At 37.4% G+C, this 480,359-nt stretch overlaps 6 protein-coding genes across 9 annotated transcripts; 4 read left to right on the top strand and 2 right to left on the bottom strand.

Annotated features, from left to right (window-relative positions):
• Positions 1-10,299: 10,299 nt before the first annotated feature.
• LOC122400433 (U1 small nuclear ribonucleoprotein C) lies at positions 10,300-11,942 on the top strand. The gene has a single exon (XM_043401902.1). The coding sequence runs from the start codon at positions 10,427-10,429 to the stop codon at positions 10,937-10,939; it is 513 nt and encodes a 170-aa protein (XP_043257837.1). The 5' UTR covers positions 10,300-10,426; the 3' UTR covers positions 10,940-11,942.
• A 559-nt stretch (positions 11,943-12,501) lies between these two features.
• LOC122400442 lies at positions 12,502-17,227 on the bottom strand. 2 transcript variants are annotated; one of them, XM_043401917.1, is made up of 5 exons: positions 17,022-17,227; positions 15,120-16,931; positions 14,838-15,046; positions 14,642-14,770; positions 12,502-14,564 (listed from the first exon to the last, which is right to left on the bottom strand). In XM_043401917.1, exons 1-5 carry the CDS (start codon positions 17,041-17,043, stop codon positions 12,516-12,518), a joined length of 4,221 nt encoding a protein of 1,406 aa, XP_043257852.1. In that variant the 5' UTR covers positions 17,044-17,227; the 3' UTR covers positions 12,502-12,515. The 2 variants fall into 2 exon arrangements, with proteins under 2 accessions (XP_043257852.1, XP_043257853.1); XM_043401918.1 differs by having other exon boundaries at positions 14,838-15,019.
• A 16,027-nt stretch (positions 17,228-33,254) lies between these two features.
• On the top strand, positions 33,255-392,089 carry LOC122400445 (CCR4-NOT transcription complex subunit 6-like). Of its 3 annotated transcripts, none has more exons than XM_043401922.1 (10): positions 33,255-33,326; positions 34,269-34,584; positions 34,685-34,860; positions 374,000-374,068; positions 374,793-375,105; positions 375,500-375,651; positions 389,464-389,694; positions 390,267-390,444; positions 390,534-390,673; positions 390,795-392,089. In XM_043401922.1, the coding sequence occupies exons 2-10, from the start codon at positions 34,277-34,279 to the stop codon at positions 390,869-390,871; spliced, it is 1,644 nt and encodes a 547-aa protein (XP_043257857.1). In that variant the 5' UTR covers positions 33,255-33,326; positions 34,269-34,276; the 3' UTR covers positions 390,872-392,089. The 3 variants fall into 3 exon arrangements, with proteins under 3 accessions (XP_043257857.1, XP_043257855.1, XP_043257856.1); XM_043401920.1 differs by having other exon boundaries at positions 33,295-33,403; XM_043401921.1 differs by having other exon boundaries at positions 33,312-33,445.
• On the top strand, positions 94,849-97,920 carry LOC122400443. Its single transcript, XM_043401919.1, has one exon. It carries the CDS (start codon positions 95,176-95,178, stop codon positions 96,910-96,912), a length of 1,737 nt encoding a protein of 578 aa, XP_043257854.1. The 5' UTR covers positions 94,849-95,175; the 3' UTR covers positions 96,913-97,920.
• LOC122400447 lies at positions 368,789-370,701 on the bottom strand. Its single transcript, XM_043401925.1, has 5 exons — positions 370,684-370,701; positions 370,434-370,559; positions 370,158-370,260; positions 369,961-370,087; positions 368,789-369,002 (listed from the first exon to the last, which is right to left on the bottom strand). The coding sequence occupies exons 1-5, from the start codon at positions 370,699-370,701 to the stop codon at positions 368,789-368,791; spliced, it is 588 nt and encodes a 195-aa protein (XP_043257860.1).
• LOC122400446 (protein YIPF5 homolog) lies at positions 386,334-387,457 on the top strand. The gene is made up of 2 exons (XM_043401923.1): positions 386,334-386,656; positions 386,734-387,457. The coding sequence occupies exons 1-2, from the start codon at positions 386,473-386,475 to the stop codon at positions 387,291-387,293; spliced, it is 744 nt and encodes a 247-aa protein (XP_043257858.1). The 5' UTR covers positions 386,334-386,472; the 3' UTR covers positions 387,294-387,457.
• Positions 392,090-480,359: the final 88,270 nt, after the last annotated feature.

The raw sequence follows: 480,359 nt of genomic DNA, 5'->3' as shown, positions 1-480,359 counted from the left end.
TAATTCTCTGATACTAAAGTGTCCATGCATTATCACGATTGCAGTGCTATTTCCGGGGATATGTATTCAAGCATACTTCGATACATTCCACGGATAGATCGCTGGTAGGCTTGTCATAACAGAGTAATCTGGAATCATGACAATTCGAATAATTGGTTCGAACTGACCGAATCGTATGCAGGGCTTGAGATTCCAAATCACGTTAACATTCGGGTATACAGCAACCAAAAGTTTAAATCAACTCGAAAGTACATAAAAACAAACATCTTGAGTAATGTTTTATAATAAAGACCGCAGTAAATAATTTATTTGCACTGTAAATGTTTCATAACAAAAAAACTATACGTCGAAAATATGACTTTGTTTTCGAGAAAAAGGTTTTTAAAATTTCATTAATCACACGTGCAATAGAGCACGATTTATTATATAGAAATCAGTGTGAGTAGAAATTACGATTAATGGTCAGACGGGCCAAATAAATTGCATCCAACCACCCAATATATTTTTTAAATTTATATGAATTTAAGTAGACAGGATACGTTAATGGCCAGACGAGCCAAATAACTCGTATTCAATCAACCAATATGCCTTTAAAATCTATTAAATGTATATCAGTTTAAGTAGAAATACTAAGTTAATGATCAGACGGTCGAAATAACTCGTATTCAATCAACCAATATGCTTTTAAAATCTATTAAATGTATATCAGTTTAAGTAGAAATACTAAGTTAATGATCAGACGGTCGAAATAAATCGTATTCAATCAACCAATACATATTTCTACAACTCTGTCGACGCTTAGCTGTATTTAAAATAATTTGTTTTCCACGACAGTTGTCACAATAGGTTTATTTGTTGTTCAGCGGCATCTTTTCGCTTCCATTTCTCTGAATCTTAAATTCGCCAGGTTTTTAACACCTCTTTTTTGCGCGAAACGCTGGCAGTAGCGCTCTGAAAATATTATTCTCATATTTTATGAGATAAACTGTGCTTGAATCTTCTAAATGGTGGGGGGGAAAAAAGCTTGGCAAGAATTGCCGGGATACTTTTCATCGAATTCTTGGTTTCTCAGAAAAAATAGCGACGTGACTGAATTATTTCCCATCCACGAATTCGAGCTTTCATTTATCCAAAACTATTTATCGTTAATTGTTTCAAACAGTCGTCGTTGCACAATATGAGATTTGAAAATTTCCACTGGGCACAGGAAATATATAAAACTCATTGATTAATTAAAAATATTAAATAACTATAGTTCTGGAGTAAAATACGAACAATTCTATATACATATGCAGAATGGGCCAAATAATGTTTCAAACGCTATTTTCTCCAAAACTACAGTCATCAATATTCAATTTTCAGTTTTTAATTGAATGGAGTGGAATAATTATTTAATACAAAACGAATTTTTCGGAGACAGCTACCGGGAGGACAATTTTTTTTAACTAAAACCTCGTATTAATTATTTTTCTATTTAGAAAACTCTTAATGACATTTTTTTCTTTATTCGATATAATTAAATTCTGTCATAAAATACTAATATTTTATATACATGTACAGAGTATTATTTTGATATTGGTTAACTATAGTCTTTTTTCTCTTTATTTATTACATGACTCTGGAATTTTTTCAAAATATCAAACAGCTGTTTTAAATTGATACCAGATACATCAACCTTTGATATTAATATTTTTTTACTTACAGTCTATTTTTTAAACGACCCTTACATTCTAACGAAAGTTTCATACAATTTTAAATAAAATAAATTTTGACAGGACTCGTGAAATTCCAAGAGTTTATAAAAATAAATTCCACGGCAAGTTTCGCGTTATCCAGTTCGCAGGTGATCCAAAAAACAAACCCTCGTCCTCTTGGAACATTTGTTTGCCAGTCAAAGTGGTAATAAATGCCTCGACAAGCTCGACGCGATAAGGTTTAACACAAGTGCTCGCCTTTCTGCCATGAATCAAGGACCAACGATTAACCAAGTACAGTCTCGACATCGAGCGTATTCTCGCGAGCTACGCGCAAAAGATATGTCACGGTTGCGAACGACACCCTGTTAAGGAGATCATTACCCAAATAGCCATAATAGGGGTAACCAAGTGAGGTTTCGAACACTAAACATTAAATAGCAGCGGCGTAATCGACTGGAAATTAATGGAAACTTGATGACGACAAGCATCGTCAAATTTAATTATGTTCCAGCGGTAGAAAGTTTATCGGTAAAGTAGCTAACCGTATTTAGAACGAAATCACGCGTTTCTAAAACCTAACGTACATACGTTAGTATTGTGAGACACTCGGAATATTTTTTTATATTTTCTGAGTACCAACTCTCAGCGCCTCCATTTTTTCTGATTTGGGATACTCTGCTCGTGTGTTAAATTTCAAAATTGACTTTTGTTAGACATAGCGAGCTTAATATTCGGAAATAGAATTCGTAATTCGTCAGGAAGAAACTGAAGTTTGGAAAGAAATGGGATTTGGAGGCTTCGTGTATTGCGTTGTGTGATAAGTAGACTGCGGATCTTTATGCAAATTCACATTTTTATTAATAGAATTAATGAAACGGAAGCTTCGCAGAGGGCTGTCTCAACTCCTAAATATAATAATTCGTATCTTACTTTAAGTATTTCTTATATTTTTGCATATTAAATGCATTCTGTAGTTTTTTGAGGATTAAAATTTCCCATAAATGCATAAACATTCGCAGTCTAGTGATAAGTAATTTTTAAAGAAAAGAGTAAACTGAAGAGTCGCAGAAGCTGTACGAATATAAAAACAAGACCAAAATGGAAGATTGGTCAAATTACAGTCGATTATTACTTGCCTGATCATAGAAAATAAACTGAAGAGTAAACTGAAGAATTGCAGAAGCTGTTCGAATATAAAAACAAGACCAAAATGGAAGATTGATAAAATTAGAGTCGATTATTATTTTCCTGACCATAGAGAAGATTATGAAAAGAGTGACGACTACAGTCAGAATCGGGATGGCGAACGAAAGGTGGTTGATTTATCAGGAATAGAGGGAAACGCGAGTGCAAGCGTCGCTATTAAAGGACAACGAAGCGATGCATCGTTTCCGAGCTCCGCATTCCGAATCGCCGAACGACTGATTGATTCGCGTATCTCGCGGAAGGCCATTAGAGGAAAGTACGCTGGAACTCGACGAGATAACCGCCGGATGTAAATTCAAGCCTATATCTGACAGCGTTTAATCCGATTTTCAACGATCGTTATGCAGGTTGTCTGATCAGTCCAGGTGAACCACTCGTCGGTGTTGGGATTAGGATTATCTCGATGGATTTCCCCACTTCGATATGAAGCTGGCGACTCGTACGTTTTCGATTCGCAAATTGCGTTGCGTAATGGCATCCCGCGTAAACAGAGGACTTTATTATCTCGATCGAGTAACATTAAACGTCGTAAATGTTCCCGACCTTTGCCAGCTAGCTGCTAGTTGTTTATCGATTCCTCCAACTCCGTACGAATCGTGGCGGATCGGCGATAAAATTTTCAAGATTGGCGACGTTTATTGGATACTTGTCCACCTCCATCATCCGAACTTCCCTCGTCCGAATGCTCCATTATCCAATCGTTCGAACGTTTCGTAATGAAACATATATTTGCGAAATAACAAACCCTCCACTGTTAAGCAGTTCTACTTAAAACACCGAATATGAATATCATAGAATTATAATCGAAATTGATACGATAAAAAAAAACTTGAATTTTTTATTACTAATTTCTTGTGAAAAGATAATAATTTTTTAGGTCAACATTTTCTACTGTAAATTGCACTTACAATGTTTATAGTATCTGATATATTTTTATTTATTATCAAAGGGACAATATAATCCCTTTGTTTTGACATTATTTGATATCTTCTAAAAGATTCTCAAAGTACTGTATTTAGAAATATACCTCCAAAATCGGATTTCCAATGTTTCCTGAACAAAAATTAAATTTTACATTTCTAGTATTTAGTTGTGATATTTTTCTTTTTTAATCCAATTTTGTTAAAATAGACGTTAAAAAAGACCTTTCAAAGAAGTAATACAAAGAAAGTCGAACGTGCTCAAAAGTGTGATTAATTTCGAAGCGTAGCATCTATTCGTCAACAACATCCGCGAAACGAATACGTTCGGGATTGAGCCGCGGCGTAAAGTACAGTTGCAATTAAAAACTCCGAAAGCGTACCATGAATAACATTACGAGTCCCTGTCGTGAAAAAGAGTGGCAAACGACCATGCGAAATAACGGATACGAACGTCGTTAGGGGAGAGAGAGTCGGATTATTCGTACGCGTCTCCGTACCTGGCTGGGGATTTGAATTACCCGTACGAGACTAAATTTGCTCCTCTTCCAGGCATCGTAACTTGCCGATGGGTGGCCCGCGCGTCGTATTTCAAGCCGATGTCACCGCACGCACCGATACACAAGTGGAAACGTGAATTTACGATGGATCGCATACATGCGCTCGGCAACGACGAAGGATCGATCAACACTCCGGCTCTCACCAACGGATCCCTGCCAGTCTACACAGCCGCGAATGTCTAATTACTTTTACGCTACTAACTGGGTCAGCGATATTTTATTTCGGATAATCGCGGGTCCCCCGGAGAAGGTGACCCTCTTTCCGCGAATCGCGCGACGTCTTCGCGACACGCCAACGATTCCTTCCTTCACTCGTCTCTATTTCTACCGGTCTCGATTTGTGGCGGGCTTTGCGACATCCTAACTCCAAGGAGCTCGATCGAGCCCTGGAAATAAAATGCACGGCTCCCGGGGTAATTCGATCTTTCGAAATTCCCTGTTGTCGCTCGAGTAAACGAATTACGGCGGCCAGGGGGGGGGGCCAGAAATCACTGAAACCTCGAAACGTCGATGCCACGACGGTTGACAAGTTGACACTGACCTAACCTCGCGCGCTCCAGGCCACGCCGGTCTCGAAGCAACTTCCGAAACCGCTGCACACTCGTACGCACTGCACCCACGACTGAACAACGGGGGGTTCCTACTCTTCGTTCTGGAGTTGAAAGATTTTGCCCGGCCGGCGGCGCCACTGGGCACGCACACGTACCGAAAGAGTTTGGGGGAACGTGACGGGGGAACGGCCAACAACTGAAGAGAGAGAGGAGGACAGCGAAGACTCAGGCAGGAATCTGGACCAATCCTGCGCGCGCAACGACGATGCCTTGACGTATGCACGCGACACGAGACATTGGTACAGTAGTCTGCAAGGTGCGAACTCAACAAAAAAGGTGTCGACGCTCCGCCCACGAAAGGCTTCGCCCGATGAAAGGATTAAACCTTTTCTTCGAATTACACAAACCGTGGGCCCACATTCTCAATTATCCAAAATGTATCATTAAAAAATATCTTCCATCATTTCGATCGCAAATATAAGTAGACAATTCTTGAAAACAACGTTGAAAGATGCAAGTATCAATACTGATATCTTTCTCACAGTAACCTGTCGTTTTATAAATAACGACCTTCGATTCAAGACACATGTTATTGAAACAACAAAATTTTCCTTGATATCGTACAGCTTCTCCAATTTGTCTTGCTTGTTAGTGAAACTGTATATTTGAAAGATGCAGAGTATCCTCTTATTTAACATAAACTTAAAACAAGCAACAATTATGGCCATTTATATGTTCTACCTTATGCCTTGTTTCTCCATTTAAAGAATCTAGATAGGACTTAAATCCGGATCTAGTGTCGGCCATGTTGAAGCAATTATTTTCTTCTCGTCTAAAAGTTGCGTACCTTCCATAGTTATCAATGTTAATAATCGCGCGATTCCAAACTTCTTCAAGTGTTGACTCAATAAATTTTGCACTAAATTCTTCCCAAGTTTGGCGTCTTACATAAATTCCGCCGTCAGATTCTGGACGATCGAATCTACTTTCCACCCGTAAACACAACTTTCGATCGTTCTTCCATCCAGTTGATATGGTCTTTCGCAAACTGAAATCTCACGCGCCATTTCTTCTCAGATATCAATGGTTTGTGCCACTTTGCCTATCAGATTAAACTCGCATAAACGGCATTGTACGCACATTGATTTTATTACCGAGCCGTGACGATGTTTCGTTATGAATATCAACGGACTTGAAACGATCGGTCTCGAGTAGACGATGGAATCGAACGATTTTATTTGTTATATTTGTCAGCGGCTTTTTTAAAAGTCTTTCGACTCGGAATTCATTCACAGCCGATTACTTCGATCAAACGTTACCCTATTTCTGTTGTATTTTTGTTTCTCCAATCGCCGGTAGTCGATTCATCTAAGTTCGAATCAAGGGCAATCGTCCTTAATGATTCCATTCTTCGCACAGCTTCGGCTTTTCTTTTCCTTTCACGATCCATTTGCTTAGAGGAAATGCTATACACTTCAGGTCAACTGGAACTGAAATGTGTGTGATTCGTCGCTATAACAATTTCTGATAACACTATTTAACACACAACACTCGATTCGCATACAACTCTTTCCAATATGATCGTTATTATAGTAATAAGAAATGATATAGGAATACAAATAAAATGCACATTTTCAACATCTATGTTATCTTACAAATCTATGGGATAGAAACTAATTAAACAATACAATGATATTTTTTACAGAAAAATATAAATACAGTATCACGACTTACATTAAATATGATTTACATACAAGGTGTTCCCTTATTCGTAATACCGTTGTAGTAGAAAATATTCATTTTATTTGTACATAACTAAAACCATCGTTGCATCGAATAAAATTATAACAATTGTAGTAAATTTTAATGCTTCTTGGCAAGCTGGCTGCAAGATTCCTACATTGCTGTCTTTGAATACTTTCTCACACCATCGTTACGTCTGTCCATGATTGAAGACTGCTTCTTGAACCAGGTTCAAAATTAGCCATCGATCTTTTAAGTAAACCCCATAGGTGTTTATAGCGGAGGTCAATCAAAAACTCCAAACCTCCGATTCATCAATTACTGTTTCATGCACTTTGCCATGAGTTTGGGGTTATTATCGTGCATAAAAGTCCCGATACTGTTTTACCCTACTTTTCCAAGCTTCCTAATAAACCATTTTCTAGGATTCTTAACACATGACTTAGCAGTCATTGCATCTCCAGTTTTTTTATAATATAACCACCCCCAAAATTTACATCCCACCCCAAAGTAAGCAACCTCGGTCTCGTCAGACCGTATTACTTTGCTCCAGTCAACAAAATTGCCATATTTTCTGGGAAACTCTAAAATTCACTATTACAGAAACTACAGCAATAAAATTTACCAGAAACGTAAAAGGAGTTTAGAATTTAAACAAAACTGATAAGCAGATTACCACGATTGAAATAAATACTTAATAATTCCCTATAAAAATTCGATGACCTCTCATGAATCTGTGGCCTCCTTAAGGGTCACTGAGCACGCCATTGAAAAAAGGGGTTGTAATTCGATTTGAAGTATTAACCAGAGCATGTTTCGTTTTAGGTTCGAAATCATCGGGCAGTTTGCTGCTAAGCGGGTGGATTAAGGCGAACCGAAAAAAAGAAACGGCGAAGCAAGAGTAGTTCGCGAAGCGAGAGAAAACTGTGAAGAGAAAATAGTAAAGAAGGGTCGTTCCAATTCAGCGGCGCTCATTTATCATTGAACCTCGAATGCCAATCTCCTTCTAGCTGAATCGAGAAATAGAAAAAAAGAGGGTAAGCGTAAAATGAAGGGTAAAAAGGCTTGAAAAGTTCGACCGAATTATTTGTCAAGTATTAAAGTACTTTTAATTCATCCGGCGGCCATTGTACTTCGGAACTCTCGAATAGGCCTGGTCTGACCTAGAAATCGACATGTTCGATTCGTCAATTAATCCCTCCAACCTTTAATTAGCTCGAAATGACCAAACTTTATTTCGTTTTGACCGTTATTTGTGTAATTAGCAATAATAGAATTCATTTATTCTCAATCTATTTTTCCTATTAATTGTTATTGTATTTCTACGTCCCTATAAATTGTATGCAAACAATGAAATTATATTAAGGCAACAATATTTTAAATTTATTTATAGTGTGACCACACGATTGTAACCAGATGTATTGCCTATTTTTTATTCTACTATGTTGTCTTGGGATATAAAAGACAAACAAATATAAATCATTATATAAATAAGAATTACTTTTCCCTTTGTATGTTTTAAAATGATTAGTTTATTATATATTATTTTCTATCAGTACAGTACATTATTTATTCATGCTTAAATTGAAAACTTCATTTGTATTGCATAAGCGTATGCTTAAAATAACTAAAACTTTTCAAACATTAAAAATATAATTAATTAAAATTACAAAATTTTTGAAGAGATTTGTTATCATATTTTCTTAAATAATTAAAGAATATGTTAAATAACAAAATGCTTCGGTAACTTATAATTGTAGAGAGAAGCTATTAGAATATAATAAAACAAAATTTGTAATTATAATATACAAAATCGTTAAAAATAATGAAAATAATAATAAAAAAAAATTGTACTATTAATTTTTACTTCTATCCAATTTTGTTTTGCTCGAAGATATCAATTTATTTTTAGTTTGTCGCCAAAGAATGATGATAAAGGACAAATGTTGGAGTTAACCTATTTTATGATATATAGAAATGCACAGTATCTATACTTTATTATTTTTATATAATGAAATTAATATTATATAACATAATTGTAAAAAAAATATTAAAACGATACCAATGGCAGCCAAACCGTTGCACATGTTTCAAAACGTGTTCCGACGAAGCAGATAATTTTTCGGTAAAATGCGTTTCGATTTTTTAGGGAAATTCATTCTTCAAACCTTTTCCAAAAGATGCACGGCTCCAAAAGAAATCACTAGAATTATTTGAATGTTTTCTTTTATTATTATTGCTGTTGGTATTAATTATTATATTGAAATAGTATTTCATATATGTCAGATATTCCCACGAATAATGTAATTGTTAAAAAGCTGGAATTAGGTACACTATCATAACTTTGTTAAAAATTTACCATTAAATTCTAATCTATGCTGCAATATGTGTTCATTTCTTGTATACATGATATCGTAACATCATAATTTATTTAAAACTCTATCAATTCCTAACGGTGCTGTGAATAAAATTATAAATGATGCATACGAGAACGAATAGGACACTGAAGTGGTATTCAAATTTTTATCGCCAGATGGGGCTACGGATGGTTTGCTATATGATTGGACATTTTGGCGTGTCCAATTATAGTCGAGAACAAATTTTTGCAAATGTTACTAGTCACCTTCTAATTTGACCATCAAGTATGGAAAATTTACTAATTTAATTATATTTAAAAATAAAATATTCTTTGAGTTAAAGTTTCTAATATATTTTAATTTTAATACATTATTAAATCGTTGATTATGTTGCGGTCGCCGCCTGGCGCCGTGTAGCAGAAGCTCAAGGGGGCGCGAGGTTTAAATCAGATTACACGAATGTAATAGGAAAGGGAGACAAAGTGGAGTCCGCGCCAATTCTACGGTTTAAAAGTGGTTAGAGATTCTTTTAATGACTTCACTTCGGGTCATAGATTAGCCAATAATTTATTGGAGACGGATGTTTGGATAATCGTGAGCTCCCCTTTGATCCCTTCTCCTAGGTGTGTAATTCCAGGACTTGGGCCGTGCGCTATCGATTGCCGGAAACGGGCTGCGTGCAAAAGCCGATAACGGCCACGTGCCGCAGAGGACCGTTCTCGAGGGATGGGGGGGTGTGCCGAGGAACGCGCGTGCGAGAGTTTTGCGCCCGGCCCGAATAAAAGAAAAGACGATCGGAAGGGGCCTACGTGTGGGCTGGGCCTCGACCGGCCGGCAGAGCGACACACTTGCATCCGGAGATCGAAAGTGAACGGACGTAGCATTGTAACTTAAGCGAGATCGTACTTGTATCATTTGAGTTAGTTAATTGAGTTGATTAAAGAGAGAAGCATTTTGAATTAAGAGAGCGGAAGAGTACGAACGGGTTATAATAATTCCTGCGAAATCTTGGTTGTTTTGTTTTATATTCCTTTATTGAGTTAATTAAAGTTCTATTTACATGTGTTCAAATCGTTGTATCCATTTATTATTTTCCTTACTTAGCGATCTCCGTTTGAAACTCCCGCGTCCAAGGAGCAGAGTGCCTTAGCACTCCACGGGCAGCGTTCCCCGCCGAATTCCCTACGAAGTTTCGGAAATACATTTCTTTACATTTAACCATCGAATTCGTTCATCTTAGTCATAGTTAATGGTTGAAAGAAACATCCACGATGTCTTGTTGTTATCCTCAACTAACCAAGTTTAGAAAAATAAAATAATTTATGTAAAATCGTGCAATCGTTTGTAACGTAAAATATTTTTAAAGACTGTTTAATAATATAGAAGTAAGCAATGCCAAAATATTACTGTGATTATTGTGACACGTACTTGACACACGACTCGCCGAGTGTACGAAAAACCCACTGTCAGGGTCGAAAACATAAAGACAATGTCAAATATTTCTATCAGAAATGGATGGAGGAACAAGCCCAACATCTAATTGACGCCACAACGGCAGCATTCAAAGCAGGAAAAATTGCATCCAATCCGTTCGCAGCAAACAAGGGTGCAGCAATTCCACCACCGCCGAATCTTGGACCTCGACCCGGAGTACCACCCCAAGGTCCACCAGGTATGATGCCGCCTCCAGGAATGCATCCTGGTGGACCAATGGGTCCAGGAGGTCCGATGATGATGGGACCCCATGGACCAATGCCTCCGATGATGGGTATGAGGCCACCGATGATGGGTCCTATGGGGCCAATGGGACCGATGATGGGACCTATGGGACCAATGGGTCCAATGAGACCCCCAATGAATGGACCACCACCACCTATAGGAGGGCCACCACCAATGAAGAAATAATGAAAAGAATGTGTATTATATTTTTATTATTCTAATTATATTAATACATGTAATTCATTAAACATATGCACGTATAACTAACAGAGTAACAATATTTTTAGAACGCTGAAATACATACATTTTTACATTGCTTACAGGCTATATAAATTTAAGTAAAATCGTAACTTGAATCAGGATCTTTATACAGGTATTATACCATCAAAGCTATACCAAAAGCGATTATTATCGAAATAAATATCGATCAATATTACTTCGAATGTAGAAGTTCAGTCCAACGACCTTTCCCGCTTTTGTTGCCGAACTCGTAGACAGATCTTCATTCGTTTATATTTTAAATCTTCTTTATTACCAAATGTGCTATTCTATTCCAGTAAACGATAAACTAACCGTGAGAATCCTATTCTGAAATACAATGTCTATCGTAAAAAGATAATACTTCATGTTTTTGTGTTAGAACAATTTGGGTTTTAGGTCTCTACCTAAAATAAATTTTGGTAATTTTAAGAAATAGTAAAATTGATAAAATTACCGGTGTTTCTATATTTCAGTTTCTATAAGGATTATAATAATAAAATACGGGTATAAGTCCTCAATTTGAACACGATTTTGTACATGATAAAATACCTCATTATCAATAAATGATACTTATCATTAACTAAAACTAGTTAGAATATTGAAGTACAGGTTAACCCACGGTTTTTCCATCAAATTGTGAAATTTTAATTCAGAGGTTAAAAGGAGAAAAAAATGTTATTTTAGAGCTAGACACAAATATTTATCATCTATTATATTTCATATTGTACTATTTTAAAAATATTTCAAAATGATGTACATACTGCTTGGAAGCAAACTCAACATGAGAATAAAGCATTTATTTATAAACATGTGTACCATTTCTTTTTCTTTTCGACCTCTGGATTAAATTCTCACAGTTTGGTAGAAAAACTATGAAACACCCTCCACAAATATTATGTACATATATATTTTGAATATGTAATAAACAGAGAACAATAAATAAGTATTCAATTTTTTTAAAAAGCACTTTTTATTTATTTACAAAAAATAGACATAAAGACATTTTGTATACTATAAAATGTTATATTCTAATGAAAAAAAAATATTTTAAATTAATTTGTAGTTGACATAAATGTATGATATAAATGTCGCAACATAAATTCCGAACATCAATATTAATTGTATATTAATATAATTTTCATACATTAGACAACATTTTATGTCTCATTATGTAGATGAGCTTTAAGGCAAGCTTATGTTTACTCCGGACATACTACATAGACATTCTACAATTTAGAACCTATTCTAATAGTGCAAATACAAACAATAATGATACATTGTACCTGGAATATAGTCATAGTATATCAATATTGCGTATAATTGTTTATAATTTAGTACTTGCAATCACATTTTGCAATTTTTTTTTGTAAATTTATATACTGATTTTATATGAAGTACTAATTAAGAAAGAAAGATATATCCGAAACAATGGAAGTGCTAAGAAATTTTCGTTTTCTTTATAGCTAAAATATAATCAACATGGTGTTTTAAAAAAAAATGTTTATTGTAAGTAATTACAGAATGAACTCACGTATTCCTGGTGGCTTTTTTCTAGATTTATTAGTCTTTGCAGCATCTCGATATTCTCATGTTTAATGGTCTTGTCGTTTATTCGTTTCTCAACTTCTTCCACGGCTTTATTCATATATGGTAAATTGAATTGAAGAGCTTCGATAATAGTTTGTTTAGCTTTACTTTCTATAAATACATCAACACTTGTTTCTTTATTTTCTGCAAGTTGCAAATTAGATTCCAAACTCAATTTTGTTTTCTTTGCTTTTTTGTTTTTCTTCTTCTTTGTAATATTTGTTGCGGACTGAACCGCATCTACCGTTTGTTGCGTGTTTGGTTTGTTTATTGGTTCGCTAGAATTTTGTACTATTTGTACATGTTTTTCTACGTTATCCTTGGATGTTTTTTCCTTGGAACACGTAGATTTTTTAAGAGGTAGAGAAATTAAATTCGACTCGGTTCGAACCGAGATACTCGGTTTCTTAAAGATTGTTATAGGATTTTCCACTGGTTCGTTACTTGGTATCATATAATTACTTGGTAGAGGAATGAAATTCGGCTCGGTTCGAACCGGTTCGAACGAGATACTCGGTTCCTGAAAGATTTGTATAGGATTTCCCACTGGTTCATTACTTGGTATTATATAATTACTTGATACCATATAATTACGCGGTAACTGTACGACCTCTATAGGATAAATATGATTATATTCAGCGACACTACCGTCCGGGTTGTATCTTTCAGTACGAACGTTTTCTATATTAAAACTGGCAACGTTATGATCGGGTTGTATACTATTACTCGTCGAAAAACATGTAACAGCAGTAGATGTAGCAGTAGGTGTTTCTTTATCTTTCTGAGTAACATTTGGCTGATGTATAGTATTACTTGTTTGTTTATCTTCTATATTAGTTGTCCAGTTACTACAGCCTGGTAAAGTGTGTACAAAAGTTTCATGAGGACTCGACCTCTTTTCTGCTTTATTTTCTTTTCCTTTATTTTTCCCCGTTTTTTTTACTTTATAATAGTCACGCAAAAGCTTGTTTAGTTCTTCATCTGTTAATGAACGAGGTATAAATACTTTATTGTACATAACAATAATTTGCACATACAGTGGTATGGACACTTCTGGCAGTTTTTGAGGTGACGAATCGCTCGATTTCTTCGTTAACTTTTGAATAGTTTTTCGTAGTTTACTTACTTCGACCTTTGTTTTTGGTTTTGTATAATACACATACAATAATTGTTGTTGTAGCTCTAACAGTTTTTCCGATAATTTAGACAGTGTGGAAGAATCTTGCGTACCAAACATTGTTGCTTTCAACGTATCGATCTGACTACAAAGACTCTTAGGGTCTTGTAAATTTTGATCTAACTGTTGTAATTTTGTTGCTAACAACTTCACCAATTTTTTTGTACTACGTGGAAGGTTTGTATTTATTTTTATATCCTTTTCGTCGTCTTTCAGTTTTAGCCAATAATTAAAGAGTTTATTCACGTACAGGGAAACACCCATCAGCGATCGAGTTCGTGTCATTAGTACTTTTTGCGGATTATAAAATATTTTGAATTCAAATTTAACCGCTTTTATCAATTGCTCGAAAACCGGTACAGAAATACGATTTTTTATAAAATTTTCCACCTCTGTAACATTATTGAGAGCAACTTTCTTTATAATTTGTTCACCATTTTGTTTCTTTGATTGAAAAGCACCGAACGAATATAAAACACAACAACCATCGAAGTCATCATTTGTGACCACTGAGTTGAATACTACGTTTTTAAGGCGACCACATGATTTCTTTCGATTTAATGGTATGATATCTTCATTAGTATCTACAAACACGATATCTGAACATTGTGTTCTATTTCCATAATTCGATACAAATGCTGGCGTTGGAAAATGTTGCGACCATCGATATTCATAACACGTAGAAGAATCATGTCCACGTTTCGTGCAATTACAACAATAAAGTAAATCTGCGGGTTTCATAATTTCAGATAAATTCTCCGGTACGTTTATTTCAGAATTACGTGTCTGGAATAAGAAAAATGATCACGACATGCTTATCTATATTTATCATATTTATATTGTAAGGTTGGAATTAAATTTACCGTTTGATGAAACCTTCTCCAAAGATCGGGACACTCGGTAGATTTGTGACCTATAGCTTTGCACATATTACAATACAACGTACGACAAGATTCACAAGTCTTTCTAAATGTTCCTTGTTTTTTGCCACACTGTAAAAGATCAATACATTATTACACGATTATTATGCAATATATTTCTTATAGAATATATTCCAACCGTGAGGCACATCTTTTGCGGACATCGGGTTTCTGTATGGCCTTGTGTACCGCACATATGACATCGAAGAGGTTTATATGGCTGTGGACAATTATACGCTGCATGGCCTTCACATTGGCACTTTTTACACTTGATGTTCCAAAATCTTCGTTTTTTTGAAACGTTAGGCATCAGGTCTTCATCTAAAATAGCCCAAAGTCTTGGATCTTCTATAATTTATTTAAAGTATAGAACATTTAAATATTCAAAATTTATAACCAGAACAAAACTTTAAACCCTTACTTGACATTTTACTTTGAATTTCCCAAATATCAAGGTTTTCTTGTCCCTGTGGTTTGTTATAAAATGTTTTAAGATTGTCAGACATGGGACGAAAGAAATATTCTTCCCACGTTTCTTCTTTTTGTTTATTTTTATTCTGACTTTGATTAGAACTTCCTTCTGTGCTTTTCATTTGTTTTGCGTTCGTACACTGTTCACCATCGCTTTCGCAACGTCTTTTTCTACTTGAACTGAATTCGTTAGAATTACAAAAAGGCGCTACAACGTCATCCGCGAAAGTGACTGATTTTTGTTTGTCTCTCTCATACACAACATTGCTGTTGTTGCTAGTTTCTAATAACAATTGAGATTCAGATACGTTATCCTTTTTAGTAACAGACGATAATGATTTGTTGATCGCATTAGGATTTTGATAACGTACTTCGTTTACTATAACGAATTTCTCTTTTTCGTTTAAAATATTTCTATCTTTAGAAGAACATTGTTCCAATTCGTTTTGAACATTCTTACGCATTTCTATTATTTCTTTTATACTTGAAACACTTTTTTGGACCCCTGTACAATTTAACATAATGTCTTCTGTTACACCACTTTTTGACGTATCATTAATAGTAGTTGTCCTTGCTAAATTAGTATCTGAACTTTTGTCACTTCTATAAGTTATCTTTTCTTTTTTTTTTATCGAACCCACATTATCAATAATAAATAAACATTCCTCATCTGTATTACTATCTGACATATCTGTACCATCATCAGAATCTGGTAACTGTATAACAGGTGGTTGTGGTTTCGGTGGAATAGGTACTTCTAATATGGATTCTTCAGATTCACTATCTGTGTCCGAACATAGCACTGTCACCTCATCTGAATTAGTCCTTGTTTTTTGTAGTTTTTCATTTGTTGAAAGTATGTCATATCTAGTGTCTATCTCCGTTTGATCAGCAGAGCTTACATGCGTGTCTAATTGTTGTTGATTTTCTTCGGTTTCTTCAACATTTATTTCCTGTTGTTCTATTGGTTCTTCTTCTAATTGTTCTAATCGTTTTGTCAAATTTTCATACTTTTCTAGATACAGTTTATTAATAAACAACTTAGAGAATTCGTATTTCTTTAATATATTTTCAGGATTGTCATTTATGTCTTGTTTAGTGTGCACAGGTTCCTGATTTTTTTCAACATTATTGTCAACATTACTTTTTGTAGAATTTACACAAACAGATTGATTTGTAGATGTATTTAATTCAGAATTTAAGTTTTGCATGGATTTCAAGTGTTCTTTATTTTCTATTTCTGTCTCTGGTTTTATAATATCTTTGCTTGTATTATAGGCATTATGTGGATGCAGATTGCTATAGGTATTATCTGATTGGTTACATGCTGTCAATTCATTACTTTTTGAAGATTCTATGCTTGTTTGAGAATGTTGTAAATTTTCTACGCAAGGTATGTTTAAGTTTCTTTTGTCATCTGTTTGTATCAACGTAATCTCATTTGAAACACACAAAGATATAAGTTTGGATTTATCATCCTTGTCAATTAACATTGAGTTATCTGTTAAATCTTTTGTTTGATATATTTTGCTTTGATTTCTACCACTATTGTTCTTTGTAGAATTATCATTGGGGTTAGATGATTTACTAGTACTTTTAGTTTTATATAATTCTGCATTTTTGACAGGGGCTTCTATTTTAATATTCTTTTTCGTATGTATACTTTCCAAGTTATTTGATGCATAATAGACTTCGGCATATAATCGCGATTGTAAATCACAATTAACTTCTTCATCTTCGCTATTTTCGGCCTTACAGTAATCTATAATATACATATCGATTTATGGCAATCAAATTGTTTACAACTGTTATATAAACACAATAAACATTATTTTTGAAACAATATTCTTACCCCGAAATACACTGTGTTCCATAGTTATTGGTATATTCACCACATGGAACTATTTTGTACTTAATGCAAAAATATTTTATACAGGACATACGTAAAAGAAACAAAAAACAAAATATACGTAAAACAAAAGTATTCGTATTGTTTTAAAGAAGAGGGTCAGACAGTTTTAAGAAAATTACATGTGCTTGTATTATCTGCACGCAGTACATTTCCTTACACTTCGTGTAAAATATTTGACTAGTGACATATAATATTAAAATCACGTTATTCAAAGCGACCTAACCCTCTCTAGTTAATGTAGAGATATGGTAACTATAGTTTAAAGTTACTAGAAATTTAAGTACTGTAAATAGCCGCAATTCTAAAACGAGTATCAGAGATGCCAGAAAAGCACCGCCGGGTGCACACGCACACATGCCAGATACGCGTACGTGAGCTCGTGGAGTTTCGGAAAGTCGACAAAGGCAAACTGACGCATGGCCTCTTTCTCGATTCTCCGAAGCTGCCCGAAGTAATTTCAGATCGCCTCGTGGGAGTCGAGAGAGAAAGGCTCACATTTGCCTTCTCGCTCTAAACAACTGAAATCCGACCTCCCGTCAACGGCATACGATTTAGATTCTCGAGCCGAGATTCTCGACTGCCCAGGCATTTTTACTTTCCGACCTATGTAGGCGCACATAAGCAAAGTACCCATAATGAAAAAAAAATTTTGTAAAATTTATTTTACGGAAATACACGTTTTAAGACCTCCTGATCATATTTTAATTATTGAAAAAAAAGAAATTTTTTTTATTAGTCCCATGTATGAGCGTGCATATGTTGTTGGATCCCGGGTTGCGGGATTAAGAACAACACTTTACTAGAGAGACTGGTGGTTTTATTCGATCGTTACGGCAAGTTCCGCACGTTAGTACAAACTACAGAGATCTGACTTGAGTCCAAAAATGTGCGTCGTTTATATATTTGAGGGTGACAATGGTGGCGTACGGAATGAGTAACCGGGTACAGGATGAGTAAGCGGGTACAGGAGGCTAGAAAGGCTGGAGTTTGAAACCTATGACTGGGATGTTTGTGTAAGGATGATTCTAGTGCGGTATCTATGTTGGCTTATGAGTTAGTCATACAACAATGTACATATATTATTAATACGATTTTTCAAAATCAAAATACTTTAGATTGAAAATTAATAAATTAAAATGAGATTCTACTCTTTACCAGTATTGTGCACGCTGTGGTATTTTTCAATAAGAAGAGTTCTTACTTTTATAACATAAACAAAACAGTAGAATTAATAATTGCAGAAATTAATTAATAATGATTTTCCTCGATTGTTTTGAGATAACCGTATCAATTTGTTATGACAAACTAAATAGAACTAACTAGAAACAAAGGAAAAGTGATCCCGTTTGCCAGTTTAATACAAAGTATGGGTTGCATCTTAAATTTTAAAAGGACATAGTCGAATATTTTTAAAGGTACAAAACATAGCGTTTCATTGTAGAACAGTAACATGAGTTAGCAGGTAATGTCATAAAACTGTTTTTCTCAGCTATATCCCTTTTTACCTGAAGTATAAGGTAAAAAGTACGAGCTACAAGGTACGACTATCCGAAAATCGTTCACATTTTATCAATGTAAATGAAGCGGCCTTTCCATCAGAGTTAGATACAAAATTTTGTTATTTCTGTGAAAACAGAACTTTCATTAGATGTAGGTGGTGCTTGAAATTGTTATGTTTTCACTGTTTTTACGAAAAGTACCATCCAGATTCATGTACTTCGTACATTGAAAATAACATATGTTAAATTCAATTTAAAAAAAAAAATATTCGAAGGTCAGACAAAAATATAATGTCACATTTAGTGTACGATTAAAATATGATTGAAAAAATAAAAAAAAAGGATTTGTTTTGGCAGGGTTTGAACCTGCAGAGCAGAAGAAGCTCGGAACTTGCAGGCAAATACCTTGTCATTCACGCCACGCTGGTTGTTGAATGTATTTCTATTTCTGAAGATAAGTATCTGTAATAACTTTATTAATATCTCAAAGTAAAACCTAACCCAAAATCGGGTACCATTCCAACTTTTCCTTGTTAGAACCGAGTTTTCAATTTGTCTTAGCGAAAATCGTAATCACATTTTGCACATTATTCTAAAACATTTGTGGTATTCGTTTTCAATGCGATTTAAGTAAGCATGTAATGTATAAGATTTCATATAATTTTTTCTTTTCTAGAGAAGATAGAGAAAAAGTTTATATAATTTTTTTTATATGTAAGGCGTCGGGAAAAGGCGAGGCCCAAGCCGAGGCGCTGGCAAGGGACCGCGTCTGGCCTTCGTCCGTCAACACTCCCACCCCTACCGATGGGGGAGAAGGCTGACGACAAAGGCGTGGGTCTAGGCCCAGGACGGGCTCATTTGTTTTTCCGACGCTGAAAGAACGGGAATAAAGCATGTATACGAATACCCTACGTATTTCTTAATTCCTAATTCCATTCTACGCGTCTGTATAACATATATAAAATTTAATTCGTCCTAAGATTTATATGAAACATTTAAAAGATTTTTTATACATTATGCCTATACATATATCGGAACAACTATGAAACAAGAGGTATAATCATTATTATCCATGGACTGATTATAGTCAAAGTCTAACCGGACTTTGAAATGAGAACATAAAACTTAAATGTAAAGTTTCATTTAAATTCATTTAGCTATTTATACTCAATCGTAATAATAATATACATATGTGTGCTCATACATGGGAATAAAAAAATTTCTTTTTTTTCAATAATTAAAATATGATCAGGAGGTCTTAAAACGTGTATTTCCGTAAAATAAAATTTACAAAATTTTTTTTTCATTATGGGTACTTTGCTTATGTGCGCCTACATAGGTCGGAAAGTAAAAATGCCTGGGCAGTCGAGATTCTCGGCTCGAGAATCCAAATCGTATGCCGTTGACTGGAGGTCGGATTTCAGTTGTTTAGAGCGAGAAGGCAAATGTGAGCCTTTCTCTCTCGACTCCCACGAGGCGATCCGAAATTACTTCGGGCAGCTTCGGAGAATCGAGAAAGAGGGCATGCGTCAGTTTGCCTTTGTCGACTTTCCGAAACTCCACGAGCTCACGTACGCGTATCTGGCATGTGTGCGTGTGCACCCGGCGGTGCTTTTCTGGCATCTCTGATTCCACTAGAAAATAAACTTCGGTAACATCACTATATAACTAGTGAAAAGGCCTCATTGGTCGCTGGATCCATACACGAACTATGTAAGTGAGAAGTTAACATACTCGTCAGAGATGCCAGAAAAGCACCGCCGGGTGCACACGCACACATGCCAGATACGCGTACGTGAGCTCGTGGAGTTTCGGAAAGTCGACAAAGGCAAACTGACGCATGCCCTCTTTCTCGATTCTCCGAAGCTGCCCGAAGTAATTTCGGATCGCCTCGTGGGAGTCGAGAGAGAAAGGCTCACATTTGCCTTCTCGCTCTAAACAACTGAAATCCGACCTCCAGTCAACGGCATACGATTTGGATTCTCGAGCCGAGAATCTCGACTGCCCAGGCATTTTTACTTTCCGACCTATGTAGGCGCACATAAGCAAAGTACCCATAATGAAAAAAAAATTTTGTAAAATTTATTTTACGGAAATACACGTTTTAAGACCTCCTGATCATATTTTAATTATTGAAAAAAAAGAAATTTTTTTTTATTCCCATGTATGAGCACACATATGTATATTATTAATACGATTTTTGAAAATCAAAATACTTTAAGATTGAAAATTAATAAATTAAAATGAGATTCCACTCTTTACCAGTATTGTGCACGCTGTGGTATTTTTCAATAAGAAGAGTTCTTACTTTTATAACATAAACAAAACAGTAGAATTAATAATTGCAGAAATTAATTAATAATGATTTTCCTCGATTGTTTTGAAATAACCGTATCAATTGGTTATGACGAACTAAATAGAACTAACTAGAAACAAAGGAAAAGTGATCCCGTTTGCCAGTTTAATACAAAGTATGGGTTGTATCTTAAATTTTAAAAGGACATAGTCGAATATTTTTAAAGGTACAAAACATAGCGTTTCATTGTAGAACAGTAACATAAGTTAGCAGGTAATGTCATAAAACTGTTTTTCCCAGCTATATCCCTTTTTACCTGAAGTATAAGGTAAAAAGTACGAGCTACAAGGTACGACTATCCGAAAATCGTTCACATTTTATCAATGTAAATGAAGCGGCCTTTCCATCAGAGTTAAATACAAAATTTTGTAATTTCTGTGAAAACAAAACTTTCAGTAAATGTACGTGGTGCTTGAAATTTTTATGTTTTGACTGTTTTTGTGAAAAGTACCATCCAGATTCATGTACTTCGTACATTGAAAATAACATATGTTAAATGTAATCGGTTAAATTTAACTTTAAAAAAAAATATTCGAAGGTCAGACAAAAATATAATGTCATATTTAGTGTACGATTAAAGTATGATTGAAAAAATAAAAAAAAAAAGTTCAAGCAGGGTTCGAACCAGCAGAGCAGAAGAAGTTCGGAACTTGCAGGCAAAGACCTCATCACTCACGCCACGCTGATTAGTGGTGAACATAGTTCTATTTCTGAAAATAAGTACCTGTAATAACTTTAATAATATCTCAAAGTAAAACCTAACCCAAAACCTGGTACCATTCCAACTTTTCCTTGTTAGAAACGAGTTTTCAATTTGTCTTAGCGAAAATCGCAATCACATTTTGCACATTATTCTAAAACATTTGTGGTATTCGTTTTCAATGCGATTTAAGTAAGCATGTAATGTATAAGATTTCATTTAATGTTTTCTTTTCTAGAGAAGATAGAGAAAAAGTTTATATAATTTTTTTTATATAAAATTTAATTCGTCCTAAGATTTATATGAAACATTTAAAAGATTTTTTATACATTATGCCTATATATCGGAACAACTATGAAACAAGAGGTATAATCTGTAAGGAGTGTATGTGTGTGGCTAGGAGAACCGTTATCGTTTGCGTCGATAGGAGTGTTTAGTCTAAGCTAGAGTAGGTATCGAGTGAGGTGTTTAGGTTTAAGCTGAAATACGTTTTAGAGACTGCGTCTCGAACGTGCGTTTTGTTTAGATCATTATTATAAGATAGGAATAAGGAAGGGTCGACTTTGACTGCAGGAACGTCACTCTGTATCGAACGTTAGTCGAGAGCAATCACAGTTTTACGTTTATGATCTTTTACGTTTACGTTTTATGTCTTTCTTTTATGTTCTTTATGTTAAATAGTTAGTAAATATTAAATAATATAATTACATCGTTACGTTTAGTGTTCACGTATTTGAATCCGTCCACACGCCTTTGAAATGAGAACATAAAACTTAAATGTAAAGTTTCATTTAAATTCATTCAGCTATTTATATTCAATCGTATTAATAATATACATATGTGTGCTCATACATGGGAATAAAAAAAAATTTCTTTTTTTTCAATAATTAAAATATGATCAGGAGGTCTTAAAACGTGTATTTCCGTAAAATAAATTTTACAAAATTTTTTTTTCATTATGGGTACTTTGCTTATGTGCGCCTACATAGGTCGGAAAGTAAAAATGCCTGGGCAGTCGAGAATCTCGGCTCGAGAATCCAAATCGTATGCCGTTGACGGGAGGTCGGATTTCAGTTGTTTAGAGCGAGAAGGCAAATGTGAGCCTTTCTCTCTCGACTCCCACGAGGCGATCCGAAATTACTTCGGGCAGCTTCGGAGAATCGAGAAAGAGGGCATGCGTCAGTTTGCCTTTGTCGACTTTCCGAAACTCCACGAGCTCACGTACGCGTATCTGGCATGTGTGCGTGTGCACCCGGCGGTGCTTTTCTGGCATCTCTGGCGAGGCGCATAAAATAAAGAACTCGAAAATGTTCGGTGTAATTTCCACAATTTAGTTTATTCGGAGTCGACTTGGTAAATTGACTAACTTGAAAATTGACAATACTCTGCTCTTTCGAGAATTGATCTAATGTCTAAGTTCTCAATTGCCCCTACTAAGGTGACAATCCTCAACGTCGTTACCTTGGTAGAGCGATTCTTAACATTTTGCAACATTCCCGCTCGCTCTGCTGTCTAGCGTCCAGGTAGGCCATGCAAGGGTGAGCGAGAACGCTGAATTTTTAATAATAATTTGGAGAAAGCCGCTGTCGGCTTCCCAAGAGCCCGGGTTCTGCAGTTGTATGCCCACGCAGGTTTACGATACGGCAATCGCTATTGAGGCGAGGAAGAGCTCCAAGGATTCCAAGTCCCGAGTGGAATTTAGAGTTTCCCTCAATGACCGTAATGTAGTTTGTTAAATAAAAAGGTCTCGAAATTTTAATTCTCAAAAATAGTATCGTAAACCGACTGATCCTGAACGTGGTCGTCAAAAAAGTTTATATATTTATTTATATTTCCCGGCTTGATTTTTTGCCCTCGTTGAATTTCATACAATTGTAATACACTATTGTCTCTTGCAGAGATGCCAGAAAAGCACCGCCGGGTGCACACGCACACATGCCAGATACGCGTACGTGAGCTCGTGGAGTTTCGGAAAGTCGACAAAGGCAAACTGACGCATGCCCTCTTTCTCGATTCTCCGAAGCTGCCCGAAGTAATTTCGGATCGCCTCGTGGGAGTCGAGAGAGAAAGGTTCACATTTGCCTTCTCGCTCTAAACAACTGAAATCCAACCTCCCGTCAACGGCATACGATTTGGATTCTCGAGCCGAGATTCTCGACTGCCCAGGCATTTTTACTTTCCGACCTATGTAGGCGCACATAAGCAAAGTACCCATAATGAAAAAAAAATTTTGTAAAATTTATTTTACGGAAATACACGTTTTAAGACCTCCTGATCATATTTTAATTATTGAAAAAAAAACATTTTTTTTTATTCCCATGTATGAGCACACATATGTATATTATTAATACGATTGAATATAAATAGCTGAATGAAATTAAATGAAATTTTACATTTAAGTTTTATGTTCTCATTTCAAAGGCGTGTGGACGGATTCAAATACGTGAACACTAAACGTAACGATGTAATTATATTATTTAATATTTACTAACTATTTAACATAAAGAACATAAAAGAAAGACATAAAACGTAAACGTAAAAGATCATAAACGTAAAACTGTGATTGCTCTCGACTAACGTTCGATACAGAGTGACGTTCCTGCAGTCAAAGTCGACCCTTCCTTATTCCTATCTTATAATAATGATCTAAACAAAACGCACGTTCGAGACGCAGTCTCTAAAACGTATTTCAGCTTAAACCTAAACACCTCACTCGATACCTACTCTAGCTTAGACTAAACACTCCTATCGACGCAAACGATAACGGTTCTCCTAGCCACACACATACACTCCTTACAGATTATACCTCTTGTTTCATAGTTGTTCCGATATATAGGCATAATGTATAAAAAATCTTTTAAATGTTTCATATAAATCTTAGGACGAATTAAATTTTATATAAAAAAAATTATATAAACTTTTTCTCTATCTTCTCTAGAAAAGAAAACATTATATGAAATCTTATACATTACATGCTTACTTAAATCGCATTGAAAACGAATACCACAAATGTTTTAGAATAATGTGCAAAATGTGATTGCGATTTTCGCTAAGACAAATTGAAAACTCGTTTCTAACAAGGAAAAATTGGAATGGTACCAGGTTTTGGGTTAGGTTTTACTTTGAGATATTATTAAAGTTATTACAGGTACTTATTTTCAGAAATAGAACTATGTTCACCACTAATCAGCGTGGCGTGAGTGATGAGGTCTTTTCCTGCAAGTTCCGAACTTCTTCTGCTCTGCTGGTTCGAACCCTGCTTGAACTTTTTTTTTTTATTTTTTCAATCATACTTTAATCGTACACTAAATATGACATTATATTTTTGTCTGACCTTCGAATATTTTTTTTTAAAGTTAAATTTAACCGATTTCATTTAACATATGTTATTTTCAATGTACGAAGTACATGAATCTGGATGGTACTTTTCACAAAAACAGTCAAAACATAAAAATTTCAAGCACCACGTACATTTACTGAAAGTTTTGTTTTCACAGAAATTACAAAATTTTGTATTTAACTCTGATGGAAAGGCCGCTTCATTTACATTGATAAAATGTGAACGATTTTCGGATAGTCGTACCTTGTAGCTCGTACTTTTTACCTTATACTTCAGGTAAAAAGGGATATAGCTGGGAAAAACAGTTTTATGACATTACCTGCTAACTTATGTTACTGTTCTACAATGAAACGCTATGTTTTGTACCTTTAAAAATATTCGACTATGTCCTTTTAAAATTTAAGATACAACCCATACTTTGTATTAAACTGGCAAACGGGATCACTTTTCCTTTGTTTCTAGTTAGTTCTATTTAGTTCGTCATAACCAATTGATACGGTTATTTCAAAACAATCGAGGAAAATCATTATTAATTAATTTCTGCAATTATTAATTCTACTGTTTTGTTTATGTTATAAAAGTAAGTACTCTTCTTATTGAAAAATACCACAGCGTGCACAATACTGGTAAAGAGGGGAATCTCATTTTAATTTATTAATTTTCAATCTTAAAGTATTTTGATTTTCAAAAATCGTATTAATAATATACATATGTGTGCTCATACATGGGAATAAAAAAAAATTTCTTTTTTTTCAATAATTAAAATATGATCAGGAGGTCTTAAAACGTGTATTTCCGTAAAATAAATTTTACAAAATTTTTTTTTCATTATGGGTACTTTGCTTATGTGCGCCTACATAGGTCGGAAAGTAAAAATGCCTGGGCAGTCGAGAATCTCGGCTCGAGAATCCAAATCGTATGCCGTTGACGGGAGGTCGGATTTCAGTTGTTTAGAGCGAGAAGGCAAATGTGAGCCTTTCTCTCTCGACTCCCACGAGGCGATCCGAAATTACTTCGGGCAGCTTCGGAGAATAGAGAAAGAGGGCATGCGTCAGTTTGCCTTTGTCGACTTTCCGAAACTCCACGAGCTCACGTACGCGTATCTGGCATGTGTGCGTGTGCACCCGGCGGTGCTTTTCTGGCATCTCTGGTCTCTTGTATACATAGAAGCGACGCTCTCGGGGCTCAACGCTCGTCTACAGCGTGGACGAGAAACGATTCTTGATACTTTGTTGACGCCTACTGGAGGCGGCGAGTGTAGAAAAGAACAGCAAGCATATGACAAAGAGAGACTGAGCGCCCGAGCATCGCCGAATTTGCTATCGCTTCCTTCGCTTCGAGTCAGCGATGTTCATGCGAGTCTATACGAAATCGGTGTTCTAATTCCGACCTCTACCTCTTTTGGTAGAGGTCGCAGAATGAAATACTGATTCTGTATAGGCTCCCGTAAACATCGTCTGTGTTTCGATACAGCTGACGTGGAGTCAGTGTGGCCAGATCAGGCATAATTGAGTGCATTGAAATCGACAACAGTGACGACGAACTTCCTTAGCGTCTAACGGAATAGTGGGGATAGCAGGCATACACTACCGCACGAGCCACGTGTACGTGAGACGGCACTTCGCACAACTTCGGCAAATCGATAAAGAACACTAGTGTGAGCCTTTCCTTCTTGCTCTTGTAAAAGAGAAACAGCTGAAATACGACCTCGCGATAATCGGCATACGATTCCAAGTCTCGACTGCCCCAGCATTTTTACTTTCCGACCTATATGTAAGGTATAAGGAAATTTATAAAGTATCATAATGAAAAAAAATTTTGAAATTTCTTTTTAGCGGAAATACACGTTTTAGGACCCCCTGATCATATTGCGACAATTTAAAAAAAAGACATTTTTTTTGTTCCTGAACGACTAACATTAAGTGAATTGCAATAACGAAAAAAAAATTTCGAAATTTTTTTTTAGCGGAAATACACGTTTTGGGACCCCCTGATCATATTGTGACTATTGAAAAAAACGATATTTTTTTTGTTCCTATGCTATTAACATGAATGCATTAAACGACTAAGTGAATTTCAATAACGAAAAAAATATTTCGAAATTTTTTTTAGCGGAAATACACGTTTTAGGACCCCCTCATCATATTGTGACTACTACAAAAAAACATATTTTTTTTTGTTCCTATGCTATTGACATGATTGCGTCTAAACGGCTGAACGAATTTCAATGAAACTTAACATTTAAGTTTTATGTTCTCGTTTTAAGGTCTCATTATATTTTAAGCGTGATCAGCTCCCATATAATGATGATTATACGTCTGTAGTTTTATAATTATTTCGATACATATACATCATTTGTAACAAATTTTTAAAGCGATTTATATAAATCTTAAGAAGGATTAAGATCAAATATATTTTTCTCCTATCTTTTCTAGAAAGGAAAAATTAAACGAAATCTTATGCCTTGCATACCTACCTAAACCACATAAAAAACGTATTCCACAAATATTTTAGAATAATGTTGTTCAAAGCAGTCTTACTCGTAAAGGGTTAATTAAAATGAAAAACCACTCTTAGCCAGTACCGTGCACGCTACAGAAATAGATTACTACTGACTTTTCCCACTATGTTTTTTAATAACCGTATCAAATTGTTACACACAATCAAATGTTATATATTAAACTTAACTTTACATAACAAAATAATTGTAACGATAGGTAAAACAATAACGTGCACGCTACCGTTCAATGGAAACCACGGGAAGGTGGTGGTCACTTCCATCAGGAGGGAAATGTAAAAAATTGTTATTTCTTTGTAACATTATCACATGCCATATATTAGAACGTCTATATTCTTCTGTCCTTTTTTTTTGATTCCCCTCTAAATTCATTTCTGCAAAATGAAATATATTAAATTGACGTCTATATACTGCTATTCATTCAATAGAGCTTTATTTCTAATTATTGCCTTTTAAAAACCTATGGGAACTGGGCTATATATATCTACGTCCTTTCTTCGTCCGGGCATTTCAACGGCCCATCGATGCGCGAGCAGTATAAACAAAACACTATCGCCACGAGCTCGAGCCACTGCTGTTTCTCTTGAGTCAGTTGAATTCGGTCGACGAGGACGAACATCAGGAGAAATTTAAAGGTACGTGCCGTAGGTCATTCTGAGACATTTAAATTGAAAAAAAGCTTTCGCGTAGGTATTCTGTAATTTTCTGTTCTTTCGCTTTTCTGCTTTTATATCATGGAAACGGTTGTGAAATCGAAGAATAAGTGTAAGCGCGGTTTTTTATCTTCATGGATAAATGATCATAGATTTAAATCATGGATACGTGCAGTACCCCACGATAGAAGTCGTTTTTATTGTACTTTATGCAATAAGTCTTATTCTTGCGGTTCCTCAAACGTGTATAGACACGGAGAGTCTGGGTGTCATAAAAAAAATAGTACTTCTAAAAGGACTTTCATGCCTCAATGGCTTGAGAATGATTATTTCAAGCCATGGTTGCATAAAGTCGATGGCGACCCTTATTCATGGTTCTGTTCGGTTTGCAACAAACAATTTTCATGTCGATTATCGACGATTTATAATCATGCAGATTCTCAGTGTCACATTGAGAATTATAAAAAGAGTAACGATAACCCAGACAATTTGAATAATAATTTTACGACGCAATCCGAAAAATCGCCTCTGTCGTTGGATGAAAGGATAAAATCCGCGGAAATCAAATTTGCCAAATTAATAGCCGAAAAAAATATTCCGTATCGAACCCCAGAGACGATTCTTGAAGTTTTCAAAGACATTGGGCAAGATCCTGATGTCTTGAAACATATGTCGTTCGGTCGAACAAAGTGTTCAAATATTATATCAAACGTTTTGTATCCTTTAGAAACAAAACGTATTACTAGTGTTTTACAAAACACTAAATTTTCTATTTATATTGACGAAACATCCGACTCGACCTACGAGAAATGGATGACGTTTCTTGTTCGTTATGTTGCACCCGAGACTTTGGATGTTCGAACGGAATTGGTAGAATTATTACATCTTGATGCCAGAAATTGTGGCGCAGATAATTTATTTAAAACATTTGAAATTGCCATGATAGAAAGAGAAATTCCGTTCGAAAATATTGTCGCGTTGTCATGTGACAACGCTGCTGTCATGACAGGGCGACACTCGTCCTTTATGACAAAGCTTGCAACAAAATGCAGGGACAAATTTTTGACTGTCTGCTGTCCGTGTCATCTGTCTGCAATGGTAGTGCGCGAAGCGTGCAATACCATTCCAGACATATGCGAGGAGTTGTTACGAAAAGTAGCAACTTTCATATACAGTAGTCCCAAATGTTCGGCTATATTCCGCGAATTTCAGCAATGTTTTCAAACAACCGACAGAAAAATTTTAAAATTGTGTTCTACGCGATGGTTATCGCATTATACATCCGTAGTTACACTTTTAGAGAATTGGGACTCTGTATTGCTTTTTTTGCAAGAATTGACAATAAGCGAGAAATCAGAGTCCGGGGAACGTCTGTTAATCTCGATGCAAAATCCAGAGGCCAAAGCATATCTTTATTTTCTAAATTACGCTCTTGAGTTTTTTTATAAATTTAGCATTTTCTTTCAAACTCAAGAGACAAGAATTCATTTGCTTCAAAAGACTGCGGCAGAACTTTTATGCGATATATTACGCAATTTTCTGAAACCGCAGCTTTTGAAACACATGGATTTAGTAAGAATGATGAATTTTTCTGTAGTCGAAAATCAACTCCCATTTAATAGTATAAATTTAGGAACAGAGTGTCTTAATTTTCTGCATCAACTGAATGCAGAAGGCAAGTCCGACATCGTAGAAACCGTAAGGAAAAATTGTTTAATGTTTTATATTACAGCTGCAAACGAAATTCGTCGTCGATTGGCAATCGATGACGAATTTCTTAGGATGTTGTATGTTTTTGAACCAACTTTTATATTAAATGATACAAATAGAGACATTTCCTTCAGAAATGTTCTCTTAATCGCTAAGAAATTCGGCGGTTTCGACGAAGAAGGACTGCAAACAGAATGGTCAGTATTGCCTTTGGAATTTACAACGAAAGGTAGACAGACGCTTATCGAGATGAAATTCGATGGTTTCTGGAAAACAATTTTATTAACGCGAAATTTGGACTATAAAATTAAATTTCCTGAATTGATGAAATTAGTAAATACAATTAGATCACTTCCAAATTCCAATGCCGATGCAGAAAGATTGTTTTCCATGTTACCTGACATAAAATCAAAGAAACGGAATAAACTTTCTTCGGTCAGCGTCAACTCTATTTGCGTTGTGAAATCTTCGTTAAAGGCGCAGAGGGAAAACTCTCAACCCATGGAGGTAGATGACGATCATCTAGCTCTATTGTATTCCAAAAATTTATATCATAGATTTGCTAAGAAGCAAAAGTGTAATTTAAGATTAAACGCAACATATGACAATAACTTTGAGAATTTTCCCGCTACGTCATATGACGAAAATTAAGGTACCGATTTACTACAGAGCTTTTCTCTAGAGAGATTTTTCTCTCCAGAGAAAAGCTCTTTAGTAAATTCGTACTATTAGGCTGCAATGACAGTATAAACGTTTTCATGCGACGTCGCGGTAGACTGGTCTTGTTACGTCAACGGTACCGCGACGTAGGCGCAACAAGGTGTGATGCATGTATGTGCCATAACGTCACGCGAAAGCGCTTACACTGCAACCGCAGTCTTGTTAGTGATGTCCAAAATATTTTTTTTTGGACATCGCTAATATGTAAATAGTCGTTCAATTTGTCTCGCGTTGTTACTTTTTTTACGTATTTCGCTTGCTGTAAATACTATTCTGCTTGCTCTAACTATCATTTTTTTCTTCATTTATTTGCTTATATTTTGCCGTATATTTTTAGTTAGTGAAATTGCTTGCTGTAGATAGTGTGGCTATGACGTAGAATGTCGCGCCTTGTTACACTTACGTCACGGTACCGTAAGAGCAACAATGCACGACATAACGTGCCAGCTTAATCGCAAACGTCCTATCCCGACATCCCATCCTTTGGAAATGTAAACAATTATATCATTTTTCCATTTTTATGGCTCGTGTGTATATTAATAAAAATTAATGCATTCACGAGTTAGTTTTTCATTATATTGTAATTTCATTACATTAATAAAAACATTTTAATATATGGCATGTGATAATGTTACAAAGAAATAACAATTTTTTACATTTCCCTCCTGATGGAAGTGACCACCACCTTCCCGTGGTTTCCATTGAACGGTAGCGTGCACGTTATTGTTTTACCTATCGTTACAATTATTTTGTTATGTAAAGTTAAGTTTAATATATAACATTTGATTGTGTGTAACAATTTGATACGGTTATTAAAAAACATAGTGGGAAAAGTCAGTAGTAATCTATTTCTGTAGCGTGCACGGTACTGGCTAAGAGTGGTTTTTCATTTTAATTAACCCTTAATTAACCCTTTACGAGTAAGACTGCTTTGAACAACATTATTCTAAAATATTTGTGGAATACGTTTTTTATGTGGTTTAGGTAGGTATGCAAGGCATAAGATTTCGTTTAATTTTTCCTTTCTAGAAAAGATAGGAGAAAAATATATTTGATCTTAATCCTTCTTAAGATTTATATAAATCGCTTTAAAAATTTGTTACAAATGATGTGTATGTATCGAAATAATTATAAAACTAAAAACGTATAATCATCATTATATGGGAGCTGATCACGCTTAAAATATAATGAGACCTTAAAACGAGAACATAAAACTTAAATGTTGTTTCTTTGAAATTCGTTCAGGAACAAAAAAAAAATATGTTTTTTTGTAGTAGTCACAATATGATGAGGGGGTCCTAAAACGTGTATTTCCGCTAAAAAAAAATTTCGAAATTTTTTTTCCATTATGATACTTTATTTTCCTTATACCTTACATAGGTCGGAAAGTAAAAATGCTGGGACAGTCGAGGCTTGGAATCGTATGCCACTTATCGCGAGGTCGTATTTCAGTTGTTTTGTCTTTTACAAGAGCAAGAAGGAAAGGCTCACACTAGCGTTCTTTATGGATTTCCCGAAGTTGTGCGAAGTGCCGAGCTCACGTACACGTGGCTCGTGCGGTAGTGTATGCCTGCTATCCCCACCACTCCATTAGACGCTAAGGAAGTTCGTCGTCACTGTTGTCGATTTCGATGCACTCAATTATGCCAGACAGTGTGGCCACACTGATGCCAGATCTGGCCACACTGCGTGGAGTCACTTGAACGATGCATGCCTTTGATCGCTTATTGCATTAGTAGATAGGATATAAATTGTATATCGTATTTGGTGTCATTTTAATCAGAAAAGTGTCACGAATATGTTGATGAAGTTTGAAAAAAGGAAGAACAAAAATAAAGATGAATTTCGTTGTTGATTTAATATTCTATATGTACTAGTTAAATCGTGTCATAACTTCAGTACATATATGTATGTATCGCTCGGTTATTGCAGTAGTGATATGACTCAAAAAGATACAACTTGCGAATTTGAACTGTTTAACCAACTTATTTTACTCTGAGTTGTCTCACGATTTTAGCAAATAAATGATAGGTCAATTAAATTACAATTCCTTTTTTCAGATGAGGTAGACACTTTAAAGAAAGGACAAATGTATATTATAATTTATGAAAAACAATAATAAAAATTATGTTGTACTTGATCTTAGTTAAATCAGAAAACTGTCACAGACATGTTAATAGTTTCAAAACAAGAGAAGAAAAACTAAAAAATTTGTATCATTGCACTAGTGTTGCCTTAGTAATTTGAACCCGTATCGTATGGCAATGTTCGAGGACCGACCGTCAAGCGTGCCGCTATGTTGGGGAACCGCCCATAGGAAGGCACACTCGCCGGTACAGCAAATGCTGGGTTCTAACGGTACGCAGTGGGAATAAGTAGAGGGGATACGATATTTGCTTATATCGTGGACGAGTTCTGAGCTTATGTAGTGAAAATACTGTATACATTATAATACGCTGGTTCGTTTGAATCTCGCTCGCTTGAATCGCGCACTCGATAGTGATTAATCGAGTTCCATTCAATTTCCGTCGCGGCGCTGTGTGTACCAAACCCATTTCACGCGATAGCGTAACAGTATGAATATTTCTGAAAGTCCCTAGATATTCTTGTTTTGGTAAAAGTCTGATATTAGGCGATCATTCAGCCGCGTCGGCTGCTTCGGGAAGATTCGGTAGTGACACGACCAATCAGGATCACTTATAGTTTGCGTTCAATGCAGTTGATAAATGGAGGATTTGTGTTTGTCAAGGTAGTTTTGTTTACGCGTAAATTTTCATTCGGTATCAACTTCTCGTACGTTTCGTGTGTGCTAAGAGGTAGATGAAGGTGCGTAACAGTTTCCTTCAGGTTTCGTATTAAATTTAAAAGGTAGGAAATATATCGACTCGGAGAAATGTATTGTAACGCCAAGGCTTGTCGTGCACAACATATGAACTGTGTAGAGAAGAATGATCGTTCAAGTTAAAAAAATAGAGGCTACTGTACGAACCATCACTTAAAATTCACACCAACAGCTTCTAAATCTCTTTTAGTTAATTTATTTTTAAGAAACAACGAGGTTACCTTCGGGTTATGAGGCACTCGAATAATCTACACTTTTACTTCATAGGTTATGGAACTACTGACTTAGGTTTATTAAATGATACATATGAATCGAATAATCCATTTTCGAGCAATATTATGCTTTTACTTGAAATTGTGATATAGTAAACATTGTTTATAATACATATATATATTTTTATTATGTTAGCATAATGTAGATAAAATGTAAATAACATACACAGTTCTCTATTTTTCTGTTTAAATAATCAAACGTTTCTGACAGTAATATGTTTACAGAGGATATTAAGGGAGATTATTTAATGAACAAATGTTTCTGTAATTTTTATATCCTTTATGCACTTTTATATAATTTCTTCTACGACTTACCTTGGTAGTATTCTAATTTTGTGAATCTTCATGAATGCAATGAAAAAATCGAATATTCTAAAGGAATCTTTTGTTTTGTGAAATACTTGTATTTAGTATAGGCATTTTTTTTAAACGATCTTAGTTTATGTTGTAATTGGTATACTATAGTATTATAAAATTACATAGGTTAATTTTGTTTCTACCGTATTAATTTTAATATAGAATATAGTCTACGTATAATTGTAATATCAATTATTTAAGATTTATTTCTTTCTTCCAGGATTTAAGATGTCCCGCATTCACAAGGACAAGTATGAAAATTCAAACCCACGTCGTACTCACACTTTCATGTCCACAGAGGATGCAAACTCTGGGAAGAAATCTTATTGGCCGGAGTTGGAGATAACAGGCAGTATAAGAAATTTGAGCCCAAACTTATGGCAGTTAACTCATTTGACAGCTTTATATCTCAACGACAATAGTTTGCAAAGGATACCATCCGAGATTGGACGGTTAGTCAATTTGCGAACTTTAGATCTCAGTAGCAACAAATTACGCAGTTTACCAGCAGAACTGGGGGACCTCATCTACCTCAGGTATGGATTTTCATCTTTATTAATTAATGTGATTATTTTAACATTTCTCAAATTAGATCGAATATCAACGTTATTATGTTAAACTCCGTTTGTGTTTCAGAGAATTGTTATTGAATCAAAATTACCTTCGCGTGTTACCGTACGAACTAGGAAAGTTGTTCCAGTTACAAGTGCTTGGACTTCAGGGCAATCCACTCAGCAAGGAAGTACTGTCACTGTATGGAGAACCTTCTGGAACCCACAAGCTGCTATCGTATATGCTGGACAACTTACAAGGTACACAGATGAAGTTTCTTTTTATTTAATCAATTATTTATTAATGCTTTATGGACGATCGACACGTATATGCGTTCAGTGTAAACTATTAATGTGGCTTTACACTACTTTGTCTGTGAAGGATTGAAGGACGTTCAACGTCAAAAGATTACTTCTGACAATTTATTAATATGTACTTCCTCAGCAAGCAAAAATAACCGGCGACATTTCAATTTGTTAGTTCGAATATGCGATTCACTTTTTTCGTTCGTGTTATGCTCGCGTGGCGCGCGTATCGATACTAAGAACAGTCTTTTCTCTCGCTACAGGCCCAAATTCTTATGTCGTTTGGACGTAGAACAGTGAGAAAATGTTTGGTATTGTTTACATTTTCGGAACCAGATAGAATGCTCTTATAAATGACTTATAAGAACGTATGCTAAATGAAATTTTAATAAAGTTTATTAAAAAGCAAGTAGGGAGACTATTTTGGATCTTAGATGACTTTCATTATACAAAAATTTTGAACACGGGCAAGTGTATTGCTAAGCACCCGACCACCGATACCAAAACTACCAATGACGCTAACGATTACGTAGAATGGCGCATCTGGCGTGGCCATTTGTGTAAGTAGATGCCAATCTTTGGTCCGGATACCGAGGTATGGCAAATCGAGATGCATGGGGATATTGGTATCTAATAAACTAAATTGGTGTACCAATAAAGTAAAACTACGTTTAAAGTAAGCTCGATCAGAGTCATCTGGTGGCGTGTTGAGTAAATGCAACAAGAGCACATATTGATCGATTATGACTGTAACTATATTAAACATTTCCGGTCATCTCGCGTGGTACTCTGAAGTTAATCTCACAGTATTTTGAACAAAAAGAGGCCCTTAATTTTTTGATTAGAAATTAAATACTATTAATATTATTGTTATGTAACATTGTCGCTATTCTCTGATGGCTCGCCATAGTAGCTATTGTTGAGATCCTTAATCATTTTTAGATCAACAATTCTTTTTAGTTACATCCTGTATGGTGATTTTTAACCGCGTAGATTTAGTCACCATAGTATTAAAGCGTTTGTTTTAAGGATCCTGCAAATGCATATTTTTTTTAAAATGAAATTTTATATATTTATTTACTTGACTCGATTCCCCAGATCATTCTGTATAAAAAATCATTAGGGCAGTATGTTCAAAAAATCAATATTTCGTGAGATATTTCATATTTTTACTCCGTTTCCGGATTGTACGCACTTCATTGTTTTTTAATGTTTTTTATAACAGGATTAAACTGGTCACTATTTATATTAGAACAGTGCAGTTTAATACGTTCTTTTAGGTCTTCTGCAATAACAAATGATAGTGAATGTACTTTATCTCTGAGGTAACTCTGTGAAAAAGAGTCTAAAGGATTCAGATCTGGAGACCGTGCAGACCATGGCGTTGTATTATGCGTTGCAAACTATATCTCACGAAATATGGATTTTTTTAACAAGGTGCTCTAATGTTTTTTTACGCAGAATGACCTGGGGAATCGATTCGAATAAATAAAAATATGCAATTTCATTAAAAAGTTGCACTTATGTAAAAAATAAAGTAGATAAATAGGCACTATTGTACTATTCAACTTTTCCCTCTACAGTTTATTTCTATCTCTTGTGAATTGCATATGTATTGATACTGATTCCTGATACTCGAAATGTATTTTTGAAGATTCGAAAGATTCGAATAAATATCATTTGATCGTTACAAAGGACTGCACACAGTCCATCGTTGGGAACAAGTAGGCCCGACTTATAAAGACCGTTTAATGTCTTAGAGAGCATATTAGTGCCCACATAATTTAATTTCTTTTAACTTCGGGGTCAAGTGGGTGTGTCGGGGCGCAGGCGTGTTGGGTGTACGGGTGGTTACGTTAGGGAATGGTTAAAGGAACGTGGGGGGATTGCAAAAGGGGCTAGAAGGGAAGGCGTACTTCTAGCCATTGTGTTTCACGATTTTTGCCAGTTACCCAATTGCCTGAAAGGTCTCGGGTGTACCATTCCGTTTATCCATTGTTCTCCGACTTTTACTATTCGGCACCACGGTACCGTGCCAGTCATTTCCCCTCTTCCAGAGGATATTCCCTTGTCATCATCGTTCCCCCCGCCTTCTTTGTTTTGTCTTCCTTTATATCAGGGGTTGTTCCTCCCGTATCTCGAATCACGCTCAAACTACGCACGTTTGTTCCTCTACGAAAGGGCATCGACTTAGAAACTTGCTTCGATTGCCGTTCTCGATTTCAAGCGCTTTTCCTTTTGAACTTCTCTACACGAGAATCTCGATGCTATCAGTCATTCCTGAAGTCTATAGATCGTTTCTGCTCTTAATACTAGATTTACGGGAACACTTCGATTTCACTTTCAGAGTTCATAGCTAAAATTACACAGCTCTAATAAAAATATGTATTTCGAAGGAATGGTGTTTATCCCAACCGGATAAATCACTTTCGTGTAAAATATACAGGATGTTCGGCCACCCCTGGGAAAAATTTTAATGGGAGATTCTAGAGACTAAAATAAGACGAATTGAGTTTTTTTAGACGAATTGAAGACGCTAATTGAGGCTTCGATAAAAAGTTATTACAAAATTTCAAATCATTTTAAAAAAATTATTTTCAGTTTCAGGGGTCAATTACAATCATTTTTTTATTAATAGACATACCTTCGAAATCCTACGCACTTTCGAGAAAAAAATTCAAGTAGGTGGACACATTTTTCGACAAAATTAAAAAATTTCAAATCGTTCTGTAAAAAATATTTTTGGTTGCGAGGGTCAATTACAATCATTTTTGGTGAATACACATACCCCCGAAATCCTACGTACTTTCAAGAAAAAAATTCTTTGCTGAAAATATACCGTGTAGCCCGAAGTGTTTCTATAACTTTTTAACGAAGCCTCGATCAACAAATTAGTATCCTTGATTTTCGTCTTATTTTGGCCTCTAGAATCTCCCATTCAAATTTTTCCCCATGGGTGGCCGAACACTCTGTATATTGTGTTATGGGTGTCTAAAAGTTCGTCAGATTTTCTCGTCATTTTCTTTCATCGAAAGCAATTAAACATCACTTTTTAATGAAACGATTTATATTCCTAAACTGCGTATTAAACGGATCACGTTGTGTCGATTTGCATAGATCGAAAATCCGCTTCAGCTTTAACAATGTTTCTTTAGTTGCCTCAACAGCAAGAGGCCTTACGTTTTGCGTCAATTTACGACTATTTGCGGTTGTCTTTCTCATTATTGCCCTGTTCAATTTCTTTAATCATTAACTGTAGCAATTTTCTATTACCTTGTCTTGATAGTTTATGGTACTGTTTTCCTGGTCTCATCATGTATACCGGGAAATCTTTATATGTCGAATACCTAATACGCCAATATTATCAATCACCGTTACCGTTATTGTTATCGTCTGTTTCGCGAAGTTCATCCGGTTGTTCGACTTCTCTGTGCGAGCTGTTGAAATTCATCTCCATTTACCGCGAATTTGATTGCCCATCTTGTACGAAAGCTAGCTTAGGTACAATAGATTCCAAGATGGCTGATGAAACATAGACGACGAAAGCTAGGTTAGGTACAATAGATTCCAAGATGGCTGATGAGACATGAACGACGAAAGCTAGGTTAGGTACAATAGATTCCAAGATGGCTGATCAAAATTTTTTTCAATTTCTTGCATCGTACTTTGTACGATATTGTTTGAAAAATTAGGTTACCCCAAATTTTTTTTCATTAACTCCTTCAGGGACTGAAATTTTGCAATAAAAATTATTCATTAGTTTATAAACATTCATTCACCAATTTTAGTGGTTACAATATTAAAAATAATCTACAAACAGTATAGGTTTCGGAGGACGCAGGGTGTATAGATGTACGACATAGTGTTCGTTTAAATATAAATGAGAAAAATGTTAAACACGGATTAGGAATTGCTACACGATTCAGTAAAATTTTATCGCGTGCCGTTCCGTCCGCTATCGCCGCCCCAGCACATACTTAACGGATTATACGACATTTTTTCTGCCGTGATGACGAAGCTGTCTTCGAATACTTGTTTTTCATGCCTGGGATATAATTTATGTAATCATTATGCTCCTCGGTTATATACGGATGCACAAAGAGGAATAATTTGACTTTACGTTTCTTTGATTTTATTTCATTTTTCGGAGCGTACGAGGCAATTATAAATATTTAAATCTTAGTTTCGGATTCTCTTTAGGAAAATTCTGTTCAATCTAGAATAAAAAATTGGAGTAATAAATATAAATTACTAAAAATATTAAACGTAAATAGATTGCAGATTTATTCGGACTAGTATTACAAATATATGCAAAATGTAGAATATATTTTATACATTGATTTTATAACAAATTTCACTTCGAGTGCATATATTTTGAAAGTGTTGTTACATATCATTCATGTATGGGGCTAAAACGTTTGGTGACTTGGGTGTTGGCCCGAGCATCTAGCGTACAACCCTTTGAACGGGGTTGACTCATGCCGTATGCGAGCACCCGGCCCAATTTCCACTACCTTATATGGTAATGCCCCGCCTTCGTACAGAGCATTTTCAACTATATAAGGGCCGCGTTTCCTCACTCTTTGAGCTCAGTTTTTCTAAAACTCTCGACACGACGTTACTTTGACACTCAGGGCAAGATCGGGCTATGATCCCCATCAAGCAACGAACGTACCTACCTTAGCGGTTTTATCAGTGAGTGTCCATTAAACTAATCGAGAGGTAGCTCCCGCGAACGCGCCGCGTAAAAGCCGATACAGATCTTTCGCCGTCAAGGCAACTTAGCAATTGTACCAGTTTTGTAAATCCATCACTATACTTGAGCATCGTTAAGAATATATATTCAAGTAGTATTCCTCACGTGTGTTATTCACTCAATTCAACCCTGAACCATATTAACTGTAAGGCTAGAGGTATCTCACGAATCCGGTACACCTTTACCGCTCGAGTTGTACCATTACGACAGAGAGCAAGATCCTAAAAACATCCTAAAAACCTACGTGGCTCCCAGGATATAAAGCCCCTGGTTCGTCCACTCCTTCTAGCTGCTCCCAGGGTATAGAGCCCCAGGTTCGTCCGTGAAACTTTACATTTTCCCTATAAATCTAACCCCGTGGCTCCCAGGGTATAGAGCCCCTGGTTCGCCCACGTAACCTCCACCTACGGTTCCCAGGGTATAGAGCCCCTGGTTCGTCCGGAACTCCCGTCTCTTTCTTAAACCGTACCTAAAACCACCGGTCGAGTACTGCCCTCGACCGAATCCAGGATCTCGCGCTCGCGCTTTTAACAGTGTGTTTTTGTTTTGTACTCCCAAAGCCATAAATTCACAAAATTATTTACATGTAATATGTTCTCTTCAAGAGTAAAGTAACAAATTCAGAGGTCACCGACCAGTGTATTTAATCATTCTGCTTATGGTAGCGTATAATTCTGAAATTTTAAATACTGTTCCCCGTTAAGAATGTTTAAATTATAAACAATATTCTATTATTCTTTATAAAATTTCTCTTTGTTTCAAATTAATGCAAGATTCTCTGTAATCGAAATTTATCAAAAGATTTTGTCTTTCTTTTCCTGAGACAGTAAGGAATTATTCAAGTTTGATAATGCAAGATCGTGCATATGTACATATATAACAGAGTAAATCATTATTTTTGACAATAAAACTCGACCTCCTTCCCACTGATTTCTCTTAGTTTCTAATTAACGAAGACTTTTAATCTGATCGCCTTTGTAAAAAAAACAATTATTCAAAGGAAGATTTTGTCTCTTCCCGAGATGATAAGACTCTGAATTATTTAAATTTGATAATGTAGAAGCGGCTGGTAATAAATTTCTGTGATTTTAGTAGCATCCGTCTTCGGAGTTTTCCAATAACATCAATTGTGCCTGGTTGTCGGCAGATATGGTCTATCGACGAGATAAATTCGAGAGTTTCCTGTTTAATTGGTTTAAATCCCCATAATTCCCCTCCACGATCGTTTCTCAATAGGAAAATCATGTCCAGAGTTTAATGTACCCAAACGAAGATTCATTACTTTTATTAAAATGAACCGGGGATCCCTACAGTACTAAAACTTATTATTTTATTTTATCAGTTTAACAGCCAAAAATCATTATTCGAGTTTATCGCGCTGTCCAGGATTCTGTAAAGATTGTAAAACTATTTGATAGATTGCCGTACAAAGATTTTTTCTTAATTCGTTCTGTCCAATTAACACTATTCCTACCGACACTTCACGTATACCTATTCCTACCGCGACCAGTCAAATGACCGGTTTTCAGCACAACTTATATTTTTTAATATAGAATGAAGATAATAGCCAATTTTATAGTATAAAAATATAGTTTCTTTTATTAAATTATAGAATAAAAATATAAAATAATAAATGACTGCCGAATATACTTCAGGCAACTTTCACGTTTTGATGCTCTCTGTTCGAATTACAAGACTTTACTGATTTGAATTCGTGAGAAGTCGTCTAGGCATCCCCTTCGGTCATGATTTTATTCATTTTACAGTTATAATAGATAAGATGGTGTAAGAAAATCCGAGGTTTTGAACCACTTCAGATACCAGTCTAACAAATAAACACCGTAAGGCCGATAGGCGAGTGAGAATGATGAACACTTGGAAGTGCCTAAAACAGTCTCTGGAAGGCACTTTTCAGCTAAAATCATGCCACAACTGCATTATCTTTCGTTTGTAACGACTTTATAGTTTCGGAATTGAGTCTTCGAGATAATATTGTTACAAAAAGATATAAATCGTTCAATCGGTAAAATGACCGGTCGTGATAGGTGAGACAGACTACAAATTTTTCTCAGAAAATAAACAATAAAAAAAGAAGTGAATAATGAAAAAAGTATTATAGGTATATTTTAGGAAAAGTCGTGAAGTTTAAAGGCGATGCAATTACGTTGCATATAGGAAATTCTAAACGAAATTTTAAAAACGGTCATTTGACCGGTCGTAGTAGGAATAGTGTTAAAAAATTGCAAACGCATATATTCTCTGTATTTTATAATAAATGTCACCAATGCGAACCATCAAACAGTCAACGTTACCTAATTGGTATACAGGGTGTTCGGCCACCCCTGGGCAAAATTTTAATGGGAGATTCTAGAGGCCAAAATACGACGAAAATCAACAATATCAATTTCTTGATTGAGGCTTCGTTAAAAAGATATTAACAATTAAATTTAAATATTTCAAATCGTTCTGGAAAAATTATTTTCGGTTGCGGGGGTCAATTACAATCATTTTTGGTGAATACACATACCTCCGAAATCCTATCCACTTTTGAGAAAAAAAATCGGGTAGATGTGAAATTTTACGACGAAAAAAAAGTTTCAAATCTTTCTGGAAAAATTATTTTCGGTTGCGGGGGTCAATTATAATCATTTTTGGTGAATAGACATACCCTCGAAATCCTGCGCATTTTCGAGAACAAAATTCAATACTGGTGGAACTTTAAACGGTAATAATGTTTTAACGAAGCCTCCATCAACAAATTGGTATTCTTGATTTTCGTCGTATTTTGGCCTCTAGAATACCCCATTAAAATTTTTCCCAGGGGTGGTCGAACATCGTGTATAAATTTGGTTTAGGCGCGGACTTTGATAGCTCATAAATATCCAGTCAATGTGCGGACCGACGCACAATGGGCTGGATCCAAGATTTTAGTGACGCTTTACCAAAAAATGAACTTTCACATATCGATTTTTAATCAATTGGTATTACCTTTCAAATATCTACTGACCTTAAAAATGAAAAAATAGATAAAATTAATTATAAATTATAGTTAAATCGAATTGTTAAAGTTTAACATTTTCGAATGTACGTTTGACGCTCGAGAAAATGTACTTCCTTTTTCACGATATTTTGATAATCTCGTTTAATTTTTTTTCTTCGTTTCTTTTCTACAATAAACAGCATTATTTTCCATTAAAAAATATTAATAACAGCTGAAGTTATTGTATTTAATGTACTAAGAACGTAACGTTGAATGTACTACAGAAAATTGTCAATATTTTTACAATTGACATGGAATATCTTTTGAGTTCCAAGTTGTCCCACGTTCGAACATATCTCAATGTTTACAGGATACTTTTTTTAAAATAATATATAAAAATCATAAATAACCACCTTAGTCCACCTTTCTGAGTTATTAATGTTCAAAGTAATATTGGATTATATATATCTATATAATATCAAATAAGGAATACATTTCTGGTTTATTTTGGTACGTTTATGTGAGACAATTACATTTAAACCATTGCAGAGGCCAATTAAATAAACATAAATATAAAATTAATTAGATATAGTAAAAGTAATTACAAAATAGTTTGTACATTTTTAAAACGGAAAATTTTATAATATTTTTCTGTGCAAACCGCACTTTGATATCTTTAATGGTTCAAAAGTTATACTAAAATGTCACTAAAATTTTTGATCTGGCCCACTGTGCGGCGTCGATTTCTATCCAATCAGGGGTTCTAAAACGCAGCGTGTCCAAACCTTTCAAGAGCCCACGAAACCTAAAATTCAAAAATTTCTATTCGCACACAACTCGACAACAACCGACTTTCTGACTCTAGACTTTTATATTTTTGTAAAAAGGATATCGAAATCCTCCGGTATACAAAATTGGAGTCAAATCGAAATTTTGTAAGGGACGATCGTTCACTTATCAGAACCGAAAACCGGTCGCAGATATCCGAGTGTTGTTTGATCTCAACAGTTTTGAGAACCACTGGTCACACTCGTGTGCCCGATGATGCGACTTGGAGAGAGGGAAGTAGAAAGCAGAGAAACGCTTGTCGCGAATGAATAAGAAAATATTCGTTTCGGTGTCCCCGGGAGAAAGAAAACTGGGTCTCGTGCGAGCGAGACAAGTGAAAGGGGTCCCCGAAACAACAACAACGAAAAAAGAAGAAGAAATTAATGCGTGATTCGCTAGACTGGCCACTGCCATCTCACCCGTATAATTACGCGAGGCCTCGGTCCCGGCTTCGTGTAATTCAGGACGAGCCGAGAGGAGAAAGTGAACCGCGGTTTTGTGTGTTCACCGTCCCAGGAACACGCATGATTCATTCGTTATTCGGCGTGCACCGTGTTCACGAGGTTAGGCATTAAGCGTCCGCCGCGAATCGCAACTATGAATTTCAATCCACGCCTTCTCGTCGACCCATTTACACTGACAGGATTTTACTTACTATCTCTTTTGAACTATAGAAACACGAATAACCGTGATTATTGCTGCTTATAATCGCATACAAACTCAATCAAACGCGGTTTTTGTCACTTATATCGACGTAAAAACAGACAAATGCTATTGGCGGTACGTTCTATCACATATAAACATGGATAAATGCGACTATTGTCAGTTATATTGTTGTACAATCATATAAACGTTGTTACTATCTCTATTAAACTATTGAAACACGTGATTGTTACTGCTTATAATCGCATACAAACTTAATTAAATGCGATTCTCGTCACTTATATTGACTTACAAACAGACAAACTTCGTTACTATCTGTTGTAAACTATAGAAACATGAATAACCGTTATTATTGCGGCTTATAATCACATACAAACTTGATTAAATGCGATTATTGTCACTTACATTGACTTACAAACAGACAAACTTTGTTAGTGTCTCTTCCAATCACATACACACCTGGATAAATGCGACTATTCTCACTTATATTCGTGTACAGACACGCAAACGTTGTTACTGTCTCTTTCAAACATGTAGAAACACGAGTTTGGCTTTGATCATTGTTGCTTATAATCGCATACAAACTTGATTAAATGCGATTATTGTCTGTTACATTGACTTGCAATCAGATAAACGTTGTTAGTGTTACTTTCAATCACGTACAAACTTGATTAACACTAGATTGCCCAAGGAAGTCATTTTGACTGCTTTTTAATTTCAATTAGAAAAACAATTATGTATAATGACACAATTTCTTAGAATTTTGTGACTTTTCGTACAACATATAAATGCGTTTATTAATAATTGTAGTTACTTCCCTCCCTCCTTCATTTCCGGTGTATATGTGTTATACCTATATTGCCCAAAAGCAGTCATTTTAACTGCTTGGGAAATTTTAAATAGTCAAATGACTCTTATTATTCAATTGAGTAAATTTCTTATATGACCAGTTCGGCTCTGTATTGAAATAACAGTTTTCATTTTTTTTCGATTACCGACACATGATAACATACAAGTACATGATAAATTGTCGATTTGGGCGTATACTTGATAACTTATAGTTTCTCAATAAGCTAAAGTAGTACTTGTTATTCGAATCTTTATGCAGTGATACTTGTTCTAACAAGTTGTTTATTTTATTTCTTTTGCGCTCTAAATTCATGAAAGAAATGTCGAATAGAAGTGAGTTATTGGAAAATCTAACGAACATAAGCGAAGAGTGCTCCGATATAGAATCAGATGCAACAAATTCTGAACTATCATCTGAAGATGAAGCGGATTATATTCAAAGTAAAACATCTGACACTGAAGATAGCGATGAAGAGTCGATCACCAATGATGAAAATGAAAGTGTCTTTAATATGCCCAGAAAAAGGTGTAGGGTGCTAAGTAATTCAGACTCTGATGAATACAAATACAACGAAAAGAGTTCTTGTTTCAATTAGCAGAACAGCTTTCCACCGAATACAGAGCTGCAAGACAGAAAAATTCATCAGAACATGAAGACCCACAAAGATCAACTGCAACATCATCAAATGCAAACCATTCTAACAAACGCAAAGGGTATAGCCGGATAAGATGGTCAAAAGTGCCCTTGAGCCAAACTGATCAGTGAACATATCAGTTAATAGACCATTCAAAGAAAACCATTTGTGTCAAATATCAACCCCGTACCCTTACTGAGAGGGTAGTTACAGGGCGTAACGCAATTTTCAGTTTAAGCTGTATATCTTTTGTTGTATTGTATCAAAGATTTTGAAAAAAATTGGGGGTATTTTGCTCTACGGCGTACGTGTTTGTGAATTTTTTCAGAATTTTTCACCGCAAAATGAATTTTTAAAAAATTCGAAAAGTATACAAATATTTTTTTTTAATAGAAATTATTAAATGACCACGTTTATATTTTTACAGTGTTAGTGTCTTGTTATGATTATTAATCTATAATTTTTTCAGATTTTTAGAAATGGGTGAGCGATGTTGGAAAAATCAAAAACCGACATTTGCTTGTATTTTTACCTTAATTTTTGTTGTGACCATGTTCGTATTGTTACAATTTTAATAGCTTGTTACTGTTATAAATATATAATTTTTTGAGATTTTTTGTGGAGGTGTATCACATACAAAATAATTATAAATCGATATTTCCTAAGTTTTCGTTCGCAGAGGAGTAATATATTCGGGTAATTGATATTTTTACTTCATCGAATGATCATTATATGCATGCTCAGAATAGTTTTACATGTATCAAATAATATAAAACTTAAAACCTTAGGAATGTCGAAAAAGACATCAATGAATGACATTAATGAATACTTAATCTTTTATGAGTCATATTCTGAGAAATTCTAATAAAACAATAGCTGCAATTCTTGGACTGGAACGTGAGCAATTAGTTTTCGATTTTTGTGCATCAGTGATAAACTCCTTTGAGAAAGATATATTACCAACTTATTTTGGATTTACTGCCTTTTCTCGACAACATTTAATCGAGAAGGAAACATCACATATTGCTAAAAAATTACACAACATAACCAATCAGTTGGCATTAATTTTTGATGGTACCTACATCCAACATGGGAAAAGTTCAAATAATGAATATCAACGGAAATCATATTCAGGACAGAAGAAAGTACCATTATGCAAACCATTTACGATATGTACAACAGCTGGATATATTATTGAAATGCTCGGACCATTTTACGCTACACAAAATGACGCGGAAATAATGAAAATTGTGTTGGAGGATCCGAATGGTTTGCGAACATTACTTAAGAAAGGAGATATATGCATCGTTGACCGAGGATTCCGAGACGTTCAGAACTATTTAGAAAACGAAGGATACAAAATACTAATGCCAGCTGTGAAAGGCAAACGTCATCAGTTAACCACCGTAGAAGCTAATAATTCTAGAATGGTGACAAAAGTTCGTTGGGCCATCAAAGCTATCCATGGCATTATAGGACAAAAATACCGACTTCTACACCACCAATTAGACAATAAGCTACTTTCGACAGTACGGTCATACTTCCGAATAGCCTGTTTTTTACAAAATATGTTTGGAAAGCGATTGCATAGTGATTCGGAATTTTCGGAAGAAATAATTGCAAGAATTTCGGAACAAAAAGAAAAAGAAAATACCTTGGGAGTAGAGGCAGAGACACATCGCTGGGATAGACGGAAGACTACGTTTCAAAACATTACATCTGGACATTTGCTTGACTTCCCCGAAATGACAGAACGTGATTTGCGACTATTTTTTACCGGATCTTACCAACTTCAACAAGCAGTGTCTTATCTCGCAGAACTAATAAATAGTGACAATGAAATTAACTTCAATTAATTCAAGCTTGTTGCTGTAAAAAGGGGAGCCACGTATTCTTATCGTTGTAATTACTTTCGCGGCAACATTTTATTTTGATTAAATTCGCAAGGGAAACGAATCGAACCAATCGTATCAGGACTACGCCTCTATTTATAAAGTTCCTGAACGCTTGAATACATTTAAGTAGATCTGGCTGATAGAAAGGGGAAGATCGTATTTACCACGTTTTTATAGATGTTCCGCGCCTCTCTGTTTCGCATCGAATCGCGTTCGCTGTGGTTTTTGCAATTCGCTGAACGATTCGGACGTGGGAAAGCGCGGAGTGTTTTCAGGCAGAAAAGTCGTTGCACGTTCCTCGGTGGATACTTCTTTTTCAAAGTTGCATGCTTTTTGTTGCTTCCTTCCGGAGTTCGTTGAAAAGTAGTTCGTTCGTTAAGTTGAAAGGTTCATTTCAAACAAAATTGCATCGATCCGCGTTTACGGTTTACAATAATACTGGGGAATCACGGCATTATACGGGTCGTGTTCTGAATTCAGTCTACTTTCTATGTAAATCGCTTGAAATTTAATTAGAAAATCTATGATTATTAAGTATTTATTTTTATTCGGTACGCGACAGACGGAAAGTGGTAATTTTTAACCGTTGCCCTTCGCACTGGACTTTCTACGAAGCATACAATTAATATCAAGAAAGCGTTGCGTTCACTTTTCGCTAATAAATACTGCACGATCGATGGAAAGTCCAATCGGTAGCTGTTGGTCAAGTTCTATCTGCGTGGGAGGAAATCACACGCCTCGGATTTCCACTCGAGCGATTTGCATCGACTGATGGGTTTGGAAACCGCTTGCCAGCTAATAACTCTCATTAAGGTGCGTGATATTGGGAATTACGTGCAGAGTCGGCTACCAAAGCGATGTGACTACGAACCGTTCATTATGAAAGCGGTGTAAGTGTATTTTTGAAAGGAAGTTAAGCTTCTTCGAGCAATGATTGACCCGGAAGTGCACGTGCAGCAAGAATGTTCGCTCCGTAATTGTTCCAAGTTACTACAAATACATCTCCAAGCACTCGTAATGAGGTACAAACACTCAAACACTGAAACTATCTCTTTCAAACACGTAGAAAGATGGATAGACGCGACTATTATCCCGTATAATCGCATACAGACACGGTTAAACGCGAGTTTTGTTACTTGTAATGCCATAGAAACACATAAAGGTGTTAGTGTTACTTTCAGTCACATACAAACATGGATAAACGCTGTTGTCACTTATATTGATGTATAAACACTCAAACTCTGAAACTTTCTCTTTCAAACACGTCGAAACATGGATAGACGCGACTATTATTCCTTATAACCGCATACAAACACGGTTAATCGCGATTATTATCACTTATGTTGATATTCAAACATACAAAGGCTGTTAGTGTCACTTTCAATCATATACAAACATCGATAAACGCGATTATTGTCAGTTATATTGATATTCAAACAGTCAAACTTTGAAACTATCTTTTTCAAACACCTAAAAACATGGATATGTGCGATTATTATGCTTGATAATCGTATACAAACGCGATTGAACGCGATTTTTCTTACTTATAATGGCATACAAACGCTGTTGGTGTTACTTTCAGTCGCATATAAACATGGATAAGTGCGATTATTCTCTTATAGTGACAGACAGATTTTGTTACTATCTCTATCAAACACATGGAAACACAGGTAAACACTTATTATTATTGGCATTCATAATCACGGTACAAACGCGATGTTTGTTACTTTTAATGGCATACAAAACACTGAAACACTGTTACTGTTACTTTCAATCAACTTCCTCCAAAAATAATAATTCTCATAAACATCCGCAGTTACCGTAAGAGGGGGTTCTAACGAAAACGTGCAGGGCGTTAAAGAGAAAGAAACAAATTCGTTAGCCCACTTTCTCCAGCAGCTGTTATCCGCGAGCCATAAACTGCCACCTTAATAAATGTTCGTTTAATTAATGCGCTTAAACTTTTCTCTTACAACACGATCGACTCGACAGCCGATTACCCTGCTTCTGTCCACAACTTTCTCGACTGTCTGCTAGTAGAGATCGTTTGGTACGTCGCGTCGGCTCCGCGATCCACAACGCCGAATCCTTTCTGTTGAACAAATCCTGGTACGTGTATTCCCCGGGTCATGCGAGCATACGTGTGCACGTGTACGCGGCCATAACCACACGCGATTTCCTGCCTTTCTCTGCAGCCAACAGACTCGGCAAACGAAGCGAATCAAACGATAAGGCATTCACTCAGCGCACACTGGCGAACAGAAATGCGAATATGGGCAGTGGGCAGCAGCTATTATAAACGAGACTCCTTATCTCTGAGAACTAACCGACACTGCTCTTTCCCACGTTTTGTTGCTCCTGCAACCAAGCAGGGCGTTTCCTTCGACGCGAACAACACCGAAAGATCGTTCGAATTTCAGTCTATCTCAGAGTTTCTCTCGTTAACCTTACTCTCGAAACCTTTCTGATTTGGAGCCGGACTCCATAGACCACAGCATCTTTTCGAAGACACCATCTTCTTCTTGTCCGTTTCAATCGCTTGGACGCAATTTTTAGCCACCCTTGGGACCACTATCATTCTAGGGGTTGTTTCTCGTAGCCACCATATATGTCATTCAAGTTAGAATAGGCAGAATTTGGTTCTTTGTCCTGGAAATATCACTCCAGGCGCTCATAATGATGAACAAATACTCAAACTTTAAAACTATCTCTTTCAAACACGTAGAAACATGGATAGATGCGACTATTATCCCTTATAATTGCATATAAACACGGTTAAACGCGATTATTGTCACTTATGTTGATATTCAAACATACAAAGGCTGTTAGTGTTACTTTTAATCACATACTAACATGGATAAACGCGACTGTTGTCAGTTATATTGTTGTACAAACATATAAACTTTGTTACTGTTTCTTTTACACTATTGAAACACGAATAACCGTGATCATTGTTGCTTATAATCGCATACAAACTTGATTAAACGTGATTATGGTCACTTACATTGACTTACAAACAGACAAATGTTGCTAGTATTACCTTCAACGACATACAAATATGAATAAACGCTGTTATTGTCACTTATATTGTACAAACGCACCAATTTTATTACTGTGTCTCTCAAACTGATGGAAACATCGTGAACGCGGCTGTTATCACATAAAATGACCCATGAAAGCTGTTATTGACACTTACAATCGCATTCAAACATGGTTAAACCTAAGTTCTGTCAAGAATCCATGACATCGAGTCTAAAATGACATTTGATTGAGCAAAGAATGAGATGAAACAGACGTAGATAATGCCACAGCATCTTTTCGATGACACGGTCTTCTTCTTGTCCGTACCAATCACTTGGATGCAATTTTTAGTCACCCTTGGAGCCACTATCATTCTAGGGTTTGTTTCTCGTAGCCACCATATTTGTCATTCAACTCTCACTCGACAAAATTCGGTTGTTTGTCTTGGAAATATCTCTTCAGTCGCTCGTAAAGATGAACAAATACTCATACTTTAAAACTATCTCTTTCAAACACGTAGAAACATGACTGTTATCCCTCACAATTCTACACAAATGCCGTTAAACGCGATTTTTGTCATTCATAATGACATGCAAATAACACGAAGGCTGTTAGTGTTGATTTCGGTCACGTACAAACATGAGTAAACGCAATTCTTGCCACTTATATTGTACAAACAAAGCAATTTGTTACTATGGCTCTTAAACAGATGGGAACATTGTTGACCACGGTTGTTATCATATAAAATGACGCACAAAAGCTATTATTGACACTTACAATCGCATTCAAACATAGTTAAACCTAATTCGATTTTTGATTCCTGTCGCGAATCCATAACGTCGAGTCTAAAATGACATTTGATTAAACAAAGAATGGGATCAAACAGACGCAGTTTATGCCACAGCATCTTTTCGAAGACACGGCCTTCTTCTTGTCCGTTCCAATCACTTGAATGCAATTTTTAATCACCTTTGAAGGCATTTTCATATTCTAGGATTTGTTCCTCATAGCCGCCATATTTATTTTTCAACTCAGACTCGACAAAATTCGGTTGTTTGTCTTGGAAATATTGAAAAATTTTAGAGAAAAATGTTGAATATCTTAGTCCAATCAATCTTGCGTTCCTTTACTATTTTAATTGCATATTTCTTAATATTATTTTTCTGAGCATGAAAAAGTAAAGACAAAGTTTCGTTAGAAAGCACACGCTTCGTTCGAAGCGAAGTTTAAATATTCATTGTGCTCGTTCGTGAAATCTCTTTCGATGAATGAGATCGTTTAACGCGTGGAAAGTGGGACGTCGAAGATAATGAGCGCAAATAATCTCTCGAAGTAAATTTTCAAGGCGTGAGGGGAACAGACGGATTTCTAAACAGCTACTTGTCGTGGAAACACAAGCAATCGTACTAATCAACTTTCTTTTGAAACGCAGAAAAATCTATCGGGTGCCCGGGTACCGTGCTAGAGTCGTTAATTGTATTTCTTGAAAGTTTCCTCTACTGGAGTACGGTAATTTGTGAAGTATTCCAAGAAGAAACAACTGCCTTGAGAAGAGGTAACGTCTACTTTCTATTCCTCGACTGTTGCCCTCTGAATCTGAACGATGGAAAGACGGGAAATAGAACGCTAGAAATTTCTCTGCACCGCTGAGACCTTCCTAGTCGAGTCTCTTTCCTCTCAGAGACGCTGTTGGATCGTTTAAATAATTGTTCGCATAATTACTACCTAATATACACCATTTAACACTAGAAGAAAGCAATGAGTTTAAAAAAAAACCTACATGACTTCTGAATGATTTTACAAATTTGCAGTATAAATAAGTGTTGAATATTTCTCCCTATTTCATTCACTCACAGCGTTTCTCACTTTCGCTTGCGCAGCAGTCTAGCCGAACACGGAAAATATTCATTTTCTGTTACCTCCCTCGACAACGTTCGCGTCGCGGGTCCCCGATTACTGTAATACAATTTTCTGTATTGCGTGTTTTATAAGATTATTTTTATCTCTTCGCCAATTGTTTACATTAAAAAATAAAAATATTTCTTTGAATTCTTTATCAAATCGTATTACGTGTTTTATAAGATTATTTTTATCTCTTCGCCTATTGTTTGCATTAAAAAATGAAAATATTTCTTTGAATTCTTTGAATACTTTATCGGGCCCCCGATTACTGTAATACAATTTTCTACATTACGTGTTTTATAAGATTATTTTTATCTCTTCATCTATTGTTTGTATTAAAAAATGAAAATATTTCTTCGAATTCTTTATCAAATAATTAATCTCCATCGATAGTTGTTTCCAGCAACTTTTGTCCGCGACTGTATGCGAGCGGGAATCGTTGAAATATGCCCGTATTTGGTGTCGTTTTCGTCCCGAGAACTTCCCGGGCCCGGCGAACGCAATTTTCTAATAATAAAGCAAGGAATAGAAAAGTTTTGCGTTTCTGGTTGGATAACTCGGTAGTAACCTGAGTCATCGTCAACCGCGACTCGTAGATAACGCCCGAGGCGCGCTCCAAACCAGCAGTTCCCGGAAGTGATGGAGATAGCCACGCGACTTTTGCCGGGGGAAAAATTACTTCTCTAACAGAGGATTTATTGTACGGGGGAAAAGTGAGTTCTAACGCCTGCTGCGTGTGTTTAATCGTTTTTTCTTTGCTCGTAAATAGGAAAGGATTCTTGCAACGCCTTCGTTCGACGCTTAATTAATTTGCTTTCCGCGTTGGAGAAATTTTTTTTTAAATAAAGAATACGTTTCGAGTACAAAATTGTTCGTGTCTCGCAATTTCTAGCAATTTTCCCCATCAAAAAATGGGAACTTGCACCGCTCCGCTCCTGGGAATAATTATTTATTCGCGAAAGAAGGAATTTCTTGAAAAGAAAATTCGATGCTCCAATTTGTAAATTTGAAAAAATTTTTTTAAATTCGTATAACAATACATAGTTCAAAATGTACTGTACAGTTGAACAAAATTATATATTTAAGTACTCACATAAAACAGAGTTTATAAATTCTGTTTAAATAAATAACAAATTTAGACAGTTACGTTTGTACTCCAACGACTTGTAATTACAAATGGAGTATTATCGATTCTGTCGTACGGTTTATCTATACTATTATATAAACTAATTCGTTTAGACCGTGTATACGTATTTATGTTTGCAGAGTATAAACTCGAGAATCATTGGACCGATTTACATAGATAAAACATTCACTGCTGGATAGCTGGTTCTCCATTTCGAATGTAGGCTGCAATCTACGTTAGTGTGTCTTTTGATTTAAACGAGTGGGCAAAAGAAACCCGCGAAAACCACCAAATGGAATATTCTTTTGCGCTCGTAAACTATCGAATTATAATTAATTATAAGATATTCCTCTGAAAAGATTTTAATTTTACTTTTCGTTCTGCGCGAGCATGGTCAGTTTACTCGGTTAATATTGACATCGGGGAGGTTGGGTCAAGTAATTTCTTAATTCATTAAATGGAAATTTCTGCCTTGTACATTATTTCATTTACACGGAACGTCATAAATTATTTATAACTCGATTCGAGGGAAACTGTTCCATTCGTTTCGTTGGAATTACTAACCCGTGTCCATGCACTTGCAATATTATAAATCACGAAAATATACTCGTATCTAACTTTAAAAAAATTGTATTCCACGTACTCATCGTTTATTATTAGTATAATTTTAGAATTGATCGTACATTCGTTTGGATTTTTTTTTTTTAACTTTATCTTCCAGCCGTAACAATTAATACAAATTTATTATCAACTATAAGATGATGTAAATAAATCTCTACAGAAAAATTCTTTTAACCCCTAAAATAAAAACGTTCACTCTCAAAATAGAGAAAGTTATTCTGGTGTTCTGTTTTGGGCGAACCTTCCATCCAAGCACATATTAATAATAGACAACGATAGATTGCTTCTGGTATCGTAGCATCTTCGAATAACGATCTTTGACGATCGTTGCAATTATCGATTAAGCACGGTGAAGCCTATGTGCATGGCAGGTGGAAGACGACGAAAACAAACACAAGTTAGGCGACTGAGAAAGCGAGGTGAAGCCTCATTTATAATCCACGGGAACATTCTTCTCCCTTCTGACGCGATTGTATGCTGCTTTGACAGAGTTTCACCTGTCACGCTAGCGGTCTTGTCAGCCAACGCGATCGTTCTCTCAGTTTTATGTACACGCTGTTGAGCTTTCATGCTTCTGTCGAATTTTCGGCGCAGGGATTATTACTATGCCACAATTTAAAATTCCCAAGTGGTTTCTCACGAACAGATCCAATATACCGACTACGGGGATCAATTTAAAGTTGTTAGAAACCTATAGAAATCTAAAATACTTAAGAAAGTACAACGACGATAGATAGCGACTTACATAAATGCGATTATTGTCATTTATAATCGTATAGAAACACACAAACTTTGTTACTATCTGTTTCAAACAGGTGGAAACACGGATAGACATGATTATTACCATTCATAATCACGTACAAACACGGCTTTTGTTACTTATAATGACGTTCAAACACTCAAACGTTGTTAGTGTTGCTTTCAATCACCTGCAAACATGGATGAATGTGATTATTCTCACTTATATTGACGAACAAACAGTCAAACTCTGAAACTATCTCTTCCAAACACGTAGAAACGTCGATAGATGCGACTATTATCCATTATAATTGCATACAAACACGGTTAAACGCGATTATTATCACTTATGTTGTTATTCAAACATACAAAAGCTGTTAGTGTTACTTTTAATCACATACTAACATGGATAAACGCGATTGTTGTCAGTTATATTGTTGTACAAATGTATAAACTTTGTTACTGTTTCTTTTACACTATTGAAACACGAATAACCGTGATCATTGTTGCTTATAATCGCATACAAACTTGATTAAACGTGATTATGGTCACTTACATTGACTTGCAAACAAACAAACGTTGTTAGTATTACTTTCAACCACATACAAACATGGATAAACGCGATTATTGTCACTTACATTGATTTACAAACAGACAAGCGTTATTAGTGTTACTTTCAACCACATACAAACATGGATAAACGCGATGTCACTTATGTTGATATACAAACACATAAAACGTTCTTGTTGTCTGTTTCAAACACGATTGTAGTCATCTATAATCTCATTCAAGCATGGTAAAATCTAAATCCACAAACGCGTAAGATTTTTCCAAGTTCATAGAGATCAATTCTGTGTAGTTATTTTTACTGATTATAGTTGGTAGCGTTGGAGCGGAGATATGAGGGGGAATCCCGTGGTACAGTGCCCGGGGTGTGTGTAATGGCGTTGTGAGGAAACACGTGTAGAAATACCTAGGTACGTTCATTGTTAAAATAGTAATAAATGTGTTGAAATAATAATGAGTTGTTTAGAATAGTTTAGAATGAACCAAACACAATCCCAACAAATTCCACATATCTGAACGAGAACTCCGATTATTATGTGAATTTGCAATATACACAAGTATAGTAAAACCTTCCTAGATGTTAGTTTCAAAAGATAGCAAAATTTCAGGGGCGTCCAATAATTTTTTCATGCAGTGGTGCTGGGAAAATATACCTTTTCGGGTAGTAGATCTTCGTGTATCTATCGTCTTTTTGCGACCACGTTCGTTAAGACAAAAAATTGTTTCATAAATTCCAAGAACGTTCAATTTTTTCGCAGATATATATAACCTAACTTTATGTCCCACGAGGCTTTTATCTGTCAAATATTTGCGGAAACTATTGGTTTTGCAGCGTTATAAATCGTCCCGTGCGCCGACCTTTTTTCTTACCAGCCGACAAAATGGAGATAACGAATGGTAAGTGTTATCAATCACGATAAATTTCTGGATGCGTGCTATCCGAAAAATTTATTGGTAATTCTGCGTGTTGTTTTATGGGGGATAACGGGTATCTATCTCGCATCGTTTGCTTCGTTTTCCTCTGGCCTTTTGTTTCTATTTTCTGACCGCACCTTCGTGCTGTCTCCGCCTCTCTTTGCCTTTCCCTCCACTAATTCCACCGGCGTGACGTGAATCAATAATGACCGGTTGGCAACAAAGCTGACGCTCGTTATGAATCGGATAAATATTCAATTTCTTTCGGTTTCCTTCCTCGCAAATTCGACGAAACGTTCAAACATCGACCCCTGAATTATCCTTCGAACCAACGCCAACGACGCGCAATCAGCGTCAAACAAATTTGTTATCCCGAAATTAACAATTAAATAAAAATCTGTGGTAAATCTGTAACAGGCAACAGAATTTTATTCTCGAATTAAAATTTACATTCGTTCGAAAACAGGGTAATTACTACAAATTTGATGATGTTTGGACTCATTTGATTCCTCCGTTGAAGTTACCAGGTTCCCGCTGTTGGTTTGTCTCTTCCGAAAGAGAAAGTTTTCTTTCCATGACAAAAACGTTTCGAGATACAAGTCAAGAGGGTGCAGCTGTGTCCCTTCCTTGGCTTGTTTAGACAAAGTATAGGACCGATTGGGTTTGAGGATGCGGGACGAATTTTTCGTCACTGACCTTTTCATTCTGGATGTTTCTTTCAAACTGTGCAGATGTGCCTTCCCAGTGTTTCAAATAATATTGAAGCTTAGTTAAAAGAAATTTCGAACAAATTGTTTTTATTCCACCGCCTATTTCCAATACCCGCAAAACATTAAGCAACCATGGCGAAGTATTTCAGTCGCATAACGAAGCGGATAACCGTCGTGCACACGTTTTGTATCGATACCAGGTAGCGAGATACCAGACGGTTTTTGCCCGGCTGCTTTACATCGCGACATTAGCCTAAACGTACAGCCAAGATAAAACAAGCCCGGTGTTTTGCTCGAACTTCCTCTTAACAGGTCCCTGCCTCATGCAGAACCAACGGCAGTCGTTTTTACGTTAACGACGTTCGCTCTGCTCTTCGTTATTCCGCGAACGATGCGCGTTTTCGGGCGTGAGAGTCGCGTTTCAACATTTCGCAAGCGTTGCAGCTTCGTCGGTGTTCGAAAGACAAAAGTTCGATTCTTTACTCTCTTACGCTATACTGATTTCTATGCTTCTTCAAGATCCTTAAAATTTAGTCTTCTTCCTAATAGATATTTAATTTTATGTTTAACAATAAGTAACTATTAGGTAATTATTTACTTCAGGGGCGTCCGTAGCAACGTGTGCATCAACGTTGAGGTGCCACTTATCTGCTGTTTTTATAAACATCGCCAGCGGCCGGAGACCAGAATAATATAACGGGTGAACCTAAAAATTGAACTTAACCGATTTCAATGATTGCATGAGTCACTGGGTGGTATGTGTTAGTTAAGATCAAATTTATTCGATTTGAATGATTTTGAATATCAATGTGCGTGGCCAGTCACAAATTGATGGATTGAGTTAGGGTTAGGGTAGATTCAGGATGTTATTAGGCGAAGTTCAAAATCATTGAACGAACGCATATGTAAAGGTAGAATTCAATCTGTTTTTGGTTCACCCGTTAATTTATATTGGTCGTCGGCCATTACAACTGTATAATTCTTCTTATACGTACACGTTGCTACGAATGCGTACGTATAGGCAGAATTTAATGTGATAGCACGGGGGAAGGAATTTTACGAGTATCTTAGAAACTAAGACCGTGGCGCGGTTATATGCGTAGGAAAAAGTTGTTCAGAATCTTGTTTTCTATAACATACCTTATAATCACCAACATCGGAGTTCAGGTTCCCTGAAGTAACTAATTATCAATTATTAAACAGAGTGTTCGGCCTGGGAAAAATTTAAATGGGGAATTCTAGAGGCCAAAATAAGACGAAAATCAAGAATACCAATTTGTTGATTGAGGCTTCATTAAAAAGTTATTAAAGTTTAAAGTTCCGCCTGTAAAACAGCGATCAATCACAGACAAGATATACGAGCAGATCTTACATCCAATGTATTTTTTCATTGTTTGAATTTGGAATCGTTATAATCTTTCAATTTGTCCAGAAGTTATGATTTTTTAAACATACGCATGAAATTTCGGGGAAACATTTTTGGCCACACAGTATATTTTCGATAAAGTATTTTTTCCTCGAAAGTACGTAAGATTTCGGGGGTATGTGTATTCGCCAAAAATGATTGTAATTGACCTCCACAAACAAAAATAATTTTTCCAGAACAATTTGAAATTTTTTAATTTCGTCGAAAAAGGGTATAGCCGAATAAGGGGGTCAAATGTGCCCCCAAACCGAATGGAACGAGCCACGGGTCATTCGATAGCAAAAAAAAAAACCCCCCGGTGTGCAAATTTTTAACTTGAAATCTCGACCGTGGGGGTAGTAATGGGGTGAAAACGAAAATCATGTTTTTGTACAATTTCTCTTGACCTATTCAGTAAAAAAATGTAAAAAAATTCAGAGACATTTCGGGTACCGGGGTACATACTTTGGGAGATTTTCAGATTTTTTGATTAAAGAACCAGGTAGTGAAAAATAAAAAACAGCACAAAATGCCGAAAAATGCCGATTACGTATTGAAGGAGGCCCGGAACTACTTTTATACTTTTACAGTAAACAGGTATTACTATTACTATTATTCTCAATTTTTTTCAGATTTTTCATTTTGGTGCGCCGCAGTGAAAAAAAATAAAAACCGAGTTTTTCCTCATTTTCTGCGTATTAGAGTAACTTACACGTTGAATTTTTATGCATCCTTCAATATATAAGTGTTTTGTAGACTGTTTAATGTTTCTACACTAAGCAGAATTACATAACAATTGAAACAAATAAAATAAAGCCAACCGTTGAGCGCAATATATCCTAGAAAATCAACGATATTTTCAACGGCGTCGATGGCGCAGCGTTAGAGTTTCCGACTGCTGAACCGCTGGAAGTTTTTTTACCGTAGGTTCGAGTCTCTCTTCTGGACTTAGTATTTTTTTTTCTTCATTATTTTTTTTTCAAATTCTAACTATATAACAATGCTTTATATTTATTTATAAATTTTCTGAAAGCATTTTACAAATATTTTAACCTGAAATATGTATAAATATAGTTTTGGAGTGTTTTTTGCGTTTTTATTTTTTTTGTCAACCACGATTATTGTTTAACATCTCTTACACTGAAATTAATGTGAAATGTTAGTTTTCAAATCTCTTACCTTTGACTATTGTGAATGGATCGGAGCAGAAGCTTGTATATTGGCTTACTATTACTTCTTCTCGCCCTTCGATCAAGCAGATCTTTCCTTCTTTTTCTCTTTCTGTGATAAATATGAATGTTTGCTACGGCTTCAGTATCTAACGTAGACATGTAAGGGCCATTCCACGCCAAATCTATTAACCCACTCTCTGCCAATGATACTTTTTTCTAATAAACCCATTTTTAAGTACCAGTTTGATCGTTTCATGCTTATTTTTGAATGAAGTATCATTGCTCGATATTTTTGCTATCGAATGACCCGTGGCTCGTTCCATTCGGTTTGGGGGCACATTTGACCCCCTTATTCGGCTATACCCTTTGCTCACCCACTCGAATTTTGTTCTTGTAAGTGCGTAGGAATTCGGGGGTACGTCTATTGATAAAAAAATGATTGTAATTGATCCCTGAAACTGAAAATAATTTTTTTTAAACGATTTGAAATTTTTTTTTCGCCGAAAAAGGACCCCGCACAGATCTTATGGAAAATGGCCCCCGGTTAAATTAGTTGTACTTTTGTATGATGTAGTTCATTATGTCTTGATGAAAAGTTCCAATGAGCCCAAGCTCGTAAATTGAACAGTTTCCGAGATACAGGGGATCAAAAGTCAATAATAGTGCGCCTTATTCTAGACTACCACGTTTGAGCATATTTGAGTGTAAGAAGCACTGTTGTACACTGTCCATTTATTTGACCCCTTAAAACTCAATAGTAGTACTGTGGGCCCTTAAATATTACCCCTTGACCTCCTGACCCTCTGACTCCCCTTCAGGAGTCAAAATAAAAAAACGCCAAAAAGGTAAAAAATGGTTCTCTTTTTCAATGTGCAAACATGAAACACCGTCGACATTAGCATTACCCAGTGTGCACCACGAAGAGGTTGCTCAATCGGATTTTGCACATCATGTGGCCCTAAAAAGGGCCGTTTTTATAGTTCTCTCTATTCGGCCATAAGAATTTCAACATTCATATTGTCTTGATGCCCTCTATTAGGGGCATCTCTAGTCGTATTTAGAAGATTGCCATCCGAATATTTGGCATGCCTTTGATGACGAGCAAATCCTAAAAACCTTAAAACACTTGCAATATGTACGCATGTACCCAATGTTTTGGCACCAGATTAACAGGTTCAGTAGTAACCATTTATTATTTCTTCTTCTAGTTCCAGTTCATTTTCGGGAATGTGAGAAATAAGAACTTGATGTTTGGTACAATTCCGAAATTGTGAATAAACTTTTAGTCTTCTAAGGCTGTTATCTACCAACGAAGTGTCAATCTGTAATTCATCGTCATCATCTTTGTGCAGCAGAGAGTCAGGGGGTCTAGGGGTAATTTTTAGGGGCCACAGTACTACTACTGAGTTTTAAAGGGTCAAATAAATAGACAGTGTACAACAGTGCTTCTTACACTCAAATATGCTCAAACGTGGTAGTATAAAATAAGGCACACTATTATTGACTTCTGATCCCCCGTATCTCGGAAACTGTTCAATTTACGAGCCTGGGCTCATTGGAACTATTCATCAAGACATAATGAACTACATCATATCAAAAGTTCAGCTAATTTAACCGGGGGCCATTTTCCATAAGATCTGTGCGAGGTCCTTTAGGTACTTATACCCCCCCGTCGATTTTTCTTAAAAATTCGTTTTTGATTTTAGTAATTTTGTATGACGCCCTATAGAAAAGTTGTCTAATACTTTTTTATAGATACCCATGAGCTCTATTCCAGAGAAAAGTTTCATTGAAATATATTCACTATTGTACGAGTTATGGCCGTTTGAAAATTGGACTATTTTTATGGGGTTTTTCTCATTTTGCGGGGCCAATGAACAACTTCTCGAATATTTTTGGAATTTCTACATATTCTTCATTAAAATACGCGTTGTTTGCCGTTTGAAACATTAAAATCCTCCAATCCGTTGTGAAGTTATGATATTTTAAACATTTGTATGAAATTTCGAGGAAACATTTCTGGCCAGAAATTATATTTTCAGTAAAGAATTTTTTTCTCGAAAGTACGTAGGATTTCGGAGGTATGCCTATTCACAAACAATGATTGTAATTGACCTCCGCAACCGAAAATAATTTTTTTAGAACGATTTGAAATTTTTTAATTTTGTTGAAAAATTTCACACCTTTTCGAATTTTTTTCTCGAAAGTGCGTAAGATTTCGAGGGTAGGTCTATTCGCCAAAAATGATTATTATTGTCCACCGCAACCAAAGAAAAATTTTTCTAATTTAATTTTTTAATAACTTTTTAACGTAGCCTCAATCAAGAAATTGATATTCTTGATTTTCGTCTTATTTTGGCCTCTAGAATGGCCCATTAAAATTTTTCTCAGAAGTGGCCGAACACCCTGTATAGTACTCGATTTTTCTAAGTTAGGAATCTCGTTTGTGATATTGTAATTTGTATATTTTTCGTTGTAGTTATATTTGACAACAGTATACACTTATAGGTTTTATACCCGTTGATAAGTAAATAAATAAATAACAAATCCTAAGAAACTTGGAAAATTTGAGTTTCTTTGTCCACCCTTTCAAAATGGACGACAAAGAAATACTCGTGAAACGGTTCTTCCACTATAAATTTCGTCAAAGTCGTGTTTCTTGTGTACAAGTAAAATGGCGGCGATGTAGAAGCAGAAATATGGAAAGGAGAGAACTAGAAGAAAAGAATGACTTTTGTGACGACGTTCGAATGACGGGTGCATCCAAACTTTCCACGAAAGTAATGGCACCACGACCGGAAATGACCCGCTTCTGCACCGGTACGCGTTTCAACGAGCAGAAAGATTTCGAAAACAGTTCGCGGCCGCGACAAACAAGAATCCCGTGCGAGAAATGGGACAAAAGACAAAGAAAGAATGGAAGGGAGGAACGAATGATCGCATTATAAGGATTAGATTGCAATCCTCTTAACCGCTGTCGGAACACCTGTATGCGGTCCATAAACTTCTACGTACTTTTATTAGTTCCAGTTTCTGCATCAGTATAATGTACTTAACTAGTAATAATGTCTTCATGTTAGAATAATTTCCATCGCTACCCTTGTTATGAACTAATCTCGATAAAAACTACACGGATGAAAAGTTTACTTTTTTAAGATATTCGCATGAAAATGTGGATCGTTTATAATAACGTTATTTATATTCTTAATCTTTGACTGGTAGGCTTGGTATGACTTTCAGTTTATGTGACATGTTCAGATAACCTCACATCGCTTCTGCGGGACGTGAGACAGTTTATTTGAAATGTCTCGAGTCGATCTGGGCTTATAACCTGTTAAATGGATCGATTTTAAATAAACATTACGGTTTCACGAACATTTAAAAGTATTATATTTACAGACGATAATATAAATTAGTATAGTTATACCACAGACGAGATATACGAGTAGACCTTACACCTTATGGACTTTCGTGGACCAATCTGACTGCCATATCGGGATTGATGGGCATACAGTTGAGGTGTGTGCGTAAATATATGTGAGTTGACTATGGGAGGGATTGAAAAAGGCAATCCAGTGTTATCAAACGGCAGACCAGTGTCCGAAGGAAACTGCCCCTCTAGTTAGACACACTAATGTATAGTTACTTTGTATATGAGTTCTGGCGCTTCGAATAGCTTCGGGGATTCGATGAAGAAGTAGTTGATTCGAATGGTCTCCTACAATGGTGAATGTATTTCATTGAAATTTATTTATGAAATACAACTCATGAATATCAACAAAAAAGTATTAAACAATATTTCTGTAGGGCGTTGAACATTAAAAATCAAAAACGAATTTTTAAGAAAAATCGACAGGGGGTAGATAGGTGCTGAAATTTTTCGATGAAAAAAAAATTTCATATCGCTTTGAAAAAATTATTTTCGATTGCAGGGGTTAATTACAATTATTTTTGGTGAATAGACATACCCTCGAAATCCTAATCATTTTCGAGAAAACAATTCATTACCGAAAATATAATTTCAGGCCAGAAATGTCTCTCCGAAAAGGTATAACCGAATAAGGGGGTCAAATGTGCCCTTGAACCAAATTTGACAAACGATGGATCCATCGATAGAGCATCAGGAAAAAACACTCTGTGCCTTTCAATCCTCTATTTGTTCGAAAGGGTAGTTATAGGAAAAATACAGATTAGCGAATTAGTGCCTATTCCCCCTATTTAAACGAGTAGGCGAATTATGAAAAAAATCTAGTGCATTGTGATTATTGAGATAAAAACGCAGAAAAATACCGTTTTCGTATTCAAGCTTTCGAGACACTAGATTTATATAATTACTGTAAATGCATATTGTCATTGGTTATGTCCCTGAATTTTTTCAGATTTTTTGGCAGGGTGCGCCATAGTAGCAAAAATCAAATACCGTTATTTTCGGCGTTTTTCGCGTGAAAATGCGACTTATACTTTGAATTTTTGTATTCCCTTTAATGGATAACCATATTCTATGGTTTTAAACAATTTTATGTTGAATAGAACGGTGTATAGAATAGAAAAACAAAACTAAGTCACCAAATTAAAAGTGCTACGCGCGTTATACAGGATGTCCCGTAAATAGTGTAAGAACCGGAAATGGGGGGTAGGTGAGACGATTCTAAACAACAATTTCCTTTGCAAAAATGTCGGATGGGGCTTCGTTTTTGAATTATTAACGAAAAACACTGACCAATCACGGCGCTCGTCTTCCGCGCGCTCAGGGCCGTCCGACCTCGGAGAGCCACCGCGCCGGGTAGGTAGTAAGATGCGCGTTGAAGATACATCGAGGAACGAATACAAATAATTAAAAATACTGCCACTGCAGTTGTTACCTAATTCGTTAATAACTACGTAATTAGTACGTAAATTACTAAATCGAATTTATTAATTATTTGTATTCGCTGTTTCCAAGGAAGAAGGAATAAAATCTCTGAATTTTTAGAAAATTAACCCTTCGCACCCGAGTGACGCTTCTCGCCAGAGTGTTTTAAAATTAAAATAAGAATTATTATCAGAAAATTAAAATAAATGCGGTAAGAACCATTTGTAACCGTTTGTTATTAAAAACTGTACTGGAAAAGCAGACTGGATTTCTGCGTACCGAAACATTCCTCGAATGCAAAGGGTTAATAGAGAAATAATTGAAATTCGACTTACCCATTCATCTGCAAGTTGACCTACTGCGCTGACAATAGGGCCCGGCCAATGCACCGCTGTCGATCATGGCAAGGTCGGAGACCCCAACGAAAATCAGCTGATGGGCCAGCCCGGTCACTGTACCTGCTTCTCACCCCGAAAACACTTCACAGCACGGTCACTAACACTTTTCACTTTCAGAACACATTTAGAAGTATCAGCAGTATTTCCAAGAGGTGCGATGCTGCAGTGAGTAAGGTGCTTGACTGTGGATATGCTGTAAACTTTTTGACGCTGGTTCGCACCCCGTTTAAAGCACATCTTTTTTTTATTTTATTAATTGTATATTTTTTTTATTTTCAACTATAAAACAATGAAAATCTATTAAAAATATTTTCACCTGTACTCAATACAGTTATCCATTAAAAGGGATACAAAAATTCAAAGTATAAATTGCTTTTTTACGCGAAAGAGGCCGAAAATATCGATTTTTGATTTTTGCTATTACGTCGCACCCCGCCAAAAAATCTGAAAAAATTCAGGGACATAACCAATGACAATATGGATTTACAGTAATTATATAATTCTAGTGTCTCGAAAACTTCAATACAAAATCGGTATTTTTCTGCGTTTTTAATTTTACACGCCTATAATTTGGAATCGAAAAATCGGAAAAAATTCTCAAACACGTATCTCAATAACCACAATTCAACAGATTTTTTTCATAATTTTCGTACTCAATGAAATAAAGGAAATAGGCATAAATTCGCTAATCCGAATCTTCCCGATAACTACCCTTCCGAACAAGATAGAGGGTTGAAATTTGGCACAGAACGTTCTTTTCTGATGCTCTATCGATGGATCCATCGTTTGTCAAATTTGGTTCAAGGGGCACATTTGACCCCCTTATTGGGCTATACCCTTTCATGCGTATCTTTAAAACGTCTTAACTTCTGAACGGATTGAAGGATTTCAATGTTTCTAAATGCAAACGACGCGTATTTTAATCGAGAATATGTAGAAATTCCAAAAATATTCGAAAAGTTGTTCCTTGGCCCCGCAAAATGAGAAAACCCCCATAAAAATTGTCCAATTTTCAAACGGTCATAACTCCTACAGTAGTGAATGTATTTCATTAATATTTATTTATAAAGTACAGCCCATGAATACCAACAAAAAAGTATTAAACAACATTTCCGTACATCTTCAAACAAATTTATAAAAATGAAAAACGAATTTTGAGAATAATCGACAAGTCGTGAAATTTTTCGATCAAAAAAAATTTCAAATCGTTCTGAAAAAATTATTTTTAGCCGCGAGGATCATTTACAATCATTTTTGCTGAACACAGATATCCCCGAAATCCTGCGCACTTACGAGATAAAAATTATTTATCGAAAATATAACGTGTCCAAAAATGTTTCGCCGAAATTTCATGCATGTACCTATATAAAAAATCAGTACTTCTGGAGAGATTGGAGGATTTCTTGTTTTAAAGTGGTAACAACGCGTATATTGGTGAAGAATATTTTATTCTAATATTTTACAGTATTTTCTTTTTTAGATACTAACATATTTTTTCTTTCTTTTTATATGTACCGTTTATTTTGAAAGTGGTTGAGAAGAATGGACAAAACAAGAAATTTATATACATTTTAATATAAATTTGTTATTTACTGACAGTTTATAAGTTAAATCTCAAAATATTCGCTTGTTTAAAGCAACTGAGTTGCATAATTGAGAAATATTACAATCTGCGTGAAATAAATGTGAAAGTAGAAGCTTCAACCTTTAGAATAATTCCCCAGGAAGTGTTTTAATGTTAACAAGAAAAAAATGCTGTAATGTCTACCAAAATCGACACCTTTCTTCGCAATGTTTGATACTCCCCAGGACAGGTAACCTGTTTTTGCAATCGGATACGCGCGAGAATTCGAAATTTTCAGATAGGTCGCTTTCGTACCCCGGCATAAGTCTCCTGGTACGAGACGGAGCGCGCCTCCGGGCAATATGAATGCAAGGGATTCGCCTTTGTGTAATAGAAACGGGTGAATAGACTCTTTGATACTTTAGAAATCATGAGCGACAATTTATATATAAAAGGGAGAAAAATCGGTTTCCGCGTACCGTTGGAAACGCGAAATCATTTCTTTGCTTCGACAGTGATACGCTCTTTCAGCAATAATGACGACAGAATGTTTTGACGTCGACCAAAACTGTCCAAATAATAGTGCAAAGTAGAACTTGAACGTTAAAATTTGTTCACTATTAAAAATTATTAGTATTTGGGAAGTTCATAAACTGCAAGTAAAATGATTTCGTACACGTTTCAATTTTGTTTTCTTACTCGTAAATAAATATTTTCCTCGCAACTATAGCGAATATTTCAACAAAGTTTAATTTCACAGCAGAGAAACGAAAAATAAATCTCTGGAATTTACAGGGTGTTTCGTATTTTTCCGTACACGCTTCAGCAGTGTGTTCTACAAGTAAAACCAAGACTAAAATGTTATACAACAAAAAATCCATAAATGCTTTGTGAAGAAGTTAAAACAAAAATATGAACTGTGAAAAACTCGGTTGAGATTCAGGACATTAAAATAAGAAAATAAATTTATAATAAAATAAAATCAATCTTTTGCAAGCATTCGATGTCGTGAGTTTCTTTGCAATTTATTCAACATAAACTTGAACAATAGTTCAAAATTTTATGACAACAAAAAGCTATCATCGAAGAAAGAATAATTCAGCACTCAAGATAAATGATAGAAACTAAACTTTGATAAAGAAATGTTTAAGTTATCCCCATAATTCTACGTTAAAAATATTTTTTTGTGCCTCAACTAGCAGTTGCTTTTTTTAAACAAAATTTTAGTAAATTTGTTCGTTTAGTAAATAAAAAAACATCACATTTATTTCTTAACAAAGCATTTATGAATTTGTTGTTATATAAAACTTCAGTCTTATTTTTGCTTGTAGAACATACTGCTGAAGTGTTTACGGAAAAATGCGGAACACCCTGTATATCGTCCGCTGATAATTTAAGTAGTAACGCGTTTGTTTGCCTTTAGTGTTTTTCCAAGTTGACATAAGCACAGACGAATTGTTTCATCGGTCACGTTAAACTCGTAAGAAAGTTCCTGACACGTTACACTCAAATTGGTCTCAACAGCGACACGTAATTCATCGTTATCAGTGATGGATAGTCTCCCTGACCGTGCTGCGTCTTCTGGCGATTCATCTTCGCAAGCAAATTTTTTAAAACCGTTTCTGTGCAGTCCGCTTGCTACATCTTCAAGTGCTACACATATCTTACGAGCTGTTCCAACAGCCTTCGAACAGTGTTTCAATCCAGGAAGCAAACAAGCCCGCATTATACTTGAAAATCTATTTCGATTAATTTCAATCCACACCGTACCTTGTTTCTATTTATTAGTTTCATTTAATTTTATTCTACACTCAACATCGATACTTAAACATCGATGGATGCTCCAGGCTACCATAAACGATTGGAAATATTTTACAATCGATAAATAACATATTCTGTACTAAATATTTTTTTATAATTCTTTTGACAAAAAACCGTACAACCCTTTTCACAATATTAATGAAGTATGTACAAATTTGTTGACAATAAAATAATTGACAACACTATACATTTTAAATAAAAAATTCAAACTTACTAAAATGAAAGAAAAAAGTCAATAATGATAAATATATAGACGTTTCTAAGTTTAATCATGGATTTTTTAGCGTCTTTTATCGTTTTCCTGGACTGAAAGAATATGAAACCAAGAAGGAGTTTGCACGTATGTTTTTAAAAAATGGCAATTGAAGTGGAGAAAATTATGGAATTATCGCAGGTGCGTGGACACGCGAGCCTCAATTTTTTCGGGCGATCATCGTTTCTAAAAGAAAGTTTGTCCCGATGGAATTGGAGTTCGATTTCTCGTCGGGCGTAGAAAAAGCAGCGACGACTACAAAACGAGGGAGAGTGAAAGCTGACATATTCTTCCTTTTCTGTTTCGTGGTGCTGAATACGAATGGCGGGCACGTGGCGCGGTCCTAGACTGCGTTGAGACGCGGTAGCTCATCGTTTGGCGACGGAAGGATATTCCCCCCCCGTGAAAACAAACGTTCTACGTGCCTGGAAACTTCGATCGTTCCGTTCGACATGCTTTCGTGGATTTTTCTAATTAGAATGACACTGGGAATCCTCCTTTGTAGATTTAAGAGCATCAAAGGGAGCATATTCTATCGCAGGCGTTACGAAACGTCCATTTTGTTTCGTATTTTTCTCGAGAATTCAATTCTAAAACTATGTACATATGTAAAATCTTACGTTGTAAAATGATCAAGCTGATAATTAAACTTCAAAATCTTGTCGCATTTCCAATCCTTGACTTTCAAGATCGTTCTTGTGTTCCTTCAAAGCAAGACAAACTGGAAACTGTGTTTATATTGGTTCTTAACTGCTTTGTTTATTATACGTTTCAAATATATATAAAATTTTGTTAACTACATAATTCAGTTTACAAGTACATATACTTTACAGTGATACAAAATAGTCGTTGTACCTCAATTTTTTTCTAATTGTCCGCTCTCTCTGTGAAAAAAATTTCCCACCTGTGAGGCGTTGAGAAAGATTGATGTACAGTATAGAAGTAAAATGGATGTCATTTATGAGACATTGAGAAACATCGCTCTATAATATAGATGTAATTGTTTAAAATGCATGTCACTTATGAGACATTGAGAAACATTGCTCTATAATATAGAAGTAATTGTTTGGATGAAGAATTGTTTCAAATGGATGACACCTGTTAGACATTATGAAACATTGCTATACATATATAAGTAATTGTTTGAAATGATTATCGCTTATGAGACGTTGAGAGAGATTGTTCTATAATATACAAATAACTTTAAAATTGACGTCACCTGTGAGACGTTGAGAAACATTGTTCTATAATATAGAAGTAATTATTTGGTTGACGAATTGTTTCAAATGGATGACACCTATGAGACGTTGAGAAACAGAGCTATAAATATACAAGTAATTGTTTAAAATGGCTGTCACCTGTGAGACGTTGAGAAACATTGCTCTACAATGTAGAAGTAATTGCTTGGTTGAAAAATTGTTTAAAATGGACGTCCCCAAATGGAAATAGCCGCTTAAGAGTAAACGGAGCGTTTCGAGGTACCATGTATCGTAAAAGGAGGACATCGAAAGACGATCGCAGAGAAGGTTTCCGAGCACGAGATGGAGGAGTGGGTCAGTAAGAGGTACGACGGGAAAGGAGAAGGTAACTTTCTCCGGTGATCGTCCTACTAACCTCGATATTATCGAGTCAAAGATTTCTATGCGTATCTGCAATATCCTCCGCTCACAGATTTCCCTTCTATACATTTTTATTTTCTCCCAGATCCGACCTCCATTTCCTATCTACTATGTATCTGTCGGCGAGGGAACATCTCGAATCCCTGCCCGATCTGGATGGAACTTTTCCACACAGCAGTTTCTGCACAAAACTTTCCTTTAATGAAAACGAACTTTCAAAATTTTAAATTAAAAAAAAAATAATCTATTTGGTTTATATGAAATCATATTGTTCGAATAACATTAATTATCCTACGATTTTAGTTGTAAAGAATTATTCTAAAAGACATGCAATAAAACTAGAATTATTTTTTTAAAGAAAACTTTTTTAATTTGACTTTGACGGAATTGATAATGTTCGAAAGAAGTACTATTATCTTTGTTTAATAAAATATGAATAGTTTCTGTGGGTTATAATGGATCCAGAGTCTGTCGAGGTAGGGTAAATACCATTTCAATCAAACATACAAATTATTCGAACGAAACGATCGAACCATTTGACAATACCACAGAGATTTCTCTTAAATTGGCTCCTTTTTATTAAAATTAGAAATTTGATCCGCGCGATGGGATAAATTTCCCCGTTCGACGTTTGACGGTTGTTGCTTATTCGTCGTTTAATCGACACCGTTTAGGCGTTGGTGCGAAGTTAATTCTCTGGCTAGATCAAAGACGGAATAGTGCAGGTCGCGTATAATCGCTCGCAGCTTTCCGAGTATCTGTATGGTCTCGAAATTGCAGCTGCCTTGCGCTATTAAAGCGAAGTGCGAACACGACTGTGGAAAATAAGTGAGCGATTCACGCACGTTTCACGTTATAATCGTCAAAGCGACAGCCAGCCTGAAACGGCCGCGGGGTTATTTCCCGCGACATCGCGTCGTACTGCGCCAGAAGACGGAAATCCGATGCAGATGACGAAGACAGAAACTAAAAAGGGGGGCTTGGAGGGAGAGCGATTTCACGGTTTGGTAATTCCTTTTGGCTACGACATACAACGGGAGCGTACTGAAGCCAGTATTAGCAGCTATCTACTCGCCCGGCTGTTACTTTCGTTTCTCATGCAACCAGGACGCCTAGGCTTTTTCGCAGTTGGTCGCAAAAGAGGATTAAAAACGCCCATTTTCTTAAATTCATGCAGAATCCTTTAAAACATCTCCCAAAAAAACGAATATCAACGTCATCTAAACGTAAAAGATAACAGATTTATTGAAATGATTCGTAAAATAAGCACGTGATTCGTAAGTTGAACGTTTATGTTCCTCCCAAGTGGGAGGAGGATCCCCATTGCTAGTGTCAAATTTGACGTCCGTGCTATGAATGTTGAATAGGGCCTGGAACGATGTTCATTTTAAGAATCATTACTGTACTCGATGTACAAACTCGTTTAGTTTTAACAAACCAAATGAAAAATTAGTGCAACAAGTATCTACACATATCCATGTCCTAGCAATGTACAGTAATGATTCTTAAAACGAACCCAGACGTGATTCGTAAGTTGCCAGTTTCTATTTTTCTTGGAATTTCACCTGCGCTGTACGAAAGATGAACAGACCAACATATGATGTTTATTTTAAGAATCGTTACTGTACAGTGGAAAGTTTAAACGAGAAATAAAAAGTGTCGGTGTTGTTTGTGACAAATTAATATTTGAATCAACCGTTGATCGAGAAAAAATATTTTTGATTGTAAAATAATGAATTTTTTAATTTGTTATCGATAGTTTAAGATATTATTTGCATAATATAATATAACTGAGAAACAAACAGTGTATCGGGAAGCTAATATTCGCCAGTATAAAAAATACTTTATAAAATTAAAAACGTTTTACACTGCGTGACACACAGTCTAGGAGAACACAATTATGTTAGGCATGTTGGGAATGCATGCTACGGCTCCCATGATGAATCGAACGTGTTTTTTATTTTCGGGAAGGAACGAGGCAACGGGGAAAAATAAACATCGGAACCTCTCATATTGCTCCCCAGAGTGCTTTTGATTTCGGTGCATCAAGCCAGGCTATAAAATGTCGAAAGCGTGTTTGTGTGTATGTGTGTGTGTGTTTATAAAGAAGGTAAAAAGAAAACGGAAGGAAAACGTGAAAGAGTGAAACCAAAAAAGCGGAAGCACCACGTGCCTAACCAAATAGAATATTTGTTTCGCGTTTTATGCGATTTTGAAAAATTTTCAACGCTTGTAAATGGAGAATGAGCATCCTTGAAGCGAAGAAAATTGAATCGAGCAACTACGAACGACGAAACAACCCGACAAATTGAAAACATTCAGAAAGGAAAAACACGTTTCGAAAATTATTAACTGTAGGGGAAAATATTTTAAAAATGATAGTTTAAAATTTTGTTGTGATACTAAAAAATATTTTTACACGTTTTTGACTTATACGAAACATCGTGTCTTTAATGTAGTAGTAATTCGTATTTGTTTAATGAGCACGAATACTTGTACGTGCAAGTTATTGCCATCGATTAATTATGTACTCGAGGGTTCGGTTGTACCGTTATGTCCAATATGATTTCGGGCCCGCGAAACGTAGAACCAATAGAAACGAGAGGGATTAGAAATGGTCTATAAATGAACTGTACTTCTTTTAGACCTGTTTCGCACGACCCCTTTGCACTCGATACCGTACACTTCTCTCTTCAACGATGATTCACCGTCTTACGTTTTCTGACTAATGAAACCGCGTCTCTTAAAGGATTATTCTGTCTTAAAACTAGCCTGAACGTTGAATAATTGGAACAAGAAACGAATAGAAAAGCAGTCGTAGTTATTGATGGAATAATTTTATATTCTGAGAATCGTACGTCGAAACACACAAACGTAAAACAAAACCGAAGAATAGTTTCATTCATTTTCCTAGAGACGTGACATTTCACTTAGTCAAAACAAATGAAAAGGCTGGAAAAAGTAAAAGTAAAAGTGATATTGCATTTGTTATTTGTTTAATAAGATTCAGCATTTTAAATACTTCATTCTCTGCAAATCCAACGTCCGAAACCCTTGTCTCCAAGTTTTTGAGTATTTTATATGCAAGAAAAACAACTCGTTTGAAACATTTCTTAAGGGGTCTGTTTCCAAGATTGAAAGACTTTTTTTAAACAGAGAAAATGGGACTTTGAAAATTTCATTATATTTCATTTATTATTTCTTAATAAGATTCAACATTTTAAATACTTCGCGTCCAATTATAATTTTACTCGATATATTTAACGATGTTCCTTTTTAGAAGAAGTTGTTTAAAATATTAACGATTCTAAAACTTGTTAATTCTATATCTGACGATATTTTTCATATTTAAATTGTACTCTTTTATAGCGTTGTTAACGAGCAATTTTAGTTTTCGATTCATGGTGAAAAAATTGACGAAGCGGTGATTTAATCCAACGTGTTAATTATTTGCTAATTTACAATCGTTAATTGCACCGTTGCTAACTAAACGTGGCTATTCTCCGCGTCGAATCTCTAACGAATCCGTGCAGTTTGTCAGGCAGGTCGTTCACAAGTATCCAAGCCTAATCAACATGCAGAAGATGCGTTTGTACCAACGCGTCGTTAATTCATCTATCATCCTGTCGCCACTGGTCGAACATTACCGCCCGTTCACATCCGTATTAATAAATTGTTAATATCACGTGGGCACAATCTGTCTTTCTCAACCGAATATTAATGCTGCGAGTCTCGGATAAATTTTATTCATAACCGGCAAATACAAATTTCGCTCGTTAACCAGCCCTCGCGAGTCTGGAACTTTACATTCATTAATGGATTTCTAACCCATAAACTATATTCAAACGAGTATTTAAAAATTAATTTACAATTTATTCATAAACACTTTATTCACAAGGAAAATCCTTAATCGTATTTTATTTCACATTTGGAGGACTACGATATAATTTTTAAACGAAAGAATCTAAATATATATTTTCTTTATTCAATCTGTCCAATTGTGTCTGGAATGTAATATTTTCACACATTTCTTGTGTTGTTTATATATTGTATTATATTTAAATTTTGTATCATGATTGAATCGGTCATTAATTCGTAACAATAATAATGTGAAAAAGTTACTTGGTAACTTCAATCTTATTTCGAAATTTTATATTCGAGTTCTCGAAGTTTCCAAAATGGTCGTTCAAATGCTAAGCCCCCCGTAGGTGTCGTAAAGTTTATTAGTAATCTTTCAAATATCCCCGCGCGGCTGTCCAAGTATTTCAACACGAATAATGGCTGCTGAATGATCGAGCCCCTCGAAGCGGACCCAAAAATAAAAATTCGGTGAATTTCCACGTGGGCAACGGAGCAGACTAGGCAATAGGTCATGCACGATCTATCCATCCGTTAGAAAATTGTTAATTCAACAACTGTCTGACTACTCGGTTGAAATGGGACGATGTATCGTCATGCATAAATCACATCCAACGTACAATATCCAATGGTACTTTTCCCGATAATTCATGCAATTGATTACTCAAGAAACTGACATAAGATTAACCAGTTATTCTCCCATCAAGTCAAACAAGGGCCCATCAATCATTCAATACAAACACTTCTATGAAAAGAAATATATTACATTCGTTTATCAAACTTTCGCAAAACTGACGTCTTTTAACACCGTGGATTGAGTGGGAAATGTAAGAATTGCAAAATCCTAAAATACAAAATGTCGGTATTACAAACTAAATAACGTTCGAAATGGCGTCCAAATTCCAAATATGTTGCAGTTGCTCAAACTTCCCAAGGTTTCCCATATTATTAGAATCGGAGGAAGTTAGTTAGGGTTGTTGGGATAAACGGAGCACCCTGTATAGTGGTTTCATCCCGCGTATCTCGAAGATTGACCTGGGAGAGCCCCGGGGCTCGTTGTAGCACACTTTGAGAGACTCTGCCGCGAGCGATGAACAATCACATGGGGAAAAATCCTGCGTTTTATAGTAAGAAGGATAATTATTATTAAGAAAAGCTTTTCTTCGCGGGCACACAATCCAGTTTGAGCCAGCGTAATATTAATTACCAACGAATGTTCGTAGTCGTCAGTGGCACTAAGCGCATTGTTTCTATTTTGTTTCAGGTAAGCTTTGCGGAACCAGGTCGCCTAATGACTGAATTCGTGCTCGTGAAAGGGATCGATGTGGTGAGTAAGCAAGTCTCGCTGAATGTATTACGCGAAAAGAAACACGGAAGGAAACCCACCGAGCGGTTCGCCATTAGAAATATTCGAGCACTTGGAATTCGAACCAAGACTCTTCCCTTCGAACCCAGTCGAGTATTGGATTAGCCAAACGGCTCGAATGTTTGATCAAACTTGAGAAAACTCGACCTGTTCGAAACTTTCAACGGCTTGATCGTTTGTACGAAATGTGAGAATTACTATAATAAGTTACGAACTTCTACGTTAGTATATCCATTCTAAACTCTCGATTTTTAGTCCAAACATTAATCTGACTTGTACAAGTTTATATTTATATTTAAAATAACCATTATTCTTTACTTTATTCAAATTTTGTGCGAGCAAAGTTTGTTATAAAGTAAAATATTTTAATTAGATAAGAATGTTTGATGTGGTTTGGAGGATCAAAACTAAGGTTAGCTTATATTTTCAAAGTGACGTTTTAAAATACTGATCAAATTAATATTTTTTAAATAGTGTTCCCTTAAATGCCTCCAGAATTGCACTATCTAGCAGTATTTTTAAGTGTTTGCAAGTTTCATTTCTAGGAAAATTTGTCGGGAATTTTGAGTCTCAACTATATCTTGATAGCTTTACCAACATCTGAAAATTTGCAGACAGTTTAGACAGATTTACTATAGTCATCGGCGTGTTGAATCCCTGAAAAGGGCGTAATTAATATTTTCAAATATAGTTACAGTCAGGCATAGTTAAACAGAGTTAAACAGAGTCAAACAGAGTCAAACATATCCAAACAAAAATTAAATACCTTCAATAATAGACGTTTTAAACTGATAAAATATATTTTGATCATAATATGGACACCTAACTTCGATTATAATAATATTTACAAAATGGAGTCGCCAAATGAGAAAATGACGAGAAGAAAAGTAAATCTGGAAATTATTTGCGTCGCTTGAGAGGGTTTTTGAGAAAAATTAATGGGTGAAAATCGGGCAAAAAGTTATGGTAGCGTATACTATAATGCATGGTTAAGCTTGCACCGATTCTTAAAGACGCAGAAGAGGCATTTATTGTTGCGTCAGTGAATGATTGATCGAGTCAAGAGCGATTATTTGTGCCTTGGGTTAACTGCAGTCATGGAGTTACACCGATTTGCAACGCAATTAAGTGCACGGCGTCGTAGCAATAATTAACCATAGGAGCAGCTTAATGGTGCTCTAAGCAGATCGTACTATTGCAATGGTAGACCTTTATCCGAATACACGATACAATCAGCGTGCAATGTTTGCACTTGTGCATTCAAATGCCTGGTATACTGAGTCGACTGAAGATTTCTACGTTCTATGCCATCCTATCCAATTAGGGGAAATTTATAATACATTTAAATATTTTTACGGGCAAACACTCTTCCTAGGTGAAATTCATAGGGTATTTATAAACGCAGTCTCAACTTTTGATATATTTAGAAAGCTTCCAATCGGGTAGAATTTCCCGTTTCGAGAAAATTTTTAATGGAAATGTTTTTCTTGCAATTTAAGTATTCTACAAATACACTCCCGTCCAAGAGATTGAAAACCAATCATACTACTTAATGAAGCATTCCTTTGTTGATAGATTGAATATAACCGTTTGTAAACAAAATTTTATTTAAGGAGTTTGCAGATACAATTTCTGTTTTGTGTCTCATTTCTAAAGAATTCTACATATTTTCATTTCCGAAATTTTGACTATATTTTAAAAGTAGAAATAAAATGAATAAAAATAGAATAGTTTGAAACTTATTTGTACAAAATGGTCGCCGTATACCAGAAATTGTAGAGCTACGATAAAAGATGGCGGTGATTTTGCCAGTAATGGACTGAAACAGTGAAAAATGGCGCATCTACGAACGCCATATTGGTCCACGTGCGGTCAGAAGCCATCGCTGTGTTGTTTTGAGCGTTGTTTAAGACTCGGATCGCAATAAAATATCTGTGAGGCATTTTTAGAATATTGGACCGGTTCCAAAACTTTTGAAAGTCAGCGTATGTATCGCGGTGGAACAATTTGCGAAAGAATTTTTCGATAAGGACGTTGAAAGTTATTCTGCGTTACTCGAAAGACGCATCTGTCTTGTTTTGCGAGACAGGAGGATTCGAATGCGTCGTGTCACAGCCCTCCTGTACATGCAGGAATGAGGCTGCGACAGCGTGCAACAGCGGCAACGGCAACGCACAACAGCAACAACATTGAACGAGCGTGTCCTGTGTGCAAATGGCAAGGTATTTCGTGCATCCTTGGATAATATGCGGCGCAATGCCAAATGCCAGCACGTCCGCGTGGCAGCCAGCCTTCCAATATGCATGCGTTGCATTCTGAGACTCATACGCGTGCAGTTGCAACGTAAAAACAGCCTACACATACCGATACCCTCGGAGATACAGTCTCTCTAACAAGAACTTTTACGACAAACTTTTCACCTGCCCATAAAAATCAGACATTTTGAAAATGTAATTCTTCTTCAAAATTTAGCAGAAGATTTTTTTTAGAATTCTACCTTAAAAATAAGACTGAATAATTTTAGATTTTAATTGTTTTTCGTTTAATATTCTATGGATTTGTTTTTTATTGTATACTGTTATTTAAAGACTTTTCCTGATTATTTGTAAAAATACCCCTTTAGGTCCTGGAAAACAGTTTTGTCATCGTTTATTAGCATTGTAAAAGGCAACAAGTAGTTCAGCAACGTTTGTCGATAAAGTAGCATTCTACTATGTAAAAAAGCAATTTCACTAGGAAATTTTTTCCACCATTTTCTGTGTCGGAATTCGAGCGTAATTAGTAAACAGGGGTTTCCGACGATTTAAACATTCAATAAAATTCAATTATGGAAACGTTTACTGCTTGACAAAAAATAGTTAGTAATGTTCACCCATCGGCGATATATTACGCGCGAATACCAGATATATATCATATCGAAGCCTACATCTGGGGAATCGGTATGCTCGTAATACAGTGCTTTCGTTTCTTACCGAAGGCAATTAAACATTCTCGTATGCAGCTGTAATGGAAGGATTAAAATTATCTCTTAAGACTACATAAACACACAGATTAACTTGGCTACGTGAGCTCCGCAGCCGGTTCTTCGGTACCGGAATTACGCGGACGCGACTTCGTCTTGCCAGCTTTAATTGACTATAACTATATCGATAGTAATACCATACGTAATGGCCGTGAGAAACTATCGTTTTATTCTTTCCTGGCGTTTTCTTTCTTCCTTTATTCCCCACTCAACCTTAACCGCTTTTAAAAATACCTAACTCCCGGGCAAATGACTACTCGAAGCGACGAGGATCGTTCGCCTAAACTCGATGGAGTCGAGAACGGACGACCATTGGCCGATACGAACCGCTTAGTCAGCTCGAGGAAACGCCTGCACATAATTTTGGATGTCCCGGCGTGGACGTTCATAGATTGGCTCGAAAAATTCGGGAAACTCGATTTATTTTACTTCTTATTTATTCAAACTGGAATATTTAATTTCGCATTGTTCGTGGGTAACATTGTTTCGAACCAGAAAATTTCATTACTAGACTATGTATTTTTCCAAATTTCAGACTCATTTTTCATGTAATCGACTGTCTATCTGCAGCGATAACTCCAGTTAGGGATCTCTGTTATTAATTATTTCTTTAAATTCAGGAACCTTGTTTACTAACAAGGTATTTTATTGAAACTTTACATACTTATATTATTGATATACAGGATGTTCGGTCACCCCTAGGAAAAATTTTGGTGGCAGATTCTAGAGGCCAAAACAAGACGAAAATCAAAAATACCAATTTGTCGATTGAGGTTTCTTCGGAACTTTAAACGTTAAGAAGTTATTAACGTTTAAAGTTCCGCCCGTATTGAATTTTTTTCTTGAAAATGCGCAGGATTTCGGGGGTATGTCTATTCACCAAAAATGAATGTAATTGATCCCCGCAACCAAAAATTATTTTTTTAAAACGATTTTAAATTTTTTAATTTAATTTTTTAATAACTTTTTAACGAAGCCTCAGTCAAGAAATTGATGTTCTTGGTTTTCGTCTTATTTTGGCCTCTAGAATCTCCCATTAAAATTTCTTCCTGGGGTGGCCGAACACCCTGTATAATATTATAGGGACAATTACTCAAAAACTTTTGAAATATTAATTTTGTCGCGATGGCAACGTAAGAAAGTTGTACCAGGTTGATCCGGAGTTCTATTCTCCGGTAAACTAAAAACATATTTTCTTCTTCTCTCTCAATATAAATACATTATACATAGTAAAATTAACACATGGAAACGCTAATTAACTTTTAAATAAAATATCTTTATGTATAACATAAGAAGCAGCTTATATTATTAAGCTAAATAATAATTTACTAGTTCAAAGTAACTGGCACAAGAAAAGTATACTTTTAATAGATTTCTTATCTGTCATTTTACGAATTAATTATAAATGTTTTAAAGTTATTCAAGTGTGAAAATCTTGTAGCTGAAACATTAATTATAAAGTTACAATCGTAAAATAAATATTAAAATTCTAAAAATAAATTTATTTTGTACATAGTTCTAACGAAAAATCAGAAAATTTCATTTATTTGTAATTTGTGTGTTATCGGTTTGGATATTAATTTTGAAAGTGGCATTATTAGACTGTTAAAAACACACACACTCTTGTCCAAATAAATATGATATAAATGTCAAATTAGCGAAAAATTTAATTTTTAATACAGTTTGCATCACGATGGAAAGATATTTTTTAATATGGCCAATAAATCTAAATTAATTATCGTATTTAAAGATAGTATCTTTTTTTTTTGTTTTTGAATCTTTTCTTTCTTTTTTCTTTTCAGAGTATACTAGAAAGTTGGGAATTGTAATATGAGCCGATACGCAACAACGTCGAGGCGCACGAATAGTTATGGTTAGAGAAAAAAGTAATCGTTCAGTTATTCGTAAACGGCGAATATTTCGCTGGATAAATGATCCAGCTGATTCGAAGGGCTTGGAAGGTTCCGAAGCGTAGGAACGACGATGGATCTTAAGTGTGATCGAAGGACCTTTGAACGGGAGACGGAAGAAGTCGCTAGATTGTCCTTAGAAAATTCTGTCACGAGATTTGCACGCCTGTTGGCTCACGAGATCCAGGTAGAACAGAAATTGGCAAACTTTGCTCCCCAGAAACTGTTAGAAAGATCTTTTTGTTTCGTCAGGTGGTCGACAAAAGGGGCGACGAAGCAGATATTTATTTAAAACGATTCCGTGAAAATTGCAGATTTTGGGTGTCCAAAATTACCTTAGATTCGCGACAAGTTCGGAGTAAAATCCAACGAGCAACGGAACCTTATTTTTTTTTTAATTCTTGTTTATCTTGTTCTGAGATTCGATGATACGTTATGGTCGTCGATGTCAGCGGATTTGACAGTTTGTTATTTTTTCTTTTAGGAGCTTGAGGAAGTTTATATATATGCAAATAAGCCTGCCGGGGTACAGCATCGTAAATCAGAAACGTGGAACGATGTTTAATTGCGCGTTGTTTTAAAATACTCTCTTGGGCCTCCAAATGCACAAAAAAATGAGTGAATATTCGATAAAATCTTATAAGAAAATCAAATAAACGAATATTCAATTATATCGTATTTTAAAATATTCTCCCTTTAAATTACTTAAATCCAGAAGAATACCAAATTTCCATCATCATTCTGCACTTAATATTTCGGGGTTGTTTTTTGTAATAAAATGGCAAAAGACACTTTAGACAAGCATTAAACCCGATAGAAAAAAAATAAAATCCATGTGAAACATATTAATGGCCGAATTATATTTATTTATACCCTTCCGATCCTTCCACGTTTACAGTTTGAAATAATATTATTTATCTAGATCGTAAAATTTAAAAAAATCAGATGTCAAAAATGTTTACAAAAATGGCAAATGATAATTTATTAAACCGATGGAAGAGAATTATAAAATTTGGAGGATCATATTTGTTTTTATGACAAAAATAGTTTCCATGATTTTGAAAATTTTTTCTTTTGAGAAAAATTTACAAACGAATCTAATTTTTACATTTTTATTCGTTATTCTGAAATATTTGTTCCAACTCTGATGGATGTAGCGATTTTTCGAATGTTCGTTTCCATTTTCAGCTACAGCGTCGTGCCCGCAATTTTCAATAACGTTTGCGCGCGCAAATATCCGAAAACGGTAGTGGCCTTGACTGTTTCCTTCACGGGGCGAGCACAACATATTATAATGAGTCGAACGCTGGACATTTTACTCGCGGCTCTGCTTCTTCGTCTTCGCGCGTCCGCCATTGCCAAGGTTGCAGGGTAAACAAACGGACGATATACTTGAATCCAAGCACGTACGTCTTCTGTTTGCATGTACACGGCCTTTTCGACGCACTTCGGTGCTTGCGCCAGTTTTATAGCTCGCTGTAAAATGTAATAAAACAGATCGTAAAAGAACTCGAAAAAATTAACAAATCGAAACCCATCCTTATCATGGGGAAACATTTAAAGAATGGAACTAAATCAGTCTTAAGAATAAATGTCGAGGGTAGACTGAGTGTTAAACTTATTTGACGTCAACTAATATCCTTAATCCGAATTTTAATAAATACTATTAAAAATATTCAATATGTTTTGTATTTTCTGAATTAATGAAATGCTTAAATATCAAACATATTTCCATGAATGTATAATCAGGGACTGCTAATTAAATAAAATGTACAATAAAGTGCTCGATCAATTTCGAGAAACGCTGAGGGAACCAGACAGCGAATGCTAAGGGAATAGGAAATTTGGGATTCTGTTCGGATAGTTTCGCGGCCAGGGCAGAGCATACCTCGTCGAATGACTCCTTTGAAAATGTCGAACGTGGATATCGATGGCCGCCACCGGATACCAAGGCACGTGCCTCAAAATCATCTTCCAAATACCGTTCTTGTGGGAACGCGACGTCGCACAGTGCGGTATTTGCCCCGCCTGGTTGGTCAAAATTATTTCCATCGTTTCAATTACTTCGCAATACCTCCATCTACCCCAGTATCGAACAGATTTTGTTCACGAACGACGAACAAACATTTTATATTAGTAAAATAAATTCTAAGCATTCACGAACATTCGCAAACATACGATAAATTTTCTCACGACACTTGAAAAATTCGATATTATCGACTCCTCGATTTATTATCTCGTTGCATTTCTTCGAAGAGTATCTTTATCATCCATTATCTGTTAGTCATCGATATTTGCGATCGATGATCCGCCACTTTTCGATAACGTTGGCGCGAAATCGACGAAACAATAAGGCCGTCGATCAATTCCGATATCTTAACTCCGAGCGGAGAAAAATGTTAAAAGCGATAATCACGAAAAGAAAATAAATGGAGGATCGAGCCTCGGCGATAGGATCTACGGTTCCCGGACGACTCACTCTAATCGCGCAGTCGGCGTGCCATTATCTCGCGATCGATAAAGCCCGACATTTAATCAAACAATCTTGTTCCGTCTCGCGTGTCGCCGAACCATCGCGAAAGTGATCAATATGGATCGTTAAACGCGCTACACCCGTTAACTGCACCCGAGATTACGTAGATCCTAGACAGCGAGCGCCTTTGAACTTCGATGTTCGATTAATCAATCTGTGGAGAAGGACAGAGCATCCGAAGGGAGATCGAGGGACGATCTGGATCAGTGGTTCTTAACCTTTTCCCATCGAGCTCGTGGAACCCTTTACTTCAAACAACCGTGTCAAACTGGATCAAATTTACGATGATCGTTTCGCAATACCATGATAAATTCAACATACATTACACTAACAGACGTGTTAAAATTTCTTTGCAAAAGGAAAAAGATTGTTTGTATTTATCTGCATGCGTGTGGTTTGTCAAACTTACTTTCTAGCACGATAGGGGCACGTTTGTGGTTTAGAGCCACAGAAAGAGAGTTTTAACAAAGAAACGAAGTCTCGACAGAGTCAAACACGTCGAAATTCTCAGTCGACGTTTGACGACATTTGCATAAACACTAGTTTGAGTGTATATTACTCATAATAAAATTGTTAACCACATTGCAATTATTAACCTTCCATTGAATTATTCAACTGTGTATGCAACACTGAAAACAGTAATTGAAATGCGTTCTGTTTTTGCTTATTTCAGCCCCCAACGATATATCCGAGTAACTTGCGAAGATAAAGGAATTTTGTACGAATTAATAGAGCAACGGGGAGTATTGTTGTTCGAGTAGAGTGAAACTAAAGTCGTGCAGTGAATTATTATTCCATCCCGGGGACGGGGATCGATGCATCTGGCCGATGTATTTCCATAACGTTAAATAAATGTTAAGAGGTGATAGAGTACTGTACACTAAGCACGCGAGAGAAGAACTCGCAGTCCATAAAGTGCAAACCCGATATGGAAAGGCACTGCGATGCGTTAAACTGTCCGCAAGTTTTCGATTTACGACGTGACGGGATCGAAGTTTATACAAGTACTGGCTTTAAGAGACCATCGGTTTTCTACGGTCGGCTCTTTTTATTTGATCCCTCTATACACGCTAGATCCTATTTGCATAAGTGGATAGAATAATGCCGGTAAACGGTCAACGCAACGCCAGATGTATACTCGTGCATACTAGGGTCAATGCACCGCACTTTTCAATGTTTTTAAACCGTGAACATCAAAGCACGTGCGCCTGGAAAGGAAAGTGGGAAACGTTGCTGGGGGGAAAAGAATGTTATTTACTCGGTTGTCTACTGTATCGATCGTTTGTCAATACGGAGGAATTTTATAAATAATATCTGGACCGTGCTCTCTCCCCATCGGAATAGAGCAAATATTTATTTTGATGCATTCAAAATCGTTTGCACGTTGTTGTATCAATTAATTAATGCATTTAATTAATTCAGTGATGGGTAATTCTAATTATTATAAGTTTTCGTGTTCGTTCCACTTTTTTTTCCAATTCATTACTCTGTGAACTTAATAATGTTCGTTTATTTTTAAAGTTGCAACATTTTTGGAAAAATTTAACGTGAATGTTCTATTTATACATCAAATCTGAAGATAGCTAGTTTTAAATGATTTAAATGTAATTGGGGGATGAAATTGGAAAATCGTTTATTTTAAAAGTGGAGTAGGCCCATTTTTGGAACAGTTTCTATGTAATCTAATATGATAAATACAATTTATAATCTAAATCCGGAAATATTCGCTTCTTTTAATGGACTAAAATTTAGTTGGACAATGGAATTGCATAAATATTTATTTTTAAAGTGGAGTAGGTTTATTTTCTATACATTGCAATATCATTTATTTTCTATTATATTGTAGTACAAGAAATACAATTTATAATCTAAATCCGGAAATATTCGCCTTTTTTAATAGACTAAAATTTATTTGGATAATGGAATTGTATAATCATTTATTTTCAAAATGGAGTAGGCCCATTTTTAGAACAGTTTCTATTATATTGTAGTATAAGAAATACAATTTATAATCTAAATCCGGAAATATTCGCCTTTTTTAATAGACTAAAATTTATTTGGATAATGGAATTGTATAATCATTTATTTTCAAAATGGAGTAGGTTTATATTTAAAAAAATTTCTGTATGATCTAATACTTATTTATAGATCATTGTAGATCATTTATAATTCAAATCTGAAAATGCTCGGCTGTTTTAATTTAATTAAATTTATTTGGAGAATGGAATAATAAAATCATTTATTTTTAAACTGAAGTAGGTTCAATTTTTAAAAATTTTTATATAATCTAATACGAATTTAAATTATATTTACAAAAAATATTCCATGTTACCATTCAAGGGTTAGCTTTGAAAAAAAAAGATCCTAAATACAACAAATTCCCACTAGCAGAAAGTTTGAAAATAACGTGTACATTTACGACTTCTACGCCGGTTGGTAGTTTTGATATTCAATTATAGTGTTTCTTCTATTTAAAGTTAATTTGGTACGTACTCCGTAACCGGGAACCGGCAGCGTAAAGCAAAAGAATTCCACGAAAGCCCCCGTCACTTGCACCAACGCCTCTCCGTATTACACTGTAATACAGTAACTTCCGTCAAGTGGAGGCGCGAGCCGTGTATCCAGCGAGTTAAGCACGATGCCGTGCCGTCAGGTATTTTACTCTGCAGTCATTGCGCCGGGTATAGTTTTCTCGTCCTCATTATGTATTCTCCTGATGGCCGTTTAAACCCCTACATTTCATGCCTGCGAGGCAAAAGTTTGCGCGCCGAGCCACCGGAAAGTTCAATGAAATTAACTCTGCTTTGCATACACTTAATAACCCGTATCGCGTCGCTGCATCTACGAACCTACCGTAAGGTCCCAAGCGCACTCTCAACCCTTTCGATTCTTCTCCTTCCCTGCAATTTTCCGACTAGGTTCAACCGTTTCAATTTCCTACCATGGGACAGCCAGAAAGATTACCTAACTTATTAAATAGTCCACGTCTATTATGATTTGATTTCTATTTTCCCATTTTTATTTTTTTGTAAGTGTAACAGTGTACCAGAAAAATACAAATGCACATTTTTTTTTAGAAAATAACTATCAATCGAAATAGTACTAAATATTGTCAAATAAATAAACTTTAGTACGTGTGTACCTCTATGGTACATCTGACAAGGAATTGAAATAAATATTTTCATTTTTATGCAAGTAAACCGAGCCCATATCATTTTGTAACAAAATTACTAAATAATAGATAAGGTTTATTTTTAATTAATCATTTGTGGCTGGAAATATTTAATTTTAAATAATTTTCTATTGCAAATTAATTTGAATTGTTAGCCCGACAAGTTCGATAATGGATCTGTTCTAAATGTTTTCTGTTTTATTTAATCCCCACTCCCGGGCGATTGATGGCGTTTGACCTGATTTTCTCATTGGGCTTTTTGTTGCAGGTATGTCGCTGGTTCGTTTCTGGAAACAGTGGTGCGCACGTCGCTGAAAAGGACACAGTGGTATGTCAATTTAATATCTTTCCGATTCGAATCCGTAAAAATCGTTTCTCCTTTGTCTCGCGATACGTATGTATGTTTATGTATTGGAACAAATAATTGTGCGAAGTCTAAAATCAATAACGAAGAGTAGTAGCTTATTTGTCTGCAGGGAATCGTTCTTTTATATTTTTTGGAGTAAACACAATATTGTGGGCCTAACGAACACCAGAATTAGCATTATATACCCTTAGGAATCTGTCCTGGGGCAAAACAACCCCTTTTTTCCAAGTCTTCGAAGAGCTATGATCAATTTAAAGACATAAAGTCTTGTTCAGCTCCCTTCGAATTTAATCGATCCTGTACTTACAGTGTATGAGATTCTCCGCTTTTAACCCTCAGAGTACTGGATCTACGAAGCCTGTGCCGAAGTCATTTCTGACTCACACCGATATTTCACACAAAGATTTCCTGAATACAGTGGGTACACACAATTACCTCTATCGCAACGAGACTTAGTACCGTGTGCATGACGAGTCAAAAATGACTCCGGCACAGTACGAAGGAGGGTTAAGAAAGCCAGTTATCTATAAATTACATTTTATCAGAAGAAACATTCTTTATATCGATACAGTTATACAGAAAATTGTTTAACAATTACATATAACCGGATACTTTTAAAAGCGTCAGGAAAAATAAAAAAAGAAATGTGAAAAAAAATGATTAAATTTTTGTAAAGGTTTACCAGTAGTCCTATTATTGCAGTTTAAGAAAAGTGTTAACGAACTGTTAATAAGTCCGTTAGTATGGTTGAAAACGTTGATCATTTGATTCGAGGAACAGAATAAGAATTAATTAATCAAAATATACGCGGTCCGGGCGAGGCCACGGGTCACGAAAGATCAGTACGCGATTACCAATCAGAATCAACTACTACGCAGCTGGATGACGAGTTCCCTTATGGAAGAAACGACAGGTTCTCAGGATATGAGCCCATTAACACCAAGACATAACGACGCGGGGTCGTTAAACTTACCCGAGTGCTTACTGCGCGCTCGCGAGCTTACGATCGTAGAATTCTTCTTTAAGTATAGTCGGTGGAAGAGTATAGCGAGCTCGTAAATTAAATAAGGTGTGAAGACGGGAGCATGTTTGTCTGTGGGATCATTAGAACGCAAGGGAGCGAAAGATATACTTACAAGGAGAATGTCAGACCTGATTCTCAACGATTTTAATGATTCGCAAGCTTGTAAATTAATACGTACAGCGATCACGTGAAAAATGAGTCTCGAATTTGGAAAAATATATATTCTAACAATAAATATAATCTACCAAAATTTTCTGATTCGAAACAATGTTGTCAACGAATAAGGACATAAAATTAAATATCTTTTATTCCAGAGATTACAATTTGATTAAATAAAAGGTATAATAAATCGAGATAAAACGAATCGAAATATATTTTGTCAAGCTTTTTTTTGATATTTACTAATTAAAATAATTATTGAAATGAGAATACAGAAATGAAAATAAAAAATTTAGAAACGAGAACAATTATTTTAATTAATTTATGAAGAGGCAGGCAGGCATTAATTTGTTTTTAATTAGAGCAGTCGAGTTGGCCATGGGTCGAGTAAAAAAATTAAAAGCGATTTCGTTCGTTAGATTTAAACAAAAAATACTCGAGGTAATCTTGAAAGCTTCTTGATAGCAGATAAAATGAGCGATGAGAGCTTCTTTATCGAATAATCTTTTTAATTTTCTATATTAAACTTCAAGTATGCCGGGAATTTTCCTGCGAGTAAAATATTTTCTGTAGCAGGAAATCTCCGTTGAATTTAACTTGTGTATATTGTTATAAAGTAATATCATAAAACAGAGTAGAAGCACTGATAAATAGAGACTAGAAAACTTTGCATTTATGTACAAATAAAGAAAAGAATTAATATAACATAAGAATTCAAATTTAAATGTTCGTGTAAACTTCACGAATTAATTATTACGTGGTTTTGTTGGTTTCAAAATGTAAACAAAAGTACGAGGTAATATATTTCTTTGAATTATGATTTTTTTAAATTCTGAGTATCTGAAGAGCAACAAATTTGATTTGTTCTTAAAATATAATTAACATGGAAGTCATCAGAAAATCTTGTAATAATAAATATAAAAAATTGTTACGTGAGTGTCTTGCAGTGAATTATTGAAGGCTGGAAAAGAGAAAAGCAACAAAGGCCCAACAATGGCGACGAGCCATAATAGTACTCGTCCGTTTAGTACGGCGCGTGTCCAATAGGCATTCATTAAAGGTTCGCAGGAATTGGCTACGTACAGATATTGTTAAAACAGACATCTGGTTGTGAAATGTGCCATAGTCGGCGAACGAAGACAAAACCTGCTCGTCTATTGTACGCGTTTCCTGCGTAATGATAAAACGAGACGTACAGGAAGAATTTAACTTCTGATTATAATACGTTCTTCACGATGTGTTTTGCTCTTCGAGAACAATGGTTGTCTCTTCCTCGAAAAAGATGGCGACTGGAATTGACAGAGACGAAGAAACCATCGATCGAAGAGGATTAAAACGCGAACAATGAAATGAAAGCTAGAGAAAACGTTCTGAACAGGAAAAGGTGGGCGCTTGCAATTAAAATATCAACATTCTACGATAATTAATGTATAATTTTGTAATCTTTCTATTAAAAACTCCATTAAAAATTATTCTGAATTTTTCCAGGAATAAAATGTATTTTATTTGAATAAAATACGTGAGACTTAAACAATTCTTTAAAAATACAAATCCCGACTCGATAACCACAATTATTTTGTGGGAATGTATACGTTTCAATTAATTTTTTACCAGAGCAACGATTTTCACGAATAGTTTTGTCTTCGTTTACTCAGAACGGCTGAAAAAGGGTCATTTCAGTAGTAAGGTCTGAAATTAGTCTGACGCGCCTGACCCATTATTTACTGCTTCTACTTAACACACCCACTGAGTTTTCAAAGTCGATTTCCTCGGAAACAAGGCCTCCCATAGGAAAACTTTATCTCACGTTTTTGACTTATTTTTTCACGCACTATCCATTTACTTCATAGTCGTGCCATAATCGCTGCGACATCCTATATAAATCAAAATTTGCACGTGTTCCCATCTAAACTAATTTTTTGTTGGGTTCTTAGAAATTTTTATTAAAGAACGATACTTTGTCCTCCATTCATTTCGAATCCATACTTTCAGTTCTGTGTTTCAAGAGTATCCACAATTATTTTCATACGAAAATATCAAATATTGTAGAAATTGCAACGAATTCAATGAGGAGGCCTTAAAACAAGAAATATATACACAGTCGCCATGATATTTCGAATTTTAATTTGACCGATTGGCACCAAATTTCGAGGGAATCTCCAGCAAACGTGTCTCTATCACCTGAATTAAGCATTTTCAAAAATATCGACTCCTACTATTTTTTTTTAATACGCTAAATATATTTAACATATTAATTTCGTTTAAATGGGAAACATGGCGGGCATCTTCGTTAAAACCGATCTTTATTATTTTCTATTCTAATGTGTGCACATAGCCGTTGTTATTTCTCGAGACGTATTGCTTGTGCAACGTTGCTGATACACAGCCAGTCTGCTGGCTGCGTTTGCAAATCGTTTATTCTGCAATCTGCACTCTATCACGCGCGGAAGGATATTCTTGCAGTTTGACGTATACACCGACATCGGTTTCAGACAGGAAAGAGTCGTCGCTATCAATAAGAGACAGGTCTATCGGCTAGGTGGAAAGACGCTGGGTAGCATAAGCTCGAGCTCAGGCGTTTCTCCGTCTTGTTGGTTTGCTCGTTCGCACTTTCTCTTTCGTTTACATGCCATGCATATATGCATGACCCTAACGTTTCGGTTACCGCAGCCTGGTCTTCTAAGGAACATCGCTACGTTTAAATACGAACTACCCCCTCCCCTTGTAGATCCAACATTTGAAAAATTTTACAGGCAAACAAAGTAACTCGTTTGAAACATTTTTTAAGGGCTGTGTTTTCAAGGCTGAAAGACTTTTTTTAAACAGAGAAAATGAAACTTTGGAAGTTTCATTATATTTCATTTATTATTTGTTTAATAAGATTAAAGATTATTTAACGATGTTTCGGTTGGGTTGTTTGAGTTGTTATTTCACCACCAACCCTCTCAATTTTTAAGGGGTGTGTTTCCAAGGTTGAAAGAATTTTTTTAAACAGAGAAAATGAGGCTTTGGAAATTTGACACCCTATGTATTAGGTGATAAAATATTTTAACCAATTTGCATAGAAAAATAATTATATACTTTTTTTTTATCGAGGAACAACTATGGAACAAGTTCTCTATAAGTGTAACTTTTTCTTTAATTTTTTGAACGTTGCTATTCGGTGGTATTTTTAGTTCAAACTAATGTTAGCTTTTTTTCGTGGAAACTGTGATATCTATTCCTTGTTCACGTGTCTTTGATACGTGACCGCCCGGGAAATCAAATCTCCTCTTCGTTCGTGATAATTTGTCAATATTGATTAACCAGTATGATTGCACTGTCCCTCAGCGAAACGAGACTTGTATCGAGCCGTCGGTGGTTGTACGAGCCGATACACACAGGAATTTCCCATGGTGCATCGTTATCCTATTCACGAGCGACTGTGTTCCTCGTCATTCTCTCCTGTTCCGTCATATCTCGGTTCTAACATATCCATTGGGATATTGCATTCCCGGAGATTTTATGGCCGACCATTTTCGACTCAGTTTTATCGTTAAATCATTTATCGAGTAAAAAAACTTGATCATACAGCGAAGAATATCGTAATTTTGTGATTCTTTTATTCACAATGTCTGCCTCGACGATTCTCATGCACAAAATCATCAATGTTTTTTATACATAGAATCGAATCGTATATTAAATTTATGTTCAGTAATTTATAACTTTGATAAATATTAGTAGCTACTTGTTCTTTCGTGTTTGTCTATATGGAAATTGTATGTGTCCTCTCGAAGACTTTATGGCCGACCATTTTCGGATCGCTTTTATCGTTAAATCATAAATCGAGTAAAAGAACTCGATCATATAGCGAAGAATGTCGTAATTCTATGATTCTTAAATTCTTTTAATGTTTGAATATTAGTAGCAGCTCGTAATTAATGTTCTTTCGCGTTTCTATATGGAAATTATGCGCGTGTCCTCCGGAGATGGAACAAGCAATTTCATACATGTTATTATCGACGGAAAAATTTATTTCCCGGGGTATCTTTGTTTGCATAATAATAAGGAAAACGAAACAACTGTAAAAACTCGTTAGCTTCGGGGCTATTTATTTTCTGTCAAGTGTCAGCCGCGGTCCCTCGCATGTCGTTATTTATTTAAAACATGATATATATTTTTTAACCATTTACATTTAATAGAAATTGTCGAAACACAATATTTTCTCAGGTTTGAAATTATATTTAGAAAATAATGAATTTAATTGTACTTTACGTGTGTCAAAACTATTGGAAGATGAAGTTTGGGACACAATGTTATTAATTGATTAATTAATTGGTCGGTAAGGTCGGTTGAGAAATGGTAGTCCAGGCCATGGTGACTCACAAGGTGGATAATTTAGCATGAATCGAGAGAACGTGCTAAGAGGAGGACTGGCAGAAGCAGTTAGGTATCTATTGCTATTATAGGATTCCGAACGTTCTATAGTAATGCACGCACTGGATTTCTCATTGTCGATTGTTTTGATTTATGCCCTGTTATCGTAAGGGATGCTGTATGGTAATGCAGAATCCAATTCGGATTGTGCTAAGAGATTATCGCGTTTGCAAAGCATTTGTTATACCAGGTTAGTTCACGTTGGTCGTAATATGAGGAGATATCGGAACAATCACTATACCGCGAATGAATGGTACCCGTATACCTCAGAAATTTTAATAAAAATAAATTCCCTGGTTTTTGAGAGAGAACTGTTCAAGCACGAAAATTGAAGAAAAATTTGAGTTCGAAATATCCGGGGCCATGCAACAGGTTATGGTCGCCTTGGTAGGGAAACAGATTCATGAAAACTGCATCGAATAATATTCAGACGAAAAATTTTTTTGATATTTAAAGTATTGTTTTGAATTTCATTGCAAAGTTTTCATGTAAAAATTCTTTTTCTATTTTTAGTCTTTTCTTATCTCCTGTCAAGAATTTCTTAGGTTGGGAATCACTGTATTAGAAACTCTGTTCTCGGTCGTCTAAAAATACAAGGAGCGTTTTAAATTTGAAACCAGAAACGAAAGCGTTTTGTCACTGTCGCGGTGACTGCGACTGGGTCCGTTGCGACGTATCGCTTTCACCATAAAATCACTCGTCCAGGCGTAGTTATCGACCGAAATTTTCACAACGGTCATGGCGTACTTTCACGTAGCACCGAAGCGTCGAAACTAACTTCTCCCTGTCCTCCTTGATACGCGTCATTTCTCTTTCACAAAAACGCCACGTATCGCTGTTTCGGAGGCGTACGCTCTTGCGTCGAGCCAATAATATCGAGCACGATTAGTTTCTTGCGCGGAGTATCCGTTTGAGAAAGTGTGTCAAGATGGCCGCCTATTTCGAGACTTGTAGAATTCTGATAAATTTCGTTGCCGTCATCGAACCGAACGCGCGGGAACTTTTAACACGAATAATGTCTCAATATCAATTTCGAGGGTTGGTAATTTAACCTGAGAATTAAATGAGATTCTCAGTTTCACGATTTCCTCTACTGCGGGAGCTTTGCGAGACGATATTCCCAATTTGGAGGGTTGGAAATTCAATCTGAGAATTAAATGAGATTACGAGGACTTTTTTTTCTAAATTCAATTGTATCACGGAAGAACTTCCGCCAAACCTTCAACCCGGAAGTAATAAAAATTTAAAACGAAAATGTCAGGCAGAATTCTTTGATAGAATTTTATAAACATCAAATCTGAGGTTTTAAGTTCGCCGCGGTCGCGGTAGGTCTGTTGCGTTTTGTTACTTTTCCCACCGCGCGCATTTATCCCGCTGGAATTCTGCGCGCACTTTGACAGTCGTAAAGTGTTCCAGCCTCCGGATAAGTCGGCTGCGACGCGATAAATTCAAATGTCGCGGCAAAATGCTCGCCATTGTGTACCGCGTAGCTAAAAAGTATCCCATAACAATCAGTAACGGTACGACGGTCGATCGCACCGGCGATAATCTACGGCACGACCTGCCGCGATAACACGAGTAAACATTCGCTCTATATTCCGGACGCGAGATAACGAGAATATTATCGAGGTTGATACGCCATTACCTGTTTCAGAAATAACATTAAGATATTCAATGGTTTCTTAGAATGTTTCCAAAGGGCATTCTTTCCATTCAATTCGAGCCCCATGCTTTTATCAGCACGGGAAAGAGCAAGAGAACAGAAAACGAGCGTAGTCGGTAGAAAAGGAAGGAGAGGAAGGAAGCCTGATATCTTAGATCAGGCTACGGCACCCTCGCATCTAGGCCACGAGCCTTTAAAACTGGGTCACAAGTCATCAATCGCCCGCGGCCGCCCTCGGTTGAACCCTCGCATACGACCCACCTACTCTTCTCTAGAACAACTCATCTGGAGCGAAGTAACGCGACGTTCGATCCCTCCTTTCGCCCCCACTGCCGTTATCGCGGCTGTCGTGCATCTACTGCTTGTTCGACCAGCGCCCGGAAGCATGATCGCGAGATTTTGCGCCGGCGAGCTACCGACGAAGAAATTAACACCTTTCCGTGTAACGATCCAACGACACACTTTCTGCCGTCTTTCAGAGACTCGAAATGGAAGTTTTTGGTCCTACTACTCTCCCCCCGGGTAAGCCGCGGAGTTATGCTGCCGACAAAGTAGCGCAGAATTATGGCTACTCCGGCAGCCCAATTTACTTGTAAGTGATCGGTCGCGGCATGGTGGACCGTTTGAAACATCTGCCAAACGATAACCCGTCATTTAAAATCAGCGAGAACCACGTTTGTCTTATACTGCTAACTATACTAACATATAATAGTCTGAAAGTTATTTTTGAAACGTACTTTTGATATTTTGAACCCGTTTCCCGAGAATTTTCTAAAAGGTTCGCGGTAGGATTGCCCCTTAATCGAGTTCCGAAATCGGTATCTCGTAAAACTCGAGTGTAACTCGAGCACGCAACTTGCCAACTTTCTTCGACGTCCCGGTGAATTGTGACAGGTCGCCGTCCACCGGAAGGACCCCTGTTATGTGTATACTATAAGCGGAATACGCGCATGGTAAAGTTTCGTCGAGTGGTGTGGCGCGGTACATTGTAAAGAAAGGAGGTGGCGAGACGAGTGGTGGGGATGTGTCTGTCAGCGGTAAGTGTGGCGACGATGGTGGGGAGGGCTGGGGCGGAGTGGGGGAACCGCCGCGTCGCAGAGTGAAAGACAGTGTGGGCGCGCTCGGTGGATCCAGCTTCAGTATCGTTCCGACCGTGGCTACGAACGGTTGTGGTGTGTCAGGTGTGTTCCACCTATCCCTCCCGGACTATTTTCGTTGCCCTAAACGCGTCTCCTATGACGCAACGGTATCCGAACGACACTTTTCTTTTCTACGGTTCGTAGTATCCGGTGAGGGACGCGGTCTCACGACGATGGGCTAAACCAGCGGAGTTTCTGGCTAAACCTGATATGGGTCAGTGGATTACCGTGTTAATGTGACGCGCAAACGGGAAGCTCGGACTGGTACTTAGCGAAGCGTGAGGTTCGCTGGTACGGAGGGACTATAACGGTGCTGGTAATACGAGTGGTGTCGTTCGCGGGCATTGTAAGATGAGCCCGGCCTCTCAGGGTGCCGTGGAGGTGGAGCGTTACATCGGCAGTTGCTTAATATCGTCTAGCCTGAGATCGGGATCGCAAAAACCGATCGTCGGTAAGAAGCAGGAGTCAGCGGCGCGCGGGAAATCGCGGTCCAGCTACGGCGGGCAAAGTTTGTCGAACGGTACCGAGCAATGTCATGTGCAATACGGGCCAGGTGGTTGGACAGGTGCTCCATTAATATCGATGACGTCCAGCCCGCGTAGATGTAATCAAAGACTATCGCCGTCGGTGGGTCTACAGCCGCAGCAGCAGCAGCAGCAACAGGCCTGCGAGCAGCAAGTGTCGACACACCTGCACAAGAATCCGCTGTCTAGGCTAGCTATCCACACGCAGGGAGCACCACTGATCTTGGCTGGACGATTTCATAATCGCGGCAAGATACACAACACCGGGAACGTTAATGGCATTGCCAACTCTCTCTGCAGTACTGGTTACGTTCACAATAATGGGAACGCCGCGAGGTGCCCGCAATCCAGGCCCCAGAGGTCCGCGGAACTGTCGAAGAAGTCGCAACCGAATCCCAAGGCGGATTGCGTGAACAAAGAAGCCGCCGGGACGAGCATCGCGAACATCGACTCGCTGAGCATCGCCAGCGACGAGAGCTCCGGCTCGAACAATTCTGAGAATAGCTTGCCGCGGATCATCAAGCCCAGGAAGCGCAGAAAGAAGGATAGGAAGCCGGCGAACAACGCGCCAGCCTCCGCGGACGTTGGTAAACACGAAGAACAACAACAATCCGGGGACCAGTCGAACGTGCTCGCCCTGAAACCGTACGCGGCCGGTTGTTACGAGCGTTACGAGACACCGGTTCAGCTCCGGAACCACAGAAGGCCCCCTATAGCGCGAGAAAGCTTGTTCAGGGGGCAGGAGATTGGCGACGCGAGGCAGAGGTACGGTCACAGGCACGTGGAAGTGAAAGTCCTCGACGACAACAGAAACGTCGTGGTGCCGGTGCAGATACGCGCGATCCCGCCCAAGGATTACAGGCACCACACGCGCAACAACAACAACAGCAGCAACGGACCACGTTACCTGCAGGACTACGGGAACTTGACGGGTTGCGAGGGTGGGATGAAGGACGGATTAGGGTCGTGTCAGTGCCGGTACTGCGACCCCTCGGGTCTCATCTGGGACATGGATCAGAACTGTTATTCGCCGTTCCTCACCGGCGAGTTTTGCCCCGGCCACTTTCTCCACGCGCCGCTATTCCTCTCACGGCCGACGCTCAGCGTTGAGAGGCTCTTCGGCGCCAACGGCACCCCGACCAGGGAGAAGGACGCCGGAGGAATCGTCCTTAGACGCAGCTGGAGCGACCCGACGAGCTACTTTAGCGAGGAGATCGCCGCCCCCAGCAAAGACGTCGGCGTGATCGGCGACAGGGGGCAGATCGAGGGGGGCAAACGACGTACCCTCTGGCACGGGGACACCATGGGGTTCCCCGCGAGCAACGCTGGACCACCCTGCGCGGTAAACAACGGCGCTTCGTCGCCAAAGGGCCTGGAGGTCTCCACGGAAATCATCACGTCGCCCAACGGGCACAGAGACCTGGAGATTAAGTTCTACTCGCCGTCGCCGAGCGCCCCGGCGCCCGAGGAGGCGGACGAGGACGAAGATTTCAGTGATATTTGGAGTTACCACGAGTCGAAGTTGCAGCAGGATTTCCGTACGCTGTTGCAAGCAGAAGAATGATCGCGGAACGAGACCTAGCCTCGTTATGATCGAAAGAGAGAGTAGTCGCGCGTGTGCGGACGTTTGTGGGGGACTGTGTGCGTATCGGAGGAGAAAAGCAACCCGGACGAGTGTGCGTGAGTGAAAGAGGTGGCCCTGGAAATTGAATTAGTTCGTCGATAGGGAGGCAAACCGAATGGGACTTGCGTGAAAACTGTGTGAAACGGACAAACTCGTGGCGTTTGGCGTAATTATTCCTGGTGTTTCGAACGTCCCGTTTCTTTTTTTTTCCTATCGTTTGCACGTTTCGGAGCGACAGGTTAATTGTATTTCGTTAGCGGAGTCTTCGATCGACGAGTGTGTCAACTGTCAGGAATGCTTCTTCGCGCGGGCATTCGAGAGCCTGCCTGGCACGCAGTCTGCCTAGTCGGTTCCACCTAACAGGGTATTTATAGCGGTATTCAATCGAGCACACGCGATCAAACTTGTCCAAACACGAGGGAACGTCGTTTTCGGACGGAATCGGTTGTCGAGGAAATCGGTCACTTCGGGTTTCAACCAACAAAGTAAAAATTTGTGTTGCCGTTTGAGCGATCAAACTTGTTCAAACGCGGGCAAACGTTACTTTAGGTCGGAATCGGTTGTTGGAGAAATTTGTCGCATTTTCCGGGTGTCTTGAACCAAAGTTGTTTGTCATTAAAGGGACTATTGCAAACCTTTAAAAGAATTGGTTTTAGAATCGAAGAATATGATTTGAAGAATGTATGTGCAAACTCCAACGTTAAAACGTTTTTTTTTTTATATCTACAAACATTGTACATATTTTTATTGAAGCTCGTCACGTTGAAATTAAAATGTGGTTTTTCTTTTATTTGAAACCTGGCTTGGAAATTGGTTTTGAGAAATTGTCGACATACATTATTTTAAAATTATAAATAATATTCATGAGTTCCGTGACTTTAATTATGGACTTTGACAGGTTCTGTAAATCTAGTGTTAAACACGTTTAACTGGATTTCCATATTTTAAAATCTACTTGAAATATTATAGCTAATGTTTTGTTTATTTTTTTTCATATTTTTTTAGTTTGCAAAAGTTAACAATTTTTTTTCTTTTTTGCCCAAAGTGTTTTCAGTTTAGTATTAAAGATACAAGTGACTGAAATTTTCTTTTCATCAACGAGAGAAATTTATTTCGGTCATTTGTAACAATTTTTTTTTTTAATTTCAGTAATATAGAGATCTAATTTTTCGAATATGTGTGAAATATTTCGACAGAAAAAGATGTACAGTTCATTCGAAATGCATAGAATGGTTGAAACCATAAGACAAGGTTTGTTTTTTCCAATCATTGATATTTCCCTTTATACAAATTTGTACATATTCAATAATTTTCGCTACTCTTCCTGAAGAAGGAGAGGGATATTGTATTGCCTGGGGCGTTCTTTCTCGTGTGTCGACACTCAGATTCTCGTGTGCTGGAACTCCTCCCTGCCTGTGCGAAGGAGCTCTAACTGGCGGTAACGAGCAAAGCTACGTGTCGAACGATTCTTCCTCCTAACGGTGTACGTTGTATACACGTAGTATACGTGACGCACGTGCACGCGTGTAGCACGCACAAGAGTCGGCGAGCATATTACCTAACCGATAAGACCGGAGTCAAGCACATTTTATTATCGAATAACGAGTAAAAGTTTTAGATTCACTCGTAGACCAACTTCCCTTTACGTTTCGTTTATAAATTTATTTGTCAATTAAAATCCACTATCCATGTTAACGAATGAGCGAAGCCACGGGGCAACATTTAGTTCACGAACGAGTCTGAAAATGTCATTCTACATTTTCAACTTACTTTACCACGAGGAATCCCCCCTCCTCCTCATCCTCCTTCGCTGGTTGTATTACAAATAACGTAACCCCCTGTATATTCCACTTAAATGAAAAAGAGTCAACCGAAGAATTTTGATAAAAATATGAGCAATAAGTATTCGAAAATTTAATGTTAAACATTGGGGAGTTGTTCGCATAAATGAAGTTCTATTTACTTAATTGCAATTTTTGAGGAAAATTTTATTCGTCCAAAAAGTATTTATTTTCTTCGAGATTAATATAAAGATAAACATTGTTACAATTATCTGACGTAGGCAAACGATCCCTAAAATGATTCGAATTAGTAAGACTTCCTGGGGATGTTGCGGGACCGGAAGTGGAAGATGAGGCACGAATGATCGACGATTGCTCGTTCGGGGCGAGTCGTAACTGTTTTCACTTTAGTCAAAGGGCATCGTAACGGATAAACATCGATTCATTCTTCCGAACGTCGATTCCGAAACGTCTTTTCGTAGGAAAAACGGCGCATACACATATTTAAGAGGCACACGTGTAAAATGCATCATGTACCCACGATCCTGTTTCGTTTAGACCGTAAGCCTAGATCTTAAGACGATCCCACTTAGATTATCACCGTTGTCTATATGTGTATACATAGAAGTCGTGCGTTAAACGGTCCACCTTTTATTTACCATTAATCCTCTCGTTGCCACAAATGACACGTCTCAACTTCCGCTATTTGGGGCTGTAGGCGTGATCTCGTGTCCCAATTTTCGTTTTGAGTTGCTACGAGGACAAAACGTTTCGTTTACTGTGGAATTCGATCATCAGGTTTAAGAAGAGGATTCTCGTTGCAACTAAGCTAAAAGTATCTTTATGAATTTTTATTTAAAAAGCTATTGTTAATTCAGAATGAATTTCTTTTGAGGTTGTAAGGAGACATCTTAAATTACAGAAAATATTTTTGTCATGGCAATTTTTTTTAGTAATCACGAATAACGTCATTTATTTCACGTCGAACATTCATGTATTATGAACATGATATAATGATCTCGAAATCTCCGAAAATCCAGGTATAAAAAAAATTATTACAGTCACATTATGGCCTCAATTTTGATAAAAAAATGTTTTTCATATTTATAAAAATAACGAAGAATACGGGTAAACGTTTTACATTTACAAAGAATAATTATAATATTTTATTTCTCGTGCGAATAATTACTTAACTGAACGGAAAATAATTTTTTCTCGATCGAAATCCTCATCGATGAGATATAGTTGTTGGCAACGAAGGGGTTAAATCGTATCTCGAGTTTAACCGACGAGACGTAAACAAGTCGAAGAATCATATTAGCAATATTTCTCTCTTGCTGGTTCGCGCCGTACGTAGCAAGTTTTATTGCTAGATGGCAACGGATAAATATTGATATTGATCCTTGTTAAAGCAGCACTATCGCGCACGAAACACTGACGGAAGACAATTGTTGCTGCTTTAATAACATCGTCGTTGGTATTTTTCTTCGAGTATAAAAGGAAAGTCGTTCGAACCAAGCCACGTTTCGCTGTTCTTGTATCCGAACGCGCCACCACCCCCGTCGCGTAGCATTTTTTCGGATCGATGTTTTCAGTTTTGAGTGTATCGCGTTTTCCTTTTCGCAGCAAGTAGTACACCGTTTGTTGGCAACAACGAGATTGCATTTTGCGCGCTAGAGGTGGATTTTTAGTCGAGAAACAGTAGATCAAGATCGACGAGAAAATTGTTTATTTTATTCATCGAAACGCCGAATTTCGTCGCTACTGTGCAAAACAGGAAAGACGACGAGCTAAGGGAACTCGACTCCCATTAGCCGTAGTGAGTGAGTCACCTTTTCTATCGTCCTTCGTTATTGGCCAGGGGGCGGTCCTGTAGTGGCTGGAGAACCGCTCATCGCTGGGAGCCCCGCCCACTCGTCTTCTTTCCAACAGTGCACTAGTAGAATCGGTGAAAACGATTTCAACAAGTGATTACGACGTATGTTAACAGTGCTTTTCGACGAAATTAATATGTTGTATCTACAGCACGCCAACGGATAAGTCGATTCGATTAATTTATGCCGATCGTAACGATCTCCGACCAAACGCTTCTATCGTGTCTACCGATTGCGATCATTTGCCAATCGTGCTTTCCGCTATTTGATCTCCGAAAAAGGAAGGAAGAGGGGGGAGAGAGGGAACAGAAAGATCGAATATATTTGTCAGTCGCGAGTTGTTTCGAATGGTTTCGAAATTTTTTTATCCGCGTTTCGTCGAAACAATTTGTTTCTTTTCGCTCTTCCCCCTCTCTCCTTCCGAATGTATTTATTTTACACATCGTTTATCGACGGTACGGCGTATTGTGATAACGCAACGATGATATACTTGACTCTGCTTCGTCGTCCAGACTGATCAACACCCGATCTACCAACGTCGCTTTAGTGCTGTACTGCACTGTTTCAAAATACACTGTTTGAAAAAATTCAATAAAAATGTCTTTAATTTAATTTCTCACATCTTATCGTCTTTATTGAACCTCTTCGTCGTTAAGGAACTCTCAACTTTACCGGACTGGGACGTCGGACCGACGACAATAATAGAGGATTTGTCTTTTAACGTTATTTTGAAACTGATAAGAAAAGATCGTGACCTAATTGAAACTTTGTCTACCGGTAGATTTCGATATACGTTTTAGGATAATGTACCATTAGAGATCAAAGAAAGTCAATACTTTTTTAATTACCCGCGTATTAAAGTTTTTAATTCTTTTAAAAGTGAAACTTTTTCACTCGATTATCCGTTATGAGGTCGGAGACTCGATATTTTTCGAGTTATTCGTGTTTAAAGTTTTTAATGCCTTTGGAAACTTTGTTAATTAAAAGAGTAACTAAGTCTCTCAGGACGAACATAATTATTTTTTCATTATTTTTTATTTGCAGTAGATTCTCTATTTGTTTGTACAAATCGTAAAAAACATTTTTCATCGAAACAATTATGGAAGAAAATAAATATTGAACTGAAAAATCCAAATTTATATTTCTTTAAAAAATGAACAATTTATACCATTTTCGTATAAGTTATTTAATTAAAAAACAAAATGGAAGGTTTCCAAGAAACGATCGAGAAATGTTCAAGTTTTCAATTTACATCTGATTTATTTTCGTTAAAAAATTTCAACTGTTCGGTCGAAGCTGTCGAGTGCAAAGGTATTCCAAAGACTATAACGTATTGAGGTTTCAGCAAAAATGTCCGATTTTCCGAGGCACGGTCCCGTTTACGAGGAAGCAAAGAATTAAAGTGAAAAGAAAGGAGGAAGAAATGACCTAAAACTTGAAGACGTATTGCAACGTGGGCGAATTATAACAGTTTACCGACCCACGCGGAGAACGTAGGCGCCATTATTCAATCGAAAGATAAGGAAGAGGTCGTCGGCACTCAGTGGTCTACCGCGAAGTGCATAAAACAAATCAAATTGTACGAGGATTCGATTCGACATTTCTTTTATTATTTATAATTTACTATCATGAGACTTTAGTATCACCCCTAGAAATCTTCTTCAAAGATTTTTTTCTTCTAATATATAGAAACATACAAAATATTTCAATAATTTCTTCGATGTTGTTACGAGCGCGAGCGCGAGATCCTGGATTCAGTCGAGGGCAGTACTCGACCGGTGGTTTTAGGTATGGTTAGGAAAGTGTAAGGAGTTCCGGACGAACCAGGGGCTCCATACCCTGGGAGCCGTAGGTGGAGGTTATGTGGACGAACCAGGGGCTGTATACCCTGGGAGCCACGGGGGTTAGATTTATAAGGAAAATGTAAGGTTTCACGGACGAACCAGGGGCTCTATACCCTGGGAGCCGCTAGAAGGAGTGGACGAACCAGGGGCTTTATACTCTGGGAGCCACGTAGGTTTTTAGGATGTTTTTAGGATCTTGCTCTCTGTCGTAATGGTACACCTCGAGCGGTAAAGGTGTACCGGGTTCGTGAGATACCCCTAGCCTTACAGTGAATATGGTTCAGGGTTGAATTAAGTGAATAATACAAGTGAGAAATACTACTTGAATATATTTTTAACGATGCTCAAGTACAGTGATGGATTTACAAAACTGGTACTATTGTTAAGTTGCCTTGACGGCGAAAGATCTGTATCGGCTTTTATGCGGCGCGTTCGCATGAGCTACTTCTCGATTGGTTTAATGGACACTCGCTGATAAAACCGCCAAGGTAGGTACGTTGCTTGATGGGGATTATAGTCCGATCTTGCCCTGAGTTTCAAAGTAACGTCGTGTCGAGAGTTTTAGAAAATCTGAGCTTCCAGAGTGAGGAAACGCGGCCCTTATATAGTTGAAAATGCTCTGTACGAAGGCGGGGCATTACCATATAAGGTAGTGGAAATTGGGCCGGGTGCTCGCATACGGCATGAGTCAACCCCGTTCAAAGGGTTGTACGCTAGATGCTCGGGCCAACGCTCAAGTGACCAAACGTTTTAGCCCCATACATGAATGTTATGTAACAATGTATTTATGAGTATTCCTTTGCAAAAATTTATTTTTTAAATTGTAATTTATCGTTGCAAAATTGTTTTCACGTCATAAAATTGCAAAGATTTTTCCTGGTTAAAATCTAGTTTCACAGGTACACTCCCAGCCATAAAGATAGCACATGTGTGCTATCTTTAATTTCTCACTGACATACGTACAATTTTGGGTTTGTAACGCATAATATAGTAAGCTTATGAGCTCAGAACATGCGGATCATTGCAAAGAGGTCGTGGCAGCACGGCGTTTTGTTTACAAAACAGAAACAGTGTTGTATTCTAGGAACGAAATGATAGCACACTCCGTCTACATGTTTATAAACTGCTCAGTATTTCGCGATCTGTTAGGTATTCAAGACGCGAAAGTATTGCCCAGTAATTTACAAGAATGGGACGGGGGGAAAAATTAACGACATCAGAAATAAAGCATATTCTTGAACTGAAAAGGCAAAATTTACCAGTATCTAAAATTTCGAAAATAACTAGCAGAAGTCGAAAGGTAATTTATAATTTACTTAAAAATGTGGAAAATTATGGTAAAAAGAAGAGTAGTGGAAGACCATCATCGTTGTCACAACGGGATAAACGAACTGTTTTGCGTATAGCTTCCAATACCCAGTATACAACAAAACAAATCATGCAAAAGGCTGGCGTCAATGCAAGTGTTTCAAGTGTTCGTCGTGTATTACAATCATGCAAGCACATTAGAGGACTAAAAATAAAAAAGAAACCTGCATTAACTCCACGGCACAAACAAGAACGTTTACAATTTGCCAAAGATCGAATACATTGGAAGAAGAAGTGGCGAAAAGTGATATTTTTCGACGAAAAAAAATTTAATTTAGATGGACCTGATGGTTTAAACTATTATTTCCACGATCTAAGAAAAGAAAAATTGTCAAAAATTCGGCGAGCAATGGGCGGTGGTGGAGTAATGGTGTGGGCGGCCATCGGTTACTTCGGTAAGACGGAAATAAAATTTATTCTTGGAAAAATGAACAGTAAATATTATTTGGATTTGATAAAGCAACAAATAACAAAGCATGCCCTACGTATATCTGGGTCTGGATTCATATATCAGCAGGATAATGCAGCGGTACATACTGCAAAACTTGTAAAAACCTATTTTGAAAAAGAAAAGAGACGTGTTTTATCATGGCCTGCGCGCTCACCGGATATTAATATTATCGAAAATTATTGGAGTCAACTCAGTCAAGCAGTTTACAAACATGGGAAACAATACGAGAATGTCCACGAACTAAAAGAAGCTATTGTCGCGGAATGGAGCAATTTAAATCAAGAAAATATTCAAAAATTATATAAGTCGTTACCAAATAGAATGATTGAAATCATAGAAAATAAAGGAGGGTGTACTCATTATTAAACAATTAATGAATAATTATATAGATTGATAATAAATTAAATAAATGTTTATTGCTTTATAAGTGTGCTATCATTTCGTCCTTCGTATACAACACTGTTTCTGTTTTGTAAACAAAACGCTGTGATGCCGCGACATCTTTGCAGCGATCCGCATGTTCTGAGCTCGTAAGCTTACTATATTATGTGTTACAAACCCAAAATTGTACGTGTGTCAGTGAGAAATTAAATATAGCACACATGTGCTATCTTTTTGGCTGGGTGTGTATATAGGAACATATAAAATATTTAAATAATTTCTTCGATGTATTTATGAGTTTTTCTTTGTAAAAATTTATTTTTTAAATTGTAATTTATCGTTGCAAAATTGTTTTCACGTCAAAAATTACAGAGACTTTTCCTGATTAAAAACTAGTTTCACAGGTATATATTTTTTTTATTAACTCTTTTAAATTGTTTTATTTTAACGTCGTTTAATCCGGTCTCGCGTTGTTAAATCAGTTTATTTCGCGCGAACTTTCCATTTGGAAAGAAGCATCTCCTTGGGATATAGGTCAAAGCTAATCACATTGGACAAATTCGTTCGGGGGACACATGCTCGGAACTCCCTTTGAATCCAAATTAACGTTTCTAACGAGTGACAGTTCATTACCTGATCAGTACATTGTTTAATGACCGACAGTGTTACCTTTCAATTAGCGGATCATTCTGTTTGAGCACGGTACGACGGAGTAGATGATACGATTCAAACTTTGCAGGACAAAGGAAGGAAATTAATTTCCGGCGAAAAGCAGAATTCAATAAAATTCGTTTGACTTTAATGATCTGCTTAAACTTTTCAATTGTTTTTTTTAGACAAGAGTCACCACACGATTGCACAATTTTATTTTATTCAACAGTGAAATTCGTAACGGCGAGGTGACTCATTGTTCGACGAGAACGGTACGAAAGACAACCGGCAAGAACGAAAGTGAAAAGTTTAGAGGGAGATTGCATAAAGGGGGAAAAACAGGCTTTAAATTATGACTAATGTTCGTGACGACGATGGGTTCTATGGTTGATGCGATCGTTCCGTGCGCGTAATGTACTGGATCGTAGATTTTGTAACGGTAGGTGTCTGTGATAGCAAATAGTCGTGACTGTATAAACCACAGTGATCGAGAACACCTACAGTGATTCTCATTAATTTTCGAACGTTGTCACGTCGTACAGTGTACAAAAATGGCCGAAACACGGACAAAATATGAAATCGATCTTTAATTTGTACGAAAATGAGAACATTAGGATTTTTGGGGTCGCTGATGATGAATCTAATGTCAAATTAATATTTGAATTAACCGTTTATCAATAAAAAATATTTTCAATATAAAATAATGAATATTTTAATTTGTTATTAGTAGTTTATATTATTGCACAACGTAATACAATCGAGAAACAAACAGTATACTGAAAAACTAAAGCTATAATATTCATAGTTTATTTGCTTAAATTATAACTATGTAGAACAGGTATTGCTTAATGTATAAAGTATATGTAAAAGACACATTTACATGTATAGATATTTTTTAATATATACTAATAGTATAACAATGTTATTAATATTTAATTAATATTAGTGGTATTAATGGTATTAATATATAATTAATATTAATGGTAACAGTAAATAATAACAAAAAAATGATTAACAAAAAATAATATTTATTCATTGTCAGAGTCAGTACATTTACCATCTGATTTGTTTTCTGACAGGATTGCCCAAGCATCAGATGGTATCTTATTATTATTTTTTTTCCAATTTTGTATCGGAAAAAGAAATATAAGGATCTGAATAAATCAGCTAGTAACATTGCAATGTTATTTATTGGGAATAATAACTCTATACGTATATGTACATTTAGTTGTTGATAAGATTGAAAATATTCTTGATGAATAGCATAAATTCAGATGAAATATTTGAGGTATAATTACTGAGACTGAATTCATTACAACTATGTCAAATACGAACGCGAGCGTAATAAATTCGGGTCTCTTACAGTTAAATCATGATTTTCTTTTTCTTCTGCAAACTTCTGCAAGATTTTCTTTTTGAATATTAATGTAGACTTGTTCAGAAATCATTTCCATGCGAAACTAGTTTGTGTAGCCGTATTTCTGATTTTCATAATGAGAATGAAAGTTAGTCAAACTGATTTTTCTTCGCAAAATCGTAATTTAAAGTTCTGCATGTTCTTAAACAGGATTAAATAATTGATACTAATTCTATTATCTCATTATACAATACACAGTAGTACCATTTTCAATACAAAAAATGTTGCAAAGTGTACACAAATTCTCATCACCATTCAAATCATTTGAATTAATAAAAGTTGACATAAAATTATGATTTAACAAATTTGTGCTTAGGTTTTCTCGTTAATTTTTATGATTCCTCGTACCTTGAATTATTAACTAATGATATAGCAACTTATGTAAACAATATTCGTTACTTTGAAAAATGCCATTTTCGTTCATTTTGTCCGCGTTTCATTTTAACACATTAATTGTACGTAAATTATTTGAGTAAAAATCCCTTAAAATAAATCAGTGCTCCATATATTATATCTCCAACTTATCTCAGAGGTATGGAAACACAATTTTAACGCTAATTTTCATATAAAAGCAATGAAAAATTTTCATACAGAGAATGATTTATACGGTTGAAGAAATTCTAAACTGTATGTTATTACTTTAACTCTGAGGTCTGTATCTGTGAATTTCTGTAAGAAAAATTTGTGTTTTTAATGAAAGGGTATAGCCGAATAAGGGGGTCAAATGTGCCCTTGAACCAAATTTGACATACGATGGAGCATATCGATAGAGCATCAGAAAAAAACATTCTGTACCAAATTTGAACCCTCTATCATGTTCGGAAGGGTAGTTATTGAGAAAATCCGGATTAGCGAATTTGTGCCTATTTCCCCTATTTAATCGAGTATGAAAATTATGAAAAAAATCTGGTGCATTGCTACTATTGAGATACGTGTTTGAGAATTTTTTCCGTTTTTTCGATTTCAAATCCTAGGTGTGAAAAATTAAAAACGCAGAAAAATACCGATTTCTTATTGAAGCTTTCGAGACACTAGATTTATATAATTACTGTAAATGCATATTGTCATTGGTTATGTCCCTGAATTTTTTCAGATTTTTTGGCAGGGTGCGCCGTAGTAGCAAAAATGAAAAACCGATTTTTTCGGCGTTTCTCGCGTGAAAAAGCAACTTATACTTTGAATTTTTGTATTCCCTTTAATAGATAACTATATTCTTTGGTTTTAAACATTTCCATGTTGAGTAAAACAGTGTATACAAGAAGAAAAGCAAAAATAAGTCAAGAAAAAAAACGTGCTATGCGCGTTGTATGCAGAAGTATCAGCATTATTTCCAAGAGCTGCGATGGTGCAGTGAGTAAGATGCTCCACACAACACGCAGACTTCCTTCCTAGAGGAAGTGAAAAAAATCATACAAAGGGTATAGCCGAATAAGGGGGTTAAATGTGCCCTTGAACGAAATGTGACATACGATAGATCCATCGATAGAGCATCAAGAAAAAACGTTCTGTGCCAAATTTTAACCCTCTATCTTGTTTGGAAGGGTAGTTATTGAGAAAATTCGGATTAACGAATTTCTGCCTATTTCCCCTATTTAATCGAGTAGAAAAATTATGAAAAAAATCTGGTGCATTGCGACTATTGAGATACGTGTTTGAGAATTTTTTCCGATTTTTCGATTTCAAATCCTAGGTGTGAAAAATTAAAAACGCAAAAAAACGCAGAAAAATACCGATTTCGTATTGAAGCTTTCGAGACACTAGATTTATATTATTACTGTAAATGCATATTGTCATTGGTTATGTCCCTGAATTTTTTCAGATTTTTTGGCAGGGTGCGCCGTAGTAGCAAAAATGAAAAACCGATTTTTTCGGCGTTTTTCGCGTGAAAAAGCAACTTATACTTTGAATTTTTGTATTCCCTTTAATAGATAACTATATTCTGTGGTTTTAAACATTTCCATGTTGAGTAAAACAGTGTATACAAGAAGAAAAGCAAAAATAAGTCAAGAAAAAAAACGTGCTATGCGCGTTGTATTCAGAAGTATCAGCATTATTTCCAAGAGCTGCGATGGTGCAGTGAGTAAGATGCTTGGCTGCGAGACTGCTGCAAAATTTTTGACGCGCGTTCGCGCCCTGCTACGGTACATTTTTTTTTATTATATTAATTTTTTATTTTCAATTTCTAACTAAACGACAATGAAAAACTATTAGTTTATTAATATTTAACAAATATTTTTACCTAAAATATACGCAAAAACAATTATGGAGCAGTTTCTATTCCATCATTTCTCTAGTCGTATATTTGCTTAAATACCCTACTGTTTCATTTTTTCTACGTTAAATGAATATACGTACTTAGTTTTAAAATCGCATACCTTTAATAACTTTGAATAGTGGAAGAAGATTTCTTCAATAAAAAGAACATTAGCAGTCTTTGCATATAGTTACGGATATCATGATGACAAGATTTATGATGTGCAAGGTTTATGAATGTTTACGTCTATTGGCAGTCTAAATTACTTATTTCTCTTACTCGAATACCTTGCAGTTAGTAGTGATTCTAGTATTAAAGATAAAATAGGTGATTTTATATTATCAGAAGAACGTCTTAAAATATTCACGGGATTAACTTGGGAAAATCTAATTCAACTTAGAGAAATGATGAAGTCCATGAGAAATACGGAAAAACGAGCTGTGACTCAGGCTATTGTTGTCTTTTTATTTAAATTGCGTACTGGAAATTCGAATAGTATGATAGCTTCAATTTTTGGGTTAGAGCGCGAACAACAGGTATCCGATTTTTGTAAAGCAGTTAGGAACTCGTTTGAAAAAGATATTTTACCATATCATTTCGTAGTCGCGGCTTTTTCTCGTCAACATTTAATAGATAATGAAACGTCCCTTATTGCTAAACAGTTGTATAATATAACAGACCAGCTAGCACTTATTTTTGACGGTACATATATTCGCCTTTGTTGAAATGTGGACATGTGTAACGGAAATGGATAATAAGAGAACAATTTCTCGTCTAAAATAAGTAATTTAGACTGCCAATAGACGTAAACATTCATAAACCTTGCACATCATAAATCTTGTCATCATGATATCCGTAACTATATGCAAAGACTGCTAATGTTCTTTTTATTGAAGAAATCTTCTTCCACTATTCAAAGTTATTAAAGGTATGCGATTTTAAAACTAAGTACGTATATTCATTTAACGTAGAAAAAATGAAACAGTAGGGTATTTAAGCAAATATACGACTAGAGAAATGATGGAATAGAAACTGCTCCATAATTGTTTTTGCGTATATTTTAGGTAAAAATATTTTTTAAATATTAATAAACTAATAGTTTTTCATTGTCGTTTAGTTAGAAATTGAAAAAAAAAAAATTAATATAATAAAAAAAAATGTACCGTAGCAGGGCGCGAACGCGCGTCAAAAAGTTTGCAGCAGTCTCGCAGCCAAGCATCTTACTCACTGCACCATCGCAGCTCTTGGAAATAATGCTGATACTTCTGAATACAACGCGCATAGCACGTTTTTTTTCTTGACTTATTTTTGCTTTTCTTCTTGTATACACTGTTTTACTCAACATGGAAATATTTAAAACCACAGAATATAGTTATCTATTAAAGGGAATACAAAAATTCAAAGTATAAGTTGCTTTTTCACGCGAAAAACGCCGAAAAAATCAGTTTTTCATTTTTGCTACTACGGCGCACCCTGCCAAAAAATCTGAAAAAATTCAGGGACATAACCAATGACAATATGCATTTACAGTAATTATATAAATATAGTGTCTCGAAAGCTTCAGTACGAAATCGGTATTTTTCTGCGTTTTTTTGCGTTTTTAATTTTTCACACCTAGGATTTGAAATCGAAAAATCGGAAAAAATTCTCAAACACGTATCTCAATAGTCGCAATGCACCAGATTTTTTTCATAATTTTTCTACTCGATTAAATAGGGGAAATAGGCAGAAATTCGTTAATCCGAATTTTCTCAATAACTACCCTTCCAAACAAGATAGAGGGTTAAAATTTGGCACAGAACGTTTTTTCTTGATGCTCTATCGATGGATCTATCGTATGTCACATTTCGTTCAAGGGCACATTTGACCCCCTTATTCGGCTATACCCTTTCACTAGACGCTCAATTCACACGTATATCAGAGAACATAGAATCCAACTCTAATAAAATTAACATCATTGCAGCAGCTCTGGACATAGATTTCTAAAACCGCAAATGGCTAACACACTTAACAACACAAGTAGAAAAATAATCTTAGATTCACTCAAAATAATACAGATAAATGTAAACTCAATAGTAACAAACGAAAGAAGAGTCACTCTCCTGGACACCCTAAACAAACACAACCCAGACATAGTTTTACTCTCCGAAACAAAATTAAACCATACCCACCGCATCAATTTCCAAGATTATCATATCCTTAGAACCGATAGACCGGGAGCAAAACAAGCCGGAGGAACCGGCATATTAATCCGCAAAACCATATCCTTCGAGTCCATACAACCAAACAGTATCAAGAACAACATCTGCTTAGAAACAACAATCATAAAAATCAAAACACAGAATAATTGTAAAATCTACATTGTAGCTGCATACGCAGCTAAAAAGAGAGGATTCATATCAGAACTGAAAAACTTATTCACAACACTAGAACTCGACAAATCAAATAACTATTATCTCTTAGCTGGCGACCTTAACGCGAAACACACCTCTTGGGGTAATGTCTCGAATAACGAACGGGGCATCTACCTAAACAAATGGTACTCAGAGAACCAAATAACCTTCAGAATCTCACTACTCAGAACAGCAGTCCCATCCTTTCCGTCCAGCGGAGCGTTTATAGACCTCTGCCTCGCGGATAACAGAATCAAATTCCATGACCTATGTGCTCCCAAAGCTCTCGACTCCTTCAAATACGACAGCGACCATAGAGCAGCCATTTTGAAAATATCGATCCCGACATTCGATCATTTAGAAATAGACGAACCGCATACTACCGTAAAATACAACTTTAATAAAGCAGACTGGACAAAATATAAAACTTCTTTGACTGAAAATGACGACACCGATATTCCAAACAACAGAAACCTTACGAAAACCGAAATTGACGATCATATTGACAAGTTGAATCAAAATATAACAAAAGCAATAGACTTCGCAGTACCACGCGTAAACAACAATTTCAATTCCACGGACAGATACATTAACCCAAAAATAAAGAAACTTCGCAAACAAAAAAGTCATTTTCTAACTCATCTAAACAACCTACTTCGTTTACAAAATTACACCCCGGCAAACGACACGTTAATAAAAACTCTCAAACAAGCCCTTAAAACAACCAGACAAGAAATTCGAAAAGCTTTCCAAGAATCGGTCAACACCTTTTGGAAAAACAAAATTACCAACATTTCACAAAACAAACCCAAAGAACTCTTCCCATCCATCAATAGCATATTCCGCCCTAAAGAATACAACACCATCAAAACCCTGAAAATTCCGACAACTGACAGAGACATTTTCCACAAAGCAAACATAAACCCCAACATCTTACAAACAGACACACAGAACAATGCCCTCATCTACGAGACACAAGACAAATTAAACATACTAGGAGCCCATTTTGAAACGGTCCATACACAAAACAGTCACATGGGAAAAGAACAACATTCAAACATAATCAAACGTAAAATCGAGACACTAAAACAAGAAATAGAACACGACAGACTCGACGGTAGAACAACGTGCAACTTTACAGACACGAACACCGCAGACAATCCAAACCCAGAATCTATCCCATCTAACTATTTCACTTCATACAACAAACTAAAAATCACTTTCAAAAGTCTAAATAATAAGAAATCGTCCAGCTTCGACGGCATTCCAAATATCGCGCTAAAAAACTTACCATGCCAATACATTCATTATTATTCAATTCTGTTCAATAACTGTTTAAATTCTGCATATTTCCCTATGATATGGAAAACCGCGAAACTAATAACGATTAAGAAAAAAGGAAAGGACGGCAGCGATCCCTCTAGCTACCGTCCTATCAGCCTTCTCCCTAACATAAGTAAAGTCTTCGAAACAACAATCAATAACGCGATAAACGCATTCTGCATCTCCAGAGACATTATTCCAGAGACCCAGTTCGGTTTTAAACACAAGCATTCGACCGTCCACGCAATATCGAAATTCACTTCCGATATCTGCTGGGCGAGAAACGCAGGTGAATGTGTAGGTGCGATTTTCATCGACCTAGAGAAAGCATTCGATACAGTTTGGTTGGATGGACTATTTTTCAAACTCCTAAAAAACAAATTCCCAAAACAACTCGTCAAGATGGTATGGGGCATGCTACGCGAGAAAAAATTTGTTGTCGTAGATGGCGAAATTACCTCCACAAGAAGCTACAACATTCACAACGGACTCCAGCAGGGAACAGTCAACTCACCAATCTTATTTAATATCTTTCTAAGCGATCTCCTACAAATGTATGACCTAAATAGCGACAACGTGAAATCAGCAATAGCATTTGCAGACGACTTATTAATATACAGCAGACACAACAAACCATCTAAAATCCAGACAGAACTCCAAACGACATTTAGCAAAATTCAGGATTACTTTCACACTTGGAAATTGAAAATCAATGTAAATAAATGCGAGACAATTCTGTTCAGACCGTATATTTCTAAAATCTCAGATGCAAACCAAGACGTACGGAAGCACGGGACGAAATTTCATCTGCACGACAATAACGACCAGAATCGAAAAATCCCACACAAAGACGTTGTTCGCTATTTAGGCATACATCTAGATTTTAAGCTAAACTACAACCACCATGTACAGATACAGTTAGACAAAGCTCGAAAAGCATTTTTCGCCCACAAACGTCTCTTCTATTCAAAGGATCTAAACTCGTCTGTTAAAATCCTTTGCTATAAATCCCTAGTTAGACCTATTTTAACATATGCATGCCCAATTTGGTTTAATATCAGTGCCGGAACGATGGAAAAACTACGACTTTTTGAGCGAAAATGCCTAAGAGCATGCTTAAATAAATATAGAACTCCCGAATCGAACTTCATAAAACTATACAGTAACTACAAACTCTACGAAGACGCTAAAATCAAACGAATTGACATGTTTATATTAAAATTAATTAGAAACCACTGGGCAAACACCCGCAAAATCCATTTAAATAGTTTAATCTTTGGCTCTACATACCCAAACCCAATATACCTCGACAAAACAAGATTGACAGGCTACACTCCCCCAGAATCATTCATCCACCTAGACAGCGAAGGCTATATACAGAATAAAGACAACATCCCACTAATATACCACGCCAGACGAAACAAAAACGACAAGACAATACTCTACGACAGAAACTTATCACAAGATAACGCAAACATACGTCACCACTACAGACTCTCAAGCATCGACGAAAAAGATAAACATAGACTCAACATTGGCAAGTACTGGTGGTTGCAGGGAACTTAAATGATCCCAGTATCTTAAGTATATTATCTTTTATTTAATCGTAAACATTCTCTCCCTCTGGATGTAACTGGATTTAATTTCGCTTTGTATAGTTTTTTTGGTGCCATTTTTCTATACAAAATATTAAATCTTGCCCCTAGTATAAGGAACTATTCTTAAAAATATCCTGAAAGCAGCATTAAGTGCGACGGACATTATTTATTGTTAAGATTACGCGAGCTCTATGTTGAGCCATTAGTCTAAATAGTAGTCCTAGTTATAAGTTAGCCGTTTGTACGTTTAGGTTTATTGTACCCCTTTGTATATATATTTATAACTGTTTTCTTGGCACAATAAACGTTCAAAAATTCAGGGACATAACCAATGACAATATGCATTTACAGTAATTATATAAATCTAGTGTCTCGAAAGCTTCAATACGAAATCGGTATTTTTCTGCGTTTTTTTGCGTTTTTAATTTTTCACACCTAGGATTTGAAATCGAAAAAACGGAAAAAATTCTCAAACACGTATCTCAATAGTAGCAATGCACCAGATTTTTTTCATAATTTTCATACTCGATTAAATAGGGGAAATAGGCACAAATTCGCTAATCCGAATTTTCCCAGTAACTACCCTTCCGAACATGATAGAGGGTTCAAATTTGGTACAGAATGTTTTTTTCTGATGCTCTATCGATGGATCCATCGTATGTCAAATTTGGTTCAAGGGCACATTTGACCCCCTTATTTGGCTATACCCTTTTATTCAAATTAATTTTTAATTTTAGTACAAATTTTGTTTAGAGCAGTTGGAAACTGTATAATTCTGATTCATTTTCGTCTGACGTTAAGTAGGAGTTAAATTCTGGCCAAGTGTTTGAGAAGTCCCATCGCGTGGCGCATGTCTCGCCGTGTGTGGGCGTGTGGCGCATGTCCCACCGTGTGGCTCGATGCTGTTTCTCGAAAATACCGCGTTCCGAGTAAACATAATATAAACCCAGAAACGCCTAATAAATAATAATGGAAAGAATTTCTTATATCAGTTTCAGGATGAAAATTTTTGCTACAGTCAATACATTGTTCAACGTGTTGTTAGACTAGTGTAATTACTTTTACTTTTGCCATTTTATAGACGTCCACTAGCAAATAAATGGGGGTTGTTTGACTTTTGTAAGGATTGTCGAGGATGGTCAGAGGCGTATAGTCGGATTCAAACACGCGGACAATAAACGTAACTATATAAACTATACTATTCAATATTTACTAACTATTTAACATAAAGAACATAAAACAAAGACATAAAACGTAAACGTAAAAGATCATAAACGTAAAACTGTGACTAACGTTCGATACAGAGTGCCGTTCCTGCAGTCAAAGTCGAACCTTCCTTATTCCTATCTTTATAATGATCTAAACAAAACGCACGTTCGAGTCGCAGTCCCCCGAACGTATTTCAGCTTAAACCTAAACACCTCACTCGATACCTACTCTAGCTTAGACTAAACATTATCGACGCCAACGGTCCCATGGTTCAAACACGTACACTCGTCGATTCAAATTTATTGACCCTATCGACTTAAAATGCAATTAAATCATAAGCGTTGTCAAGCTCACGGTTTTTCCCTCGATTTTACTGGAAATTAGTGGGATCAACGTTTCAATTATGTATAATATTAATAATTTATTGCATCTAAATCAAAATCTACTAATTTTTAAATTTTCATAAAAACAATATTCATTAATATTTTATCGTTTAAAGGAAAAAGGTAAAACTGTACTGTTTATTCTCTTTACTGGTTTCTACTCCATTTTGGAGAACAAATTTCCGCGCGTGTAACGTAAGTAACAGCCGAACGAAGATTTATTTAATGTATGCAAAGTGATAAGCGGCGGCAACACAGGTGGCGCACGAATGATTTACGATTATTATATATTTTCTAATGATTGCTAATTTAATTTCGATGTTGTATAGAAGCTACTGTTTATTTTCCCGTCGTTTCCACGGCGTATTGCAACTCGTGAGTTTCGTTTTAATGTGCATGCGTAACGCGTTGGTGATTTTTTCCGACGAAACTCGTCCTTCCCGCTATTCCTGGTCGTCAGCGACCTTTCGAAACATCCGCGTTGGAATGTAACGGACAAACATCAGGAAATCATTGATAATTTTTGCGCTTGGAACGATGCGTCTGAATTATGAAGGTACAAGCAATCACATTGATCCTCGTCCCGTGGGAGTCCCAGGCTAAATAAAGTTCCAACGAACTTGTCGCGACGCGGGGTAGTTCCTTACGTTTCATTTAACATTCACTCATTTGCTTAATAAAAATTAAGGAAATATCTAGTCGTCCATTTCCGTGGTCGCGTGGAACATGGAATAAATATTTTATTCGTCGTGGATGGAACAGAAATTTGTAAAATAAATTATTTTTACTATATATTGAGTCCACAAATTAATTTCGTGACTTTTTCTTTGTGTTCAAATTTTATATAGAAGGTTTATATCTCATACAAATCAAGAATAAATATTTTATTTGTCGACGATGAACCAAAAATTGATCGAATAAATTATTTCTACTATATTTGATCTGCAAATTAATTCCACGATTTTTTCTTTCGACTTAAACGCTTTGTTACGAAAAGCTTATTTCCATATTGTTACTGGAAATAATCTCCATAGTTTTCTACACCTTCGAACACGTGTCCGTACTGTCCATGGATTTGGCGTTAAAATAATTTTCTTTTTCCGAGGTCATGGTTACCGGTCGTTCAAGGTACTCTTCGCGACGACTCTTTATCCTACTACCGTTTCGTTTCCTAATTTGCATGCGTACAATTCCTTTTCAGTAGCGCGAGTAGGCCAAACGTGTACCGAAAGCGACAATACGAATTCTGGACGTTTATTATCGCTCGTAAGTATTCGAATGGCCTCCAAACTTTGGAAAAGTACTGATTTTGTTGATATTTATTCTTCACATTTCTTTCGTATTGCTATTACATCTTAAAAATTACATTTGTTATAATGATAGTATTTTAGACAATTATTCGGATTTAATGTCTGTATAAATGCCATTCTTCGGCATGTCCTTACAAATCCAAGTCAATTTCAATAATCATCTTTCGTTTCTCTGGTTTCAAATGCAACTCAAAACTAAAAATGTTTCAACTATTATTATTGTTGTGTGTTGTTATTGTTAATATCCTTGCTAATCGAAGTCAATATCTTTTCAATAATCATCTTTCGTTCCTCTGGTTTCGAATGCTACTCAAAAGCAATAGAGTTCCAATGATTATTATTATTATTTTGTCATTGTGTTGTCTTGTTGTTGTAGTTGTTGTTAATGTCCTTTGAAATCCAAGTCAATTTCATTTCAATAATCATCTTTCATTCCTCTGATCTCGAATACTACTCAAATACAATTCAAAAGCAAGTGTTTCAATGATTATTATTGTTGTTGTTAATGCCCTTGCAAATCCAAATCAATTTCTTTTCAATAATCATCTTTCGTTCCTCTGGTTTCGAATACTATTGAAAAGCAATAATGTTACAATGATTATTATTATTATAAAAACCCTTTAGTACAAAAAAGAAGCAATATTAAGAAAATCAAAATAAAAATTATACAAGAAAAAATACCATCGTTTATGTAAGGTAATAATTATTGTACAACACGTTGCAAGGATAGTTTTTCTGAAGGACTGTTCAATTATATCTGTTTTTGCGTGCACGTAGTTATCATGAATGTTCTACTTATAATTTATACAATTTTGAGATCCACACGTTGTGCAGTGGGTAATAGAATAAAATAGAGATTCCTTAGATATTTTGACGGTACATACAACGATCGTATAATTACTGGACACGAAATATTATACTTAGAAAACCCCCCAGCTCGTCGGAGCACGTTTTACAGGAAGGTCTCGATAAATTTCCGCTCATAGAGATTTCGTTGTAAACCACTAGTAGCGGTCTGCCAGGATTGTTAATTTCGCTAACACGCGTGGAACGAATCGAAAACAGCGTAGCGTTACGCAACGGCACAAGGACAGTCTGCTCTTTCGACGATAGAAATATATTTTCGACGAAACTGAAGAGAGCCTCGGAGTCCTATCAACGCCCTCTAATCCTGGCTCGGGAGTCCAGCACGTACGAAAGAATCGGTGAATGGTAAGAGACGAATTTTCCACGAAGGAAGTCAGCTCGTGTTGGAAAAGGAGAAACGCGACAGAAGTTCCAGATAAGTTGACGATGTAGACGGGCGAAAAAAAAAAAAATGGTGACGATAAGGCGTAGTTGAAAGAAGAGGAAATCGTAAGATGTGTTTAGTCGCGTTTCTACTCCGACGTGTTCTACCGCCCGCAGACTCGTTGCACTTGTCCGTGGACCTGCTTAGCTTCTTCCTTTACCTTCCTTGATAACGCACGACCACGTATCGCGGCATTATTGCGTCACGGCCATGGAAGGAGCTTTCCTCGATGTGAACGGGATATCGATTGCAGGACGATGACCGGTGCCATCTTTTATCAGTGTCTCCCGTTTACATGAATGTTTAACCTAGATACGTCCTAGATCTTTCATCTTGATCCTCTTTACAGACGTAACGTCACTCAACCTCGTTAGTTTCGTTCTTAGCATTTTTTAATATAGAATTTTTATCATCATACAAAATATTAAAACGAAGTTTTATTCTATGTGTTATAGTCACTAAAACTGCGTCCATTACACACTATTCTAAATTGAAACTCAAAGATTAGTCATAATTACACACCAACAACCTTATTTTTTATTGACCTCCCTTAATGAATGTTTATTTAAGTTGTAGCTGACAAATCTCGCCGCCATTTGTAACAGGCCAATATTCTATACGAGTGAATAAATAAATAAAAGTGAATAATTTTTATTTGTGAGTAAATTTACAAATGGAACATAAATTGTAGTTAATTTAGAAATTATCAAATAAATAAGTAAATAAAAAATAAATAATTTCAATTTATGAGTAAACTTACAAATGAGACATAAATTGGAGTTATTGGAAAAATTATCAAATAACAGAATAAATAAGTAAATAGATAAATGATTAAAAATAAATAATTCCAATTTATGAATAAATTTACAAATGAGAGCATAAATTGGAGTTAATGTAGAAATTGACAAGTAAATAAATAAAATTAAATAATTTCAATTTATGAGTAAATTTACAGATGGGACATAAATTTAAATTAATGTAAAGGTTGACGAGTAAATAAATAAATAAATAAATAAAAATAAAAGATCCGAATTTATCAGTAAATTTAGAAATTGGAGGAGAACAGAAGTCAATTTAGAAATTGATCCGATATTTTAATTTTTCGTTCGCGAATAAAAGCCGATTCGATCGAAAAGATCGAGGGATATGTAATCGCGGAGGAAAGTTCGAGACGTATTAATACCCCTCGAGTGTAAAGAAACGATCGATAAGTATAAGTCACCGCGGTGCCAGACGCGAATTTCTAAACGCAGAAGCAGATGCTAAGTTATTCCGTCTGAATAGGTTCGCTATGTTATTCGATGCGTGTCCCCGCGTCGACAATGGACTTAATTCCTGTCTTGGATGGGAGCACGCGCGCGATCGACGCAGACCAAGGGATCCACGAAATCTTTTTCGCGGCGTCGAAATCAGTATGAATCGCGCGGAAACCATCTTATCTCGCCTCAAGTATCAGTCTGGATTAGAGAGAAATTCGAGAAATGCCGCCGTTTGCGCGAATCCCGGCATAACATACATACATTCTCGAACGTTTATGCTAATTCGTCCCCTTTGCATCTATTTTGATACGGCGTTCGATCTATCTATCGATTTCGAGTTGTCTTTTTGCTGGATTTCTTCGCTGTTTAAAAAGTTGGATTAAAAGGTTCAACTCTAAAATAAAAATAAATGGACAAATAGTGGTAAAAATGTTTAATGAAGGTTAATAAAAATATTAGGACGACTAATGGTGAAAATAATGTTTAACGACAGGGAGAAATATTATTGCTAAAATACCTCAATTATTGTATTCACCAGACCTTAATTTCTATTTATTTCGTGTAATGAAAACTTCTTCCAGTAAAATATTCTTCGAAAACATCGAAGAAATAAATATACACGTATCTAAATTTTTGATTAAATAAAACGACGAATTTTATTATAAAGATATATTAATTAAATTATCCAAAAGATGGCGGAAACCAGTAGAATAAAATGGCAGGTATAACATTGATGAAATAAGTAGCTATAAAAAATTGATAGTATTTGATATTCTTACAAAGAAACCTGGACGATATAATTACTATTATGTACTATTCTTTTATAAGTAAACTTTATTTATTGCTGATTCACTGTAATGAACAAAAACTTGTTTCTTATGAATTGTTGTTTTCAGCACTGGTGTAAATTTGTTTTACCATATATTGAGATATTCAAGCGTTTATATTTAAGTAAATGAAAAGTAAAACTTTTAAGCGGTTATGCCACGTTGGAAACATCAGTTCTTCGTCCGATCACTGAAGTAAAGCATCATATTGGGCGCGTTCGAATCCCAGTACTTTGGGATGGGTAACCGCTTCGGTGAAACAATCGCGTATTATTAGCATTATTATTGTATTACATTGTTTATATTACACTTCTCTATCGATTATTGTATAATTGGGTATTATTTTCTGTACTTAATAGTGGGGAAAAAATTAAAAAAAACTACTTCGTAAATAGAAATATAACACAGTACAATAAAAACAACATGTGGTAAAAATAAATGTAAAAAAGTTATTATTGTATACTGCTGACGGTAACAAAAAATTAAAAAAAAACACTTCGTAAATAGGGAAGCAACACCAGTTGCATAATATACAAATTTCGTAAGAATAAATGGAAGAAAGAATTCATAAGGAAAACCAATACAAAGAAAACTATAGTGAATCGCCACTTATAGCGTACAAAGTGGAAATAACTATGTCTGTATGGTACCGTAGGGGCGAAAAGCGAAGAAAAATTCGAAAGGTATTCGCGAAGAAACGGAACGCGTGTAAAAATGTCCGGTTTGATTTTTGCAAAGCGTGTGCGTCTGGCTTGTCGTATAAAGTCACGTAATAATGCATCGGCGCAGTCGACGGCATTATGCGCGTACAGTTATATAGTGTCGTATTATCAGGTGTCTGCATGACTCGTGCCGTCCATTCTCCTACGAACCGGCCATAGTCTGTCCTGCTCGTATCACACGGAATCACCTCCGTTTCATTACCATTCCATTCAATTGCAATTTCATGTTTCATCATCCTCCTTCCCCCTCACTTCTTCCTCTTCCTTCCATTAACCGCCACGTTCCCTATCGGCCCGGTAACCGTCGACGAATCCAATCCACCTACGCTTAATAGGACTTGTCGCACACATGTACATTCTTCGGCTGCCTCGAACCTATCCAATAGGTGTACACGGGGATGTCTGAACGTTGTAACGTCTGTTTTCCCAGCTAACAACGATAAAGGACGCAGCGTGAAATATGCGATTATTGTGTGGGAGATTAGTCAATATTACCCTGGCCAATTAAACGGAAATGTATGAGGTGGACAGTTTGTAAATTAAATCTTCAAATATTCCAAGTTTTTACGATCGTTTATTGTGTATCCATAAAACGAAATAATGGGCTCCAGAAAATGAACAACCGAAAAATATAGTATTCAGGGTTTATAATAGAAAATTCAGTCAAAATTAAACAATTATTAATTTCATTAAATTATTTTGATTTTTTCTGAGAGACTAAATGATAGAGAACGAAGTTTCAGTTTCTTGTGACCAGGAGGACAATCTATATCAATTTTGCATATTTACATTGTTTTTTTTTGAAAAATATAACCTTCAATTTTTTAAATGGAATATATTTTTTATTTAATTTGAAAGCGTTTGGGTTAATTTGTGTACTGTATAATGACCTTTGAGGTCATGGAAGATCGGGAATAAAAGATTTTGAATAAGAATATCTAAAGTTCACCTTCATTTTTTTTTAATCGGAATAGTTTTTGAAAAAATTGCTGACTAGTGGTAACATGAACATCCTGTACAATGGCGTATACACTGGACAAACAAATAGAAACAAATTTTGAAAGTCCTATTTCGCTGGATTTCTTGCAACTCTTATAATTGTTAATATTTTTGTGAAAAGATTGCGGATACTCTCGAAGTATAGAGTTAAAAGTGTTCATTGAACCCGTATGGAATAAATATTTAAGAAACCATTAAAACATTGCGGTCTTTAATTTAGTAAATGGAAGTTTTAACGTCGCAAACATCTTCGTCGAACGATGGCCGAAGCCAATGGTAATATTCGAGTGAAAAACCGAGACGTTCGCGAACGGTACCGCGGAAGTGGTTACTGGATCGCGAAAAAAGTTTTAACTTGTTCGCCAAGTGCAGTTCGTAGACTTTGGAAGATGAGAAATGAAAATGTTTGCGAAATGTTGGTTTTCTCTGGCTATCGGAGGGGCGAGACGTCTCGCGATTTCCTGGTCTTCGCTTTCTCTTGGTTTTGTAGAAACCGATCGTAATCGCGCTTCCTCCGCGCTTCTGCTCATTTTTCTATTTCCCTTTCTCTCTTATTTATTCGATTTAATCGCCTTCTCGCTTTACCGTTCGTAATTCTGATTTTTATTTCTCCATTTGAAATTCTATTGGATCATACGTAAAGTCGTTCCTTATCTTCAAATAAATCACTGAAACTAAATCAGACTGTAACAACTTTGATAAAAAAAAAAACGACTATCATTAATCAATTGTAAAGAATGTTTCATCGCGATAACGCTAGGCTACACGCAATAAAAAACAACAGAAAAAAACATTTTTAATTTTAATTGGAAACCTTTAGCATACCCGCTATACTCTCGAAACTTTGCACCAAACGACTACCTCCAAATTTCAATCGCTGCAACATTTTTTAATCGGTACAAAATTTCAACAGTTGCGACCATATAAAATTAGCATTAAATTTTTCAATTCAAAATCTCCAAAATTGGAAACGAACCAGTTATTAAACATATTACTTAATCGAAAAATTGTTAATCCGCTCGAAATACGCTATAGGTATTGCAACCTTCCGTCGAACGGATATAAAAGTCGGTCGCTTTATCGAATAAACTCGTTATTCTCGTATTTAGTTTAACCAAAGCTGAAGAATTTTCATTTATTACCGTCGAATCTTTTTTATAGTTGACAAAATACGTTCGTCGTTTCCCGTCGTGATGTCATATCCGCGAGTGCGTGAAACGAATTGAAGCTCGCTGGAAAATGAACGTTACGAAATGTACCTTTTTTTTTCTACTTTTTTATTCCCTTTTCCCGGGCGTGTTTTGTAACACGATCATATACAAGCGTCGACTCTGCAACGATCTGGCGTATTTGTAGTAATTTAAATTCAGTTGATTAACGTTGATCCGTACGCTAAAACAAGTATCGCGAATCAGATGAAATCTATTTAAACCAATAGAATAAAAATTGCCCAACTTTGATCGGCGCATAAAATGGCCGAAACGCGATCGAAATATGAAATTGTTCTTCGATTTGTTCGAGAATTAATACATTAGAGTTTTTGTCAAATTAATTTTTTAATTAACTATCCAATTTATTTTATATTGTAAAATAATGAATGTTTTAAATTGTTATTATAGTTTAAAATATTTAAAAAAAGTAAAGATATAATATTCAAAGTTTATTTGGTCCTTCGCTTTTTTAGTGTTTGTAATATTGAATGAATAAAATGAAAACTATATTCTCTTTAGACACAGAAGTTTATCTGAAGACAAATTAAATACTGTAAAATTTTTCTAATAAAACGATATACTAAAATTTCTCTTAGGTGAATTGTCATCCACATAGTATAATTATAATATTATTGTTTGTGTTGTATTTTCTTTAGAAGACAAATCTATTTGGAGAAAAATTAAATTTAACTAATAAAGTTTTATATGTTGATAAAAGTAATTGATTTTGCCGAAATGTATTGATTTTAATATACAGGGTGTTCAGCCACCTCTGGGAAAAATTTGAATGGGAGATTGTAGAAGCCAAAATAAGATGAAAATCAAGAATATTGAGTGATTGAGACTTCGTTAAAATGTTATTAATGTTTAAACTTCCATACCGACCGAAAAATTTTTCGGCGAAAAAAAAAGTATAAAATCGTTATGGAAAATTTATTTTCGGATTTAAAACGTCATAACTTTTGAACGGATTGAAGGATTTTAATGTTTCAAAATGCAAACGACTCGTATTTTAATGATGAATGTGTAGAAATTCTAAGAATATTGGCAAAGTTGATCCTTAACCCCGAAAAATGGGAAAAACACCATAAAAATGGTCCAATTTTCAAACGGCCGTAACTCCTACAATAGTGAATATATTCCAATGAAATTTTTTTTGGGCGAGGGGTGTAGAGCTCATGGGTGCCTACAAGAAAGTACTAAACAACATTTCCTTAACGCGTCAAACAAATTTATTAAAAATCAAAAACGAATTTTTAAGAAAATTTGACAAGTGGTGATGCCTAAATTTTTCGGCGAAATTGAAAAATTTCAAATCATTCTGGAAAAATTATTTTTAGTTGCGATGGTCAATTACAATCATTTTCGGTGAATAGATATACCTCCGAAATCTTACGCATTTTCGAGAAAAAAAATTCGTGTAGGTAGCCAAATTTTATGAATCATTTTTAACAATAATTTTGTTAATAAGTTTTTAACGAAGTCTCAATCAACAAATTGGTATTCTTGATTTTCGTTTTATTTTTACCTCTAGAATCTCTAATAAACATTTTTCCCAGGTGTGGCCGAACACCCTGTATAAGACTTGATGACCATGAGTGAATAGCCTGATGATTGTGTAAACTTGACATGAGGAACTTGTAACGAGTCAGACTCGTCATTGTGTGGCAAGGGGTTAACTAACAATAAAATTTGTTTTACATCGTTCAGTATTAAATAATTATCAAGTAAGGGGCATTGTTATAGTTTTCACTCTTGTTTGACTGTATATTCGAATCAATTATTTTCAAATAATTCCTGTATCGTTTAATCATTCAGAAAACCTACATTTTTAATTGTTCAACACTTAGAATTCCAGACCAAGCCCCTCTAATTGTACACGAAATCGAATCATTATTTTCAGACAATTATGAAAATAACACACAAGAGACCTATTTAGATTTATTTTCTTTAACATTCAATCTTGAGGATTAATTATTTTAGCTCCTTAATGCCCTCCACATATAAATGACTGTTAGCGTGGAAAGAGTTCCAAAAATGCATCGTTAACGAGATCTAATGAACTTCTTATAGCTTCGTTCTATATATTTTAAGAGTTACGACGTCTGGGAGTTGTTTTTGACCAGTAAACGATGGAAACATCACGAAATGATGATGGTAAGCGTGTTTAAAACGCACGCCACGGCTCGCCAGATGAAAACAGAGGTAGGAAAATATGGTGAAAAGAGAGGAACAAGAGACGGAGAGAAAAAGAGAGGAGTCATAACTGGAGAGCGGCACAGTTATCGTATATGGGCACAGATCTCGCTTATAATAACTGCATGTACAGCTACGTACGTTCTACATAGCCTATCACGTACGGACGAGATCCTACTTATTGCATCTAACGCTTAAAGATACGTCGCCATGGTTCTGCAGCCTGTGTCACTGACGATCATGATGGACGACTGCGACTGTAATTTCCGTGGTAACGCCCTATTGACTTGCAATTAATCGTGCGAAATGAAGCGGTCAGTCGACGCGTGTACGTGAGTGTTCGAGGGGGTTTCACGGTGATGCTCTGGGAAATTAAAGATGGGAAGTCGCGTCACGGGGATGTTCAAAAAACGAAAGGTTCGCGCGTCAACAGTTTATTTTCAACACTGATTATTTCGTTCCAAGAACTTTGCTATTTTTTTTTTTTTTTTTTAAATAACCTGCTAATGCATGGATCACAAAACATCTCTTGGAAGTGGTATTATAGGACTGAATATCGAATTAGAATTTTGAAACTGCTGAAAAGTTCTCGAAATTCTAAGGTGAAAAAATTCTGAAATAAATACCAGTTTTTAAAAATTTTTATTTACAATTGACACACGGCATTTTGAACTTATAGGTCAATACATTTTTGCACTGAACTTTTATTTTTACTGTAAACCCAAAAATGTTTTTTTTTGTTGAAATTCAAATGTGGAAGGAAACATTTTGAAATTATATAAGTTTACTTTATTTTAAATTATTGCGACACGGCATTTTGAACTTGTAGGTCAATAAATATTTGTATTTGCCTTCTATTTTTACTGTGAGCCCCGAAACTGTTGAATATTTAGAATGTAAATGTTTCCCTTCAAAATTCAAAGGTGAAAAGGACCGAAAATTATATAAAGGGTATAGCCGAATAAGGGGGTTAAATGTGCCCTTGAACCAAATGTGACATACGATGGATCCATCGATAGAGCACCAAGAAAAAACGTTCTGTGCCAAATTTTAACCCTCTATCTCGTTTGGAAGGGTAGTTATTGAGAAAATTCGGATTAACGAATCTCTGCCTATTTCCCCTATTTAATCGACTAGAAAAATTATGAAAAAAATCTGGTGCATTGCGACTATTGAGATACGTGTTTGAGAATTTTTTCCGATTTTTCGATTTCAAATCCTAGGTGTGAAAAATTAAAAACGCAAAAAAACGCAGAAAAATACCGATTTCGTATTGAAGCTTTCCAGACACTAGATTTATATAATTACTGTAAATGCATATTGTCATTGGTTATGTCCCTGAATTTTTTCAGATTTTTTGGCAGGGTGCGCCGTAGTAGCAAAAATGAAAAACCGATTTTTTCGGCGTTTTTCGCGTGAAAAAGCAACTTATACTTTGAATTTTTGTATTCCCTTTAATAGATAACTATATTCTTTGGTTTTAAACATTTCCATGTTGAGTAAAACAGTGTATACAAGAAGAAAAGCAAAAATAAGTCAAGAAAAAAAACGTACTATGCGCGTTGTATGCAGAAGTATCAGCATTATTTCCAAGAGCTGCGATGGTGCAGTGAGTAAGATGCTTGGCTGCGAGACTGCTGCAAACTTTTTGACGCGCGTTCGCGCCCTGCTACGGTACATTTTTTTTTATTATATTAATTTTTTTTTTTCAATTTCTAACTAAACGACAATGAAAAACTATTAGTTTATTAATATTTAAAAAATATTTTTACCTAAAATATACGCAAAAACAATTATGGAGCAGTTTCTATTCCATCATTTCTCTAGTCGTATATTTGCTTAAATATCCTACTGTTTCATTTTTTCTACGTTAAATGAATATACGTACTTAGTTTTAAAATCGCATACCTTTAATAACTTTGAATAGTGGAAGAAGATTTCTTCAATAAAAAGAATATAAGCAGCCTTTGTCGAATGGGAAGGAAATTCCTATGTATATTGAGGTAGTAAGACACTAAGCTCGTATCTGGTCGACAAAGCGAAAATATATATTGCAGGAAAGCAATTTTTAACGCTTTAATCCCTCGTACAAGTAGGTGATCAGAGCAAAAATAGAGCATACCTGGCGACCGTATCATAAACCCAGTTTTTAAAATCCAGTGATTGTGTGCTACGTTGGATAAGTGTGCTTAAGACTAAGCAGTCTTCGCGGCAGAGGTCGGCTAATGACCATTTATTTTATTACTTATGTTTAGCGTCGATGCAGTCCCTAGGTAATTATTTGTTAGAAATTGAAAAAAAAAAAATTAATATAATAAAAAAAAATGTACCGTAGCAGGGCGCGAACGCGCGTCAAAAAGTTTGCAGCAGTCTCGCAGCCAAGCATCTTACTCACTGCACCATCGCAGCTCTTGGAAATAATGCTGATACTTCTGCATACAACGCGCATAGTACGTTTTTTTTCTTGACTTATTTTTGCTTTTCTTCTTGTATACACTGTTTTACTCAACATGGAAATGTTTAAAACCAAAGAATATAGTTATCTATTAAAGGGAATACAAAAATTCAAAGTATAAGTTGCTTTTTCACGCGAAAAACGCCGAAAAAATCGGTTTTTCATTTTTGCTACTACGGCGCACCCTGCCAAAAAATCTGAAAAAATTCAGGGACATAACCAATGACAATATGCATTTACAGTAATTATATAAATCTAGTGTCTGGAAAGCTTCAATACGAAATCGGTATTTTTCTGCGTTTTTTTGCGTTTTTAATTTTTCACACCTAGGATTTGAAATCGAAAAATCGGAAAAAATTCTCAAACACGTATCTCAATAGTCGCAATGCACCAGATTTTTTTCATAATTTTTCTACTCGATTAAATAGGAGAAATAGGCAGAGATTCGTTAATCCGAATTTTCTCAATAACTACCCTTCCAAACAAGATAGAGGGTTAAAATTTGGCACAGAACGTTTTTTCTTGGTGCTCTATCGATGGATCCATCGTATGTCACATTTGGTTCAAGGGCACATTTGACCCCCTTATTCGGCTATACCCTTTCGTTCATTTTAAATCATCGCGAACAGAGGCGAGTGTCGCAACAAGCTTCACGGACGTTATTTTTCGCGTGTAGGTGAAGTATTTTCAGAAAAGAGCGCTCCATTGTTCTTATCTTTATTGTGCGGTAAAACGTTAATTGCATTGCGTGTATGCAGAAATTGGTCGGTTTCTGCGGCACGTTGTGAAATATATCAGTCCAGTCGGCGACGTCCGCGTCGAGGAGAATCTTTTTTTGAATTCCAGTCCACCGACACAGGCGCGTCGAATATTAACCGTGTGCTCGACATTTCTGCAGATTTACAGCAGAAGAATAGCTAATGGACAATAATATCGGCGCGCTTCCGTGGGCGGAAGCTCGAACGTGCCAGCACATCGTCACGTTCTGACAATTTTCATATGCATACATGCGACCGACCATAAACGTGATGTCCATAAATAATCGCGCAAAATGATTCTTCTTAAAATCGCCGTCCGGTTAAAGTTTCAGCCGTTCGTGTTCCGCAGGCTCGAATTATACGTTTTTCAAATTCGTCGATGCATTTTGATTAGGCTTTTCAACGCAATTTTTGCCCCTTTCAAATAAATTTTCAGGTACTTGTGCCCCAAACTTAATAATTCAAGAGTTGTACCACTTTAAAGTTTATTAAATATTTTCAAATTCATTGACACATTTTGGGACTTTTCAACGCAATTTTTTACCCCCTTACAAATAAATTTTGAGATACTTAAACTTAATAGTTCAAGAATTGCACCGTTTTAAAGTATATCAATTATTTTGGTATACGTTATGGAACACTCTACAACAAATGTTTAAACAATCTTTCGTTACAGTCTATTTTTCATTCCTTTAATGCTTCTGCAATGTTTGTAAACCAGTATAACGTTGATTGTTTTTACTATACATTAATGATTCTTAAATTGAACATCGCTCCAGGGTTGACATGTTCATCTTTCATTCAGATTGTATCATTTTTTAAACGTCTTTCATTCTTACCTGACTCCAAGGGAGATCCTCCCAGTTGAGGATAGAAATGTTCAACTTGCGAATCACGTGTTCATTTTAAGAATTATTACTGTAACATGAGAAATTAAATATAGCAATGTTTGATAGCATTGGCAGCCTTGGATAGAAGCGATCAACTTAAGAATCATGTATGGGGGATCATTTTAAGAATCATTGCTCTATTCGTCATAATTATGCTCCAATTTCTAGAACTACCATCACAATGATTCAATAAACAGAATAGACCATAGTAGCACAAAATATTGTATACACATTCATATAATATTAAAAAGAGATTCAATCTTTTTTTAATATTCAAATATACATACAATATTTATTTTATATTAAGTAACAAATATTTTTTTTAAATATGCAGATTATATTTATTTCATATCATGGAAAATATATTTTTTCTCATTATAAAATGAATCTTTATGTAACATTAGAAGTAGAATATTTTCTTTTAAATATGCAGGATGAATATTTGTTCCAGAATATGATGCGAAGTAAATTGTTTACTTTTATTTTACTTTGAATTCCTGTATGTCACTTAATCGACATGTATTTATATTTAAGAACATTAATGCGACAAAGTTGTGTATGAAAATAATCGTGTAGCTCTTATGTCCTACGTAATATGATTGAACTGTAAGATTCAAAATTTTTTTTTTATATGTTAATGAAATATATAAATTAACAAATAATCAAAATATTATTTTGTTAATTGGATAAAATTTATTGTATTATTCTAAAATAAATTTAAATTATTAGAAGATGGTGAACTTGGATCTTGAAAAGAAAATATATTCGCAGTAGTAGTTTTTGACAGAAAAACGTAAAGTCCTCAAATATAAATATTAACACTAAACCTACCGACATTTCATGTATATCTAATCCTACCATGAGCGGTCAAATGACCGCTTCAAAAAATTTCCTTGAAAATATTATAAATCGGTGCTCTTCCGCGATTAGACCCTTCTTTTATTTTTTGCCAAACAGTTTCGTCCATAGCAGTTTCAATTCCTTCCTCATTTTCACTTTCGGAACTAACTATAAATCTCTTTTTTTTTTGTTCTCTTCGTATATTCAAAATATTCTCTTCGTCCGTATCGCTGTCAAATAAGTCACAATTATTTTCTGCTGTATCATCATCAAAATCGGAAACTTCTTGGTCATCTTCAGAACAATCCTCGTTGATATTATTTATTTTGGATAATAAATTGATATTCCTCGAATGTCTTGACATTTTTGGGGTTGAATATACAAATCATAAAGTAAAAAGTAAAAACTAAATTCTAAAAATATAAATCAAACGGGGCAAAAACATTGAGACCAGAAATAAAAAAAAATTGTAAATCATACCACAAAATATTGTTAGCTCTGTTGACTTTGTCGAAACTATCACTTATACCACGTAATAATTTCTATAATACACTTTGAAATTTTGATGCTCTCTGTTCGGATCGCAAGACCGTATTGTCGTATGAAGAACGCTATGCATTTGTTCCAGTCGCGCGTTTGTCTACATTGTAGATCCACAATTACCTTGTAGACTCGTAAAACAATTTCAGGAGTGCGCTTTCCGAAGAATGTATTCGTAAATAACATGAATTTTTCAAATGGTCAAATGACCGTTCGTGGTAGACTAGACATACTATAAATTTTTTGCGGAAAGTAAACAATAAAGAAAGTTGTGAATATTGAAAAATGGGTTGTATGTATATTATAGGAAAAGTCAATAAGCTACATGGTGATACATTAATGTTGTATACGAGAAATTCTAAACGAAATTTCAAAAACGGTCATTTGACCGCGCATGGTAGGTTTAGTGTTAATAAAGTTTGTAAAAATTGTGTGCGATTGAAGAATTGACAATTGTCTGTGTGTATAGTTTACGTAAACTAATATATTTGTTTGGGCTTCGGTGAGTCGATCAAGTTTATGACACAGGACCGCGTTTTATGAAGTTTCCTCAATGCCAGCATGGGCAAAAAATATCGTGGTTTCGTCAAGCAAAGGACAAACTGTCATAAACTTGGTTGGCGAAGGTAGTCTTGAGTGGTAGCAGCCCCAACGGATTGTTGGATGGCCAACACGTACGCGGCTCTGTGCACATACTTTTTCACAATAAAATGTTTTGTTTATTTAACAAATATATTGTATGTGTTTCGATCCTTACCTACGATGAAAGTACTTAAGAAAATATATATATATATATATATATATATATATATCTGTTTGTCGTTAATATACTATTAATAATATGCTTCATTAAAAAAAAGTAGTTTAATTTTTAACTAAACAATTTTTTTAACAAAACTTGATTTCTTCTAATAATTATATGATTTGATACGAGATATATACATTTAAATATACATTTTTTATTTGATACATTTGAGCCTTTATAAGTCTAAAAAGTAATGAATGTAACAACGTAGGTTCGCATGGCTCAGCGACGAAGTACATCACGCAGTAAACAGTAGTCCCGAGTTCGAATCCTGCCCCAGCTTGTACAAAAATTTCTGAATTTGTAACAAGGTTTTTTCGAAGACGAAGTAGAATATTTCCTGAATCAGTGCATAGAAAGTAGTTGATATATGATAGAGGTTAATTTTTTGTATGACTTTTTCTTAAATTTGAAAATTTTATTGAATGTTATTTAAATATTGAATTTATATTTTTCAAACATTGGATTCACATTTTTTAAATATTTACTTTATACTTTTTTAAATATCTAGTTTATATCGCCTGAATATTTAGCTTATACTTTTTAAACATTCAATTTGTACTTTCTGTATATGTATACAATATTCAGATCCAATATTTTTCTCATTCGAAAAAATGTGGCTTAAAAAATATTTTTCCAATATTTGAAAAAAATATTTATCCAATATTTTTGTGCTACTAGGGTAAGTTTCAGAGGTACAATGAAATTAGTAAACTTCGAAAGTGTCGTAACTCTTTATTAGATTTGATGGTAAAATAAACAAATTTATTGCAAAACCCGCAATATTTTAATATCAAGTTTCGACGAGTCGCGATCGAGTTAATCCCCACACTATGATTATTTAGTTCGAGTACCGAAAGGGTGAATAAATCTTTGCGATCGTTTTAATGGAAGCGAGCGTCGCGCAGCTGTTTAAACACGACTAAAAAGAGCACATCGCCCAGATAGACAAGCTGTTTATACGCAAAAGTATAGAACGCGGTGATTAATGATGCATCGACAGCATAATTCATTAGATTAGTTCGCAGCAAATGATACAAGCGTGCCGTGTCAAAGCAAGTGCGAAATCAATCGTCGTGCAGGTCGATGCACCTGCGTGGCAATCAGTATCAGTTCTGCGCTCTCAATAACGCGCAACCACAATCGTGGCGAGCCGATTGGCTCGAGCAGCTACTATTATTTTCGATCGTGAAACGATAGCACATTGTTCCTCTCGAAGGGGAAGAAAGCAAAAAAAGAAAAAAAATCACGCTCGGATCATTTATTACAATAAATTGCATTACACAACACCACAAAGCGCCGCGCCGGAGAGAGATCGATCGAGACGAATCGAGATTACAATTAAACGATTCGATTCGACTTTGCGCGCCGTCGATAATCGAACCGTTCATTTTTACCGCGGCTCGAGTTTGCTTCCCTTTGTTTTGAGTTCTGAAAACGTTTCCGTCAGTCGATGAATCCCGACAATGTCCACGTAGTTTGTTTCGAGATAAATTATCAATCGATATTTTCTCTCAAAACCATAAGCGGACTTTCTTTTATCGATATCTCGCTTTGAAAAAATTTGTACATGTTTTTTAACGAGTGAGATGTTTCGAAATGTAAGGCAAATTTCCAGTTCTAATAAGGTGATAGAAAACCGAATCCAAAGAGCAACGTTTCTTCTCGTTTCAAATGAAGTTTCACGGAGACTCGTTTATACTTATTTCTAAGCGAAATCTTCTTTTCCGTACGTTCTCTCCAGGCCTTGAAATTTATCGTCGACGTTCAAAATACTGTTTGTTGCTGTTGCAAAATGCTCGGTTTTCCCCCGACCCGAGATAACAAGCTGTACATTTATTCGTAAAGATAGCGGCGTTCTTTGCGACAAAAGGGACACGCGCGGTGGATATCGACAAACGAGACTTGCACCAATCCGAACCCGTCGCGAACGTCTCCCCGCTTTGTGCACAAAGGCGGAACGTTTTAATGGCCTACTACGCGAACACCCGAATAACTCCGACTGCCGTTCAAAATTTCAGCTCGTCCGTCTGTTCCCAGACTCCGCGAGTTATAAATTAACTTATTACTCCGATCTGAAATATAGTACTTTCGCGGGTAAACTCCACCACCACCGCGTTGAATAATTTACGAATTTACGGCGCTTTAACGTGCTCGCTTTATTCAATCTCGAGCCAATCAGTCATCTTGTAATTTTATCAAGAACAAACTCGTGTAATTATTTGGTTAGAACGTTTTCATTTATTACTTAATAATTTGGGTCTCATATTATAACGAAGTTAAGCTTTCGACTTTGAAAACACACCCCTCAGAAAATCTTTTAAACAAGTTACTTTTCTCGTCTCAAAAATTTAGAGAATATTATTTGTTGTATTATAAATATATCTTAAAATAATTAAAATAAATTGAAATTAAATTTAAAAATACTAACTTTTATAAATGATGAATATTTTGTGTAATTTTTGTTTTGTTTTGCCCAGTGAATAAATAAATAATAGAAATAAAATTCCAATTTAATTTTTTATCTCGAGTAAATACTAATAAACATCGATGAAAATTGAGTCGTTGAGGAATAATTTGTGGGATTTGAACAGGTTTCTCGAGCGTTTAAGTTTGAGGGGTCGCGGGGCCTCGTGCTGTTCGATGAACAGGCAGAAATTGAAACATCAAATTGCTTAAGCAAAAGTTCCCGGCGAGCCAAACGAAAGGAGGAAAATGTACTTGGTGCGTTTATCGCGCTCCATTAATTTTATTACGGGTCACCGAGCGTGCGAATCTCCGTCTCAATCGATGTACCGAAAGAAGATTCAGGTTTTCCCCTTTCTCTTCGACTATGGCGGTTCGACTAGTTGGCATAACAGCCCGATGACGTTCGGTAGTGTAACAATGAACTTGGAAGAAGCAGAACGGAAACAGGTAGCTCAATTAAGGGGATACATCGCAGTTAACGCGCCGAAGCCACGAGTACACTGCTCCTTAAAAGTTTCTCGACGATCGCCATTTTTAATGCAATTCTAATATCTCGTAAAAGGTCCCAATAATTTTTTTTTTTAGTGATATAAATTCATTTTTGGACAAAAATAAGTTAATGGTAAGTGTGATATATATATTCTTTTTTTATATTTATAATCACACATTCAATGTTCTATCCTCATAAATTAATACAAAAAGAGTTCTACACTGTAAAATGGTATCTCAAGATTGTTTTTTCTTTTTCTTGAAAGTGGTATAGATATACTTTTGAAAAAGAATGAGTTAATGATAATGAAACATAGATATCCTTTTTTATATTTATAATCACACACTCAATGGTATATCCTCATAAATTAATTAAAAGGAGTTCACCTATAAAATTTTTTTTTTATTATTAATTACTGATAATCAGTAATCATTAATTACTGATTATTACGACTGCAGTGTGCACTGCCCTTAAAGTCTTTACAGCGGATAATAGTTAATGGCTAAAAAACACGTCATAAACAAGATAACGGTATTATTGCTCAGACGAAGCGATGAAAAGTCATTTTACTCGTTTAGTTTCCTTTCGCAAGCTTCGAGCGATTGGTTTGCGTTTCTTAAAATAATAAATTACTACGTATTATTTGATACCATGGTCATCAAAGCAGACGATTAAATTGGGTTTAGGTAGATCATACACTTATTGCAATGAGTTCTGACACCCATAAAAGAAACTTATACCACTTTTAAAAATGTTGACACTCTAGAATTTAAATATAACGATGGTGATCATCCAGTTTCTCTCGATTTTAAGTACAACGATTACGTATTATTTCTAAAATAATTAAAAATTATTAAAAAGTTTCTCTAAGAAGCAATATAAAAGTAATATTTTAAAAGTAATAAAAGTATTATTTTGTTTTGGTAATTATTAAAGCTATTGGAACAAAATCGTATTGTATAGGGGTTGACTGTATCTTGTATTTGCAGTATGTAATAATTATTGATGTCTGTTGTATAATCTATTGATTATAATTGAAAATGAATTGAAACTTAAGAACTCCCAGGACTTTCGTCCAGGTCAAGTCGCTAAAATGTTAATGGTTCCATTTCCCTTCCCAGACGTTCTTGCAATAGTTTTGCGATTATGCTATAAGTCGAACAAGAGGTTTATCGTTGCTAAGTGCTCAGACTGCCGCGAATGGCTCGACTCCAATCGATTCGGAATGCGAACTTCCATCAAAATGGCTACACCTGGGTTTCTTCGAATTTCTGAACGAAACTTTTTGTATTGTCACTACAATACTTCGTCGAAAAAGTTGTCACCCCTTCTAAATTATACTGTTTTTTGTTACGAAGTTAATCGTATTTTTGTTGACTATTATTCTATATTTATTAAATCAACATTTGGAGGATTAGAAAATTCCACCTTTCACGAAATTATGAATAGAGATAAAATTTAGATTACACCCCTTGGAAGAGTATTTTAAATAATTCAAATTGGAAAAGTGTATTTTCCTCAAAGCAGTGTTGAAAAATTTATAGCTTCGTGGATTATTATTCTAAATTTATTAAATCGAGATTTGGGGAATTCGAAAATTCCACCTTTCATGAAATTATAAATAGGGATGATCTAAATTCAGATTGTACCCTCTGAAAAACTTCGTTAATTAATTCAAATTGGAAAATTGTATTTTTCCAAAGCACAGTGTTTTTAAAATTCATAGATTCGTCGATCTATTATTCTGTATTTATTAAATCGAGATTTGGGGGATTGAAAAATTCCACCTATCACGATATTATGAATAGAGATGAAAATATTAGAGTTCAAGATTACTAGGGATTAGGCCAAGATTATTAGGGTTAGTTATACCAAGTTGAAATAACCCTCTGCTAGCGGTGTGTTGGGGTAGTTGGTGATCTTCGGGATCGAGGAGACTATATTCGTAGCTCGTGCAATCCCCTTTCATGTTTAATCCATGGCCAAAAACGAGGAAATAAAAATTCGTTGCTTCCGTACATTTCCGTACATTTTCGAAAGGATATTAATATTTTTTTGTCTCGAGAGAATATGTCTTTATAATTCTGACAAAGTTCACTGTATCCCTCGAAACTATTGTCTCTAACTCGATTTTTCTTTTTTGTCTCAGGTGAGTCTCGAAAACCTAGCATAGCCGAATTTGCAGCGAAGGAATTTTCCCATTATAGGTATGTGTCATAATTGCTTGTGGTAAATAGGCTGATAAACTAGTAAATTATCCCTAATGTGTGCAACTTATTTACGTATTAAATTTTGTTAATGATTAATGAGATATCTCTATTATAAATTTTACCTGCTCGTACGTTTTTACGTAATTTTTGGATTATTAATTATATTAAGATCAATCTTCGATCATTTTTCTTATGCAAAAATTATATTCGAAAATACTTTGAACAGTTATAAAATTGATATAATTTTTAGAAGAAGATAATTCTGTTAATTGGTTAAAGGAATTTTGCCGAACGATCGGTTTGACACAGTTTGAACCGTGGCTGTCGAGACGCGTTTGAGCCGGTATTACATATACTGCAATTACGCGATGATTGCTGTTTTGTAGGTTCGGTAACAGCTGTTACGGGGAGAGATTTAGTACCCGGTGATTATTGTTTCCGAAATATTAAAAGTGCCCGGAAACGGGGTTACGGACACGCATTAAAAGCGAAATAGTTTTGGCGCGGAATGTTGTGCCGGGGCATAACGCGAGGATGAGTTTAAACGTGGAGGAACATTTTGTTTGACACGATCGCCTTGCGAATATGCAAAGCAGCGAGCCCTGTCCGTTAGGTTGATACGGCGTTACTTGGGTGCAGTATACACGTACATCATGTTACGTACTGCTATGTAATTACTGTATCTTTGCGATTGCGAATGCTTCGCCGTGTATACATTATTTACAACCTTTAAACCGCTGTTATCTGCAGAAATGCTGAAAATCCGCCGGTGCTTTCTGTTCGCGCTGAGCCATAATTACTGTGACGCAACGTGAATTACAAAATATCACAAATTGTTTTGCGTAACTCGACATCGAATTGGGCAACGGGAGGGGAGGGGGGAGAAAAAATTAATTACACGAAATAAATTTATATTTATAGAGATTATCGACGCCGTTGCGAGACAGATTGCATAGCTAAGTAGAGATGTAGAATATAGACTGTCTAGGAGTGCAATGCGATCCCGTTCATTGGTTTCCACGTGACATATCACGAAAGGTTTCGCCATAATGCCAGAATGTGTCGCGACACGGCCTCAGCGCTTATTATAGCCGGCCGCTCGAGTTAAAGGGCAATCCTCCTCACACAAATCGAAACAGTTTTGCGAAACCGATTTAGTTCGATGTCGAACGAGTCTCTATAAATCTGTAGCGACTCTGCCTCCTCTCCTTTTTGCTTTTTCGTTCGTACCAGTGTTTCCTAACCTCTAGGAATATAATATAAATAAACACGTCATACGAAGAAAAATAAAATTTTTAATTGTATTCGAAATATTTGAAATTACCCCACCTTGTGCGATCCTACGTTGAGAATCTTAGATCTATTCTTTGCATATTTTAATTTTCTATTGTAATATGAGCCGCCTTCTCTTTATTGCTGGTTAAAACGAACCAATACAACCCAATACAAACCAATGTAAACCTGTTCAAATCAATATAAACCAATACAAACCAATATAAACCAATGTAAACCAGTTCGAATCAATATAAATCAATACAAACCAATGCAGGTCTATCTATTTTTTGTACACTTTTATTTTGTATTATAACATAAGCCCTCGCCTCCTCATTTATTGTTAATTCGTTCACCAATACAAACCAATGCAAACGTGTCAAATAAAAAAAAAAATTTTAATTGGCTTCAAAATATTTGAAATTGTCCCCCCCTCCATCTTGTGGGGCCGCCATGTTGAGAAACACTGTATATCTATTTTTTGTTCGCATTTTTATTACACATTGCATGAAAACACAGAGAACCGGTTTATTTGATGAAAAATGTAGAAGTATGATTGAGTTTCTAATTATCCGCAGTACGTCAGTGTTAGTCGAGTGGGGCGGTAATTTTGTTCGTCGGTGTATTCATTCTCCACTTTCGCCCACGCTATGCGCAGTATGCCGAGGAATTCAGACCTACAAGTCCTTTGCGTCGGGTTAGGGGAAAATAGGAGTGAAGAGCTCGGAAGCCATCCTTTACCTTAATCAATGTTATCGCTAGATTAAACACAGGCAGGCTTTGCGTCTAACTTGACATCCGCCAAAGAGCCTTTCAGTCTCGAGTCCTTTTATCCAACAATTCCCATCCAATCCCGATGTCACTCACTTGATTGAATATATGCCCTGCTATGCTCGATTGTAAAACGTCTTTCGATGCTTATTCGCTGTCCGTTTTCCTACACGCCACAACAAGTACCACCGAATCGATGCTCGCGTTGCAGATTGCGTCGCTGAATTATTGAAATCGTATTCCGACGCACGCAACCGAGTCTTTATTCGTAACTTTAACAAAAAGCGTCGCATAACGATCAATTTTATTTTCGTACCCTCCGCAGATTGATGTTTCCAAACTTTCATTCGACTCTACTACTTTGAAGAGTAAAAAATATCGTCTCTTTTATGGTACATTAATGCTTTGATGAAACGTAGAAAAAGCAACGTATCGCAGAAATCATTGGTCTCGACAAATTTCACTATCTTTCCTGTGTAAGAGTCGCTGGCAAGTAATAATCCTACTTTTGCAAATAATATTCAAGGGACGTGATATAATATGTACTCTAATTTACCAAAAATGCTGTGTAACAAATTGTTAACCCACGTGGCTAATCCATAAGCTTCTTGTTTTATGAAAAGATAGTGAAATAACAACTAAAATATTCAAGCAAAGTAGCAAAAGCAATGTATAGTAGTTGGAGTGCAGAAATGATTGCTCTTGGCAAGTTTCACAATCTTCCCTGCCTAAGGGTCGCTGGCAAGTAATCTCCAATATTGGAAGTAATTTCCCAAATTCCGATGAATATGAATGAATAATTAAAATCAGAAGTGTCTTTATATTTTTATCGAACAATATTATAAAAAACTATTATTTTGACTCTTACAGTGTCGCTTTAAAGTTTGGTTTTTTCAGACCATAATTGGATTCCTCGAATTTTTCCTTTATTTATTGTTAAATCAGTTTGTAGTTATCATTCTATACCTTTCATAATTTTTGTTTCATGCACGTAGCCAAAAGATAAACAAAAAATGACGAGACAGTTGTGAAAAAAATTTCTAAAGATCAAAAATGAAAAATGCCGATAAGGGTACATCTTAATACAAAAGTAAACAAAATAATTGCAAGGGATTTTATTTAATTATTTTGAACCGTTTGAAAATTATAGCGCGCGCACTGCGTGCCGGATAGATAGTATTAGATGTTTTAGACCGGTTCGTAACCAAATTCGCATCGCAGATAGTTTACGGCCGAGAAACCATGCTATCTGTCTTGGCTTCCACCTATCTGGTTGCCGCAAGACACCAATGGAATTCGAATTGCACTCTCCTACGGCTCGAGACGAACTTTCTAACGGTTGGAGAGCGTGGACGATTTCTGTTCGCTATTAGAAAATCCCCTCGCGAAGCTAATGGAACAGCCATTACAGTGTTCCTCTGTCATGTTCTAGTCTTTGTCGCGCTATCGCGAAACTCAATCCGAGTGTAATAAGTATCGAGTTATCGAATGCTGAACACGAAACGGTCGCGTATCCAGGGAATCGAGTTACAGCCGAGAATTGTCGTTGAACAAAGAAATACACCAACAATAATTTTTTCGCGTAAAAATAAAGAACTGCCTATATTCTTTTCTTCCCCCTCGTTGGGTTTTAAAGTCAAGTTTAAAAGTAACGAAATGAAAGTGTGTTTCGTTAGGTGGAGTTTAAATTAAAAAAGAAATTACAGCGGAGCAGCAATTTGAATCGAAACGCTCACTCCGGGGGATTTTAATAATTCATTGTAACGGATGGTGCGATGATTCTTAGTGAATAATTGAAAATGGCTACCGCTGCGAAGCTGGAACCAATTCGCTCGTTGCTGAAAAGTTGTAGAGAATATATCACGTCCCTTGAATATTATTTGCAAAAGTTGGATTATTACTAGCTAGCGACCCTTAGACAGGGAATCTAGTGAAATTTGTCGAGACCAATTTTATTACAGATTTGATTGAATATCTTAGTTGCTGTTTCACTATCTTCTCATAAAAAAAGAAGCTTATGGATTAGCCACGTGGTTTTACAATTTGTTACGCAACAGTTTTGATAAATTAAGGTACAGCAACACTATAAAATCTGTGTGAATTTAAGACAATGTCATTAAATTATGTTAGTTGTTTAATTCCCTTTTTCCCAAGAGGCCAAGATGTTTATAGTAGTTCCCAGGTGTTCTTGTTTAAATAGTTGCTAAATAATTAAGTCACAGATTATACTGTGCTCCATGCGCTATACGGCATTAGATAATCCAGCTTTCTTCCCACCGTGAGTCACCTGATAACTTCAATCTGATAGCTGTTTTCCTAAACCATTGCTCAACACTACGTACTTTCTCTTGTAATCTATGTTCGAGTCTTAGATAAATTATTACTTGCACCTAGAAACGTTAGATATATATTTGGACACAGTGTGCACAAAAATGTCTACATTGTTTTTTCAGAGATTTAATATTACGATTTGACTAAATTAAAAATAATTGATGCGATCTTGAACCTTTTATATTTTCATTAATATTATAGGTCAACAAAGTTCTCGTGAATTTTGTATTAAAAAATAATGAATAAACTAGCTTTTCCCCGAGTTTCAGTTTTATAAAACACTAATACATTTTAATTTAGAAAGAAACGTAAAAGAAAATTAATTTAAATATTATTTTTTAATTTGAAAAATTGTAATGTGAAAAATCATGGGTACTTATTTGTGCTAGAAAGGGGAAAAAATGAGCTTGTAACGATCCACGAAGAGAAATCGGATTAATTTCGAAGCATGGTGTCTTTTTATTTTGCGGTGCGAGTAGTGTAGAACGTGTTCATGACAAAGTAGTTTCGTTGGTCGAGTTAAGCGATTTCGTTGTAATACGCCGTGGGCGGATGGATCTTGAGTACGGTATAATACACAAGCATCGATGGGGCGGAGATTGAAACGTGTTTTACAGGGTTCTGTGGTACGCGAAGAAGGTCGCTTAATGGGGCGGGAATTCGTTGATGCAGAAAAAACATTATGTGACAGGCTGGCCGCTTTTATAACACGCACGATGTATGTGTGATCGTGGAAAAACGAGCTTGAAAAAGGATACGCTCGCCACATACGTTCCGTGGTGACGCAGGGGGAAAAGCCGATACCGTAATTTATCTCGTTCAGCCACGTAATAACTTTCAGAAAATTCTGGCAGTCTGTTCGGAATTTTCAGAAAATATACCGCTGTTATGGCGGTTCCTTCCAACTAAAACGATAAAAATCCATGTTTTTCCCCACCCCTTTTCAAGGGACTTAACCTGATGAATTGGTCTCCATGTTTATTTCAAAACTTAACAGAAATGTGTATCTACATGTTTCAACACGTTCCTGGGCCCGCGTGCAAAACACCGACGAAACAAGCGAGGCCCCAGAAGGGCTATCCGACAGTTCGTTGGGCTTGCAACCACTCGAGATTGCCTTCGCCGACCAAGTTTATGACACCTTGTATGTCATTTCAGATAATTCTAGACTACATAACTTCAAAATCGATGGTTCCTTTCTTCAATCTTTTTTTACATTTCACGGCTAACCTCAACTGAAATACTAATCAAGATTTTGTCAACTTGTTGATAGCTTGTTTACAACCTTAAAATTTTTTAGGAGACCAAAACTTTGATTTTGAGAATTGTAAACTACATAATTTCCAATTTTATGTTCTCTTTCTTCAATTTTATTTACGTTTCACGACTATTCGGAATTGAAACAGTATTCAAGCTTTCATCAACATGTTGACTGCTGGACTACAACCTTACAATTCTTTTAAGAGTCCAAAACTTTGATTTGGAGGAATTGTAAACTATATAATTTCCAATTTTATGTTTTCTTTCTTCAATTTTATTTACGTTTCACGATTATTCTCAATTGAAACAATATTCAAACTTTTATTAACTCGTCGAGTGCTAGATTACTACCTTACAATTTTTTACCCTACCAAAACTTTAATTTTGAACAGTTGTAATCTACATAACTCAAAATTTGTGTCAGTACTTATTTTCGTAAACTTTCTAAAACTCATAGATCTTATTATTTATTTCCCTTAAATATTTTAGTTTGAGAATTAATTGTTTTATTTCACAGTGAAAAATTCTGTCACCCATACACTGATGACATGGTCAAAATAATTTTCCAACTTTTTGGAGCAATTGTCTTTCAAAATTTGAAAAAACATATCAGATTTTAGATAGTTCGAGTAGCCACTTACAAGGAACCATCGCGAACGGTCCGGCTTCGATTATGATGAAACTTTGTACACTTATAAAGCAGCCAAAAATAATCGACACGTATTTTTTTTTAGCTGCGGTAACTCGAGTTTAAGGGGTGAAACCACCCCTTGAAGTTTTGCCTCGAAACGGCTATCTCGAAAACGGAAAGACATACAAAAAAATTGTTAATGGGCGAGGTTGATGGTTTCTTATGTAGAATAACATGGTGTTAAAAAATTAAAAAAAATACAATTTGTTTATAACAAAAAAAAATTTATTAACTTAATTTTTCATTTTATTGAAATTTTCATAATGACAAAAAATGACGAGCATTTTATTCCAAATCCATTGGTATGCGATTTTTTAAAATTGCCTCTTACAGTTTTGCAGATTTTGATGATTTACATCTTGCGCGCACATCCATTATGGTAGTAGCCGTTCAAACTTTGATTTTAATGAAGCACTGTAGGCTTGCACTACTTCTAGAGGACAAAATCGGGAAAAATACAAGAATATCAATTTGTTGATTGAGCCTTCGTTAAAAAGTTATTAAAAAATTAAATTAAAAAATTTCAAATCCTCCAGGAAAAAATTATTTTCGGTTGCGGGGGCCAATTATAATCATTTTTGGTCAATATATATACCCCCGAAATCCTACGCACTTTTGAGAAAAAAATTCCTAATCGAAAATGTAATTTATGGCCAGAAATGTTGTCCGAAAATTTCATGCGGATCTTTAAAATGTCATAACTTCTGAACGGATTGAAGGATTTTAATTTTCAAAAATGCAAACGACGCGTATTTTAATCAAGAATACGTAGAAATCGCAAAAATATGCAAAAAGTTGATCCTTGACCCCGCAAAATGAGAAAAACCCCATAAAAATGGTCCAATCTTCAAACAGCCACAATTCCTACAATAGTGAATATATTTCAATGAAACTTTTTTCTGAAGTAGAGCTCATAGGTACCTACAAAAAAGTATTGGCCAACTTTTTTGTAGGGCATCGAACAAAATTATTAATAATGAAAAACGAATTTTTAAGAAAAATCGACAGGGCGTAGTGCCTAAATTTTTCAGCGAAAAAAAAAAATTTCAAATCGTTCTAAAAAAATTATTTTCAGTTGCGGGAGTCAATTTCAATCATTTTTGGTCAATATATATACCCCCGAAATCCAACGCACTTTTGAGAAAAAAATTCGAGAATGTGTGAAATTTTTCAACAAAATTAAAAAATTCCAAACCATTCTGAAAAAAATTATTTTCGGTTGCAGGGGTCGATTACAATCATTTTTGGTCATTATACATTCCCCCGAAATCTTGGGCATTTCGGAGAAAAAAATTCAGTACGGGCGGAACTTTAAACGTTAATAATTTCTTAACGAAGCCTCCATCAACAAATTGGTATTCTTGTATTTTTCCCGATTTTGTCCTCTAGAAGTAGTGCAAGCCTACAGTGTTTCATTAAAATCAAAGTTAGAACGGCTACTACCATAATGAATGTGCGCGCAAGATGTAAATCATCAAAATCTGCAAAACTGTAGGAGGCAATTTTAAAAAATCGCATACCAATGGATTTGGAATAAAATGCTCGTCATTTTTTGTCATTATGAAAATTTCAATAAAATGAAAAATTAAGTTAATAAATTTTTTTTTGTTATAAACAAATTGTATTTTTTTTAATTTTTTAACACCATGTTATTGTACATAAGAAACCATCAACCTCGCCCATTAACAATTTTTTTGTATGTCTTTCCGTTTTCGAGATAGCCGTTTCGAGCCAAAACTTCAAGGGATGGTTTCACCCCTTAAACTCGAGTTACCGCAGCTAAAAAAAAATACGTGTCGATTATTTTTGGCTGCTTTATAAGTGTACAAAGTTTCATCAAAATCGAAGCCGGACCGTTCGCGATGGTTCCTTGTTAGTGGCTACGCTGGAAGAATGATGGAATCGAAGAACTTTGTCCTCTAATATGAATCATGGAAGCCAGACCGTAGGTTAGGCGAAATCGTTCCATTGTGCGGGCGGCGTAGACTCGGTTTACGGCTGTACATACTTACGTTCACGTATCATTATGTGAAAACACTGTGGTATCCGTGAACAATACTCCTTATCCATGTGTATCGAGTCGCGTAAGAGGAAGAATGCAACAACAGAATTACTGGGTTACGCGATACTGTTAATAACCTCGCCGTTCGTTCGCCTGCCAATGTTTTCCATATCTCGTTGTCGAGCATCTTTTCATAGCGTTTATCTACCCCTTAGCGTAGGAGGATCTTCGGTGAAAACCAAAAAAACAAATAAAAGTATCGACCAGGGAACAATTTATTGAAACGAAATAATCGAATATTATTTAAAAACGAATTATTCTTCAAATGGCTTTGGAAATTAATATTAAAATGTGTTTCTAAATTTTCTGAAAATACCAAGGTCTAGTTTATGGACACGACCGGTTGCTATGGAGGACAAGACCGTAAGACGGTAGAAACGGGGAAACTTACTGACAATGGGGCAACTTCTAAGGCCTTAATCCTTTGATAAATTAGTTAACAGATGCACGAATAATCCCAGCAGATGTTTCTCAAAAGTAACGCGTTCCAGGCGACCATATTATAAAGTAATCTTCGAAATGTACGAGCCATTGGCCCGTTATCGGAACAACCTTCCCGTTATTTTCGTTTATCTTTGTCTCGACGGCGCTAATTTTGAACCCTGGCATCCATGCCTGTGTATTTATATATTCTATCGAAGTTATTCTCTCGGCTAAAATATTTTTAGTTATAAGCAACCATCATGAGTGACCAAAATTTTCTTAATTTCCTCGCTCAAATCCCTAATCTACATATAATTAACCCTTTGCACTCCACTGGTGCCGCTATGGCGACAAACATAATACTTATCATAGCTCGATCAAAGTTTCATTTACGATGACACAAATTGAATTTAGAAAATATATAAATAAAATTTAAATTATAGGTATTCGTATACATATTTGTGGAAAGAATATTTTTTTATTTTTAGAAATTACATCACATAATTTAATTTGGTATTGCTAATCGTTCATATTACTAAACACTCTCGAAGTGCAAAGGGTTAAGCTCTGTATTTTATCAGAAGAAATATATTTTATATTCATTATACACTAATGTTACCCATATAATAATTCTAATAAATTATTCATACAGTAGAGTCTCTGTAAAAATTCGTGTAAACGGTCTGTGATAGGTCTAGGTTATTAGAAATAATTACAAGAAAATAATCACTTGCAAAATAAACGTTGCAATATATTGATTGCACGGTACGCAGGATAAAAAAGATTGAGAACCGTTGCCCTAGAGTACCGTTCGACGAATTCTTCTCGTCATTGGTGTCAAGGGATTCAAGAAAAGCCCGCGTTGCAACGTGTGTGACATGCAACATGCAACTTCGCCCACACCACGAACAAAGCCATCATCCAGCCACGTACCAGTTACAGCTGACGTGAAAATCCTCGGTGGCCCGCTGAGTGGGATTTCACGCCGAAACGGGAAATTTGCAATGTCCCAGTACTTCCAAATGCGACGTGCTAATATGTCGCTAATACCGCCATGTTTGCGTGACTACCCGGTAGATTCATATTTTATCCTTGCCCGTTGACGTCTTCAAACGGTCACTTTAACTTTTTAAATCTAAAATGGCATCGATTTTCCCCAATTACTGCACGATACTCCGGGATGTCTTTTAAGTTTGACGGCGTTTGCGCAAACAATTGCGTAAACATTCATCGAAATACGTTCCGAGTATATGAAATTCGAATATTAGAAAAATATAGTTGAGGAGGTCTTTTTGTTTGCGATTATCTCGCAGCACAAACCAAGATCACTATCTTACAGCTGTAACAAACACTGACCAACACGAATTTGAATTATATCAACGTACTTTGAGTTACTGTGTCTAATATTGCGTTAATTTTGGAACGATACACTGACAATCTTCCAAGTTTGACGCCATTTGCACAAAAATTCAAATGTTGCAAAAATATCTTACAGCAGAAACCAAAATCAATAACTTACAACTGTAGCAAACACTGTCCAACACGAAATTTGTTTCAATGAATTTTGAACTGTGAACTTTGAACTGTTGTAGTTAATATTGTGTTAATCCTGGAACGACACACTGATGATCTTCCAAGTTTGACGCCGTTTGATCACACTTTGAATACATAGAAAATATTGTAAAAATAAAATTCGAATTTTTCATCTCTCTCGAAACTGTATTTTCCACAGTGGGTATTTCTAGAGTAACTGGCGTTCGTGGATCAAAATTAACGAAGAAAATCACATAGTCGTTGATTATTCAAAACGAAGCGTGTTTGGAAGGGAATGCAAGTAAAATTACGGGGTGAATAATTGAGGGTGCTGGACTTAGCTTAATTTGTACTTCATTTTTAATGACGAGTCGCGTTGCAGTGTATTTCCTTTGAAAGTACGACTCCGTGGGGGTTTCACGGAACCGTGGAAGACGCGCGGGGCTGAAATTCTGAATCGCATGGCAAATAGGACGAACGTTCCGCTGGGGGAAATTTACAATGCACCGCGAGACGGTACATTAAGGCGCGACGTGCTAATATGTCGTTTTCGATGACAGACGCACACGGGGAACGCAGATAAAGTGCTGGACAGGGTGAGTCCACCGACGTTTAACACTCGAATATATCTCGAAGCGTGGACGTGACCGGACTCGGGCCTCCAAGGCGAGGAAAATTGTATTCCGCGTCAATTCCCTTTCCAAACGCGCACGGTGCCCGTGAATGTTCGACTCCGACGCTGAAATTTAAACAATACTCGAATTACAACGCGTCAAACGGTCTTCAAACACGCCCAAACTTGGCCAAACGCGATGAAGATTAAAAAAGTTAAATTTATAACTTGATAATAAGTTACATATTTAAAAGAAACGTTTGTCAGGAACCAAGGAGTGCAAGAACTAAGTCGTGCTCGGTTTGAAGTTAACAGAAGTGGCATTCTTTGAGCGTGACCCCTTAAAAGTCAACGGTTTTTCTTTTTTGGATTTGTCGAGCTCCAAAAACGTTCCACGGGGAATAGTATTCCGCAAATGTCATAAAAAAGTGTTCCCTGGTCGCATCGATCGCCAAACTTCCTGAAACTGGGTCAAACGCGGTCCGTGGACGCGGTATCGCGATAGATCAGGGATCAAGATTTATTGTGCTTACCTCTTGAGTGGCATCCGGCGAATGGCGACAAATCTCATCCGTTCTCATTTACCTAGCCTCGAAATATCAGGTTTGACGGCATAGAAGTCGCGAGGAAATCTTCTACTTTTCGTTTAGCAGTCAAAATTTTATTTGAAATCGATCGTTTCACGGATACAGTAGTAGGAAGAAGTTCAAGACTCTCCATCACCCTGTTAATTGCAACTATAGTTCCAGATTGTTTATACTAGTTAAAAGCTGAAACGACATACTGAGGATCTTCCAAGTTTGACGATGTTTGAACACACTTTAAATGCATACAAAATTTCTGCAAAATTAACCGAAGTACATTCGAGTATCTATAATAGTATGTGTATATACATATAATTCGAATTTTGCATCCCCATCAAAACCACATTGTGCACATAGGTATTTTAAAGGTAATTTTGAAATATGTATCAATTGGATGTTTCATAGATACAGTTTAGAAGGGAGTCAATAGACGATTTCTCCCTCTAGCACTTCTGCTTCCTGTTTATTTCAACCATAGTTCCAGATTGTAAATATTAGTTTAATCTCATTCCAAACGTCCATTTCCATGCACACTTTGCTCATAACCGATACTTCAAACATTCTCTCGATGCCCTGGCATCCCAAACACTCATCATTCGCGCTTACAATCGCTCCATCCGTTCGCTGGAAAAGTTCATTCACCCCCAGCCGCACGATCCACAACGCACAAATATCTCTCGTGCCCACAGTATCGCAGAAAATCGACACACACTACATGTTATGCTCAAAAGTTATCGTAATGTATAATAAATCGAAGTTGAGAATTGTTCGAATCGTTTAGTACAATTGTCTTGGGACAATTTTTCGAATAAATTCTATCTAATCGAATATTTCGACCATCGGAATAATTATACGCTTCCTAGAAAAATGTCTGTTGTCCGTTCGAATAATTAGTAGGTACGTGTAAATCGACTAATAATTAATTCGTTCACGAGCAACCACCATTTTACTTTTTACAATTTTCAAAGCTTTCGAAAGCCGCTATGTCGTAATCTTCCTGTTAATCAGAGGGTACCTCGACATTTTGAACATCTTCTTCCGTGATTTCATCCACCTAACACAATAGTTTAGAGAAAAAATCTGACGAAGGTACAGTGCCAGCCAAGTGGAAAGCCCGTTCTAAACGTTAGGTCGCATCGACGCCCGCGGCGAAGGTTCCGATCGGAACCGTTAACGAAGCGAGATGTAAGTTCATCATAAATTGAGGTTGCGTTCCAAGATGAAAGAAGCCTGACAACGTACGATTTATCGCCGGTAATCGATGTTGTCTAGCCGTCAAATCGCAGCCGAGCAACTTCTCGACAAGGTGTGCAAGCACATTTACCGATCGCTCACCGGTCCGAAATAGAACATCTTCGGCTATGAGTTTCTGTCAGTCGATGACCTTAAAAGGTGACAACCATACCTCGCGATGGAGCATCGAGGTACACGCCTTCCTATACTCTGGGCTACGCGTCCTCGTATTATCGCGGTACCGTCCGTTAGATTAACAGGAAATGCTGTAGACCAATATGGAAAATGTGTATTTAAAAATTGTTTATAATCAATACACAATTTATTATGAAAAAAGAGATGCACTACTTAAGCTATTCCTCCAAACCGTGCCAATTTTGCATACAACATTTTTGTATGCAATGCCTATTCACCAAAAATGATTGTAATTGACCCCCGCAACCGAAAATAATTTTTCCAGAACGATTTGAAATTTTTTTTTTTCGTCGAAAAATTTAAGCACCTAATTAGATTTTCGGTAAGAAAGGACGATGTTAAGTCATAGAGGGGTTTACTGACCCAAGAGCGTACAGCATATGCTATACACTGTTGGAAAGGTCTCGCCAAGGCGAATCGACTGATACCATTTTTAACTTCGATATCAGATGGGATAATGTCGAAAAATGGTCTCAAAGTTCGAGATTTTGCGGTTTTGAACAAAAGAAACCGGTAGTAAAAGCCCATCCGGCCCGAGGGACCTCGGGTAGGCACCTGAGGAAAAACCGAGGGGTGTAAGCGATACTCTAGCTTCATTTCAGTGCCGTGTTGGGCCTACGTTTGTCGCATGGGCCCCGTTCCAAATGCCCACGACGAAATCGCCAATGGATCAGTTGTTTTTCATGAACATAATATATTCATGATAGACGATTCGCAGGTATGAGTTGGGAATGTGCAGGTTAGTATTCAGACTAATGCGTCACTTACAATAGTGAATGGAGTGACATTTTATTGATTGAACGAAACATAATGATGTGAATACTGAATACTAACCTGCACATTCCCAACTCATACCTGCGAATCCTCTATCATGAATATATTATGTTCATGAAAAACAACTGATCCATTGGCGATTTCGCCCTGGGCATTTGGAACGGGGCCCATGCGACAAACGCAGGCCCAACACGGCACTGAAATGAAGGTGGTGGGGCACATTTGCCGTCCCAATCTGCTAGAGTATCGCTTACACCCCTCGGTTTTTCCTCAGGTGTCTACCCGAGGTCCCTCGGGCCGGATGGGCTTTTACTACTCCAACGGTGTATAGCATATGCTGTACGCTCTTGGGTCAGTAAACCCCTCTATGACTTAACATTGTCCTTTGTTCTCGAAACTGCGTAGGATTTCGGGGGTATGTGTAATGACCAAAAATGATTGTAATTGACCTCCGCAACCGAAAATAATTTTTCCAGAACGATTTGAAATTTTTGAATTTAATTGTTAATAACTTTTTAACGAAGCCCCCATCAACAAATTGGTATTCTTGATTTTCGTCTTATTTTGGCCTCTGCAATCCATCATTAAAATTTTCCCCAGGGGTGGCCAAACATATACCCTGTATATACATATGTGTATATACATACATATACATACACACACACACACACACACACAGTGGTTCGAACAAGGAATTAGAATATAATTGCATTACAATTATATTGTAATTTATAGTTCAGATACAATTCAATTTAATTATATTGTAATTCCTAGTTCAAATACAATTGAATTCATATTTTGGGAGTTATCAAAGTGTACATGTTGCGTGGACCAACCTGTACATATACAGGGTGTTTGGCCACACCTGAAAAAAATTTTAATGGGAGATTCCAGAGGCTAAAATTGTTGATTGAGGCTTCGTTAAAAAGTTATTAAAAAATGTCAAATCGTTCTGGAAAAATTATTTTTGAATACACATACTTTCGGAATCTGCGCATTTTCAAGAAAAAAATTTCAAGAAAAAAATTTCAATGTTTCAAAATGCAAACGATGCGTATTTTGGTGAAGTATATGTAGAAATTCCAAGAATATTTAAAAATATGTTCCTTGGCCCCCTAAACTAAGGAAAACCCCTTAAAAATAGTCCAATTTTCAAACAACTATAACTCTTACAATAGTGAACGTGTCTCATTGAAATTTAATAGGGAAGTAGAGCTCATGGATACCTACAAGAAAGTGTTAAACAACATTTCTGTACAGCGCCAACCAAATTTATTAAAAATGAAAAACGGTTTTTAAAAATAATCGACAGGGGTAAGGTGCCTAAATTTTTCGGCAAAATTGAAAAATTTCAAATCCTTCTGGAAAAATTATTTTTGGCTGCATGGATTAATTACAATCATTTTTGGTCAATAGACATACCCCCGAATTCCTACCCACTTTTCAGAAAAAAAATCCATAACGAAAATATAATCTGAGGCCTGAAATGGTTTCCCGAATTTTCATGCGAATATTTGAAACACCATAACTCCTCAACGGATAGGACGATTTTAATGTTTCAAAATGCAAACAATGAGTATTTTTCTGAAGAATATGTGGAAGTTCAAAAAATATTCGTAAAGTTATTCCTTGACTCCACAAAATGAGAAAAATCCAATTAACATGGTTCAATTTTCAAACAGCCATAACTTCTCCAATAGTGAATATATTTCAATGAAATTTTTTTGAGAAGTAGAGTTCATGGGTATCTACAAAAAAAAGTACTAAACAACTTTTCCGTAGCTCATCAAACAAATTTATTAAAAATGAAAAACGAATTTTTAAGAAAAATCAACAAGGGTGTAGGTGCCTACATTTTTCGGCGAAGAAAAAATTTCAGATCGTTCTGGAAAAAATATTTTCGGTTGCGAGTATCAATTACAATCATTTGTGGTGAATAGACATGCCCCCGAAATCCTGCGTATTTTGGAAAAAAAAAAATTCAATACGGGCAGAACGTTAAACGTTAATAACTTTTTAATGAAACCTCCATCAACAAATTGGTATTCTTGATTTTCGTCTTATTTTGGCTTCTAGAATCTTCCATTAAAATTTTCCCCAGGGGTAGCCAAACACCCTGTATAGTAACTCGCACTCGTATTCGTGCACTATAATGGTGATTTCACTAAATGGAAAAAAACATTGAAATAGTTGAGGATTTTATATAAATTAAAAATTACAAAATTACAAAATTACAAAATTAGTTAATGGTGAATGTTGGTACGTTGAAAGCGTCGATTCTGGTTCAATCATCGAGGTACAGTTGCATTTGATGCGGTCGAATCCAGTACTTCCAGTCAGGGAAACAGCGCATTTTGTTAGGATTATTATTCTATTATATTTGTATATATTATACTTTTCTATCGGTTTTCTATAATTAGGTATTACTTTCAATATTTATTGAATAAACTACTTCGTTAAATAAGAATAATAAACAGGAATAAAAATAAATGCAAAAGATTCACGAGAAAACAAGTTTCTTTTAACTGTATAAATATGACATCTAATTGTGTATAATAGGTTTAAAACTGTGTATCGGGTACAAAGAACAAAGCTAGGAAGCGTTATAGTAGTTACAGTGGCTCGAAGCAAATATTCCTGTCGCTGTTGTCGACAAACCTGCAAAAGTTTCACAAAAATCTGAACTACTGAGTAAAATCCGTTATACTCAAATTCGTGGTAACAACAATGGGAGAAAACTCGATTGTCGTAGGAAGATCGACTGCTAACGAGAACGGCTCCGCGGATTCTTCCGAATGGAGCGTGTTCCCCGGGGGAAAAGGATCGTTCCTGACCGGTCCACCTTCGATTCCATTACCTCTCGACCCCCCGGTCCGGTCCCCCGGCCGCATAAGCATAAATCAGTGAAACCCGATGGAGTAATCGAGGACGATCGGGGTCCGTGGTCTCTCTTAAACCGTATCAGGCGCGTAGAAGGATGGACGGAAAGCCGGGAGCCGAGTCGAATCGCGGCGCCTGGGGCAGAGCACCTCCGTGCTCGAGGCCATTCCATAATTGAGTGGTTTGCATCTCGGTCGACAGCAGCGAGTAGCGGGGCTTCGAATTGCCCGTAAGCATTCGGAAGCAGAGCACACACGCCCGGAGAGGATCGCGGAGAAAATGGAGGAAGGCGGTCGTGGCTTCGTACGCCGTCTGGCGGGATTTTGTTCGTGTTCGTTAAGTGCTCGTTAAATGGACACACCGACCACCACTCTGTTTCTTCTTATTATTCCGTAATAATAATAATAATGATGCGTCTTCGTCGCGCCGAGATGTATAAAACAAAGCATCGAACGGAAGAACGCCGGGGCGAAAGAGAAAAAGATAATTAATCCGTCCAAGTAGGTCGGTTCCGAGCGGGGTTCGACAGAATTATAATTGAAATTGCTCCAGGAATTGCGGAATTATTGAGTTTGGATCTGTAATTCGATTACGAGCGAATTGCTCCAGGAATTACAATTACAGAGTCACCGAGTTGGACCCGTAATTCAATTCAAAACGAATCCCTCCATTGATTGCGATTTTTACCAGCGAATTGCTCAGGGAATTATAAATACAGAATGATTGAGTTTGATCGTAATTGAATTGCCAGTGAATTGCTGCCAGGAATTACAGTTGCAAAATGATTGAGTCGTTATTCTATTATAGTGTAATTCGTAGTTCAGATACAATTGAATTGCAATTATATTGTAATTCTTAGTTCAGATACAATTGAATTGCAATTGTGTTGTAATTCGTAATTCAGATACGAATTAGTAGATAAGAACTTGAAACGAGAAGCAATCACTAAAAGTGATGGATAGTGTACCACTCATAAATCTGTAATATCATAACAGAAATTAAGTATTGTATTTTCCTTAAGTTCAAAGATGAATATTACAAAAATTAAAAATAAACTGCACGCAATACTTTCCTACTTTATCCAGTATACAAAATACATACAATCGAAATGATCGATCGTTAATCGAGACAGTAACAGACCATTAATTTCCATAAAGGGGAAAGTAAATTGCAGTCGAGTTATCAAAACCCTCCGTAAATCGAACATATTGATTACGCTTGCACTCGTATGCACGTGGTGTGGCACGTGACAAGTATCATCACGTGTTAGGCTGCGCTCGACATTGAATTCACCTGTACGCGTCAAACAGAGGGTTCTAATTGATATCGTGGACCGCCGTTTCGAGAGCCCGCTCTATCTTCACGCTATGTAGACGAAATATGTTCAGATTATGGAGCTGGAAACAGTGTATCTCGTTGTAAATCGTTTTCTTTTGAAGACAAGTCTGCCATAGACAAAAGCAAACGACAAGTAAACTCACGTACGTGTGACAATGGCCTTCCAAGTGTTACTACGAGGCTAAAAATCTGCCATCCGATTGATAAACAAACCATTTAATAATAAATTGTATATATGTATATTAACAAAAACTCTGTTCAGAATCATTTACAATAGAAAATTTACTCGAAATTAAATATTTTCAATCACAAAGAAAAACAACTTGACTCACCTTGAAATCTCGAAAACACGTTTGCTTGGAGAAAATTCATGAGCATTCCTCCCATCAAGAAGCGAGTCATACTTAAGGTTGATTGGTTAATAAAAGTCGATAAAAACTACCGGTAAGGAAACGATGATACATTTATTGGATTAGTCGATCTTCTAGAAATAGCAACAGTTGTATCGGTATGAATCGTTCGAAAGGTAACACCATCCAACAAAGTAATTTCCAACAACTTTGTTGATCCGCGATAATTACACGGCTCGTTAAACTAAATCAGCCGACGAAAAGTTACATTCAAATAAACGCATACAGGCACACGGTCCCATAATCACGCGGTGATGGTTGTAGACGCGAAGATAGCAGCGTGTGGCGTACACACCTGCTCATTGGCACCTTCGTGATACCATCGGAACCAGAGCTAAATACGCTGCTAGGAGCCTTCTAGTTTATCGCGATTTCACCGACGATAGAGCGGAACGGAGGATACTTAGACAGCGTCGGTGCTGGTTAACTTATTCGAACTTACCTTTAATTGCGATACGTCAAACATTTTATACCACGGTATTCTCGCTACCTATAATTTAGTAGCATTATCTTGGTATGCCGGGGCAAGTGCTCCTAGTTCGATCAATGTCTACGCCAGTCCGCTTATTCCTGGGCCTTTTCTTTCATCTCATCCTCATCTTCCTTCTCTTCCACGCGAGTCCACGTTTACGGAATCCCTTGGAAATCGCATAAATTATGCTACAAGTCGCAAGCATCGAGACGCTTCGTTGAAACGTCGATATTTGATCTGTTCTAAAGCGTTGACCTTAACTATTTCTAACATGACTTTGGAAGAACATATGTTTCATAATATGGAATGCAGATATTGACCACTTTGATAGTGAAAAAGTATAGTTTCTCTTGTTTAAAGACAAATAATGTATAGTTTGTTCCATGTATTTTTATTCATTCCTGCTAATTTCAGAGTAGCAAACTCTCTAAGTGGAACTGAAGATTCTCTCCTTCATATAGAGTTCTGCTAATTGAATTATAATTCTAGCTCAGTTATGGAATTTGATTACATTGTATTTCAATTACATCGTGATTCAGTTAAACTGTACTTGAATTGAGATAGGAATCGATAAATCGATAATGATTTGCACGATTCAAACTTCTCAGCTAACTTAATCTCTGATTATTCTAATGATTAATATAATTGAAATACCGTGTAACTAACGTTCTTTCTTCAATTTTTTCCTGTTGAGTTATATACATATATTTCATTTTACTTACATATTGATTTTGTTGAACGAGTAGCATTATTATTTTGTTTATTATATTGTCCATTTAATGTGTTATATTGTATGCTGCATGAAGTAGAGGCATATTGTGTATGTTGTTCATTTCTTATTTATGTAATATTTATCTCCATATTTAAGGTAAATACAATACAGACTTCATTTGTATTATGATATTATAAATTTACGAATGATTGTCTTTTGTTTAAAGTACGTATCTATTAATTCGTAATCGTAATTTAATTCCAATCGTTTTGTAATTATATTTCAACAGCAATCACAAATTACATTCTAATTTGATTGAATGATAGATCTGTATTATAAACTATAATGTAATTGAATTACGATTTAATTTAATCATTTTGTATTTATAATTCCTGGATTGTAATTTTGTAATTTCAATTGTAATTTTGCACAACTCCGGCTGTATGGTTTTTGAAATGATTTTTTGGATGGCAAACATATTTTTCTCCGAAATCAAACAATAAAAAGCGAATATAAAACAACTCATTGTAACGCACAAGTAAGAAAAGTCGTCGAGTTAAATTGCGGTGAACCAACATTGTATGTCGTGCTAGGTTTAGCGTTAAGGCGCCCCCCTGCCCCCATCTCGAAGGGTCAATCGATCGAGGAAAAGTTCGTAAACGTTTGAACCTGTACCGAACGGAACTGTAAGATCTGTCGAGCGTCTGTACAAATGACCGGCGCATACACGGAACACGATCACGAATCGGTCGTGACCGATAAGTAGGAGTGGCTGCATCTTCCCTCGCATCGTTTCATCCTTGCCTTTTACTAGTTTATCGATTCCTATCTCATCGCGTATCGTCGCGGTTTGACACATCTAGACCAGCCGTAGAATTATGTCTCTCATTAACACTGACGAGTCTAATGGACCGTTACACGAACGTAATTACCACACTCTGCACCAATGAAATAAAAAGTAAATTGGTCAAGCGCAGCCGCGTGTTCCTTCGATTCCCCGTTACTCCACGGATTCGTCAATTCTTGGAGTAATTCAAGTGTTTTGTAATAGTAATTCCCAGAGTAATTAAATTATTTTTGTAATTCTTGGAGTATTTCAATTATCATGCAAATTGCAATTATTGGAGTAATTCGATTGTTTCACAATAGTAATCCATAGAGTAATTCAATTACTTTTGGAATTCTTGGTGTAATTCAATTGTCTTGCAATCGTAATTCCCAAAGTAATTCAATTATTTGTATAATTTCTGGGGTAACTTTACTATCTTACAAATTGCAATTCTTGGAGTAATTCAATTACTTTTGTAATTCTTTGAGCATTTCCTGGTATAATTTATGTTGGAATGCAACGATTTCCACTTAAAGGCCTTGGGGAAAGGGGGTCTGTTTTTTTCCTAAAGCAGAAAAAGGGGCGGGGGTCCTAGCAGGGACAAAAGCGACGACCGTGCAGTCCGAAAGTATCTGGTCGTCAGTGTGCATCGCAAAGTTCCAAACACCCTTCATACTATTTCATACTGGTACGCGTATACACTGCGTGCATAGACGTGAATGAAACATTATAATAAACTGTGTATTTATAAGGAAAGTGTTTTATTCCTTCTTTTCAAACCTATTTAAAGAAAGTAATCGCCAACAATTTAATTATTCTTTAATGGTAATTTCTACAATAAGTCAATTATTGTAATTTTTGGAGTAATTCGATAATCTTACATTTTGTAATTCTTGGAGAAATGTAGTTATTTTATAATGGTAATTCCTAGAGTGATTCAATTACTTATGTGACTCTTGGAGTAATTCAATTATCTTGCAAATAGTAATTCATGGAACGATTCAATTATAATTCTGCATAACTTTGATTCGGAGGGTTTCCTCGTCACTGTCGCGTACAGATGAGTTATTCGGTGGGGCGGCTATAATTTATTTGCGACGAGGGAACCCCGTCGAGGGTGATTCCAAACGTTATCGGTACGCAAACGAGTCCCACGCCCGAATACGAGTCGTACGGACTATTTTCAGATTGAACAGCGATGATCTCCGAGCTATTTCCGTGCAATATCGTACAGGCTAACTGGATCGTAGCGGCATCATCGTGCGCGTAAGTATCGCGGAATACGTTTGCCGATATATTTCCGCGAGAGGAAGCCGTTCGGAGAATTCGTCTTACGAGTAAAAAACGATATTCCGCGTTCGCGGCCTGGGCTTGTTATAGCCACAACCGATAACGGAAAAATGACGTTGATCTTTCGCGGAAATTCCCTTACAGAAAATTCGATATCGGACCGGGGAAATAGGATCAAATGGAAAGTCAACGTCAACTTTTCTTTTCGACGGTTAATAATCGGACGAGGGGCAACTTTAAATAATCATTAGCTGTTTAAGTTAATTGTTTAAGAAAATGCCTGATTTTCTGTTTCAAAATTTGCAGTGAAAAATTACAAAACCGTCCATTTTCCACAAATTTTGAAGACCTTTCACTCTAGTTCCTATCACATCTATAATAATAAATATTTATATTTGAAATTTTTATAAAAGATAGTTTAAGAAACGTACTTTTCAAAAATATTAAAGACTCATTTGTAGAAACGTAAAAATTCCCAAAAAATACATTCTTTAATGTTGCTTTTATTTTCAACAGTGGGTTTCCCCTTTAAGACGATTGTTTGAATATTGCAACGAAATGTTAGCAGTAGTAGAAGTTGAAACATTGGAACGCGTAAAAGTTGCGCAAAGAGCCCCGGTATTCATTCATTCGAAAGTTCATCGGCCTTTCACTGTACTCCTCGATAAATTGTGTGGCGGAATAACTCAGGATCCTTTCCAGGTATTATAGTTGCCTTTCGACTATTTTACATCGACGATTCCATTTATATTCGCGTAAAGACTCGCTCGCATAATGAGCCGGTTTTTCGCGGATTTCGTTTATGCTCATTGACAGGAATGATAGATGTTTTGATTTTACCGGTGACTAGTATGATTACGGTTAAGAGTTCGGGCACGTAACAGCGAAATTCAATAAATCTTTCTTTCGATCCATCGTCGGTCGGTATCAAACGATCATTTATTGTCCTCTCGTGTGATCCTGAGACTGGATCAGATCTAACGAAGCTATGATCTTTTTGCCACGATTCGATAAATCATGCTCCGTTTATTTTTCCCCCGGTGCTACAATCTATCTATTCGATCATTCTAATACGTGATCGTCGGGCAAAAGTCGGCTCTACTTCGATGTAATTTCATTTTGCGCAAGTATGTTTCTAAATTGGTGCATCAAGTATTTACCGTAGAAAGAAATGCATAGTGTCGTAACTAAAATAAAATCACTATTATATTTTCCCTGAATTTGTAATTAAATTAACTCTAGTAATTAAAAGTTTATTAATAATGAACTATAAAGTAGGTAAGTTTATAATTTATTATAAGTTATAATAAATTATAAAGCTCTAGGAATTAATTAATCTAGTAATTAAGAACTCTGAAGTGTCGAAAGTTTTAAAAATTTTCTAAGTTCAATCATTTTAAAATAAAAATTTCCATAGTTATTTTCAACAAAATTATTGTCAATAAAAATAAGAAAATCACGAAAACTAAAATGTAGAATTCACTCTGTCAGGATACAAATAAGAAAAAGGATCGGATAAGCATGTGTCCTGTGCGACCCGGTTTCCCAGTTACAGCCATTTTTCTACTCTGAACATTTTTAATCGCGAACTGACCCAGTAAGTATAATAGAGTTTGCTCGACTGTTTGTATACAATGCTCGATGCCTCGTATCTCTCGCACGTGTTTACCATTCGGATCTATAAATCATTCCGGTTCGTTTTCTCGATACGAGCACTTGATATTCTGTTACTTGTTGTGCGTTGTAAGTGATAATGAATAAGTATTCAAACCAGGAAATGGCAGTCATGCGTTTGATGTATGAACTTGCCGAATGTAATTCAGCCGAAGTGAGACGTCTGTATACGGATCGTTAACCAAACGGACGTATGCCAAATGAGAAAACATTCCGAAGATTATACGCGAACGCCTATCGGGTCTCGAGTTCATTTGCAAAATGAACTTTAGACAGCGATAGATCAATCAGTATCAGAATTATTATTATTTTTCACGTATGGATCCCATGCAACCTCGAACGAAATGATTCGCAAATAGCAATGTGCTAGCGATGGACAATGCTCAAAACAAACGAGTACAAACGCAACCATTCTACAAACTAGTACAAACACAACTATTCTACAAACTAATACAAACACAAATATTTTGCAACAACTTCAAACAAGTACAAACGTAACCATTGTACAAACAAGTACAAACACAACCATTGTGCAAACAAGTACAAACACAACCATTCTACAAACTAGTGCAAACACAACCATTCTACAAACTAGTATAAACACAACCGTCCTACAAACTAGTACAAACACAACCATTTTGTAAACAACTTCAAACAAATACAAGCGTAACCATTGTACAAACAAGTACAAACACAACCATTGTGGAAATAAGTTCAAACAACCATTCTACAAACTAGTACAAACACAACCATTTTGTAAACAATTTCAAACAAATACAAACGTAACCACTGTGCAAACAAGTACTTACAAAGAAATTTGTAATTTCTAATATATCCATTGTAAAAATTGTACAAACAAGTACTTACAAAGAAACGCATACAAGTACAAACAAGTGCATAATGAGCTCGAGCCTTATACTTGACTGTTGCGATTAGAAGAATTGCCAATATATAGTCCAGTAAGAAAGACCCAGGAGCTCACAAATTGAAAAAGGAAACGTATTATACCTACATTGTGCATGTCTCGCTAATTTTATTTACGCAATGGTTAAATTTGCAATGCTCAGGCACTGAAAACTGGCCATTAGGTTCGCGTGTATCGCCATGCGAGTATATTTAATACTTAATAACCGGTAACAACGATTCATCGGGACTGTCGAATGCGTAACGTAGCAGCTCGTCAATCGCTTTACTCCGTTGAGTCTGTCGGCGAAAGTGATTGTCGAGTGTGCGTGCAACAACGCGTTCACCACTAACATTATCATTTTTTTAAAATACCAATAACTTGCCAAGCCTGGTATCATTAAGATTTACTTCCTGGAATTAGTCAGTGATCTTATTCCCCTCGACTTTTCCTTCGTTTTGAGCCGACGCGTGTTTTATCGAGCGGAACAGTTGCCTTTCTTTTCGAATAACTTTGCTCCGATTAAAGAAGTATCATCCTAACCGTTTCAAAAATTATCTTCAAGGTAGCACATAGAATATTTAATTTTATATTTATTTCTTGTATTCCAGAGAATATTGAATAGATAAATAAATTTTTGTAGGAGTAAATAAACAGTAATTTAAATACTGAAATTAAAAGCAGAAGAAAAAATAGCTGAAAATATCTTCCATGTAATAAAATATATTATTAAAAGCGTGGAATAAAAATTGAGTTTTACTTTTACCAAGGAAAGGTTAGGGTTGCGTATAAAATATTATTACGGTTTTAATTCACGGAAGTCTCGGTAAAATTGGAAATTTACGTTTAATTTCGCACAGCCACGGAAATTTCTTCGTGCCTGTAATTTCGTCGAAAGTATTCCGCGAAGCTCAAATATGTAACGTTCTCTATCATCCCCGGTTCCTCGTTCGAATTTCCATCATTCCATTAAGTCCCGTTATTTATTTTGCGTGGTCGACAAAGTTCCCAAGATCAAGTGCGACGATATTAAAACGAAACAGAATAAATTCGTCGATCCTTCGGTTTCCCCGCAGTTTGCCTACGTACTTGCCGGAAACTTTCGCGAGCTGCCGTTTATAAATACTCGGTCGCGATGTCGCGAAGCACAGAACTTACCAGGGGGAAAGTTTAAGCATGCTTGAGACGCTTTACGTCAGCCGACGGCGAAGAGATGAAGGAACTTTCCCGGGGAGAATATTCGGAGATTGAATTCGGAGAAATCGTCTTCGAGTTTCCATGGAGAGTCGCGAACGTCGACCTGAACATCGAAACCGTGTAATTTCGGCTGACAGCTGGAGTGCTCTGCGAAGCACGCGAAATTAAAATTTTTCCCGCTGCGGATCTTAAATATTCGCGTTCGAAGTCGGTGTAGTTTGGTTGTGACGCGTCGACGATGAGTGGAGTGGACGCTTGCCATGCCCACTTGAGGTCTTTAGGCACGAAGGACGGGTGGGCGGGATCTCGAGTCGGGTTGAGTCGTGACTCGGGCAAAGTTGCGCACGACTCCGGGTTGAGTCGTAGCTCGGTTGGAGTCAAGTCGAGTCAAGTCGTGTCGAATCCGAAGTAACGAGTATGTGCCCACCCATAGAGACAAACAGAGACGATATTCTTTCCGCAGCAGCTATTGTAATTAATCCTGTACACAATTTATGGGATTATCTGGATCAAGAAATGGGGACTAGAGAAATAAGGTTAAAAGAAAATCTCAACAGAGCTATTTTAGAAGAATCGAAATCAAATTCCTGGTAAGTATACATCCTCGTTGGGCAAATCTATGAAAAATAGATTACGCGTTGAGTATCAGATCACTATACATGTTAACTTTATATTGCAAAAGAAAGGCCTTAATTCGTTAATTGTTGAAAAATTGAGGTTTCAGTATTATACACTCGTCTTCTGCTTTATTTTCATACTTTTTAAATTATTTTAAAGAGAAGTTGACAGTGTCTGTCTTTTTTAAGTGTATATTTCCTGAAATTCGTTTCGTTTGTTTCGTTTCGAGATTCCCTAAAACTACGATCGATCTTCTGGACAGAATATATTTGTGCACTTTGTAACTCGTCCGCCGACTCTCGCCGCTTACGAGCACACACTCAACCGTATCCCGTCGTAAACATTTTAGAGTTCACTTTCTAAAGTGCATTTACAATACAGAGAAGGGGACAATGCGCAAACGGTGAGAGCGTATCTTGTCAAACGCGGTGCATTTGCAAACCCGAGAGATGTACTTTCCAACGACAAATAAAGATAAACACTTTCGTTCGCCAAAAATGCATAAACGACCGTTGAGTAGAAAGCGTACATTGAAATACCGTAAACATAATTTTTCACCATTATTGCGGGCCTGCAAAACGTCCTTGAAATCTTCTCTTTTACTCGCAAATAATTTGACGTCATCGTGATATTTAAAGTAAATAATTAAAACAAAAATAATCAACTTTTATTATATTTTTGTTTAATCTTTTATTTAATATAAAATTGAAAGGTATACAAATTTTAGTATGTGTGAACTTGTAGATGTTTTAGATGACTTTTGCAATTGGAAGAGGCTAGTTAAGCGAGCAGAAAGCGCGACAATTAAGCGAGCACTGTGGTAGTTGCCCCGCCCAAGCATCAAATTTTCTCAGAAGTTTCAGAGTTGGTTCGAGAAGCTGAGATTGCACCGAAACTAGCGGTTTTATAATACTCGAAAGAATCCATTCGCCGATGTAAATAGTTGCAAAGAACCCGGAGGAAGCATACGTGCGTTTTGGAGTAACGGTAGATGGGAACACGCGTTATAACGCCGGCGGTCATAAACCTAACGCACGCTCGTGGCAAAGTGCATTTTACGTTACGTCAAAATGCGGTTTCCTGTTGCACGGTTAACCTCGTTTCACAGATGGTCTCTCGTTAGCTGCGAAGGAGGTCGCGAAAAATGGATTAGGTAGAATGTGACTAGCACGAGCGAGTGTTCGCCGTGGCCGCTTAACAAACGGTGAGAAAACTGCAAGTGAAGGGGAGATCCCACCACCACGAGCATCCATTTCCTATTTATAACCTAACAGCGGAGTTCCACCTTACGAAAACTTGGCTAGACCACGCGAGAACCTTTCGATACGTACCTCCACTCTTCCAAACGTTCGTTTCTTCACGGTGCGTCGTAGTCTCGCGGAACCTCCCACGATCGCCGCTAGAGGGCCACCCAACCTTTCGCCTCTCTCGCAAGTCCTCGTGTTGCGTCTTCGATTCCTATATTTTGATAAAATAATGAGACGAAAGTTAAGAAATGGGAATAGAATATGCTTTTAAGAGGTGAAAATGATTGTTTCACATTCTAGTCTAGAAACAATTCCAGTAAAGTAAACTGATCGCTTTTGGTAGGTTAAAAATTGTGAGATAAGGGGTTGAGGATGAAAATATACTATTTTGTTTTTATTAAATTTGCCTATCCACGATTATTGCAAGCAGTCATCTTTTTCATTAATCGAGATCGAACAAAATTGCAATAATCGAGATATTACTGCCCAAACAAAAGTTATTTTCAGTTCCAGATTTTTGTATACAACGCGGGGCGGGGCTAATCGCGTTCCACGATAAATTTCGCGTTTGGGAAAAACCGAAAAGTAACTAGCCCACGGAATCGATTTACCGACTCCCACGAATTGGCCGGATTCCATGAATGCCAATCAGCTACCCAATTCGCAGTTAAAATTTGACCGACGGGTACATGGGCCAAATAAATGATTTCATTCGTAATACTGGCCGCTGGCACAGGGAATATCCAGTTGACTATGTGTGTGTGTCTAACTGGAAATAACCAACGCGTACATTTGCACAGAAACTTGCAGCCTGTAACGAAAATTGTACGTAAACAAAGGGGAAACAATTGTTAAATTCTGGCAAACTTCGAAATTTTAAGATTGCTTTTGCAGCATTCTTGTTCCAAATGGCGAATAATAGTGACTAGACGAACGTAAATATAATATGAATATTTATACTCATCCATCGGTTGACACGAGATCCTGAACCTTAATTCCGTGGAAAATTCTGAGAGAAAAATATCGGTGGCCAGATGCTTTTACGCGTCATTGTATTATAAGATGGCGGAAAGAAAGGATCCCTTTCAGGACGGTTACCGTTAAAATCTGTCGGGGATAGAATGCAACGGCGCAGACATCGGATGATAAAACAAACAATGGGACCGAAAGAAGAAATATGTATTTAAATCGCGGGAATTGAATGGCAGAAGCCGTTCCAAAGGTTCCTCGTTTATTTCATGCTTAGTTTCTCGCGGAAAATTACCGTAACCGAGCTGAATCTCGTTTAACGTGTATTTTGAGCGAGTCAAAACGTACCGCAAACGATAGTCACATATAATCATAATAATCTCTTGATTCTCTGTGTTTGCATTCAATATTCCCGATTACGTACACATACAATCAATCAAACAGTTATATTTCAAAAATTAAACGTTACATATTTCGATAATTATTTCGTTGCATTCCTCGTGTAACGTTATCAATTAATAACCTGTAACGGAATTTGATAGAACGGGTCAATCGTAATACTTAATCGAGTTGCAAAGGATTTAACAGGATGGAAAGATAATTAGAGCCTGATCGTTGCTACGCTAATTACCGTAGACAACCGGAATCGAGTTTGATTTGAATATATGGTAAAAGAGTTGAGTTAATGGGAGCGAGCGCAATTATTTAGATTCGATACATCGACTTTACACGCAGTTTTCAATTACTCGGCGAATTATGTAATGCATTAGCTGATGACCGGAGCATGATCGATCACGCGCCGGTTGTTTATCTTCCAGCGCACATATTTGTATTTTAAGAAAACAATACTCCACGTTTGCGCGTTCTCGAACACTTTTTCCAGCCCCAACGCACGTTTCATCGTCGTTCCCGTTGCGTTTATAATTTAATAATTAATATCGTGATCGTTGCAGTCAAGTTTATGGCTGAACAGACGTGTTTTAACAACCTCCTAAACAATAGGGCTTCTGGACGGGGAACATCTGTCGAAGATTTGTTCAATTTCCGACATTGGTAGACGTCGGAGACTATTGCCTCGCTGCCTAATCGACGTTAATTATCATTTATCATCTCCGATCGAGGGACACCGAACTAGATTCATATTTCTTCGCCCGCGTAAAAACGCGTACGTTGACTAAAAAGAAAGAAACAGTAAACATCGTTCTAACAGTTTTTCTGACGACGAACTGGTCTCGCGACTCATTAAAATTCATGAGTTTCGCGAGGATAGAGAAATCTTTCCACGTAGTATGTCTCCACGCGTGATGGCCAACTCTATCAAACGATCAGGATTATACTGCGCCCATTGAGTCTTCGAGCGTACGGAGGGATATAGAAAACCAGATGAAATGGAATAGGAGGATACACGACTGGGGGACAAGGAACGGGAGTGAGCATCGAGGTCTTAATCAGAACTGTATCATTTATCTTCGTTACTGCATCTCTTAAATCGGGTGACACGAGACGGAATGGAGGTTGATACTTAGCTACCTACGTAACGATCGCGATATGAGTCCAGAAAGTCCTGTGGGAGATAGCCCAGCTAGACGAACCAGATGCGACTCCCAACCGCGGCAATCCATCTTCGTTCCTCGACGACGATACTTGTTTCGCTTGTTTGTCTCCGAAGACGGATAATAGAGACGGCCCGTGTGTCGTTTGCGTTAACGTTCGTGTCCACTCTTTGCTCCCCTATCATCTTTTTTTATCCTGGAACGCTTCCCGACGTATCCAGCCACCGAGTTATTACAATTCGAATCGTGAAACTACTTCCCCGTCTCGAGGGACTATTATAGAGTTTCACTTTTTATGATCTTTTTAGAGATTTTTTTACAATGAAAATGTAACTTTCTTAATTTCAACATTTTGCATACGTATTTATTTATGCATTGTTTGCAATTTTTTCACGAGCGAAAATAATCTAAACTGACTGCTGAACTATACAGGGTGTTTGGCCAAACCTGGGAAAAATTTTAATAGGAGATTCTGAAGGCCAAAATCAGACGAAAATCAAGAATACCAATTTGTTGATTGAGGCTTCGTTCAAAAGTTTAAAGTTCCGCTCCTACTGAATTTTTTTCTGCAAAATGCGTAGGATTTCGGGGGTATGTCTATTCACCAAAAATGATTGTAATTGACCCCCGCAACTAAAAATAATTTTTCCAGAACAATTTGAAATTTTTTTGTCGTCGAAAAATTTCTGCACCTACCTCCTGTCGATTTCATTTTTAATAAATTTGGTTGGCTCTGTACAGAAACGTTGTTTAATACTTTTTTGTAGGTATTCATGAACTGTACTTCCCTCCAAAATTTAAATGAAATATATTCACTATTGTAGAAGTTATGGCTGTTTGAAAATTGGACCATCTTTATTGGGTTTTTCTCATTTTGTGGTGTCAAGGAATATGTTTTCGAATATTTTTTTCGATCCCTGCAATCAAAAATAATTTTTTTAGAACGATTTGAAATTTTTTAATTTTGTCGGAATATTTCACACCTAATTGAATTTTTTTCTAGAAAGTGAGTAGGATTTCGGGGATGTATCTATTGACCAACAATTATTGTAATTGACTCCCTCAACCGAAAATAATTTTTCCAGAATTATTTGAAACTTTTCAATTTCACTTATTTCAGATAATCTAAATGATCAGAATTGTGTCAAGCATTTGTTTTTTTTAAGGAACCCTGTTCAATAACAAACAGAGTGTACGGTCACCCTGGGAAAAATTTCAATGAAAAATTTTAGAAACCAAAACAAAACAAAAATCAGGAATATTAATTTGTTGATTGAGGCTTTGTTAAAAAGTTATTAACGTTTAAAGTTCCGCCTGTAGAACGACAACCAATCATAGACGAGATATACGAGTAGCTTTTTTTTGTTATTATAATTGTCTAACCTACCACGTGTTAGTCTTAAATATTAGTAATGCCTAAATCAATATTAATTTAATTCTTTGTCGATGGATTCCTACAAAATAAGAATTATAATGGGAGATTCTGGAGGCCAAAATAAGACGAAAATCAAGAATACCAATTTGTTGATTGAGGCTTTGAAAAAAATTGTGAACATTCATAAAACATAAACAAATATCTATGCAAAACGTCGAAATTAAGAAACTTATATTTTCTTTAGAAAAAAAACCCCTAAGAAAACCAAAAATATAAAACTCAAAATCCTTAAAGGGGGACAATAAAGGCAATATTGAAGAATTTTTTCCCGGAAGTTGTTAACCTTCTTCAAACGAATCCTTGACGTCTTCGAAAAGTACATCCTTTAACCTATTTCTCGTAAAAGTTTCAAATGAAAATATTAATTACTACGAACAAAAATAAATTCCAAGTGGCCAGTGAAAGAAACGACTTGAACTCCCAGAAGCGCTCAGACACAATGTCGATCGCTACGAAAAAGTAAAGAAACCGCTCAGCCGGAGCCACGATATTATCAGAAACTTAATTACCGTTTAAATTGTAATTAAGACCGCAAACGTATTCGTACCACGATACGTTTGTTTTGCCACTTACATCCAGTGTCAACCTCCTCGTTCGTTGTAAACTGTTATAACGAGTACGATCTACTTAAAGCTATCCGCGAAGGAAAAATTGCACATTAACAATCGACTGGTTCGCGTCGTACCTTGCAGCGAATTACAAGATGAACCGTTCTCTGGGCTCGAGAAAGCAGCGTCGAAGTTGACCAACCGGACACGTAACTTCTTTCACGGGACGCACGATTACGAAAAACGTCTGTGGTCCGCTGATTCGCTTACCGTTAATTAATACGAGACTGCGTTTGCGTGTACAGGGCGTCTCAGTATCGATGGTTCGAAAACAAGTTGAAAACGAAGAATAACGTTTTCTCGATCGGTGATTCGTTTTCGAGAAAATCGACTTTGAATATTTGTGGGGCACGCGTGCGATTCAGAATCAGTGGAAACGGTGATTTCACTCGTTACTGTGTGAATATTTAACTAACAATTTATTGAATAGTAGAGTTTTTTTTTAGAAAGGTCGTCAGATATGGAGTTTTCTTTTATTTTTATGCAAGAATAAAAACTAATGTATTATACCGTCAAGTATAACAAACATGGGATGTTTGCATTTAGACGTTTTTTTAAACAAATTAGATCTCTACTTAAATTTTCTACGGTTATTTAATTTATTATAGCTTAAACAAAGCAGAATTGTACGTGTGTTACTTAAATTTCAATTTTTATACTAGATTAAAGTACACGTAATAGTTGTCGTTTGACAGGAAAAAACTCTCTATTGATTCAAAGTATTGTAATTTCCTCTATAGCTGATACATTCCCAAATTGAGTAATTAGTATTTTTCGTAAGAATGTAAAGAACAACAAAATAAAATTTTATGGCGATTGGACAAAATTGGTAAGAAATATAGGAAAATTATAAACACATAGATTTTCGATCTTACATCAAAAAGTTTTCTACAATTTGTCGTTTAACGAATAATAGTGTTTATCACCTGTTATTGCTAGTATCGAGGTATACGAGTAGACCTTACACCTTATGGACTAACGTGACCCAATGTGACTGCCATACTGATCTGAAAATTCGGATGAATTCACTGAATTAGTATTGATGGGCAGACAACTGTAATGTGTGCATAAATTCGTGTGAGTTGACTGTGGGAAGGATTGAAAAAGGCAATCTAATGTTATCAGACTGCAAACCGATGTCCAAAGAAAACTGCCCCTCCATTTACACACACTTATGCATAGCCACGTATAATGATTATTTTATGTATCAGTACAAAGAAAGACAAAAAATCGCATAATAATGTGGCATTAAACAACTATAAAAAAACGATTATAAAAATTATCTATCCCCTGGTTAAAAGATCGTACAAACGGAATGAAATAAAAGAGTTATTCTAATTAATATCACCAAAATTCATGAGATAGTATAGAAACAAATATTTTATACGAATCAACACAATATATCATTATCATTTTCAATGAAACCACCATACCGATTCGAAAAATAATAGAAATATAGAAATAGAGCAATGAAACATTCATAATAATCAAATAAAATCAGAGAGACAAAGTTGAATCAACATCAAACAATAAATTAAACAAGTACATTTGTATTAATGGTATAAATGAGTGGAGTGGACTTAATACTTGTTGACACATAGGTTCAAGTGGTATTCCAGTAGTGGTCAGCTCTGGTCAGCACCCCCAAAATCACGATGAAAGGGTGGAGAGACACAAATTCAAAGTCAAAATCAAAGTTAACAGTTAAGATTGTTTAGTGTGCAGCAGAACTATTTCGGTTCGTCCTATTTCTTAGCCATTCCTAGATCTTTACTGGACCACTGACCTTGATGTTCACCTTATTGTTGACCATCGATGACCATAAGCTAACCATTGTTGACCATCGATGACCATTGTTGACTATCAATGACCATAATCTAACCATTGTTGACCATCGAATAACCTATGACTCATTAAAATCATCTGGAAGTCGAAGATTAAAACCTTGTTACAAGGATCCTCTTACAATTCGATGTACGATCGTCTTAACACTTTCTTCTACTTTGAAGGATTATATCTCAAGACTATAAAAGAATAAATGTTAATCGGATATATTGAATCCATGCTTATTCTAATATTATTAAGCATCTTTTTATAATCGTAAAGAGCATCAAGAAATTCATCAAAGCAGTACTACTCCAAAAATGACAATAATTTTATATTTGGAATGCAATTAATCGTCTGATGTCCAATTCAGGACCGTACAGCTTTCATTTCGTTAAAAAACAATAAAATCTCATTTTCTGTCACACTTCCTCTTGTGTTCATTTCTGTAACCTGTTGGTAATGTTGCGTGTGACATGAAAATGGTAATGGAGCCCTAGAGCACCCGTAAAATGAGCCAAAAAATACATTGGATGTAAGGTCTACTCATACCTCATCTGTGACATTAGTAGTTAGTTACCGACCGAGTAGATAGTTCTGTTTTATCGATCGTGTTAGGTCTGGATTACCGAACCCGGGTTACTGGAAACATAGTTTTTCAAATTGAATTATCTCGAAAATGATGCGATCTAGGAAGAACTTTTGTTTCCTCAAATTCATTTCAAATTTGGACAGTCGAGATAGTCGTTAAAGAAGAAGTTACAATTCCCGCAATTTTTAATATCTTTCGACGAAATAATTTAACCGTAAATCAGCCATTAAAAGTCAGAGATCAATGAAGAAAATAAAAATATTACGATCTCTGGATAGCCGAGGTCGTGTTTCTTGGAATCGTGATTGCGCAAGTGCGAAATAAATTTCGCAGCGCGTTCTGAAATGTGGCTGAATAAATTTCAGCCGCGGGGAATTTAGCGGGTGTGCGGTAACTAACGGTTGAAAATGTTTCATTAGGAACGAGCTTGCGTTATTTATCGCCTGTAAACTAGTGAAATGTAACATTGATAATTTAAATGCGCGATCAACGAGCCGATGTAATCGGCGACCATACGCGGTCCGGCGTGTTTCCGTTTCCACTTTCTCATAACGCCATTCGTATTAATTAAAACGGCGCGCGAGTTATCCGTCCTATTTATTTTCTTTGTTTCCCGGCATTCGTGGAACGTCTTTATTGTAATTAGCTATTAGCGTATTTTTTATTTGTTTCGCTTATTATCAACACCTCGCTTATAGTCGTTGTTTGAAACCATAAACAATTATTAATATTTATTATGCGATTTCAGGAAATACGAGTTGATTCTTTCCACCGCTTCTTCGACTCTAAACATTTTCTTCTTTAACTGTGAAAATTTCTTTAATCGAAGGTTATATAGTTTTTTGAACGTTTAATAATTTCAATGCAACTTTATAAAATGGGATTTTCCTTTCTGATTCGTTTTCACGCGTATCCAGTTTGCGTAATCGAGCTGACATCGGGTACTCAGAGAGAGAGGGAGTATGAAAATGCAAATGTCAATTGTAATTCCAATAATCGGAACTGTCACGTTGATATTGTTCACGTACGATCTATTGTTACCACACGTGGTAGAAATATCGAATAAACAATGTTATTTGTACCGGCGCTACGGACATGTCACAACAGTTATTACGCGCATAGAACGTTCTCGCTTCATTATGACAGCTCCGTCGGCTTTATTTACCACGGTAGAGTTTAATTATCACGCGTTGAATAACAAGCTACGATTTTAGAACAAAACTATTACGTGCTCTTGTTGTCGTTCGAAACTAGCAACCAACAAGAAAGACTTTACGATTCTTTCACGTTTCATTCTGTCTAATAAATGAATTCTCTAATACTCGAATACATAATAATCTCGAGAAAAATTGTCGAGAATCGAAATATCGTTTCTCATATATTGGAATTTTTCTTAAGAGAATTTAATTATTTGTCGATCAATTGGTAATACAGGAAACCAATTTCCCTGGATCGATGACATATTTCCAGCTAATAACTTCCGAAACTAAATGAAAAATTTAATCGCCAGTAATTTATTTTCCCCCTCATCGCCCGTTAGAGATATTTAATTTTCCATGTACGATTGAAAATCTGAGACTCGGTTTAAATTTGATAACTTTTCCTCCTGTGCTAATAGCAATTATAGGGATTAAAAAAATCCTATTATTCCGGTTAAATTACGCAATAATATCACGCAATGCTTCGCCGAGGAGTAAATATCGGCTTAATGCTTGGCCCAAATATTTATTCAACCAGATACTTTTGCAAGAAGCGTTCGATCCAAGTTTTGAAACTCGGCTGCAGCCGGGATTCGTGTTTTCATAGAACATCGGCTCGCTGGAAAAAGACGTGCACGCTGAAGTAATAGCGAAAAAAGGTAGAAAAAAAAGCATCGGATGCTCGAGGTTTTGAATTTACCAACATCTGTCGGGTCGACGCAGCGCGTATGTTCTCGTTTGTATTTTTCTGTTTGAACTACAACGCCGCGGAGCAACGTATCGCGCTGTAAATCTCAATGAGAAACGCGACGATGTTGAACAATACGCTCTAACGAAGAATAATGTAATACAAGGTATGCCCAAAATTGTGCAACCGGAAAAAGAACGGTTTTTATGCAAAAAAAACATGCAAGAATAAAATTTCATTTTGTACCGAATTTCCTTTCCGGGAAAATTAATTTTTGTTTCGAATACCCCGACAACTATTCATTTTTGACACCGTATGTACTTCGATAATTTTTTATTTCGTAAAAAATTGAATACTATTTGAAAGGGTTGAACGAAACGAGCGGTTTACGATCGTTTTCGAGAACCGCTTGTTCACGGAAACATAACAGGTTATGTTGTGGAATTTATTGCACGCCGACCGTAAAAAAAAACATCACAGTGATAAAATCACTATCCATGACAGTGACAAATAAAGGAGCTATCGGTAAATGACTTTCCGATACATTTCGAGCGCCATTTAGAGAACCACCCGTAGATAGATATAACTTCGCCCCTATAATGCGCGAGTAATATACGAGTGAATGGAATTTTCGAGAAACACTCTTGAGCTACGTTTTTCAAGGCGGTAACAAAATAACAAGCACGATAATGAATAAAAGTACTGCTAAAAGATAAATGAACTTTAATTCAAGACACAAAATTAACATTAAACATATCAAAAATATACAGTAAACCGAGAAGTATATTGGTGAATATTAGAGGCGTGCAAAAATCAAAACATCCTGAAATCTCGGCAACCGACAATGTTCGGTATATCCGAGAAAAATGTTGTCAATCTTCGATCTGATATAACTGTGTAAAAACACATCATGGGATAATATTCTTATGCTCATTTTGAAGTTTAAAGTCTCTACTGTCGTGCCTATGAACAGTCATTTCTGAAAAATTCTTCGAAACACCCGAGAATGATCGGTACATCCGAAAGAAATATTGTCAATCTTCGAACTGATGTCATTTTGTGAAATCTCATCGTGCAACAATCTTCTTTGCTCGTTTTGAAGCTTGAAGTCTCTACTTTCGCACGCGTGAACAGTTATTTTGTCGGGTGTTAAGATGCGCTAATAAATCGTAGATGCGAGGTATCGAAATGCGTCACCAGTGTATTGGTCGCGCATTCTGATGTAAATTTCGTCGGATCGTAGTGTGGTCGTTTCTCACGGGGAGATTTCCATTTTACACGGAGCTCATTGTCCGACATTTGACTTGCAATACGCGCGCAGCCAAAAAGCAAAAGTCGCGAGTACGGGCGTCTGGCCCGTAGGTCGCGCAGCCTGTGGCCATTTGCGAGCCGCGTGCAACACGGACATCGTCTACAAGCATCGTGCACGCGACCACAGACGCGCGGCCGATGCGAAATATCTCGATAATTAATCGGCCACCAGGTGCGCTCATGCACACGCCCGTCCACGGTACACTCGCGTACCGCTACCCCAGCACACGTGTACCAAACTGATGCATTTGGTACGGAACATTACACTTTTGACCCGTGAAATAGCATATTCGATGTCCATTCGGCAACCTCGCAAACCTGCTGCCAATTACCAACGCGTTCAATGAAGTTGCTATTAATCGCTCGAGAGATTACGCCTTTAATTAATAATTTTCTTACTTCCATTACCAAGGAACGGTAGGCACGTTGAGCTTTCGATTTTTCTTCGATAGCTAATTTTTCCCCGAATCTTTCCTTTTTTTCTCGGTAACCGAGATTCTCACCGGATACCTGAAAATTTTTAGTCTATTTTATTTCACCCCATGTATATAAGGTGTTCGGCGACCCCTGGGAAACATTTTAATGGGAGATTCGAGAGGCAAAAATAAGACGAAAATCAAGAATATCAACTTCTTGATTGAGGCTTCGTTAAAAAGTTAGTAAAAAATTAAATTACAAAATTTCAAATCATTCTAAAAAAATTGTTTTTGATTGCAGGGATCAATTACAATAATTTTGCGTCAATACACATACCCCCAAAATACTATCCACTTTCAAGAAAAAAATTCCTTACCGAAAATATAATCTGAGGCCTGACATGATTCCCCGATATTTCATGCGAATCTTTGAAACATCATAACTCCTAAACGAATTGGAAGATTTTAATTTTTCAAAATGCAAACAACGCGTATTTTGGTGGAGAATATATGGCAATTCAAAAAATATTCGAAAACTTAATCCTTGACCCCACAAAATGAGAAAAACCCAATAAAGATGGTCCAATTTTCAAACAGCCATAACTTCTACAATAGTGAATATATTTCATTGAAATTTTGGGGGGAAGTACAGATTATGAATACCTACAAAAAAGTATTAAACAACGTTTCTGTACAGCGCCAACCAAATTTATTAAAAATGAAAAACGAATTTTTAAGAAAAATCGACAGGAGGTAGGTGCAGAAATTTTTCGGCGAAAAAAAAATTTCCAATCGTTCTGGAAAAATCATTTCTAGTTGCAGGGGGTCAATTGCAATCATTTTTGGTTAATACACATACCCTCCAAATCCTGCGCATTTTGTAAAACAAAATTCAGTACGCGCGGAACATTAAACTTTAACAACTTTTTAACCAAGCCTTAATTAACAAATTGGTATTCTTGATTTTCGTCTTATTTTCGCCTCTAGAATCTTTCATTAAAATTTTTCCCAGGGGTGGCCGAACACCTTGTATATTCCCCGCATAACTGAAACAATTTTCACCCGGATAACTGAAAATTTTTGGTGTATTTTATTTCACCCTTTGTACACATTCTCTAGATAACTGAACCAATTTTTCTTCCGGATAACTGAAAATTTTTGATCTATTTTATTTCGTCCTTCCGAGACTGCCCAAATTCATACTGCAGCCTAATCAACTTTATGCTGAATCGATATGCTAGGCAAATATTATTATCAGTATTAAATTGCAATACTATCGATGGATCGAGTTTCTTTTTCCAACTATTTTCACAGATTCTGCTCGTTCCCAGACGAATTTTCTTAGGAAACGTCCGCGATTGAATCCCATTTTCGCATAAACAGGAAAGTGGAATGAAAGTTTTACGGAGTTGTGGATTCGATTCCGTCAAACTATCGAAATAGTTTCGTTCGATCGACGCAGATTTCTCCCGTCGTTTATGCACGACTAAACGTGGAATCAGAACGGAGAAGAGAACGAAAACGAAGAGCTTCTGGAATAAAGGTCAATGGGTCGTTGCAGGAAGCTTCTTCCTCGAGATTTAAATGTTACCGGATATTAAACTGGTCGGTTGGGATAACTTTGTTCGTGGAAAATGTCAAATAGCCTGATTTGAATATCGACAGCGTCGGTTCGAAGCGAATTTTTCTTACGTAATTTGGACAGTCATGAAATTCTATCAAACTAGTCATAATTTTTCTACTTCATTTTCGTTCGTTCGAAATCGAGATTTTCCCGACAGACTAATTTCATTCTTATTAAATATGGTTAACAAGAATTATTTTAGGTTCATTCGCCTTTGTTGAAATTCATTTTAAACTATTATACCGAAATGGAGACTCGGTCGAGCCAGACGTGGAGCATTTTAAACAAATTTTCTTATAGTGGAGCTTTTTTGGCTGTTCAGAATTTCATCGAAGTTGGGTCAAAATTGATGCAATTATCCGATAAAAGTGAAATAGACATTCTGTATGAACAGTGGATTCTGCTGGTTACAATGGCACTGAACAAATGTAAAAATTCTCGGAAATGAAAAGAACTACGATGAATGGTATCGACTATTATGTCCAGCCATTGGCTGGCTTTTCATTTTGGTTTCTCGTTCATTGATGTTGCTTCTAGTTTTCTTTTTTCAGGACAAGTCAATAGTAGGCTATACATAACTTGTATAGTTTCGTCCCCTCCGAATATATATAAAGGCAAATAGCCAGGCTATTCGCGAATATTCGGAGGATATATACAATGTACCGTCCGAGGCTCTCTGAAACTTTTGAAAGGCAGGCTATATGAGCGTGGCCATCGAATTGGGTGTTCCGTACAACGCGTCGAATATAAACGTGTTCTGAAAAATGTTACGAATCAGCTGGTGAATAACACAACCATTGTCCTATGCAACACGTCTCTAGGCCGAGAAAAATGATTTTGAGAGGCGTCGGTTTGTTGATATTAAGGGAAAACTTTACTGCGAACCTTCGAAAAATATCAATTTTTTTTCTATTTTTTTTTTATATTAGGCGCCGTGCTCTTATTGGTCACGCGCTCTGGTGGTAAGAACCAATCAGACGTTTCTTCCTGTGTCATTTCTACTCGTCCATTCGTTAACATTATACCTGCTAGCACTTCATGTATACCCATTCATACCATGACCGGTAAAATGACCAGTCTTTCTTTTTTTCTTTTACGAGGCACCGTACTTCTAATTTTTGCATTATATCTATAGAAAGTTGTGTTTTTATGTATATTCGTAAGATATCCTTCTCTTTGATGTTAACAAATTTCTTAATTTTCATCGGATAGAAGATAAAACGCCCTTGAAAATGAATTTCCTTTTAAGTGTAGTTAATTCCGGAGAAAACAATTATTTATGAAAAAATGGCATAGTAATTATGCAAACACACTGTATACCAATTTAAATTCATTTTCAATTAAATAAACAATTTATAGTCCAGTTTTATCCTACTCCAGTCGTATGATGAATAGGAAGTGCTGAAACTACTTTGGGTATGTAGCGTCAAAGTAAATGTGAAAATAAACATAGAAGACAGCATAAATAATACTAGTTGATATGCTCATCGGATAGGGGATGAAATGCCCTTTAAAATGAGCGTTCGAACAAGTCGATAGCTTTATTAGTCCCGGAGATATAGCGATTTTAGTTTCGCGTCGATGCTGTGAGTAAAATGGACAAAAATGTATTTATTTAAACAACGACGACACTATACAAAAGATACGAACAATTAAAACCCGCTGATAAAAACGAGTACGATTTTTCCTCTTTCTTCTCTCAGTGAGACACGTCTTCCAGCTCACATTTGTTTTAATACTCTCTCTCTCGATCCTTGATTCGTACTACCTGTTAGACACAACGTTCGGTCGCTCACGCTCTCGACCATGAAACACATATTCTCTAGATACATCGCCATGCTCACTTACAAAAGTAAACACTAGGCCACGGCATACAAATAAAGTTCACTTTCTTATGTATGATAACCATATTACCACAATCTCCCCCTTTGGTTTCATAGATTCATAACGCACATAAAATTCTTTATATTTCTCAACAACGTAGGGCCACTTAAAGGCTTGGTCATACAATCCGCCATCATACTCTCCTTCGGAACGTGTATCACTTTTATCGAATACTCTTTTACATTTTCTTTAACAAAATGACATTTCCTGTTCAACAACTTTGTTCTCGTTTTAAAACTACCGCCATTAGCTAATTTTACTGCATTTAAATTATCACATTTCAATTCTTTTCTCATATTATCACACATACCTATTTCAGTCAACGTCTCACTCACCCAAATCAATTCCTTTACCCCGTCTAACATCGAATCTAATTCACTTTCGGTTGTTGATAAAGCGACCGTTCCTTGTTTCTTACATTTCCAGTGAATAAGATCACCGTTTCTATATAAAAGTAGACCACTAAATGATTTCGCGTCTTTTGTGCTGTCCCATGATGCATCCGTCTCGCATATTATTTCTTTCGCCGAACTCATTTTCCCATATTCTATCTTATAACTAATTGTTCCTTTTAAATATCTCAAAATGAATTGCGACAGACAACTCAGAGAATACAATATATCGGGTCTTGTAGCAACGCTGAGATACATCAGGCGTCCTAACAATTCCTGATATGCCCTTTCATCACACTTTGGACTTCCATCGTCTTCGCTTAGTTTTTGGTTAATGTCCATTGGAGAATTGACTCCATTGCTCTATATATTTCCTCTGACTGACGAATATCTTCCCTTTTTCTTGAATTATCTGCATTCCGAGTACCTGTTTCGCTGCTCCCAAAATTTTTAATTTTACATATTTATTCAATTCATCCATATACTTTGCTTCGAACGAATCCGTACTGCTCACCACTGTCATATCGTCCACATGTATGCCACAATACAAAAAATCATTCTTATGTTTGATGTAAAATAAGCAAGGATCGTGGATGCATTGTTCCAATCCAATTTTCTGGAGAATATTTGTCAGGTATTCGTTCCAGCATCTACTTGCCTGTTTCAAACCGTAAATACTCTTTTTTAATTTACACACTTGTCCATTGTTGTTTTCAAAGCCTTCAGGTTGTTCCATATAGATTTCCTCAGTTAACTGCCTATGTAAAAAAGCTGTCTTGACATCATAAATGTTTAACTTTCTCTCATACTCGGCACATATACTGAATAGCAATCTTATGGCTTCCATCCGAATAGTCGGTGAAAAAGTCTCCTAGTAGTCAAAGCCTGGCCTTTGCGTGCACCCCATAGCCACTAATCGTGCCTTAAATCTTATTCCTGACACAACAGCAAAGTCTTCTTTAGTAGAAAAAATCCACTTACATTTTATCACCCTTTTTCCTATCGGGCGTGCAACTAGATCCCACACTTTATGCCGTTTCAGCGATGTTATTTCATCGTTCATTGCTTGTTTCCATCGGGCCCATTCCGGCGACAGCTTCGCTTCCTCGACAGATTTTGGAATTTTTATATCGGTACATTTCATCACTCTCTTTTCTCTTATTCTTGTTGACCTTCTCAGATCTCTTTCTTTATCCAGTGTTTCTTGCTCTCGTTTTCGTAGATATACTCTCACTTGAATCGCTTCTTTTGTCGTCCCCTTTTTTCTTCCTGCTCTTTCTCTTGTTGTTGGCTCTTCCAGCGATATATCATTCATTCGATTATCATCATAGATTTCGTCTATATTGTTTTCATCGCTTACAATGTCCACCCTTGCATCATCATAATCACTACTATCTTCGCCACTCATTCTTTCTTCTTCTCTCAACTCTACTTCATTCTCTTCTCTTTCTTCTGTTCTGGAGTCTTCATTTGTATCTTCTTCGTCCTCTAACTCTAACCCAACAACAATCAAGTTAGTATTTTCATCATCTTCATTATTTTCTTTTTCTTTACAATGCAATAGGTCCGAACCATTCTTCTCTTCGTAAAATTTCACATCGCAGTCGCTTTTGATATTTCCGGTTTCAATAATGTACACACGATAAGTATCACCATTATTGTACCCCATGAAAATTCCTCTTATTGTTTTCGATTCAAATTTTCTTTTAATCCCTCCTTTCCTTAGCGCGTACGCTGCACAACCGAATCTTCTCATATGTTGTATGTTCGGAGGTTTATTGTGCCAAATTTCATACGGAGTTTTTCCATGGACCCGTGACTTCACCCTGTTTCTTATACAGGGTGTCCCGTAAATAGTGTAAGAAACGGAAATGGGGGGTAGGTGAGACAATTCTAAGCAACAATTTCCTTTGCAAAAATGTCGGATGGCGCTTCGTTTTTGAATTATTAACGAAAAACACTGACCAATCACGGCGCTCGCCTTCCGCGCGCTCAGGGCCGTCCGACCTCGGAGAGCCACCGCGCCGGGTAGGTAGCAAGATGCGTTTTGAAAATACATCGAGGAACGAGTACAAATAATTAAAAATACTACCACTGCAACTGTTACCTAATTCGTGAATTACTACGTAATTAGTACGTAAATTACTAAATGAAATTTACTTTTTATTAATTATTTGTATTTGCTGTTTCCGAGAAAAAAGGAATAAAATCTCGGAATTTTTAGAAAATTAACCCTTCGCAACCGAGTGATGCTTCTCGCCAGAGTGTTTTAAAATTAAAATAAGAATTATTATCAGAAAATTAAAATAAATACGGTAAGAACCATTTGAAACCGTTTGTTATTAAAAACTGTACTGAAAAAGCAGACTGGATTTCTGCGTACCGAAACATTCCTCGAATGCAAAGGGTTAATAGAGAAATAATTGAAATTCGACTTACCCATTCATTTGCAAGTTGACCTACTGCGCTGACAATAGGGCCCGGCCAATGCACCGCTGTCGATCACGGCAAGGTCGAAGACCCGAACGAAAATCAGCTGATGGGCCAGCCCGGTCACTGTACCTGCTTCTCACCCCGAAAACACTTCACAGCACGGTCACTAACAATTTTCACTTTCACTTTTCACTTTCGCATACCGATGCGTTCCGTTGCACCCTTCTTCGATTGTTGCTTCTTCCTGGGTTGATAACGGTGCCTGGATGTTGCTCCCTCCTGAATTGTTACTCCTTCCTGAATTGTTGTTGCTCCCTGAATTGTTGTTCCTTCCTGGATTGTTGCTTCTTCGAACCTTGCTCCCTTCAGGATTGTTGTTCCTTTTCGCTGGGATAATGGGCACGATACGTGCGGGCGGCTTTCTACGCGTTCCCCTTGGACTCCGCGAAAACGAAGAACGTACGATAATACTCTGCGTTTGTGCGTTCCATCGTGTGTGTCCGCTTCTGTTCAGAAATGCAGAGGTTCTGTGAAAAATGTTGACTGGCAAATTGCATTTCCCTCCCCGAAAAAGTTCCAGGTACGGCAACCCATTGTCGCGCGACTCGGAATTACCTGCGATCGGCGAACGTGCCGTGTATCGCATAAAGCCAAAAGTCCCTACGGCCAAAATTTTATTTCACATTTTCGATTCAATTTTTCACGTAGAATCACCCCCTACTCGCTTGTACCACCAGTTACGGGACACCCTGTATTTTTCCTATTTACATCGGAAGCTAACCTAATTTTGTTCAGTTTTTTACAAAAAAATATAAATCATACAACCGGTCGTGGTAGGCAAGACAGACTACATATTTCTCTCAGAAAACAAATAATAAGAATAGAAGTGAATATTGTAAAATTCATTGTACGTGTACTACAAAAAAAGTCATGAAGTTAAATGGCGCTAAAATAATATTGTGTGTTAAAAATTCTAAACGAAATTTAAAAAAACGGTCATTTAATTGGTCGCGGTAGGTTTAGTGTTACAGAGCGTAGTGTCAGAGTTTAAAACTCGCAACCTTGGCGCCGTGCTCTTATTGGTCACGTGCTCTAGCGGCAAGAACCAGTCACGCGTTTTTTCCTGCGTCGATTGTATGCATCCTTTCGTTAATGCGGCGTAGTATAACTACAAACTAATTTATATTACCGTCTGTAAATACTCTTAAATGTGCGTGAAACCGTAGAGAGTGTTTATTTGAAGACCATCCGTCGCCCTAATAGATTATGGGCTCAGAACAACTCAAGACATTTCAAAGAAATTGTCTCGCGTCTCGTTGAAACAAAATGAGGTTATGTGCACGTGTTGTGTCAGTGTTTTGATCTTCTCATTTGTTTGGTCGCGATCTGCCTGTGTCCGTTTTCTTATAGTATTGTGAAACAATGGCTGCAATGACTGTTGTAAAGATCAACACATTAAAGAGAGAGAATTACGATACATCGAAGATGTAGATGGAAGTCGTGCTTATTAAGCGGACGTCTGAACCTTCGTGAAATTATGGTGAGTGTTTATTTGAAGTCGATCCATCGTCTTCGACACATAGGATCTCTAAAACTAATATAGTGTTATGGTGACACGAAATTTTAAACATTTTACTGAATTTTATTCGTGTACTAAAAATATACAAATTATTTAGAAAAGTATGTATATTATCAATTAAATAGTTGATACTTCCTTATCATTTTATTATTGTTGCATCTTCGATTTCGAAACCATTTAATTTAATTTTATCTCAAACCTCTCGATACAATAAATTTATTCCCGTTCCTAATTGCATCGCTAGCGACGATACGAAGTAAACTCGTACGTAGAACGTATCCATAATATGATACGAGAGCATAATTGGGTACATTATTGTATTCTCTTTGTTCCCTCTAACGAAATAATTGCCATTATTGTTGCAACCCGACTCGAACAAAATTGGCAAAATTCCCATATTAGTCCAGAGACATTAATTCACAAATTCACGTTCGTACAATAATTTCGATGCATCGTTATCTACCTCCTTATTTACGGAACAATATAGTTATACATACATCGTCATCCTTGCGAATCATATCTGATACCAATACGACCAATCGATACTTAAAATCGACCACTAATTAACATAAATTTTCCATGATCATTTCGAACAAATATATTTTAGATTTAACATATAATTTCATTAATAAGAAATAAGTAACTGAAATATTTTTTTTTAAATTCTTTGTTTTAACTAATACACGATGTATCGATATTTCAGAGCTCGCTCGTTGTGAATTGCAAGGTGTATTTGAAAACCATTCAATCATATCTGGTTCATGTTGCCACTGGACAAATTTCGATCGATCCAATTAAAAATCTATACAGCATTCGACGAGGGAATTTTTTGATGAATTGGAGAACCGGATGCCGAAATTGGAGAATCCATGGTTTCGTTTCAAGGAAAATGGAAGTCGAAGCCTCACGTTTCCATTTATTTTGCTGACGACAATTCGATAGAAGATTATTAAAAATAAAAAAAATGGAAGAATGAAGAGAAATTGGAGAATCCATGGTTTCGTTTCAAGGAAAATGGAAGTCGAAGCCTCACGTTTCCATTTATTTTACTGACGACAATTCGATAGAAAATTATTAAAAATAAAAAAAATGGAAGAATGAAGAGAAATTGGAAGATCCATGGTTTCATTTCAAGGCAAATGGAAGTCGAAGCCTCACGTTTCCATTTATTTTGACGTAAAAAATACAATATAAAATTATTAAAGAAGAAAAAATGAAAGAATAAAGAAAAATTGGAGGACCCATGATTTCGTTTGAAAACAGATTGAAGTTTGAAGCCTGAAGTTTCCAAATATTTTTTGTCGTGGAAAGTTCGATAGAAAGTTACGAAAAAAAAAGTATAGGGAAATCCCTCCACAATGGATCGGCGGATCGTAGGTGCGCCATAAAGGATTTTTATCCCATAATTTTTCGCGTAATCGCCTCCTTCCGGCCAAACACGCCGCTGGCGGAGTAATGAAACGAAACAACAGACTCCTCCGATGTTGCTTAAGAAACATAACGGACGCTTCGCGGAGTCAAACGTTCCCAGCAGTACTTAAACCTCGTAAAACGGTCGGCATGTCGCTCTTTATTTTTCGCTAAATGCCCGTCATCTCGGTTCGGTCCGAGGGAAAGGGAGAACGGAAACTAGAGAGGCCCAACTGAAAACGAGCAAGATTTCTCGAGTGTTAGCCGGACTCGGCTGCGCTTTATGAATTTTACACTCCCATTATTATGTGATTACTATAAAAAGAGGCACCGGCGAACGCCTCTGTACTCTCCCCACGTGCGCACACTCGAGTCTAAACTAAACTGCCCTCGTAGCCGTGCCTTCTTTCGGACCCGTGCCATCCTCGGCTTTGCGACTGCTACCAGGAAGTCAATTACGTAAAGTACCAAGCAATGAGAAAAAGTTTGTGCGGTTAGTGTACCGTCGTGCTACTTCCTGGTCCAACGTACAACACGCTAGCCATCCACTCTCACTTCTTATGCTCTAACCTATCTACCAAAGATTTAGGCTTTTTAGCTATTCCTATCGCAGTCCGGCAATCACCCAATCCGACCGATTTCTTTCGCGATATCGGTTGCTAATGCTGCCTGTCTATCAACGTCACAACCCGGAGCTAGAATTTTTCATCTTGACCTAGGCAACTCTCCGATAACACGATTTGTTCGTTCGCTGTACGTAGAAGTCAGGATCAACCGCCAGACCAGACAGAGATTCGTAGCTCTCCTCACTTTTTAATACTCGTTGTACTGTAGTATTCCTGCTAATTGTTGACAGAAAAAGTGGAGCACTTATTCTATATTCTAATTCTAGAGTACAACAATTTTTACAACTTACAGTATGATACAGATTATAATAATTTGTATAAATCAAAAATTTTGAATGAAAATCCAGATTGATAATGAAGAAACACATTTCGATATTCATCATGCTGTATTATTTATTTATTATAGGGGTAAAAATCTATTTTTGTACAAAAGAAAATATGATACTTTTACAGTTGAGGTAGAGAACAGTGCTTATAGATAAACAGTATACATATAGTATACAATACAGAAGTATAATATATTATTTCTGTTAATGAAAACCCAAATTGAAAAACCAAGAAACATCTAATAAAACTAATGTTTTGTTTTGGTAAATATATTAGACAAATTTATTAGAGAAATCTTGTCGCAGAAGTATTATATGGGGATGGACTGTACGTGTTGTATATAAAAATAAAAGTACACGTGTATTTATCTATTAACTATTACATTTAAACTTAGTATAACACTTTCGCTCCACGACGCGCACCTGTACACTAAACGCAGTCCATAGATTACGGGTAATATATCGAACCGTTTCTTCTTCTATATTTTACTCGCAAATTGCGCAAAACCAGTCATTCGTTTCTTGCATTATTCGCTTTCTCCTCATAAATATCTCCTTCTCTACTTTAAACGCACAAAGAGCGTATGTAAGACAAAAACATTCTTTGAACACATTGAAGGTTGAGAATTAGTCGTGAACGTAAATAGCGAATTAAACTGATTCGATTCGAGTAATCCACGGTTGGTTTAAATTTGCGAAACCTAAACATCGTTAAAAAATTTTCACGTACACCAGTTACATTTTTAGCAACAATTTGCTTCTTCAATATGGTATTAAATTAACACTAAAATATATTGTAAATCGTGCAATTTTGATATCTCAAACTTTTCGAGATTAAATTTTACCTGAAAGAACACTGTTATACCGAACGTATTATTTAAATAAACGTAAATAATACAATATTGGAAATGACGTATTAATTCAGAGGTGCTAATAAAATTTATAACTTCTAAAATAATCTATTTTCGATTTGGAGTCGTATGTTACGAACAAAGCGTGAAATGCTTTCGCAATTTAAAACAATGAAGTGGCCAGATATCATGGAGTAGACAATTACTATGCCCAAGCTTTCGAGCGTAATTGCAGAGCTGTAACTAGCTCGCTGGAGATCTCTGATCTGGCGGTCCAATACTGAGAGGCATAATGTAACATCGTTGATCGCGTATTGATCTGTTGTTGAAAGCGAAGCAGTTTCTCGCTCACTGTCTTCATTAGCATAGTACACGAACGCCAATTCGGACGGGAAATATTACACCCCTGTTTAGACATTTTCGTCGACATCTTAAAATCAAAATCACCGAGGCGATCTCCAGTTAAATCATTAATATTTTACGGATCAATTCGTTAAATATCATTATTGGAAGAAAACTTGCAAGATCCTTGATTAGTAAGTAATATCTGTTCTTCACTATGGTAATGATTTTTAACTGTCAAGCACACACTCTCAAATACTTACATACAGGTACAACCGGGTCCCCCTAAAATTGGTCCAGTTTTCAAACGACCATAACTCCTACAATAGTAAAGGTATCCCATTGAAATTTTGTTCTGAAGCAGAGCCTATGGGCACCTACAAAAAAGTATTAGACAACTTTTCTGTAGAACGTCAAACAAATTTAATGAAAATGAAAAACAAATTTTTAAGAAAAATCGACAGTGGGTAGTCCCCTTTTTCGGCGAAAAAAAAACATTTCAAATCGTTCTGGAAGAATTATTTTCGGTTGGAGGGGTCAAGTACAATCATTTTTGGTGAATACTCTCGAAATCCTACCCACTTTTGAGAAAACATTAAAGAGTGTGTAAAATTTTTCGATAAAATTACAAAATTTCAAATCGTTCTGGAAAAACTATTTTCGTTTGCGGGGGTCAATTACAATAATTCTTGGTGAATAGACCTACCCCCGAAATCCTACGCACTTTCTAGAAAAAAATTCAGTACGGGCGGAACTTTAAACGTTAATAACTTTTTAAAGAAGCCTCCATAAACAAATTAGTATTCTTGATTTTCATCTTATTTTGGTCTCTAGAATCTCCCATTAAAATTTTTCGCAGGGATGGCCGAACACCCTGTATATCGGACAGTACTGCATGGATTCGTGTCTTTTTTTGTAATCGATGCACCAAAAATTTAAGAATAACACTGTGCAGGTGAAATTGCCGGATATGTTTGTACAGTAAAACTATTTTTAAAAAAGTAAAAGATAAAATGAAATATTTTTGCACAAATTTTATTTTTTTAGTTGTATTTCATGAAAAAGGATATGCTGAAACGACTCGTTGCAAAAACTATAATTACTTTGTAGAATGAAGGTAGATGAATTTTTACGTTCACGTCATGACGGTTTTGACATATAAAAATGACATTTTTAATAAGAAAAAGTGCAAGTAATCGCTTGTGGCGTTTAATACAACATCTTTTAAGTATGAACAAAATTTGTAAAAAAATAATGAAAACTGACAAATAAAACTGGCGGCCACGGAAACCTGAAAAAGTTGTAAATACCTTAAAATGTTAGAGGCTTTTACATGAAAATTAGATTTAAAAGAATAGAAAAGCGCAATATATGAGGTTCTAAAAAATTCTTTATTAATATTTACTAAATAATTCATAGGATATAAAATTTATATATTATTGTCAACACAATTGCAGCAGACTTTAACAGTATGTTCTTGGCACATTGGTTTTTGGTATCTTTCTATTCTGCTCGATACAAACCAAACGTACATACATAATATAAACGTAGATTTATAAAAGCAAGTAATTTGTGGAAACTTTTCTATTTATATTAATTTTATTCTTACTTACCTTGCAAATCACTGTTCTCAAAAGAACGCTCCTACAAACAGCCGACTTGTCGTTCACAGCTGTGTATTATCAACAAAACTAGAAAAACAAAACACTTTTTTCATTTTTTACGTCACACACAAACTTTCATATCACAGATAATTAATTTAAATTATACTTACTTCAACTTTGTATTTTTCGCGACACTGAGTTTCTGACGTTGAAACACAACTGGGTCTCTCAGATCCATTTGTAAGGTTGCGGTTAGTATTTCAGTAGCTTGATAAGGACTAAGGCTGCTATGTTGTGGAATACCTGGTAGAACCCTCGAACTTTTTTCCGAGATATTCGACGTAGCTTATAAGTGATTCGTAAATTGAACGTTCCTATTCCTCGACATTCGACACCAGCCAATATGTCGAGGAATAGAAACGTTCAACTTATGAATCACTTATAGGGTTCATTTTAAGAATCATTACTGTATCTATATTAGTATGTACACTGTACATTGCAGTAATCATTTATTTGGTTTACTAGAACTAAATGAGTTTGTTCATTGAGTACACTAATCATTTTTAAGATTCTACCGAGGTTGGACTGTTCATCTTTCGTATAACAAATATGTCTTCTATCACGTTTCACTGGCTTCAAGGGGGATCTTTCCAATTGGAAGGGATAGAAATGTTCAATTTACGAATCTAGGGTTTATTTTAAGAATCGTTATTCTACTCATTTTCTAATAAAGTTGCCTCGCTGTCTTAGCCATTACACAACGAATGAAAACACACATTCGACCCTCTTGCGCGTAAATAAATATCGAATAAAATTACAGCACTTTACAGTACAAATCTCCTACGAAAAAGTCACAATTTAAAAAGTAGCGATGCTTTGAAGTTTCATTACCAATTATCTCTGTTTATCTTTCTATTTTAAAAGCGTAACGAAACGTTTATTGCAATTATGTTGTCGCGACCGTAATTCATAAGTCAAAGCATGCGTCGTCTATTAATCTAGTCATTCCCTGGACTTTGAAGTTTCTTCGTTGGATGGATACGAGAGGTTTAATTAGTATTCCTAAAATACTCATTGCTGGCCACGCGGAACTCCGTTCGTAGTATTACACGGTAATTTCTGTGGGTGGATGTTTAGAACGTATTTATTGTAATTGTATAACGTTGATAAAAAACTATTTAACAAGAAATCGATACAATAACTATGATTTGTCTCGCACGTCTTCCCACTCTCAATGCTCGCTTACAAGTGACCAGTTTCACACACGTCGCTCTTTCATTTACTCTTCAATCATAAAATATACAAACTATTTAGACCATTCACTCGTGTCACACTCATCTCTCATACAATATATCACTCGCTCCTTATCTATGACAACCAGTACCACAATTTCGGTCCTTTTTGCCCGATCGTGCTTCCGGGCGTTCTCCATCTGTATCGCGATCTCGCTACGCTCGATCCCGTTTTTCCACCTGCCCGGTTGCATTCAGAATGCAGATTTCTGGAACGCCGTACGGTCTTCGGGTTCGAATCGAATCGGGACAGGTAGCAAGCCGAGCACGCGAACTATGACAGAACCAATTACGAGCTTCCTCTTGCGAATTTGATCGGACCTGATTCGCCTTGATAATAACAGAAAATCTGTAGCCCGACCAACACTTTGCGAATGTTTCTCGGTGGATAGCCTGACTCTTTCTTATTTAAACTTTGCAGATATATTTATTCGTTTTACGAGTATGCACGGTATTTTTTTCATCTGAAAACATTCAACATTGTGAGAGTAACTTCTTGTTTAAGGGGCCATTCTACCTTGTAGGCAAGAAGAAAAGATGTTTCTTGTGATTTTTTTTTTTGCGGGTTATTAAAGAACGATTAATTCCGGGTTTTGTAGATATATTTATTAGACAGGGTGTTCGGCCACCCCTGGGAAAAATTTTTATGAGAGGTTGGTAGTGGTCAAAATAGAACAAAAATCAAGAATACCAATTTGTTAATGGTGGCTTCGTTAAAAAGTTATTAACGTTTACAGTTCTGCCCGTACTGAATTTTTTTCTCGAAAATGCGCAAGATTTCGGAGGTATGTCTATTCACAAAAATGGTTGTAATTGACCCCTGCAACTGAAAATAATTTTTTCAGAACAATTAAATTTTTTTTCGTCGAAAAAAGGCATCTGTCGATTTTTCTTAAAAATTCGTTTTTGATTTTTAGTAATTTTGTTTGACGCCCTAAAAGTTGTCTAGTACTTTTTTGTAGGTGCTCATGAGCATGAGGACCATTTTTATAGGGGTTTTCTCATTTAGCGGGGTAAAGGATCAACTTTTCGAATATTTTTGCGATTCCTAGATAGTCTTCGCCTAAATACACGTTGTTCGCCGTTTGAAACATTAAAATCGTCTAATCCGTTCAGAAGTTATGACGTTTTAAAGATACGCATGAAATTTCAGAGAAGCATTTCTGGCCTCGCATTACATTTTCGGTAGGGAATTTTTTTCTCGAAAATGCGTAGGATAGGATATGTGTAATGGCCAAAAATGATTGTAATCGACCCCTGCAACCGAAAATAATTTTTCCAGAACGATTTGAAATTTTTTAATTTAATTTTTAATAACCTTTTAACGAAGCCTGAATCAAGAAGTTGATATTCTTGATTTTCGTCTTATTATGGCCTATAGAATCTCCCATTAAAATTTTTCTCAGGGGTGACCGGACACCCTGTATATTTAACTATATTTATAAATTTTGCAACGCATAATATTTATAGATCATGCAGTTTATGTTGATCAACAAACAACAGTTTTTGTGTACAGTGTCCGACTGCGTAGGTAATATTTTGCAAACAAATTATCCGAAATCCAAAAACCGAAGATATTCTTAATATAGATAAGTTTGGTTATCGCATGAACTAAGATATTTTCAAAAAAATGAAAAATGGCACAATGGTAGTTATTTTACGAAAAGGTACTGAATATTTTCATATATCGGGTGCTTTTTGTTAATAAAAGAAAAAGTATCGCATATATCGCAATTATCTTAGTTCTCGTTATAGAGGGGCCAGTTCTAAAGATACTGTATGAATTTGATGTTGATGTCATGAATAGTTTTCACGTTATTGTCTACGCAGTGTCGAAAAATGTAGTTTCATGAAAAACAGCTTTAAAGTTTTACGTCTAGTTTTTATTCCCTCGCGTGGTACATTTCAGCAGGCTATAACTTCGTTAGTTTTCCGAAATTCAATTTAATATTTGGTAGATATATTTTCGAGATTACATGCTAAAAGAAAACGCAAAAAAAGAAAATCGATTTTTTTAATCTCAAAAAGTAGAAAAGCCCCTTAATGAATGTTCAGAAAAACTGACTCCCAAACGTAATTTCTTCCAAAAGAATGTTGTCAAAGTGTTACTGTTCAAACACAAGCATACCAGCCTTTTCAACCAGTAAATATTTGTTCAAAGAGTCTTCTGATGATTTCCACCGTATTTAAATTTATCGAGCTTCATGTCAGAGAGTAAAGATCGTTTTGAAATCTATGAAACTTCTTCAAACAATGCGTTTCGGAGCGTTGAAATTATGTTTGCTCGACTAGGCTGTGGACAGTCGAGGTGTCCGTTGTCCTAAGTGTCTTAATCCATAATAGCTCCGCTCGAAATGAACGAAAATACAGGTACACACGGTCGTTGAACGGGACGCAGGTTGCACGTGCATTGCACATCGCCAGCACTTCCCTCGGCCCTCGACAAGCCGCGAATGGAAACAGCAATGTTAGCGCGTTGCTCGAGAGTCCAGACTGTTATGTAAGAGATGTGTCGGCTCGTAACGCGCAGGAAAGAGAAAGGAGCTACGCAAGAGCGCGAGAAACGAGCTATACAGAATTACAAAGATCAAGTCCATGGCAAAAAAAAAAACAATTCTAAAGGAATTCTAGATCCCACGGAAACCAAAAACATTTTTATTCTACCAAACTCCTCGAATTGACCATAAAGCAAGAACGTTTTTGTTCTTCTAGTAAACTCCTCGATTTGTCCAAAACTTAGTTTTCGGACGATTACACCTTTAAATTTATTCAGAGTGTTGGGTTTTTAGAAGAATAAATTGATTCAGATCGATATATGTGTTTTGCTCTTAACGGTTTACGGCTTTCTGTGTTACAGGATTTGGGACATGTGGTATTACGTATGGTACGTGGTATACGTGGTATACGTTCCTAGCGAATATTCTGGAAATATGTACCTAGTACTACTTAGCAGTCACAGATGTCACGTAACAAATACATAGACTTAATTCTTCATTATCGACACCTTTAGATAGGTATCTTATATTTGAGCTGTTTATTTTGAAAGTGGCGTAAGTCCATTTATGTTCGAATCAAGATATGGGTAACAGATGACATAGTAGAATAATGTTTTTGGGTTTCTAAGGGTGTCAAAGGACAATGTTAAGTCATAGAGGGGTTTACTGACCCAAGAGCGTACAGCATATGCTATACACCGTTGGAAAGGTCTTGCCAAGGCGAATCGACTGATACCATTTTTAACTTCGATATCAGATGGGATAATGTCGAAAAATGGCCTCAAAGTTCGAGATTTTGCGGTTTTGAACAAAAGAAACCGGTAGTAAAAGCCCATCCGGCCCTAGGGACCTCGGGTAGGCACCTGAGGAAAAACCGAGGGGTGTAAGCGATACTCTAGCAGATTGGGACGGCAAATGTGCCCCACCACCTTCATTTCAGTGCCGTGTTGGGCCTGCGTTTGTCGCATGGGCCCCGTTCCAAATGCCCAGGACGAAATCGCCAATGGATCAGTTGTTTTTCATGAACATAATATATTCATGATAGACGATTCGCAGGTATGAGTTGGGAATGTGCAGGTTAGTATTCAGACTAATGCGTCACTTACAATAGTGAATGGAGTGACATTTTATTGATTGAACGAAACATAATGATGTGAATACTGAATACTAACCTGCACATTCCCAACTCATACCTGCGAATCCTCTATCATGAATATATTATGTTCATGAAAAACAACTGATCCATTGGCGATTTCGCCCTGGGCATTTGGAACGGGGCCCATGCGACAAACGCAGGCCCAACACGGCACTGAAATGAAGGTGGTGGGGCACATTTGCCGTCCCAATCTGCTAGAGTATCGCTTACACCCCTCGGTTTTTCCTCAGGTGCTTACCCGAGGTCCCTCGGGCCGGATGGGCTTTTACTACCGGTTTCTTTTGTTCAAAACCGCAAAATCTCGAACTTTGAGGCCATTTTTCGACATTATCCCATCTGATATCGAAGTTAAAAATGGTATCAGTCGATTCGCCTTGGCGAGACCTTTCTAACGGTGTATAGCATATGCTGTACGCTCTTGGGTCAGTAAACCCCTCTATGACTTAACATTGTCCTTTATCATCGCTCATTATCATCAACATTAGCATAATTAGTATTATTTAAGAAATAATATGTTTTTGATGGCCATGATTGAATTTACGCCACTTTTAAAATAAGCTTTTTTATCACTTCAATAACCAGCAAATTTTCGTGTTACAAAATCTTAATGATTTTAAATATATTAGCAACAAGTTGCTTCAGAATGAAAAGATCATGTAAAAATGTAACTATTATCACTTTAATGGCCGCACGTATCACGCGAAGACCGTTGTCCGTCACCACTGATATTGTAGACCAAAGTGATATACACGAAGATGCTAGGAATATTATTATAAGGAATTATAAATGTAACCTCACAAACATAAGTTGAATGTATGATGAAATGATGACTGATACAGTAGATCACGCACACGTCACAGTGGCCAACGTCTTCTAGCTCGCAAAGTCACGTATACGTGACAGCAGCCGTCAAAGTGTTAAGGTAGCTAACTCGATTTTTTTTGGAAAATGGACTTACGCCACTTTCAAAACAAACGGCTTATTTATATATACATACAACACGGAGTTGCACAATTTTGAGACAAGTAGAGAAATACAAAATTATTCGGTCATCCTGAGGAGTTGACACAAATCGAAAGTAACAATTCCAACAGAGAGGGGGAAGTGAAAATGGTCGCAAAGCACGGGAGATGAAGAGGAGGAGGAGAAAGATAGAGATTCGAGAGAAGTGATTTACGGCAAATTGCTCGTTCCCCATGCAACATTAAGCATTGGGTAATCATGCGCATGTGGCAACGTCATGTGCAACGAAAGAGCACGTGCGTCCCAAGCAAGAATCGCGGAGCACTCCCGCAAATCGGCCGCAAAGACGCGCCGTAACGCTTCCTACTTATGCTCGGAATATTCTCAGACGAGTATCGTGTTCCGAGCACACTTTACCAACACCACGATCGCAGCTGATCGATACGATCGATTCACGCGGCACGATGGATGTGCGAACGATTTTCTCGCGTAATCGTGCAATCAGCACAGCACATCTTATTTATGTAACCGCAAGGCACTCCTCTCGTAACCGTGGCGCGATGTTCGCTCAACATTAACGCGGAATGAAAAATCCGCAGGAGGTTGGAAGTCGCGTGGACCAAGGTGAACCGCGGGAAGGGGCGTTACTCGCGCACCAGTTGCCCAGGGAAAATATTTAATTGCCACGTCGGGCCGCCGTTTGCTTCCTTTTATCTGCGCCGCGATGGCGATCTTCCGAGCATTATACGTGGAACGATTTTCGAACGCGCGCGGCTCGTCGCTTTCAGATGTAAACCAGATCTGTTCGGGCTCTCCTTTATCTACGGGAAATACCACACGGTGATCCCTCGTTAACGTTTGCTGAGCTCGCGACGCGAGCATTATCGAGAGAGATGTACTATTCTCAGAGAATTATCGAAATAGTCAACATTTTTTCACTCCACGGATTCTAAAATCGTTTGAAACTCAAAGTACGTAAGTAGTTTTTTTTTATAAATTGCACGATTCTGGTATCGTAGCTCTAAAATAGTTAAAAATTTTAAGGGGGTACAGTGAACCCTCGTTAATGTTCGCTAGTTCGTCCTGGTCGTGAACGTTATCAAAGGAGGTAACCGAGAATTGTCGACTCTTACCTCTGTTAAACAAATAACAATTTGTGATACTAAAACTTGTCATTCATAGTTCATTCACATTCAAATTTTATACGTAACGTATCTTTTAATACGTGGTAGCGTAAAAAGAATCAGTTGAGGAGTGTATAAATAGGAATAGGCGATCGAGTACTTGTGAGAAAGTTTCGAGCGTAGCCCTCTGGTGGCGAGTGCGAAAGGTGTCGCCATAGTAACACCGTTCTCCTCGTTTAAAGCACAGTGATCTTGAGAACTATGGCCAGTTAAACTACTGAAGTCTTTTTCCCCTTATATAGTATTATTAAGCATTAACTATTATATAAATTATAAATTATTAGAAGCAATAGGAACAAAAATATGGAATCTTCGACAGAGTGCTCCAGGCAAAGTAATATTTGCAACATTTACATGACACGTATTATTAAGAAATGTTGTAACTATTGTCTAATATTTCAACCAAAACACTGTTTCGTATGAATATACGAATTGAATCATTTAAAAAATCAACCGTCTGCTTCATCAGACGCAAGAACTGGATATTTTGCAGTACATTTGAGTGGGGGGAGGGGGCAGGACGACGACGAACACGGCCATTATTACCAATTACGCGTAACAGCTAATTACCCGTAATTATGCTATACGATATATCAAGCTTTCAGAATAATGGCGCGCGGTCCAGGACTGACAACCGCGGAAAATAACGCGGCGGTCCTACCCAACTCGTTTCACTGTTAGTTTTCATTCCCCCCACACGTATGCTCATCGTTGCCTCTTCTCGTTCAAAGGTGGGACAAGTTTTTGATCCCTCTGAATGCAACTTGAACTCTTCTAATTACGACGGAATGCTGTCCGTGGCACGACAATAGCAAGAGAGGGCGATCGTTTTCAACGAGAAGAAACGAAATTCCTCGCGTGCAAAACGAACACGCATCGCCACGGATAAAACGAGCGGTTCGGAAGAAAGAATTTCACGCGCAGGATATGAATAATTACCGGGCGGGGGAAGGTGTGATTAACGACGAGTAGCCGCAGAAACATTTTGTAAGTTTATTCTTGTTAAGTTTCGTGGATAATTACTGTCGTCCATGAGGCAATTCCGCGCAGCTGTTTCCAATGTTGGTAATACTTTTCTGTGTACCGAACGAGACCAGCAAAAACCCAGTTTTCCGAGCGGGCGTTTCATAATTACTGAATCAACTGTGTTTCGTTAAAACAAAAATCTGATGATAGTAGAATTTCCTTTTGATTCTAGGTATCATTTTAATTATTTTTCGATTAGTATTCTGTGGACTTTTCTTTATTTTTTGAACGAAAGTGATATGATGGGTGATCAGAGGGAAAACAAATATTTATTTAATTGAAATGTAAATGTAAATTTTTCCTTTAAAATTGCATTCTGCACTGTGAAAAGGTCACTTTTGTTTTTTAACAAATTTACTTTATTATTTTTTAGTTTTGATTACTGATTTTTGATCTATTATTCTATTGTTGCCATATTTGTCGACGAAAGAATTGCTAGATTGTCTTTCAGGGTCGGGATTTTGTTCGTCCGATTATTTATAATCGATGTTCGAAATCTACATCGTTCACTGCTCTGACGTTCAATTCTTTTATCCGTTCTACTTTGTAATTACAAATCCGTGATGCGGGAATCCCCGGGGAGTACATAAAATAGACATACTGCAAACTCGACGAAAATGGCGAATTTCCAGCTTACTGCCGGGGAAATAAAACGCACCTGCAGTCTGTTTCGACGTTTATCGTTATAACTGTTCCAGTTTTGCATACCATTATTAACGGCTATACTTGCCTGGTAATATCAATAACGCGCACCCTGCAACTTCTCTATAAAAAAAAACTCTCGTAAACGTCGAACGTTATTTATTTCACTCCTGGAATGTGAGAGGGGCCACTGACGAACTGTTTTCATTTTCTTTCAAAATTAAAATCGGTAAAGTTAGAATTTCGTCCACTCTTTATTTTTAATACGCGATGTTGCAAAATTACACAGCATGCACGACGAAATTCGCAAGAAAAAATTAGGATTCGCGTCATCGAGTTTGAAGGTGTTTTATAAATTCGTTTCTTAAAAAGCGACTATTTATTTAACAGATAAAATCCTTTCACGTCAGACAAATAATTTTAACACTAGATTTACTGACTGAACCAATTTGACTCATTAAAAATTTGATTACTATATACAGGGTGTTCGGCCACCCCTGGGAAAAATTTTAATAGGAGATTCTAGAGGCCAAAATAAGACGAAAATCAAGGATATCAATTTCTTGATTGAGGCTTCGTTAAAAAGGTATTAAAAAATTAAAATTTCAAATCATTCTGGAAAAAATAGTTTGAGTTGCGGGGGTCGATTACAATTATTTTTGGTGAAGAGACATTGTTGGAAATCCTATAAATACAATACAAAACTGAAACGACTAATGTAAAATAGGCGTTATTGTACCTGTGGATGTATAAAAGAATTCACCCGATACCTTCAGGAATTTTACAGAATCTAGATACGTATATGTTTAAAACAATAGACAGCGTCCTAATAACCGCTACAGCGAGGCGTGATTGCTAATAAATGTTTGTCGTTATACGAATGTTGCTCTGAATATATCCCATAATATCCAACAGATATACCCCCGAAAACCTACGCATTTTCGAGAAAAAAATTCCTTACCAAAAATCTAATGTCTGATCATGAATGAATGTTACCCTTGAAATTTCGTGTGTTTCAAATCGTTCTGAAAAAATTATTTTCGGTTGTACGAATCAATTACAATCATTTTTGGTCATTACACTTAACCCCGAAATTCTACACATCTTCGAGAAAAAAATTCGAGTAAGTGCTAGAATTTTTCGGCGAAATTACAAAATTTCAAATTGTTCTAAAAAAATTATTTTTGGTTGCAGGGATTAATTATGATCATTTTTGGTGAACAGATATATCCCCAAAATCCTACGCACTTTCGAGAAAAAAAATTCAGTATGGTGGAAGTTTAAACTTTAATAACTTTTTAACGAAGACTTCATCAACAAATTGGTATTCTTGATTTTCGTCTTATTTCCGCCTCCAGAATCTTTCATTACAATTTTTCCCAAGTGTGGTTTTTTAAACATATGTTGGTTTTTAGTTAGATAATTAAATATATGTAAATGTTGATTCCTCTCTCCTACAGAAAAATGATTTATCAGTTAATTGTTTTTAAATGCATAAAATTTATGATTTACTTATTAGTTTGCTGAGGCCAAAAAAGCTCTTTCATAATTCCGACTTATACATCACGCGTAAACAGAGCATTTTTAGTGAAATAATGTCATTATATAAAATCAATTTTTTGTCAAGTAATTTGGTCCACCAAAGTAATTTCATTATTTACTTGTAAAAGGTATTTCAATTGAAATCAATTTTATATCTAATTACGTAGGGTTGCCATCAGAAAAAATCAGAAAAAATCTCTTTTGCTAAATGTATTTTAAAAACAGAGTGTATATGTAAAAAATGTTTTCAATGAAATTTTTAACAATAAATCTTTCATTTAAATTGATTTGGAACTATTTTTTTTGCAAACAACTTGAATTTTGTTGTATGAGTCAGATTGACTCACTTCAGTAAAAATAGGTATGCAGGGTGTTCGGCCATCCCTGGGGAAAATTTTAAGGGAGATTCTAGAGTCCAAAATAAAACGAAAATCAAGAATACTAATTTGTTCATGGAGGCTTCATTAAAAAGTTATTAACGTTTAAAGTTTCGCCCGTACTTAATTTTTTTCTAGAAAGTAGGTAGGATTTCGGAGGTAGGCCTATTCACCAAAAAGTATTGTAATTGACCCCCGCAACCGAAAATAATTTTTCCAGAACGATTTGATATTTTTTCTTTTTGTTGTAAAATATAACGCACTGTATGAGATAATAGTGTATTTAAAAGTAAAGAACTACATGTGCTTACTGCGTGTGAGCTCGTTAACGACTGACTAATATTCACGGCAGATCGGCATCGCGATGCTCGCGTATGCAGCGACGCCAATCGTTCGTCAATCGGTAATGTCGGTTACCGACCATCAATCTCCCCCTACGAGTGACGAACGTTAAACTAAACTATTCCCATTACCCTTATATAAATCTAACGCATCGACATTCCTTACAATTCTATTACATATAACTCGTCTTAAATCTGGTAGATTAACGCTTATAGTTCTATTACATTCCTGTATCTCTCAGATTAATCTCGCTTAATGTCCAGAAAAGTTTTTCTCGCGTTACAGCTTTGGTTAAAAAATCGGCAATCATGCTTAGTATCTATATATCTAACATCAAGCTCTCCCTTTTCTATTTCATCCCGTATAAAATGGAATTTTAAGTTGACGTGCCGAGTTTTACTTGACGAGCGATTACTTCCTATCCATTCGATTGCCGCTTTATTATCGCAAAATAGAACTACCGGTTTACAGTAAAATACCTTGAGACTCAACTCGGTTAAAACATTCTTAACCCAATTAACATCTTTTACTACTTCGGAGCATGCGAACAATTCAGTAACACATGTCGAAAGCCCAACGGTTTTTTGTTTATTTGATCGCCACATAATTATAGAATCGTCAATTAATATTGCTCCCCCTGAAAACGATTTTCCTCCTTCTCCGTTTCCCCAGCTCGCATCCGCATACGCCGTTAAAACGCCTTGATTCGTACTATAAAAGAGTGTTTTATTTTTCGTACCACACAGATATCGTAACACCTTCTTGACTAATGTAAGGTGTCTCCTCTCAGGTCGACTATTATATTGTGACAAATATGACACTGCAAAAGCAATGTCTGGCCTAGTTCGACCCGCTATATACATATAATAACTCCCCGATTATCTCCTGGTACAGCTCTTGGTCGACACCATCGTTTTATCCTCCCCTGGTACCATAGGCGCAGTAGCTACATTACAATCATTCATATTGTGCTTAACTAACAATTTTTCGATGTACTTTGTTTGAGATAATCCTATCCCTGTTTTAAAACGTTCAATTTTTATGTTTAGGAAAGTATTCGTAATCGTCGTCTCTGTGATTTCGTAGGATTTCCTAAGTTGTGACAGTATAGTATCGCATAATTTCCCGTTGTTATAAAAGACTGTAAAGTCATCAACGTATATTGTCACAATAATATAATCATTACTTTGTTTTAACAAAAATATGCAGTTCTCTGACATTAGTTGTTTGAATCCTACCTCTTTGAGAGTATTTCTAAAGTTGGTATACCAGTTCCTTCCTGATTGTGGGAGACCATAGATACTCCTTTTAAGCCTTAAGACTTTCCCTTCGCCATACTTTCTTTCGTATCCTGGAGGCAAGCTAAGATATACCGTTTCTTCGATGTCCCCATGTAAATATGCGGTCTTTACATCGAATAGTCGAAAACTCCAATTAAGCTTTGCAGTCAGACACATCAACAAACGCCACGCCTCCATTGATATCACTGGTGAATACGACTCATTATAATCCCGATATTTAACTTGATTACATCCGGATGCTACTAATCGTGCTTTAAATCTGGCATTGTAATCGTTGTTATTTTTTAAAGTAAATACCCACTTACTTTTAACAATTTTTACGTTATTAGGCTTATTAACTACTTCCCATACCGATCGTTTCTCTATCGAATCTAATTCGTTTAACATCGCCTTTTCCCATTCGCGCCAATCTACGCTTTGTGTCGCTTCGGAATAACTGGTTGGTATTTTGTCGTTTTCAATCAAGTTTACCTGATTTCGGTTTTTGACTCTTTCGGATCTACGTAAGTTATCCTGTTCGTCCCTTTCTAGTTCTTCTATTCTACGTAAATCGTTTTTAAATTCGGTTGCATTTTGAGTCGAGCCTTTAGGTCTGCCTCTTGTTCGCGATATGTTCGGTTTTTCGCTACCTAATCTAGAATCTATGCTACCTGTGTTAAACTCTCCTATATTTTGACCAATATTGTCTTCCGTATTTTCATTAACACCCGCGTACTCATTTATTATTTCTTCTCTAACGGTATCCATTTCTGTTTCATCGTTCAATACTATCCTATCATATTCATGATTATTTACTTCTCCGCGATTACCCTTTTCCATAAATCTTTTCCCTAAATCTATTTCATTAAACTTGACGGACCTTTCTTCTATGACTTGCTTACTTTCCGGATCATAAATTCTATATCCGCGTCTTTCTTTAGAGTAACCTATCATTATTCCGACTTTACCAGGCATTTCTAATTTGTTACGTTTCTCTTTCGGAATATGAAAATATGCGACACACCCAAAAACTCTTAAATAATTAATATTAGGTTTCCTCCCGAAAAATAATTCGAACGGAGTTTTGGATTTGTTTTTCCGAGGCGTGATATTGCTGATGTGACTACTACATGCCGCTGCCTCCGCCCAAAATTCAAGTGTTAGCCCACTATCGTGTAGTAAAATTTTTGCACGCTCAAGAATTGTTCGATTCGACCTTTCCGCCTTCCCGTTGCTTTCTGGGTTGTAGGGAATTGTTTTCTCATGTACTATTCCATTTATTTCTAAAAAATGGTCTACTTCCCTGTTCAGGAACTCGCGCCCATTATCGGTTCTCATACGTTTAATTTTTGTACTTTATTTCTCATATGTTTAATTTAAATAGCTTGAGTTTGTCGAATACTTCGCTTTTGTATTTTATGAAGTACGTAAAGTACATACCAGAATAGTCATCCACGAAGACTATCATGTATCGCGATCCACTCAGCGAAGGAACTGGCATTGGTCCGCAAACATCTGCATGCAACAGCTCTAAGGGCAATCTACTTTGATTTTGTGTTATTATTTTATGCGGTTTCCTATTTATTTTTCCAACATTGCAGCTATCGCAAACAAAATTTTGATCGAAAGAAGACATATCAATACCCTCGACTAATTTTTCTTTACACATTTTTGATAAGTAATGATTATTAATGTGTCCTAGGCGTTTATGCCAAACATTAAAGGTATTCTTTGTCGCTTTCTCTACATTACATGATAATTGTTCCGAATTCAAATCAATACAAGGGTTTCCTGAAAATTTTACGCGTTTGTTGTTAAGTTCGCCACATATGACTTTGTTACCTAGTTGGTCGTATACAGTGATAGTATCCTGTTTTTGTATAACCGTGTAGCCTTTCGACATGAGCGTTGTCGTCGATAGTAGATTCTCTCTCAGTTTAGGAACGTATAGAACATCACTCATAATTATCGTAACTTCCTTGTTCGCATCCTGCCGTACTTTCATTTTGACGGTGCCTACGCCTTTATACTCTAACTTAGAATTTTCTCCAGCTTGACTGAGTTCTCCAGACTGGAAATCTATACCATTGTACCATTTTAAATTATTAACCATATGATTAGACGCCCCGCTGTCGAACAGCCATGTATTATTTACGCATTGTACATTACCTTCGTTTGCAGAACCGTTTACGTTAAACGCATATACCTTATCATCGTCGTTACCTTGTCTCGTAATATTGTTAGCCGACTTTTTCTTAAAGTGTTCCTTCCATTTGGTATTGGGAACGTACCTTGATTTGCCTTTGTTTTGGTTGTGTTCTGTCTGCTTTGCATCCTTCTCGCTCCTTCGATACCAGCATGTTCTGGCTAGATGTCCGATCCGTCCGCATTCAAAACATCGTTTCGAATTCAACTGTTCCTTGCGTACTGTATAGGCGACCTCTCCTGTGTCCTTGTTGTAACCGTCTCTTCGAGAAACTTCTTTCTCTTTCTCCTTCAATATTTCCTGAATTTCTTCTATGGATTTGTCTCGTTGCGTTTTCAGAATTTCACGTATATCTTTATATTGATTATTAATGCCTCTAACCGTGTAGTAAGCGAGCTCCCGTGGTGTTACTTGCAGTTCGAGAGAGGCACATTTTGTTGCGATGCCACGTGCTCGAGCGATATAGTCACCCACGGTTTCTTTATCTCCCATGCGTAGATACTTTAAATCGTTTCCGGCATCAATTTTTTGATCCTCTGCCGCTCCTGCGTAATCCCTTTTTATTTTTTCCCATAACTTACGTGCGTCTATCTCCGTTGCATATTGTAGGGCTTGCTCGTCAGACAGATGTAACCGAATGTACGCGACTGCTTGCTGATTTCTTGATTCCCATTCGGCTTTCACTTTATCTGCGGCTGAGTCCTCTGGTTTTACCTCTTGTAGCACGCTTTGCAATTTCTTTAAGCTAAGAATAGCCTCCATTTTCATAGCCCACACCAGGTAATTTGAACCGGTTAATAAGGGAGCACGTGGTAACGAATTTTCCATCTTCTTTAATAAAACTTTTGAATCGCACAACCACGGTCTGCTGCCACAATTGTTGTAAAATATAACGCACTGTATGAGATAATAGTGTATTTAAAAGTAAAGAACTACATGTGCTTACTGCGTGTGAGCTCGTTAACGACTGACTAATATTCACGGCAGATCGGCATCGCGATGCTCGCGTATGCAGCGACGCCAATCGTTCGTCAATCGGTAATGTCGGTTACCGACCATCACTTTTTCGTCGAAAAAAGCTCTCCCGTCGATTTTTCTTAAAAATTTCTTTTTCATTTTTAATAAATTTGTTTGGCGCTCTACGGAAAAGTTGTCTAATATTTTTTTGTGGGTGCCCATGGGTTCTGCTTCAGAAAAAAATTTAAATGAGATACCTTTACTATCGTGGGAGTTTTGGCCGTTTGAAAATTGGATCAGTTTTAGGGAATTTTTCTCAGTTTACGGTGTCAAGGAATAACTTTTTCACTATTGTTAGAATTTCTACATATTCTCCATTAAAATACGCGTTGTTTGCATTTTGAAAAATTAAAATCCTCCAATCTGTTCAGGAGTTATGACATTTTAAAGATTCGCATGAAATTTCAGGGAAGTATTCTGGCCTCACATTAGATTTTCGGTAAAGAATTTTTTTCTCGAAAATGCGTAGGATAGGATATGTGTAATGGCCAAAAATGATTGTAATCGACCCCTGTAACTAAATATAATTTGTTTAGTATGATTTGAAATTTTTTAATTTCGTTTAAAAATTTCAGTGCCTACTCGAATTTTTTTCTCGAAAGTGGGTAGGATTTCAGGGATATGTGTACAAACCAAAAATTATTGTAATTGAGCTCCGCGACCAAAAGTAATTTTTTCAGAATGATTTGATATTTTTTAATTTAATTTTTTAATGAAGCCTCATTTAAGAAATTGATATTTTTGATTTTCGTCTTATTTTGGCCTTTAGAATCTCCCATTAAAATTTTTCCTAGGGGTAGCCGAAGTCCCTGCATAATCAACATCCGTAAATTTAGTGTTAATAAACTATACAAAATACTATGCCCCCTGGCATAAAGTTATGGGATCGAGAAAGTAAAATGCCGTTTAGATTTAGGAAATATTTTATTCTTACTATGCGCTGCGATGGTTCGCTCTAGACTGGCCCGATGCGGCCACACATTCACTCACATACATACATTCGCGCATTCAATTGTTTTTCACACTCATCCTTGTCGCTCGGCTCGGCGGCGAGCGGAAGTCTCTTTCTTACTTGTCGCCAGCCGCTACATCACCCTCTCGCCAGTGTTAACGCTAACTCGCTTTAAATTGTAACGAAGGGTACAATGTATATCTTACTGTTTTAAATGTTAAATTTTACACATTGTGTTACGACTACTATTATTAACTGAATCCGGCTTGAAAACGGTCTGGAAATCTAACTTGTCTTCGTAAATTCTATCGCTGGTCTCGGTGTTGTATATTTAATTGTTCGGAATTTACAATACGATTGCTACTTTAATGATAATGTACAATGAACTGAGACTGAGTGTATTGATTTTCCGGCAAATCTTCGTTCAGAATATGAGCTGGCTTTAAACGGTCGATTGATACTACTGTCGGTTATGATTTATTTCTAATTTAAATGTTTTAGCGTTTCGCTCCAAAACTTTATATGGGCCATCGTATACCAGCTGGAAAGGTCTTTTTGTAGCGTCGTGTCGAAGAAAAACGTATGGGGTCGTACCTAATTCTTCATATACAAAAACGTTTCGTGTACCATGTCTGCTTGCTGGAACGGGTTGTATCTGTTTCATTTGATTCTTTAGATGGATTATAAATGTTGCCGTATCTATTGTAGATTCTGTTTTAAAAAATTCGCCTGGTAATCTAATATTCGTTCCATAAATTAATTCTGATGGTGTTGCGCCTAAATCTTCCTTCCACGATGTCCTAATTCCCAAAAGTACCACCGGCAAAATTTCTGCCCACGCTTCCGTTTCGTGGCATTTGATCGCGGCATTTGATCGCGGCATTTGATCGCGGCATTTGATCGCGGCCTTCAGCTGCCTATGAAATCTTTCCACCATACCATTTGCCGCAGGATGGTAAGCTGTAGTTGTAATATGAGTCGCACCTATTAGGCGGTTGAGTTCCTTAAAGAGGTAAGAATTGTCGTCCCTTATCAGAGGTGATTGTTCGAGGGACTCCATATCTTGCAATCCATCCTTCGAGCAGGGATCTTGCCACTCTTTCGGCGGTTATCTCTTCTATGGGTATTGCTTCCGGCCAACGTGTGTATCGATCCACACACGTTAAGCAATATCTATAGCCCAGGGAAATCGGTAATGGTCCGACTATGTCCACATGAACATGCTCGAATCGCTCACTTGCGTTCACAAAATCTCCGGGTGTTGTAGATACATGTTTTGTTATTTTTTATTTCTGACAAGGAATACAAGTTTTTACCCAGTTTGCACAATCCTTTCTTATTCCCGGCCAGACGTATTTTTGTATAATATTCTTCTGAGTAGCTCGTACTCCGAGATGTGATAATCCGTGGAGGCTGTCAAACACTCTGCGCCTTAATTTGTTTGGAACGTATGGTCGTGCAGTGTTTGTTGAGATATCGCAATATATTTCGTCTCTTCTTTCAGACAATGTTATCTTCCGTAGCTGAAGTGCGTGTGTGTTGGATGCCAAGAGCTCCTTTAATTCTTCGTCATCCTTTTGTGCTGCGACTAATTCGTCGTACGTGACCGCTGATTTTATGGCTTCTATACGCGACAACGCATCGGCAACAATGTTATCTTTTCCGCTAATATGAGAAATTTTACTAGTAAACTGTGCAATAAAATCTAAATATCGGAATTGTCGCAGTGAACATTTTTCGGGGTTTTGTTGAAACGCAAATACTAAAGGTTTATGGTCAGTAAATATAGTGAAATCGCGCCCTTCTACGGAATGTCTGAATTGCTTTACCGCAGCGTAAGCAGCATACAATTCTCTATCATACGCGCTGTACTTACGCTGAGAGGCTGTTAAAGATTTCGTGAAAAATCCGAGGGGTTGCCACTCGTTTTCAACATATTGTTGCAAAGACGCGCCTATCGCAACATCCGAAGCGTCGACCGTTACAGAAATCGGCGCATTGTCTTTCGGATGTACTAACAATACGGCATTCGCGAGACCGGATTTTAAACTATTAAACGCGGTTTCTGTCTCGCTAGTCCATTCTACCGGAGCGTCTCCTTTCTTTGAACCTTCTAATAAACGGTTTAACGGCTGCTGTAGTGCGGCGGCTCGCGGAATAAATCTTCGATAGAAATTTGCCATTCCTAGAAAACGCCTTAATTGTTTAATAGTATTAGGTCGCGGAAATTCCGTTATTGCCTCGACTCTATCTTTAACTGGCCGAATACCGCACTCATTAACCTGGTATCCGAGAAAACGCACTTCGCCTTGTCCAAACATGCACTTCGCTGAATTTATCACGATGCCATACTCACTCAGACGCGTAAATAATGTCTTAAGATGCTGTACATGTTCGTCTTCATTTGCTGACGCGATTAACAAATCATCGATGTAGGCGTATGTGAAGTCGAGATCCCTTATCACCTCATCGATGAAACGCTGAAAGGTTTGCGCAGCGTTCCGCAGCCCAAAAGGCATCCGAGCAAATTCGTACAAACCAAAGGGTGTTGTCACGGGTGTTTTTTCTATATCCTCTTCTGCGACAGGGATCTGATGATATGCTCTGACCAGGTCTATTGTGGAGAAGATCGTCTTACCTGCTAAAGTTTGCGTAAAGTCTTCAATGTGTGGTACTGGATATCTGTCTGGCACGGTTCGTGCGTTGAGGGCTCGGTAATCTCCGCACGGGCGAAGGCCTTTGTCCTTCTTTGGGACTACATGTAAAGCGGATGCCCATGGGCTCTTCGACGGTCTTACCGTACCTTGTTGAAGCATTTCCTGGAATTCCATTTTGACTGCTTTAACACGATCCGATGCTAGGCGTCGTGGTCGACAAAAAACAGGCGGTCCTGGCGTTGTGGTGACATGATGTTGCACATTGTGTTTAATTGTGCGCTCCACTCCCGCCGGACGGCATAAATCGGGAAATTCGGCGAGTAAACGATGATATTGCGAATCTCCACTGAGTGTTCGAATCGTGTTCACGGTTTCTTTGGCTTGTCTTCCAGGCGCCATCAACGACGTTATATTGTCCACAAGGCACCGATTTCGCACATCCACTAATAGTCCGTAATAAACCAAAAAGTCCACACCAATTATAGGATAGTCCACGTCTGCTATCACAAAGTTCCACATAAAATTTCGGCGTAATCGCAAGTCTAACGACAATGTTATTGTACCGTACGTCGATATGACTGTCCCATTTGCTGCGTACAGTTGGTATGTGCACTTCGCTCGTCTGCCAGACACTCGCGACCGCGGAAACACACACAAGTCTTCCCCGATGTCAACCAGAAACGCGATCCTTGTTTTTGTGTCGGTCATAAAAAAGCGGCGTCCTTCTGGTCCGTCATCTATTGCCACGATTAGTGACGGGGATTGTCGTTTCCCTGCTGCCAATTACAGGGTGTAACGCACTTGGTCGATCTCTGCTTGAATCGCCAATGATACCAGCACAGTCCGCAATTTGGATCGTATCTTGCACTGCGTGAGCGGCTTCTGGTATGACGTGTACGTGATCGTTCTCTCGGCCGTGATTGATCCAGCCGCTGTCGGATTTCGTGCAACTCCTTTTTGAGAGCGACAAAATCGAAATTTGTTTCGACGCTTGCTACGCGTTGCGTCTGTGTTGCCTCGTACACTCGATCGGCTAAAACTGCTACCTTGTCGAGAGGAGTATCCGTCTGAGTAGCAAGAATTGTCTGCATGTTTGCTGGAAGACGTCCTGACCAGAGAGTTCGCAGCAATGTGTCCGGGACCTCTGTACCGGCAAGACTACGTAAATGACGTAGAAATTGTGATGGTGTTCGGTCACCTATTTCCTCCAATTCTAGAAGTTGTTTCGTCTTGCGCTCCTGCGAGGTGGACAAACGCGCGATCAGTTCTGTCTTCAACGTATCATACTTTCCTTCGGCTGGAGGGTTCGTAATTATGTCGACAACTTCTTCTGCGTACCTGCTTTCGAGGCTGGACACCTTGTACCAGTACTTGGTACTGTCTATCGTGATGCCGTTTAAATTAAATTGCGCTTCGAGTTGTGCGAACCACAATTTCGGATTCGTTGAAAAAAAGGGTGGTACGCGTACCGCAACTTTTACGATTCCGACTGTTCCATCCGTCGATTCCATAGTCTTTTTGTTCTGCGACGCGCTTGCACTTCACTTTTGCACGCTATCACGTCGGGGTCACCACTTATGGGATCGAGAAAGTAAAATGCCGTTTAGATTTAGGAAATATATTATTCTTACTATGCGCTGCGATGGTTCGCTCTAGACTGGCCCGATGCGGCCACACATTCACCCACATACATACATTCGCGCATTCAATTGTTTTTCACACTCATCCTTGTCGCTCGGCCCGGCGGCGAGCGGAAGTCTTTTTCTTACTTGTCACCGGCCGCTACAAAGTCATTAAGAGTTCGATTCTGGCGGAGGATTCGATGGCTCGCGAGGCGTTCGATGGTATCGCGGACAGCGAGATTTACGAGCCCGCGAAATTCAAAAAGAAGGTCGGTTGTGGAGCGATACGCCTACTTCAATTTTGCGCTCGTTTAAATTTCTCGCCGCAAGGGCGGTAAGCATGCGTATCGATAATGTTTCGATGGTATCGCGGTCGGTCTGGGGCAGAGGAAAAAATGCAAAAACTCACGCAACAACGCGAAGAGACGGGGAAGTGACTCGTTACGAAGGCGCGGCAGAGAACGCGTTAAACACTCATTAACTTTCCATCGGACGTGAATCCAGCCATTCCCTTTTCTTCAGGCTTCTAGTTTGCAGCGAGCACTCGATAGTAATAAGCTCTGGAAGAGGAGACTCGGTTCGAGTCGCTCTTAAAAACATCGCCATGCCATCGGAACTTATGTTGCGATCGCCGATAGGGCGGGGTTCCCCTAACGACGGACGGTTGCTCGTATCGAATTATTATTGTAATTAGTTATCTGAAATTTGAAATCACCCAATTGCGCGCACTCGAAACGAGGGGTGGAAATAAATAACCAAATCCCTGTTGGAGATAATTTCTATCCTGTAAAATAAAAGATAAGGTGCTTAAATCACAAAAACATTATTGGATCTAAAAATTAATTCTCAATCCTTAAATTAAATTGTCCGTAACGTTTATTCGTGTTGGTGTGATAAGCTAGCCGAGGAATAGAAATTTTAACACCGTAATAGTCAACTCTACAACCGATGGAACTTCAAAATCACTAGTGAGTTCTTAAAATAGCACGTCTTTGTATACTTTTTGCATTTCGATCGAAAAAAACGATGTCACTGAGGCAGAGGAATTGATTAGTTCGATTTTGAAAGAAGACATATTTTATATCACATATTAAAAACGTCTACTAAGGATTTAAGTCAAAGAATATTTTGGACCATCGAACAAAATTGAAGACTAGTGAAAATCGAATGAAACCTTCCAAAGACCATTTTATAATTTATCATATTATCCCAAAATCTCCATCTTGTTGGTGGGTGATTGCAAGACGTTAGCGTTTGCGTTGCCATAATTTCTTCGTGTTCCTAGCAGCCTTCGTTGTCTAAAGGGATAATTAAAAGTAGCATCGCCGACGATGGGTCGTCGTCGGTTTTAAGCAGAGGCCGTTGGCCCTTCCTTCATTCAAGAGAATGTAAATGAAGCAGGCATTATTAAAGTTGCCACGCTGAAATCCGGCCTATTATACCACTTTCGTTAATATCATTAAACTTTGCGCATTAAGAGCGCGAGTACTCCTCCCCCTTCATTCTGTTCTTCGTTCCGAAGTTTGTATTTAAATTGCAACGGAGAAAAACGCTACGAGAGCTTCGAAAATTTATTCGATCGATATTAATTACGCGTTCACCGTAAAAGTATTCGTTTCGTTAATATTCATTTCGTCTAAAGAGCTCCTTAAAATATATATAATACGATTTAATTACAGTGAAACCAACGGCGTCAAAGAAAATCGCGAATGCAAAGATTTCGAATGAAATTTAATTATTTTCGTTGATCATATTGCTTCCTATTTTTCTCAATGAAAGCTGATTTACAATATAATATTAACAGAAGACTATTTGTCGAATCAAAAGATTAGAAGCACCCGTAACTCGAGCGAGAAGTTAGCCAAACAAAGGGTATAGCCGAATAAGGGGGTCAAATGTGCCCCCAAACCGAATGGAACGAGCCACGGGTCATTCGATAGCAAAAAAAAAATAACCCCTGTGTGCAAATTTTTAACTTGAAATCTCGACCGTGGGGGTAGTAATGGGGTGAAAACGAAAATCATGTTTTTGAATTATTTCTCTTGACCTATTGAGTAAAAAAATGTAAAAAAATTCAGAGACATTTCGGGTACCGGGGCACATACTTTGGGAGATTTTCAGATTTTTTGATTGAAGAACCAGGTAGTGAAAAATAAAAAACAGCAAAAAATGCCGAAAAATGCCGATTACGTATTGAAGGAGGCCCGGAACTACTTTTATACTTTTACAGTAAACAGGTATTACTATTACTATTACTCTCAATTTTTTTCAGATTTTTCATTTTGGTGCGCCGCAGTGAAAAAAAATAAAAACCGAGTTTTTCCTCATTTTCTGCGTATTAGAGTAACTTACACGTTGAATTTTTATGCATCCTTCAATATATAAGTGTTTTGTAGACTGTTTAATGTTTCTACACTAAGCAGAATTACATAACAATTGAAACAAATAAAATAAAGCCAACCGTTGAGCGCAATATATCCTAGAAAATCAACGATATTTTCAACGGCGTCGATGGCGCAGCGTTAGAGTTTCCGACTGCTGAACCGCTGGAAGTTTTTTTACCGTAGGTTCGAGTCTCTCTTCTGGACTTAGTATTTTTTTTTCTTCATTATTTTTTTTTTCAAATTCTAACTATATAACAATGCTTTATATTTATTTATAAATGTTCTGATAGCATTTTACAAATATTTTAACCTGAAATATGTATAAATATAGTCTTGGAGTGTTTTTTGCGTTTTTATTTTTTTTGTCAACCACGATTATTGTTTAACATCTCTTACACTGAAATTAATGTGAAATGTTAGTTTTCAAATCTCTTACCTTTGACTATTGTGAATGGATCGGAGCAGAAGATTGTATATTGGCTTACTATTACTTCTTCTCGCCCTTCGATCAAGCAGATCTTTCCTGCTCGTTCTCTTTCTTTGATAAATATGAATGTTTGCTGCGGCTTTAGTATCTAACGTAGACATGTAAGGGCCATTCCACGCCAAATCTATTAACCCACTCTCTGCCAATGATACTTTTTTCTAATAAACCCATTTTTAAGTTCCAGTTTGATCGTTGCATGCTTATTTTTGAATGAAGTATCATTGCTCGATGGAAACCACGGGGAAAAATGATTAATTGTCCTACCTGCGTTACGAAGGAAATAAAGGTTCGTTGGGTGAGGGCCCAGACCGTTCAGGTGATTGTCGCGTTCGGGTTTCACAATGTATTTTTTAATTACTCAGTTCAAGCTACTGTATGCGATGGGATTTATACATAATTACTTGGCATGGTCCGTAGAGGTTGGTCCTACAAGTGTTTCCATTATCTTTAAAACCAGCAGTAAGGAAAGGATAATAACCCTTACATGTCTACGTTAGATACTAAAGCCGCAGCAAACATTCATATTTATCAAAGAAAGAGAACGAGAAGGAAAGATCTGCTTGATCGAAGGGCGAGAAGAAGTAATAGTAAGCCAATATACAATCTTCTGCTCCGATCCATTCACAATAGTCAAAGGTAAGAGATTTGAAAACTAACATTTCACATTAATTTCAGTGTAAGAGATGTTAAACAATAATCGTGGTTGACAAAAAAAATAAAAACGCAAAAAACACTCCAAGACTATATTTATACATATTTCAGGTTAAAATATTTGTAAAATGCTATCAGAACATTTATAAATAAATATAAAGCATTGTTATATAGTTAGAATTTGAAAAAAAAAATAATGAAGAAAAAAAAATATTAAGTCCAGAAGAGAGACTCGAACCTACGGTAAAAAAACTTCCAGCGGTTCAGCAGTCGGAAACTCTAACGCTGCGCCATCGACGCCGTTGAAAATATCGTTGATTTTCTAGGATATATTGCGCTCAACGGTTGGCTTTATTTTATTTGTTTCAATTGTTATGTAATTCTGCTTAGTGTAGAAACATTAAACAGTCTACAAAACACTTATATATTGAAGGATGCATAAAAATTCAACGTGTAAGTTACTCTAATACGCAGAAAATGAGGAAAAACTCGGTTTTTATTTTTTTTCACTGCAGCGCACCAAAATGAAAAATCTGAAAAAAATTGAGAATAATAGTAATAGTAATACCTGTTTACTGTAAAAGTATAAAAGTAGTTCCGGGCCTCCTTCAATACGTAATCGGCATTTTTCGGCATTTTTTGCTGTTTTTTATTTTTCACTACCTGGTTCTTCAATCAAAAAATCTGAAAATCTCCCAAAGTATGTGCGCCGGTACCCGAAATGTCTCTGAATTTTTTTACATTTTTTTACTCAATAGGTCAAGAGAAATAATTCAAAAACATGATTTTCGTTTTCACCCCATTACTACCCCCACGGTCGAGATTTCAAGTTAAAAATTTGCACACAGGGGTTATTTTTTTTTTGCTATCGAATGACCTGTGGCTCGTTCCATTCGGTTTGGGGGCACATTTGACCCCCTTATTCGGCTATACCCTTTTCTCAAAGGACACGGTTGTCCGACGATATAATTTTTCAACGATCAAGGCCCGGATTACGAGCCAAGGAAGGATCCATTACTTGGTTAAAAGATACTACGACAGCCCATAAATCTATTCGCAGCTACTTCCTGCGAAAGTTAACTACCATTTGAAAAGTTTTAGTGGCTTCGAGCGGTACGATCAAAAAGCACGGTCAGCAACGGTATTAATTTTAATATACGATTCATAACTTTCCATGCGTGAAATACGCGCATACGCAATCATCAACGAAAGGATCGCGTCGCCAAATCATGCTGGACAACGTCCATTAGCCAGGCTGCTTGTTCGACTAACAACGAAAATTTAATACACTAATATATCAAGACTATAGCAAAAATGGCCGATCGTTAAATGTGCCGACGCTATTTCTTATTCGACGTCCGACATAAACGTTGGAATCCTAAATCAAAGATATGTTTAACGCGCAAAGACTAACAGAGATAACAGTCAGCAATCGCGCACCTCGATAAAGCAGATACTTTTAACGAGGGACCACTGTACATTGAATGTTTCGTACTTTTATTACGCGTTTCTCCTACATTGAAGTATATGGATGTAGAAAAACACTCGTCTGCAATGAAAACTAAGAGAGATAACAGTCAGCAATTAAGTACCTCAATAAAGGAGGTACTTTTAACGAGGGACCACTGTACATCGAATATTTCAGATTGCAATACACATTTCATACATCGACTGTTATAAATGCGAGCGTTCGAATACTTTTGTATATGAGTATAATTACGAATCTTCATTCTTTCAGTCGTTTCTTTATTACTGAGTCTCATACTTTCATGCTTTGTTCGTGCATTTCTTCCACGCTGGAGCCTGTGGATGTAAAGAAACACTCATCTGCAATGCAGACTAAGAGAGATAACTGCCAACAATCGAGTACCTCGATAAAGGATGTACTCTTAACGAGGTATATATGTACGTCGGATGCTTCGTATATTTTTTTCACGTTTCTCCTACGCTGGAATCTGTGAATGTAAAGAAACACTCGCCTGCAATGAAGACTAACAGAGATAACAGCAATTGAGTACCTTGACAAAGAAGGTACTTTTAACGAGGGACCACAGTACATCGAATGCTTCAGATTTTAATACACGTTTAAAAAACATTATAAATATAAACGTTCGAATACTATTGTGCGCAAGTACAATAACGAATCTTTCTTGCATTTATTCGTTTATTACCGAGTATCTCAGCGGTCTATCAAAGTATTCGAACTTTTTTCGCGCGTTTCTCCCACGCTGGAGGCTGTGGGTGTAGGCGACGAACAGGGCGAGCGCTGTAGGAAGCTGGAAGCATTCCACGGTGTAGCAGACTACTCAGAGACTGTGACCGCAGAATCGCGATGAAAACTCATCAGCCGTGCGAAAATCCGCCAACCGAGAAATGCCACGGCGACCAGCCGAGTAACGGTCGGAGAAAAATGATAATGACGCAGGGAGAGAGCGCTCCGAGAGCAAAGCAAATCCTGTTTTGCTTCGTTTTATGTCACTACGCCGTCCACGGGCGCGTCTTTATCACGGCTAACCGTGTACGCGCCTCTTGTCCAATCTGATCACACTTGCGTCCTTCTCTGTAACTTACAAGCGACGCGTCGCGAGCAAACAACGGCGATACTTGGGGCGCGTTCGTTATCCCTGGGTTTTTTCTTTATTTTGGTTGACAGCAACTAGGGCCCCTCGTCAAATCGTCAGGTAAAGGATCCTAAATATTTCAGGGAATTTCAGATGATCGAAATGTTCCTTCTTCTTTTTCTTCTTCTGGTTCTCTTTTACGTCGCAACGACGTCTGAGTCATTAGCGATGATTAGCAGTGCTACTTCTCACATTTGTATCGTTAAATTTTGTGTTATAGATTTGAGTCGCTCATGAATTTCAAGAATTTTCCTTATATGATCCTTGAATATTAAGGCCGAATTCTCTGCATTCATACAGAATGTAGTTTGTTGTCAATGGTGTGTTTCCACAGTAGCTGCAGTTTGGTGGGTCTCTTTGATGTGTGGTGTTGTTTTTTACAGTTTGTTTCCTGTAGGCGTATTATGTCTAGTGGGTATTGTTTAAGGATAACTTGTAGTTGTTCATAATGTTTATAGAAACATTAAGTATAATTGTAGTCTTTACTTTTCTTTCGTTTTTTACATAATATCGGAATCCGATGACAAGTCTGTAGTATCCGTAGAGTCGTATGGTGGATTGGGAGTTGGTTTTTTCTGTAATCAATGGATACTATTTTTAATACTACGTTCTCTTAGGGAAAGATAGATTTTTGACAGCATTTTTATTAGGGCGGGTGTGTCCTCTGTAAATTCTTTAGTTGTTTTAATTGGGTCAAATGCTTCCATTGAGTTTTCTATAAAACTCTTCGATTGATTATAATTTAAAATGTAATTTGCTTCTGCGCGTTCAATTTCTTGTTTAGCTGGATGTTCGCGCCCGAATTGTTGTAGGTCGGATTGGAGTGATGCGATGTCGTTGTGTTGGAGAGTTTTCAAATGGTTTATTTTTAATAATAACAAAGTGGACTGTATGAATGTTTTCAAGCGCGTTGAACTGTGGGAGGAACTGTTTCCCCCGCGCTTACTTTATCAAAATGCGTTCAACTCAAGTAAAACTGCTGTACTGTTACAGACTTGTTAGTTAGACTTGTTAGACTTAGTCGGTTAACGACTGAACCGAGAATTGAAACTGGTTTGTCGGTTGACGACTGAAACTAGAATTGAAACTGGTTTGTCGGTTGACGACTGAAACTAGAATTGAAACTGGTTTGTCGGTTGACGACTGAAACTAGAAATGAAACTGGTTTGTCGGTTGACGACTGAAACTAGAATGCCCAATGTGTCCGGAGTCCGTTTCCTCCTCAGCTTAGATCCCCTCCAAGAGGTACACTTGGGGGTGTTTTGCAAATTCCTCTGTGGAATCGTGAGTCGATTGATTGGCCATCGACTTGGGAGAGGAGGACCCACTTTCCGGCCCCAGTTTGGCAGCAAGCTCCTCCTTCACCTCGGTGGTGGAGGAAAGTCCCAGGCCACGCTGGCGAGGGTGGCCGAGGTTTCCTCCCCAAGTCGACGGCCGCGTTAATTTATCGAGGAAGAAACGGAACTCCGGATTATCCACGCAACAAGGGGTTGCGTCTGGTCTACGTCTGTTTTTATGGCTATATTGTTCCGCGTGTCGGCGATGGCCGTTGTCGTCGGTGCCTACATTTGGCCTCGACGACCGTACCACCCGCGGAACAATATAGCCCTTCGCTGGTCAACTCGAGTGTCGCGTTTCTTTCGTTTTCCAAAAATGCTATTCTTTTACATTGACATTTGCCAGATGCGAGAGACTCGAAGACGTTTGCAACGTAGTACCGATCCCGCATCTGGCAACATAAAGGACCGGAAACAACTCGAGTTGGCCAGCGGAATGAGCGAGCTTTCGTTTACCGAACACTGGATTTAACATTTCTTCTATTTTTCAATTCGAATTCCATGTCGTTAAGGTTGACATATTTTGGTGGATTTTCCAGCGATGTTTGCGATGTTTACGATAGAGGCCTTTTCATGCCAGCTTTGATGGTAGGTAATTCAGTTAATATTGGTGTCTCGAAATGTTTATTTCATTCTACGTGGCTCAGTCTGCAAGTATCCGTCAGCAAATACGGATCGAGTATTGGTATAATCTCTCTGTATGATTAAAATGAAGAATAGTGTTACGAGTGTTTGAGTATTGTGATAGTGCAATAGTAATAAAAATATGTAACTTTATCGGTGAAGGTATTTCTACTGACCTTAATTTTGAGATTCAATACCCCCAGTTTTGGAAACATCCGAAAGTGTATAAAAATGTTGTGTTTCAAATGTAATAATTAAATCAATGAAGTTTAACGTAATAATATTTCTGAGTCGTGTAAATTTAATTATGAAATCTGAAGATGTAAAATTGGGGTTTCGTAAATCCGATGAGAAGAATTGTGAAGAATAGCAAAAAATAGAAACATCAAATTTAGTTGCGGATCAAGTTTCGTAAGTACGAAAGGAACGTGCAAGGATGCACACAGACAAAATGGTTAATTAGAATGTTTACTGGCGTCGTCTGTTAGAAACTGTGGAACGCGGACGCGACGAATAACACAGTGCGGTGTCAAACAAACGCGAGGAACAGAAATCGCCAGCAAACGCCACGCCCTGTGGAAATGGCCCGTGGGCAAGCTTGATTTCTCCTGGGGCGCGCAGAGAAAACTGAAGATACGATAGGAATATAGGGAAAAGTCTGACTCGAGTAAAGTGGAACGTGAAGTGAGTCACGTGTGTGTGTGGATGGAAAAGTAACAATTGGTAGGAAAGAAAAAGGGAGAAGAAATGGAGATCGAAACGAGAAAAATGTGGCGTCTAAGCAAGATATTCCGTCTATAGAACGGATCACAGTTGTATTTCCAACAGGTTCTGGCGCCGGAAGCGGACGGTGCTTGGTTATCACCTCCGCGGGAGAATATCACGGCGGCGTGGACCTACGAGAGCCATTTCGAACGAGACATCCGCCAATTTATCCAAGCCAACAACGAGCACCTCTCGTAACGATGCACGCCCTGGTGCATGTCCGCCATCATGCGCGACCGCCGCAGTTCCCGTCGATATCTCAACACGGTAGCCATTGTTTTCGATATTCCGCCAACCGCGATTCGGGGGTGGATATCGCGTTACATCAAAACTGGCGCTGAAACAACAGGGCTTCGTTAAAATTAATAATCGGAACATCGCCTAACGAACATTCTCGAAGTTGGATTCGCCAAGAAGGATCAAAAGTTCCGATGGTGGTAAAGTAATCCGATCGTATTAGAGAAATATAAATAACGTCGGTAGAATGAGAAATGAATTTTACTCTCTGTTTCCACTAAATACTGAAGAATATATATTTAATCCTGAAAATAGGTATTGAAAATCTGCGCTCTCTCACGTTCACTCCGTTTCTTCTCCCATTCCTCACACAGCTCTCTCCATTGCGCAGTCCCTTGCGCATCTTCCCCTTCCCGCTGTCTTTTGTCCTTAAACATACACACACATATAATAAAAACAATCTCACACACACACACACACACACAATGGTTACTTGTAACTAAAAACACTTTGGTGGAACGTAATGTAAAAGACGAAAAAGAATATTTGTGTGAAAAAAACTCTTTAACTGACAATTACAAAAACATAATAATAATTGTCATGCTATAATTTTTGTTTATAAAATAAAAGATAAAAGAAGTCCCAATCTATTGAAATTTGTAAAAGAAATTCTTTAACTGACAATTAAAAAAAGAAAATAATAATTGTTATCTCATAATTGTTGTTTATAGAAGAGAATATATAAAGGATTTTGGTGGAATATAGAGAGGATTTGATGATTTTTTAGTTAGGCGACAAAGTAGTAAAAATTGTTAATTTGAAACGCAACGGAAAATCGATGCCGTTTGCGCGATAAATCTAATTTTCGGAAGTGTCTTTAACGGAAGCACCGTAAGCACGATTAGATAACATGTTACCCTGCCCCTCAAGGAGTTATGGCTCTTAGTAGACCAACCCAACCTCCTGCAAGCATGCGTACATGGTACACGACTTGTTGAAGCGTACGTTACACCACATACATATAGATACGTAGAGTTAGGCTAGTAGTGACGTAGACATACCTACATAGATTAAATTCACACAGCGTGTCTATTTAGTAACAGAGGTCTGGGCTATTAGCACGCGCCAGGTTGTAGGCGTTTCACGCTAAATTGATAACCTACTCGATGGTAAATTGAGGTGCCATTTTACAAATTATTCAAAATTTACAACCCGATTTTAAAGATTTTAGTACTTCTCCATACAGTTTTCACCTCCCAATTCATCAGTCTACTTAATTCTGTTTGTTTACTTTATTAGTTTGTTTATATGTAGTATTTCTAAGTTATTATTTTCAAATCATTAGTCATTCGATGAATTCATATAAAAACAAAAATTTAACATGTAGATTTTGATTATTTCAGTATTTAAAAATAATAATTCAAAATATAGATTTTGGTTATTTAAATAAAATGGCCAATTTTTTCAGTTGATTTATAATTCATATAAAATTGTTATCGGTATTTCAATTTTTGAATCTTTATTTTCATTACATTTGGAATTTCAGTGTATTTTTCTTATGCATGAATAATATTTAATCTTCTGGATCGAAATTCATTATAAATTGATTAATTCTACGAACGTTTGGATTTATGTTGTTTACCATAGTTTCACCGTTTATTGAGCTACTAGTTTCGAGAATAGGGAATAAAATTGTAGCGGAACGAGTCTGTAAGCAACGGATACGCCGCTAGAACAGCGAAGGAGATTGGTTGTAGGTTACAAGCAAGGGAGTTACGTCACAGACACATTTTACACAGTGTGTCTTTATCGGAATTACAAATCCCTCCGTGCCGTCTCTCAGGCCTTGGGAATACACGAGGAGACTCTAAAGTATGTCCGCACGAGCCACATTATAAATCCTAATCGGCTACCGGCGCGGTCGACCTCCTTCCAGATCTAGAAGTACGCGCTACTCACTATTTTCTATTCGCTACCCGACTCTTACTACCGATTTCGTCCAGATATCTCTTATACCATTCAACAACGACCCATACATTTTTCGCGCTACCAAAAGATAGCACGCTTCGAATTTAATCTAATTTTTATTAATCAAATATTCCAAACTGAATCCTTTTCTATTATACATTTATAATCAACTTTGTCACCCTAACTTATTTGCTGTCGAAAGCATTGTACGATGCAATAATTTTTCATTCATCCACACCTCTATCAAGATATAATATAAAATACAAACTTGAGTCATGATAGAAAATTATTAATATATCAAATGTTGCATGTTCCAGTTAAAAAGATTCAAGTTTATATTATATTATATGATATGATAGAACGTGCAACATTCGACATATTAATAATTTTCTATTTTATATACATATAATATAATATAAACTCAAGTTAATTTGTCAAATATTGTATGTTCCAGTTAAAAAACTCAACTTTATATTATATAATATAATATAATAAAACATGCAACACTCGATATACTAATAATTTTCTATTCTCTATGCAAATAATATAATATAAACTCTAGTGAATATGTCCAATGTTGCATGTTCGAGTTAAAAAGACTCAAGTTTATATTATATTATATAATATAATAGAAAATGCAACATTTGACATATCAATAATTATCTTCCATTATGTGCTCATCGAATTCAATTAAAATCCACAATAATAATAAAAACTTGTGCCCAAAGCAGTTACTCTTCAGTTTTCATAACTTATTTGAATGTCATGAAATATTAACGGGAATTATAATCAGCCTCGAACAATGGCCTTTGTAAATCCATGACATTTGGAGGCGTAACCCGATACTCCAGGTTCGGGTTGGGTTTTCAATCCAACTCGAAACCGTACAACCCACTCACCCACAATGACACTGCATGAGTCATCCGTTTGCATTCGTTACCACGATTCATACTACGTCGTAGATTTGTCCTTTTTGTCCCCAGTTCTTCAGGCCTATGATTACAGGCTACCACGAATAACTTAATTACAAAAAAAAAGTAACACGCGTTTAAAAAATATCTAGGATGTTCGTTTAATCGAAACATGCTATAGCAAAGACATCAGCGACTTTTTGCATATTGATGCAACTAAAAAATCTATTACGCTCCACCTTGTTATTATCGTCGCTCTGTTCCGTCATCTTGGTGCGCGCATTAGTTGAATTGCATATTATTCTCGCGAAAGGGCTCGATTAACATATTCAATTTTTCTCGGTTAACTATTACGCGCAAATTGTATTAAATTATAGATCGTTTCTGATATATCAATTCATAACGTAGGTTTTGTAATGGAACGAGATCTGCATGTTCGAAACACTCTCTGATCCCCGATAGCAAATAATTATTAACTACTCTGTTGGCACTGACAAATGAAGATGAAGCTGGCCAATTAGCACGGTAATTTTAAACGTAATTTTCATACGATAATTTATCAGAATCACCGTAATTGCAAATAGGCATCAGATTTTGAGAATTGTTAAAAAATATCTGAAAATTGAATTTAGAAACTTTTGGTTGATAAAAATGAAGGATGGTGTTTTTTATCAAACGAAAAACACTGGGTATCGTAATCCCCAGAAACTTATTGTTTACTATTGCGCGAAAATCGATCAAAAGTTTATGTGTCGTATCATTCTATTTCAGTCCTTGCGGTTAGTAAAAATGAGAATGGCAAACAAAATGGGTTCAAACTGAAAAGGACGTGTTTAGAGTAGCTCTGGAAACACGGATAGACACAAGATGGGGGAGGGGGAGGTGTCGAAGAAAAGAAATGTACAGTAATGCTCGTCGTGTCTCCGAGAATCTTCGACTTCGCGAACGGATGAATTTAAAGTGGATCCGTGGGGTATATGGAGATACTGGTCTGAGACATAAAGGGAAGAAAAGCTAGCTGGGCAGAAAAAAGTACTGGAGGGTAGAGTGTCGATTACGCAGGATACTACTTTGCGGATATCTCTCTTGGCATAGTATTATTTTAATGTTACTGCGAATCCCTCCTCCTCCTATATCCCGTCTTCCCTTTCGCTTAAGTAGAACGTTTCGCGAGTAAAAAGTTCTGCTTTGTCCGGAACACCCTTTGACAGCCGCTTCGTTAATTCAAAAGCGAGACGATTATCGTGTTTCACTGGGAAAAAAGTGGTCGTAAATGGTCGGTCTAATGTTGAAAATTTATTCAGAGACCGTTTTAATGCGATTCTGGGCTTCGATGATATTTTTTACTGCTTCCAAAGATTTTCGAAAAATGCAAAATTTAAATGCGATGCTTCGTGAAACTATTGGAAATGGTGTTACATATCATTCATGCATGGGGCTGAAACGTTTGGTGACTTTGGCGTTGGCTCGAGCATCTAGCGAGCAACCCTTTGAACGGGGTTGACTCATGCCGTATGCGCACACCCGGCCCAATTTTCATTGCCTTTTATGGTAATGCCCCGCCTTAGTACTGGGCATTTTCAACTATATAAGGGCCGCGGTTTCTTACTCGGGGAGCTCAGTTTTACCTAAACTCTTGGCACGACGTTACTGTGACACTCAGGGCAAGATCGGGCTATAATCCCCTTCAAGCAACTATCTACGACTATCTACCTTAGCGGTTTATCAGTGAGTGTCCATTAATCGAGTAGAGCTCCCGCGAACGCGCCGCGTTAAAAGCCGATAACGAATCTTTCGCCTTCGAGGCAATTTAGCAATTGTACAACTTCTTGTAAACCCATAGCTGTACTTGAGCATCGTCAAAAATATATATTCAAGTTATTGTTCCTTACGTGTGTTATTCACTCAAGGCAACCCTGAACCATATTAACCGTAAGGCTAGGGGTATCTCACGAACCCGGTACACACTTTACCGCTCGAGGTGTACCATCACGACAGAGAGCAAGATCCTAAAACATCCTAAAACCCTACGTGGCTCCCAGGGTATAAAGCCCCTGGTTCGTCCACTCCTACTAGCGGCTCCCAGGGTATAGAGCCCCTGGTTCGTCCGTGAAACCATTCATTTTCCCTATAAATCTAACCCCGTGGCTCCCAGGGTATAGAGCCCCTGGTTCGTCCACGTAACCTCCACCTACGGCTCCCAGGGTATAGAGCCCCTGGTTCGTCCGGACCTCCTTTCTTTTCCTAACCATACCCAAAACCACCGGTCGAGTACTCCCCCTCGACCGAATCCAGGATCTCGCGCTCCCGCTCGTAACAAACTGGTGACAGCGGTGGGATACACCTTACGATCTTTCTGTTAATATATCAATTCAGGGTTTTGGTTATATACTAGCGGAAGCTGAAATATCAGCCTAGTTAACCATACTTTTTAGAGAGAGCTCCCGCGTTAGCTACAGACTAATATTAAAATCGACATAGGTATCGACTTTAGTTTTGCTACGCGTTATTAGGACTCGATCAATTTAAGCGACGTCAGTCACAAGCAACACGCTTACGTCTGACGATATCGCATAGACATTTTTGTGAGAGCTTTCGCGCTAGTAAGAAACTAACTTAAAAATCGACATAAGTATCGACATTAGTTTTTCTACGCGTTATTTACCGGTTGTATACTAGTTACTTAGTCAACCGCTAAAATGGCTCAAGCAAACGCTGCAACATCAGACATAAGCAGAACGCTTACAACTGATGAAATCGCGAATTTAACATATTCTATGGCTGTATTAACGCAACGAAATTGCTTACAGTCAGCCGTGATTTCGATTCCCACATTCGACGGCGAAAGCGCTTCTTTATCGGCCTTTGCGCAAAAAGTCGGGGACGGTCTCGCGTTTATTCCGCCGAATACGGAAAAAGAGTATCTCGCGTTAGTGCTCACGAAGTTAATCGGTCCGGCTAGAACCTGCACTCAAGGATACGCATTCCAAAATATTAGGGAATTGCTTAAATTCCTGAAAAAGAGATTTGCACCGGGTCGGAACTTAAAATATTTCCAAGGAGAAATAAGCCGTCTGAAGATACGCTCAGACGAATCTCTAAGAAATTACGTGAATCGCGTCTGTGACTTAGTTCACAATACGCGCATAGCGATTCGTGATCGCTACGAAGAAAATAACGAGCATCACATCCGCGACATGGAAAGGGACGTTCTGGAAGGATTCATCGAGGGATTACCGGAACGAATCTTCCTGCGTGTCCATGCTCTAAATAAAAAAATTGATACACTGGACGATGCCTATGACGCCGTCTTGGAAGTAGACAGACGGTTGAAAAATAAACATAGCTTCGTACCAGATGAAAGTCATCACTGGGAAAATACACCCAGATCCCGGGCCACCTACCCTCGGTCACCGTCACCCTCTTATCACCGACGCAGGGAACGGAGCGCATCTGGATCCGAGGACGACCACGAGGGCCGGCCAAGGAGGACATCTGCGTTTACACTACGCAGGAGCCCCTCTTACAACTCTGACGCATCTCAAGAGGACACCTGCACCACAGGAAGGGTGGCTAGACGCAAGGAAAACCGAAACCACCACCTGTTTTGTTGGAATTGCGGAAAAAAGGGGCACGACGGCGAAGCCTGCAAGAGGGAAGAAAGGACAACCCGCCGACTTATGGACAACCGTTCCCGCAATTCGTCAACGGATTCTTTAAACTCCAATCGCGTTCGTCACGACGGCGATGTGACGAACGGGACAGATCAAAATCGCCAAAGAGTAGTCCGATTCAGCGACGAGACTCCGAGCAACTCTACAAGGAAGCTCCTGCAGCACGAATCAGGGCAAAGGTACCGGAACTGAAGAACGGATCAGGGGAATTCTTGATTGACGGAGGCTCCTCTGTCAATCTTATCCACGTAGACGCATTGAAATACCCAAAATCATTTACGTCCAGGGAACGCGTGGAAATCACTGGTCTATCGCCGGCCGCCATATACACGATAGGCACAGTAATCCTACACATTAATTCTGCCCCAGCACATTTTCATGTGTTAAACAATTTTCATTATCTTCCGCAATTGGGCTTATAGGAAGTCCATTTTTGGCCCAAGAAGGAGCCGAAATTTCGTACTATCACAAAACCTTGGTAACACGAAATCAACCAGTCAAACCGATACCTTTTTCTAACGAAGACGAGTTCAGCACTAAATACCGTCTACCTGCTAGAACGAGGCAACAAATCACAATAAAGGTAGCCAATGGAGGCATCAAGGAAGGCTATTTACCTCGAGTAAAGACACCGAAAGAAGTTTTCGTTGGAGAAGCCGCAGTTTACACCCATGACGACATATGTTACGCGATGGCAACCAACACCAGCGAGGAAGACATCGAACTTGAACTGGAACCACAATACCTTCAACCGTACGAAATTTGGAGTTCATCTGATGAAGATCCTGTAATGTCGTACGAAACTCCACCAAGAAAGATTTTAAACCGGGAAAAGAAAATTTGGGAAAATCTAAAAACAAACCATCTCAATAGGGAGGAACAGGAACATGTGCATAACCTCATACAGGAATTTTCGGATAGATTCTACCTGCCAGGAGACAGACTGGATAAGGTACCCAATTTTCACCATTCCATTCACACCATAGACGAAATACCCATCAACACCAGACAATACCGTTACCCGCCAATTCATCAAGAGGAAATTCAACGTCAAGTAACAGCCCTTCTATCACAAGGAATTATCCAACCGTCTACTTCACCTTACAACTCACCATTATGGATTGTACCAAAGAAATCTGATGCTGACGGTAAGAAACGTTGGCGCATGGTCATCGACTTCAGGGCGCTGAACGAGAAGACTGTTAGTGACAAATACCCGCTACCACAAATAACTGAAATTCTGGATAAACTTGGAGGAGCAAAATATTTCTCAATTTTCGATCTTGCGAATGGATTCCACCAGATCGAGATGAACAAATTGGACAGACAAAAAACAGCTTTCACCACTCCACGGGGGCATTACGAATTCGGTCGAATGCCTTTTGGATTAAAAAACGCCCCACCAACATTCCAAAGGCTCATGGATCAAGTTTTGACCGGACTGCATGGAACAGAATTATTCGTCTATCTGGATGATATCGTGGTATATTCATCCTCGTTACGTGAACATGAAATCAAGATAAAAAAATTATTCAATCGACTCAGAGAACACGGTCTCACCCTGCAGACGAGTAAGTGCCAATTTTTAAGAAGAGAGGTAACTTACTTAGGACACATCGTTACAGCCAAGGGTGTAAAACCCGACCCGAGGAATCTGCAAGCAGTAAAGGAATTTCCAATACCCAAGACACAGAAGAATATACAACAGTTTTTGGGATTGACGGGATATTACCGTCGGTTCATTCAAAATTATTCGGGAAAAGCTCAACCCTTAGTACAATTACTTGGAAAAGGAGTGCGTCTCAACTGGACATCGGAACAACAAAAGAGTTTTGAACAACTACGGGACGAACTCTGTGAACAACCGATCTTGCAATATCCGGATTTTAATCAACCATTCATCATCACCACGGACGCATCGGACTTCGCAGTTGGCGCGGTTCTCAGCCAAGGGGAGATAGGACAAGACCTTCCGATCGCTTACGCATCTCGGAGCTTGGGCAAGGCCGAAAGGAATTACTCAGCGACCGAAAAGGAATGTTTGGCTATGGTTTATGCAGCGCAATATTTCCGACCATACGTTTTTGGACGAAAGTTTACTCTGGTGACAGATCACAGACCGCTTGTTTGGTTACATTCTGTGAAGGACCCTACATCTCGTTTGGTCAAATGGAAACTAAAACTTCTGGAGTATGAGTACGATGTTGTACACAAATCTGGGAAAACAAATAAGAACGCAGATGCGCTATCACGCAACCCAGCACACATCTGTTTGCCACTCGCTTCAACAGAAGATAAAACATACAGGCCAACAGGACTCTTGAAAATACCAGGTGGAACAGGTATAGGACAGCGCGTGAAGTCCTTACGCAGAAAACAAGCACATCCGCTATACGTTGATTCGAACACTAGCTCTGACGAAGCCCCGTATCAAGAATCCATAATAAAGAAGAGAGGACCACCAAAAAGCATCAGGAAAAATATAACTGGGAATTCGCCGATCTCGTTACTACCTACCCTCACCCGCGAAAAGGACCCGGCAGATGAACCATTAGAAGTTTTCGACACTCCAATTGCACAATCTACTCCATTCAATTCACCGGAACAGAATAAGTCCATTTTATCATATTCCATTAATAATGAAGCAAGTCCAATAGCAGGAAATTTGATCTCTTTCGAAGACGACACCGACACAACGATCATTCAAACGAGTCACCAACCAGAAGATAAAAATCAAAACACAGTAATAGAAACAGCTGCAACTCATTTACCCGCCTCGCCATCACCACATGTAGCAAATCAAGGATTGTTTAGTTCGGAAAGAACAGACTCAAGTCTGAACCTGTGGGACATCGTACCGTCTACTTCCGAGCCTATCGGTGCCGCACAACCGTCAACAAACACTTCAACGGACCCCTTGCTCATCACTCCACCCGTAGAAGACCGCATACCCCTAATTTCGGAAGCTCACGACAGCCTTATCGGAGGACACAAGGGAATTGCCAAAACATACAGACGATTATTTCCAAAGTACACCTGGCCAGGATTAAGGAATGATATACAGGAATATATTAGGAAATGCAAAAGCTGTCAGGAGCAGAAGCTGGTTCGAATGAAAACTCGACAGCCGATGCTTATCACCGATACACCAACAGAACCCTTTGATAAAATTGCTTTGGACACTGTAGGACCATTACCTGAAACACCCAGCGGAAACCGATACATCTTAACAATGCAGGACAATTTAACGAAATATTGTTTGGCCGTCGCAATACCAAATATTCGAGCAACAACCATAGCAGATGCCTTTGCCCGGCATTTCATCGCCATTTACGGAACTCCGCGTGCCATACTGACTGACCGAGGAACCAGCTTCTTAGGGAAAATTATGACACACATGGCAGAAATTTTCAAAATTAAACAACTCACTACATCAGGCTATCGACCACAAACTAATGGATCTTTGGAAAGGAGTCATCACGTTCTCACCGAATACCTGAAACATTATATGAATTCATACGAAGATTGGGACTTGTTAATTCCATTCGCCATGTTTTCATATAATACTTCGGTACATGAAGCTACTGATTTTACACCATTCGAGTTAATATTTGGAAAACCTGCACGGATACCAACATCATTCCCTACCGGAGAGAAGCTACAGACCTATGGATCATACATTTCAGAATTAACCACCAAATTGACCGAAATTCGTAACATAGCTGCAAATAATTTGAATAGGGCAAAGGAGCGCTCAAAACGCTATTACGACAAACGCTCAAAACCAGTGGAATTCAAAATTGGACAATATGTTTATGTCTTGAACGAACCACGTACCAGCAAATTCGACCCGCACTACATCGGACCGTTCAAAATAATAGATAAAACGAAAACGCACAATGCCGTTTTGGAAATCAACGACCGCAAAACAATAGTGAAGCATGAGGATAAACTTAAGCATGCCCACCTGTCAGAAGATAGTAGTGAATCAGACTAAAGGACCACCAGCCCACCACACACCACCCAACAGCAGCCGGAGGACTACCTGTCCTTTCCACCTTCAACATCAACAGAAACCGGAACAGTTCAGTGCTAGTGTCGCGGTGCATGGGCCATATGAGTCAGTGAACAGTGTGGACGGATGTACTCGTGTGCACGTATGTAGTATGATGTACCAAACGTTTTAGTCCCAATTATGAAAGCGCCATTATTAAATGACGTTTCATTTAAGGGGGGGGAGTGTTGTTACATATCATTCATGCATGGGGCTGAAACGTTTGGTGACTTGGGCGTTGGCTCGAGCATCTAGCGAGCAACCCTTTGAACGGGGTTGACTCATGCCGTATGCGCACACCCGGCCCAATTTTCATTGCCTTTTATGGTAATGCCCCGCCTTAGTACTGGGCATTTTCAACTATATAAGGGCCGCGGTTTCTTACTCGGGGAGCTCAGTTTTACCTAAACTCTTGGCACGACGTTACTGTGACACTCAGGGCAAGATCGGGCTATAATCCCCTTCAAGCAACTATCTACGACTATCTACCTTAGCGGTTTATCAGTGAGTGTCCATTAATCGAGTAGAGCTCCCGCGAACGCGCCGCGTTAAAAGCCGATAACGAATCTTTCGCCTTCGAGGCAATTTAGCAATTGTACAACTTCTTGTAAACCCATAGCTGTACTTGAGCATCGTCAAAAATATATATTCAAGTTATTGTTCCTTACGTGTGTTATTCACTCAAGGCAACCCTGAACCATATTAACCGTAAGGCTAGGGGTATCTCACGAACCCGGTACACCTTTACCGCTCGAGGTGTACCATCACGACAGAGAGCAAGATCCTAAAACATCCTAAAACCCTACGTGGCTCCCAGGGTATAAAGCCCCTGGTTCGTCCACTCCTACTAGCGGCTCCCAGGGTATAGAGCCCCTGGTTCGTCCGTGAAACCATTCATTTTCCCTATAAATCTAACCCCGTGGCTCCCAGGGTATAGAGCCCCTGGTTCGTCCACGTAACCTCCACCTACGGCTCCCAGGGTATAGAGCCCCTGGTTCGTCCGGACCTCCTTTCTTTTCCTAACCATACCCAAAACCACCGGTCGAGTACTGCCCCTCGACCGAATCCAGGATCTCGCGCTCCCGCTCGTAACAATGGAATAATTATGTTATTGGGAAAATTGCTTTTGGCCAAGAAAGTCGATTATTGAAACAATTTTGCTGAAAGTCAATTTGTTTACAAAAAAAAAGTTACGACTTTTATGATTATCAAAAAGTACAACAGGAGTGATATTCACACAAAGAAAATCAAACATATTTATAATCTCCAAAATCAATGTTTTAATTAAACTATTTTTTGAAAAAGATAACTAATAAAATAAAATAAATAAAATAAATAAAATAAATAATAAAATTACTATTAGATGTCTATGAATTTCGTATCTGGAAAAAGTCTGCAAGGATTTCAAATTTAACAGTGATGTCAATATATTTATCAAAAATATTTCCTTGTGGATTCTATCATATTTAAATTTCATAAAAATTAGTGATTGACACTTCGATATATTCGCTTGTAAATATGTATATAAATTTGAAAATGGGGAAAAGGCAAATTAATAATTTAAATTGTTTAATGATTGTAATGGAAGTCACGAAAATTTTGTTTAAATTAAAATCATTTCGTTTTGGTAGTAGCAGTGTTAAGTTCGTTTGAGAATCGGTGAGTTTGTGACATTCACAGGTGTATGCGTGCCGGTAAAAGAAGAAAAAACGGTTGGAAACGACTCCGTGGCCGCGAACCGTATGAAAAATGACCTGTCGAATGAGACTTGCTAATCTGAAAGCGATTCATCACGTTCTTCCTTCCTCTCCTCTGTACTCGGTCAATAAGGGAACGCGATTCGTTCATGAAAACAGGTATCAAACTGGTTTCATCGTAACGAGACACATTAATATTAAGTACACGCGCCCGATAACAGGTTGGCAGTGAGTCAGTTGACGGATTCGTAAGCCAAAGCACTCGCGGGGATATCTCCTATGCACCGAGGATTGACATGGACTAGATTAGGTATCAAAACTCCGGTGCTTAATTATTATACTAACGCTTTCTCGATCGTTGGGATGCGTCTCTGTTTTTTCCTGCCTCGATGAAGAGCGCTCGTAGCCGGTGAGCTTTCATTAATACAAATCTACACCAATTTATAACGTTCGTTAACTTCGAGAACGTCCGAGGATTTGTTTCTAATTAATCGTGAGACTTAAGGAAGTCCAGTCTAGGCTGCAATTTTTTAATAGTTTCTTAGAAATTTTTTTTAGGGGAGGGCATTTTCTTTGTGAATCAGTTTGGATTCGAACTTTTAACTTTATGTTTCAAGTGCATCCACAATTTTTTCTGTACAAAAACATTGAAAATAGTGGGAGTTACGACGAACCTAGTGGGACCTTGTAAAAAGAAGAAATTTTGATTCCTTCAAAATTTTGCCTGAAGAAGGAAATTTTCTTTTTAATTCATTTTAAATTCCTGCTTTTGCATACGAAAATATTAAAAATTGAATGGAGTTATGACGAATCTAGTGAGGACCTTCAAAATTTTTCTTACAGAATATTCTTTTTGATCCGGTTTGAATTCGTACTTTTAGCTCTATGTTTCCAGAGCATCCACAATTTTTTCTGTACAAATATATTGAAAATTGTATGAGTTACGAAGAATCTAGTAAGAACTTTAAAAAAGGAAGTGTTGATTTCTTCAAAATTTTTCTTGGAAAAGGAATTTTCTTTTTGATTCACTTTCAATTCCTACTTTTAGCTCTATTTTTCTAGAGTATCCACAACTTTTTCTGCAGAAAAGTATTAAACATTGCAGAAGTTATGGCGAATCCAGTGAGGCCCTTTATAGAAGGATTTTTTTCCAAATTTTTCTTAGAGAAAAGAATTTTCTTTTTGATCCAGTTTGAACTCGAATTTTTAGCTCTATATTTCCAGAGCATCCACAATTTTTTCTGTACAAATATATTGAAAATTGTAGGAGTTACGAGGAATGTAGTAAGGACTTTAAGAAAGGAAGTGTTGATTTCTTCAAAATTTTTCTTGGAGAAGGAAATTTTCTTTTTGATTCATTTTACATTCCTAGTTTCAGCTCTATATTTCCAGAGTATTCACAATTTTTTCTATACAAAAATATTAAAAATTGTAGCAGTTATAATAAATCTGATGAAGTCTCGTCGCATCGAGTCGGCCTAAAACTCGCTGTTAAAACCGGACGACCAACAATGCATCTGCTGTTCGTTTAGAGTCGTTTCATGAGTCTCATAAGCATCACCGAAGATATAATCCGTTCGTTCTATCGCGTCTACGCTCTCAGATTTAATCTTGAGTATGAAAGAAATCAAAGTTTGCCAGCATGACCGTAAATGATCAGCCATTTTTTATCAGACTCGTAAATTCAAATGTCACGGTCTGCGGAACAGCTTGATTATACATCGATCATGCTCCGAGAATTACAATTATCATCTTCTTACGTTCGTTTCTGAGGGATGCGGAGTATAGTGATTCAATTATTTTCGGCCTCGCGATCTCCATTATTTCACTTTCGATCGATCTTTCGAACACTTTCGTTCCTCAAAATAATGAATAATTTATTCTGTTATCTAAATGTTAATAAATAATAATTCAGAGATTTAAAATAATTATATCATGTTTTGCTATATTTTGTTAAAGAACGTCATTAATAACATTCCTTAACTTAAGATAAGAAATATTTTGGCAATTTTCTTTTTCTGTGTGAAATAGAGAAAGAGAAGGAGAATGATTAATTATTAACATCTATCGGCTACGTGGAATGTTATTTGTCATATCAGTCATGACTAATGCGAATATTTATACATATACATAGAATGTTACATGATAATCGATACAGATGGAATTGGGTCAAATAATATGGGCGTTTAAGCATCAATCTACAAAACAAATGCAAGTGACAGATAATGGTTCTCAAAACAAGTTTATGCAAATAACCGTTATAAACGTATTGTATTAATTGATCGCCTAGCCGTGACATTGACTGATTATTAATTTAGTAATTTACGATACAGATTGGCACAACAAAGTTTCTAGACTAATAATACATTTTTTTAAAAGTACAACGAATTTTATCGATCTGTTTATTGTTTACATTTTTGTAGAATCATTTTTATCGGTCGTTTAATCAAATTTAAAATTCGGTTGGAAACATAGAGAACAAACAAAGAAATAGTTGAACAAATCGTGTAATTCATGGTTATTCCGAAAAGTCAGAATAGAAAACCTTTGTTCGATTATGCAAATTTCGGACACCTCGTTTCACCGATTCAATTGAAATTGCGTTCGTCTCGTTAAATAGAGACTAACGGACTATTAACGCAAACGAAATTTCACGAAATAATTATTGCCAGGAAGGTCGGAAACATTTTATAGAATTTTTACCAATAAAATCATCCGCAATAATTTATTTACCCGTTACAATATTTTAATAAACAGTCCCAATAACGTGTAGGAAAATTTAGTCTTTATCCATAATCGTACCACCGTTGGAGGCGAAAAAACTTCCCCTTTGAAATGATTTTTGTTTTATATCGATCTGACTTTCCATTTTAGAGATATCGTCGTGCGAAGAACAGCACAATTTTTTAAATTCCACTATTTCTCTCTCTCCGTGTTACAACAGCCCCCAATAATGCATATTAATCAGTTAACTGTTTCGACCACTTTGGAAAATGCGTATCTAAATTGCGTCGCACAGCGATGACGAATATACTCGTTGTTCCGTCCGAAGGAACACAATACGCGAATATTTCGTTGTCAGTTTATGATAGGTCCGCGACGTAAAGCTATTTTTGAGAAAAGACATTTTATTCCATTGCCGGCAATAATCATTTAACTTTTCGTATAATCAACTTAGAATTTCACGTTCATTTCGTTCTCAATAGCTCAGCCGGTCATAAACTCGGTCTTCCGAAGGGTGCGTCGAAAACGGGACTTCGACCTTCGAGCGGAAAAACCCAGAGGAAAGCCGCGACATTGTCGGATTTCGAAACATTTGCGTACAACCAGGTATCGCCCCACTCTCTCCTAGAAGAAGGCGCGCCAAGGGCGCATAGAGGGTGGTGGCAATGCCTAAGGGGGCACGTTGATTGGGTTTTTTGATTTCCAAAAATCACCAATCATAGTGTTTCCCCATACTTCCAACGCCGCGAGGAAGTTCGAACAACGCCGACTTTTCACTTTCCATCAGCGATTCGAGGCATTAACATCTCCACTGCCATTCGAGACACACGGTTCACTTCGAGTACCTTTTTCATTCGTTTAACGTTTCGACTTTTCCCCTTCGAGTCAAGCATTCGGACCGAAGGCTTAACGTACGGCTAGTCAGCATTAACGTACATGCTGTGTAACAACTTAGAAACATTGTTTCCAGGTTAATTCCTTGAAACAACGCGTCGCGACTAACCGTTTACCAAGATCGAAGGTATCTTCGAGACTTACCATCTCGAAGACGGGCACCACCGTGCGGGATATCACGACGCGATCGCGAGATACGAAACCAACCTCGTATCGGAACATGGTCCTTCGAGCCGGATTCCAGTGACGTGTGGACAAGAGACTCTTCTGACGAAACACTAAGTGACACAGACATTCCAAGTGTAACAGTGATTGTGCTGAAGAAGGGAGAGCAACGGAGCACAACACTCGCGGAATCCAGTCAACGGCAATTCTACGGACAAAAGCAGCAGCCATCACCAACTGGATTCATCCATCAAGGACAACAGACGGTCCAGGTTCAACCAGCCATTGCGAGATCCAGTCAAGGGTAAGCTCGTACTTTAGATTTGCCAATCATCCACCTATAAAATATTTCCTTGAACCTCGTTAAATTCGTATCGCATCGAAATGGAATCTCGAAGTGAGAACGCGTCCAGCAGTGCGTCCGCACATATTCGTGATCTGAAAATCAAGCGACGGACCTTTAAGAGCCAGATCACACAGTTCGGAAACTGGATAGAGACCTACGCGGATTCCCCCAAGGAGCGCGTGAAATTGCGGGATCGTGTCGGAAGGTTACGCAGTCAGTTTGAAACCTTCAACCGCATCCAAGACGAACTAAGCTCGGTAGGAGATTTTGAAGAAGAGGAAGAAGAGCGGCAGACAACCACAGACCACTTCGACGACGTCATAGCCACCGCGGTCGTTTTGCTCGAAAGGTTAGAGGCACGCGCTACACAGGCTTCACCCGCGAGCAGCAATTCGCCAACCCCCTCTTCTTCCGCGTACGCGCTATCGGTAAATCTACCAAAAATCGATCTACCGAAATTCGACGGTCGTATCGAAACGTGGATAACGTTCAAGGACGCGTTCCATACCTTGATCCATACACAACCGGGATTAAGTAAAATTCAAAAGCTACATTATTTACGACTCTCATTATCCGGAAGGGCTGAAACCGCGATCGGAGCTTTCAGCATCACCGAAGACAACTACGAAGCCGCGTGGAAACATCTGATAGAAATTTACGATAATAAACGCGCGCTCGTGTTACGTCACGCCACGCTCTTACGCGACACCCCCGCGATGCCAGACGATTCATCAGAGTCGATACGCGATCTCGCGAATCACATGCAACTGCACATTCGCTCGTTGCAAGCCCTCGGTCGATCGCCAAACGATATCGCAAACGACCTAATGGCGAGTATTCTGATCGCGAAGATGGGGACCGAGACGAGAAGATCGTGGGAGCGCACTTTATCGGACACGGAGGTACCGAAAATCGACGACCTGTTTAAATTCCTGCACAACGCGTCGCACCAGAGCAAGGAGTACGGACTCGACATCAATCGCTCGCCCACATACCGCGACTCCGTGAACAGACCGCGAGCGACCCCGACGCGCAATCCCACCGGCTATCCGCGAACGCAGCCACCGATACAAAAACGTCAAGTTTATTTGACCAACACCACGCGAAACAGTCCGACGCCGCCGTTATCTTCGAATTCGCAACGACGGACGACGCCGCCGACATCTCCGCGTTCGCAACGACGGTCAACCCCTCCATCGTCTCCACGCGCCCAACGCCGATCGACGCCGCCGCCGGGACCGAAACGAACGGGATACGCCAACGCGAAATGCCCCGTATGCGAGGGATCGCACGCGATATATCAGTGCCCGCGGTTTTTGGATACAACGGTACCGCGTCGCGTTGAAGCCGCTCGCAAGGCACATTTGTGCCTTAATTGTTTGCAACCGGACCACCACACGGAAGATTGCAAGGCCGGAAGATGCCGTGTGTGTAACCACCGACACAACACGAAGCTGCACCAGGATCAGCATCCGGAGAACGAAACATGACTACGATCGACCGTCAGAAAGCCCGACCATCCGAGGGCCGCAAACTTCGCGATCGACGGATCGACCTCCGAGTTGCTAGCTACCGCAATCGTACATGTACTCGATCGCGACCGAAAACCGTTCGAATGTCGGACCCTAATCGATACGTGTTCGAGCGCAAATTTTATTACCAACGACCTGGCGACGAAATTACGGCTTCCAACGAAAGACAATACCACGACGATTGAAGCGTTGAACCAGTTGAACACGATCGCGAATAAACTGGTCTCAACCACAATCAAATCGCGACACTCCAATTATCAGCGGGAATTAACGTTCTTCACGATCCCACGGATCGCCGGACCAATACCGGACGAGCACATCGATCGTTCTCGAATAGCGATACCGGCCAACATCAAGCTCGCAGACCCGCAATTCCACCAACCGGCACAGGTGGACATGTTAATCGGCACGGGTCCTACGTTGTCCTCGCTCAGCATCGGTCAACATCGACTCTCTCCTCGCACTGGACCTGATCTGGTCCTCCAAAAAACGCAATTTGGATGGATCATCGGGGGGGAGCGTATTAACGGCTGCCGCGCGGAAAAAACAGCGCACATTTTTTACCACCCCAACCTTTGACCTTCAAAGGTTCTGGGAGTTGGAAGAGGTATCCGAAACGCGACACCTTTCCTTCGAGGAACAACAATGCGAGCAGCATTTCCGAGATCACGTCACGCGAGACAACACCGGCCGTTTCATCGTCGCGCTGCCGTTTAACGAAAAAAAGACGCAACTCGGCGAATCTCGATCGCGCGCCTTGAATCGTCTTTTGTCCCTCGAACGCAGATTCCGGCGAGATCCAGACTTAAAACGCGAATATTCGGACGTCTTTAAAGAGTATCGGGACCTGGGGCACATGAGCGAGGTAGAACCTCGCGGCACGGAGGGTTTCTACCTGCCCCACCACGCGGTCATAAAACCGACCAGCACGACGACTAAGATTCGTGTCGTCTTCGACGGATCCGCAAGGTCCAGCAGCGGACTATCGTTAAACGACACCCTGTTAACTGGACCGACAATTCAAGACGACATTTTCGCGCTCCTAGTCAGGTTTCGTTCGCACACGTATGTCTTGACCGGAGACATCGAGAAAATGTACCGCCAATTTCTCATCAGACCCGAAGATCGCCGGTACCAACGCATATTGTGGCGAGACAACGACGACAAGATCAAAACCTACGAACTCAACACCGTCACGTTCGGGTTATCTCCCGCACCATTCCTCGCCATCAGGAGCATTCAACAGCTAGCGGACGACGAAAGAGTTGAGGCTCCAGTCGCGGCAACCGTTCTTCAGCGCGACTTGTACGTGGACGATTTGTTGACCGGAGCGGACACCTACGCAGAAGCAATAAGGCTACGCGAGCAAACAATCAGGCTTCTCAAATTGGGTGGATTGCACATTCGGCAGTGGGCTTCGAACGAACCACGACTTCTCACAGGACTTCCGGAAGCCCAAATCCACACCAAATATTTCGGAGACGCAACGGTCAAGACTCTCGGCGTCTCGTGGCACGCGCGCGACGACCACATCACCTATTCGGTGGATCCGAATATCGAGACAAGAGTAACGAAGCGAACAATCTTGTCCACCATCGCGAAGATATTCGATCCTTTAGGTCTGCTGGCACCGGTTATCACGACCGCGAAGCTACTGATGCAGCAACTTTGGTTACTGAAATTGGACTGGGACGAATCTTTACCAGCCAGCATCCATACCGAATGGACCACTTACGTCAAGGAGTTGCCATCACTGAATCGGACATCATTCGAGCGTCACGTCGGTCAACGCGCTATCCGCGCCGTAGAGTTGCACGGATTTTGCGACGCAAGCGAGCGGGCATACGGAGCGTGCCTATACGTCCGGTCAATCGACGAACGCGGTCATATCAAAACGAAATTGTTATGCGCAAAGTCTCGCGTCGCCCCCTTGAAGGTCGTCAGCCTTGCAAGATTAGAGCTGTGCGGAGCCGTACTCCTCGCGTCGTTGGTTTCGACCGTTCGTGAAATCAACGCATTCGGTTTCGACTTCGTGAGGTTATGGACCGATTCGACGGTGGTCCTGAGCTGGCTGAGGAAAGAGCCATGCACGCTAAAAACGTTCGTAGCAAATCGAGTGTCCGAAATTCAAGAGAAAACGAACATCGCAGTGTGGCATCATGTCCAATCAGGAGACAATCCAGCGGATCTGATCTCGCGAGGCCAGTCACCTGCAGAATTTTTAAGGGATTCTCTCTGGCGTCACGGACCAGAATGGCTCGCCAACAACGTCGCGGATTGGCCCAAGTCAAAATTCATCGTCACCTCAGAGGTTCCGGAAACCCGTCCGCGCGCATGTTTCGTGACCACAATCGTTCGCAGCGAAGAAATCTTGAATCGGTATTCAAACATCGCCAAATTGCGAAGAATCGTCGCATATTGTCTCCGATTCAAGAAAGGTTCTCGTCGAGAAGGAACCCTATCTGCCGAAGAAATCCACTACGCCAACGAACAGATTTTGAGGCTCGTTCAAGCCTCCTCCTTCGATCAAGAAATCCGCGATCTCAAAACCGGCCGATCATTACATACGAAGAGCCGTCTTCTGCCATTGCACCCGTTTCTGGACGACAAGGGACTACTTCGCGTCGGCGGTCGGCTACAAAACGCAACCATGCCATTCGACCAGAAGCATCCGATCCTGCTTCCAAAAAACAATTATGTTACCGATTTGATATTGCGTCAAGCCCACGTGGAGGGACACCACTCAGGTATCAACACTACGCTGGCGAACGCACGACAACAATACTGGCCCATTGACGGCAAAAACAGGGTCAAACGAATAATTCGTCAATGTGTCAGGTGCCTCCGCGTAAACCCTCCGGCCGTGCATTATCTGATGGGCGCCTTACCTGCGGCACGCGTCTCCGAATGTCGACCATTCTACAATTGCGGCGTCGATTATTGCGGACCGTTCCACATCAAGGAAAAACGATTTCGAAACCGCAATCGCCTTAAAATTTATGTGGCCGTTTTTATATGCTTCGCGACAAAGGCCGTTCATCTCGAAGTCGTTGGTGATATGACCACCGAAGCCTTCATCGCGGCTTTAAAACGTTTCGTCGCGCGAAGAGGAATCTGCCGGAACATATATTCGGACAATGGCACCAATTTCGTAGGCGCCAGCAACGAGATGGCCGAAGTACATCAAACGCTCGAGAAAGACGAAAGGGTGCAACGCTTCCTCGCGGACAAGGAAGTTTCGTGGCATTTCATACCGGCTCTTTCCCCTAATTTCGGCGGACTGTGGGAAGCCGCAGTCAAATCGTTTAAGCATCACGTAAAACGGGTGGTCGGGGATGAATTATTCACATTCGAACAATTTAACACGTTCGCGATCGAAGTCGAGGCGATTTTAAATTCCCGTCCACTAACTCCTCTGTCATCTGATCCCAACGATCCCGTCGCGTTGACTCCTGCCCATTTCCTGATTGGCACTTCTTTAACGAGCATACCCGAGACCGATTTCAGCAATCTTCCCAGCAATCGGTTGTCAAATTGGCAACACATTCAGAAGGTCAAGCAGGACTTCTGGACCAGATGGCACAAGGAGTATATCCACCAGCTGAACGTGCGAACAAGGTGGATCAAGGGTTCGCACGAGATCAAGGAAGGATCCCTGATCATCTTAAAGGATGATCATCTTCCACCGTTACAATGGCATCTCGGACGAGTCGAGAAGGTGCATCCAGGAGCGGACAACATCATCCGAGCAGTCACCGTCCGGACCAACCAGGGCACCTACCGACGCAACGTGAAGCAGCTGGCGCTGCTCCCAATTACAAACGAGGAACCTCCCCAACGATAACCAGGCCTCTCACCAACAGACCCAATCGAATCTTGAGCGATACGTTCGCTCAACGGGGGGAGCATGTTCCGTCCGAAGGAACACAATACGCGAATATTTCGTTGTCAGTTTATGATAGGTCCGCGACGTAAAGCTATTTTTGAGAAAAGACATTTTATTCCATTGCCGGCAATAATCATTTAACTTTTCGTATAATCAACTTAGAATTTCACGTTCATTTCGTTCTCAATAGCTCAGCCGGTCATAAACTCGGTCTTCCGAAGGGTGCGTCGAAAACGGGACTTCGACCTTCGAGCGGAAAAACCCAGAGGAAAGCCGCGACATTGTCGGATTTCGAAACATTTGCGTACAACCAGGTATCGCCCCACTCTCTCCTAGAAGAAGGCGCGCCAAGGGCGCATAGAGGGTGGTGGCAATGCCTAAGGGGGCACGTTGATTGGGTTTTTTGATTTCCAAAAATCACCAATCATAGTGTTTCCCCATACTTCCAACGCCGCGAGGAAGTTCGAACAACGCCGACTTTTCACTTTCCATCAGCGATTCGAGGCATTAACATCTCCACTGCCATTCGAGACACACGGTTCACTTCGAGTACCTTTTTCATTCGTTTAACGTTTCGACTTTTCCCCTTCGAGTCAAGCATTCGGACCGAAGGCTTAACGTACGGCTAGTCAGCATTAACGTACATGCTGTGTAACAACTTAGAAACATTGTTTCCAGGTTAATTCCTTGAAACAACGCGTCGCGACTAACCGTTTACCAAGATCGAAGGTATCTTCGAGACTTACCATCTCGAAGACGGGCACCACCGTGCGGGATATCACGACGCGATCGCGAGATACGAAACCAACCTCGTATCGGAACACTCGTCAAACACAGAGTATGTGTAATATGAAGTTAGGTTGTAATAAAATAACTTTGATTTTTTTATTTCATTACTTACATTTATTTATATACTTAAATTAACATAAATATTTTGCATATGAACGAAAAAAAACATGAAAAATCAATTTCTTACTTTAATTTGCTGTTAGAGAATGGTATTGAGCAAAGCATGGTACAATGCATAATGGAACTTCGCAAGTTGAATATCAATATATGAATCCGCAATTGCTTCTGTGACGACTAATAAAAGACAATGATACATTTACAAAAAATAATTCATACTATATGCAGTTTTTTCATATTTATTATTTATAAACTTTTATTTGCTCCTTTTATTTCGACGGGCCTCAAAATATTTCAAACACCCTGAAGTTTGCGAATATATTTTAGTTTTTGCTAAAATTGCTATTTAAACTGCAAATTGTCACTACTTATTACTCATGACGAATATACTCGTCATAACACAAAACTTTACACTTTTTTCGTGACGAATATACTCGTCATAACAAAATTTTACACTTCTTCCATGACGAGTATACTCGTCAGAGACAGTTAACTGGTTAAAAGTACCAAAATTTTGCACACGCTTAGTTTCAAAGCTACTCATGCTTTATCCATAATTGTACCACTATTGGAATTAGAAGAAGTTCCCATTTAAAATGGTTTTCGTTTTATATCGATCTTACTTTTCATTTTGGAGATATCGTCGTCTAAAGGCAGGTGTAATTTTTTCGAATTCCAGTGTCCCCGTCTTCGTCTGGCGCGTCGAATCTCTCTCTCACTCGCCTGTCCTTGCTGATCTAACCCAACCACGTGATCTGTACGGTGTCAATGACGCGTAGTATTTCCACGAAATTACTATTACTACGAGTGCGTACGCATTTCGTAAAATTAATTCCGAGCTTATTAATGAAACGCTCCGCAGCCTTGTATTTCCTGAACCAACTACGGCATCGACTCGAAACAAAATTCGTTGTATCTCCAGAATAAACCAGGCTATCGACTCGAAACAAAATTCGATTTTAAGAGTTCTCCCTTCTCCGTGTGTAGCAACTATTATAATTAATGGATCGTTTACACGAGTGCGTATATTTTTATACAGTCACAGCAATGTTTTTCTTTTTGAAAGATTTTAAAAATCTTTTATTTTCTATTTTTTGCCCAGTGCGTACGCTTTGCATATTTATGTTTATAAAATATATCGCGTATGCTGTTTATACAGTTATTGATCGTTGTATCGAAGATGTTCTGAGAACAAAGTTTTATTATTCGAAGAGATGTGATGTACACTGATAGGGGATAAATTTTTTCATCGATTATCTTTATTATTGCACGTTGCAGTTGAAACGGATCAAAATTTAAAGTATTAATCATATTGATGTAGAAAAGTAGAATTTAGAAATGAAACTACTACGATGCATCGCATAGGCGTAACTGTCCCCTTTCCTTTGTTCGCTGAGACCTGACTTCTCGTCTCCAGGTCACGGCGAACTCAAGAAAATCTCAGAAATGCAACCTTTCGAACGTTTACTCTCTCTGTATTTCTCTCTCGTTGACCCGTTTCATCTTGATCTAGCCGCACACAGTTTCTCACGCCTACCCACGCACGCTGAGAGTGATGAAGCAGTCACACTTGTTGCTCGGTGTTCCTTTACGCTAGCAGCTCGCACAATCGTGCTTTTCCAACTGTTTCGTCTTCACTGGGCGAATTAATCAGCACAAAACTCGACGTGTGACGGTCAGAAAATTTATTTGTTATACCTCCAGTGGTAAACATAAAATAGACGAGACGGTGCTTTTCTAAAAAGTAAATTCTAAAATGATTTTTAATAATCTGTATATTGCATTAAATTGTATCGATCGTGCAAGTTCAATATCCGCGTAAAATTGTGATGCATTTGTATTGAAATGCAACGCGAATCTCAGAAGCGATAGAAGTCGGTCCGACACGCTTTTTGCATCGGTAGTAATTAATCAGTATAATGGTTGGAACGGGACGATCGTGAGAAACGATTAATGATACATCTTCGTTACTAAAGGAGCATCGGTATCGATCCATCTGGACTACCGTCCATTCTCGTTATCGATCTATCGGCTAACACACGCGGGAATAAACTGTAATTGACGCCGATTGCCGATAATAAACTTAGTGAATCAGTTTCTTCGACGTGATGTTGGAATTTGAACTTCAAGCTAACCATGATTAGTGGTCGAAAAACTAAGTCATCTTTGGGGAATTTCTTTCAAAAAACTGTAAGATATTTCGGAAGGTGCCTTCCGTGGTTTTATATCTTTGGGCCATGTGCGTGAATTTCTTCATTACAAACAAATAAAAATTGTACAAGTTAATTCTATTTAAGTGAGTCTTCTACTTTCAGGGTTGGAAAATTAAGTCATCTTTTGGATTTTTTTCCAAAAAAAAAATAAGATATTTTGAGACAACACTTGCACCACTTTTTTTGTTTGTCTTTTAGCCATGTGCGTGAATCTTTTTATATCATTCTGATGTCAGTTATATAGTAAAAAAAAATGGAACTAAAAGATGAATCTTTTAAAAATTCTAGACCGCAATGCTCCTTAACTTTTGACAATTCGTGTTCACGACGTTGAACTCTGACAAGTAAGTATGGCGTCGGGCATAATTTTATTCGTCGACAACAGATCGGAATAAAGCCGGCTGATAACGTTGGTTCATTTCCGCGCGCCATAATCGATATCGTGCAAACGATTACATAGTATACGTGTATCACGTGGACGTCGGCATTTGGACATGGTCGGCGTGACTAATGACTTCGAGTATTGAAATTATTCTCGTGTTAATTGGTTCATTCTGCAATGACGTAATTAAATCGATTCGATTTCCGTGCTCGTAACAGATCGGCTCGCGGTGTCTTTAATGACGATCAAATTAATCCCGAATATAAATTCTGACCAAATTGTACGGTTCCTTAAAAGTCTACTTTCAAATATAATAATTGGTAACAATAAAAATAAACTACGAACACCTATACATTATCGTAGGGAATGAGATTTATAGAATCTTTAATATAACGACTACTTTTCTCAAATGCAAGTGAAAAATTGTTTAGAATTGGGTAAATTTTATTCACGAGCAACGAATTAACATTTTGGATTCGCTAAGTTAAATCTAAATCTAAATTAAAATCTATCGACTTCTTGCGAAATAATGTATCGGCGTGTTGTCAGGCGAGAGAACTCCGGTGAAGCAACTGTAAGTATGTCTGCATACACACTCTTGTAAACATGGTCGTCCATGCAAACGGGAAACTTTCACTGAACACTATTAGATACGCGCCGGAATGCAACTACTGGTAAACCTACTACAGTGCCGTAAGTTGCGCGACCAGAGCCATCGAACCGTTCCTTGTACAGTAGCACCTCGATAAAAGCCTGGATTTTTACCTCGATAAAAGCTCCACTATCCCCGCCGCTTACATTAGAAGTACGCGATAGTTTCCATCGTCTTTATAGGAAATTTCTGTATCTATACGTTGTTTCCTATCGCCTTTTAATTTTAAAAATCCGTCCACGAGTCCGTCAAACTCTGATTCAATTTGTAGCCAACGGATCGTGACGGCGTGTCTCACGACAGACAGAAGTATATTTAAGTATACTCTTCCGTCGAGTCCTGTTCCTAACGGCGACTTCTCGCGCTGTTAGACGCTATGACGGCGGATAATCGTGCCACCAGCGCCAGAAAAAGTAGGCAAAGACACTCAACCAGTCGCCAGAACACCGTACAAACTTCCAAGATTACAGCCGACTCGGTACAATTGCGAAACCATGCGCAATAAATAATAATTATGCTGAGCAGAGGTCGGACCACGAAGCAAGGTTCCCGCCCATCTGGAAACCCCGCTTCCCGCCGACTTTAAACGTCGAATTATTCGACTATCCTGATCAAATTCTTTCGATCCCGTTTCACATGCAATTTCGAGACATTTCGTAGCCATTTTTCTCTTTATTTAATTCGAACTTAATCCTCTGTAATAAAAAACACGTGATTCCATTTAATCAAAATTGTCGATGTCTCTGAAATCTTTTAAAAACAATAATGTCAAATATATTTCTTTTCTACCGTTGCATACATCTCTTCAAATAGGAAAACATTGCTCTCAGAACTTTTTTGATGCAACAATAAATAACGGAAATATTCAAGAGTTTCGTTTCTCAAGATTCGCCCTATACATTTCATGTATAGACGTTCCTTTGTTGTTTTCTGAGTTGCTAGATGATAGTGCTATCGTTTATGAGTTGTTCTGTACACCCTCGAATGTTATTATTGTTATTATAATTTATATTTTGTGATTCAAGCCAACGTGAATTTAGTTCAGAAATCAGGTCAGCAATTAAGCACACAACGAGGGAATATGATGTCGCGTCGTTGGTTACATAGAAATTGTTGACTGGAAAACTAATCTCGCTCGACCGTTTCAGAAATCATCGTTAATGAGTGCTGCAGATGGTGGCGCGGATTTGCTTGCTATCGTGCAATTGAAAGGAACGACTATGATTCGTCGAGATATTGGACCGGCGTCGTGTTCCAGGGACCGCCCACCGAGAGTCGGTTCTTAAGTCAATTTACATGGAAATTGAAGCGGAAATAGACAAAAGCACCGGCAAATCGGATTGAATCACTTTCGAGGGTTTCGGATCGCTGAGAAACTGTTGCTTTTCCAAAACGTCGAGCATTATCCCAGTGAATCAACTAACTCTTGTGTCACCATGTTCAATTTCTCCGATTTACCTTTATCTCGTTTCGATCCAACGACAATACAATTGTACTCGTTCGCCTAATCGATGGTTTCGTGGGGGTTCGAGGCAATGATTTACAGATATTCCCATCTACAGAGGAATCTTTTAATGGTTTCTTAGAAATTTTTTTAAGGGGAGGGTATTTTCTTTTTAAGTCAGTTTTCATTCGTACTTTTAGCTTTATGTTTCAAGAATATCCACAATTTTTTTGGTACAAAAATATTAAAAATTATAGGAGTTACACTAAATCTAGTTGAGGCTCTAAACAAAAAGAAGTGTTTTGTAATAGTTTTTTATAAATTGTTATTAAAGGGTGGTGTTTTCTTTTTTATTAGGTTTGAGTGCATACATTTAGTTCTATGTTTTACGAATATCCACAATTTTTTCCGAACAAAAATATTAATAATTGTAAGAGTTACACTAAATCTAGTGGAGGCCCCAAACAAAAAGAAGTATTTTGTAATAGTTTCTTCATAAATTTTTAATTGAGGAGGGTATTTTCTTTTTCATTAACTTTGAATCCATACTTTTAGTTTTATGTTTCCAGAGTATCCACAATTTCTTTTGAACAAAAATATTAAAAATTATACGAGTTTCAGTGAATCTAATGAAGGCCTTAAAAAATGAAACGTATAGACTGGAACAGCCCCTTAAGTTTACGAGACGCACTAAAATACGTAATGATAGCTGAGGGAATGGATCGATCTGGCAGATCCCCAGGTCGCGGAACAAAAGGGTTTAGAGTCATATTCGTTTCATATTCATGAACCACGATCTTGTAGAGCGGTTCAACATGCTCCCAGACATTCGTGTCCACCTCAATTTATGCCATCGCTAATTGCCTTCGCACTCGAAAACCAGTCTCTGCTTTACATTCAATGAATGCAAAATAAGGGATTACGTTTAAGGTGACGTCGTTCAACGGGGGAGGTGAGGGGGTAGGGATGAAAAATAAGAATTTCCAACGAGAATCCTCTTTCACTTTCCTGCAACTGTGCAACAACTCTCGTTCCGCGTAGCCGCTAGAGATTCAAAACATCCATTAGTGCATGTTAAAAGCGTTTCGGAGTTATTATAATATTCTTTGAACGACAACAGAAGACTTTTATACACAGCTGGGGGTCTCTTAATAAATGCAATGTAGGTCCCACGTTAAGCGGATAATAAACGACAAAGGTCGAACGTTAATATTTGAGTGTCGTTTAAAGTAATTTCGAATTTCCCGCCAAACTTTCTAGACCTAACCTATGTTTGCTTCACCGTTACGAAACGTTAAAAAATTTTTGTAGTACGAAATCGAGGGGAAATGATTAAACTTAAATAATTACGAGTTAGAATCTGAGTAGAAAATAAATAGAATATTAAGAACCCTTTTTTCGATGGGGGTCAGAATTTAGTTACAAGATGGTTGACGCTGTTCGAGTGGACATCGCGCAAAAGACAATAAGGGAGCGCAATAAAATGTAGTACAGTGGTATAATGAAACACATTCCTAGTAAATTCAGTTTGTCCGTCGGACAGAGTTCATATTCTCATAGAATGATGCATAAAATATTTGAAAGTGCACGGTACGGTGGATATTATCCCCATTTATAATACGTAGCTGGCATTCAAGAACAACTTCCTCTTTTCTGAGCAAAATATTTTTGACTGGTCCCGATAAAAAGCTCCGCTACCGAGTATATTGCATACCCCGAATTCCAATATAGTAATAATGATCGAGCGGAATAGTTTCCGGCGCGATGGTAATACTGTGCATTTCATAACGATCCGTTCGGTTTCCTTCTACCTCTCCATCTTGCCGTCAATTTATCGTTCGGCTTTTGTCTTTCGTTCGGGGGCCCCGTCTATCGTTTTCTTTCTTCATATTTATGCTTCGATGAACTGTGTCGCTCGTAAACAAGACTTCCTAGTCCCGACCTCCATTAATTCGCCACTCATCGCTACGAGTACCGTAGCACGCTTTCCGTTAGTCCTCCAATAATTCGCGAATAGTCTACGCTGTACGCGATTAGCTTTAATATTCTCCTTCTTAGACGCGGGGACTTTTAATCGCTTAACAGCCTCGCTAATCAGGAATCGATCTTGGCTCCTGTAAATCGTTGGAAAGTTTGGAATTTAATCAAAAATATCGGACGCATCTTTCATCGATTTTGCAAATACACATCGAGACAAAAAGATAGTGTTGAACGTCGTAGCTGATCGTTCGGTCAGTGTATCACGGATACACTGTTCGGTTACACGCTGTAACCGAATCACGTTGAAACTATAAGTTACAGCGAGTCGGTGATTTGTGTGGAGCGTCTTTTTGTCGGTTTCGGTGTTCTATGGTTGGAACGAACTGAACTGGATGATTCTTTTTCCTTACCATTACAGGTCGCAGGAGTTCTGATTGGTGTTGGAGATTTTGAGTGATGGTAAGACGTGGGAGGATACAGTTTTGTAATTGGATGTTGGAGAAGTCGTGGGATGGTTATTTTGGAGAAGAAAGTAGGAGGAAAGTGGAAGACGATCAGGACGAGGGGGTGGTCTTGGAAAGGGAAAGTCGAGGTCGTTGCAACGGATGACGGTGCCTAGGTTATAACTATTTCCGAACCTTGAAACGGTTTCTGGCGACCAAATGTCGCTATTGTGTCTTAGTGGCCTTGTATCGGCACGTACCGGCTACAGGGTTTTCCCTTGTCCTGGGTGAATGGTTATGCCTTCACGCTGTAAGACGTTGCGACGCAACATACCGCCCCCTCTTGAACAATTACGTTCAAATTAATGCTAAATGGGATTGACGCTATGGCTAATTCGATTACAATGTCTTAGACTACTTTAACTATGGTGGTACAGCTACTTATCTAACTATAATGCTATAGGCCTTATAACTATTGCGTAATATATACACTACATCTATGTCCTGGTATACTAGATTACTACTAGTTACATTTGGGATAAGCTAGGTATAAGATATCCTATTCAGTGATAGGAAGTGGCGAAAGTTTTTTGACACATCGTTTGTACGTGCCACGGGATGTCTTCACAGTCACTGTTCTTACAATGCCGTCGTCTCCAGGGTGCAAGGCGACAATTCGCCCTAATGGCCAAATTGACGGAGGCAGATTGTCTTCTCGCAATATAACTAATTCACCTTCTTTAATGTTTGTTGGTTTGTTAGTGTGCCACTTTTTTCGTACTGTTTGTTCTTGTAGGTATTCCTTGACCCATCGTGTCCAGAAGTGTTGTTGAAGTTGCTGCACGTGCTGCCACATCGATAATCGTCCAGTCGGGATTGTACTTAACGTATGATCTGGCATGCTTGTTAATACATCGCCAATGAGGAAGTGTGAAGGTGTTAGGGCTCGCAAGTCATTTGGATCAGAGGACAGAGGTGTGATTGGTCTAGAATTAAGGATTGCTTCGATTTGATTGATATATGTTAACAAGGCTTCGTAAGACAATAGGGTATCGCCGATTATGCGAACTATGTGATATTTGGTGGATTTCACTGCTGCTTCCCACAATCCACCAAAATGTGGTGAACGTGGAGGTATCAAATGCCAATTTATGCCGTCATTACCTAATGCTTCAGATATCAGGTCATTGTAGGATTGTGTTTTTATCATAGCATATAATTCTTTAACTTCTCGTTTCGCGCCTATGAACGTTGTTGCGTTGTCCGAATAGAGATCGGAGCATTTGCCTCTTCTCGAGAAAAATCGACGTAAGGTCGCTAAAAAGGCTTCGGTGGTTAAATCATTGACGATTTCAATATGGATGGCCTTGGTTGAGAGACAGACGAATATGGCTAAATATACCTTTATTTTATTTCTATTTCTGTTTACCTTTTCTTTAATGAAGAGGGGACCACAGTAATCGATTCCTGTATGTAAAAACGGTCTTGCCTGAATAAGACGACCCTTCGGTAAATTGCCCATTATATAGGTTGGTATCGCGGGTTTGGCTTTGTGACAGGTAATGCATTTGTGTATGATCTGTTTTACTAAGGGTTTTCCGCTCGGTATCCAGTATTTTTGTCGCAGGGAGTTCAAGGTAGCCAACGTACCTGCGTGGAAATTTCTCAAATGCTCATCACGTACGATCGCTCTAGTTACCGAATGATTCTTCGGTACGAGGATCGGGTGTTTGGAATTATATGGTAGCGTTGCATGGGATAACCTACCACCTACTCGTAATAGCCCGTCTTTGTCGATAAACGGGTTTAATGGTGTCAACGAATTCATGATTGGGGTTTTTGATAACAATGAATTAATTTCCCTTGCGAATTCTTCCCGTTGAACGGTTTTTATGATTCGCATTTCGGCTATTTGAAGTTCGCGTGCAGACAACGGACCCTTTAGGGTTTCTCTACGAGAGGTATTGGTTACAAATCTAAGGCAATACGCGAAAACTCGTTTCAAGCGTTGAAAGGACGAGAATTTTGCGAGTACGTCCTAATGAGTGATTCGAACTATACAGGTAATAAGAGGGCGCGTTTCAGGTAGCTCGATTGGTTCTAAGGTCAAGTTTGGCCACGAGACTTCGGACTTTGTTAACCAGATAGGACCGTAATGCCACAGATTATTTTGTTGTATGTCCCTTGGGTTAACGCCTCGAGAAATTAGGTCTGCAGGATTGCTTTCGGATGGAACGTGACGCCAGTGGTCATTGGTGGTAATAGCTTGTATCTCAGCTACTCGATGCGCAACAAAGGTTTTTAATTTATGCGGTGGTGTTCTAAGCCAATGTAATGTAATTGTAGAGTCGGACCAGAACGTGGCATTTTCAAACGTTAATTTGGGTAGCACTATCAAGATTGACTTGTACAGTTTTGCAAGCAAGTGAGCTGCGCACAATTCAAGGCGTGGTAAACTAATGGTTTTTAGCGGCGCGACACGGGATTTCGAACAGAGTAATCTAGTAATTATGGTGCCGTCTTCTCCACTCGATCGGATATACATATATGCATGCACCATATGCCCTTTGACTGGCATCGCAAAAACCATGTATCTGCGCGGAACTATAGTGCTTTATGGTTGCTTGTCGTTCAAACTGGACGTTGCGTAGTACTTGAAATTCCTTGCAGTATTCTATCCAACGAGTATGTATATCTACTGGTAGTGATTCGTCCCAATCTACCCGTAGTTGCCAAAGACTCTGCATAAGTAATTTAGCTTGTATGACTACAGGCCCTAACAACCCTAGCGGATCGAATAATGATGCGATTTTTGATAAGATGGTGCGTTTCGTTATCCTTTGCGTCGGTGTCATGTCTGTAACCGTATATGTTATAATGTCTTGTCTCGCGTTCCATTGGATGCCTAGCGTTTTTACCGTTTCGTCTAAGTCTAGTCGTATATGTGTGTTTTCTGTTTTGTCTAATCGGTACAACAGCCTCTCGTCATTCGAGGCCCATTGTCTAAGTTGCAGTCCTCCTCTGCGGCAAATTGTAATAATTTGATCGCGAATTCTTTCCGCTTCGTCGAACGTTCGGGTACCTGTCAGCAGGTCATCGACATAAAAATCTTCCCGCAATACGGCTGCGGCTTTAGGTAGTTGGGTAGTCTCGTCCTTCGCTAACTGTTGCAACGACCGAATGGCTAAAAATGGGGCCGCGGACGTATCGTACGTAACCGTGTTTAACTCGTACGTGTCTATTGGTGCTTGCGGATTGTCGCGCCATAATATCCTTTGATATTTGCGGTCCTGTGGGTGCATAATTATCTGTCGGTACATTTTTTCGATGTCCGCGGTGAGGACATATGAGTGACATCGAAATCTAAGTAGAATGGAATACAAGTCATCTTGTATCGTTGGCCCTGTCATTAACGTTTGATTAAGCGATATTCCATTCGAAGTTTTGGCCGATGCATCGAATACAACGCGAAGCTTTGTGGTAACACTTGATTGTTTTACGACCGCGTGATGAGGTAAATAATAGCCTTCTCTGGCGTTTACCGCGTTTAATTTGGGCATGTGACCTAGGAGGTGATATTCTTTCATAAATTCGGTGTATTTTACTCTATTTTCATGATTTTTCGCGAGGCTACGTTCTAAGGAATAAAACCGTCTAAGAGCTATGGAATGGGAGTCGCCTAGTGACGTTGGGTTTTCTTTGAATGGTAATCGGACTGTATATTGTCCTGAACTTGGATCGCGCGTAGTATGTTGTTGATAGTGTTGTTCACACGCTGATTCTTCGCCTGACAACAACTTTTTATGCGGACCTTCTTCTACTTCCCAAAACCGGTCTAATTGCGATTGCAATGGGTGTAAGGAAATGTTACAAATAGATGCCTTGCTATTACGTTGGGACTTTAATTTTCCTGCAACTATCCAGCCAAGTTTGGTCTTTTGTAGTGTTAATTGGTTGTTTGCTATGGCTATTTGTCCTACGCACAATAATTTGTAAAATATTTCGACACCTAGTAAACCATCTATTTCGGAGGGGCTGCAGAAGGCGGGGTCGGCTAACGGAAGGTTAGCAGGTAGCTGCAATTGTTGTTTTGGGATTGCGTGGGACGGTAGAATTTCTGTAATTTGCGGCAAGATTAAAAATGCTAATTCGGTGCTAAATGTATTAATGCGTAATTTGATACGCGACTTCACCATGTGGTGTATTTGTGAGATTGTTTGGTTAATACCAACTACTGGAATTTCTATATGGTCTCGTTTTAGACCTAGTTTCGTTGCAAAGCTTTCGGTTAAAAAGTTAGACTGCGACCCAGAATCTAGCAAGACTCGACACGGTCGAGGTTTATTGTTTTTATCTAAGACTTCTACAATCGCGGTGGATAGAATCACTTCGAATGGTGTGGTCGTTGTAAGCGACACTACATTGGCTTGATCTGTTTGCTGATTTGTATTCGTTTCTCTGTGTAGCAGTGTATGGTGTTTTGCCTTACACTGCTTACAGGTACCAGTGATGCATTGTTTGGCTGTGTGATTAGGCCGTAAACAATTGCCGCACAATCCTGACTGTTTTACGACTTCGTATCTTTTTTCTACTGCTACCTTAGTTAGTTTGGGGCATTGATACGTATAATGTGGTTCCTTACATATATGACACGCTAGTTTAGATGTTGGGCAAGCGAATGTGGATCGATTGGTCTCTATCGCGCGTTTATTTGGTTGTGGTCTATCCGATCTGTCGAAAGTCCGATCAAACTGTGAATTCTCTAGTACCTTGTGACGTACTCGCAAAAATTCTAATAATTCATCCATAGTGGGAAAACGGTTCCCTTGAATTCTTTCCTTCCAACGTAAGCGCGTTTGAACATCTAATTTCGATACGACTGCGTAAATTGGAAATGCTTCTAAAAATTGATGGTTCGTCGCCTGAAGAGCGCGATAGTGTTTGCTAGCACAATCCAATATCTCTCCTACAGACGTTGCACTGACCCTTGTGCAGGTCGGTAATTCAAAAAGTGCCTTTACCCGATTGTAAATGATTGCGGTTGGATCGTTATATGACCTTTCGAGCAGGTCCCATGCAACTAGATAATTGGCTGCGGTAGTCGATAATGACTCTATTTTTTCGGCTGCCTTGCCTGTGAGGCAGGATCGTAAGTATATGAGCTTTTGGGAATCTCGAAAATTGGGGTTATCGTGAATTGCGGATTTGAACGCGTCACAAAAGCCAGGCCATGTCTCGTAGGAACCGCTGAATTTCGGTAAGTCCATTGTCGGCAATTTTACGTGTACCTCTGAGGGGACAGCCCATGACGGACTCGAATCTATTTCGACCGGGTTTGCTACTATATTAGGGCGTGAGGTTACCGATGGGTTGTCTTGTTCTCTCTGCGGTTGGTTCACTTGATCTGACATCGCGATAATGTTTTGAACCTTTCTAGCGACTTTATGATGTTTCTCGTCGAACTCCGCACGTTCCGCGAGTCGAGTTTCGAACATATCGTCCGACGCGATTGTTTCCAGTTCATCTTGAACGAGATTAAAGGCTTCATAATCACCTTCTAATTTTTCGAGACGATTTTTTAGATGCTTTACATCTCCTAGCGTGATATCACTAAATGATTCTAATGACCGTGCAAACGTGGTCACTTTGGTTTTAAACGCAGCGCGTTTTCTAATCAATTCGCGTTCGCGTTTGCTATTGTCTTCGGAAGCCATTGTTTTTCGATTTGAATTTACAAGGAGAAGATAATTGAGATGGATAGATAACGGAAATTGACGATTAGTACCAAGCGTGCAGACTTACGTTGCGTTGATACCCTTAGCTGCGGATGGATGCTGTACAGCGAAGACGCGTGCTGATATTGAGACTACGCCTTCCCTGATGTTCCAAGGATGATTGGGATGGCTTCCTCGTGGTTGAGTCCGTTCTAGGACGATGTGCGCTCCTGGCAGGTTGTCCTCGTCTTGGCTGCTGGCTACTCAAAGTGGCGTACGACAATAGCACTGGTTGCTGCTGTCGTTCTAAGTTGCGTAAAGGTACGCAGGATCGTGGACGTCGTCTTGACTGTTGGCTAATCACCGAATGCTGGTTGGATGATATTAATGGATCAAGCACTCGAAGCACCGGATCCGGCTCGAAGGACCAAAATGTTGATCGTCGTAGCTGATCGTTCGGTCAGTGTATCACGGATACACTGTTCGGTTACACGCTGTAACCGAATCACGTTGAAACTATAAGTTACAGCGAGTCGGTGATTTGTGTGGAGCGTCTTTTTGTCGGTTTCGGTGTTCTATGGTTGGAACGAACTGAACTGGATGATTCTTTTTCCTTACCATTACAGGTCGCAGGAGTTCTGATTGGTGTTGGAGATTTTGAGTGATGGTAAGACGTGGGAGGATACAGTTTTGTAATTGGATGTTGGAGAAGTCGTGGGATGGTTATTTTGGAGAAGAAAGTAGGAGGAAAGTGGAAGACGATCAGGACGAGGGGGTGGTCTTGGAAAGGGAAAGTCGAGGTCGTTGCAACGGATGACGGTGCCTAGGTTATAACTATTTCCGAACCTTGAAACGGTTTCTGGCGACCAAATGTCGCTATTGTGTCTTAGTGGCCTTGTATCGGCACGTACCGGCTACAGGGTTTTCCCTTGTCCTGGGTGAATGGTTATGCCTTCACGCTGTAAGACGTTGCGACGCAACAGATAGCACACTTCCAAATTATTGTAATTTCCGTTTATTAAACATTACTGTGTACTATAATAATATAGAATGTAATTTATTCAAGTCAATAAATCATACAGCGAAATTGATAAAACTGTTTCGATATTAATATACACGCACGAGATTCCCCGTAACCGCGTGGCGAGCTTCACTTGGGGTTCCTCTACGGTCGACCAGTACTCTCACGTAAAGCGCCATCGTGCGGCCATATGCGCGCAACTATTACAAATTCAGCTTATTGTATGCTCATATTTTCAGAGAGCCCTTGTTGATACATATGAATGAAATTAAATGAACCTTTCTTAATATATCTATTTTTATTTAAAGAAATACAATTATTGACAAGATATAGAGGGACAAAAACACACTTAACGAAAAACTTTAAACATGAAACAATTAATGAATAAAAATTAATGCTGAATATTTTTTAGAACCTCCTTTACATCTAATAATTTCAATCAATCTATTTGGTAAAGATTTATGCAATTGTTTAATACTTGTTTGACTAATAGTCTCCCACTCGTCCAAAATGCACTGTTTTAAATCGTTAATATTTTGAAATTGTCTGCCATTTTGGTATACGGTTCTGGCAAGATGTCCCCAACAATTTTCAATAATGTTGAGATCGGGGGATGTTGCTGGCCAATCCAAAGTACGAACGTTTTGCGATGAAAAGTATTTCTTTACCGCGTTCGCCGTATGAATTGCGGCGTTATCCTGTTGTAAAATGTATTTATCTCCAGCAATTCTTACAGTATTTGTGTTTAGTTGTTCATTTATCATTTCAATATATCGTACATTATTCATTCGCTATTTTATATATTTTATTTCGGTTTTTACCGTAGTATCCAATACCGAGCCAAATCATTACGCTGCCGCCTCCCATTTGGCGACGACTTAAAAATTGCTGTTCTTTTCTCAAATCATGATAGCAATAACCTAAGCTAGCTGACCCATCCAAATTACACTCAGTGCCAAAAGAGCGTGTCGTTCCTAATTTTGTCACTAGACGACGCATCTGTTTGACAATCGGTTAATTCATTGGCTTCAATGCTTTGAGGTTAAATCAGTAGTGTGGGCTGTTATCTGCGTTGAAGGTGACAAAAATAACAATGAATGCAGCGTACGCTAGTTGCTTCGAAGCGGTATTTCTCTGTAATCATCCAAAAGGACCCAAAATGTCGTTCGCAGCGGCCAGTCGCTACATCGGCAAGTCAGTGTCCTTTATTAAGAAGTGGGTGAAAAGGTATAAGGAAGTTAAAAATGTTGACGACCTGCCCGAACGTGGCAAGCGTCTCTCAACTTCAGAAAAGGACAAAGCAATTTTAAGAATCTTTAAAAAGAATCCTGGGTGTTCCCTACGAAAAGCCAAGTTAGTTTTAGCGAAAAAGGGTGTAGAAGTGAGTCTGAATACAATTCCACGTCGATTACATGATACTAACTATGGGTGGCGGTGCACAAAGTTGAAACCATTTTTGACCGAAAAGCATGTTGAAAAGCGTCTGTTGTGGGCGAGGGCTAATATCGATCGTGATTTCTCCAACATTATTTTTACGGATGAATCCTCTTTTTGGGCCTGGGGTACAAGAAGGCATGCGTGGTCACCTCGTGCAGTTCCCGTTATCCAGCGCACAGTGAAGCACCCGGTAAAGGTGTATATCTGGGGTTGCTTCTGTAGACAAGGATTTGGAGTTTTGTACCTGTTTACGGACAATCTTAATGCCCAAAAGATGATCAAAATATATCAACATTGTTTATTAAAGTCTGCTGGTAGATGGTTTGGTTCAGATAACAGCTTGTGGGTGCTTCAGGAGGATAATGACCCTAAGCACCGAAGTCGTGCATGCACAGAGTGGAAACGCGAAAATGGCATCAAGACACTGGATTGGCCTTCTCAGTCACCTGACGCTAATCCTATCGAAAACGTGTGGGGAGCAATGAAGGTCAAGCTCAGAGAAAAGCGAGTATTCAATGTGAAACAATTGACACATCACATTCACCAAATACGGAGGTCTCTACCCGAAACAATGGCGGAAAATCTCGCCGAAAGTATGCCTAAACGGTGTCGGGCTATAATCGACAATGATGGCGACAGGACAACATATTAAGTAAATGCATTGTAGAATGCTTATATTTTGAGGTTATACGTTCAATTATAAACAATTCCTTTTTTCGCAGAAAATATGACCGACACGCTCTTGTGGAACAGAGTGTAAATTTTTTTTCTCTTTTGTAAGCAAAATGCTTTATGCTCTTTCTTTAACCAAGGTTTCTTCTGCAATTTCCTTTGCACTAAATGCATACATTTTTGTAAAACACGAATATTGTTCTCCCTTTAACATCAATATCATATACAGGGTGTTCGACCACCACTGAGAAAAATTTTAATAGGAGATTGTAAAGGCCAAAATAACACGAAAATCAAGAATATCACTTTGTTGATTGAGGCTTGGTTAAAAAGTTATTAAAAAATTCAATTAAAAAATTTAAAATCATTCATGGAAAAATTATTTTCGGTTGCAGGGGTCAATCACAATTATTTTTGCAATACACATACTCACGAAATCCCACGCACTTTGAAGAAAAAATTCTTTACCAAAAATATAATTTCTGGCCAGAAATGCTTTCTCGAAATTTCGTGCGTATCTTTAAAACGTCATAATTTCTGAACGGAAGTAGAGCTCATGAATACCTACAAAAAAGTACTAAACAAATTTTCCGTAGGACGTCAACCAAATTTATTAAAAATGAGAAACGAATTTTTAAGAAAAATCAACAGGGGGTGCCGAAATTTTTCGATGAAAAAGAAATTTGAAATCGTTCTGGGAAAATTATTTTTGGTTGCAGGGATTAATTACAATCATTTTTGGGCAATACACATACCCTCGAAATCCCACGCACTTTCGAAAAAAAAATTCTTTACCGAAAATATACCGTGTAGCCGGAAATGTTTCTATAACTTTTTTACGAAGCCTCAATCAACAAAATAGTATCTTTGAAAATTTTTCCCAGGGGTGGCCGAACACCCTGTATATTTCACATTCATTTAGTTTTTTTTCACGATCCATTTTTAACACTTTACTGCGTTTTTTTTAATCAAATAAGCACGAAGAATGGTAGGACAAATATTGTCAACCACGTTTTGCAAGGAATGTTCGCTATTCAGTAACTTATATACAACTGAGAAGCACAAATCTGCCACTTGTGCTATCATTTTGTCCCGCTTGTGGAGCAAAATATTTATGTTTTCATTTCTGAAATTCTGTTGAAGTAAATACTGCGGATGATATTCAGTACATTATACATATTGTGGGATCGAAAAGGTAATAACTCTGTTGATTCCGTTCCGCACAATTTTATTACTAGTTGTCGTACAAAAGGCATTTGGAAAAACAAAAGAAAATCAGAGGCGACGACAACAGGCCTTTCGGCTCGCGCGGCTCTGGTCGTCACGTGTGAGCCCATACAATGTAGTGGGCTTCAGAAAACTAAGGCGTATGTGGTGCTTTGGTCGCCACAATATAAACATGCCCATAGACGTGGACATATTAAAATATTCAATATTTTTAGTTTATAATACCAAACGGAAGAAATTATGGTAATTATTTAGAAAAGGTCGGGTCTCACCGATTTCGATGATTTTTGAATATGTTGTAGAAATCAACATTTTGAACAACTTTTTCCTATACATATAACCGCCGCTCGGCCTTAGTTTCCGAGATTTTTCTTCAAAAAGATCGCTACTGCTATAATGAATTCTGTCTACAGGGTGTCCCGCAAATTATTAGTATAAGAACCGGAAATGGGGGGTAGCTGAGACGATTCTGAACAACAATTTCCTTTGCAAAAATGTCGGATGGGGCTTTGTTTTTGAATTATTAACGAAAAACACTGACCAATCACGGCGCTCGCCTTCCGCGCGCTCAGGGCCGTCCGACCTCGGAGAGCCACCGCGCCGGGTAGGTAGCAAGATGCGCGTTGAAGATACATCGAGGAACGAATACAAATAATTAAAAAAACTGCCACTGCAATTGTTACCTAATTTGTTAATTACTGCGTAATTAGTACGTAAATTACTAAATCGAATTTATTAATTATTTGTATTCGCTGTTTCCAAGGAAGAAGGAATAAAATCTCGGAATTTTTAGAAAATTAACCCTTTGCACCCGAGTGACGCTTCTCGCCAGTAAAGTGTTTTAAAATTAAAATAAGAATTATCATCAGAAAATTAAAATAAATACGGTAAGAACCATTTGTAACCGTTTGTTATTAAAAACTGTACTGGAAAAGCAGACTGGATTTCTGCGTGCCGAAACATTCCTCGAATGCAAGGAGTTAATAGAGTATATGTACATGTCTGTGGCTCTGTATTGCGTCAGTCCACGATCGTCGAATTTTTCTCTTGTTTGCATTAGTCGGCATGACAACCAACGACAAATAATGCACAGTGTGTCAAGCTAAATCTAGTTCTGCATTGATATCGCCTTAAACTCATTGCTGTCAAAGGTTTTAGAATGAAGTTGTATGAATATTTAAGTATATGCAATAATTATGATACACTAATTGATTTTTTAATTGAACAAAGAGTGATTCATGGTGAGATGTATTGTAGTAAGTGTAAAAGTACAGAAGCAATGAAATTTAATCGCAAAGATTTAATATTCAATTGGTACGCAAGTTATATTTCAAAAAATCGAAATAAAAAACGGGTGAGAATATATTGCAAATCAAGAATTAGTGCTCTCCATAATACGTGGTTTAATTATATACATAGCTCTGTGCAAGATATTTGTCGCTTTATCGGTTACTATTTAATGATGAAACCACCAAGGCAAACATTTTTGCAAAATGAGCTGGAAACATCGTCGACAACGGCAGTTGATTGGGCCAGTTTTTGCCGCGAATTATGTCTTTTATGGATAGAAAAACATTCTGTTCCAATCGGGGGTGAGAATGAAATTGTTGAAGTGGATGAAGCGAAGATTGGTAAACGGAAATTTAATAAGGGAAGACTTTTAACTGGTCAGTGGATATTCGGAGGAATTGAACGTTCGAGCAAACGTATGTATATTTATTATTCCAGTTTCAGATCGATCATCTGAGACACTACTTGAGGCGATTCGAAATTGGATCAAACCTGGCACTACAATTATAAGTGATTGCTAGAAAGCGTAGGATTGCCTTAATAAAGAAGGTTTTAGGCACTTAAGAGTCAACCACAAAATCAACTTTGTAGATCCGGAGACAAATACACATACGCAGAACATCGAACGTGTATGATGAGAAGTACGAGCGAATATTCCGAAGTATGGAACTCGCCAAATACATTATGTAGGCTATTTAGCCGAATTCTTCTTCCGTCGACAATATCATGTTAATGATCGAATAATTAAATTTTTCGAAATAATGGCTGAAATCTTTCCCACTTCTGATAATATCAATAAAGAAAATTGAAATAGAAAATGAATGCGTGGCCGACCGCCTTACGGCGGCCGGTATAAGAAAATCTAACCCAGACCTAATTCATTATATTAGTTACTAGGTAGAATAGTTAGGTTTGTGTTAGGTTTGGGCTAGTTTTTTTATACCGACCGCCGTTAGGCGGCCGGCTACACAAATCGAGTTTTTAAGCACACCCGTTATACGCATCCATTGCCGGCCGCCTCAATGCATCTATAGAAACAATAAACAATCGGCGAGTCAATGCTTACACACACGCTGCCACAGGCACGTACGTAAAGATAGAATTCATTGTAGTAACAGCGATCTTTTTGATGAAAAATCTCGGAAACTAAGGCCGAGCAGCGGTTATATGTATAGGAAAAAGTTGTTCAAAATGTTGATTTCTACAACATATTCAAAAATCATCGAAATCGGTGAGACCCGACCTTTTCTAAATAATTACCGAAATTATAAGATGTGCTATCTGTTTGTCCAGGAATGTATGTTAGGGGCGTGCGAAGATTCGAAAAAATTGCAGTTTATGAGTTATTACGGTGTATAATATTATCTCGGATTATCGTCGTTACAAATGGCAGTTTTGTTGTTGGTCAGCTCCTGTTTAATATTATACTCCCGATAGAAACTGTCGAACTTCGCGTATAATTTGCGGCCTCGTTATCTGAAATTAAGCGCATCGATAATTCTAACCGATCTGTAGCTGAGATAACGCGTCAGAAACGAATCTCGATGCCGCGGGGCTCAACGTATAGATTCCTGACAGTCGAGGTAGAAACGGAGTTTCCCACGGTTGTCCGATATTTTTAAGATCCGTCGATCGACGTTCCCCGTGTCGGGAAAGGTTCCGAACAAAGAAGTTCCAATTTCGAAGTGGAAACTCGTCCAAAGAGTTTTTCCACGTCCAACACGGGCCAGGAGAAACGATCAAAATGGAATGAACGATTTGAAAGCCCCGGCAATTGTCTTCCGAAGTCGTTTAACAAACTCATCCTTACTTGTCGCGAACTTGCCGGTACTCGAGTTCTTTCTTCGACGGACTTGTCGACGAGACGAGAAAAACTCGGACCTCCGTGAATTAGCTGAGTTGGTCTATAAAGGTGGAGAAGCTCCGAGTCAGCAGTCGGCTGCCAGCACTACGGTGACTCTGGACATCTTCGACTCGACGGTTCATGTCATTTCCCCTTCTCTACTCGAGGAAAAGAACCACCGGAGATCTTCGTTCCGGTGTCTGATGACGCTTCGAGGAACTTAATTAATCTTTAATACGTTGCAGCCTTTCAACGTTTCGATTAGCTGAATGAAATTTACACAAAGACCGAGACGAGGGAAGCTAAATGATTACTTTGAAACGAGAGGTTAACAGAACTTCGTAATTTATTTTCTCGGTTATTTCGAATAGTCTCGGTTGTTTTGTATAGTCTTGGATGTGTCGAGCACTTCGTTTATACCAGACATTTTCGGTTCTTCCGAATATTCTCGATTGTTTCGAACATTCTCGGTTATTCCGAATATTCTCAGTTGTTTCGAATAGTCTTGATTGTATCTAGTAGGCAGAGTTCCCCTAGTACCGGACATTTAAGATTTTTTTAAATCAATAAAAAAATATAATATTTTATGTCTTCTATACTGTTTTATTTATAATAAGCAACAAAATAAATAATATTAGTATAATTGTTAGAATCTAAGGGTTCTAACCGGGGTCCGGATGAGGGAAAGTTCAGGGAAAGTTAAGTTGACACAATTTATTTGTATTTTCGCTTGTCGCGCAGCGACAAGCCTTTTATTTTATAAAAGTTAAAATAAAAATAGAAAAAAATACAAAAATAAAAAAAATTGAAAATTATGAAAAGAAATATTGTCGGGCCGGGTTGCCCTATTGGCGTTGCCCTGGCTGCGGTGCTGGCCCTTGATTCCTGTAACAAAGGATCGACCAGAATTAAATACGTGATTGCACGTATCGTAAACACGCTCGTCAGCTGTTCGCCTCGCTCTCCTCGCGACTATCGTCGCGCTTGGAGGGGGGAGATCAGCTGTCGTTAAGCGTAAGCAAGTGGACTGTATTTTATTGTTGCTCGCGAATCGTTATTAATTAAAACGATCGACGAGACTTTTGCCCTGAACAGATGAGACTGGACTCGATTCCGTCGGGGGCTCTGTGATGCCACGGACGGGTCACCAAATGGAGGTTGTAAGGCTCCAAGTGAGTGGGTCCCGTGAGCACGTTCACCGTGTGGGTGACGTATAAACGTCGCGCGAGGCGTGTTTTTCCTGCTACACTTTATATCTACTGTGCAGCGACCGTTAATATCGGGGACTGCACAGTAAGCGAATTTACACAGAAAAACCTCGGGCTGGTCCAACCGCACTATAAAGCCTACCCGGCGACCGTATTCACGGGGACCGTATGTGGTAGGCGGCGTGACGGAAGGGAGGCGCTTTGAACCCGAACTCCGCCGTTGAGTGTACGGTCGACTCGTACACTGACGGGTTTTCGGAGAGGGTTCGCAGTGGCCTTTACACGGTAAACACTCCACGAGGCGGTACCGAACTATCGGTAGGACCTTTGGGAGGCTCCGAAGCCGTATAGCTTTAAAGGGATTCTGGGTGCTTGCACCCTGAGGCCCTTACGTCGCGGTCGCGGCAACGACTGCAACGTACAATCACTTCCTCGCGCTCGCGGTCGCGTCACGCGCGGCGTGCACTACGACCACTTATGCGTTCGGTTGATTGTTTGTTCGAAATCTCTAATCGCAGCAACGATGAGAATTCTTTTACAGAAAGTCCAAATTTATTATTTCTTGCCGAGAAGCTTTTTGCTTGCTCGGCGGAGCGCGTACTTGAGGAGCGAGATCGTCTGGGATCCGCTCCCGTTGGCAGTCGGCTCGTGAATAATTTCGAAAAATCGTCGAGCATCGACAGACGAAGACTCGGTCGCGCCTCGTCGTCGCGACGTGGCGCTGTCGAATCTGATTGTCGATCTCTTTTCAATAAACGATACGGTTCTCTCTCTCGATGCTGACGTCACTATGCCGTTTAAATGGCGTTTGAAGCGAATCTTCGCGTGAGGTCAGCGTACAAAACACGTAAACGGCCGCGGTTTTAAACTGTCTGTACGCCGAACGAACTCGGCGACAGCCTAACCTTCCGGAATGTCACGTACACAAACGGATACGGGACTCGCGGCCGAGAAATAATATTTCACGGACGAACGCGAATTTAAATAGTTTTGAACATATTTAAACAATAATAGTTAACTGAAACTTTGGTTAAACTTTGATATAGAATGTGAACGGATCATTAGGTGTCCCCTACTACCGGATATAGCATAAGTTCAGTACGTAACTCAAAACAGTTTCAATGTAATTTACAGCGATCGTAAACATAATTATCTGCACAAGCTTCGTGTGCCCATTTTTCACAGCTACAACACTGAATCCAGTCTTCCTTGTTGCTTTCTAAACAAACCACGCAAATGATTTCCAAGTTTGATTATCGTAGTTTGAATGTTCTGGTTATCTCACGCTTATTTTCCGAATTCTTTGTTTATTCTTCCATTCTTTTTTATAAAATATTTTCAGAAATATTTTGTAAATATTATCAGCTAAACTAGTAGATGGCTGCACATCTAATGTCTTCTCATCTTTTTCTGTAGGATCTTCAGATCCCATCGTAGAAATCAAATTTTGCTGATTCCTTATTTCTTCGTGTGGAATATTTGTCATTTCACAACCTGCATAATCAATGTCTGAGAACATATTCCTATTCAGAGGATAAATTCCAGTACATTTGAAGCCATGAATACGCAAAATTTAGATTTGTAGTGCCCGATAATAGAGGATGTGTGGTTGGATGTTCAGAACGTATTTATTGTACTTGTTTAACGTTGATAAAAAACTATTTAACAACAAATCGATACAATAACTATGATTTGTCTCTCACGTCTTCTCACTCTCAATGCTCGCTTACAAGTGACCAGTTTCACACACGTCGCTCTTTCGTTTACTCTTCAATCATAAAGTAGACAAACTATTTAGACCATTCACTCGTGTCACACTCATCTCTCATACAATATATCACTCACTCCATATCTATGACAACCATAACCACAATCTTCCCCCTTGGTTTCATAGATTTTAAACAAACATAATGTTTTTTACATTTTTCAATAAAGAGGGCCCACTCAACGCTTTTGTCATGCAGTCCGCAATCATTCTTTCTTTACACACATGTATCACCCTCACCGAATACTTGCATACAATTTCTCTAACAAAATGGCATTTTCTCTTTAGAAGTTTTATTTTCGTATTAAAGTTTCCACCATTTGCTAACTTTACCGCATTTAAATTATCGCATTTTAATTCTTTGCACTCACTTGACATTCCGATTTCTTTCAACAAGTCACTCATCCAAGATACTTCTTTTAATCCGTCCATCATTGCCTCCAATTCACTTTCAGTGGATGATAGAGCAACTGTTGCCTGTTTTTTACTCCTCCAGAGCGCAAGGTCTCCATTTCGATAAACAAGAATACCGCTAAAAAATTTTGCATCCGCAGTGCTGTCCCACGAGGTATCAGTATAACAGCTCAATCCTTTCTTCGGGTTTGTATCCCCATACTCAATTTGATAATTTATTGTCCCTATCAGATATCGTAATACCCGTTTCAACGCATTCATGTGCATTACTCTTGGATTTCTGTTAAATTGCGACAAACAGCTGAGTGCAAAGGAAATGTCAGGCCTTGTAGATACACATAAGTACATTAAGCGTCCCAATAATTCCTGGTAACTTTTTTGGTCACTCTCCGGGCTTCCATCGTCTTCGTTCAATTTTTGATTCGCATCAATTGGAGAACTTACCGCATTGCAATCATTCATCCCATACACACTCAGCAATCTTTTTATACATATAATTCTTTTGACTAATGATTAATTTTTCTTTATCATAATTCAATTCTATACCCAGTAGTTGCGTACCTATACCCAGATTGTTTAATTCCACGTATTTCCCTAATTTACTCATATTTACCTTCAAAGGAGTCTGTACTGCTGACTACTGTCATGTCATCTACATGCACCCCGCAGTATAAATAATTGTTTCCTTCTATTATATAGAACAGACAGGGATCATGTACACACTGCTTTAGCCCTACCTGCAAAAGAGTGTTAGTTATATACTTATTCCACCACCTACTTGCTTGCTTGAGCCCATAAATGCTCTTTTTTAGTTTGCAAACTTGTCCATTTTTCCTTTCGTCGCCATCAGGCATCGCCATCTATACGTCTTCATCCAAAGCACCGTGTAAAAATGCAGTTTTAACATCGTAAACCTTTATTTTTCTCTTCTTCTCTCCACATATACTGAACATTAGTCGTATTGTCTCCATCCTAACTGTTGGCGAAAACGTCTCCTCATAATCGAACCCCGATCTTTGAGCACAACTCACTGCAACTAGTCGTGCCTTGTGTTTCCGCTCCAGCGTTTCATAATTTTCTTTCACGTTAAAAATCCATTTGCATTTTATAACTTTTTTATTTTCTGGTCTATTCACCAAGTCCCACACCTGATGTCTATGTAACGATTCCAACTCACTTTCCATAACTTTTTTCCATTTCTCCCATTCCAGTGACTGTTTCGCTTCTGTCACTGTACTTGGAATTTTTTCATCAACACTTCTCATTGCTTTTTGGTTTTTTATCCTCGCAGAACTTCTCAGCCCTCTCTCTCTTCATCCAACTTCTTTTCCTCTTGTTTTCTTAGATATTTATTCAATGTTATAGCTTCTTTCGTTAGACCCTTCAGTCTTCCCACTCTTCTGCTTGTCGTCGATTCTTCTTGTTCTGTAGTCTCTTCCCGATTCTCATCGTTTTCTTCCTCCTTAGCATCTTCATTGTTAAGAAATTCAATCCTAGCATCTTCGTAGTCACTGCTCCCTTCTTCACTCATTCTTTCTCCTTCCTCCATCTCAGTTCTTATTTGTCTCTCTTCTTCAACGTTTTCTTCAGTAAACTCGTTATCATCTTCATCTTTCTCAATATCTAATGTTATGGCAATTGGGTTCTTATCATCATCATTCTTACCTTTTTTGTAGCGTAACAAGTCCGATCCATTTTTTCCTTCATCAAACCTAACATCGCAGTCACACTTTATGTCCTTCGTTTCTGGTATGTATACTCGATAAGTATTATTATTGCTGTAACCCATAAAAATCCCTTTTATCGTTTTTACGTCGAATTTCTTTCTATGTACCCCTTTATTCAGCAAATAGGCTGTGCATCCAAATCTTCTCATGTGCCTTACGTTAGGTTGTTTTCCATGCCAAACCTCGTATGGTGTTTTACCATGTACTTGCGACTTCACCCGATTTCGTATGTACATATACCGCTGCATTCGCTGCTTCTCCCCAAAACATAAGATTTAATTTAGAGTCAGCCAACATCGTTCTGCTTGTTTCAATAATTGTCCTGTTGGCTCTTTCAGCAATCCCGTTGCATTTTGGTGTCATCGGGGGACTTAGCTCATGTTTAACTTCTTTTGAATTAAACCATTTTTTCAAATTTCTTCCGAAATATTCACCACCGTTATCTGACCTGATTCTCTTTAATTTTTGTTCCGTTTGATTTTCTTTTAATATTATTATTCTCTTCAACTCTTCTGCAGCTTCACTCTTATCCCCTAGCAGCTGTATAAACATCATTCTCGAATAATCATCAACTATACTTAGTATGTAATTTTTCTTACCATACGATGCGGGTTTGATTGGACCTAATAAGTCTGTATGCCACAGTTCCATAATTCGTTTCGTCCTCCCCATTTCGCGTCGTGGATGTGGCTTTTTACAAGCCTTACCTTCCACGCACGATTCACATACCTATTTCCACGTATCATCCATTCCCAATTCCAGATTTTTTCTTCTCATTTCTTCTATGATGTCTTTATTTGCATGTCCTAGTCGTTTATGCCATATTTCATTATTCGTTGACACTGTTGCAGTGTTCTCATCGTCTATACATGCCCTTACATAGTATGCATCTTGTATTCTCACCGCTGTCAGTTGAATTCCATCCGACTTGTTATAAACTATTGCTCCATATTTATTAAAATTTACATCATAGCCATGATCAGTTATCTTCTCAACTGAAAGTAAATTCGAATTTAGCTCTGGCACGCACAATACATTTTGTAACTTTACAATATTATTGCTAGAAACTTGTCTCACAACGACATTGCCAATGCCCTTTGAGGTTAATACCTTTCCATCTTTGTCTGCCATACTAATCCGTCTTTCTTCTTGTACAAAATTATTACATATTAATTTATCATGAGTCATGTGACTCGTAGATCCCGAATCTAACAGCCATACACGACAATTATTGTTCTCACACGTACCATTCTTATCTATCTCACTCACCTCATACAATTTTTCCTCTTTTTTAGTTTCGCTTAATTGCATAGCATTCTCATACATCTCACTCACCTCATACAATTTGTTTTTCTTTTTTGAAATTTCGCTTATTCTCATCACCGCTTCTTCATATGTTTTCAACGTGGTTTCGCCTCTGCCGCGAAGTTGTCTTTCATTTCGTCCACGATATCCGCTCTGAGGATTTTGTCCTGGTCTTCATCTCATTGATGAAGCATTTCTCTTCCGTTCACGGCAATCCGTCGCAATGTGGTTAAATCCTTGGCAGTTAAAGCATTTTTTGCTTCGTTTACAATCGGCTGCCATGTGTCCTTTGATACCACAATTGTAACAATTACCATCAGTTTTGGTTCCTTCTTTTACCTTCCTCACTACTTCGTAGTCTTTATTCGCCCTCTGTTCCTTTCTTTTCACTCTTCTGAGTTCCTCCTGATTTAACGCGAATCTGATATCATTTACTGATATATTCCTCTGCGATTCGACTATTCTCACATTAGAATCATATTCAGGCCGAAGTCCTCGTAACATATACATTTTTAGTTCATATTCCTCAATGTCTCTTCCCAGCTGAATGCATTGATTTGTCAAACCTTCTGCCCTGTTTATAAAGGCATCACCTGTTTCATCCCTCGCCATCTTGATGTTTGACAGGTCGCTAAGCGATCTCGCTTTTATCTCTTGTGTTTCGGCGGCCATATCTAATATCTTTGACCACAATTTATCGGCACTCTTCTCGCTACTATATTTCAACAATTGTGCCTTACTCATCGTATTAATGATCATGGTTCTCGCAGCATAGTTATTGTCATCCCACTCGTCCCAATATTTCAGTTTTTCCTCGTAGTTAGCCACTCCTACACTTGGTTTTTCTACCGGTTTAACACCAATAACTTTTTTCCAAAGCCTTTTTGACCGTAAAACTCCTTCTATTTTTTCCTTCCATGTAAAATAGTTTGAATCGTCAAGCGGTTCAACGTTCACACTATTCCACGTATCGCCCATCTTCGCACAAATTCTTCAATTCACTTTCACGAATACTCTGTTGGGACGATCTCAGTAACCACACTCTGCTACCAATTGTGGGTAGATGTTTAGAACGTATTTATTGTAATTGTATAACGTTGATAAAAAACTATTTAACAAGAAATCGATACAATAACTATGATTTGTCTCGCACGTCTCCTCACTCTTAATACTCGCTTACAAGTGACCACTTTCACACACGTCGCTCTTTCATTTACTCTTCAATCATAAAGTATACAAACTATTTAGACCATTCACTCGTGTCACACTCATCTCTCATACAATATATCACTCACTCCATATCTATAATAACCAGTACCACAGGATGATGATCTGTCCGGAACCATGGGATAGCAAAGCCACAAAAAAAAGTTTGTTTTATAAAAACCAGTGTACTATTGTATATACAGAGTGTTCGGCACCCTTGGGAAAAATTTTAATGAGATATTCTAGAGGCCAAAATAAGTCGAACATTAAGAATATCAATTTTTTCATTAAGGTTTCGTTAAAAAGTTATTAAAAAATTAAATTAAAAAATTTTAAATTATTCTGGAAAAATTATTTCAGTTAAGGGAGTCAATTACAATCATTTTTGGTCAATACATATACCCCAAAAATCCTACACACTTTCGAGAAAAAATTCTTTACCGAAAATCTAATGTGAGGCCAGAGATGGTTCCCCGAAAGGGTATAGCCGAATAAGGGGGTCAAATGTGCCCCCAAACCGAAGGGAACGAGCCACGGGTCATTCGATAGCAAAAAAAAAATAACCCCTGTGTGCAAATTTTTAACTTGAAATCTCGACCGTGGGGGTAGTAATGGGGTGAAAACGAAAATCATGTTTTTCAATTATTTCTCTTGACCTATTGAGTAAAACAATGTAAAAAAATTCAGAGACATTTCGGGTACCGGGGCACATACTTTGGGAGATTTTCAGATTTTTTGATTGAAGAACCAGGTAGTGAAAAATAAAAAACAGCAAAAAATGCCGAAAAATGCCGATTACGTATTGAAGGAGGCCCGGAACTACTTTTATACTTTTACAGTAAACAGGTATTACTATTACTATTACTCTCAATTTTTTTCAGATTTTTCATTTTGGTGCGCCGCAGTGAAAAAAAATAAAAACCGAGTTTTTCCTCGTTTTCTGCGTATTAGAGTAACTTACACGTTGAATTTTTATGCATCCTTCAATATATAAGTGTTTTGTAGACTGTTTAATGTTTCTACACTAAGCAGAATTACATAACAATTGAAACAAATAAAATAAAGCCAACCATTGGGTGTATATATCCTAAAACATCAACGATATTTTCAACGGCGTCGATGGCGCAGCGTTAGAGTGTCCGACTGCTGAACCGCTAGAAGTTTTTTTACCGTAGGTTCGAGTCTCTCTTCTGGACTTAGTATTTTTTTTTCTTCATTATTTTTTTTTTCAAATTCTAACTATATAACAATGCTTTATATTTATTTATAAATGTTCTGATAGCATTTTACAAATATTTTAACCTGAAATATGTATAAATATAGTCTTGGAGTGTTTTTTGCGGTTTTATTTTTTTTGTCAACCACGATTATTGTTTAACATCTCTTACACTGAAATTAATGTGAAATGTTAGTTTTCAAATCTTTTACCTTTGACTATTGTGAATGGATCGGAGCAGAAGATTGTATATTGGCTTACTATTACTTCTTCTCGCCCTTCGATCAAGCAGATCTTTCCTTCTCGTTCTCTTTCTTTGATAAATATGAATGTTTGCTGCGGCTTTAGTATCTAACGTAGACATGTAAGGGCCATTCCACGCCAAATCTATTACCCCACTCTCTGCCAATGATACTTTTTTCTAATAAACCCATTTTTAAGTACCAGTTTGATCGTTTCATGCTTATTTTTGAATGAAGTATCATTGTTCGATGGAAACCACGGGGAAAAATGATTAATTGTCCTACCTGCGTTACGAAGGAAATAAAGGTTCGTTGGGTGAGGGCCCAGACCGTTCAGGTCAATGGGTGATTGTCGCGTTCGGGTTTCACAATGTATTTTTTAATTACTCAGTTCAAGCTACTGTATGCGATGGGATTTATACATAATTACTTGGCATGGTCCGTAGAGGTTGGTCCTACAAGTGTTTCCATTATCTTTAAAACCAGCAGTAAGGAAAGGATAATAACCCTTACATGTCTACGTTAGATACTAAAGCCGCAGCAAACATTCATATTTATCAAAGAAGACTATATTTATACATATTTCAGGTTAAAATATTTGTAAAATGCTATCAGAACATTTATAAATAAATATAAAGCATTGTTATATAGTTAGAATTTGAAAAAAAAAATAATGAAGAAAAAAAAATACTAAGTCCAGAAGAGAGACTCGAACCTACGGTAAAAAAACTTCTAGCGGTTCAGCAGTCGGACACTCTAACGCTGCGCCATCGACGCCGTTGAAAATATCGTTGATGTTTTAGGATATATACACCCAATGGTTGGCTTTATTTTATTTGTTTCAATTGTTATGTAATTCTGCTTAGTGTAGAAACATTAAACAGTCTACAAAACACTTATATATTGAAGGATGCATAAAAATTCAACGTGTAAGTTACTCTAATACGCAGAAAACGAGGAAAAACTCGGTTTTTATTTTTTTTCACTGCGGCGCACCAAAATGAAAAATCTGAAAAAAATTGAGAGTAATAGTAATAGTAATACCTGTTTACTGTAAAAGTATAAAAGTAGTTCCGGGCCTCCTTCAATACGTAATCGGCATTTTTCGGCATTTTTTGCTGTTTTTTATTTTTCACTACCTGGTTCTTCAATCAAAAAATCTGAAAATCTCCCAAAGTATGTGCCCCGGTACCCGAAATGTCTCTGAATTTTTTTACATTGTTTTACTCAATAGGTCAAGAGAAATAATTGAAAAACATGATTTTCGTTTTCACCCCATTACTACCCCCACGGTCGAGATTTCAAGTTAAAAATTTGCACACAGGGGTTATTTTTTTTTTGCTATCGAATGACCCGTGGCTCGTTCCATTCGGTTTGGGGACACATTTGACCCCCTTATTCGGCTATACCCTTTCGGGGAACCATCTCTGGCCTCACATTAGATTTTCGGTAAAGAATTTTTTCTCGAAAGTGCGTAGGATTTTTGGGGTATATGTATTGACCAAAAATGATTGTAATTGACTCCCTTAACTGAAATAATTTTTCCAGAATAATTTAAAATTTTTTAATTTAATTTTTTAATAACTTTTTAACGAAACCTTAATGAAAAAATTGATATTCTTAATGTTCGACTTATTTTGGCCTCTAGAATATCTCATTAAAATTTTTCCCAAGGGTGCCGAACACTCTGTATATACAATAGTACACTGGTTTTTATAAAACAAACTTTTTTTTGTGGCTTTGCTATCCCATGGTTCCGGACAGATCATCATCCTGTGGTACTGGTTATTATAGATATGGAGTGAGTGATATATTGTATGAGAGATGAGTGTGACACGAGTGAATGGTCTAAATAGTTTGTATACTTTATGATTGAAGAGTAAATGAAAGAGCGACGTGTGTGAAAGTGGTCACTTGTAAGCGAGTATTAAGAGTGAGGAGACGTGCGAGACAAATCATAGTTATTGTATCGATTTCTTGTTAAATAGTTTTTTATCAACGTTATACAATTACAATAAATACGTTCTAAACATCTACCCACAATTGGTAGCAGAGTGTGGTTACTGAGATCGTCCCAACAGAGTATTCGTGAAAGTGAATTGAAGAATTTGTGCGAAGATGGGCGATACGTGGAATAGTGTGAACGTTGAACCGCTTGACGATTCAAACTATTTTACATGGAAGGAAAAAATAGAAGGAGTTTTACGGTCAAAAAGGCTTTGGAAAAAAGTTATTGGTGTTAAACCGGTAGAAAAACCAAGTGTAGGAGTGGCTAACTACGAGGAAAAACTGAAATATTGGGACGAGTGGGATGACAATAACTATGCTGCGAGAACCATGATCATTAATACGATGAGTAAGGCACAATTGTTGAAATATAGTAGCGAGAAGAGTGCCGATAAATTGTGGTCAAAGATATTAGATATGGCCGCCGAAACACAAGAGATAAAAGCGAGATCGCTTAGCGACCTGTCAAACATCAAGATGGCGAGGGATGAAACAGGTGATGCCTTTATAAACAGGGCAGAAGGTTTGACAAATCAATGCATTCAGCTGGGAAGAGACATTGAGGAATATGAACTAAAAATGTATATGTTACGAGGACTTCGGCCTGAATATGATTCTAATGTGAGAATAGTCGAATCGCAGAGGAATATATCAGTAAATGATATCAGATTCGCGTTAAATCAGGAGGAACTCAGAAGAGTTGAGAACTCAGTAGGTGAATAAATTTTATTAATAAGTTTTGATAATAATTTTATTAATAACTTTTTAAGGAAGCTTCAATCAACAAATTGGTATTCTTGATTTTCGTCTTATTTTGTCTTCTAGAATCTCTGATTAAAATTTTTCCCAGTGGTGGCCGAACACCCTGTATAAAAAATACAAAAGTAATTAAAAAAGTACTTACCAAAAGATATAATAATATCATTCATGCGTTCTTTCATTACAAAAATTGAGAGGTATAGTAGTTTATAATTTGTACGATACACTAGCATTCTAATTGAATGCAACAATCAAATGATTCTTTTAGCTGTGTACGCGTGACTAGAACATGGCGAAACTTGATCATTGTTTATTCTATTCCTACTATTGTTTATGCGAAATAACGATCGCATGGCATTTCACACTTTAAAGATATCGCTATTGTTCGGTACTAGGTGTCGTCCGGTTTTAGGAGAACTCCCTCTATCTCGTTTATACCAGACATTCTCGGTTGTTTCGAATACTCTTGGTTGTGTCGAACACCTCGTTAAACCGAACATTCTCGGTTGTTTCGAACATTTCCAATTATTTTCTCGTGTATATATTGTTACAAAAATTTGATATTTATGTACAATTTGATACCCGAATCTAGAATCTCGGATACCGTATCAATCAGTCATTCGGTCGAGCCGTAATTGATACTGTCAGCCTCTTCGAAACGTTCCAACTTGTATCGTTAAAGGGCCAGAGTTGTTTGTAGTCTGTCTACCGGTTAAAAGAGGAAAGAAGCAGACGGTCGCGGCCGTTGTTTCAGCAAAGAGAAAAATAGCACCTCGCGCAATTACTAATTAGTCGTTTAGAGAGTGGCAAGCGTCGTTTCGTTGACTTGGGCGGACAGAGTAAACGGCGAGCCCGAAGAGGGAAACGGAGACAGGAAACACTGTAACGACCTTTTGTCTCGATGTTTCTACAACGTTGGAAGTTCCTTTCAACCATCCCCTGGCCCCCTCTTGTTCTTTTCTTTCTTTCTCATTGGCTTTCTTCAACTCTTGGAGACGGTTTCCCTCCGTTTGCCGTCTTCCGCCCCACCTAGGCCACGCGGACGATCTTGGACTATCTCCGAAGAAACACCTCGCGCTTGGGAGATTTATGGCAGCCACATAAGAAGCCCTATAGCGTTTACTCGTTCCCTGGAATCTTATCGAGATTTCCGTAGATTCCTGCGTATCCAGGTAATAAACGTGTTTCCAGCCGATGAAAGTAGGTACTAATTGTCGTCGCTTTACTTGCCGACGGAATCTCGAAACGGTTTGCTCGACGAAACATGTATGTACAGGGTGTCCCGTGGAAAACAACAATTAATGTTCGATAGAAGTACACGACTCTGCAGATAGTTTCGAGAAGGAAAGAATTCAATTCTTTTTTTTTAACGGCACTTTCAGATCGAATACTCGAGTTTGCAACGTGAAAATACCAAGCAAATTTTTGTTAGAGCTTCTGTTTTGGTCCTGAAAAATATATTGCCTAGCTCTTTCGACTCTTCCCCTACGAAACAAGTGGTAGCATGGTTATTTCACAATTAACATCTCAATGAGCTGTTAAAGGTCGCTGTGCGTCCCGTTTCAGGTGATTGACCCATGCGCCCAGTTGCTACGGTCATCGGATCGTGACGCTCTCACGTTACAGAGATATTCATTAACATATTTCTCAAATCTAACAATTACCATATTAATTTCCCCTCGTCGAATTCGATATACTACCGTAGCTCTGAGAACATTTTCGCGGCGATGATTTGTCCGACGTCGCGTATGGATTTTCCCATCGATTCAGGGGGAAAAATGGTGGCCGAAACAGTGTTCAGACTAAAATACTTTGGGAACCGTTCGTAGAATTCACCGGGAAAGGCAATGCAAAACTATACTTGAGGAGAAAGAAAACGCCGTTTACGATAAAAAGAAAAAGGTTATTGCAAATATTTATTTTGCATGGGAGTAATCGCTATAGTGAACGCCGGAGCTCGGCTTAAGCTGATCCACGGAACATCGAGTGTATCTGCTCTGTATACAGAATTCCCTGCTGATCTTCCATGCGACATATCCGCTTTACGCCATGAAACTTACGTTCGAACGAACACGTCTCGGAAACTTTATTCGGAATACCTCGGGCCATCTTCCTGCGGCCGTATCGTGTCACGCTTCTTCTCTGTTTAAAGGTGAAAACGAAAAAAGGACCCGTTGTATAATACATTTTTCATCCTCTTTTTACTTATGCAGTCGCGTATTTCCCCGTGTGCCACGCGAGACATAAATAATATCGCGATGGTTCGCGTCTCGGACTTGTCACTTCCGCCCGAAACATTTTTCAGGAACTCTTCTAACCCTGAAACAGGCATTTTCTCCAACTCTACTTACAGAATTTTTATCCGCAGAAACTGTTATTTTTTATTTGATTCACAGGGTTTATTTGTGCGCGTTCAAATAAGACAAAAATTGTTATCAAAAGTTAAAATACGTACAATTAAGGACAAACGGACATTTTTCAGGAACTCTTCTAACCCTGAAAGAGGCATTTTCTCCATTCTGTTTACAGAATTTCTGTCCGCAGAAACTGTAATTTTTTATTTAATTCCCAGGATTTATTTATGTGCGTTCAAATAAGATTAAACATTGTTATCAAAAGTTGAAATACTTGCAGTTAAGGACAAAAGTAAGTGATGAAAATGAATATCAATGAAATTTAATTACTGTAGCAACATAATTACAGATTTAAGCTTTATTTAACATGTATCGTTATATTGTAATATATAGATTATTTAAATAACATTTGAAATAGATATTAACAATCGGTGTAAACTGAAATTAAGTTGAAACAAAAAATGAACCAATTTCAGAGAGACAGAAATATGTAGACACTCAGTCGTGTTTATACACAGCAGCATCGAACAAATTTTCCAGTACATATTCAGACTTCATACAAGTAACATTAAGCGTTGAATAATATAAAAATGCCAAATACAGCAGAAATTTCATATCAAATCCGTAAATTAATTCTTTCGAACTGTCATAATAAGTTTAAAGAAGTATATATAAGTATCAAAGAATGCAGTGAAAAAAATATGGAAAAAATATTTAGTACATAATACTGTAGAGAATTTAAGACGCTCTAGACGAAAACGTTGTACTATCACATACGAAGACCGTCGAATTGTTCGAAAATCTCGACGAGAGATAACGATCTCCTCGCGGCAGATTTTAAATGCAGTAGGATCAGATGTGTCAACAGAAACAATAAAACAAAGGTTGCACAAAGTGGAACTAAAATCTTGTACGGCATGGCGTAAACCTTATATTAATAAAAAGAACATGAGAAAACGTTCAACTTTTACTAAAAAGTATGTTAATATGGAGATATCGTTCTGGAAAAAGATAGTGTGGTCTGATGAATTAAAATTTAAAATACAGCAATTCAAGAAGAAGCAAAATGTCTGGAGAAAAAAAAAATGAAACATACAAAAAATCATTTATCACACCAATGATTAAATTTGGAGGTGGTTTGTACGAGCAAATTTAAACGAAATTAAATAGTATACGTTTGAAAAATTATTTGGAATTAAATCGTAAGTCAAGGGGTTAAATAAAACTTTACATGTAATTGCAATGCTATGGTGGTTTTTCATTGATATTCTTTTTCATCATCTGTCCACTTACTTTTGTCCCTGACTGTATATTTTATATGAGAGGACTTTAAATAAACAACTATTAAACAAAAGAATTGAAATTTCAAGTACTAGAAACGCCTTCAAACATCTTCAAACACCTTCAAACACATTCAAATGCCTTTAAACATCTTCAAACTCTTTACAATTATTTAGATCTCGACGGCACGGATCTACCTTAATATTTTCCCGCGAATTTCGGTCGTGCGTGGTGGAATGGCGGCATCGGGACGCTTTTATTCCGCGGCCAGTAAATCCTCGGCGAATTTTCTCACGCCGCAAGCACTCGGCTCGCCGCTAACGTCATTATGTCTTTGGTCCCTCGTTCCTTTTTTCCTCGGTTTCCCCAGTCTCTCAAGCATCGCCCGAACTTCGAAACTACTCAGCGACGTTCCTCCGCGGATACTTTTTAACGGCTCCGTGGAATTCTAAAGGAACGATGTAATTACGAAATAAAAGGCGAATCTGCAAACTTCATCGAACGGTCGGCGTCTTTGCGCAAACTGGAAAATCGATGGAAGATTAATTGCGGTTTGCTAAAAAAAAAAAAGAAAATATTAAACGGTACATCTCGTCGTGTTTCGGATTTCACCTTTTCTGGGATCCGATCGATCGTTTCGACGGCGTCAAGCAATGCATTATTCACGGATTTGCCCAAACATTTTCTACTCGAACGATTCGCCGTACTTGTTATCCGAAATACTGTCGATCAACGTTTACAGACGATACATAAATAAAGATATTTACGATCCGTCGTCTCATGGTTGTTAATTTAGAATTTTTTATTTCATCGAAACTTCGTATCGCGGAACGAGCTTTTGCCCTCCGCAATAACGTTTCAACTCGGCCACGCATTAAGAAGGTTCGCTACTTTCATGCACGGGTTCGTTTGGAACCGTACCCCGAGAAAGTAAATTGATAAACGTAGGGAAACGCGAATGGGCCGCTTTGAAAGGGAAACTTTTTGCCAACCGGTTTTAATTAATCCGTTTCTTTTTTCAATTTCAGGTAAGCGAGCCACGAGTTGATACTTTCGAACCGGTAAGTCGCTTTTACCTCAATTACCGCGAGCACGAAGAATGGTCGCTTTAAACGCGACCCGCGGAGTGGTATTATTATTAGAAAATCCATGCTCGAAATTGAAAAAACTCAGAGTACAAGATTTTCGCTAACAGCGAAACATCTATTTTATAATATTTTTTAACCATCGCATTGTCAAACGTCGTCTCACAAATCGTCCCAATTATATTTTATAACTGTCGCTAGAATAAAAATAAAATTGAATGTTCGTTCTAAAATTTCAATCGGAATGATAATGGTGCTTAAGTTGCTCCACTTTGGACGAAAACAATGCGACCGATATACCGCGTATTTATCTTAATTGGCGATCGAACGAGTCACTTAAGCAACGCGAGCGAAGCATTACCTAAAATTGCGCAATTCCGTAATTATTCTCCGATTCGAAAGATTTATTGTACGAGGTTGTTCGATCGTATTGAAATCTAACAATTGTCAGAAAACGTGCAGATTTAACCACAATTATAGAATTATTTTCTACGGAAGACGTAAATACTCGATGATGAAAAGAGGACAATTTTACGAAACTTGAAAAAAAAGCGCAACATCTTCAAACCATGCTGTTCGTTTGAAGATGTTTGAACGACATGTTATTTCGTTTAAAAAAAAGTACTGATTTTAATTACAGCATTTTTCGAGCAATACTTCAGTGTAAACTTTGAAATCGATTTTCTTCATATGTGTTATTTTTGCATCAAACTCGTTTGTTTGCAACGAGTTTGAAAATGTGTTACAAGTATTTGCGAAGAAAATAATTTTTATAAGATTACAGATTTGTTATTTCCTGAAAAACAGAACCAAACCAACTCAAACCATTACATAAAGGTTACAGTTCGTAAAGGTTTGGGTATGTTTGGCTCCGTTTGTAGAACGTACAAACAATTATAATTTCCTTTTCTCGCTGAAAATCTAGATTTTTAAAGGGCCGTAAACTGAGTACAGTTTTTAAAGGATAGATGGAAGAGTTTTCTTTCGTTTGTAGCTGTTGAGGAATTGTTTGAATAGAAATTATTTCGTCTTAATGAAGCTTAAAAATTTGTTTGCTGCATGTAGCGTAGTTTTCTCGATGAAACATTGATAAAAATCATCTAAAACGTTGGAATCGCAATATCGTTGGACGCGGTGGTCGTTTATCGGCGAAGGTTTCCTTAGGTAGCAGTTCCAGCCAGTCAGGCGAATCCGAGACGAGTCTGGCTCGGCCACAAGTTCCCATGCCATTACTTTACCTTACTTTTGCATTCGACGAGGCAGAAAGGAGGGCACGTATTCACGAGGGTCCTTTTGCGGAGAAAGTTTATTTTATCGTTTGACACGTACACACAAACCTATACACGCGTGCACCTTGCGAAGCAAAGATACGAGCTGGAAACAGCGGAAACCCATTTCGTCGTTTTCTACTTTGCGCCGTGCACGACTACCATGCATCCTCCTTATTTTAACAATACCTCGTAATACAGATTTTTCCTCGGCTCTGTCTTCTCTTTTTTAGCGTAAATTTTTAATCTTAGAATCGCATGCTTCTACCGTCGATGCCTCGTAAAAATCCCTCGCGTTCTATCGGCACAGAGGCCAAACCGGAGAGGGGAGGGGGGAGGGTGGACGTACTATCTATTGTTACTCGATAACGAACGTATAAGAGATTCGTGAGATTGTAACAATATGTTAGCCATGAGATCGCCGGAGAATGGATTTGTGGCCACTTCTATTTATTATCGGTCGACCGTGAAACTGAAAACTTGAAAGGTACGGTTCGCGTACCAGCCTGATCTTGTTTCGGTTCGTTCATCGCTCGATATCGTGGCTTTCCGCGTTGTCGTGCATTTGCAGTCATTTTCTTCCAGCAAATACTCGATGGAACGAACAGCCCGCCATGTTTCTTTTCTGGAATTTATTTCATCCATCTTAACCTACAGAGATGTTTTTTTTATCGTGTATTTATTTTTTTTTTTTAAGGAGGATATTTTCCATTCAATTTGACATCATACTTTTAACTCTGTATCTAAAATCTGCAATTTTAACAATATTAAAATTTATAAGAATTATAATAAATTCAGTGAGAATATATCTTCGATTTGAATTGATTAATTAACACCAAATTTGGAGGGAATCAATTCCTACGGGATTTTCAACATCTGATAATTTTTATTATTTGTTTATATATATATTATTTATAACTTCCTAAAAGTAAAAAAAAATATTAATAGGAAATAGAAGTATTTGGAAATGAGCTATTTATTTGTAGATCCACGTTGTTGTTTGTTTTGAAATGGTTGGGTCAGGTTTGACATACACGGTGACAAACATATTTCATAATAGAGTTCATAAGGACCATGGTAAACGGGAACGTTTGCGTTCGCATTTTACAAACTGTGAGCATTCCAAGGGAGCCTTTGAAGATTGCTAGGCAATCCCAAACAGACTCAAAGTCTCAAACGGTTTCAAACGGTGGATCTTAATGGTTTATCGTAAAACGATGCGAAAACGAACCATCCAGAGCTTCTGTTAGAGAGTCTAGCAATCTTTAAAGGACTGGGAAACGCTCAGCGACAAAACGCCAAAGTAAATGGTTGCCTAGAACAGCCCTAGGTACGTCTTCGACAGCCTCAAACAGGGTCAAGACTATTCCAATACAATCACACACCTTGTATAATACGGTAGTTACATTTTTTAAATTATTAAAAGTTTCTAAAAAGAAAATTAGATTCCAATTAACAATAATACTATTATTTCGTTCTAATTATAGTTTTTGTCAGTCGTCAACAGGGCCAAATCTATTCCAATACAATCAAACTCCCTATATAACATAGGAGTTACATTTTTTAAATTATTAAAAATTTTTGAAAAGAAAGTTGGATTTCAACATACAAGAAAACTATTATTTTGTTTTGGTAACTGTAGTGAACATATTCAGTAGACATCAGTTTCGACAGTCTCAAACAGGACCAACGATATACCAATACAATCAAACCCCTTGTACATACAGGGTGTTCGGCCACCCCTGGGAGAAATTGTAATAAGACATTCTAGAGGCCAAAATAGGACGAAAATCAAAAATACCAATTTGTTGATGGAGGTTTCGTTAAGAAGTTATTAACGTTTAAAGTCCAGCCCGTACTGAATTTTTGTCTCGAAAATGCGCAGAATTTCGGAGGTATGTCTATTGACCAAAAATGATTGTAATTGACCCCTGCAACTGAAAATAATTTTTCCAGAACGATTTGAAATTTTCTTTTTCGTCGAAAAATTTAGGCATCTATCCTCCGTCGATTTTTTTTAAACATTCGTTTTTGATTTTTGATAATTTTGTTTGACGCCATACAGAAAAGTTGACTAATACTTTTTTGTAGGTACCTATGAGCTCTACTTCAGAAAACAGTTTCATTGAAATATATTCACTATTGCCGGAGTTATGGCTGTTTGAAAATTGGACCATTTTTATGGGGTTTTTCTATCTTTATAGGGTCAAGGAACAACTTTTCGAATATTATTAGAATTCCTACACATTCTTCACCAAAATATGCGTTGTTTGTTATTTGAAACATGAAAATCCTCCAATCCGTTCAGATGTTATGAAGTTTGAAACATATGCATGAAATTTCGAGGAACCATTTCTGGCCTCACATTAGATTTTTGGTAAGGAATTTTTTTATCAAAAGGACGTAGGATTTCGAGGTTATGTGTATTGACCAAAAATGATTATAATTGACCTCAGCAACCAAAAATAATTTTTTTAGAACGAATCAAAATCGTTTAACTTAATTTTTTAATAACTTTGTAACGAAACCTCTGTCAAGAAATTGATATTCTTGATTGTCGTCTTATTTTGACCTCTAGAATCTCTACATTAAAATTTTTCCTAGTTGTGGACTAACACCCTGTATAACACAATAGTTACGCTTTTAAGATTATTCAAAATTTCTAAAAAGAAAATTAGATTCCAAAGAACAATAGAATTATTATTTGGTTTTAATTCTAATGGACATATGTGTATTATACCTGTTAGAATGAAATCGTATTACAGCAGTACCGTGCTATACGGAGGTTGATTGTAGTTAACTAATGATACGTGACATATATTCGAACGAATACAATTTATTATACACACTATTTAGAAGTTAGCTGAGATTTTGTTCATTCTAAGGAAAATACAAGTTAATTATAATTGAATATAGTAGATGTAAATACAATCTGAAACGCCCTATTATTTTCCTTTCTACATTTATTGTATTTAAATTACTACACACTTTGTCTAATCTTATCAGTTTTCCAGTCGAAAATTCGAGAAAGAACAGTGCGTAAACGTTTCTAATTAACTGTTTTTTTATCGCGTCCTAACGATTCGCCCATCGTTTCCCAACAACCCCATCGAGACCCTCTTCGCGTACTCGGAAAACCACTGTAGTCTTCAAAGCCATCGTCGAAAAGTTCGGTCGCGGAAACGCGAACGAAATGCTTTCCTGGCGTGGCCTTAAAAGCGACACTTTTCTAGAGCTTCGAGCCCGTTTCTGTGCGTTCTACACACACGTTTGCAACCGTTGAACGTTTGCGGAACACTTGAAAAGGGTCGTTTTTCAAAGGCGGCGCTCACCGAAGTGGCGTCTCGAGCGTGTTCCACGCACATCGCACGCGTAGAAATACGTCCTTTGACGCGAGGCGACATTCGAACCGTGAATTTAATCGGACAAATGGACTGAATCCGCGTTATCATCTTCCTGGTAAGTAAATCCCGATTTCCCATAAGCGTGTTTTCGATTAAGAATCGCGTGAAATATGCTGCCGTCGCGAGATATTTCAATTTTTTTATACGTTCTTCGTCGTCCCATTATTTATTCTCTGAATTTGTAAGCGAACGTAAAACGATAATTTTATACCAAGTTCTACTCGAGTATGTCGGAGATACGAACTGGCATAAAATACTTGGAATTTTACTTTATTTTTGTTGAAAAATATTAGGTCCTCTTGCATATACATATACAGGGTGTTCGGCCATCCTTGGGAAAAATTTTAATGGGAGATTCTAAAGGCCAAAATAACACAAAAATCAAGAATACCAATTTGTTGATGGAGGCTTTGTTAAAAAGTTATTAACGTTTAAAGTTCTGCCCGTACTAAATTTTTTTCTCGAAAATGCGCAGGATTTCGGGGATAAGTCTATTCACCAAAAGTAATTTTAATTCTCCCCCGCAACCGAAAATAATTTTTCCAGAACGATTCAAAATTGTTTTTTTTCGTTGAAAAAGGACAATGTTAAGTCATAGAGGGGTTTACTGACCCAAGAGCGTACAGCATATGCTATACACCGTTGGAAAGGTCTCGCCAAGTCGAATCGACTGATACCATTTTTAACTTCGATATCAGATGGGATAATGTCGAAAAATGGCCTCAAAATTCGAGATTTTGCGGTTTTGAACAAAAGAAACCGGTAGTAAAAGCCCATCCGGCCCGAGGGACCTCGGGTAGGCACCTGAGGAAAAACCGAGGGGTGTAAGCGATACTCTAGCAGATTGGGACGGCAAATGTGCCCCACCACCTTCATTTCAGTGCTGTGTTGGGCCTGCGTTTGTCGCATGGGCCCCGTTCCAAATGCCCAGGACGAAATCGCCAATGGATCAGTTGTTTTTCATGAACATAATATATTCATGATAGACGATTCGCAGGTATGAGTTGGGAATGTGCAGGTTAGTATTCAGACTAATGCGTCACTTACAATAGTGAATGTAGTGACATTTTATTGATTGAACGAAACATAATGATGTGAATACTGAATACTAACCTGCGCATTCCCAACTCATACCTGCGAATCGTCTATCATGAATATATTATGTTCATGAAAAACAACTGATCCATTTTCGATTTCGCCCTGGGCATTTGGAACGGGGCCCATGCGACAAACGCAGGCCCAACACGGCACTGAAATGAAGGTGGTGGGGCACATTTGCCGTCCCAATCTGCTAGAGTATCGCTTACACCCCTCGGTTTTTCCTCAGGTGCCTACCCGAGGTCCCTCGGGCCGGATGGGCCTTTACTACCGGTTTCTTTTGTTCAAAACCGCAAAATCTCGAACTTTGAGGTCATTTTTCGACATTATCCCATCTGATATCGAAGTTACAAATGGTATCAGTCGATTCGCCTTGGCGAGACCTTTCCAACGGTGTATAGCATATGCTGTACGCTCTTGGGTCAGTAAACCCCCTTTATGACTTAACATTGTCCTTAGGCACCTAATTAAATTTTCGGTAAGGAATTTTTTCTCGAAAGTGCGTAGAATTTCGGAGCTAATTGTAACGACCGAAAATGATTATAATTGACCGCCGCAACCAAAAATAATTTTTTCAGAACTATTTGAAAAATTTTTTTTTCGTCGAAAAATTTCAGCATCTACCCGATTTTTTTTCTCCAAACTGGATAGAATTTCGGAGGTATGTGTATTCACCAAAAATGATTGTAATCGATACCCGCAAACGAAAATAATTTTTCCAGAACGATTTGAAATTTTTCAATTGAATTGTTAATAACTTTTTAATGAAGCCTCCATCAACAAATTAGTATTCTTGATTTTCGTCTTATTTTGGCCTCTGGAATCTCCCGTTAAAATTTTTCCTACGGGTGACCAAACACCCTGTATAGACAATATTTAAACGTTAAACACAACCACTTTAATTATTCTTTACATATTACATAGTTAAATAAATTACAGTATGCAATGCCGACCATGCGGCTCGAACAAACGACTCGACTTGTGCAAAAGCTACAGGAATCCCCGCACGATCTTCAACCTTATTATAGGTGTCGCCATTTGACCGCGTGCTTATTGCCGCGAGATTATGAACGGCTCAACAATTTTTATATACACCTCAATTATCCTTCAATCTTTGTAACACTTTACCTACATACATACGTGATTCGTAATTTCCAATAAAACTTCCAAACAAGTTAACCAACTGATTTTTTTGAAAATTTACGCTTATTTCCATTGTATTATACATTTCCTCGCGTATCAGTCGGTTCAATACCTTTGGTACAAATAAATACACTCTAATTGTCGTTAGTTCTAGCGTTGAAGCCTCTACGAAATACTAAAAGTTGAATTTGAATAAATATTACAGAGTCAGAATAATTTCGTGAGTCACGGTACATTTAATATGCACCGTTCCAACCTACTTAACGCGTTGACTAGGGTGGTCGTTATTAACCTAAAATTCTTCCAAAAATTTACTGTAAACCTTAAGAATTATAAATATTAAAATAACGTTCGTTTCTGATAAAAATGAAACACAGCTGTGATCGTTTACCAAAACGTTTCGTTTCTTCTTCGCCTCGAATTCGTAGCGAAAAATAACCGGCTTAAAAGCTAAAATGGTGGAAAGGAACCAGGACATCTTCCTCGGTCTGTTCGTCGTGCTGTACCTTTTTTTCCGGCACAGATACCCCGCCTGTTCCCCTAGCACGAATGCATTCAGCTCGACGCGACTCTATTACCTTTGTACGCGGTCGGGGAGTAGTACGTAACAGGGCAACGTTTGTTTCTCCTGCTAATTGCTGACGAGCGTTTGGCGTAACGGGAGCACGTTCTCGTGTCCCAGAAAGCATCAGCGCGAGAGCGTGCACGTACGCAACTCAAGCCGAAGATACGGTCACAATTCTCGTCTGCGCGGCTTCTTCTTGGGTTTCCTTTCCCTCCCCCTTCCGTCCTGGCTCGTCGTACCTCCCTCCTCCTACGTCGTCCTCGACTTGCTCGTTTTTCTCTCATTATTCCTGTTGGGGGACCTTCTTCTGCGCCAACCCACACACGCGACAGAGAAAGCGGAGAGGAAAGGAGACGCGAGAGATCTGAACCGTTGCTAACGTTAATGCCGGTATAACAGTATTTATTACCGTGTCTCTATCGCTTCCACCATAAATACATACGTACAATGCGTCGTTAAACGATCGCTCAGCCCCGGAAATAGACCGTGACCGAGTGGTGAACGCGAGACAATCCCCGGAAGAGCGCTCAGACGGCCACCGGAAGGTTAACCACCGGTGTTCGGGAATACGCGCCGCTCGGTATGTATACGCCCCTCCTCCCTCCCTTCTCCCTCGCACTGTTTTACTCTCCTCTCCACTCCTCTCTTCTGGGCTTTCCGTTCCTGGTACGTGTAACGGATGCTTGAATAAGTCGCGATGCATAGTCGACGATCGTTATTTCATTATCGGTACGCCGTTCCGTGAAAAAATCGCCTAACGCGTCGTTAGCGACGTCCATCATTTTTTACAAGGGAACTCGTCTGTATTCTTTAGCTACAAACATGACCAGTACGCCCACCGGATGGAATCTTTTGGTAATATTTAAATATTTCATCGAGGATACCAAAGGGTGTCAAAAAGGGTGTCAAGGATCAAACAATAGAAGATTTTTGTAATTTTTTTGAGAGAATAATATGCAACGTATGGTGAAAAGATTTTTCCCGTTTATCGAGATAGTGTTTGTGAATGTAAAAACAATTTTATTTTCAATATTCCTCCGCTGGTACATTTTATAAGTAGCTCTCAGTGAACTACGAACGAAAGAGACCCATCGATCTTCCCATCAAAACACTTATAAAGTAGATGATCTTTACAATTTTATTCCGGAAAAAGTATGCAACGTATAGTAAAACGGTTCTTCCCATGTATCGAGATGGTATTTGTGAATGTGAAAATAATTTTATTTTCAATATTCCTTCTGTAGTATATTTTATAGTAGGTCCGCAGTGAACTACAAACGAAAGAAACTTATCGATCCTTCCATCAAAACATTTATAAAGTAGTTGATCTTTACAATTTTTTTTCGGAAAAAAATATTCAATGTATAGTAAAACAGTTTCTCCCGTGTATCGAAATAGTACAATATTTCTGATTATGAAAATAATTTTTATTCAAATAATCCACCATTGTTGCATTTTATAGCTGGTGCTCTAAAATCAGATAAACGAACAAATGCTCAAAGATTAGGTGGTCTTTGTGATTTTTTACCTAGAAAAATATTCAACGTATAGAAAAACGGTTTTCTCCGTTTATCGAGAGAGTATTTCTGACTGTGAAAATAATTTTTATTCAAATATTCCACCATTGTTGCATTTGATAACTGGTGCTCTAAAATCAGATAAACGAACAAATGCTCAAAGGTTAGGTGATCTTTATGATTTTTTACCTAGAAAAGTATTCAACATATAGAAAAACGGTTTTCCCGTTTATCGAGATAGTATTTCTGTCTGTGAAAATAATTTTTATTCAAATATTCCACCATTGATGTATTTTATAGATGGCGCTCTTAAATCAAACAAATGAAAGAATGCTTAATAAGTAGATTATCTTTATGATTTTTACCTAGAAAAATATGCAACTTATAGGAAAACGGTCTTTCCCGTTTATCGAGACAGTATTTCTGATTGTGAAAATAATTTTTATTCAAATATTTTTATTCCATTACTGATGTATTTTATAGATGGCGCTCATAGAGCAAAGTAAAATGGTTAACGGAAACAAATAGAGTGCCATAGCGACTCGTTGCCACTTCGTTTCGTAGTAATCCTCCTCAGGGGGTAAAACGGTTGCATCTGGGAGCGGTGACGGGGGAGGAGGACGCGAGGACGGGCGGATGAAATATGTCTTCTGTTTTGAGCGTGGTCCACGGTTGTAAAGGAGTTTCCGATTACTCTGGCGCGTATAAAGGCCGACAGAACGAAATGTCACATACTGTGTCTCTCGCCTATTGCGATCGTATAAATTACCGAGGACGTCCAATTAGCGAGACTCACGGTTGAATCGCTTGCTAGGAAGAACACGCGGCAAAAAGTACGCTGCGACGGCGCGGCCGTATCGCGTGTGGGCGTGACACGGTGTAATAACGTTTCACCGTGTCGTAGAATGTTTCGAGGACGTTGTTAAAAATGCCGTTTGTCGAAAATCAACGAAACTTTTTACTCTTATTGCTCGGAATCGTTCGTAATCGGTGTTAAAACCGGAGCGAGAATTTGTGGAAAAAGAATATTAAATGATTATACGGTTAGGAATAATTAGCGTGAATACATAAAAATGATCGGAAAGTACTGGATCGTTGTGCCAAGACGTCAGAGGAAAATGGATATTCCTGCTATTAAAACGAAATTGCTAAAAGTCTCGGCGTTTTTTGTAGCATTCTTTTAACCGCAGGAAATAATTGGGCCATTAAGCGGATAGCACGATGAAGAAAGTAGAAAGATATAAGCGAAGGAAACAGACTATACCAGGACCGCTATTTCCCTGTTCCCGGGAACAGGGGAATGTTTTGTAAATTGTGAAAGTTGGCGATTTGCGGGCATCGTAGCGTGGAATTTTGTCTCCCGGATCAAAAGAAAACGTTTCGGAGATTCGAGGAAAGGTATATTCCACGGTCAACGAATTTTTCTGGAAAAACCGATTTCACGATAAAACGGGTCGAATTTGCATGACAAACCACGGCCTGGGTCGTTTGACGATCGCCCGCTTTAATCTCAAGAGCCGCGCGGTTTCGTTACAGTTTATTGCGCTATCTAAAATCAAATGGTTCCGATATGGATGGATGAAAGTCAAAGCGGTCGTAAACGTAAAGTTTTGCCTCCGCGACATACTTTAGGTCTTAAATAAAATATTTTCGCTCGAAGCTCGCGCGTTTCTCGTTTCTACGGGAAAATATCAGTCGAAAATTTTGTCGTACGAGGCTTCGTTTCCGGGATAATTGAATTCGAAAATTTGTGGGGCGAGCGTGCTATCGAATACGACTCGCCAGGCGCGTCTGGCTGTTAATCACGCTTTCTACTGTTTCTACTTACGGCCGAATCGTGCTCCATCGCGCCCGTGCCCCGCGAATATTCAAACTCGATTATCTCGGGAATTAAGTCTCGCGCGAAAAAAATTTACTCCACGCTTCCGACTTTGTTTTTTGCGTAGAATTCAGATTTAGCGGGAATTACGTAAATCGCGAATATATTATTTGTTTTCGTACCGAATCGAGTAAACGATATCGAGCATAATTATTACTACGATGATTATTTGACATTGTTTGACTCCGATTTTAACGGTAGAATCGATACAGTTACGATGGAAAACGAACTGTTGCGTAAACGCACGGAGTCTAGGTTGCAATTAATCGTACTGTCCCGCCAATATAAATTATCCCATTGCCAGTGGAAGTTAATAGTTACGATCGATTTTCTCATGCCTTCTGTGTTTTCTGACTGTAGTTAATAATACCGATTCCGTTTAATTGAAGTCACGGCACCGACTGCTTCGCTTTCCTATTGTTTTTCGCTCCGCTGCCTTTCCAGTTCACTCGATGTTAGGCGCAAGATGTGCTTGGAGTCTCAAACCGATTTCAAACTCTAAACGCCGATAAATTTTCGTCGTTCCATTTACGAAAATCTATTTACAGGCATTAAAAGCGTAAAGTGTTCTAACAGTATTTAAAAATATCTTTGAGCCCAGAAAGATTCGTGAAACGATTAAAAATATTTTCTATGGAATAGCAACAAATTCAGCGACTTGTTTAACTGTTAATATCGTCTTTATGGTAATGAATGATAGTGCCGTGGAAAGAAGTTTGAATGCCATAGAAAGCCGGAACAATGAGTGAATTAACGTCGTTGAAGTTATGCAAGGCACGTTTCAATGTAGTCGTCCGCCTAACTAATACGTCTGTGTAGTACGTATCTTGTATGCGAGTAGATTGTATCCAAGTTTCGTAGTTCGTTACGAACTTCCATGCTCGTCTTTCCAAAGTCGGTTGGCTTTGTTTTCAGTTAACTCGCGGAGTAACCATCGAAACTTTATGCCATGTTACACTTAAGTGGCTGCTGACGCGTTGTAAACTTCCGACGGTTCCGCAACCATTTCCGCCATTTCAATTAAAATTATTGGGAGCCAAGTCGACGACGGTATTATTAAATACTTATCGTCGACAAGTTTTGATCGACGTACGTCGGAAATCCGGTTATATAATATTGCCAGGCGAAATCGCCGCATTGCTGTTCGAAAAAGCAATTATTCGACGAAACAGGAAAAGTTAAATTTTCCGCGACACGAATTGGAGTTTTAGAATTTGTCATCGCGTTAAGATTTATGCTTCCAATTTGTTTGGACGGCATATATTTTTAGTTGAGGGTATATTATTATTTTTCTGAGAAACTATAGCTCGATAGATAGAAAATCTAAACATGTAAACCGGAAGTCCTTCTGAGTCAGTCAGACAAGCATTAAATACAGTAATAAATTGACTGTGTAATTTTTTAAAAAAGTGTCGAGTAATAGTAGCCCACTAAATAGAAAGTATAAACATGTAAACCGGAAGTCATTCTGAGCCAGTAGGACAGGGATTAAATAAAATAATAAATTTTCTAGAAATTTTTTAAGAAGAAGCAATTATAGCTCACTAAATAGAAAAAGTAAACATGTAAACTGGAAGTCATCCTGAGCCTGTCAGACAAGGATTAACCCTTAAGTAGGTTCTTGGAACCGCTGCAGCCCTCCGCAAATTTAAACTAATAATTGTTTAATATATGCCAATGTAATTAATTGAAAATTTATATGCTCCTCCATTGGTTCATTATTTTTTAAATACTTTAAAAGAAAGTTGATTTCCTTTTACCGATTTAGTAAAAATTAATATTAAGTAAAATAATGTAGTTGAGATTGAGACCTCTTAGGGGTTAAATACAATAATTTTACTGAAGATTTTGTAAAAAAGGATAATTATAGCTCGCTAAATGGAAAATGTAAACATGTAAACCGGAAGTCATCCTGAGCCAATCAGACAAGGGTTAAATAAAATAATAAATTTCCTGGGAATTTTGTAAGAAAAAGCAATTATAGCTCACTAAATAGAAAAAGTAAACAAGTAAACTGGAAGTTATATAATAAAATAATATGTTTCTATTTGCTAGGCCTTGAAATGACACGTCGAAACTGAAATACCTTCTTAAGACAATCGAGGAAAGCAGTGATAACGAGTGGTCGTTTACGCGTCGTACGTAAATTCCATAAATTTTCCAGACGTTACCGACAGTAGTCGGTACCGAGGTCAGCGTTGAACTATCTCTGCAACGACTCGGGATAGCGCAAATGAATTTGTTCATAAACACGCGTGACCTCCGACCGTAGGTAGCTGAAGATTTCCGGGTGGACTCTGAAGAAATCTTAAGTCCAACGTCGTCGACAAGACACGACGATATCCCCATCGGCGAATATTTCATTAACCTTTATCCCTTTACCTTCGGCCCTGCGTCGTATTTCCTTTACGATAACGTTACTTTGCATTCTATTCCTGTCACTATGTTGCGGGCACGCTGAAATCCTCCAGAGGAACTTCTATTCGAGGCTGTAAAGCGTGGTGGATAACCGACAGCTGTTTTATAACAATGATTATCGATTTAAAAATGATTAAACAAAGAATTCCTGAAGATTTTTCATTTTTATTCTAATTAAATTATTTTATTGACATCGTTGAAAAGGATTTATTACTCACATATTGCCTAAACGAATATCTTATATAGGTGAGAAATATTGAATGGACGTTTCTTTTTATTTTAATAAATAATTTTGTATAACATTTATATCCTAAATCTCGTATCATGTTGTCATCGACCATTTGTAAGAATTATTAAAACATATCAAAATAATCTTTTTTAACTTTGCCTATCTAAAAATTAAGCTTTTTGCATTGGCATAATTTAAATCATTTACTAATAAAAATATATACAGTTAGATAGGCAATTTAGCAAGCCACAAATTACTCTTAAAATATTCGTTTAATGTTGATTTCTGATCTTTTAAAAATATTTGAATTTTGAGTAGAAATGCGTAACATCATCTGTTTATAGGACTCGAGCATATTTTTGGAAGACATCCAAACCCCATCCAGAAAGTAGATAAATAGAAGGTTGACTTCTATTAATTATCATTATCTAGAATATTTAATCCTAAAACTGTTAATATATTATTCCATTCATTCAAAATAGCAAAATTAATATCCTTATGTTTAAAAAAAATAAAATGATACCAAGATATCTCAATAGTAACAGTTGAAAGAATAATGTAGCCTTAAAGTCTTGTTTTATTTTGATTGTAACAGGGTTTCTATGTTTTGTAAAAATTTCAGGCCAACTTTTCTCGATTTCAGTCTACCGTGGGAGGATACGAACTCTTCGTATAACGTCGAATTTTAATTTAAATACGAATATCAGCAGATTCGTGTAGAAGATACCGCAAAATCACGACTCGTACTCCGGACCGGGGCTCGTTACTTTCCGCGTAGTCGGCAATTTTTTCGCACGAACAACTCCGGAAATTTTGTCAAGCGTAATCGCGTCCATTACTTCGTGACGACCGTGAAATTGGGCTTGCCTTCGCGACGCCAGGAATTCACCGATCCATCTATACTTAGGAGCAGAAAGAATATGCGAGGAATGCAAGTTCCGCCGCGCGGTATCGGCGAAGAGAATGCAGTATTGGAGTTTATCCAGCAGGAAGTACATATTAAAGCCGAGCAACGTGCGGACTGGGCAGATTCGGAAAGAAATAATAACCTTTCCACGCCAAACGATCGACAGAATCGTGAAATTTTAACGCAATTCGAAATTGACATTTTTAAGCTTTACGTTATTTTTTAAAGAGAAATGCGTACCTTGCATTCTATTAGGATTCCGCACATATATTTGTCGATATTCTGACCATGCACAGCATTTTTTTCAAGCAGAAATAGTAAAAATTGTACGAGTTATAAATTATTGAAGAAAGTCCATTTAAAATAGTATTTCGGTTTCGACGTGTCATTTTTAGGCATTTCGTTATTTTTTAAATTGAAAATTGTGCGTTTCTTTATATTGGGATTTTGTAAATATATTTGCCGATATTTCAAACATGCGCAGTATTATTTCCGAGTAAAAATAATGAAAATTGCACGACCTATAAATTATTGAAGAAAGTGCTTTTAAGAAAGCACTTGTATTTTGTCGTGTTATTTATAGAACTTTCTGTGTTATTTTTTAAAAAGAAAACCATACTTTGCTTTCTACTGGGATTTTGCACATATATTTGTCGACGTTTCAACGATGCGCAATATTTTTTCAAATAAAAATAATGAAAATTGTACGACCTATAAATTATTAAAAAACGTCCATTTACGAAAGCACTTCTATTTTGTTATTTTGTGTTTTGTTGTTTTCTAAAAAAGAATACCCTACATTGCTTCGTATTGGGATTTTGCACATACATTTACCTATGTTTCGAGCATGCACAGTATTGTTTTCGAGTAAAAATAATGAAAATTGTACGAGCTGAAAATTATTAAGGAAAAACAATTTAAGGGAGTATTCCAGTATAACGTGAATGGATATCAATTTCATTTCATATTCTTCAATACTAGATTGTAATTTGCAGCCTGGTATCGATACTATCGAATCGATTCGCCGTATTCGAGCGATCATTCGTTCGCGTATAACACGAAACCCTCGCCAGTTACATTTCATCTTCCTACGGTCATCCTTGCATATCTTAAATTTGTCTCAACTTCCGTGTCATGCATAGTTTTACAATAAACCACGCCGCGAGCGGTACAAGTTTTTCGCCCGCGAGCGTAATTCAATTTCAACGTGACTCAGTACATTAATTTGTACACGGAGATAGCGTATTCGTACTTACAGTCTGTCAAGGAAGAGCGTGACCGGCATAACTTTTGTTTGGATCCCGTTAGCCCAGTACATGCGCGTTAGGTTGAAGGGAGTTTAATCTACCAAGTGTTATAAAACAATTGCCGGTTTCGTACGCATAAAACTACTAAAATTTAATTTTTATTAATCTGTCGACTGCCAAAAGACATACAAAAGTCTCTCTATGCTTTAATATCGTTTCGATTCGCGCCATTGCGTTCGATAGCCTTTCGTAAAACGCGATACAAGCTTATACAGGGTGGTGAATTTAAAATGAGAACTCTTAAATATATTTATTAGTCATACTTTTTAAATTATCATCAGACGATTTGTAGATTGTTTATATTATGAACGTTGACTTTAATGTCGCAAAAACCAGACAATTTTCGTGAAATTTGGTATATCCGCAATAAATGTAACGAAAATTTTAACCGTAGAAGGTGAATCGATTCTGAGAAAAACAAGTATGTTTTTTTAGTTTCGCTTTCCAGATAAAAATAGAAATTTTCCATCGAGCTTAATTAATTTTTCAACTCTACTACAGAGAAAATGGATCATCATTTATTTATTTAAGGGATGAATTCTTTGATACAGAGAATAACGAGAGATAAAAGAAAATTAGAAGAGAAAAGGTATTTAAACAAATGAAAAAAAAGGAAATACCTTTTGAAATAAAAGTTTTGGTAGTTGTACACTTCTAATGATCATCGGACGAATCGTCGACGATATATTTTACCAGCCCGCGAGTCAGCTGGCGTGTAACAACCCCCGCTACACTTGACGTCTGGCGAATTTTTAGGCGGCCATCATTTATCAACCGTAAACAAGGCGCGTGCCTGATATTCAATTTCAAACACGACGTAAATAGATTAGCTCGTTAGTTCCGGTCGAATTGTCTGTTACGAATTATGGCTCCATTTCACGGGACGAGCATTGATATTTTTTAAAACGGAGCTTCGTTTTTCGATGGTCACGGTACGTTTATTTCCACCCTGATAATTGATTTTAAAATTTTCAAAGCTATCTACAGCTTTGAATGGTAAGAAAAATTGACGAAAATTCTAAAGGTGTTTCGAGAAATGTCAGCCACGTTGTTATCTATAAATTAGGGTGGTTTTGGAGCAGAACAATAGAGTAAGCTCCCTTCTAACTAATTAAAAAATTTTCAAAGTTGTCTTCTGCTTTGAATGGTAAGAAAAATCTAGGAAAATTGTAAAGTTGTTTCAATAAATGTCAGCTACCCTGTTATCTATAAATTCGTAGGTGTTAGGGTAGTTCAGGAGCAGAAAAATAAAGTAGGCTCCCTGTTAATTGATTTAAACATTTTCAAAGCTGTCCTCCACTTTGAATAGTAAAAAAAAATCTATGAAAACTGTAAAGATGTTTCGAAAAATGTCAGCCATCCTGTTGTCTATAAATTTATAGTTGTTAGGGTGATTTGGAAGTTGGAAAATAATAAATTAGCCGGCGGGTATCTGGCGAGGAGAGATTTCAGAGACGACACAGGTACGAAAGGAATCGTGAATCAACGAGAAGGGACCAGGGTCTAATTATAATATCAATACCATATTAGATTAATTAGCGTCACATAGCCAGGCGGCAGCCATGCTCGACGCCAGCGCCATTAAGATTAATTGCCTTGTCCTCTCGGTTGGCCTGTCCATAGCTCTGATACTTCTACTTGGACGCCGCGGAACGCTCACGTCCCTCGGCAATTGCATGATGTCTGGGAATCCCGGTGAGGCGTCCATCTCGAATCAGATAACATGAAACTCCTCGGCCACAGGGTACGTTAACCGCGCGCAAACCTAACGGAGGAAATCGACTTTTCACCTGTGATCTCTTTGCGATTGCATTTTACGTCAGGAACACCTCCATTAAACTATTTTAATATTTCTTCCATTTTTAACGCGTTCTTAGAATATAGAATATTCTGCAAAGTTAACATTTTAGACCACTCTAAACTACATAACCTAAAATTTCAGTTTTTTTTTTTATAATCTTACTAAAATTCACGAACCCTGTTCAAATTTATTTCCCTCGACATCTCAACTAGGGAATTCATTTTTCTAGTTCATAACCTAAAATTTTAGTACATACTTATTTTTGTAACTTTGCTAAAATTCACAAATCCCATCCAAATTTATTTCCCTCGATATCTCAACTTCAGTATTAATTTTTCTTGATTCATAATAAATCCTGTCAAAGTAACTGCCATAACTTGGCTAAAATTCGTCCAAATTATAAAGCTTGAACCTTCTGCTCTTCTTCTACTCTACATCAAACCTTTTATTCCCAAACAGATATTCCGGAGGTAAAATCCACCTTCAAAACGGTCTTCAAAACTTAAAAGAAAAAAATTATTAAAACAAGTCAGATCTGGTTTTTTAAAATGGAAGAATCCAAAGGCGGGAAATTTGAATCGTGAAGAATTTCCATCGCGACGCGCGTATATGTTGTTTATGGTACGCTGTCATCGTGCAACATTGATAAACCACAGTACTCGAAAAAAAGTAATAAACAATTCTACGAGTAGATACGATAGTTTGATTATAGAGTAGTCGAGATCGTCGATCGTGGCGCTATTAACGGGCGCAACGCGGTGATTTATTATCATATTCCTCGAACCGAAATTCGATGTATTACATTTTCGACCAGTTATCGTGGTTGTTATTCTATGGATGTACTCGCGTACTCGTATCTAAGTGGTTGATTTACGTGCTCTCCACTCGGCGCACTTCAGACCATGAATCAAAAAGAACCAGTGATTTAGTCCCGACGATTTATCGGTTTATTTGTGTACTTTTATCTACATTCTACGGAAGACGGGCATCGGCTTATTATCTTCGGAACACCCCTTATTATCAACAAGCAACAATAATTTTCACGTGTCGAGTGTTTGCTCCAGTTACCCATCAATATTTTTTTTTTGTAACCATCAGTCGGTATTTTTTTGCTTAGAAAAAGAGTGGAGGAAGAAAGACTAAATATTTTAAAATATGATTTCGAGATGTTCTCGAGTAGAATACCCCATTAAATAATGAAACAGTCGACGTCGTTTCGTCGCACGAAATAAATCGAAACAACGATTGCGCAAACTAAAGTGTAATTATGTAGCTTCGACGCGCACGTCAGAAAATTAATACGCAATGAATATCTTAGGTATGGCGACAACCTGTTCAGTCGCTGCTGTATAATTTACTAACTTATATATTCACCCAGGGGGGCAGATGTCAGATGCGCTTTGATAACGACTGAAAAGACAGACTACGAAAGCAAAGGTAGCACTTTCTGATGTGTAACTGCTGGGAAGTAAACTCGGTGCAGTCGGAAATTTAATTAACATCCGAACTATAATTAAATTCATTTATGAATGCAGCCGTGAACAGTCACAAAATTCAGTCGTCGCTACTTTTTTGATCGAACACATTTATCATTAAACATTAATTATTCTACCTTAACTATTTTTTTATATTTTTGCGCGATATAAATTGTGCATACATGTTAAATATAAGCAAAAAACGTGCAAAGAAACCTGATACGAAAGTATTATAAGTTTCCTTTTTTTTAAATTCCATAGTTAGCAGGTACAAATTTTTGCAAAGGGTAGGTTACGAAATATCTAGATTCACATCGTTATTGTTACGCGTAGTGAAAAATGCGTCGGACAAAGGCACATTTTGCTGATATTAGTTTTCTTTTAGGTAGACTTGTAGAGAACATATGAAGGTCATTCATTTTTTTTTAAATAGAAACATACAGGGTGTTACGTTTAAGTACGAATGATGGAATATCTCATTTTAACCAATAACTCAAAATTCGCGTTGATCTGACTGCTTTGCGTCCCAATAATTATGGCTCTATAGCAAGGAATTATGTCATGTAGTAGGTCGTTGAATTTGTTTCAACAAATGCTATCATATTATGAACAAAAAAATATATGGTTCCATTTAAAAAAATTAGCTTGATCTTGAAATCTCCTTCATGACTCCACCTATACAAAAATTATTTATACCACATAATCTACCTCTTTAAATGAAACTTTTGTAAGAGCACTTTTTTGATACCTTCAATATCTCATAAGATAGTCCACTATTCGCACTTAAACGTAACACCCTGTATATTTTGTATTGCATCGATCAATGCACCTTGATATTCTTAAAAAAAAAAATGTATTGACCTATCTACGTTAAGAAATTCTTATTTTAGAAGATATTTTAATTTTAATGTTAGGCAATACATATGTGGTGACCTATACAGTCAGTCCCATAAGTATTCGTACCCTCGTTGCTTGTAAGAGAAATTTGTTGAAATCAAAGGATGCATTTAAAATTTTGCAATAAATTTTTTATTATAAATGAACACATGCATAATGTTTATTTATACCAAATTATAACGAAATTAATTAACTAATAACAGAAATATATTGATTTTACTGTGCATAGTACATAATAGCAGTCCACAAATATATTCGTACCATTCTTTGCAAAGTCGATTTTCTTTTGTTTCGAATGTCATTTCACATCGAAATTAATTTCCACAGTTCACAGCCGGTTGAGTGAACGCCAACAAAGTAGTCTAGTTCGAAATTGTGTAAAAATAACATCAATAATTAGAAATGAGTCAAAAGAAGTCCGAGACTACTCTAGAAGAGCGTCAAATAATTTTTAAATTACACCAAGAGGGCAAAAGTTGAGATAGGAAAAGTAATGGGTAGAAGTAAACCGACTATCCAATTCATTATTAAACGGATAAAAGCAAGTGATAGTTTGTTATAGTATAACGAACGTACTGGAAGACCAAAGATTTTAACCGTTCGAGAAAGAAAAACTACAATACGTGAAGTGCAACGAAATCCTCAGATTAGTGCACCTAAGTTAGCTACAATGTGTAACGATATATTCAATAAGATGGTTTCTGGCTGAAACTTGTCGAAGAATATTAAGAGGTGAAAATTTTCATGGTCGAACGCCGAGAAAGAAGCTGTTGAGGGATTGAGCAAAATAATTTAATTTGGTGAAAGAAGCTTTCAAATATGCTCAGCTTCACACGTCAACGTTAATGACGAGTGAACAGTTGTGGGATACGGAAGGTAAAAAACTTTAATCATAATCAGTGGAATCTTGTAACAAGCAATAACAATTTATTCTAAGTCGGATAGCCGAAATGTACAAAGTCTTGAAATACTAGTGATGATTGATGTTTAAGAGTTAATTCTGATCTGGTCTGGGTTAGTTAGAAATTTACTCGATTCAATAATAAGAGTCATTTGATTATTTAAAATTTTCCAAGCAGTCAAAATCACTGCTTTTGGGCAATATAGGTATAACACATATATATATATACCGGAAATGAAGGAGGGGGGAGGTAACTACAATTATTAATAAACGCATTTATATGTTGTTCAAAAAGTCACAAAATTCTAAGAAATTGTGTCATTATATACATAATTGTTTTTCTAATTGAAATTAAAAAGCAGTCAAAATGACTTCCTTGGGCAATCTAGTGTTAATAATTAAATAGCCGTCTTAATGGCACTTGATTATAGGCAAAGCTTGATTGTATGAAAGGTCTGACTCTACATCCGCTGACTTTATGAATTTACTGTTACGCTACAACACAGAATAAATCCTAATTGTTATTTCTCGTCGTAACAGAAGCCCTTCATTAGTAAAATTAACATAATAAAGAGATCAGCATTTGCGAAGTAGTACAGAAGTCAAAGTAATACCTTTTGGAAAAAAGTTATTTTCTCAGATGAGCCAAAATTTAATATTTTTGGATGTGAGGGAAGAGGAAAAGTTTGGAGAAAGCCTAATAAAGAACTAGAATTAAAAAATCAACAACCGACTTTAAAGCATGATGGAGGCTCCGTGATGGTTTGGGGCTGCATGGCAGCATCCGGAGTGGGCAATCTTGTCCTTATCGATGAAATTATGGATAGGATAAAGTATTGTTGGAAATCGGTCAATAACGGGCGAACTCCGGGTCCAAATTAAATAGGTCCGCGATTACCGATAACGGCGCCACCTGTTTTCTCCTGGCTCGCTCGCGGGTCCATGATTAAGTGTGCATGTGTGAGATGTAACCGTTACGCGGAAGTAACTATTATACATGTATTTTCTTTATATAATAAAGTACTATTTTTCTTTGGATATAAAATACGTTTCGTGAGTGACTTCATTTGAAGGAAAAAGCAACAAATATAAAAATATACTCGAAGAAAATCTACACTCAAGTGCGATTAAGCTGGGTCTGCAAGATGGCTACTGTTTCCAACACGACAACGACTCGAAGAATACTGCAAAGATTGTTCATGAATGGATACATTACCACGATCCCCATTTCTTACGTATACGTCCCAAGAGTCCAGATACAAATCCCATAGAAAATTTATGGGCGGAAATAGATAAAAGACTACGCAAGCATGAAATTTCCAATAAACAAATGCTAAAAGAAAAAATTGTTTGGAATAGTATTGAACCGAATGTCACATGTAAAAAATACGCCAAATCGATTGAACGATGAAATAAGGCATAAAGGTGGGCCCATGAAATATTAGAAAATTAATACAAAGTAAAAAAGCTACCATAATATGCGATTTTTTGACAAAATCTTCACTGGTACGAATATTTTCGTGGACTGCTATTATGTGCTACGCAGAGTAAAATCAATATATTTTTGTTATTACTTAATCAATTTCGTTATAATTTGGTATAAATAAACTTTATACATGTGTTCATTTATAATAAAAAATTTATTGCAAGACTTTAAATGCATCCTTTGATTTCAACAAATTTCTCTTACAAGCAACGATGGTACGAATGCTTATGCGACTGACTGTAAGTGGCTGTGGCTCGTCGAAATTCGCGAAGCTGCTCGGTAAACAGGATCGTATCGCTGAAACGATACTTCTTCTCCCGCAGATGGGCACATAGAGCTCGAATTCTTCAATTTCTACGCGGGATCGGAGGCACCAGTAATTTGCTAGAGTAAACAGGTCGAGGTCCAAGTTGTACGAGTGGAAACGGGCACGTAAAATGGCGGGGCTCTCCGTAAATCCCGCATAACGGGCACGTTTGGCGGCAAAAGCGCACCCTCGCACCCTTTTCCAGACGCCATTGCGGTCGTGCGCACGGTTATGTCGGCGAAGGCGCCTAACCACGTGCTGGCGGGCATTCGGAAAGCAAGTCCAGTCCCGCAACGTGCGCGCCAACCACAGGCCACGTTATTAGCGAATAAAGACGCGGGGAAATTCTATTTGCGGACAAACATCACGGCGGCGATGTGTGCAGAACCCTCAACCGTCGAGTTCCAGCGCGATCTTCCTAATGCACTCGGGGAAACGTCGCAACCCGCCGCGAACTTTCCCGGCTCCTTCACACACGGCAAAGTGAAATCCGCAGCCATGTGGCGGTTTCCATCGCGCCACACGGGACATCCACACACGCACCCGAACCTTCCATTTTTCTTTCGGAATCCTGGCCCCGGTCATTGTTGGCCGAAAGTTATTCCCAACAACAAATCTGTTCTGTTCGTTCGCGGGTTAAGACTAAAGAATAAATTAAATGTGGGACGCCTACTGTTCGACTAATAAAAATTACCATACCATTCAACTTCCCTCTCTCAGTTCTGTTCCATTCCAGACCGAATTTGAGATACGACCCGGCCTTACGCAAGAGAGAAAGGTTTTCAGCGAGAAAATGAATTTTTCGTTATGCCGCGAGTCGCTGAATCTTGATTCCGCTTCCTATTTTTCATTGTCGTCGGGGTCCAGAAGTTGAGCAAAAATCCCGAGCCCGGGATTCCCCGGGTGTAACGAGAAGAATGAAGAGCTCGTTAATACGTGTCTTCGGCATTTAGTTATCTTAAACGGTGTCAAACGCTTTGAGCCCGGGAGTTAACGATAAATTCTCCCGTGGTTTTAATTTGCCAGTGAATTCTCCGTTGGAGAATGGGACGCGAAAGGAAAGGGTCGCGGAAGAGAATAAAAGGAAGACGACGGGAAGGAGAAGCTGAAACACTGACGTATTAAAATGGCCAGATATAGATGCAATAAATTATATCTTTCTCCGAGGTAGCGGCTCGTGTCACATAAAAAAAAAGGACGGAGGGAAAAAGTTTCGGGTAGAAATGTATAGCCGCTTGAGATTACTTTTCTTTCCTTCCAGAAGTTCCGCCGACTGAAAGGAGGATCGTTAAATTTCCAGGCCGAAAATCTCTTTACGAATTTCTTTGTTTAAGCTAATAGGGACCATACATATACATAGTTTATATATTTCTTTTGCAATGAAAATTATACGATTGGTTACGTTTCTAAACGAAGGGGCTGGATGTTTCGAGTTAAAGTTTTCGCGGGCGGTGGATTTGAATTTCCCGCGCATCGTACGATTGGAATACAAATGGCGACTTCCGTGAATCGCACGAGGAAACTTTGACTGGTTGTATCGCGAAAACGAAGCCTCGGGTCGTAAAATGGTAAAGGACTTTTCGGTTTCTTTTCTCACGAAGAATTCATGCCCATAGATATTTAATTCTTCCGTTTTTTATCGAATAATCTCAATTTTTAAAATGAATTTGAAGTTTAGCATATTATTCCAAGGATAAAAATTAAAAGGATCATATTATGTATTTCCATTTTTCTTTTATCCTACGACGCGTTGGCGCTAATTTAAACAAAGTATCGTCTCTTTATCTCGTTTCTATCGAGAGTTGTACGACTCCGACGCTAACTTGTTCAATTTGTCCGACTCTGCGTATCTCTGAGAGGTTTGTCATTCATTCTGCACTAATTCCAGTACAAGGCCTGCGGTTCCGTGTATTATCATACATCTTTTTGTTGCCTCCGATTGTGCAACAACCCAGCGCGCAATTAGTGTCGATCCTTTAGTCGTTTATTATCGCTGAAACAGTACGCGAACACGTGCGATCGGTGGTCTCGCGACGCCCGTAGCCCGTCTGTGTGCACATACATCAACGAACGGCATAAATAGTCGATGAATCTCGGGCTCCGAGATTAAATTAGTCTCCTAACTTTTCACGGAACTTCCGTGTCGTCGAATCGGATTTACAGCTTTCATAATGGGCACTAAACGCCTGCGTTGTTTCGCAATGTGCTCGAGCGTGCTACTGGCACATTCTTCTCTAGTAATGCCGTAATGAGGATCGACTTCGAGGCGGGCTCGTTCCTTTCCTACGAAAGGACTGCCGGGGTTCGTTCGTCAGGCATTAACCGCAAGAAACCGCTCGGAACAATCGGAATGCAATTGGTGAATGCACGTTCGCGCTGTTTTGTTCGATCGTTGCTCGATTGCGTTACTCTCTCTGTTGTCCGATACGCGTATAAACATTTTTTACTCGACGCTTCTCCCCAGAAAATATACTTTGACGATAGTTTTCTCGACTCGTAGGAAATTTTAACCCTCTATATTCGTTGCTCTAATGTCTCATTTTTCGGAATTTTTCAGAGGAAAGGATGAAATACTTTTGTACGAATTGCGAAGACACATATTCGAAGAGTATCTACAATTATTTGCATAGAAAAATATTGAATATTTTAGAAGTTACGTGTTTAAGCTGTTGACAGTGATTTGATTTGTTTGAATTGAGATCTCTTATTTGTTGATAATGAGTAAATAAATAATGTTGGGTGGACGAAGAGTGGCGGAGGTAGAATTTCACGAGCGTTGGCACGGAATTAAATCCCATGGTGCAATAATCTTTCAAAGGTTGGGCGGTAAAATGTAAGGTTGGAACGGGGCCGGCAAATGTCAAAGGCAACCGTCTTGGCATGATTCCCCGTCTCAACGATAATCGTACCGCAGCCAAGTTCAGGGGTGGGCTGCATCGATAAAGAGAAGAGCGGTCGTTCGTCCGGACAAGCTGCCACGGACGTTCATAGCAAAAGAAATTCCCTCCAGTAAAGTGCAAGGTAAAGCGAGGGACCACCGGTAATAAACGAGAACATTGAGAATCCGGCACGGCAGTGGACCGAAGAGCACCACGAGAGAGAGAGGAGGGTGCATTATTATACGTTTACGGTTCATCTCGTCGTTTTATCCACCGTCTGCTCGTCAGTCCGTCTGTTCTTCTACCCGTTCGATATGGGAATTTTCATTAAAACCGGCGCGCCTACCCCTTCAGGGCTCACAGGCGTATTCCCTTGTCCCCTCTAAAGTGCAATTTTTTAATGATTTCTTAGAAACTTTTGTCGAAAGACTCAGACCTGTGGTTCAAGATCCTTCACGATTCCTTTCCTACGAAAAATATTAAAAATTATAAGGGTTGCAATGAATCCAATGAAATCTTTAGAGGGATTGAATTTTGAGAATTGTTTTTCAAATACAAGTCCATTTCATCTGATTATATTTCTTCGTTATTTTTTAAAAAGAAAACCGTACCTTGCTTTCTATGGGATTTTGTAAATATATTTGTCGATGTTTCAAGCATGCATAATGGTTTTTTCAAGTAAAAACAATGAAAATTGTACGAGGTATGAGTTATTCAGGAAAGTTCATTTAAAAAAGTATTTCGGTTTGAACATGTCATTTTTAGGCATTTCATTACTTTTTAAACAGAAAATCGTGCATTGTTTTATATTAGGATTTTGTAAATATATTTGCCGATATTTCAAGCATGCAGAGTATTTTTTTCAAGAAAAAATAATGAAAATTGTACAACCTATAAATTATTGAAGAAAGCAATTATACAATATTTTGGCGTGTTATTTATAGACCTTTCTTTATTATTTTTTTGAAAGAAAACCATACTTTGCTTTGTATTGAGATTTTGCACATATATTTGGCCGAGGTTTCAAAACATGCGCAATATTTTTTTCAAGAAAAAATAATGAAAACTGTACGATCTACAAATTAATTAAGAAAGTTCATTTAAGAATGCACTTATATTATATTTTGACGTGTTATTTATAGATCTTTTTTTGTTATTTTTTAAAAAGAATACCGTATATTGCTTTATATTGGGACTTTGCATTTATATTTAACTGTTATTAAATTCGAGGATCATTTAAATTGACATTCTTCGTTCAAAACTGTTTTAATTGTTTTAAATGCGTTTTGCCCATCTCTGCTTAGAGTAAAAGAAACTTGAAGGAAGTTCAATTCGTAGCTAAAGTAGGAGATTTGAGTCTTTTTTTGCAAAGTTATCGAAAGAATATCTTTTGAAATTTTTTTTTGGATTGACTAAAGATTGATTAAATAAAATAGACAGTTTTCATAATTATTCGCGTAGACAGGATACTTATAAAGATATTCGCGCGATTATGACGTAATAAAGTACATGATTCCAAGCGAAAGATCGCGGAACATGTTAATGTTTGCCATAGAGACCGTAAAATTATCAAAGGAATTACGTGCCGACGTATATAACTATGTATTATTATTTACTGGAAAGCATTTAGCGCGTCGTGTATTCGAATTATCGATCTATCACAATTTTAATATGAAAGGATACGTACCGTAGGATAAATGAAATACGCCGCACGGTTGCACATCGCGTAATCCTTGTAATGCTGTTCAGTCCATTTATATGGTAATGAACATTAATGCGTTCTGCTCTTAATACCGGGCTGACTATATCGTATGTGTGTGTGCGTAGATCGTTCGATATTTCAATATTTCTCGACCTACACATATATGTATATATAATATATATGTATATACATATATAATCCCCGGTGATACTAGACGCGTCTTTGACAGATGGAAACGCAGAGTTTCGAGTCGATACGAATTCCGAGAATTCGACGTTAGATGTGAGTTCGAGTTTCGGTGTTTGAATATTAATGCGTGTTATGTAAATGTTGCACGCGTCTACGGCGCGTTTCGCGTGTGCTTTTATGAAATATTAATGAACCGCGTCCGCGCGTACACCGGGTTGTTGTTCGGTTGTGTTGCGCGTTCCCACACTCGCGTGTAAAAAATCGTGCGTACACGGTTACGAGGAACGCGATTATCATCGTAATAGACTCTATGAAATAGTTAACGAAGGATATTTGTGCTTCGAAACAGTAATTCGAGAAAGTCTTTCTAATTGGAAACTCGAGCAGATGGAAGACGAAGTAGACTGAGCCTTTCAAGTTTTTATTAACTACGATGTTTGTTTCGATATTATTTTTCTTTAGGGCAATAAATTGTATGTGAAAAGTTTGGATATTGTTTATGAAACGGTAAATGTTGAGGATAAATTATTCTGTAACATTTTTTGCATACGCTTCTTCAAATGTTACGTCAAACGAATAATGCATTGAGTCTGCGATTTCCTCCAAAACACTGATAATAATTGCTTTCAAAGACTATTCATAGTTATCGACGACCATAAATTCTATTTTGAATGGATCTATGAAGCAAGAATTACTCGAATTTCGTAGCATCCTTCGCATACATCTCAATTTCTATTGGAGCACAGCATCGATCGTAACCAACGTAGACAATTCCACGAACTCCTGCTCACTTCGATTGTCGATTGCTATTATTCGAATACTTCGTGCTCGCAAACCCTTCCTGCGTCACGGGATTTCCCTTGCCAGAGAAATTCGATATCGTTTTGTATTGTTCTCTTCAGACTTAAATGTCTCGATCCTCATACTTGAGTTCCTTTAACCCCTTAGCTTACAATGACGTCTCAGAGACGTGATAATTCTACCGGGCCAAACCTTGGTGTCGCTTTTGGCACGCACAGTTGGAAATTAAATCGTAAGGCAAGGGGTTAACGAACAGTTTTCCATTACAAAACTCTTCTGTTCTCCCATGCTTCTCAAATCTTCTTTCAAAGTGATATATACAAAATATTAATCTAATTTTTGAAACTCGTTCTGGCGATTTTCAGTGATCACATTCATTCTCAGGCCGCTTAAGTCCCATTGCGTGAGTCGCGAAGAAATCGACCGTTGTTTGTTTATTATTCTTTCGTAACAAAGATAAACGGACCAATAATGGAGCTAGCGCAGCAAGGATGACAAGATATATCGAAGAGAATCTTTAAAAGACCTTCTACGGGCGTCGACCGAGTGAACAAGCCGCTCTACCATTAGGCTTCATCGAAACTTAATCACTGTTCCTCTGCCCGATCAATGAATGCAAATCGGTGCTTCTTCCTTTCTTTTCTTTCTCCTACCATAGTCTCTGCTTGAAATAGCGTGTAGCCTTATTGCGTTCTTCTTTTATTCGGATGATAAGGTAACAATCTGCAGAAAGAACGGAATCTTTATCGACGAGCAAATACTCCAAGAGCGTCTAATAGTCTCTATTTAATAGTTCATGAATCATTTATCATTAACGGCACATTAGTCGTGGCTGGAATTTATGCAACTTGTTTCAGAACAAAAATAGAGAATGTTGCAATATCGATAATGCTTGAAAATAAATCTAAATCATCGCGTCGATCAATCAGTGAATCGATGAGTTCGATCGGTAATACAGACCTGGGTAAGTTTCAGAAAAAATAATTCATCTTTGGGAATTTTTTTCGAGAAAACCACAAGATATTTTGAAACGAGCCTTTCGACGTTTTTTTTATTTACCTTTTGATTATGCACGTGAATTTTTCATTGCAAATAAAAAAGAAATTGTAGAAGTTACGGAGAAGACAAAGACACCAGAACTTTCATTTGGAATAACGGCAAAGGGCATAAAGTTATTGCCTTTTGTTTTATTTAAACAATCGTCGATTAGTTGACAAACGAAGGCAAATGTGTACTTTCTCCCGTGGTCCTCGAATTTTTAGGACGCGTGCGCGGCTGGCATACGAGATTCTGAATAATTGCTCCAGGTGGGCGAACTCGACGGTGACACGGAGCACACACGCGTCCTATTCGTCGTTTATCACTCGGCAAGTACCGTCTGCGATCCGGCAGGGACACTGTCCGTAATGACATTATACTCGGCTTACAATAACGATCGTTGATGCGTGGGCTCGGGCAACAAGCAGGCGTAACGGTAAAGAGACCCGTGTCGAATACGTTTCACTTAGCTCCTATTCGTTTCCTGAATCGTCCTCCTGGTTGTTCGGCGCTCTTAATGGTAACGCAGACTTACGTTCTTCCGTTACTGTCTCTCATTACTGTGTGGCTTCGCAAACCTAGATGCGATTGCACCGAGCTACAGAACAATGCGAGGGAAAGATTTGCAGCGAACGCTCGAATTAGATCGCGAGAACACGGATGGCCGCTTTTCGATACCAAAACCTCCAACCTCTTTCGTTCATCCCTTAGAAACCTCGAGTTTGGCTACTACGGTCGGCCAAAAATATAATATTCTTTCAATATCATTTTTTTATTGAGTATTTGCAACTTCCAATAAGGTAAAATATGAATGAGGAATCGAACTGTTAGAGTCGAAGGGGTTCGTGTGTATTAGAAAAATTTTTTTCAATATGCCTTTAAACTAGACTAAAGATGATTTTGTCTACGTCTATGCATAAAAATATTGATTCCACGAGTACGCCTATGATTTTTTCTACGCCTATGCGATGAAATATTTATCGTACAAGTACGCCTATGGTTCTCGTTGCGCCTATGCGTGGACACTGCGTCTGGTAACGAGGCTTCCCGCCAGTAATAAGGCGGCGCACCGGTACTGAAGCCACGCATGCGCGTGCCGCCGAAAAACCGTATAAAAGGAGGCCACGGAAGCCGCGGGAGGCGGACAAGACAAGGGACCGTTCAAAGGCGCGGTACGTGTATTAGGGTTTAACCAGCTTCCCGATAGCGACGGAACACATCTCCCGGACGATCAAGAAGCCGCGCTACGAGTATCAGGCTTTAACCAGCTCCTCGATAGCGATAGAATCTCTGGCATACTCTTCATCCTTATAATAGTATCGAAGTTCCCCTGTACACTACGTGTGTCGGGCTTTAACCAGCTCCTTGACGGCGACAGAATTTCTTAGATCGTTCATGGATAACGCAACGGGGTATTCGGCTTTAACCAACTACTCTCCAGCGACGAAACGTCTAGAAAAGCTTTTAGTTCGTGGAGAAATTCAATAGATAGCGTTGCAACGACCGTCGGGCGTACCTAACCTGTTCCACGATAGCGTCAGGATTAATTCCAACAGATGCCCTGAGCATTACTTGCTCGAGTAACAGAACATCGATACTCGAAGGAGCTTTCTAACTTCGGGGACGAAAGAAACCACTTTTTTAATTCATTTTTACCGAAGAAACTGTAGAACTTTTTAATGAAACGTTTTTGTCACGTGTTAATGTATGATCGATTCGTTGTGTCTCTTGTAATTTTGAATAGTTTTGGACGAAAAACTAGAAATTGGTGACCATCTTGCCAAAAGCAAACGAACTATTTAGTTGTGGGAAACGTAACGTTGGGTCGATCAACTTTATTACCGTTCGCGTTGTTCGTGACTATATTTCGACTTCGCTTAATTGTCCGAACTAGTCGCACACGTGCACCGTTACGGGTTGATATACTAGCCAGGAGTAACGCTAGATAACGCGCATCTATTGATTTGTCAGTATGGGTAATGGATTTCGATGCATAACACGGAATTCCATGGAACGCGACTGTACGATCGGCGGTGGGATTAATACGGCTATTACGAAACGATAAATATTCCGTGTGTGTTTGGCATTTCGTAAATGTTAATACAATTTGATCATGCATACGATGCGAATATAGGTTTGCCAAGTGTACTGCAACCTCCCGAAACGTCGACGTTACATGTCGGTTTATCAAATAATCGACTGCTTTATAGCGTAATATACAATAGTGCTATGTGGACCAAGAATTGATTCTCCTTTCGCGTCGATACGACGCGTTCGATTAACTTCCGTTACAAACTGAAAAGGGATAAACCTTGGTAATGCATCGTTAAAGATTTCCAGTGTATTGCAATTAATAGTTACATTAACGCAGCGTGTTCGGAATGTTGGGTTAGCCAATTTGTTTCATTCTGGAAATAGGAGATTATTGAGATACTAGAAATCTCAGTTGCCCGGAGCTCAGAGTTCTGAATCTGAGTTTTGATCCTAAAAGTTCGGTATATCCGAGATTCGCGGTAAAATTCTCGATTCAGATCCTTGATCGAAATTCCATTCAGTACTTCGTTATTTCTTGTAAATCCTATAATTATTATTGTAATCCTATTAATTATTTAGTGGTTCTACGTATCAGAACACAGCCTATCCATTGGATTCCGTTTCGTAACTCTTTTGATACGCGAAGTACCCGTTCAAAAGTTAAAATTAGTGGGTGATGTAGACATTATAGTGACGTTCGATGTTGTTGGTTGTGCGTGGTATATCAAACGCGGTACAGGCGGTCGCATGAATATCGTACACGCGTGTGACGCCGATAATCGCTGGCAGCAAAGTCATGCATACACGACGTCCGCCGATAACAGCTAGCAGGTAAAGTCATGTATACGTGACACCAGCCGTGAAAGCGTTAACGTTTGAATATCCAATTGGCAAAACACTTTTACTGCTCGCGGTATGTTAGATAATTAGACAGTAAATAGAATTTCGAAACGGGTACCTCACTGCAACCTGTTCTTATCTAGGATAACTGTAAAACGCAATAACTTTGAACCGTTTCTAATTGACGCTGCTGCAAACATCCTCCACCCTTATTATTAATATAGATACATCTCCCGTGGTCGTGAAAAGCCCGTCAGCCATAATGAGAGGCAATTATGAGGACAGAATAATCGAAACATCTTATTTATAGCGAGAATTCTCGTAAATGCTCGAAGTGGTACGTTTAAAACGACCGGTCTTGCTGGATACAAAACATTCATCATGTTCACAAGGGACTATTTTGCTATATCCTTTCCACGGCCATTAAACAATTTACGAGAATACCGATAGCCAGGCCGTTGCCTTAGGCGTTGCGAACGTTTAATAACACCATGGTGGTCCTTAACAAAGTTCTCGTGAGAATGAATGGCGAAGCGAAGACGATAGAAAACCGACTTATCTTCGATAGAGTACATTTATTATTATATTTTATCTTATAAATACACATAGAAAAATACTTGAGTGTTAAATTGTTATTTATGTTTTCTGTAAACTTAAGTACACCATGGTAGAAATATATAAATTATGTAAGATTTTTTATTTGTTCTACGTCTGTTTCAAACTACACTGCAAACAATTCCATCGAATCATAGACACCGTGGATCCGTAGTAACAAACGCCCTGAGCTTTGATCTAATCGACAAACAAACCAGAGAATCGTACGTGGCAGTGCGTCTGCATGAGGATCACGCGCGAATAAGATTATGCGAACAGCGTTGGTCGCAAATGTTTATTTAGGAAGTGGCAAGCTGCAATGTACGGCATTATGATAATCCAACAAGCTGAATCCCGGGTTCGCGTAGCGTGGCTGTCAAGAAAATGAATGCATCAACTTTCTGCTATATGATAGATACTGTTTGAATATTCGATAAACTCCGATTACTCTGCCGTGCCAATAGGAAACTTCTGTCAAATATAACAAGCCGAAACAACGATAAATGTCAACGAAAAGTATTAGTTCTTCTTAGGTACCTCCCACACTCCACCCAGTTTTCAACATTAACACGCCCCTAATTACTGTTTACTTTTTAATTCCACGTTTTGACACAGAAGTGAATCTAGGTTTAGTACTATCCACAATTGTAAAGATGATTAACGGGACAGTAGAGAGGAAAGAAGAATACTCCACCAGGCTCCACCCAGTTCCCATCATCGGCACACCCCTAGTCACTGTTTACTCTTTAATTCCATGCTTTGACATAGAAATGAATCTAGGTTTAGTACTATTCAGAGTTGAAAAGATGATTAACGAGGGACAAGAAGTGTACTTCCCTAGCTCCACCCAATTCCCACCACCGACACGCCCCTAACCACCCCTATTTGGCCTTTAGTAGCACGCTCTGATATACATAGAAGTACACTTCTGGTCATATTAGGACGAAACACTATTAATATCTAGACTACTTTACCTTTGCGAAGGGAAGTCTTGTAATAATTATCCTGGGGTCATTTTAATAGTTGGGTCTCCTATTTCTTCTTAAATTTTATCGGTGATTCTTTCACGCTAGAAAACGAGTGAAAACACAAAAATAGTTTCAATCTAAAAACTGTTTTGAAAGTCGAGCTTTTCGAATGAAACATGATATTTTTGGTAGTATATTCTAATTCTAAGTTAATATAAGGAAATTGTAAATGAATGTACTTTCTTCAGAACTGGAACTGAGATGCAGAGCTATTATCTGGGTGGGCGGGTGGTGGGAGACGCTGTATATGATCGTACGCACAATGCTGGGTGTCTGGCAACCGTTAAATTCAAATCAGTTGAGATATAGTAGTATGCTCTAACTAGGATGAATGCTCGACAAGAATTGCGCCGCATCGAGGTGGGGGGAAGATCCAGGAAGACGAGGCAAAATGAAAAGGGCGATCGGTTAGATCAGTTCGTCGAAGGAACGGGAGAACGATCGGGGGATGGGAGATCTACTGCAAAGGGATTTATAAACGCGTGGGCGAGAATAGTCACGACACACGTGTCACACTCGTCCATGGGATACCCGGCATGCAGCGTACACGGCATAGTTACCGCACCGAACATGCTCGAATTGATTCCTCCGATACCGCGTCACTGAATTTCCGCGATGTGTCATATCGACGATACACGTCATATCGGTTCCAGCCTGTCTGTGTGTTCTACGAGGTAGACCGAGACCAAGATTATTACGTAATACTTGAAACGAACATTCGGAATGGAAACCCTCTGATACTATTAATTTGCTCGGTGTTGGTAGAGAGGTTTTTTGGAAACAATTTGAAGAATTAATATTTCTAATTCCTAATTATATGGCTGATTCCAAACTGATGGCATATATGGCTGACATGACACTAAAAGTGTTAAGAAGTTTAAAACTATACTTCTATAATATTTTATATAAACGATGCGAGCAAAGTGTCGCAAAATTGACCTTGAATGGTTTTTCAAGATCAATGACGATCAATCACGACGATCTGGAACTTCTAGACACAGTGGTCTTCCAGTATACCTTGCTGAATTTCGATATTCCCTTATATTGTATGTACATGAACGCGAGATATTCCAAATAAAATCAGTTTAAAATTCAGTGAAACTTCATCATCATTTTCCAAGCGAACGGTTGAGTTTTAACCTATGGTTCATTTCGCACCTTTGTTTCTCTCGATGAGTAAAACACAATACAGGCAAAAAAAGTATTTTGACCTTGAAAACCCCGTTCAAGGTCAATTTTGCAGCGTCTTATGTGATATCTCGTAGCAGCAACATCTGAGTCAGACATAGGCCTCAAACCAAGCCAACCCCACTCTAGAGCCATACCCGAAACTACTTGTATACATATAAACCCTTCGCTCAAATAAAGTGCAGTTCTGTATTTCAAACTCAAGGTCCGCGTAACGTTACTCTATCCGTTTCTTATTTTAGCTACGGCATAAGCTACGACTGAAACAACAGTTGTATGCAACTTTGTATTAAGTAATATTATTTACTTTTGTTTCGCGAATTTCTATTTTTTACAAGTAACGCATGAAGTCCCGTCACACTTACGACGTTTTCCATAAAAACGAGAATGTTCAGGGTCGGTACAGCGAGCGGGTTTATGATATGGACGTGACTTCTCCGCTATTTTTGAGGATTAGGCCTTCAAGACATTTTTACTTGACAAATTAGGATACGGTCATTAAGGAATCTCCAAACTCCACACGGGACTTGGAATCCTTGGAGCTCTTTCTTGCCTCAATAGCGATTAACGTATCGTAAACCCGCGTTGGCGCACAACTGCGGACCACCGGGATCTCGCGGTCGTTGGGCATTTCTCAAATAGTTAATAACAACGCAACCTTCTCGCTCATTCCTGCATGATCTACCTGGACACAGAACAGCAGGGTGGGCGGGAATGTTGCAAATTGTTGGGGACCGCCCTGCCAAGGTGACGACGAAGAGGATTGGCTTGACCAATCCTCCCTCCGGTAGGCAATGTTCGTCGTTGTTACCTTGGCAGGGGAAACCGAGGTTTCCCTATGGGAAAAATCAGTACGGAGAGTTGGATTAATTTCGACAGAGTAACATCTTCAATATTTAATCTCCGCAAGAAAATCATTCCTGCGTAACAGAAGCATCATCTTCTGTAGGTAAAGTCAAGGGTACACGGTTAAGGAGCACAGAGTGGCTGTGCAATAAGCATCGCATAACAACATTTGTAAAAACATTCGAATATTTGTTAATGGCCGATACAGAGAATGTAAAATCGATCTAGCATAGTCGCGACATTTATTTTTATAAATAATTGCACAATTTTTACTTTGTTCCTCCTTACATATTACTTGCTTTTGAATTGAAGTATTTTTCCTGCGAATAGACCGAATAATAAGAATAATAAAATGAAAAATGTCGCAAGTGTTGTTAAATCGCAGTTACCGACCGTGGGGGCATCTGTTCGAGTAATGGGGTACGCATTTACGTAAGAACCCACTTTGTATTCTCCGGGTCGGCCGGTTGTTTAAAATAATTGTTACGCCGTGCAGTGACGGCCGTCTTTGGAACGACCGCTCGCGGGAACGTCTCATCTTGCTCGCGGAACGACGAGCCGGAGTCATTGGCTTGTAACATAAGCGACCGCCGGATAAGCCAGCAACCGAAAGAGGCGCTGAGATCCAAGGGGAATAACTCTGGACTCGCGGAGATATTCAAGGATTCCCGAGGACACATTAGCCGAGCCGATAATCGTTACAAAGCGGAACGGCGCGGCGCGTTTAGCAGAAACGCTCGTAAGCGTTTGCTCCCGCTACGAGGCTCACGAAAGGGCAGCCTCCAGTTCTAACAACCGCGACTCTCTGATGACGCGAATGTCGAATACTCGATGCCCGGCATGATAGTGATAACACTTTAATGCCTTTGGACGTTAACCTAAGCAGCAAGGCCGAGATCGTGAAACGCGATTAATGACTGGAGATATTACGACCGAGCGCACGAGAGAAACTATCTTGTTTTCAACGTAAACGATCGCCGGTACCGAGCTTGCAACCCACAAGGGAATTATACGCGAAAACTATGCTCGCGAAAAATGATACGGACGCGCGAACAAACGTAACGGAAACGCGTATCTTTCGATCTGACTTGAGGAAGAAACGACTGAGAATAAGAGCAATATTGAAGAATTTTTTTGGAAAATTTCTAAGCTTCCTCGAATAAATCTTTGATGCTTCTGAAATGTACGTTTCTTAAACTACTTAAATAAAAATGTTTATTATTGTGGACGTAGTAGGAACCAAAGTGAGAGGCCGTAAAGTTTGTTGAAAACGGCCGTTTGTGTAATTTTTCACTGCTAGTTTTGAAACTAGCAATTTTCTTAAATTATTAGATGGCAGCTTCAATTACGGATTTTAAAAAATAATGATTTATTGTACAAATATAATGGAATATTGAAAAATCTTAAAAACGTGTTTTTTGAGATAGTTTCGATATAGTATTAAATAATTTACACAATTTTTATTATTTTGAATTAAAAAAATTTGTGTGTGTTTCCAAAAGACGAGTAAAAGAGGGTGTGGAACACCAACTAAAAAAGTTTTATGGTTTCCTCTGTAAAAAGAAAAGAAATAGTACAAGATTTCCTAACCGTGTATAAAAAATTGTGAATACTCTTGAAACATGAGACTAAAAGTACAGATTAAAACTGAATGAAAATAAAAATGAACCTCACATATGGGTGGCAGGATTTACTACTACATACGTACTAGTAACTAGAAAAATTAATTCTTAAGTTCAGATGTTGAGGGAAATAAGTTTGGATTATATAGTTTACAATGGCGTAAAATCAGAATTTTAGTGTTGCAGTATATTATACAGTCTTTTAGGGCAGTGAATCACAAAATGAAATACCATTTAAAGCATGATTATAGATTAAGTTATTTATACAGTGTTGTTGCGGCTCGCGGTATCCGTTGAGTAAACGATCGGCACTCAACGTCGGGCTCGCGTCTTTCCGAAATAGTTTACTTATTCCGGCTGGAGGAATTAGAGATTGATTGATTTGAGAGTTAACTATGTACAAGCTTTATTTGAGTGGTTCAGGTTATTTTTGGTTCGCAATGATGATGATCGAAGATGTGTGCGTAGCTGATGAGTTTTTCTGTTCCAAGTCCTGAACCAAGTACTGATGGTCGTAGATGTGTTCGTAGATGTTGCAGAACCAAGTCCTGATTTTTCTCCGCGCTGGGCCTTTTCAAGACTCTCATCAGTCTCCTCCCTTCCAACTCGCCCTTACGCGATGCCCTTGGAAGGGGGTGCGTGTCGCGTGGGAGTGTTGCCTTCGATGGTAGCGTTCCTGCTTTCCTGGTCGTCGTTGTCGTCGTCGTTGGAGAAAGTGTGGCCAAGTTTATGCAGAGGTCTGGGCTGGCCTGCAGATGCCGGATTTTTGGCCAGCACGCTGCCGACGGACCCAGCCCCTGTCATAAACACCACGTGGCCGTGCCTTTGTTTAGGCCTGCACGTTATGTTACAATGCCTTGAGGAGTTAGGAGCTAGTTGCGAGTTTTGGAGATTTATGCCAGGGCTGAGTACTGGCACGCACGTGTGTTTCTTGAGTGCCTAACATCGATGTTCTTCCCTGGCATAAATCTCGCTTTGTTCGAGGTTTTTTTTTTGCTGAGCGCGGTACTGGAAGCGGCGTGTCCGCTTCCGCGCTCAACAAGTGTGTTCGGCCACCTCTGGGAAAAAGGGTATAGCCGGATAAGATGGTCAAAAGTGCCCTTGAGCCAAACTGATCAGTGAACATATCAGTTAATAGACCATTCAAAGAAAACCATTTGTGTCAAATATCAACCCCGTACCCTTACTGAGAGGGTAGTTACAGGGCGTAACGAAATTTTCAGTTTAAGCTGTATATCTTTTGTTGTATTGTATCAAAGATTTTGAAAAAAATTGGGGGTATTTTGCTCTACGGCGTACGTGTTTGTGAATTTTTTCAGAATTTTTCACCGCAAAATGGATTTTTAAAAAATTCGAAAAGTATAAAAATATTTTTTTTTAATAGAAATTATTAGATGACCACGTTTATATTTTTACAGTGTTAGTGTCTTGTTATGATTATTAATCTATAATTTTTTCAGATTTTTAGAAATGGGGGAGGGATGTTGGAAAAATCAAAAACCGACATTTGCTTGTATTTTTACCTTAATTTTTGTTGTGACCATGTTCATATTGTTACAATTTTAATAGCTTGTTACTGTTATAAATATATAATTTTTTGAGATTTTTTGTGGAGGTGTATCACATACAAAATAATTATAAATCGATATTTCCTAAGTTTTCGTTCGCAGAGGAGTAATATATTCGGGTAATTGATATTTTTACTTCATCGAATGATCATTATATGCATGCTCAAAATAGTTTTACGTGTATCAAATAATATAAAACTTAAAACCTTAGGAATGTCGAAAAAGACATCAATGAATGACATTAATGAATACTTAATCTTTTATGAGTCATTGTTGTGAATTTAAATATGACATAATTCAATGTGTATTATATGTATGTTATTTTCTTTATTTGGGTTTATAGCCAGGAGAATTTTTGATTCTCAAAGATTAGCAGGAAATTCGAAGTTCTTTTTGCTTGTAAATAGCAATTGACGTATTATCGTTTTCCTCATTGCAGGTTTTTACTCTTCGGAGAGGTCGAGTTTACTAGCATGATATTAGCTATTATTGGGGATAGAGCGAAAATTAAAATTCTAAATTTTTTGTACGAAAACAGGTAAATTAATATTCTATCCAGTCTAGCAATAGGCTTCGAGGGGGTAAATTCTTAAATCTCAAAAACGGTACATTGTAGAAATCTGAAATTATTTTCGAAACCCCGAACAATACTTTATTAGGACCTTCCATCGTCAAAAATACGAAAAGAATCGTAATATTATTATCAGGGATACTTGGCCTGTAAAAGTTGCCGTAGCCTAAGCAATAAAAATATATTTAGTCACTTAGAAATCCCCAATTTATTAGGCGTCGAAATCAAGACCCTTGGTAAAAATGCTCAGGTAAATGCATCGGCCTCGTGTATCGTAAATGGGGGTGGTTGTCTATAATTTTAAGAGAGGATGGCCTGCTTGCAGATTCGCTGGACAGAATTGTTGTCACTGTTGTTAAAATCATTACCTACAACTGATTGGCTTTTAGCCCAACAAGGTCCACCCACCGAGATCTCGTTAGTGAAAAACGACGACAAAACAGTCAGTGTTATTTGTCATATTACAAGTGTAACGGCCATTGTATATCCACTACGCCCTTGCCAGGATATGAATGGGAATGGAATGGTTAGGATAGTTTTAAGCTTTCTATTTTTCCATTTTCCCAGGGTCTCGTGCGAGCCTGGTCGTCCTGTTAAACACTTGGCGATCAGAGCCGTGTTTAATAATTGTGGGGTAGATTCTCGGGTTTGTTATTTGACCCCTCAGCCGCCTCACAAGTAAGAGCACTTCTTTCTGTGAATTTGTGCGCATAGTGATTGTTGATTGACAAGTGATAAACGAGTGTAGTGCTCACAATTTCAACATTTAAAATATAATATAAAATACTGTTTATTTTATTGAAAATAAAGGCAAGTGAACATTATTCAGATGGATACGGGACATAATAAGTGTATAAACTGTGATGTTTTGTTGTGGAAATCGAATAGCCGACAGAAGAAAATTAATTCATTACTTGAAGCTAATAAATGGTCAGAAATATTGGAAAAAGTAGTTAATGTAAATGATGTGTTGTGTAACAAGTGTCGCATGATTATATATAGAAGCAAAAGGAATATGACTGCAGAAGAAAATGAAGAAATAGCAATGCCTGGCACCTCTCGCGATCAACTACCGTTAGAACTCCCATTACTTCAAGAATCCATGCAAACTTCATCTTCATCTGAAGAAGTGTCTCTGCCACAAGGATCTTCCTCTGAAGACCTATTAAATTCATCTAGAGAAGACCCATCATTTCATGTAAGCATAAGCGATAGTACAACAGTGGAAACTGAGTTTGTTGAAATGCCATTTTCAAGAGTCGTTTCAACGCATGGCTACTGTTTCGTCTGTGGTTCCAGGAGAAATATTATTAACGTGCCAAATGAAACAAGGAAACAGGTATTTGTTTTAAGACGATTATATATACCAAAGGGAAACAGGTGCTGTCCATCACATTTAATAAAGAAAATGTTATATCAAGAAGACGTAGCGAAATTATGCGTTCATTCAATTTGCACAGTAATAGAAGTTCACGAATTAAGGAATTATTTTGAATATCTTTCAATTAACTGTGACTCTACAATAAAAGACAAAATAGGCGACTATACGCTCTCAGAGGAACGTCTTCAAGTTATCACCGGATTAACTTGGGAAAATATTATAAAATTGCGAGAAATGATGTTGTCCATGAGAGACAGTAAATGCCGGAATGTGACTCAAGCCATCGTTACATTCTTATTTAAACTTAGAACTGGAAATTCTAATAAAACAATAGCTGCAATTCTTGGACTGGAACGTGAGCAATTAGTTTCCGATTTTTGTGCGTCAGTGATAAACTCGTTTGAGAAAGATATATTACCAACTTATTTTGGATTTACTGCCTTTTCTCGACAACATTTAATCGAGAAGGAAACATCACATATTGCTAAAAAATTACACAACATAACCAATCAGTTGGCATTAATTTTTGATGGTACCTACATCCGACATGGGAAAAGTTCAAATAATGAATATCAACGGAAATCATATTCAGGACAGAAGAAAGTACCATTATGCAAACCATTTACGATATGTACAACAGCTGGATATATTGTTGAAATGCTCGGACCATTTTACGCTACACAAAATGACGCGGAAATAATGAAAATTGTGATGGAGGATCCGAATGGTCTGCGAACATTACTTAAGAAAGGAGATATATGCATCGTTGACCGAGGATTCCGAGACGTTCAGAACTATTTAGAAAACGAAGGATACAAAATACTAATGCCAGCTCTGAAAGGTAAACGTCAGCAGTTAACCACCGTAGAAGCTAATAATTCTAAATTGGTGACAAAAGTTCGTTGGGTCATCGAAGCTATCCATGGCATTATAGGACAAAAATACCGACTTCTCCACCACCAATTAGACAATAAACTACTTTCGACAGTACGGTCATACTTCAGAATAGCCTGTTTTTTACAAAATATGTTTGGAAAGCGATTGCATAGTGATTCGGAATTTTCGGAAGAAATAATTGCAAGAATTTCGGAACAAAAAGAAAAAGAAAATACCTTGGGAGTAGAGGCAGAGACACATCACGATAGACGGAAGACTCCGTTTCAAAACATTACATCTGGACATTTGCTTGACTTCCCCGAAATGACAGACCGAGATTTGCGACTATTTTTTACCGGATCTTACCAACTTCAACAAGCAGTGTCTTATCTCGCAGAACTAATAAATAGTGACAATGAAATTAACTTCAGTTATTTAAAAACAAACAGTAATATCACTCAATTTAAAGTGCAATCGCGACATATCAAGAAGAAAATGTATAAGTGTTATATAGACTATACACCAAACACAATAGGTTGTTCCGGAATTAATCGTCACTTCTGCAAATGTGCAAATGGCAATGGAACCATCGGATGCTGTTCCCATGTTGCAGCGATAATTTATTATTTGTCGCATGCCCGCTATATTGCAAAAATTGTGAAGCCTGCAGAAATACTCAGCAAGATCTTTAATACAGAACACGTAAATCCCGTAATAAACGATGACAGCGACGAAGATTGAAAATATATCATTAGAGGTAAGTTATTCTCTTAATTCATATATGTAAAACTATTTTGAGCATGCATATAATGATCATTCGATGAAGTAAAAATATCAATTACCCGAATATATTACTCCTCTGCGAACGAAAACTTAGGAAATATCGATTTATAATTATTTTGTATGTGATACACCTCCACAAAAAATCTCAAAAAATTATATATTTATAACAGTAACAAGCTATTAAAATTGTAACAATACGAACATGGTCACAACAAAAATTAAGGTAAAAATACAAGCAAATGTCGGTTTTTGATTTTTCCAACATCCCTCCCCCATTTCTAAAAATCTGAAAAAATTATAGATTAATAATCATAACAAGACACTAACACTGTAAAAATATAAACGTGGTCATTTAATAATTTCTATTAAAAAAAAATATTTTTATACTTTTCGAATTTTTTAAAAATCCATTTTGCGGTGAAAAATTCTGAAAAAATTCACAAACACGTACGCCGTAGAGCAAAATACCCCCAATTTTTTTTCAAAATCTTTGATACAATACAACAAAAGATATACAGCTTAAACTGAAAATTTCGTTACGCCCTGTAACTACCCTCTCAGTAAGGGTACGGGGTTGATATTTGACACAAATGGTTTTCTTTGAATGGTCTATTAACTGATATGTTCACTGATCAGTTTGGCTCAAGCGCACTTTTCACCATCTTATCCGGCTATACCCTTTGAATGGGAGATTCTAGAGGCTAAAATAAGACGAAAATCAAGAATAGCAATTTGTTGATTAAGGCTTCGTTAAAAAGTTATTAACGTTTAAACTTCCATATCGAATAGAAAGTTTTTCATCGAAATTAAAAAATTTCAAATCGTTCTGGAAAAATTATTTTTGGTTGCAAGGGTCAATTACAAACATTCTTGGTCAATACTCATATCCTCGAATTTCTACGCACTTTTTAAAAAAAAATTCATCACCGAAAATATAATGTATAGCCAGAAATGTTGCCTTAAAATTTCATGCGTATGCTTAAAATATCATAACTTTTAAATGGACTGGAGGATTTTAATGTTACAAAATGCAAACTATGCATATTTTGGTGACGAATACGTATAAATTCTAAGAATGTTGGAAAAGTGGCTCCTTAACACTCTAAAATGAGAAAACCCGCATAACAATGGTTCAATTTTCAAACGGCCATAACTCCTACATTAGTGAATAGATTTCATTGAAATTTATTTCTGAAGTAGAGCTCATGGATGCTTACAAAAAAGTATTAGACAACTTTTTCGTACAGCGTCAAACAAATTTATTAAAAATGAATTTTTAAGAAAAATTGATAGGGGATAGCTGCTGAAATTTTTCGGCGAAAAAAAAATTTCAAATCGTTCAAAAAAATTATTTTTAGTTACGAGGGTCAATTAAAATCATTTTTAGTCAATACACATATCCTCGAAATCTTACGCATTTTCGAAAAAAAAATTCGAGTAGGTGGACAAATTTCATTAATAATTTTTAACAATAATTGTATTAATAATTTTTCAACGAAGCCTCAATCAACATATTGGTATTCTTGATTTTCGTCTTATTTTGGCCTCTAAAATCTCTCATTAAAATTTTTCCCAGGGGTGGCCGAACACCCTGTATATCAAGACCATCGTGAATTAGTTAAGTGCTGATTATAGACACATTGATAAATAATAATACAAATTTAGTGTGAATTATTTTGATTTGAAGTACTCCTGCCTTTTCTTCCATTGTAATGGAGTTTACAACAAAAGTTAATTTTTAAGCAGAATAAAATGAAAACTGTATAAGGATGGCATTCATTATACTGTTTTAAAGATATAATATCGCTCAAATGGCCACCACGAACGATGGTCTATCATCCTCATTGGGAAACCTTGCACTGTTAAAAAATAAAACGCAACCAACATGCTTGCACGTTTCCCTTCATTTTGTAACATCCCCATACGAATCACGGATTTCTTTTTTTTTAAATAACGAAGAATCTTAAAAATACATCCCTTAAAAGTAACACCTAACCCAATACGAAGTGACCGTTACACGTCGGTCCGTCGAAAAAAAAAAATATTTTAATTATCAGCAAAACATACATCATAAACCAGTTCAGGCTTTCAAACATTGTAAATAGATTCCAATATCCTAAAGAAACCCTGAACTGACCCGTAGCAACAATAAGTTTATGAAGCCATCGATCATCGATTGCCTTCTACGACGTTTTACAATCAGTAATATGATTCTTTATTTTAGGCCTAAACATTTTTGAGTTTTATTTCGTCTTGCATGTCTTAGTAAGGTCAAAGCGCTTCATAAAATTATTACCTGCTACGGTCCAGGCACGCGGAATTTCCCGGACGTCATTCGATGATGCCCTCGGTACCTGAGGGTGACCGATAGCTTCGAGGCGGTCACTCCTCTGTGGCGTCGTCTCCCATGCTCGCCACCGCGTGCCTCATCCCCGCCAGAACCCTAGACCGATTTGTATTTAAGGGTAGAATTTCTGACGGGAAAACAAGTATAAAACAAACAAGAATAAAACAAAAGTTCGGCTCAAAGTTAGAATCAAACAAAGGTTACAATCTCAAACACCATCAAATCAAAATTAATCAACAGTCAAGTGTAAACTGTACTGTGTTAACATTAAGATAGGTTACTAAATTTAATATAGTTTAACTGCGTTACATTATTGCACCACCCCCAAATATTCAAGCGCTATTAAATTACCGCTTGAAGCGCATATCTAATATAATTTAAATCAACTACGAATTATAATCAAATGTGCGCGCTGAACACGCACATTTTTTTTTTTAAATAACGAAGAATCCTGAAAATACACCCCTTAAAAGTATCATTTTCAATGATCTATAATTCATACAATCTTTACTTGAAAAGATACTACAAATATTTTCAATCTATTCCTGTTAACCATTCGAGAACTGTGTCGACAGGTGGAAGATTCTCGGACGCGTTGCTGTCACCAGACAATGTCGCTGGGCGACAATGGATGTTTCGAGATCTTGTTCACAATTAGACGTAACTACACGACTGAAGAAATCAGATAATGACCGACTCCGGTCTCTCTGGCCGGTAATTGAAATCCAGATGCTTCCGGTGGATACGATTTTATAGGATTTCCGAGTAACAGCGGCCCCGTAAAAACGTCCACGTGACAAAACAAAGTAAATGAAAGAAATCCCCGTTAGCGTTTATGCAAATAAAATCGGACAAGCGCAAAGCAGTAAATTCCGCTGGACGCTTTAAATCGTCTAATACTGTATTTCTACCCAGAGGGCAGAATAGGTTTTTCACAAGTACCGTTAGAGGAATAATTTCGCAAGATCGCTCGACCACGGCGGTTACGGTTTCTCGCATTATCGATTTTCTGGGGATTATCTTTCGGTACCCATGCCCTGAAATTTCCTTCAAAACCGCGAGCTTTCGATCAGGTTCGATCGAATGAAAGGAAAGGCTCAGAACGAATCGCCGTTTCCTTTAATAAATTCGAATTTATAAATAGATTTATTAACGTACCTTACGTAAAAGTTGATTTACCGATCGATTTAAAATTTAATTTTTCTTGTTCGGGGTCAATATCCAATTCGATTTTTTATTTCGTTTCGAGCGAGACAATTCATCCCTGACGGCGGTTAACCGCTTTCCAGCGTTTGAAATTATTAATTCTCGCTCATTATAAGACCGCGAGCGTACGGTGGCCGATTTGCAACGTCGTTTACTCGAAGGCTAAATAATGGTGAGAACGAAGACGGCACTCTGTATAAAGCAACTAGGAAGTAGACGCGGCTCTCTCAAGATCTCTTTGAGACAAGATTACAAGAAAACCAGAAGCCACGGGGAGACCTATTGTCTCATAGAACGAATACGGTCAACGTCGTAGTTAAATTGCCAGTGGGATATAACGAGATGCTAACCAATTACACGCCTATGTCTTTCGCGCCATTAAGATCCAAAGTGCATTCGACGATAATGGAGCCGGCGTCCATTTCAACCACCAAATTCTCCGTCCATTGTCCGTTTTTTTTAAGAAAAATCGATAAGAATTTTAGCAGTCGTACACTTTATTAAGTTCCAAATGTATTACAATGTCCCGTTTTCTATACTTTCAACACTTTATTGATCATTTATCAGAAATAAAAATCACGGTTATTGGTAATATCGTTTTATTAGTAAATAAATTATTGCACGGATAAATTTCATTTACGAATAAAAATGAAACGATTAGACGGCCGTCGATAACTAGGTATCAGAAATAAAATTCTTGGTTACTGGTATCATCGTTTTATCAGTACTGAAATAAACTATTGCATGGTTAAGATTCATTTACAAATAAAAATGAAACGATCAGATGGCCGTTGGTAACCAAGTATCAGAAATAGAAGTCTTGGATATTAATAACATTGTTTTGCCGAAATAAATTATTGCACGGTTAAGTGTCTTTTACGAATAAAAATACGTGAAACGATCGAATGACCATTGAACGCTGCTCGAAAGTGTTTGGGTCGGTATCACGAACCAGGTATTTAAAGTTTTCCCATGCACGACAAAAGTCTTATCAGAGATTTATGGCGTCAATTTTTCATTAGACGAGGACAGACGATGTGGGAGGGAAGTCGATGGGAAGGGGATAGAAAAAGCAGAAAGATCGATGGAGAGGAAGTTACTGCTAACGACACAGTTTTCATCATGCACAGGAGAATGCTTAACCCGAGAATTTTTCTAGTTAGCCGTACATACGTGCTCAAGGGAGTACCGTGGCGGTCGTAAGTGGAGCACTTCAGGGTTGCCACACCAACGAATACCCCGGAATATCTTAAGGGAGAGACTCAAGCAAAATGTTAAAACGAGAAGTAATGTTTGATAATTTTTTTATAACATAAGATCTCGATGAAACTTTTCACCACCTTCCACACATATTCTTAAACATTTCAAGATCCAACAATTTTTTTTTTGTTACATTTTATCGACTCCGAGACTACGTTGTCGAATTTTATTTATTTCTCAAGAACGACCAAAAATTTTTACACAAAATTCGTGAGATGTTAAAACATTGGAAAGAAATCGATGTTTTTAATCCGTTAATTGAGTCTCCCCCCTTAAGGTTCGAGTACAGTAAAGCCCACTTTCGCCTGTTTCCCCTACATCATCCCCCTCCCCCAGCTGTTTTCCCCTTTCCCTGTCTTTCCAAATTATCTCTCCCTCTTTTGTTTTCCCATACGTTTCCTCCCCTCAAGAATGTATTTAGTTTGGACACTAACGTTGACATTCTGTGACAATTTGGTTTTCTTCTAACTTGACGTTGGATAATTCGTTTGGCTCTGTTTATAAAACTTTGTTTATAGACTAAAGACTTTTCATCCAACTCGATATTGTTTCACGCTCCTCCGTGTCTTTTTCTCGTGCACTGTCCTCGTTTTCCAGCGTTCTGTTTTCTCACGGCCTGTTCTCTTTCCACCACATTCGGATCGCACGTTCCGCCATTCTGTTTGTGGGTCTCGCGTTACTTCGACGGGTGAGAAACTCGAGACGGTCGAACGCGCGAATTCGGATCAGCGGAGAAAGAAAAATTGACGGAACGAAAGGCGCGGTAAAAATCGTTTCGTGGATCGCTCAAGTGGAAAGGACCACCCCGCACAGATCTTATGGAAAATGGCCCCCGGTTAAATTAGCTGAACTTTTGATATGATGTAGTTCATTATGTCGTGATGAAAAGTTCCAATCGACCAAAGCTCGTAAATTGAACAGTTTCCGAGATATAGGGGATCAAAAGTCAATAATAGTGCGTCTTATTCTAGAGTACCACGTTTGAGCATATTTGAGTGTCAGAAGCACTGTTGTACACTGTCCATTTATTTGACCCCTTAAAACTCAATAGTAGTATTGTGGACCCTTAAATATCACCCTTTGACCCCCTGACCCTCTGGCTCCCCTTCAGGAGTCAAAATAAAAGAACGCCAAAAAGGTAAAAAATGGTTCTCTTTTTCAATGTACAAATATGAAGCACCGTCGACATTAGCATTACCCAGTGTGCATCACGAAGAGGTTGCTCGATCGGATGTTGCACACCATGTGGCCCTGAAAAGGGCCGTTTTTATAGTTCTCTATATTCGTCTTGATGCCCTCTATTAGGGGCATCTCTGGTCGTATTTAGAAGATTACTAACCGAATATTTGGCATACCTTTCATGACGAGAAAATCCTAAAAACCTTAAAACACTTGCAATATGTGCGCATGTACCCAATGTTTTGGCACCAGATTGACAGGTGCAGTAGTAACCATTTATTACTTCCTCTTCAAGTTCCAGTTCATTTTCGCGAATGTGAGAAATAAGAACTTGATGTTTGGTACAATTCCGAAATTGTGAATAAACTTTTAGTCTTCTAAGGCTGATATCTATCAACGAAGTGTCAATCTGCAATTCATCGTCATCATTTTTTTGCAGCAGAGGGTCAGGGGGTCAAGGGGTAATATTTAAGGGCCCACAATACTACTATTGAGTTTTAAGGGGTCAAATAAATGGACAGTGTACAACAGTGCTTCTTACACTCAAATATGCTCAAACGTGGTACTCTAGAATAAGGCGCACTATTATTGACTTTTGATCCCCTATATCTCGGAAACTGTTCAATTTACGAGCTTTGGTCGATTGGAACTTTTCATCAAGACATAATGAACTACATCATATCAAAAGTTCAGCTAATTTAACCGGGGGCCATTTTCCATAAGATCTGTGTGGGGGCCTTTGTTAATGGAAGAATATTATCGCTTGAAAGTGGATCGCGCGCGAACTTGCGAACGACCAACTAGGCTAATTTATTAGTACGCGAACGAGATTCTAGACCGTCGGTAGACAGCGTGGCTACTCGAGAGGAGATCAAGGTCAGCTGATAGAATAGAATGAATACTAGTCATATCAGCGATCTCCAACATGTTGCGACCATATAGATGCAAGATTATAAAGTAATGTTAACATAACTTTCAGCAAAATATCTGAAATGTGATACAACGCCACGGTTTACGACCGTTTCCTGTCTCGCTACTTACTTAACCTAGGTTTATGTAAACGACGTTGACTCGTTATTCAAATCCGGATACTTTCCATTATTGTAATTTGCAAATTTCCTCCGCGCTTATTCTACTCGTACTTTATTATAATTTTTAAAAGATTGGACATTTTTTATTCTAATAAAATTAGACGAGTTATTGTTCATCTTCTGTTTCTTCAAACTAGCAAAAATGGATGTCTTCAAAAATATTCTTCGTACAAACAAATAGAACATTGTTTAATTTGAATTTACAAAGATATTCCATTTTCAAGAGAAAATAATAGTAAAATTTTTTAAATTGTAAAAATCCCCTTACCAGTTTAAATGTCTCTAAAGTCTACAATATACCTAAACACTGGAAAAAGTGTCTCATTTCAAGTGGAGCAAATTATTTCGTATCTTCTTTCCTAAGTAATTCCTGCTGTCACGCTACTATACAACCACATAATTTCTAGACTAACAATAAATTCTGACGATAAAAATCATTCATTACGTAAAAATATTTCGACAGAACCATGGAGCTCTTAACGCGGAGCAGTTGAGAAATGAAAGCTTGTGGAGAATCGATTTCAGCGTGTGATTATGTTTTGAGAAAAATTTTATTCGACTATCAAAGGCAATTTCGATATTAACACTAAATTCTAACGATCAAAATCACCAGTTATGGAAGAATATTTCGATAGAATGATGGAACTTTCAACGTAGAACAGTTGAGAAACGAGAGCCCGCAGAAAAACGATTTCAGCGTGTGATTATTGTTAGATTATAAGAGTAAATCTATGCGATGAATATAGATGTGGGTATGTGCGACGGCAGCGCCGGTAAGGCGGGCGAGAACGTGAGAGAGGTTAGGTTGTTGCGTGCGGTGTGTAAGAGCGTGCGTATTGGAGAAGTAAGGTTTTTGTTTATTGAAATATATTGCTAGATGATACATATCGTTATTGGAGATGTGAGTAAGTTGAGTTATTGAACCCCTTCGAAAACTAACAATTATGTTTTGAGAAAAATTTGATTTGACTATCAAAGATAATTTCTAGACTAACGCTAAATTCTGACGATTAAAGTCAACCGTTACAGAAGAATATGTCGATAAAATAATGGAGCTCTTAACGTAGAGCAGTCGAGAAACGGAAGCTCGTAGAAAAACGATTTCAGTGATTTCGTTTGATTATGTTTCGAGGAAAATTTTATGCAGCGCAACTACCGAAGATAAATCGATGATACGTCAAAGGAGGAATAAAACGATCGTGTTAGTATGGAGTTTTAACATCGTAACGTAGATTTACTACAGCTGTCGCATTCATATCCGTCCTATAAATCTCAAAGCGTTTCTGGAGGACCGAAATACTCTCGGGTCTCCCTTTGCAAGTCAGATTATTGTCGAGTTCTGTGTGCATGCGTAAACTGTAGAACGTTCTAAGGTTTATAGATGTCGCCATTAGAAGGCTTTTTCGCGTATCTAAACGTACTTTCTGTACCGGCTTATCGTGAGTAACGTGCGAGAACAACTGTGAGCCTTAATGTTTCCTAAGCCGGAGCGTCTTCTCCTCTAAATTAACACTCTGCAGTTTCATTGTCAGCGTGTTTAACGCGTCACGAGGCAAGATGGGAAACTTCAAAGGGGCCGGCGTTATCATTTTACTAAACCAGATTCGCAAATAGCACCTCATCCTTAGTTTTTACTAAGATACATTGGTTTTCTTTTTTTGCGCAACTAGAAACTGTTGATTCGTTTTGTAAAAATAAAAAGCTGATAACGAGAACGAGGAAGAAAGTCGAAGGACCAAGAAAAAGCGTAGAAGATTGTAAATATTGTGTGAAATGGTTCGATTTTGGGTCCATATTTGATCAGTCAAATGCTAGAAGCGTACGTGTATGTAGGGTAGTAGTAATTTCAGAGTGTTTACTATTTATTGTCTGGGTTTTTATAATTGTTTCCTAGGCCAGCCAACTTAATTATACGGATCCGTTATGTTCCCGTTCTCCCCGAGGCGTACGTTAACGTCTCGAAACGAATGTTAAGACGAAATGTGGCGCAGCGTTGCTGCAACGCCATTACATAGCAACCATTAGTTTTAACAAGCATCGAGTCAAATAATTAGCGCCATGCACTCGGCTGTGCAGTTGGCTGCTTAATAGTTGTGGGACAGAAAGGTTTGCCGGTGTGCGCGCGTTGAACGGTCGCTTTCGGTGCTCGCGCATAACCTGGCTCCGTTCGGTGAAAAAGGCTACCGAGTTATTCATCGCAGCATCGGTAGCATTATACACCGTTGGCTGACATGTTGATCTAACGAGGATAACGGTTACATTCTGTAAATAAATCGACCGTATTATGGCCGATTCCTTTCGCTAATGCCGGGACAAGAGAGAAGCACGTGCCGCTGGCGTCGGAGTTAGTGGACCGTATAAAATGTCCGCCAGGCGAGCGGGAAAATTTGAATCGCAGATAAGGCGCTTAATGTCGCATTAAACATCACCCACCAGTCACTTTGCATTCTGTCGAGCGTTTCACGCGCCGTTGATTAAGGCGCAGACGAAATTCGCTAATAGCACGTTAAAAATTAAAGGCAACCTTGGAAAAATCTTTTTTATAGTACTTTCCCACTCGAAACGATATATGAAAATTTTGTCGAGTCACGAAGAGCATAAGTTCGGGGTCGTTGCGATAACTGGAACGCCCTGTACATACACGCAAATACGTGTATGCTCGCAGCATGCATGATTCTGCATATTAATATAATTACATAGCTCATGTTTAAAATTTATCACCTTGTTTTCCAGGCGTGGATGATCTGGTACACGTGGCACGCTTCGCATAACTTGGGTCACGATATTTATATTATATTGCGCGACGCGTGTTCAAACACTTCGAATAGAAAACATTCTTTTCACGTGTCAGGCTTAACCCTCGAGCACACACGCTCAAATACTTATACATATAGAAACACGACTGAGTTTGTGAGACCCACCGCATCTTCATTCGCTTATATCTCACTTATATCTAATCTAGTTTTAAGAATAACAGTGTGCAGGTTAAATTGTCGGATATGTTTATAGAGTAAAGATATTTAACAAAAATTAAAAAATAAAATAAAACATTTTTGCAGAAATTTCATTTTCTTCAAAAAATCATATCTTTTTATTGATAAGAGATGAAAGGGTTTTACTACACGAAAGTGAAAAGATCGTAAGTTGTATTTCACGAAAAAAAAATATGCTGAAACAACTCGCTGTAAAAACTATAATTACTTTGTAGAATGAAAGTAGATGAATTTTTACGTTTATGTCATGACCCTTTTGACATGTAAAAATGATATTTTTTATAAGAAGTGCAAGTAGTCGCTTGTAGCATTTAATACAATATCTTTTAAGTATGAACAAAATTTTTAAAAAAGGTATATCACATATTTTCCGGAGGTCTCGGGTCTCCCAGACCCAGTTGTGTGCTTGAGGCTTAATATAATTATTATTCTTTATGAATCGTGTGCTTTCTTTTCACGGTCTGTGTTCTTGTTCTGTTTCAGGTAAGTCCCCCGTTTATAAATCCCACTCTGGTTTGGTAACCTAAGATATATGGCTGCCAGGTAAGCCAAATGTTGCACTGCAAAATTCTGGAGAAATCTCAATGAAATTCTAATCGCCTGTTGATATTCGTTCGGTGAACAATTATTTAACTACGCGTGCTCTAAAATACAATAGGTACTTTTTTCTACTATTGTTTCTTCTAGTACTTTCTACCATACCGACCGCGCTTGTTTCTTTATCCGACAGATGGCTCTCGTCACTATCCTTTCGTTCCCGCTCTTTTTTTCTCTGCCTAACCTCACTTTTTCTTTCCACTTGCTATTCCCTTATTATTTATCCAGTAAAGATAAATTCTCTCACTAACACTCACTATAAATTCCACATCTATTCTACAAAACATTTATACAATTCGTAAATTTTACAATACATTCATTTTGTAACAAATGTATAATAAATAAATGTTGCATTTTTTTTGAAAAACTGACTCTTTAAGGAACGGATAGCGATAGTGTTTTTCAACGTGGGCCCCACAGAGGAGCAATTTTAAATATTTTAAGGACAATTGGAAAACTTTTTATTCTATATGCCTATTTGTATCGCAATTTTACGGAACGTGATATTTCATTAAGGAAGGCATCAAGGTATTTGAAAATAGATTAGATAGATATATGACACGAATACTATATAGATATATGGCCCGATGTTAGAGAATTTGTCTCCCCAGCGTGATTGCCTTTCTAATTATCTCTGTGCAACCACTTTACACAATTCCAGACTAATGACGAATTAAATGAACACATGAACGTGTAGCATATAACCCGTGGTTGTCATCAGCGAGTATCTATTGATTATGCCGTTCACTGCAATGTTACTTAGTCGTAATTACATTAATCCCATCATCGATCAGTCATTTAATTACTGCCCGTTTTAATTGGCGTATTGGCTCATTAGACTCCCTGCTCTCCCCCTCAAAGTCGTGTCTATGTAGTCGTATCCACGAGAATTCTTTCGAAGTCCATCTACAAAGTAAATTAATAAACTGCATCGATTATGCAAATCGTTTGAATTATTTTTCCTTGAGTCGATAAATTTTTAATAAATGACCTGTAACTTTACGTAAACGATACTTCGAGATCAACGATATACTTTTAAACAGTTACTCAGGGGGATATTAACCGTTCAAATTCACTAATTACGAGGCTCTGTAATATCGACTTGGTAAAATTTCAGCAGGAAATTGTTCTTTTCAGCGCTCTTAGGGCGATCAGACCGCTTTCGAGAGTGTTCTCGAGCGATAAATCTCCGAAAACACTTCGAAACGGCGCAATTTGAACCCGATGTCGAAAGCAATTAATTAACCGCCTATAACAATCAACCTCGAGGGCCTATAATCAAGGGTTCCCTCCGCGATCGCCGCGAACCGTATCCGGAGACGAAGCGATACGGTTTTAATTAATTAGTCAATTAATTACAGAATTTCATTCAACTCGATCGACTGTTCGGACAATTAATTAATGTCGCGTTTGCACCGTTTCGAAACATTTTCTTCGGGGGGATTCAAGGAGGGGGAGGACTAGCTGGTACCGTCTATTTGTCTCGATCCGTTAGACTCGCCGAGAAAGAAAGACGATCGCGTTGAAGAAAAAGCGGGTCAGCATCACGAAGGCCAGAGGCCTGATAGTATGTAGGTAATTAGTCTAGGTTCTCGGAACCTAGACTGGGTCGTCATGGCAAATTGCCCAACTATCTTGTCGCTGGGGACACGTGTCCGTTGTTTCTGACATTCCCCTAATCCGTATCGCTCCATCCTGCAAAAATCTCGCTGCATGCACTGATTAAAACACTCCTCAACAATTCTGAACAGCGAATTTTAAAAGAATTCGTTCAGCTTTTAAAAGAAATTATCGTTTGGGGAGGGGGGAGGGGGGCAGCTTACAACTTTCTTTGATTTAGTTTTTTAAATCATCCAGAACTATGCAGAGAATTCTTTCAACTTTTGGAAGAAACTATCATTTTGAGGGGAGAACAACTTGCAATTTTACCCAATTTAGTTTTCTAGATTATCCAGGACTATGTAGAGAATTCTTTCAGCCTTCAGAAGAAAACTGCAAGCAACTTTTATACCTCGTTTATACCAGTTTTTAAAAGAAAATGTCATTTGGAGGCAGAGGGTCAGCTTGCAACCTTGCTCGATTTAGTTTTCTAGATCATTCAGGTCTATTCATAGAATTCTTTCAGCTTTCAGAAGAAAGCTGCTTGCAACTTTTATACCTCGATATATTTTTAGAAATCGTCTAGGACTATCCAGAGAATTCTTTGAGCTTTTGGAAGAAAAGGGAACAACGACTTAATGTGTATTGGAAAGTAGATCATCGTTCTTCCCTTCGCGTGGCTGTATCTCATCTTCCTATTTTGTCAAGCTTTCTCCCTTAGCTGGAGATTTTTTCTTCCTCACGTCAACGTTTTCCTTCCTCGACAAACCGCGGAAATTGAAGTTGCAACGACACTAGGAAGAGGATAATGGGCCCGACCACTTCGGGAGTGTATTTACCTATTGGAGTGAGCACGTGGATCGACAGGATGAAGAGTAGGTTGATTGTTTGGCTGGAAGGATTCCGACGTGTAAGGACACATGGGTGCCATGTTATCTACAGTCGGGATTGGCAACCAGTTCCTCGAGCGAAAAGAATCATGATTACGTGCTTGCGTCGTTGTTGTATATAACCATAGGCATCGGAAAACACTTTACTAACTCGAAGAATTACTCCCGCCTGTACGGAAGGAATCTATTGGAGCGGAGCATCTTAATTATTGCTTACAGCGCCTGGAATAATTTTATCCGTCTCTAATGGGTTCACTCTCGTTAGAAATGTGCCAACTGAAAATCAGATATAGACGATTTGCAATATATTATAGCTTCTCAGTGTTTCCTTAAATTAAAGTTTTCTTTTTAATTTTTTTCGTCGAGAATTAAAAGTTCTATTACACTAGACTTCTAGGAACACAAATGGACATCCTTGAACTATACGCATGTATTTTTTACTCCATTTTTTCTTATCTTTTATTAAACTGTAGTTAAGTCTTTCAAATGTAACCATAGTTGGTGTACAGCGTAGAGAACGCAACAAACGCAAAAATTTTCTTAAGGCTGGTGGTTGATGTTCACTAGTACTGAATCTATCTTAAACAAAAAATATGGAACATTTAAAAAACTAGCATTTTGAAGAAAAAATTCTTTTTTTGTTAAAAATTTGGTTGAACAGCCATTTTGATAATTTTTTGGCAAGGAACTGTACGATTCTGAAATAAGATATTAATAAAAACGTCTTAAGGTTTTCCAAAGGATTCAGTACTCGTTTGAAACGAAAATAGATTTATAATTAGGATGAGGTACTAAAATAAAAGAAATTATAAATATCTAAATAACTGTTTTACCCTATGATGCTAGATTTTCGTGACCAGGATGGCTGTAAGTGATTTCACCTAAATCGGTGAGCAAGAATCGGCTCATTACAAATGGCGTCGAAACGTTGTTTAGCCTCTGGTACGTACTACTTAAAGAATATGTGTGGACGCCGAGGTTGCAGACGATAGATGTACCCGACTGCAGAGAACTCGGACGAGATCATGCGCGTCTGCCTTACATGATCTCGGTGCGCCGTGCTCTATACAGAGAATACTGTTAAGCGAGATAAAAACAATGAACGAGCAGGAGATAGGAACCGAGCGACTAGTTCACGTCCGCAGGAACGACTCCTTTCGGCGTTCCCAGTTAGTCGCCAGAACTATGGCAAAAACCATTGGGACAAACGTAAGCGCGTCCAACACGACGCCACGCAGCCATCTTTCCAACGACTTGCTCGTTTTCTATCTTCTAATGGCCACGAGTACTCCGAGCAATTAGAAAATAATTGTTTAGACGTTTCGATGACCCATTCTAAGCGTCCATTTTGAAATTTCATTTATATTTGATTTTTGGAATAGTCTAATCTAGAATCTTGGAGTATTTAACGTTAATGTTTATTATACACCTAGAGGCGGATAAATAAGTAAAGAAATAAATAGCGACAGGAATTTAGGTCGAAACCGTTTGAAAACTGCTTGTTCGGATCGCGATCTTTCTTCGTCAGAAAGGTGCTTTTGTTCCGCATTGTTCTCTCTTGTATAAGATAACGCAGAAACGTTTCACACTCGAGATTGTACGCAGATTATATCGTTACAACTAGGTTAATGCCAGGAAATAGTATTGTTAATTCGTTGCTGAAACACCAGTAGTAAAATAGACAATAGTCAGGCGAAATGCATCTCGACGAACTAAAAACCAAACAGATTTTATTGCCCCGGGGTAAAACAAACTCCCCAACTGGTCACCCATTGGACGTAAAACTTGTTTGGTTGTATATAAAAACTACCCCGACAAAACAATCATTTTTATTCTCAAAACTGTTTTTACGATTAAAATTATTTTTATCGAAACTCGTCTATATGAAAATAAATCTTGTAGACTGTAAAAAGTGTTACAGGTCCCTTGGAAAAAATCCCTAAAGAAAATTGAAAAATGCGTTTTTCTCCCTTTAAGAAACAATACCAAATTCGTTTAAAATTTCAACTATACCCAAAATTATTTTTATTGAGACTTATCGTATTGACTGGTACGTCAAAATACAATTTTAACATTTTAAAATAATATTCAAATATATATGAATAAATCTTTTAAGGTTTCTGCAAAAGGTGTTACAGTTTCTTTGAAAACAATCTCCAAAGAAAATTGAAAAATGCATTTTTTCTCCCTTAAGAAATAATACCGAATTCGTTTAAAATTTCAACTATACACAACATTATTTTTATTGAGACTTACCATATTGACTGGTACGTTGAAATGCAATTCTTTCATTTTAAAATATTATTCAAATATATACAGGGTGTTCGGCCATCCCTGGGAAAAATTGTAATGGTAGATTCTAGAGGCCAAAATAGGATGAAAATCAAGAATACCAATTTGGAGGCTTCGTTAAAAAACTATTAACGTTTAAATTTCTGTTCGTAGTGAATTTTTTCCTTGAAAATGCGCAGGATTTCGGGGGTATGTCTATTGACCAAAAATGATTATAATTAACCCCAGCAAACGAAAATAATTTTTCCAGAACGATTTGAATTTTTTTCTTCGCCGCAAAATTTAAGCACCTATACCCCACCTCGTTCAATTTTTCTTAAAAATTCGTTTTTGATTTTTGGTAATTTTATTTGACGCCTTACAGAAAAGTTGTCTAATACTTTGTTGTAGGTACCCATGAGCTCTACTTCAGAAAAAAGTTTCATTGAAATATATTCACTATTGTCGGAGTTATGGCTGTTTGAAAATTGGACCATTTTTATGGGGTTTTTCTATCTTTATAGGATCATGGAACAACTTATCGAATATTATTAGAATTTCTACATATTCTTCACCAAAATACGCGTTGTTTGCCGTTTGAAACATTAAAATCTTCCAATCCGTTCAGAAGTTATGACTTTTTAAAAATACGCACGAAATTTCAGGGTAGCATTTTTGGCCTCACATTAGATTTTCGGTGAGGAATTTTTTTCTCGAAAATGCATAGGATTACAGTGGTATGTCTAATGGCCAAAAATGATTGTAATCGACTCCAGCAACCAAAAATAATTTTTTTAGAACGATTTGAAATTTTTTAATTTTGTCGAAAAATTTCACATCTTCCCAAATTTTTTTCTAGAAAGTGAGTAGGATTTCGGATGTATGTGTATTCACCAAAAATGATTGTAATTGACCTCTGCATCCAAAAATAATTTTTTCAGAATGATTTGAAATTTTTTAATTTAATTTTTTAATAACTTTTTAACGAAGCCTCAGTCAAGAAGTTGATATTCTTGATTTTCATCTTATTTTGTTCTCTAGAATCTCCCATTAAAATTTTTCCCAGGGGTGGCCGAACACCCTGTATAAATAAATCTTGTAAATTTGACTGCAAAAGGTGTTACAGTTTCTTTGGAAAAAATTCCCAAAGAAAATTGGAAAATGAATATTTCCCCCTTTAAAAAACGATACAAAGTTCATTTAAAATTTGAATCTGAAAAAAGTATCCCAATATTTCACATTCCGAGATCCGAGATGGTTTCCCCATTCCAACATACGTTATATTTCAGTTGGCCAGAATGAAACTTGAAATTTGAAACACGGATGTATGGGCACCGAAGTGACGATATTGATTTATGTCGTACCAAAACCCAATGAATCGCTCGTTCCGCATTGTTCCCTTTCGTGGAAGATCGAACGAAACCGTTTCGCAAACACATGATTTCACGGATCGTTACTTCGGCTTGCAGCGCGCTCAAATGATTTTTATTCATCTGGCGAGTTTACTTTGTCACGGCGCAACTCAGTCGCGTGGAACAACCGCAACATTTTCAAACCTCGTAAAATCGTATGTTGTAAAATTACGAAAACACGAGAATATTTATAAGAAGCTTTTGCTATAACAACTCCATACATTCGTAAAATGAACGAACAATATTTTCAATTTGAATTTATAAATGAAATTTACGTGGAAGTTGATTTCTGGAAGTCTAAAATTTCTATTCGTTATTCGTGTTTGTTCTCGTTTGACAGAGTATGGCCGCGTTTGTTCTCGTTTGGCGTAGTATGGACGCGTTTGTTCTCGTTTGACCGAGTATGGACGCGTTTAACTCCGTCGTATGGTGTATGAAAGAGTCGGTTTTGTTCCGTATACGCATCGGTTCGGCATAATGAGCAATCGTGTCGCGAGTGGAAGCCCCCTGTATCGGTTGGAGCGATACAACATCGCCAATGATGCCGACACCAACAATGAGCCGGTCGTTGACAACGATAGCGGCGCGAAGAGTCTGCGTGTCGGTTCTCGTTGATGTGTATTGCACGCCAAACCGGTACACTGACCCACAGTACAGCAGACCGCGACTACTTACATGGCCATACAGTCCATTATACGGGTTTCGCACGCGATAATTGCAGACAGAGACAGAGAAAGAGAGAGCAGTCCGACGATATAGCAATTTCGATGACGGGATACCGGTGTACCGGCCACTGGAAGCGTTCGTGTACCCTTAAGGGACGCGAATTCTGAATTATGACGGACCGGAGAACGCGGGGACGACGAAACAGGTGCGATAATTTACGAACATCGTGTACATTTCTTTTATTCTCTTTTTACTTTACGACCACTTCGCTTATTGCGGAACACGGGTCCACGGATCTTTTTTTATCTTGACCACCTTGTATGCCTCTTTTTTTAATCCTTTATGGCGGGATTAGTACGCTCTCATAATTGAAATTCCCAACCTTTTGAGAATGCAAACTGATATTGGAATATGAAAATTGATGGGATTTAATTTTTGAAAAGTTTACATTTCTCTAATTAAAAAAATAATCGAGGAGTGCTTGTAGAAGGAACCAGTGCGTGTACAAAGTTGGTAAATTTGTTCTTGTTAAAATATATGTTTCGTTAATAATTCTTTTCTTCTTTCTGAAAAAATTGCATTTTTGGTAGTTGCATTATTTGCTTACAATGACCCTTCGATTCTAGTGTAAGGAATTAAATAAACACAAGAAAAATGAGCAAAAATTAATAAACACTGGATATAACTTTAGACACGATTATAATTGTAATATATTTGGTGTTTCGACGAATCGTACACTCCGGTTGTTAAGACCAATTTGTGCGGTCGCTTTCGATAAATCAAGGGCTTCTCGAAAGCAAACGCCCCAGCCCGTAACGTTCCATTACACGCGAACAGTTCTTGTTCGCCGATAAGCATTGCCTCCTTCACTATGCGCTGCAACAGATTACTCGTGCACACGCGACCAACCAAAGTCGACATATTGATAAGATGACGGCCTAACGTAATATCATTTCTCAGAACCGATTCCTCAAGGCTGCGATCCTCCAAATAGTTTCTAGTGGTTTCTTAATATTATAATTCCATTCGATGTTAATTAAAACAAATTACATATATATTGTTTTAAACCTATGCAACTCTAATGCCAGACTGTTATTTCGATGAATCGTGCATCAGGAAAGCAAACTTTACAAAAGAGAAATTTCTGTAGGAGTCAAAGATCAGAATTTAAGTAGTGAAACTCAGTCCAAAATCAGACTTTAAGTAGTTTGACTCAGGATAATATCAGACTTTGAGTAGTGTAACTCAGTTCGAGATTAGACTTTAAGTAGTGTGGCCCAATCTGAGATCAGACTTTAAGTAGTGCAACTCAGTATTAAGTCAGGCTTTAAGTAGTTTGACTCAGTGTGAGATCAGGCTTTAAATAATGCAACTCAGTATTAAATCTGACTTCAAGTAGTTCGACTCAGGTTAAGATCAGCCTTTAAGCAGTACAACTCAGTCTGAGATCAAACTTTAAGTAATGCAACTCAGTATTAAATCTGACTTCAAGTAATTCGCCTCAGGCTATGATCAGACTGTAAGCAGTGCAACTCAGTCTGAGATCAGATTTTAAATAATGCAACTCAGCATTAAATCCGACTCTAAGTAGTTTGCCACAAGGTGAGATCAGCCTTTAAGTAGTACAACTCAACCCAGACTCGAACTATAAGTAGTGCAATTCAGTCCGAGACGAGACTTTAAATAGTTCGACTCACAAGGGAAGATCACAACCTGTCAACCTGAGATTTGAACCAAATTTGGTAGAGTTGTAGTGGCTGGTGTCCAAATGTAATCTGTAAAATACTAGACGTTTATGTAAGAAATCAGGATAAATGAGTGTGGGCGTTTTCAAAATAAAACTTGGTTCTTTATTTGCTCTGTGCAATGCGATGGTCGCTACAAGAATGAATGACTTTCTTCTAGCCTGAGGCGGGTGCCTTCGTCAGTGTGACCGTTTGTTTTTTTTACGACACCCCTGCTCTCAAGGAACTTTTCCTTGAGAGGGGTCGTGCGTTGACGAAACGCATGTGGCCCGTCTTAGCCACTCGCTTCCTCCGATTTCCTAACATTCGGCCAGACTGACTCAGGTCTGTCCTCAGACTTTACATTAACTTTCGTCGTTGAAGAAACTTTAAATTGTCGGCGTAACGCAATACCGTTGTACCGCTTACGACCGACTATGGACACCGTCGTATCCCTTATCGGTTCGGAGCGCACTTTGCACTCTTTACCCAACACCACCCTACCTGAGGCACACGTCGTGCCCGTCTGGTTCGATGTTAACGTTACGAAAGGTACCGTTGTACCTTGGATTCTTAAGACACCGCGTGTCGTGACGCACGTTGCGTCCTTTGCCGTAAGTCGAAGAAACCCCTCTGGTTTCCCGTCCCTGACAAATGATGGTCATTGTCCCCGCGTCAGAACCGTTGCTCCGATCCGGTGGTGGTCGGACTTTACCTAGTCGTCGGGTAATTGTTCCTTCTCCACCTCGTTCCCTCGCGTTTGAGGCCGTGCAAGCCTTATGGCTTGGTCTTTTCTTTTCCTTTCTGTAACATAATTCAATAAATGTGAGATATCGTTCAATTTCGTAGTTGGGATTCCATTCTACTCAACGATACTTCAACAAAAAGGATACAACAAGCTTTTGCGGGTCATCACACGTTGTGATCGTCCCCCTGGATCGTAATCCATGGCTTGATTTTGTCGGCTGCAACGACTGTTCGTAGTCGCTTCACCCCTTCTCGTAGGTCTTCGACCTCATACCTATCGTTAGGTAATACGGTACGAATTCGGAATGGTCCTCTATACTTCGGCAGTAGCTTCCTACTGCTTCCGGTTGATGGGTCACTGGTAACCTGTACCAACACCAGCTCGTCCACGGTATACCTGCGAGCCTCCTTTCTCGTCCGGTCATACCGCTCCTTTTGTGCCTTTTGCTCTTCGGATATGTGTTCACTAATATCCCTTCTTAAGGCGGTCAAATCTAGCCGGTCCATCTCTTCTTGTACGGCGCTCAATATTACGCCTTCCGCTACCGTTCTTGTATCACAACCGATCAATGCCTTCATCGGTGTGGTATCAATACTTTTGTTGTGCATAGTGTTTATGGCACTCTGCACCTTCTTGACCAGTGTGTCCCAGTCCTGGGGGTCTTGGCCTGCCGCACTTGTTGCGAGAGCGTCAACAATCGTCTTGTTATATCGCTCGCATTGTCCGTTTGCTCTTGGCGTTGCCACTGCATTTAATATGTGCTTGATGCCGTATGCCTTGCACAAGGTGGCGAATCTGCGCGATGTGAAACTCGTTCCGCGATCGCTAATTATTCTCGTCGGCACACCGAATAAATACATGAGGTTCAGTAAAACCTTTTCGGTGTGACGCGTCTTCGTATCTTTTACTGGCTCCACGATGGTGAATTTCGTAAAGGCATCTACCATTACCAGTAAGTATTTGTTGCCCCTTCGGCTCGTCTCGAATGGTCCCACATGATCAATATGCAACGTGTGAAACGGAATCGGTGTTTTTTCTATCGGGTTCAACTTACATTGTTTCTTACCCGCAGTGTGCTTATAATACGCACAGCTCAAACACGCCTTCACGTATTTGTCAACGAAGCGCCGCATACCTGCGAACCAGTAATTCCGTTGAATCCGTTCTAGGGTCTTTCCCGCACTCAGGTGTCCAGCGTCATCATGGCACAGTCTGCATACCTGTAGCCTCGCGTTCTTCGGGACAACCCAAGCTATTTTATCGTCTGGCAGGCGACGGTATAGCTTATCCTTTTTCAACACGTATTCCGTGAAATAGTGTTTCGTTTCCGCCGATTTGTCCTTGTCGGCGAGGACCGTCCTAATGCGTGCCAATTGTTCATCTTGAATTTGTGCAGCCGTAATCCAATCGGCCTCCGTGATGTCGACGTACGCAATCTCGAGGGTGGTCGGCTGAGGATTTCGACTGAGTGCGTCCACGTGTGCCATTCTTGACCCCGGCCGATACAGAATTTCGAAAGTAAATTCCTGAACCTCTAGCCACCATCGACCTATGCGTGGCAATAAATCTCTCTTCGAGAAAGTCGTCCGTAGCGCGTTGCAGTCCGTTACGACCTTGGATTCTATCCCAAGAAGATAAACCCTGAAATGGCGTAACGCGAAAACAACTGCCATCGTTTCTAACTCGTACGAATGGTAGCAACGCTGATCCGCTGTCGTTTGTTTACTGAAATATGCAATTACTGCCATATTTCCGTCTTCCTGGCGTTGCAGAATCATCGCTCCAACACCTAATGAACTAGCGTCCGTGTGTAGTTCAGTTGGTCTCGTCGGATCAAAGATGCGTAGTACCGGTCGCGTAATTAATCTTTCCTTTACTTGTTGGAAAGCTTCTTCTTGAGCCTCTTTCCATTGCCACGGTACGTCTTTCCGTGTTAAACGCGTCAATGGCTCCACAAGCGTTGCGAAATTCTTGATGAATTTTCGGAAATAGCTGGCCAGTCCTAGAAACTGACGTACCTGCTTTATATTTCCGGGCTGTGGCATTTCTTTTACGGCGCCTATTTTCCGTTGACCTGGCCTCACTCCTTCTTTACTTATTTCCCGTCCCAAGTAGTCAATGGTTTCCTTGAAAAAAGAACATTTCTCTAACTTGAGCGTTAGGCCATGTGTTCGAAACGCTGCCAAAACTTCCCGAAGCTTGTCGATACCCTCTTCAATGGTCTTCGACGGAATTATCACGTCGTCCAGGTAAGGAAATGCCGTCGTTCCTTTCAAAGAGCCAAGGACTTTGTTGATCAATCGTTGGAAAACTGCTGGCGCGTTCGTTAACCCAAAGGGCATTCTTAAAAACTCGTAGTGGCCCTCCGGCGTAATAAACGCTGTTTTTGCTATTGAATTTTCAGTGACTGGAACTTGATAATAGCCCGATGCTAAATCCAGACCCGTGAAATAACAATTCCCTCCTAACTTATCGATCTGGTCGTCGATAAGTGGTAAAGGGTACCTGTCCTTTATAGTTATTGCGTTTAATCTACGGTAGTCCACGCACATTCTCGTCTCCTCCGTTTTCTTTTTCACTAACGTAATCGGGCTTGCGTACGGTGATTCCGATTCCCTGATTATCCCGTTATCTAGCAGTTCTGTAATTATTTCGCGAACGATTTTCTTTTCCGGTTCTGCGAGACGGTACGGATGATACGCAATCGGCTCGTCCGTGAGACATTTGATCTCTATCGACGTCGTATTCGTCTTCCCGAGATCCTTCATTGACGACGATACGCAATCGCGGAATTCTTCGATTAACGCGACGCATAATTTTCGTCCTTTCCGTCCGATGTTACCCAAATTTAAATTAGGACTCGTCTCAATTACAAAAACATCCATCGCTGAAATTATGTGGGGTTTCTTGCAATTTCTTAAATCGTTGAATGTCAAATGCTTTCCTCGTTTCAACATTATGGCATGATCTTGTTGAAGAAAGTCTCTTCCAAGTATTACCTCATGCGCGGTATACTCGTCGGGAATAACAAATGAATCTACATTCGCAACTACATTTTGGACCTTCACCGTAATTGGAGCAATTTGGTCAATTACTACCGATTGTCCGGCAAATCCTCTAAATACTGTCTCTTGCGTAGACTTTGATTTTATCAAGAACTTCTTGATTACGGACGAATGAACTACAGTACATGCACTTCCCGTATCCACCAAACTTTCTACTTTATGCCCATTGATACGAACATAAATTTGATAAATATTAGGGGTACGTTCGATATTTTGACCAATAGTTACCTCCTTCTGTGGACACTCCTCCTTTTTATGGCCCAACCGTTTGCAAAGGCTGCACTCCACCCTTGGCTTCCTGCAGTCCTTTGCCACGTGGTCCATTTTCCCGCAATTAAAGCAGGTAAATGCTTTCACTTTCACCGGAACGTTTTCCGATGTCTTCTGCAACGTTTGCTTGTTAAGTGTCCGCTCCTGCTTTGCTTTTCTATCTTCGTTGCCCGGCATATTGCCCATTGCGCGCATAGCCGCATACAGCTCGTCGGGATCAGCGTGCTTTGCTGATCGTATGGTGCGGGCTATCGTCTCGTCCGGTATCCCGTAAATCACCATATCAACGATTTTTTCGTCGTTTAGCGCAATGTCCAGGCGTCGAATTAGATTTGTCTTCTGGAAGCAGTAGTCTCCCAGCGACTGCCCCGGTTTTGCCTCATATAGATCGGCTTCACGTAGTAGTTTGGAGAAGGGCATGACTCTCCGAAACTGTGCCACCAAATGCACTTTAATTGCAGCCCAGGTGGTAACCACTTGCATACGCGTATCGTACCAAACGCGAGCGTGTCCTCGCAGCCTGCTTGCGATCAGTCGCATCACGCTCCGGTCGTCCCATTCGAAACGATGCGCCAAGTCGTCGACGTATCTCACCCAATTTTCGATTGACAAGTCTTCCTTTGAAGGATCGTAAATCGGTATCAGATTCTCGTCACCGGGACGCGCGTGTGTCGGCGACTTCCTGCTCGACGCAGTACTCCTGGTTACCAGGCTTTCCTCTGATCGGTCCTGGCGAGTTGCGTCGGGTACTCTTCGCGGATCCGTTGTTCGCGGGCTGCGCGACCTCGTTTCGTGCCTTCGCGAACTTCGCGATCGTCGACGGCTGCCTCGCGACGTTTTCCGTCCCGTGCTTCGCGACCGTGCACGTGATTCCCGCCGTCGGGACGCGTATGACGGCGCGCGCGATTTTGACCGGCACAAAAACTCCGTCATCAGGCTCTCTAGCCTTTCGAGACGCGTCTCCAGCGAATCCTTCACGGTGCCGTCGGCTCCGTCGCGCTCACGGCTGTGTGATGCACCATCCATTGTTATCGAAGTACTTACACTACACTTATACGTTAAACTTATTCACTAATTGCACAATTTAGTGTCTGCTCCACTTGTATTGTCTGTACACTGCACTACCCAATGTACACGAGTGTCGCAAATTATGCAATAAACACTGAAAATCTACGATAATCACGGTAGATCGCGATAAATCTACAGATCACGGCGAATCACGGTAAATCCCGCTACTGATTTGTAAGAAATCAGGATAAATGAGTGTGGGCGTTTTCAAAATAAAACTTGGTTCTTTATTTGCTCCGTGCAATGCGATGGTCGCTACAAGAATGAATGACTTTCTTCTAGCCTGAGGCGGGTGCCTTCGTCAGTGTGACCGTTTGTTTCTTTTACGACACCCCTGCTCTCAAGGAACTTTTCCTTGAGAGGGGTCGTGCGTTGACGAAACGCATGTGGCCCGTCTTAGCCACTCGCTTCCTCCGATTTCCTAACATTTATGGCCAGCCATTTTTGAAAAAAAATGACTTTAAAGTTTAAAATTTCGATATTGTTGGATCGAATTCATTTTTTTTTAAATTACAGGCCTCGATGAGAGGATCACAAAAGTCCAATACATTTTTGCCGTACCATCAATAGTTTAGCCAAAAATGTGAGTTTTTTATAACGGGATAGATACATACAGTCTGTTTTATAAGAGCGTTGGAGCGATTTTTCGAATGACGGAGCTAGAAGAGCGGTAACATTTATCAGATCTACTTCAGATGTTTATAAAGAGTATCGCGTTACTCGACTCGCGTCCCATACTCAAGCAGTATTCGTTTGTCAGCCCGAGCGATCGAATGCTTAAAAATGAGTGCGGCGTACGCTAGGTGATACGAAGCTGTATTTCTTTGTACGCATCCGAAAGGTCCAAAATTAAGCTTTTCTGCGACGGCTCGTTATATGAGGAAATCGACAGAGTTTGTTAGAAAGTGGGTGAATCGTTATAAATTAGTGAAAAACGTTGATGACTTTGAAGGAAGAGGGAAGAAACGTGGAACAACAGAGCGACAGGATAAGATTATACTACAAAATAAAGGAGATTTCACACAATATTAGGTATTTGCGACGTAGTATTATAAATAAACTTTGATGCCCTCTTTGAATTTTTACAAAATATTTACTTGTTGTTTAGATATAGCTCCAACGCTCTTATGAAACAGACTGTATATACCGTGTAGTTTGAAGGTGTTTTTAACAGCCGTGGTAGCCGTAGAGTTAATATCGAAAAATTCGGCTCAGTCTAAGATGAGACTTTAAGGAGGTCCTTCTCATTTTCTTTAATTGCAACCATAACTGTATCCTTAATGAATAGAATGCCTTTTCCTATAGATACAGAAATGTTCTCGTGAAATGTCGTCAGCTTGGTCGCAATTTATTTAAAACGATAGAATGAAATATCTCGCCATTAAAAACTAAATTTCATTTAATAATTCCCTTCAGTTTATACTAAACAAAATGTGTTCCACCGATAGAACGATTATTTCGAGTGTTCGGACGATAAGTTAGATTGGAAAGTGTTGTGCGATTAGTAGAATTAATAATACGGACTTCCCACGATCAAAAAGTGTTTTACGGGGCTCAGGTTCGATTTCGGTGTAATTACGAAGTAAATTAGTTACCGATCTTTTGATAATAATAGCGTAGGATAGCTGATCGCGTCCGACGCGAATGGAAAGATGCAAATCTCTTTAATTCCCCCGTAGCTTCGATCGGCTTATCTTCTGTTCGATAGAACCTCCTACTTGCAGGGAGCAAGAAACGCATTTTCTACTTTCTAGTTAACCGCAGACAGTCGGTAGAGTTTAATGGGAGCAAGGTCAAGGGTTACCCTAACCGATAATACGTACACATTGCGTTCAGACATTAATATACGATTACACCGGCACGCTTGATAGTACAGAGGACTGTAATTCAAGCTACTTTATCGTGAATTATGAGCCACGTGTCCGACTTAGGTCAACGATACGGAGAGCACTCCAGGTTACCTCTGAAAATGCCGCATCCCCCATTGCGTTCGCTAACAGTTCATGTTTCTTCATTTACCGCTGCCATACCCGTATTTCACTAACTCGTATTTATACTGGCCTAAGACGATTTTGTTTAAACTTTGAAATGATTTAAAAAGATTTCTAGCAAATGCAATTTATGGTGCACCGTCGGATATACTATTATTTTTCAACTCTCATCGAGAACTATTTATATTATACCAAGAGGCTAACTTCAAAACGTTCAAAAATGCATTTTATGTTTGATTTCTAAAATTATCGTTCGTAATTGCATCTAAATTTAAATTATAAATATTTAATTTTTTAATTTAAAAAATCATCGAAGTCAATTTTCAAATTACCCGCCATGTTATCACTTTATTTTATTTCAAATATGGCCGTTCTATAAAAGATTCTTTTTCTTCGTAAATCCTACAATGTCCGATAAAAAGGAAAATGCAAAGTTGAAGGTTTTACCGAGGAGGAATTCCTGCCGGAAGTTGGCGATATCCAAGTTCGTTGAGTGCTCGCGTAAATGTTCGGACGCGTTTAATCGGTACTTGGATTCAACACCGATTTCTGCAACGCGGGTGCATTGGTACGACTATTACGGAATGTAAAAAGTCGCGATTAACAAATAGTTGTGGGCATTCGCTGCGCCGGGGAGTTAGAATTCGCTCGGTGGAATCGCTTATCAGGAACCAAGGCGCGTGAACCGCCTCGAGCAACGCGAAAAGCAACTCGAGAACTGGCAAATTAAAACCCCGGGATAAAGGGGGGTCCGTAGAATAGTTTATCGGACGTTCCCCGCTGCTACCTTTCGTTTTCTTCGACGATAACTCGTCGCGTAAGGAAGGAGAGAAAATTTATTAACGATAAGCGATATATACCGATGGGCGTAGCGGTAGCCGCGACTCGCAAAAAGAGAAAATGGCGCGGCAGCTTCTTGAGTGCTCGTCTGCTAAGATATCTGGACACGGGGTGTAATTATTATAAATATAAGATGGTTGAGTTATTGCTGTTGGCCGCCTTTGTCGCGTCTAATAATGCCGCTCTGCCCCGGCAAATCGTATAATTTATTGGCTGTGGAAACAGTCACTTCCGGCAGCCATCTTGGATTGTTGTTGAACGCCGTTGGGGCCGCTGGAAATGAAATTTAATCGAAGAGATTTATCGTACGCTCGTTGATAAATGGATGTTTACTCGGTGTCGAGTCCGTGTCTAATTATTTTTAACACGTTTATTGTTAACCCGAAAGTTTATCTGGGTACAAAAAAATATACAGAATGCATTTTAATTTGTCTGTTTTAGAGTTGCTAGAGAGCAATTGTACCGACCTACCAGGAATATTTCTTAAACCACTCTGTACGCCTGTTTCAATAACGCTTGTTATTAATTTTTAAGGAAAAAAAAACGGTTTCATCTGAAAAAATTACTGAAAATCACTTCTTTCGTTGAGGCCTGCACTGAATTCGTTCTAACTCCTATAACTTTGAAAATATTTAGACGAAAATGAAAAATTACTTTCATCCCCCAAAAATAGAAGAAATTGATATAAGAAAATTGCATTTAGTTTAACGTTGTTATTTCTCTTCTAAGGAATTTTAAATCATGTTCGTCGTAGGGAAATATGTTACCAAACAGCCAATTACATTTTATCGCGTGTATCGGCGCATAGAGTGACGGCGCGCCGTTCGAGTTCGAAAAGGACGAACAAACATCCACAAATATTTGATATTGATTCTGCTGGAGGCAACCAGAAGCGTTCAAATAACTTCGGATATTCTATCGCGGGACCGTCTACTTTGTACGCGTGAACTGCAAAATCTACCAATGTTGCAAGCCGCGGTATACAGGGTGTTAAAAACTCTGAACCCAAAGTCGAATCGAAGTTTCAAACATTTAATTACCCTTACTTCTTCAAGGTCATTTCTTATTTTTTAAATGAAATGCTATAGGTTTTTGCAAAGTTACATAAATATTGAAGCTTGATAAGAGAACATTTTGTAACTAGGAAACTTGTATTGAATTTTTAGAGTTCATTATTATTAGGAATTTTTAGAATTTACCATTGTGGAAATAGAAAAATTGTCAAGTTGAGATGTCGAGAGAAATAAATTTGAATGAGATTTGTGAATTTTAGCAAGGTTACAAAAATAAGAACTGAAATAACTTTAGGTTATAAACTAGAAAAATTAATTCTCAAGTTGAGATGTCGAGGGAAGTAAATTTGAATAGGATTTGTGAATTTTAGCAAGGTCACAAAAATAAGAAACAAATTTTAGGTTATGTAGTTTACAATGGTATAAATTCAAAATGTTAGTCTTGCAAAATATTGCACGCGTTATAAGTAGTATACTACGGATGTTTATGCAAATGCATATCTTTGTTGGAAATAGATAAAAGAGTGAAACCTAAATAGAAGTTTGTTTCATCACTAAAGGTCCCCAAAAATACATTTTTTATTTTGCGTATTTTACATATAACATATGTTTTGCATATACAAATGTATGTCAAATCATACTGCATATGTCATATATATCTATTGCATTTCTTTTCATAAAATTAATGGTTATACTAATTTAAAGTTTGTATAGAATAATCATGGCAGAATTGACAACATAACTATTTATGCATCTCGTGTTTACCTATAGTGAATCATTAATGGTAACAGTTCATAGATGCTACGAATAGTATTAATCATTAATAGTGACGTATTCCTGGCAGATAGGTTTTACGGGAACGAATTTTATGGAATCAAACTGTTGAAGAATCTAAAACAATTAAAGCATGCTATTTTAGCAAATTCAAATATGCCACAGTTATATCTTGTAATGTTGAACGTTCGTTGTCAGCTTATAATTTGACTTTAAGCGATAAACGTCATCAACTAACTCTTGATAATATTGAAAAAATACTCGTAACATATTGTAATTTAAATTACAATTGATTTTTATTATGTTTAAGTAATAGAACTATTTGAACATATGTTGAATATGTTTTGCATACTCCTATATATTTTGGTATATTATTGATACATATTTGACATATGTCACTTACATATTTTGACATATTTTATTGACATAAACATCCGCAGTCTAGTTAGAAGAGCTTCATAAGTTGGTTATGATGCGATAAACACAAAATCGTGTACAGTTTTCATTAATTTGGTTTCGTTCTTGATATGTAAAATGTTTTCAAAGTTTGTAGAAGCGCATGCTTGTCTCAACTATCGTTGAGTCGACAGGGTGGTAAGAGCGTGAGCTCTGAAGCAGCAGTTATGGTAACGATGGGCTCTAATTGTACTTGTTTTCTGCCACGAGGTACCATTAATATAAGTGGACGGAGACGTTTACTCTTGGAATGTTTGCCCGATTGCAGATGCAATCAATATTTCCACCGCGGAGACCAGTAATTTAATAATCATATTAACAATAATAATATTATTATTTATGGAAGCATGACTCGGTAGTTACAGTAGGCTCCCTCCTTAATTTTGTCCCGAATAGTTTCCTGAAGGTGCTTAGGAGCTTCCGTTTGAATGGTCCCAATCGGTGTACAGAAGGATCGACACGAAACCCTGGGATACTAATTTGATAGCAGATAGAAGGCTCTTTATTGACGCAGGATCAATGGCGCAAACAGCGTCGGCGCAGTTAGGATTCCCTGGGTGTCCCTTACCCTCTTGTGCCTAGATCGTGTCCAAGCACTGGGAATTGTAGAGTTTGCTTCCTCACAATACTGTCTGTGGAGTTACATTATGCAAAGCATTCCATTCTACGAATGGCATAGAAACCAGCGTAACTTGACACCTAACTATTCGTATACCTTGCCGCGCGACTGTGATGACGACTATGACAACGGCAGCCACGTTGTCGGACGAATTCCCCAGCAAAGCGACGTCCTCATCGTTTAAGCTCCCTTTCATTGTCAAACATCGCTTTTTTAACTCGAGGAATTTTTTTTGCAATATTTACTTATACGCTTTCGAATAATATTTTAACATTTTAAAAAATTGGTGCCACTGGATCTTCTCAAATGCGTTTAAAAAAACATTGGCCCATGATGGCGGCCATTTTGTTTATTCGAAATGAGAAAATATCTAAGATTCTTAAGTTACGACACCGAAATAAATTTGAACAAGATTTATCAATTCTAGCAAGCTTACAAAAACAGGTACTGAAACAAATTTTAGGTTAGGTAATTTACAATGATCTAAAATCAAAATTTTAGTTTTAAAGTGTGTTAACACGAGTTCGTAGCATGTTAGAATAAAAGAAACTGTCCGTTACTGGGAGATTTTTGTCGAGGTTCGATTCTGGAGTATCGACCATCGATGTTTACTAGGGTCGATTCTCGAGTATCGACCATCGATATTCGTCAGGGTCGATCATCGCGGATTCGAGGTATCGACGCGCAAGAACAGCGGTACCAGTAATGTCTCCGGCGCGAGATCTTCCTCTTAATTACCAGTCCCGTAAGGAACTCCGATAATGTCGAAGAGCTTAATTACACCGTGTCTGTTTTGCATACGGATAAAAATGTCTATTTGGTGGAGGTCCGTGGCACCGGCTGCTGTCAAGATTTATTCGTCGCGTAAGTGAATGCACCGTCGAGGCAGCCATGCGGAATTCGACGATAAAGTTCTCTGTTAATCGGCCGGCGATTCAGGTTTTTCTAATTATTCACCGTTATAGCTGTTGGGAGAAGACGCCGGCGCAGTTACTATTAACATCAAACGGTATCTTCCGTTTAATCAACCTTGATTCTTTACGAGCGACGCGCACTTAGTCCATTCCAATAACTCGGTCGAGTTTATCGACAATAATTAGTGCTACGCGCCATCACAGCTCTAATAGAAGGTTACGAACACCACGATTTCTCCAAAAATTATTCTCACAAGAGTCTCGAATTTTCTAAAAATCTTTGACTTGAAGAAAACTTGGTATAGCATAGATTTAAAATGTTTCATTAATTAGAATTTGATTTTATTAAATTCATTTTTTAAAAATGTAACAAACTAAATACGTATACGTACTGTATACAATATTTCAGAGTTGATACGAGAGTTGGCGTAAAATATCAGTTCCAGAGTGTTGTTTTGATTTCAAGATGGCTACCAGGAGCGCATCGGAGGATTTGCATTCTACTTTGCGGACTGTAGTTCGTTTCGTTCCCTAGAATTTCTCAGCTTCCTGCCGCGTGCGTCGAGCCATTTCATAAACATGAAAGTTCCGTGACGCAGGTGGAATAGCAAAACGAGTCAAAGTGAAATCTCTTCGCCGGCGAAGACAAATAACAGCAATGATATCGCTCCATGACGCACGGGGAACGTGATGGCGCATCGTTTCCTTTTTTCCTCTCTTTTCCTTTCGTTTCCATTCTCTTTCCATGCGTAAATCTTCCCTTCTTATCAACGCACGATGCTAGTCTATGTTGAAAAGTGGCATCGTGATTGTGTGAACGTATATATGTGTACCACCGTGGAATTTTTTTTGAAAGGTGGGTACTTTTTTTTCTTACGATTTCAATTCACACGTTTAGTCCTAGGTTTCAAGAGTATCTACCATTTTTTTTCGTGCGAAAATATTCAAAACTGTACGAGTTACAAGAAATTTAGAAAAGGTCGTGTATACTTTTTCAAGGTCTACATTAGATTCATTGTAACTTTTGTAATTTCGAATAGTTTTGGATGAAAAAAAATGTGAACACTCTTGAAACATGAGACTAAAAGTTTGGATTCAAACTGAATGAGAAAGAAATACCTCCCCTCCACAAAAAAATTCTAAGAAATTAAGAAACACATCTTTCGTTGAGGCCTACACTCAATTCGTTGTAGCTAATATAGTTTTGAATATTTTTAGTTGTGTAGCGGCCGGCGACAAGTAAGAAAGAGACCTCCGCTCGCCGCCGGGCTGAGCGACAAGGATGATTGAAAACGTGAGTGAGTGTGAAAAACAATTGAATGCACGAATGTATGTATGTGAGTGAATGCGTGGCAGCATCGCGCCAGTAGTGGTGGAGATTTATCGATAGTTGACACCATCGATAGTTTTCGATTGTTGGGTTACCAGCCATCGATAGTTATCGATAGATACCGATAGTTTTATATAAATAGGTATACGACCATAGATACAACATAGGTATAATTAACATATGTATATACGTTTGTTTGTTCAAAATAAAATTGTAGAAGGAAATTTACATCTTATATATGATCATTATTTTTTATGCTAAATTTATTTACTAATTTACTAGTAGACTGACAATCAGTTGTCTCTAAAACTTGTATTGATTGAAGTAACCTAACCTGTTAAGATTTCGTATATTATATATATTAAATATTAATAGATAAAATTGTCTTATCGATTGTTTTAATTCTGTGTTAGAAATAAAAAAGGTTTCTATTTATTTAAAATAATAAACTTGTATTTAATTACTATGAATTTGACAGCCATTCATTTCTATTAAGAAAAATTAATTTATCCACATTGTTGGGTTTTAATCTTGATCTGCGGTCACTTATGATTTGACCAGCAGCACTAAAAATTCTTTCACTTGCTGTGGAAGAGCCAGGGATGCATAAATATTTAAATGCTAGCTGGTGTAAGACATTCATACCTTCATCAATTCCCTAAAAAGGATACAAATAATCAACAGGAAATTACAAATTATAATCAAATATTTAAGTTACCTTCCAAAAAGCTAAAGGATCAGATTTCTCTGAGGCATTTTCTTTTTCTAAAAATTGTCTTTTCAAAATTATAACATCTGCTGTTACATTTTTATTCTTTTCTCCAATTCTGTGTTCCAAAAATGAAAATAAAGATTTTTGTGGTGGTGATGTTAATGGTGATGTTATTTCTGTACTTTGTAGTTGTGTTGCTGTTGTTTCTCTTAAAATATTATTCATTTCTTGTTCCAATAAAAGCGAGGCTTCCTTGGAGTTTGTTGGATTCCTGAAACCTTCTTTTTTAAACCTTGGGTCAAGAATTGTTGCAATTCTTGTTACAGATCTTAACTCGTAATGGAAGAGTCTTTGTATTACAGATTCTGTTACTTTTGCACAAACTATTTCTCCTTCATTGGTTTTCAAATCTTGAGTTATATTGTTTAGATAGTTATATATTCCATAAGTCAGGGGTATAATCATAGAAATCGTTACAAAGTTGGAACCAGATATTTTCCTTGTTGCTTCTTCAAAAGGAGACCAAATTTTTTCTAAGTCTTCTAAAACAATTGTTTCATCCACTGTTAGTGGTGGAGGAGCATTACGTAATTTAATTAGTGCTTGATTCAGAGCATCAACTATTTCTAAAATCCTTTTGACCATGTAATATGAACTATTCCATCTTGTTGATACTTCTTGAATTAGTTTATATTCCGGAGTTTTTGTTGCTCGTTGTTCTTTCTTAAGCATCTCTGTTCCAACAGTGCTGCTTTTAAAAAAGCGAACAATTTCCTTGCATTTTGTAAGTATTTTTTTTATACACTCTAGGTCAAGCATATCCTGCATTATTAAATTCAAAGTATGTGCGTAACAAGGTAAATGTCTCTTTTTGAAAATATCACATGCCTTAATCATGTTAGCTGCATTATCTGTGACGATGCAAGAAATTTTATTTTCAATATTCTTGCATTACTTCTGCAATATTTTCTGCAGTATGATTTTTATATAAAACTTTTGTTGCTAAAACAACATTTTTTAATTCAAAATTTTCATTTATAAAATGACATGTGATTGTCAAATACGAATCATTATTCTTCGCTGTCCAAATATCTGTAGTTAACGCAACATATTTAGTCTTATTTAATATGTCTTTCAATTTTTGTTGAATCTCTGCATAAATATCTTTCATTATATGTTCCCTAATCGTGAATTTACTTGGTATTTTATATTTAGGTTCCAAAAGTTTTACAAATTTTCTAAAACCATTATCATTTACGATGTTGAGAGGCTGGAAATCAGTTGCGATCATCAAAGCTAACATTTTATCTAATTCATTTTTTCTTTCTGAATTGTTTTCATATTCTAAAGATTTTTTAAAAAAAGAGTTAATGGACATTATACTGGATTTTGATATTGCTTCATTATTTGTTCATGATTCTGATTCAGAATCTTTTTCTATATTTGGATGAAATCTTCTAATGTGATCTGCTAAATTACTTGTATTACCGCTAGTCTTATATTCCTTGCAACAAACGATAGATTTTGCTATTTGGCGATCATTTGATCTTGTAAAATACTTCCAGACGTAAGAGATTTTGCTTTTTTTTTTAATTACAGCTACAGTATCAATATTCGATTCATTGAAGTCAGTGTCTTCACTTTCATGTACATGTACATCTTGTTTTCGCTTTTTTACTGTAATATTTCCTGATCTATCTTTCTCTACAAAATATTAATAATATGTATAAAAATAAAATATAACAATTGTTAATATTGCACTTACCAGTTTCTTTTGCTTTTATATTTAGAAATTTTTCCATTGTAAAAGCAGAAAGTAGAATACAATAATATTTTATATTTAAGAGAGGTAATAAATTATACAGAAAGTATTCAACATACAAGTAAGAAATCACGCAATTAATTAACAATCCGTAAAATGCACGTGCAGGCAAAGAAGGCTATATAGTGTTTTTGCAATGACAAAAGACTAACAGTAGGTAGTATGAAACAAATGAATCTCATCGCTTGCAATAATTCAAATTTTAAAATTCGCGGTATCACCTCTACAATCGATAGGGAAACTAAGCTATCGATAGTTTTCGATAGTGAGGACCATCGATAACTATCGATAGTACCATCGATAAATCTCCACCACTACGCGCCAGACTAGAGCGAACCATCGCAGCGCATAGTAAGAATAAAATATTTCCTAAACCTAAACGGCATTTTACTTTCCCGATCCCGTAGTTGAAAAAAAATTGTAAATACTTTTGAAACGCGGGACTAAAGGTATGGATTTAAACTGAATCAAAATAAAATACCCTCCTTTAACAAAAAAAATCTATGGAATTGAAAAACACTTCTTTCATTGAAGCTTACACTGAATTCATTGTAGCTCCTATAATTTCGAATATATTTAGACGAACAATATGGTGAATACTTTTGAAACATTAGGCTCAAAATATGAATTCAAACTGAATAAAAACACAAAATACTCTTCTCTAATAAAAAATTCTAAAGAATCATTAAAAAATTGCATTTCAGACGGGACCTCCTCCTTAACGAATTCAAGTATATCTTGACGCAAGCGTGTTTCGCGTGGAACAATGGAAGATCGGGTGTGGCCAATTGAAAGCGGAATAAATCTGCGTCGCGAGTACCTGTCCCCCTCGCGTGTATCTATTCCACACCGAGTACCGGATAGCGTGATTCATCGCTGTGTATTTACGATAACGAAAGTTATGCCTCTCGTTGGCCGTGTATGTCAATGAACGAATCCTTAGAGTCGGTGCATAGGCAGAGCAGAAGTTATTACACAGTCGAAACGGTGAATTCTACCGAGCCAGAGTGAGGGTTCGTTAAAACGAAACCTGTTTTCTCTTTGGTTTCACGGCCGCCGATGATCTCCGTAACATCTTGCGCTCCTCCTTTGATATATCGTACTTTTAATTGGACAGAGAATGCGTCGTAAAACAAATGTATTACACGGAAAAGATATTTTATTTTGTTCGTTTCTTCCATTTTATTGCGATCGTTTGTTGCGTTTATCGATTCTCTAAATTTTTCTAAGCTTTGTTAATATTCTGTTTCCTTTTCTACTATTCCAGAAATTTTTTCCAAAAAAACCACCTTTTATAGTCAAATTTACAGGGTTTATTTGTACCTGTTTTAATAATAGTCTGCAATTTTTTGAATCGAAATAAATTAAACTTGATGGCACTGAGATAGTTTGCAAATATAGTGGAGATGAGATTCAGAGGCACTCGCGTTGGGAGATTGCCTGGCGAGATGCGTTTTGTGCCGCGATTAAAGTCACGAATGCAGAACTCGGTGTGAGATTAGTGTGTTGGCTGACTAACAATAACGACAAAGAGGAACGAATGGATTAAAGCGAGGCGCGAAAGGAGGGAGGGCGAAAAAGGTGGAAAGGGTGAATGAATGAAACCATTCAGGTAACATGTTTATGCGCTCATCGCCGGAATGGAACAGCCCAGTATACCGATCGGCATGAACAACAATCCGGGAAGCAGATGGCATAGAGAGAGGAACGGATTATACCGGTTGTTCAGACGATAATAATAAAGTGCATAATCTTGTACAATAAATGGGGGATCGACTGTTATTGGTGTACAACGAACATCCATAATGACACTTGCCAGTTACTGAAAACGTGTCCACTGTTTTAACACTGATTCCACCACAGGCGTCAGAACTTTTTCTCAATTTTAGAGGACTATGCTAGAGGTCTCACAAAGGCAGGCCAAATTTGGTGAATTTTAACTCTGTTTTTTAGGTGATCTTCTGGTTTTGGGGATTATTTTTCCTTTTAAGAAACCACTACACTAAAAATGACTTGGAAAACCAGAAGAGCCTAACATAACGAAATCTCAGGAAATCTCAGGAAATAGCAATCAAATGACTGGTGTTAAATTGTTAAACATCAGACAAGTTCCACGTTACGGTAAATTGTTTCTAAAACTGTAATCGTTAGATTCACAGCGGCAGATGACGCCTTCTAGTCGTAGTTACCACAATTTTACTTATTTTCCGAAAGTGTTTTGATACTCGTATCCACACAACTTATCGCTTGACACCGCTCACTCGTCCGTCGTCTTCCACGATCCCGACAACGCCACGTGTCTGTATATTCAGCTTACCGTGGATCGAAGTTGCAAACTGCACAAGGAACCTCGCGTGAGCAAACTCTCCTGCAAGACGCTACTTGAAATTTTCAGGCAAGAATGATTTATGAGGAGGCCTCGACCTCGCCAGTAGTCGACTCTCGACGCATACATTTTAATCTTAGCCTTTGGCACATGGATGATCACGGACGAGGACGTTACGGAGCTGTGCGAGCTCATCGATCCGAACGATGTCTTCCGCGTCGTGCCCGCGTCTTCTCTGGACTCTAACGGGGAGATAAAAGCCAAGTCGGTCCTCTGACGTTTATAAAACGCCGCGAACAATATTTCCCCTTTCGTCGTAAAACATTTTATTAGTCGCCCAACCCATTGGATTTCAAACATTTGTTAATCTCGATCCATCTTGATTCCTGGATTAGTTTATACTAGGAGATGCAAGTATCCAGAAATTAGAGTTCGATTCAATTTGGGTCGAGCCGGGTTTTTGGGATTCAATTCAAATCGCGTCCTTTTCTTTGTACTCCGTTCATAACAAACAAATGCATGCATTCAGCTAAAAGATTAAATTTAAAAATCTATGAAACACCAGTCTCTAAAAGCTTGATGACTCTCTCGAAAATGATTCCCAAAGATGACTTGCTGCTCCTACTCCGAGAGTAGAAAACTCCCTTAAAGACTGTTAATATTTTTGAAGTGTCCCTTTAACAGCTCAAGTAGCACCATTGCTTACTGACTGTGTAATTCGAGTCATCATTAGCACAGCTTATTCCGATCGGAGGAGCTCGATACGTAATTAGCTTCGCCGGCAAGATCGATCGTCCGACGAGTGTGGAGACACGAAGCGAACGGGGCTATATGAAAGAGGAAACGAAGAATGAGAAGAAAAATTTCTCTAATCTAAAGTACCCGTCGTTGAAGTAGATATGTAACTTTATTTCCTGGGTGTACGACGTCGATCGGCAGCACGGTGTAATAAACTGCTGAAGGATGGAACGCGACCGGTTCGCAATGCATCTGTCGTTGACACTATCGTTCCGTTTTCTCCACGTTCTCTTTCGGTCGATGTTCGGCCAATCGGTCTCCCGTGTGCTCTTAACTTGCCCTAACCAGGGAGCCAAGAGATTCGTACCTTCTCCCACTCCTCGATATTCTTCATGATGTACCGACAAGGGTATTCTTCGTTTAGGTCACTCGGAACTACTAAAACCATATGGAGAAGCCTGTCGGTCCACGAGAAATATTGAGGAACGGAGAAAGGTGCGAGTTTCTGCTAGGAATTATTTTACCGACGTTCTCGTCTACCGATAATTCCACCACAGACGAGGTGTACGAGTAGATCTTATATCCCATGTATTTTTTTGACCCATTTCTCTGGGGCTCCAGAGCCCCATTACCATTTCTATGTCACTCGCAACATTACAAACAGGTTACACAAATGAACACAAGAGGAAATCAGACAGAAAATGAAATTACAGAAACATTTCTGGCCATACAATATATTTTCAGTAATGAATTTTTGTTTCGACAGTGCGTAGGATTTCGAAGGTATATGTATTTACCAAAAATGGTTGTAATTGACCCCTGTAGCCAAAAATAATTTTCTTAGAACGATTTGAATTTTTTCAATTTCGCCGAAAAAGGGTATAGCCGAATAAGGGGGTCAAATGTGCCCCCAAACCGAATGGAACGAGCCACGGGTCATTCGATAGCAAAAAAAAAATAACCCCTGTGTGCAAATTTTTAACTTGAAATCTCGACCGTGGGGGTAGTAATGGGGTGAAAACGAAAATCATGTTTTTGAATTATTTCTCTTGACCTATTGAGTAAAAAAATGTAAAAAAATTCAGAGACATTTCGGGTACCGGGGCACATACTTTGGGAGATTTTCAGATTTTTTGATTGAAGAACCAGGTAGTGAAAAATAAAAAACAGCAAAAAATGCCGAAAAATGCCGATTACGTATTGAAGGAGGCCCGGAACTACTTTTATACTTTTACAGTAAACAGGTATTACTATTACTATTACTCTCAATTTTTTTCAGATTTTTCATTTTGGTGCGCCGCAGTGAAAAAAAATAAAAACCGAGTTTTTCCTCATTTTCTGCGTATTAGAGTAACTTACACGTTGAATTTTTATGCATCCTTCAATATATAAGTGTTTTGTAGACTGTTTAATGTTTCTACACTAAGCAGAATTACATAACAATTGAAACAAATAAAATAAAGCCAACCGTTGAGCGCAATATATCCTAGAAAATCAACGATATTTTCAACGGCGTCGATGGCGTAGCGTTAGAGTGCCCGACTGCTGAACCGCTGCAAGTTTTTTTACCATAGGTTCGAGTCTCTCTTCTGGACTTAGGATTTTTTTTTCAAATTCTAACTATATAACAATGCTTTATATTTATTTATAAATGTTCTGAAAGCATTTTACAAATATTTTAACCTGAAATATGTATAAATATAGTTTTGGAGTGTTTTTTGCGTTTTTATTTTTTTTGTCAACCATGATTATTGTTTAACATCTCTTACACTGAAATTAATGTGAAATGTTAGTTTTCAAATCTCTTACCTTTGACTATTGTAAATGGATCGGAGCAGAAGATTGTATATTAGCTTACTATTACTTCTTCTCGCCCTTCGATCAAGCAGATCTTTCCTTCTTTTTCTCTTTCTCTGCCAATGATACTTTTTTCTAATAAACCCATTTTTAAGTACCAGTTTGATCGTTTCATGTTTATTTTTGAATGAAGTATCATTGCTCGATGGAAACCACGGGAAGGTGTTGAGCTTTTTCCATCAGGAGAGGCGAAGGATGGGTTAGAAGTGATTACATGGATCGGATGAGAGTAAATGGCGGACATAAGTGTTGGAAATAAAAAAAAGCATGGCTCAATCTTGGTCGCTGTCGACGTTAATTACGGGATTTACATGTTCGATATTAAATAAGTTACTCAGAATTTCTGCAGGACGTACAATTGGTGAAAGGTACCGAGCATGCGATAAATAATAAATTATTGCTGCGACATGTGAACAGCAACCGACAGTACGGTTACCATTCGCACATTCGCAACAATAGCGTTTAATCCCGGAGTAACCAATTGAATTTGGTACGTAGTTAATGTAACATCTATATGTTTTACTATTGATGTGACGCGATCTCACTTCACATTTAATAATATTTTTTGTCTGCTTAAGGCAACGAACAATTATATTATTATCTTCATCCATAACTTCTGCTAAGTAAGATATGGCTTGTGATAATTGGTATGTTCCCGTAAATAGAATTTTTTCCCCGTGGTTTCCATCGAGCAATGATACTTCATTCAAAAATAAACATGAAACGATCAAACTGGTACTTAAAAATGGGTTTATTAGAAAAAAGTATCATTGGCAGAGAGTGGGTTAATAGATTTGGCGTGGAATGGCCCTTACATGTCTACGTTAGATACTGAAGCCGTAGCAAACATTCATATTTATCACAAAAAGAGAAAAAGAAGGAAAGATCTGCTTGATCGAAGGGCGAGAAGAAGTAATAGTAAGCTAATATACAATCTTCTGCTCCGATCCATTCACAATAGTCAAAGGTAAGAGATTTGAAAACTAACATTTCACATTAATTTCAGTGTAAGAGATGTTAAACAATAATCGTGGTTGACAAAAAAAATAAAAACGCAAAAAACACTCCAAAACTATATTTATACATATTTCAGGTTAAAATATTTGTAAAATGCTTTCAGAACATTTATAAATAAATATAAAGCATTGTTATATAGTTAGAATTTGAAAAAAAAATCCTAAGTCCAGAAGAGAGACTCGAACCTATGGTAAAAAAACTTGCAGCGGTTCAGCAGTCGGACACTCTAACGCTACGCCATCGACGCCGTTGAAAATATCGTTGATTTTCTAGGATATATTGCGCTCAACGGTTGGCTTTATTTTATTTGTTTCAATTGTTATGTAATTCTGCTTAGTGTAGAAACATTAAACAGTCTACAAAACACTTATATATTGAAGGATGCATAAAAATTCAACGTGTAAGTTACTCTAATACGCAGAAAATGAGGAAAAACTCGGTTTTTATTTTTTTTCACTGCGGCGCACCAAAATGAAAAATCTGAAAAAAATTGAGAGTAATAGTAATAGTAATACCTGTTTACTGTAAAAGTATAAAAGTAGTTCCGGGCCTCCTTCAATACGTAATCGGCATTTTTCGGCATTTTTTGCTGTTTTTTATTTTTCACTACCTGGTTCTTCAATCAAAAAATCTGAAAATCTCCCAAAGTATGTGCCCCGGTACCCGAAATGTCTCTGAATTTTTTTACATTTTTTTACTCAATAGGTCAAGAGAAATAATTCAAAAACATGATTTTCGTTTTCACCCCATTACTACCCCCACGGTCGAGATTTCAAGTTAAAAATTTGCACACAGGGGTTATTTTTTTTTTGCTATCGAATGACCCGTGGCTCGTTCCATTCGGTTTGGGGGCACATTTGACCCCCTTATTCGGCTATACCCTTTGTCCGCCTCCCTGAATGTTTTTCTCAAAAATGCGTAAGATTTTGGAGGTATGTGTATTCACCAAATATGATTGTAATTGACCCACCCAACCGAAAATAATTTTTTCAGAACGATTTGAAATTTTTTTTTCATCGAAAAATTTGAGCGCCTACCTCCTGTCAATTTTTCTTAACAATTCGTTTTTGTTTTTTAATAAATTTGTGTGACACTTTACGGAAATATTGTCTAATAGTTTTGTGTAGGTATCTATGATTTCTACTTCAGAAATAAAATTCAATGAAGTACATTCACTACTGTAGACGTTATAGTCGTTTGAAAATTGCGTTTTTTATTCCCTTGCTCATTTAATCTCGTGGCCCAATCTGACTGCCATACCGACCTAAAAATTTGGAGGTGATTTTAGCGTCTTCTTCTTATGGATGGCGGTCAGTTGAGAAACTATTCACTGAATTAATATTGGTGGGTAGACAGGTGTAGTGCGTGCGTAAATACATGTGCGTTGAATATGGAAGCGATTAAAAAACGCAATTTTCAAACGACCATGACTTCTACAATAGTGAATGTATTTCATTGAACTTTATTTGTGAAGTAGAGCTCATAGATACCTAAAAAAAAGTATTAAACAACATTTCCGTAGTGCAACAAACAAAGGGTCTAGCCGAATAAGCATGGTAAAAGTGCCTCCAAACCAAACTGAACGGGGTTAATACCACTCGGTAGGTGGTTCGAAGAAAACCCTTTTCACAAAGTTTCAACCCGGTATCTCTACTACAGGGGTAATTACGGGGTGAAAATCATTTTTTGGTTTATCCTTAATATCTCCCGTTCTGCTAAATTAAGCATTATGAAAAAAATCAGGGTTATTCTACCGACTGATGTACATATTCGAGAATTTTTTCAGAATTTTTGGATGCAAATTCGATTTTTAAAAAATTCGAAAATATTTTAACCGTCGATTTTTTGTAGAAGTTATCAAGTGACCACATTTGTTTTTATACAGTATAAAGCTCACAAAAGAATTAGTAATCTCTAATTTTTTCAGATTTTTCGAAGGGGTGGAACGTAGTCAAAAAAATAAAAAACGATTAAAAAATGACGAAAAGGCTTTATATTGTCTTAATTACTTACGTGACCATGTTCATATTTTTACAGCTATAGCGTAATATTATGACTATTAATGCGTAATTTTTTCAGATTTTTTGGAAAAGTGCGTTATTGTTAAAAAATTATGAATTCATACTTCCTAATTTTTCATACGGAAAAAGGCTGCACATGCTTTTAAAACAGATATAATTAAAATATATTTGTTTACATACTTTGTTAACTGGTCGCTATATGTAGTTTCAAATATGTACGCGTGGTACTGGACTCCTGTTGATTAGAACCGCTATGGCGGGGCGGTGCCGCGCGCGGCGCGATTTTGGTACAGCATCCGCATGTGTATAACATATCAAATTAATATTATAATATATATAATATATATTATGTACATGAAGTTTTTTAAATATTCCATAAATATTTTTGCTTTAATTAAAATAAATAATCTAAACAAGGTTTACCTGCTATTATTTTTATTGGCAGCATTAATAACTTGGTTTGTTCTTCAATCTTCATCGCTGTCATCATTTATTACAGGATTTACTTTTTCACTTTCAAATAATTTACTCAGTATTTCTGCAGGTTTTATTATTTTTGAAGCATATCTGGCATGCGATAGATAATAAATTATCGCAGCTATATGGGAGCAGCATCCAATTGTCCTGTTACCACTTGCACATTCACAGAAATATCGTCTAATTCCCGAGTAGCCCGTTGAATTTGATGTGTAGTCTATGTAGCACTTGTACAGTTTTTTATTAATATGTCGTGATTGCACTTTGAACTGAACTATATTTTCGTTTTGTTTTAGATAACAAAGATTTATTTCGTTTTGCTCATTCATTATTTCGGCAAGATAGGATATTGCTTGGGAAAATTGATACGATCCTGTCAAAAATATTTTCAAATCTTGTTCGGTCATTTCTGGGAAGTCGAGTAAATCGTTTATTGTTATTTTCTTGAATGCAGCTTTTCGTCTGTTTAAGTTTTGCGATTGTACTTCCATACCTAGTGAATTTTCTTCGTCCTTTCTTTCTGAAAATCTTCTTACTATTTCTTCAGTGCACCCTACATCGGAATGTAATCTTTTGCCAAACATATTTTGCAGGAAACAGGCAATGCGGCAGTATGATTTGACTGCTGGAAGTAATTTATTATCCAGTTGGTGATGCAGCAGGCGATATTTCTGCCCTATTATGCCATGGATAGCTTCAACGACCCAACGCACTTTTGTGACTAATCTTGAATAATTAGCTTCTGCAGTGGTTAGTTGATGCCGCTTCCCTTTCAGAGCTGGCATTAGTACTCTGAAGCCTTCCTCTTCTAGCCGTGTCTTCACGACCCGGAAACCTCGATCGACAATGCATATATCTCCTTTCTTCATTAATGATTGTAGACCATTCCTATCTTCCATGGCAATCTTCATGATCTCGGCGTCATTTTGCGTGGCGTAGAATGGTCCTAATATCTCAACAATATATCCACTTGTTGTGCAAATTGTGAACAGTTTGCACAGCGGCATCTTTTTCTGTCCCGATCATGTCTTTTAATTGTATGAGATTTTCCCAAGTTAATCCGGTTAAAACCTGAAGGCGTTCATCCGACAACGTAAAATCACCTATTTTATTCTGAAGGGTTGAATCACAATTTGCCGAAAGATAATCGAAATAATTTTTTATTTCATCAACGTCAATTAGTGCGGAATTCGAATGGATTCGTAAATTCATCGTATCTTCTCGATACAAACGCTTTTTTATTAAATGGGTAGAACAACACCGATTACCTTTTGGTATATATATTCGCCTTGAGATAAACACCTGTTTCCTCGTTTCATGTGGTACATTGATGACGTTTGTCGCAGCGCCACATATGAAGCAATATCTATGTGTTGCAATAACCCTCGGGAATGGCATTTCAATGCATTCAGTTTCTCCTGTTGTATTGCCTGCATGAGTAACATATGTCGGATCTTCTCTTGATGAAACTGATAGATCAGATGGGGATGAAGTATTATTCGAGGTATTCGTTTCTTCATGTAAAGATGGATGTTGAGGAGATTCTTGAAATGACGGAACTTCAGAAGACGGTTGATAGTGAGAAGTACTAGGAACTGCTGTATCTTGTTCTTCGGGGGACACATTTCTTGTTCTTCGATATATGATCATTCGACATTTATTGCACAGTACGTCACCAACAACAACTACTTTTCCTAATATTTGTGACCACTGATTAGCTTCGGTTGTTGTATTACTTTTCTTCTTTCGGCTGCATAATTTAAACAATGCAGCATTGCATTTAATACATCGTATATGCTTCGTATTCATGTTGCTGTTTTTGTATATATTTAAACGTTAATATAATACACTATAAAGTTAATTTAATACACTGCCACTAACACACTTTCACATATAATAATATATATAATATATTATAATTATATAAATCTATGAGGAACGGCACAGGACTTACCCCAAAACCGTCAAAGGCAAAACTTCTAACATATACATATATAAATATGCGTTGTAACCACGCTGTGTGCGTCTATGTGCTTTTTAATATAATAAAGTGTTATATTTATAATATTATTTGAATTAGTCTCATCCTCATCTTCCTATTTATCAGTACATAACATTATTCAGATTCAGACAAAATGGTGGCAATGTCGCGCATGCTTTACCAAAATGATCAGCGCGTCGCGCTGCTCGGCGGCGCGCCATAGCGGTTCTAATCAACAGGAGTCCAGTACCACACGTACATATTTGAAACTACATATAGCGACCAGTTAACAAAGTATATAAACAAATATATTTTAATTACATCTATTTTAAAAGCATGTGTGGCCTTTTTCCGTATGAAAAATTAGGAAATATGAATTCATAATTTTTTAACAATAACCCACTTTTCCAAAAAATCTGAAAAAATTACGCATCAATAGTCACAATATTACGTTATAGCTGCAAAAATATGAACATGGTCACGTAAGTAATTAAGACAATATAAAGCTTTTTCGCCATTTTTTAATCATTTTTTAATTTTTTTACTAAGTTCCACCCCTTCGAAAAATCTGAAAAAATTAGAGATTACTAATTCTTTTGAGAGCTTTATACAGTATGAAAACAAATGTGGTCACTTGATAACTTCTACAAAAAATCGACGGTTAAAATATTTTCGAATTTTTTAAAAATCGAATTTGCATCCAAAAATTCTGAAAAAATTCTCGAATATGTACATCAGTCGGTAGAATAACCTTGATTTTTTTCATAATGCTTAATTTAGCAGAACGGGAGATATTAAGGATAAACCAAAAAATGATTTTCACCCCGTAATTACCCCTGTAGTAGAGATACCGGGTTGAAACTTTGTGAAAAGGGTTTTCTTCGAACCACCTACCGAGTGGTATTAACCCCGTTCAGTTTGGTTTGGGGGCACTTTTACCATGCTTATTCGGCTAGACCCTTTAGTAAAAATCAAAAACTTTTAAAGAAAAGTCGACAAAAAAATCCCCCGAAATCCTACGTACTTTCGAGGAAAAAATTCTTTACCCAAAATATAATGTGATGCGAGAAATGTTTCCAATGAAATTAATGGATGTCCAGTTCCGTTTACTTTCATTACGTTAAAAAACAATAAAAATTCTATAATTTCATTTTCTGTCTCACTTCCTCTTGTGTTCATTTCTAAACCTGTTGGTAACATTGCAAGTAACACGAAAATGGAAATGGGGTCCTGAGTGCCCAGAAAATACATTGGATGTAAGATCTACTCGTATATCTCGTTTGTGATTCCAACGCACTCTATTATCGGTAAAAAAGAAGCGAATTACCGGTAAATCTTTGAGGCTATTTTTTTAGATTTACCGACAAATCAGTAAACGATGTACCGGTATTACAGTCACTCGTCGTGTTTCTTTCTTTTGTTATCTTATGAACTGCAGACAGTTTCCTGTTGTTTGTCGACGCGGGAACTTTTAAATTTTGTAACTTGCGGTTTAAGCTCGGTTGATCGTTACGGAATAATGTCTGTCCTCGACAACTGTGTCTAGTTACTCGACTGGAGCTCGATAGCCCGTAACTGCGAAACCTATTAGACCGAATAACATGACTTCTAGCGGGTATGGGTTTGTACGGTTGTTTCAAAGTTTACGCGAGGAGGCAGCATAGTTATCAATGGTAACCGAGTGGCTGCCGCATTATAAACTTATCGCGTAGACAGTTACGAACAACTTCACCATTAAAGTTCTGCCGCGTCACCGGTACGCTTCCTCCCGCCGTTTTATCATTTCTCCTGTTACCAACCATTCACTACATTCTTCCCGGTGCAACAATGACGGACTACTTTAAAGAAGCGCCAGTTTAGCTTGGAGCTTCCAAAAACCTTCAAATTAATTATGCACTCTCGCAGAAGTTCTTGTCCAAAAGAAACTTGGCAAGTATTGTCAAATTTCGTGACATTAAAACCATCGCAAGATGATTTATAACGCTTTAAGTGACTGTTGTTTCAGTGTATCTAACGGTTGGAGATTATTTTTTATTCCCAAAAGTTCGAAGCATTTGTTGACTGAGCAACTCGACGTATCTTTGGCGTTGTTTCCCAAACTCGCCGCCAGAGGGGCACTCAACTACTTGTATCTCTCGCAAGCACTCAATGAGTGCCATGGCGTCTGAGACTGGACCTATTAGATTAGATTTCTTTGTTGATGAATGTACTAATAGGCCTCCAGGACCCTTTCCATTCTATTTAGCTTTGAACCTGACATACCTAAAGTCGCCATATTATAAATGTGGACTATTTTAAATAAAATAAATTGTACAAAAATATATTCGTCGTATGTTTTTATTTTAAGCCATAAGAGTAAGTGTAAGTGTAAGAGGATTAATCGCTAAAGTACAACCGCGTGTACTCGTATAATTATTTCATTGCGTGTCATTGCTTATTCTTGAGATACTAGTGTATTTTTAACGACTTGTTTTCTGTTTCATTTTCAGGTAGGTGAACTTCTTGCCTAACGAGCTGTACATTATTCTGCAAGAAGGTAATATTCATTTGCAATGACCGATACATATACTTTTAGATCGGGAAATAATGTTTGTTTCATAAAAGTTAATTAAACAAAAGGTTTACTGTGACCAGTGTTTGGAAACTACTGCTACATTTGATTTGCAAAATACTAAAATATATTTTTGTGTTGTGCCTCTAAGGCCGGATGCAGATCAGGAATACCAAGGGTAAAATCCAAGTTATAGTGTTGTTTAGTTATGTGGAAAGCAATAGAGAACAGAGTTCGGAGCCAATATCGAAGAATAGTGATTTTATCGCCGTGTCAGCTGCAAACAACAGCTACTAATAAGACATGATATGATCCCAATATTCCATGAAGTTAGGGTTCCCGTTCTTTGGGGTCTAGATAAATCCGAACTCGTTTCCCCGTCCGAGCGTGAGTCACAAGTATTACCTACAGCCGGGGGAAAACCAGGCCGCACTAATGAAAATGCACAGTCGCCGCTAGCGGAAATGCGGCCCCCTCCCTGAGCACACGCAGGGTTGCCAACTTATAATATAAAACCTGGAGTCTCATAAATTACAACCCCTGAGATTGCAATAAAAACTGGAACACGGGAAAACCTGAAGGAAAAATACTCTGAAATTGCATTTTTCCAAAAGCAAATGGAATCTAGGAATTTAAGGTTTTTAAACGCGATATAAATTTTCAATCATCGTGTACAAAAAAAGAAATAGTAACGTAGGAATGGTTTCGTTAAAAGTGGTATTATTTTTTCGTATAATGACGAGTACACATTTTCAAAGCAATTAATTTTCAATGTTCTTCTTTCTTGCTCATTGCTTGTAAACGAAAGCTTCGCGGCGGAGATGAAAGTCGCGTCTGCGAGTCTTCGGAATCCGTTTTGCACTGCGCCAGACCGGCATTTTTATACTGAAATCTGCCGTACGCGTATCCACACAAAGGGCAAATCATGCGAACTTTCTTCGCGCGCTTCATCATCAACGGTACAAAGCAGAGTGGCCAACACCTGTTGCAAATCACTATACTTTCAACGAAATAGTATCTACGATAATAAACTACCCACTCTGTCACTGAATCGTGCCATAAATTTAATATTTTTATTCGTTAAAAATAAAAAACCATCTTCGTTAAAAAAAATCGTACGGAGGTAAACCTCCACTCATTTTAAAAACCAAAGCCTCTATTTTCACGATCCCCTCTGCATTTTTTTTACAAAATTCTTTTTTGTTTAATTACAGGGTTGGGAATAGAAGGCACTCTTTCTTTGCCAAAATTCTTTAACACGACTATACGAAGTGCGATAAATTTTTTTCGGATTTCGTTTTGCAACGAGATTCAAGGCGGAAGTCGCCCCTTTACAAGTACCCTCTAAAAATTGATATACAATTTTTAGTACCTGAGTTATCGCCATTTCAATGAAAAGTGTGACGCTGGGCTGGCGTTAGAATTATCCAAGTGTATACAAGTATGCACACATTTTATTCAAAGTGCGATAATTCGGGAGAAAAAAATCGTACGTTAACTTTTAGGGGGTCGTTGTAAAGGGGAGACTTCTGCTTTCAATTTCACTGTAAAACAAAACTCAAAAAAATCAATTTATCACGCACCGTAGGCTCTTTTGAAGTTGGAGAATTTTGGTAAAAATAAAGAGTACCTTCGCTTCTTTGCCGCGTAACAAATAAAATTTTGAAAAAAAATTGTATCGAGAATGGAGAAAGGGGAGACTTTAACCTTTAAAACGAGCGCAGGATCATCATCGTACGATTTTTTTTAACGAAATTACGGCTGTTGATCCAAGTGTGTACAGTATTGTCTCGTTATAAGACGTCATTCGGGTCTCGCTATAAGTAGTCTCTTTATCCTCTCCACTGCTACTATCAAGATCTTATCGTGCATGAAAGATTAATAAACGATGAATTTCGTAGCACAACAGACACCTAAATACTTGCAAGATCCCGACCTACCCTAACAAGCATAGTGCTCCAATGTGCGAAGTTGTCACCGTGTCCCCTCTGGCGTGAAGCGTTGGTATTGCTTCTTTGTGACATTGAGGACAGAGCTTTTTCTCATTGTGCGACTTCCACGTATCCACTGTGAGGAATAAGGAACGGGTGAATAATTTTCCGCTCAATACAGAAACTTAATAACACAGAGAATATACCACGAGTCGCGTAGACTTTTCTCTGTTCATTTTTCTTGGCGTTGCAGTCCGTTTCGGCAGAACTTTTCGAAGTTGCTCGTTTAGTTACCCTCGACTCTTGTTTCTCTTCTTCCTAATATTTTACAAACTTAAATCATACGTACATCCTTAATAAAAAAAAGGAGTAATAAAGTTTGCAAATTAAAATCGATAAATTTCTAACTTTTAAATACTTTTTTTTTGTTGCGATTAAAATTGAAGAACTCAGTTGTACGAAATACAAGAAAAATGTCGTACCTGAGGCAAATAGTGAGAGGAACGCTTGGGGTGAGATTTGCGAATATGAGCAAGGAGTTCATAGGTATCTCCACCTTTGTCGCTTACTCGTTTGTCACATACGGGACACCAGGTAGCCACATCCGACTATGATGAAAATAAAATATAAAGTAATAACCGATGTCATTAAATTCTAACCTGTATAAATTGACAAGGATTTTTTCTATTTGTTTAGCAATGCAAAAGAAATTTTGTAAAAAGGTGAGATAACCTGTGTGGTGCATATCATATTTCCGTACACGTGATTCTTCGTCCCGTCATGAGTTTGGTGCACATATTTGGAAAAAGTATTGAATCAAACTTTGTTCAATCACGTTCCGTCGACAGAGTGAAGTTGTACACGCGTACAGAAAGAAATTCAGCTATCAATACCGACGCATAGGGTGTGATTCTAATTGTAGAATCAATTTATCGAGGATCGAAAAATAAATCATCTTTGGAAAATCTTTTTAAGAAAACCATTTTACCATATACACTTGTTATCGACGGTCAGATTACCGATGGTTGAGTTGCCGACAGTTGAATTACCGACGGTTGACTTACCGATGGTTTTTCAACTAAATCAGGGTTTTCGACCTGTTTAAGGGCATTACTAAAAAACAGTATAAAAAATAGTCACATTGAGCTATGGGTTTTATCTCTGGAAGGATCTCATGAGGCAAAACGAAACTGTCCTTTATGTTTGTCGTCCACCGACCACGGCTAGTCACTTTCCAAAGAGAGATTGCAGTCGATAGGTTTTGGTCGTTTCATGGAATATAGCCAGCCGACTGAATACCAATGATCCTGCGTCCTGATCCTCCATATCGGCCGATGTTCGCGGTATTCGGTTACAACATACGCAGAAGCAATATCCCAGATGATTATCATGTAACCTTCGTGGCGCAATCTTCCGATCGGATCGCGTATACGGAGTGTGCCATTATGCGAGTCAGAATGCACACAGCCATTCGCTGACAAGGGGAAACACGGTTGTGGAAATCGTTTTTGGAATGGCGCTGCGTGAAAATTATCGTACGTTTCCTCAAAATAGGCCTTTGGTTTCTCAGGTATTTGTATTTAAACTTCGATAAGGCCAAAATACAGTTGAATCCAGAAAGTCTATGAAATTCTTTCTTCTTTTTTTTTAATCCTTACCACGATACTTATCATTTTAGGTAAGATACATATGTATATTATATGCAGGGTGTCCCACACAACTGGGAAAAATCTTGAAAATTGTAGAAGATGCAGTTGCATCTTTTATTAAATTGACAATTTCATTAGAGAATCGTTTATTAAAAATTTGTCTCCTTAGAATTTATTGACTCGAAAGCTACTGTATTTACGCTTTACAAACTGCAACCAATTATTCAGCTAAAATTTAACTTCTAATCTGATCAAAATAAAAATCGAATAATCAATTCCAACGATAGTTTGCCTAGCTAAACTTTATCTACCATCGTTTCCATTCGTGTTTCAACCAATGTAAGCTACAATTCCCTTTACGATCTCTTTTGTAGAAAGCGTTATTGAGCTGTCATTAAATCGTTTGAAAGTAAACTGTCCACATTCCGCTGTAATCGCTCGCAGTACTTCGAACCAAACACACATCTCAGTAATTTTGAGCGAAATCTGCATGTAACAGAGCTCGACACGGAAAATTTTGATTACACTCATCGTAATATTCAATCGTGGCAAGATTCCGTGGCAAGAACCTACATTTACACATCATAATCCAGCATAATGTTTGGGAGAAGCTACCAAACAACGATGTAGCAACGTGTAATCACGTGTAGTGTAGCATGAAGTCAAATAGCGGCGATCAGCTTGGGGGAAAAGGGGATGTAAAAACTATAGCAATTTCGTCCACTTTTCCGCTTGGCACTAGATTTTCCAATCCCTGACATGTTGGAAACCAAAGAAGCACACTTCTGCTTGTTAAAACTAATGTTGTTGCCAGTTCGATCTTATCTAAATTGTAGAGCAAGCTTGTTGCCCCAATAGTACCATAGAATTGCCTAATCTTTTCGTTGCAGAGTCTTTTTTTGAAAAACACGCGTGAAATCTGTAATATTTTACCAAGTATTGCGAGTTCATATTTCAATAACAAAGCTTCAGATTGCAAAATAGTACAGTTTTCGAAACTGGTAAAGACGAGCTGAAAAATTTTGTTTCTATTGCTTCTGTAACCGTCGATAATAAAGTCTTAGATGGCGTTCGCTGTATCTTTGAAATCATGGCATGTTGCATGGCACCAGTAGTTCGCTTTGGCCACCGATAGAGGTCTCCTACTATTTCTCGTAAGCGCAGAATCGCAGAGTCCCGGGGGTATACAGAGTGGTCGACCACCACTGGGAAAAATTTTAATAGAAGATTCTAGAGGTCAAAATAAAACGGAAATCAAGAATACCAATTTGTTGATTGAGGCTTCGTTAAAAAATTATTAACGTTTAAAACTCCGCCCGTAGAACGGCAATTTCGGAGAAACATTTCTGGACATACAGTATATCTTCGGTTAAGAACTTTTTTCTCGAAAGTGCGTAGGATTTCGAGGGTATGTGTATTGACCAAAAGTGATTGTAATTGATGCCTGCAACCAAAAATAATTTTTTCATAATGATTTGAAATTTTGTACATAAATTTTTTAATAACTTTTTAACGGAGCCTCAATCAAGAAATCGATATTCCTGATTTTCGTTTTATTTTGGCCTCTAGAGTCTCTCATTAAAATTTTTCTCAGGGGTCGCCGAACACCCTGTATAAAAAGTAAGTCAAGCGACCATATAATCTCCATTTTCTCGTAAACTATTCATCGTATGAAAAAACGTGCCGAACGAAAGTTGTTTAATATCGGGTGGAGCCTACAATGCAATATTTATTTGTTTATTTGTTCATTTTCCTATAAAAATATGATGGTTGCCTTTAGTTTTTTAACATAATTAACTTGATAAATAGGAAAAACACCTGTCTACATGTAAATGATGCTTCCATCCCGAAAGTTAGAATTGTAGTCGATAATAAAAATATCTCGAAACTTTTCTTAAGATCCCTAACAAATCTAAACAGTTTAAAAACAATTCAAATTGTCAAGGTAACTGATATCCACTTCAATACTTTCATTTTAGATAACGTATTAGTCCGTCCCTTTGCCCAACGAACCTTCCTTGAAGTAACTTAGAACTCTCGTAGCTTTCCTGTACTTCCATTATTTAGAATCCGCTACTAAAACCTTTTACAACTAGTAGCGCTTAGAATAATACATATTTTGCACTGTGTAACTGTAAATTATTAAGAACAAATAGAAATATATATTCTTCTAAACCTTCTGGCAGATTGTTAAACGATGTCTGTGCATCTAGAAGAGTAGAAACAAGTGCAAATTCACAAAACATGATCTTTCCTTAAAATTAAACACCTGACTCTATTTGTTTTTGTTTATTAACTAGAAAATGCAGTTGCACTAGATGGTTTCTCATTCATAAACTATAACTAACGATGCAAGTAACAGTATTGATTGAACAATTGCTATCCATTTCTGCTTCCAGTGACTGCAAACCATCCGCCTCAGAGACCCTGGATACCATTGACGAGGCCAAACAGGACGAGACCAACATGTAAGCAATTCACTCATTGATATAAAATTATTTCAACAAATGAAGGCAAGTAGCCAATTTTTGTACACCCATGTCTCGTTGTGTAAAGTATTAAGTAAACTAAGATACACTACTATCGGATACTGGTACTCCGCCCACTGAAATCTCTGGCCGTTACAATACCACCGGTCGCCTATTTTTACTTTGTACACGAGCTTTGGAACGCATGGAATTATTTGAAGTCCGTTGATCGTGATAGGTCAGTACGTGCAGCAACGCGGAATGGGACTAACGACTGTGGTAGCAGGATCGTACAAATTATTTCTTGCACCTTTCGCGACGACCCTGACAATCATAATCATTATGGACCGTACGTGGACAAATGTGCCAGATAACTTCTTTGAGAAGACAGTAATTATGTGTCATTATCATTCCGACGTTTGGAATGACACAATTGGACTCTTATTAGGCGTCGTAACAGTCATGACTACGGCTACCGAGAATTTGCGATAACAATCTCCAGTTTCATTAAAAACAGAGCTTTTATATGGTCATGAATTCTGTTTGACAAACTTTTAATTAAAGTGGGAGGAACCCAGATTATTCATTTGTTTAAGTTCTGAGTTCTATGTGTGTTTCGTGGATCATTGGTAGTCTTGGAAGTTTGTTTTGCTAATCTTTCGTTAGAAACGAACCGAGTTGAGCTGTTGCCCCGTGTTCACGAAGCATTTCTCTTCTATTGCAGGTATATTCACAGTAATGTGTTACAACGTGTTGTGCGACAAGTACGCAACACGACAAATGTACGGATACTGTCCGAGCTGGGCGCTCGATTGGGAATATCGGAAAAAAGGAATTCTCGACGAGATACGACATTACGCCGCGGACATTATCAGTTTGCAGGAAGTCGAGACAGACCAATTCTACAATTTTTTCCTACCAGAGCTCAAACACGACGGTTACGATGGGATCTTTTCACCAAAATCTCGGGCAAAGATCATGGCGGAGAGCGATCGTAAATACGTGGACGGATGCGCCATTTTTTACAGGACGGCGAAGTAAGTACGCGATATTTGAATACAATTTGTTGATTTCCTATTTTCTTAATCAAAATTCACTGATTGGAAAAGCCTTGACTAACGTAATCAAACGTAATGTTAGCAAAACATGTCTTTGTTTATTTAAGTAAACCGCAAGTGGTAGAGTTTCGAACTTCGGCGATCAAATTTGTAGATAAAGAAGTATCTCAGTCGGTATGGTAGAGTACTCTGTTGGTTAGGTTGTAATGTAATCCCTGATTGAGTTACTAGAATAAGATTCTAATCAAATAAAAAAGACCCTAGAAAAAGCGTCTTTAAGATCGAAGCTTTAAAAATCGTAAAAATATTTATGCTATATCGACATTGAAATTAGTTTGTCGTTCTAATTCACCGTTCCTGCTTTTATTTACAGATTTACCTTGATAAAAGAGCATTTAGTCGAATTCAATCAGTTGGCAATGGCGAACGCAGAAGGCTCTGACAACATGTTGAATAGAGTGATGCCAAAAGATAATATCGGACTCGCCGCCCTGCTTAGGACAAAGGAAGCTGCTTGGGACAATGGTAAGTAATAGTTTTGATCTCCTAATAACAAAAGTAGAGAATGAAAAGAGCCGACTTTACATTATTTTTACTTCATTTCAATACATAACATTAACAGCAGCCAAAATTACTTAATTTAATGCCATGTTGGAAACACAGTGCTTGAAAGTAATTAAAAGAAGGCTGCAGATTGTTCCATTAACGATAGGGATATTTTTAAACGAGTAGAATGCACGATATTACACAATTTTCCATCAAATATGGATAAATTGAAAAATAACCAAAGTAACTAGATCGATATGAAATTGAACTATATGAAAATGAATATGTAATCTTTCATGTTCGACATAATCGCTCATGCACACCGTAGACTGGAGCGTTTCTATGAGTTGTAGAATGCAAGCGTACAAACCTAATTCGAACACACTCCAGGCAGAGATGCCAGAAAAGCACCGCCGGGTGCACACGCACACATGCCAGATACGCGTACGTGAGCTCGTGGAGTTTCGGAAAGTCGACAAAGGCAAACTGACGCATGCCCTCTTTCTCGATTCTCCGAAGCTGCCCGAAGTAATTTCGGATCGCCTCGTGGGAGTCGGGAGAGAAAGGCTCACATTTGCCTTCTCGCTCTAAACAACTGAAATCCGACCTCCCGTCAACGGCATACGATTTGGATTCTCGAGCCGAGATTCTCGACTGCCCAGGCATTTTTACTTTCCGACCTATGTAGGCGCACATAAGCAAAGTACCCATAATGAAAAAAAAATTTTGTAAAATTTATTTTACGGAAATACACGTTTTAAGACCTCCTGATCATATTTTAATTATTGAAAAAAAAGAAATTTTTTTTTATTCCCATGTATGAGCACACATGTATATTATTAATACGATTGAATATAAATAGCTGAATGAATTTAAATGAAACTTTACATTTAAGTTTTATGTTCTCATTTCAAAGGCGTGTCGACGGATTCAAATACGTGAACACTAAACGTAACGATGTAATTATATTATTTAATATTTACTAACTATTTAACATAAAGAACATAAAAGAAAGACATAAAACGTAAACGTAAAAGATCGTAAACGTAAAACTGTGATTGCTCTCGACTAACGTTCGATACAGAGTGACGTTCCTTATTCCTATCTTATATTAATGATCTAAACAAAACGCACGTTCGAGACGCAGTCTCTAAAACGTATTTCAGCTTAAACCTAAACACCTCACTCGATACCTACTCTAGCTTAGACTAAACACTCCTATCGACGCAAACGATAACGGTTCTCCTAGCCACACACATACACTCCTTACAGATTATACCTCTTGTTTCATAGTTGTTCCGATATATAGGCATAATGTATAAAAAATCTTTTAAATGTTTCATATAAATCTTAGGACGAATTAAATTTTATATAAAAAAAATTATATAAACTTTTTCTCTATTTTCTCTAGAAAAGAAAACATTAAATGAAATCTTATACATTACATGCTTACTTAAATCGCATTGAAAACGAATACCACAAATGTTTTAGAATAATGTGCAAAATGTGATTGCGATTTTCGCTAAGACAAATTGAAAACTCGTTTCTAACAAGGAAAAGTTGGAATGGTACTAGGTTTTGGGTTAGGTTTTACTTTGAGATATTATTAAAGTTATTACAGGTACTTATTTTTAGAAATAGAACTATGTTCACCACTAATCAGCGTGGCGTGAGTGATGAGGTCTTTGCCTGCAAGTTCCGAACTTCTTCTGCTCTGCTGGTTCGAACCCTGCTTGAACTTTTTTTTTTTATTTTTTCAATCATACTTTAATCGTACACTAAATATGACATTATATTTTTGTCTGATCTTCGAATATTTTTTTTTAAAGTTAAAGGGTATAGCCGAATAAGGGGGTCAAATGTGCCCCCAAACCGAATGGAACGAGCCACGGGTCATTCGATAGCAAAAAAAAAATAACCCCTGTGTGCAAATTTTTAACTTGAAATCTCGACCGTGGGGGTAGTAATGGAGTGAAAACGAAAATCATGTTTTTGAATTATTTCTCTTGACCTATTGAGTAAAAAAATGTAAAAAAATTCAAAAACATTTCGGGTACCGGGGCACATACTTTGGGAGATTTTCAGATTTTTTGATTGAAGAACCAGGTAGTGAAAAATAAAAAACAGCAAAAAATGCCGAAAAATGCCGATTACGTATTGAAGGAGGCCCGGAACTACTTTTATACTTTTACAGTAAACAGGTATTACTATTACTATTACTCTCAATTTTTTTCAGATTTTTCATTTTGGTGCGCCGCAGTGAAAAAAAATAAATACCGAGTTTTTCCTCGTTTTCTGCGTATTAGAGTAACTTACACGTTGAATTTTTATGCATCCTTCAATATATAAGTGTTTTGTAGACTGTTTAATGTTTCTACACTAAGCAGAATTACATAACAATTAAAACAAATAAAATAAAGCCAACCGTTGAGCGCAATATATCCTAGAAAATCAACGATATTTTCAACGGCGTCGATGGCGCAGCGTTAGAGTGTCCGACTGCTGAACCGCTGGAAGTTTTTTTACCGTAAGTTCGAGTCTCTCCTCTGGACTTAGTATTTTTTTTTCTTCATTATTTTTTTTTTCAAATTCTAACTATATAACAATGCTTTATATTTATTTATAAATGTTCTGATAGCATTTTACAAATATTTTAACCTGAAATATGTATAAATATAGTTTTGGAGTGTTTTTTGCGTTTTTATTTTTTTTGTCAACCACGATTATTGTTTAACATCTCTTACACTGAAATTAATGTGAAATGTTAGTTTTCAAATCTCTTACCTTTGACTATTGTGAATGGATCGGAGCAGAAGATTGTATATTGGCTTACTATTACTTCTTCTCGCCCTTCGATCAAGCAGATCTTTCCTTCTCGTTCTCTTTCTTTGATAAATATGAATGTTTGCTGCGGCTTTAGTATCTAACGTAGACATGTAAGGGCCATTCCACGCCAAATCTATTAACCCACTCTCTGCCAATGATACTATTTTCTAATAAACCCATTTTTAAGTACCAGTTTGATCGTTTCATGCTTATTTTTGAATGAAGTATCATTGCTCGATGGAAACCACGGGGAAAAATGATTAATTGTCCTACCTGCGTTACGAAGGAAATAAAGGTTCGTTGGGTGAGGGCCCAGACCGTTCAGGTCAATGGGTGATTGTCGCGTTCGGGTTTCACAATGTATTTTTTAATTACTCAGTTCAAGCTACTGTATGCGATGGGATTTATACATAATTACTTGGCATGGTCCGTAGAGGTTGGTCCTACAAGTGTTTCTTACGGTGGTTGGTCCTACAAGTGTTTCGGACACTCTAACGCTGCGCCATCGACGCCGTTGAAAATATCGTTGATTTTCTAGGATATATTGCGCTCAACGGTTGGCTTTATTTTATTTGTTTTAATTGTTATGTAATTCTGCTTAGTGTAGAAACATTAAACAGTCTACAAAACACTTATATATTGAAGGATGCATAAAAATTCAACGTGTAAGTTACTCTAATACGCAGAAAACGAGGAAAAACTCGGTTTTTATTTTTTTTCACTGCAGCGCACCAAAATGAAAAATCTGAAAAAAATTGAGAATAATAGTAATAGTAATACCTGTTTACTGTAAAAGTATAAAAGTAGTTCCGGGCCTCCTTCAATACGTAATCGGCATTTTTCGGCATTTTTTGCTGTTTTTTATTTTTCACTACCTGGTTCTTCAATCAAAAAATCTGAAAATCTCCCAAAGTATGTGCGCCGGTACCCGAAATGTCTCTGAATTTTTTTACATTTTTTTACTCAATAGGTCAAGAGAAATAATTCAAAAACATGATTTTCGTTTTCACCCCATTACTACCCCCACGGTCGAGATTTCAAGTTAAAAATTTGCACACAGGGGTTATTTTTTTTTTGCTATCGAATGACCTGTGGCTCGTTCCATTCGGTTTGGGGGCACATTTGACCCCCTTATTCGGCTATACCCTTTAACCGATTACATTTAACATATGTTATTTTCAATGTACGAAGTACATGAATCTGGATGGTACTTTTCACAAAAACAGTCAAAACATAAAAATTTCAAGCACCACGTACATTTACTGAAAGTTTTTTTTTTTTTTTTTTTTTTTTATTTATTTGTTTAAAGTCGCATCAACCGCTAAGGGTTATTAGCGACTCGGAGAATACATTTTTAGAGTTTGTTGTACAATTTGGTAATTTTGAGGTACTGTAATAGATTTTGGGTCGATGTGTTGTCCTTCAGATTGTCCTTTAGGGTTGGTTTTATGTTGAGCCGTTGCCTGATTGGAATATATTTTCTGCAGTGGATGATGATGTGTTCTATTGTTAGGAGGTCTTTGCATGTTTCGCATATTGGTGGGCCTGTTTTTTGGAGGAGGTGTTGATGGGTCAGTTTGGTGTGGCCTATAATGATTCGTGATACTCTCACTTGGTCTGGTCTGGGTAATTTCCAGGTAATGGATTTTTCATAGAAGTCATTTTTGATTAATTTTGTACGGGATTTGGTTGATGTGCTCCACTCTTTGTTCCAACAGCTTTTACTTTTTTCTTTGAGAATGGAGAGTAACGTTTCCAGGTGAGTGCCGTTGTCGTGGTGGTTGGGGGTGGATGAGTTGGCTGCTTCTTTAGCTGCACGGTCCGCTTTTTCGTTGCCGGTTATGTCAATGTGGGAAGGAATCCATATTACTGTTATTGAGTTGTTCTTTTGGCTTGATCTGGTGTAGACTTCTTGACATTCTTGGATGACAGGGTTGCTTGTCCATAGTTTTTGTGTTGCTGAGATGGCGCTTGTGGAGTCACAGAAAATTGCAAAATTTGTATTTTGGGTCGGTTAAAGTTGATTTGATGGCGCGTTTAATTGCTTGAAGTTCGCATAGGAAGATAGGTGTTTTGTGATGGAGTTTAACTTTTTCGGTTGACTGGTTCCTGACAATTGCGTATCCGGATCCGAATGGTGTCTTAGACCCGTCTGTGTATATATGCACGTGGTTTGCGAGTCCCGCTTCCAATTCTTGGAACATAGCCTTTAGCATGATTGGATCAGATTTCTTTTGACTGTAGTTCAGTAGAGAGGTGTTAGTGCTGATTCTTGGAAAGGTCCACGGAGGGATGCTGGGGATGGATCTGCTCGATGTGAGCTGGATTTCCATGCCAAGCTCCTTCAGATAATTACTGATTCTGTAGCAGAGTGGATGGGGTGTTCTTTTCCTTTGTTGCAAGTAGTTTAGGTTGTTTTTTCTGAATACATTATGGAAGACTGGGTTCTGTGGGTGGGAGGCAATTCTGAATGCAAATTTGATACTTAGGTATTTTCTTCTAATTCGTAATGGAGGTTCTGAAGCTTCACTAAGGATGCCGTTGATCGGGCTAGTGCGGAAGGCGCCCACAGTTATTCTGAGAGCATTGTTGTATACAGGGTCTAATTTCTTTACTATGTTGGTGTTGGCTGAGTTGTATATGATTGATCCATAGTCCAGTTTTGATCTCACTATTGCCTTATACGTTAGGAGTAGGGTTTTGAGGTCGGCTCCCCAGTTATTTGCAGCTATTGTTCTAAGTATGTTTAGTCGTTGGTAGCTATCAGTTTTGAGTTTATTAATATGAGGTGTCCATGTTAACTGAGAGTCAAATGTTAATCCTAATAGTTTGATAGAGGATGTTTCCTTGATTATCAAATTATCGAGAGTTAGTTTTATGTTCGCATATTGTTTCTTTCTGCTGAAGGTAATTATTTTAGACTTGGTGGAAGAAAATTTGAACCCTGACGTGAGTGACCATTTCTGCAATTTATTTAGTGCTTCTTGTAGTTGGGTCTGGGTAGTATGAAGGTTCCTTCCTTTGCATACTAGGGTTAAGTCGTCAGCAAATAAAAGTCCTTTGACCGGGACTGGTATGTTGTCCAGTATGTCATTTATAGCGATTAGGAATAGCGAAACACTTAAGACGGAGCCTTGAGGTACTCCGTTTTCTAGAATTTTTGTAGTGGATAGGACGTTGTTGGCTCTAACTTGGATAGTTCTTATAGATAGAAAGTTACTGATAAAATTAAGGATGTTTCCGCAAAGGCCAAAATTCTGGAGAATTCTTCGGATTCGGTTTCTCCAGACCATGTCATACGCTTTTTCTATATCTAAGCAAACAGCTGTTGCATACTGGTTATTAGCAAACGCGTCGCATACATTCATTTCCAGGTTTATTAGGTGGTCATATGTGGAGTGAAATTGTCGAAAGCCACTTTGTTGTTTAGCGATGAGGTGCCTTGATTCTAAGTACCATCGGAGTCTATAGTTTATAATTTTTTCCATTAATTTACACATTATGTTTGTTAGAGCAATCGGTCGATAACTGTTGGGGTCCGTTGGAGTTTTGCCTGGTTTCAAGACTGGGATGACAACCGCTTCTCTCCATTTGGTTGGGAAGATGTTGTGGGACCAAATGCAGTTGAATATTGCAAGTATGTAGTTAAGCGCCTCTTGTGGAAGATGGGTAAGGAAGATGTTGGGTATTCCATCGGGTCCGGGACTAGTATTCGAGCATTTGTTTAGGAAGTATAGCAGTTCATCAAATTGGATAGGAGAATTTAGGTTGGAGGAGTAAGGTGTTTCTTGGACTATGATTGGAGGCTTCGACGCGTTAGAATCAGTTTTCTGTTTGCAGATCTGAAACTGTTTTGAATAGTTGCAGTCACTGGAGTTTTTCTGGAAAGTCGTTACCAGGATTTCGGATATTTCGTTTGGGTCGGTGGAGATAGAGTTGTTTTCCTTATTTAAGGCTGGTATTGAGGAGTGTTGGTTTGAACCTTTGATAGCTCTTATCTTTTTCCAAATTGCTGAGGGAGGGGTATGTGGATTAAGAGTTGAGGTATAGTTTATCCATGATCGTCTTTTACTGTCCTTTGTGATCTTACGGGATACGGCTCGGTATTTCTTGAAGTTGATAAGGTTTTCTGCGGTTTTGTGTTTTTTGTACCGGTTGAAAGCATGTTTGCAGTCTTTCACAGCTTGTGAGCATTCTTCATTCCACCATGGATTATATTTGATGTTGGCGTTGGTGTTGTTTTTTGTCTTCGGGATGGCTGCACTGGCTGCTGCGATGATGGCTTCTGAGAAGTGTTCGAGTGCTAAGTTCAAGTTTGTTGGATTTATTTCTATGAGCAGGGAAGATGAGTCCAATATGACTTTCCGAAACATATCCCAATCAGCTTTCTGAAATTTCCATCTTGGGGCTTTATTAGTTTCAGTGATTCGGTTTAGTTTGCATGTCACCATTATAGGGAAGTAATACTAATACTGTCGTATAGGTCTTGTACTGTGTTCCATGTAATGTCTTGAGTGATTGTTGGACTGCATAGGGATAGGTCAATTGAACTGAACCGACCGGATGCCGAACAGAAGTGAGTGGGTTCGTTAGTGTTTAGTAAGCTGAGGTTTGCTGAGTTTATTATTTTTTCCATGGAATTTCCTCGCGAATCGGTCTTATGAGATCCCCAGAGGATATTGTGGCTATTAAAGTCGCCAAGTATAATGAAAGGTTTTGGAATTTGGTTTATTAGATGAGTGAGTTCGGATTCATCTAAGTGATGGCTGTTCGGTAGGTATATATTGCATATGTACAGATCTTTAGGGCATGTTACTTTAGTGATGATAACTTCTAGATTGGATGTGACTGTTATTTCTTGGCTGTGGATGTTATTTCTGACAAAGGTGGCGACTCCTCCACTTGCGTGGGCAGTGTTGCGATTTTTGAAATATGTTTTGTAGTTTTTGATTTTACCTGAATATGGTTTTTGAAGTTAGTTTTCTGTAGGCAGATTATTGTGTGGCTGAAATTCTTCGACTAGTAGTTGGAGGTGCTCGAGTCGGCTGTAGAAACCATTCAAGTTCCATTGGATAATTTGTAGTGACATAATGGATGTTTGGTTGGTGTCTTGGGTTTATAGGGGTTTTGGATCTGGGGAGGATGAGTTCCCCTCTTTCGAGAGGATGGTTTGTAGTGAGATTGCTGTTGCGAATTCTGTTTCTAGTTTTTTGATTAATCGGTGTAGTCTGTTTTTCATTCTTTGGTCTTGCATTAGGGGGTAGACTAGGTAAAGCATATGTATTAATGCTTTCTTGTCAGAAGTGTAGTCGTTCGCGATAATGTTTGGGTTTTCTGTGCCGATAGCATTTTCCAGGAAACTTTTCAGTTGAGAATAGTTAAGGATAAGATGGTTTGAGGGTCATCCAGAGCTGTTTTTGCTGGTTTTAGAATGTCGTCTATTTGTTCGATGATTCTTGTTAGTGATTGGCTGCGTTTGGGTTTCTTTTTCATAGTGGTGGGTGCAGGTTTATCGTTTGAATTAGAGTCGTTAACACATGGTCTTACGGGTGTTGAGATGGGCTTGTTTGTTGTCTGTTGGTCTTCTTCTGAGGTGTCTGATAGTGGTCTCTTTTTTAATTGAGCTTGAGGGTTTGCAATGGCAAGTAATGGGTTATTGTCTGCGCTGGAGTGAGCCGTAGTGGGGTTGGCTGGAATGTTGGCATTGGGGTCTTTTCCTGTCTCGCTGATTTCGGTTGTGGTTGGATTTTCGTTTGTGTAGTCTATGTTATATTGTGAGTTATTGACGCTTGACGTTGGTTCCGTATCGTTTAGTGTTAGGTTATTTCTCGTTTCCTTGTTGGCTGATGTGTTTGATATTGGTGTCTCGGTTTGAGTATTGCATTGGTTAGCAATATGCCCTTCTTGTTTGCACAAAAAACAGGTAACTTTGTCAGTAGATACAAAAATTCTGTACTGTGTGTCGTCGTAAGTGATTAGAAACGATTCGGGGAGTTTATGGACATCGTCTGGGTTTATATAAATTTGTCTTTTGAAGCTCATTATGTGGGAAAGACCGGGGTCTTGTAGTCCCGCTCTGAGGAAGGATAGTTTCGAGGTCAGTTTGATGTTATGGATTGTTAGTACTTTTTCGATGTAGTCATGTGGTATGGTAGGAGAAACGTTGGACAAAATAATTCGTTGTGATGGATTTATTAGGGGTCTGATTGGGGTGGATGTATTGTTTATGGGCAGTGATTTGAAATTGGAAACGAGGGCTTTTGTTGTTGTTTTACTATTGAGGTAAACACAGATTCTGTTGTTTGATATGCGGGAGATAAATCGTATGGCGTTGGGTCCAGTGATTTTTGCTACAGCTTGTGCATATTCCTTGATAGTAGTTCCGTCTATGACGTCGATTATTACTGCCTGATCCTTGGTTGGAAAAACACTGCTTACCGTGGCTGATGCATACGATTTTGTAGGCTGAACTGTTGTATTGGTTTGGGTATGGCTCGTTATATTTTCAAATTCCATGACTTCCATGACGGGTCTTCTGTATTTAGAAGGCTCACCGATAGCACTAACGTTGTTGTGTGGTGATCCGCGCACCGACACGGCACAGTAGGCTGAATTATAAACAAAGGAACTCGCGAGCGATTGTCAACACGTCTGATCGGTTTGACTGCCCGAGAACGAATCCTGAAAGTTTTGTTTTCACAGAAATTACAAAATTTTGTATTTAACTCTGATGGAAAGGCCGCTTCATTTACATTGATAAAATGTGAACGATTTTCGGATAGTCGTACCTTGTAGCTCGTACTTTTTACCTTATACTTCAGGCAAAAAGGGATATAGCTGGGAAAAACAGTTTTATGACATTACTTGCTAACTTATGTTACTGTTCTACAATGAAACGCTATGTTTTGTACCTTTAAAAATATTCGACTATGTGCTTTTAAAATTTAAGATACAACCCATACTTTGTATTAAACTGGCAAACGGGATCACTTTTCCTTTGTTTCTAGTTAGTTCTATTTAGTTCGTCATAACCAATTGATACGGTTATTTCAAACAATCGAGGAAAATCATTATTAATTAATTTCTTTCTGCAATTATTAATTCTACTGTTTTGTTTATGTTATAAAAGTAAGAACTCTTCTTATTGAAAAATACACACAGCGTGCACAATACTGGTAAGAGTGGAATCTCATTTTAATTTATTAATTTTCAATCTTAAAGTATTTTGATTTCAAAAATCGTATTAATAATATACATATGTGTGCTTATATACATGGGAATAAAAAAAATTTCTTTTTTTTCAATAATTAAAATATGATCAGGAGGTCTTAAAACGTGTATTTCCGTAAAATAAATTTTACAAAATTTTTTTTTCATTATGGGTACTTTGCTTATGTGCGCCTACATAGGTCGGAAAGTAAAAATGCCTGGGCAGTGGAGAATCTCGGCTCGAGAATCCAAATCGTATGCCGTTGACGGGAGGTCGGATTTCAGTTGTTTAGAGCGAGAAGGCAAATGTGAGCCTTTCTCTCTCGACTCCCACGAGGCGATCCGAAATTACTTCGGGCAGCTTCGGAGAATCGAGAAAGAGGGCATGCGTCAGTTTGCCTTTGTCGACTTTCCGAAACTCCACGATCTCACGTACGCGTATCTGGCATGTGTGCGTGTGCACCCGGCGGTGCTTTTCTGGCATCACTGACTCCAGGTAATGCTAGGGTTTTTGATTCGGAAAACTAAAACAATATGGCAACGTGCTGGAATAATTCCCCAGCTCGAATACGTCATCTATGTTACTAGCGGTAACCTCCGATCAGTACGTCATCACGAAATGTACATGAAAATCCTAATAGTTTAATACTATAAGCATACAGGCTTACTATCGTACGTGTTTAATGTCAACGATTTGGCATTTAAATTTTCGAAAAATCACGTTCTAAAAAACACAAGTAAATTCATATAACAGTCAGTACGGAGATGTCTGGGTACATGGATCAGGATAAATACTGGGGGCATCAATCGCAAGGCCAATATAATTTTGATGCTTCTGCATTTGAGCAACCCAACCAACAATTCGAATTCCAGACATATGATCAACAATCGGAAAACATTCAAAATGCCGACAGCGGCGATATGTTCAATCAAGATGCTTTTATAAAAGGTGAATATTTAAAACCAGTGTCGCATATGGAATTTATTCAGATACGAATTCTAATCGCTTTAAATATGAAAGTATAGGTTCGAATAGATTTGTAGACGAAGAGGAAGAACCGCCACTTTTGGAAGAACTAGGCATAGATATTGATCGAATATTGCAAAAGACATTAGCCGTTTTAAATCCGTTTCACAGAAGGGGACAAATCGATGATGCAAATTATTTACTACAGGATTCTGATTTAGCTGGGCCAATCACATTTTGCTTAATACTTGCTGCATTTCTTTCGATAGCTGCCTCGAAGGCATACTTTGGTCACATTTATGGTTTAGCCGTGATATCATGCATATTAATGTATATTCTTTTGGTATTAATGAGTAATACTAACAATATTACATTTTTTTCTGTGGCATCTATTTTAGGATACAGTTTGTTACCAGTGGTAGCATTGGCTGGTTTTAGTGTATTTATCAAATTACAAGACCCTATCGGTTTCCTTCTTATTATAATTGCGGTTACTTGGGCAACACTTTCAGCATCTAGATTTCTTTCAACTATATCTGGGGAAATGAATCAACGTCTTCTCATTGCCTATCCTTGTGCACTACTTTATGGGACATTCTCATTGATTGTATATTTCTAATAACTTATAATAAACTTAATGGTTTAAGATTTTGTCGCAAAGAATCATCGTCAAACTTTTGCTGCATACAAAAAACTTAACTCCCAAAATGTTTTTAATTTATGTAAAAAATGTTCTACAGATACCTATAAAATAAGTTTTGAAATAAAAAGCAGCATCATCATTTTAGTTTGATATTTTGTTAACATTGTGTTATTTATAAAGGAACATTGTATGTAAATTGTCATCGTAAGAACTATGTATTTGATTTTTTCTAACTTTCAAATAAAGTGTATAATAATTAGCTATATATTTTTTCTTTATATCATTGTATCAATTATCAAAGAAAGAATAGAAAATATGACGAAATTTAAATGTTTAATAATATGGTAGACCTCTTTTAGTTCTATTATTTGATTTAGGTAAATTCTTTCCTATCTCTTTTCAAACTTTAACTTTTAAATAAATAATTTCGGAAAGTTATCTACAATAATTTTGATATTGAAAGACTAAAAGAATTAAAAATTGTTCTTTTTTTTATAACATGCAACAATAATTCGAACAGCTCTGTCCATTCTATCCCTAATCATTTATTGTAAACTTCTAGATAATTCTTCCATTATTTATAGAACTTAATTAGATATACACATTAATGAGATTCATATGCATATACATTTCTACAGAAACATTTGCTAATTATTAATGAAGTTTTGAAATTTGAATAATTCGAAAAACTCCGATCACGATCGAGCGCGTATGAGAATATTTGTTATTACCTGAAATGTAAATTGTGGAACATGAATCTCCGTATTCGCCGTTGATCTAGTTTACAATGTAAATGCCGTCAATAGTATGGCAAAATGCGAATTCCTGAGGGTACTAAGCAACGTCCAGTGTTCTAATGAAGCACACACAATTCAAACACGTTCTGGCGTCACGATGCAACGCCATATTTGTGACGTCAAACCTATTTGAGCAGAAGTTCAAACTCCTGCGTTTTTAATTATTGTTTATATAAATGTTATACTATCTTCAATATTTTTAATTAGAGTAATCATTTTAAAATAATTCATGGAAAAAAGTGTCACAGAAATGAAAAAAAACTGTATGAAAAGCCTAGGCACAACAAAATATAAGAAAACATCGATATATCGATGCAAGTTATCATCGATATTAATCGATACTTTATAAAAATCTGCTTAAAATCAAGCACGTTTCGACGAATGCGTCTAAACTTTTATTGTAGAGATTACTTTATTTAAATTGAACCAAGTATTCATCAGATTAACTATTTAAAAAGACCAGTTTATGTGATTTAAAATAGTCTTTCTGCTAGCATCGACTTCGCTTGCATAAAACAAAAAAGTAGGAGAGGGAACCAAAACTGGCGCGCGATAGATATGTTCAAAAACACAGACATACGAAGAAACAGCAAAATTCTTTTATAATTATACAGGGTGTTCGGCCACCCCTGGGAAAAATTTTAATGGGGGATTCTAGAGGCTAAAATAAGACGAAAATCAAGAATATCAATTTGTTGATGGAGGCTTTGTTAAAAAGTTATTAACGTTTAAAGTTCCGCCCGTACTGAATTTTTTTCTCGAAAATTCGCAGGATTTTGGGGGGTATGTCTACTCACCAAAAATGATAGTAATTGACCCCCGCAACCGAAAATAATTTTTCCAGAACGATCTGAAATTTTTTTTTTCGACGAATAATTTCATCACCTACCCGATTTTTTTCTCGAAAGTGGATAGGATTTTGGAGGTATGTCTATACACCAAAAATGATTGTAATTGACTCTCGCAACCGAAAATAATTTTTCCAGAACAATTTGAAATTTTTGAATTTAATTGTTAATAACTTTTTAACGAAGCCTCCATCAACAAATTTGTATTCTTGATTTTCGTCTTATTTTGCCCTCTAGAATCCCTCATTAAAATTTTTCCCAGGGGTGGCCGAACACCCTGTATAACAATAATTTAAAAGGTTTTTCTATCAAGGAATAAAGTAGATCAAATTACATTAAAAATTCTTTATATCTATAAAAAGATATAGATATAGACGTGGCATTAAATGTACCTAATATAAAGAACTGTTTCCAGTACAAATTAAACAATTATTAATTATTGTTCGAGCGAAAACTATACAAGTTCCAGTTTCATAAAACGTAATTCTTATTTTTTTTCAGGCCTTCCATCAGACTCAGCACAAATTCAACAACCGATTTTAGTTTGCACAGCACACATCCACTGGGATCCAGAGTTTTGTGATGTTAAATTAATACAGACAATGATGCTCAGCAATGAATTACGTTCCATTTTGGACCAAGCTGGTCAGTCTTTTAGGCTAGGCTGCAAGTCCGACTCTTCCAGCGTTCAATTGTTACTTTGTGGTGACTTCAATTCCTTACCTGATTCTGGTACAGAATTAATTTTCTTCCATCATTTTTACGCATGCAATATTCAATGCTTAAGGTACTTTGTATACTCTTATCACTCCAAATGCCCCGCAGGTAGAAATAATAATGCTGCTACTGATTTTTATATTAATAGACAGTTTTTATTTTGAATTTTTTCCTTGAATGTACGTATTTGTGGTTGCTTTCATTTGTAACAAGCATACGTGCGTTTTAAGTGTCAGTATTATTACTACAAGAAAATATTAGTAAATTGTGTTAAATGCGTGTGCAATGTATCACTGCAACACAAACAATCGTTTAAACTTTTGTTTGTTTTTATACTTCACAGCTATGATACACTTTATGCATGACTTGTTATAAAGTATGAACTTATTATTAATTATATTAGTAAGGATTCTTTATTAATGTATATTATAAATTTTAATCGAACATGATAAAACATCGGTTATCCAAACTCGAACAATCTTTCAAAAATACATTTCTTTTAAACGCTAGTTTTGTATTTCGATAATCGGTTCGGATAATCGGTGTTCGGACAATTGATAAGTCTGCTAAAGTTCATTTAAATACAGGTGTAATCGAATTTCTTACATCGGGACGAGTAGCGGCCGATCACCGTGATTTTAAAGACTTAACATACAAATCATGCTTACAAAAGATCTCTGGGTGCGATAAACCTAATGAATTTACCCACTCGTTTAAACTCGCATCTGCCTATAGTGAAGATATTATGCCCTATACTAATTTCACGTAAGTGTTACTCGCAACATTTGTTATTATTTTTAATAAAAACGAAGTAAAAAAATACAATTATATGCTCGGCTCTGTGTACTTTTCAGATTCGATTTCAAAGGAATAATAGATTACATTTTCTACTCGAAACAAAGTATGGTACCTTTGGGACTTTTGGGCCCTTTAAACGCAGATTGGTTTAGAGAACACAAAGTGGTCGGTTGTCCACATCCTCACGTTCCATCTGGTGAGTAAATTTTTGCGGATTATAAAATGGGAGTTTATAGAAATTTTATATTATTTAGTTTACATTTTTTTTTTCTTTCTTTAAAAAGGTTTACAAAAGAAACAAAATATTTTCGTTTCAGATCATTTTCCATTATTAGTGGAATTCGAAATGACGCCAATAGTAGGAACAAGCAATGGTCTGATCTCAAGAAGGTAGCAGCAGCTGCGACCTAGGTCCAAGTAAAAATAAGGAAATAAATAAATGATAATAAAGAAAAACTCTCCATCACATTCTCTCTTACTTCTGGCTTTAGCAATATCACTCGCAGTCAACGACTATTCTAATGGAGAATATTTCAAATACTTCATATTGCCGCACATTCAACAAGATATCAGATATCAATAAATAATTCTAATGACCAGGTGAAGGGAGTCGTGTTGTAATGCGTTTAGCCCATGTATAGTGTATTGCATTTTTAAGACTTGACTTTCCCACATTAAGAATATTGTAACCTCTATTACCATCGTAATATTGTAGATACCTATTTTCCTACAAAAAGATATTCTGATCAAGCCGCTGTGATATTGACATTAACAATTGGAACAATTTCACATATTTATTAAGAAATTAGTATCTACCAGAAAACCCCTAATCTCTTCCTAAATGTCATTACAACATTCTCCAAGCCAATTTTTTGATAAGAATGCTGCCATCCAACAAGAAATTGTATTTTTAAACAAAACAAAAACTAAAAATATGAAAATATACACACTATACTGGGCTGTGCGAAACGATTGGAGTTGACTTAACAATTTCAATGCAAGTACAAATCTGTTCTTATTGGCCACATATATTGATAATAATAATGTTATATAAAGAAATAGATGATATTGTAGTGAGTTTATTTGTAAGTATGGTAATGTAATGATGTTCATCGATCATAGCATTATGAAAATCAGCTGACATTCACTCATTAGATTCAGTACAGGATATTAATGTGTACCATACCGATGTACTACTTGTTAATTCAGTTGCACTGGATCTATATATGCTGCATAATTTGATTTTTCTGATTGTATACTTGTATTTTACTGACTGGCGACAAATCGAATGCATTTTAGATCCTATGGATAATTCATTTTAAAGCTAATACATTAATGTCTGATTCGTTTCTTTTATTATTTCGAATTAAGAAACTTTATTATACATATCAAAACAAATGTATAATTCAATTTATTGACCGCAAAATGTTCATTATAATTTTAAGTTTAACGTTACGATTCCAACAGTATACGCTTTGCCAGAAAATTAAAGGATCGTATTGTAATCGTTTAAAAAATCGCGAAATTCAAAATTCTGTAATTTCGTGAAAAATAATCGTGCAGCAATGTGGGAAAAGAATTTTTAAATCTTGCATTTTAGCTCTTTTTATTACACCATGCGGGAAATGCGTGTCGGATATGCATGGACGATATTGAGATGTGAATGAAGCGTGTGTGGGATACTGTAGAAAAAGTCTGGAACGAATACAGAATGTGTTAAGGCCTGTGGGATTTGTGTGAAAATCCAAAAAAAGTACATTTTTGGTGCACTTATTAATATGTAGTAATATTAGGTGTTTTAAAAAACTCACTGCACTGTTTTTGGAATTTCTCACACATTCCACATATTTTACGCGCATTACCACGCACATTTTATAGAAAAAGAGTCAAATTGCAATTTTTCAAACATCGCGATATCTCTGTGTAAGAAAATTATAATCTATCAAAAAATGGCAGAATCAAAGGCGAGACTGCGCCATTAAAATTGACAATTTTGTGTATTCCGCGTGTAATTTCAAGTGTGAGGAATTTTTAAAAATTTGACACGATTAATGTGAAAGCCATTTTGTTACAGAACTACAAGAACTTTGAGTCTTGCTTTTTTCAGGTAATTATAAAACGATCGTTTAACTAATTATCTGACGGGGGCGTCTTGTAATTCAATTCCTAGAATAGTTACTAGTTAAGACAGAAAAGCTTGACATAATAAGTATAACTTAAAAATGTATGAACAAAGAAATGCAAATCTATATTAATTTGTTCTCTATAGAAATTTTACTTCTGTAAATAATATACACGAAATATCAATCGTAATCGATTATTTTATAAGTTTCATTGTTCAAATTTATTTATACTCAAAATAATATAATATTTTTCTAAATGTTTTATAAACACTTTATTAGTTTTTTGTCAGACTGCTTACACAATAGTAAGTTGTAATAGATACTTTTCCATGTTAGCATTGTATTTATAATATATAATCCAGGCATGTCAAACGCACGGCCCGCAGGCTGCCATGCGACCCGATCCATTCCCTTGGTTTTTATATTTCTTTTATTGCTCCGGCAACCAACAAATTCACTTTTATTCATTTGGTAGATGAACTACTTAAATTAAACCTTTTTAGTAATTTATTAAGAGTTTATACCAAAGTTTGAGATATTGGTGAATACAAAACGGTGCCATCTTCAAAAAGCGAAATAATATTTTTTAGGGCAAAAAATTGTGGTATTAAAGTACCCCGTTCTTATAAATAAATACATCCTGTTGTTTTCTTACTTTAGGAATAATTGTTTTCTTTTTAATCCTCCGAGCGCGTTTGCTTGCAACAAAAGGGTGTTTGGCATGACTGAAAAATAGTCTTTAAAATATTGTAGCAAGTGCAAAATAGCCTTTGGACAAAAATGAGTTTGACATGCCTGTTGCAATCATTATAACATAATAATAGCAATTTATTATATATTTAAAAATGTAATGCCAGTTTTCTTTATAGTATTATGAGTTTTATGGCATCGAAAACACTGATATTATTGTATAATATTAATTTAAATTTTTTATTTCTTACATACTGATGTAAAAATTATTTTACGCAACATCAATAATGATAAAGGATCCATAGACGTACTTAAATATCCTTTATCATGTGCAATTGTTAATATTTCTAAAAAGATCTTTAAAATGAAACGGCACTACCATTACTCTTCAAAATTTTGATTATATGTAATAAATGTGATAAATGTAAAATGAGCTTGTATTCTATTCATATTTGTCAAGAGTAACAACTGAATTATACAAGTAGTATAAAAATAGTTTATAAAGACATGTTTGTAGTAAATGTTGTATAAAATAGATAATTACATTATAGTTTTAATTAATGAAAATAGAAATGGCAATCTCTATTTGTATATACATTCGTATATTATCCACGAACCATATTCTCACATTATAAAACAGTAATGCATACGTAAAATGTTGTAAGACGATTAATCATAATTTCGGGCCTACATTAAAATTTCACATTATACTTCGTGTTGTTCAAAAAATTAAAAAACTTGATTTTTTGTTCCAGCATGTGTACTTATTTCACCAGCGATAGATTCGTAATATTAGGAAAACGAAGTATAAAATCGATCGAATGTCTGACGCAGTTTTCTGTCTGTGATTTATGGGGTTCTACAACTTCGTTACACTATACGGAACGCGATGGAAATTAGAATTTAACACGAAAGCGACTGTGTCGTTTGAAATACGCGATTTATATGTATATATTCACGTGAAAACGATAATTTGAGGATCGTCTTATAAACGTATTACGCTCAACCAAACAAAAAAAATGGATTTCAGCAAAACGAGAACACGTTCGTCCTTTAACATTACCGTTCCATTCGAACCTACTTGACGCGAAACGAACTTCAATCAATGGTAAATACGTAACTGATCAAAAGAACACGGTAATGTTTCTCAAGAGTACTTGTTGCTGAACTTCGCCCATTAATCATGTATGTATGTACATATATTAATGGTGATTTGTATGATATATTAGAGACACATAATATAATAATAATAATAATAGTAATAGTGATAATAATGATGTCTTCTACTGTACTCTACTTAGTAATTTCTATTGCTAAAAGAATTTTTCAGAGCTCACTTTTTGTTACTTTTTAAAAATTAATACTAGGGTCAGTCAATGCCAAATCGGACACTTTTTGAAGTAACATTTCGGATTTTGCTGAAATTTAGATACATACTGTAGTCCGTAGCAATGTTTAAGTGTACTATAAATGATCTGTCAATATTTTCAAAATTGTTGAATTTACCAAAAGTTTGAATGACAATGCTAACTTCTTTTCGATAAATTGTAACTGTTGAACTAGCAATCGAACGAGATGAAAATTATGTTTACTTACAGTGAAGACTAACGGAGCACGGAATAAAAATTACATCGGATTTATGGAAAATTTCTTTAATCCAACAAAATTGCAAAAATCGCTGCGCGTGACCTCTTCGCAGATTAGTTTTCAAAGTTGACTCGATTAATGGTGAAAAACGAATATGTATTTCTGCAAAATAATCCTAAAAAATTATTTAACAAATATGTATTTATATTTGTTATGTTAAGAATATTTATTTTTAACTGAAGTAACTTTTATTTAATAGCCCTTAAGTAGTCTTCAGTGTAGACGCTAAAAATATAATTTTCAGTATTTCCTCTGTTCTTTCAACATTATTGTTCCGAATCTTCTCTGTTACAAAAAATTTGAAGTATCCTTTCAATGGTATCGTTGAAATATATTTTTTGTGATGTAACGTCCTGGGGACAACTAAAAGTCCGAACCAAACGATGATATCTGTTTTGTTTGGGTTCTTGTTCCTACTCTTACGTGTCCTGGCGACTAAAAGATGATTTTTTATTGCATATAGAGAGGGCAAGCGCCGGACGGCAGAGTGGGAAGCGAGAAAAAAGAGATAAGGATTTTGGGTGTTTCACCAAAGCCCAGGACAGAGGACTCGTCGGCCAGGCTATAGGGCTGACCTTTTATTAGAAAAGTAAGACAAAGAACTATTTGGAAATTTGTATATATAAAAATAGACCACGATCGAGAATTTGCGAGAAAATCTCAGTAGAATTTATTTAGATAAAGCCACAGCGCTTACTGGCGGGCCTCTAAACGTCCCAGGACGTCACAGTGACTTAAATGTACTCAAATATTTTATATATTATAATAAATTTTCATTCGAATAAATCGACGAATAAAAGTAGAAGGTTAAACAAATACACGACTCTGCGAACGATGTAAAACATTGACACACGCGAACATCAACTTCAGACCCCCATAACTTCCGATTCCCGACAACCATAACTCAACTCCTACACCTTATTCACAATTAGTGATGGGATTTGAAACGCTTCGAATCTATAAAATTCCCGACACCCGAAATTCAAGCCCCATACTCAAATATAATGGCCTCAATCCGTTCGTTCTTATTAAATAAAAAAAAGTATATAAAACTAAACAAATAAGTCATTTATTTCTTTTATCTCTTTTATGATTTGTTTAAGTTTCGAAATTTTTTGAGCGATGAGAGTATTTTCGTTTAAATAACGGTGGCATTAAAAATTATAGCCAACCAACTACTAAAATCGGTAAAGCTAGCAAACGTAGAAAAGTCTTTTTACCCTTACATGGTGTACAGAGTTGCTATTATTAATGATTTTATCCGATATTCAAAAATACTATTACAGACAACTTATACGAGTAGATTTCCAGCCAATGTATTTTTTGGGGGTTTCGAAACCCCATTACCATTTTCGTGTCACTCGCAATGTTATCAACAGATTCAGAAATTAACACAAGAGGAAGTGAGACAGAAAATAAAATTACATAAATTTTATTATTTTTTAACGGAATTAAAGCTGTAGGGTCCATCATTGGAGTAATCAATCGATTAAGAGTATTTAAAAATTTCAAGATTATTAAAATTCCTAAGGATGTATTTCATTGATACGTACACCGCAAATTCTCTATTTTTTATTTTAAATTGTAATACATCATTTATTAAAAAAATAACTCGGCAGAAACGTATTTGCGACTCGAAATCAGTTTAATCAGACTGTGCATCGGGCCCCCGGAAACTCCTCATTCCTCACTTTCACACACTATGCCCAATTGCGTGTACGTGAGCTCGTTGAGTTTCGGAAGAGCCGAGAAGAATAGGCTGATACTCGCTTTCCTTCTCGCTCTTGCATCGCTGACGTCGCTTACATTTCTCGAAAGCAAGCCTGCTGGCATCGCCACCCGTTCGAATCGTCAGTAAACGACAAAAGCCATCGTGACTGACAGACCTTACATTTCTCGAAATCGGACCTGGGCGCTATTTGAAGATTCATTGACTTTCCATACGAAGCGACCATGCGTTATATACATATATGTACATGTTATACATGCTAGGAACTATAAACTTGTATAACTTTCGTCGTATATCTACTTTCTAATAACATAGGAAAATTTTAAAATATAAAAAAATTTAAGAATACTGTAGAATTTTTGCAATGGAGAATTATTGAAGGAAAATGAATTGATTATATACATATGTATATGTATATCGGACACATCCCTCGCAAACACGCTGCAAACATTAATGAGAACAAAACTGCTAATCTGTCCTTTTTAAAAACCCCGCAACTGATCTTTGACTCGCAACTCGTCCTCTTCATTTAGCAATTATAATAAACGTAGACTCATTAAAATTCGTATAAATAACAAAGTTATAGCCATTTAGAGGGAAGAGTACCCAACGGTTAATAATCATACCAGAAATATTAAATGCGTTTTTCTCGAAACCATATTTTTGAAATTGGCTGACATAATATCACAAATTCATATTGATTAATGGATTTGAAATTTATAGAGACATGCCTGTATGTTAGAAATTTTGCCTTTAACGGTTCTGGGGTAAGTCCTGTGCCGTTCCTCACAGTGCTCTTACCGGAAAGTCCCACGCCTTCCCCACTCCGTGGCCAGATCCTTCAGGACAAAGTCTTTATTTTTCCAGCAGTACGACGTCAGGTCGTCTGCCTCTTTTAACTACTCTCTCTCCATTCATAAACAATCAATGCCTCGACACGCGCTACCTGGAGACCCAACGCGGTCGTCCGCTATCGCGTCACCCGTTTCCAGGCCCGTTTAGTCTCATTCGCTCTTTAGGCCACATGCACCCCAAAACTCTGTCATAAATGTATCGTAGACTGAGCGTCCTTCAGTGGCCCTTACCTTTGACTCTCTTGGAAAATACATTGTTGCTAGCGTTTCTGGAAAACAAAAGCCGATCCCCTATTTCGGGGGAATGTCCAAGCGTCGCGTCCAACCATTATTGCCGTGGCGAAATCGACTTTTTTGCCTTCGCCTTCGAAAAAGATTAAGCAAAAGAGTTTCCTTCATTGAAAGAAGAAAAATTTTCCAGTCTTTCATTTTCAGTAGGGGCGGTGTCAACTTCCACTCATTTTCATTTGATTGATTTTAATGAGTCAGCGTTTTTTTAAATTGCTAAACAAAGAGGACAAATAGGACAGTATTCTCAAATTTTTTCAGATTTAAAAATTTTAAATTATATTAAAATTCATTTGGTTGTTCAGACTCAATCGTATTAATAGTATAAATATATGAACGCACGTCCATTAGCATAGTAAGAAAATGTCTTTTCTTTAATAGTTAAAATATGCTCAGGGGGTCCTAAAACGTGTATTTTCGTAAAAACAAATTTTTGTCATTTTTTTTTTCATTATGGTATTTTGCTTATATGTACATTGTATACGCCTACATAGGTCGGAAAATCGAAAATGCCTGGGCAGTCGAGAATCTCGGCTCGAGATTATGCGAGATCGAATTTCAGCTGTGTTGAGAGCAAGAAGGATAGACTCACATTCGCCGCCTTTCTCGAATCCACGAAGCTATACGAAGCGCCAGAACTCATATACAAGGTGGTTGTCATTAGTGTGTGTAAGTGGTGGAGCAGCTCCCTTTGGGCACGGGTCTGCCATCTGATAATATTGCACTGTCTTTTTCAATGCCCCCAATATTCAACTCACATGTATTTATGCACACACTACAGCTGTCTGCCCATCAATACTAATTCAGTGCATAGTTTCTCAACTAACCGCCATCCATGAGAAGAGACCACTAAAATCACCTCCGAATTTTCAGGTCGGTATGGCAGTCAGATTGGGCCGCCACAGACGAGATATATGAATAGACCTTTCACCTTATGGACTTTCGCGGCCGAATCTGACTGCCATACCGACCTGAAAATTCGGAGCTGATTTTAGCGGCCTCTTCTCATGGATGGCGGTTAGTTGAGAAACTAGGCACTGAATTAGTATTGATGGGCAGCCAGCTGAGTGGGTACGTAAATACATGTGAGTTGATTATGGGAGGGATTGGAAAAGACAGTGGAGTATTATCAGACGGCAGACCCGTGCCGAAAGGGAACTGCCCCACCACTCACACACACTAATGCCAACCACCTTGTATATGAGTTCTGGCGTTTCGTATAGCTTCGTAGATTCGAGAAAGGCGGCGAATGTCAGTCTATCCTTCTTGCTCTCAACACAGCTGAAATTCGATCTCGCATATTCTCGAGCCGAGATTCTCGACTGCCTAGGCATTTTTGACTTTCCGACCTGTGTAGGCATATACAATGTATAAGCAATATACCATAATGAAAAAAAAAATGACAAAAATTTGTTTTTACGAAAATACACGTTTTAGGACCCCCTGAGCATATTTTAACTATTAAAGAAAAGACATTTTCTTACTATGCTAATGGACGTGCGTTCATATATTTATACTATTAATACGATTGAGTCTGAACAACCAAATGAATTTTAACCCTTTTAGTACCGAGCGAAAAACGGGTGCCTATGCAAAGAATACCGAGCCAATTTGACGAATTTGTTATGGTTAGAGAAAAAGCTCGTAAAAACCAAACTAAGAATGATATTTACAAAATTCAAAAAGCAGCATATTACGAAATAAAGAAAGAATAAAGTAATGGCAATTGCATTTCAATATTTATTGCAAATCGTATAAATAACATAATTATAAAATATGATAAAAAACATAGAAACAAGTTTCTCTTCTACAAGCAATATTTACGCATAAGAATAATCGTTGTTTGATCACAGTTTTATGTAGGTCACGTAGCATAAAGTATAAGTATTTGATTTTCAATGATTTTTTAATAAATAATCAATTCAAAATATGATGAGGCTTTGTTAAAAAGTTATTAACGTTTAAAGTGGAGACCGTACTGAATTTTTTTCTCGAAAACACGCAGAATTTCGAGGGTATGTCTATTCACCAAAAATGATTGTGATTGACTCCCACAACCGAAAATAATTTTTCCAGAACGATTTGAAATTTTTTTTTTTTCGTCGAAAAATCTAGGTACCTAATTAGATTTTCGGTAAGAAATTTTTTTCTCGAAAATGCGTAGGATTTCGGGGGTATGTGTAATGATAAAAAATGATTGTAATTGACCCCTGTAACTAAATATAATTTTTTTTAGTGTGATTTTAAATATTTTAATTTCATCTAAAAAGTTCAGTACCTACTCGAATTTTTTTCTCGAAAGTGGGTAGGAATTCGGAGATATGTGTATTTACCAAAAATGATTGTAATTGACCCCTGCAATCGAAGATAATTTTTCCAGTACGGTTTGAAATTTTTTAATTTAATTGTTAATCATTTTTTAACGAGGCCTCAGTCAAGAAACTGATATTCTTCATTTTCGTCTTATTTTGACCTCTAGAATCTCCTATTAAAATTTTTCCCAGGGTTGGCCGAACACCCTGTATAATATGACGACTCCAGAATACATACGTTTCCGCCACAAAGTAGTGTTGAGTTGCTGGTTCGCCCGAGCGAAAAAGGCCTCTAAAAAATAATTTTTTAAATGCTTTTGCAATAAAATTAAACCCTTTATAATGTTTTACAAATTTTTTTTGAGACAGAGCTTTCTCCTAATGCGAAGAATAAGACACCATCGCATACGCAACGATATATCGTCGTTGGCACTTTACGCAAGTATAGCGAACGACGATATATCGTCGTTCGGTACTAAAAGGGTTAATATAATTTAAAATTTTTAAATCTGAAAAAATTTGAGAATACTGTCCTATTTGTCCTCTTTGTTTAGCAATTTAAAAAAACGCTGACTCATTAAAATCAATCAAATGAAAATGAGTGGAAGTTGACACCGCCCCTACTGAAAATGAAAGATTGGAAAATTTTTCTTCTTTCAATGAAGGAAACTCTTTTGCTTAATCTTTTTCGAAGGCGAAGGCAAAAAAGTCGATTTCGCCACGGCAATAATGGTTGGACGCGACGCTTGGACATTCCCCCGAAATAGGGGATCGGCTTTTGTTTTCCAGAAACGCTAGCAACAATGTATTTTCCAAGAGAGTCAAAGGTAAGGGCCACTGAAGGACGCTCAGTCTACGATACATTTATGACAGAGTTTTGGGGTGCATGTGGCCTAAAGAGCGAATGAGACTAAACGGGCCTGGAAACGGGTGACGCGATAGCGGACGACCGCGTTGGGTCTCCAGGTAGCGCGTGTCGAGGCATTGATTGTTTATGAATGGAGAGAGAGTAGTTAAAAGAGGCAGACGACCTGACGTCGTACTGCTGGAAAAATAAAGACTTTGTCCTGAAGGATCTGGCCACGGAGTGGGGAAGGCGTGGGACTTTCCGGTAAGAGCACTGTGAGGAACGGCACAGGACTTACCCCAGAACCGTTAAAGGCAAAATTTCTAACATACAGGCATGTCTCTATAAATTTCAAATCCATTAATCAATATGAATTTGTGATATTATGTCAGCCAATTTCGAAAATATGGTTTCGAGAAAAACGCATTTAATATTTCTGGTATGATTATTAACCGTTGGGTACTCTTCCCTCTAAATGGCTATAACTTTGTTATTTATACGAATTTTAATGAGTCTACGTTTATTATAATTGCTAAATGAAGAGGACGAGTTGCGAGTCAAAGATCAGTTGCGGGGTTTTTAAAAAGGACAGATTAGCAGTTTTGTTCTCATTAATGTTTGCAGCGTGTTTGCGAGGGATGTGTCCGATATACATATACATATGTATATAATCAATTCATTTTCCTTCAATAATTCTCCATTGCAAAAATTCTACAGTATTCTTAAATTTTTTTATATTTTAAAATTTTCCTATGTTATTAGAAAGTAGATATACGACGAAAGTTATACAAGTTTATAGTTCCTAGCATGTATAACATGTACATATATGTATATAACGCATGGTCGCTTCGTATGGAAAGTCAATGAATCTTCAAATAGCGCCCAGGTCCGATTTCGAGAAATGTAAGGTCTGTCAGTCACGATGGCTTTTGTCGTTTACTGACGATTCGAACGGGTGGCGATGCCAGCAGGCTTGCTTTCGAGAAATGTAAGCGACGTCAGCGATGCAAGAGCGAGAAGGAAAGCGAGTATCAGCCTATTCTTCTCGGCTCTTCCGAAACTCAACGAGCTCACGTACACGCAATTGGGCATAGTGTGTGAAAGTGAGGAATGAGGAGTTTCCGGGGGCCCGATGCACAGTCTGATTAAACTGATTTCGAGTCGCAAATACGTTTCTGCCGAGTTATTTTTTTAATAAATGATGTATTACAATTTAAAATAAAAAATAGAGAATTTGCGGTGTACGTATCAATGAAATACATCCTTAGGAATTTTAATAATCTTGAAATTTTTAAATACTCTTAATCGATTGATTACTCCAATGATGGACCCTACAGCTTTAATTCCGTTAAAAAATAATAAAATTTATGTAATTTTATTTTCTGTCTGACTTCCTCTTGTGTTAATTTCTGAATCTGTTGATAACATTGCGAGTGACACGAAAATGGTAATGGGGTCCCGGGACCCCAGAAACGCGGGCCCAAAAATTACATTAGGTGAAAGGTCTATTCATATACCTCGTCTGTGCTAGTGGTTCTCACGCAGCATGAAAAATTCTACTTACCGACATTATCGGCAGCCTTTTGTTAGATTTTTGTCCACTTATGGGAATGCGAACACCTTACGTTGAATAAGATTCAACCTGTCTTATGAAAATCCAGAAGGGCATATCAAAACTCGCCCGACGAGATTTTCACAGAGAAAGGGTGAATGCCAGTTCCAATACACAATGTTATGAACAAAAATCACCCACACGCGATTACACACGCTCCACAATTGTCCACAGTGTCCGCAAGTGTCCACAAATAATTCTTTCAGGCACTCACCACTATGCAATTAAATAAACATGCACCGCGATTATGTTATTCGTGAGTGTCTATGTGTACGTGTATCACGATTCTTCCGAGTTATTTACGAATAAAACTGTTATTAATTTTAAAATACACTTTATCTTAAAAATGTAAAAAGGAATCGCAGGATAAATACAATTTTCGCATCGATTTACGTTCTCGTTGAAGAATGTAACAATACTAGCAGCTGACTGCGCCATCGATCGACGAGGTTCAGAGAACAAATGCCGAACAGGACCCCGATGCTACGTCACTCACCTCGCTTATCTCTCTCTCTCACACACCACACACACACATATGCACTCACACTCAGCGGAGACATAGGGCAGTATCGGCACGTGTTCGGCCAGCTAGTCAGTCATAAAAAAGTATCAGTCAAGCTAGTTCACGCGACACATTTTAGACATACTTGATTCAGTTATGTATTAAGTAGCATGTAAGAAATACAGTGATATAAACAATCAGCGAATGCTTATTAAATTCCTTTTTACATTTTTAAATTAAAGTGCATTTGAAAAATTAATAACAGTTTTATTCGTAAGTAACTCGGAAGAATCGTGATACACGTAAGTACACGTAGACATTCACGAATAACATAATCGCGGTGCGTGTTTATTTAATTGTATAGTGGTTAGTGCCTGAAAGGATTATTTGTGGATACTTGCGGACACTGTGGACAATCGTGGAGCGTGTATAATCGCGTGTGGGTGGTTTTTGTTCATAACATTGTGTATTGGAACTGGCATTAACCCTTTCTCTGTGAAAATCTCGTCGGGCGAGTTTTGATATGCTCTTCTGGATTTTCATAAAACAGGTTGAATCTTATTCAACGTAAGGTGTTCGCATTCCCATAAGTGGACAAAAACTTAAGGCTGTCCGGCCGAACGCAGCTGTTAGCGGGTTGTCATTCTACAGGCGGAACGTTAAATGTTAATAACTTTGCAACGAAGCCTCCATCAACAAATTAGTATTCTTGATTTTCGTCTTATTTTGGCCTCTACTATAGCTCATTAAAATTTTTACTATAGGCAGCCGAACACCCTGTATACGACATGATCGACATCAATTGAAGCTTCATCTAGCGGTGAAAACAGCGTACTATTTCTCAACAAACTTGGGCGTTTTGCCATAGAAGGCGGTGCAGTCGTTCGGATAACTGCATTTTTTTATTATAATAATTTAGTGCAATATTTACCCTAGACCTTAATATACCAACGTCATTAATCTCACGAATTCGCTTTTTGTAACCAGATTTATCGGCTCGGATATGGGCTTTATGGGATATTGAGATATATTATTTGAGATATAGGCTTGAATTGTAAACCTAAGATCTCTATTATTTTTCATTTTTTTTTTCAATAAATACAATACAGTATTATAAAAATAATTTTTGAATTAAGTTTATATGATACTATGGTAATGTATTGCGAATTTACAATATAAATAACTTTTTACCGAGTTCCATAGTAGAAAATGGTTTCTGAAGTGTTTCTTAATTACGTAGATAAAATTTCATAACAAAGAGAGCAGTAATTATTTATCGGTTACGTTAATATAACGTTTGTTTAATTTCAATCATTGGTCATATTTTTCACATATAATTTCGTTTCGTTCGTAGGACTATCATCACTTTTCGTGGCGAATAAATAAATTTCAAGGACTGTAAGAGCAAAAAATACCGATGATCAATTACGAAGGGAACGTTTCTAGACAGTTTGAATTTTACAGTCGACCAGTGACATGGAATTAAAGTGCACGTTCAATCCTTCATAACCGACAGATTTTCTATTAGATAATAGGAGACATTGAATGTTAAATCGTCGATCCGTTGGCATCGAAACGCGCTGACCAATGGCACATTTATCAAAATTACCATTTACGATTTAGCTCGTATATCGTAACGCGTTACACGCGAATCTTCCGCATAACTGAATCCTTCGCGGCAATTCTTCGTCGATTTCTCGACGCGATGCGTTCGCTAGGAAGATGACAAGCAGGTAATAATAAAATAGACGTTCAATCAAGTTCTAACTGACAGTCGTTTACATTTAATAAGCGGAAAGCTGTGACGGTACTTAACATCTGTAATCACATCAGGTGTAACGTCGTGAAATATTTTTACGATGTTGAATGCTAGGTGTTTATATATTCATCCTGTTTCCTTCAACGGTTTATTAATTGACGAATAAAAGCAAATAAGTATCGCATATACAGGGCTTAAATCAGGCCATCTAAATATAATAATAATAATAATATATTTAAAAAAACCTTTCTTTTCTAAGGTAGTTCTTTTTAGAAATAGAAATAGATTGTTATCGTTTCGAAAATACAAGATGTGAGATGAAATTTTTCCGGAATATGAAAATTGAAAAATTGACTTTTGGCCAAAAATTATTGCCTTCCAGATCACTGTGCGTTACGACTGCTTTCACAGTCTTTCACAGACAGAAGTTTACTGAAATCGTATCAAGTGGCAGCCTGTCGATTATTTGCTCAACGTCCCGATCATACATCGAAGAAACTTTTGATTTAAGTTTTGACGTACTATAAGTGCATCGTAATCCGAGTACCCGTCATTCTGACATCACATTCGATCTTTCTAAGTTAGAAGAAATTTCATGTATTGACACTGGTAGTTCAGCAGTCAAAAGTTTTACATCTTTTTATCCATCCAAAGTGCCATTGACAGAAAAAAGTCCAATAATGCGATCAGCAACTATCTCACACTATACACTTCATCGATGCTCGCGAACATGTCGAAGCTATTTCACACTTTCAATGAACCAACAGTGCATATTATGCATATTTAATTACTTATATTTGGTAAAGATTGGTTCGTCGGAAAATAAGCAAAAAGTTAGTATTCTTTAAAAAATCCATGATCAAACTAAAGTGCTACATTTTGTTAAGAGAAAAATATTTTTCGTGTCTGACCTGTGGTGAACCCGAATGACTTTGAATTAGGTCATTGTATCCGTTTTACAAGCTTTCGTTAGAATGTAAATAATGATTTTGAAATGACGACGTTTCCACCTGCTTAAGGGACATCACTACACTACTGTTCTTTGTGAAATAAAACATCCGCTTAAAAAATTTTTATCTATATTTAAAGCACTTAACCAGTTAACCGGAAAACCTGTTTTTAATACCACGCCTTGTACGTGCAATAATATTGCTCACCCTATCTCTTATTTTGATTTAAAATAAAATTTTCTCGGTTCTACTCCTATGTTTTGTTATTAATTAAGAATTGTATATTTACCGACGTTTTTATTTACCGGTAAGTCGGTAAAAAAACTATCAACACAGACGAGATATACCAGTAGACCTTAGATCCAATGTATTTTTTCGGCCCATTTTTCATTATCATTTTTGTGTCACTCGTAACATTACCAACAGGTTACACAAATGAACACAAGAGGAAGCGAGACAGAAAATGAAATTACAGAATCTGGTCACACATATTTTCGGTAAAGAATTGTTTTTCTTGAAAGTGCGTAGAATTTCGGGGTATGTGTATTTACCAAAAATTACTGTAATTGATCCCCGCGAACAAAAATAATTTTTTCATAACGATTTGAAATTTTTCAATTTCGCCGAAAAATTTGACCCTCTTCCTGAATTTTTTTCTCGAAAATGCTTAGAATTTCGAAGGTATGTGTATTCACAACAAAATGATTGTAATTGACCCCCACAATCGAAAATAATTTTTCCGTGAATGATTTAAAATTTTTTAATTCAATTTTTGAATAACTTTTTAAGGAAGTTTCACTCAACGAATTGATATTCTTGATTTTCGTCTTATTTTGGCCTCTAGAATCTCCCATTAAAGTTTTTCCTAAGGGTGGTCGAACACCCTGTATAAGATCGTCTCGTGAAGTGTGAACGGAGCCTAAACATTGACGCAAACGGTTCGTACAGGCGGGCGACAAGGCGGGCGGCAAGGCAGGCGGGCAGACAGAAGCTGGAGCACCTGTCTGTCCCTCCACTTCTTCTTTACGGCAAAAGAGGGGCCGGCAGTGGATATCCCGTGCCGCGGTTCAGTACCTCGTGCACGCTCACGCTGATAAGACCTTATTCTAATCACCCGTCACCTGGCGTCGATAGTCGTGCGCGGACCTTTTGCGCGATCTCACGCTCCGTCTGACGCAATTCCTTCCTTCGTCCGTGCAGCGCGGCCTGCGTATCGCACGCATTCTACCCGGTCTCTCTCCATACACTCTTCCTACTCTCTTTCTCACTCTCTCTCTTTCTCTCTCTCGTTTCCTTTCTTTCACTCGCGTGCTTGAAACTGACGCGGTCGGTGGCACTTTCATGCAGCGGATCGGGCCGCCGATCCGGATCCCTCGATCTCGTGATCGAGCACGTCAGCTTGACTTCTGTCTCGCTTCTTGCTCCGTCGAACGCATAATTACCCCGGCCGATTATATCCGAGCGAACGTTGAATAGCCACGTACGCATCGCTCGGTACGTGCTCGTGGAATGCACGGACCGAACGAGGAGGATGCACGCGCCTTCTGCGCTTTCTTATCCGGCACCATGTCAAGGAAGATGCCGCGGAAAGATCGCTCGACTTCCTTATCGATCGATGAAGCTCGTTTTTAACGGTAACGGATCCTATCCGCTTCCTCGTTGGTACAGTTCGTTTTCGACGTCTAGTGTTAATGTCGCGCGCGCGGGAATCCCGACCACGTGTTCCTATGCGTGCAGCGAGAACGTTCGATAGAATCGAACTCGATTCGATCTCGCAACTTCCTCGGTAACACGAGTGAACGTAATGCCGGTAGCCGTCACGGACATCGTTATCGTTCGCGTGGCACGGTCAAACGTACAGGTCAAGAGGTGTTTTCGTTCTTTTTAGATGATCGAATAAGTTCACGTGCACTGTGGCGAGGAACGTGCTCGGTCCGCGGCGAGAATTCCAGCGTTACGTAACCGGAGAATAAGAACGTGTTTCTGGCTGGGTGACGCTTTTTCGTGAACTCGATAAACTCGATAAGAGACGAGCCCTACGGGTCAAATCGTCGTCCAGTGTTTTGTGAAATCGTGAAAATGACACGCGTGTGACATCTGTTATCAGCGACAGGTGTATCGTAAAGTACGTTGTTTTTTATTTTTATTGACACGTGAGTGTGGCTTTTGTAGAAAACTTTGTGTGATATCGGCCTGTGACAATCCAGTCTCGCCTTCCGTTGAATGCTGCTTGTTGGATTAAAAGGAACTTCCGTATGAGATCGGTAAATAATGAAATTTTTATTTACTCATTTATTAATTCACGGGATTAAATACCCATTGATACAGAAAGAGATACAAGTATAAAAAATAGTTACATAACAAATATAAACCGAAATACAAAATTAAAAGATACGAAGTATGAGACTGACTGTGAATAAATACAAGGAGATGCCATGTAAAGAACAGTTAAATGCTGGAATTGAATGGTTAAAAATATCGATCCATGTACAGTATTCGCGTGAATGAACATACGAATATTAGTTATAGAAGCCATAAAGTGTTTGATGGTGCTCTATGTGAAATAATCTAGAACGACGTAATATTCTGGAAGGACATTAAGTCTAAACTTTTCAATGATATTCGGACACGAGATCAAACCATTAAGTATCCTGTTAACAAAGAGTAATTCAGCTACTTTTCTGCGGTGCTCAAGTGTGGTCAAATTTAATTTGGTTAGAACGTAATCCTAATTACAAGAATATCTAGGCACAAGATCACCCCTATGATAAGCAGCTAAGCGTAAAAATTTGTGTTGTGGTCCTTTAAGAGTGTGAATGTAGGTACTGTAGTAGGGGGCGAGATTAGCGGCCTTATTCCAAAATTGGTCTAACCAGTGTGCAGTAAAGTAATCCTAGTGTGTTCGTATCATTGAAAAGTCTAATAGTTCTATGAAAAAAACCTTAAGACCTAAAGAATGAGAGATCATGTGAGAAAAGAATTCCCAGATCACGAATCGAGTCAAGATTATGAAAGATAGTGCCTCTAAGAGAGTAATTGCAAATCTTCGAGTTAGCACTACGACTGAATCTGATAATTTTGCATTTATTAAGATTAAGGTATAATTTATTAGATTTGCACCACCCTTCCAATCTTGTAAGATCATTCTAAATTGAGTTCGTACAGGAAGGATGATTAACAGAATGATACATTTTTAAGTCATCCGCATACAATAAATATTTATAGAAACGAAAGGCTTCGGATAGGTCATTAACGAACAGAATAAAAAGTAAGGGTCCGAGGTATGAACCTTGGGGAACACCTGAACATACAAATATAATAGCATTAGAGTAAGCGTTATTAAACTTAACAATTTGTTTTCTGTTCGTGATGAAACTCAAAAGCCAAACAAGTAAGTTCGAATGTATGCCCAGTATTTGGGTATAAGTATTGAATGATTAACTGTATCAAATGCCTTGCAAAAATCGGCATAGATAACTTCAACTTGCATACCTTTTTCGATTGAATTTATCAGATGGTGGAGGTATTCAAGGAGATTGGTTGTGGTCGAGCGTCCTTGTGCAGAGAAAAGACAGTTTACGGGAAATTATATTTTCAAAAATCTTTGGCATGACATTTTGAATGCATATCGGCCTGTAATGTTATATTAAGGTTGAGTCAGAGGTTTTCGGAATATGTCTGACTAGACATAGCTTCCAAGATTGAGCAAAAATACCAGAGGAGAGGGGTTTGCTGAACATTATCCAAAAAATCCTAGGAACAATGAAAAAGGAATATTTTAAAAGTATAGGATGGATACCATTTTTGCTGTATACCATATTAACTTTTGTTTCTTCGTGTACGGTTTACGGCTTCTGTTTAGGAGTATAACTGACTCGAAGGCTGAAACGTTACACCAGTGTTTCTCAAACATTACTATCTCGCAGACCCCCAGTAGAGGGCATTTTTTTACATCACCTCTATAATAACTGTTATACATAACCTCAACTTAGGACTAGATATACATTTTAAAGCAGTTTCGAATTTGTATAGTGTAAATACTTACTGTTCCCAACAGTCAGATCAGGTATTGATTATCTTTTTACATTAATAAGAACGTAATATTTTTACTAATCGATCTTTCTGTTATATATCTTTCTTTCTCCTTAGTCCAATATATTTTTCAATGTACTTCACTTTATTTTGGTGCTTTTGAATCTACAATTGCAAAACAAATCCAATTCGTTGCGATGGTTTATCCAATGACTTGAACAAAAGGAGAAATAATTTACAGTTTCGTTTGAGATTGGAAGGATCTCTGTGAAAATTATTTTTATCGCATTTTTCAGTCGTGACACTGCCCTTGCAATACCACCCACGTATTAAGAAGCACGCTCCACGCATGTCGCGTCTAACAAAGTAAAAGATTCGCATCGAGACTGCTACGCCCGTCAAAGTTCACTTGTTAGTAGGTGCTTGCTAACGCGCTGCAAATATGAAAGTTAAAAATCATTATTGGCTGCAGGCCGTTGAGTTAGACGAGTAAGCGCACCGTGTAATTCTTTGTTGTCGAGGATCGTTTGGGTGCAATTCATTCATCGTCCTCGGAACACGTAAAAAACTAACGGTAAAAATAGAGAAACAAACGTTTCAACGCCTCTTTGTCCGTTGAAATCTCTAAACGCTGGTAGCAGGGTATCATTGCGCAAGTTTTAGTGTCTTGGTTCGTGCGTTCTGGCACGGAGATAGTAACGACGCTTCTACGAACATGGTTTCTGTTAACACCCTGTTCTATGAATTTTGTTTGACTCTTCAAATATTACAGAAGCAACGTCTCGACTTAATTAATTAATATACCAACTGAATAATAAGTGGGTGAACTTATTATTAATATTATTCAAATACAATTACATTTTACCGAATTCTTGGGCGGTCGCGACACAAAATAACGTCTTCGTATTTCGATACTTGAGTCTTCTAATTTCATTTACTGGGTAACTTTTTGTTTTCTAGGCTCGTAAGTGAAACTCGCGTTTGTTTCGTTTGGATCACGAGTCTGACTCGATATAATAGGATAAGGAGTTAGATAACTGGTTCTTGCAGAAGTTTAATGTCGAGATGCATCCACAAAATTAGACTTTTCCTTTCTAGAAGTTCCAGTAAAATAGTTCGTAAACAGTCGAGGTTTACGGAGAAGTTTGCCCCTGGATTTGAGAACTGAATTTTTCATAAAAAAGATGTCAACCAAATCTTCGATAATTCTTCGCATGTTTCGGCGCCATTTTAGACGGGGAGGGGAAAAGTGAAAGGGACTAGCCGAATAAGCATGGTAAAAGTGGCCCCAAACCAAACTGAACGGGATTAATACCACTCGGTAGGTGGTTCGAAGAAAACCCTTTTCATAAAGTTTCAACCCGATATCTCTACTACAGGGGTAATTACGGGGTGAAAATCATTTTTTGGTTTATCCTTAATATCTCCCGTTCTGCTAAATTAAGCATTATGAAAAAAATCATGGTTATTCTACCGACTGATGTAAATATTCGAGAATTTTTTCAGAATTTTTGGATGCAAATTCGATTTTTAAAAAATTCGAAAATATTTTAACCGTCGATTTTTTGTAGAAGTTATCAAGTGACCACATTTGTTTTTATACAGTATAAAGCTCTCAAAAGAATTAGTAATCTCTAATTTTTTCAGATTTTTCGAAGGGGTGGAACGTAGTTAAAAAAATAAAAAACGATTAGAAAATGACGAAAAGGTTTTATATTGTCTTAATTACTTATGTGACCATGTTCATATTTTTACAGCTATAGCGTAATATTATGACTATTAATGCGTAATTTTTTCAGATTTTTTAGAAAAGTGCGTTATTGTTAAAAAATTATGAATTCATATTTCTTAATTTTTCATACGGAAAAAGGCTGCACATGCTTTTAAAATAGATATAATTAAAATATACATATTTGTTTACATACTTTGTTAACTGGTCGCTATATGTAGTTTCAAATATGTACGTGTGGTACTGGACTCCTGTTGATTAGAACCGTTATGGCGGGGCGGTGCCGCGCGGCGCGATTTTGGTACAGCATCCGCATGTGTATAACATATCAAATTAATATTATAATATATATAATATATATTATGTACATGAAGTTTTTTAAATATTCCATAAATATTTTTGCTTTAATTAAAATAAATAATCTAAACAAGGTTTACCTGCTATTATTTTTATTGGCAGCATTAATAACTTGGTTTGTTCTTCAATCTTCATCGCTGTCATCATTTATTACAGGATTTACTTTTTCACTTTCAAATAATTTACTCAGTATTTCTGCAGGTTTTATTATTTTTGAAGCATATCTGGCATGCGATAGATAATAAATTATCGCAGCTATATGGGAGCAGCATCCAATTGTCCTGTTACCACTTGCACATTCACAGAAATATCGTCTAATTCCCGAGTAGCCCGTTGAATTTGATGTGTAGTCTATGTAGCACTTGTACAGTTTTTTATTAATATGTCGTGATTGCACTTTGAACTGAACTATATTTTCGTTTTGTTTTAGATAACAAAGATTTATTTCGTTTTGCTCATTCATTATTTCGGCAAGATAGGATATTGCTTGGGAAAATTGATACGATCCTGTCAAAAATATTTTCAAATCTTGTTCGGTCATTTCTGGGAAGTCGAGTAAATCGTTTATTGTTATTTTCTTGAATGCAGCTTTTCGTCTGTTTAAGTTTTGCGATTGTACTTCCATACCTAGTGAATTTTCTTCGTCCTTTCTTTCTGAAAATCTTCTTACTATTTCTTCAGTGCACCCTACATCGGAATGTAATCTTTTGCCAAACATATTTTGCAGGAAACAGGCAATGCGGCAGTATGATTTGACTGCTGGAAGTAATTTATTATCCAGTTGGTGATGCAGCAGGCGATATTTCTGCCCTATTATGCCATGGATAGCTTCAACGACCCAACGCACTTTTGTGACTAATCTTGAATAATTAGCTTCTGCAGTGGTTAGTTGATGCCGCTTCCCTTTCAGAGCTGGCATTAGTACTCTGAAGCCTTCCTCTTCTAGCCGTGTCTTCACGACCCGGAAACCTCGATCGACAATGCATATATCTCCTTTCTTCATTAATGATTGTAGACCATTCCTATCTTCCATGGCAATCTTCATGATCTCGGCGTCATTTTGCGTGGCGTAGAATGGTCCTAATATCTCAACAATATATCCACTTGTTGTGCAAATTGTGAACAGTTTGCACAGCGGCATCTTTTTCTGTCCCGATCATGTCTTTTAATTGTATGAGATTTTCCCAAGTTAATCCGGTTAAAACCTGAAGGCGTTCATCCGACAACGTAAAATCACCTATTTTATTCTGAAGGGTTGAATCACAATTTGCCGAAAGATAATCGAAATAATTTTTTATTTCATCAACGTCAATTAGTGCGGAATTCGAATGGATTCGTAAATTCATCGTATCTTCTCGATACAAACGCTTTTTTATTAAATGGGTAGAACAACACCGATTACCTTTTGGTATATATATTCGCCTTGAGATAAACACCTGTTTCCTCGTTTCATGTGGTACATTGATGACGTTTGTCGCAGCGCCACATATGAAGCAATATCTATGTGTTGCAATAACCCTCGGGAATGGCATTTCAATGCATTCAGTTTCTCCTGTTGTATTGCCTGCATGAGTAACATATGTCGGATCTTCTCTTGATGAAACTGATAGATCAGATGGGGATGAAGTATTATTCGAGGTATTCGTTTCTTCATGTAAAGATGGATGTTGAGGAGATTCTTGAAATGACGGAACTTCAGAAGACGGTTGATAGTGAGAAGTACTAGGAACTGCTGTATCTTGTTCTTCGGGGGACACATTTCTTGTTCTTCGATATATGATCATTCGACATTTATTGCACAGTACGTCACCAACAACAACTACTTTTCCTAATATTTGTGACCACTGATTAGCTTCGGTTGTTGTATTACTTTTCTTCTTTCGGCTGCATAATTTAAACAATGCAGCATTGCATTTAATACATCGTATATGCTTCGTATTCATGTTGCTGTTTTTGTATATATTTAAACGTTAATATAATACACTGTCACTAACACACTTTCACATATAATAATGTATATAATATACTATAAAGTTAATTTAATACACTGCCACTAACACACTTTCACATATAATAATGTATATAATATATTATAATTATATAAATCTATGAGGAACGGCACAGGACTTACCCCAAAACCGTCAAAGGCAAAACTTCTAACATATACATATATAAACATGCGTTGTAACCACGCTGCGTGCGTCTATGTGCTTTTTAATATAATAAAGTGTTATATTTATAATATTATTTGAATTAGTCTCATCCTCATCTTCCTATTTATCAGTACATAATATTATTCAGATTCAGACAAAATGGTGGCAATGTCGCGCATGCTTTACCAAAACGATCAGCGCGTCGCGCTGCGCGGCGCCGCGCCATAGCGGTTCTAATCAACAGGAGTCCAGTACCACACGTACATATTTGAAACTACATATAGCGACCAGTTAACAAAGTATATAAACAAATATATTTTAATCATATCTATTTTAAAAGCATGTGTGGCCTTTTTCCGTATGAAAAATTAGGAAATATGAATTCATAATTTTTTAACAATAACGCACTTTTCCAAAAAATCTGAAAAAATTACGCAGCAATAGTCACAATATTACGTTATAGCTGTAAAAATATGAACATGGTCACGTAAGTAATTAAGACAATATAAAGCTTTTTCGCCATTTTTTAATAATTTTTTATTTTTTTGACTACGTTCCACCCCTTCGAAAAATCTGAAAAAATTAGAGATTACTAATTCTTTTGAGAGCTTTATACAGTATGAAAACAAATGTGGTCACTTGATAACTTTGTTACATATCATTCATGCATGGGGCTGAAACGTTTGGTGACTTGGGCGTTGGCTCGAGCATCTAGCGAGCAACCCTTTGAACGGGGTTGACTCATGCCGTATGCGCACACCCGGCCCAATTTTCATTGCCTTTTATGGTAATGCCCCGCCTTAGTACTGGGCATTTTCAACTATATAAGGGCCGCGGTTTCTTACTCGGGGAGCTCAGTTTTACCTAAACTCTTGGCACGACGTTACTGTGACACTCAGGGCAAGATCGGGCTATAATCCCCTTCAAGCAACTATCTACGACTATCTACCTTAGCGGTTTATCAGTGAGTGTCCATTAATCGAGTAGAGCTCCCGCGAACGCGCCGCGTTAAAAGCCGATAACGAATCTTTCGCCTTCGAGGCAATTTAGCAATTGTACAACTTCTTGTAAACCCATAGCTGTACTTGAGCATCGTCAAAAATATATATTCAAGTTATTGTTCCTTACGTGTGTTATTCACTCAAGGCAACCCTGAACCATATTAACCGTAAGGCTAGGGGTATCTCACGAACCCGGTACACCTTTACCGCTCGAGGTGTACCATCACGACAGAGAGCAAGATCCTAAAACATCCTAAAACCCTACGTGGCTCCCAGGGTATAAAGCCCCTGGTTCGTCCACTCCTACTAGCGGCTCCCAGGGTATAGAGCCCCTGGTTCGTCCGTGAAACCATTCATTTTCCCTATAAATCTAACCCCGTGGCTCCCAGGGTATAGAGCCCCTGGTTCGTCCACGTAACCTCCACCTACGGCTCCCAGGGTATAGAGCCCCTGGTTCGTCCGGACCTCCTTTCTTTTCCTAACCATACCCAAAACCACCGGTCGAGTACTGCCCCTCGACCGAATCCAGGATCTCGCGCTCCCGCTCGTAACAAACTGGTGACAGCGGTGGGATACACCTTACGATCTTTCTGTTAATATATCAATTCAGGGTTTTGGTTATATACTAGCGGAAGCTGAAATATCAGCCTAGTTAACCATACTTTTTAGAGAGACCTCCCGCGTTAGCAACAGACTAATATTAAAATCGACATAGGTATCGACTTTAGTTTTGCTACGCGTTATTAGGACTCGATCAATTTAAGCGACGTCAGTCACAAGCAACACGCTTACGTCTGACGATATCGCATAGACATTTTAGTGAGAGCTTTCGCGCTAGTAAGAAACTAACTTAAAAATCGACATAAGTATCGACATTAGTTTTTCTACGCGTTATTTACCGGTTGTATACTAGTTACTTAGTCAACCGCTAAAATGGCTCAAGCAAACGCTGCAACATCAGGCATAAGCAGAACGCTTACAGCTGATGAAATCGCGAATTTAACATATTCTATGGCTGTACTAACGCAACGAAATTGCTTACAGTCAGCCGTGATTTCGATTCCCACATTCGACGGCGAAAGCGCTTCTTTATCGGCCTTTGCGCAAAAAGTCGGGGACGGTCTCGCGTTTATTCCGCCGAATACGGAAAAAGAGTACATATCTCGCGTTAGTGCTCACGAAGTTAATCGGTCCGGCTAGAACCTGCACTCAAGGATACGCATTCCAAAATATTAGGGAATTGCTTAAATTCCTGAAAAAGAGATTTGCACCGGGTCGGAACTTAAAATATTTCCAAGGAGAAATAAGCCGTCTGAAGATACGCTCAGACGAATCTCTAAGAAATTACGTGAATCGCGTCTGTGACTTAGTTCACAATACGCGCATAGCGATTCGTGATCGCAACGAAGAAAATAACGAGCATCACATCCGCGACATGGAAAGGGACGTTCTGGAAGGATTCATCGAGGGATTACCGGAACGAATCTTCCTGCGTGTCCATGCTCTAAATAAAAAAATTGATACACTGGACGATGCCTATGACGCCGTCTTGGAAGTAGACAGACGGTTGAAAAATAAACATAGCTTCGTACCAGATGAAAGTCATCACTGGGAAAATACACCCAGATCCCGGGCCACCTACCCTCGGTCACCGTCACCCTCTTATCACCGACGCAGGGAACGGAGCGCATCTGGATCCGAGGACGACCACGAGGACCGGCCAAGGAGGACATCTGCGTTTACACTACGCAGGAGCCCCTCTTACAACTCTGACGCATCTCAAGAGGACACCTGCACCACAGGAAGGGTGGCTAGACGCAAGGAAAACCGAAACCACCACCTGTTTTGTTGGAATTGCGGGAAAAAGGATCACGACGGCGAAGCCTGCAAGAGGGAAGAAAGGACAACCCGCCGACTTATGGACAACCGTTCCCGCAATTCGTCAACGGATTCTTTAAACTCCAATCGCGTTCGTCACGACGGCGATGTGACGAACGGGACAGATCAAAATCGCCAAAGAGTAGTCCGATTCAGCGACGAGACTCCGAGCAACTCTACAAGGAAGCTCCTGCAGCGCGAATCAGGGCAAAGGTACCGGAACTGAAGAACGGATCAGGGGAATTCTTGATTGACGGAGGCTCCTCTGTCAATCTTATCCACGTAGACGCATTGAAATACCCAAAATCATTTACGTCCAGGGAACGCGTGGAAATCACTGGTCTAGCACCGGTCGCCATATACACGATAGGCACAGTAACACTACACATTAATTCTGCCCCAGCACATTTTCATGTGTTAAACAATTTCCCATTATCTTCCGCAATTGGGCTTATAGGAAGTCCATTTTTGGCCCAAGAAGGAGCCGAAATTTCGTACTATCACAAAACCTTGGTAACACGAAATCAACCAGTCAAACCGATACCTTTTTCTAACGAAGACGAGTTCAGCACTAAATACCGTCTACCTGCTAGAACGAGGCAACAAATCGCAATAAAGGTAGCCAATCGAGGCATCAAGGAAGGCTATTTACCTCGAGTAAAGACGCCGAAAGAAGTTTTCGTTGGAGAAGCCGCAGTTTACACCCATGAGGACATATGTTACGCGATGGCAACCAACACCAGCGAGGAAGACATCGAACTTGAACTGGAACCACAATACCTTCAACCGTACGAAATTTGGAGTTCATCTGATGAAAATCCTGTAATGTCGTACGAAACTCCACCAAGAAAGATTTTAAACCGGGAAAAGAAAATTTGGGAAAATCTAAAAACAAACCATCTCAATAGGGAGGAACAGGAACATGTGCATAACCTCATACAGGAATTTTCGGATAGATTCTACCTGCCAGGAGACAGACTGGATAAGGTACCCAATTTTCACCATTCCATTCACACCATAGACGAAATACCCATCAACACCAGACAATACCGTTACCCGCCAATTCATCAAGAGGAAATTCAACGTCAAGTAACAGCCCTTCTATCACAAGGAATTATCCAACCGTCTACTTCACCTTACAACTCACCATTATGGATTGTACTAAAGAAATCTGATGCTGACGGTAAGAAATGTTGGCGCATGGTCATCGACTTCAGGTCGCTGAACGAGAAGACTGTTAGTGACAAATACCCGCTACCACAAATAACTGAAATTCTGGATAAACTGGGAGGAGCAAAATATTTCTCAATTTTCGACCTTGCGAATGGATTCCACCAGATCGAGATGAACAAATTGGACAGACAAAAAACAGCTTTCACCACTCCACGGGGGCATTACGAATTCGGTCGAATGCCTTTTGGATTGAAAAACGCCCCACCAACATTCCAAAGGCTCATGGATCAAGTTTTGACCGGACTGCATGGAACAGAATTATTCGTCTATCTGGATGATATCGTGGTATATTCATCCTCGTTACGTGAACATGAAATCAAGATAAAAAAATTATTCAATCGACTCAGAGAACACGGTCTCACCCTGCAGACGAGTAAGTGCCAATTTTTAAGAAGAGAGGTAACTTACTTAGGACACATCGTTACAGCCAAGGGTGTAAAACCCGACCCGAGGAATCTGCAAGCAGTAAAGGAATTTCCAATACCCAAGACACAGAAGAATATACAACAGTTTTTGGGATTGACGGGATATTACCGTCGGTTCATTCAAAATTATTCGGGAAAAGCTCAACCCTTAGTACAATTACTTGGAAAAGGAGTGCGTTTCAACTGGACATCGGAACAACAAAAGAGTTTTGAAAAACTACGGGACGAACTCTGTGAACAACCGATCTTGCAATACCCGGATTTTAATCAACCATTCATCATCACCACGGACGCATCGGACTTCGCAGTTGGCGCGGTTCTCAGCCAAGGGGAGATAGGACAAGACCTTCCGATCGCTTACGCATCTCGGAGCTTGGGCAAGGCCGAAAGGAATTACTCAGCGACCGAAAAGGAATGTTTGGCTATGGTTTATGCAGCGCAATATTTCCGACCATACGTTTTTGGACGAAAGTATACTCTGGTGACAGATCACAGACCGCTTGTTTGGTTACATTCTGTGAAGGACCCTACATCTCGTTTGGTCAAATGGAAACTAAAACTTCTGGAGTATGAGTACGATGTTGTACACAAATCTGGGAAAACAAATAAGAACGCAGATGCGCTATCACGCAACCCAGCACACATCTGTTTGCCACTCGCTTCAAAAGAAGATAAAACATACAGGCCAACAGGACTCTTGAAAATACCAGGTGGAACAGGTATAGGACAGCGCGTGAAGTCCTTACGCAGAAAACAAGCACATCCGCTATACGTTGATTCGAATACTAGCTCTGACGAAGCCCCGTATCAAGAATCCATAATAAAGAAGAGAGGACCACCAAAAAGCATCAGGAAAAATATAACTGGGAATTCGCCGATCTCGTTACTACCTACCCTCACCCGCGAAAAGGACCTGGCAGATGAACCATTAGAAGTTTTCGACACTTCAATTGCACAATCTACTCCATTCAATTCACCGGAACAGAATAAGTCCATTTTATCATATTCCATTAATAATGAAGCAAGTCCAATAGCAGGAAATTTGATCTCTTTCGAAGACGACACCGACACAACGATCATTCAAACGAGTCACCAACCAGAAGATAAAAATCAAAACACAGTAATAGAAACAGCTGCAACTCATTTACCCGCCTCGCCATCACCACATGTATCAAATCAAGGATTGTTTAGTTCGGAAAGAACAGACTCAAGTCTGAACCTGTGGGACATCGTACCGTCTACTTCCGAGCCTATCGGTGCCGCACAACCGTCAACAAACACTTCAACGGACCCCTTGCTCATCACTCCACCCGTAGAAGACCGCATACCCCTAATTTCGGAAGCTCACGACAGCCTTATCGGAGGACACAAGGGAATTGCCAAAACATACAGACGATTATTTCCAAAGTACACCTGGCCAGGATTAAGGAATGATATACAGGAATATATTAGGAAATGCAAAAGCTGTCAGGAGCAGAAGCTGGTTCGAATGAAAACTCGACAGCCGATGCTTATCACCGATACACCAACAGAACCCTTTGATAAAATTGCTTTGGACACTGTAGGACCACTACCTGAAACACCCAGCGGAAACCGATACATCTTAACAATGCAGGACAATTTAACGAAATATTGTTTGGCCGTCGCAATACCAAATATTCGAGCAACAACCATAGCAGATGCCGTTGCCCGGCATTTCATCGGCATTTACGGAACTCCGCGTGCCATACTGACTGACCGAGGAACCAGCTTCTTAGGGAAAATTATGACACACATGGCAGAAATTTTCAAAATTAAACAACTTACTACATCAGGCTATCGACCACAAACTAATGGATCTTTGGAAAGGAGTCATCACGTTCTCACCGAATACCTGAAACATTATATGAATTCATACGAAGATTGGGACTTGTTAATTCCATTCGCAATGTTTTCATATAATACTTCGGTACATGAAGCTACTGATTTTACACCATTCGAGTTAATATTTGGAAAACCTGCACGGATACCAACATCATTCCCTACCGGAGAGAAGCTACAGACCTATGGATCATACATTTCAGAATTAACCACCAAATTGACCGAAATTCGTAACATAGCTGCAAATAATTTGAATAGGGCAAAGGAGTGTTCAAAACGCTATTACGACAAACGCACAAGACCAGTGGAATTCAAGATTGGACAATATGTTTATGTCTTGAACGAACCACGTATCAGCAAATTCGACCCGCACTACATCGGACCGTTTAAAATAATAGATAAAACGAAAACTAATAATGCCGTTTTGGAAATCAACGACCGCAAAACAATAGTGAAGCATGAGGATAAACTTAAGCATGCCCACCTGTCAGAAGATAGTACTGAATCAGACTAAAGGACTACCTGTCCTTTCCACCTTCAACATCAACAGAAACCGGAACAGTTCAGTGCTAGTGTCGCGGTGCATGGGCCATATGAGTCAGTGAACAGTGTGGACGGATGTACTCGTGTGCACGTATGTAGTATGATGTACCAAACGTTTTAGTCCCAATTATGAAAGCGCCATTATTAAATGACGTTTCATTTAAGGGGGGGAGTGTTGTTACATATCATTCATGCATGGGGCTGAAACGTTTGGTGACTTGGGCGTTGGCTCGAGCATCTAGCGAGCAACCCTTTGAACGGGGTTGACTCATGCCGTATGCGCACACCCGGCCCAATTTTCATTGCCTTTTATGGTAATGCCCCGCCTTAGTACTGGGCATTTTCAACTATATAAGGGCCGCGGTTTCTTACTCGGGGAGCTCAGTTTTACCTAAACTCTTGGCACGACGTTACTGTGACACTCAGGGCAAGATCGGGCTATAATCCCCTTCAAGCAACTATCTTCGACTATCTACCTTAGCGGTTTATCAGTGAGTGTCCATTAATCGAGTAGAGCTCCCGCGAACGCGCCGCGTTAAAAGCCGATAACGAATCTTTCGCCTTCGAGGCAATTTAGCAATTGTACAACTTCTTGTAAACCCATAGCTGTACTTGAGCATCGTCAAAAATATATATTCAAGTTATTGTTCCTTACGTGTGTTATTCACTCAAGGCAACCCTGAACCATATTAACCGTAAGGCTAGGGGTATCTCACGAACCCGGTACACCTTTACCGCTCGAGGTGTACCATCACGACAGAGAGCAAGATCCTAAAACATCCTAAAACCCTACGTGGCTCCCAGGGTATAAAGCCCCTGGTTCGTCCACTCCTACTAGCGGCTCCCAGGGTATAGAGCCCCTGGTTCGTCCGTGAAACCATTCATTTTCCCTATAAATCTAACCCCGTGGCTCCCAGGGTATAGAGCCCCTGGTTCGTCCACGTAACCTCCACCTACGGCTCCCAGGGTATAGAGCCCCTGGTTCGTCCGGACCTCCTTTCTTTTCCTAACCATACCCAAAACCACCGGTCGAGTACTGCCCCTCGACCGAATCCAGGATCTCGCGCTCCCGCTCGTAACAACTTCTACAAAAAATCGACGGTTAAAATATTTTCGAATTTTTTAAAAATCGAATTTGCATCCAACAATTCTGAAAAAATTCTCGAATATGTACATCAGTCGGTAGAATAACCATGATTTTTTTCATAATGCTTAATTGAGCAGAACTGGAGATATTAAGGATAAACCAAAAAATGATTTTCACCCCGTAATTACCCCTGTAGTAGAGATATCGGGTTGAAACTTTGTGAAAAGGGTTTTCTTCGAACCACCTACCGAGTGGTATTAACCCCGTTCAGTTTGGTTTGGGGGCACTTTTACCATGCTTATTCGGCTAGACCCTTTAATGGTTTGCTTTGGAGAAGAGATCGCGAAATAGTAAGAGCAACCGAGGCACCGGTCAAAGTCGTTTAAAGCAAATAATTGAAAGTACGCGTGTCAGCATCGAGAGGTGATGTAAACGAATGAACAACTTTACTTTATTTAAATTTTAACTGCTTTAGAAAACCGTAAACTAAGAAAACTTGAAACGATGTCACATTGTGTTAATGTGTACATTTTATTACGTAATTAAATATTATAAATGTATGAGCGTGTATAGGATGGTCCACTTAAATATCTCCTCTAATTGTAGGGGTACAACAAATATTTTTATTTTCAAAGGTATCGTTTTTTGTTTGTTGCGTATAATTGTATAATTTTTTGTATTGCATATATGTACATTACATGACTTTGAAATGATCTTTGTGTGCAAAAATTAAATGGAAACGAAAAAGTTTTGTCTATTTTAGAGGCGAAGACATCGTGTGAGGATCTGCAAGTGTAAACAAACATGTTTAATTTGAAAAATATTCAGTCGGTAGGTGTTGGATTTCTTCTTCCATTAGATCATTTACGTTTCACATGGTGTACCGAGTGCCCAGTAATTCGGTAAGCTAAGATTATGTCTGTCTCTAACTTCTCTTGGATGTTCCTTCTTCCTGCACCGGTATCAAGGGAACGTTGATCGTTAAGAGTGAAGTTACGAGTGTACGTATCAGAGTTTCTTGCTACGGGCATAGGTTATTAGGTCCACTTTTCTTCCATGTAAATATTATTGAACTGCTCCTGCTAGTTTTGGCATGCATAGTTGGCATCTTGACAAACACGCGGGTTAGGTGCTACGCGTAATAAAAGGGGGTCAGTGACATTCGTACAGATATGATTGGTCGCGGACGTTTTCCATTTTCCATGAACGATTTAGCATTCCTCCGCGGCGAGTAATGGTTAAATAAAAATATTCGAGTTCTGAGATACCTAGAAACGACGTTGGAAGAACTCTCACTTCCAACCCGGTTCTGTTAGGGACAATATAATTGATCGAGTTGTGCAACGAACGAGAGTTTCAGTAGCAAATGATTCTTAAACACGAACATTTATTGTGATGGGATTGCCTTCCTTGAAACTGAAAGTCAGTTTACACGCTGCTTATTATTATACGATATATCTCGTGAATAGGCTGCGGATTTTTATGCAAATAAATATTTTTACTATATATTTTCATTATGATTCCTAAACACGAACATTTATTGTGATGAGATTGCCTTCCTTGAAACAGAACGTGAATTTACACACTGCTTATTATTATATGATACATCTGGTGAACACTACGGTTTTTTATGCGAATTCATATTTTTATTATGTATTTTATTTATATAACAATTCATATCTTACTTTAAGTATTTCCTATAGTTTTGTATATTAAGTGCATTCTGTAGTTTTTTGAGAATTAAAATATCTTATAAATGCCTAAACATCTGTAGTCTACCGATGAATTATTTTTAAAAATAAGAAAAGAATTGTTTATGGGTCGATAAACATTTATTAGACTCTGAAATGGAGTAAAAATTTAATGTAATTATTATACAGTCGTTAAATTTGTTATTTAGAACGAGTATACAGGATGTTTTAAATTTGATAGTTTAAATAGACAGTTTGAAGTTTATGAATGGTTTTTGACGAATTAGAAAAATTCTGGAATTTACGAAGATTTCAAGAGTGTGCTAGATAAAGAGAGCAGGTATATCCGGCACGGTGAGTGTAGATGCCAGTTGGACTTGAAATACGTTTCCTTTTGTACTACATTTTTCTTTGTTGGGATAGACAACTCTGACAGTAATAGTAGGGTAATACGAATCTACCAAGTTTTTCAACGTGGAAAGGGCGAATTTTTCTTTAAAACATCATTTCGCCAATTTTAAATACTCCTTAATTACGTTGTTTCGATACTTACACTGTACGTGTTGCACTAATTTTCTATTTGATTTGAGTTGGGAGACGTAGAAACGTTCAACTTACGAATCATTATTGTATCCACATTACTAGGACATGAATATGTGTAGATACTCGTTGTACAAATTTTTCATTTGATTTGATAGAGTTAAATAAGTTTGTTTACGGGGTACAGTAATGATTCTTAAAATGTACATCGCATTGAGATTAGCTTGTTCATCTTTCGTATAGTGGATATGTCCTTTTCCACACTTCACTGGCTTCAAAAGCGATCGTCTCACAATTAGTGAGGAATAATAGAAACATTTAATTTACGAATCATTATTGTATCCACATTGCTAGGACATGAATATGTGTAGATACTCGTTGCACGAATTTTTCATTTGATTTGCTAGAGCTAAATAAGTTTGTTCGTCGAGTACAATGATGATTCTTAAAATGGACATAGCTGCGAGATTGGCCTGTTCATCTTTCATACTACGGATATGTTGCTTTTCACACTTTACTAGCTTCAAAAAGGACCCTCTCACAATCAGTGAGGAGTAATAAAAACGTTCAATTTACGAAACACGTCCGATGTTCATTTTACGAATCATTGCTGCATTCTCGTTGCAAGGATATGAATATGTGTAAATACCTGTTGCACGAATTTTTCATTTAAAATTTCTCTTAAAAGTTTTTGACAGATTATCTCGATTCAACGATTCCGGAATCGCAACGAGCATTGCATAACTTGTGTTTATCGAGCGTACGTAGCATTCAATGGGCGGTTAATCGATAATTCGCGATCGAACGAGCACGAATTCCAACGACATATCCTGCTGTTCCTATTTTGGTATGGAGGGCCGCGTGCGCGCACGGCTGCACCGCGACTTTTTCAAAGATTGAAACCCGGAGACAGTTTCTAACGGCGGAGCGTTGGGCTTTCATTCATAAAACGGCACTCGCGGACGCGACATTACTCTCGATCAGATTGAAAACCAGTTCTAGACACGCCCGTTTCAGAGTAATTCTTCATTACTTTTACCGCGTTTAATCACAACTTCCTCGCGGTTGGATACCTGTTGCGTCAAACTGTATTTCAAGGCTCGTTTTCTCGCATTCAACCCGAATTTCTACGTCCACGCCCTGTCACGGAACGTGGACCAGGGTTGCTGTTCAGACTCGAGGTTATTCCAAAAATTTTACACAAACAATTCGACGCCATCTTTAATAGAGTTAAATCCATAATAGTTTCGTTGAGGCATGGAATTACATTCCAAGGGTACGAGTCTATAAACGAGTATCGCAACGGTGGTTTCAAAAGAATAAACTTTCAATCAATTTACATTCGCTATCCCTTTCGATGGATTTCGGACGCGCTGCACGAGGGCAGCAATCTTGTGGGAGGTATGCGTCGATTATCTCGATTGCACCCTTAGCGAACTGAGCAGCGCGAGGATTCGAATTTCGAAAAACACAATAATCCGGAAAACGAATAAAGGCGTGCAATTTTGAAACGACGCATAATGATATGCTATGTAATTCATTTAATCATAAATAATTATAGAAGTACGCAGGATAAATTCGATCCTCGAGGATGCACCGACAGCTAAGGTGTCGAACGCAACGTGATGGCTATACTTAAAGTTTAGTTTCTGCATAATTTGAAGTTCGATCGTCGATACCGTGCAAAGGTATCCGATATTTGATCCCTGTTTAATCTATATTTTGTTTTCCACAATATAAATACATATTGAAAATTTGAAAATGCTATTATCAATTCACAAAGAAAAGCCGTTTTTCTGTGATGTGAGCCTCTCAAATCTTTCATGAATGAAAGATGATGAATGATTGTCTCTGATAAAAAAGGTTGATCGATCGTTTGTCAAAAATCGATTTCCCGGTCAAATTTAATTCCCGACAATTCATTTTAAAATCCATTAAATTAACACCTTGTCGTCGTGACTGCATTAATAATGTTATGAGACGAAGAGAATAAAAGTGACGTTGTTACATGTCTTGTTCATTAAAAGCGTAGTCGTCTCAGAAAAATTTCGATCCGTTATCGCTCGGTTTTCTGCATATCTTTGTTAAAGAATCGTTAATACACCGGCTCGTAGGCGTGTAAACACGCGGCACGGTATAAAAGCTCGTGTAAATGATTTATCTTGATCCCCGCCCACGCTTTTGACTCCGACCTCCAGAATTATCCCGCGGTACGTTTTATTCGTTGTTCCGTTCCTTTTTCGTTCCGTTCGTTCCGCTCTTCTATTTTCCTCTCTTTATCTCCGTTCGTATGCATTATTCTTCAGCCACGCGGACCAAGCATTGTACCGAACGAGAAGCACTATGTCCTTGGTCGAGAAACACTCGGAGATATTAGATAAGTGAATTTCTTCGCGTGCAACCAACGCGCAAAATTGAACCGCTGATTTCCATCGTGCTTTCGTTCGTTCTTCTCCGTACTATAATACATCGTAAACACGGTAACTCACGAAATTGATCGCATAGTAGTATTCTTGGAATACAGATTTCTTAGAACAGTTAGTGTTTGAATAATCCCATTTAAATTGTTTTTGTTTGCACTTCCTCTTTCCGTGCTGAAACGCGAAGTCTTTTGGATCCGGTGCTTGAATTATTGCGTTAATGGTATCCATCAATTTTGCGAGCTTAGATCATTAACTATTTTTAGGGAAATGTATTAACACTTTACCGACTGGGAGCCAATTAATCAGATTTCTACCGACAATACTTACCGACCGATAACCTATTAATCGGTTGTCAAGAAAATAAAAATGTTATTAGATTTAATTACATTATAATAATAGAAAGCAAACAATATAGTAACTTTCATAAAGTTTAATTCAATATTTCTATGTTTCCTAGAGATCTAGGGATCTAGGGTCAATCGCTACCGGTCGGTAAAGTGATAACGTGATCTCAAATTTTAATAATAAATATTGAAAATTTTAGTGTGGTTTGTAGTTACGACATACATGGATTTTTGTACGTAATTGTTTCTCATAATTGCAATCATAGCACGCCATTTGCAATAATACATTTCGCATGGAAAGACAATAATTTGGTTTTCAATATGTAAATTTGGTGAATTTATAAAAATTGAAGACGTTGCACGCATAAGAAAATATAATTACGTAAATATAGACAAAGGTTGCTTTCAAACTTTGCTTTTATTATGAAGTGTATGCTTGATAAATATAATAGAGAAATAGAATACACTGAATAATGGAGACATAGTTTAGAACTTTAATTAAGAATTTTTATTTAAATTTGAGATGGAGGTATCACGTGGGAAAATAAAGATTACGAGAATTCTCGAAATTATACAGTATAATGTAAAACAGTTAATGTTTAATATTTATTCGATATTGCAAAAGTTAAGAATCCAGGTTAAACGTGTGTTTATATGTATATAATATAGAAAAAAAGAAAAGAAAGTATAACTAGAGGGAACAGGTTTGTTGCATCATGTAAATAAAGTGTCGATTACCAAGACGATATCACTAACATCGTGATTCAAAGATTAAGCAACATTGAGTGGAGTATTTTGTCGTCGTTTTATATTCGAGATGTTTAATACTTGCTGTGAACTGTGCAACTCAAATCTCATAATAAGCAGTTGATTTATAAATTCGTATCCTTTCATTTGGAGGCAATTATGATGAACATTATTAATATTTCATTTTGTATCTATATTCTTTAGACATAGAGTCTTTCAGTTTATGCTTATAAATTAGGAGTCTAAAGTTATTGTTTATTTTATTTTATTTTATTTTATTTGAGGTTGCATTAACAGCTAAGGTCAATAACTTACGCATTCAAACAATTTTAATTACTTTTAAGATTATTTTACATTACATCGTGTGTATAGAGATTTTATTTTATGAGATTACGATTTGTATTATTGTATCAAGTACTTCTGTTTAACATATATATATTATTATGTTGTTGAATATGATCCAAATTTTTATAATTAATTCTCAATAAACAGAATGCACCTAATATGCAAAAATATAGGAAATACTTAAAGCAAGATACGTATTATTTAGGGATTGAGACAACCCTCTACGAAGCTTTCATTTCATTAATTCTATTAATAGAAATATGAATTTGCCTAAAGATCCACAGTCTACTTATAATAGTTGAAACTTTTAGAATTAAAGTTTTACATATTGTAATCGTTTGAAGTGTTGATAGCGATTGTAGGAATGCGTTCGCGAGCCAGTGTATCCACCCTGACCAAGGCTGACGATGTCTCGACAGACTTTTCTCGCTGTCTTTGACCTTAATACTAAGAGGCCAAAGACCTTGCCATTGAATTTGGCTGTAATCGAAGTTGACGTCACCGAGTACCTGGCTCGGTAAGGAGCAACGATGTAAATGACTTTCACGAATATTGCCTGCGACATTTTGTTAAGGCGGGCGCCTTGCACGCGGCGGCGGCGGTCGCCGACTGAACATTTCGCGTTCCAGCCTCGTGCTCATGGCGAATAAACGCGATTACGTTTGTATCGTTCGCAGAGCGAATATATCGATGTCGGCGGACCATGAACGTAGCTCGTTCAAGTTCGCTTCGATGGAGCCCAACCGTGGGCATTATTTTCGCGAGAAGGTCCGTCATTGATTCGCTTCGACAAACGATCGCATCGAGCTAGAATAATTTGAACAACCTACGCCCACGAACGCGTACTGACGACACAATAAGGAGAAAGTGGTCTCGATTTCGGGACAAGTTATGCATTCGATGAGTGGGTTTTGTCTCGCGTTGTCGGAGATTACGAATTGTTCTTTTTCTTATCAAATTCTTTCCTTCGAGGGCCAATAAACTCTCGATTTAACGGATCTCGTTACAGTCATTCTCGACATATGTAAATATTTGATTGTTTCTTGGCCTACTGGACGATCGGAGGGAACGTTTCTGAAATTTGAATTTTTTCAGTTGGATATTTCTGTATTTGTAGGGATCTCATGTAAATTAATAATTGGCAGCAGAAAGTTCTATCTTTTATTCAAAATAAATTCGACTCCTATGGTTCGATGTTCATTTTAAGAATCATTTCTGTACTCAATGCACAAACTCGTTCAGTTCTAGTTAATCGAATGAAAAATTAATGCAATACCTACACATATCCGTGTCCTAGAAATGTAAATAATGATTTTTAAAATGAACTGTGATTCGTAAGTTGAACGTATCTATCCCTTTCAACTGGAGAGAGGAGATCTCCGTCGGAGCCAGTGAGGCGTAAAAAACAACATATTTGATATAAGAAAGATAAGTAGATCAACATATGATGACGTTCATTTTAAGAATCATTACAATATTAATTTCTCTCAACGTTCGAAGAAAATTTTTAAAGTCGTAAAAATATTTGTTGACAATTCCCGATTGGTCTACAAACGATTGTACCCTGTGTAAATGAAAAACAAAGATACCTGGCAGAAAAGACACAGTTAGACGGGAACGTTCTTTACGACTTACCTGATCGTGACCGCGATGAACCATATTTTATTGCCATTGCAGCAACGGGCTTTACAACGAGCCACTTTCATTGTGATAAAGCAAACAGGGCGATGATATAATGCACAATACAAGGCGGCTCGGGTAGCATAAGTCACGGATAATACAGTTTCTATTTATCTTCTTCAAGTATTTTGAGTTACGACGAAATGGCATGTAATAAGTATGCCATCCTGTTTTGCCCAACAAATTTCATGCGTGTTGGCCGCGAGACAGTCATGAATTATACAAGGCAATGAAAATTTACGACGTATCATTGAGAAATGACCCACTAATTACCATACTGAGAGTTTCTTGCGGAACAATACAAATAAAAATTTTTTCTAAATAATCTTCAAGGTTTTTATTGTTCGTGACTGAATTTTTTCATTGAAATATTCAGTTGTATTACGTCGCTGTTGCGTAACAATTGTTGGAGTCTGAAGTTTTTGAGATACAAGTCTGACTCCTTAAACTATTTCTTACGAGACGTGTCGTAATTTTTTAAAATAATTTAGTACCGAAATTATTAGTTATCAAAATGCAACTTGGTTGACTTAGAAATATCGTCTGTTTCAAAATTATTATAATATTTTATTCTTTTCATAATTTTTCTAACAAATTTCTTTTTATCAACCAAAACATAAAATTTTATTTATAATTCATTTATTACATAACCTTAGAGTATTTTGCTAAAATAAAATTTCAAAATTACAAAATGTATTCTGACTTTTTGGTGGATCAAGACAGAACAAGGCATGAGTTTTAGTTAAATGACAGAATTTTAATTAAACGACAGAAACTTGCATTGCATAAATAAATTTCTTGAAAAAAAATGGACACAACGATTAATTAATTACAATCAGTATGTTAACTACTGAGAGTTAACATCCTGATTCCTAGTAACTTTTATTTCTTTCGCCAATATAACTTTTAGTGAGTGTCATGCCAACGAGATACGAAGTAAGCGAAATTTGTTCTTGAAATAAAGTCGTCTCTGTGCCTGTCTTCTAAATAATCTTTAGCAAGAAACATCGAAAGAATGTTAAAACTAAATTGTCGTTCTGTGAAAGGTGGTCCTATAACCATTGAACATTTTTAACGTAGCACAAAAACACAATGACTGGATTTCAATTATATTTTATTAGAGGCATAGGTCTAAAGTCGCCATATTTTGAGATTTGGGTGTGGCCAATCACACTTACACGCGTTCTTTTCGAAAATCCTGCCATTGATAGGTAACCTATGCCTTGTAGTACAGCCTATTGTGTTCAATTTTCGACTGGGCCTCCGGCCAAAGTAGTCATGTACGCTGATTGTAATCTTCTTACATCGTGATTTAAGTGCTATGAGAAGAGACGAACGAGGAGCTGCATCGTTACTTATTCCCTTTCAGTTTCGTCGCCTCCGTCGCCGTGGCAAAGACGGATTTAGGCCAAATGAGAAAAAGACACACGTGTCGCCAATCTTTTCAAGCTCATTTTTATGGTAATGCGTGCATTTACTATGCAACATTGCGCTTAATTTCAATATTAGATTCTCTAAATACCGGTTTAATATTTCAAAGGTGAGCCTTCGTGTGTCAAATTTACATCTGGCTTTGTGGAATTATTTGCTTGTCCGCAAAATTATTCGCGGAGTTTCAATCAGGGATTTTGTTGCAAGTGACTTAAGTCGCGTGATTTGCTTATTTTAAAAGTAATCTCCATTTTCTTTTGTTTCGTTGTTTCTTGTTATTATTTAATAATAATAATTCGACTTCATAAATAGAAGAAAATAAAATGAAAAAGCAAAATACGGAGAACAAGAAATGATGAATATTTTACCTATAGTGTAAAATAATTTATTTTATGTATCGAAAATAAATGAAAATCTTCGATACATAAATATTTTTTAAAAAGAACAGTTTCTGTTAAGAAGTTTGAGAAACACTGATACAGTGCAGTGTAACTTCTTGAACTCGTGCTAAACAATTGATGCACACTGTCAAGGAAGTAGATACAGTTCATGAAATATTAACCACATTGTAATGGACAGTAATAAACGGAAGCAGAACAAACTGGTCTTGTAACAACGCTTTGTCCTGCACAAAGGATCGTAACAAAATTAATTGCATTTTAAACTATATTTTCACATCCATTATGCAGTTCGCCTACTCTCTATTTCTTTGACAAACCTTGAAGTTCGTTTGCAAAAAGCGAAGCAAATTACAAAATATCTCCAAATGAATTCGTCGTTTAAAAGGCGCAGCCATATTTGTGCAAAGAGCTTGGTATTTAAAATAATGTTTAATGGTAGTTTTAACGAACAAGAAAACCTATATTAAATGAATTTTTCTAATTTCCGAAGAAGCTGTTTTAGTTTGAATGTTCAATTCTCGCTTCATTCACGATTGCAAATAGATTCGTCGTGCACAGACAACGATAGAAATGTTCTGTAAATTACTAATTGTTCGTGATGGCAGATTAACGCAAATGCTTTATCTGACAACGGCGGCGATATTTCTTCGTAGATCGAGTGCATCGAGGTTAAAGGTCCAACGAGAAATTTATACAAATGGCAAAGTGCCCGGTGGTTAATTTTGGCCGTTGGATGAATTTCTTCCGCGTATTATAAGCGAACATCTATTTATTCGACTAATTTGCGGGGCTACAATAATTAAAGACCGCGAAGGTTTCTATTTATATACCACGGAACCCATGTAAGAGCATTTTGAATGGAATTTTCCAAGTTATTTCGAATCGTTGGAAAATTGAACGTCGCGACGTATGCAAGAGTTGAACGAGCGTCCTGACAAAAGTTCATAGATCGTAGATCTCATCGATTTCCTTATGAAAGGTTACGTAATCTTTACTGCTGTCTAGACAATACCGGCCTCGACAATTGAACGGTGTTTAAAATAGTTTAATGCTTGTCTATCGTACGTGTAATTGTAGCTATTCATTGCTATTCGTACTTATCAGACGAGGTTATTAAACTTGTAGTTGAAGGAAGTGACGTGACACGATCACTCTAATCCAGTGGAATCGTTTAATAGTCACGAATGAAAGTTTTATTTGAACAATTTATCTTGTTTCGTGGCAGAACACGATCTAGGAATAAATCTACACTTTTTACGGTGTAAAATAGTGGACGATTGCGAAACTTTCTACGTGCTTGGAACCGATAGTGTCGTTTCTATTACAACGTACGGCCATTGTGTGAAATATGATTGTATTGTGTAGCATTGAAAAGGCTACGGCAAACACAGCTAGCAGTCACACTGTTTTAAACATGAAATTAATCATCGAAAATTATTGTAATCGTTATTGTTAAACAGGTCTCAAAAAAGGTCAAATATCTCGATTGTCGTAAAAAAAAATACACGTGAAACGTATGACGAATGTTACGCAGCTGCATTTATTTTGGAATGTCGGTTCGCAAAATTTAGACGAGATGAAGTCAACTTCTTAGACGTTGTTACGTAAGTTACCGGAGACGAATCTACAGATTCTGAAAGTCGGTAATTGATATTAATGGAAATGCGATTGATCGATCGAATTTCATTCGCCGAGGAACAAATTCATTTTAAAATTTTTCAGAAACAACTTACTCTCTTTGAAATGAACACAGATTGAAGTTGATATCGATCTGCAATATCGTTATGCCGTTTTGAACATTTGAGGAATCGAATCAAATCGAATCGAATCGAAAATCAAATATCACAGTTATAAGTTGAAACATTGGCTACTTTTGAATGGAAACATTCAATAAAGAAATGTTTGGGACGAATTTTGTTATTTTCGTTGAGAAAATTCGAAAATACAATTTTTCACGAGGGTTTCTATTAAATATTTTTTAATTTACTCGCTTTAGATACAAATTGAGTCCTAAATTAACATCTTTACATGTGTTTAATAAATTTTGTTATGAGTTGAGTTAAGACCGTCTGTCGGATTAAATATTATTAATATTATACAATAACCAGAAATATAGCGTGATCTGTAACGGACGACTTTCCAAATGAACGATCGATTGATTGTTAATCCGTTTAAACGTGAACCTGGATTAAGTATGCGTAATGGACAGGTACTGCCAACGAAAAAGTATGTCTGTGTCAGTATAATCACCATAAAATGCCGTTTGGAAGACATTAATGTTTTCTGACGGAGTATTTTACTAAACCCTGTGCTGTCTGTTGGTGTACATTGCGGAACAAGAAGATGGCACGCTTCAAAAACAAATTAATTTTTGTTCATTAAACACTATGAATTCCATTTTTTTTATATATAAATTCTCATAATGTCTTTGTGGTATATGTATATGTAATTAATTATACGTAACGATACATGCATTTTCTTTCATATATTACAAATTAATTAATAAAGACTGTGTGTGAAGCTCACGAAATTAGAGTAGAAAAATTAATTCTCAAGTTAAGGTGATGAGGGAAATAAATTTGAATATGATTCGTAAATTTTAGGAAGTTTACAAAAATAAGTACTGAAATTTTGGGTTATGAACTAGAAAAATTAATTCTTAAGTTAAGATATCGAGGGAAATAAATTTAGATGGAATTTGTCAATTTTAGCAAGGTTAGAAAAATAATTATTGAAACAAATTTTAGGATATGAACTAGAAAAATAAATTGTCAAGTTGAGAAAGATAAATTTGTGAATTTTAGCAAGGTGACAAAAATAACTACTGGAACAAATTTTAGGTCATGAATTACAAAAATTGTCAAGTGAGATGTCGAGAAAAATAAATTTGTGAATTTTAGCAAGGTTACAAAAATAAATACCGAACCAATTTTAGGTTACATGGTTTACAATGGTTTAACATGAAAATTTTAGTCTTTCGGAGAATTGTGCGGTTTTCATGTGGCAGTGAACGTGTTAATGAGAACGGCAGATCGTGCGGTTTACGGAAGCCGCCAGAAATATGTGTTTCCCGCGGTGAATTTGGCCACGGGGACACCGTTCGTGGCGACCTTTATACAGAATCGTGGTCTACGATAAAGCAAGTCGCGACGATATGACACTTTATGGTGTTGCGTTAGAGTCTGAAGATTTATATAACAGCCAGTGTATCTACGAAGGTGACTGACCTATTTACTATTACTCGTGCCAGTGTTATCTGCGGTAACCGTGTGGGTTATTTTTTTCGGTCAACTAGTCTAGGATGACATAGACGCAGGTGTAATTCACGCCAAGCTGGCGACACGGCCACTGAATGAGAAAAATGGTAATCTGCATTTCCTAGACGAGCACGTATCCACCATACTTATTATAATTAGAAAGGTTCATCGTGTCTCGTTGCATCGATAATGTAACGCTTTTGTCCGTGCAGTGCTAGGTCTCGGATGTCTCACAGAGAACGTGACGTTTCAGCAAATGTCACGCTTCATTTCCCGCGCCAAAATTGACCAATCCGACTGTCGTTCATCATTTTTTTTTTTAATACCAGTCGCAAAGCTTGCGACGTGGGTGTCGCTGTTATCGGTTGTCCATTGTGAAAGTTTGTAACTAATACTCTATCTTTAATCGTGAGTCACCGGGGCGTGCAATATCGACTTCAACGATGGAAATCTCTAATGTTTGTAATGTGGCACGATATGGAATATGGTAAAATTGTTATGTAATAAAATTTACTTTCACGAATGATATTAACTTTATCAGAGAAAAATTTAAGGTAGGGAAGTTTACTGAGACTTGATATGGAAGACAAAATGGCCGACTTTTATAGTGACTTATTTATTCTTTATGTCACCAGAAATTTTCATTCATTTTTAGAAAAGATTATCACACGTAAATTGTTATACAATTAAATTAACTTCGTAAGAGTAAAATTTAAAGTAGAGAAGTTTACTGAGACTTAATATGAAAGACAAAATGGCCGATTATTATAGCAACTTATTTATTCTAAATATCACCAGAAATTTTCATTTTTTTTTACAAGAGGTTATACTCTATTTTTGTGTGCATATAACGTATGTGCAATATTTTTCACGGGTTTAAACGTTTATAGATTAGATTCTGTGAACAGAATTAGAAAAGGGAAGGTCATGGACAATTTTCAATGACCGTAGATACCTAGTTTCTTTTTCGTTTGTAAGCGATATGCGTCTCGATTTTACAGCCATCAAATTCTAAGGGATGACGTTATCACTAATAAAGGCTCGTATGCTGGAGGTTAGACATGCATACATGTATGTAAAGTTATAGAAGTACGAGGTCACGAGCCACTTAAGAACACTCTGATGCGTTTGTCTGTCTGGATAGATCTCGACATGAATCTTGATCTTCAGCCTCTGTTCACACTGCGTGAAAGTCTCGAGTGGTTTCGGTACAGGAGGACCTCTAGATGATGGATGGGATATTTTTTCCTTTTTTTCCCCTTGGATAGAATCAAGAAAAATGGGATTACATCCCACGAAGTGTCTCATTGCCAGACATAATTACATGCAACCGTCTTTGTTGTCTCGCGTCTCCTCTACTTTTTATTTTTCCACCGAATGAACGATCATTCTCAAACGTAACACGGTGTATACGTCATCCCAGGTGTCAGATAATTTTTGTTGCTTTCGAGGGTGATCGTCTGGTAAAAAATTTTGTTTCACCTGAACAGTACATGGCCATTGATGGGAATATTAAAAAATTATAATATTAATATTGTTATGAAATCTTGGTTATAATTTGGAAACTTGGAAAGCACACTCTTTTATTATTCAAATTTTTATATTCTTGTCTACCCAATAATTAAGTAGTTACTAATATAAATTCTAAAGATCGAAGGAGGGAGAAAACGAAGACGCTCAAAGTATATATTTTTCAACGGTGGATTCAGCACTCGAAATCGCAAAACGACGATTTGGATAACCGACTTAGGATCGGTTTTTTTAATCTAGAAAAAAAAAAAAATTGAAACGTAATCGAGCCAAAAACTGCGATTGCCTACAATCACTGCATTCACTCCATGAAAGGACTATTCACTCGATCCGATCGCTAAGCAAAACGTTTCGAGGTGGTTTTATTCGCACGATGCGCACGATCGAAATAAGAATATGCTTACTTAGTGTCCAGTTTCAAACCCCTAACTCGTACTACACGTGTAAAACGAGCAATCTCCTTTTTATATCCTCGATGAATCGGTCAGCATCGTCAAAACTAATATCGAGCGTCTTGAAAATCCTGTTCGCTCGGCTTCGAGACCCTTAGACGACTTGACTATTTTATAAAAGCAAATTTTATTTTATTTGAAATAGAATTTCAATCCATGCGTACGGTTTCAATCTTTAATATTAAACGGTTATCGGTTGGCATTCAATTAATTTTATTGAAACGACATAAGTTTGCAAGTTGTGTAACACATTAATAATTCCAAGCTTCGACATAGAATAAGTAAAACTTATTCGTAGTTTAATATTTCGATTTTCCACTCTTCATCTTTTTCTGAGAGCTATAGACTTAAATCCATTGCTAAAACAAAATTGTATCATTTCGAATTCATCGAAATTTCGGAATTACAATCAAAACATAGGTAACATAATAATTATTTGGAACAGGGAACTCCTCGCCGATTTCGTTGATTTTCAAATATGTTATAGAACTTGACATTCTAAATAAGTTTTTATTTTACATATAACCTTCACTCGACTTTAATTTTCGAAATATTTGCAAAATTTTATAATTTATCATATGTAGTAGTACCGACAAGATTTTACATATATCTCGTATAGTATTTCTATGTATGCCCATAGTTTCTCGATAATTAAACATTTAAATGGTAAAATTAGTATTTTAATAAACTGTTTAGATACTTACTATTTAGACCAATTTAAATAATTTATTTCAGTGTCGTAAAGTGCCAGTATTTAATAAATAGTAATCAAGCTTACAAAATTAATTACAGTAATAAATATGGAATTTACAAATACAGTAATACAAACATTCAATTAAAAATCTTGAATTATAAAATTATAAAATTCAGATTTGGATCAAAATGGACTCCCCAAGATTTCCTTCCGGTCAATACAACATTTTTAAGTAAATGTATGATTCGTATCATGACTGGTAATAATTTTAAAAGTGTCCCTATTCCATATAATTATTCTGTTACGTATATTTGTATTGTAATCCCGAAATTTTGATGAAGTCGAAATAATTCGTTTTATAATGTTGAAAAATGAAGTGGCGTCGAACGAGTTATTCGTTTAGATCCATCGCTAGTACCATTGCCTAGATGATTTGCCAATTTAAACCCATTGCTTGTGTCAAAACAGGAAATTTTGGACGCGAAATCTGTGGAAACTCTGCTTTGCAATGACACCTGAATTATCTGGAACGTTGCGTTTAAAAACAATAGCAAAATTGCAGTTAGAAGCTGCAATAAAAATTAGTGCATGAAAAAATAGCAGGAACATGTGGACCAACCCAATACTTGAAAGCCTGTATCCGTTTCATGATCCGTGATTAATCGTTTCTCCCATGTACAATTCGTCTTGTACGACGGGCAGCTTTTTGTCGCACTTGAAATCGGAGGTCTTGACACGACCTTGTTACGATCTCGGTTGACAGCGTTTCGGTTTCACATTGCCCTCAGCATGCGGATGAAGTGTGTAAAGACGCCCACTTTTTTTTTCGTAGTGACATGGAACACCCGTGTCGTCACTTTCGACACATTTTTTATCGTTTTTTCACACGGACGATTAAAAGCTGACAGGTGAGATTCGAACGTCGCCGGCTCCGTTCGCCAGATTTTTCATTCGTAAAAACGAGTTCCACAGTACGTTGGTCGCGTTTCTAATTCGCGTGAAATCATATTCGCGATTCCTGATTGGCGTCACGACGAATTTATTAGAATTCTTCGGGTTTCTGATCACGGAACGAACGAAATAGTTTATGAGATCGTAACACGATTAGAGAGATTGAGTTACGCGGTTACGTGGAACTTTTTGGTCGAATAACAATTCGTTTTACGTTTTTGCAATGTCTAATTAATAGTGTATACCTGGTTAATCCTCGAACTCGTTTGTACGATTTCATGCCTAATGTTTCTTAATGATTTTTCGCCGAATGAGTTTTGTAAATCTGACAGCAAACGATCGTTTGACGTGTCATGGCTAATTTGCAATTATTTTTGCCTCGTCCTCGAAGAAACTTGTGATCATCATGGCGACAGACGATTTCTTCGTCACTGATGATGTTAATCTTGTATCGATGCAATTTCTACCAGTATTTTTGTACATTAACATTTCTAAAAACAGTATATAAAGTACCAAATGGTATATTGGAGGTATGACTAGGCTTCTGGAATATTTTATAAGAATTTTAAAGGAATAATGCTGGCAGCTACTCTTCATTGAAGTGAAAAGGGAAGAGAAAGAGAGTATCTTATGTACCAAAGAGGTTCAAAATTAATTTATGGAAACCCTTTCTTTCAAATAATTTACCATCAACTTCTTATCATTGAACAAATAAATTCTATACCGGACGAGTCGACAATATTCGATATAATTTGTTAATCTAGCATTTCTAGAAAAAGTTCGAAAAGGTTCATTATTTATAAGTAATTTAGACTTTTTCAAATGGCAATCTCTTAAACCTTTCCTTGAACGGTTTGTATTGTTTTGCTGAATAAGAATTGATCCTATTGATTAATTATGTTTTTCTATAGTAAGGTGCAACATTTTTCTTTTGTGAAAATGTACTCATCCAGACGATTCGAACGAATTTATCGCTCTGATAAATACATTTTTGCAACAATTTATAAATCAAAGAACAATGGACAATTTATAAATCACCTTATAAATCAGAGAATAGAACTGCAATAATAATTACGATATTTTTACGCGAATGACAGACGATGAGGTTTCCATTCAATCATTTAGGCAAAGAACATTTTATCATTATCGCGTTAACGAATTTGTTATCTCAATTAGAACATCAGAGCAATGCACGTGCCCGAGAGTTCTCAATAAAGTATCAGGCTTGAACTGGGTTTAGCTAATAAAGTACATTTCCTCTGACTCTATTTGCGTCCACGGCAGCTATCTGTTTGTTAATTATCGACAATTCGCAGTATAACATCGTCGACCTGTTCTCGAAGTGGAACGAAAATCAATGTTTTTCGATCGCATCGAGCCATGAATAAAACATATATTTTTTATTACATCGAAAGCTTCGGTAAATTCTATATAAGCGATTAAGAAATATTATGAAACACGCTATCTTATTTCATAACGTGCTCGGTGTGGTCTGCTGTTAGCGATACGCTTTGGAAATTAACAGAGACGAACGCGTCACCACGCTTTTCAACGCGTCGCTTTAATACCATTTTTAATCGAAGATAATCGTTACATTTCAAAACAATATTTTTTAAAAATACATTAATTACTGCACTTTTGGTGCACATTATTAGTGTGGTTTAAGTGTGCATTAAATTTTTTCATTAAAACATATTTTACAAAAATACAAAGTTTTTTTTTAAACAAATTTACTTTGAAGATGACTCGAATCGTAAATAATAAGAATAGCTTACTTTCTAACTTATTAATTATATCGATGATTATAAATATTAAACAAATGTTATTCTATGGTATAAAATTCGTTTTAAATTAACATTTCTCACCGCAAAAAGAACGAAAGAATTCAACCCCGTTTCGGAATTTCTACCTATTCCAATTATCCCATAAATTGTCAGTGGCTCGTTTACGTTATACACATATTTGTCGCGAATCCTAGAAGAATTTTAATAAAGAAAATTCTTCACGAAGTAGAATCTTCTTCCTGAAGCTTTAGCGTCGATCGTGGCCATTGGAACACGTTTGCAAGTAATGTTTCTCGGCTAATAAACTACATTATACCACCCTTCTGCTTCTAGACACTACGATGGAATGTTAACACGGTGTAAGAAGAAGATAAAGAAGAAAAAGGAGGGATTCAAGGAAATTTATTTCAATGCGGAACCCGTAAACCAGTACCACTCGCAAGTACTACACGCGGTAACTAGCAAAAAATAATTGATTAATGTTCGCAGCTTCGTTTGTCGTGCTTTCCGTCGAAAGAAATTTACCGCACTTAGTACGATTAAAGTTATTAATTCGTCACGCGGAGAATGCGTCGGATAAAGAAAAAAAAAACAAGAAACGATCGATAAAAATAATTCGCTGTTGACGCTGAGTCGGTAGATATCTCCAACACATTGTGCAAACACGTAAAAGTACTAACTGGTATTAATACGATTAGTAGCTATTAATAGCAACCGTTAGACGCATATAATTCCGAATGCGCTTATCCATGGTCATTACACTCGCTGCATCGTACAATCAAAACGAGGATAACGATTTAAACTTTGGGGAAACGATGATCGCCATTGCTTCGTTGTATTCGTCTAATCTGTACTGCTTGGCTGGTCTCTGAAAATTATTATGCTTGATAACGAGTATCGTGGTTCGTCGTAATCGTTAGGAAGTCGTCACGGCTGCCTTTCCTTCTGGTAGTTTAATCAATGAGAACGCGTGTCGTTGGCGTCTATTGCAAGAAACGATGAATGAAATAACTTGGCCTGCTTTGAAACGCGCGGTTAAGTGAAACCGTGGCATTCTTATTACGTAAAGCCGTTTTATAGTTCGTGAAAGGAAAACGAAACGTTAACGTCCACCGTAGATAATTATCTTCGATTTTTGATCGTCTATGAAACATAGTTTTTCGACGAGATCACAGTCAGCCAGTTGCTTTGGTAACTTCTAATTATCGTCCACGCACATATTTATCTTACGATCGTAAAAACATCGTGTTCAGTCTCTAGGAGGATGGAAGTTCCTAAAAATTATTAAACAAGCATTAATCTCGAACGTCGGACACCAGTGGTGATTGTATTACTGTTTTACAACACGGTTAACGAGATAGCCAATTATAAAATGGTATTTAATTTTGCGAGCTGTTGAAAAAATCTTCGACCCCCCTCCCATACTTACATAAAAATTATTGTGTGCATAGTAAGTCCCTTCGTACAATTCTTACATAAAAAGTTTTAAAATATTTACATATCAAATTTTTTCAATTAGATTAAGTGTTTTCCAGTGGTTAACAAAATTAACACGTTGATTGCCACGATGGTCACCGGTGACCGGCACTTTTAATTGTTCGAACGTATTGCAATATTCTTTAGAATGGAAAAACCCTAAACTAGTAAAATTGCAAATAACGATATTTTAATTTGTAATACTGCAAAATAACAAATTCAACATTTGGACGAACGTTGAGAATATCTTTGAACATGGGCAAATGGCGTTGAAGTTAACATGTTAAGCAGTCGTCTTTTATATCTTTGCAAAATCGAAACGCTTTACCTCCAGCTGGAATGCAACATTTTTTGATCGAATTCCATGAAATCGATATTCCCGTCCCAGGCTCTAAAAAGTCGCTTATTGTCGCGGGCATCCTGTCGTCGTCCAGGGAGAATCAACCGTCGCGCCGCGTCGAGGGAAATTCCTCGTTTGGATGGCAGAGGGCAAACCGTTTTTCCGAATACAAGCGACTCCGAGGCTGCACAGCGAGAAGCATAGCAATCTCCGTCGCGTAGAGATTGGCTCTCATCGTCCGGTAATGTTTTGCCGTGGAGAAGAAATTTCCGCATTCCGAGGGACGTGGAATCCCGGTGGTAGATGGTGTTGTTGACGCGAACTCGAATAATCTTGTTACAGTGGCCGTAGACTGGCAGCCCCAGTGTCAATCTTTTTTTCTTCGAACGCACGTGCATTGACATGTACCATCTGATCGCTTGGACGTCGTCGTATAGCAATTGAACGTAATGATATTCTGGTACCATCCGAGTTACGTCGCCTGTTTTTCCCCCCTCCCCTCCCCTCCAGCCTTCCTTCCTCTATCTCTTTCTCTACTTCTGTTCGCGTTCTCGTTTCCACCTACCGCGATCTTTCTCTCCCCACCACGCGTCAGTTGGTGGCTGTTAGCCGACGTTGGCCATTGACCGACCTTCGCAGTTGAACTGTGCCGCGAGAAGATAGGAGTCGCTCCTTTCTCTCGTTGCTCCGTCTCGCTCGTCGCGTCTTTGTCTCCTTCGTCTCCCCGTCGGCCACGCGTTCAGAATACTTCTGTACGTAACGCGAAACGAAACGAGTCCTTCCTGGCAGCCGCGGGTCTAGGATCCAACGATGCTCCAGAAAAATGACACCCCATCCCACCTTCGCACCTGCCTCCCACCTTGCTCGTTCTACCTCTTATTGTCCAGTTACCGACATTCGCGCGGCGATCCTTCCCGTTGATTATTTTTTAAGGCTCGTGGGGAACTGACAGTGCGTAGAGAAGGTTTAATGGGATTTCCGAGTGTCGGTGTTAGGGACTTTGGCGTCCGCTTAATAACACGTTTTTCTATTTCATTTGATGGATATCTTGTGGCGGAACATCGAGCACGTGGGAACTCGATATTCTTACCGATATTTTTGACGTCTGATAGGTACCGGGACGCGCGCGGTCGGATCTGTTTATTTTTAACAAGATTTTTGTAGCGTTGAAAAATTACTAGATGTATCCTAGAGTTTTTATCTTCGGAGGTGTTCGATATACTTACCGATAGGGGCTCGGTCGGTATCAAAGGACCGTGTATATTTGCACTTCTTGCATCACTGGAAATAATTAGAAATGCATTTTACTGGACCGTTTACCTTTGGGGCAACTTCGTATTTTTATCGATCGGTATCGGAAGCCGGACGAATATAAATTGAATAATGTGTTAAAAGTAATTAGGTATGCAGCTGTTTAAGTGACTTTATCTTCGGAACATGGACCTTGATATTCTTACCGATACTTCTGAGGTACGAATGGTGTATATTTATAAGCAGTCGAATCTCGAATGTATCTTGTGGGAACATTTCGTATCGTTGAAAATCCCTAAAGGGGCAATTACCAAAGTGTCTTTCTTTTCATTAATGTGTCTTTAATAATACTTACCTGGCAAATCGATTTCATGAAATTTTACTTTGGTACTGCTGTATGTTATTTTATACTTTATTATACACATACTTAAAGGACCCCGCACAGATCTTATGGAAAATGGTCCCCGTTTAAATTAGTTGAACTTTTGATATGATGTAGTTCATTATGTCTTGATGAAAAGTTCCAATGGGCCCAAGCTCGTAAATTGAACAGTTTCCGAGATACGGGGGATCAAAAGTCAATAATAGTGCGACTTATTCTAGACTACCACGTTTCAGCATATTTGGGTGTGAGAAATACTGTTGTACACTGTCCATTTATTTGACCCCTTAAAACTCAATAGTAGTACTGTGGGCCCTTAAATATTACCCCTTAACCCCCTGACCCTCTGACTCCCCTTCAAGAGTCAAAATAAAAAAACGCCAAAAAGGTAAAAAATAGTTCTCTTTTTCAATGTACAAAGATGAAGCACCGTCGACATTAGCATTACCCAGTATGTACCACGAAGAGGTTGTTCGATCGTATTTTGCACACCATGTGGCCCTGAAGAGGGCCGTTTTTATAATTCTCTCTATTCGGCCATAAGAATTTCAACATTCATATTGTCTTGATGTCCTCTATTAGCGGCATTTCTGGTCGTATTTAGAAGATTGCCATCCAAATATTTGGCATGCCTTTGATGACGAGCAAATTCTAAAAACCTTAAAACACTTGCAATATGTGCGCATGTACCCAATGTTTTGGCACCAGATTGACAAATGCAGTAGTAACCATTTATTACTTTCTCTTCTAGTTCCAGTTCATTTTCGGGAATGTTAGAAATAAGAACTTGATTTTTGGTACAATTCTGAAATTGTGAATAAACTTTTAGTCTTCTAAGGCTGTTATCTACCAACAAAGTGTCAATCTGTAATTCATCGTCATCATCTTTTTGCAGCAGAGGGTCAGTACTACTATTGAGTTTTAAGGGGTCAAATAAATGGACAGTGTACAACAGTGATTCTTACACTCAAATATGCTGAAACGTGATAGTCTAGAATAAGGCGCACTATTATTGACTTTTGATTCCCCGTATCTCGGAAACTGTTCAATTTACGAGCTTGGGCCCATTGGAACTTTTCATCAAGACATAATGAACTACATCATATCAAACGTTCAGCTAATTTAACCGGGGCCATTTTCCATAAGATCTGTGCGGGGTCCTTTGTATTTCTTAATTTGAAGCAATGTTTCGAACGTACCATTGAATTTTATGAAACAGCTGTAATTTCTTAACAAACTGTTTGTTGCTTGAATCTAAGAAAGATCCCTATTCAGTATCTTTATCTTCAAACTTTGTACGAAACACTTTGAAACACCCATCAGGATTTCTACGTTATTTTTCTTTCAATGCTTTAAGAAAATGACGCCGCAGTAACCGAAACATTAGTGTCATACATACAGTGGCGGCCAGCTACTTAAGACCGCTGGGTAGTTAAGGAAATAAATAGTGCTAATATTTTATTCATTGTACTTTTAGTATACTAAACTCATATGAAATATATTTTGAAGTATGTTATACCATAATATCACAATAATTTTATCTACAATACTATTAGCTACAAATATTTTTAATATTTCCTCAGATTAGGTCGTTATGACAGCGAACAATTACTTAAGACCAAATCAGACTAATACTATAAATACAGGTAAAATTAATGAAACTTGTTAATTGCGGAAAAATAAAACTTAGCAAATAGTTAGTAACGCGTTGTACTCCTTTTTTGTCGTATCACTTCTTCACAACGTCTTGCCATAGACTCAATTAAACGGCGACAACGCACGACTGGAATATTATTCCACCCTTCTTGAATAACAGCGTGCAATTCATTTAAATGTTTGGGCTTTTTATATTTTACATGTTTTTTAAACATCAATCCATAGCATCTCAATAGGATTGAGGTCTGGAGATTGAGAGGGCCATGGTAAAATGTTTACATTTTGCTGACATAAAAATTGTTTAACCCCACGGGCTGTGTGTTTTGGGTCATTGTCAGCTTGCAAAATCCAGTTATCTGGCATTTGATTTCTTGTAAACGGGAGCAGTACCTCATTTAATATATCGATGTATTTGTATTGATCCATTATTCGTTCAATTCTATGAATTGGGCCAACACCTTGTAACGTAAACGCTCCCCAAACGTTCACTGAACTTTCTCCACCTTTCACGGTTGATTTTATGCATTTTGGTGAAAATTCCTCGTTGACACGACGTCGAACATACAATTTGCCATCTGACCCCATTCTATTAAACTTGGACTCATCGGTAAAAACAACTTTTGACCAATCTGCTACTGTCCAGTTGCGATGATTCTTAGCGAACTGTAAACGAAGCTTTCGGTTTCGTTTGGAAATGAGTGGCTTCTTGCGAGCGATGCGACCCATAAGATTAAATTCGTTTAATCATCTTCGCACTGTTCGAACACTAATTATCCTGATAATTTCGACACCAAATTCATTGAGAACTTGTTCGGCTGTTTTGTAACGATCCGCTTTAGAGATGTGGTGAAGAGTGCGATCTTCTCGTGCTGTTGTATTACAAGGCCTTCTTTTACGCGACACGTTACAAACTGATCCTGTCTTAGATATGAATTGCATTGTCTGTATACACGCCGTTTTGGAAATATTTAATTTTGTAGCAATTGCTGAAAATAAGTATTCCTCATCTCTCAATAATTTAATTTCAATTCTTAGTTCAGGAGTAATGTTCTTCTCTCGACTCATGATTGTTGACTGATTAGCAATTGCTTGCGATCTTGAATGCAGTGACCCATCGCAACCATGTCAACAGTGATGGTAACTAAGGATCTGATGCAACTATGTAATGTGAAAATAAGCAAAAAAATGAAAAACTCGAATCGGTCTTAAGTAGTTGTCCGCTGTTATAACGACCTAATCTGAGAAAATATTAAAAATATTTGCTGTTTATTGTGTTGTAAATAAAATTATTGCGATATTATGGTTTAATATACTTCAAAATATATTTCATATGAGTTTAGTATACGAAAAATACAATGAATAAAATATTAGCACTGTTTATTTCCTTAACTAACCAGCGGTCTTAAGTAGCTGGCCGCCACTGTATATGCATGGCATTGGCAGTGAATGTGTTAAAGTGTTGAAGATCTAAGTAGACATTCCGGTGAATATGTAAATTGTTACATGAAATATGCAGTGTTTACTTAATTTCTGAAACTTGATTTGTGGTCATGAATTTATCAATAATATGATTCCTTAAACGTTTCTAAGCAGCGTATTAACATACTATTGTAGTTATTTAGTTTTGTAGTGAGCCATCGGTGCACAGAATTTGTTTCATATTTTTTTTAAATTTTTTTTTAAAAAAAGATAATCAACTCTGCAATCCCAAAAAATTTTAAAATCAAATAATTAACACTGTATGTCTGGTAATTGAGGAAAATTAAGAATCTTGAGGACATTAAAGTTACACATTGTACAAAGTGTTCGGTCACTCCTGGGAAAAATTTGAGATAGATAAAATTTTAGGCTTTTAGAAAAATCAAGAATACTAATTCGTTAATTAAGGCTTCGTTAAAAAGTTATAGAAACATTTCTGGCTACACATTATATTTTCGGTCAAGAATTTTTTTCTCGAAACGACGTAGGATTTCGGGGGTATGTGTATTCACCAAAAATGATTTTAATTGACCCCCGCAACCGAACATAATTTTTCCGTGAATGATTTGAAATTTTTGTAATTTAATTTTTTAATAACTTTTTAACGAAGCCTCAATCAACAAATCGATATTCTCGATTTTCGTCTTATTCTGGCCTCTAAAATCTCGCATTAAAATTTTTCCCGGGGGTGGCCAAACACCCTGTATATTGGATCGGTCCCATCGCTAGCCGTGTATAAACTATCAATGCGAGTATCATCGCTACGCACTGTCTGTTTTGTCACATTACTATCACGTAGATTATCTTTTTTACCGTATTACAATGTCTCGTATTATCTTCTCCATTACATGAAATACTTGTCAAGCGAGAATTATGACATTGCGCATTAACACGGGGTGAAAAAAATCTCTTGGAAGACACCAATTAGTAGTTCTTGTGTAACGAGTGACAAGTTCCTGTCCAGCTACCGAGGCACCATAATATAATACCCCGTTATGGAAATTTCACCAAGGGGCGCGTGTCTGTCGTTTATAAGCCTTTTCCGATTCTAAATATTGCATATACACGTAATACTCCTTTTTCTATAAGTATAATTAACGTAATAAGTATTATAAGTAATGTCAACATCCTCAGAACATAACAAGATGGCGTTGTCAATAAGTAAAATTTATATTTATATATTTTATAATGTTATAAGAATTTTGTCTCTGTGAAAAATATTCTTCGTCACCGTTGAGTTCACCCTTGCTTGTACAAACGTCTAAATTTCACTGGTCGGTTAAAAATGTAAATGTCAAGAAATATATTACTGTATTTTTGTTTTGTTTGGTTCTATGAGATTGTTCTCTGTGTCATAATTTTGTGGCTCATCGTAGACAGGAAACTCTGAAAAATAAGGTAAACGTGACCGGTTTGCAGTCGATCGACGGTAGCTCGTTAATCGTCGGCAGGGGATCGTATTTCTAATGTAAGTACGTGCCTCCAGTAATAGCGTTTCTTTTCGGTCGCTGCTTTGCCACGAGGACCGGCTTATGACGAGGATCGCCTCTATCGTGCTGGTTTTTTCGCCAAACCCGAGAAGACACTACCCTATTTGCAATAACGTGCACACTACGCCGCCACGTCGACATTCTGTTCCGTAAGTCGTCGGTGTAATTACTCCGCCGATCAGCGGCGATCTCGCGTGTTACGTCGATAAATTACGTTAATTCATTGGCTATTGATAAAACGAGAAAAAAGATCGTCGGTTTGCAGTCGCATCTTTAGCCATAAACATAGCCCGCACAGTCTCGAAAACGTTATCTTTGAACTTTGACATCCTCCATTCGTTAACCTCTTGTTGAAGCTTCGAGGAATTCTGAGCTGGTGTAATAAATAAAAAATATTATTGCTTTTTCTTACATTCTCCATTTTACCGTTTTGCATCTAAATTTATTTGTAACCGTAGGAGTCGGAAGAAGAAATAAATAAAAATATTTGATCTTTTTCGTAGATTGACCTACTGCATACAAATTTGCACAAATATGTTCCCAGTACCGTCGCTCTCCAGTCTTATGAGGCAATTAAGCACACTGATTTAAAAGTGGTTGTATAATTAAATCGTTTGAAATTTCTTTGAATTATATATATTAAACAGGGCTCGGATAAACGTTACGATGCATAAGCTATGTTAATAATTTAACGAGATGCGTAATTATGGCAATTGTAGCTGTTTCTTTTTTTTTTTAAGCTCATACCCGTGCAATAAATTTAACTAGAAAAACGTTAACCGTCACAGAATTTTGTAATAAATTACATGGGCGGGAGCCTCGGTGTCTCTTCCGCGTGTTCGCTTTTTTCTCGTGTCACGGAAGCTGGGTACGCTTGAGACTCTCTCATTAAACGAAAAGCATCTCTAATCGATAATATCGACAAGCGGGAAGAATTGAAAAGGAAACCACCAGTTCCCTATCGACGCAATTACACTCACGACGAGTAGAATTTCGTTGCTATCTGACCGGATCGCATCGAGGGGGGGAAGATGATTCCGTACTATGTATGTGTAATAATAATATCGAATTTGCCGATTCGAGGACCGATTGTATCGAGTGTACAAATATGCGGTCATTAATTTAGTGCTGCCTTTTTTACCGACACACCTGACTGGTCGATTCTTCTCTTGTTCGATCGATCGTTAGTCACACGACGTTGTCGGTTCCTCGGTCGATTCGATTTATCGTATCGGTTCGTTTCCCGGAATATTTTCAACGTTCGAGCGTATGGTAACGGCGGAAAATATATGCGAGTTTAGTCGCGTGTGGTGGAATCTCTACACCGAGAGATATATCGACCGGAAACTCGAGTACCCTCGAGGCGATCGTTTGTCGTTCGAGGCGTCGCTTTTGCTTCGGCGACTCGAACAGGTGTAATGAAGTTAAGTCGATCCTACAGCTTTTACGGCTTAATGTTTAATATTCACAGAAAGCGGCTCGTCCTTCCGGTCCAAGTATCCGCAGAAGAAAATAAACGTAAACTAACCTCCGCTTCGATTATTTCCTACTAGCAACAAAAAAAAATATATATATATTGCTTGCTGCGAGTTAAGTGGGTTTTAATAATTGGATAGACACGTCTAAATTAAAGCATCGATGTTTTCCTGAGTTTAGTTCCTCATGGAATATAAATTATTCCTGACGATATATATTACTGATTTCTAATGAGAAATGCTCGTTTAATGGATCGGTATATTATCTTTGAGCTCGTAATGATGGCTGCGTCCAAAATCTACGCGCTCAGGCCTACATACTTTGTTGTCTCGACGAAATTACACAAGCTTGCTGCTGCCAGAATTAGATCCCTAACGTTTCACGCTATTATTAATAACAAGCCGCTAAGTGTTTTACAAACTTGTTCCGATATAAATGATATAATAACATGCATATTAAGTTCATCCTCCATTGCAACAACTACTCTCCACTGCATTTCTATAACCAATTTTGTAACTTGCGTCACAATACGACCAAACATCGTCAAATCTAGCATCGAACATGCACATATTCTTTTAAAATTTCGTTTTGACGCGTTCAGAGCGGGTTCAAAATTGTTTTTGAAGCAAGCAGGTTATTAAGTCCAGTAAAAGTAGAAGTTTAATCGTTGTAATGAAAGGAAAACGTGCACATACCGTTTGAAAAAAATACTCGAACGGGTCAAAGCGCAACAGATCGTCGGTCCGTGGATCGATATTCTAGGATTTTTTGATCGCGACAAAAGAACAAGGGAGGTTACCGTCGAAAGCCATGACCATTTTTAAATCGAAGCTCGGATCTAGCGAAACGGGCCAGCGACCGCAAGCGTGTACAGAACTTGGCGTACGTGCAATTCGTACAAATTACGATGGCGCTCGGTTGCTCACCGACGACATCGCGGCGTCGCGGCGGCGAGGAAGAAAGACGTAACAACGAACTGTCCGTGTAGAAAGGAAAACACCAACCGGAGTAAGGCTTCTCCGCAGTCGGCATTCAACTTTCTTCGTTGAAAGACGCGCGAACGCTGCCCCGATTCAATGAATACTCATCAGGCTTGGTTTTTTGAATGAAATCGAATCAACCTCGTATCACAACTGATGAATAGCGGAAAGTACACAGTGGCGGACGAAAGTATTCCGTAACAAGTACTTTCTTTCATCTTTCGATCTATGGGAAAATGCATTTTTTAAGAGACAATTATTCAACTTGCAAAGTTAACGCAGAGACACGACGTTTATTATAATATTTATTTCGATGAATTTCTGTATGGCTTAGGTACGCAATAAGTAAGATCTCGTTCAATTCTTTTTTTTTTTTGTTGAAACAAATTTTTATTTTGTTCTTTTATATAAAATTTAATTTTCATTTTATTCGTAAGATTTTGTTTAGAAAATTTATTATATTGTGGGATCGGGAAGGTAATGACTCCGCCCTGTTCCGTTCCGCACAATTTTATTGTTGCTGTCGTACAACGACGTGACTCGTGGTGCGGGTTACGCTCGACTCTCTGGTACGATCATCGCCACCGTACCAAGAGGCCTTCAAAAACAAAAGACGGTCAGAGACGACGACAACGGCTTTTCGGCTCACGCGGCTCTGGTCGTCTCGTGTGCAACCATCGTCTCGTGTGCAACCATCGTCTCGTGTGCAACCATACATTGTAGCGGCTTCGAACGGCTAAGGCGTATGTGGTGCCTTGGCCGCCACACTACCCCCCTGCCAGTAATTGGCACAATTACGAAAAATTGACCGACTACATTACCACTACCATTTACTCTATTATATAAAATACGTTATCCTAACTAAGATTTACATTACAGTATTTGAACAGAGTTGAAAAAAAAAGGAATTTACATGGAGTTTAATATATAATACGTAATACCTAAAAATACATGAAAGTACATAAAAGTGATGGAAAAAAATAAATGGTATATGATACTTATTATAATAATGCGCAAGCCTTAAGTACTACCGCGTAATTTGAAATCGCTCGGGAAAACGTACGCGTCTACCTGAACGCGTGACACGTTGCTGTATAACCGGCGCATTGTCAGGTACGTTTGTTTGTGTGACCGGCTGATTTTCTATGCTCACGGGATCCGGTCTGTTTTCTGCTAGCATATAAGCAGGCTTTAGCCTTTCAATTGATATATTTATTTCCTTACCTCTAATGTTTATTGTAAATGTTTTTTTCGCCTCGGCGCACTACGGCGTATGGACCTTCATAAGCGGGTTGTAAAATAGTTTTGGCTGAATCTGTTCGGATGAAAACATGTGTTGAACTGCTAAGATCTTTGAAAACGAATGGACGATTAACGGAATGGCGTGATGCATTAGAGGGACTCAATTTAGAAAAATGGTTGCGTAGTCTATTAGTAAAATCGGAAGCATTTTCTGTGCCTTCCGCTGAATGCGAAGACAAGAACTCTCCCGGTAATCTTAATGGCTCGCCATAAACTAATTCCGCTGAGGTAGCGCCGAGGTCTTCTTTCCAGGCGGAACGAATACCGAGTAGAACCGTCGGAAGTATTTCTGTCCACCTGTCGGATCCGTGGCACCTTATAGCCGACTTGAGCTGTCGGTGAAAACGCTCTACCATCCCATTGGCCGCTGGGTGATACGCCGTTGTGCGAAGGCGTGTGGATCCAATTAAATTGTTCAGCGCAAAAAATAATTTGGATTCGAACTGCCTACCCTGATCGGTGGTAATCCGTACGGGAGCACCAAACCGCGCTACCCAACCGTCATAAAAGGTTCGAGCTACGGTTTGGGCCTCCTGATCGACCATGGGGAAGGCTTCCGGCCACCGCGTATATCTGTCTACACAGGTCAGACAATACCTGAAACCTTCGGACACCGGTAAAATTACTATGTCTAAATGAATGTGTTCGAATCGCGCAGAAGGTTTAACAAATGTAGCCAATGGTGCAGTCACATGACGGGAAATTTTTGATCTTTGGCACGGTATACAGCAACGTGTCCACGTGCGAACATCTCTTTTAATCGACGGCCAAACATAACGTTGCGTTATGAGCTTGATCGTCGCGTTAATACCTGGATGTGATAATACATGTAACATATTAAAAACTGCACGTCGGAAAGGAGGGGTGACATAAGGTCTTACATTCTTAGTCGAAATATCGCAAAAAATTTCGGAAGACGTGCCAGGCAAGGAGACTTTGCGTAATCGCAGGCTAGATTCGCTATTCAACAACCGCTGCAACTCCTCATCCTGGGCTTGCGATTTTGCCAATTCTTCGAAATTAATCGAGTGGTTAACCGTTTCCACTCTGGACAGTGCATCGGCAACGACGTTGTCTTTACCGGAAATATGTTGAATATCTGTAGAGAATTGCGCAATGTAATCTAGGTATCGGAATTGTCGAGGAGAGCATTTATCTAATTTCTGTTTGAAAGCGAAAGTTATGGGTTTATGGTCTGTAAAAATCGTGAAATGTCTGCCTTCGAGCATATGTTTGAAATGTTTTATTGCTAAATAGATAGAAAGTAGTTCCCGGTCGTAAGCTGAATACTTCTTTTCGGCAGATCCTAATTTCTTAGAAAAGAATGCTAATGGTTGTCGTTCGTTGCCGACGCACTGATGTAAAACAGCTCCTACGGTGTAATCAGAAGCATCGCAGGTAACCGACAATGGAGCGTTGACCGCAGGATGAGAAAGCAGGGTTGCGTTTGCTAAACTATTTTTGGTATTTTCGAAAGCCTGACGCGCTTCCGAAGTCCAGGCTATCGAGGTCTTGCCCTTTAAATTGCCGGCTAGAAGGTCGTTCAAGGGTGCTTGAAAGCGAGCGGCATCTGGGATAAAACGGCGGTAAAAATTAAGCATTCCCAAGTACTGCCTCAAATCCTTCGCGTTTTTCGGAAGGGGAAATGACTTTATGGCTTGTACCTTGCCGGGCAAAGGTTGAGTGCCGCTTTCATTTACCCGATAGCCTAGAAATTTAACTTCTTCCTGTCCGAACGTGCATTTATTCGGATTAACAACAATGCCATAATCTTTTAATCGTTTAAATAATAATTCTAAATGGCGCAGGTGATCGGCTTGGGATTCTGAGGCGACCAAAATGTCGTCTATATACGCGTAACAAAAATCGAAACCGCGTAAAATTTCGTCGATAAAGCGCTGAAATGTTTGCGCGGCATTTCGTAACCCGAACGACATGTACGGGAATTCAAAAAGCCCAAACGGCGTTGTAATGGCCGTTTTTCCGACGTCTTCCGATGCAACCGGAATCTGATTATAAGCTCGGACGAGATCTATTGTGGAAAATACCTTTTTGCCACTCAGTTGTTGCGCAAAATCCTCAATGTGACGCACGGGGTATCGGTCGGGAATTGTCCGTGCGTTTAACGCTCTATAGTCACCGCAAGGCCTCCAAGCTTCTTCGCCCTTCTTCGGAACCATATGAAGGGGTGCTGACCACGCGCTCTTCGAAGGACAAGCGATGCCCATCTTCACCATCGCGTCGAACTCCTTCTGGGCAGCCCTGAGCCGGTCCGGTGCAAGCCGCCGCGGCTTGCTGGAAACGGGTGGTCCAGGGGTTGTCTCGATGTAATGCACCGTTTGGTGCGTAGTCCTCATCGGGGTGCCGCTAGGCCGTGTAAGTTCCGGCATCTGCATCAGGAGCTGGTGGTAAACGGTAGTCCCTGCTACTGTCTTCACCGACGGCGTCTCATCCTCGGCTCGTGTTCCGCGGACCGTTAACGACGTTGTCCGATCGACGAGGCGACGATTGCGGATGTCCACCATAAGATCGAAGTGATCGAGAAAGTCTACCCCGATTATGGGTTTTGTAACATCCGCAACCACGAATCGCCACACGAAATCCCGTCGTAGGCCGAGGTGCAGGTTTAACGACACTGTCCCGTAGGTGTTAATTACACTCCCATTCGCCGCCGCCAGCTGGTACTCCGATCTTTCTCGCAATCCGCATAGCAGGCGGCGCGGAAAAACGCACAAATCGGCCCCGGTATCCACTAAAAATTCCGTCTTCGAGCTGTTGTCTAAGATGAAGAGGCGGCGTGATGCTGGATTTGTGTCGCTGGCCGCCATCAACGACTCCCCAGGTCGTTTCCCTGATCCGTGGCGTTCCAATTGCACGGTGCAACGCACCTCTGCGCGGCCGGACCGAACCGCCAATGGTACCAGCATTTCCCTTGATGGTCCATTTGTCCTCCCGCGGGCCGCTCTCGCGATCGCGATAGAGATCGTCTGCGGTAGCGCGAGTTTGGATGATTTCGGTGGGTCCACCTGCGACGGGAAGATTGCCCCTGGTCCACCAAGGATTCACGGATGGCAGAAATTTCCTGCCTCAAGGAAAGAGCCAATTGTGACATCTTAATGTTTAACATGGCCTCGATGCTCGGGCCCGGCGGGGGTATTTGGCAGGATGCAGATACGCCCGTAGTCGCGGCCTCCGTGACGTGTACCCGCGGTGTCATCGTATCCGCGACAGCGTCTGCCAACTCTGCTACCTTATCCAGCGGGGTGTCCCGCTGCGTGGATAAAATCACCTGCATATTAGCAGGTAGCCGGCCCATCCAAAGCGTCCGCAATACACCGTCCGAAAAAGCCGTACCGGCCAATCCGCGCAGGTGACGAAGAAATTGGGACGGTTTTCTGTCCCCGATTTCCTCGTGTTCCAATAACCGCCGCGTTTTCTGTTCCTGCGACGCACTAAGCCGGCGAATGAACTCATTTTTTAGCGTCGTGTACGGATCCGTGGCCGGGGGATTCATGATAATGTCTCTTACTTCCGCGGCGTGTCGCGCACTTAACGCGCCGAGAATGTACCCGAATTTCGTGGTCTCCGACGTTACATTGGATACCTCAAAACTTCTCTCTACCATCGAAAACCACATCTCCGGGTCTCCCGGACAAAACTCGGGTATTCGTACAGCGACGCGATCAACTGCCAACGGCACACTCGCGGATGTCCCTGCGTTAACGTTAGGGTCAGTCATTTTACCAGTCTTAGTCACAAAAAAAAAAATAGTTTCACCGCACACACACACCGCGCTTACTATTTGTCAGACCGTGTCCTTTTCTTATGTCCTTAACACTATACACTTATTTCTCTACACTAACTAATATTGTCCGTATACAAAAAATGTCCAAATTTTCTTAAAAAAAACTTTACTTGCGCGGCGAGATCACGTCGGGGTCACCAATGTGGGATCGGGAAGGTAATGACTCCGCCCTGTTCCGTTCCGCACAATTTTATTGTTGCTGTCGTACAACGACGTGACTCGTGGTGCGGGTTACGCTCGACTCTCTGGTACGATCATCGCCACCGTACCAAGAGGCCTTCAAAAACAAAAGACGGTCAGAGACGACGACAACGGCTTTTCGGCTCACGCGGCTCTGGTCGTCTCGTGTGCAACCATCGTCTCGTGTGCAACCATCGTCTCGTGTGCAACCATACATTGTAGCGGCTTCGAACGGCTAAGGCGTATGTGGTGCCTTGGCCGCCACAATATTTATAAATTTTTTTGAAAATTTAAGATATAGTAAAATTGTTGTTAAATAGCATATTCGATAAAAAAAAAAATTACTAAATGATATAAAAAAAATTAGATACGAAGCTTTTATTTCGATGATTTTCAATTCACGGATGAAAGTTGATCTACAAAAAGCGACCATTTTGATCGAATTTGAAAATAGAAAGTTTCATTAAAATCCATCGTTTAGATCGTGGTAATAGACGTACATTTATCGTCTTAACTGTTATGGTAGTCACTGCTGATTAGCACTTCAAACGCAAGATGAACAGTAGTATTTTAATATATACATACAGTGTGTATTATTCTAAAAAACATTTTAATTGCATTTGAAGTTTAGTTCATGTTTTCAGGGGTTTTCTAAAACAATTTTTGACGAAGAGAAGTTACTCCATATTATATTGCTCATACTCAGGCATTGTACCTATACATATAGTAAATAAACAGAGAGTTAATAAGAAAAAAAACAATTTTTCAGCAAAGCTTGCAATTATTATTTTAGTTGTCAATTAAAATGCGTGCAAAATTGATTTTGCTCAGGCATTTTATTAGCAGTAAATAAACGAAGACTTAATAAAAAAAAAACAACCTTTCAGCAAAGTTTGTACGAATTAGTTATCGATAAAGATACGTACGAAATCGATTTTTGAAAAATATTTCGTTTCTCGTATCCTCCTCGGTAAAAAATTTGACTAGTATATCTTCGAGTGAAACGCCGTAAAAAATTTGCAAAGAAATAAATATTTGGTTCGTAAATAAATGTTTTTTTCGTAGATTCGTCACGTTTACTTCGTATTAGTTTTCGCGCGAAAGTTATTCGCTATGCGGAAATATGAGAGAAATACATTAATATTAATTTTCTGAAGACATTTGTAAGATAGACATTGCACTGTTAGCCTTTCTTGGCGATTTCAATTAAGGCTTGCGATATATTGCGCAAGCATAGTGGCATACTTTATAATACAGGATAGAGAGTCAGATATGCGGTGAGACAGTTACTGACTGATTGTTGCTCGCAGACCAGCGCTAATGAGCGACTTGCCTGATTACGTTCGAATTAATGTCCGACAGTTGTATGGCTCTGTGTAAGGTGATACCGTGGCAGGTATTAACTTCTATTTTCGTGACACTGATTCGTTTGGGGCGTACATCTTTAATACACTTTCCATGTTATCGTAATATCGCTTTGCTCGTGCGGCAATCTCGTTAATATTACCGCGAAATTTTTCCGTATCTAAGCTTTAGAACGTCCAGTGATTAACCTTTCAAACCAGTACACGCCATTTCCTTTTCATCGATATAATTATACATCGTCTAACTATTTATTTTTCATTACTATTTGTTTTTTATTAGCTTTCATGAAATTCTATCTATTAAAAATTTATCTAGAAAATTCATTTATTACACCCTAAAGTTTGAAAGAGTTTAATATGAATATTTGAAGGGGAAGAAATAAGTGCAATATAATTTTCTAAACATTCCTTGAAAAACACTGAAATTTTATCTATTGAAAATTTATCTAGAAATTTTATTTATTACACCCTCAAGGTTTGAAAAACTTTAATATTGATATTTAAAATGGAAGGGGAAAAGAAATAAATGCAATATAATTTTCTAAACGTTCCTTGAAAAACACTGTTTTGAAACAAAAAGGTTTTTAAATATAAAAATAGTAAATTTAAACATTTTTAATATGCATCGTTTAAAGACGAATGTAAGGAAAGGTCATGTCAGTCGTTACTCTGGTTCTCGAGTTTAGGTTGTTCTAACTACGAATAGAATTTATTTTCTGAAATAATTAAAATAAAATTCAAATCTTTATCAGTGGACAATCAATATTTAGATTGATCAAGTTTCTCAACAGAACCTGACCGATTTCTATTAAATAGAAATTAGTAAATAATGATAGGAAGAAGTCGTGCAAGAAAATGACCATTTTTTATGTATCTGTATATTTATTTCAATACAATTTCTTTGAAGAAAATTAGTATCATTTTGAAATTTGTTATTTAAAGCGAGATATTTATTAAAGATATTGAGGAACAAGAATTCTTCGATGGTTCAAAACGATCCTTCTATAGTTTTCTGTGGGATTGTTTAAAATTTTTAATGAAATTAGTACAGTGCCTAAAGAAATAACATTTGACGTCATTATAACTGACATGAATCATATAAAATAGTAATATGAAAATGTTTCCCATAGCATACGTATTAGCCATTATTCTTTACATAATACAGTGTTTTTATAAGGTTCATGCTCGACAGCATTTCCAGGGCATGGTTTTATGTACGATTATTGTCATGCTCGATAAAAGTTGATAGTTACAACCGGAAAAACACACACGTCGTCAACAATCCAGTCGATTATATTAGAATTGAAACCGTCGACTAAGGTTGCAAATTTTCCACGGATGTTACATAAGAAAAATCACACATTTTTTCTGAGAAATTACAACAAAAGATTCAGGTCACTAAATATGACGTACGAACTAACGTGACTTGAGATTTTTGAATTTTTAACACATTAATCTTATATCAAAATAAAAAAATGTTTTTTTTAAATGTATATTAATAAAAAAAAATTTGTAGTCTCATATTTTTTCAAGAATTTTATCAAAATGTTGATCGACAATCTCGAATGCTTTTTTCCATGAAATTGTGACATTCTATCGAGTAAGATTTCTGGATTAATTTCGCGTCAGCCATCTTGCAGCACCACGAATCATTTCTTTACTTTTGACACGTTTATCACGAAACTGAAATAACGCGTAGAATCTTACTTATTACATATTAGATTATACACATATGGATTATAAATATTAAAGTAAGGTAATAAGATCGCTTCAGATAATTGTATGTGTATCTTAATTTGCATTCTACCGAGCCTAGCGAGCCACTGTCCGGTAACTTATGGCCGGCGATGTACATCGATTGCAAAAAAAAAACTTCCATAAACCATTCTTTTTTTTTCTTTCTTAAATATATATAATTTTATTAAAAATTTTATATATTAAACTTTAATTAAAAATTCTGTCCATAGATTTCAGTTTTGTTTTTTTTGAATCTTGTTTTACGACTCGCGAGAGTATACTGTATCTTAATTTGCATAATCTTATAACTCGGGGCCAGTGTTACAGCCGAAGATAGCGTAATTTCGTGGAGATTGCTAGGGAAGACACGATAAAACGCGGATACCGCACCAATTAATTATTTTATCGACGATACTTTGTTTCATTTTGTCTGGACGTTTTTGCATTGAGTCCCGGGGTATCTTCATTCGCGTAATTCGCGTATTCATAGTACGTCCATACGATTACGCGAAGGTAAACTCAGCCTCGACGGCCACGAAGATTTAATACTACAAACGTCTAATTATGCTACCGTGCGATATCTCCCGGAACAATTTCAAATTAATTTCCACACGAGTTTATACAGAATTTTTTATTCTCATTTCCTTGATTCTTCTTTTTGGTGTCAACTATAGCCAGACGTCCTTTTTGCTCGACTTATGCAATAGAAATCATAAAGTTGACCCACACGATTTTCTTGTCAATATTTTATCGATATATTGTTCAATATTTAATCAAGTAATTGGAATTAAAATAAATTTCACGTCACATAACTTGAGAATAATAATTGTGTATAGAAATTACGTTGAATATTTAAAGATAAATTATCGCATGAATTAAATATAGTACATTGGAAGGGAAATCTTTGTTAGTCATTCTGGTTACAAATCTCGTGTGTGTGTAATTTGGGTTCTCTTAACAAGAAATCGTAAAGAATAAAATTTAAACGAGAACTGTGTAATTTACTTTTGATTGTTCAAGTTTATTTATATCGATGTATAATAACTATTCACGGGTTATGTGGCGGAAGATTTATTTTATTTCAAATTATCCGATTAAATATTGAATTGAATTAAATATTGACAAATATTGCTTACATGTAAATACTATAACTTCAATTTATCTTGTATCGTGATTAAGATATTACCAAAATCTTTACACGTGCATACATATCTCTCATACTCTTTAGAATCTATAAGTTAGATCTCTATATTTATGGAATAGGAAAAAGTAGTAAATTAATCACTAATTACAAACCATTTATTCAACGATAGCGAGTTTAAAAAATAGAAAATCTTGCAGATAATGGATGATATCTCACTGCAATTGACGACCATAATATTGCCTCTTTTTAAAAATAAGCATTCTGCTGGAACGAACATTCCCTTCAATTAGCAAATACTGTCTTGTAATTATGCTTGACGAGAGATAAATAATCTTATGTGTACATTCCAATAATTCTTTTTGAATGTCCAATAAGGCGAAGGTAGAAGTTTCAGCGTAATACTTGTTTCAAGAAGAAGAAAACAAGCCATACGAAATTTGAAGAGAAATAAATGAAATAAAAATAACAGTGGGAAAAAATTTGTTGCAAATACAATATCAGCGAAAATAATTCATAAAAAACTTGATGTTATTTTAGGAGCAATTTTATTTTGATAGCAGACAGCAAATCAAAATAGAAGAATTTTAGAAAAACTGTTTACTCTTACCGGTTATTTGCAAAAATTATTTCCACAATTGTTGAATAATGGACACGAAATGGACGTTGTAAGAGGTTCTCGGTTCATGCTTCGCGCGTTCAGAAATGATTGGAGGCATTCGTCGCAACAATTTTACACTCAGAAATGCTACAAAATAATATTGTGTAAATTAACGCAATGACGTTCAAACAAGTTTTGCCGATTAAAGTTGGGATGGTAAATCATTTACACGGCGGCAGGTATGATTAATTGTGCGAAAAAGCAGCTTCTGGAATCGAAAGCAACATGTAGCTGATATGTTGAGGCATATTGGACCGCAGCTAGAACGTCTGTGCAAATAAGTGTCGTTTAATATTGAACCGGTTTTACCTTCCTTCGTTCACGCGTACCGTCAACGGATAAATATCAAGTCGATTTGGTTCGAAGATGGTGCAATGTCTATCTCCAATCCGCGTTCGAATTAATCAAAGCACATACTGGATAAAACGGCCATAGCCACGGACAATTGGATCAAAAAATGAATCGAAAATATACAATAAAATTTTTCCGTTCGAGGCTTTGTTTTCGAGGAAAATAACTTTGAACATTTTTGGGGAATGCGCCAGATTACCTCGATACAATGGACTGTGTTCAATAAGCAGTGGTACAAGCACCAGTGTGGTGATTCTATATCAAAAAATGAATCGAAAATATAGAATGAAATATTTCCATTCGAGGCTTTGTTTTCAAGGAAAATAATTTTGAACATTTGTGGGGCATGCGCCAGAATTGAATTTAAAAAAAAAAATAATGTAAAGCAATATCTTTTATATTGGACACTTGAAACAAATTATTATAACATTTGAACGATAAAAACTGTAAACTGTTACGTTGAAAAAGGTTTGTTGAAACTTATTGAAAAGACTACGATTATGTGTGCACCGAAATGAGCAACATTTTGAGGAATATCATAGGTGATAATGTTATAACAAGTAAATTAATGAAAGAGTGTTAAGAAAATGAACATTCAATTTTTTGTGTAATCTAGAATATTGATTTAAATTAGTTAGAATAGAAATATGTATAATATACAACAAAATCTGGTAAATTCAGGAATTCTGGTGCGCCATAAATTTTCAAAGCCGTTTTTCTGGAAAACAAAGCCTCGTATGAAAATATTTTATGCCACATTTTCAATTCATTTTTTCATCTAGAATCGTCATATTGCTGTTTGCACCGCCAATTACTGGACACCCTGTATAGGCATTTATAAAGTAAAAACTTCGAGGACATTGAGGACACTAACGTGGTTTTACGATAAAATAATTAACATTTGAATTCGTTAAATACGACGAGAAATTAGTCATTGTATCTTATATACATATCTTTCATTTATTTTTATATTTTTAAATAATCTTTCAAGTCATATCGTTATGTTCTCACAAAACAGATTCTACTTACCTCGAACAGAGATTTTCAGAATCGACGCGTCAAATTGTCCGGGAAATTCTATAATTATTAAAGCTTCTACGGACAGTCATCAATACGAAATTAATCAAAGCCATTGGTTTTACAGATAAAACATACACAGATAGTCTGTCTTTAATCTTTTTGGGCCAAGTACTTAACTTATGAAGCTACTCTATGAAGTCATTTCTGTATCGTCGAGAAATCTATGTTACAGTTTCGCAAAGTTTACTTCATGCTGACTTCTTACTCACTATTGTCTCAAAATTCATTGAAAATACTCGTTTCGTGTGTTTCAACATGTGAATTTATTTACCAAATCATCGATGATCTCGAAATGTTGTAAGAAAGAAATTATTGACCAAGAAAATATTGTACTATTGTACTATTTATCTCGACTATTTAATTATTTCTTCCGAAGCAGTCCACCCTAAATGTTACTGATACACTCTGCCGCGTATAATTTGTAAATCATAATCTGTTATTGTATGCTAATGCGTTCGTTGCCCGTTGACAGACGAATAAAAAAATCCATAATGAGTGTTTAAAACGTTCATCGTGAAATAAAATTACATAGCAGTAACAGGTTTTCAGGCGTGCACTTGACAATTCTTTCCAATGAAAGAAGTTTCTAGATTCGGGAGAGGTCGAAAACGGGCACAAACTTTTGCTCAAATGTCGTCAAACTTTGTCAAACTTCGCCAAAGGTCATTAAACATCGTCAAACAAAATATTGAAAGGCTTTGGACAAAACTAGAGTTGTTAAAACAAAAATTCATTTTTTGATACGTACAATTTTAATATTAGAAAATTTCGTTACTCGAAGAATCTGTTTTAAAATTTAAAAAAGTTAGAGTAGTTTTCTCTGAAATTTCTTATTATTTTTTCGAAAGGTTGGTGTTAAAACCGTAAAAGTGGAAAAGTGCCAATCTAGGAGAGCAGCGTTTTGAAAAAAAAGGAAGTACGCGACAAGTTTCCAGTAGATCCAATCAGCGTATCGACTTATCGAAGAGCACTTCCTCGCGCGTGTGTAGGCAAGGTACACCTACGTAATAGTGGAGCACGATACTTATCGTACTCACGTGCACCTCATCCGAGTGCCTTAAGTGCACCTTGTAAATATGTAAATGAGTAAATACTGAATATGCGTTCGTGCTACGTGCGCAGGAATAACAGATCAGCCAACTCTAGTGGCCCTTTTGTCGTCCTATTCCGGCACGACAAAATGCATCGTAACTCACTCTTATCATGTGAATTACAGACACGTATACGCGTATCGTGCACAGTCAGATTAGTAACTCGAGCGCAGAGCGACGCACGCTGGCGGGGGCAACAGGTAATTCCGATTATTCGGTGTGCAAATGTCCCTAATCGATCGAATAATTGAAACGAAGAAAATTGAATCCGTAAAGCGTCGTCGAACCATCGACGAAATAAAAAAACTCGGAGTGCAATCGATTAACCGCTTCACTTGAACGTTTACCGAACCGTGAAATCGACGAAGTACAACTGAAAACACTCGGTACTAATCTGAAACGGTTAATTAAGTATTATAATCCAAGTCGAATACGCGATTTTGTCTCATCCAATAGGCGATAATACGCGCCATGGTAAAATTCCATATACAGGGTGTCTCACGCAACTGGAACAGGCTATACCTTCTAAACGGTTGGGAATAGAAAAATATGTTGTAAGTCAAAATTAAATGGTATCAGACGATGCGTAATATGCAACTAATTTTATAGACTTTTGTGCATTGCTGCATCAGAAAAATGCAACTGCACTTTTTTTAAAAATGGAAACCTAGATTTTTCACTGCACCAGTCGATGTAGTTTCTCATGCTTTACAGAAAAGTACTAACATACTTATGCCCTAAACTTATTCATTAGGAAGTTATCGAAGGTAAAAGTTCTCCGAATTCATTACAATATTTCTGTTGTTTTACAATGTTTGTGCTGCCTTACAATGTTTCGCGGCGGCTGATACTAGTCACTGTAAGATTAAGATTTCCATCAGTAACTACTTACTACTCGTGTGCAATTGTTTGCTGTCCCAGTGTTTCGAAATTATGGCATTTATGAATAGTGAAGCAGTTGATATGTTCATTTTGTTTAGCAAATGTAATCAAAATGGTACCGAGGCAGTAAGGCTGTATCAAGAAACGTATCCCAATCGGCAACAGCCCTCGCGTTCATATTTTTACAAACTGGAGTCCAATTTATGTCGATATGGGTCTTTCCACAAACCAAAATGCGGCATGCCCAAACCAGTTGTTCAAAATGAAGGCAGTGTGACAGCAGTGCTGGCGAACGTCGAATTAAATCCACATACGTCTGTGAGAGATCTGGCTAGATAATGTGGAATTTCAAAATTCTCGGTTCAACGCAAGGACACAGAACTTTTATCGCTATCGGTTTTCCGTTGGGCAAATATTGCGGCCTGGAGATGAAATCCGAAGATTGAACTGTTGTCGATATTTCTTACGGCGTATTCAGGAAAATGAAAATTTTGTATTTCAAATTCTGTGGACAGACGAGGCGACATTTACGAACAATGGGATGTTCAATCGACATAATGAACGTACATGGTCCGTTGAAAATCCACGCCTCAGAAGGAACACTAAAAATCAAATACGGTACAGTGTAAATGTTTGGTGCGGAATTTTTGACAAATGGATTATCGGTCCACATTTCTTTAACGGAACATTGACTGGTCAAAGGTAACTAAACTTTCTGGAATCCGACCTACCAGTTCTCTTCCATGATACAGAGATTCCCCTAAGTGTACGGCAAAATATAAGGTACTTTCAACAAGAAATATCCAAAATTACGGGAAGAGACATCAGGAACGCATTGTGCAACATCAAGAAACGGATGGAAAGATGCTTGGACTGCAATGGTGAACCGTTCGGACACTTGTTGTAACGTAAGTACTCCGGAACGCTGGCTGAGAGACCGAAATAATTCAGAGAACTTTTATCTTCGATAACTTCTTAACGAATAAGTTTAGGACATAAGTAGTGTTAGTGCTTTTATGTACAGCATAAGAAACTACATCGATTGGTGCAGTCAAAAATGTAGGTTTCCATTTAAAAAAATGGTCTAGTTGCATTTTTCTGATGCACCAATGCACAAAAGTGCATAAAATTAGTTGCATATTACGCATCGTCTGATACCATTTAACTTTGACTTATAACATATTTTTCTATTCTCAACCGTTTGGGAGGTATAGCCTGTTCCAGTTGCTTGGGACACCCTGTATTCGAATGAAATTTCACTCGGCGATTAAATAAATTTCCGGAACAATTAAATGCATTTATCTGAACGGTGGACTCCGATTATTTGAACGAAACATCGATAAGTTATAAATATAAGCTTCTTGTCCCCGCGACGGGTTTAGATAAATGAAGTTCTACCGTATTGAAAATATTTATTGCATCACCAGTAAATTCACTTATCGCATACGATTATCTCCAATTAACTTGCACACGTCTCATAATTGTATGATTGGTAAATTGGTTGACATTCAATTTTATTCGTGTAAAGGTTGCTCCTCGTATCGAACATCGATATGATGATTTAAATATTTAAACTGGCCCAAGGAAAGAATAGGAATTCTTCATTGTTAGAAACTATACAGCATGGAATAGTAAAAAAAATAAATTGTTAACTTTTACAAACTAACAAACTTAATTGGAAGGTAAATATACTTCCTCATCATTCCAATCATTCGAGTCTGAAGTAGTTTATACAGGGTTTCATTCAACATGGCAACTCTAAATAAAAAAATGAATCGAAAATGTGGAATAAAACATTTTCATGCGGGGCTTTGTTTTCAAGAAAATCGACTTTAAAAATTTATGGCGCACCAGGATGCCTCAATTTATCTGGCGCGTGTTCCATGAATTTTCAGAGTTGTTTTTCTTGGCAACAAAGCCTCGAATGGAAAAATGTTATTCTGTATTTTCGATTCACTTTTTGACGTGGAACCACATCAAATCGTAACAAAATGGAAGATTTGAAAATATAATAATCAATATAATGCAAATATGAAAGTAGCCTATATTGGATGGTTACTAACTCAACCAATTATAAATTGAATTTCGCAACGTTTCTTTGGCGATCAATGTTATCAAGTTTAAAGAATTTCGTGCGCCAATTCAATTGACGTCATATTAAGTTATTGCATCTCCGTAATGGAAGATCGAACTGTCGTAGAAATTTCTTAGCCCTCTCCTTATCAATCATGTTCGAAACCGGTATGATACTTTTATACGGACGAATCCTCTGCTTCTGTAACGTAAACTTTGTGGTAATATCTTAGTGGCCTGAAATTACTATGGGAACACAGTCTGTCCGAGTAACGTAACGGTGTGCAAAAAGTTAATAATGCCCGGGGTAAAAATTTCGTAATATTTTGCTGTAAAATTGCGCTTTGAAAATTATGAATAGCTGGTTTCAGCGTGGGGAAAGTTCCCGTAACGAATCACACGTTGGCAAACGAATCCGTGATTACAGAACAGCCGATTAATTAGCTTTTTTATAATTCGAATATCGCTACTTACAACTTCCGCTCTTAATCGTTACGTCTTGGATGGGTCTAGATAATAAAGTTCGATCAAATTGTTACTCTCCAGTTACAAGTGTACACATTTCATCTTCAGAATTACTGGTCATCGCACGCTGATTTGCATTAACATAAACGATTCCCGTACGAAGTCCTCTTTGTATTAAGTGCAACTTTATGCTTTTAATTTTAACGGCTAGAAGCTAACAATAACGTGAAAATAATGGAACGAGGAGAAAATGTATTTTGTTAATTCAATTTCTTTGCCATTTTACTCTGTAAAATACTAGTAAATTATTATTAATTTCAATGTGTAATTCAATTAAATTGGGTTTAATATATTTTTTCATTTATAATACAAATGTTTTACTTCGTTTAATTCGTTTCTCCTTACAGTTTACTTTTTCGCTTTTTTTAGAATAAAACTACTTCACATTCTAATAATTTATCCTTATTATTGTAGTATAGAGAACAACTCAAATCACGACTCGAAACATTTGAAATTATTATTGTTTGTACGAGACTGCAAATTTAGTACATTTTAATATTCTTTGAAATATCTTTCACGGAGGTAGAAAGAAAATTTATTACACTTAAACTTTTATATTATTTCGTTCATTTAAAACTGAAATTTGATACTTGGAAGAATAATTTGAAAAACCCTTTGCACATTTACAATTTAATTTTCGAAGTATGTTGGTGCCAACACCTGTAGAATTGTAAACGAGACAAAGGAGGTTGCGCCGGTGTGCTTTCCCCTTAAGAACGACGATAAATTCGACGTATCAAGCCCGTGGATCTACACGTTGATGGCAGAACGCATGCAAACGCGTAAAATCTACGAAAAGGGGATCTACGAGTCTCCAATTTCGCCGCCAGAATCTGTTTGCACCCACCACTTCCGGCGCGCTCGGACCCCGGCACAAATCCTCCGCTTTTACTTCTTTTTCATCAACTACACGTCGTACTGTCCGGCAACGTTCGCCATCGATCTTTAAACAACGTTTCAGATTTCAGTGTCGGGTTTTATGGCTGGTGAGGATGTTTTAAACGTTGCACAGGTTCCTCGAGGATCAAAGAATTGAATCGCCACTCGGATGCAAACAGAAATTCGTTTCCTGTTGATGAATGTTCGCCATGTGGCCCTCGAATGATCCACGATTCTCAAATGTCGGACAGGGTTCACTAAAATCCACTATTTTACTCTCTTCAATACTGTCAGAGAGACCTGGGAGCTTATAATTATTATTACTGTTATTGTTGTTCTTGTTATTCTAGTTGTTTTAGTTGTTCTTGTTGTTCGTACTGTTCCCATTGTTCTTGTTGTTCTCGCCGTTCTTGTCAGAGAGAACTGAAAGTTATTATTATTGATATTATTATTACTGTTGTTTTTGTTGTTTTAGTTGTTCTTGTTGTTCTTATTATTCTAGTTATTTCAGTTGTTTTAGTTATTCTTGTTGTCGTTGTTGTTCTAGTTCTTGTCGTTCTTCTTAAAGAGAACTGAACGTTTATTATTATTATTACTATTGTTGTTCTTCTTGTCAGAGAGAACTGAGAGTTTATTATAATTGATATTATTACTACTGTTGTTGTTCTTGTTGTTCTACTTGTTCTTGTTATTCTAGTTATTCTTGTTGTCCTAGTTGTTCCTGTTATTCTAGTTATTCTTGTTGTCGTTGTTGTTCTAGTTGTTCTTGTCGTTCATCTTAAAGAGAACTGAACGTTTATTATTATTATTATTACTATTGTTGCTGTTCTTGTCGTTGTCGTTGTTGTTATTCATTAACATGAAATATAATGCTTCAATATAAAACTACACTACATTAAAACCGATGATTTATTCTAAACTCCATTTTGTATCGACGATATATTTGAAACGAAAGCTAAACTGATAGAAGCAACGTGCTTCCGTATGCAGTTTACGTAAGGTATGAATAATACAATATATTTCCATACTGTCTGCCGTTTAGGCTCATTCGATAAGCCATTGGCGTTCTCGTTCGAACATGAAATCCTATATTTACGTGGAAATGTCCGCGATCATTGTTGGTGAACTCCTTTGCGTTTGCCTGCGTTTGATTTAAGAGACGTTCCTGTTGGAAAAGCTACATTTCTATAAAGGATCGCTCTTTCTGAACTTCAGAAAATTCGTATCTGCGCTCGAAGATTGAATAACGTTGCTTGGTTCTGGCCTCCAGTGTCATTATGCGAATTTAGAACTCGCCTTAAAAAATACGAACACCGTTTATGATCTTTTGTTATCCTACGAATCACGCGCGGTTCGCACAAATAGAGAAGCACTCGTTGTTGACATGTTGATACAAGCAGCTACTTTATTGCAAATCTAGGTCAATTGGATAATGTTAAAACTGAGATTACGAAATCTTAGAAAATACTTCACCGAAACAGTTATCAAAAACGATAAGAATGATTGAATTTATTGCACAGGTATTTCGCGTACTATCCTTGGCGAGCTTCGTTAATGGAAAAACACAATACTAAATGAAAATGCAGAAACTGGAGTAAAGATTGAATTGTTTCAAACACTAAATATTAAATTTTCTAAAATATTAAATATTAAATCTGCGTCCTCGCATAATTTATCTACGTATATTTTTTATCTGTTACTTTTTCAAACCTTCTTATATTTTTACAATCTGACAAAATTTCAAGCAATAGATCAATTTTTCTTTTGTCATTTAGGCTGATCTTTACAAGTTTCATATTGTTTTTGAGCAAACTTTGCTATCAGTTCTTGCCTCTAATTTTGCTGCAATTTTAGATGCACTTTCAAGTGGATTTTATTTTATTTTCTTTGCAATAAACTTTTTAATTCTTACAATTAATTTACTCGATTTGAAAGGTATGAACTGCAAAATTTCGAATAGAATAATTCTTTAGAGAATTTGAAAATCTATACGAGAAGTTGTGTGTCTTTTAAATTTGAACAATAATCTACAAAAGCAGGAAAGGACAATATTTAAAGTGTGTGAAACTTTGTTTGTATCTCTTCAAAGCACCCCAAAAATAGTAGAAGGTTGTTCGAGTTTGAATTGCCTTAAAATGAGAGTGTTTGTTTAAGAAGGTATTCGAGTACACGGGTTTGTTTGGCGTAGCTACTATCTTAGTAGCTTGTGAAAGAGCGAGCCATTTCCTTCTGATTATAAGGTGGGGTTCAATAACTTCACGTGGAATGCTTAGAATGGAATAACTGCATAGGTGCAGTCAGTGCAACGCTAAACGCATATTTTAGAAAAACAAATACAGCAGTCATGGCCAAAATGTCCACATAAAAATTTTTAACAACAAATGAGTGATAAAATATATTTTACCTTTTTTCGTTGACGAAGAATTCAAATAAAATTTGAAGCAACCAATTTTTAAAATAAATGAAAACAATTTACTCAAAATATTCTTCCTCGGTACGAATCGAACATTTTGAATAACAAATGAAAGATAAGATATATTTGAGCTACATATATTTATCGCCGAAATAGAAACTTATTCGTTGATGACAAAATCATAATCGAAAATTTAAAGCTCCCAATTTTGAAAATTTTACGCAACATTTTGTTTCTTGATACGAATCGAACATTATCAAAATATAAAAAAATTCAGTTTAATTCGTAATCAAAATTTTGGGGTACCCGATTTTCTGAATCAACGATTTACTCAAAACGTTGTTCCTAGATACGAACATTCCCAAAATATAAAAAATTACAGTTTAATTCGTAATCAACAATTTTAGAGCACCCAATTTTCGAAATGAACGATTTACTAAAAATAATCTAACAGTATTAAAATTAAAAAAGATGATAGCGTTTGTGACGAAGATAGATTTCGTACTAAACGAAGCACCCTGTGGATGGTTGGTAGTTTGTTGCACTGGTCACAGAATTTTATTAATGCACAGCGAAAGAAGCACACAATAGGTTCTATCGTTATAACACAAAGTCATCTCATAGCACTGCCATCATTCACCATTAAACCACGAATAACGCGCGTGTTGAGATATGACGGTGCAAAAGGAAGATATTAACGTCAACGGGTAGAAAAAGGGGCTCTAACGAGACGCGTAAAGTCGAGGAGACTGGCGACCGATCGAAATTATTCTTTCGGGGACGGGAACGGAACGCCAAAAAGCGAAAGTGGTCCGAGGACTCGAAGAGGAACCTGACGTGGATGACCGACCGGCCGGGTACATAACTTACGCGGAGGCGGCAAGACGGAGCTCCGCTGTCCATGCACGATATATGTGCAGCACGTCGCACCACACCTCAGTTGAATAAATTTACATGCACCTCGACTCAATGAGCCTCGACAAGTTTAGGCACCGTGGAAGATAGAGGCTCCGGTATGGAAGATGCCAATACGACCAGAAACGCGACTGCTCAACGAAAGTGAATCTTTCCTGGAAATTGACTAACGAATATTATACAGAATCCCCGATAAAAGGTGGTACAAGCATCAATTTGGTGATTCTACATCAAAAAGTGAATCGAAAATATAGAACAAAATTTTTCCATTCGAGGCTTCGTTTTCAAGAAAAATAATTTAGACAATTTATGGGGCACGCGCTGAATTGCTTCGATAAACGGTGGTACGATCATCGATATGGTAATTCTACATCCAAAAGTGAATCAAAAATATAGAATGAAATTTTTTCATTCGAAGGTTTGTTTTCAAGAGAAAATAATTTTGAAAATTTGTGGGGCGCACATTGGGTTGCCTCGATACAACGTTTGTCGTAGCATTCTGGTTCTTTGAATTTTGAAAAGTAAATAATGTCAAGCAATATCGTTTCTGTGGGCTAGTTAAGACAAAGTATTATTATTATAAAAATGTAAACTGTTATGTTGAAAAAGGTTTGTTAAAACTTATTGAGAAGTCTACGATTATTTATGCACCAAAATGGGCTACAGTTTGAGGAATAGCGCAGATAATATCATTGTAATAAGTAAATTAACAAAAAAGTGTTTCGAAAGTGAACATTCAATTTTTTGTGTAATCTTGAATATTGATTAAAATTAATTTGAATAGAAATACATATAAGATACAAAGAAATGTGGTAAATCGAGGAATCCTGGTGCGCCATAAATTTTCAAAGTTATTTTTCTTAAAAACAAAATCTCATATGAAAAAATTTTATTCTACATTTTCGATTTAGTTTTTCGTCTAGAATCTGTATACACCGTGATCATATTGTCCAAAGGAAAATAAAAGTCAAAATAAACAAATCTAGCTAAATCGTATTTATTGAATAAAGATCTACAGTCTAATCATGACATTTGATTTAAATGTAAAATAGAACAATTATTTAAAAAAAAGGACAAAACTAAATTTTGGAAATAAAACCCTCTACTTTTCGGAACTTTTCGGGGGGAGCTCACTGTGACGAGAATAAAAGAAATATTGAAGAATTTGATAATAATTAATACCAGAAGATTCTAATTCAATCTAATTCGTGATATAAATCACGATAGAAACAAATTGACGTGTTTAAAAACTTCTCTAAACGGCTACTTAATTCAATAACTTGCCGCGTTTTGAATATTTGACCTACATATCGTATTCACTCATAGTAAATTTATTCAACGGAAATCAACCTAATGATTTCAAATGAATTAAACATCGAATGTTAATGCTGGGTATTTTTGAATGTTCGCCGGGCTTGTTACACAAGAATAATTTATGTTTCAGAAATTGAATCGTTTCTTGATGAGGGGAACCTTCTTGTATTAAAGTTGTCACGAAATAGACGTTCACGCGTGGTGTTCGGTCTAAAAAAATCCAACTTTTATGTAAAATTATTCGTATCACGTTGGTGTAACAAATCATCATTTCGATTTTTTATATTTATTTGAAGATCAAATTTAAATTTTTGTAGTAAATTGTGGAGATTTGAATTTTTCATTATAAAAATATTAAATTATATAACAAAGGTATTTGATTACCATTAACTTTAATTAAGAAAATTATTTCAAACTTGACGGTCACTTGTACAATCGAATGTACAATTCATTACTTTTTATTCCGTATTTCTTTTAAATCTTTTTAGTCCAGTTTACATATTCTGAAATTAGACGTCATGTAGCTAAATCACGAAATTAGAGCTACAATCAGTGTACGTTTAATTATTCAACGCGTCGGTCGGCTCATTAACGGATCCTCGACACGTGTTGTACGAGTTGCCATAAATGGTGCTCGGTACGCTAAACTCCATATGAAAATCCCAAGTGACTCACTAAATAATATTTTTTCTCCTACACTTAATATTAATTTGAGATTAAAAGAATCCGTAGCTTGAAATTTTCTTCATTAAAATACTTCTCAAAATAGAGACATTCTTCGAAAAATCAAGTTGTGAAATTTAGGCGCATGCAATGATTTTAATTATTGTAAATCCATATGCAACCATATTACAACAGTAAACGAATACATTAACTTACAAATAAGGTTACGCAGTCTCCTTTGTATCGAAATTGGCACCGATATCAAGAATTAAGTAATTAATACGATGGATACGTGATAGGTTATAAGTTTCTTCGAAGCCAACTCGTAACACAAGTTTTGTACACATATTTTTACGTATTTATTACATCGATAGTAATCACTCGATAGTACCTCTTTCTTTTCATAATAATTTAATCACGCTTGATATCTTTTTTCGTGCAAAGCAGCAAATACTTTGAATCCCGAAATAAACATCAATTAGAGCCAACTCTGAAAAGGAATTTTAACGATAGTTTAAATTGCAGATGACAAAATCTGTTTAATATTGTTTTTCATAGTATATAATTTCTGTTACTTCATGTAAATTGTAATAGTTCAAGTTGTCACGTCTAAAACAGTAATGAACTCATTAACAACCACCTTGAAGTAGTTGATAAGAGCAATCGGACGTGCCCTGGTTATCGAACACTTGTCACGACCTTTTTTTTAAATATTAAGGAAACAGACTGCATTCGACGATATCTGTGAATTTCGTAAAACAATATTTTTTTATTATTGCCCTCCATGAAATGTACAATCAATTCCATAACGAAATGTTCAGCTATTACGTGTATCAAGTATTTGTATGCTATTGAATCAGATTATTATAACTAAGTGAGAAAGGGGGAAAATAAGACAATATGAAAGCAATTGAGAAAATATTGTAACTATTATTGATCTCCAATAGCTACTTTTACAGTTTTACACTTTTACAGTTGATTTTCATAATTTATATACAGACAAATCTACGTATTTTGGGAAAATATGTGGTCCCAAAGCATTCGAATAACGAGACTCCATCATTACGTAACCGTAACACATCCTCGTTGAATCTGATTTGTAGGATGTATTTAGATTGCCTAGATGATAGGTTCTCAGAAATCAGGTCACTCGACTCGCATTATCTCCGTAAAAATAGTATTTCAGCGACTATGACATGTGGAATTACGCCGGAGAACACGTGGACCACGATTCGCATGGGGGTCTTGTCTAAATCTCAGGGAGAAACATAAACATCAAATGCCGTTACGGTCCAGCGCACACGTGATGGGGAATGTTAAGAAGCTTAAACCATTAAAATAATCTATAAAACACGACATTGTCATTAGACGGTGGTGCCGTGTTGCACAAGCAAACGCACGACACCGAACCTCGTGTCATCGTGCTCATCGCCGTCAATATTCAACAGTTCCATTTGCTGGTCGAACGTCCATTACGAATATCTTGACTCGTGCGACGTTCGTTTCCAGTTGATGTCGTGCTACGCGCGCGCCGTAAAATCGCTTATGCGAAACAGCTTCAAGTAATTGTTCCTCGTTTACTTTTTAAATAAATTTCCCAATGTTCTTGCGAGCAACAAAAATACTTGGAATTTGTAGAAAGTAGGCAAACAACGCCATCGAACAGTTTAGGTTTGGAAATATATGCGTGACAAACATACTTAAACATACTCAAACATACTCAAACATAAAAACATATTCAAACATACACAAACGACAAATATGATAACTAATGAATCTGCAAAAAGGAGCTAACGACTCCATCGAACAATTTAGGCCCTGTAACACTGGTGTCAAACAACAAATATACAAAGAGGCGCGTCGCGTCGTTAGTCTAATCAAACGATGCAATACGGGGCGAGAAATTCGTCGAATGCATTTAAAAGCAAGTCGGTGGCTTCTTCGTCGCCTCAGACAGATGTCATTACACCCGCTGTTTAACGTGGATTCCTTCGTGTTTAACGGTCGCGCGAATTCAACGGGGGATTAGCTCACTCCGCGGATTACTATTTTTAGAGCGCAAAAGTGCCGACTTTAGGTCGTTAAATCGCCATTTTCCGCGCGCGAACTACGTAAATTGGTCGAAGTTGATAGCTTTTTTCGCGGAATGTTGCATGTCAATCGTGGATCATGAACGCCTCCGACGGGGGTGGCCAAAGGGCCACTGTTGGCAACAAGTAGACTTTACGAGCCTTCCGGGAGGCTAAACGAATCCTTGGAATTTGCGTGAAACTGCTCGTCAAAAATAGAAGCAATTTAACCGTGTCAGACGCACGGTCTGGGAGACGACGGAATAATGTAATTATGAAACAGGAGAGCACCAGACACGGAAGAAGAACGCTGAAAGAGTTTTAAATATGGCTTCGTGTGTTTGCATGCCTGCAGTTGCATTTTGGTAATCCTTCTGCATTTTAGGAACTTTTTAATCGTTTCTCAGAATGTTTCTTGTTTTTCCTTATTAATTTAGAATAACTAAAGTAATTTAATATAAATTAATTTAAAAATATTTAAATTTAAACGCAAAAAAAGGTTTAAATATGACGTCGTGCGTTTGCTTGCCTCACGTAGTTGCGCTTTGCTAATCTCTCTGTATTTTGTAAATTTTGCAATAATTTACTACGTTATTTTTTGTTTTTCTTTATTTATTTAAAAAAATTTGAATAACAAGAAATACAATTCTATTCAGTTTGCTTAGTTGGGAATTTCTTTGACAAACGTCAGATCCAGGGGATTCGAATATTGTTTCATAGTTCTTGCATTTTGTTTGTTTTACTCTAAAAAATTTTCTCATCGTGAGTTAAAGATTCTTTCATATTGCTGCTGTTTTACATACGTAGTTACACGCCACGACTAACTTGTTGATTTATTTTCGAGAGTTAAAGCGTACACACGCCGTGCGTTGTTTATTTCGGTCTTTGTTTTGCATTCGTATACCCTTGATCGACATACTCTCCTCTTTTTCGTTCTTATACAATGTTATGCATTCGGTCGACGTAATAAAATAACTATTACCACAGTTATTACGCGGGGATTTATCGACATTGGAGTATCGTCCTATGGAATTAACCTTTCAAAAGCTGAGGATACTTCAATTAAATTAATTTTGCACGTTGCGAGACATTTACGTCAAAATGAAGTATATACCAACATTGTAACAACGTTGGATATAGAAATTCAGAATTTAAAGAATTTAAGAATTTATATTTAAGAATTTAAAGATACCGACTTAATCAATTTTAAGACGTCGAAGGTTTTCTTTTTTTGTTTCTGAGAGACGTTGGTTTGAAAAATTTTACTATTAGAAAAGCCAATTAATCGAGAACTTGTTACAACCTGCATATTTACAGGCATTCTAATTGCACAAAATGTATGCAAATTATTCGCTGGCCGTGTTAGGCGCGAGCGGCCGTAATTCCAAATATTACGATATAAATCGCGAATTTTAACGAGAACATCTTAATATTATGCGACGCGCAGAAGTCACACGATAAAAAATAAATATATTTCGCGACTACGAAGAGTCTCTCAAAGACGGCGGAGATTTCAACCGCGTACAAATTTGCGTATATCGCGCAAGAATCGTGTACTAACTTGTCACTTAATCTCGAAAGCTCACGGTGGATAGCCATCGGGGAGCATCGGGAGAGATGTTACTCCAATTTTACTGATATTTATGAACAATATGCTGTCCGGTGGCACCGCGAAACCGGCGCTTTAACGAAGAAAACGGCCGACCAGCGTCATGCAAATGAGCTCGGTCCAACATGTACCGGGGATAATGACTATAATAAACGTCGATTCAATCCTGATAAATCCCTGATTGAAGAAGTTGCAATTTGTTGAGAAATCTTCTTAGGATGCTTCATAGTATCTGTGCACGTTAAAACTAGTTTAGAAATATTCTCGTTACGTTCGAGGAAACCAATGTATGAAATTGATCACTTACATAGTTTACAGATTCCTCAACGAATAACATTTTAATAAAATTCGAATTGTTTACGTCATTCGTGGAGGTAGGAAAAAAGATTAGGGGAACTGTTACGTCTGTTTCGAGAAACAAAGATACGCCATTTTCATTGAAAAACATTAACTCCCTATGATCCATATACAGTGGTCCCTTGCTAACATTCGCTACTTTTTCCCTCGATATTGGTCATGGATACCCATCAATTCTTGGAACTGCTGCGACGAAAATAAAATTTGTATATGTAGGATGTAGTTTGCTGCGGGATTAATGCACGCGACGAACCTTGTACACAGAACTTTATTGAATACCAAAAGACGGATACTACACGAAAACACTCCGCACACCTCAATCGCTCCAATCGTTCTCCCCGGTCACTCCTTACCTAACACTCTCCTACGCGCACACACACACACGCCCGATTGACAAAAACCACACGCATTCTGCATTCGTCAATTCATAACCCAATCGATCGATTCGTTTCCAGGCTCGCACAGCTGACTCCGGTCACTCGCCTCACGCACTCACACAACAACGCACTCGCACACTCACATCCCACATATATTTTACAATTTATGACTATGAAATTATTTAATCGCATTGCTGAAATTGAATGCAAAATTAATTATTATACTTATTATACTTAATTATTATACCAGTAAAAGTAAGGAACAAGTAATAAAAATACATATATAAAAGATGCAAAGCAATTAAAAATGAATCTGTTAAAGTGTAACGTTATTAACAAATTAGGTTTATTAATTCAAACTTGAACTATGTTGGATAATTGGACTATACCTAGGTACATATGAAGTGATAAAAACGAGGAATATAATCACACACGAGGTATACGAGTAGAGCTTACATCTAATGTATTCTTTCGGTCAATTTCGTCTCACTCTTAAAATTACCAACATGTTACAGAAATGAACACAAGAGGAAGTGAGATAAAAAATGAAATTATAGAAACATTTCTGGCCATACATTATATTTTCGGTAAAGAATCTTTTTCTCGATAGTACGTAGGAATTCGGGGGTATATGTATTCACCAAAAATGATTGTAATTGACTTTTGCAACTGAAAATAATTTTTTCTGAATGATTCGGAATTTTTTTTTTCACCAAAAAATTTAAGCATCCCCTGTCGATTTTTATTTAACATTTGTTTTTCATAAATTTGTTTGGCGCCCTACGGAAACATTGTTTAATACTTTTTTGTAGGTACCATGAGCTCTACGACATAAATAAATTTCAATGAAATACACTCACTATAGTAGGAGTTATGGTCGTTTATAACTTGGACCATTTTCATGAGGGTCTTTTTTACTTTATGGGATTAAGAAACAATTTCCCCAACATTCTTAGAATTGTTAAATTTTCTTCACCAAAATGCGTGATGTTTGCAGTTTGAAACATTAAAATCCTTCGGTCTGTTCAGAAATTATGAAGTTTTAAGCATATGCATGCAGGGAAACATTTCTGGTCACACATTATATTTTTGGTAAAGAATTTTTTTCTCGAAAGTGCGTGGATTTTGAGAGTATGTGTTTTCACAAAAAATGATTGTAATTGATCCCTGCCACCAAAAATAATTTTTTAATAAACGCAACCATAGGTATTGTAGTAATACAATTTATTAATAAAAAGTAAAATATATAAAGTTCCTACGTTTTATTGGTCAACAGTTTAGTATCGACGTCACTGCTGGATGCATGCAGCTATAACTTCTTTGTTTGTATGAAATATAATCCATAACATTTATCGAAGAATAGTCGCTGTAAGTATGCCAGCTGCTGTACATACCTTAAATTCTGATTTTAAAACTTCCTATGTATTTCATAGACCCTCCCTCAATAACGTCACGGAACCGAGTCAGCGAATATTAGCGAGGGATATGCATCAATTGTGGTATCAACAGTAAATATCACAATCATACAAAGGTTCCTAGCTATTTTAAATTCACTTTTCTTTGGGAAATAAACGAAAGAAGAAGAACAAGAATACCATTATTGTATATTACATTAAAAAATATTGCTAGACAACATTCTGACTATACGATCGCACAGAGATTCTATCTGGTACCAATAAAATGTTACTGGAATACGCCTTCCATGAAACGATTCCTCAACTATCTTAAAAAGAGCTACACGACCTAGGCGATTTTAAATGTCCCGCCCTAATAACAAAATCATAAATTCATTTTTTAACCCTCTGTGGACAATATAAGAAACGATGTAATTGTTGTCTAAATGACATGTTCGCGGGTAAAGACGCGTTAAATCAATGCTGGTTAATTGTAGTCATCGATGATCGCGAGTACTTGCCTGTAATAAGTATTCATTGAAGTATCGTAAATCCTCGATCCGACGTCGCCCCATGTTACCGAGGAATCCTCCTCGGAACATTGCGAATAATTGCACCGCATCCGTACCTATCGTCGTGCGTTTTTTGCGACTATTTCATTCGCCAGCGATCGTTTGAAAGTGTAACACCACCGCGGTCGTGTCTCTTCCCAACCCGGTGCTTAAACGACGCAGAAGAAACACTGCAAATGCAAATACTTACGGCACTTTTACCGACCGAGCATTATTTATCGTGGATTCGAAATACGGGAAAATTGCTCTGTCGGCAATCAGTGACGTGTTCTTGGTCGAACGTCGATGATAGTTCGTTTACTCTTTCCGTTCGTTTTACCTGGAAAAGGGCCAGGTACTTTACTGAGCCATTTACCTTACGTCCTGGACCTTGAATACGCTATGATTTGCATTTCTTGATGCCACACCTTGATTAAAAATATTCACAAATTAGAAAATATATTTTCCTAATTTTTTAAATCATAATATGTGTTATAGAAATTGTATACGTTGCTTTGAAAATTCAGGAAATATATTCTCGTGTGTTGTTATCAGTTACGTATAAAATTCAGTTGAGAAAATATTAACCCCTTACCGTACAATGACGAGTCTGACTCGTTATGAGTTCTTCATGTCAAGTTTCACAATCATAAGGCTACTCACTCGTTATCAAGTCTTATGGATTAAAATCAACCCTTTTTTACATTTACGAAGTATTCATAAAACAAAATGCTTTTT

Source organism: Colletes gigas, unplaced genomic scaffold (genome assembly GCF_013123115.1).
Source record: "Colletes gigas isolate AHSC1104 unplaced genomic scaffold, ASM1312311v1 Colletes_gigas_Sc00018, whole genome shotgun sequence".
Classification (NCBI taxonomy): domain Eukaryota; kingdom Metazoa; phylum Arthropoda; class Insecta; order Hymenoptera; family Colletidae; genus Colletes; species Colletes gigas.
The sequence above is the reverse complement of the archived record's forward strand: the minus strand, read 5'-3'. Positions and strand labels throughout refer to the sequence as shown.

What these genes read in the sequence shown, in the direction of transcription:
- LOC122400433 (XM_043401902.1), top strand. Translation starts at nt 10,427, where the DNA reads ATGCCAAAATATTACTGTGATTATTGTGACACGTACTTGACACACGAC.
- LOC122400442 (XM_043401917.1), bottom strand. Translation starts at nt 17,043, where the DNA reads ATGGAACACAGTGTATTTCGGG. An exon ending in AATTCAAAGTAAAATGTCAA is followed by an intron (nt 15,047 to 15,119) that starts GTAAGGGTTTAA and finishes AATAAATTATAG; the next exon opens with AAGATCCAAGACTTTGGGCT. An exon ending in GGAGAAGGTTTCATCAAACG is followed by an intron (nt 14,565 to 14,641) that starts GTAAATTTAATT and finishes TTCTTATTCCAG; the next exon opens with ACACGTAATTCTGAAATAAA.
- LOC122400445 (XM_043401922.1), top strand. Translation starts at nt 34,277, where the DNA reads ATGTCCCGCATTCACAAGGACAAGTATGAAAATTCAAACCCACGTCGT. An exon ending in AAACAGGACGAGACCAACAT is followed by an intron (nt 374,069 to 374,792) that starts GTAAGCAATTCA and finishes CTTCTATTGCAG; the next exon opens with GTATATTCACAGTAATGTGT. An exon ending in ATGCCCTATACTAATTTCAC is followed by an intron (nt 390,445 to 390,533) that starts GTAAGTGTTACT and finishes TGTACTTTTCAG; the next exon opens with ATTCGATTTCAAAGGAATAA.
- LOC122400443 (XM_043401919.1), top strand. Translation starts at nt 95,176, where the DNA reads ATGAGCCCGGCCTCTCAGGGTGCCGTGGAGGTGGAGCGTTACATCGGC.
- LOC122400447 (XM_043401925.1), bottom strand. An exon ending in AAAAGTCTACGCGACTCGTG is followed by an intron (nt 370,088 to 370,157) that starts GTATATTCTCTG and finishes TATTCCTCACAG; the next exon opens with TGGATACGTGGAAGTCGCAC. An exon ending in GGAGCACTATGCTTGTTAGG is followed by an intron (nt 369,003 to 369,960) that starts GTAGGTCGGGAT and finishes GATTTGCAACAG; the next exon opens with GTGTTGGCCACTCTGCTTTG.
- LOC122400446 (XM_043401923.1), top strand. Translation starts at nt 386,473, where the DNA reads ATGTCTGGGTACATGGATCAGGATAAATACTGGGGGCATCAATCGCAA. An exon ending in TCAAGATGCTTTTATAAAAG is followed by an intron (nt 386,657 to 386,733) that starts GTGAATATTTAA and finishes ATGAAAGTATAG; the next exon opens with GTTCGAATAGATTTGTAGAC.